The 480,023-nt window shown below is 38.2% G+C and overlaps 4 protein-coding genes, 2 long non-coding RNA genes and 3 pseudogenes across 53 annotated transcripts; 6 read left to right on the forward strand and 3 right to left on the reverse strand.

The window, feature by feature from the left end:
- The first annotated feature begins 11,957 nt into the window (after positions 1–11,957).
- On the forward strand, positions 11,958–15,581 carry LOC123601061 (annotated as a pseudogene).
- Positions 15,582–35,276: 19,695 nt separating this feature from the next.
- On the reverse strand, positions 35,277–79,569 carry HIKESHI (heat shock protein nuclear import factor hikeshi). The gene is made up of 5 exons (XM_045483701.1): positions 79,327–79,569; positions 74,804–75,041; positions 44,326–44,477; positions 36,288–36,406; positions 35,277–35,356 (listed from the first exon to the last, which is right to left on the reverse strand). The coding sequence occupies exons 1-5, from the start codon at positions 79,354–79,356 to the stop codon at positions 35,302–35,304; spliced, it is 594 nt and encodes a 197-aa protein (XP_045339657.1). The 5' UTR covers positions 79,357–79,569; the 3' UTR covers positions 35,277–35,301.
- Positions 79,570–92,180: 12,611 nt separating this feature from the next.
- On the reverse strand, positions 92,181–287,318 carry EED (embryonic ectoderm development). 11 transcript variants are annotated; one of them, XM_045483735.1, is made up of 17 exons: positions 287,183–287,318; positions 286,936–287,050; positions 254,517–254,617; positions 249,733–249,826; positions 153,475–153,623; positions 117,693–117,845; positions 115,368–115,460; positions 112,187–112,252; positions 111,102–111,227; positions 110,328–110,409; positions 107,812–107,903; positions 105,026–105,159; positions 102,933–103,038; positions 101,730–101,804; positions 93,935–94,093; positions 92,881–92,954; positions 92,181–92,515 (listed from the first exon to the last, which is right to left on the reverse strand). In XM_045483735.1, exons 5-17 carry the CDS (start codon positions 153,475–153,477, stop codon positions 92,389–92,391), a joined length of 1,290 nt encoding a protein of 429 aa, XP_045339691.1. In that variant the 5' UTR covers positions 153,478–153,623; positions 249,733–249,826; positions 254,517–254,617; positions 286,936–287,050; positions 287,183–287,318; the 3' UTR covers positions 92,181–92,388. The 11 variants fall into 11 exon arrangements, with proteins under 11 accessions (XP_045339691.1, XP_045339693.1, XP_045339690.1 ...); XM_045483737.1 differs by lacking the exons at positions 286,936–287,050; positions 287,183–287,318 and adding an exon at positions 286,191–286,290; XM_045483734.1 differs by lacking the exons at positions 286,936–287,050; positions 287,183–287,318 and adding an exon at positions 286,158–286,255.
- Positions 193,543–193,608, forward strand: LOC123602787 (annotated as a pseudogene).
- LOC123601066 lies at positions 221,775–225,895 on the forward strand. Its single transcript, XR_006713955.1, has 2 exons — positions 221,775–221,845; positions 225,575–225,895. It is a non-coding gene; the product is annotated as an uncharacterized LOC123601066 (long non-coding RNA).
- On the forward strand, positions 230,480–231,166 carry LOC123600395 (annotated as a pseudogene).
- Positions 286,375–386,586, forward strand: PICALM (phosphatidylinositol binding clathrin assembly protein). Of its 27 annotated transcripts, none has more exons than XM_045483702.1 (23): positions 286,420–286,877; positions 319,429–319,571; positions 322,907–322,982; positions 326,048–326,150; positions 332,728–332,821; positions 336,227–336,338; positions 337,603–337,709; positions 339,686–339,727; positions 341,886–341,971; positions 344,028–344,151; positions 344,412–344,548; positions 346,900–347,003; positions 352,527–352,676; positions 356,128–356,208; positions 360,537–360,644; positions 362,972–363,103; positions 363,198–363,228; positions 363,402–363,501; positions 367,069–367,092; positions 368,501–368,560; positions 370,077–370,181; positions 383,842–383,944; positions 385,215–385,261. In XM_045483702.1, exons 1-22 carry the CDS (start codon positions 286,748–286,750, stop codon positions 383,932–383,934), a joined length of 2,142 nt encoding a protein of 713 aa, XP_045339658.1. In that variant the 5' UTR covers positions 286,420–286,747; the 3' UTR covers positions 383,935–383,944; positions 385,215–385,261. The 27 variants fall into 27 exon arrangements, with proteins under 27 accessions (XP_045339686.1, XP_045339684.1, XP_045339685.1 ...); XM_045483704.1 differs by having other exon boundaries at positions 362,987–363,103; XM_045483705.1 differs by having other exon boundaries at positions 352,548–352,676.
- Positions 386,587–402,073: 15,487 nt separating this feature from the next.
- CCDC83 (coiled-coil domain containing 83) lies at positions 402,074–470,348 on the reverse strand. 12 transcript variants are annotated; one of them, XM_045483749.1, is made up of 13 exons: positions 470,311–470,348; positions 456,848–456,935; positions 448,879–448,945; positions 442,568–442,690; positions 436,355–436,439; positions 431,080–431,242; positions 426,974–427,141; positions 419,163–419,254; positions 415,786–415,854; positions 410,224–410,345; positions 406,109–406,185; positions 405,379–405,581; positions 402,074–402,296 (listed from the first exon to the last, which is right to left on the reverse strand). In XM_045483749.1, exons 4-13 carry the CDS (start codon positions 442,660–442,662, stop codon positions 402,135–402,137), a joined length of 1,236 nt encoding a protein of 411 aa, XP_045339705.1. In that variant the 5' UTR covers positions 442,663–442,690; positions 448,879–448,945; positions 456,848–456,935; positions 470,311–470,348; the 3' UTR covers positions 402,074–402,134. The 12 variants fall into 12 exon arrangements, with proteins under 12 accessions (XP_045339705.1, XP_045339703.1, XP_045339709.1 ...); XM_045483747.1 differs by having other exon boundaries at positions 448,870–448,945; XM_045483753.1 differs by lacking the exon at positions 448,879–448,945.
- Positions 449,435–475,496, forward strand: LOC123601071. The gene is made up of 7 exons (XR_006713956.1): positions 449,435–449,582; positions 451,877–451,937; positions 454,802–454,936; positions 463,096–463,192; positions 467,446–467,502; positions 468,718–468,915; positions 474,733–475,496. It is a non-coding gene; the product is annotated as an uncharacterized LOC123601071 (long non-coding RNA).
- The last annotated feature ends 4,527 nt before the right edge of the window (positions 475,497–480,023 follow it).

Here is a 480,023-nt window from a genome sequence, read left to right on the forward strand (position 1 = left end):
ATTATTGTGCTCTGAAAATCATTGTAGGGCCTGGCGCTGATCTGCTGGCTCACCATATAGGCACGGGCCAGCAGCCTGGCTGCAGCTCTCCAGCTCCCATCAGATCTTCTCTGTCTCTTGCTCTTCTACACTAAGTGCACGTTCATCAGTGTGGCCATAGGCACCACCTTATCCTACAGATGACATTTATCACTGAGGGTTAGATACAATGAGAGACAAATGCAAGTCCCAATTTGTCCTCACAGGTTCTAATTTGCCCTCATGGGTTCCAGCTTTTTCTCACCAATCCTAAGCTATTTTTATTCTCCCCCATTTCATGACCATCTTTCCTTCCTGACTGTTGTCTCTGCTGACTTCAGGCCGAACACCAGACATAGACTGCCTAACCAGACCTTACAATTATGTAAGGGTTAATGACCATAACAATCCCATATTCTTCATCATTCATGGGGCTTCTGCTTCTCTGACTAAACCCTAACTACAGGACTAGTCATTAAAACTGAAATGTTTACATTTAAATTACAGTAAAACCTTGGTTTGTGAGCATAATTCATTCTGGAAACATGCTTCTAATCCAAAGCACTTGTATATCAAAGTGAATTTCAAGAACCATTGGCTCAGTTCTGATCATGTGATGTTCAGTGTCATGTACTACTCGTATTGCAAGACATCACTCCTTTATCAAGGTAAAATTTTAATTTCTATTTGTTAATGTTTATTTTTGAGAGAGAGAGAGAGAGTATGAGCGGGCAAGGGGCAGAGAGAGAGGAAGACACAGAGTCCGAAGCAGGCTCCAGGCTCTGAGCTGTCAGCACAGAGCCCAACACAGGGCTCAAACCCACAAACCATGAGATCATGACCTGAGCCAAAGTCAGACACTTAACTGACTGAGCCACCGAAGTGCCCCTATTAAGTTAAAATTTATTAAGAATATTTGCTCGTCTTGAGGAACACTCGCAGAACCAGTTACTCACAATCCAAGGTTTTATTGTATTCTCTTCAGCTTTACTTAGACTTGACATCATATAAATTAAGAGCTTGCATACTGCATCTCTATTATAAAGACATGCCAACCCTCGTATTAGAGGTATGAAGACAATGTAATGGGAGTACAAGACAAGGAACATTACTTAAAACTAAGATGATTTGTCTGAATGCCAAGCAAAGAGATTTGGGATTTATTTGGAAGATGTAGATGTTTCCTGAAGGCCTGGGAATAAGATGATGGACTGATCACTCACAGAGTATTCTATTCTCCATATTTCATTACATGGCATAAGGAATCCATATGTCATATGGCAACTAAAGTCAGAAAAATTGCTGAGGGAGATGAAGGAAATCTACCAAATGACTAAACAGATAAGTGCTAGCCATGGGAAGGCTGGCCACAGGATGATTAATATCACTGACAGTGACCACTGTTTATAAACTTTGACAGATGACGTGGCAAAGATGCAACACAACTGAAAAAAAAAAGGTGAGTTAGTGTGACAAATGAGAATATTTTGAGCCTAAGCTATGAAATGATAACCCAAGGAAGAAATACAGCAAGTCTGATCAAATCAGACTATTTAAAAACAAATCAAGTAATAGACAGCACACTATCACCATTCTGCCTGACCTATCTACAGGATAAAAGTCACACAATAGGACTTTCTCATGTTTAATAGATGTGACAAACAAATAGATGTGTTTAATGATGACAAATACTAATAGAAGTAATTTCCATATTTTATTTTTTGAGTTTATTTATTTATTTTCAGAGAGAGAGAGCACAAGTAGAGGAAAGGCAAAGAGAGGGAGAGAGAATCCCAAGCAGGCTCTGCACTGTCAGCGTGGAGCCCAATGTGGGACTCAAACCCACGAACCATAAGATCATGACTTGAGCCGAAATCAAGAGCCAAATGCATAACTGACTGAGCCACCCAGGTGCCCCAATTCCCATATTTTTTTAACTTTATTTTGAAAGAGAGAGAGAGTAGGGGAGGGGCAGAGAGAGAGGGAGCGACAGAATCCCAAGCAGGCTCCATACAGTCAGTGTAGAGCCCAATGCAGGGCATGACATGAGCCAAAATCAAGTTAGATGTTAAATGACTGAGCCCCCCAGGTGCCCCCAATTCCCATATTTTAAAAGAAACAATGGGAAAAAACAAAATGAGAAAGGTTTTTTGGCTTCCAAAAATTCTAAACTTACAGTTACTTGTCCAATTTTACCATTATATTATGCCATTCTACATAGGCAAAACAAAACATATATTCTACAAAGGAATACTTCTTGATTATTTTTTTAAATGAAGACTACTGATCAATAAACAAGTTCTGAAAATAACTGAAATGTAGATGTCTTTAGGCAATGTGAGTTAAGTTGGTTAGCCAATTCACCTCACACAGTACACAAAGATTAATTTAAAATGGATCAGAGAGCTAAATCTAGAGGTAAAAACTATAAAGCTTCCAAAATAAAACATAAGAGAGAAATCGTGTGATCTTCAGGTTAAGCAAATATTTCTTAGGACATAAAAAGCATGAATTATAAAAGCTAAAAATGTAATAAATGGGACTTCATCAAAATTTAAAAGTTTTGCTCTTCAAAAAACACCATTAAGAAATGAAAAACAAAGACATAGGACAAGAAAAAATATTCACATTACAAACATCTGGCAACTGGCATACAGGGAAAAGGCATACCTTTTTCCCTCAAGTTTTTATTTAATTTCCAGTTAGTTAACATACAATGTAATATTAGTTTCCGATGTAGAATTCAGTGATTCAACACTTCCATACAACCCCTGGTGCACATCATTACAAGTGCCCTCTTGAATCCCCATCACCTATTTAACACATCCTCCCACCCACCTCCCCTCTAGTAACCATCAGTTCATTCTCTATAGTTGAGATTCTGTTTATTGATTTTTGTCTTTTTCCCCCCATGTTTGTTTGTTTTGTTTCTTAAATTCCACATATGAGTGAAATTGTATGGTATTTGTCTTTCTCAGACTTATTTCGTTTAGCATAATACACTCCAGCTCTATCCATGTCATTGCAAATGGCAAGATTTCATTCTTTTTTATGGCTGAGTAATATTCTAGTGTGTGTGTGTGTGTGTGTCACATCTTTATCCATTCATCAGTTGATGGACATTTGGGCTTTTTCCATAATGTGGCTATTGTTAATAATGCTATAAACAATTATAAACATAATAATGCTATAAACAAGTGCATATATCCCTTCGAATTAGTATTTTTGTATCCTTTGGGTAAATACCTACTAGTACAATTGCTGGATTGTAGGGTAATTCTATTTTTAACTTTTTTGAGGAAACACCATACTGTTTTCCAGAGTGGCTGCACCAGTTTGCATTCCTACTAACAATGTAAGAGGCTTCCCCTTTTTCCACATCCTTACCAACACCTATCAGAATATACATATTTTAAATCTTCCTAAACTCAATAAGACAGCTCAAATTTTTAAATGGACAAAATATTTGAATATAAATTTACAAAGCCGATATACAAATAGCTAATAAGCAGATAAAAAGATTCTCAACATCACTGGTTATTAGGGAAACACACATTAAAACCACAATGAGGTAGCACTACAATATCAGAATGACCATAATTTTAAAAAGACTGATAATACCAAGCATCTGCAAAGATGTGGAGCAACTGGAACTTACATTCTACAGAAGAGAATGTAAAGTGATTCAATGTACCTTGAAAAACTAGCAGTTTATTACAATTTCAACTAAGGAAAATAAAAACACATGTTCACACAGAGTGTTATATATAAATATTCATAGCAGGTTTATTCACAAGAGACAAAAACGTGATATGACCCATGTGTCCATCAAATGGTAACTGGATAAACAACAGGTAAGTCTATCCATACAATGTAACACTATTCAGTAATAGAAAGAATGAACTACAGATACAGGCAACAACATGGATGAACATCCAAATCACTATATTAACTGACAGAAATGAGACACGAAGAGTACACTATGTGACCCCATTTATATAAAATTTTAGAAAAAGCAAACTAATTTAGAGTTACTCAAACAAATCAGTGATTGGCTGGGGTCAGGATCAGATAGAGAGATAAAATGCAAAGGGGCATGAGAAATCTTTGGGGGTGATGGAGATATTCTGTATCTTGAGTATGGTGGCAGTTTCACAGGAATATACAACTGTCAAAACTCATCAAAATTTACTCTTTAATGGGTGTAGTTGGTTGTATATAAAATATATCTCAATGAGAATTTTTTTTAAGAAGTAACCCAGAGTTCTGGGGGAAGCAAGCTTAAATAAACAATTCATAAGTAAACTAAAAAATAAAGAACCCACTGGGGGATTTTAACAGGAGTCTGAAAATAACACCTGGCACAATTAATGAACTTGAAGAAAGTATCCAAATTGAAACTCAAATAGAAACATGGGTAAAAAAGAACCAAAGAGAGGCTCTGCGTGGTTAAGCTTCTGACTTCAGCTCAGGTCATGATCTCATGGTTTCTGAGTTCAAGCCCTGCATTGAGCTCTCTGCTCTCAGTGCAGAGCCTGCTTCAGATCCTCTGTCTCCCTCTCTGCCCCTCCCCTGCTTGTGCTCTCTCTCCTTCTGTCTCTATTTCTCTCTCAAAAAACATTAAAAAGGGGCGCCTGGGTGGCTCAGTCGGTTGGGTGGCCAACTTCGGCTCAGGTCACGATCTCGCAGTCCATGAGTTCGGGCCCCGCGTCGGGCTCTGTGCTGACAGTTCGGAGCCTGGAGCCTGCTTCGGATTCTGTGTCTCCCTGTCTCTCTGCCCCTCCCCTGTTCATGCTCTGTCTCTCTCTGTCTCAAAAATAAATAAACGTTAAAAAAAATTCTAAAAAAAGAAATTCTGAAGCTGAAACATACAGTAACTGAAATGAAAAATTCACTAGAGGAATTCAACAATAGCTTTAAATAGGCAGAAGAAAGAAAAGGGAACTTGAAGATAGAACAATAGAAATTATTGAGTGTGAGAGACAGAAAGAAAAAGATGAAAGGAAAGTAAAATGAGCCTGTGACCTTTTGGACACCTTCAGGCCAACTGACATATGCATTGTGGGAGTCTAAGAATGAAATGAAAGAGAAAAAAGGGAAGAGAGAAGATTTGAAAAATAATGGCTGAGAATGTCCCAAATTTGATGAAAGACATGAATATAAACATCTTGGAAGAGACTCACACTACTACACTATGACCCAGCAATCACACTACTAAGTATGTATCTAAGGGATACAGGTGTGCTGTTTCGAAGGGGCACATGCATCCCAGTGTTTATAGCAGTGCTATAAACAATAGCCAAAATATGGAAAGAGCCCAAATGTCCATCGACAGATGAATGGATAAAGAAGATGTGGTGTATATATATATATTACTTGGAATATTACTTGGCAATCAAAAAGAATGAAATCTTGCCATTTGCAACAACATGGATGGACTAGAGGGTATTATGCTAAGTGAAATAAGTCAGTCAGAGAAAGACAAATATCATATGACTTCACTCATATGTGGAATTTAAGATACAAAACAGATGAACATAAGGGAAGGGGAGTGAAAATAATATAAAAACAGGGAGGGGACAAAACATAAGAGACTCTTAAATACAGAGAACAAACCGAGGGTTGCTGGAAGGGCTGTGGGGGAGATGGTCCAAATGGGTAAGGGGCATTAAGGAAGACCCTTGTTGGGATGAGCACTGGGTGTTATACATGGGAGATGAATTACTGGAATCTACTCCTGAAATCATTATTGCACTAAATGCTAACTAACTTGGATGTAAATTAAAAATTAATTAATTAATTAAAAAAAGAAGAGATTCACATTGAGACACAATATAAGCAAACTTTTGAAAGACAAAGACAAAGAATCTTGAAGGTAGCAAGAGAGAAGTGACACATCATATCCAAGGGATTCCCAATGAGATTATTAGCAAATTTCTCATCAGAAACTTAGGAGGCCAAAATGTAATGGGCCAATATATTCAAAGTGCTAAAAGAAAAAAAAAATTCAGAGCACCTGGGTGACTCAGTCAGTTAAGTATCTAACTTCAGCTTCTGGTCGTGATCTCATGGTTCATGAGTTAGAGGCCCACATTGTACGGACAGCTCGGAGCCTGGAGCCTGCTTCAGATTCTGTGTCTCCCTCTCTCTGTGCCCCTCCCCAGCTTGCACTCTGTCTCTCTGTCTCTCTCAAAAATAAATGACCCTATGATCCAGCAATTGCACTACTGAGTATTTACCCAAGGAATACAAAAACACTAATCCAAAGGGATACATGCACCCCTACAATAGCAGCATTATCAACAATAGGCAAATTATGGAAGCAGCCCAGTGTCCATCTATAGATGAATGGGTGAAGAGGATGTGGTGTGTATATATATATATATATACACACACACACACATACATACACATACACACACACACACACACACACATATATATATATATATATATATATATATATACACTCAAACACATATATATACATATATGTACACACACACACACTGGGATATTACTCAGCTATAAAAAAGAATGAAATCTTGCCATTTGTAATGACATGGAAGGAGCTAGAGAGTATAATGTTAAGCAAAATAAGTTAATCAACAAAAGACAAATACCATATGATTTCACTCATATGTATAATTTAAGAAACAAAACAAATGAGCAAGGAGGGGGAAGAAGAGAGAGAGAAACCAAGAAATAGACTCTTAATTATAAAGAACAATCTGATGATTATCAGAGGGGAGATGGGTAGGGGGATGTGTGAAACTGGTGATGGAGATTAAGGAGTGCACTTGTTGTGATGAGTACCAGGTGTTATATGTAAGTGTAGAATCACTTATCTGAACACACACCTGAAACTAATATTTCACTGTGTATTAACTAACTGGAATTAAAATAAAAACTTAAAATGTCAAAAAAAAAATGCAGACTCTTAACTACAGAGAACAAACTGATGGTTTCCAGAGGGGAGGTTAGTGGAGAGATGGGTGAAATAAGTGATGGGGATTAAAGGTCCACTTATCATGATGAGCACTGTGTAATGTATTACTGAATCACAATATTGTATACCTGAAACTAATATAACACTGTATGCTAACTATACTGTAATTAAAAATTTTAAAGAAGAAAAGAAAATACCAGGCCCACCTGGCTTTAATGGTGAATTCTTCCAAATATTTACAGCAGAAATAATACCAAATTTACACAATCTCTTCCAGAGAACAGAAAAAAAAGAGGGAACACTTCTAAGCTCAGTTTTTAAAAGCAGCAAAACATTGATACCAAAACCTAAAAACAGAAAAAGAAAAATTACAAAAAGAACAATTATAAGCCAGCATCTCCCTTGGGAGTGGGGGGACAGTATCTCCTTTGACTATGGATGTAAAAATCCTTTATAAAAATCAATAAATAGGATTCCAGGGATATAAAAAAAAAAAAAAAAAACTCATGATACATCTTAAGCAAGAGTGGCTTATTCCAGAAATAAAAGGATAGTTTAACATTTAAAAATTCCATCAGTATGATTAACATTAACAGAATAAAAAAATGGTGAGAAAGTACAATCATTAGAATAGGTGAAGAAAGCACATTTGATAAAACCAAATATACTTTTCATGATTTTAGAAAAAAAATCAACAAAGTAGAAATGAAGAAAACACCCTTGATCTTAAAAAGATTACCTACTAATAAACCCTATAGCTACATCATTAGCAATGGTGAAATAGGCACAGCTTTCTCCCCAAGGTCAAAGACAGGATGAGGACATCCACAACCATGTATTCACCATTGTGCTAAAGGCCCTAGACAGTGCTATAAAATCAGAAAGGGAAACAAAAGGCATAACATTCAAAACAAAAGTAAGATGTTTTTCATTTATATATTGTAAGATATATGTTTATATCATATATATGATTGCAAAGAATATTTATATTATATGTATATGATTGTAAAGGCAGAAATCCAAAAATACATCAACTACTAGAATCAATAAGTGAAGCTTATTGATAAGCTCTCTAGATATAAGGTCAACACATCTTAAAAAATCATATTTCTATATACCAGCAAAAAACAATCAGAAAATTTAATTTTTAAAAATATCCCTTACAGCAGAATAAAAATATCTGGGAACAAATTTAAGAAAAATTACAAAAGGCTAATATTGAAAACTACAGAATATTGCAAGTTCATACTATAGAGAGTAATTAAAAATGACCTAAATAAATGCAGAGCTATCTATCATGTTTATGAATCAAAAGCATGAATATTGTGATGTCAGTTTCTCCCAATTTGATGTGTAGATTCAGTGCAAACCCAATCAAAAGTCCAGCAGGAATATTTGGTGGATACTGACAGGCTGAATCTCAGGTTTATATGGGAATACAAAGAACCTAAAACAGCCATGACAATCTTAAAGACGAAAAAGTTGGAAGACTTATACTATCAGAAGTCAAGACTTGCACAATTAAGACTGGTGTGTTGGTACAAGGATAGACAAACAGACCAATGTAACAAATCAGAGTCTATAAATGCACCTCTACATACAGACTCACTTGGTTTATAACAAAATTATCAGTACAATTCGGCAGGGAAATAATAGTCTTTTTCATTAGATAGTGCTTCAAAAATTACAAATTCATACAGAAAAAACAGTAAACCCTACCTTACACCAAATCCAAAAATTAATTCAAGGTGGATCACAGACCTTAATGTAAAAATAAATCTCTAGAAGAAAACAAAGGAAAGTAATTTCACAACTTTGGGGTAGGCAAAGATTCCTTAAACATGACCAAAAAAAGTGCTAACTTTAAAAGACAAAGTTGATAAATTTGACTTCATTAAACTCAGAACTTCTATTATCAAAACACATCAGGAAATTGAATAGGCAAATTACAAACTGAGAGAATATGTTTGTAGTCTGTATGTCTGATACATCTGATAAAGGATTGTATCCATGATATACAAAAGGTAAAAAAGGAAACTAAACATACATGTACCTTATAATGCAGCAATTCCACTTCTAAGTATATCCTCGCCAAAATAACATCTTGAGTGTGTGTGTCTATAAAAATTTGTTCAGGAATGTTTATAGCAGCTTTATTTCTAATAGTCAAAAACTAGCAATATTCTGAACATCATCCATCAAAAGGTAAATGGGGGGTGGGGGGCGTGTCTGGGTGGCTCAGTTGGTTGAGCGGCTTCGGCTCAGGTCATGATCTCATGGTTCATGGGTTTGAGCCCCGCATTGGATTCTGTGCTGACAGCTCAGAGCCTGGAGCCTGTTTCAGATTCTGTGTCTCCCTCTTTCTCTGCCCCTCCTCCACTCACGCTCTCTGTGTCTCCAAAATAAATAAATATTTTAAAAAAAAATTTTTTTTTTTTTTTTTTTTTTTTTTTTTTCAGTTTATTTTTTTTATTTTTTTTTTTTTATAATATATGAAATTTATTGTCCAAATTGGTTTCCATAAAACACCCAGTGCTCATCCCAAAAGGTGCCCTCCTCAATACCCATCACCCACCCTCTCCTCCCTCCCACCCCCCATCAACCCTCAGTTTGTTCTCAGTTTTTAATAGTCTCTTATGCTTTGGCTCTCTCCCACTCTAACCTCTTTTTTTTTTTTTTTTTTCCTTTTTTCCTCCCCCTCCCCCATGGGTTCCTGCCAAGTTTCTCAGGATCCACATAAGAGTGAAACCATATGGTATCTGTCTTTCTCTGTATGGCTTATTTCACTTAGCATCACACTCTCCAGTTCCATCCACGTTGCTACAAAAGGCCATATTTCATTTTTTCTCATTGCCACGTAGTATTCCATTGTGTATATAGACCACAATTTCTTTATCCATTCATCAGTTGATGGACATTTAGGCTCTTTCCATAATTTGGCTATTGTTGAGAGTGCTGCTATGAACATTGGGGTACAAGTGCTCCTATGCATCAGTACTCCTGTATCCCTTGGATAAATTCCCAGCAGTGCTATTGCTGGGTCATAGGGTAGGTCTATTTTTAATTTTCTGAGGAACCTCCACACTGTTTTCCAGAGCGGCTGCACCAATTTGCATTCCCACCAACAGTGCAAGAGGGTTCCCGTTTCTCCACATCCTCGCCAGCATCTATAGTCTCCTGATTTGTTCATTTTGGCCACTCTGACTGGCGTGAGGTGATACCTGAGTGTGGTTTTGATTTGTATTTCCCTGATAAGGAGCGACGCTGAACATCTTTTCATGTGCCTGTTGGCCATCCGGATGTCTTCTTTAGAGAAGTGTCTATTCATGTTTTCTGCCCATTTCTTCACTGGGTTATTTGTTTTTCGGGTGTGGAGTTTGGTGAGCTCTTTATAGATTCTGGATACTAGCCCTTTGTCCGATATGTCATTTGCAAATATCTTTTCCCATTCCGTTGGTTGCCTTTTAGTTTTGTTGGTTGTTTCCTTTGCTGTGCAGAAGCTTTTTATCTTCATAAGGTCCCAGTAATTCACTTTTGCTTTTAATTCCCTTGCCTTTGGGGATGTGTCGAGTAAGAGATTGCTACGGCTGAGGTCAGAGAGGTCTTTTCCTGCTTTCTCCTCTAAGGTTTTGATGGTTTCCTGTCTCACATTCAGGTCCTTTATCCATTTTGAGTTTATTTTTGTGAATGGTGTGAGAAAGTGGTCTAGTTTCAACCTTCTGCATGTTGCTGTCCAGTTCTCCCAGCACCATTTGTTAAAGAGGCTGTCTTTTTTCCATTGGATGTTTTTTCCTGCTTTGTCAAAGATGAGTTGACCATACGTTTGTGGGTCTAGTTCTGGGGTTTCTATTCTATTCCATTGGTCTATGTGTCTGTTTTTGTGCCAATACCATGCTGTCTTGATGATGACAGCTTTGTAGTAGAGGCTAAAGTCTGGGATTGTGATGCCTCCTGCTTTGGTCTTCTTCTTCAAAATTCCTTTGGCTATTCGGGGCCTTTTGTGGTTCCATATGAATTTTAGGATTGCTTGTTCTAGTTTCGAGAAGAATGCTCGTGCAATTTTGATTGGGATTGCATTGAATGTGTAGATAGCTTTGGGTAGTATTGACATTTTGACAATATTTATTTTTCCAATCCATGAGCAGGGAATGTCTTTCCATTTCTTTAAATCTTCTTCAATTTCCTTCGTAAGCTTTCTATAGTTTTCAGCATACAGATCCTTTACATCTTTGGTTAGATTTATTCCTAGGTATTTTATGCTTCTTGGTGCAATTGTGAATGGGATCAGTTTCTTTATTTGTCTTTCTGTTGCTTCATTGTTAGTGTATAAGAATGCAACTGATTTCTGTACATTGATTTTGTATCCTGCAACTTTGCTGAATTCATGTATCAATTCTAGCAGACTTTTGGTGGAGTCTATCGGATTTTCCATGTATAATATCATGTCATCTGCAAAGAGCGAAAGCTTGACTTCATCTTTGCCAATTTTAATGCCTTTGATTTCCTTTTGTTGTCTGATTGCTGATGCTAGAACTTCCAGCACTATGTTAAACAACAGCGGTGAGAGTGGGCATCCCTGTCGTGTTCCTGATCTCAGGGAAAAAGCTCTCAGTTTTTCCCCGTTGAGGATGATGTTAGCTGTGGGCTTTTCATAAACGGCTTTTATGATCTTTAAGTATGTTCCTTCTATCCCGTAAAAAAAAATTTTTAAGGTAAATGGCGGGCAACTGGGTGGCTTAGTCGGTTAAGTGTCCAACTCTTGATTTTGGCTTAGGTCATGATTTCACACTTCCTGAGATCAAGCCCCATGTTGGGCTCTGTGCTGACAGCATGGAATCTGCCTGGGATTCTTCCTCTCTCTCCTTCTTTTTCTGCCCTTCTCCCACTCACACTCACCCTCTCTCTAAAAAAATAAATAAATAAATGGATAAACAAATTGTGGTATATTCATACAATGGAACATGACACAATAATAAAAAAAGAATAAACTACTGAAATATACAACATAGATAAATCTCCAAAATATTATCCAAAAGATGATTTTCATTTATCCAAAAGATTATAAATGCAAAAGTACAACCTACAGATTACATTTATATAAAACTCAAGAACCAGCAAACTAATTTATGTGACAGTAGTCAAAAAAAGTTACCTCTGGGAGATGGGATATCAACTGGGAGGTAATAAAAGAGACTTCCCTCAGGGGCTAAAGATGTTCTGTATCTTGACCTGGGTAGTGGTTACACAAGCATATAACATCTGTAAAAATACACACATGCTGAAGAAGGGAGCAGGATGGTGGTGCTGGGCGGTGACAGCGAAGAGGACTTGGTCAGCTATGGGATGGACCTGGAGCCGCTGGAAGGTGAAAGACCAAAGAAACCAATTCCTCTTCAGGATCAGACTGTCAGAGATGAAAAAGGAAGGTATAAACAGTTTCATGGGGCCTTTAGCGGAGGTTTCTCTGCTGGGTACTTCAACATTGTTGGCTCAAAAGAAGGATGGACGCCCTCTTCCTTCATGTCTTCATGACAGAACAGAGCAGACAAATCTGTTCTTGATCCTGAAGACTTTATAGATGAAGAGGATCTTACTGAATTTGGGATAGCACCTAAAGCGATTGTCACCATGGATGATTTTGCTTCCGAAACCAAAGATAGAATATGAGAAAAGGCCAGGCAGTTAGCAACTGCTACTCCCCTATTCCTGGGGCTACTCTCCTTGATGACCTCATAACACCAACAAAATTATGTACTGGTTTTGAATTGCTAAGAAAAATGGGTTGGAAGGAAGGACAAGGAATTGGCCCTCGAGTAAAGAGAAGACCTCACTGACAAAAACCTGATCCAGGAGTAAAAATCTATGGCTGTGCGTTACCCCCTGGAGGCTCTGAAGGATCTGAGGATGAGACAATGACTATGTGCCTGAAAATGTGACCTCTGCACCCAAAGACATCACACCTGTGGATTTCACACCTAAAGATAACGTGCATGGATTGGCTTACAAGGGCCTGGATCCCCACCAAGCATTGTTTGGAACCTCAGGAAAACATTTTAATCTTTTCAGTGCGGGACCTGAGGGAGCCAGCGATCTCCTTGGAGAGACTGGAGTGAATAAAGGAAGAAAACTGGGAATTTCAGGCCAGGCTTTTGGTGTTGGTGCCCTGGGAAGAGGAAGATGATGACATCTATGCCACAGAAACTTTATCCAAATATGACACCATTTTGAAAGATGAGGAGCCTGGAGATGGACTCTATGGCTGGACAGCACCCAGGCAGTATAGAAGTCAGAAAAAATCAAAGAAAGATCTTCGATACATTAGCAAAATTTTGGATGGATTTTCCTTGGCTTCTAAACCTTTATCTTCTTTTTTAAATTTTTTTTTTTTCAACGTTTATTTATTTTTGGGACAGAGAGAGACAGAGCATGAACGGGGGAGAGGCAGAGAGAGAGGGAGACACAGAATCGGAAACAGGCTCCAGGCTCTGAGCCATCAGCCCAGAGCCCGACGCGGGGCTCGAACTCACGGACCGCGAGATCGTGACCTGGCTGAAGTCGGACGCTTAACCGACTGCGCCACCCAGGCGCCCCTAAACCTTTATCTTCTAAAAACACTTCCCCACCACCTGAATCGCCAAGAGACTATCAACCGGTACATTATTTCAGACCTGTGGTAGCTGAAACCTTAGAGAACACCCACTTAATTCAGGTATTGTCAGAGTCAGCTGGAAAGCCAATGCTTAACCCAGGGACACATAGTAGGCACCAACTGAATGCCTCCAAGTGGGTGGAGTTGCTGGGAGAAACACCCATTCAAGGCTCATCTACTTCAGTGTTAGAGTTTCTGTCCCAAAAAGATAAAGAGAGAATCAAAGAAATGAAGCATGTAACTGACCTTAAAGCAGCTCAACTCAAGGCCAGGAGTCTGACCCAGAAGGCCTCAAGCAACAGACCCCAGCCCTCCCCTCTGGACGTCGGGCCCTGCTCATGGCACATGGCATTTAGTGGTAGGACAGCCACCACAACAGCCAGCAACTTCAAACCTTTCGTGAAGATCCAGAAAAACAAAAACTATAAGAAGAGTTTTTAGTAAATAGGAAACGGGAATCTAATTTAATAAATAGGAATCTTCCAGAAAGATGCCCTGGAACGTTGTCTGAACCCCAGTATGACAGAATGGGAGCGAGGCCACGAGCGGGATAAGTTTGCTTGGGCAGCCCTGCTGTATGTGTCTTCCCATTTGACCTTGTCCTCCAGGTTCATGCATGCCAAGGAGGAGGACAATTCAGATCAAGTGGAAGTCCCTCAAGACCAAGAGAATGATGTCAATGACAAGCAGTCAGCTGTGAAGCTGAAGCCGTTCGGGAAGCTTACCCGAGACACATCTGAGTGGCATCCTGACAAGCTTCTGTGTAAGAGGTTTCATGTCCCTGACCCTTATCCAGATTCAACTTTGGTTGGCTTACCAAGAGTGAAATGTGACAAATTCTCAGTCTTCAACTTTCTGACACTCCCAGAGACCACTTCCTCACCTACAACTCAAGCAGCAAGTGAAAAAGGGCTGCAACACTGAGGTCCCAACAAATCACAAAAACCATCAAGATGGGATACATCTAAACAAGAAAAGAAAAAAGATCCCATTAGTGAATTTTTAAGTTTGGCTAGATCAAAAGTTGTTCCACCTAAACAAGAGTCCAGCTCTTTAGTAATCAAAGAGGAAGAGCATGTGATGGAATCACTCTCAAATAAGAATGTAAGCAAAGGTGTGGATTCACAGACTGAAGGAGAAGGGAGCCACCCATCCATGGACTTATTTAAGGCCATCTTTGCCAGCTCCTCCGATGAGAAGTCCTCATCCACTGAGGATGAGCAAGGCGACAATGAGGATGATCAGGCAGGTACCAGGGAGGCTGACTTCAAAAGCTCTCAAGAGACTGACTGAATGGAAACATAATCCATGGCACATGCTAGTGAGCTGGCAGCCCTCCAGGAGCACGCACCTTCCTTTCTGATACAAAAGATGCAGATAGATGAAAGAGAAGTGTTCGGGCCCACAAGTACGTCCCATCTTCTGGCCCAATGTTCATCAGAAACTTGAGGCACCTCAGAAAGAGAAACATAAAAAAAAAAAAAAGAAAAAGAAAAACAGAAGACCAAGAAAGAGCACAGATGGAGGAAAGAGAAGAAAAAGAAACACCGGAAGCACAAATACAAAGTCAAGCAAAAGAATAAAAATTCGGAGAAGAGCAGTAGTTCTGAGAGTACCAACAGCAGTGACAGCCTGAGTGGTGAAGAAGGGACTGTAGACCTGTCACCCCACGAACTGCTGAGAAGGCTGAAAAGTCTTCCACTAAGGCGGCAGCAATTGAATTCTGCCCTGGCCTGTCCCAGTACCAGATATTCTCCATGATGGAAGCTCGTTGATTGCTAAGTTAATACATTGTACAGTTTGTATTTATATGTAAATTCATGCTATAAAATAATTTTTAAAACCTTGACATTTCAAAGTCTGCTTTGGAAGGTTGCAGAAATTGATTTCTATTTTTAACCTCAGTGTCAGAGGAAATAATTCAGACTGTACAGTTTAATTAAAATGGAATTTTTCTAAAAAAAATACATACATGCTTAAGATTTATCTTACTACATGCAAATTAAACTCTAATTTTAAAAAAGTATGGACCAGCAGTTTACATATTATTTGGCACGTTGCATTCACAAGCTCTGTGCACCACACTCTTTGGTATCAGGGCATTTAAAAATGAAATCTTCTTAACCTATTAGAAATATCACATAGAATAGGCTGAGTTTGGGTTTGAGAGTCAATCCTTCAACAAAAATTTGCTCAGCTCCTTATTATGTGCCAGGCTGTATTATACATAGTGTTATAATAAACAGTAAGTAATATAGCCAAGAGCTCAAACTCACAGGAATCAGAGTCTAGTGGGAGATACAAATGACAAAATTTAAATAATGTAATAGTAAGTACTACAATGAAAAATAAGCCGGGACAATTGAACACAGAGTGAGGCAGCTATTTGGAAAGTATTCTCTGAGATTACATTCGAACAGAGACCTGCATGATATAAAGAAGACAGACATGGTAATATTTAATGGAAAATTAAGTCTTAGGTCTTTAATTTTCTATTCTGAAAACCTTGGGCAAAACTTAATTTCTCTGAGTCTTAGTTTCATCATCAGTAAAATGGGAATCATGCAACTCCATGTTAAATGAGAGAACAGATGTAAAGTGCTAACACAGTATTTGACATACCATATGGACACAATAATAATTGCTTGAACCACTGAATAAGATACAAGCAGAATGAATGCATCAGTACTATAGGGTATAGATTTTTTCTTATTCTTCTATATATACAGTGTAGGTGTTCCATAAGCATTTGAGGTTCTGTGTATTTGAATACAACACTTGTTTTGCAATGAGTTCCTTCTAATACAGCTCTAGCACATAAAAATAAAGCATGGAAAAATGAGGAAGCTGGAGAACAAGAATTGGCTAAGGAAAGCAGTGGAAATTCCAAGGGACAGATTCAGAGTAATTATTCAAAACAGTTCATTTGCTCAAGTTCTGGTCATGGGATGCAAAATTGAGATGAGTCAGATAACAAGCCAAACAATTAAATAGCCATAGTTGAATCTAAACTTATGCACACATTTTGGACACCTTTGTTTATCCTGTTTCCTTTATCTATAATACTCTCCCTCTCTACATTCCCATCCCGCCACTTGTGATTCCTAGAAAGCACTGTGCTTTCTCAAGCCTCTCCACCTCTTTGGTAGTTCCATCTTAGGTTGAATTTCCCTTCTAATTTCTACAAGGTCCTTGTGCCCAAGCCAGAGATGTTATTAGGAAACCTTGGCCTCCATATCTGTATGGGTTGGTTAGGTGTCTCTCATCTGGGATCACATTTCTTATCTCCAATAGCAACTCAATATTTCTTGAGTGATTGTTACATAAAAGCACTTTGTAAACAGTGGGTGTTTGGGAATATCCCCAAAATCCACAGCATACTATTTACACAGAAAGCACCCTCTGGTGGTGAAAGAGGGTGACCATACTTCTACGTCACCAAGATGTGCTTCCCATACTCTGCGCTTTCAGAGAGCTTTAAAGATCATGTTATGGACACAAAAAAAGCCATGGTGACTTGTATGCTGATGTACCTATTGCTAAAAAATAATTTTTCTTGAGTGAAATGTTTCCTGCTCTTCTAACTACTCCCATTGTTTTTACCCTCTTCCCTATTTCCTCTCATCCTCACTTCTTAAGCCCTTTCTCCTACATTTCAACTAGTCCATTTGAAAACACAGTTCTAGTTGGCATTTGTTTTGTTTTGACAGCCCTGAGAGCATCCAAATTTCCTTTTGAAATGCATACATCCAGACTGTGTGTAATCTTGGTGGGAAAGTAATTCCTAGTGACCACATTCCATTACTGAAGCTGAAGGAAACAGATCCTTGCCCTCTTTAACTCAACAGGGTCAGGGGCCAGGTATGTGACCCAAACTTAGTTATCAGATGCTCTTTCTTGGGCTCAGACTGTTAAGCCAGTGTCAGAAACAACAGAAAACTCTGGAAGATGTGCACTGCAGGTATGGCGTGCCCTCCTCACTATCCTGCTTTACAATAAGTGCCAGGGTTCCTAATGCCCTCCACAGCCCCTTGATTCTTGCCCATTTCCAAGTCTGAGTCTCCCAGCTCCCTTACTCCGTAAGCTTCCTAACAGTCTTCCAATAACTCCCTTCTCCTTATCTCAAGCCATTACTTGTGGTCTTGTCTGCTTATAAGTTTGTAAAACAACCAAAAGACCAGTGTGGTGGCATAAAATGAGGCTATACATCCTCCCATTCCATCATCAAAGAATAAACTTGAGCATTAAGGAAAAACACTTAAATCCTAGCTTCAGTCAGTCAGGTAGCTTAAGCACAGCTACGTGCAGTTAAGGTGAGGGTCCTTTTAAATGCAAATCAGAAAAAGAAAGGGGCAAATGCCAGTAGGAAAATTAGACATTTCTAATGTAGATTAGATTGGGAGTCCTAGAATAGAAATCAATCCTCATAGTAGCATACTAATTTGAGGTATTTTAGAGGAGACCAGCTGCAGCTGGGAGGCACTCAATGGACTCCCCTTGTTCTCCCCCACTTTACAGAACCTCTCTGCAGAGACAAATGGAGGAGAAAAGAAGGACCAAATGTATACTCCAATGAAGATATTATGCAAGAGAATTTATGAGACAAAAAAAGAAACTAAGGGTTAAAACTTTTCTTTTGTGGGTTGAAGAGTGGCTTGTCCAAAAGACAAAGAAACAAGGAGAATCTCTCCTGAGATACTCTATCACCTTGTGGCTTAGCAGTTAGGTCTAGCTCTGCTCTTGTACAGAGCAAGGGAAAGAGTTAAGTAGACCAAAAGCCAAATTCCTGCTCCCTGCCCACGGACTCTTTATCATCTTGGAACATAGGGAGAAGAATATATTTGATACAGGGAAACAGAATCAACATGACTGCGGACAACTTATCAAGTCTTTTATGGATCATGCCTTTGATGTATCAAAAACGTCATTGTAGGGGCGCCTGGGTGGCGCAGTCAGTTAAGCGTCCGACTTCAGCCAGGTCACGATCTCACGGTCCGTGAGTTCGAGCCCCGCGTCGGGCTCTGGGCTGATGGCTCAGAGCCTGGAGCCTGTTTCCGATTCTGTGTCTCCCTCTCTCTCTGCCCCTCCCCCGTTCATGCTCTGTCTCTCTCTGTCCCAAAAATAAATAAACGTTGAAAAAAAAACAAAAAAACAAAAAAAAAAAAAACGTCATTGCCACACCTAAGGTCATTGAGATTCTCTCCTCTGTTGCCCTCCAGGAATTTTATAGCTTCATACTTTCTATTTGGGTCTATTATCCATTTTAGGTTAATTTTTGTGATGGGTATAATCTCTGTGTCTAGATTCTTTTCTGCGTGTGAATGACCAGTTGTTCTGGCACCATTTGTTGAAGAAACTATCTTTGCCCCATTGTATTGTTTTTGTTCCTTTGCCAAAAATGAGTTACCTATATTTATATGGGTCTATTTCTGGGCCCTCTATTCTGTGTCACTGATCTATTTGTCTAGTTTTTTGCCAATACCACACTGTCTTACTGTAGCCTTATAGTAAGTCTTGGAGCTAGACACTGTCAGTTGTCCAACTTTGTTCTTTTTCTTTCTTTATTTTAGAAAGAGAGAAAGCGTGAGCAGGGGATGGGGGAGAGGAAGAAGGGGGAGGGAGGGAGAGATTGAGAGAGAGAGAGAGAGAGAGAGAGAGAGAGAGAGAGAGAGAGAGAGAATCTTAAGCAGTCTCCATGCTCAGTGTGGATATGATACAGGGCTTAATCCCACAAGCCTGGAATCATGACCTGAGCTGAAATCAAGAGTCAGATGCTCAACCAAGTGAGTCATCCAGGTGTTCCCAACTTTGCGCTTTTTCATTTTTTTTAACATTTGTATTTATTTTTGAGACAGAGACAGACAGAGCATGAGCAGGGGAGGGGCAGAGAGAGAGGAAGACACAGAATCTGAAGCAGGCTCCAGGCTCTGAGCTGTCAGCACAGAGCCTAACATGGGGCTCAAACTCACAGATTGTGAGATCATGACCTGAGCTGAAGTTGGACGCTTAACTGACTGAGCCACCCAGGCGCCCCACTTTGCTCTTTTTCAACACTGAATGGGCTCTTCTGAGTCTTTTGCCTCTTCATATGGACTTTAGAATCAGTTTGTTGATACCCACCAAATTAACTGCTTGTATTTTAATGGGATTGCATTAAATCTATATATAGACCAAGTTAAGGAGAACTGACATGATAACATTGCATCAGCCTATCCATGAACATGTAATCTCTCTGTTTATTTAGTTCTTGATTTCCTTCATCACAGTTTTGTGCTTTTCCTTATATAGATATTTTACTTATTTTGTTAGATTTATACCTAAGTACTTCATTTTGGGGGTGTTAATATAAATGGCACTGTGTTTTTTTATTTCAAATTCCATTTGCTCATTGCTAGTATATGGAAAAGTGACTGATTTTTGTATATTAATCTTGTATCTGGCAACCTTGATATAACCACTGAGTAGTTCCAAGGGTTTTGTTTTGTCAATTTGTTTGGATTTTCTACATACATGATCGTATCATCTGCAAACAAAAAGTTTTATTTCTTCCTTTCCAATCAGTATACCTTTTCTTGTATTATTGCATTAACTAGGACTGCCAGTACAACAGAAAAGAAGTGGTGAGAGGCAACATCCTTGCCTTGTTCCTAATCTTAGTAGGAAAGCGTCTAGTGTTTTACCATTAAGTATGATGTTAGCTGTAGGTGTTTTGTAGGTGTTCTTTGTCAAATTGAAGATGTTCCCCTCTATTGCCAGTTTGCTGAGAGTTATTATCATGAACGAGTATTGGATTTTGTCAATTTTTTTCCTGTGTCTATTTAAATGATTATGTGATTTTCCTTCTTTAGCCTACTGATATGATGGATTATATCAATTGATTTTTTTATTTTATTTATTTTTTAAATTCACATCCAAGTTAGTTAGCATATAGTGCAACAATGATTTCAGGAATAGATTCCTTAATGCCCCTTACCCATTTAGCCCATCCCTCCTCCCACAACCCCTCCAGCAACCCTCTGTTCTCTATATTTATGAGTCTCTTCTCTTTTGTCCCCCTCCCTATTTTTATATTATTTTTACTTCCCTTCCCTTATGTTCATCTACTTTTTATCTTAAAGTCCTCATATGAGGGGAGTCATATGATTTTTATCTTTCTCTAATTTCGCTTAGCATAATACCCTCTAGTTCCATCCACGTAGTTGCAAATGGCAAGATTTCATTCTTTTTGAATGATTGCCAAGTAATACTCCATTGTATATATATACACCACATCTTCTTTATCCATTCATCCATCAATGGGCATTTGGGCTCTTTCCATACTTTGGCTATTGTTGATAGTGCTGCTATAAACATGGGGGTGCATGTGGCCCTTCAAAACAGAATTCCTGTATCCCTTTGGTAAATATCTAGCAGTGCAATTGCTGGGTCATAGGGTAGTTCTATTTTTAATTTTTTGAGGAAACTCCACACTGTTTTCCAGAGTGGCTGAACCAGCTTGCATTGCCACCAACAATGCAAAAGAGATCCTCTTTCTCTGCATCCTCGCCAACATCTGTTGTTGCCTGAGTTGTTAGTGTTAGCCATTCTGACAGGTGTGAGGTGGTATCTCATTGTGGTTTTGATTTGTATTTCCCTGATGATGAGTGATGTGGAGCATTTTTTTATGTGTTGGTTGGCTATGTGGATGTCTTCTTTGGAGAAGTGTCTATTCATGTCTTTTGCCCATTTCTTCACTAGATTATTTGTTTTTTGGGTGTTGAGTTTGATAAGTTCTTCATAGATTTTGGATACTAACCCTTTATCTGATGTCATTTGCAAATATCTTCTCCCATTCTGTCGGTTGCCTTTTAGTTTTGCTGATTGTTTCCTTTGTTGTGCAGAAGCTTTTTATTTTGATTAGGTACCAATAGTTCATTTTTGCTTTTGTTTCCCTTGCCTCTGGAGACGTGTTGAGTAAGAAGTTGCTGTGGCCAAGGTCAAAGAGGTTTTTTTGGCTGCTTTCTCCTCAAGGATTCTGATGGCTTCCTGTCTTACATTTAGGTCTTTCATCCATTTTGAATTTATTTTTGTGTATGGTGTAAGAAAGTGGTCCAGGTTCATTTTTCTGCATGTCACTGTCCAGTTTTTCCAGCACCACTTGCTGAAGAGACTGTCTTTATCCCATTGGATATTCTTTGGTGTTTTGTCAAAGATTAGCTGTCCATACGTTTGTGGGTCCATTTATGGGTTCTCTATCCTGTTCCATTAACCTGAGTGTCTATTTTTGTGCCAGTACCATACAGTCTTGATGATCACAACTTTGTAATACAGCTTGAAGTCCGGGATTGTGATGCCTCCAGCCTTAGTTTTCTTTTTCAAGATGGCTTTGGCTATTAAGGGCCTTTTCTGGTTCCATACAAATTTTAGGATTGTTTGTTTTAGCTCTGTGAAGAATGCTGGTGTTATTTTGATAGGTATTGTATTGAATATGTAGACTGCTTTGGGTAGTATTGACATTTTAACAATATTTTTTCTTCTTGTCCAGGAGCATGGAATATTTTCCCATTTTTTTGTGTCTTCTTCAATGTCTTTCATAAGCTTTCTATAGTTTTCAGTGTATAGGTTTTTCTATGCATTGATTTTATATCCTGCCACTTTACTGAATTCATGGATCAGTTCTAGTGTTTTCCGTAATATTTTTTTTGGTGTAATCTTCTAGGTTTTCCATACAGAGTATCATGTCATCTGCAAAGAGTAAAAGTTTGACCTCCTCCTGGCTGATCTGGACGCCTTTTATTTCTTTGTGTTGTCTGGTGCTGTGGCTAAGACTTCCAATACTATGTTGAAGAACAGTGGTGAGACTGGACATCCCTGTCTTGACCCTGACCTTAGGGGGAAAGCTCTCAGTTTTTCCCCATTGAGGATGATATTAGTGTTGAGTCTTTCAAATATGGCTTTTATGATCTCGAGGTATGATCCTTCTATCCCTAATTGCTTAAGAGTTTTTATCAAGAAAGAATGCTGTATTTTGTCAAATGCTTTCTCAGCATCTATTGAGAGGATGTGGTTCTTGACCTTTCTTTTATTGATGTGATGAATCACATTGATTGTTTTGTGGTTACTGAACCAGCCCTGTATCCCAGGTGTAAATCCCACTTGGTTGTGGTGAACAATTTTTTTAATGTATTGTTGGATCCAGTTGGCTAATACCTTGTTCCTCAACAATGCATCCATGTTCATCAGGGAAGTCGGTCTATAGTTCTCCTTTTTAGTGGGATCTTTGTCTGGTTTTAGAATCAAGGTAGTGCTGGCTTCATAGAAAGAGTTTGGAAATTTTCCTTCCATTTCTATTTTTTTGGAACAGCTTCAAGAGAACAGGTGTTAACTTTTCCTTAAATGTTTGGTAGAATTCCCCTGGAAAGCCATCTCACCCTGGACTCTTGTTTTTTGGGAGATTTTTTTATTACTAATTCAATTTCTTTACTGGTTATGAGTTTGTTCGAATTTTCAATTTCTTGTTTCAGTTTTGGTATTTTATGTGTTTGTAGGAATTTTTCCATTTCTTCCAGATTGCCCATTTTATTGGTGTATAATTGCTCATAATATTCTCTTATTATTTCTTGCATTTCTGCTGTGTTGGTTGTGATCTCTCCTCTTTCATTCTTGATTTATTTGGGTCCTTTCCTTTTTCTTTTTGATCAAACTGGCTAGTGGTTTATCAATTTTGTTAATTCTTTCAAAGAACCAGCTTCTGGTTTCATTGATTTGTTCTACCGGGTTTTTTTTGGTTTCAATAGCATTGATTTCTGCTCTATCAATTGATTTTTAAATATTAAACCTACCTTGAATAACTGGGTTAAATCGAACTTGGGTCATGGCATATAATTATTTTTATGCATTGTTGAATTAATTTGCTAATACTTTATTGAGGATTTTTGCATCTCAGTTCATGAGAGATATTGATCTGTTCTTTTCTTGTAATGTCTTTAGTGTTAGGATGATGCTGGCCTCAGAATGAGTTCAGAAATATTCCCTCTGCTTCTATCTTCTGGGAGAGACTGTAGATACTCAGTATTAATTTCTTCATTAAATGTTTTCTTGTAAAACTCACAGTTAACCCATTTGGGCTTGGCATTTTCTGCTTTGGAAGGTTATTACTAATTCACTTTCTTTAATAGATATAGACCTATACAGAGTATCTATTCTTCCTTCTGTTTTTCTCCATATTGACGCCCAAGTTTTGAAGGATTTTTACCTACCACTATCTTTTCCATTTTTTTCAAATCCCAAGAACACACACCACATTAAGGAAATAAAATTCCAAACAAGAAATACATTTTGGGGCACCTGGGTGGCTCAGTTGGGTAAGTGTCCAACTTTGGCTCAGGTCATGATCTTGTGGTTCAAGAGTACGAGCCCCACATCAGACTCTCTGCTGTCAGAGCAGAGCCCACTTTGGATCCTCTTTCCCCCTCTTTCTGCCCCTCCCCCACTTGTGCACACACACTCTCTCTCTCTCTCTCAAAAACAAACATTAAAAAAAGAAACACATATGTTAGTTATACCATGCAGTCTCATTATTTATGTGGTTTTCCTTTAAAAATACAACACATACCCAGTATTCAAATACTTATCCGTCATTTCAGCAGTCAAAAGAAGCCTGAAAGAGGGGCACCTGGGTGGCTCAGTCGGTTAAGCATCCGACTTCAGCCCAGATCATGATCTCATGGATCATGTGGAGTTTGAGCCCCACATCAGGCTCTGTGCTGACAGCTCAGAGACTGAAGCCTGCTTCAGATTCTGTGTTTCCCTCTCCTCTGCCCCTCCCCCACTCACACTCTGTCTCTCTCTCAAAAATAAAAACATTAAAAAATTAAAAAAAAAAAAAAAAAAAAAGAAGCCTGAAAGATATGACAATTTGATTGCTCTTTGAAGCTGGTATGTGATGGTAGTTCAGTTCATCAATGAGTGATACTGGCTGATACCTCAGTTGATAGATCTTAATAATTTGATTTCTAGTACTTGGTGAAATCGAATTACCAGGCACTAGTCTAGACAAACAAATAGGCAATAATAATGTAGTGCGATTAAATGCCATAGGATGCTATAAGAATAAAAAAAAAAAAAAGAAAAGAAGACAATCTAGTCTTGGGAACTCAAAGAAAGCTTCTTAGAGGAAGTGAAATCAAAGCTGAGACCTATGGAGGGATTATAAGGACAGAGGGAATAGAAGAAGAGCAAACCATGCAGAAAATGTGCAAAGACCACTTCAAGCCGTACACATGGTGGAACATGAGCAAGTTGGGGTAGTGGGGAGATGAGTATTAGGAAATAAAGCTGAAGAGGTAAGGAGGATCTGTAATGATTCCTTACATCATTCTTAAATCAATGAGAAATTATTGAAGGATGATAAGCTAAGGATTGAGATGATCATATTTACATATTATAAAGATTACTCCAACTGCAGTGTAGCTAATAGACTAGAGGAAGGAACGATTAAAAGTAGCAAAGCAACTCTTTAGAAGACTCTTTCAAGGAAGGACTAAACCCTTCCTATTCAAAATGATGTCAATGGAACAGCAGCAGCAATGACAGCATCACCTGGAAGCTTGCAAGTGCAGCCCCAACCCAGATCTACTGAATCAGAATCTGCATTTATAACGTCCCAGATGATTTGTGGGTAGAGTAGTTTGAGAAGCCACTGGCCTAAACTGCACTGAAGATGCAAAAATAAAGAAGTAAACACATTTGAGGCACCTGGGTGGCTCAGTCAGTTAGGCTTCCGACTTTGGCTCAGGTCAAGGTCTCAGGGGTCATGAGTTCTGTGCTGTCAGCACAGACCCTGGAGCCTGCTTTGGATTCTGTGTCTCCCTCTCCTTCTGCCCCTCCCTGCTCATGCTCTGTCTCTGTCTCTCTCTCTTTCTCTCAACAATAAAAAAAAAAAAAAAATTTTTTTTAAAGTAAACAAATTTAAGAACTATTTGGAGGAAGACATGATAGTACTTAGCATAACCAATGATTGCATAGGGTGGGGAAGAAAGAGAAATCCTAGGCTTATCTAGATACAGCTGAACAAGGATAAGAGTTCAGCTAAGTTGACTGGTTAGAAAGGATGAAGTCTCTGGAGCTGCAAACATGGGGAGTCTGAACACTGTTATGAGCTTTTCTCTTTTTTTTTTTATTTTTTTTTTCTTAATGTTTTTATTTTTGAGACAGAGAGAGACAGAGCATGAGCAGGGAAGGGGCAGAGAGAGAGGGAGACACAGAATCGGAAGCAGGCTCCAGGCTCTGAGCCATCAGCACAGAGCCCGATGCGGGGCTCGAACTCACAGACTGTGAGATCATGACCTGAGCCAAAGTCAGACGCTCAACCAACTGAGCCACCCAGGCGCCCCATGTTACGAGCTTTTCCACCATGAACCACACTGGACGGTTGCATAAAAGATTTGGAGAATGCTGGGAAAGTCTCTTTATTGTGCAAAACTTGGGAGAGGGAACAGCAGCCCTTGCTATAGGGAGACAATAGCTTGCTAGGACTCTGCACTATCAGTGAGGGAACAAAAGCCTTAATTTGCAGCAGACAAAAACTGTCACTTTTAGGGTTCTTAGGAAAACCTACTGCAGCAAGAGAAGAGAACAGGAGAAAAAAAATCTATCCCAGGTACAGAGGCAGAAAACTGTCTTGGGCTCAGAACTGTGCTTGTGGAGGCAGGAGCACTAAGAAAACTACATCCCCAAGACCCAGGATCACGGTGACTGCCTAAGACTGAGCTTAATTAGAACAAAGAACATCTCCACCTCAACCACCAATCCTCACTGCCAGTTAACTAGCATCTAGCAATAAGTAAGACAAAGGGAAAATATAAATGAGAATGGAGAAAAATTAAAAGGAAACCTCTGGTAAACCACTCCTACCCAAAACACAAACTATGGCTAGGGAAATTTTAAGCTTGTGTCAGTAATCTCAAAACACAGCCCAACCACTAACCCTACGCTCAAGGCCTGGTAGGATAGACATGCCTATTTCCAGGCACACAGACTTTTATCTCAGTGTCTAATCCTACAGAAGATGTCTGTCTTTCAATTTAAAAAAATGACAAAGAATGTAAAATGTCCAGAAAAAAAAACACTACCTTCCTAAGAGACAAAGTAATCATCAGAACCAGAGTCAGATATGACACATATGTTGGAACTGATAGGGAATTAAAAATAAGTATGATTAATATGTTAAAGTCTCCAAGAGAAGAGATGGCCAACATGAAAGATCAGATAGATAATTTCAGCAGAGAGATGGAAACTATAAGAAAAAACTGAATGAAAATACTAGAAACTAAAAATTCAGTAATAGAAATGAAGAATGCCCTCACCAGCTTATCAATAGACTTGACACAGTCAAGGAAAAATTTAGTGAACTTGAATATAAGTCTGTTGAAAATAACCAAACTTAAACACAAAGAGAGAAAAATGTAAAAATAAACAAATAGGAGCACGTGGGTGGCTCAGTTGATTAAGCATCCCACTCTTGATTTTGGCTCAGCTCATGATCTCACAGTTGATGGGATCGAGTCCTGCATCCACTGTCAGCACAGAGCCTGCTTGGGATATTCTCTCTCTCTCTCTCTCTCTCTCTCTGCCCCTCGCCCTGCTCAAGTGTGCTCTCTCTCAGAATAAATAAATAAACATTAGAAACAAACAGAAAAGAGCTGTGGAACAACAGCAGTGGTCTAACACACACAGAATTATAGAAAGATTAAAAAAAAAAACTAGAAAAATTGGAAGACAATAAAGACCAAGAATTTTCCAAAATTAATTATGACATCAAATCGCAGATCCAAGAAGCTAAGAAAACACTAAGCAGGATTTTAAAAAAAAATCAAACCCACTTAGGCAAATCATTTCAAACTGTTGAAAACAAAAGACCAAGGGAAAATCTTAAAAGCAACTAGAGAATAAAATAATGGGTGTGGTGAATAAAATAAAAGAGTTTATTGAAAAATATAAGTTAGAGATTATGGTTACAGGGTTTTCTGATGCAACATTCACTGGCCTTTTACAAAAAAAAAAAAAAGGCACATATATTTGACTCATTCGGAATTCAGGTTGAGAGGTGCCAGAAGGTGATAGAAAAGCAATGGTACAAAGGGACTGAGATATGCACCACACTGTCAGCATGAAGCCCAATGCAGGGCTCGAACTCACTAACTGGGAGACCATGATCTGAGCCAAAACCAAGAATCGGAAGCTTAACTAACTGAACCACCACACACCCCAAATATGTTGTCTTTTTAAATGATGGGTATTTTCTTGGAGTACTAAGAACTGAAACAGAAACTTCAACTTGCAAAACAGATACATATGATTCTCAAAAGAGATAAACTGTACCAAACCTTAACATACAAAACAAACCATCTAAACTCATAGAGACCTATCTATTCTAGGACAAGACCTCAAACAAACTGGTGTAAAATTAACCATACCTGGATTCATGTGTTCTAAAGACCACTGTTTTTCCCCCCCAAAATTTTATTTAAATTCCAGTTAGTTAACTTACAGTATAGTAGTTTCAGGTGTAGAACTTAGCGATTCATCACTTACACATAATACCCTAAAGACCACTATTTCAACGTGTCCCTGCCATGATAATATAAGATTAACTCCAGCTACCATAAGCCCTTCCTAATTCTTCCCATTTGAGAAGCCTAATGTTCCCTTACGTGTGCATTCTCCTTTGCTTCAGCACCCTAATAAACCTCACTTTGTTTGAATAAGAGTTTATTCCTACTGGTCTTTATATTGTAGACCTTAATAGGTTTAGGTCCATTGAGATGCTTGCCATTGTGGTGTGGACCCTCTACTGGATAGTAGTGTGCACATCTGAAATTCCTTTAATTTCCACTTGCTCAGAGTCAACCTTGTGCTGAAATTGAATTCCAATTTTTTCACTGAGTTCTTCAGTGTTGGGCTTTTGATTTTGTCCTTGGAAGAAATTCCCCTGGGACTCTCTGGCTATCTGATTATTTAATCATTTCCCTTAGAGAAAGTCTGACAAATCTTTAATTTACCATTAGCCATCTTGCCGGTTGCCTGTATTATCTATACTACTGCTGCATGTCCAAAAATGGAGTTCACAAAAGACAGTTAAAGACACATTAAAGGCACCTGGGCGGCTCAGTCAGTTAAGGGTCCAACTTCAGCTCAGGTCATGTTCTCGCAGTTTCTGGGTTCTAGCCCCGCGTGCGGCTTTGTGCTGACAGCTCAGAGCCTACAGCCTGCTTTGGATTCTATGTCTCCCTCTCTCTCTGCCTCTCCACTGTTCATGTTCTCTCTCTCTCTCTCTCTCTCTCTCTCTCTCTCTCTCAAAAATAGATAAACATTAAAAAAAAAAATAGACCCATTAAATCTGTCCTCCAAACTTCCCTTTCAAGGACGATGACTTCATAAGGTCTTAATAACCTGGTAGCATTTAGGCAAACTTGTAAAAATTTGACCTTTTTAATTAAGGCCATATAAAATGTTCTTTAGTCTTGTCTGTGTGTGAAAAACTGGTTTGGGGAAAGGTATTCTCTTCATATTCCACTTGCCAGGAGGCTATTGATAAATGACCCAAGAGTCACACAGGAATACTTTCCCTTTTAGTCTAAGTCAGCCTTGTTGTCTTATCGTTTATCTGCAAAACACTTGGCCTACCTCTTGGCATAACTCTGACCTCTATTTTCTCATTTTTGCACATACCTTTCTCAATGACAAAATTACCAAAGGCCATTTGGAATTATGAGTGGCCAATCAGGGAAATTTTTGATATGAAAAAAATTGTTCATTTGAGAGGCACCCTAAGAAGACAAATGAATCAGATGGTAAGGCATTTTTTTTAATATACAGAAGCTCCTGCACTAATTGGTTTATATTAAAGGAAACCCAGAGTTCAGGCAAAAAGACATCTTAACAACTTTATTATGCCTGAATTTGGGAAAGGCAAAAGCACAAAGAGATGTCAGAGGAGACAAGGTATGAATAGGAGTCAAAAATATCCAAAGGTAAGAAATAATCTCACATCTGTTTTCATCATTTGCCTTTTTAAAAGCAACTCTTTGTTTCAGCTCAGGTCATGATCTCACAGTTCCTGGGTTCAAGCCCCCCTTCCATCCCCATATTGAGCCCCCGCATCGGCCCGCTGCTTGGGATTCTCCCTCTCTTTCTGTCCCTCCCCTGCTCCAGCTCTCTCTCAAAATAAATAAATAAACATTTCTTTTTTTTAAATCTCCTTTAAAAAAAAAGGAATGAAGTACCGATATACTTGAAAACATTATGCTAAGTGAAGTAAGCCAGTCACAAAAGACATATACATTAGGACTCCATTTATAAAAAAAAAACCCAGAAAATGCAAATCCATAGGAAAGAAAGTAGATTAGCAGCTGCTTAGGGCTGGTGAAGGGACTGGAGGCTGGAAGCTGGGATTAACTACTGATGGGTATGGAGCTTCTTCTAGGGGGAGATAAAAATGTTCTAAAATTAGATCAAGATGGTCACACAAACCTATGAACATACTATAAAACACTGAATTGTACACTTTGAGTGAAACTGATGGTATGTGAATTATATATCAATAAGCTCTTTTTTTAATTTTATTTTTTAGAATTTAGACAGTTTTTATCTTTTTACATTTTTATTTATTTATTTTTGAGAGACAAAGAGAGACAGTGTGAGCAGGGGAGGGGCAGACAGAGAGGGAGACACAGAATCAGAAGCAGGCTCCAGGCTCCGAGCTGTCAGCACAGAGCCCGAACCAGGGCTCCAACCCATGAACCGTGAGATCATGACCTGAGCCGAAGTTGGACGCTTAACTGACTGAGCCACCCAGGCGCCCCAATAAGCTCTTTATTTTTATTTTGTTTTTACTGTTTATTCATTTTTGACAGAGAGAGAGAGTGAGAGAGCATGAGCGGGGGAGGGGCAGAGAGAGAGGGAGACACAGAATCTGAAGCAGGCTCCAGGCTCTGAGCTGTCAGCACAGAGCCCGATGCGGGGCTTGAACCCACAGACCGCAAGATCATGATCTGAGCTGAAGTTGGACGCTCAACCGAGCCACCCAGGCGCCCCAATAAGCTCTTTTTTTAAATAGGCAAATGAGGAAAGCAGATGTGTACACAAAAGTTATGGAAAGAAATAGAAGACACGGAATAAAAAATTATTTCACAATTCTAACAGGTAGTTATAAGTCTAAAATGAAAATGTCTTACAACCATGGAGCTAAGAAGACAGCCATTCTCTTGTCAACAAAATCATTTGCTGTTAGTTTTCAATTAATTCTTCAAGTGTGACATTTTGAGGATACCAGAACCAGAAAGTAATAACACAGAACCTATTCAAGATGTATTTGAAATCTAGAATCAGCATTTACAAGATGAACATGTTCCAGGTTCATACATGACAACTGAGTTACATTCAGAAGACAATGTCCTTATCAGGTACATGTGTCATCAAAACCATGAAAATACGAAAACTAGTTTGTTACTTTCTCCTTATTTAAAATTCTAATAAAGTTCCTTACCATTCTTTTACTTCTTGTTCAAGAAGTAACTTACTTAGAAGCATTTTTAAAAATAGATCCCTGGGTCACAGATGGTAAGTGGTGTTAGTATTTTTCCTAGTATACTGAATATAGATATTGGTTAAGATTATTTCTTACCTTTGGATATTTTTGACTCCTATTCATACCTTGTCTCCTCTGACATCTCTTTATGGTTTTGCCTTTCCCAAATTCAGGCATAATACAATTGTTAAGATGTCTTTTTGCCTGCACTCTGGGTTTCCTTCACTTTATAGAAGAAATAATAGGAAAAATTAAGATTGACATTCTTCAAATTTTAATTAATTCAAAACTATTGTTAAGAATTATTTTTTAAAAATCAAACTTAGGGGTGCCTGGGTGGCTCAGTTAAGCATCCAACTTTGGCTCAGGTCATGATCTCATGGTTTGTGGATTCCAGCCCCACATCAGGCTCTGTGCCAACAGCTTGGAGCCTGGAGCCTGCCTCAGATCTTGTGTCTCCTTCTCTCTCTGCCCTTATCCCGCTGTCTGTCTCTCTCTCAAAACTAAACATTAAAAATTTTTTAAAAATCGAACTTAAAAAAGGCCTGAAAAATCAAGAGGTCAGCATTCCTAAAATATGCATAAGTAAAACGTGTTAATAAAAATGTTTCAGTGTGTCTTAGTTCATTCAAGCTGCTGTAACAAAATAGCAAAGACTAGGTAGCCTATAATCAACAAAAATTTATTTCTCACAGTTCTGGACGCTGGAAGCCCAATATCAAGTTGCCTAGTGTGGTCAGGTGAGGGCCCTCTTGCAGGTTCACACTTTTCCTTGTATCCTCATATAGTGGATGGGGCAAAGGAACTCTCTTAGGGTCCTTTTTATAAAGGCATTAATCTCAGGACCTAATCACTTCCCAAAGGCCCTAATGCCATCACATTGGGCATTAGAATTTCAACATATAAATTTCATGGGAACATACACATTCACACCAAAGCAAATGACTGTATGTATTTCAAGTAAAAAGAAACATACTCATGGTTATGGAAAGACTGATACAATAACTGTGTTGAAAAAATATATACTTTGTGGAATAAATTACAGGCCTAGAAAATTGTCACTGTCCATAATACCTTTGTTGTCTCATAGTAATAATTTATAATAATCTTATAATTGTGCTATACCTCAATAGTGAATTCAACTCTCCATTCTACTAAAACATCACTGTCTGTAACATCCTCAGTCTTCAGCAAATTTAATATTCTGGAAGAGACATCAGAGAAAAACTGCCTTCAATGAAAAATAAGCTTATCAGATATTGTAACCAGCATGGCAGTAGAAGTCCAAAACAATGATTCCTGGATTCATGTTTCCCAACTAAATGACATAGATCTTCTCCAGACAGCTGGACAACCACTCCACCAGACTTTAAGCCACTGATTCTCAGGGATTCTCCAGAAGCATGATCTTTGAAGGAAGACTACTAATCAAACCCTCAGGTCAAAGACATGACAACAGAAAATGAACTGCTTCTGCCCAAGGCAAAAAAAACATGATTAATTTTCTGATACCTTTGTTCTTTTTCCCTCTTTTGCTTATTATATTTTGGTACCTCCTAGAGATAATCCTAAAGTTTTCTCAATATGCCCTCAGATATCTTTATCATTTTATTCTTAATCCCCTATGGTCTTTTTGGGCCACCTTAAGAAATGCAAAACTTTTTTTTGCACTCCATGTTACAGTTTTCTCAGATCACAGCTACTCTTGTTATAAAATTCTACTATAAAAGAGGTAATACCTGTTCCTTTAAACTCCTGAGATCAATTTCCTCCCAAAGGTCTCTTTTGGTTCTTGAGTTTTCCTCTTATCAGTAGCCCCAGCCTTCATTCTGAATAAAAACTAAAAAGTTTACTCCAAGTCAACAAAATGCTTCTGCTATAATTACATAAGAGCATTGTTGGCAGAACTAGACTTCCCAGGGAGGGGAACAAATGCTGGAGCTATTCTCATGGCACTAATCATTTCTCCAAAGATTTTCCAGACTTCTAAGCAGGAACTGAACTCCACTGACATGTGCCCACCTCTAGGAAACAATTTTTGGCTCATTTCTGTTGTGATAAAATATTATTTATGTTCCTAATATTGTCTGTACCTAACCAGGGATTACTTAGGTCTACACCAGGCTTTTGCCTACCTCCTAAGCCCAAACCTATCTTGTGGTACAGAATAATATTTAAGCTTTCAGATATTTAAAGTCCTTTTTTATCCAGTGTAGCATTTTCCTTGGGAAGGATAACCAGAGCCTTTAAAAATGAAGCAGGAATTGGCTACTTAGTAGATCTCTCAAAGTGCAAACTCTCTTGAATACAACTAGGAAAGGTGGTTCAAATCTTGACTCAGGCTGTGAAAGTCCAACAAACCAGTTTAAATTCACTACGGGATTGTCATGGGAAATGACATGGTCTTCTATTTCCTCTTGGCAAGCCAAGGGGTAGTTTGCACTTATTATATTATATATAAAGATCTATAAAGATCACTAGACAGGTACAATGGTCTTTGACCAAGCTAAAGAAAGAAGCTACCTGATTCTATAGAATAGACCCAGCTGGACTTAGAGATATGTTTTCGTAGCTTGCATTTTGTAACCTAGGCTCCTTCCTGGCTTTGCATTCTAGTAGAATACTCATTTTGCTTCTGGTAATTTTGTTACAGCTGGCAGATGCTTTCTGTTCTGAGTCTTAAATGCTGTTGTGTAGCAATGTCAAGTCACATGATTCAACAACAATCAACCATTATTAACATGAAGACCTGAAACTAAGGACTACCATTAGATTCTTGATACACAATTATAACCCAGTAAAGAGAAATATTAATCTGGCTTGATCACAATTCCAGAAGATAATGGCCTATCCTTCAACATAGACCAAATAAAGATCAGAAGAGAATTACAAATTGAAAGAGAAACTACAAGGGGCATTAAGGAAGACATTTGTTGGGATGATCACTGGGTGTCATACATAGGGATGAATCACTGGAATCTACTCCTGAAATCATTATTGCACTATATGTTAACTAACTTGGATATAAATTAAAAACTAAATAAAAAATAGAAACTACAATTTGCAAAAATGTACAACTTGCAAGACGTGCAAGTCTACCAAACTTTGACAACACAAGAAATTGCCTAAGCTCAAACTTTGATTGCTAGCTCAATCAGATACACGTTTCAAGATAAGACCACAAACCGATCTAATGATAACTCTGCATAGTCAAGCGTTCTAACGACACTGACTATACAAGCAACTCTCTAGTTTCCAAATTTTCACTAATCCTTGCCAAAATGTTTAAAAACTAACTAGAGGCCCCAAACTCCTATATGTACGTACCCTTCCTTTGGAGATACCCCACAGTTCCTCTGGTGTCTGACTCCTTTGGTGCAGCTAGCTAATCAACATAGCTTTGATTACAGGTGAGATCTTGGTAGTTTTTGGTCAATGGATGTCACCGGTATAAATGAGCCAAGGGTTCCCTTCTGGAGACACAATAGCTTTACCTTAATAGGCAAAGGAATTAAACCTTATATTCTACACACAAATGCCTCACAACATTACCAGCATTAAATATAACCTCATCAGTATTAACCATGGTAATTTTATTAAAAAAACAAACATGTATGAATTTGCAGATATAAAACTGACAACCAACCTGTGTTAATGGAAAAACTTGTAATCTTAAGAAATACTAATTGAAAATAATTTCCCCATATGTAAGAATGTGAATTTGATATGTTTTCCCATACTTTGATATAGCTGATTTTAAGTTAACTACTCTAGCAAACCAATATAAAAATAAATGAAAGATTATAAATGCAATGGCATTTGGCACACTATTGTTGTAAATATGCCTTATTTTTAAGTAAAAAATAAATCCTAGCCAAAACAAAGTGTTTTGCATCTGAATATTTTAAGCTTAAGGGAAAAAAAACTCATTAATGAAGTCATATTTTCATTTTTCCATGTGTTTAATTTTTTATAAAGATTATAATTAAGCTGAAGTCAATAAGCAGTTTTTAAACTTAGGTTTCATGATCCTTTTGACTTCACACTTTTAAATGGAGGCATTTCTCTTCAAAACATGACAAAGTTCAGAATCCATTAAAAATTATTTTATTCAAATTATGTTTTCCAAAAGAGAGGGTTCTGTGCTAGTCGTCTTTGAAAGTTTTCATACCTACAAAAGAAAAACATATTTACAAGTTAATTAAGATCTTTCATAATCTACTAAAGGACTTGTTAAAAAGCAAATAACTTTAGATGTCACTTCTAAAAAGCTGAGATAAAAAAGCTAAAATATTAATCTGAAAGTTTAATTATTCTTATAAAAGGACACTAAGCATAGTGAGTTAAGTATGACTGGCTTGTATCAGAGAGTACAAATCATAATAAATTTTATTAATTTTTTATCTTCTGCAAATCTGACAGCTAGAAGGGACCTAAGAAAAAAACAAATCTAACTCCTCCTCCCTCATTTCATAGATGAGTAGAGAGGAAGAATTTACTCAAGGTCACATACCTACATTTTAACAAATCTCAAACCTAATACCTTTCAGGGCTATCCATGCTACACCATGCTACCACTGCTCAACAAATTCTCCTTATGCATCCCACCACTGGGATATTCAAAGTGAAAAGTATACCTATAAAACAGAAATATGGGAAAGCTGAGAAATAAATTTGATTAATCATTTAAGTATAGGATGCAGTATAAACCACCCTGATACCTTATACAATGTCTACGTTAGACCAAGACTTTCTAAACTTACGAAAAAATTCTGCTTTGTATTTCAAGATTCCTATATGGTTACTTACAAGTTAAAATATTTGAAAATTTACAATCCTTAATTGTGGTCCCTAAACACAGGCAATTGTATTTTCCTGACTGTATCAACTCAATTGGCTACTACATAACAGAATATTTAGGGTAAGAATATTCCTCAATACGAACTCCACAGTACACTTTTTCATGGCATGCCAATGTTAATGTGTGCTGATGTCCACAATAAAAGAATATGTTTAAATGTCAAAGAAGAAATACATTCACAGGCAAAAAATATATATGGTTACTAAAAGCCTTAATATTAGAGACACAAAACTTCCCATACCATTTCAGAACCACATTTGCTGGAATGAACATTTCAGATGGACTTGGTGTCATCTGGGCCTGAGACACAGCAAATGATGAAGCAAAATTGTAGAAGTTGTCCAACATCTTTTGTGTAAACTGAAAAATTAATAATGAACTGATTAATGAATCATGCTAAATATTCCACTTAGACCTTAGTATTTTTAATTAAAAATGTTTCTGCAGTAACTTGGTTTTAAGGACTGTGAGTTCTAAGACAGTCTAATGCTGCAAGTTAAGGAAAGTCATAAAATGACACTGTGGCACAAAATCTTAACAACCTGCCTTTAGTACTTTCTTTGCATCTCAAAGTATTTCTGTGATTTTTAACTAGTTTAATTTCCTAACATATTCATTTTAGGGGAAAAAAAATGTTTTTCCTTCAAAATATCTTTTATCTCTACCTCTACATATACCGTGCCCCCTCCTCAAATCCCACCCGCCTCAAATCAAACTACTTTCTCATATCTAAAATAACAACCATCTCTAAGAAGTCTTTTTCTTGCCAGAAAGATAAAGCCTTAAATATAATGAGGAAATACCTTATTAGTTTTTTATCTTTTTGCCTAGTAATATCAACGGTAATGTAATCCAAGAGGCTACCATTAAGTTACTTGAACTAATATCCAGAGTTCAGTAAAATCACTAACTAAAATATCAGTATCAGGGGGCACCTGATTGGCTCAGGTGGTTAAGCGGCCGACTTCGACTCAGGTCATGATCTCACATTTGTGAGTTCGAGCCCCACTTCAGGCTCTGGGCTGACAACAAACAGCTCAGAGCCTGGAGCCTGTCTCAGATTCTGTGTCTCCCTCTTGCTCTCTGCCCTTCCCTGACTCACATTCTGGCGCTCTCTCTCAAAAATAATAAAATAAACATTAAAAAAAGTTTAAAAATAAAATAAAATATCAGTATCAGGAGGAAAAAAACAACAGCAAACCTCCACACTAGAAACAAAATTTTAAAATGTAACTTTAAAAGCTGCAATTCAGAATAGACACAGTCTGTACATATCTAGGAAAACTGCTAAGAAGCTGATAAAACTGGGGTGGAAAATACTTCAAGACTGTCTTGAGAGACAGAAAAGAAACCAAATGAAAAGATCTATACACCATGTTCAGTGGGAAGATACAACACGTGCACAGATGGGAAGACATAATATAACAACAGCAATTTTCCCCAAATCAAACCTATAAATCCAATGTAATTTCCAACAAAATCCAATAAATTTTTCATGAAACTCAATAAGCTTATACTAAAATTATTATGGAGAATATCTAAACTTATTTTGATGAGCAGGAGGAGGGGTCTGACCTAACAGATATTAGGACTTTTACTGGCAAAGGGACAAATGAACTAACTGGAATAGAAGAGAGAGGCCAGAAACCTATCTAAGCCTATGTGACAATGTGATATATAACAAAGATGCTATTAACTCAGAGTTAAACAAACAAACAAACAAACAAACAAACAAACAAAAAGAAGGACTAGCTTTCAATTAATGGGGTTAGGACACCTACCTTTCTTAAGGGAAACATGAATTTAGATCCCTTCCCAAACCACACACAAACATAATTCAAAAAGTAAAAGGTTAAACCTTTAAATACCCATAAGAGAACCTAACATCTTCACACATTAGGACAGCAAAAACTTCTCAAACACACACACACACACACACACACACACACACACACACACACAAAATCACAAAAGATATGATCATCAACACAAAAATATAACATCTGCATGCAAAAAATACCAAAAACAATACTAAAAGACAAGCAATATGCTAGGACAAAAATTTACAACATATAGAACAAAGGATTATTACCCAGAATACATAAAGACCACTTCCCAAAAAGGTAAAATTAAAAACTGCCAAATAATAGAAAATTGGGCAAAATATATAAACCATCATTGCTATTAAAATATATACATAGGTGCCTGGGTGGCATAGTCGGTTGAGCATCTGATTCTTGATTTCATTTCAGCTCAGGTCATGATCCCAGGATTGTGGGATTGAGCCTTGTGACAAGCTCCGTGCTGAGCAGGCAGCCTGCAGGGTACCTGGGTAGCTCAGTCAGTTAAGCACTAGACTTTTGATTTCTGCTCAGGTCATGATCTCACGGTTATAAGACGGAGCCCCACATCAAGCTCCTCTCTGGGCATGAAACCTGCTTAAGATTCCCTCTCTGCCTCTCCCCCTTCCCGGTTTGCACGCATGCACTTTCTCAAAAATAAAAACAAAACAAATGCAGGTCAAAATGAGAAAAGATGTTCAACTTCACCAGTAATCAAGAAATACAAATCCAAACAATAGTGGTATTCAAATTTCACCCATCAGTTTGGCAAAAATTTAAGGTCTTAACAAAAATATTAGTGAAAATATCCATCAATATAGAAATGAAAAAAAAAACTGTCTCATTCATACAATTGCATACTATACAACAATTGAAATAAACTAGATTTATTCCATGTGTCAACACAGATAAATCTTTAAAATGTTGAATGAACAATAGCCAAGCTGCAAAAATTTGCACAGTATACCATTTACATTCATTTAAAAAATATACAAAAGGGACACACTCTGTCTCTGTCTCAAAAATAAACATTAAAAAAAATTTTTTTTAATAAATAAAGGGGCGTCTGGATGGCTCAGTCGGTTGAGCGACCGACTTCAGCTCAGGTCATGATCTCACGGTTTGTGGGTTCGAGCCCCACATCGGGTTCTGTGCTGACAGCTCGGAGCCTGCAGCCTGTTTCAGATTCTGTGTCTCCACCTCTCTCTGCCTCTCCCTCGCTCACGCTCTGTCTCTGTCTCAAAAATAAATAAACATTTAAAAAAAAATTTAAAAAGATACAAAGGGGTAATCAACAAGAAAAACAGAGAAAACAAAAAAAAAAAAAAAGGACTACAACACAGAAGAGAAATAAAAGTAATTTCTCCAATAATGGTTAAAGAAAATAAAACCTTGACTATAGTTATGCAACAGACCCAGAGAATAATCAGTCCACAGAAGAACAAAAAAGAGTTCCAAGAAGGATATTAGCAAAAAAAATTTAAAAACTGCTTTTTAAAAATATACTGAATGGGAATTTATACTTGGCAGAGTTTGGGCATAAATTAGACCTGGAAACAGAAATCCATACAAAGGAAAAATGCATTTATTAACCAAGAAAAATAAAACGTTATACAAGAAAGAAAATGCAAATCACAGTATGTTGGCTCAGTTCTGAAAAACATTTAGTGATCATGATACTGAAAACTGATTAATTAAATGAAAATCAGTAATAAAATGGTTGGGGCTGGGGGTGGTGCCTGGCTGGCTCAGTCAGTAGGGCATGTGACTCCTGATCTTGGGGTTGTAAGTTTAAGCCCCACATTGGGTGTAAATCTTGGGGTGCCTTGGTGATGCAGTTAAGCATCTCACTCCTGATTTTGACTTAGGAGATCAAGCCCCACATCAGGTTCCATGCTGGGCATGGAGCCTGCTTGAGATTCTTGTTCTCCCTCATCACCCCATCTGCACACAATCTCTCACCTAAAAATAAAATAAAATCTTAAAAAAAAAAAAAGGTGGGGATGGGCACCTGGGTGGCTCAGTTGGTTGAGCAACCGACTTTGGCTCAGGTCATAATCTCTAGGTTGGTGAATTTGAGCTCCACATTGGGCTTTGCACTGGCAGGGCAGAGCCTGCTTCAGATTCTCTGTCTCTGCTTCAGATTCTCTCCCTCACTCTCTCTCCCTTCCCTGATTTCACACTCTTTTTCAAAATAAGTAAAATGAACATTAAAAAAAAAAGTGGGAGAAAAGATATCTCCATATGCTGGGGAACAGAGGAATGAGAGAGCTAAATCACATTAGGCATTGGTAAGTCGATGGAAAACACCTACAACAGACAAATTGGTTAAGAACAGATTAAGCAAGTTTTTTCTGACACATGGAAGTTAAATACAGGAAGAAATCGGTGAAAAAAAAATGAGAAGGAGGTTGAAGGTTGAAAGTGAGTACTTTTAAGGAGCAGAAAAAGAAGAATATAAGAAGTATAACCAAGGACAACTGTCTTGCATGTAAAACTGTGTGATGTTTAAGCCACGTACACGTACTATTAATAAAAAGTAAAAGAAGTAAGAGTAATCAAGAATATAAACTAAAAACATGTTTAAATGAGTAGTGCTATACATTTTTTGTGGACATATATGTTTCTTTTAAAGTACTAACACAGGATGGCAAAAATATATGAAGTTAGAAGAGTAGCTACCAGAAAAATGGGAAGAAGAGAAGCAGAAGCCACCAAGCCTTATCTGAAATACTTTTTTTTTTTAAAATTAGTAGCGAATATGCTACTAATTAGTGGTCAATATGTTAAATCTAGGTGGAAGACACTCTGAAGTCTTCTTATATAATCCACTATAAAGAGAGCTCTATAAGAACAACTATTATTTTGTCTACCTATTTTTATCCATTTGTGCTTAGAAAGCACCTGGTACACAGTAGGCATACAATATTTGTAGGATGTATTTTCCTATATATTTAAAATATCTCATAATAAAATATTTAATAAAAAGTACATATGCTTTGGGGCACCTGAGTGGCTCAGTCAGTTGGTTGAGCATCCAGCTCTTGATTTCAGCTCAGGTCATGATCTCACGGTTCGTGGGACTGAGCCCCGCCTTAGACTCTGCACTGACAGTGTGGAGCCTGCTTGGGATTCTCTCCCTCCCGCTCCCTGCCCTTCCCCCACTCTCTTGCACTCTCAAAATAAATAAATAAGCATTAAAAAAATACATATGCTTTATTTAAAAAGCTCAAATAATTTATAAATATCTAGAGTAAAAAGTCTTCTTAAACTCTCTCCAGGGATAACACCACTTTGGTATGTATTTTTCAGACATTTTTCTAATATTGTCTATCTGGGATACTGTAACTATTGCTTTACAACTTGCTATTCTCAGCACAGCAGTATGTTTTTTTAATTACTGGAAAAAAAAAAAAAAAGACCCAGACTCTATCATTCTTTTAATTCAGCTCATTCTCAAGAGATCATGTGACAAGTCTGCCTTTAAATTCATGGCCAAAACCCTAAAGAATATGCCGCCCAGAAAAGGATTCCCTAGTTCATTCACCCTCCTCCTCTCCTAGTGGACTTCTTTAATAATCCTTTTCCTTTAAATATCCAATACTCCTTTCTCTTCAATCTTAGCTGATGACCTTGTTTCCTATTTCACTGAACAAAGAGAAGGAATCAAGAGAGAACATGCACAAGTTCTCATCACCACCTTCACCAACCTCTTGCATCCATCCATATTCATATATCCATTACTATGAGAACTGTCCATTATCCTATCTAATGCACTCTCATTTCCTACTCAAGGACACCACTTCAGCAACTCTCCCCACTCTCCTGCATCATTAGTTTTTCTTTAATGCTTCATTCACACCAGTCAAACATGATGTAATATCTCCCATTAAAAACAGTAAAAACAAAGTCCTTGTACCCATAGCCCCCCTTAAGTAACCAAACCATTTATCTGCCGTCCTCCACAACTATACTCATCAAGAGTCATCTATAGTCACTACTGTTTCCACTTCCTTCTCTCCAACTCACTCCAAACTCTTCCTCTACCACCCTGAACTCTTACCAAACTCTTCAATGACTTCTATCTTGCTGAATCCAGTGGTTACTTCTCAGCCTCATCTCAACCCATCAGCAATGATACTACTGATACTTCCTTCTTCAAAACCAGTCTCTGCTTGGCTTCCAAAACACTACTTTTGGGGTCTCCTCCTACTTTAGGCTACTCTTTTTCTCTCTTCATTTCTTAAGCTTCTCAAATTTGAAATGGCCCTGAGATCAAATTTTCTATTTATAATTACTTCTCTAGTAACCACAGTCCTACAAAACTCTAGATAAGATCTCTACACTGATGACTCCCATTTTGATCTGTGTCCTAGACCTCGCTCTTGAACTCTAGACTCATCATCTCCAGCTGGATGTCTAACAAGCATCCCAAACATAGTACAACCAAAATCCAACTCCTGATTCCACTCCCAGCCCATACTTGTGTTCAATATTCCATGTTCAAGTTCCTCAAGCCAACATCCTTGGGCCACAGTTGATGTCTCTCTTTAATCTCAGACCTTACATGTGATCCACACCATGAAACACTACTGGCTCCATCTTCAAATTATCTCTAGAAATCAACTATAGGCATGCCTCAGACATACTGCCATTTAGTTCCAGACACTACAGTAAAGTGAGTCAAGTCAATGCTTTGGTTTTCTAGTGCATATAAAAATTTTGTTTACACTACACTATACTCTGTTAAGTATGCACTAGCATTATGTCTGAAAAAATGTACATACCTTCATTAAAAAAATACTTTATTGCTAGAAAATGCTAAACATCATCTGAGCTTTCAGCGAGTCATAATCTTTTTGTTGGTGGAGGGTCTTGCCTCAATGTTGATGGCTGCTGACTGATCAAGGGTGGTGGTTTCTGAAGGTTGGGGTGGCTGTGGCAAATTCTTAACATAAAACAATAATGAAGTTTGCCTTATAGATTGACTCTTTTTTCACTTGAACCCTTAAAGGCCATTGTAGGGTTATTAACTGGCCTAATTTCAATATTGTTGTGTCTCAGGGAATAGGGAGGCCTGAGGAGAGAAAGATCAGGGAATAGTTGGTAAGTGGAGGAGTCAGAAAACACACAACACTTAGCAATTAAGTTCTCCATCTCATATGGGCACAGTTCATGGTGCCCCAAAACAATTATAATAGTAACATCAAAGGTTATTGATCACGGATTACCATAACAAATAACAAAAAAGTTTAAGATATTGCAAGAATTACCAACATGTTCAAAGAGACATGAAGTGAGCAAATGCTGTTGGAAAAATGCTGCTGACAGATTTGCTCCATTCAGGGTTGCCACAAACCTTCAATATATAAAAAAACAGTACCTGTGAGGTGCAATATAGTGAAGTGCAATAAAACAAGATATGCCAGTACTTTTAATTACCTTCATATCCACCTCCCAGGACTTCACCAGTTCAAGTCATTATAATCTCTCATCTAGATTTTCATAAGAGCCTCCTAATTAATCTTCCTCCTTCCCACTACAGTGTCTCTCCAAAAATGCAAAATGATCCTTTTAAAATGTAACTTAGATCCTCTTACTCTTCTCAAAACTCTCTTATGTCTTCTTTCCAAATAGAATATAAGCTAAAGTCCTTATAAAAGCCAGTGAGGTACCATGATTTTATCCTGCGTCCACCTCCCCAATTAGTCTCATCTCATCTCCCATCTCTCACCCTTGCTCACTCTACTCCAGCCACAAAGACCTTCATATTATTTTCCAAACAACAAAATTATTTTTCTACCTCAGGGCCTTTGTATTAGCTACACCTTTGCCTACATCATTCTCCCCTTCAGCCTTTTGTCATACAGAGGTTAAAAGTCAATCATCATTGGGGTGTCTGGCTGACTCGGTTGAGCATGCAACCTCAGCTCAGGTCACGATCTCCTGATTCATAAGTTTGAACTCTGCATCAAGCTTGCTGCTGTCAGGGAGGAGTCTGCTTCAGATCCTCTGTCCCTCTCTCTCTCTGTACCTCCCCGACATGTGCTCTCTCAAAAATAAACATTTTTTGCTTAAGCCAATCATCATGGAATTATGTCAGTTTAAGCTCCTTGAGGATGAGAATCTTGCTTATAAAATTCACAACTATACACCTACAACCTAGTATACTGTGGGAGGGGAAAAAATGTTAATATTTAATCCCATTTTTAAATTGCTTTGAGCTATTTCATCACTATAAAAACAAGTCTCATCAAAACATTTACCAATTTTAGAGTACCTATAGAAGTAGACAAGGTTAAATTATCCACAGAAGCCAATAACTTATGCCATACATATTTACCTTCATTTTTACAGGTTTTCTACCATGAAGCTGATTTTTAAAGTACAGAATTTGATTTTAAAATTTAGAAAATAATGAAATATGCATTGCATTACCTGAGTGAATGAGTCAACTGAGGATACAGCAGCACTGCCTACTGGAGTCTGCTGAGCCAAACTGTCCAATAATTCCACTGAAATTCCGATCTGAGCAACAGATGGAGTTCGGACAATATTCATGGCTCCAAAAGGGTGTTGGCTTCCTTCTCCTGAAAGAAATTAACATGTACCGCAAATTTCAAGTTTAACTTGTAGCCAAATTCCTTTGTAAATATGTGAAAAACCTCTGATCTACATGCACTAAAAAGTTTCGATTAAAGTTGGTCTCTTTTCACATAAATGTAAAAGGCTAGTTTTTACCAAACTAACAAAGAAAACTGGAATTTTCCCCACCAGAAAAAAGATGTTACTTCTTTAAAGCTTATTAAAACTACTGCAGTTAAAAATGAAAAGTAACAACACAATGAGAAAAATAAATGAATAAGCATGAATTACATTAAAAAATTCTCAATGCTAACTCAAAGGGAACAATATTTTTTAAGATTTTTTTTAAGTTAGTTTACTGAGGGTTGATGGGGGGGTAGGAGGGAGGGGAAAGTGGGTGATGGGCATTGAGGAGGGCACCTGTTGGGATGAGCACTGGGTGTTGTATGGAAACCAATTTGACAATAAATTTCATATTAAAAAAAAGATTTTTTAAGTTAGTTTTAACATTTTCTCATCACTCCACTAAATAAAGATCTTAAATTACCATTATTATTGAGTAATAATGAGAAATGACATGGTATATTTTATTAAATGTCATGTATCACTCCCACTTAACACCTGATGTTATCAAACAAGCAGTAAAGAAGCTTATTAATGGAAAATAACCAATAACTCTTTCCCTTTATAAATCAATGTATCATTAAGTATACTTCTGAGGCTGTGCCATCTAACTTATATGTGGAAAATATAGGCCAATTTTTTTAATCCACATATGACATAATCAGAAAAGTGAGTCTGAAGGAAAAAAAATCATACAATAGATTTTTGGATTATCTGCTGTTTTCATAGGACTATAAAATGTTTAATCAAATACTGAAGGACAAAAACCTGGGGCAACACACAGTCCTAATAACTAGAACATTCATTACAAATACCAAAACTCTCCTTAAATTTTCAAGTATATGAATAAAGTTATAATGTATTTTTCTGTGATTTAAAAATACACACACACACACACTTCTCACTAAATATGACTAGTTTAAGATAGTTTCAGTAGTTTTAAATTAACTGTTTTATCAAACTTCCATACATTTATGAATTTTCCAGATTTGTTTCTATATTTGTGGTCAGAGAACATACTTCGTATGATTTGCTTTCAAATATATCAAGATTTGTTTTGTGGCCTAATATATGGCCTATCCAAAAAACTGCTCCATGTGCACTTAAGAATGTGCATTCTGCTGTTGTTGGGAAGAATGTTCTTTGTAAGACGGTTAGGTGTAGGAGGTTTATAGTGTTCACACTTTCTATTTCCTTGATGATCCTCTGTCTAGTCATTCTACCCATTACTGAAAGTAGAGTTAAGTTTCCAACTATAATTGTTGAACCATATTCTCCCTTCAATCCTGCCACATTTTGCTTCATGTATTTTGAAATTCTGTTGTTAGGTACAAAAAGTTTATAATTGTTATTACCTTTCCGATAGATTGACCCCTTTATCACTATATAATGTCCTTCTTTATCTCTTATAACAATTTTTTTCATACATTTATTTAGTCTGATTTTAGTCCAGCCACTCAAGCTCTTTTAGTTACTGTTTGCATGTTTAGTTACTGATGCATTTTTCATCCTTTCCTTTCAACCAATGAGGTTTTTTTTATCCATTTTTATCCATTCTGAAAACCTCTGCCTTTTAACTGAAGAATTTAATTTTGCTAGTGTACCATATTAATTCTCTTATCATTTATTTTACTATATATTTTTGCTATTTCCTTAGTCCTTGCACATCTTCATTTATAACAACCCAGTCTGGATTAAGACCAATTTAATTTCAGTAGTACACAAAAACTTTGCTCCTATAAAATTTCTCTATGTGTTGTCATAAATTACATCTTTATAAATAGCATGCCCATAAACATGGGTTTATAGTTTCTTCTTTATGCAGTTGTCTTTTATATCAAATAGGGGGGAAAGGAGTTACAAACAAAATGTACACTACTTTTATAATTACCTACATAGTTACATTTACCTGTGTTTTTTCTTTCATGTGAATGCAAATTACTGTCTCATGCCCTCTCTTTTCAGCCTGAAGGACTCTCTTTAGTACTTCTTGTAGGCTAAGTCCTTAAGCAATGACTCTCTGTTTTACCTGAGAATGTCATCTCTCCTTCATTTCGGATAGATAGTTTTGATAGAGAATTATTTACAGTTTTTCTTTCAGTGCTTTGTCATCCCAATGCCTTTGGATTCCATTGTTTCTGATAAGAAACCAGCTGTTAATCTAAGAATCGTTGTTATTTGAGGAGCTGATTCTCTTGCCACTTTCAAAATTCTCTTTGCCTTTGACAGTCTGATTATGATAGGCTGTGGTATAGAGTTTACCCCACTTGGAGTTTATTGAACTTCTTAAGCGTGTTATGTTTTTCATCAAATTTGCAAAGTTTTATCAGGGCATTATTTCTTCAAATATTCTTTCCTCCCCTCCTCTCTCCTCCTTCTCCAACTCCTATTATGCATATGTTGGTATACTTGATGGCATCTCATAGGTCTCAAAGACTGTTCATTTTTCTTCTTTCAGCTCTTCAAACTAGGTATTTCAACTGACCTTTCTTTGAGTTCATTGACTCTTCCTTTGGCCTACTCAAACCTACTGAAACCATCTAGTGAACTCTTCATTTCCTACGATTACTTTTCAGCTCCATCATTTATGTTTAGCTCCTTTTGATAACTTCTCTATTGATATTTGATGGAGCATCATTCTCCTGGTTGTTTAACTTTCAGTAAGTTCAAGGTCATAATGCTTCCTAGGGACAGTTTCTGTTCATTTCTTCTCTGAAAGGGTCTTACTTTCTTTGCATGCTTCATAAAACTTTTTAATGAAAACTGGATGTTGAATATTACAATGTCGCAAATCTAGAAATCAGATGTTTTCCCTCCTTAGGATTTACTGTTAATATATACTTTTTCGTTAATGACTTTTCTGAACCAATACTATGAAGTATTTTTTGTCGTGTGTGATCACTGACATCTCTGTTCTATTAGCTTAGTGGTCAACCAGTGATTGAACAGACATTTCCTTAAAAGCCTAGAACCCAAAAATTCTCCCAGTCTTTGAAGATGGGCTCTGTGTGTTGGGACATCCCTTTAATACTAACCAGGCAGCTTACAACTCTGCCTTAGCCCTCACTTCCAGACTACACAGAGCCCCAAAGTCAGCCAGAACAAACTTACAACCTTCTTAAGGTCCTAAGCCTGAGCTTGTGCACAGCCTGAACATGTATGTGCACAGCCATGACTGTAAATAGTCTTTGAGATTTCCAAAAATTTCCAAGTCCAAGTCCAAGTCCTCAAAGCCCTTCTTCCTCAAAATATCTTATTCCCAGCCTTTCCTCTCAAGCTTTTTAGTCAGTCTATTTTTGCTCCAATTGTTGTCAGTGCCTCAGGCAGCAGTAACAAAGTATATATTTTTGACAAACACTCCCAAGGTTGTCACTTCAGTGAGATAAAGGAAAGTCTTTTCAATTAACCTTAAGGGAACCACCAGACAAATCAAAAAAATTACAGTCAACCCTTGAGCAACACAGGTTTGAACTGTGAGTCCACTTGTACATAGACTTTTTATAGTACAAATTGTAAATGTACTTTCCTTATGACTTTCTTAATATTTTCTTTTCTCTTATTTTTTCCCTAACTTATATATACAGTATATGTAACACATATAACATACAAAATACATGTTACTCAACTTTTATGAGTAAGGCTTCCAGTCAACAGTAGGCTATTAGCAGTTATATTTTTGGGGAGTCAAAAGTTATACGTGGATTTTCAACTGCACAGGAGGTACATGCCCCAACCCCCATGATGTTCAAGGGTCAACTGTAATTATAATGTGTTGTGAATGAGGTCTATTTGGCTCTCTCTGGTACCAGTACCAAGAACAAGGGCTATTATTTTCAAGGCTACCACTGAGCTGAGGAACATGGGATGGGTACAGGGTAAGTTAAAATGCCACAAAGCTTGCTGTTCTTACCTAGATGCAGTGATTTTCTTGATTAATGCTCCCCTGGTTACTACAAACTTTTGGTTACTTTCCAGAGTCCTGAAAAAGATTCTGACAGTTTTTGACAATTTTGGTTGCTGTTGCTGCTTTTATGGAGAGATGGACTTTTGAAGTTCTTTTGAAATTTTAACTGTTTTAAACCTAGAATTATGCTAAGTTGAGAAGATGTATTGCTATTTGTCTGCATAACAGGTTCCAAAGACCTCAGTCAAGGAAACCTTATACTGCCTTAGTTTTAACTACTCAGGGACGATCTGCCCAAGCAGAAAGCCCTGTCATCTCCAACCTCCTCTTTTATTGCATGCAAGCTACTGGCAAATTACTAAGTAAAACTGGCTTGAGACCCATTGTAAGAGATGGGGACTAAGGAAATATTCTGACTTCATTTTAAAGCTCTCTGGGACTAAAACAACTTAACAGAGAAAAAACAAAACCAAAAGTCTTTGGCAATCTTTATATTTTCAAAGAGATCCACTGTGCAACGAACTCATTCTTTTATTTACTCTTATTCTCAAAATGGGCTTGACACAGTGGTTGATAACCTTTAAGTACATAGATTCTTGTTTGTAAACCATAAAATACTGGGAAGAAACACTGAAACATAATATACAAACTTAGTGTTTAATTTTGGATCTGAATTCATGAGAGCAAGAGTGAAAAGAAAACCATGACCAATTATACTGAGTCTTAGTGTCAAACAGGTAAACAAAAACAGAGAAAGTAAAACATCCAACCTGGTCTTGAAGAAAAAATTAGATAAATTCCTCAACATTCTAATAGTAAAAGCAGCAGAAAATCTTTCAAAGGTGTTTCTCAAAGTGTCCCTCTTCACCGCAAGTCAAGAGCCTAACACAAAGCACAACTCAGAAGAAGAAATTCTATGAGAAACTAGACTTTTAGTATACAAGGAGAAGCAGTAATCATCACTTACTATCTGTGTCTAATGGAGTCTTTAAATATATATATTTTAAAAGTCATCTTACAAAAATTTCACAGGAAAGTAGTGAAAAACAACTTTATTCAAATTTTTAATAAGTATTGAAATATAACAAATCCAAATATTCATCACACTAACCAGTTTTTTAAGTTTATATATAACCAAAATGAGCCACATTCTCTGAATTGTTCACTATCATGAGTAAATGTGAGACATATCCATCTTATAAATCTAATAACTCCTGATTTTAAATTTTTTTTTTCAACGTTTATTTATTTTTGGGACAGAGAGAGACAGAGCATAAACGGGGGAGGGGCAGAGAGAGAGGGAGACACAGAATCGGAAACAGGCTCCAGGCTCTGAGCCATCAGCCCAGAGCCCGACGCGGGGCTCGAACTCATGGACCGCGAGATCGTGACCTGGCTGAAGTCGGACGCTTAACCGACTGCGCCACCCAGGCGCCCCGTAATAACTCCTGATTTTAAACACATCTTCTAATAGGTTCTAACTTATCATTATTTCTTCTAACAATTGCATTGTCAAAATGCAATGCTTTAAATCTTAAAATTCTGAAATATTTAATGGCTCATAATTTGTTGAAGAAAGGATGGGCATCTTCTTTGATCCACAATTTGCAAAACACTGTCATTTTTAGATTTATAAAATTATTTAGAATAATCAATCCAATTAACTTGTTTCATTTCTACACCTACTGCCTTCTAATTACCTGTATACACACCCACTTTCAGCAATGTCCACTTTTGAAGTGTCTCAATTTTAAAAGAATAACAGGAAAGAATACCAGCATTTTACTACATCTTCAAGATTTTGTCACCAAATACTGTATTTACTCCTCCTTGTTAAATAACTAAATGGGTAGGAGTACCATATTTTCTTTTGTCCTTAGAAATAAACTGTTCAATCATCAGTTTTTTAGTGTGAGAAAATTCACCTAAGACAATATCATCCAAAGAATCAGTCTGAGACTTTCCTTTTATGATCAACTTCACCATCATAATTAGAGTTTAGAATGTGGCTATTTGCCTCTTTATATTCATTTTCTGATTCATACAATAATTATGAAACTTGTTCCTGTCAATTTTCTTCTCTTTGCAATTATAAACAAAATATAACAAAATATGAATTCCTAATTCTGTTCAATATAAGCAAAGAGCAGACCATAAAGATCGTGTCTCCAGTCTCCTTTTACACTTCTTTTTTTTTTTTTTTTTTTTTCAACATTTATTTATTTTTGGGACAGAGAGAGACAGAGCATGAACGGGGGAGGGGCAGAGAGAGAGGGAGACACAGAATCGGAAACAGGCTCCAGGCTCTGAGCCATCAGCCCAGAGCCTGACGCGGGGCTCGAACTCACGGACCGCGAGATCGTGACCTGGCTGAAGTCGGACGCTTAACCGACTGCGCCACCCAGGCGCCCCTCCTTTTACACTTCTTGAAAGATAAAATAATCTTTTGGATGATGCAATATGAAAACTGTAGGATAACACAATGGCAACTAAGGTACACAGGCCAAATTTGGGCCACAACCTATTTTCATATGACCTGTGAGCTAAGAATAGTTTTTACCCTTTTAAAGGGTTGTTTAAAGAAGAATATGCTGCAAGGGTGCCTGGGTGGCTCAGTCGGTTAAGTATCGAACTCTTGATACCAGTTCAGAGTGTGATCTTGTAGTCATGAGACAGAGCCCCACACTGAGCATGGAGCCTGCTTGGGATTCTCTCTCCCCCTCTCTCTGCCCCACCCCTGCTCACCCACGCACACATTCTCTCAAAATAAATAAATAAACATTTTTAAAAACTAATATGCTACAAAGACCATATGTGGCCCACAAAGCTTAAAATATATACTATCTTATTCTTTACAAAAATGTTTGCTAAAATCTGCACTAATTCCATCATCCATTTTCTTCTTCTTCTTCTTTTTTTTTTTTTTTTTGCATAGTTGACAGTAATTGACAAGTAATGAATAATTCCTTGGATGAAAGAGCAAACTGTGTCATGATGGAGGAAAAATAAGGTTACTAATAACACCAAATTCATTTTAAATTTGTAAAATGGTCCGGTAGATCCATATGGTAATTGCAAGATACAATGACTTCTTTTTTTTTTTAAGTTTTTTTTTTAACTTTTATTTATTTTTGAGACAGAGAGAGACAGAGCATGAATGGGGAGGGTCAGAGAGAGGGAGACACAGAATCTGAAACAGGCTCCAGGCTCTGAGCTGTCAGCACAGAGCCCGACGCGGGGCTCGAACTCACGGACCGCAAGATCATGACCTGAGCCAAAGTCAGCCGCTTAACCGACTGAGCCACCCAGGCGCCCCATACAATGACTTTTAAAAATATATAAGCAAATGTACTATTCTTTAGAAGACCTCTACAAAAGAATAAAACTCATGAAATATCAGTCTAAGAGTTCTAAATACCCTAAAAAGGAAACTAAAAAAGTAAAAGTGAGTCCATTGGTGAAGATATGAAAGCTGTGCATGGCGACAAAGAGATGACTAAAGAAAGCACTTATGCTAAAAATAAGTAATTCACTGTAAAGTGGCATTTGAATATGACACATGCAAAAAAACTACATAAAATGGCATAATTATGCCTGCATAAAAGCCTTGTTGATATTGGATGTAAATATTTAGAAATCAGTAATCTATTTCTAAAACCTCTATGCTTCATTTCCATCGATAGCCTCACAAGCCTGAAATTACATTTTTCACTCATGCATAGTTCAAAAGCAATGTGACTATCAAAGGTTTATCAACGATAAATATTTTAACCAGATAAACATGATAATGTATCTGACATTATAATACATCTAGAATTTGCATGTCTGAAATGTAGTTAAACAAGCAATATTTACCAAGTTCATCACTTGGTAAATATTCCAGTATTTAATAAAGTCCATCATTGTGCTGTATACATTCTAAAGCACATACAGTAAAAGATACAAATGGAGCTTACAATCTAATGGGAGCAGTAACAGATACTTAATCTTTCTGAATAGGCTTCATTTTCTGGGCGATTTTTAAGATATTTCCTAGATCTTTCTATAAAAAGAAAGATTTTATAAAAAGGTAATAACCATTTCTTGAGTACCAACTATATGACAGGTACTATATGCATTTGCATTTGTTATCTCTAATGCTCACAAAAACACTTGCACTGTAGCTATTATGATATCCACTTTACCTGAAATCCCCTCTGAAGTTAAATAACTTGGTCAAGATTACACAGCTAATAATTGGGTTCAAAACAGGTCTATCAAACCCTAAAGTAGATACTCATTCTAGTTCATTATCCCACCTGCTTATACCAATCCATGACATGAACTCTTCACTGATTTTTACTCATTTCTTACTTCACAATAAGCCATTCAAGAAAGCAAGTCAAGAAATGTTAGGAAGTAAAAGGTTCCCTCCCATTTTGGCTCACAAGCTCTATTTCATATCAATAGACTAATAGTATCATCTTGAACTCATGTTGTCCTTTTTAATCCCCTTGACAAGCTCAACCCAATTTTAAAACAAAAACTAGAATAAGTTTAAAAGTTTCTTTCCGGCAACCGAGCTAAATGAAATTAGAGGAGACCATATAGGTCATGTGCAGAGAAAGCCAAAGTGAGGACATTAAAATATGGCAAGCCCAAAAAGAACAGAATTATAAAGAAGAAATTCAAATGATGATTTATAATAAACTTTAAAAACATTTCTTAAAAATTCCTCTTGGGTACTAAGCCTTTCTTCACAGTTATTTTTAATGTCATGGTCATGAAAAAGAAAGGCTGAGCAACTGTTCCAGTTTGAAGACTAAAGACAATTAAATGCAATGTATGATCCTAACTGGATCCTAGATGAAGGCAATAATGCCTGTTACTAAAGGCATTATTAAGAAAATTGGTAAAACTTTAATGTATACTGTATGTTACACAAGAGTATTGTATTAATCTTAAATTTTCTGAATTTAATAGTTATCTATGATTACATAAGAGAATACCTTTGTATTCTGATGTATTTAGGAGTAAAGGGGCATAATATCTACAACTTATTCTCAAAAGTTTCAAGAAAAAAGAAAATACACACACACATGTATACAGATCTCCAGATCTATATGATAAAATGTAGCAAAACTGATAAATGTTGGGGGAAGAATGTAAGAAATTCTTTGTACTATTCTTGTCATTTTTCTCTAATTTTAAAATTATTTCAAAATAAAGTTGTTTTAAATCCCTAATGCAAAAAAGAATTTTTAAGTATTTGTTTTAAATCCCTAATGCAAAAAAGAATTTTTAAGTATCGGAACAGATACTTTTGGAATTTCATTTCAAACTAATACAATAAGGGCAGGGTAGAAAGACAGAAAGGTAGGCAGGTAGGTAAAATCCCACTACAAGGTGCCCAATTTACCCTGAAGGTCTAAAATATTAAAATATCACCTTTTCTCATAATAAGAGCATTCTACAAAGCTCTACTCCATTATTTAATTCACATAAACAAATGATCCCTCTTCTTTACACCACAGGTGATTTAAACAACTATTTCTTATTCTTCTATTAATTACAATCACATGTTAAAGTGCTGCAAACAAAAAAAAAATATTTGTAAAGTTCCACGTATATTTTTATTACATCTGACCTAATGTCCTACTCCCCCACCTGCTCTTCCAATCTTGGCCTCTTCTGTTTCCCATCCTCCACATAATTCTCCACTGCAGATGTCACTGGAATTCTCCCTGACTGAGGCATTGAACCATTTCCTCATTGTCTCGTGAAACACTTTACAAATAGTTAACCTACAGAGAAAAGGAAGGTTTTAAGTTGAACTCTGTGTGTATGAAAGAGTATGTGGATGTGGTTTAAACAAACTCTTCAAATAGTATATGAACTCTACAAAGATTTACCTTTGACAGATATATGCATATTAAGTATGCATAAATGTACATAATATATATTCAGTTCTATATTTTCAGTAAGAGAAACTGCTTCCACCTTCCAAATTTAGAATCAAAATTTTAAACATTTATTTAAAAGATATTGTACTCATGCTCCTTACAGATGATGAACCAAACCTTCTTAAAGTGAACATTACATAGCACCTCATTATTCACAGTTGTTACAGGTTTTAACGGATGTTTAAGTTATTATAAATGGGACACTCGCACTTAGTTGACCTACTATATGAATGCTGAGTTTTCTTAATCATCTTACAGTTTAATGATACTAGACAATACTTACAGAATTCAGGTAAGATAATTGAAAAAAAAAAAAAACTCAAAAAGCACTGTGAGACCTGACAATATTAATACGAAACTAGAAAGAAATAAGTATATGTGGAAAATGGATTTCAAATTACAGATACTTTCTAAGTTAATGAAAGGATACACACATCAAAAAAAAAGAAAAAGAAAAACCACCTATCTCCCAAAAGAATTCAAAAAAATTAAAGATGCAGCCCACTGAAAAATTCCCAGTACAACCTGGACTTGATCATGAAATGCTTCTTTGACCAAAGCAAAGGTGAGTAAATAATCCTTTTGTCTCTGGTATTCAACTCTGAAAGCTATGAAAATTCTGAACTCTGAGGAATGAGGAAAATGTGCAGAGTATTTACAACAGACCTTTAGGCTTCAATTATCCAGATCTGACTCTCTCTCACATGCTATAATATTGGGGTGCCCGCATGGCTCAGTTGCGCATCTGACTCTTGATTTTGACACGGGTCATGATCCCAGGGTCATGGGATCAAGCCCCACATCAGGCTCCACGCTCAGCGTGAATTCTCTCTCCCTTTCTCTCTCTCTTCCTCTGACCCTCTCCCCCATTTGCATGCTCTCTCTCTCTCAAAAAAGTAAGACAAAATTAAATTAAGTTAAAATAAAACAGAGCTGCAATGTTGAATTGTGTTATGAAGAAGATAAAAATAGGAGATAAATATCTTTAATTCAAAATAAGTCACAAAATGTGATTTTTGCCACATGGTTTTTGTCATTATATTCAGAATTTCACTGAGTAGGCTGACATAGAAAGTAATACTAGAGATCAGGCCTTATAAAATGACAAGATCCAGTTTTGTAGTTGTCAAATACAGAATGTTTATTGTTAATATTAATTTATAGTACACTGTGAAAAGTTAACAGTGCATATTATAATCCCTAGAGGAAACACTAAAAATCTAATACACCTTTGCAAAAAAAAAAAAAATAAAAAAACAAAAAAAAAAACAATAAAAGAAATATGGATTTAAAATAATCCAAAAGGTAGCCATAAAAACCCCGAAGAACAAGGTAAAAATTTAAACCTAGCATATCTATAATGTTAAATATTAATGGACTAAACATTTCATTTAAAAGGCAGAGATTGAAAGAACAAGTTTTCAAAAAGCAGCACTTAACTAAATACTGTTCACAAGAAAGAGGCGCCTGGGTGGCTCAGTTGGTTGAATATCCAACTCTTGATTTCAGCTCAGTTCGTGATCCCAGGGTCAGGGGATCCAGACCCAAGTCAGGCTCCGCACTGAGAATGGAGCCTGCTTAAGATTCTCTCTCCCTCTGCCCCACGCCTCCCTTCAATAAAAGAAAAAAAAAAGTAAAAATGCAGAAAAAATATAGCACGTGAACACTAACCATAAGAAAGCCAAAAAAGCTATATAAATTTTAGACAAAGCTGACTTCAGACAGGAGCATTACCAGAGATAAAGGGCATTTCATATAAATGAAAGGGACAATTCATCAATCTTATACATTCATAAAACAGGAAGAGAGAACAACTGTTATGCATTTTATTTTTCTTGCCTCACTGCTCTCTTTACTACCTGTATCCAACATGGTACTCAAAGGCCGGGGCAATGCACTAAGGCAATAAAAAGAAATAAAAAGCATCCAATTTGGAAAGAAAGATGTAAAAAGACTTTTTCAAAGACATTACAATCATCTACATAAAACATCGTAGGTAGCTACTAGAATAAGGGTGTTTAACAAGATGGTCAATATATGCTACTCTTTCCTTCATTCTTTAGGGTACAAAGTCAATATACAAAAATCAGTTGTGTGATAACGAAATGCTATTCAGTGAGGAGCAACAGAAACTCTCATTCCTTGCTGGTGGGAATGCAAACACACACAGCCACTTTGGAAGACAGTTTGACGGATTCTTATAAAACTAGACATACTCTTACCCTAAGTCCCAGCAACACGCTTCTTGGTATTTACCCAAAGGAGACGGAAATTTCTATGCAGACAAAAACCTACACATGGATGTTTAGAGCAGCTTTATTCATAATTGATTAGGTAAATGGATAAACTGTGGTACATCCAGACAATAGAATATTTTTCAACACTAAAAAGAAATGAGCTATCGAGTGAAAAAAATCAATCTGAAAAGGCTACATACTGTATGATGTCAAATACATGACATTCTGGAAAAGGCAAAATCAGAGAGACAATAAAAAGTCAGTGGTGGGGCGCCTGGGTGGCGCAGTCGGTTAAGCGTCCGACTTCAGCCAGGTCACGATCTCGCGGTCCGTGAATTCGAGCCCCGCGTCGGGCTCTGGGCTGATGGCTCAGAGCCTGGAGCCTGTTTCCGATTCTGTGTCTCCCTCTCTCTCTGCCCCTCCCCCGTTCATGCTCTGTCTCTCTCTGTCCCAAAAAAAATAAATAAATGTTAAAAAAAAAAAAAAAAAAAAGTCAGTGGTTGCCCAGGAATCAGGGTAAGGGGAAATGTGAGATGGGCGAGATGAATAATAGGTAGATTTTTAGGACACTGAAAATACTGTGTAATATTTTAACTACAGATATACATCATTAAACATTTATCCATATACATAGAATGTACAAGAGTGAACTCTAAGATAAACTGGACTTTGAGTGGTTATGATGTATCAGTGGAGGTTTATCCTTGGTCAAAACAAAACAAAACAATCATTCTGGCGAATGATGTTGATAATGGGGAAGGCTATGTCTGTGTGGGGACAAGGATGTATGGGAAATCTGTGTACCTTCTCTCAATTTTGTTGTAAACCTAAAACTGCTCTAAAAAGAATAAAGTCTTAAAAAAAAAAAATCAGTTGTACTTCCATACATAGCAATAAAACAACTGAAATGTAAAGGATGTTCAGACTTAAGAAAAAAAAAAAAGCCAAAATGTCTAATAAGAAATAGGTAAATCAAACCATAATTTATCAACAAAATGTAATACTATACTATCATTTAAAACAGGTAGAAAATAAAGAACCATATCCTCTACATCAATGTTTCTGAAAGCCTTTTAACTCATGTCATCATCTTATCCCTTTATTTCTTCTTTTTTTTTTTAATTTTTTTAAGGAGGCTTCACACCAGGCCAGAACCCCAGTTGGGGTTTAACTTACAACCTTGAGATCAAGACCAGAGCTGAGATCAAGAGTTGACACTGAACCAGCTGAGCCACCCAGGCTCCCCTCATCCCTTTAAATAAATATTAAAAAACTGATCTTTGATGAGATCTGAGATTGATGAGAATTCAATCTTTCTAAATCTCAAGATTCTCATCAGGAAAATTAAGGAGTGGATTAAATTATTTTTAGGCCTGCCAGTCTAATATCCCATGGCTTACTCTGTTATTATACTTGGCAAGGATATGCTCTATTAGTTTTTTTTATGTAGTACCAAGTACACTGTACCTTTATTATGACTTTCTAAAAACTGCCATGAAAATCATGATCCATTATCCACATTCAGTACCCTTTCTCCAGGCTTCCTACACCATTTGTTTTAAAGGCCTTTTTAATCCAGGAATTCAGTTCCAACTTCTAGGAGTTTCTTCTACAGAAATACAGTGCTAGAAAATATGTACAAAGATATGTGTAAGAATATTTATTGTAGCATTGGTAGTAAAACAATTTAAAACAATGGAAACAACCCAAATTTCCATCAATGGGAATTGTTTAATTAAATGAGGGTATTTATTGCCATATAACATTCAACAGTTTCGAAGAGGTAGATCTATACATAATACCCCAAAATTAACAGACTCTCTTCTTTTTTTTTTTTTTTATAATATATGAAATTTATTGTCAAATTGGTTTCCATAAAACACCCAGTGCTCATCCCAAAAGGTGCCCTCCTTAATACCCATCACCCACCCTCTCCTCCCTCCCACCCCCCATCAACCCTCAGTTTGTTCTCAGTTTTTAACAGTCTCTTATGCTTTGGCTCTCTCCCACTCTAACCTCTTTTTTTTTTTTTTTTTTTTTTCTTTTTTCCTCCCCCTCCCCCATGGGTTCCTGTTACGTTTCTCAGAATCCACATAAGAGTGAAACCATATGGTATCTGTCTTTCTCTGTATGGCTTATTTCACTTAGCATCACACTCTCCAGTTCCATCCACGTTGCTACAAAAGGCCATATTTCATTTTTTCTCATTGCCACGTAGTATTCCATTGTGTATATAAACCACAATTTCTTTATCCATTCATCAGTTGATGGACACAGACTCTCTTCTTTGAGCAAAATATTGTAACTTCTCTGAAATCCAGCCTCTTAAAAACCAGACACTAATAATACCTCCTTCTAGGGACTGCTGTTAAAGATTAAATAATTAATACACGTGAAAGCCTAGCTCAATGCACTATACAAACAGATATTCAATATATGTTACCTTTCCTTCATCCTTCAATCATTATAAAATCTTCCTAACTGGTTTCTCTTGCTCTAATCACAACAGATTTTCCAAGCCATTTCAGACAATAACTTTCCTAAAACATCATTTAAAAAAGTATCAATCTCAGGGCACCTGGGTGCCTCAGTTAAGCATCCGACTCTTGATTTCGGCTCAGGTCATGATCTCAGGGTTGTGAGATAGAGGCCTATTGGACTCCACGCTGAGTGTGGAGCATGCTTAAAATTCTCCCTCTCTCTGCCCCTCTCCCCACTTGTGTGCATCCAGGGGGCCTGGATGGCTCAGTCGGTTGTCAAACTTCGGCTCAGGTCATGATCTCATGGTTCATGGGTTTAACCCCCACTAATAGCACAGAACCTGCTTCAGATCCTCCGTCTCCCTCCCTTTTTGCCTTTCCACTGCTCATGTTCTCGCTCGCTCTCTCTCTCAAAAATAAACATTTAAAAAAGTAAACAGTAAAAGTAAAACTAAATAAAATACAAAATATCACTTTCTTGCTAAAAACACTTGCCTAACCAGAAAAAAATTGAAACCCCATATAGCTACACCATCACACAACAGCTCCATTTTACCTTTAAAACCTTACCCCAATGACACTTTTCAGATAGGAGCCTATTATGACACGCTTCAAAGTCTGCCACCTAACTGACATTTGTTTTTTTTTTTTTTTTTTTTTTTTTTTTTTTTTTTTTAATTTTTTTTTTTTTCAACGTTTATTTATTTTTGGGACAGAGAGAGACAGAGCATGAACGGGGCAGGGGCAGAGAGAGAGGGAGACACAGAATCGGAAACAGGCTCCAGGCTCTGAGCCATCAGCCCAGAGCCCGACGCGGGGCTCGAACTCCCGGACCGCGAGATCGTGACCTGGCTGAAGTCGGACGCTCAACCGACTGCGCCACCCAGGCGCCCCTCCTAACTGACATTTGAATGTGCAGTGCATATTACTACCTTTATGACTTTGATCATTTCCAAATGCAATTCTCATCCTCCTACTGCCACCCTATCCAAACCTATTCATACTTCAAATGCATACTCAGTCTCATCTTCCACAAAGCCATTTTAAATTATCTCAGCTTACTAATTTGTTTCCTCTGAAAACTGTCTTGGAGTGATTTTAATATTCACACACAGACATACACACACACACACACACACTCAGATCCTAACTGAAAGCAGTCATCACTTGACGCATACATGCTAAGAATGAAGATTTTCAGTAATTAGTTGAGCAATACAACAAAGTCTAAATTACGTAAGCAGGAACCTTTTTATTTAAACAAGTATATAAACAACTATAATTATTATAATTAATAATATATTAATAATTTAGTATTAAATGCTTAAAGTAATTCCTGGTATATTTCCCAAGCTTTCACAATGTAAATAGACAACTTGAAAATAATGGTATAGAATTAATGACTAATAGATTCCTTATGCTGTACTTTTCATCTCCATGACCTATTTTATAACTGGAAGTTTGTACCTCTTAATCCCCTTTATCCATTTTGTCCATCCCTCCACCCACCCCCCGTCTTGTAACCACCAGTTTGTTCTCTATGTTTAAGAATCTGTTGGGGCACCTGGGTGGCTCAGTCGGTTAAGCATCTGACTTCAGCTCAAGTCATGATCTCACAGTTCATGAGTTCAAGCCCCATGCTGGGCTCTGTGCTGATAGCTCAGAGCCTGGAGCTGCATCAGATTCTGTGTCTCCCTCTCTCTCTGCCCCTCCCCCACTCATGCTCTATCTGTCTCTCTCTCTCAAAAATTAATAAACATTTAAAAATTTTCAGAAAAAAAGAATCTGTTGTGTGTGTTCAGTTGTGTGGTTTTTTAAGATTCCACATATAAGTGAAATCATATGGTATTTGTCTTTCTCAGCCTTATTTCTCTAAGCATAACATCCTCTAGGTCCATCCATATTATTGCAAATGGCAAGATCTCATTCTTTTTTATAGCTGAGTATTATTCCACTGTGTGTGTGTACACATACACATCTTTATACATTTATCTACTGATGGACACATGGGTTACTGGCATATGAAGCTTCCAGATGAAAAGTATAGCATAGGGAATATAGTCAGTAATGTAGCAACATTTTATGGTTAACAGATGGTAACTGTACTTATCTTGGTGAGCACTGAGTATTGTGTAGTACTCTCAAATCAATATTTATACACCTAAAGTTAGTATAATATTCAATAAAAAAAAAAAAAGAATACAAGACAGTCCCTGAAAAAGGAAGTTAGAGGCACAGTGTGAAATGGGAATCAAAAAAAGCAGCAGCTATCTCAAGCCTGGACATCTACATAGCTTGAAGGGGAAAGGAGTAAATATTGAATCAACCCCTAACATGAGCGAACAGCCTAGATAAGTCAGCGTCTACTTCATTTGATGTTCTGCTTTTGTTTGATTTATGGTGTTTGGTTTCTGCTAACCAGGGGCCTTCTGTTTACAACCTGAAATATTTTGTTCAGTCAGAGTTGCTAATGGGGATAAGGGGGCATAATTAAAGACACAGAAGGAGGTGCCAAAAAAGAGCAATAGAAGAAAAAACACTAAGAAATGCTTTTGAGTTTACATCACACATTATACAGCCAATAGTCACTGGAACCTCAAAGCAATATATTAAGATAGGAAAAGAAAATCATGGGATAGCCAAAGACCCATAGTACCTATAGATACTTTTAATATAAGTTCCATAAAACAAGTTTTAATTTTGTTAATATTCCTTTGTATGTGCCAATTTGAGTTGGTATACACTTCTACTAAAGAGAAGAGTCTCTTTATAGAGGGAAGAATCTCTTTATATAGAACTCTCAGTATTTCAAAATTTTTACTAATTTTTTGGTTAAATATCTCTTTCACATTATAAAGACCAAGGACAGCATCTAAAGACAAAATTACAAGAGACTCATGTAAAGAAACTTCCCATATTCTCCAATTCTCTAACCACCAAATCATATCTCCTAAGCTTGTGCTTTTTTTTTTTTTTTTTTTTTAGGATTTCTGTATCCCACGTAGGTGGGGATGAAGGGAGGAAGGGAAGATTATTTTTGTTTCTTTTTTTTTTTTTAATTTTTTTTTTTAACGTTTATTTATTTTTGAGACAGAGAGAGACAGAGCATGAACGGGGGAGGGTCAGAGAGAGGGAGACACAGAATCTGAAACAGGGTCCAGGCTCTGAGCTGTCAGCACAGAGCCCGACGCGGGGCTCAATCTCACAGACCGTGAGATCATGACCTGAGCTGAAGTCAGCTGCTTAACCGACTGAGCCACCCAGGCGCCGCTATTTCTGTTTCTTAATATCAAACCCTTCATTATGTATTTTCAAGTTTAGCCCTATCCTACTTGTCACCCCCAGATTGTTCCAGAAAAATGTATTCACCATATAACTCCTTTCAGACCCCAAGAGTCACAAAGAATCTTTTCTCAATCAACATAAAACTCACAGTAACTGGCTTCAAGACTCCCTATCAACTGCAATTCTCCCAACAGAGCTCTCTTAACCTGCCCCAACAAGGACTGTTCAGTGAAAAGTTAAGAAATCTTTCATTATCCAGCAGAAAACTGCACAGTGCCAAAGTTTCTTAAAATGAAATTTTTTGAGGGGCACCTGTGTGGATCAATCAGTTAAGCCTCCGACTCTTGATTTTGGCTCAGGTCATGATCTAACAGTTCATGAGTTTGAGCTCCACATCAGGCTCTGTGCTGACAGTGCAGAGCCTGCTTAGGATTCTCTTTCCCTCTCTCTCTGCATCCACCACCACCAACCCCCAGCTCGTGCTCTTCTCTCTCTCAAAATAAATAAACATTTTTTTTAATGAAATTTTTTTCATACAAATTCAGCTTCATAACTTTTCAGTTCAATCACAACTGCCTGGAGGTACTTCAACACGTCTCTTTCCCACCCTGCCATGCTACTTAGCTAAGAATGCCCAATGTAATAAAACCTATACCCTTGAATATAGGGCATCTCAAAGGTTCAACAATATAGATCTATTAAAAATCCACATATTCCTGGGGTACGTGGCTCAATCATTTAAGCGTCCAATTCTTGATTTCGGCTCCGGTCATGATCTCATGGTTTGTGGAATCAAGCCCCACATTGGGCTCTGTGCTGACAGCATGGAAGCCTGCTTGGGATTCATTCTCTCTCTCAAAATAAATAAACTTCAAAAAAAAAAAAGTCAACCTATTCTTTTATTTTAATAATACACCATTCCCTACTATGAATAACATCTTATTTTTATGTAAAAAGAACTCTAATACTTTAAACATCCAAAAATGCTTTTCCAAACAACTTACTAGTAAAAAAAACCAAAACATTCTAACAGCATTTTATCATTTGCTTAATGTTGATACGCACTAAGTTTCTAAACATTTTAAGCTGCTTTATTTTTAATAAAATATTGTGCTTTGTCCATCATAAATACTGCTTTGAAAATTTTTTTAATGGATAAAATTATCAATACATGTTAAAATGGAAATAATGACAAACCATTTATTTTTAAAAAGGGAGGAGAAAAAAAGAACTACTCCTATTATCATAATGGAAATAAATCCATTTTCCCTTACTGAATCAGGTTTTACTCTGGGATTAGGTTTTAGGACTATTTTACCTAACTCCACAACAGAAAACATATCTAACTTATTATTATTGTTCCAAGCAGAGCAATTGAATTAACACATTTCTAATTGCTGAATATTCTCCAAATTCGATTAAATAACACAATAAGAAAATGTCTAGGTTATTATTACCCCAAAATGCCACCAGCACACCAACCTTCAACCTGTCGGGGATCACAAGAGAAAAGGGAAAAGAGAGCCAAAAGCAATGAGAAAAGGATAGACAAAAAACATTTTTCACTATTCCCCAAGGCATGTCCTGCAAGGAATAAGTGATGATCAAAAACAAAAAAGAAACACAAAATGCTGGCAAAGCTGAGGCAAAAAGAAGAGAGATAAAGGTATGCATTAAATTGACAATATAATGTGTATGTCTCCAAAAACAAACAATGGGTCCTCGTCTACTGGCTGGTGGCTAAAATTCACCTTAATGCATACAATTCTGCATATAAGCCTGCACTTTCCAACTATGCAAAAGGTTAGCAGTTAGCTGGCTACTAGCCTATTCCTATACAAAACTAACCATTTTATATTTGAGGCACTGCTATTGTGTCCCACAGGCTCCTCAAACCCAAACCAAAAACATCATCACTCTTTCCCCCAATTAGCTGTTTCTCTTCTTATACTGCTTATTACTATAAATATTTACCAGTATCCATCTCATCTTCTAGCATGTTTAAAACTAGCAATTTTTTTTTTTTTTTTAACTCTAATATGAAGCACCTGGGTGGCTCAGTTGGCTAAGCAGCCAACTCTTGATTTTGCCTCAGGTCATGATCTCATGGTTCATGAGATTGAGCTCCGTGTCAGGCTCTGTGCTGACTGTGCAGAGCCTGCTTGGGATTCTCTCCCTCTCTCTCTGTCCCTCCTCTGCTCTACATGCATGCTTTCTCTCAAAATAAATAACCATTTAAAATAAAATAAATTGAAAAACTGTAATAGTATCTATTTAATTTCTTGTCTTTTTCTTTAGTTTTTTTAAAGTTTATTTATTTTGAGAGAGTGAGAGCATGCATGCACGAGCAGGGGAAGGGCAAAGAGAGAGGGAGAAAGAATCCCAAGCAGCCTCCACGCTGTCAGCATGTAGGCCAAAGGAGGGCTCAAACTAATGGGGCTCGAGCTCACAAACTGGGAGATCATGACCTGAGCTGAGATCAAGGGTTGGACATTTAACTGACTGAGCCACCCAGGCACCCCTCTTGTCTTTTAAAATCAATATACAAATATTTATTTATGGGGTGCCTGGGTAGCTCAGTTGTTAAGTATCTGACTTCAGCTCAGGTCATGATCTCACAGTTCCTGAGTTTGAGTCCCATATTGGGTAAGCTCGAGACCCACTTTGGGAGAACTCGTGTCCCACTTCACATGAGCTCATGTCCCACTTCACGTGAGCACAAGCCACGCTTCAAGTGAGCATGAGCCCCACTTCGGGTAAAACATGAGCCCTGGGTGAGCCCCACTTGTCTGTCTCTCTCTCTCTGCCACATGTGGCATTCTCTCTCTCTGCTGCTCGCTCACTTGTGCCCTCCCTCTAAATAAATAAATAAATAAATAAATAAATAAATAAATAATCATTTATGTATGTTTATATTTTACTTTAAAATGGAGCACTCTGGGAGTTCCCAAGTAAATATCAAAGTGAACATACTTGATAATGGATGCAGAAAAATGTGCCATTACTTTGTCTTTTTTACAAAGTGGTGCTGGAACACTTGGCTATCCATCTGAAAAAATATATAATGGACTTCAATCTATACCTTGCCCTAAACACAAAATTAATTCAAATTTGATCCCAGATATAAATATAAAATCTAAAACTAAAAAACAAGGAGAAAACCTTGGTAGCCTTGGGTTAGGAAAAAGGTTAGGAAAAGATTTCTTAGGTTCAATACTAAAAGCACAATCCATATAAGAACAAACTGAAAAACTGATTTTATCAAAATTAAAAACTTCTGCTCTATGAAAGGCACTGTTAAGAGAAAAGACAAGCCAAAGACTGGGAAAAAACATTTTCAAATCACATATATTATAAAGAACTTGCATCAAGAATACATATAGACCTCTCAAAACTCAGTAATAAAACAACCTAGTAAAATAGTCACTTCAACAAGGAACATACAAAGACATGCAAATAAGCATATGAAAAAATGTCAGCATCATTAGTCATTAGGGAAATGCAAATTTAAAACACAATGTGGACATGATCTCATGGTCCATGAGTTCGAGCCCCATGTCGGGGTCTGTGCTGACTGATAGCTTGGAGCACAGAGCCTGCTTCAGATTCCGTGTCTCCCTGTCTCTCTCTGCCTCTCTCCTCCTGCTTGCACTCTGTCTCTCTTTCTCTCAAAAATAAACATTAAAAAAAATTTTTTTAATAAAAACAAAAAATAAAACACAATATGGGCACCAGGGTGGCTCAGTCAGTTGAGTGGCCAACTCTTGATTTTGGCTCAGGTCACGATGTCAGGGTCATGGGATTGTGTCCCACATGCTTGAGATTCTCTATCTCCCTCTGCCCTGCTCACCTTCTCTCTAATCAATCAATCAATCAATCAATCACAATGTATACCACTCCACACGGATTAGAATAGGTGAACCGAACCAAACATTGACAAGGATGTAGAGAAACTATAACTTTCATACACTGCTGGTTGAATGTAAAATGGAAAAACCATGTTGGAAAATAGTTTGGCAGTTTAAAAAAAAATTTTTTTTTAATGTTTATTTATTTTTGAGAGAGAGTGAGAGTGCAAGTGGGGGAGAGGCAGAGAGAGAAGACAAAGAATCTAAAGCAGGCTCCTGGCTCTGAGCTGTCAGCGCAAAGCCTGAAGTGAGGCTCAAACCTACAAACCCTGAGATCATGACCTGAGCCAAAGTTGGATGCTTAACCAACTGAGACACCCAGGTGCCCCAAGTTTGGCATATTCTCAAAATGTTAAACATACAAATACCATACAATCCAGCCATTCCTCTCCTAGATATTTACCCAAAAGAAAGGAGAGCATGTGTGCATACAAAAACCTTGTATACAAATGTTTATATGAGTTTTATTTTTTGAGTCAAAACCCCTAAACAATCCAAATATCCATCGACGGGTAAAAGGATGAACAAATAGTCATACATCCATACAATGGAATACAACCCAGAAATAAGAAGAAATGAATTGATACATACTACAACATGGATGGTTCTAAAAATAACTCAGATAAGTCAAAGAAGCCAGGCAAAAAAGCATACATATTGTATGCTTTCATTCATATACAACTCTAGAAAATGCAAACTATTTTATAGTGAAACAAAGATCAGTAGTTGCCTAGGCTAGGAGACAAAATAAAAGGAGGGATTACAAAGGAGCACTAGGTAACTTCTGGGGGTGATATGCTTATTATCTTGAGTGTGGTGTTTCACAAGTATATATACATACTTCAAAATTTATCAAAATGCACCCTTTAAAAATGTGCAATTTATTGTATGTCAATTATATCTCAACAAATTATTAAAATTATTAATAAAAAGTAAGTTTTTTGTTCTTGGGAAGATTTTTTTTTTAATGTTTATTTTTGAGAGACAGAGAGAGACGAGTGAGCAGGGAAGGGGCAGAGAGAGAGAGAGAGAAAGACACAGAATCTGAAGAGGCTCCAGGCTCTGAGCTGTCAGCACAGAATCCGAGGCCAGGCTCAAAGTCACAAGCCATGAGATCATGACCTGAGCTGAAGTCGGGCGCTTAAACGACTGAGCCACCCAGGCGCCCCAGAGTTCGTATTTTTTATTTCAAATGTTTATTTATTTATTTAGAGAGAGAAAGGGAGAGCGCAAGCAGGGGATGGGCAGAAAGAGAAAGAGAGAATCCCAAGCAGACTCCGCTATCAGCACAGAACTTGACATGGGGCTCAATCTTATGAACCATGAGATGGTGACCTGAGCCAAAGAGTCAGACGCTTAACCAACTAAGCCACGCGGGTGCCCCTTTTCTTTGGAAGATTTCTTAAGAAAGGGTAAAAATCATGAAAGATCAGTAACTGCCTAAAAAAGAAAATGAAAAATTAAAATTAGTGGGTACCTAGGTGGCTCAGTCAATGGAGCATGCAATGCTTGATCTTAGGGTTTCAAATTTGAGCCCCATGTTGGGAGTAGAGATTATTTTTAAAAAATAAAATCTTTAAAGAAAAATTAAAATTAGGCTCAGTGGATCCTGAGGTATGCCAATGGTTAGAACACATACAGTATAAATAAATATATACCACATATCTCCATGATTTTACAATCTTTAAAAAAAAGCTTACTACTTTTGGAGGATGTTAGGAAATCAACTCATTTTTTGAACACTAATATATGAAAAGGAAAGGCAAGCATTTATTATGCCCTTCCTATAATGACTCTACCTCTGGGTAACCAAACAGTAGATATTCAAGAGTCTCTTTATAGCTAAAAAATGAAGTAACAGAATTAGAATATGATGATTTTGAACCCCCACTGAATTAACAAATGTAGGCACTGCATATTTATGGATGTTAATTTTACAAAAAGAGATAACCATGTACAATAAAACCTTGGTTTTTGAACATAATTCGTTGGAAACATGCTTGTAATCCAAAGCACTTGTATATCAAAGAGAATTTCAAGAACTATTGGCTCAGTTGTGATCACGTGATGTTCGGCATCACATACTACTCATATTCCAAAACATCGCTCCTTTATTCAGTTAAAATTTATTAGAAATGTTTGCTCATCTTGCAGAACACTCATAGAAAAAGTTACTCGCAATCCAAAGTTTTACTTGCTTCTTGATCAAAGAACATACTATCACCTGTAATAATCCTACCAACAATTTTTTTTAAATAATCTCAAATGAAGTCTGATCAAACCTCTAAATCCAACTAATTTACGGGAAATAGAGAACAGAAAATACACTGAACCTGTAATTTTTATAAAAGATACTTGAGAGATCAACCAGTTGCAATATACAAGGTTGATTGAAAGTATTTACAACTTTAAAATATATGAACAAAAAACTTCTGAAATCACTGAAAATCTGAACACTAGACATTGAATTCCATATTAAGGAATTATCCTTTGTTTTTAGACATGATAGCAACATTATGGTTCTGTTTTAAAAAGCAAGAGAAAGAAAGACCTTCTCTTTTAAAGACACATACAAATATATTTATGGACTACATGTTACGATTCTGGAATCTGCTTCCAAATAATACAAGGGAGAAGTGAGTGGGAATATAAAAGAAATAACAATGTCCATGAATTGGTCATTTTTGAAATTGAGTGATGAGTACAGAGAGGTTCAGTGTTCCATCTGGTCTACTTTTGTATATGCTTTAATATTCTACCATGAAAAGTAAGAAAAGATATCTTGTTGAATTCATTTTGTAACTATTTTATATACATTGATATAAAAATCCTAAATAAATAAAATTGACAGAGGCCAAATTTCCTCTTTCATACTGTCCTTGTCCTTTTTGGTATTAAGATTGTACCAGCTTAAAAATATAAGCTAGGTGGGTGCCTGGGTGGCTCAGTTAAGCATCCAACTCTTGATTTCAGCTCAGGTCATGACCTCACAGTTTGTGGGATCGAGCCCCGGGTGGGGCTATGTGCTGACAGCGTAGTCTGTTTAGGATTCTTTCTCCCTCTCTCTCTGCCCCTCCCTCACAATCGCTCTCTCCAGCTTGCTTTCTCTCAAAATAAATAAACATTAATAAAATATGTATACAACCTGGGTGACCATCTCTTTCTACTCTCTGAAAGCTTATATAAGATGGACAATTTGTTTCATAATGGTTTAACTGAACTTTGTAAAACCATCTGGGCCCTGACAGCTACATGCAAAAGGGAAGATTTCAAAACCTAACAATGTTTTATCCTTTGATTTGTAATTACGTTGCATTATAGGCTACATACCGATTATCTGCCATTTACTGCATCTTGCTTCATGACTTGGTACGTAGTCAAATGTCATAAATGTTCTCTGTACTTAAAAATGTACATGATCTGGGGTGCCTGGGTGGCTCAGTCAGTTAAGTGTCCAACTTTGGCTCAGGTCACGATCTCATGGTTCCTGAGGTCCTGAGGTCGAGCTATGGGCTGACAGTTCAGACCTGGAGCCTGCCTCAGATTCTGTGTCTCCCTTTCTCTCTGTACCCTACTTCACTTGCATTCTGTCTCTGTCTCTCTCCAAAATTAATAATCACTTAAAAAAATTTTTTTTAAGTGTATAATCTAATTATTAGGTACAGGGTTCTATAAATGTCATTTGCTCAAGCTTGTTAATCTTTTATTCAAATCCTCCATTTTACTAATATTTTATTTACTTGATGTATTAATTATCAAGAGAGATTAAATAAAATATGAATACCATTTATCATTCTAACATTTTATTTATTTTTTTTTCAACGTTTATTTATTTATTTTTTTTTTTTGGGGACAGAGAGAGACAGAGCATGAACGGGGGAGGGGCAGAGAGAGAGGGAGACACAGAATCAGAAACAGGCTCCAGGCTCTGAGCCATCAGCCCAGAGCCTGATGCGGGGCTCGAACCCACGGACCGCGAGATCGTGACCTGGCTGAAGTCGGACGCCCCACCGACTGCGCCACCCAGGCGCCCCACCATTTATCATTCTAAATGTCAATTTCTTAGGGGCACCTGGTTGGCTCAGTTAGAAGAGCATGCAACTTTTTTTTCTTTTTTTCATTTTTTTTTTTTTAACGTTTATTCATTTTTTGAGAGACAGAGATAGAGCACAAGTGGGGCAGGAGCAGAAAGAGAGGGAGACACAGAATCTGAAGCAGGCTCCAGGCTCCGAACTGACAGCACAGAGCCCAACGTGGGGCTCGACTCACAGACCACAAGATCATGACCTGAGCTGAAGTCAGTCAATCAACCGACTGAGCCACCCAGGTGCCCCAAGAGCATGCAACTCTTGATCTCTGGGTTGTAAGTTGGGCCCCACATTGGGTGTAGAGATTACTAAAAATAATCGTAAACTTAAAAAATAAGTAAATAAATAAATGTCAATTTTAAAATATATATTGAAGTTACATATACAAATACATGACTTATCTTTTCCTAAAAATATTTTAGTTTTCCTAATGAATTCTCTCATTCTTAATGAATCTTCTTCTAAACCCTGATAATGCTTTTGTCTTAGTCTAATTTTTCTTAAAATTAATATATCTGTGACTTTTTTTTTTTTGGTTCCTTGTGTTAAGGTGTTTTAGATCCATTCCTCATAAGCAGCAACATAATTACTTGTTTGCAGCTTTTTAAAAAAAAAAATCCCATCCTGGAAGCAAAAATAATATAAAAACAGGGAAGGGGACAAAACATAAGAGACTCTTAAATATGGAGAACAAACAGAGGGTTATTAGAGGTGTTGTAGGAGGGGGGATGGGCTAAATAGGTAAGGGGCATTAATGAATCTACTCCTGAATCATTGTTGAATTATATGCTAACTAACTTGGATGTAAATTTAAAAAATAAATTAAAAAAAAAAAATTCCATCCTGGAGCCTCCATGTTTTCTCTGGCAAGTGTATTCTGTTTACATTTCTTTTTTTTTTTTTAATTTTTTTAATGTTTTATTTACTTTTGAGAGGGAGAGAGAGACAGAGTGTGAGTGGGGAAGGGCAGAGAGAGAGGGAGACACAGAATCTGAAGCAGGCTCCAGGCTCTGAGCTGTCAGCACAGAGCCCAAAGCGGGGCCCGAACCCACGAACTGTGAGATCATGACCTCAGCAGAAGTCTGACACTTAACCGACAAGCCACCCAGGCGCCCCTGTTTACATTTGTTTTGATAATTGACATAATTGAAATTATTTTCATCCATCTTATTTTGTTTTTAATATAGTACCCTTTTACTTTTTAACTTTTCCTTAAATTTTAACAGGATTATCTGAAAGTAGAATCAATACTATTATCCCTTCTAAACAGTAAGAACTCAGAAAGCTTTAACTCAAATCACTACCCTTCCCGTCTTATGCATTATTTTCTAGTACGGTATTTAATTCTCGTGCATTTAAGTTATTTATTGTGTTGTTTTATACAATCACATTGCCAGATTAGTCTACGTGTTTACCAATCTTTAACTTTGCCTCTTGCATGCTCTTCTACATTGTGGGTTCAATTTTCTCCTATAAAGTACAAGTACTTCAATAGTTCTTTCAGTAATAGTCTATGAGTAGTAAACTCTCCACTTCCAACTCAATATATTTATTTCTCCATTACTTTAAAGTTTTGAGAGTTAGTTTGTTTCCTTGGCACTTCGAAGATATTAATCTATTAGTTTTGCCCTCTATTCACTCATGATAAGTCTGCTAAACTAACTGCCATCCAGTTACAAATAACTTATCTTTTCTCTCTGGTTCCTTTACTTTCTCTTTCCAGTAAAGGCCCAGAAATTTCATGAGGATGTACTGAATTGCCCATTCATATTCCTTCTACTTACAGATTGTTCATTTATTTTTAGGCACAGTCACATAAAAGAGAAAAAGTGATTTGAGAATGACTATTTTCTTAATTCTCCCTAAGACTATTCAGAACTAAATCCATGCTAAATGTATGAGACATTAATGTTCTCAAACTGTAGCATACAAAACACCTGGGGAACTTATTTAACTATAAACTACTGGACATCACCCACAGTTCCTGACACAGTAAGTCTGGGGTCCTGCCATGAATCTGCATTTCTAACAAGCTCCCAGGTGATGCTAATGCTAATGCTGATTCTGCTGGTCAGGTAATCATACTTTAAGAACCACTGTCTTAGGATTTAGCATAATTATCTCATGGAACCCCAGTTGAGAAGGACTGTAGGGATTTTGTCCTGCTTCTTAAATCTAGAGATAAGTATTTATCATTAATTCTAAACAGAATTTAGCTTTAAATATTGTTACCTTCTGTTTCTTTCTCTTTCTCCCACTGCTTCTTGTAGAATTCCAACTACATAAAGTAACAGCACTTAACTGTCCATTATCCGTCCAGACCTGCTCCAGTTCATTCTTTACACAGCCCCCAGGCTAAAAACAAAACCTGATCATATCACCTCCCCTACCCAAAATTGTTCACCGGCTCCTCTATACCTATAGGAGCAGGTCTTTTTTTTTTTTCCCCCCATTTTACTTTAGAGAGAGATAAGAGCAAGCAGGGTGGAGGGAAAGAAGAGGGGAGGGAGGAAGAAAGAGAGAGAAAGAGAGAGAATATCTTAAGCAGGCTCCACTCTCAGTATGGACCCCAACATGGGGCTCAATCCCACGACCCTGGGATCATGACCTAAGCCAAAATCAAGAGTCAGACGCTGACTGAAACACCCAGGCGTCCCTGGAGCAGTTCTTTATGGGGAGGGAAAAACGGATAGGCTTCAGAGTACATGTAAACTTTTGAGTATTTACATTATGTCACACATATTTTTTTAATACTACCAAATAGGCCTGTGTTCTAAGTCCATTTAAAATTGCTAATCTAGGGGCGCCTGGGTGGCGCAGTCGGTTAAGCGTCCGACTTCAGCCAGGTCACGATCTCGTGGTCCGTGAGTTCGAGCCCCGCGTCGGGCTCTGGGCTGATGGCTCAGAGCCTGGAGCCTGTTTCTGATTCTGTGTGTCTCCCTCTCTCTCTGCCCCTCCCCCGTTCATGCTCTGTCTCTCTCTGTCCCAAAAATAAATAAACATTGAAAAAAAAAATTTTTTTTTTAAATAAAATTGCTAATCTATTAAATTCAAATGAGTCAGTATGATACATAAAGCTTTTCTTGATCCATGCCTGCCTATCCTACCCTTGTACCATTTTGTGCACACCACGCTTTCAAAATTTCTCCATTATACACATATTATCTCCACCTAGAAGAGAATGTCCAATAGGCCTCCCACAGGCCTAACAAACTCCTTCTCCTCCCAAGAGTCCCAATATCACCTCCTCCTAGAAACCTTCCCCAATCCACTTCAGAGTTAATTGCTCCCCTGTATATTCTCTCTCAGCACCTTGTAAAAACATCCACTATTACACTGCACCCTTCTAATTACTGGTCTACAAAACTATCTTCCTTTATAAGAATATGAGTCATCTCCACCAAGAACTTAATCATTATCTTTAAATCTTAATAGTATATACCCAAATGTTTGTTAAATATATAAATATATTGCCTAAATATAATTTTTCCTTGGATTCAATAGACAGAAGAATGTACTAAGAATTTTCATGTCTGGTTTCATCTAGATTTTCAAGGGAACCGGAGATTCAGTGGCAGTAAATAGCACCTAATCTAGTTTTGTTCTCACATTTCTCCAAAATACTTCAAAGCATCAAAGCAAGGATTATGCCCCTGTAAGTTCTGAAACCTGCAATGTCAGTACAACCAAGAGAAAAACACTGGAGGGTAATCAAATCTAAAAGTTCAAAAATCTTCATTTAAAAAAAAGAGAACTCGGGGCGCCTGGGTGGCTCAGTTGGTTAAGCGTCCGACTTCAGCTCAGGTCATGATCTCACAGTCTGTGAGTTCGAGCCCCACGTCAGGCTCTGTGCTCACAGCTCAGAGCCTGGAGGCTGCTTCAGATTCTGTGTCTCCCTCTCTCTCTGCCCCTTCCCCACTCATGCTATGTCTCTCTCTGTCTCAAAAATAAATAAAAATATTTAAATAAATAAATAAATAAAAGAGAACTCTCATTTTATTTCATAAACACATCTACTTGCTTTGTCTGTTTATTTAAAACACAGATGCATATCACAAATTCTGAGATGCTTTGTCATTATTTATTAAAACACCCAATAAAATCCCTTTACAAAAGTATATACCATACAAAGGTAACAACAGCGAGTTGTTCTCTCCTGGGACAGAGGATGGAAATGTGAAGAGCCAAGAAAGAGGTCCTTTGCTTTTTACTTTTCAAATGTTCTGGGTATCATCTGAATTTTTAAAAATAATATACCACTTTAGCAACCAGAAAAACATAATGAAAAAAAAAAAGAGCCATATCCTATGTCATGCTATTAAGAAAACAGCTTAATTATGAAATTATTTTAATATTATTCTTACCAGATTTAAGACCTGAAATTTTGAAGATGGCACTTGGTTTCCCATTTGTGACAAATCCTAGGAGTTGCCATACAGGCATCCCATTTGAATCAGGGTAGGAAAAGTAGACAGATCCTCCCATTCCCTCAGGAAACGGGATTGTTCCCAGCATAAAAACCACAACATGGTTGATACTTTCATAATCAGGCAAGTCAAAAACAAATTTATCCTCTGCCACTTGCTGTGCAGCTGTTTGCACCTAGAAAATAAGAAACTCATCTTAGTTTAATAGTTTGAGGAGTTTCTAGAACACTTACAGTATTGCTTGTTACCAAGTATAAGCAATTATAGACATTATACCCAGTATAACCTCAGGTTAATCTGATAGTCTATATGGAATTTCCAAATATACCAAAGTGTTAAATTTAAAAAGAAAATCCAAATATATACATATTCAGCCTTAAAATGATCATGTAATGAGTGTAACCTTTAAAAAACATAACTAAATTCTTTCTGAAGTGCCCTGAAAGGAATTTACTTACACAAGTAAATTACCACAGCTTCAGTATGTTACAGAAATGAAAGGCTGTTCAAAATACCACACCACCAAAGCCTTATCCTCTAGTATAAAGGTAAAGAACTTCAGGAAATTAAAATGGGTAAGCAATCCAGAAGGAATTAGTTAATCCTCATTATTTGCAGATTCCATATTTGCGAATTTGTCTACTCACTAAAATTTATTTCCAAGCACAAAATCAATATTCATCACCCTATGGTGGTCATTCATGGACATGTTAATGGGCAGAGCAGCAAAAATTCTGAGTTGCCTAATGCACATGTTCCCAGCTGAAGTGGAAAAAAGTTAGCTGTGCTTTCTTGTTTCAGCTCTCATACTGTAAACGAGTGTCCTTTTCACAATCAATTTACTGCCATGTTTGTATTTTCTGCTTTTTGTTGGTGATTCTGATATTTAAAATGGCCACACTGAAATGCTGGCTGGTATTCCTAAGTCCAAAAAGGTTGTTATGTGCCTTATTTAGAAAATATGTTACATAAGTTTCATTCAGAAATGAGTTATGGTGTTACTGGCTGTTAAGTTCAATGTTAATGAATCAACAACACATATTAAATAACATGCCTTTAAACAGAAACATACAAAAAACAAAGTTATGTAATGATAAGTTGATAAAAACTGTCATCAGTGGCTCACAGAAACCTAACCCTGTATTTCCCCTAGGGGAAACAATTCATTATTTACCAAATCAATGTTCACAATGACTTCACAGAACCTAACTATTGTGAACAACGAAAATCAACTGTACATAAAATGCAAAAATTCTACCTCGAATGTGCTAAGTGGGAACCTGTAAAAGTTTCCTCTTGACTCATTTCATAATCTAACTTTCTGTTCTAGAATTGAATGTCAGTTTCTAGAATGAGATCTTATCTTATTTTGAAGTTTGAGAAATCTACTTCCACAGAGAAAATTCTTTTATCGACTTCAAAAAAATTATTGGTAATTGCCATATCACATCCATTAGCAAAAAGCAGTAATTCTGAGGGCACTCAGGTCGATAGGCGTCAAGAGTTAACATGATACAACGTTTTTTCGTTTTCTTTTTAATTGCTATGGCCATTGACTCTCTTGACCAAAACACCAAATCTGAATCACTACCAGTATTTTAAGACTCTTAATGGTCAATTCTTATTACCCAGAATGTAACTTCTTTTCCTTTGCTAGTATTTGCTGTTACAAAAAAGCTTATTTTTTCTTTGAATTTTTTAAGATGTTAACTTATTTGGGGGGGGGGGCGGGCTGGAGGGGCAGAGAGAGAGAGAGGAGACACAGAATCTGCAGCAGGCTCTAGGCTCTGAGCTGTCAGCACAAAGCCTGAGAGGGCTCGAACCCACAAACCACCAGATCATGACCTGAGCCAAAGTCTGACACTTAACCGACTGAGCCACTCAGGTGCCACTACTTTTTTTCTTTTATAATATCCTAGCTACTCCTACAAAGAAACTTTAAAAATTTTTAGTTACATATTATCAATAATCTAATATGAACTGCCCTAAATTTACTCCCAAGAGATGAAGGATGAATGTTCTTTTGTTGTTGTTGTTGTTTTGGTTTTATTTTGTTTTTGTTTTTTTAAGGATGAATGTTCTTAAAATCAAGTTCCGATTTCCTCTTCTGAAGTTTTCCAACCCTATTAAAAACTGTCCAGTTTAAACACAGAGAACAAAACAAAGGAAAAACATACATATAAAGACAAACTGCCTGTATTAGTATTAAATTCAATTTCACCAGTTTTCGGCATGCACATAATCTTAAAAAAACATATGAAATTATGGTATTTACAAAGCATGAAATAGCCATCAGGCAAAACAAGTATTTGTTAAATGTCAACTCTAACAAGCACCATTCTGTAAATCTGTATTATGACACACTAATCCTTGACCTTAGGGAAAAGAGAACTCTTTTAGTTAAGAAAAAATTTTCAAGGAATGAAACTGAGATCATAATTTTAGGTTAAGTGGGTGTTTCTGGTTAGAGAATAATGAAGTTAAATTTTGGATGTCTCTAGGTCTATATGCCCTTCATTGTGATTAACATGTTCTTTGATTAACTAAGAGTCAAACACCTCCCAAAAAACTTATCTTTAAGAAACCCCCTACTGGAGGGGCACCTGGGTGGCTCAGTCAGTTAAGCCTCCGACTTCAGCTCAGGTCATGATCAGGTTTATGAGTTCGAGCCCCATATCTGGCTCTGTGCTGACAGCTCAGAGGCTGGAGCCTGTTTCAGATTCTGTCTCCCTGTCTCTGCCCATCCCCCACTCTGTTTCTCTCTCTCTCAAAAAAAAAAAACAAAACAAAACAAAAAAAAACAATAATAAACGTTAAGAAAGAAAGAAAGAAACCTCTACTGTATTTCCATTACAGAGGTTAGGTGTTAGGTAAGTAGACACAGGTATTGCTATAATTAAATGCCCTTCCCAATCAGTTGACAACGTGAGAGATACATGGATCTATGTGCTTTTCTTTAAAACACACACACACACACACACACACACACACACACACACACGGGCACCTCTGTGGCTTAGCTGCTAAAGCATGTGACTCTTGATCTCCGGGTCATGAGGTGAAACCCACGTTGGACAGAGAGGTTACTTAAAAATAAATAAAAACAAAACACATACACACATTTTAAATACCATTCATTAAGGACACTCATTCATACAAGTCCACACTCACCCCAGGCTGGTCCTTTCATTTTCCCTGCCAACAGCAGGGAACAATCCAAAGTTATCTCACCAATATTACCAATTACCACCATCACCAAAAGTGGCCTCCCAGTCATTCAAGAGACTGACAATAAACTTTCTGAGGCTAGTCATCTCCAATTTATCTTTGTGGTTTCTTAATGTACAGAACACATTATCAAAAGTTGGTAAAAATTTTAATTCAACAAAGGGGCTGCAAAATTTAACTAAGCAGGGAGAAAAAAAGAAAGAAAAAGAACTCTGGGTGAAAGGAGTCGAGTCTGAAGTGGATTTCTGGGTGGTTTCTAAGGGAAGCAAAGTTCATTCTCTTGATTATTCTCAGATTATTCCTGAACAATTCTAGGTGCTGATCTCATTTAACGCTAATCATCTGGCAAAGCAGGTTATTATCTCTTTGGACCAGTAAGGATTTTCGCAGCTCATACCCTTCTGGGGTACCTCAGCTATGACTCACACTTAAGTTTTAGGTGTTTCTATCAGCCAACTTCCAATTACCGTAAGCATATTTTTACTGGGGTCCTTCCAAAAGGCCTGAAAAGGTATATACACTGCCCCAGTACCTTAATCTTTTAGAAACAGTATGTTACAGACTAGATTCAAATGCCAGGTTTATCTCTAACTTATTTTATGAGCTCAGGCGTGTATTTAAACTGCCTATTGAGGGGCGCTTGGGTGGCTCAGTCGGTTAGGCATCCGACTTCAGCTCAGGTCATGATCTCTCGGTCAGTGAGTTCGAGCCCCGCATCGGGCTCTGTGCTGACAGCTCAGAGCCTGGAGCCTGTTTCAGATTCTGTGTCTCCCTCTCTGTCTGACCATCCCCCATTCATGCTCTGTCTCTCTCTGTTAAACGTTTAAAAAAATTTTTTTTAAATAAACTGCCGATTGAGCTTAAGTTCCTCAACTGCAAAACAGAAATTATAATAACTATCTCACGAGTTACGAGGGTTAAATGTGAAGTGCCAAATTAGCGCTACCTAGAAGGCTGAAATTATGAGAAAGGGACAAAAGGCGTGCATTGCCAAGCATATAGATAATCCACACTCGATAAATGGTAGCTAACGTGGCTACTATTTAAATGACTGAACAGAGCTGAGGGCAAAGAACAAACACCCCAACACCCACTCTCCACCCTAATATGTAGCTGGAAAGAACACTTAGGGGGTTTCCCCGCATCTCTTGCACCGGAGCACCCTCCCCTTCCCGGGGCTTCGCCCTCGGGTGTCCTGCCCCCTTCCTGATACCACCCGGCCCCATTCTCACCAGCCTCCCTGCCACCAAGCAGCCAAACATGGCGGCGACTCCGCTCAGCCGGCAGGGACCCGAAGCCGGCAACTAGAAGTCCTGGGGCTCCTGCCCTAGTCGAGCCCAAGAACGTTCCAGAACATGCGGGACGACGCCTGCCCCTCCACTACATAGCGACTAGGCCAGTGGCAGGAACGCCTTCTGCCCCGCTCGGCCTCTGACCCCACTTCCTAGCCAGCACGCCCCTCGGGCGACGAGTACTTCCGGGGCTTACAACCAGCCTCCTCAACTAAGGGAGAAAATCATGCCAGAGCCTGCTCAAGACTACAAATCCCAGAGGGCCCTGCGTCGGTTTCCGGTTTCCGGGAGGAGCGTCACTAGGGCTTGTTTTTTAGGATCGTCCAGATCCCAAATTTCCGAACTGCGGGCTGGTAGTTGTTTCTCACTGTTGTGTGACATTTAGAGATTACACTGCGCTTTACAATAATCACTTGACTAGATCCTGGCAAAAATTATGAAGTAGGTATTACTGTCTCCCTTTTGGTATGCCAGGAAATTGCCCAGGGTGACCAGCTAGCCCCTAATCTTTACACAGCACTAAATGTTGGAGCTTGAATCCAAGTCCTCATCCAAATCAGCTCTTTCTGCTACACGGTATCTCAAAAATACTAATTTTTAATCAGCTGTTTAGTACTTACTGGCAGCTTTATTGTTCGTGTCAGCTTCACTTAGCTCCCCCATTTATTTTCTGTAAGACTGTAAGCAAGATACTATATAACTTTGTAACTTAGCGCTTTTATGTCCCCATTTGTAAAATAAGAATAATAATTGTACCTGTCTTATAGGATTGCTGAGAGGATTAAATGAGTTAGTATGTATAAAAACAATAGGTGGCAGCGCTTAATTTATGGGGGTTTTAAATGTCTGATTTTTTTCTATGTGCATTTGCAGAAAAGATTCATAGGAAGTGAAAAACAATACCCAAAAGAACTGTCATCAAGTACTGATTGACACCAATACTCATTCTCCTTTCACAGCTTAATTATCTTTCTTCTTATATAGGAAGGTAGGGTATTCCCTCGCAAGGGTCTCTACCCTACTTGAAATACCAGTCATCAGCAGGTCTGTCCTCCCAAACCCAGGTTACATATGGAGGATCAGAGAGTTTGTAACAATCCTCTGGCCTCCGCTTTGGTTCCAAAAACTGCAACCACTTATCTTACTTCAGATATTCCTTTTAGATAGCCAGACCAAAGGTGAAGAGAGAGAAGAGGATGTTTCTATCAATGTCTCCAACTTCCTACCTAAAAAGTCCTAGAACCTTCAAAATAGAAAGACCATTTGTGATAAGATCACTTCTTGAGGGGTAGGTACACTGCCTGGGTTCGAAGTCCTTCTTTATCATTTATTAACTATATAACCTTAGGTTAGTTAACCTAACACTCTCATTCCTCCTTTGCCGCATCTATAAAATGGGATAATAATAGTATCTGCATCTCTCGAAGCTAGAACAAGCAATCCTAAAATTCATATGGAACCACAAAAGGCCCCGAATAGCCAAAGTAATTTTGAAGAAGAAGACCAAAGCAGGAGGCATCACAATCCCAGACTTTAGCCTCTACTACAAAGCTGTCATCATCAAGACAGCATGGTATTGGCACAAAAACAGACACATAGACCAATGGAATAGAATAGAAACCCCAGAACTAGACCCACAAATGTATGGCCAACTCATCTTTGACAAAGCAGGAAAGAACATCCAATGGAAAAAAGACAGCCTCTTTAACAAATGGTGCTGGGAGAACTGGACAGCAACATGCAGAAGGTTGAAACTAGACCACTTTCTCACACCAATCACAAAAATAAACTCAAAATGGATAAAGGACCTGAATGTGAGACAGGAAACCATCAAAACCTTAGAGGAGAAAGCAGGAAAAGACCTCTCTGACCTCAGCCGTAGCAATCTCTTACTTGACACATCCCCAAAGGCAAGGGAATTAAAAGCAAACGTGAATTACTGGGACCTTATGAAGATAAAAAGCTTCTGCACAGCAAAGGAAACAACCAACAAAACTAAAAGGCAACCAACGGAATGGGAATATTTGCAAATGACATATTGGACAAAGGGCTAGTATCCAAAATCTATAAAGAGCTCACCAAACTCCACACCCGAAAAACAAATAACCTAGTGAAGAAATGGGCAGAAAACATGAAAAGACACTTCTCTAAAGAAGACATCCGAATGGCCAACAGGCACATGAAAAGATGTTCAACGTCGCTCCTTATCAGGGAAATACAAATCAAAACCACACTCAGATATCACCTCACGCCAGTCAGAGTGGCCAAAATGAACAAATCAGGAGACTATAGATGCTGGCGAGGATGTGGAGAAACGGGAACCCTTTTGCACTGTTGGTGGGAATGCAAATTGGTGCAGCCGCTCTGGAAAGCAGTGTGGAGGTTCCTCAGAAAATTAAAAATAGACCTACCCTATGACCCAGCAATAGCACTGCTAGGAATTTATCCAAGGGATACAGGAGTACTGATGCATAGGGGCACTTGTACCCCAATGTTTATAGCAGCACTCTCAACAATAGCCAAATTATGGAAAGAGCCTAAATGTCCATCAACTGATGAATGGATAAAGAAATTGTGGTTTATATACACAATGGAATACTACGTGGCAATGAGAAAGAATGAAATATGGCCTTTTGTAGCAACGTGGATGGAACTGGAGAGTGTGATGCTAAGTGAAATAAGCCATACAGAGAAAGACAGATACCATATGGTTTCACTCTTATGTGGATCCTAAGAAACTTAACAGAAACCCATGGGGGAGGGGAAGGAAAAACAAAAATAAAAAAGAGGTTAGAGTGGGAGAGAGCCAAAACATAAGAGACTGTTAAAAACTGAGAACAGGGGCGCCTGGGTGGCGCAGTCGGTTAAGCATCCGACTTCAGCCAGGTCACGATCTCGCGGTCCGGGAGTTCGAGCCCCGCGTCGGGCTCTGGGCTGTTTTTAAAAATCAGTACCATTTAAAATAGCATCAAAAAAATTATGCAAAAGTGCCTATGAGCAAATGGGCCATCCTGGATTGGGACAGAGGAATTATATGGAAGTTTTCCTGCTCCTAGCTCCACAATACTGCCTTCATGGCTCACATTCCCCAGGCAGGAGACTGGAAGGTCCTTCTCAGGAGAAAACAAACAGGCCAGAGATACAGTTAGTGGTCTTGAAATCTTTGGTGACAAAACTGATTATCTGCCTAATCCTAGTATAGTGAAACATTCCAATTAACAGGTCTCCCCCTATTTTTTGCTTATAAATAGAATATGCCACTAAGGATCACCAGACATTTGAGTAAAGCCACTATCATGAAAAAGAGTGACCAAAGTAAATGAATGAGGGTGGGGTGGGGAAATTCAGTAGAAACAAAAACAATAGAGAACAGGAAAAAAAAATTAATAAAACCCTATGGTATTATCCAGAGAGAGATTGTAGAATTAAAATAAAAATAGAATTCTATAAAAGTGGAAAATCAAAGAACAAGAAAGAACCCATGAAACTTAAAAGTATAAGAAATCAAAAGACACTTTCTGGTTTGGTTGTAAGATAAAATCAAAGAACTATCCCAGAAAGAGAGCAAAGAAAGAAGTGGAAATCAGGAGAGAATAAAATTAGAAGATCAGTCCAGGAGGGTCAGTATGGGAATTTCTAGGAAAATTAAGAAAACACTGGACAGTAAATTACCAAAAAAGTACTACTTAAAAAAAAAAAAATTCCTGGGGCGCCTGGCTGGCTCAGTCAGAAGAGCATGTGACACTTGATCTCGGGGTCCTGAGTTTGAACCCTAGGTTGGGTGTTTTGATCACTAAATAAATCAATAAACAAACAAACATATATATATATATATATATATATATATATATATATATATATATATATATCCTGAACTGAAGGACACGGATCTCCAGAAAAAAAAGAGGCTCATTGAATGCCCAGTAGTACAAATCAAGACCCACACCAAGGCTCATCCTCATGAATTTTCAGACTCCTGAAACTAAATAGGTTCCATAAAGCTAAAAGAGAGAGAAAGTTACATACAGTAATTGAAAGTTACATACAAAGTAAATTGACCTCTGTGTAGCAATAGTGAAAGCGAGAAGACAAAGGAAAAATGCCTTCAAAATTCTGAGCATAAGTTATTTCCTGTCTCAAACTCAATATCCAGTCAAAATTCCAATGAGGTAAAGGATACAACAGATATTTTCAGATGTGCCAAATCTCAAAAAAAAATTACCTCCTGTGTACCTTATTCTCAGGAAGTTAATGGATGTGCTCCTCCCAATAAAAACCAACAAAGAGAAAGAAAGACATGAGATTCAGCGTACAGGATATTCAACTAAGGGGAATGATAAAGAGAATTCCAAAGGTGATGGCAAAAAGAAGTCCCAGGACATATGCTGACAGCTATCAATCCAGGGAGCCTCTAGAGGGATTTGCTTTTTCAGGGGAGAGAAATGGAATAGATTACTATCTGATATTTTTGACATGAAAAATTATACTTAGTGGTGTTTTATGAAGCTAAGTGAATGCATGAAGACTTAGCCCTAAGTCAGATATTCAAACTAAAACTGAAAAAGAAGCCATTATTTAGGCCAACAGAAATAAAACTGTACAATAAAGTGACTTAGCACAAAACAATACGTACATGAATGTTTTGTTCCTTATGGCTGCTGTAAGAAGTTGCCACAAATTTGGTGGCTTCAATGAACAGACATCCTTTTACTGTTCTAGAGGTCAGAAGTCTGACATCAGTTTAACCTGGCCACAAAAATGTTCATAGGGTCACCATCCTTCCAGAGGCTCTAGGGTAGAATCCGTTTTCTTGACTTTTTCAGATTTTAGAGTTGCATTCCTTAGCTTATAGCTCCCTTCTTCTATCTTCAAAGTCACCAGTGTAGCATCCTCCGTCAGTCCTCACACTGCCTACTTCTCTATGTCAAGTATCACTCTGCCTTCCTCTTATAAAGATATTTGTGATCCCATTTAGGGTCCACTAGGGTAATCCAAAATAATCTCCCCATCTCAATAGCCTTAACTCAATAATATCTGTAAAGTCTCTATTTTTTAATATTTATTTTGAGAGAGAAAGCGTGTGTGTACAGGGGAGAGGGGCAAAGGGAGAGAGGAAATATCCCAAGCAGGCTCCACCCCTAGCACAGAGCCCAGCTGGGCTCATTCTCACAACCCTGAGACCATGATCTGAGCCGAAATCAAGAGTTGGATATTTAACCGACTGAGCCTCCCAGGTGCCCCTGAAGTCTCTTTTTCCATATAATGAAAGTAACATTCATCATAGGTCCCAGAGATTAGGATCTGACTATTTTGGGAGGGCATTATTCAGCCTACTATACTATCTTAATAAAGCTCCAAATGTGGATTAAATAAAAATTGTTATTAACTACATTAAGAAGATGAGAGAAGAGGAAGAGCAGGTATGACAGCTAAAACCCTCTTCAGGGGCGCCTGGGTGGCTCAGTCGGTTGAGCGTCCGACTTCAGTTCAGGTCACGATCTCGCAGTCCGTGAGTTCGAGCCCCTCGTCAGGCTCTGGGCTGATGGCTCAGAGCCTGGAGCCTGTTTCCGATTCTGTGTCTCCCTCTCTCTCTGCCCCTCCCCCGTTCATGCTCTGTCTCTCTCTGTCTCAATAAATAAATAAAAACGTCAAAAATAAATAAATAAATAAATAAATAAATAAATAAATAAATAAAACCCTGTTCAAACGTAGTCAATATACATATATCAAAACAAATGAATCAAAAGAGAACAACTGCATATTAGAATTATAAGGTAAATAAAGAAGAAATAGCTAAAAATGTAGTGCTTGCTTCTGTGGAACAGAACATGAGCATAAAACTACTGTTTTTTCTTAAAAGCCTTTGTACCCAGTTTGACTTTTTAAACGATGTGCCTATATTAATAATAAAATCTAATTTTATAAAAGTGAAAAAATAATGAATTGGATTACTCTCTAAAATTCCTTGCATTGAATAGTCCATGATTTTATGTCACTTTAACATTACTGTTTTGAGTCACCAGCATCACATCTTCTGAACTTTTTGATGCCTAAAACAAACACTATCAGGAAATCATCAATAACAATCATATTGGTATAAGAACTTCAGCTCAGAACAAGACATATTGGTGATTTGAAACTTTCCAAGTGATAGTTCTCTTTTGAAGGGAGAACTGAGTGACTCTCCCATTATTTATCACCTATAGCACATTGCAAAAATATCACAAATTCTTCCTCTCCCTGTGTCCACGATCTTGCATGACTTTGCAGCTTCTCACACCGAGATGGAGTCTATTTCTTCTCCCGCCTGGCCTTTTTACCTGATTTGATGGAAAGAATGCAGTAGTGATATGCCAGTTCCAAGCATTAGCCTCAAAAATACTTAAAAGGGTCTGTTCTAGTTCTTAGAACTTTGCCAATCTACCATAGGAACAAGCCAAGGCTAGCTTCTTACTGGATAAAGAAAGACACCTGGCCCTCCTAGCTCAAGCTAACAAGTCAAACCCTAGGAACAGAGCTACCAAGCTGATTTGCAACTGACCAGACACATGAGTGAACACAGTCAAAACCAGAGCCATCAGCCGAGCTCAGCCAAAATAGAATCCTGAGTTAAATAAATTTGAAATGTTCTGTTATGCAGCAAAAGCTAACTTCTATGTAGTTCCTTCAAAATTTGTGATTACTTTTTATTTATTAATTTTCCTTCCCTGTAACGATCACTAGTAGTTATCTATTTAACATCCATTTTCCTCCCTTCAGCCTTGCTAACAGAACCCTGTTTTTGTTAGGAAGCCATCCCTCCTCCATGAGGCTCAGAGCCCCAGACGAAGACCCTGCTTAATCTAACCAACAATTTTCCTATCCCTTTGCAATGATTGGTTTAGGGCCAGTCCTATACACCAATTCTGGTCAATGAAACCTGAAAAGAGTCACTGGGGGTACTGGGATAGGTTTCTCGGTTTTAAGAAAGTTACATGAAGAGATGATCACTTTTTCCCTCTGTACATTAACATAACTAAAAGTGACACCTGAAGTTGTGGCAACCATTTTGAAACTTCAAAGAGAACAACCGGACAAAAAAAAGTTCTATACAAAACTTTAGCAGTTCAAATGTTCCATCAAATAAAAAAATCAAATAATGGCCAATATTCACAATGAATGACTTTCTCAACCTGCAATGTAATGGTATTAAACACAAATACACACTCCCTCAACTCACTGCATGAAATGTAACAGAAATCACCCAACTTAGTAAATTTCACATCAGCCTGGGGTAACTGAAGCAAGGAAAGTGAAATGAGTCTGCTTTAATTCAACTAAAGTCTTGTTCTGCAGCAGAAAATAACCACAAAATAGCAAGAAATCTTTTTAGAAATCCACTAGTTCGATACCAAAATGACAGTCATTTTGGGAACAGGGGAAACCCAGAGGTGATAAATGAATGTAGGGGAGGTTAGAAATTTTATAGCGTTAGAGCTATATTTTATGGTTAAAGAGACCATCTAGCACTTTTCCTTTTAAAGTAAGCTCTACATTCAATGCGAGCTTGAACTCACCACCCTGAGATCAAGAGTTCATGCTCTGCCGACTGAGCCAGTCAGAAGCCCCTGATGTGGGTCTTGCTCCCAATTTCCTTGGTAAAAGCCATCTAGGCTCATTTCCCCTAGATCAGTGTGTGTCAGACTGTAGGTTGAGATGATTATTAAGTTGTGCAATCAACTTAGTGCGTCACAATCACATTACCAAAAGAAAAAAAAGGCATAGAAAACATCAGAATACATCATACATGGTAAGTGTATTGTTTTATGAAACTCTTAAAAATGTTTATTTTCGAGAGAGAGAGAGAGAGAGAGAGATTAAGTGGGGGAGGGGCAGAGAGAGGGGGACAGAAAATCCCAAGAGCAGCTCTGCGCTGACAGCTGCTAGCCCAACAATGCAGGGCTTGAACTCACAAACAGTGAGATCATTACCTGAGCCAAAGTCAGATGCTAAACTGACTGAGCCACCTTGACGCCCTGGAACTTTTTTTTTTTTCTTAAATTTATTTATTTTGAGAGACAGAGGTGGGGAGGGGCAGAGAGTGGGAGAGAATCCCAAGCAGGCTCCACACTGTCAGCACAGAGCCCAATGCGGTGCTCCATCCCAAGAACCATGAGATCGTGACCTGAGCTGAAATCGAGTCGGAGGCTCAATTGACTGAGCCACCCAGCCACCCCTTGAAAAGAAACTTTAAAATCATTTAATTTAAATTCAGCCCTTTTCCAGTATTCTGTGGGATGATAAAGCTAAGTTATATCCCAATCCTTTCTTAGCCAATTTTTTTGCCTCCTAAATGCCCCAAGACTTCATCATACTTGTCATGTCTGCAATAGCAACCATCTTTTGTTTAACATTCATTTATTTATTTTGAGAGAGAGCGTGTGTGTGAGCAGAGGAGGGGCAGAGAGAGAGAGAGAGAGAGAGAGAGAGAAAGAGAATATCCCAAGCAGGCTCTGTGCTATCAACGTGGAGCCCAACACGGGGTTCAATCTCACAAACTGTGAGATCATGACCTGAGCTGAAATTGAGAGTCACCATTGAGCCACCCAGGTGCCCCAGCAACCACCTACCCTTCTTCATAGATTTCCTCTGACTCAAGTCCCTCCCCACAGAGGACAACATGACTCCCAGCCTCTGCCTTATTTCCTATTGCTGAAAGGTATTTTTCTTTTGGGGGCAAATGTGGAGAGAAGGGGAGAAGGGGGAAAAATCATTCTGTTCATTATTCAAATGGACCAAAGAAAACCAAGATAGAGCCAGAGATTGATAACAAGACTAAATAGTTTAGAAAAGAAATGAGAACCTATCAACAGAGTTGTCAGTGCCAGGAGTTTCTGAGAAAAGGGAGGCACAGGACCTCAGGTCAGCTCCAGGAAGAATCAGCTTCACGGTATTCAGTAGTGACATATTCAGTAGTACTGGACACTAAGCTCAGAGAGAACCCATGCTTAGTTTAATGACTCTGCTGTTCCCATCTTGACATTCTTAGTAATTGTCTTTGAACTTAAATTTTGTAAGTAAAGTCCACTGGGACTGGGCAGCATGTATGTGAAGAGGGGATATGTGCAAAAGTAGGTCTACTGTCCCTTGCCTCTCTATTCATATGTAGCATTTGCGATTCCCGTGGGCAAAGAATTCCATTGGAGCCATGTGTAGAACTCAGCAAGACTCAGCATGAGTGCAGGGTAAGCATGTTACATCTACAACAGAGTAGGCAGGGGGTACTGACAACCCCAAGAGGCCCTGCTTTCAATGTGAACCAGAACTTGGTTTGAACAAAGACAAGGTATTTAAAGAAACTTGAACAACTAAGCAAAGCTATTCTTATGTTACTTCCTTGTATTAGTCAACCATTTACACTAAAGATGACACAGAAAAAAAAGGGAAAGATAGGATAATGGATGGTTGTTTTCCTTTGCCCTAAAATCAGTAAGTCAAATGCAGAGAATGTTGGTAGAATGTGTGGTATCAAGAAATGAAATAAAAGTTAATTTGTCCCGCATTTTCACTGTACTGGCAAGAACTGAACACACGTGAAAGTACAAGCTAAGAAATACCACTGCATAATTTTAATAGGAGTTAGATACTTTTATGCTTGCATTGAAAACTGCCATCATACAATATGAAAATTAATGGTAAAATTCATGCTAATGCAAAATCTTAACTCAGAATGGCATTTTTACTTAGAATGACATTAAAAGCAAATTTTAAAATACCGTAAGTTAAGAAGTTACAGAAGGAAAAAGCTTTTGCATTTTTAGTACTTTACTGGTGCCTTTTTTCCTGCTTTTTAAACAAGAGGCTTGCAATTTCATTTTGCAACAGGCCCTCAAGTGACCAAAAGTGTCCTGTTTCTCTGGAATTATTCTGTATTACCCACGTAAAGAGAATTATTCTACATTTCTTTCCCAAAATGCTGTGGGGTCCACTGAAGCACAAGAGTCCAGGAGACTTCTTTCTGAAATCCATACACAAAAATTGTTTTACCCACTCTGGAAAGTATCATGACTTTGGCTCCTTTGGAGGCAATGAACATGATCTTGGCCTAAATGGACAATGTTACAGTGCTTAATACCTCCATGTTAACACATCTGAACAGAATTTATTCCCCACTTTTCAGCTAGAGATCCAGGTGAGCTAAGTGTGCACTTTCAAGTGTCCTCGCTGTCCAAAACGCATTTTGTAATCCAGAAAGAAAATAGGTTCCATGATGTGAAGTTACATGAAGAAATTTGTGGCTCATTACAGCACTAGAATGAATACTCAGCGAATAACTGGAAAAGAATTTAGATCAAGCATCAGGCTCTGGGTAGACCCAGATGGATGCCAATTCCTGGTTCCCATTATTCAGGAAACAAAACTACACAAGGCCTTCACATTGTGGTACAGAGGCTTGAAAGAATCTGCTGTCCTGGTGAGCTCCTTGCCTCACCACAGAAGACTACAATAGGGATATGGTATCAGTCCCTCATCCAGCTTGAAATCAGGGGGGATTTTTCTCAGGACATACTAGTTTGGGGCAAAGTCCTGGCTTGGTGGCAACTGAAGCAGACTGGCACATTAGTGGCTAGGATTGCAACAGAAATGGGAGACATTCTGGAAATGCCAGAACCACCATCTCTCTCCCTGTCCACATGACACTCTTGGGTATTATGGTAGAAATGAATACTTTTTCATGGTCTTCGCAGTCTTTTACTGCTTGCTCATTTTTGTGTTTGCATCTTTTCATTCTTTCCCACAAATATTTATTGAGCACCTTTGTGCAAGGCACTGTTCTACGTGCTGGGATTGTACCAGCAAAATAAAACAAATCTACCCTCATTCATAAAGCCTACATCCCAGTGGGAGGAGAAATGTAACCAAAGTAAGTTACGTTGTATGCTAGATCATTGAAATGTTGAATAAGAAAGCAAGTCAAGGGTCAAGTACACGGAAAGAGATGCAATTTTAAATGTGGCTTTTACATTTTCTGATTCCAGTTATCTAAAGTCTTTAGTGGTCTAGGTTACAGGTTACTGTTCCAATTATCACTCATAGCACTTGTTTCATTGCCTATTTGGTGATCTTTGCGAGCTATCTGACCTAAATTTTCAGCAATCTCAGGAGCCTCAAGATTGTTTTAACAGTATCCACAGCAAGGGCAGGCAAACTATAGGTCTGGGAACTGAATATGGCCTACTGCCTGTTTTTATTAATTTCATTGGAACACAGCCAGGCCCATTTGTCTACAGACTGTGTATAGTTGCTTTCACACTATAGCAGCAGAGTTGAGTGAATGTGACAGAGACTGTATGGGCCACAAAGCCTAAAAAATTTACTCCCTAGCTGTTTACAAAAAAGTTTACTAACTGCTGATCCATAGAGATATACATAGGAACTAATAACAAAAGTGAAATGGGTACCAACATATATAGTTGGAGCAAGTTAATTTGGTACATTAATAGAAATACCTTTCATTAATTCTGACAGATGAGTATGGAAATAATTGTGTACTGAGCTATTAGCCAAAATGCTGTTTATAGCAATAGAAAAAAAAAAAACAAAAACAAAAAACAAAAAACAGAAGCAATGAGCACATCCAAAAAGGTATTAAATACAGGTATATTCGTGGAGATGCAGGGTTTTTATAAAAAAACAAGGCTCATCATCTCAAAATTTGACAAAATTCAGTTTTGTATTTTATGCTGGGTCCCCTCATTTTACTTCCTACCTTATGATTACTCAGGTTTTCTTCATTCCCTCTGCTTCAGGTTAATTCCTCCACATGTCATGTTGGTCCTAACTGGGGGATTTTCTCGTTCTTGTTATTTCTTCTTGTTCATAAGTGTATACAAAGCACCTTATGTTTGGAACAAAACAATCAACTACTCTCAAGTCTGATTCCCTCAATCTATTTCTCTTAAGCAATACCTTTCTAGAAAAGCAGATAGTAACACTGTACATACTCCATTTCTTTCATTTTTCAACCCCCTGCATTCAAACTTCTATGTCCTCTTCTCACTTGCTCTACTGGCAAAATATCCACTCAGATTACTTATGGTCTAGCTGCAAACCAAACAGCAGTATATTTTTTAATAGTGCAGATAGCTTAATTAAATCATATGTGCCAACTCTAAATTTTAAATTTAATCACTATGATATTATTACAGAAGAAATACGAAGACATAGGAAATACGATTTCCAGTAAAAATAATGTAATTTAGGGTTTAATGTATATCAAGTACTATTCTGGCTGCTTCCCATGTGTCTAATCATTTGATCCTTAATAACTCTATGAGTATCTTATCCTTGTTTCACACAAGAGGAAACTGAGGTAGATGTTAAGTTACTTAGCCCAGCTTATAGTTGCACAGTCAAAACTTAAAATTCAGTTTAGTTCTAGAACTTACACTTAATCACTACATTATATAGCTTTCTTTTTTTTCGTTTTAATTTTTTTAATGTTTTATTTATTTTTAAGACAGAGAGACAGAGCATGAGTGGGGAGGGGCAGAGAGAGAGGGAGACACAGAATCTGAAGCAGGCTCCAGGCTCTGAGCTGTCAGCACAGAGCCCGACACGGGGCTCGAACTCACAAACTGTGAGATCATGACCTGAGCCGAAGTTGGACGCTTAACCAACTGAGCCACCCAGGTGCCCCTATAATAGCTTTCTTCAGGTAAAAGAACTACAAAAATGATCACTACAAAAAAGGGCATACTTTTATTACTTTCAACATTTCTCTTTATCACAATGAAAATAAACTAACACACAGCTTTACAAAAATAAATTTTTATTAAAAGCAGTAGAGTCTGAGCAGGAGACAGTACAAAGAATGTAAACAATGTAAACATCACTACATTCAGCTCAGCCTGATTGAATGCTGAAAGACAACTCTAAATGCTCTATGTGCCCTTACTAGCAAGATACATTAATCTATTATACACAGAAAACACGCTCTAATTTTGATTAGGAAAAAGTATTTTATCGAAGTCGGTCCCAGCGCCAAATACTGGCATCATCACAAACAGCTATAAGAATACTGCTATCCCTGCTAAAACTGGTTTGTCGAATAGCAGCACCACATTTATGATGAGTCAGTGTTGTACATCTAGGGGAAAACAAGACAACAGGTTAAATGCCATTCACAGAATATGTTGTCAGTATCTAACTTAAGCCAGTAAATTAGAAAACAAATAGATGTTCCAAGTCCTATAGAACTCATTGAAAACATCACTAAGAGCTCAACCTCAATTTTCATAAAATTTGGGTACATTTTAAATTTAAAAAGTAACTTGTCACAAGGATACTTATAACCAGTCACTATGATAAAAGATAAATGCTTTAAAATAACTGAGCCATTTAAATGTTAAAAATGATTTGAGGATGGTACCTTAAGTATCAATTACTTCCTCTATACTGACATAACATTTAAGAAAAAGGCAGTAATTATCAATACAATTTCTGAATACTTACTTGGCTTTATGAGGATCTTCTACTTCTAAATCCCAAACATAAAGTTTGCCAACCTGATTGCCCAATGCAAGCATCTGTATAAACACATTTTTTTAAACATCCAATTATTAAAATAGGCTATAAAGTATTCAAGCATTCCTAAGACATACTCATATTCCAGAAAAACCTCAGCTCCAGCTTATGGCCATGCTTATAATTATTTCTTTGCCATCTTAAATTTCGGATTTGTAAATAGGGATAAGAGCAACTAATACCTCACAGAAGTACTTTGAGTAAATCAGAAGGCATTCTGCAAATTTATGAAGAACTTTTACAAGTTACATTGTTAGCATGTACTCTTTATTCTGCCTTAAAGAACTGTAGCAAAAACTACAGACAGCTCCTCCAAAGCTTTCTTACAGAAGTAAATACCCAAGTAATTTGTTACTACAAAATCCTAACACCAATCTCCTTAAAATTTTAGATAACTATGGGGCGCTGGGGTGGCTCAGTCAGTTAAGCGTCTGACTTCAGCTCAGGTCATGATCTCACCATTTGTGGGTCCGAGCCCCATGTCAGGCTCTGTGCTGACAACTTGGAGCCTGGAGCCTGCTTCGGGTTCTGTCTCCCCCTCTCTCTGCCCCTCCCCTACTCGTGCTCTGTCTCTCTGTCTCTCTCTCAAAAATAAATAAATGCACACACCAAAAAAAAAAAAAAAAAAAACACTTTTAGATAACTAGTACTTTGCCCATGTTTATTTTTCTTTAGGTTTTTCTACCAAAAATCTACTTACAAAGGTTAACTCTAATCACCAAAACATTAAATCTTAGTAACATGTTACAGAAAGTAAATACCTCACTGCCATGATTGACACCTGCAATTGCATTTATAATAAGCACTGCAGATGGTGTGCAGAGCCACAAAGGTAGAATAAATAACACCAAAAGCCAAAGTAATCAATATAAAATACTGAGGTAGAGATTCTTAGAGGGAACCGAACATGGATGCACAAAAGAAAAGTGAAATTATAATGATCTAAGTCAAGTAATTTGAAAATGTAAAAATATGATGCTACCTTTTGCCAGAAATCCATAGAAAACCTCATGTACCAAATGTCACACTGGCTGTAATCGAATCGCCCGAGAATAGTCACATTAGACTCACTGGGTTTAATTTTGTCTATATCATCTTCCATTTTGCCAGGTTTCCAGCACACAATGGCATTTTCACAAGACTTTGAAAGAGAAAAATGAGAAAAAAAAAGATATGTTATGTAAAGAACTGAATTTAATTTTTTTGTTTAAAAAGCCTTTTTTCCCCTCTATTATCTTTTTAGAATTGACAGTCTTAAAACCTGGTTATCCATCTACTAAATACAGTGATATACATTTATTTATATTTGGAGTCAATGCCCACACTTGACGACAAGAAGTTATATTATCAACAGAATTTAACAATACCCAAAAGCATTATATTATCTGGAATATTCATTTTGAAGTCACAATTTCTCTTCCAAACCAAATTCAGCTCTAGATACTCTGGCATCCAGAGACTTGAGTGTTTTATAGCAAAGGTAAAATTATATAAACTGTATACAAATAGATGGCTCTTCAATGTGTCCCCTGCTTAGAGATAAGATTATAATAGAAGGCAATTAAACGCGTGGTTTAACATCAAGACATTGATATGAGGATAGGACGGAAATAGACTAAGTTACACCTTCTCTATCCTGTAACATCGTATCTTTCTTTGCACACATGTAAGTTAAGCACCAAGTAGTAAAGAATACGATGGAAGAAAAATTACAACACAGTGGGCACTATTCACATTATAGGTCAGTGGTGTGCCAATTAAGGGACCTTTGGCAATGTCCCTGGCCTTTAGTAGGTAGAGGCCAGAGATGTTGCTGAACATCGTACGATGTACAGGATGGCCTCTCCCATAAAAAAAAATTATCTAGCCCAATGTCTCAACAGAACCTAGACTGAGAAATTCCTTTGTAGGTAGAGTGCCTCCTGGAGTTTTACAGGACACAGCCTACACAGTCACATACGGCAGCTCTGTCAGGTTCACTGACCTATAAAATAGTTTAACAGCAGAGGCATAGGAAGATTAGGGAGGAAACAATACCCCTTTTTTTTCTTCCTCTCTGCCTTTTTGAAATCACAGGGCTATATATCTGATATACAAATTCTTTACTGTAAAGTACCTTGGACATTACCTACTCTGATAACTCTTAACTAAGTGCATGATTGGACTGAAAGCCTGTCTACTTCTCTCAAAAGACTCATCTTGGTCCCAACCTTACTGAATGAGAACCTCTACAAGTGAAGGCCAAAACAGAAGAATTGTAACACAGCTCTTCAAGTGCTTGTCACTGACTGCACTGGTAAAGAACCCTTAATTAGTAAAATGCCCTCATGGAGAACTAAAACTTAAGGAGCTAAAAAGAATTTGACAAGCCTAACAGATGACTACACTTAAAAATCATCTAGAAAGCTTTTTAAAACTAAAATTCCCAGGTCCTTGTGCCAGATTTAGAATCTCCAGGAGTGAGGCCTAGGAATCTATTTTTACAATGTTCTCCCAGTGATTCTGATGCAGGAATAGATTTGAGACCACCAATATAGTTCATTCAGGTCAGCTTCCTGAAACCTAAAATGCAGAAATTCTTTCCTATCATCTGATTAAGTTCTAAGAAAAGAAATTTTAGAGCTGATGGCTTTTTACTTTTACTTCCAAAATGATGGAGTAGATATACTTTCTCCTATTATCCTCATTGTAGCTTGAAAGACTAAATATCAAATATAAAGCAAACATAAGACTCTGAAAGGTACAGAGAAGGCAGTCTGGTTAGGAACCTTGGGATGTGAAGCACATTGAGTTCTTTGGTTTTCTTTTGCCTCATTTACAGACTGGATACTAGAGAAGGCAGCAACTCCCCCATACTAACGGGTAAAGGCCAAAAAAATCCCAACAAAAGCCTGTTCTCTCCGGCCGAAGAACCAGGAAGATAGCAACATAGCAAGAGAGAACATTTTCAAAAACTCTACTCTAGCCAAACACCACAGAAAAAAAAAAAAAAAAAAAAAAAAAACCAACAAAAAAAACTGTGGGCCCACCCTCATGTGAACCAGCCAAGGCCCAGTGGGGAGCACTTCTCAGGTGGTTAACTATGCACCTCAAGTGCATCCTCAACTTACCCTATCCCTCATCATAATGAGGTAACTCTTCTCCTTTCCAGCTGGGGTGGTATCAGAGGCGGCCCAGCAGAAAGTTAGCATGTTTACCACCAGCCACAACCCCCAGGGTCAGTGGAGACCACTTGGGAAACAGTAATAAGACACTATCATCTGACTTGCCCCACCACCTGCCAATCATGAAGTAGCGCTCCCTTTCCCCAGCTGAAAATTTATCAGAGGAAGCCTGCTGCAAAAGATTTAAATAAAATAAGACCCAGAGTCTTGTATAATACTCAAAATATCCAGATCTCAATCAAAAATTCACTTGTCATACCAAGAATCCTAAAATTCTCAATTTTAATGCTAAAAGACAATAAATGCCAACATTGAGATGACATAGATGTTGGAACTACCTAACACAGATTTAGCCACCATAAAAATGCTTCAATGAGCAATTACAAACACACTTAAAACAATTAAAAGTCTCAGCCAAAAAAAAAAAAAAAAACCAATCAAATGGAAATTTTAGAACCGAAAAATTACTATAACCAAAATAAGAAAATCAATGGAAAGGTTCAACAGGAGATGAATAGAGTCAATAAATTTAAAGTTAGAACAGAAACTATCCAATCTAAACAAAAGAAAACAAATGTACACAAGAAAGGCCCAGGGGTCCAAATAAAAGATGTAACATTCATATCATTAGAGTTCCAAAAGAAGGGCAGGAAGAGAGCAGGCCTAAAAAAGAATTTGAATAATGGCTGAAAAGTTTCCAAATCTGGGACAAACTATGTCCCCAAAAGACATAAATCTACTACAAATTCAAGGTGAATAAACCCCAAAAGATAAATTCAAAGAAATCCGTATCAAGGCACATCACATTCAAACTTCTGAAAACTAAAAACACGTAAGAAAAAAATCATGAAAGCAGTTAAGACAGAACACCTATGTTTAGGAAAAAAACAATTCCAATGATGTCAGGTATCTCATCAGAAACCACAGACCCTGGAAGGAAGGAGTACAACATTTTTCAAATGTTTAAAGAAAAGAATTGATGGGGCGCCTGGGTGGCTCAGTCGGTTGAGCGTCCGACTTCGGCTCAGGTCACGATCTCGCGGTCCGTGAGTTCGAGCCCCGCGTCGGGCTCTGGGCTGATGGCTCAGAGCCTGGAGCTTGCTTCCAATTCTGTGTCTCCCTCTCTCTCTGACCCTCCCCCGTTCATGCTCTGTCTCTCTCTGTCTCAAAAATAAATAAAACTTAAAAAAAATTAAAAAAAAAGAAAAAAAAAGAAAAGAATTGTCAACAGAAAAATTCTATAAAGAGCGAATGTACCTTTCAGGAATGAAGGAAAAATGAGGCCATTCTCAAATGAAGAAAAATTAAGAATTTGTCACTGGCAGACCTGCCCTAAAGGAATGATTATAGGCACCTTTATAAACATAAAGGAAATAATATAAGGAATCTTGGAACATCAGGATGAAAGAAAAATGGAAAAAGCAAAATGAGCAAATACAATACCCTCCTTTCCCTCTAGAGTTTTTTTGTTTGTTTGTTTTTGTTTTTTTTTTCAACGTTTATTTATTTTTGGGACAGAGAGAGACAGAGCATGAACGGGGGAGGGGCAGAGAGAGAGGGAAACACAGAATCGGAAACAGGCTCCAGGCTCTGAGCCATCAGCTCAGAGCCCGACGTGGGGCTTGAACTCACGGACTGCGAGATCGTGACCTGGCTGAAGTCGGCCGCTTAACCAACTGCGCCACCCAGGCGCCCCCCTCTGGAGTTTTTAAGTTATGTTTGATGGTTGAAGCAAAAATGGTAATACTTTTTGATGTTCTCAAGTATAAAGGGAATATTTAAGACAATTATACTATAAATGGAGGACAAAGTAATAATATAGAGGAAATAAGATTTCTACACTTCGTATGAAGTGGTAAAATGTTGATACACAGTAGACAGACAAGTTATATTAATATATATTTATACTTATGTTTGCATGGTAGTATATTTTTAGATAATTTTTTACTTTTAATCTATACATATTTTATACCTAGTGAACTTATAGATAGCATAACAAAAATACATAATATATATAAAATATGGCAACAAAATAGGTAATAGGCATATATAATGTAACCGCTAGAAGAAACACCAAAAAAGCTACATAAAGAAATGTACTCAACACTACACATAAATCAAAATGGAATTCTAAAAAATGTTCGCATAGGGGTGCCTGGCTGGTTTAGTTAGTAGAACATGCGACTCTTGATCTAGGAATTGTGAGTTCAAGCCCCACATTAGGTGTTGAGCCTACTAAAAAAAAAAGAAAGAAAAAAAAAAAAGATGTTCATATAACCTATATGAAATTAGGGGAAAAGCCCAGATAAAAGAAAATAAGGAAAAAAAAAAAAATTAAAGGATCCAGTCATTAAGACATAGCAAAAACAAGCAACCCACAGAGCAGCTAAACATCATAAAACTGAAAGCAGTATGGGAAAAATCCACAATTACAGCTGGAAACTTCCCCATCTCTCACTAGTTGATAAAATAAATAGACAGAAAAAGCAGTGCAGATATGGAATTCAACCACGCCATCAATAAGAGCAGCTAACTCACATTTACAGAACTTACACACAAACAGAACTGCACATCCATTTCAAGCTCCTATGGAACATATACCTCAGATGGGGTCATACAATAAATCTCAAAAAGTTTAAAAGAGCCAAGATCATCAAGAGTATGCTGTGACCACAATGGAATCAAACTGAAATCAGTAAGAGAAAGATACAAGAAAATCTCCAGCACCTAGAAACTAAACAACACACTTCGTATCAAAATTAGTGAAAGGCAGCTAAAGCAGTGCTGACAGGAAAATTTACAGCATCTAATACTTACTTTAGAAAAGTCTCAACTCAATAATCTAAGCTCTCTTGGAGCACCTGGGTGGCTCAGTCAGTTAAGCGTCTTGACTTCAACCCCAGTCACAATCTCACCGTTCATAGGTTCAAGCCCCACATCAGGCTCTGTGCTGACAGCTCAGAGCGTGGAGCCTGCTTTGGATTCTGTGTCTCCCTCTCTCTCTCTCAAAAATAAATAAGCATTAAAAAAATTTTTTTAACATTTATTCAGTTTTGAAAGGCAGAGAGAGACAGTGCAAATGGGGGAGGGGTAGAGAGAGAAGGAGACAGAAACAGAAGCAGGCTCCAGGCTCCGAGCTATCAGCACAGAGCCTGATGAGGGGCTCAACCTCAGGGACCGTGAGATGATGACCTGAGCCGAAGTTGGCCACTTACCCGACTGAGCCACCCAGGCACCCCAAGAAAAATTTTTTTAATAATCTAAGCTCCCACACCTTAAGAAATTGGCAAAAGAGCAAAATACATCCATGGGAAATAAAAGAAGAGATAAAAAATTGATGAGTCCTTACCAAGACTGACAAAAAAAGAAGACAATAAATTACCAATTTCAGGAATGAAACAGGGCCATCAGTAGAGACCTTGCAGTTATCAAAAGGGCAGTAAGAATGCTACAAACAACTCTACACACAATTTTTACTTTAAATACAATGGACCAATTCCTCAAACGGCACAAATTACCACAACTCACACAATATAAAATAGTTAATTTCAACAGTCAGTTCTTTTAACTATCAGGGAAACTGAATCTGTTATCCTTAAAACTCTCCCTCAAAAATTTCTAGGCCCAGATGATTTAACTGGAGAATTCTAACAACCATTTATGAAGAATTAACATGAATTCTATAAATCTTCAATTCTATAAACACCAATTCTATCAATTCCAGAAAATAGGAGGGAAAACTTCCCAATTCATTTTATAAAGCCAGTATTATCAAAAGGAAAACCAGACAAAGACATTACAAAAAACTTCAGACTAATATCAGTCTCATGAACACAAATACAGAAATATTTAACAAAATACCAACTATTAGCAACATATATAAAAATTATACACTATGACCAAATAAACTTATTCCACGGACTGGAATCGATATTAAAAAAAACAATGACAGGGTGCCTGGGTGGCTCAGAGCAGAGCGTGCTTGGGATTCTCTGTCCTTTCCCCCAATCACACACACTTTCTCTTTCTCAAAGTAAATAAACTTAAAAAAAAGAAATACACTGCATTAACAGGCTAAGGAAGAAAAACCACATGACCATACCAACTGATAGAGAAAAAGCATTTAACAAAATTCAACAAGGATTTCATGATAAAACTCTCAAAAAACTAGTAAGGGAGACAGTTCTCAACTTGATAGAGAACATCTACAAAAAACAGCTAATTGTCAAACACTGAATTCTTTCCCCTTTAACATCAGAAACAAGTCAAGAACGTCTGATCTTAACATCACTATTCAACATAGAACTGTAAGTCTACCAGTGCAATAAGGCAAGATCAGAAAGGAAACTATACAACTGCCCCTATTTGCAGATGACATGATAGTCTATGTAAAAAAATCCCAAGTCCTCGAAAAAAAACCCTCCTAGAATTAGGTCACAGGATTAAAGGTCAATATGTAAAAATCAACTGCATTCCTATATACTAGCAATAAACACATAGAAATAAGGAATATCATTTGTAACCACAAAAAAGAGAAGTACTTAAGTATAAATCTAACAAAGTATGTACACGACTTCTACGCTAAAAGCTACATAATGCTGATAATAAAAATCAAAGATCTAAATAAATGGACAGACATGCTATGTTCATGAACTGGAGAGCAGAGCAAAGATATTAGTCCCCCACCAAACTGATATATAGGTTTAACATAATAGCAATCAAAATCTCCCTTGCCCATAAAACTCCTGGCAAGATTTTTTATAAAATGTAGACAAGATTATTCTAAAATTTAAATGGGAAGTCAAAGGAATCAAAATAACTAAAACAATTTTGAAAAAGAATAAAATGGAAGAAATCACTTAACCAATTCCAAGACTTACTATAGAGCCACAGTAACCAAGACTGCATATAGCAGTGGTAGAGGGAAATAGAACAGAAAAACCAGAAAAGGCCTCATACAAGTAGGCCAAACAACTTTGACCAAAATGCAAAAGCAGTTCAAAGGAGAAAGAATAGTTTTTCAACAAATGGTGCTGAATAATTGGCTATCCACAGGCAAAAAAATGAACTACTACCTAAACCTCATACAAAAATTGACTCAAAATAGATCATACGTTAATATAAAATGTAACACGACAAAATGCAGGAAAAATTCCTTAGGATCCAGAGTGTGAAGAGCTTTTAAATGTAACATCAAAAGCACAATCCATAAAATAATTTTCTTCAAACAAAATTCAATAAATTGAAATTCGTCAAAATTAAAACCATTTGCTCTACAAAAGACCCTGTTAAGAGGATGAAAAAAAGACAAGCTACAGATTGGAAGAAATTTTTGCAAACTACGTATCTGACACAGGATTCATATTCAGAATATATTCAGAACTCTCAAGACTCAACAATAAAAAAAAAAAAAAAAAACACACAAAACCAATCCAATTAGAAAATGAGCAAAAGATATGAAGAGACATCATCGAAAAGGATATATGGATGGTAAATAAGCACATGAAAAAGATGTTCAACATCACTAGCCATCAGGGAAATGCAAATTAAGACCACGATGAGGTATCACTACACACCTATCAGAACAGCTAAAATAAAAAATAGTGACAGTACCAAATGCCGGCGAAGATTCGGAGACACTGGATCTTTCATACATTGCTGGTGGGAATGTAAAATGGCACGGCCACTCTGGAAAATAGTTTGGCAGTTTCTTAAAAAACTAAACAAACTTAACCATGACCCAGCAATTGCCATTCTAGGCATTTATCCCAGAGAAATGAAAACTTAAGTCCACACAAAAACCTGAACACGATTGTTCATTAGAAGCTTTATTTGTAATAGCCCCAAACTGCAAAGGACCAAAATGTCCTACAATAGATGAATAGTTAAATAAACTGTGGTACAGCCATACCATGGAATACTACTCAGCAATAAAAAGGGGAAACTATTGATACACACAACAACTTGGATGGCATTATACTGAGTGAAAAAAACCAATCTTAAAAGGTCCCATACTGTTAACATTCCTGAACTGACAAAATTCACATGTGATAAAATGATGACATAGAACTATACGCACACATTGTACAATGTCAATTTCCTAAATTTGATATTGTATTATAGTTATGTGAGATATATGTGGGAGAAATCGGGTGAAGGGCAATATGGGACTTCTCTGCTTTGAAACTTACTGTCAATCTAATTATTTCAAGGTCAAAACTTTAAAAAAAGGAAAAACTATACCTGGAAGGCCAAGAAAAAAGTTAGGCTCTGCCCAAGAAAATATGCAATGCCCTGAAATCCACATCAAGAAAGGAGACTGGACAGCAATTTTTCCAAATATGACAATCCTAAATGTTCAGATAACATCACCAACAACTACTCTAAATTATCAGCAAAAAATATGTAAATATACATCAACACTTTAGAGATCAGGGGTTGGCGAACTACAGCCCATAGCCAACCCCAGCTGTTTTTGTAAATACAAATTTACCAAAATGGACACAAACATACCAAAAAACCCACCACTGGCTTTAGAAATTGGGTTATTTTATAGCATCAGATATCAGAGAAGAATATCATCTCACAAGTTAACATTTTTCCTATTATTACAGCACAAGTTATAACAATTCATCAGGATGTTTTATGCCTAAAACAAATTTCCAAATCTATGAGACTTCAAGGAAGAAAAAAAAAGGAATTTCTGCCATCTGCCATCCAATTTACCAAACTATATGAAAAAACTGTGCTCCCTGAAAAGTTCCAACTCACACAAACACAAATAACAGAAGTACAGCTTAACAACAGTTAGCATACCTTGGAAAGTATCAAATCACCTAACCATCGCACACAATCGACATAATTCCTATGTATGTCTCTGGTGGAAAAGTCAGGAAAGTGAATTTTCTGAGAAATAAATGGCCTGAAATGGAAATGTCAAAAGTTAAAAGAAAAAAGGATAGTAGAATCACACTAATTTTCACTTAAAAGATTTATAAAACTTTAATAAATACAATAAGCTATCTAAAGTTAAGCATTAACAGTCTATGAAAGTCAATATATCTAGATTGTTTCAAAAGATCATCATCTTTCTAGAACAATGACATATCATTCCAAAGACTGCTAAAGAGAAAGCTAGATGAGAGTCCTGCCTTGAGCAACAATCTCTGGAAATGGTATCTGACAAGAATCTGGCATTTAATAAGACTTTTCCTGTATTTGGGTAAATAAAACATACTGCTATACATACATACATACATACATACATACATACATATACATATACATATATTTTGCTTAAACATGTCTGTGAGAAGACCACCAACTACCAGTTCTTCCCGTTCTACAGATAATTAAAAGCATACTAACATTTCTAATCTAGTGATTCAGTTTTAAACTGAAATTAATTATAAAAGAATGATATGCCATGAATTAGTTGTGTCTCTTGGGCAATTCAACACATCCTTTTTACTTCTCCTTCATATGTAAAAAGGATGCTGGGTTGAATCCTCTCATACATTCCTCCCAATTCCAATTCTAGGAGCTTTTCTTTATTAAAACATTAAAATGTTATTCATGATCTGTTATAAATTCTCAATTCTGCTGTAATTATGTTAACTGCTTTTTAGCCAAAGAAATATTATAATCTATGGTTAAACCTCTCAAGACCAGCATAACTCAATGTTACTTTCTGTAAACTGTAAAATATAATTCTATTTATTCCAAAGCTCTAGAAAATATGAAAACAAATATTATACTAACCCCTTGGGTTCTAAAAGAGAAATCTGGAAGTTGTACTAATTCTCAGAGGCCACTGAGGTCTCATAAATGTTAATGCATTGAAATATTTGTTGATGGGTTATAAATTTAACTGATAATCTATTAATAATCTGGTTTGATAAAGAGAAACTAAATGCTAGCTCTTTGTTAAAAAAGAATTGTAAACAAAGTTAATAAATGGAGATTTATGACAGTTACAGTGAAAGTGCTAACAGCCTGATCAGATACTGAAAAGACAGTTACTGAATTAAAGAATCGAAACATTTCAGGGGTGCCTGGGTGGCTTAAGTCTGTTAAGCGTCTGACTTCAGTGATTCATGGGTTTGAGCCCTACATTGGGCTCTGTGCTGACAGCTCAGAGCCTGGAGTCTGCTCTGGATTCTGTGTCTCCCTCTCTCCCTGCCCCTCCCCTACTCGGCACTCTGTCTCTCTCTCAAAAATAAGTAAACAATAAAAAAAAATAAGCATTTCAAAAACAGATTTCAATTGGAACTTTTCAAAAATAAAAAAAAAAGATTGCCTGGCTGGCTCAAAGGGTGGAGTGTGTGTCTCTTGATCTTGGGGTTGTAGGTTCAAGCCCCACATTGGGTGGAAAGATTACTTAAAAAATGAAAATCTTTATATATATTAAGAAAACTTCCCACTCAAAATCTCTTGAAGGAGGTTCCAGCTTTTGAATTTTCTCCATCTAAAAAAGGGATCATCGTTTAAAGGAAAGAATTACATTATCATGAATCAAAGCCAAGAAACCCATTTAAAAAATCAGGATTTACTGACATGACTAAAAATTAAGAGTGCTGACAAATAATGCTAGCAACATTATTCAGAAGGACCCTTTACTCTATCCCACAGCAATTTTAAGCAGCTTAACATTGTTATAATGTAAAAAGCCAAGCATATACATACCTAAATAAGTAAAACATGCTACTAAATTAAGATGAAAATGCAATTTAAAGGGGATTTTGAAAAATGAGCCACAAACATTAGACTAAAAGCAAAGGGCTATATTTAAAATCAGTAAATTTTATGGTATGTAAACTGTAAGGGATTATGTAAAAATTTTGGATAAAGTAAAACACATCATCAATCCAACAGCAAGAAATAACTGTTTTAAATAGCACAATTTTTACCTGTTAGTTTTATTTGGGTTATAATCATAAGATTCTTTAATTGCATTCATCATTCTCTTTGAATTGATCCTCCAAAGTTTAAGAGAGTGATCCATACCACAGGACATTATTTTTTCACCCAAAAGATCATAATCCTGTACGTAAAACAAAAAAGCTTAGACATACAAAATTGCCCAAATTAGACTATCCAATTTTCATCTGAGGTACAGTGTAGTAAAAATTGTATTTTAAGTCACAAACACTTTGAGTTTCATCTATGTAGCCCATAAATCAGACCTGTTACTGATTTCAAGATTTAATTTTATCTGATTTGTCACCATAGCATATATGAGCTTATATAATATATAAGTCAAGAAAGTAAATTGTTTGAATTTAGTTTTATCTATTCAATTATTTTTAAATATTACCTTTGCTTGATTTTAAAGGTAAATAGAATGCTGAAGTAATTATTCTATGATGCAAAGACCCGAGTTAAGTTTGTTTTCTTTGTCTATTAAACAATGAAATTGACAGCTGTATGTGAAAATATACAATGAATCTTTAAACAACTGAAATTTTGCTTTATGTGTATATTTAAGTCAAAATACTTCAGTTACATTAGGTAAGTTCACTTTTAAAAAGAAAAAAGGTCTAAAAAAAGGAAATAATGTATTTTAACTTTTTCATTTGCTATATACCAATTGTTAAGACTGCTAACAGATCATCCGTTGTAATAACCTTAATGTACCTATTTCATAAAGCAATGAGGCACAGAGATGCTCTTTAACTTAGCATGTGATTCATGTGTTAATGAAAATCTCACACATCAGTCCTTCTAGTGGAACTCCTCCTGTATTATAGAGAAGAGGAAATAGACTGTGTACTGCTCTCATTTTAAGAAATAACAATAGGGGCACCTGGGTGGCTCAGTCGGTTAAGCGCCTGACTTCGGCTCAGGTCACAATCTCACAGTTTGTGTGTTTGAGCCCCAGGTTGGGCTCTGTGCTGACAGTTCAGAGCCTAGAGCCTGCCTTGGATTCTGTGTCTCCCTCTCTCTCTGCTCCTCCCTCATTCATGCTCTGCCTCTATCTCTCAAAAATAAATAAAAGTTAAAAAAAATTAAAAAAAACAAAGAAAGAAAGAAATAACAATAGAAGGGCACCTGGCTGGCTCAGTCAGTAGAGCATGCAACTCTTGATCTTGGGGTTATGAACTTGAGCCACACACTCGGTGCAGATATTACCTAAAAATAAAATCTTAAATAAAAAGAAAAAGAAAAAGAAAGAAAGAAAGAAAGAAAGAAAGAAAGAAAGAAAGAAAGAAAGAGAAAGAAAGAACAGTGAAGAGTTCTATCTATGGAGGAGAGTATCTTCCTTATTAATCTAGGTATTTGTGTTAAACCAACCTTCGAACTGATCACTAACACTGTTTTCCAAGAGCCTAAGGGCTTTAGATTCGTGTTTACTGAATTCAGAAGTCTGGTTGCTGCTACTTCTAATTACCTCAACGTCAACAGCAACATGACACCCTTAGAGCCAGTAGCTCTAATTTATAATTCTTAAAAAAAGGATGGTAGTCATGGCTCTTAAGACACAGAAGACGGGAGAGTGCTGCTGCAACGTTTAGAAAATCCAAGGTGACAAAGTAGGTGAAATTAGGTATGATTCTCACAAAAGCATACAAACTCCAACTTCCAATTATTTAGCAATTAAAATGCTACCTGCTTCAAAACATGGTGCCCCTTTACATAGTTTAAGAAAATACTGAAGAGTTGTAAAACCACTAAGTAAGTTATAAATGGAACATAAGTAAAGCTAAAATAATGTAAAAATGTTAAGGGGCGCCTGGGTGGCTCAGTCAGTTGAGCTTCCGACTCTGGCTCAGGTCATCATCTCCTGGTCTGTGAGTTCGAGCCCCACGTGGGGCTCTGTGCTGACAGCTCAGAGCCTGGAGCCTGCTTCAGATTCTGTGTCTCCCTCTCTCTCTGACCCTCCCCCATTCATGCTCTCTGTCTCAAAAATAAATAAACATTAAAAAATATTTTTTTAATGTAAAAATGTGAAAACACTAGCTAAAAATACTAGCATCACATCATTAAAATGGTTCAATAGATTATAATACATAAAGTTAACATGACATCAAAAACTTATCTAAAACTCAGTATAAACATAATGAAACATTTCCAAAAAATGGATCTTATATTTCAGCTTTATTTGAAGTTCATCTTTTATTTGAAAGATGAGAGTTGGGGTGCCTGGCTGGCTCAGTCGGTTAAGTGTCCAACTTCAGCTCAGGTCATGATCTCGCAGTTTGTGAGTTTGAGCCCCGCGTCTGGCTCTATGCTGACAGCTCAGAGCCTGGAGACTGCTTCAGATTCTGTGTCTCCTCTCCACCCTTCTCCCACTTGTGCTCTGTCTCTCAAAAATAAATGTAAAAAAAAAAAAAAAAAATTGAAAGATGAAAGTTGATCAACCGCTAACTGGCTTAACCTTTTTCTTTAATGACTGAGAAACAGCAAAACAAAAGTTAGTTTGGTGATTTTTGATTGAACAAGTTCAAGGTATTCTTTCATGAGAATCCAGGTACTGGTATAAAGTGCAAGAGTACAGATAAAACACAGAGCCTTACTCGCTTTATTCCTTCATCTGTAAGCTAATAACCTTATTATATCACAAGTAAACGAAATGAGTGCCTGACAGGCTATATGAAACAAACCACATGCTTTCTTGTAAGAGTTCCATGGGGATCGTTCAGAGCTCTGTAGCTCTGTACACCTGAAGATCACCGCCCTGCAGTTTTCAACTTACAGCACTTAGAACTTCATCTCTGTGCCCTTCTACGCCTCCAAATATTGCCACCAGAGTGTCTGTTTGGATATTCCATAATCGTAAAGCATGATCTAGTATAGACATAAAAAAATTAAAATGAACTTTAGTCATTCATTTACTCTGGACTTGCAAAACCTCTTTAAAGAAGTAAAAACTACTCAAGTTTGGAATTAAGTTATGCACAGTGGGGACTAAGCAGAATCCAATTATACAGCAATTTAAAATATTTACATCAACACGTAGACTTAAGTGTGAGCACAAACTTTCAAGATCAAAAAGAAGTATTTATGTGGTCTTAAAATATGTTTAGCTTATTTGCCTCAAACAATTTCTTTTAAATAACATCTGATTTAATGGAGTCATGCTCATGACGTAACACTTAGGGATTTGTCATAAATAAAGTTTGTTATGTCATAGAACAAGATACTACAGTTTTTCCCTCCATAGAATCCACATTTAGTAGTTGAAGGGGACTGAACAGATTTACGAGATCTTTACAGTAAACCCAAAATAGGATTAAAAACTATACATATCACAACATACTTTTATAGTATTAAAGACCTCTTAGATATATTAACTATAATTTGAGCAATCTCATCCACTAAACATTAGCAACAAAATATACAGCATTAATATAAAAATGAATGTACAGCTTGATATCTGGCAATGCCCAAACTGTACATGACTATTAATCTATTCCATAGGGAACACTAAAAGACAGTAACAAATTATGTTTAGTAGTGGAAATTAACATTGCTATAAAAATTATTTCTTAAAAAAAATTATTTCTTGATTAATTATGTACAAGTTTTTGTGTGGACATTTACTTTTATTTCTCTTGACTACATATACACACACACGGAAGTGGTATTTCTATGTTTAACTTTTTGAGGAAATTCTAGACTTTTTTTAAGGTGGGTACATTCTACATTCCCACCAGCAATGCATAGGGGGTTTAAACTTCTCTACATTTTAGTTAACAGGTTATTGTCTGTATGATTATAGTCATCCTACTAGGTATGAAATGGTCTCATTGTGGTTTTGATTTCTATTTCCCTAATGATAAATGATGCTGAGCACCTTTTCATGTGCTCACTGGACAACTGTGTGTATTTAGAGGAGGTCTATTCAAAACCTTTGACGCTTTTTTTAAAGGGTTGTCTTTATTGTTGAGTTGTAAGAGCTCTTTAGACAAATCCCTTATTAGATATACAACTTGGAAAATATTTTATCATATTCTGTAGATTATTTTGCACAATGGGGGAAGAGCTGAGTTAAAAAGTTGTGATAGTTAGAACAAGTGCAGCATTATGACCCAGGTCACCTGTAAAGAAATACCTGGGTCCAGCTACTATTATCAGAGGAAAGTTGTCAGCTCTTCCTAGGTGTCAGTTTCTAAACTTAAGCCTTGATAGTTAAAGAAAAATCACACTGAAGTATTTTCACGTAAGAATTTTGACTTGAGGACATCTTTTAATATAAACAGATTGAGGGGGAGATTATAGGTTTGATAAGCCTTTATTTTTTGACAAGCCTTTAAAAAGAATAAACTAGGGGCGCCTGGGTGGCGCAGTCGGTTAAGTGTCCGACTTCAGCCAGGTCACGATCTCGCGGCCCGTGAGTTCGAGCCCCGCGTCAGGCTCTGGGCTGATGGCTCAGAGCCTGGAGCCTGTTTCCGATTCTGTGTCTCCCTCTCTCTCTGCCCCTCCCCCGTTCATGCTCTGTCTCTCTCTGTCCCAAAAATAAATAAACGTTGAAAAAAAAAAAAAAAAAAGTTTAAAAAGAATAAACTTGACTAGAATAATGTAGAAGTAAAAGGGAAAAAGGCAATCAAGAACAGAATGTAGAAATAAGAACAAGCCAGCTCATTTCAGAGAGCTCAGAAATGATTAAGAGGCCTGAATGAGCCCTGAATAAACTTATAATGCCAATATAGGCATATGGAAGGCTTTCTCTTTATAAGTATGGGAAGCATTTCAAAGAGCTTATACTAGAGAACTTAGCATTTTAAGGAAGTCTATTAGGGGATCCTTTACAAAACAAAAACTTTATAATACATAGAGAAAAACAATTTTCAGATGCATTATTTCTTACTACATGACTGGTTAGTCGTAAGATGATTTGCAAAACTTTTGAAAATTCTTAAAAATGTCCTAACTTTGGTGTTCTGCCACTAAAATTAATAAAGTTTAATAAAAGAATTCAAATGAGGATGAATGATCATAACACACTACTGCACATAAGAAGGGTAACACATACTTAATCTTCAGTACCTATTATTTATATCTGATGTTAACAGTGTATTTTTCATGGTCTTTCAACTAATTCTTGGTCTGGGAATGCTAATAAGGTCTAAGATTTTTCTACTAAAACATACTTTATAAATTCTTTTTAAGTTTGGCTTTTTTGTTTTTAACCTAAGAACTCTCTGTCCCTTAAAAAAAAAAAAATCATTTCCAAATAAATAGAACTAAAGAAACATTTGCTTCTCTTACCTTTACTTACTGACAGGAGAAGATTTGGATCTCTTGGATGGAATTTCAGCTCATTGATAGCATTTCCATGGCCAACATAATGCTACAATAAATTTATAACATTCAACTTTCATATTAAATCAATAAATTCTCTCGTTAATCTTAAGAGAATGGAAAAATAGTTTCACTTAAAGTACCGGTTCTCAACCCTGACTGCACATTAAAATCACCCAACAAAGTAAGGTTAAAAAAAAAAAGAAAAAAAAGAAAAAAGACATTGAAGTCCCAACTGCAGGTATTTTGATTTGACTGGATTAGCAGAGGCCCAGCTAAGGATTTAAAAGACCCTCAGGTGATTCTAATGTGCTCTAGGGTTAAAAAACTTCTGATTTAAAGAGGTTTGTAAAACTTCTCTGGGTATCAAATTCCTAGGCTTCACCTTTTGGTTCTTTACAAGGTGCCCTTGACTCTAAATCCCTAATTAAAAGATTTGGAAAAGACTTACTCTTCCGCTATAGTTCACTCCAGACTCTCTGAATAAGGCAAGGCAGGAGGCAAATTATTCTATTTTTTAAAAATTTCGAATAAAAACTTCCTGCTTATTCCTTACTTTGCATTATCTAAATGTGACAAAGGTCTCAAAAGACTTGTCTAAAGGAAGCAAAAAGCGAAGTACAAATCAAGTTAGAAAGTATACAGATACTGATTCCACTAGTTTTAAATTAAAAAATAGTAAGTTTTCACAAGTGTGCATTCAAAACAGGGCAGATCTACAACGTAACCAAAAAAACCCACCTTTATGCACTGCATTGTTATGGGATTAATTATCCTAATTATGCCTCTAGATCCGGCCACAGCCAGCAAAGGATGGCTTGTATTGCTATCATATGTCCATGCACAAGTATAGAAGTTTTCATCAGCCTAAGAAATGCCAGTTAAGAAATATAATTTGTTTTTGAAAAGTAAACACGTCAACGATTATAGTACAGTACAAGGAAAGCTCCAAAGAAACGCTCAAGTTTTTACAAACCAGTCCTTCCGCTCAATTTGATTACTATTCAGAGATGCTTTCACTCAACTGTCATTTGAAAGCAGCCATGAACAATATGTAAATGAATGGGTATGGTTGTGTACCAGTAAAAGTTTATTTACACAAACAGGTAGTTAGCCCCACAAGCTGTAATTTGCTGACCCCTGTTTTAGCCCAATACTTCTGAATATGCATCTCTAGAAAAAGATCAGCAACTATTCAGTTTTCCACTTTTTCCTGTGAGACTTTCCCAGTAAGGCTACAGAGCACTTCTTTCCACATAAATGATGGAAGACTGAATATCCTCGCTTTTTCTTTTTTGCTAGCTTTTTCAAATGGATCTTAAAAGAAACAGCTTTGTCTAACCTTTTGGCTTTTTAAACCTTTCTTTTTCTTTATGTACTCATGTTTTGCAATATTTTATTTCCTAAACAAACTGCATGTTTATTTTTTCCCTATAGGCTTTGTTGTTCAAATACTTGGGATGAATGCCAGTCACAGCTTCTGATCAACCCAAATTCATCAAATTAACTACCCTGACATGATAAAACTCTATGCAAGGTCAAAGAAACAGGAGGTTTAGCTACTCTCTTGCTATCATTCTCTACTACTGGATTTCCAATGCTCATCTCCAGACATCCTTCCCCCCTCCCTCATATCCACCTTAAAATACATTTCTAGGGATCAGGAAAATTAAACTAAATACAAGTAGTCTCTTGTGACAGTAAAGGAATAGCACTGGGTAAAGAAAGGACAAAGTAACTTTAGGGAACTAATTAATTTAGAAAAGTTTTGGTGTACTTATTGAAATTTCTTTAGCCAAAGATATTAAAAACCCAGGAAAGGATACGTCAGCATCCACATAAGATTGCAACAACCGGATTTCTCCTTGTGAGTGACATTCATATAAGGTAACCTAATAAGAACAAAAATACGGTAAATTTCATTTCAAATACAAAAACATACTCTCTTCACCTGTGAAACATCTTAGTCACAAATGTGTCTTAGAGACACTATAGAAACTATTGCTTTAAAATAACTTCTTTAGGGGCGCCTGAGCGGCTGTTTGTTAAGCGTCTTACTTTGGGTCAGGTCACGATCTCACGGTTCACGAGTTCGAGCCCCACACCAGGCTCTGTGCTGACAGCTCAGAGCGTGGAGCCTGCTTGATTCTGTGTCTCCCTCTCTCTCTGCCCCTCCCCCACTCATGCTGTCTTTCTATCAAAAATAAGTAAACATTAAAAAAAAATTAAAAATATCTTTTACTTATTTTTGAGAGAGAGAGAAAGTGAGAGCACAAGTAGGGAGGGGTAGACAGAAGATCCAAGGTGGGCTCTGTGCTGACAGCTGGGAGTCTGATACAAGGCTCAGACCCCCCATTGTGAGATCATGACCTGAGCCCAAGTCAGACACTTAACCAACTGAGCCATCCAGGGGCCCCTAACTTTCTGATGTATGGGAGTCCTTTTTATTTGCCATATATTCTAAAATTAATACTATCTGCATAATATACAATTTAACTGTAATAAATTTCTTTCCATTTTTTATAGTTTATAGTTGTGTTAGCAGTAACTTAATAATTTCAATAGAAATAAGAACTAGCGTCGCCTGGGTGGGTCAGTCGGTTAAGTGTCCAGCTTCAGCTCAGGTCATGATCTTGTAGTCCCTGCGTTGGGCTCTGTGCTGGCAGCTCAGAGCCTGGAGCCTGCTTTCAATTCTGCGTCTCTCTCTCTCTCTGCCCCTCTCCACTGTGCACACATGTGCGCACTCTCCCAAAAATAAATAAACGTTAAAAAATTTTTTAAAAATATAGTAACTCTAACAATCACCTATCACTATTAAGTTAATAAAAGCTCTACATTAATAGTATAAAAAAAATTCCTTATATGACTGCTAAACTAGGTTATATCCCAGAAGGTAATTTTTTTTTAAAAGAAGTCCAAACAGAACTTTTTATAATTCAATATACTTTGTAATGGCCTTCAATGTCATTTTTTTAAGTGTTTATTTTGAGTGAGAGAGAGATTAATTGTGAGTGGGAGAGGGGCTGAAAGAGAGGGAGAGACAAAATCCCAAGCAGGCTCCCATGCTGTCAGTGCTGAGCTCAAGAAACTGAGCCACCCAGGTGCATTCCCTTCAATGTCATTTTAAATGATAACAGGGATACTTTTTGTTAGAATGTATGGAATATTTAAAATAGCATACTGGAGCACAAATTATACTAATTCTCGTATTATCATGGCCAAGTTAGTGAAGTATAATCTTAGGTTTACAGTGATGTCTTACTTAAAGTAGATTCAAATTAATCAATGCAGTATGCTCCCAACTAGGAAAAATAACCTTAATCTTTTCTTGAAACATCACTTTCCCCACAAATTTTTTTTTTCAAAGAACTTAGGAACCAGACAACTATAGGCAGGCTACATATCACAGACTACATTTGGCTAAACACCAAAAAAAACCCTGCTGTCCCATGTTATCAACTGTAGTAGCCGAGTTTCAAATTTTCAGAATTTCAACAACCTAGTAAAGCACCAGAGCCTTAAATGTAATTAGACCTTCCTTAAAGGAAGTTTTCCAGGAAATTACCTAAAGTCAAATTTTACTTTTTAGAAAATAGGTATCTAGAAGAAAATGATCTAGCCCAGAATAGATGCATATGTGTTCCTGTGATTTGGAAATATGCTGACATTTCAAAAATATGGAGATGACAGTCCCTGGTTATAAAGTTAACTTTGAGAACAGAATACCAACACTAACAAAAAACAAATACAGAAAACAGTGTGCATTAAATCATGTTCTTTTATTGCCTAAGAAGCTTAGCACAATTACTAAAGAACCGTAACATTTTTTTTTACTCAAAGTAACAAAGTATAAAACATCTCTCTGATTCACTCCTCTTCACCTCTTGGGCTAAAGGCAGAGGAAGTGACTTATATTTGTTATCAACCTATATCCAATTCGTCTATTTCCTCCATTTTTCTTTTTCCAAATACAACAATAAATTTCTACATTATTCCTCATTAACTCCTAGTACAGTATTAATGGATACCCAGAATGTTAGCTAATACAAAGTTAAGAGGACAATTTTTCCTTGAGGTGATTTCAATTTAATAACTCCAGAGACTCCCTGGAAAGCACTAAGGAATCTTCCTGTTCTCCATTTATTTAGAGTTAAATAGAATAATAAATTGCTATCCACCAGTTGAATCCCTGGTCTAACTGAAAAGTTAAATAATGGTTTCTGTTAAAATGTGCCAGCATGCTTCTTCCATACACTTCTTTCAGTTCAAGATACTTTTGGCTTCCTTAAATAAAAACAAATCTAACACAGATGTTTATTGAAAATCGTTAAAATACTTTCAATAACTATTATACAAATCTACTGGATATATGCTTTGTGTTTACAGAGAGCCACTAATTAAGTTTATTTTTAAGAAACTACAGACCTTGGGGGCATGTGGGTGGCTCAGTCAGTTAAGCCTCCCGCCTGCGACTTCAGCTCAGGTTATGATCTCATGGTTGTCAGTTCGAACCCCTGTTGAGCTCTGTGCTGACAGCTCAAAGCCTGGAGCCTGCTTCAGATTCTGTCTCCCTCTCTCTCTGCCCCTCTCCCGCTTGCACTGTCTCTCTCTCTCTCTCTCTCAAAAATAAGTAAACATTAAAAAAAATATTAAAAAAAGAAAACTACAGACTTTGTATCTTAAATGATAAACTAGTTAAATCACTTCCAAAAACAGAAGTCAATTCTTTCAGCCATGCAAAACAAAATATTTATGAAGACAAAATATAAACAGAAACCTGTTTCATGAACAATTGGGAATACATGAAATAAAGATGGATTTTCAGTCATGAATACTAGTTTTAACAATTTTAGCTAGTTTTGACAATCGCTAAAACGCTTCACTTTTACATAAATACCATCAAACCAGCTATGCCAAATTTACTTCAAAATCATCACACTTTAATATTATAATAATACCAGAGTCTAATAATCAAGTCAAATGCCAAGCAGACCCCTGAACACTCACTCTGTTGCTTCCTACAGTTGCAAACACTAACGGATCTCCTTCTTTACTGTGCCAGTTAAATTGTACTCCAAACAATGGTTGATTATGATCTTCCTGTAAAATAATCATAAGAAAAATTACTATAATTTAGAAACAAAAGAATGGTGAACTGACCGTTTTCCCTTATAACCCCTCCCCCCTCCAAAAATGTAGGCTACTATTTAAGTCAGAGGTCAGGTAACAAGCACTCAACTATGAATTAACACGATTTGCCTTCTATTTACTTAAACTCAATCATATTCTTCTGAATCAAAATTAAACTGGGTTAATTATTGTAGATGCATTTAATCTCTTAGGACGTAATTTATGTTTCTGAAATAGGAGATGAACAAATACACTAAGAGTTAATATAGCTTCTCTAACACTCACTAAACTTTCTATTATTCCTATAGAAACAACCTTAAATAATCTTGATTTTGGGTCCTAAAAGAAAAATATCCCATGGAGTTTTATCATGAACAAGAATACTGGAACACTGGGGACCAGGGGTGACAATAGACTGTAACTTCAGTTACTAGGAAGCTATAAGGAGGCGCACAAAAAACATACAGTTAACCCTTGAACAACACAGGTCCACTTAAACACGGATTTTTTGGATAATTACAGTACTGTAAACGTATTTTCTCTTCCTTGTGATTTTCTTTTTTTTTTTAAGATTTTATTTTTATTTTATGTATTTTTAATGTTTTAATTTATTTTTGAGAGAGAGAGAGACAAAGCACAAGACGGGAAGGGGCACAGAGGGAGACAGACAAAATCAGAAGTAGGCTCCAGGCTCTGTGCTGACAGCTCAGACTCGTGAACTGTCTGGGGCTCGACATGTGGGGCTTGAGCTCATGAACAGCGAGATCATGACCTGAGCTGAAGTCGGACGCTTAACCAACTGAGCCACCCAGATGCCCCCCTTGTGATTTTCTTAGTAACATTTTCTTTTCTCTAGCTTATTTTTACTGTAAGAATGCAGCATATAACATACAAAATACATGTTAATCGACTTTATGTTATTGGTAAGATCAACCAATAACCAATGTTATTGGTGAAGTATGTTATTGGCTTCTGGTCAGCAAGGGATTATTAGTGGTTAGGTTTTTGGGGAGTCAAAAGTTAAACTTGGATTCTCAACTGCACGGGGGCAGGGGTGACAGCATCCCAATCTCTAAGTTGTTCAAGGGTCAACAGTATTCACTTTTGTTCACAAAAATTATTTTTCAGCCTTAGAATTTTACTGGCAATCTCCTGGCACTGAACATTAACTTTCACACTCGCTTTTAAAGTGTTAACAACTTTCATTTCTCATCCTTTGAAAAGCCACAGCTTTAGGCTTCTGAAATATTTAATCAAATTATTTAAAAAGTCAAAACCAACACCTTCCAGATATATTATCTGGGTTAAGATAATTAAATGGGTTAAGATAATTAAATATTAACACAAAACTATTAATGGACACTTTGCTTTTTTAAAAAGTATATTAATTTCTCTCCTTCTAAGAGAATATAATTTGACACACTGAGCCATGTATATTGCTACACCGACAAGAAAATAATTTCCCTAGAGACATAACTTCTTATGCTTTCCCAATACTTTACCTAAAAATATATTCTTATATTTAGAAAGATTCTAACTTACATACGTAAAAGATAATACAATGTATATTTTTGTCAGTGTAGGAAAAATACTCCCAAATTTAAAAAAGAGAAAAAGAATAATATGTAAAGGAAAACATTTTAAATAAATATCAATCCTTTTTATAACTAAAAATGCTTTTGAGGAAGCAGCAATTTAAATAACTCCAAAACCTTGTTTTCCCCAAATACTGAATATTCAAAAAAGTTAATTTACACATTTTCCTTTGAAAACAATTTCAAATAAGACAAATGATAAGAATTAAATATTTAAAACCTGCAGAAAAACATGTTTCAATTTGTGCTGAAAGTTAATGGGTCACATTCAGTTCTTTTTAGTAACAGGTATCAGGAAATGGCTTTATGTTTTTAAAGTTTTAACAAAATGTGAAGAATAACATATCCCAAAATCTTTTATCTTAATACAAACAATAAAGAAAACCCTGTATGCAGTACTAGGTATTACCCATTTAAATTAAAACAAAACAAAAAAAGCTAAACAAATGGACTGTAATAACTATGCGGTCTACGCTACAAAAAAAAAACCCTTCACAGCACTCTAATTTTAAACTTGACAAAGTACCTTGAGCACAAAATGTTTATCACTGAGAAATAATTCTGAAGCCTAGCATTCAGTCCACAGGATCTGTCTTTCAGCACATACCTTGAGACTATTTACACACTTGAAAGAATATTTGCATTTCTTTGACTTCCATTTTCCCTTCCCCCAACTTTTCCTTCCAGGAGCATTTGGTGTATTTGTAGGTGTATCAGGGCGTTCAGTGTTTGTACCACTTTCTATACTGACAGCATCATCCTGTAAGCAGTAAATTGGGAAAAATTACGTGAAACAGCAATACTGTAGCAGCAAATGACAGGGTAGCTGCTCATTGACCTAAAAGCAGTGATTAATAAATTCTGTAAGAAATGCAAAAATTTATTCCTGTCTCCAAATAAGGATATAAAGGAAACTAGCTACGCTTTAGGATTTGTGGATTTCAGCAACAATCTAAACAAAAAAGCTAATCAGAATAATGAGAATAATACTGCCTTTAAATAACAAAGCATTGGTCTGTGCCAGCCACATTAATACACTGGCTCATTTCATCTTTACAGCTCTTCACAGAAGGTACTGTTAGATAAGAAAGTGTTGTTTTGAGATCCTAAGAGGTCTCTTGCTACTAGGGTTGCTGGGATTCAAAACAAGCTGTGACTCCTAAATCTGACTGAACTACATGTTACATGTCTTCATAATTTATTTGACCGCTGCTCTGTTTGGAGCACGGGGGTTGGTAGCCCTTTGAGGATGATGGAGTATTGATACCTCTTATTTTAGATGTAGTTTTTGAAAATCCTGTTATTCAAATTCCGCTTAATTATAACACAAACCATTTAGAATCTTTATAAAATCCTACATATTCTGTGCTATTTACAAGTGACATTTGCCTCACAGCGCTTATGTAATAATGATACTTATATAGAACTCCAGAAACTCTCTATAATTAAAGTAAAATCATTCCGAATGTAGAAATGACTGCAGGAAACCATGAAAATTCACTTAATTTATACCCTATCTCCAGTGCACAAAATACATTCATGGCCCTCTAATCTAAGATTTAACTACCTCCTTTGATTACATATTCCAGTATGTTCTTTGGAATAAAGAGATTTATTTAAACCTATTGCCTTAGGGCAACAGCTCCTAAATTCATTCCATAGAAAGGCTGTTTTTGCAGAGTGCCTGTTAACATCTATTAGAACAAGTCTAGGAAACACTGCCTTAGGGGCTATTTCTAAATGATTGCTTCCTAAACCTGGTGTTATATTTACAAAAGGGTAAAAATTAACTGGAGTGTCAAAAAGCATATAAAAAATTCATACCATACAAACTCACCTAAAAACAGTATGGTTTTATACAATTGTTCTTGGGGGTAGTCTTCAAAACTTCAAATGGTTCCTACCTTTTTAAAAAATACACTAATTATTCTGGAATATACTGAATTGGATGAAAAGACTAGATAGATGGTACATAACAGGTGCTCAATATTTGGAATTTTAATTTTAATGTAAATATCATCAGATAAAAAATGTAAACTTTTAAGTTCAGTTCCCAGGCTGAAATCATGGTTTATATCTCTATTTCTCCCCCTCTTCACAGTTTCAGAGTTAACATCTAGTGTAGAAAGTAACCGTTTTTCAGTGGAAAACTATGCATTATCTATAGCACCTTTCCAGGTTATCATATTCTAGCCCTCTTCATTGCCTTTAAACCTCACAACTCATTTTATATTGTGGGTAACTAACTTACACTCCTGTAAATTCTGTCTCCAAAGGTAAAGGCTCAAAATATCTTCCCTTCTACTCTGGAAAAAAACTTTTGTCTCCATTTGCAATTTCACCTCTACATTCCTTTAATGTATACTGTCTGACTCACATTTGCCCAGTTCTCTCATATGAGTAAAATGAAAATTATGTTTCACTTACCGTTTTTATGGAAACTGTCTTTTAACACTGGAGAAATGAAATTATAAAACTGACATTTATTCACCAGCTTCTTTACATTCTGGCCCGAATTTCAACCGCTAATCAAGAAACCACACAAAACCCTGTTTTGTTTTTTTAACTAACCACTTAACTTACCCACCTCCTCCCAAAGGAAAATCACAAAGGAATCAAATGGAAATGCAAGTCGCAACGCTTTAATTTTATCTTTAAATTACAATCAAACCTTTGCTGAGTATCTGTGTATAGGATGATTTCCCCTTTGGCCCCTCCTCAAAGTACAGAATGATGATATGGCACTACCATCTTCATTTGCCCAACAAGAAAACAGGGATAGGAATTTGTCCCTTAATCTTGCCACAGGTTGCTTAAGCAAAGGGTAAGTCTCCAGATTTAGCCCTCTGCTAGGCAACCATTAGTACTCTTCTAAAAGTTACATACTCTGCAGTCATAAGACCTTTAAAAATTCAATAAAATGGCATATACAATATATACTTAAAATATGTCCTTTCAATTCTCTGATTCACATTCACAGTAGTATTTGCTCAGGTTACCTTAACTCCAACTCAAAAACACCACATTCTTTCCTCACTTCCTTTTGGCCTTCTCTTCGCTATTTGGTTTCCAAAGAGTTAAGACCACAGCCCCTGTTAGCTTTTTCTGAACTAATTTTTCTACAGAGTTCTCTACTGCTTTTCCTTATTGCTTCCCCCTAACTTATGTCCTACATCTGAGGTCCTTGGGTGGAATTCAGAGGGTGTCTGAACCTAAATGGCAAAACAAACCCGCTTAATGTTCACCATCTTTAACTGAAATTTAGCACTTTCTTCTATTAAATGAAGGTAACATACTGCTGTAGCTGTGACTTTCTCATCAGTGGAAATCAAGTATTTTTATATCATATGCTAGTAGTTGCAGATCTCAAAAAGTTGCCTATGCCCATCATTACTACCAGACACCTTTCCAGATCTAGTTACTTAATGTGCTAATAAAGAAGCACTTTCTTTAAACACTTTATATTAAAGGACTATATTTATGAAAAAAATCTTAACTTTGTTTTGAAAATATTTTTAAGGTATTTCATAATTTTATTATTTTGTTCATAATCTTATATATTGTATTTTATACATTTAAAATGTTGTTCTAAGAAGACTACCCAGGATTCATTGAAGTGTTCCAACGCACAAAAAAGGTTTAAAGTCCCTACCCAAATCAGGGAACCAAAACAAAGGCTTACTCCATTGTTTGGTTCTAAGCAGCTTTAGAATGCAAAGAATATATCCTCCTTAAGGGTCTACCAAAAACAAAACAAAAACAAAAACCTGCAATTTATTTTGTTCCCTGAAGTTTTCCTCAGTCTAGATTATTGGCATTTTCATTACAGTTCTACTTGATTAGTATGCGCAAGGGCCAGAAGCATTAAGTCTTCACAGTAACTAACACTTGTATAGTACTTATGGGGCAGGCACTCTTTTCATCACTTTACCTGTATTACCTCTTTTAGTCCTCACAAATACTCCTTGAGGTAAAGGCCATTATTAATCCCATTTCTAAGAAACTGATGAAACCAGACCAAGTACCTTGCTCAAGGTCAAGCACCCAGTAAGGAGTAGATTTGGAAATTTTAACATGTGGATCCAATCTGTACTCCTAACCTAATCTGCCCAGAAAACACTTTTTAAAAAGCAGAAATAAAACAGGTTCCAAGGACTAGAATGAAGAAGGTCAACGATGTTAGAAAGTAATATATAAGACTGAGAAGCACAAACAGGAAAAAGATTTGAGGTAACATTCAACACCTAAACTTTCTAGAAACTTTAGGTTGGAACTAACAATTCCCCAAACATCTTTCTTCTATCTGCAAAAATAATTCTTTCCCATCTCGAGTGAAACTTTCGGTAATGACCCCATGCCATACATATCCTTCAGTCGGTGATGTAATGATGTAGAATTTAGGAACGGGGTGTGTATCATAGCGTTTATTCCTAAAACTAGCTAAAAGGACGAGAAAATGAAGAATTTACATCACGCTCCTATAACACTTTAAAGATTTAAAAAATATATTCAGATTCTATTGCCATGTATTATGAAAAGAAGGTTCACACTATGCAGTAATACCTTTGAATTGTCAAGGCATTTTGCTGATCGTATTGGATATAAACTTAAAATTAATGTCACTTTAGTTATTACTGGCGACTTACCTAAACACTAGACGATTATGGAGATCCCTTTCAGAGCTTAAAAAAAAGTCTAATTCCAAAATACCTTGCACTTGCGAAGCCACTGGCCCACACCTAAAAACATCTGCCTTTACCACTGTTACCTAAAATCTTCCAGGTCGTTCCCTTTATTTTAGTAAAAATTTTCAGAACAGTAATCGACTCTTAGAACTTCAACGGTGATTTCCCTCTCCGACTCAGAACACGACCCTCTCAATTCTGCTCCTCCGGAAGAAAAGCCGCCTGTCAGGCACACCCCATTCCCATTCACAAGACAGAAGTAGACATAAAATCCCACCTTTAGAAGAGTCACCCAAACCCCTTAAAACGAAGATCTATCTACTCTTCCCATCCTGAACAGCATGTAAGGGTCAAAAAAGTGACACAATCCCCAAACTCCTCTTAAAAAGTCACTAACACACTCTGGCTCCTCCTTCCAACTTTCTCAGAAAAAACTCTAACTTGCCTTTTAAACTACTGGAATCTCAGATCCGCACTCTCCCCAAATCTCCCGAAGGCCCAAACACTGCCCAACCACGCAAAAGGATCTCAGAGCAGACCCCTTCAGACCCTCCTCCCACCACGCTCTCTTAAACCACTCTCCTTCGCCAAGTTTCTGCTTGCTCTCGGCCCCTGCTCAAAATCCCCATAGAGACAAGTTCGATTTTCTCCTCCACGCCCGCGTTTTCCTGCGGGTGACACCTCTCCCTCCCCCCCCCCCCCAAAGCAGCCCGCCCGCCCCCGCACCGACAGTTTAAAAAGAATTTAAAACTTTCATTCCAGAGTTCCGTCCACACTGCTCTGGGCTGCACTCACATTCTCGTCTCCAGAGAGGTCGGGGTTGCTGTTCTCGTCGCTGCTCAGCTTCTGCTTCTTGGCCGCAGGCATGTCTGTTCCCGCCGGCGCTGTCGACACTTCCCTCTCGGACATATTCCTCCGCCTCCCTCCAGGTTCCTGCCGCCTAGGGCGGGGCCTCCGCCACACCGCCGTCAAGCAAGCCCGGCCGGAGCCTGCCGCAAAGTTGCCACTGCCGCCGCCACCTCCACCGCTCCCCCCACTGTCGCAAACCGCGCCCAGCCGCCGAGGCGGGCGTGCGTGCGACCCCGCCACACTGCTGAAAAAGGGGCGCGCGTGCGCGCCCTCCCGCGCAGCTTCCTGGCTCTTTCCCTTTCCCTGCTCCCGTCTTGCCCTTTTCCCGCCGCCCTCCCGGCAGTTTGCACGGAGAGGTGAAGATCCGTTAGCTTTCGAGAGCAGTATTTCGTACGTCCCCTTTCCCTACTGCCGCCTCGAAAAAGGAGGAGCGGAACTCAAAGGGATGCCCCCTCACCCCCTTCCTCCTTCCAAAGACGTTTCAGCCGCAATCGGCCCAATCCTTCGATCCCCGACCCGCTGCAAGGACTCGAAAGTCTGTGGAATGGACTAGACCACCAATGTTCCAGGGGATGGGGGAAGATACGAGAAGTCACCTCTTGCTTTAGTGGCATATGCCAAGCGTCCTTAATCTTGACTTCGGAGGACAATTCTCTCACGTTATTCATGGAACTGTTGAAGCTCTAGCTTTTGGTTGTCATTAGGAGTTGGAAAACTGTAGAGAGCCTCTCACTTGTCTCCCCCATCTAACAAATGGAAGTTACCCGCTAAGAGGTGCGCATGCGCTGGGGCGTATTCTCGCGCTGGGTTGTCCAGACCCGCCTACTCGGGCCCCTCCTTTTCGAAATCTTGTTTGCTGAACCAGGTAGTCTTCCACCGGGTTCCTATAGTCCGGGATGGATTTCGAAGAACGACAAAGTCATAGTGTCTGGATGCGTCCTAAAGTCTTGATGAATATTTAATATGATGAATATTTATTTCAATCAGTGATTCTTCTCACCCAATTGGTACCAACATTGGGTATCGTTTAATTTAGGAATATCCTGTAATTATGATTCTAGACTCCAATGAGTTATAGCCTAAAGGGCTCTTTTTAACTGTTAAAAAAAATTGTGAAGGTCTGAAAATAAGTAGTTATCTCCAACTATGTATAAGGCTGTGATACTTAACAGACAAAATTTGGAGACATACCAGATAAAATTTTAGGGAAAGGCAACATAACTGGTATACTTGACCAAAATGTTTGTTTCCAATAAGTGTTAGTATATCTGGGCTCTTGACATGTGTCATATACATTGGCGAACCTTGTGGATTTGTTAGATGGTTCATTAAGTCACGTAATCAAATCAGGAAAAGGAGGGCCAAGACAAGAAATAAAAGCCAGACCCTCAGCCCCCTTTTTGGTAGCTCTTAGTTGTGACTACTTCTCTTTCTGGGCCTCATTGCCCTCATCTATAAAACTGAGGAAATTGGAAGGGACCTGACACTTCTTGAGCACCTACTTAATAATACATATTTTTTTTCTCTCTTACAACTCATTACATCATCCAGTGGATAACCTGAATAGAGTGCCCCATCCATAAAATTCTTGTGTACTTGAATTATTTTTGCATGATTCCTTAAGAGAGAATATCAGTTTCATTATCTGCAGCTTGCAAAGTCATTTCTCCTTTTGGGAACGGAGTTAAGAATGATAAAAAGGAAGGTAAGGTAAGGCAAAGGGCAGAATAAGGTTTTTGCAGTGAAGAGTTAGGAAAAATAAGCTGAAAAAAATTAAAGTTCATGTCTTAATAATAATAGTAATTGCAGTCACTTGCTGAATTCTTCTAATGTCCCAGGCACTACTAATTACTTCTCAGTTGGTGAGAAAGAGATGACACTTGTATGGAGTCAGCCACTGAGAAAGTAAGATGTGCTTTGGTATGACATTTTCATGGGCAGAGACAAACTTCCCCTGTCTGTTGAAAAGATTGTGAAACTTTGCTCTACAGTTAAAGACTAATCAACTAAAACATTTCCAATCCAAATTACTCTATGTGTCTGGGATCAGTAGGAGCTGGGAAGTGGGAGTCAAATTCTGATCATAAAATGAGGAAAGTTGCTGAACATTTGAATAAAGGACATATATGGAAGGAAAATGCCTCTAAGCATGCATGTTCTCTGTAACAAAGCAAAAATACTTTTAAAGAGTTTTATTACAACTTGCAAGGATATTTTAATTATTTTAATTTTTTATGGGTCAGGGATAATAAATGGAAATTAGTTAAAGCTCATTATTGATGTTAAAAAATCATTTTGACACTCATTAAAATAGTAGTGAACTTTATTCAGGATTATTGTAATAGGTGTCAAGACTGTTGCAATAGGAAAGAGATAGGGCTCAACTCTGAAACACAGCAAGGACAAGTGAGGACTTATAATCAAGGAGCAGAGTTGGAGGTGAAGGAGTTTAGGACTTGCCATCCACAATATGCTGCTTTGGTATATTGGTGATTTTGAGCTAAATGCACTTGAAAAAAAAAAGGCTTCCTCTAAACTCTTCTTATCTGCCTGAAGACAGATCCTCCAAAAGGAGCTCAACTGTTATAAATCCCCTCCCCAGGAGTTTCATCAACCAGAGAAGACTGACTTATCACAGAAAAGACTAGAAGTCACACCACACCCAGACAGACATTGTCACAAACTATCATAGCTCCCATATATTCTAATGACCTATTCATCTTTCCAAAAAATCATTTACTTTTCCCTGTGTGACATACATCTCCCAACTCCTTCCCCTATGGAGATGGTATAAACTCAAATCTCACTGCTTTTGGGGGTATTCGCTTTTTTCCCCCTGTGATGCCCTGTGCATGTTGTATTAAAAGTTAATAAACATGTATACCTTTTCTCCTGTTAATCTGTCTGTTGTCAGTTTATTTCCTAGACTCAGCTATCCAACCCAGGAGGGTAGAGGGAACGTTTCCTCCCCTGTGGGTGGGTGGGGGATGGACAGAAACTTAGTAAGAGGAAACATCCAGGGTAGGAGGATTCTTTGTAAACTGACTTGCCAGGATGATCAGATATCCAGAGTGGGGAATAAGAATTTGATCAGCTATCAAGGGTGGGGATTCTCTCTAAACTGATTTAGGATTCTTGCTACAACTGGACTAGAGACACCAAAGACAGGACCCAAGGATAAGGCCTATTGAGAAGAGGGCCCAGAGGAGCCACACTACAATTTGGTCAAGAGGAGAGTCTGTCACTGATCTAACACATATAAAATATCATAGGTGTCTTATTTGGAGTGCTGTCTCTATGGCATTAATTTAATAAACACAAAAGACTAATTACCTATTAATAATAAATTTTCAACACCAAATTACTGTGAGGAATTTCAGAAACCATTACAGTTTAAGTCTTACCACCCACAGTTTTACAAATGTGGAAACTATGATTTAGTGTAATTAAACAATTTGCCCAAAGACACACAGCTCTTCAACATGGCAAAGCTGGGGTGCCCCATTTGCTCAACTGGTTAAGCATCCGACTAAGGCTCAGGTCATGATCTTGAGGTCTGTGATTTCAGGCCCAGTGTTGGGCTCTGTGCTGACAGCTCAGACCCTGGAGCCTGCTTCAAATTCTGTGTGTGTGTGTGTGTGTGTGTGTGTGTGTGTGTGTGTGTGTGTTTCTCTCTGCCCCTTCCCCACTTGCGCTCTTTCTCTCTCAAAAATAAATAAATATTTATAAAAAATTTTTTTAAACAAAATGGCAAAGCTAAGGATCATATTTAGGTCTGATTGGTTGGAAAGCCAAAGCGCTTTTGCCTCAAGGTGATAAACCCAGGCAGCTCTAGATTTATGTAATTCTACTCAGGTGCTTGGTCTTTAGACCACATAATCTTCTATACACTATCAAAGAAAGCTACCTAACTTGAGACAGAAAGAAAACATAACTGGAGAAACAAGGGAATCCAAATGAAGTCTGGAGTTCAGTTAATGGTTACAGACATATTTTAGTTTTTTAAATTTTGACAAATGTGCCATGGTAATATAAGTGTTAAAAATGAGGGAAACCGAGTGAAGGGTATACAGGAAGTCTCAATACTATCTTTGTAACTTTTCTTTAAAATTATCCCCTATACACCAAAAACCCTACTTAAAAAAAAAATCTATTTCATATTAGACTTTGGGGAACACTACACAGAAATACCCGTTAGACTTCAAATAAGTGGTTGATCCATCTTGAAAAACTTATAAAGATCATTTATTTATAAAGAAAAGAAACTTTACAGCCTCCCTTCCTATTGTTTTATAGTATCATGTAAGCTTCAACTCAGGAAATGAGTTTCAAAAGCTAAATTAAATCCTTCCCATTTCAATTGAAGTCTATTTCTCATTCATTCAACATTTTTTTGTCTCTTCTGCTTCATAAATAGCAGCTGTTCATCATCACTCATGCACTCTGTAATCATAGCCTTGCAGATCCAGTTTTCTATGAACAGAACATCATATGGCTTCTTTGAACATTTTAAAATCAATCAGGAGGAATTTACTGAATGCCATTTATGTGCAAAGCATTAAGGTAATTATATGGGCGGGGGGGGGGGGGGGGGGGGAGGCGGCTAAAAAGGGAAAATAAGACACAGTCCCTGCCTTCAAAAAGCCGAATATGCTTCCAGCATTAAAAAATATCTCATGCAGGGGCTCCTGGGGTGGTTCAGTCAGTAAAGCAACTGACTTTAGCTCAGGTCACGATCTTACAGTTCGTGGGTTTGAGCCCCGTGTCGGGCTCTGTGCTGACAGCTCAGATCCTGAAGCCTGCTTTGGATTCTGTCTCCCTCTCTCTCTGCCCCTCTCCCACTCATTCTCTCTCTCTCTCTCTCAAAAATAAATAAATATTTAAAAAATTTTTTTAAAAGTCTCATGCAGGGGCACCTGGGTGGCTCAGCTGGTTGAGCATCTGACTTTGGCTCAGGTCATGATCAAGCAGTTCGTGAGTTCAAGCCCCACATTGGGCTCGCTGCTGTCAGCCTGTCAGAGCACAGCCTACTTTGGTTCCTCTGTCCCTCACTCTCTGCCTCTCTCCCGCTTATGCACTCTCAAAAATAAATATTGAAAAAAATATATAGATGTCTCATGCAGACTTTCTGCCTGCATTTTGAGAGTGGTTCTTCCCAAGAAGGTGCTGGTGCTGGAGTATAGCCATCAGTCATGGATTCTTGTCAGCCCTGCCACTCTAATCCTTGGGATCTTGACTCAGTATAATTCTGTTCCCAGCCTGCCTCTTCTGAAGCTCTCCAGCTGAGGGAGGGGACCCCACTTCTCTCTTGGGGGGTGTTTGCTAACACCTCTGCATACCTTTGCCCAACAGCACACAGCAGGGCTCTCCTCCCATATCCAGAAGGTAGATGGCGTTTTGTTTCCTCATCATCCCAGCTTCGCAGGGGAACAAAGGAAGTCAGGAAGTTGGAATGAGGAGCACAGAGCATGTCCCCAGATGTGAGATATTCCTAGACTGCAATTCAACTTCTCATCAACAGCTTACCTGGCATTCTCCAAAATGTATGTGATCTTAATATCTTTGCTTCAATTAAAGTTTTCTGAAAGGAGATGCCCTATCCTTACCAATGAGAGCTGTCAACTTCTCTTGTTTCCTGGTTTGGATAAGCTGCCCATTGCGTCAGTTGGCTAACTGAAGCCAAATGTAGCTGCCTGGTTATATTAATATCATTTTTCTTCCTCATACACTTTTTGATTCTCCTAATGTTTTCTTTCCCTCAGTCTGATTGATCCTCTTTTCTGGTTGTTATGGATCTGTAAAATATTTCCCTTTCATCTGTTACTAATACTGAGCAACTACAATATAAGGCAAAACATCCTCTGATTTTTCTGCACTTGCCCAAGATTTTAGATTAATCGTTGAAGGGTTGTGTTCCTATGCCACTGAAGAAAAACAGGTCAACCCCTCAGAAATGAGCTTATGCTCTAAAACTTAAGTGATTTGCCTGTAAATTATAATCTGTCCAATATTTAAATCTAGGTGTTTTTAGGGCAGACTTAAACCCTAAAAGCAAAGGTTGGAAAAGTACAGCCTGTAGAGGCTGCTTTTAGACAACCGGCTTGAGCAATGGAAACCCGAGTATGGTAGAAGGGCCCATAGCAACCACCAGACTGAATACAAACAGGCCCATTAGGTGACCTACCTCAAAATATCCATAAGCCCTAGCTGACCAAAGAGTTAGTTACATCCAGGCACAGGTGTGAAAAAAGGAAAAATTCTGGGGCACCTTGGGTGGGTCAGTTGGCCGAGCACCTAACTCTTGATTTCTGCTCAGGTCATGATTGCAAGTGTCCTGGGATCAAGCCCTGTGTTGGGCTCCGTGCTGAGCGTGAAGCCTGCCTAAGATTCTCTCTCTCTCCTTCTCCTTCTGCCCTCTACCTGGCTTGTGCATGCTCTCTCTCTAAAATAAAAACTTTGTTAAAAAGGAAAATTCCATACATTCCCATATCTCCTCACCTCGCCCCCTTAACTAGAGCCCCCCACCACTGCCCCCTGCCAGACAGTCTCTCCTTTGCTGTCCTGCCCGCTGCTCCCTTGCAGTGTATTCAATAAACTTCCATCTCCTTTGTTCTGCCTTGGGTGAATTCTTTCACATTCTACACCACTGGCCTCCACCCAATTGGGTCGCCCCACATTTGGTGGACCCTGCATTTGTTGGGGAGATTTTGCTGGCCCGAGGCTCTCCCCGGATTCTCCAGGAATTTCTCCAGACTTTCCCTTGGTGGACCAATTGTGGTATTCCCTGGAGAACTGATGTCCTCCAGCCAAGGTTACTCCTTGATGATCTGAAGCCCCAGAGAGAACCAGCTGGACCACCCTTGCCCCAAAAGGTGAGGGATTTCCCCACTTGCCCTCCGAAGGGATCCTTCCCTCCCTCTCCTTTCTCTTTTTGGCCCTTCCACGTTCTTAAAAAAAAATTTTTTTTTGTTAATGTTTATTCATTTTTGAGAGGCAGAGAGACAGAGCATGAGCGGGAAGGGGCAGAGAGAGAGGGAGACACAGAATCTGAAACAGGCTCCAGCCTCTGAGCTGTCAGCACAGAGCCCGATGCAGGGCTTGAACTCAAGAACTGCGAGATCATGACCTGAGCCAAAGTCAGACGCTCAACCAACTGAGCCACCCAGGTGCCTCTGGCCCTTCTGCGTTCTTAACCCTACTTGCAGACCAAATGTTTGTAAATAAACATTTATTTTTTTTTGTAAATAAAATTTTATTGGAACACAGCCATGCTTGTTGCATATTATCTATGGCTTCTATTGTGTTACAACAGCAGAGCTGACAGAACCTATATGGCCCTCAAAGCTTGAAATACTTGACAACTGGTCTTTCACTAAAAAAGTCTGCTGACCTCTGACTTAGACATCTCAGGACATGGGGCTGGAACTCATGGACCTTGTGATCATGTCCTGAGCTGAAACCAATAGTTGGACGCTTAACCAACTGAGCCACCCAGGCACCCCCAGAGTTTTCCACTTCTGAATAACTACCCAAGGGTGAGGTGGCCATCTTTAAATCTCTGTGACATACCCAGAGGCTAGGTGAAATGAATTGCCTTAGCTGTGGCCTGGGCCCCAGCCCATGACAGAGGGATCCCAGTACCCAGAAGTTTGTTGAGGCAGTGGTAAATGCATCTCCTGCTGAGCTGCTGCAGGATTTGAGGCAAATTTTTTAGCTTCCATGGGTCTGTGTCTTATGCAGAGAACTGCATGAAATGCTGTGAGCTTCTTAGTAGAAAAGGTTTATTCGATACAGGCATGAAACCAGGATAATTCACCCTCAGACTAGTTTTCTCATCTCTGGTGTCTTGTGCAGTCCTCACTCATTGGCTCTTCCAGCAGAATGTGGCTCCTTTGTCTCTAGCACCTGCATTTCAGGGATGCTCCCTGAAGGGGGCAGTAAAGGCCTCTGGTAAACAAAGCAGAGCAAAGCAGAGCTAGGAGTGTTCGCTAAAGAAGGCTGTAGAAGAGAGTGGATGGGAGCAAGAGCCCAAGAGGCAGGTTGCCTTGTGGGGCCTGCAGGACCATGGGACCTGGGGTCAAAACTGAACATCTCTGGGGTGCCTGGTTGGCTCAGTCAGTTAAGTGACCGACTCTTGGTTTTGGCTCAGGTCATGATCTCACAGTTTCATGAGTTCAAGCTCCATGTCAGGCTCTGCACTGGCAGCTTGGAGCCTGGTTGGGATTCTCTCTCTCTCCCTCTATTTCTGCCCCTCCCCGACTTGCACTGTCTCTGTCTCTCTCAAAATAAATAAATAAACTTAAAAAACAAATACTGAACATCTCCAAGACTTGGTTATTTCATCTCTGCAATGAGGTAATAGTAATACCTACTTCATAACATATGTTATGCCCCTAGTACAATATGTGGAGTAATACATGGGATTGTTTAATATTATTTATGTCATCATTTAAAAAGCACACTGCAAACAAATAAAGAACAAACAGGAAAATGACTTCCTAGAAAAATGAAAGAAGCATATTACAACACTGTATAGACTGGGGCCCTAATCCTATTAACAGTATGTACACAACCACATAGACAACGGAAGAGATACATGAAGATACTCAGGAGCCATCTTACGATAATGGGGTTATGAGTCATTGACATTTTTTTGGTACCTTCTTGTCATTTTACAATTTTCCACATAACGTGTGGGTTTTATTTTCAGAAAAGAAAAGCCCAAAGGATAACCATGACTGAATGTTTCAAAGAAGTTCTTAGAGGGCAGGGAGCCTGTGGAAGCAGCCCCAGGCCCCAAGTCACCACCTCAGGGTATGCTGTTTGGTGCAGTTACTGGGACAGCTTTGAATATTGTGCAGTGATCTGCCAGAGTAAGGGATTCTACTTTCTCACTCAGTTTCCTTACAGTTCTCTCTGTAGGAAAAAAGTAGCTCTTCTAAGCCAGGCACAGCTCTGCTCTGGGTCCCCGGGGCATGGGTCTTCCCAGCCAGACCTGTTGTCTTGCCTTGCAGGACAGACACAGTGACAGATTTGTTATCTGGCTTCTTTCCAGGACTCAGGGGCAAGGATACTGGCCCACCCCTTCCTGCAGTGTTCTGATGAGGCTCCGGAAGCATTTCTGACCCCCCACAGAGGACCTTCTCCATGAATATGACAATCGAAAGAACCAGAGGAGGAAAAAAAAGGGGAACTTGGGTGCTTTTCATGAAGGATTGTAGCAAGCCAAGGAGAAGGGTGGTTGGTGGCATGCATCAGGCAGCCTCCCAAATAGCAGTGGGGTAACCTTTCTTGGCCTTGTCCTGTTTGACCCCATGGAAGCTGCCCTCTGGGACACTGTCCCAGCACAGGGAAGTCATCTCTCGGGGGACAGCCTGCAGCCCAGTGTCTGGGCCTTCTTAGCCCAGGCTGAGCTCTAGCAGTCCTTCTTTGGGTTTGAGGATTTAGGGAGTACAGGACACATCAATTTCCTGAGGTGACTGGGCATGTCTGGGTCCTCAACTGTATTGGCCATTATGGTGACCTGCACATAGGAAGTTGCTATCCTGTGTGTCTCTTCACTGGGCCATTCAGATCACACATGCATTTTGTTCTCTCCTGAATGATGCATTTTTATCCACCCAAACAAAAATAACTTTACTGTTTTTCCAGTTTAAAAAATGATGTTAAAAAAATCCAACTATTCCTGAAGATGTGAAAAAAGCAAGTCACAGAACAATGAGTAGAGTGTGGTTGCATTTTCACTTAAAACATAAGAAAAAAAAAGAATGAATTTGATTATATATGCTTAGAAGAAAATCTAAAGAAGGCATGTCAAACATTAACAGTGGTTGTATCTGAAAAATGGAACTGATGGGGAAAGAGTTTAATTTTTTCTTTTTTTAAAAAAAATTCTTTTTAGAGAGAGAGAGCTCAAGTGGGGGAGAAGGGCAGAGGGAGAGAGAGGATCTCAAGCAGGCTCCACACTCAGTGTGGAGCCCAAAATGGGGCTCAATCCAGGACCCTGAGATCATGACCTGAAATCAAGATTTGGATGCTCAACTGACCGAGCCACCCAGGTGCCCCATTTTTTTCTTTATACACTTCTCTGTTGTTTGAATTTCTTATAATAAGCCTGTATTACTTTGTAATTTAAATAAGTATATAATGAAAAATGAAAAATAAACATTATCTAAACCCCCTGCCCCCAAAATGTCTCATGCATTTAATAGACATTTACTAATTACCCACTACGTGTCAGTCACTATTCTAGGTATTGGGAATACTTGATAATAAGTAAAAACAGACACTTTCCTACTGTCATAGAGTTTACTGTATAGTGGGAGAAACAAAAATTAACCAAATAATCACACAAAAAATTGTAAAATGACAACTGTGGTAAGTACTATGAAGAGGAAGTACAGGGTCAGTGGTGCTGCTAACTCGCATAGTATCTGTGTGCTATTTTTTAAAAGGTGTCCCCCTAGATGGAAACAGCCCAGAGTAGGCATAGCTTAGCAAGCAACTATGCCTTTAATGAATTAGAAAAAGGCAGACCTTTTTCCAGGTTGAAATAGCCCTGCTCCATGTGCAAGTCTTTGTGAGCGGAGCACAAATTTCATCTACTACCATCTCAGCTGAGAACCCTTGTTCAGATGAACTACCTGCACGAATGTACACAGCAGCCCTACAAAAGGTTCCATGGACACATATAGTGACATTTGAGAAGGTTTCTCTGAGTAACAGACAGAAGAATGAGAACTGAAAGAAGAATGGGAGTTAAACAGGTGAAAGGGAAGAAAGAGACACGTTCTAGGGAGTGGTAGCAGCATGTGCAAAGGCCCTAGGGCAGGATAGGACTATATGACTTTGAGGAACTAAAAGGTCATTGCTGGTGAAATACTGAAAAAGTGACAGGAGCAGAGTTAACAGTTAAGTCTAGAAATGTAGGTAGGAGATCAGATCACACAGGACCTTGTAGACCATCTTAAGATTGCTATGCAAAAAAAGTCTCCTCCTGATAAGACTTATACAGAAGGAATTAAAATGGCAATACTTTATTTAATTTTTTGTTGGTATTTCATTTATATACAGTGCACTGTATGAGTTTGATGAGTTTTAGTAAATAGCTTGAGTATATAGTTTGATGAATTTTGACCTAGGCATACACTCCTATAATCCATATCCAATTAAGACATAGATAGAACTTCACAATACTTCAGAAAGTTCCCTTATGCCTCTTTCTATTCAAACCTCCCAGAACCCCAGGCAACCACTATTCTGGTTTTTTCACCTTAGAGTAGTTTTGCCTATTCTACAACTTCATATAAATGGAATGATTCAGTTTGTGCTCTCTTGTCTCTGGTTTCTTGTGCTCAGCATGTTTTTGAGATTTATAAAATGGTGTTAACTTTTAAAGAAAAATACTGTGTAGATCAGCAGTTCTCAAAGTGTAACAGACATAAGTATCATCTGGATAGTTTGTTAAATCACAGTGGAGTCCCATCCCCAGAGACTCTGATACTTGAGGTTGGGTTGGGGTCTCTCCCTGTGCATTTCTAACAAACTCAAGGTGATGCCCACGCTGCCAATTCAGGAACCACACTTTGAGAACCACTGGTCTAGATGATAAAAGCAGAAATGTCTTATAAATAGTTTCTAGCAATTTATCTATTCATTTCATTCAGTAAACATTTTCTTTATTTTAAAAAAAAAAATTTTTTTTTTTTTTTTTTAAGAAAGAGCAGGAGCAGCGGGAGGGACAGAGAGAGGGGACAGAGGATCCGAAGCAGGCCCCATGCTAACAGCAGTGACCCTGGTGGGGGGCTCAAACTCCCTCAGAGCTCAAACTCCCATGGGGCTTCAACTCACACGGGGCTCCAACTCGAAACTTGACATCATAACCTGAGCCGATGTTGGAGGCTCAACCGACTGAGCCACTCAGGCGCCCCTCAGTAAACATTTGCTTTAAGCACCTGCTGTGTGCCAGGCCTTTTCTAGGTGCTGGAGAGTCAGAAGTAATTAAAACATCATGCCTCTCCTCTGGTAACTTATAGTCTGGTAAGGGAAGACAGAGGTAAGCCAAATGAGTATTTCTAACTGCCTTAAAAGGTCTGCTCACTAAATGATGGACAAAACATTTTAAAAGAGAAAATATTCCTGTTTTCCAAAGTAGAGAAGCCACAAGAATAAAAGCAAGGCTGTGTAAGGAATGGATCCTGTCCTATACATAGGATTCCTCACTGCCACACTGAATGAATGCCAAGGTGATCAGTAACATCTACTTTATTGAGTGTTTTCCATATGTTCAGTACTGTGCAAAGTCCTTTCCATATAGCTTGACATATACTCCTCTCAATAATTCTATGAAGGTAGGACCATACTGTTTACATTTTATGGATAAGGCAACTATAGCTCAGAGAGGTTAAGGGACTAGAAAAAGGCCACTCAAGTAGTAAGTGAAAGAATCAGAATTCAAACCCAGATCTGGTTGACCCAAGGGCTGGTCCTTTTAATCACTAACTCTTGCAGATTTCTAGAAGAGAGCAACCTTCTTAAATCATTTTAGTGCTAACAATACTAACAAGTCCTATAGTAGAAATATTCAACACAGAATACAGTACTATGATAGGAAAGGTAGGGCAGTAACTAATTTTAACTGGATGGAAATATGAGAAGCCTTCATGAAGAGGTGGGAATTAGCCTGGAAAACAAATTTTTGTCAGTGTTTCCCTAATAAAGCCTGAGAGGCAGAAATAATCCAGTGGATGCAAATGCTGTGTTCCAAACACTAGAAAGGTACACTCTCCTGTGGATAAGGGGAAATTTATTGGAATCAATTATTGCCTGCATGAAATTTCCCTTGTGATTGTACAGTGCTTTTGCTTACTACATACTACCTTATGATTGCTACTTCAACTTTCTGGTTTTCTTGATAACAGGAAGAAAGTGCCCTGAAGAGTGGACATTTGTATTTTAGTCACTAGAGAGGAATATTCCACAGCATCACTTTCATACTTGGGTATACGGTTTATAAATAGGCATCCCGTTCATTTGGAAGTGGCCAGATAGTGAAAAGCCTTATGCCATTGGTCTGTAAATAATGAGTGGCCAAAGAGTTTTTCTCTTTGGCAGACATCATGGAGTAAGACTGGAGGCTGGGAGGTAAGCTCCAAGGCTATTGCAACACTGCAGACCGGAACTAAGGCAGTGCCGATGAAGATCGATGGAAAGTAAGCAGTTGTTTCTGGAGATATTTAAGAAATATAAGTGACAGGACTCAGTAATTCATGGAATGTGAGGGGTGGAGAGAGAGGCATAGCATGACTCAGGTTCATAGTCTGGCTGACTTCCTGGATGGTGGTATCTCTAAGATAGGGAGCTTAGGAGGAGAAGCAGGCAGAGTTTTTAGCTTTTAGCATTGAGCAGATAGACACGTAATTTTATTTTTCCACCAATCCAAATATAGTCTTCAAGGGCAAATGCAAATGACAGTGGTCTATTATTAATCTAAGGGAAGAGTTAGCTTAAAAAATGGAGATAATTCCAATGTCTTGTTCTTTCAGAAGAGTTGTGTGTGTTAAATAAGACAGTATGTGTGGAAGAGCTTGAAACATTGCATTACATTATTTATCATTGTTAAATGATAAATTAATTTTTGATTTTTGAAATAAAAGATTGCTCTTGCTTTAAAAATCGCCAACCTTGATTTTAAAAATAATATCATTTTACATGCAATTTTCCCCTTATACAATTAAAAAAAAAAACATTTTTAGGGAGAGAGTGTGTGTGTGCAAGCAGGGCAGAGGGGCAGAGGGAGAGAGACAGAATCTTAACCAAGCTCCATGCTCAGCGCGGAGCCCGATGTGGGACAGGATCCCATGGCCCTGGGATCAAGACCTGGGCTGAAATCAAGAATAGGATGCTCAACCGACTGAGCCACCCAGGTGCCCCTCCACTTACACAATTAAAAAAAAAAAGTACAAAGAGAAAGATAATTGTGATTCTGAGTGACTATCTTCTGAGACTTCCAGTGCCCTTTTCAAATGTAAATCAAAACCAGCAGCGTCCCTATGTGAACACACTAAGACAAAGAGAATCTAGAAAGTTGAACTAATGATTAACATTCATCAAAGGCTTGCTATATACAAGGCACATCGCAGGATTTATTTCACTTAATCTGCATAACACCCTCGATCCTCTATTTTACAGTTGAGGAAGATGAGGTGGAGAAATTAAGTTACTAGCTCAACACAGAGGTGGCAAGTGGTGGAGTTAAGTTTGAATGTACACAGCCCAGCTGTGGGAACGGAGTTCTTCAACTCTGTACCATATGGCCTCCCACTGTGTCGTCAACATATTTATCTCTAGGTGGATGGACCTGAGTATATCCTTTCTTTCTTTCTCTCTGCTTCTCTGTATTTATAGTAATAAGCATATATTACTTTGAGGTTAAGAAAAAAGGTTATTTTAATTTAAAAAGCAATCAGATAAATGAATTTATTTTAAATAGCCCAATTCTCATTCATTCCCTGAAAGAACACCTCTGTATCTAATTTTCATTTTAAGCATTAAGTGCACTGCTGTTTGAAGACCAAGTTTTGTCTGGTGCATGATATAGTGTGTGCTTAATTCCCTGAAAAATAGACTACAATTACTGCCAGGTTAATTAACTGTCATCTCAGTGTCTGGAATATTACAGATAAATGTGCAATTCTGAAATAAAACTTTAGCTGTCAAAGCCAGAGAAAGAGGAGCGTTTTTTTTTAAACATTTGTGACCTTTAAATTGTCTGAAAAATTGTTAATCAAGCTTAAGAAATTCACTACTATCTACAACAGTCCTGAGATCTGATGTTTAAAAGAAATGTGAGGTTAGCCTCTCAGAAGTGCAAAACTGTATGTCTAATTTTCTTTGTGAGTATTTGGCTTTCCTTTTCCCCTTGTTCATATTGGTTTGTTATTGTATGATGTCTCAGGAGCATTAGTTTGTTGGATCAGATAGTACTGTTTTTGTTGGCATAAGGCAACACCAGGGAGTTTTTCTGTTGAAAGGATAATTAGATAGATTAAATTACATAGACTTCGCAAAACAACATGAGGCATTTAAAGGGAAACAAAACAAACAAACAAACAAAAAAAAAACCAACCTCTAAAACAGGTTACACTTGGATTCACAGAACTTGACACGAATCCACCATTGGTCCATATAACCATGGCAAGAAAAGAAACGTACTTAATGCAAATACACTTTATACAAAATTACTTGCTGCTTTTTGGTTTGAAGATATGTATGTCTTTAAAAATGTGTCTGAGGGGCGCCTGGGTGGCGCAGTCGGTTAAGCGTCCGACTTCAGCCAGGTCACGATCTCACGGTCCGTGAGTTCGAGCCCCGCATCGGGCTCTGGGCTGATGGCTCAGAGCCTGGAGCCTGTTTCCGATTCTGTGTCTCCCTCTCTCTGACCCTCCCCCGTTCATGCTCTGTCTCTCTCTGTCCCAAAAATAAATAAACGTTGAAAAAAAAAATTAAAAAAAAAATGTGTCTGAGAAAAATGGGCCTAATCTTAAACCTTGATTGGGTTTAAGGTACACGGCAGTTTTTTCCAAATGAACATGAGTAAAAATAAATGTGCTTTAAAAAAGGAAATAGGAACTAAATTAGCAATTGTACACTCTGAATTTACTCCAACTTTATTTTATCTCTTTGATAGAACAAAAGGTGACTTCTGGTTCTTAGAACAAAGACTGACAGAGCTAAGTTCAAGCATTTGGAAGGCTTGGAGTGATACCTGTGAGAAGAGATTTTGATGAGTTAAGTGTAAATGAATCCAAAACATAGGGATTATGTGCACATGAATTTAAGTGTGCAGAGGAAAGTTGCTTGTTAAAATGCTTAGGGGCATTCTAAATCTCAAATACTTGAAATACTTAAGATTTGTGGTGTGCATTCATGAAACCATGGCTGTCCATCTTCAGGGTAAATGTGATAATCTGGTAAATGTGACAATGTGGATAACTTTGTTTTTCCATTTCACATTTTCTAAATTTTATGCCCAAGAATAAGGATGCTGTCTGTATTAGTCAAAGTGCTCTAGAGAAATGAAACCAATATGATGTGTGTATAGAGAGAGAGATAGAATGAGACAGAGAGGGAGAGATTTATTTTAAGGAATTGTTTCACTCATTTATAGAGACTGGAAAGTTCAAAGTCTGCAATTCAAGTTCAAAGTCTGCAATTCAAGTTCAAAGGCCATCTTTAGCAGAATTCCTTCTCACTTGGGGGGGATCTTTTGTTCTATTCAGGCTGTCAAGTGATTAGTTGAGGCCCACCCACATTACAGGAGGGCAATCTCCTCTACTCAAAGTCCACCGATTTAAATAGTAATGTCATCCAAAACACCCTTACACAAGCATCCAGAGTGTTGTTTGACCATATATCTAAGCACTGTGGCTCAGCCAGATTGATACATAAAATTAATCATTACAGATGCCTAGTTGGATGATACTTTTTTTTTAAGTTTATTTATTTTGAGAGAGAGAGAGAGAGAGCATGAACAGGGGAGGGGCAGAGAGGGAGATAGATAATCCTAAAAAGGCAGTGCTGTAGTGCAGAGCCTGATCCCAGGAACTGTGAGATCATGAGCTGAGCCAAAATCAAGAGTCTGACACTTACCCAACAGCCACCCAGGCGCTCTGTGATATTGTCTTCTTGTTAAAGCAGTGCCATTTCAGATGAATGAATAGAATCCACTAATAAACTTTTAGAACCAGAAAGGCCATTGGAGACCTTCTAATGGTATTTCTCAATGGGGATATTATTGGCATTGGGGGCAGAGTAATTTTCATATATGGGGGGTTATCCTGAGCATTGAAAAGCATTTAGCACCCTTGACCCTAATCTCTGATTGCAAATAGCTCTCTCAATCATTGTGCCAACCGCAAAACCATCCCAAAGGTTTCCAAACACTCTAAGGTGGGCGTAACACTCTTCATTAAGAATTACCCTCTACCCTCTTTTTTTTATTTATTTTATTTTATTTTATTATTATTTTTTTACCATTTATTTATTTTTGAGACAGAGAGAGACAGAGCATGAACAGGGGAGGGGCAGAGAGAGAGGGAGACACAGAATCGGAAGCAGGCTCCAGACTCTGAGCCATCAGCCCAGAGCCAGACGCGGGGTTCGAACTCATGGACCGTGAGATCATGACCTGAGCCAAAGTCGGATGCTCAACCGACCAAGCCACCCAGGCGCCCCTACCCTCTTTTAAAGTAGGTAATAGATTTGACAAGTTTGCTTTTTGCTATATCTTATATATAGACTATTACTTTCTCTTTTTTTCTGATTTGATGGAGTAATTTATCATGCCAGATTATTTTACAGTAAATAATGTGTGAATCTATAATTATACTACCTAAAATAAGGTTTAAAATGTAAACTCTGATTAGTATAACAAGTTAAACTGTACAAAATTGGGTAAGGATTTCAGTCATAAAACTACCAGGGGTTTGGTTAACACACTTCTATGTTTTTGATATTAAACTAAAAGCATGGGTACATTACTCCCTATTTTGAAAAACTTTTGGAAAGATTGCTTAGTTGGAGAAGCATTAATTCAAAACTTGTATGCATGAACATATTGAATGTCCCTGTCCATTCAGGAAGGGAGCATTTCTGGGGTGACAATTAGCTTGATTTTGGTTAACTAAACGTCACACTTTAGATAGGAACTTAGATGTTACTTGCTACAGGAAGTGGTCACCAAGCGAACGTACTTCATTGGCATCCCATATTCTCCTGCTCACAGAAGTCATTCTCATAACGTACAGTTGGTCCTATCATCTCCCTGACTATACTGTAGGCTCTGTGAGGTCAGTAACCTTGTGAAGATTGTTTACCTACCTTAGGACTCTTAATATTGAGTCAAATGGCTGGCACAGAGGAGAAGCTCAATAAATATGTGCTAGGTGAATTAGGAGAGGGCAGCATACGGAAAATAAACTTTTATCTCTATTGAAGATTATGCACATCATTTTCAATTGTGAAGCCTAGGGAACAGTAATATTTTATCATCTGTGTGTTGCATCACTTCTTAACATTGCACCTGGCCTGACTAGTGTCTCTCATGCTTTATTGAGGTATAATTCATATACAATAAACTGCACTCATTTAAGTATACAGTTTAGGGGCGCATGGATGGCTCAGCTGGTTGAGCATCCAACTTTTGATTTTGGCTCAGATCAGGATCTTGCAGTTCATAGGTTCGAGCCCTGTGTTGGGCTCGGTGCTGACAGTGAGGAGCCTGCTTGGGATTCTCTCTCTCACTTTCTCTCTCTGCCCCTCCCCCGCTCATGTTCTCTCTCTCTCTCTCTCTCTCTCAAAATAAATAAATACCGGGGCGCCTGGGTGGCGCAGTCGGTTAAGCGTCCGACTTCAGCCAGGTCACGATCTCGCAGTCCGTGAGTTCGAGCCCTGCGTCGGGCTCTGGGCTGACGGCTCAGAGCCTGGAGCCTGTTTCCGATTCTGTGTCTCCCTCTCTCTCTGCCCCTCCCCCGTTCATGCTCTGTCTCTCTCTGTCCCAAAAATAAATAAACGTTGAAAAAAAAATTAAATAAATAAATAAATAAATAAATACCATTAAAAATATAAAAAAAAAATATACAGTTCAATGAGTTTTGATGCCATGTAACCCCTGCCACCAAGATACAGAACATTTCCATCATCCTAAAAGTTCCCTAGTGCCCCTCTGCAAGCATCTTCTCCTCTCTCTTCCAACCCAGGAAAACACTGATTTGTTTCCTGCCAATATGGATTAGTTGGCATTTTCTAGAATGTTATATAAATGGAATCACACAGTATGCACTCTTGGACATATATATATCCTTCTTGAGATTCATCCATGTTTTTGCCTGCATATGTTCTTTACTCTTTTTTATTTCTGAGCATGTATTTTATTGAATGAATGCGTAATAATTTGTTTACCTATTTCCTGTTGATGGACAGGTAGGTTGTTTATTTGGGGACTACTATGAATAAAGCTGCTATGAACATTCATGGACAAGACTGTATGGACATATTTTGAAATTTCTTATGGGTAAATTGCATACGAGTGGAATTCTGGATTATATGGCAAGTATATGTCTAACTTTGTAAGAAACTATGAAACTATTTTCTTTTCTTTTTTTAAATTTCCTTTAATGTTTAGTTTTGAGAGACACAGAGACAAAGCATGCGCAGGGGAGGAGCAGAGAAAGAAGGAGACACAGAATCTGAAGCAGGCTCCAGGCTCTGAGCTGTCAGCACACAGCCGGATTCAGGGCTCGAACTCACGGATCATGAGATCACAACCTGAGCTGAAGTCAGATGCATAACCGACTGAGGCACCCAGGCACCCCTAAAACCATTTCCAAAGTGGTTGTATCCTATTTTTATCATCACCATCCATGTATGAGAGTTCTATTTGCTTTACATCCTTTCCAGAACTTGGTATTGTCAGTCTTTTTAATTTGAGCCATTTTGGTGGGTATGTAGTGGTATCTTACTATGGTGTTAATGTGCATTTTCCTGAAGACTAATGATGTTGAACACTTACTGATCCATAGATCTTCTCTGATGAAGAGTCTGTCCAAATCTTCAGTCCATTTTTTTAAAAACTTGTTTGCCTTTTTTTCAGTGAGTTGCAATGAAAGTTCTTCTATATATTCTAGATACAAGAGTTCCTTATATATTCTAGATACAAATTCTTTGGTTACTAAACATAAAATGTTTTCTCCGGTCTATGTCTTTTCACTTTCTTTAAAAAAAATTTTTTTTTTAATGTTTATTTGTTTTTGAGACAGAGAGAGACAGAACATGAACGGGGAAGGGTCAGAGAGAGAGGAGACACAGAATCTGAAGCAGGCTCCAGGCTCCGAGCTGTCAGTTAGCACAGCACCCGATGTGGGGCTCAAACTTACAAACTGTGAGATCATGACCTGAACCAAAGTCAGACGCTTAACTGACTGAGCCACCCAGGCGCCCCAACAAATAACAAATTTTAGTGTTAAGATTCTGACTAAGGTCTGACTACAGAGTCTGTGCTCCTAACCAATATGCTGTTTTATTCCAAACAGTGCCTACCCTCTGGGTACTACTGAACTCTGGGATACTACTGAAGGCCATCAATAGTCTTATTTGCACATGGCCAACTAGCATACAGGAAGAGATGATGAAGACTTTAGCATTGCTTGTGAGGCCCCAGGGATATCATAATTAAAAAAAAAAAACCCTCGGGGTGCCTGGGTGGCTCAGTGGGCTGAGCGTCTGACTTCAGCTCAGGTCATGATCTCGCAGTTTGTGAGTTCGAGCCCCGCGTCGGGCTCTGTGCTGACAGCTTGGAGCCTGGAGCCTGCTTCAGATTCTGTGTCTCCCTCTCTCTCTGCCTTTTCCTGCTCGCACTCTGTCTCAAAAATAAATAAACATTAAAAATAAAAAACCCTCAAACATAAAAAGATGTAGTAAGACTCCCTGCAGTTCCTGGTGAGTGTGCCCCAGATGGGGATGGGAAGTGAAGCTTTTCTTTGCCTCTTGATACAAGTTCTGTGAGTAAAGATTTGAGTGGGCACAGTTGGTGTCACTAAAATAGTCTTCTGTTTCAGACCTTGGGGAATTTGGTAAAACTTCTTTGTCAAAAAAACCTACAAAATAGGAAGAGCTAGACTACTTTTTGGTCTTTCTTTTCAAAAATATAATTTGTTTTGAATAATGAAAGTAACACATGTACATTTCGTATAATTTGGAAAATACAAGAAAACCACAAAGAAGAAAACTCTTCTATAATCCTACCGCCCAGAGGTAACCACTATTAACATTTGAGTCTTCCTATTCTTCTAGTCTCTTCCTGTGAACTCACATGAATAGACACATATTCGGAAAATGTAATGGTACCATGGTATGGTTTTGTAAGCAATTTTTGCAACAGCATATGGTGAATATTTTCCTTTGTTTTCCTAAGACATCATTTTAATGGCTCCATAGCACTACATCAGGAAGGATACCCAGAATTTAATTAACCACATCTCAGTTGTGTGGCATTTAAATTGTTTCTGATTTTTTTTGTACTTATGCACATATATGTTGATAGCCATCTGTGATTGTTTCCTGAAGCGGGAGGTAAGCTAAATCATTCATGCAAAGTTACATTTCACTCTGGTAAAGTTGTACAAGTTAACACACAGCGGAGTTGGTTTACTGTTTGATGACTAAAAGATTTGTAATCCCTTAGCGGCCAGATTCCTGAAACACTGCCAGAATTGCAGAGAAGAGCAGGCACTCCAAGCAACAATGAGAAATACCAACCAAGCTTTTCGACTTTCCTACCAGAACGCTAACGTTGCCATATGCCACCTGTTTATTGGCGTATACCTCAAAGTCCACGGATCAACAACATAAAATACATACACTTTAAGTTCTCAACAGAGATGTTAGCCTTAGCCCAGCTACTTAGCTGTGCCATACCCCCACCCCAGGAAGGATTATTTGTGGGCAGAATCCATTTCTCATTCATCTTGATATCCATGGTGACTTCACACTCAGTAAATGTTTTCTGAATGAATGAAATCACTATCTCTGTTTACTACCATAATTTAATTGACTTATTTAGAGGCATCAAAGAAGGTAAGCTCCTGGAGTTGTTATCATATAGCTTGAGACTTCACCTTTGGTGAGAAGAGAAATGGAGCAACTAAAACCATTTTGACAGGTTGGAGCTTCTGGGCAGAGATCTTTTGCACAGGCTCACCAATGCACCGAAGTAAAGAGATCTTGAAATAATCATGTTCAAACCTGCATCTGGAATCTATCCAAATGCAACACACTTGTATGACTTGGTTTTATATACACCTATCAAAAAATTTTTTTTAAATCCCTATTCATATCAGCAGGAGAAACATACTCTTTCAACAAGCTTTGTGTTGAAACCTGGTGACCAAGTTCTATTCTTACGGATCAAATATCAGTAAAAGTTTTCACTATCACAAGATGGATCACAGTAAAAAGTTTTCTAAGCTTTTGCAGACCCATAATAATAATATTTTGACAATATCTATTATAAGGAATGTTTTGCCGATTTCTACTTATCTCTAACATTCATTCATGTCACACTCCTGAAAACCACATGGAATATCTCTCACAGCTAGTACATTTGCATACAATAAAGAACATTATGTGGGCTTGAGCAAGGACTTAAGAAACTTTGCAGTTCTCTCTAATGATTACAGTACAGAAAAGATACTATTTAGCTTCTGATGCCTTTAGTATGAAAGTCCTAAATACACATACCCTTATGCAAACAAAGAGTTAATGTCTCTTTGCCTGTGAATGCTAAAGGACAGGTCTGTGGTTTTAGGGAAGTTTTAATAAGGACTGGAGTTTTAAGGTAATGTGTTTTTTTAAAACCTCTCTGAACCTTAGTTTCCTACTGTGTAAAAAGCATGGGAAGAGGGAGAGTTGTGGGAGGCCTGATTGTGCTAGTATAACTTCTTTCCTTCTTCCGCGTTCCTGGCTTTGCTAGTCTTCGAATCATAAGAAATTTGGAGCCAGCATGGTGGAACCAAGCTCTGTGGAACTGGGGGAAGACTTGCGTTAAAGTCCTAGCTCTGCTATTTAAAAACTGTGAAATCTTGGGTTAGTCACCTAAATGAGCTTAAGTTACCTATAATGTGGAACTCTGATTAGATCTGCCTAAAATAGCTTGAGTTTCAAATAAGGTAAAAGTACTTGATTCCTTGTTGTGCCAGCTTAATTTTTGACTGTTCATGAAAGGCCTTTACTTCTTTGCTTAGTTCCTTTTCCTCCACCTATAGCCTCCTTTGCCTCCCCTTATTGGCTCCTTTTCTCAGGGTTCTGCCATGTCTTTTGTTGCATTAATGAATATGTAACTCTCAGGTGACCCATTCTATTCTGACAGCTTCAAGTGTTAAATATATGTTGTTCAACTGTTCAACTGTTAACTATATGTCTGCTATTGGTGTGTTGTTGAGCTTTAGACCTACATATTGTACTACCTGGACATAATCACCTGTATGCCCCAGAAGGTCAAGGTCAAATGTTCAAAACTCAACTATTATCTTTCTCCTTATGCTTGCTCTTTCCTGAGTCTTGGTGATTAATACCGCTATCCACCAAGTGGACCTACCCAGAAGCCTGGTGTTCATCTTAGATTTTGCCCATTCAATCATACCCCTGTCCAATCAGTTCAAGGTACTGTAGATTTTACTCCTGTAATAGCTCTCAGAAATTACTTCCTGGATTACTTGAATTGTCTCCCTTCTTCTCTTTCGACTTCTTTTCTGGTTCCCTCCTATCTATTCTCATTGTTGTTGCAGTAAGTTTTCTAAAACATAAGTAGAGTATGTCATCATTCTGCATGAAACCAGTCAGTTGTTCTGGCTATCTTTGCAGGGAAGATCAAATTCCTTAGGTTATCCCATGGGGCCTTAATGATCTCACTAATTTTGAATTCAATCTCATCGCTAGTCATTCTGCCACATTTACCTTCTTTCCAGACACAGATTCTTCTATACGTATGCACAAGTTCATTTCCAAGTGGCTGTTCTTAGGTTCACTTGTTCCCAAGCCCAACAGGACTAAGAGGTGTTTAGGCTTGCAGGCCTAGGATGTAGTTGACCAAATAGATTCTTTAAAATTTTCAAACCAGACAGATTTATTGTTTTAAGTGAATTTTTTGTTTCTTTGTTTGTTTTGTTTTGTTTTTCATTCTCAAGTTAGGTAACATACAATGTAGTCTCGGCTTCAGGAGTAGAACCCCCATGATTCATGTCTTACACATCTTACACTCATCCCAAAAAGTGCTCTTCTTAATGTCAGTCACCCATTTTAACCCACCCCCCTCATGTGTCCCCCCATCAACCTTCAGTTTGGTCCCTATATTTAAGCGTCTCTTATGGTTTGCCTCTCTCTGTGTTTTTATCTCAGTCTTCTTGTTTATAATAGCAGAAGACTACAATATAAATCCATCAATGGAGTATTGATTATATAAGTTACACTGTATCTTTATATGTAGCTTTTAAAATGAATAAAGTGTATCTACATGAATTAATATAGAACAATCTCCAAAATACATTAAATAATTACATAGGAAAAAAGTTGCAGAAATAAGTGTATAATATGCATTTATTTGTATGAAAAGAAATATAGGAAATTCTTTTCTTTAACTTCAAAAAAAAATTTTAAGTAAACTTTATCCCCAATGTGGGGCTCAAGCTTACAACTCCAAGGTCAAGAGTTGCATGCTCTACTGTCTGACACAGCCAGGTGCCCCCATAAGAAATTCTTTTTTTTTTTAAATTAACTTGTTTTATTTTTTATTTTATTTTTTTAATTTACATCCAAGTTAGTTAGCATATAGTGCAACAATGATTTCAGGAGTAGATTCCTTAGTACCTCTTACCCATTTGGCCCATACCCCCTCCCACAACCCCTCCAGTAACCCTCAGTTTGTTCTCCATATTTATCAGTCTCTTCTGTTTTGTCCCCCTCCCTGTTTTTATATTATTTTTGCTTCCTTTCCCTTATGTTCATCTGTTTTGTCTCTTGAAGTCCTCATATGAGGGAAGTCATAATTTTTGTGTTTCTCTGACTAATTTCACTTAGCGTAATACCTTCCAGTTCCATCCATGTAGGTGCAAATGGCAAGATTTCATTCTTTTTGATTGCCAAGTAATACTCCATTGTATATATGTACCACATCTTCTTTATCCATTCATCCGTCGATGGACATTTGGGCTCTTTCCATACTTTGGCTATTGTTGATAGTGCTGCTATAAACATGGGGGTGCACGTGTCCCTTTGAAACAGCACACCTGTATCCCGTGGATAAATGCCTAGTAGTGCAATTGCTGGGTCATAGGGTAGTTCTATTTCTAGTTTTTTGAGGAACCTCCATACTGTTTTCCAGAGTGGCTGCACCAGCTTGCATTCCCACCCCATAAGAAATTCTTAAGGGGCACCTGGCTGGCTCATTTGCTTAAGCATCTGACTCTTGATTTCAGCTCCGGTCATGATGTCACAGTTCGTGGGCTCAAGCCCTGCAACGGGCTCTGCACTGACAATGCAGAGCTTGCTTGGAATTCTCTCCCTTCCTTTCTGTCTGCCCCTCATCTGCTCATGCTCTGTCTCTCTCTCTCTCAAAATAAATAAATAAACATGAAAAAAAATTTAAAAACATGTTTGAAGTGGTTAAGAATGAAATTAGATGGACTAGACAAACATTAAAAAAAAAAGAAATCATTAATAGCAGTTACTTCTAGGCAGAAGAACTAGGGATCTAGGAAGGAAGACTTGTTTGCTACTGTATATCTTTTTACACTACTTGAATTTTTAAACATTTACAACTATTGCTTAAAAAAACAATTAGTTTGTTTTTAAAATCACAAATCAGACATGCTCTTTTCTCCTATCGTATGTGCAGTCTATCAACTCTCTCTTCTACCATTTTGAACATATGTTGAGGCAGGTGGTCCCCCTCCTTGGGGATGGCTGCAAGTGTAGAAAACTCCTTGGCAGCTCTAACATCCTTAATGGAATTTCACTGTGACTGTGTCCGAAGTTTCAGGAGCAGCAATTTTACCATGTCCAGCAGAGTTCCTGAACAAATGCTTGCGTTTGTCCAGAATTAACTTTTTTTTTTAATTTTTTTTTCAATGTTTATTTATTTTTGGGACAGAGAGAGACAGAGCATGAACGGGGGAGGGGCAGAGAGAGAGGGAGACACAGAATCGGAAACAGGCTCCAGGCTCTGAGCCATTAGCCCAGAGCCTGACGCGGGGCTCGAACTCCCAGACCGCGAGATCGTGACCTGGCTGAAGTCGGACGCTCAACCGACTGCGCCACCCAGGCGCCCCTAACTTTTTTTTTTTAATGTTTATTGATTTTTGAGAGAGAGAGAGTGAGAGAGAGAGAGAGCAAGTGGGGGGAGGGGCAGAGAGAGAGGGAGACACAGAATCCAAAGCAGGCTCCAGCCTCCAATCTGTCAGCACAGAGCTCGACGTGGGGCTCCATCTCAGGAACTGTGAGATCATGACCTGAGCCAAAATGAAAAGTCAGGAGCTTAACCTTTGAGCCACCCAGGTGCCCCTAGAAATTACTTTATTTAGACATCTGACATTGATTTCCCTCCCCTACCTGCACTTTTTTTTTAATTTTAATTTTTTATTTTTTAACGTTTATTTATTTTTGAGAGACAGAGTGAGAGCAGGGTTGGGGCAGAGAAGAGATGGGGACCCAGAATCCAAAGCAGACTCCAGGGTCTGAGCTGTCAGCACAGAGCCTGACATGGTGCTCGAACTCACCAACTGTGAGATTATGACCTGAGCTGAAGCCAGATGCTTAACTGACCAGGCCACCCAGGCACCTCTCCAGCTGCACCTTTTTAAAGTCTTTCATTTTGACAATTACTCTTCATCTTGTTCATTATTTTTGATGGCATAGGTACATGGACATGATTGAATGATTGGATCTTTGTTCTTCAGAATTGTTACTATCACTGAAACAATTTATCCCTTAAGTATACACATTTATTATTTTTAATTGTTTACTACATCTATTGTTGTTTCTATACTAACTCCATGTCTCTTCCTACCACTTCCTACCAACACTATTAATATTCTAGTTGCATCTATTCCTTCTTCTGAAAAACGTTTGTAATTTTTGTAAAACATTGAAAATTAAAGCAAACACACCAAACATACAAATATCAAAGGTCACAAAGTGATGGTCAGCAGACTGAAGTTAGCCTGCATACATTTTTTGCTTGGCCTGCACACAATTTTAAAAACTTGAATTAGTTGTCAACAATTCAAAATTGAACAACAATTCAAAATTGAAGGAGGTCTTGGGGCGCCTGGGTGGCTCAGTCGGTTAGGCGGCCGACTTCGGCTCAGGTCACGATCTCATGGTCCGTGAGTTCGAGCCCTGCGTCGGGCTCTGTGCTGGCAGGTCAGAGCCTGGAGCCTGTTTCAGATTCTGTGTCTCCCTCTCTCTGACCCTCCCCCGTTCATGTTCTGTCTCTCTCTGTCTCAAAAATAAACGTTTAAAAAAAAAAAATTTAAAAAAAATGTCACAAAATCTTAAAAAAAAAAAAAAATTGAAGAAGGTCTCTAGTTTGCCTTGAGAGAGCAATGGCATCACTGAGGCTACATTCTGGCAGGGCAAAATCCGCTAGTGCCTGGGGCCACTCTTCCCCATAGTTGGACACAGTTCACCTCACACCTCACGCTCCAGTTCACCTCAGGCCCCACCCTGCCAGCTGTACTCATGGTAGGTATTTGAGTTTGCAAGTTAAGGAATTAATTAAATGGATTAAAGAATAGCCCAGTGGAATAATTAAATGGATTAAGGAATAACCCAATGATCACATGACTAGGACTGACATGACCTCACCTGACCAATAACTCCTTCTGGCATGTCTGAAAGAGTTGATGCACCTTTGCTTGGAAGCTGAGCTTTGTTTTTTTAATTTTTTTAATTTTTTTAAGGTTTACTTATTTTTGAGAGATAGACAAAGTACAAGCAGGGCAGGGGCAGAGAGAGAGGGAGACACAGAATCTGAAGCAGGTTCCAGGCTCTGAGCTGTCAGCATAGAGCCTGATGTGGGGCTTGAACTCACAAACTGTGAGATCATGACTTGAGCCAAAGCCAGACACTTAACCAACTGAGCCACCCAGGTGCCCCAAGCTTTGTATTTTTGAATGTTTGTAAGTTGAAAGTATTTGAGTAAAGACCTGTAGTGAATTACTGGTAGTTTACTGATTAGGCTGTGATCTTTTTCATATATGTTTCCTTTTGCTTAAAATACTTTCTTCTTCCAAATTCATCCTTTTCAAAATTTAGCTTCCCAGGAAACCTTCCCTGATTCCCTAATCTGATTTGGTTGCCCTTTTCCCCACACGTCTATAGAATGCTGTTTCATCTTAGTATCTAATTATAGATTTTGTTCTAAAATTTGTTCTATCATCTTTTGTTCTAACAAGATTGGGAACTTCTTGAGGGCAGGTTACGTGTTGAGTTTTGTATATATCCAATAGACCTCTTTTCACTTGATCATAGAGGTCTCCTATAAACCTAGTATCAGGAATATAGAAGGCTTTCAACAAATACTCAAGGGAATGAATGAATGTCTCAATCAACAAGTTATACATGATTTGCTTTCTGTTACCCTATCGGCAACAATTTTGAGCAGCCATATATAGATTGACAGGGTCTATATGTTGAGCAGCCATATATAGATTGACAGGGTCACATTTATTACCTTAAATTATCAACTTATAGTTTGTGCTGGAAAGTGTTTTTTTTTTTTTTTTAATATGTTAAGTGTTGGAGAATAGGAGAAACAAAGAAAGTTCAGATCTAAATTCATAGGTCTTATGTGAGGCTCAAGGTTGTTAAAAGGCACTCACTTCTCTCTTCCCAGAAAACAGTGTCAGAATATTTAATTTAGCCACCCATTCTCATGAGTGTCTGTAACATCTGATTATCAAATAAATTACTCTGAGTAAGATGCTATTTTATTACATAAAATGGGGAGTGCTATAATTACTGAGTGGAGACATATGATGTCACTAATTTCTACAGAAGAAGTTAGTGGAAAATAAATTGTGATGAAATGCAAGTGTAACCTAATGACTTATTATCCTTTGAAACCTCAGTACATTGTTGGCATCTTCATTACAATTAACTTATTGATTGTATATACCCTTACATTTACATCCTTAAATTCATTCCCACCCTGCGGTATCACAGAAACATATTTGGTTTTGTTCCTGGTTCTGGCACAGAACTCCTAAAATCCTTAGAATTTCCTGGGATAAGGGTGATAAGAGCCTCTTTCAAGGAGGCCAATCTTGGCGAGCCTTTAGATAGCTTTAGCAAGGGGGCTGGAGGCCAGAAAGATCAAGCCTAGATTAGAAGCTTGGAAATTTCAGCCCCACCTCCTGATAGGGGGAAAGGGACTGAAGATTAAGGTTGATCACCAACAACCAATGATTTAATCAATCGTGCCTATGGAAGGAAACCTCCATAAAAGCCTGTAAATAATGAGGCCCAGAGAGTTCCCAGGCTGGTGAACACTTCGAAGTGCTGGGAGCATGACATACCCCAACTCCACAGGGACAGAAGCTCCTGTGCTTGGGACCCTTCCAGACTTTATTCTATGTACCTCTACATCTGGCTGTTCATTTGTATCCTTCATAATAAAGCAGTAAATGTAAGTAATATGCTGTCTTAGGTTCTGTGAGCCATTTTAGCAAAACATCAAACCTGAGGAAAGGGTCATAGGAATCCTCAATTTGTATCTGGTGGATCCAAGGCACAGGTGGCCAGGGACTTGCAACGGGCATCTGAAAGTGCAGGCAGTTTCATGGGGCTGAGTCCTTTAACTTATGGGGTCTGATGCCAACTCCAAGTAAATTACACCAGAACTGAATTGAATTGCTGGTCACCCAGCTGGTGTTGGAGAATTGGGGAGGTAGTGTTGAAAAAGACATCAGATATATGATGTCAGTAGGAAAAAACCTCTCACACCCTTGATCGTTATATTGATCACACCATGCTGATCATCAGCAATACTGCTGAGTTAATTTAAATGGTCCCTTTAAATCTGTATTTCAATTGCCTTTCCCTTATTGCCTTTCATGCAACATTATTCATTGACTCTACAAATATTGAAATCCCATTATGTGCCAGGCCTATGCTAGGACTTAGGGAATAGTGGTGATCAAAAACCTGATGTGAGTCCCTATTCTCATGAGCCTAGTGATAAAAACAGACATCCGTCAAAGAATCACATCTACATATAGATTTACAACTGTGGTAAATGCTGGAAGTGAGAGGTATAAGATGTGATGATTGTTCTCATCAGAAAAAGCATGACACACTTTCCTGAGGAAGCTAAAATGTAAAGACCTGTAGGAGGATAACTAAGTGAAGGTGTGGGAGTGGGTAAACTTAGACCTCACTTCTTTCAAAGTCTTCTGAGACTGAGGATTCTTTTTTCTTCCCCCTCCTATTTCAGCACCCTCCTCCTCTTAGATACCCCTGCACTCCCCAACCCCCCACACGATTTGGCTTCTATTAAGAGCCTCTCAGAATATACTCAGGACAGCATTAAAAGAAAACATTTCATAAGGTTTCTTTCTTTCTTTTTTTTCCTTTTAACACAGATCATAGCATTAGATGCTCAGTAAAGAAAGGCCCCTAACTTCTCATAATTGAGCACAGCACTGCTCTCCTAATCAGTATCCTCCTCACTTCCCAGGCTGATACTCAACTGGGTGCACCTGGCATTCACCCAGCCAGGGCCAAGGTGATTGTGAAAATAATAGAGCTACGAGTCAAGACTATTGGACGGCAGTGAGAGCAACTTACTTTGCTGAGTGGAGTCAGGCTTGTCTTCACAGAGATTTAAAATAGGTTTTGAAGGATGAGGGGGAGAGGGGAAAGGCAGGAGGAGGAAACAGCACCCACAAAGGCACAGAGGAGTGAAAGAACACAGCGTATCTGCAGGGACTGAGGGGAGTTTGGAATTCTCTTAAGTCAGGAAAACATCAAAATAAAATAGTGAAATTAAATCAGCTTTCTAAAAATGCAAATAATTAAACTTCAGTGAACTCTAAAAGTCCCACAGGTAGAAGTCCTCATTTCTCTAGAATCCTTGGTACGTGGGTTGTTGTTATACATATTAATCTCAACATCTGCAACTGTCCTAGGCTCCAGAATCCTTCGTTTAATTCCTTGGAGTTTGTTTATTTTCCTGGTATACTTTATTTAAACTCTTTGACATTTTTTATTGCCTTCCAAATATTACCCTTCTTTGTTGCTTACCATGTAGAACAATCTTCGTCAAATAATTTCTACATCTTCCCAGACAGTGTGATGTAGTTGACTAAGAATTTGTATTGGCATAGCTTTTTTTCAGTTTGCTTTCAGTTGCTGGAATGGAAGCTTGTACCTAAAATGGCACATGGTGAGAGCTAGAAGAAAAAATGATAAGAAAACATATTCAGCCTAATGGAGAGAACCAGGCACCAAAAAATTCTTCCATAAAGTACACATCTAGAGAAGAAAACAAATGTTTCTACAGTATTTTTGTTTAAACAAGTTGTATAGTTCTCTATTGCCATATTATCAGGCAAATATTCCTGTGTGGGTCTGTCTTCAGTGGATAAAGAAGGCAAACTTTTGTTAAAGTTGAGAATGTTGCATAATGTTCCCATTGTGTGTGAAGAAAAGAGAAACTAACATTTATTAGCACATATATTACATTAGGCTCTGAGGAGGTGCAGTCTGAACACTATCTTGTTTGGTCAGCTATCAGGAGCCTAAATGGGGTGATGGTCATACAATTTCATCGTGATGATAAACTTGGAAATTCATATAACCCACTGCCTTGATTTTCTAGAGAGAAGCTCTGTGGTCGTTTAGGTCACTAACAGCCACGTGGGACTTGAGCCCAGGTTCCTGATCCTTATATCCTGATCCCAGTGTTCTCTCTACAGCACCCCGAGATCCTCAGATCCTCAGGCCCTTTGTCTTCCAGTTACTTTTCTCTTCTTCCTGTCTCCTGCTTTCCTTCATTTTTCAACAGTGCAGTTATCTGTTCTTTGAAAATGGGTTGTTTGAAATCATCCTTCAACAATTTAATTCAACATTTATCTAATGATTATCTATGGCACACTAGACCTTGACACTATGCTAGACATTTGGTTGGATAGAGTAAGATAAACTATGTAGAGAAAACTAAAATACAAAGCAGCATACATAAATGCTTTGTAAACAAGTTCTACAGGATTTCAGAGGGGGGTGTGGGGAAGCTGGGACTTGGGCTTTTGATGAATGGAAAAGATTTTCACAAGGAGACAAGGGCTGAGGATAGGAAAAAAATTCTAGGTAAGATGAAGAGCAATAACAAGGATAAAGAGGAAAGGAACATTTTGGAGAGATGACAAGAGGAATCAAATGACTAACAAAGCACTTGCATTAAAGGAGAAAAATCTGAGACAAGATGGAAACATAGACAATACTGCTTATGCAGCTAGGCAAGGAGTACTTTCTACTTTAAGATTAGAGTAGCTAAGGGGCACCTGGGTGGCTCAGTTGGTTAAGCGTTGGACTCTTGGTTTTGGCTAAGGTCATGATCTCACAGTTCTTGGGATCAAGCCCCTTTTTGGCTCTGTGCTGACAGCAAAGAGTCTGCTTGAGATTCTCTCTCTCTCTCTCTCTCTCTCTCTCTCTCTCTCACTCTCTCTCTCTTTGCCCCTCCCCCGCTTATGAAAGCACACAAACACATATGTGTTTGTGCATACCCTCTCTCTTTCAAAATAAATAAATAAACTTAAAAAAAAAAAAGGATTAGAATAGCTAAAATACAAAGAAGATAGAAGCCCCAGTCAGATGTTATGGAGATTGCAGACAGGTCACCAGAAGCTGACTGGAAATGGGTGAAAGTAAGCAAGTTAACTAGGTTTGTGTTAAGATGAACTGGGTAGAGGGGCATCTGGGTGGCACAGTCGGTTAAGCATCTGACTTCGGCTCAGGTCATGATCTCAGTTTGTGAGTTTGAGCCCCGCATCGGGCTTTGTGCTGACAGTGCAGAGCCTGGAGCCTGCTTCAGATTCGTCTCCCTCTCTCTCTGCCCCTCCCCTACTCACGCTCTGTCTGTCTGTCTCTCTCTAAAATAAATAAACATAAAAAAAAATGAACTGGGTAGGAAGAGTCAAGAGCAAGTCCAAGGAGACTCTTACTAGCACACTCCTACCTCCAGGGGGAGCTCAGTGTTTCTGTCCCTCATTCCAAAGAAAAAGGAACTCTGAAGTGAATCTAAAACAAAATGGAGATTTTATAGCAACATTGATTCTGCAGATTCTGTTGGAGGAAGAAAGTCATTATAAACGGAAGTGGGCTGAGAAGATATTTTCCCGTCAATCATCTCTGGGGACTCTTAGCTTTGTTTAGATCTTGTAATGCTCATATCTTTTCACCTCTTCTTTGCCTTGGGATTGGTATCTGGGACATTTTGAGTTAGAAGGGCAAAAATATTGAGGAGTCCACATTGTCCAGCCTGATAGGATTTGGAGCCAGCATGAGCTGGCAATAAAGATAATGGTACATGTGTCTGGTGAGAAGCTTGTCATAGCTACATGTGTGATTCAGGATCCTGGTCAGATTGTTCTACCTAACTACAAGATTTGTATCTGGTGTGGTCACACAGGGCACTAGGATTTAGGGGGCAGTATTATCATGGGCAGAATTCTTGCTGAGAGAGATCTTGCTCGAAGCTTCAGCTACTGATTGCCAACAGGCAGAGTCAGAAGACTATTTCTGACACCAGAGAAGGTATCCTTGAAAGGCTGCGAATACAAAAGCACTCAGCTTCACAGTGGTGCAGCTCCATCCCTCACGGTGGAGGAGAGGACCTAGTCTTGGCCAGGATTCACTTCTGGGACCAAAACAGTCTCATCAGCAGAAGCCTGGAATTTGAAGAAATGCAAGGCCAACTGTGAGGCATGTACCTTCTCTAAAATGAAGGCTATCTTCTTGGAAAGACCTGGCCCTCAATTTAGGAGTGAGGAGCTGGAAATACCAAGATCAATGGCATGAATCTAGGACCCTGGAAAGGTGTTTAACCACAGAAATAAAGGAGACCTGTGAATGACTTACGGAAGAGAGATGACAATACTGTAAACTCACTGTGTACCTAGTCACAGTGGTGTTTAGGTGCAAATCTCTGGGAAAGCAGGCAGCCTATGCAGGTGTTGGACTTACCCTAGTCTGTGGGTGACAGAAAGGCACAATTTTAACCTTATTTTTGCATCATACATTCAGAAAGCATTTTTAAAAACTGTCTTCCATGATCCAGTTATAAGAATTGCGGGTTTTTTTTTTTTAATTTTTTAAAGATTTATTCATTTTTCAGAGATAGAGTGTGAGTGGGGGAGGGACAGAGAGAGAGGGAGACACAGAATCTGAAGCAGTGTCAGGCTCTGAGCTGTCAGCACAGAGCCCGACACGGGGCTCGATCTCACACTGCAAGATCATGACCTGAGCTGAAGTTGGAAATCCAACTGACTGAGCCACCCAGGCACCCCTATAGGAGCTACATTATTATACTAACATGCCATCTGATATTCTTACATGAAGGTCTATGTGTTCTAACCCAAATCAACCTTTATTCTATCATTTATGTGCTTTTAACTTGTCTTATTTAATAAGAATTTTATCTCATTACGAAATTCATAATTAACACAGAATATTTGAAGATGCCAAAAACATAATGTAAAACAAAAATTAGACATGATTGTACCAAAGATAAGCATTATTAACATTTTGATGTATGCACTTTTACTGTCTGACTGTATATGTGCATATTTTAAAGTAAAAATCACTATGATATTTACATTGTTTTGTAGCTTCCCCCCTCCCCCACTTACTAATGTATTTGTGGGACTTTTTCAGTGTTAGTAAATGATCTATGTCAAAATTTTTTCTTTACAATTTTTAATTATGTAAGTATTAGCATTACATTGCTGTGAGCTTAGAAAATAGAGAAAAATTGTACAGAAGGATAAGTCATTTAGAACCCTACCATCCAGGGATTAGTTACTTTTGATATTTTAGTCTATATACTGGCAGTCTGTTTTTAAAAGTTCCATAAGTAATAACTAAATGTATTCTCACCATAAACTTTCAAGTAATACAGAAGTATTTTACTCTTTTTTCTTTGCATGTAATAAAAATCATTTCATTGTTTCTTTGAGTACAATTTTAATATGTTTATAAATATCTTTATTTAATATTTTATTTTTTAAAATTTTATTTATTTATTTTTGAGAGAGAGAGAATGTGCTCCTATAAGTGGGGGAGGGGCAGAGGGAGACAGAATCTTAAGTAGACTCCACACTCAGCAAGGAGCCTGATGCTCAGGCTTGGTCTCAGAAACCATGAGATCATGACCTGAGCTGAAACCAAGAGTTGGACACTTAGCCAACTGAGTTACCCAGGGGACCCTGTATGTATCTTTTAATTAATTAATTAATTTATTTATTTAGTAAAGATGTTGGGTTTTTTTTTTAATTTTATTTTTTATTTTTTAAAATTTACATCCAAATTAGTTAGCATATAGTGCAACAATGATTTCAGGAGTAGATTCCTTAGTGCCCCTTACCCATTTAGCCCATGCCCCCTCCCACTACCCCTCCAGCAACCCTCAGTTTGTTCTCCATATTTATGAGTCTCTTCTGTTTTGTCCCCCTCCCTGTTTTTATATTATTTTTGCTTCCTTTCCTTATGTTCATCTGTTTTGTCTCTTAAAGTCTTCATATGAGGGAAGTCATATGATTTTTGTCTTTCTCTGACTAATTTCACTTAGCATAATACCTTCCAGTTCCATCCACATAGTTGCAAATGGCAAGATTTCATTCTTTTTGATTGCCAAGTAATACTCCATTGTACAATGTGCCACATCTTCTTTATCCATTCATCCGTCGACAGACATTTGGGCTCTTTCCATACTTTGGCTATTGTTGATAGTGCTGCTATAAACACGGGGGTGCACGTGTCCCTTCGAAACAGCACACCTGTATCCCGTGGATAAATGCCTAGTAGTGCAATTGCTGGGTTGTTGGGTAGTTCTATTTTCAGTTTTTTGAGGTACCTCCACACTGTTTTCCAGAGTGGCTGCACCAGCTTGCATTGCCACCAACAATGCAAAAGAGATCCTTTTTCTCCCAATCCTCGCCAACATCTGTTGTTGCCTGAGTTGTTAATGTTAGCCATTCTGACAGGTGTGAGGTGGTATCTCATTGTGGTTTTGATTTGTATTTCCCTGATGATGAGTGATGTTGAGCATTTTTTCATGTGTTGGTTGGTCATCTGGATGTCTTCCTTGGAGAAGTGTCTATTCATGTCTTTTGCCCATTTCTTCACTGGATTATTTGTTTTTTGGGTGTTGAGTTTGATAAGTTCTTTATAGATTTTGGATACTAACTCTTTATCTGATATGTCATTTGCAAATATCTTCTCACATTCTGTCGGTTGCCTTTTAGTTTTGCTGATTGTTTCCTTCACTGTGCAGAAGCTTTTTATTTTGATGAGTTCTCAGTAGTTCATTTTTGCTTTTGTTTTCCTTGCCTCTGGAGACGTGTTGAGTAAGAAGTTGCTGAGGCCAAGATCAAAGAGGTTTTTGCCTGCTTTCTCCTCAAGGATTTTGATGGTTATCTGTCTTACATTGAGGTCTTTCATCCATTTTGAGTTTATTTTTGTGTATGGTGTAAGAAAGTGGTCCAGGTTCATTCTTCTGAATGTTGCTGTCCAGTTTTCCCAGCACCACTTGCTCAAAAGACTGTCTTTTTTTTTTTTTTAATGTTTTACTTATTTTTGAGACAGAGTATGAGCGGGGGAAGGGCAGAGAGAGAGGGAGACACAGAATCCGAAACAGGCTCCAGGCTCCCAGCTGTCAGCACAGAGCCCGACGCAGGGCTCGAACTCATGAGTTGTGAGATCATGACCTGAGCCGAAGTCGGTCGCTCAACCAACTGAGCCACCCAGGCGCCCCTGAAGAGACTGTCTTTATTCCATTGGATATTCTTTCCTGCTTTGTCAAAGATTAGTTGGCCATACGTTTGTGGGTCCATTTTTGAGTTCTCTATTCTGTTCCATTGATCTGAGTGTCTGTTCTTGTGCCAGGTTTTTTTTTTTTTTAAATGTTTATTTTTGAGAGAGAGAGAGACAGAGAGAGAGACAGAGTGTGAGCCAGGAAGGGGCAGAGAGAGAGGGAGACACAGAATCTGAAGCAGGCTCCAGGTTCTGAGCTGTCAGCACAGAGCCCAACGTGGGGCTCGAACTCACGGACCGCGAGATCGTGACCTGGCTGGTCGGACGCTTAACCGACTGCGCCACCCAGGCGCCCCACAAAGACTCCTTTCAAATAAGCCAACATTTTCAGGGATATCTTGGGGTGTCACTATTCAGCCTATTAGAGCTGTCATCATTGGGTAGGGATGGAGCTCTGTGAGTCAATAGGAAGAAGGGATTGGGGAGAATCTTCTAAGGGTACCAATCCCAAAGTCAAGTCCACTCTTGGGGGAAAAAAAAAAAAAACAACCCCAAACCATGTGATAGCCAGAGTCACTGGATCAAAGAAAAGACAACTGCACCAAGGGAACTTAAGTACAGATTTTGCACTTCCTGTCAGTTAAGAGTTTGAGTATTCTGAATGTAAGATGTGGGTTTCAAATATTTTAAGTTGCTGAGTGCTCAACTGAAAATGTGACTGAGATGGCAGAACTAGAAGTGGAGCCCACAGCTGAGGTCCAAGGCCAGAGCCAGAGGCACAAGTGGATCAGAGAACACTGGAGGAGGGTATAGACAGAAGCCGGTGCAGAAAGATTCCTAATCTCAAAAACAGCCATGACTGAGGTGGAGAGCATTCAAAAGATGGGACTTTGGCGCCACAGGGAATTTTCAGCTTTCACAATCCATCTGTTGATTTAATACTAGCTATTTATTTTAAGGTTTATTTATTTTTGAGAGAGGGAGAGACAGAGCACAAGTGGGGTATGGGCAGCAAGAGTGGGATACACAGAATCCAAAGCAGGCTCCCGGCTCTGAGCTGTCAGCACATGAGATCATGACCTGACCCAAAGTCAGACACTTAACTGATTGAGCCACCCAGGAACTCCTTAATACTAGTTATTGATTATATTCTTCAAATTAAGCTTTTTGATAAATGTTTTAAATGACCTGGTAAGAGGATGGGCCAGATCTGCCTGTCTCCTCATGAATACTCAGGAGTGTGGGAGGAGAAGTGGGTGTTAGTCTTTTTTTTTCTTCTGAGAGAGAGAGAGAGCATGAGCAGGGGAAAGGGGGAGAGGGAAGGAGGGAGGGAAGGAGGGAGGGAGAGAGAGAGAGAGAAAGGGGGGGGAGGGAATCTTAATCAGGCTCCATTCTCAGTATGGAGTCCGACGTAGGGCTCAATCCCACGACCTGGGATCGTGACCTGAGCTGAAATCAAGAGTTGGATGCTCAACCGACTGAGCCACCCAGATGCCCTGGGGTGATAATCTTTAATAGGTGACTGGTGACTAGCCAGGGGACCTTATGGAAAGAGTATGCCAGACATAAGTGTTGCATGTAAACATGCTTCTGAAGTCTGAGTTTGTCATTTTGACTAATTTAGAGGTTTACAGGGATGGTATATTTTTTTTCTGAGAAGACAGATCATTTTGCAGGGTTTAAGTAGATAAGTGCATGAGTATTAGTTGTGGGTGGGGACAGTTGCTTCAGCCAACTGTCCTCACCAAAAGCAACTTTAGTGGAAGATCATGCTTTTAATTCAAAAGTTTTCAGAGATGACTGGTCTGGATTTCCCCAGCCACATACAGGAGAAGCCTCAAGGAAGAGGAAAGGGAGAAACACTGTGGGTGACACTGAGGCTTTCACCCAGTTCTCGCCCCTGCACTGGGCATTTCCTCCATTATGCGCTGTGCTCTTGCTGCCCTCAAAGGGGCTCAGCTATTTTCTGAGTAAGATGGAGAAAGTGTTTGATGATTAAGTGGAGAAGGGGGTTGAGCTAGAACAGTGACAGGCCCCATGTTGTTGGGACATTCCAACCATGAGTTAAGAGGAAGGGAGATGAAAGCAGGTGGGAGGGGAGAGAAGGAGAGCACACAAGACCCAGAGTAAGGGTATTTTCCCCAGAAATTGATAGTTCATGCACAGATGGTATTCATAAATGAGTCTTCTAACCCTCTTCCATGAGGGTATTAGTGAAAATGATACTGATAAATTCATATGGCTTAGGCTCAGGCATTATGCTTTTCCTTTTCCTGGAGTTCTCTTTGCCTAGAAAACTACTCATCCATCCCTCAGCATACAATTTAAACCTCCAATATGAAGTCCACCCAACACTTGCAGATTCCTATCATCTTTCCATTCTCAACACATCCTGTGGTTCTACTTTACTGTGGCTATTCAGTAAAATCCTTGAGCAGGGTTTACAAATTTTATGTATCTGAGTCCCACCCAGATTTACTAAATTAGGTGGGACATAAGCATTTGCTGTTTTTAAAACTTCAAACAGTTGGTTCTAATTCTTAGGTTGAGAATCATTGAATGTATCAAAGAAGAAGCAGAATATTAATTACTGGAGTATAAAGACTGTACTGCTTTCATTTTGTTTCCTCAGCTAGTGGCATGTTGTAAGCACTCAGTAAAAGTTTGTTGAGTTTATTGAAAGAATTAGTAAGCAGACAGAGCTGGAGAGGATACGATGTGGCAGAGCAAGTTTTAATGAACGACTTGTTTTAGGAGGGCAGGTAAGGAGTGGTGAGTCGGTGGCATTGAATGAGGTATGAGCCTGGAAGGGGCCGTCTAGAGTGAAAGGGGTCTCAGGGGGACTAAAAGAAGTGGGTATCAGAGACCATCCCGTCCTAGTCTACATTCCTTTGACATTAGTTTGCTGCACAGTGGGAATGCGGTGACATTTGAATAACCTTCTAGTCAGGATTGGGGGACAGACATTGTATCCAGTGCCCTTAGTGGGAAATAAGAGAGATGCTGACAAGAAAGGGTTTAAAAATCTAGCTAAGACCCAAATGAAAAACATTCATATGACTCACATGACAACATGACAATTAAACTTAATCATTGCCATTTGTGAGGGCATAATATGTGCCAATCTTTACATTAAGCACTTCATAAACATGACTTAGTTGAAAACCTTTACGATAGCCCTTGATGAAGAAATGCAGGCTGGGACAGCATAAGTAACTTGTTTAAGGTTGTACAGCCAATAAGTATTAGAAGCTAGATTTGGACTCAGGTTTGGCTGACTCCAAAACTGTGCTTTTGTGCACAATACCTCTAGCCTCCTTCCTCAAATCTCTCTTGTGTGTAGCCTCTGGTCTAAGTGATTACCTAAAATCACATGGTAAATCCTACCATGTCTTCAAGGATTAAAACAATTCCTGATCTTCACTGCCTTACAGAATGTGTTAGAAAATGGAGTATCTGTAGAACCAAGTAGAGAGGTAACTGAATAGGGTGAGGTTGGTAGCGGCTTCCAAAAGCAGTGAATTAACTTGAAGTTTACTTGAAAGAAGTAAGGAATACGGAGGAGAAAGAACAGAGCAATACTAAATCTAGACCTGAAATGTTTGAGGGACAAAAAACCCAGATTCACTTCTACACCTACCCAAATCACTATTCCAAACCTCACATGATAGCACGCTTGCATATGTGTGTGTGCATATACACACTCAGAGAACCTATGAGATTTTGCTAAATACTAATTTTTCTACAAGTAGATAAAATAGTAAGACTAGAAAGATATATTTAATCAGGGGTAAGCTGTTTTGACTCACAAGATGTCTGCCACCAAATGTATGGGTTTTGGGTTGTTTCTTTTTTTTTTTTTTCTCACACCAATTCTCTGATTCTTTGGACACCAACTGGGTGTCCCACAATTGAGTTCTATTCTAACACTATACCTGAAGTTAGTTACACTTCACAGGGTTAAGGGCTCAGTCTTACAAGACTGCTCTCACTTTCAGGGGTGCCTGGGTGGCTCAGTTGGTTAAGTGTCTGACTTCAGCTCAGGTCATGATTTCGTTGTTCATGAGTTCAAGCCCCACATTGGGCTCTGTGCTGACAGCTCAGAGCCTGGAACCTGCTTCAGATTCTGTGTTTCCTTCTCTCTGCCCCTCCTCCACTCACGCTCTGTCTCTCTCTCAAAAATAAATAAACATTAAAACAATATTTTTAATTAAAAAAAAAGACTGCTTTCATTTTTGGATGCCAATTGCAAGTCTTAAACCACCCATGTTTGTGCTTCTGAACAACCAGGTATAAATTGGGGATACCCACTATTCTCTTCTCAGGTTCAGTAATTTGCTAGAATGGCTTACAGAACTCAGGCAGTCACTTCATTTGTGTTTACTAGATTATTATAAAGGATACAAATGAATAGCCAGTTGAACAGATACATAGAGCAAAGTCTGAAAGCATCCTGAGTGCAGGAGCTTCTGTCCTTGTGGAGTTGGAAGTGTACCACCCTCCCAGCACTTCGATGTGTTCACCAACTTGAAAGCTATCCAAACTTCATATTTTATGGGTTTTTATGGAGGCTTCATTCCATAGGCATGACTGATGAAATCATTGGCCATTCATAATTGAACTCAATCTTCAGCTCCTCTCCCCAGCCTGGAGGATGGGGGTTGGGACTGAAAGTTCCAAGTTTCTAATCAAGGCTTGGTCATTCTAGCCACCACCCACCCCCATTCCCCTCTTGAAGCTTCTACATCTCCAGCCACCTCATTAGCATATAAAAGACACTCCTATCACTCCTAGGGCTTAGAAGCTGTGTATTAGGAACTAGGGACAAGACCAAATATTTATTATACCCCAAGGGATATCTTTGCAGGGAAAGAATTCTGCTTTCTGTTCTCTGTTGATGTTAAGTATGAGGGAATCATCCTGAAATTGGAGACAGAAGTTCATATAAATAATTGAAATCATAGTACAGGTTTAAATGCCTGTTGATTTAACTTATGATACACACCCTTTCAGATGTTAAATATGCACATTCACAAGGTATATTTGATGATTGTGCTGTGGGAAAAGGGTAATCCTCTGCAGCTCTTGCCAGTTTTATCTTCACTTGGAGTATTTCCTCCCTTGATTTTTATGTTACATGGACTTGTCTCATGATGGCACCATTGTGACATGTGTATAGGCTGGTCACACCCTGTTCAACTGTTATTTAGTTAAAGTCTTCTCTCCTGATGGACTGGGCCCAAAACTTATCTGTTTCCCCCCAACTTTAGAATGGCAGGCAAATAGTGAGGCTTCTCCCCCTGGAGAGTCTAGCTTTTGCTATTGGCACCCATAGCAATAGCCATTAATATTACGTTACTTCTGGCCACCCATCCTGAGTTATGATTGGCAACTCACACATATATACATACAAGATTTATGAGTAGCATTGTATTGTTTAAACTTATGCTTAAAAATAAGTTTATCTCAGCCACTGTTTCTGGAAGACTGTTATTATGGAGATTTATACCACACTACTGCTAAACTACTTGTGTCATATTGTTCTTAGTTGGTTCTCCTTTTGGGGGTTTCTTTTCCATTGTTTTATTTCTTTTTTTTTTTTTTTTAATTTTTTTTTTCAACGTTTATTTATTTTTGGGACAGAGAGAGACAGAGCATGAACGGGGGAGGGGCAGAGAGAGAGGGAGACACAGAATCGGAAACAGGCTCCAGGCTCTGAGCCATCAGCCCAGAGCCCGACGCGGGGCTCGAACTCACGGACCACGAGATCGTGACCTGGCTGAAGTCGGACGCTTAACCGACTGCGCCACCCAGGCGCCCCAATTGTTTTATTTCTTAATGCATAGGCTTTAAATTTGCATACCTGAGACACTGTGGAAGAAAAGGCTAGTTTTACATTTGAATGGCTTGTAAATAATATGATTTTAGTTGGCATTTATTAAAATAAATCAAAGAACTTTTGTGGATTTGTGTAAAATCAGTTTTCTTGTGGCATGATACTCATACAACATGCAAATAGACTAAACAAAAGCATTCCCATGCTTAACAATCAGCAGCAAGTCCATGTTACTCACTAAATGTTTACTGAGGACTTACTCTGGGCCAGATACATACAGGGGAGAGATCACAGGACATGACAAGATGCTGTGTACTCCATTAAGAAAACAGTGGCAGTCCCTATCATTCTTTTTCTTAAAATCCTTGGAGAGCTTTGGGTCCAAATAGGTTTAGAATATTCCTTTCCTGCCCAGAGAACTGAAAGTCTGAAAGAGCCCAGAAAGGGGAGAGGAAGCTTTAAGAATCCACAGTAGGCTGTGCCTCTGGCCCTCTTCTTTGACGTCTTTGCTCTGTCCTATTACCTTTAGTTCATGTTTCACCTGAATTATTGCTAGTTTTTCTTTTCAACTTTGAGTAAATCCTGGATTTGTCCCTGTACCTCTACTTTAGATCTTCTCATTCCATGCTCTGCACCTTATGAAGAAGTCTCACCCTACTCACAACCAGACGCAGCTTCTGGAACTACAATCCCAGAGTGGCATCCTAGATGCTGCTTGCCTGGGAGAGGACCTCAGGCATGATCCATAGCTTTCAAGTTATAATTCCTTAGGTAGAGGTGCCTAGGTGGCTCAGTTGTTTGAGTGTCCAACTCTGGATTTTGGCTCAGGTCATGATCCCAGGGTCATGGGATCAAGCCCTGTGTGGAGCCCCACGTGGAACCCCAAGTAGGGCCACATGCTGAGCATGGAGCCTGCTTAAGGTTCTCTCTCTTGCTTGGCCCTCTTCCCCACCCACGTGCTCTCACTCTCTCTCTCTCTCTCTCTCAAAAAAAAAATCCTCCCATATGGCAGGAGATGAAGCTAGAAAGATGAGCAGGTGTCAGATCTAAAGGGGGTTTGTGTGTTAAGCTAAGGAACTTTTTTTTCCTGTTAGGTTTCAGCTCTATTGAACTTCTTGAGCACTTTCTGGAACAAGTAATTTTATTTCCCATCTCAGTGGGTTTTTTTTATTTGTTTGTTTATTTTTTTGATATGAGCAAGAGTCTAATAAGCACCAAATGCTGAATCAAGATATACCCAAATGTTACCAAAACCAATGGTCAATTTAGTCATATATAGGATTCATCAATAAGTCTTCAATTGTCAAGTATTACTACATGCAAATTATAGCTTAATCCATAAGGATGTCATGATTTAGGGACAGAGCGTATACAACCCTGAGACAAGACAGACTGTGATAATCATATTAGAGGTTCAAACAACATTCTATGGGACTCTGATGGAAAAAATATTAATTCTTATTAGAATAATCAAGTCAACAATTTATGGGATATACATAGGGTGTGCACATCAGGGCAACCAGCTAATTAATGTTGGGCAGAATAGATAGTGGATTGAGTAATAAGTATTACTTGTCAGCTTGTTATTTTGCCCTTCAATGGCCTTAAACTCTGAGTGATAAGGAAGTGAGAAAGTAGAAGAAGGAAGTGTGGCAGGACCCAGAGGGAAGGAATTTATTCTTGTGAGGGAAGGAATTTATTCTTGTAAAAGAAGGAGGAGAAGTGGAACCAAAGGCAGGAGAGACACGGGTAAAGATTGTTTTAATCATGGGTGTAGCCTTTTCTTGAGTCTGTTTAGTTCCAAGAATTGGGAGAAAAGAAGAGAGCCAACCATAGAACCAAAGGAAGGCTTAACATCAAAACAAGCAGAAAACAAAAGACACAGAAATAACTTGTTCGTATAGGAATTTTACTATGGTACTACTACTTATAAAATTTGATACCAGGAACATTTTATGGATGATACAGATAAAAGTGTGGACAGGCATGGTTATAGAAAGATGTGTAAGGGAAAATGTTATTATGGTTATTGTTAGAACTATTCACAAATATTCCCACTCTCCATTAACGCACAGGAAAGTACTGAACTATCCACCTCTTTCAAAGATTGATGTGGCTATGTGGCTTTCTTTGGCCAATAAAATGTGAGTAGGAGTGACTAACATGTAGAATGGGTGAGAATTACTTTTTAGCCACTGAGATTTGGCATTTAGGTATAAGCTAAAGTATCTTTCCTAATACAATTATCCATAAATGAAAAAATTGCTAATATTTATGCAAAGAAAGAGATTTGTGGGATAGGTTGAAGGAGTACTATCAGAGATGGAAATAATATAATACAAGGCTTATGATTCCCTTTTTATCTTGCAGTAATTTACCTATATGTTTTTCTCTTTGTAATATTCTCCATTTTTATGGTTTCAACTACTGCCTTGGAATGAATAATTAACAACTTTATGTATCTGGTCCTGAGAATCACACTCTCATTTCTAGCTGTCTACAAAGACATGCTCATCTTAGAGGATACACAGTTAGACTATTCAGACATGAATAGTCTAAAAATGAAGCCATGAAACTCCCCAGCAGACCAACTGCCCCCCAGAGAAAATCCCTTGTACCCTCAGTGACAAAATTAGCTTGCTTCCCCTTCTTTTTCCTCTTTATTCAATCTCTTCTTCATTTAAAAAAAAAATTTTTTTAACGTTTATTAATTTTTGAGACAGAGAGAGACAGAGCATGAACGGGGGAGGGTCAGAGAGAGGGAGACACAGAATCTGAAACAGGCTCCAGGCTCTGAGCTGTCAGCACAGTGCCCGACGCAGGGCTCGAACCCACGGACCGCGAGATCATGACCTGAGCCAAAGTTGGCGGCTTAACCCACTGAGCCACCCAGGCGCCCCTCAATCTCTTCTTCAAAATGCGCCTCACATTTACCACTTCCTCTTCACTCACACCTCAGCCACCTTGGTCCAAACTTATTTAACTCACACCTGGACCACGGTCACAGCCTCACTTCCATTCCATCATATCCTCCCACCTATGTAGCCCAGACACTTTCCGAGGATCTTCTTCAACCCTTTGGTCTTATGTCCAACATTCTCTGCAGTGTACCCATCCAGTCCTCTCCATTGTTTCCCAGCTGTTGTGCTCAGGCCGGGTTGTTTGCTGTGCTGTGTAAACCATTCTGCTCGGTCTTACCTCACTGCTTGACTAACTATTTTATTTCCAACTGGGCAAGTGTTCTCACTAGCATCTTCCCAATCAAAAATCCCACCCATTCTTAAGCCTCATATGAAATTCCTTTTTTTTTTTTTTTCTGGAAGGCTCACTCAACAAATGTCATCCAAACAGATCTCTCCCTTTCTCCACCCACATAGCACTTAGTCACAAAGTTCTAAGTTCTCTTAGAAATCATATAGAACAATCCCCCAATTTTACGGTTGAGGTTCAGAGACTTGGCTAGTCCTGCAGCCAGTGAGTGGCAGCTAGAACTAGAAGCTAGATGTCCTGGCTTTAGTTTCCTTCCTGCTATACTTTTCTGCCCTTTCTTTACCAACAAATGTGTTTTAGAATTTAATTCTATCCAATCTTCATTTTGCTTAATGTTTATTAATCATGCACCCCTGATTAGATTATAAACAGCTTAGGAACAATGAGCTCAATTCGTATTAGGTACAAGCCCTTATTTTTGGCTTCTGAGGCTGAGGTTCAGAGTAAGGTTGAAATGCAGAGCCAAGCCATTAAACCAATACGTTTTGGAACAACTGGATATCAGCCAGGAATATAAATAGAACATTGGAGACAAAAGGAAGATAGTAATTTAAGGTCAGGACTTTAGATGACCAGAGTCAGGAGAATTTATGGAGATTTGAAAGTACAAACTCATTGATTGAATTATGGATGATCAGAAAGAGTTAAATCAAGTGACAGATCCTTCATGCAACACCTAGAATAGAGAAGTAAGGAGAAGGAAAGAAAGGAGACTCGCCAAGATCCCCACAAATCTCTCATGTCTGGCTAGAGAAGTTGACTCTATTTTCTCTCTCTCTCTCTTTTTTTAATGTTTATTTATTTTTGAGAGAGAGAGAGGGAGAGAGAGAAAGAGAGACACCATGAGTGGGTGAGGGACAGAAAGAGAGAGGGAGACGCAGAATCTGAAACAGGCTCCAGGCTCTGAGCTGTCAGCACAGAGCCCGATGTGGGGCTCAAACTCTGAACGGCAAGACTGTGATCTAAGCCAAAGTCGGACGCTTAATTAACTGAGCCACCCAGGCGCCCCTAGAGAATTTGACTCTAAAAAAGAACACCAAGCATGAGAAAGCTTGTATATGAAGGAGAATATTACAAAGAAAAAAAAACATACAGGTAAATTACTGGAAGATAAAAAAGGAATCATAAGTCTTGTATTATATTATTTCTGTCTCTGATAGTACTCCTTCAAACTATCCCACAAATCTCTTTCTTTGCATAAATATTATACCTTTATTTTGTTAAGGTATAATTGACTACAACATTATATTAGTTTCAGGTATACAACATAATGATTTGATATTCGTATATATAGTGAAATGATCACCCAATAAGTCTAGTTAACATAGATCACCATACATAGTTACAGAATTTTTTTTCTCATGATGAGAACTTTTAAGATCCATTCTCTTAGCAACTTCCAAATATGCAATACAATAATAACTATAGTTGCTGTGTGTGTGTACTTATTTACCCATGACTTATTTATTTTATAACTGGAGGTTTGTAACTTTTGACCCTCTCCACCTATTTCACCTGCTCCCCATCCCCAAGCCTGATTTTTAATTATGTATGGTCTGGCCAGCCAGAGATGGTCTCAGCAGGGAGGGCAGAGCTGCTCTGAGCCAAAAGGCAGTAGATGTTCTGACCTGGCTGTTGGCACAACCCCAGCCATGTTCTCTCTTGGGAAGCCTTGCCAGATCCCATCCCTTCTGAATACTGGCCCAGACCCTTGGACTGAGGCCTATGCCTCTTTACTTCTGTCCTGGCTATTTGGACAATGGATCCCATCTACCAGTGATTGAGTTTGCCAACCCGTGCAGACTCACTGTGTCTTATTAACATAAAACACTTAGCATGGAGTATACAAGATACTGTACACTTTTTTGTGTGAGAGAGTGTGGGCGCACACATACAAGTGGGGGAGGGGCAGAGAGAGTGGGAGAGAGAGAGAATCCCAAGCAGACTCTGCTCAGCACAGAGCCTGACACAGGGCTCAGTCTCACAACTGTGAGATTATGACTTGGGTCTGAATCAAGAGTCAGACACTTAACCAGTGAAGCCACCCAGGTGCCCCAAGATACTGTACTTTTTATCTCACCATTCCTTCCCAATTTTGTTGCCCACTGTATCTCTCTACATAATTGTACTAGGCAGCCACACTGGCAGCCACCATTCCTCACAAACAATATCCATTGTTTCATGCCTCCATGTCTTTGCTTGTGTTATTCCCTCTGCTTAGAGTGCTTTTCCTATTCCCTTTGCAATACTAGATCTGACTGACAAGACCTTATTTGTGTTTTGAAGACCCAACTCATACGTTCTCACTTTAGTCAAATATTCTAAGATTCTCCCCAAATGGAAAGAGCAAGTCATTCTTTTCCTTGGACTCTCATCATCGTTCTTTGTGTCTTTATTGTAGAACTTTACAAATTCTGCTTTATAGTATAGTATAGTTCTACGGCTTTACCCTATTATATTTAGGCTTCTTGAGAATGGGAACTGTGTTTTAACTATTGCTTACTCTCACAATACCTAGACCATTGTGTTGTGCATAATAAACATTGAATAAACACATTGGGCTAAGTCTCGATTTGGTGTTCTTTTATCCTGTATATTTTATTTTATTTATTTTTTTTTCAACGTTTATTTATTTTTGGGACAGAGAGAGACAGAGCATGAACGGGGGAGGGGCAGAGAGAGGGAGACACAGAATCGGAAACAGGCTCCAGGCTCTGAGCCATCAGCCCAGAGCCCGACGCGGGGCTCGAACTCACGGACCGCGAGATCGTGACCTGGCTGAAGTCGGACGCTTAACCGACTGCGCCACCCAGGCGCCCCTATCCTGTATATTTTAAATAGAATTTTTTTAGGGCAGTTTTAGGTTCACAGCAAAATTAGGTGGAAAGTACAGAGAATTCCCATCTCACCCAACCCTGAGATGAGCACAGCCCCCCTCACTATGAACATCCCCTATCACAATGTTACATTTGCTATAATTGATGAATCTACATCGACACATCATTTTCACCCCAAGTCCATAGTTTACACTAGAGTTCATTCCTGGTGTTATACATTATGTGAATTTTGACAAATGTACAAAGGCATGTATCCACCATCATAGTTTCACTCTCCTAAAAATCCTCTGTGCTCCAACCATTCATCCTTCCCTTCTTGCTAACTTCTGGCAACTACTGATCTTTTCATCATCTCTGTAGTTTTGCCTTTTCCAGAATGTTATGTGGTTGGAATCATACAGTATGTAGCCTTTTCAGATTGGCTTCTTTCATTTAGTAATATGTATTTAAGTTTCTTTTCACAGTTTGATAGCTTATTTCATTTTAGTGCTGAATAATGTTCCATTGTTTGGACGTACCACAGTTTAGTTATCTGATCATCTACTGAAGGACATCTTGCCAAATTTGTGCAATTATGAATACAGTTGCTAGAAACATCTGCGTGCAGGTTTTGTGTGGACAGGAGTTTCAATTCACTTGGGTAAATACCAGGGGGCACTCACTATTGCTGGATTATATGTTAAGAGGATGTTTAGTTTTGTAAGGAACCGTCAAACTATCTTCCAAGCTGAGCCACTTTGCATTCCACCAAGAATGAATGAATGAATGAATGTTTATTTATTTTTGGGAGAGCGCAAGTGGGGGGAGGGGCAGAGAGAGAGGGACTGGATCTGAAGCAGGCTCTGCGCTGATAGGCTGACAGCAGCGAGCCTAATGTGGGGCTTGAACTCACGAACCACGAGATCATGACCTGAGCCGAAGTCAGATGCTCCACCGACTGAGTCACCCGGGTACCCTGAGTAAGAGAGTTCTTAATCCTCCACGTCCTTGCTGACATTTGGTGGTGTCAGTATTTTGGTTTTTTCAATTCTAATATATAGTGGTATCTCGTTGTTTTATTTGCAATTCCCGAATGACAGACAATGTTGAGCATCTTTTCATAAGCTTACTTGCCATCTGTATCTTCTTTGGTCAGGTGTTATTCTCTATTTTAACAGAGTAAGAATAAATATCTCCCGATTATTCAAACAATATACAAGTTTACAAAGGAAAAAGTCAAACTTCTCTTTCCCTCAGTCTCATTACTGAAAAGTAAGCACTGTTAATATTTTCTTGGTCTTCCTTCAAGGCATTTCTGTATGCATTTGCATATCTACATATGTATATTTTTACACAACTCTGTAGTTTTTCTTTCAATAATATTTTGTGAGTTTCTTTAAAAATGTATGTTAAAGACATATTACTTTAATATATCTTGAAAACCTTTCAAATCAGTAATGGCTGCAGAATATAGCAGAGTATGAATGTGCTATAAAGTAATTAATTAATCCTTTAGTGGACATTTAAGTTCTTACTGTTTTTTTGTTTTTTTGTTTTTTTTTTTACCTTCAAGCAATTCTATAACAAACCACCCTATACGTATATATGTCTTTGACAGAAATGCCAGTATTTCTGTAGAATAGAGTCTTAGAAATGGAGTTGCTGAGTCAAGAATTGCATAATTTAAGAACATGATAGAAAGTGCCATCAAACTGCCATATCATGCACAAAAAAAGAGGCTGTTCCAATCCACACTGTGGTAGAGAGTGTAGTGAGTATTCAGAGAAGGCTTCAGGGTTCCAAATAGGTGTCTTAGGGGTCATCTGGGGAAAAGAAGGAGCAAGAAAAGGGCTGGGAGTCCATGCTGCAGTCTTGTACTCCCTTTAATCAGACTATATCTGCTTTGATCAATATCGATTGGGTTTGGTATAAAAGTCCTCTTGAGGAGAGGTTTCTGGTGCTGAACCAATCGTTTAAAAATCATTGAAATAAGGAATCACTTCTTTTGGTTAACAAACATTAGTAATTCATCAGTTAGGAATGTTTTCAGCTGCAAGTAACAGATAATCTATCAATAGTGATTGAATTAGTTGGGGTTTATTTTTCTCACATAACAAAAATCTACACAGATGCACTGATCCTTTGGGGCTTTCCCTTATGGTTGCAAGATGGTCATCCCAGCCCCAGCATTATGTTTGCATTCAAGGCAGGATGCAGAGGAGATAGTTTGCACCAGTCACTCTGGCCCTTTTACAAGAATGCAAAAGTTCTCCCAGAAGCTCTTCACTCCTTCCCAAGACCTTTGCTTATATCTCACTGGCTTATATCTCATTATCTTCTCTGGTTTTCTACACAGTCCCTACTAGCTGTAAGGGAGGCTGGAAAAAGAGAACTTAGTTTTTCCAGCCTTTATAGAGGAGGCAGGCAAAAGATAAACAGGTTGGGAGTAGATGTTGGGTGGTCTGCAGAGTAGATCAGGCTCTGCCCCTAGAAGCTCACCATACTAAATACTAAAGACACAATTACAAATGAGATAGTCCTTACACTTAAGGTGTTAACAGTTGATGACAGACAGGTAAATAAACAGTCTTACTGCATAAATGGCATCAATAAAAATGTTCTATGTCCCAATGCAAAAATATGTAGAGGAGATATTAGAGACCCAAAGGAGAGAAGGTTGATATCTAAAGTGGGGAAGGGCGGGGGACACCAGGTAAGACTTCATCCAGGCACTGACCTTTAAGCAGTCTTAGAAAATTAGTACCCCTGGGTACTCAGGGGGTGAAGTAGTGTATTCCAAGCAAAGGGCATGGGGGCATAGAGGCACAAATCCATAGGGTGCATTTTGGGAACTGCAAGTCGTTACTATGACTGAAGAGAAAATTTGGGGGGTAGGTGGTGGCAGGGGAGGCCTGATAAGAGATGACACTGGAGATTTGTGACAGGGCCGAGTCACAGCCTCCTGTGTTCCACAACAGGGGATCTGGAAACTCTTCTGACCTGACAGTGTCACCGAGATTGTGTCATCTAAGCTGTCTAGTGCAACCACAAAGTGGAAAACATGTGAAAATAGTCCTAAATACCTGTTACCTTTGCTGGATTTCCCTCTTTCGGCTGGATGCAGCCACACCTTAATTCCTGAGTGGCCTGCACGCCTACTTGCCCCACTGAGTACTTGCTGGATGAAAACTTGCCACCAACTCCCAAGGGAAGTTATTGCACTTCTCTGGGCCTCAGTTTCTTCATCTGTAAACTAATAATTTCTCTCTGTAGTGAAGGACTTTGCTTTTCCTGCTAAAGTGTTTTCAGATTGCATGTTTCATGAGTGTCAGTCTGGTATAATTAAAGAAGAAAAACAACAAGAACAACATAGTCAGAAATACTTGGGTTTAAGGGGCATCTGGGTGGCTCAGTTGGTTGAGCATTTGATTCCTGAGTTTGGCTCAGGTGATGATCCCAGGGTTGTGGGATGGAGCTCCTCATTGGGCTCCAGGCTGGATATGGAGTCTGCTTGAGATTCTCTCTCACTCTCCCTCTACCCCTGCCCTCTGCATGCTCTCTCTTTCTCTCAAACTAAAACACAAACAAACAAAACAAAGCAAAACAAAACAAAAACACCTGGGTTTGAATCCTGATTCTCCATGTGTTAGCAGAGTGACTCTGTGACAGGTTCCTGAACCTGTATAAACCATGTATAAAATAGGAGAAACGTACCTACCTGTTCTTGGTGCATAGTTAATGCCCAATAAGAAGCAGTATTTTTACATGCTTTAAAAAAACTTACATCTACCCTATAAGGTAAGTGGAAGAGGGCTAATGTTATTCTAAAGTTGAAGATCCAGAGGCTTACAGATATTAGTGGTTTGTCAAAAGAGCAGCCAGCCAGGTAAGTGGGCTCAAAGCCAAGTCCTGACTCTAAAGTTAGCAGTTTCCACTAAGCCATGCAGCTTCTCTAAGTGAAAGGATAGGATTCAGATCTCTGCGATGCCTGTCAGGTAAATGATTTCCTGAGTATATTAGAGATCCCCACACCTTCCTCAAGCCTGAGCTCAAGGGGCACACCAGCCCGAGTAACTTCATACTCCATAATCATTCCCGAGGGTGTAACTGGGATACTCTAGCCCTGTGTGTAGCTTCAGCGTGACCGTGACTGCAAACCTGCAGGGACATTGCACATGGCCACTAAGGTTCCAGACAGCCTGGTGACTGAAAGGGCTCAGTACAATTGGCAAAAGGAAGGGCAGGACTTCCCTTGTTACGGGTAACAGTACACAGCTTTCTGGGAAGCTTGCAATAACACAAGTTTTAGGAAGAAGACTGTCACTATTTAAAAAAAAAATTAAAGATGGGATCATGACACAGAAAGAGATGACTTTTATGAGGAGGAAGTAGAAAGAAAAAAGAGGCAGTGGCTAGAACAGAGGAAGACAAAAGGAAATTTGGCACAAGAGTCCGTTTTTTTTAATGGTTCAGTGTCGCTGGAGTGTTCGATGCATGTGGGGGAGTAGAAAGAGTTGAAACTAGAAAGATCACAATGGGCTGGCCATGTCCGGCAACTGTTTGGTTATTATTTTTCGAATGCTTGTTTATTTATTTGGGGGCGGGGGAGAGAGAGTATAGCACAGTAATAAATTAATAAATGCCTTGAGTCACATGGTAGATTCTGCTACTTATCCTAGGACAAGTTTATTAAATTTTTCAGAATCTCAGTGTCCTCTTTTGCACAGTAATTATAATATTCACCTTACAGAGCTGTCACAAGGGGTAGAAATAATATATATTAAGTGCCTACACCGTGTTGGCAAAGAATAGGGACTCAAATAGATAGATGATGGTTATTAGTGCCCAAAGTCCCAGACTTAGCAAGAGCCGAATGCGGATTTCATGCCCTTACTTTCCCCACTACCTCTCTTTTCTCTTGGGCTTGTATTTTGGAAGATTACTCTAGCAGAAGGAGATTGGTGGAGGGTAAGACTAGAGGCATGGTGATAAGTTCAGATTGTGGCAATATAGTAAATAACTTCTGGAAAGACTGACTATCTCATGCCCTTTCTTTTTCTCTGATAATTGCCTCTAATACATGAAAGCCATTTTCCAGAAGTTGTGTTTCCATCACATGACTCAGCCTCTCCATCTTTTTGATCTTTGTTGGTCTCCAGACTCCCCAGAAATGTACTAGTTTGAACTGAGAGATTCAGAGGCTGAGGATTGTTGCAACCAAGTCACATCTATAGCAGACCCTCCAGAGAAGCTCTGTGGGCTACCTGCTTGCTCCCGGGTCCCTAGAACCACCCTAGAGCCTGCCTTTCCACAGTGATTGCCCAGTCCCTTCTTTCATTACATACATGTAGCCATTCAATAAATCTTTTAATTTTCCTTCCTAAAGTGACACACTTACAACCAACAGAACCCTAACTAATACATGTAACAATGCTACAATTATTTGGAGAAATAAAAACATGAATCAAGTTAGTGTAATAGGTTTGGACAAAAGAAGAGGTACTTGAGTGATATTTAGAAATATGTAGGCTAGAGAAGGAGTTTGGAGTGGCTTCCAGGTTTCTGACTTGGGCGACTGGGTTGCTGTCATGATAGACAGAGATATGGGGAAAAAACAAGTGGCTGGAGGCAGAAATACTATGCTTGAGATGCCTAGGGCCATTCAAATAGAGATGTACAGTTGGAAGTTAGATAAGCACATGGAAAATTCAATTTGAAATGGGAGATAAAGATTTGGGAGTTTCCAGCATTTACATAGTCATTATTGCCCTGGGAGTAGATGAGATTGCCCAGAGTGTTAAATAAAAAAAAGAAGAATCCTGAGAATGAAATCCTGGGGAATACCAATCTCTGAGAGGCAGACAAAAGAAAATAAACTCTCAACTGAGATTGAGAAGGAATGGTCAGAGAGGGAAGGGCAGAACCATGAGAGGGGCTGAATGAGGGGAAAATTCAGTTGTCTAAATCAGCTGACCATTTAGGCAGCATTCTCTTCTATGGCTGAGGTTACAACCACCCTATCAAATATAACTGAACCCATGTCCCCAAACCCAGAGAATCCTTTTACTCTCCATCTGCTACCCCTTGCTTCCACCCCTAAATTTTCCTATACTACCTGGCCTCTTTGGATCAATGACTCAGTTACAGTGACTATGTGATGGCCCTTCACATACTGTAAGTTTACTAACAGCAAAAGAAATGCCACTCAAAACAACCTCAAAGCTCTATCATATACCTATATTATTAATGCACAGTGATAAAGCAATAAAGCCCTGTGTTGGCAGAGGCTATGGGGAAGTAGGCAGGAATGAGCTTGGCAAGCGGCATTTTATACACAGTCAACCTCTGCAGGGTAACCCGGGAAGCAGCAATAGTGCTGTGTGAGCCCTTTGTTCCACTCCGGAATGTACCTCGAGGAAATAAAGTAAGGGAAAAAAGAAGTAAGTGGCACAGATCCTAGTTCTACTACTTACAATAGCATAAGACAGAAAACAATATAAATCCTCAACTTTAAAGTAATCCTTTAACAACATCAAAGTAACTGCTTTGGAACACTGCGGATACCCATTAAAAATGACAACCATGTGGATATGGAAATGTAACTAAGAAATAATGTTATGTGAAAAAAGCAAAGCATGCCAACTTTGGTGAGGGTGTGGAGAAGAACCGGAATCTCATAGTGTTGGTCAGAATGTAAAATTATTCCTAGATAGACAGGAGTGAAATTTGACCCAGCAATTTTACTCCTAGAGAAATGAAAACATATGCCCACACAAAAACTTGTACACAAATATTCATAGCAGCATTATTCACACTAGCCCAAAGGGAGAAACAGCCAAATGTCCATCGACGGATGAATGGATAAACAAAACGTCGTGTATCTAATGGAATATTATTTGGCCACAAAAAGGAATGAATTACTGTTGCATGCTTCAGCATGGATGAACCTTGAAAACATTACGCTAAGTGAAAGAAGCTAGTCACAAAAGACCACATATTATAGGATGCCTTTTATGTGTAATGTCCAAAAATGCAAATCCATACAGACAGAAGCTAGATTAATGGTTGTTTAGGGCAGGGTGGTGGAGAGAATCTGAGGATTGGTGGGTTACCGATAGAGGATTTGAGATAAAAATGAGGGTTTGAGATAAAAATGTCCCGAAATTGGTTGTGGTATATGAATATACTAAAAACCATTGACTTTTATACTGTAAATGGATAGAACATGTGATATGTGAGTTATATCTTAATAAAACTGTTGCAAAAAAAATTTTTTTTAATCATTGAACTGGGGCACCTGGGTGGCTCAGTCGGTTAAGTATCCAACTTTGATCTCGGCTCAGATCATGATCTCACTCTGTGCTGACAGTGCAGAGCCTGCTTGGGATTCTCTCTCTCCCTTTCTCTCTCTGCCCCTCCCCTGCTCACACACATGTTCTCTCTTTCTCTCAAAATAAATAAACATTGGGGCGCCTGGGTGGCGCAGTCGGTTGAGCGTCCGACTTCAGCCAGGTCACGATCTCGCGGTCTGTGAGTTCGAGCCCCGCGTCGGGCTCTGGGCTGATGGCTCAGAGCCTGGAGCCTGTTTCCGATTCTGTGTCTCCCTCTCTCTCTGCCCCTCCCCCGTTCATGCTCTGTCTCTCTCTGTCCCAAAAATAAATAAACGTTGAAAAAAAAATTAAAAAAAAAATAAATAAATAAACATTAAAAAAAAAACCCACTGGCATATTTAGGGGAAAAATCATTGAGCTGTATGTTCACAACGATCGAATGCTATGAAATATACAGAATACTTCAATAAAGTTTTTTTTAAAGCAAAGCATAAACTGGTTGCTATTTTATATACATCTGTATTTTTATAAAGTAACAAAGGCTGAAAAAGATTGGGAGTCAGTTGAGGTATAACAGAAAGACATTGGATTTGGGATCTAAAGTCCTGGTTGCATTCCTCATCCTGCCATTTCTAATAATGTGACCTTGGGCACATTATGGAAAGTCTGAGTTTTAGTTCTTCTGTTTGTACAATGGGGATACCAGTCCCTACCTCACATGGTTATTTTGAAGCATAAATGTTTAGCGGGTTCATTTTCTTGTCCTTTTGGACTGTGTAAGGTTAAAAAAATGTGGCAATAAAAATCGAGATAACATGCGTGAAAGGGATTTGAAAGTGAAATCTTCCAAAAAAAAAAAAAAAACAAGAGAGTCTGCATCTTGGATCTATACTGTGGCTTCGGAAACAGCATGAGCAGAGCCTCAGCCTTAAAAAGAAAGCACCCTCCCTTTGCCTAGTGCCTTGGAAAATGCTTTCATCACTGGCTGTGTGGAAATTAAGAAAAGCTTTCCATGCTCTGAAACACTAGTTATAAAGGTAATTTGGGGGCGACACAAAGGAGCTAAAGGTGTGCTGATGCCAAGTTACCATAGCAACATGCTCTGCTGCTCGATCCCTCCCATTCCTGAGCCTACCCCCAGATGAGATGCACACAGGAACTAAGCCATTCTACATGAAATTATTTCCTCCATAGGCAGATAGGGGAGACATTTACACTTCTCCACAAATAATGTTTGAAGGGAGAAGCACTCTGAATTTTTATAAAACAATCCTCTCTCCTTTCTTCAGAATCAAATTCAAGATCTTATACACACCTCACAATGCCTGGCATGTGGCAAGTACTCAATATACAGCTGTGTAATGAATGAATGATCAGAATTTACCTAGAAGTCCAAGGCTGGAACAGAACACTATTGTTTATTAGTAAGACGAGACTAATGAAATATACACCAGGAATTTCAGAAAGGAGATCTAAATTCATACTTCACATAATTGGGTGTCTGTTCCAAGCCACATAGCATTTCCACATCTGGATCTGCCCCATTTATTAAACTGCTTCAGCCAGTAGCAAATTCCCCTCAAGTATCATGCTTATTATTCTGAAAGGACACAGTGTGACTCCATCAGTGTTATTCAACCTGTTATATTGTCCCCATTTCCAAATGCTGTGCAAGAACAGTATGTAAACATGGTCAGTTAATAGATGTGCTGTTCTCCACACTTCTGAGTTCTGTGGCCTGATCTTGAGAGAGAAGGGAGCCTGATCAAACCCACATCTGGGTAAATCGTTTACTTCTCCTATTGGGCACAGGCAAATATCCCTAGTGCCAGAAGGGCTGTTTTCAAAATCATTCTTCAGGGGTTGGAAAACCTTCCTCAAGTCCAATAACCACGAGCCTCTCAGACCCACCATGGAGTCAGGCATTGGAAAGGGCTGAGAGCTCAAGAGGAACTTCGTATCTGTTCCTTCCTCACACCAATATTCTCACATTTTTGACCCAACTCGTGGGCCATCTCCCTCCCAGAAGACATTTCCTTCTTGTGATCTACTTGGCTGCATTGTGAAACTACTTAGGTCAAAGAGTAAGAACAGAGAGGAATGCTTGTCATCACCAGACTTGCAGAGAACTTCCTTGAACCAGCAATCTACTAACTGCTGAGTGATGGCACTTTACAAACATCATCACAGTTAATCCCCCAAACAGTCCTGGAAGGCAAGTAATTTTGATTCATTTTACCTGTGAGGAAACTGAGGCTCAGAGAGGTATTATAATTAGAAAATGGCTGTGCCATTATTTAAACCCAGGTCTGACGAGTATATGGTTGGTTGCATCTAAAATAGCTAACAACAGCAGAAGCAGCAATAAGCTTGTGCCAATACTACTATGCACCAGAGATTTAGGGGAGAGCAAAGGAAGAAAAACTTGGCTCTGACAATACCCTAATAACACTTAGACCTTACTAAGTTTAGACCTTAACTGTAGTAGCATATGTGTTGTGGTTGATGGCAGTAGGAAAGGACTAAGCAGGAAATACCAGAACCAGATTCTGGCTAATCAAGAAGATTAACCCACACCAAAGATGGCTCTGCCTCTAATGCTCTTTCTTCCACTCCCTTTCTACCCTTCTAGACTCATCTTTTCTGTAAAAGCTTTCCTGACCACCCACACGAACCCCAGCATTAATCCTTTGTTCTATGTTCTCTTTCTACTTTGTTGTACTCAGTTATAGCCTTTCCTTATATTTTATCTTTCCTCCCTACCTGCATAGAGCACCTTGAGGCCAGCACCTGTGTCTTAGTCATCTTTTTATTTTTAATTTTATTTTTTTAAAGTAAGCTCTATGTCCAGCTCAGGGCTTGACCTCACAATCCCAAGATCAAGAGTCGCATGCTCTACCAACTGAGCCAGTCAGGGGCCCCTGTCTTAGTCATCTTTGTACCCTGTACCTCAACTGATTTTAGTAAATAAAAAGTCTCATGATGTAATCTTAGCTTTCCAGTTTTAAACCAGTATCCTTACTTTCTCCGTATCCCAACTTGAATGGGACTTTTGAGTACCTTAGACAGGATATTTGTCAAGGATCACATTTTTTATGGCTGCCCAGCACCAGAGCCTCCTTCCTACATTTAAGGGAATGGCCATCACATGAAACATGGGTCTCATGGGAGGCAGAGTGTGTCTTCCCCTTATGGAATTTGGGAATGAGGTCAGACAGTTGCCCTTCTAGATTCCTGGCAGCTGGAATGCAAGCATATGACCTAAGCTCGATCCCGCTGATGCTCCTGCCCAAGAAACAGGGACAGTTTAGAATTTGTGCTGGTGGCTGCATTGGTGCCCACTGCTCAGTGGGAGTGGCAGCAGCATCTTAATAGAGATGTTTCTGTGATATAGTCTTTCTGTCTCCTGAGATGGTCTCCTTTGGTTCATGTCCATTTTCCAAGCTTGATGTTCTAGCCCTCCTACCAATTCTGTGATTTTCCTGATACCTCTCAAATTCTTATTCTGATTAAAATAGCCAGAGTTGGGTCCTGTTATTTGCTTCCAAGAGCTCTGACTGATAGAGCTGATGGACCCATCGTAGGTGGTCCTGGATCCCGGGAAGCCAAAAGGCCAACAAGTAACTTCGCCCTGATCCAATCCAAAGACTGAGATACGGGATTACTTCTCAGTCTGCTGTAGTCTGTTTTTCATAGCCATGATCAGCTCACAACCGTTCTATGTACAGACAGGTGGGCAAGTAGTAAAACAAGATTTCAAAATGAGAAAAGTAAAGCTTAATGAGACCAACTGGCTTCCTTGAGGTTCCCAAACTAGTGGCAGAACCCAGACTACAATCTACACTTCTTGATTTCTAGCCAGAGGCTTTCACCTGGATAACACTGAATGACAAACTTGCATTGAATTTTAAAGAATTCATTCACAAATATCCATCGAAGATCTGTTATATGCCAGTCATTGACTAGGACAATGGGCTCCCTCTCGTCTAGCCACAATATTATGTTTTCTGAAAAGTACTGTATTACTATGAATACAGACATAGATATAGATATAGATATAGATATAGATATAGATATAGATACAGATACAGATATAGATATAGATATAGATATAGATATAGATATAACTTGCATTTGGGCAGCAGTATAATATTGTTGCTAAAACCTGAGCCAGACTTCATGGGGCAAGACCCTGGCTTCCCCACTTAGATCTTGTGATAGGACACTTTCAGCATCCTACCCATAATCTCTTGATCTCACTTCTACACTCCAAAGTCTGTTTACTGAGAGTACCTACAACTCATTGCATAAAGAATGCACTTGGCCCTTGTGCAGAAGAGCTAGGAAAGCCAGAGTTAACATCCTGAGCAACAGTCCTCAAACAATGATGGAGACTGGTGAGATACCCTAGCTTCCTCACCTCTCGGTGGGAATAACTTTTTTTTTTTTTAATTTTTTAATGTTTATTTACTTTTGAGAGAGAGAGACAGTGTGTGTTAGAGCACGAGCAAGCAGGAGAGGGGCAGAGAGAGGGAGACACAGAATCTGAAGCAGGCTCCAGGCTTTGAGCTATCAGCACAGAGCCGGATGTGGGGCTCAAACTCGACAAACCACAGGATCATGACCTGAGCCGAAGTTGGACGCATAACCAACTGAGCCAACTGGTGCCCCTTGGTGGGAGTAACTCTTTTTGTTTTTTAATAGATTGTTCGAGTATTTATTTTAATTATTACTTAATATCTTTCAAGATACACTTTTGTCACATTTCAACATTTCTGAAGTTAGAATACATCTTATAATTAATAGTCTGTGAGAGCATTAGAATGGAAAAGTTTTTCTTTCTTAGTGGTATATTAAATTTGGTGTATTACAATCAATAACATCTCATTTTAATGAGATACATTAATAGGTTTTCCTTTTTTTGTTTTTTAATTTTTAACATTTATTTATTTATTTTTATAATTTTATTTTTTATTTTTGAAAATTTACATCCAAATTAGTTAGCATATAGTGAAACAATGATTTCAGGACTAGATTCCTTAATGCCCCTTATCCATTTAGCCCATCCCCCCTCCCACAATCCCTCCCATAACCCTTAGTTTGTTCTCCATATTTATGAGTCTCTTCTGTTTTGTCCCCTCCCTGTTTTTATATTATTTTTGGTTCCCTTCCCTTATGTTCATCTTTTTTTCTCTTAAAGTCCTCATATGAGTGAAGTCATATGATTTTTGTCTCTCTCTGACTGACTAATTTCACTTAGCATAATACCCTCCAGTTCTATCCACGTAGTTGTAAATGGCAAGATTTCATTCTTTTTGATTGCCGAGTAATACTCCATTGTGTGTGTGTGTGTATATATATATATATATGTATATATATATATACCACATCATCTTTATCCATTCATCCATCGATGGACATTTGGGCTCTTTCCATACTTTGGCTATTGTTGATAGTGCTGCTATAAACATGGGGGTGCATGTGTCCCTTCGAAACAGCACACCTGTATCCCATGGATAAATGCCTAGTAGTGCAATTGCTGGGTCGTAGGATAGTTCTATTTTTAGTTTTTTGAGGAACCTCCATACTGTTTTCCAGAGTGGCTGCACCAGCTTGCATTCCCAGGTGAGAATAACTCTTTTTTTTTTTTTTTCAACGTTTATTTATTTTTTTTGGGACAGAGAGACAGAGCATGAACGGGGGAGGGGCAGAGAGAGAGGGAGACACAGAATCGGGAAACAGGCTCCAGGCTCTGAGCCATCAGCCCAGAGCCCGACGCGGGGCTCGAACTCACGGACCGCGAGATCGTGACCTGGCTGAAGTCGGACGCTTAACGGACTGTGCCACCCAGGCGCCCCGAGAATAACTCTTAAGAGTATTCCTCACTGTCTTCCAAAATTCCCCAATGAGACTGAACTCCAGTTGTCCTTGGTGGTAACCTGCTTGATAGCACACATCTTCCCGGATTCTTGTCACTCATTTCCCTTCTCCCCATCTTGTGTTTCGTGGGGTCAGCCCCACTTTCCCAAAAGCTGCTTGTACTTGAATCCTTTTCTCAAGGTTGGCTTCTGGTGGAACCTAAACTAAGACATCGTGTGAGCCTGGGAAAATTACTCAAATAATAACCTGCAAAATGAAGATAACATTACTTGACTCATAGGGGTAAATTCATGAAAGAATTTAGCCTGCATTATGGCACTATGAGTGTTTGCCACTGTTACTGCATGAGGCACTCTTGGCTCTCAGAGAGCTTAACCACACAATCTTTCATTTCTTTCTCCACAATCAGAGCCTCGCTTTCCTCTCCAGCTTCACTCCTAGCCACCACACCGGAGTTCCTGCCTCGCTCATTGACTGATGCTGTTTTTTACTTCAGCCCTGCTCTTCCATGAGCAAAATGACCAGTCTCTTTCATATATTTGTGATTCAACATGTGCTGTCTTCCTTACCTGGACATACTTCCCCTCCCCACCTTTATTTCCCAGTAATGCCTACCTGTCTATCAAGCTGCCACCCAGCTTTCCCTCTGGAAGTGTTCCCAACTGTCCTTCGTCTTCTGTTTGGTCCATACCACATGCACACCAAACACACCACACACACACACACACACACACACACACACACACACACACACACAGATATACCTCCCATGATGGGGGCATGCAAAGAGAACACCTAACCCAGGTGTGCCTCTCTCCCTCAGGGCAGAGTGCCTAGAACTGTAATTATTTGCTTTCTTACCTGCCTCCTTCACTACCTTGTGAGCTTCCCTGCAGCAAGGCCTGTATCTTTTATTTCCATATTTCTGGTGTCTAGGCCATTGCCTATCTCAAAGAATGTAACATTATTTAAAAAAAATTTTTTTTTTAATGTTTGTTTACTTTGGGGAGCAAGAGAGACAGGGCACCAGTGGGGGAGGGGCACAGAATGAGGGAGACACAGAGTCCAAAGCAGGTTCCAGGCTCTGAGCTGTCAGCACAGAGTCTGATGCAGGGCTTGAACTCACAGACCGCAAGATCATGACCTGAGCTGAAGTCAACACTTAACTGACTGAGCCACCCAGGTGTCCCTAAAATTATTTTTTTAAGTAAGTGAATGAAAACAACCCTTTGAAGTAGGGGTATTATTTGTATTTTTCAGTTGAGGAAACAACTCAAAACTTGAACTGACTACATTCAAGGTCAGACAATTAATGCATAGCAGAAGAGGAACTCAAAACTGACCATTTGCTTCAAAGTTGAAGATTTCAGGGGCGCCCAGGTGGCTCAGTCAGTTAACTGTCCAACTTCAGCTCAGGTCATGATCTCACGGTTTGTGGGTTTAAGCCCCGCATCAGGCTCTGTGCTGACGGCTCAGAGCCTGGAGCCTGCTTCGGATTCTGTGTCTCCCCCTCTCTCTGTCCCTCCCATGCTCATGCTCTGTCTCTCTCTGTCTCTCAATAATAAATAAACATTAAAATAAAATTAAAAAAAAAAGTTGAAGATTTCTTCTGAAATGTTACAGCTGAGGGATTTTGTGCTAGAGATGCCCTTCATATCCCTCCTACTTTCACATCCTCTTCTTAGAAAATAAAGCATCCACAGCCTTGGCAGGAGAGCAGTTTTCCATTCAAAATGACCCAGTCTTCAGCCATGGTTGATGGGCTTAGGAGTAGACATCTGACCCAGGAGGAAGCCTGGTCAGACCATCTTTCGTGGGAATCTAGAGAGACCGCAGCAGTTGGCTGCATGCACTGGGCCTACAAGGTGGCAGAGAATAAGGGCAACTGAGACTGATATTTGGAGACTTCTGTTTTGTGTCATGTGATTATGGTCTAAACCCAGGTGGCCACTAGTGTGGTCAACTGAGGTCCGGTAAGAGAGTCCACACTTTGCCACTTAATGATCTGCTTTTGAAAATAAAGGGGTGCCTGGGTGGCTCAGTAGGTTAAGCATCTGACTTAGGCTCAGGTCATGATCTTGCAGTTCATGAGTTCGAGCCCCTCCCTCCCCCGCCCCGGCCTCCATGGGGCTCTGTGCTGACAGCTCAGAGCCTGGAGTTCGCTTCAAATTCTGTGTCTCCCTCTCTGTCTGCCCCTCCCCTGCTCCTACTCTGTCTCTGTCTCTCTCTCAAAAATAAATAAACGTTAAAAAAAAAAGAAAAGAAAAATTTCATCCTTTTAAAATTAGCTATGCACCAACACTATTGATTAAAATAGACCTAAAGAGCAAATGAAAAATTGAATTATAAATATTAGTATTTACACAGTTGGGTACCTTTCTCACTACTTCTTATGATTATTTCATTAACTTAATATCATCTGGGTTCTTCCATACATTTCTATTCAGCCATAAATAAATACAGCACACAGTTATAACTATATATACACCTGTTAAAGGGTAAGTCGGATTATGTCACTTCTCTGACCTATAAGGCACTACATGATACACCGTCTGTTATTCCCATTATTCTCATCTTTGCTACATGGCCTCCATATTTTTCAACATGCCAGGCACATTCCTGCTCCATGGCTGTAAGAGTTTCCTAGGACTGCCATAATAAAGTTCCACAAACCAGGTGGCTGAAAACAATAGAAATTTATTGTCTCACAGTTCTGGAGGCTAGAAGTTAAAATATCAAAGTGTTGGGGTGCCTGGGTGGCTCAGTCACTTAAGTGTTTGACTCGGTTTTGGCTCAGGTCATGATCTCATGGTTCATGGGTTCGAGCCCATGTCGGGGTCTGTACTGGCAGTGCCGAGCCTGCTTGCGATTCTCTCTCTCCCTCTCTTTCTGCCCCTCCCCCACTTGTGCTCGCTCTCTTTCTCTGTCTCTCAAAATAAATATGTAAACTTAAAAAAAAATCCAAGTGTTATCAGGGCCATGTTCCCCCTAAATCCTGTAGTGGGGACTCCTTGCTCTTCCTGGTTTCTAAGGGTAGTTGTCAGTCCTTGGCATTCCTTGGCTTGCAGCTGCATCACACCTCTGACTCTGTCATTACATGGCACTCTTCCTAAATATCTGTGTCTCTGTGTCCTCTTATAAGGGCACCAGTCATTCATATTGGACTGGGCCCACTCTGATGACCTCATCTTAACTTGACTCTGTCTGCAAAGTCTCTATTTCCAAACAAGGTCAAATTTCACAGGTACCAAGGATTAGGAGTCCAATATATCATTTGGGAGACACAATTCAACCCATAACAATGGCCTTTGTCATTGTTCCTTCTGCCTGTAATGCTCTTTCCTCAGATGTCTGCATTGCCACCTTTTCACTTCCTTCTGGTCTTTAACGTCACTTTCTCAGTGAGGTCTTCCTTAGCCACCTTAGCTGAAATGACAACATCCATCCCCCCGCATTTCCTAGTTCCTTCCACTGCTTTATTTTTCTCTTTAGCATTTGTCATTAGCATCGTATATGTTGTATTTCACTTATTTTTATTGTTCATTTTCTGTCTCCCTTGATATAATGTAAACATCCACATATGGAAAGCAATCTGTGAAACAGAAATTCATGGTGTTTTTTTTGAGAGAGAGTTAGCATATTCTGCTTCCTGTTGAAAAGTAAAACTCTGGCAACATGTTTTTTCTGGTCCTGGGGCTCCAGGTATAAGACTGACAGCCTCTGTGGAGAAGGGGGTTTACAAAGGACAGAGAAGATAGACTTCCAGAGAATGAGGAAACTCTGGTTTATTACTAACAGACCATGCTTGGTTCCAGAACAGACAGGGCAGGAAAATATTAACTTTCTCCAACAATCAAGAAGCCAAGAAGGAGATTTACTGAGTTGGGACTGAAGGGAAGTAAGATAATGTGTCTTTTTTTTGGCCTCCCTGGATAACTTCAGATCAGGATCTTAATTGAAAAGCAGAACTATTTTCTTTATCTGGCTTTGCCATGGACTGACTGTGTGACCTTCAGCGACATTTATCCTTCTCTGGGTCTTCGTTTTCTCACCTCAAATGAGGCAGTTGAATTAGTCTCTTCAGTCTCTTCCAACCACACCAGACTGCGTCACCTTAAACTCTAACGTCCATGAAGGTGGGTGACCTCTTGTTTCCCTCCAGGTACCTAGCACCTAGCATAGGGCCTAACATGTAGTAGCACCTAGCACAATAGTGGACCCTCAATACATGCTGGCATAGAATGAATAGATGAGGATTAAACAAATGATCTAGGTAACTTTTGAAGGAGAGGGAAGACAAATCAAGGAATCTCATTCCATGGAGTCATACAGAAGATGTTTCTAATAAACTTGAAATCTTTATTGTAACCAAAAGGCCATTTCCTGAGATTTGTTTGAAATATTCAGAGCACCAGACAGTGGAGTACAAAGTTATTTAAACCAACTCTGTGCCCCTGAGGGCCTTACGGTTTTGTTGGGGAGACAGGAAACACATACCACAGAAGCTAAACAACTACAGAAGGGATCATCTGCAGAGCTTTGGTCAGTGGTACTTAGATTCTAAGAGTTCACGGTTTTCAGGGTTCCTGGAGAAGTCTGAGAGGGAGAGACCAGCTGAGCGACCTCTTGTGGTCTCAGCTCATCCATTCCAGCTTCTGGACACTTTCTGCATGCCAAGCTGACCAAAAAGTGCAGCAGCAGTGGCCCTCATCCACTGTCCTGTATACCCCCTGGAGCCACAGGCAGGTAAAAAAAAAAAACCACCCTCTGCTCTCCTGTCCTGTCCCAGATTCCTTAGTCAAGTCAGAGTTTTGCCCAATTCAGGCCAAGAATTGCTCTGTATCAGCCAACTCCCTGCAAGTCAGCTGACTAATGGTTTTCTATCTTCATCTGAAAACAGCCTAGAAAAGTCTTGAGTTTATGGAGAGTCCCTCTGAGTCACAGCTCAGAAAATCCTCTATATGTCATCCTATTTGATTTTATAAAAGCCGTCAGCTTTTAGAGCAGAGGAGCCGCCTCCCCGTTCTTAAACAAAGTGAATGCGGCTCTGGACCTGGGACAGGCAAGCTTGTCTTCTAGTTCCAGTTGCCTCACTTAGGGACAGTGGGTGTTTGACACGTCACTTCTTTTTGAGCCTTAATTGTCTCCTCTGTAAAGGAAGGGCTGTAACAACACTACAAACACCTTCACTCCACCCCCCCCCACGACCACAGGGTTATTCTGAGAATTAAATGAGATCACTTATGTGACATCATTCTGCACTATACAAGTGTACCTTCTCTTTATTATCAGATTTCAGCTTTGATGACTCATTTCAGACACAGTTCTCGACATATGTGGCCTTCACTTAGCCCTACCATCAATGATTTCTCCTTCATTTCTTTATCTTTTTTTCTAGAGAAATTATAAAGCTGGTGATATGCATACTCCTGATGGAGTCTCCTCTGGTACTTTACTTGACATCATTTGGGCTCCACTCTGCCTTCATAGTGGGACCTACCAGCTGGTACTCCCTCACTCAGACAGTAATTATTCCAGAAGTTTTCTCCCAGCCCACACTATTACCATGCAAACCTGCATATCTAAAATTGGCATGTTTAACAGTTGATCTAGTGTCATGTGGAAACCCAAATAACAATACACAATAAGAGTCAAGAGTCCTGTGTTCCAGAATCAGCATTGTTTTTGATCACCCAGGGAGCTCTGGGCTGTTCAGTTTGATAAACATCTATTCAGGTCAGGGGAGTATGGGGGATGTGGCCTGCTGTGCAGAAAGTCTAAGTTTTGTAGGTCACACAGAGATGTAAACCTCCACTAGGAACGATGTCCTCTACAGTGGCTCACATATACACAAAATAAGGGTACACAGAGGAGGGGATAATTTAATCAGTCTTTAAGGGTCATAGAGGCACCACTTCAGAGAGGAAGTGACATCTGAGCTGGCCTTTGGAGGAAGGTGAAGGTTTTGTAAGGCCAAGAAGGAGACGTGGAAGGAAGAACATTAAGATGTGAACAAAATCAAATGATGGAGAAATGAGAAGAGTTTGGTATGGTCAGAGCATGGAGATGTATGGTAGGGAGGGCAAGAAATGAGGCTCAGAGAAGTTGGACTGAGGCTGTGTGGGACCTTGAGTGCCAGGCTTCAACATCTGGGCTGTATTCTCACCAGCCCTTCTTCAGCCAGGGTTCCACAAGAAAACTAAACCCTCTTGGGGTGCCTGGGTGGCTCAGTCGGTTGAGCAGCCGACTTTGGCTCAGGTTATGATCTCACGGTTCATGAGTTTGAGCCCCACATCGGGCTCTGTGCTGACAGTTCGGAGCCTGGAGCATGCTTTGGATTGTGTATCTCCCCTCTCTCTCTGCCCCTCCCCTGCTCACACTCTCTATCTCTCAAAACTGAATAAACATTAAAAAAATTAAAAAGAAAACTAAGCCCTCTTGACCTCAGGCATCCCTTGTACAAATGAATTTCTTCCCTTTGTACCTAGAACAATACCAGTTATGCACCATCCTGGGGAGATAACTGAGAAAACAGTGACTTAAATAATTTTCTGTAGGGGTTGATGGTCACGTGGAAGCCCAGTTGAGAAAGGCTGCTAGGCAATGGCAGGTCATCCAACATGTATAGAAAGCAAGTAACAACCTCACATGTCATAGAAACATGCCTCTGGTGACAATGAGAAGAATATTTAGAAAGAGTGCAGGTAGAATAAAATTCTACTGCAGTAATTCGGGGGTGGGGGTGGGGAGTGATGACCAGGGCTCAGGATGATGACAGTAGAAATGGAGGAAAGGGATATCCAAGAGACATCTGGATGCAGAATGGATGGAGTAATTCAGGGCTGCCTTCCCTGGTTTCCTAGCTATGGCATGGAGTTGCTTGCAGTCTGGAGCCTTCCTGAAGAGTGAGAAGTTCATCAGCTACCACCCACCATGGGGGTGGTGTGTGCTGACACTAATCTGGACTTTATTGTGCTCTGGTGAACTCTGCACTGCCTGGTAGGCTCTGAGTTAGGACTTTTCTCTTCATACCCATCCCCCTCCTTGCCATGTCAGCCCAGTCCTCACAACTGACCTGCAGCCTAATTCCCTTACTCAGCCCTACATTTCCCTGCTGGGACAGAAGCCTTGCCCTGAACTCCAGACTGCTTGGCTGGGATCCTGACGCTCTGTTTTCCTCTTCCAACCCATTCTTCCAGGGGGCTCGGTCTGCTCCCCGTGCCCTGGTCCCCCATATCCTGCAGCAGTGTTAGTATGGCCAGCTCCAGTGCTGCTCGATCCCAGCTTCCTCCTCCTGTCAGACAGGCCCATGTTGCTGAGGCCCACCATGCCTCCCACTTAAACCCACCCGAGTTCAGATATCACCAAACCTCGTCTGGGACCTATGAGCTCATTTGTAAGATAGGGGGTTATACTAGGTGACTTTTAAGGTAGCTCCCTTCCAACATAACATCCTGTGTTTCTAAGTAGGCCAACTGTAAAAGAAGTCTGCACTGGCACAGAACAATTGAGGCTGGGAGCAAGTGAGTCAGACTCAGCAAAACTGTCAAGCTAACTGTGAACCCAGGAGATTAGAGTGTAGCACGCCACTGGGCAGACAGCAACTGAGACTCAAACCACAGATTAGCATACCCAGACAGCTGTGTGGACAAGATGACTGATACCACACCTAGTTTATTAGTCACATTCATGTTCAAGGAATTAAAAACGTCATTCTACGTCCCCCCAAAAGACAACATTCATTTATGACCTAAAGCTATTTCCTTTGGTGATTATAACATTACCTTTTCTCATGGTTAGTACTGGTCATTTGGGATGAAATATTAGCCCATTATTATGTTGCCCATTTCCTAGAAAGAACCATCTGGTAAGTATTCCCTGAGGGTCAAGCTTTACTCTCAAGACTTCCTAAGTTCCTCCAAGATGCTTCTCAGGGTGTGTGAAAGAAAAAACACAGATCTTTGAAGACCTAGGTTTGAATCCCACAGCTACTCCCTAGTCATGTGGTTCTGGAAAAGTGAATCTCTTTGAGCTTTGGAAATAGGATAATACCTGCCTTGCAAAATGGTAGCCCTGATTAGAAGTGCCTGGTATGCAGAAGCTTCTCAATAAAGGAGTTCTCCCTTACACCAACCCTGCTGCCTTCCATCTCTTCAGGTCTCTTTGCTCTCAGAATTGTTTCTCCTGGGCTTGCCTAGATTTTTCCTCTCTTTCCCACAGGAGCCTACAAGATTCCTGCCAGTCCACACAAGTTCCTGCTCCAATTTCAGACCTAAGGTATGCTGAGTGAGCACCAGTACTTCCTGGAGTAGGGGCTCCCTGCTTCCCCACCCCCGTTAGGGCTGAGCAATCACAGGCCAAGAAAAAAATCTTGGTCAGAAGATGAGATCATAGCTGAAGTCTGTAAGAGCTCCATTGTCTCAGCTCCAGGTCTAATACACTGAAGATGTGAATGTCAGTGCTATAATTTAGTATAGGGCCAGTCAGGAGATTCTGAGAGACTATGCTGAAGTGAGGACATGGGTAAAGTAGGATGTCTTGAAGCTGCTGAGCACAGGATTCAGCTGTGGGACACACATTTTAGGCTGCCTAGGGTCTAACATTCTTGGTTCCTCCTTCAAGGGATTCTAATATCAGGGACCAGTACAGACATGGGCTGTAAGAGCCTTTGAGATCATGTAGATCTACTTTCTTTTACACAAATGGAGAAACTGAGGCTAGAGGAAGAAAATTACTTTCCACATACAGAGAAAGGGCCAGAGTGGCACTTGAACCCAGGTCTCCAGATTCTGTGTCCATAACTATGTCTGTTATCCCATTATCCTATGGGGGAAAAAACCCAGTAAATTCTTAGAATTCAACACATTGTGGATACTTAATTGGATTGTTGAATAACATGTGGAGAGAATGTTTGCTAACAGGATTTTAAAGAAGAGAGCATTCACTGATTGACCAAATATTTGTTGAGTGCCAGAAGGTAAGGACTGTGAAGGATATTGAATGTCATGCTTAGGAGTGTGATTTCTACTTTGTAAGCAACTTGAAGCATCACAGAGTTCAGAACAGAGGACTGACATGATCAGGTTTGGAGGATCATTCTGGTAGCAGAGGGGAGGATGGACTGGAAGGCGTCAAGAAGGTGCATGAGGAAGTAGGAAGCTTAGAGCAGTCCTGGATGCTTGATGGATGTCCAAAGAAGGGTAGTGGCAAGAGAAGATTAGCATGGCCCCTGCACAAGGGTGACACAGGAATTTGTGAAGCGTTCCATAATTAAATAAAAAAAAGAAGGGTAATGGCCGTAGAACAGACAGGAAGCAGGAGAGCCAAAGGCCATTTCCTAAATACAGTGAATGGGGCCTGCAGTCAGTGGGATGACAGGTGAGGCCAGGTGGGGCAGAACGCGGGGCCTGAGGCAAGCCAAAGTACTGCTTCTCAAGACCCTAGACCTCTGCCCAGGCTTCCAGGCTACTCAAGCAGGCTCCACTCATGGTGGGGCAATGTTTGATGGGCACAGCACTGGGCAGGCTGCAGGCTGCAGGCTGCTAACAGTCATTAATGGCCACTGGGATTCTGATGGTGATAAACTGCAGGCATCTGTTTCTCCAGCAAAGTGCAGCAAAAATGGTTGGCTGTGGCATACAGATAAGAAGTTCTGTTAGAAGTGTTATTTCCCCAGAGGCTCCCAGTTAAGGGTAACACTTTTTACAGAAAATCTTCTAGTTTCTACACCTTGGCTGGACAATTTCAATTTACTGGTACAGGTAAGTGTCATCCACTACAGCTACAGAGGTTATTTTAACAGTTAATAGCAGTGTCAGGCAGCCCGACTCCAGACTAGTCCTCACTAGCTATATAAGCTGGAGCAAGTTACTAAATCTCTCAGTTTCCTCGAGCATATAGTGAGGATCACAGTAGTACCTTTGTGAGGGTTGTTGTCCTCATGACATGAGATAATGCACTTGAAATGCTCAGTACGATGCTTGCCACAGAACAAGCGCTCAGAGTCAGCTATAGTTAATTTTAATAGCTCTACTGAATTATTTTGTAGCATGGTATATATATTTACAAAGACCACTTTTGTAAGTATAAATAAAATTTGTGTTCAACATTTTAAAAAACTTCTTGTTGGGATTTTGTGTTTTAACTAAATTTCAAAGATTCATGGATGAGGAGTGGGACAGAACACTGGATACATTCTATATGTAGATTTTACGAATGTGCAATAAAAGCATTTTTTTTTGCTTCCCCCAAATTTTGTGTTCAAAAAATGATTCTGCTATTGATTTTCTGGGTGGCTTTGAGTAAGTCCATTTAACCTTTAAACTTTTTTTACTTCTTTGGCAAAATAAGTGGGCATAGTTTACATGGTTTGAAAAGGCCCTACCAATTCTAAAATAGGTAACTGGAATTATTTTTTCTTTTGCATAGCAACAACAGCAAGTCAAACCCCCGTTTCTAACAAAGGCCTAGAACCCTTCAGAATTATCAGGAATTATTGCCAAGAATCTAACTACCATCTTTACTATGAAATGTACGCTTATTTATCCAGTAGTTTGACAAAGTATAGCTGATCTGGAACATTGGGAAGGTTATTCACAATGTCATAGCTGACAAGCAGAAAACTGGACACAGAACTTGAGTTTTCTTGTGCTTACTCATCTTTGGGGGAAAGTGACCTTTTTTTTTTTTTTAATTCTCTCATTTGTTCATTTTTAGTGTCAAAGTTTCTCTGTGAGTGATTTTTGGTGATAAGCTCATCAGTTTGGCAAAGTGCAGGGAATAGGTGGGTAAAGATCATCTTTGGGAGCACACCTTTCAGGTCTAGCCCCAACTGTCCCTGCAGCCCTCTCCCACTCCTTTGTTTTCACACTTTTTTTTTTTTAATTTTATTTTTTTTTATTTTTTTAAAATTTACATCCAAATTAGTTAGCATATAGTGCAACAATGATTTCAGGAGTAGTTTCCTTAGTTCCCCTTACCCACTTAGCCCATCACCCCTCTCACAACACCTCCTGTAACCCTGTTTGTTCTCCATATTTATGAGTGTCTTCTGTTTTGTCCCCCTCCCTGTTTTTATATTTTTTTTGTTTCCCTTCCCTTATGTTCATCTGTTTTGCCTCTTAAAGTCCTCATATGATGGGGCGCCTGGGTGGCTCAGTCGGTTAAGCGTCTGACTTCAGCTCAGGTCATGATCTCGCAGTCTGTGAGTTCAAGCCCCACATCGGGCTCTGGGCTGATGGCTCAGAGCCTGGAGCCTGCTTCAGATTCTGTGTCTCCCTCTCTCTCCGCCCCTGCCCCGTTCATGCTCTGTCTCTCTCTGTCTCAAAAATAAATAAATGTTAAAAAAATTTTTTTAATAAAAAAAAAAGTCCTCATATGAGGGAAGTCATATGATTTTTGTCTTTCTCTGACTGACTAATTTCGCTTAGCATAATACCGTCCAGTTCCATCTACGTAGTTGCAAATGGCAAGATTTCATTCTTTTCAATTGTCGAGTAATACTCCATTGTGTGTGTGTGTGTGTGTATATATATATATATATATATATATATATATATATATATATACCACATCTTCTTTATCCATTCATCCATCGATGGACATTTGGGCTCTTTCCATACTTTGGCTATTGTTGATAGTGCTGCTATAAACATGGGGGTGCATGTGTCCCTTCAAAACAGCACACCTCTATCCCATGGATAAATGCTTAGTAGTATAGTTCTGTTTTTAGTTTTTTGAGGAACCTCCATACTGTTTTCCAGAGTGGCTGCATCAGCTTGCATTCCCATGTTTTCACACATTCTGATACAACCAGGTTGACCTTGGCTGTTTCCTCAGATACTGTGTGATCACTGCTTCATATTTTACTAATGCTGCTCTCAACCTGGAAACCTTTCTTTCCTTTTCTCTGAATTCTTCCTCCACTCTCACTGTCAACATTTATATGTTCAAATCCTCCCCATCCTTCAAGGCTTAGTAATGTTATGTCTCTACAAAGTCTGGGTAATCTTTCTCCAAGGATGCATTGAATATCTCCATCAACTGAGCTCCCAGAACTGAGATATGAGCTTCTGATGTGCACCTCTCAGATGCTCCTGGCACCCACAATAGCACAGTGGTTGCACACAGGATCTGCAGTCATACCACTTGAGTTCAAATCCCTACTGGAGCCTTAGCTGTGTGTGATCTTGGGCAATTTATAAGCCTCTCCATGTCTCAGTTTCCTCATCTGTAAAATGGAGCTAATGGGAGCACCTAATTCATAAGGGTTTTGTTAGGTTTAAATGAGCCAGTACATTCTTAGCAGCACTATTGCTGGGTCATAGGGTAGATGCATAGGGGTACTTGTACCCCAATGTTTATAGCAGCATTTCAACAATAGCCAAATTATAGAAAGAACCTAAATGTCCATCAACTGATGAATGGATAAAGAAGATGTGGTTTATATATACAATGGAATACTACTTGGCAATGAGAAAGAATGAAATCTGGCCATTTGTAGTAACATGGATGGAACTGGAGGGTATTATGCTAAGTAAAATAAGTCAGTCAGAGAAAGACACATACCATATATTTTGACTCATATGTGGATCCTGAGAAACTTAACAGAAGACCATGGGGGAGAGGAAGGTGGGGGAAAAACATTACAGAGAGGGAGGAGGCAAACTGTAAGAGACTCTTAAACACTGAGAACAAACTGAGGATTGATGGGGGTGGGGGTAGGGGACAGGGGAAAGTGGGTGATGGGCATTGAGGAGGGCACCTCTTGGGATGAGCACTGGGTATTGTATGGAAACCAATTTGACAACAAATTATATTTAATATAAAAATAATAAATGAGCCAGTACATGTAAAGCATTTAGAATAGTGCCTTGCCCACAGTCAGTGTTTAATAAATGCTAGCTATTGTTACTTTCTCCTTCTACCTTATTTTATAGGTATAACATCACTAATGTTGCTTCCTTGACTCTCAACTCCTTGAGAGCAGGAGGATTTGTGTCTGTTAATTTTTTGTAGCTCTTTTTATGCCTAGAACTTAGCACACAAAGCTAGTTATCTGACAGATTTTAGAAAACTTAGGCCTAAGTCTTTCCTACCGTTTTATCCCTAATATTCACAAGGCGACTTTAACCATGAATTATTCCATGAATTAAAGAAGTTTGTTGTAATTAAATGTCAAATTGGACATTAGACTAAATAAACAGTCTGTAGTCAGTTGCATGCTAATGCATGTGGAAGGCCAAGGCCTTTTAAAGAATATTACATGTGGTCTGCAACTATTTGACCCAGGGCCCCAGCTCCTGGCCCTGGTCCCATCCACTGCACTAAGCAGCCAGATTCGATTACCTTTGCTTCCCATGGCCGTGGGTCAGCCTGGCCCCAGCTGGCCATGCACAGCAATGACCAAGGCCACCACAGAGTGCAGTTCACTTTGCAGGAAGCAGCCTCACCCATGATCCATAGACAGATTGGTGAACAAATATGTACTAAACGAAAACATCATGTATTACTCATGTGGGACAAAGTTCAGTTGTAGTCAAGACTGCAGGTCCAATTCAGATCTGTTTTTGAGATATTTTCCACATCTTTTCCAGATATTTTTCACATTTTTGCAGAGACACTTCTTGGTCTGTGATCATGGATTGGTGCCAAACAGCAGTTTACCCAACACTGTGATTCATTTATTTGTTTACTATACACTGTTTGACTTTTCTCATATTTGCCTTTGGCTGAGGACACTCAGCATGTGCTTTACATGTCTAAGCAGTCAGGCTTTTTAGTATTTTTGGATCTTAATAAAAAATTGGTTCTCCAACCTGCCTCTATAATCTGGGAATACAGCCAAAGGTAACAAAAACACTAATGTGAAAAGATACCTACACCCCCATGTTCATGGAGGCATTATTTACAATAGCCAAGACATGGAAACGACCTAAGTGTCCATCAGTGGATGGGTGGATAAAGAAGTTGTGGTATCTATATACAATGCAATATTATTCAGCTGTAAAAAAACCCAGGAGATTCTACCATTTGCGACAACATGGATAGACCTTGAAGGCACTATGCTAAGTGAAATAAGTCAGACAGAGAAAGACAACTATTACACGATCTCACTTATATGTGGAATTGAGAAAAAAATGCAAAAAAACCCCATAAAATAATAAAAGAAGATCAGACTTGTTAGCAGACGCGGGGGTTGGTAGGGAGAATTAGAGGAAAGTGGTCAAAGGGTACAGACTTCCAGCTATAAGATAAAGAAGTACTAGGGATGTAATGCATCACATGGTGACTGTAGCTAACACTGTCAGATCACACACAGGAAAGCTGTTCAGGGTATAAATCCTAAGAGTTCTCGTCATGAGGAGATAACTTGTTCCCCTTTATTCTTTTCTTCATACTGTATCTATATGAGAAGACAGATGATAGCTTAGCTTACTGTGGTCATCATTTCACAATATATGTAAATCAAACCATCATGCTGTGCACCCTAAACTTATACAATGATGTATGGCAATTATTTCTCAGTAAAACTAGAAAAAAATTCAGACCAAAGGCTAGGATTTTTCTAATAATAAGCCAGGGACCACTCATTTTCTTTTTAGCGAGTATTAACTTCAGTTGAGTCCTTCTCTTCTGTGAAATTGCACATTAGTGCTAAAACATAATTCGGGTCAAGTATAATATCAGCTGCTGCTGTGTCATTAATAGTTCCAAGTTCATGAATAAGAGCCATGCAAAGTAGCACAGGCTCAAAGAAATGGGCCTGGAGAAATGAGGCCAGACAGGGCCCAAAGAAATCAAGATATAAAATGCTGTCTTCTCTCTGTTGTCAGGAGCAGCATTGCCTTCCTCACAACTAACCTTAGCTCAGAGGGGGTACTGAAAGTCTCAAAAGTTGGTTCTCCACCCTGACTCTTACGTTTGCTGTTCTTAACTCTAGAATGGCATTCCATTGGCAGAAGTTTGTTCTAGAGACTTCAGTCCATTCCTTTACTAATTCATTCATCCATGCAATGTTTATTAGTGCCACTATGTGCAGGATCTGGGGAAAGAAAAGTGAGTAGGACAGAGCTTTTTGTCCAGTATGAAGGCAAAAATAGGGATATGGTTAAAACTCTGTATGTTTGAGAAGTGTTATGATAGAGCTTTATGAATGGGGCTGCGGGAGAAGTAGGAAGTAACCCCAGAGACAGGGAGTTCATAGAAAACCATGAGTGAAGGAATGATGAGGTCACATACCTCACAGAGGACAGGTAAAGTGAGGAAAGACAATGTTGAGTACAGATACCTCTGACAGGTGAATGCTTTAAGCTGGCTGGTGCTTATGAACAAGTAAAATGTGCAGCAGCCTTTCAGGTTCACAAGGTCACACCATCCAAAAGCTGGGCAGAATTTATCCCACAAGCTAAGAGTTGATAGAGAAGTGAGTGAGAATAGACAGACTGGGACCTGGGCCCCCGAAGGGGGTGCGTGAAGAGGGCTCTTGGTTTGGAGGAACAACTTAGGGCACTGGGTCCAGAGCTGGAGGTGTTCTGAGACTGGCACTGAAAAAGGCAGTCAGAAAATGCCAAACAAACTTTGCCTATTTGGTAATTTGGGGGAAAGTGGACACTGGCTTAGTTGTGTGCAGTGAGGTCCCAGATGGAAGCCATAAGTTAAATCTGGATTAATGTGGTTTATTTGATTAAAATAGGCAAAGCATGTGTTTGTCTTCAGGGCTAGAAGACTTGTTGAAGTCTCCAGTTCTAATAATTCCTGTCCCTGCACTGTAACCCCAAGCAGCACATGCTCTTCCTTCTACTCAGAGTATCTCTGCACCCTCTTCGTTTTTGCTCTCCAAGGCTTAAACAAGTGTCCCCTACTTCCCTGATGGCTGTTGAGTATGCCTGCTTCAAGCTCCCATAGAAATCAGTACATCTCTCTCACTGGGTTAGCACCCATCACACTGGATTGTCCCTGTCTGTTGACTTTCCTGTCTCTGCCTCTGCCAGGCTATGAGCTTTCTGAGGGCAGAGACTACCTTCCATCTCTATCCCAGGACATAGCCAGACTAGAACAGTAGCTGCTGATGTATTTCTGTGGTTCTGTGGATGGACACATGGATGGATGAGCTGAGCAAGTGGATGGATGACTTGCCCAAATCAATATGAACTTGCATTCTCTTTAGGAATACAGACCTCAGGGAGTAAATGCTCAGAAAAATGTTGAACATGTTTTAATGCTGTGGTGAACCATAGATAAAAAGCAGATGCCTTGGTCCAAATCAAACATAGTTGCAATGTGGTGTGCTTTATTTTCCTGTTCACATGAGCACTGTAATTTTAGGTCAAGGTTTGCCTTAGTAGGCAGGTTTCAAAGATGTGGAAGGAGGAGCCATCTAATCGAAAAAGCTCAAACCAGGAGCCAAGAGGTCTAGCCTCTCTTCCTGAGACCCTACCAACTTCCTGATTATGTAACCCAGATGAGCTTCTTATCTTCATATGCTTCCAGTCTCCCAGCCTCCAGTCTTTCCCCTTTGCACACCATCCTTCACCCAGTTATCTTTCCTGAAAACAAATTAATCATCTCATTTCTGCTTTAAAACCCCCTTTGTCCCCAGAGCAAAGTCCTAACCCTTTAGCAGGCAAACAAGATCTTTTTAGTATCTCTCAGGACTGATGGTCCTTTATCATGTCCCTTTTATTGTTACTCCCTGGTTCTCATTCTTCTAACCAAGCTCTTTTGTGCCTATGTTTTTCCCACACACTGTTCCCAAGGTCAGCAATGACTTTCTCCAACTCATTTCACCTGGTGAACTCTTTCTTGTTCATATTTTAAGACTCAGCCAATGGAGCCCAATGGTTGGTTCCTCAGCAAGGCCTCTTCTAACTCCTTCTGACAATGTGAGCACCTCCTCCACTCTGCTCTGACAACATTTTCTATTGTTTACCTTGGATGGCTTATAAGTCTAATAGAAAGTGTTTGCTTACTTGTCCATCTCAGGGGCAAAATTCTGAGTTCTTATAGGTCGAGGCCATTGTTCTTATAAACCCCCCCTCCCCCCATTTAGTCACTAGCACTTAGGAAGTTTCCCAATATATACTGGTTGAAAAAAATCAAACTAGTTACATTGAATTTTACATGTACTGTCTTTCTAACTGTGGCTGTTTTCACCTCTCATCCATTTCCCCATGAAACTTGATAATAAAGATTGGTTTGTTGAGCACTGATCAGGCAGCAGGCACTTTTCTATACCCTTTATACATGATAACTTCATTTAATCCTTATCTCAGCACGGCAGAGCAGGCATTACTATTCATCTTACTCTACAGATAAAGAAACTGAGGCTCAAAGAGGTTAAATATCTTTCCCAAGTCTTCAAGAGAAGACTCTCCAGCTTCAAAGCCTATGGACTTTCCATAGCATCATCTGCTTTCTCAAAGGTCTGCACCTGGTAGGTTCTGACTTAGTGGTTTAATTGCTCTGAATGACATTGAACAGAACTGAAAGAGGCTCACTCTGACTTCCAGCTGGGGATTGGCCATCTCCACAGCCCATCCATGAAACCCTGGACAGCCACATCTAAATGCTGGCGTGCGTGAAGACAAAGCCCAGATCCTTTTCCTGGCAGGAAGCTATGTCTTCTAGCACATGGAACTCCACTGCATTTCCTGGGATCAGATGGAGTCCTCAGCACAGAGGCCCACTCATAGTTCATGGGTTTGTCCCCAGCGTCCAGCCCAGAAACTGTCTTCTCCCTGGCTCCCTGGAGAATGAGAAATTATTGGCTTCTGGAATGTTTTTCTGGTCACTGAGCCCTCAAGGTGAAAGGTCTCTTGGATGGAAAACAAGAGGCCAAGTTTACCCAACCCAGCAAGGCGTCAGGCAGCCCTGAGGCACATTCCATCAGGTCCCACAGAACAGCTGGGGCTTCTTCTCTTCAGCTTGATACCTGCCCTCAAAGAATGGAGGTCTTCCTGCCCCACTGCACAGCTGACATAAAGCAGAAATCTCACTGCAGAGCTCCCTTCAGGCTGGAGACTATGCAGACCCTCAGAAATATTCTCCTTTCCTTCTGCTTTCTACTGTTGCTCTAAGACTTCAGCTTATGAGGGGAAGAGAGTCTCACAAAATGAAATGTGCTCCTGTCCTAAAAATGTCCCATAGCAATAACATCAGAAGGGGGAAGAATATTTATATATTTACATGCTCACAGTATATAAAATGGATATTACATGCCAGCCATTTTACATACATCATCTCATTTAACCATCACTATAATTATTTTTCCCATTTTAAAGATGTGCAAACTGAAAATGACTCAAAGCTAACTGCAGCCTATTTCCTTTCACTGATAGAAGGGATATTGTGAAACCCTGGACCCTGCACCTGAGAATCAGTGACTAGAGCTCAGTATGAGCGTGATGTGTTACGTAGCTACACAGGTAGTGTCCTTGCATTAGTCACATCTGCTCATTGTCTGAGACTCTGTGATATCTTGCCCTGTGTGTCCCTGCTGGAATCAGGAATTCTATCTGACCCCCAAACTCAGCTGTCTAGTACTAAGAAAAGGAAGCAGTTTGAGTTTTACAAGAAGAGCCTTAAACTAGGAGTTTGAGTACATTTGCTTGTGTCCCAGCTCTATTATTTAATGTATGTGAGATCTTGCCTTGGTTTTGTCATCTGTGAAGTGGGAATAATAATGATTGATTTTCTGTTTCGGGTTTGTGATGATTAAATGAGACATTGCATATGGGGTATGGGAAAACCCACAGAGACCTGGCCTATCCTAAATGAATCATGTTCTTGTCCACTGTCCCTTCTATGGAGCTCCATCATGATTGAATAGCATTCTATTCTTTTTTTTTTTTCTTTAATTTTTTTTAACATTTATTTATTTTTGAGACAGAGAGAGAGAGAGCATGAACAGGGGAGGGTCAGAGGAAGAGGGAGACACAGAATCCGAAACAGGCTCCAGGCTCTGAGCTGTCAGCACAGAGCCTGATGTGGGGCGCAAACCCACAGACCGTGAGATCATGACCTGAGCCAAAGCCGGACACTTAACCGACTGAGCCACCCAGGCGCCCTGCATTCTATTCTTTAGAATAATTTTCCTTCTATCCCCCTCCCCCATAGGCTAAATGAAGACCAGTGTGGTATAGAGGAAGAAGCACAGACTACGAATTGGATTACTTGGGTCTGAGTACTGATTTTATCAATTATTGGCTGTGAGATAATTGAGTCACTGAGCATCAATTGCCTCATCTGTTGAGTGGGGAAAATATTAGTAGTTATATTCTAGGGTTACCATGAAGAATACATGAGTGCACCAACACTTTATAAATTCTAATGTGCTATACAAATGCAAGTTATTCATCCCACAAAGTTTTCTGACCATCTGCTATGGGCCAGGCATGTGCCAGGTTATGAAGATCCAAGGACAATAAGACACAGTATCCATTAAACTTCATCTGAGGAGGAGACAGAAGCATACACAGGTAATTGCAGGTAATTACAACGCAGTGTGGTAAGTACCACTATAGGGAAGGAGTAAAATGCTTGAGGCACAGAATAGGGGCACTGTATTAGTTACCTATTGCTGTAAAACAAATTACCCCAATACTTAGTAGCTTAAAACAACAAGTTATTATTAGTTTACATATATTCTAGGAGTCAGGAACCTGGGAATGGCTTAGCTGAGGTCAAGCTGTTGACCAAGGCTATAGACTCTGAAGACTCTCCAGAGCTGCAGAATCCACTTCCAAGCTCACTCCTGACGCTGTTGGTAAGAGGCTTCAGTTCTTTGCCATGTGAACCTCCCCACAGGTCTGCTCAAGACTTGACTTTCTCCAAGGGAAGTCATCCAAGAGAAAGTATGTGTGAGAGAGCACCAAAGATTACAACCTAATCTTAGAAGTGCTGGGTTATCATTTCTGCCATTTCTGTTCATCATAAAGACCAAACATGGTACAATTCAGAAGGGGAATACACAAGGGTGTAACTAGCAGGGGGTGGGGATCTTTGGGAGCCATTTTGGATTCTTGCTCCCACAGGTACTAAACACATTGGGAGAGAGGAGCCAGGAAAATTGTCTGGAGCTTAAGCTCAGGTGTATTTTTACTGCTTCTTGTCATTTCTGCTGGATGCTGGACTGGTAAGAGAAAACATTCTTTTCTATCCAGATTATTCTGCCATTAAGTGGAAATGATATTGTAGAAAATGTCGAGTAAACACAGAGCTATCAAGAAGTGGTAATGACTCAACAAAATAAAAACCTTCTGCATAGCAAAGGAAACAATCAACAAAACTAAAAGGTAACCTGCTAAATGGAAGAAGATATTTGCAAATGATGTATCCAATAAAGGGTCAGTATCCAAAATATATAAAGAATAGATTCAAGTCAACACTTAAAAGAAAAATAAATAATCCAATTAAAAAATGAGTAGAAGACATGAACAGACATTTTTCCAAAGAAGACATCCAGATGGTCAACAGAATCAGGAAAAGATGCTTAACATCACTTGTCATCAGGGAAATACAAATCAAAACTGCAATGAGCGATCACTTCACACATGTCACAATGGCTAAAATTAACAACACAAGAAACAACAGGTTGGTGAGGATATGGAGAAAAAGGAACCCTATGTACTGTAGGTGGGAATGCAAACTGGTATAGCCACTTTGGAAGACAGTACAGAGCTCCTCAAAAAGTTAAAAATAGAACTATTTTACAATTCAGCAATTGTGCTACTGGGTATTTACCCAAAAAATGCAAACACATTAATTCAAAGGGATATGTGTGCCATTATGTTTATTGCAGCATTGTTTGTAATAGCCCAATTGTGGGAGCAGCCTAACTGTCCACTAATAGATGAATGGATAAAGAAGAAGTGGTATATGTATATGTGTGTGTATATATGTAATATTATTCAGCCACAAAAAGATGGAAATCTTGCCATTTGAAACAACATGGATGGAGCTAGAGAGCATAATGCTAAGCAAAATAAGTCAGAGAAAGACAAATACCATACGATTTCACTCATGTAGAATTTAAGAAACAGCAAATGAGCAAAGGGGAAAAAAAAAAGAGAGAGAGGAAGAGAGAGAAAGACAAACCAAGAAACAAACTCCTAACTATAGAACACAAACTGATGGTTACCAGAGGGGAGTTAGGTGTGGGGATGGATGAAATAGGTGATGGGGATTAAAGAGTACAATTATCACGATGAGCAGTAAGTAAAGAATTGTTGAATCACTGTATTATACACCTGAAACTTATATAACATTGTACATTAATTATACTGGAATTAAAATAAAAAGCTTAATAATAAAAAAAGGAAGTGATAATGACTTTGCTGGTGTCTAGCTCGTTCTTCAGGGCAACTGTACCCTGGTGAGATCAGTTCTCCAAAGGCCCTACTATGGCCCTTAAAGTTCATAGCCTTCCTAGAGCTGACCAATAATAACTAGCACCCTTCCCTATTACAGTGCATCTCACATGGTACCACAATTGTGATTTTACGTGTCCCATATCCCTTTAAACTGCCTTGAGCAGGCAGGAAAAATGTCTGTCTGGTACATAGCTTGTCCATACATAGCTTGTCCCACATCTGGTATGGTGCCTGGCACTGTGCCTGTTTGATAAAAGAATTAATGGAAACTGAATGAATACAAGATACACTGTAAATATCATAAGGTCCATGCACGTAAGTAATTATCACAACACTTAAGAAGTTATGCTATGTGTTTCCTGAGTATCGGGTTCTATGTTACATGCTTTACATATATTATTTCATTTAATACTCATCACAATCCTATGCTAGGTATTATCATCCCCATTACACATATGAGGAAACTAAGGTGACACGATTAGAAAATGACAGAGTGTGGATTTGACCCCAGGTCTGTCAGACTCTGAAGCCTGTGCAACTAATCATACTTGGTAGCAGATCTTCTCAAACATACAAACAAAAAATTGCAGATCTCAAGGGTTTTGGTAATTAACAAACCAGATAAAAGAAAATTAAATAGTCTTTAAGGAACAATGTGATGAATATCTGAAAACCAAGTCCCTCTCTCTCTCTCTCTCTCTCATACACACACACACACACACACACACACACACCCTTTATTTTTCCAGGAAAGCCCAGCTTAAGTCTCACCTCTTCCAGGAAACCTTCCTTGACTCATAGTGATGCCTGTCTCCCTTAACTCCCACAGCACTTGTGACAGAGCCATTCAGTTGATACTAGCCATATGTAGTCTTGATTTGCAGTATCTTTTTTGAAAGTTATTTATTTATTTATTTATTTATTTATTTATTTATTTAGAGAAGGAGAGAGAGAACAGGTAGGGTGGGGGCAGAGAGAAGGAGACAGAATCCCATGCAGGCTCCGCACTATCAGAGCAGAGTCCCAATGTGCGGCTTAAACTCATGAGATCATGACTTGAGATGACATGACATGACATGATCTGTGGGATCATGACTTGAGCTGAGATCAAGAGTTGGATGCTTAACTGACTGAGCCACCCAGGTACCCCTGCAGTATATCCTTTTTACAACTCAGATCCATGGCTTCCTTCCTTATACAGTGAGGGAGCTGGACTACTTTTGAATGTTCTCTGGCTTGCACACTGTAAGAGGTATTTCCTGACTCCCATTGGCACAATCACCTCCTTGCAGGGAGCACAACATGGTTGCATGTGGCAGGCCCTCACTGACGGCAGAGCTTTTACCTGATTGTGTTGGAAGAGCCTATTTTCAACCATCTCCTGACTACCCTGTAAGTTCCTGGGGACTCCTTATAATGTCCCAGCACCCAGCACAGGGCCTGGAACAGAGTGGGCTCTTTATAAATGTTTCCTGGATAAATACACGAGTGAGTGAATAAATGAAGTGGCGGTAATGACTGCAGCATTAACGAAACCCTCTAATATCATTGGCATTATTAAATCAACAGTAGTAATTTCTTTTACTTGTTTGGTGATTTGACCTTCCCCAGGCAGCATCTTCTTAAGACCCTTGTCATCCCAGGGCTTTCTGCCTACAGGACCAGTATGGAACATTTACATTCAGAGTGGACAGAGCTGTAGACACATAGACAAACTTTAACTTGGCTTGTTCCAGACTGCTTGCCAACTCATCACTCTTCTGTTTGGACTCATTACCACATTCTTCATTACAAGATACTTTTGGAACATGAGGCAAAGCCCTTCCCTAAAGCTTTATTTGTTCTGGTTGCATATGTGATCTGCTTGCTTTCAGATGCCATCACCCATCTCTGACAGTTGGGCAGGGGGTTATGACTTCATTTCAGCACTAGGATTTCTCCTGGGCCCCATGGTCCAATGGGAACCATTTGGGAAATTTCCTACAGCAGCTGCTTCCACACAGGGAAACAGGATAACAGGAAACCTCCTACTGATCTTCATCAATGTCTTTGATAGGATCCTTACTTGTTTAAGCTTTTCTCTATTTTCTGCCTTACATCGGTAAGAAATATAGCTCAGCGGTAAAGAGCACGAGTCTTACACTTAGAGATGGATTTTCATCCTGGCTCTGCTTCTTATTAGCTATGTATGTTGGGTGAATTATTTCTTTGAGCCTTAACTTTCTCATTTGTGAACCAGGAATAATAATGTTATCTACCTCATAGGGCTGTGGAGATTGGAGTAATGCTGCAAAGAGTTTAGAATAAAGCTTGCAAATAATACACCCTCAGTCAATGCAGCTATCATAATTCACTATTACTTAGTGTGTCCACTGCTCACACTGAGGATAGAGTGGCTAGTGAGAGGCTGCGGTAAGTTTTCATCATTACCATCAACATTTGGATGGAAAGAGAAAGAGATTCAGATTTATTAAATGCTGGCCTGAGAGCTTTACTTACTAGAATCCATTTAATGTTCAGAAAGACCCCAACTTACAGATAAAGCTCAGGGGATTAAGGAACTTTCTTGATGTCACACAGCCAGGGTGGGAGCACATCTTCCTGATGCACGTTTTTTCCCTGTTTCCCCCAGAATACCCAGGGGCCCAATGGGGCTTTTCATTTGGTCCTTGTCAGTGGTGAATATCCACGTACTGACCTTGACATCCTTCTCGATACTTAGAACTAGAATTGCTGTGTATATTTAGTTCTTATTCCTCTCCCACTTCCTTAACTGGCCCCAAGATGTTCTGTGAGTCCTGCTGTAACTTCTCTTTTCTACTCAGTCCGCGTCAGTCTGGTTTCCTGACAAACTTTCCTGTTTCTCTGGGTCTATCACTCTCCTCCTTTCTGTACCCAGCCATTTCATTTCCACTGCCTCAGCTTACCCTGTGCCTGGGACTGTCTGTGGTAGTATCAGTAGGACTGGGATCAGTAGCCCAGGCCAGGCTGGCTCAGCTACATACAAGGGGTGGGATGAGGAGGGTGGGAGAGATAGTGGAGAGTGTAAGGGACACAGAAGATAACTGGGCTGGGGGTAGGGAGGCCAGTAGGGAACCTGGGGAGACTGACAGAGTCAGGAAAACACCTGCCTGCTCAGGTGAGGGCAAACAGCGTGCCTGGGGATGCTGTTGCGGCAACAGAGAAGTTAGGAGTGCTCTGTCTGTGCTATGGCAGATCTCAGGGGGAGCAGAGTCTTCAAGGCCTTGAACTTGGGGGAGTCAGGGTAAAGCAGGCTGAATGCTAGACTCTAAGCTGATATCATATCAGGAGGAGTTCAGTTCCAATAGTATCTAAAAATGGAGCAGGATTAGGGATTTATGGACAGGCCTGGTTTCAGACAGTTTATTTGTAATAATAAACCATCAGATGGTCCCAGAAATTCCATTGCATTGGCATACAGATTGGATGTCCCAGGCTGCCTCTCCTACTCAGAAGTTGTACCAAAAATTCTTTGGCAGACACTGGCTTCTAACTTTTAGTTCTGAAAATGCAGTCACCATACCTAACCCATATTCTATAATCTAAAATATTTGGAGGAATGGTTATAGGCTATCATTGGACTCCATTTTCCTGACTTCCTATAATAAATCTTTTGCCTACCATGTTATTTTTTTCATATTAAAAAAGTGTTAACTATACAAGTGGAAACTATAAATAAATACATTCTTTGCAAAAAAAATTTAAATGAGTAGTGAGTGAAGAGTAAAAATCCTGCTCATACAACCTCACTTAACCCCACTTCCTTCTGTAAATTATCCCCCTATCTAGTCAGTACGCTAACTTTCTGCTATAAGTTTTTCTATGCACTTAGGAAGATGCAGGAGTGTCCAGAATTACGGGGTGGGAGCCAGAAGGAGCAGACTGCTCTGGCAGAAGTAGTATTTTATCACTGACGTTTGTTTTCACTGTTCATGGTAATAATAAGACACAGATCAAATAGGGGCGCCTGGGTGGCTCAGGTGGTTAAGTGGCCGACTTTGGCTCAGGTCATGATCTCACAGTTGGTGAATTTGAGCCCCGCATCAGGCTCTGTGCTGACAGCTCAGTTGCCTGAAGCCTGCTTCAGATTCTGTGTCTCCCTCTCTCTGCCCACTTTGTCTCTCTCTCTCTCTCAAAAATAAATAAACATTAAAAAAAATTTTAAAAAGCAGACCATTAGATTTTATCATTTACTATTGTTTTCATGTTATTGCCTAAAATTATTGTTTTAAGTTATTCTCAGTTGATATATCCCCTTATTGCCTACACTCAGGACAGACAGCTCTCCCTTCTTTGCCCTACTGTGGTAGGCCACTGTTCATATGTCCAATATGTACATTAATGTGTCTTATTTATTTATTTATTTATTTATTTATTTGAGAGAGAGAGAGAGAGAGAATGAGAGAGCATGAGCAGGGAAGAGAGGCAGAGGAAGACAGAGAGAAAATCCCAAGCAGGCTCCATGCTCAGTTTAGAGCCCGACGTGGGGTTCAATCTCATGACTCTGGGATTATGACCTGAGCCGAAACCAAGAGTTGGACACTCAACTGACTGAACCACCCAGGTGGTCCATGTACATTCATGTATTTTTAAATGGGATAATCTATATATATTGTTCTACAATTTGCATTTTCTCCCTCACCTTCGTTTAGCAATATGTCCTTGGGATCTTTCCATGAGAGCACATAGAATTAGTATAATTCTGCCACTTTTTTATTAGCAGCTGCATAGTATCCCATAGTATGGTTGTACCATCCTCCTCTTGATAGATATTAGGTCTTTCAATATTATGCCACATCAAACACCACAGCATCACTTGTTTCCAGTGGCATGAAATTGGACGCAATCTACTGTCTAATGTCCTTAGATGACAGTAATATCTATATATGATACTTAATAGTAATACTCATTTTTTATCAAATGCTTAGTCTATACAAAGATCTGTTCTAGGCACTTTGCATGTAAGTAACTCACTCAATTCTCAGAACAAACCCTATGAAGTAGGGACTACATATTATCATCCTCATTTCACTGCAGAGGCACTAAGGTAATCTCACCCAAAGTCCTATAACTAATAAGTGGCTGAGCTGGGATTTGAACCATAGCACTCTGACTCCAGGATCTATACTACTGACCTCATTGTGCATACAAGCCTCTTGTGCATTTGCACAAGCTTTTCTCCAGGTTACGTAGCTGGAAAAGAAAACATTTTATATGTATTTCCAAGTTACTCTGTCAAAAGTAGCTGTATCAGTTGACACTCCCATGGAGTTTGAGAGGGCCATCTTCCCTAAAACCTTGCTAGTGCTGGATTTCATCAAGTTTACTCATTTTTGACAACCTGGAAGGTAAAAAAAAAAAAGTCTTTTTTTTTTTCTCCCTCATTTGAAAGCTAGTTTGGCTAGCTAGCATAATACATAATTCTAGGTCAAAATTATTTTCTTTCAAAGTTTGAAGTTACTACTTTACTGCCCAGCATTCAGAGTGACCTTTCAGAAGTCTGAAAGCCAATTTATTTTTGTTCCTTGTAGGTAACCTGTTTTACTTCTTTGAAAACTTTTAGAGTTTTCTCTTTGTCCTTTTGGCTCTGAAACATCCCTAGTATCTGTCTAAGCAAGCATCTTTTAAAATGTCCCTTGTCTGACACTTAGCAGGCCCTATGAAGTCTTGAGCCTTTCTTTGGGTTGGGGAAATTTTCTTTTATTATTTCTTTGTGGATATCTTCCCCACCAATTCTCGGTTCTTTCCTGGCATTTCTCCTGAATGAAAGGAGGCACTTCTGAATCAATACTTTGTGTCTCTGGATTATTCTGCTTGGGCTGTCATAACCAAATACCATATACTGAGTGGCTTACACAACAGAAATTTATTTTCTCACAGCTTTGGAGGCTAAGATCAAGGTGCTGGCCAATTTGGTTTCCAGTGAGGGCTTTCTTCCTGGCTTGGAGACAGCTGCCTTCTGGCTGTGCCCTTGCTATGTCCTCACATGGCAGAGAGATAGCTCTGTTGTTTCTTCCTCTTCGTATAAGGTCACCAGCTCTACTGAATTATTGAATTGACCTCATTTAACCTTTATCACCTCTTCACAGGGCCTATCTCCAGATACAGTCACATTGAGTTCAGGGCTTCAACATATAAATTTGAGGGGAACACAATTCAGTCCATAGTAGTCTCTTAATTTTTCTGTCAGATTTTCCACTCTTGATAGTTTCTGCAGGTTTCCTGACACTCAGCTTCTGGTTAACAACCCCAGTTTTTGCCATATCCATTTTATTATTCATCTCATCTATTGCTTTTTAAATTTTACTATCATAATTTTTCATTTCCTGTTTGTTTGTTGTTTGTTTCTTTTTCATAGACCCTGCTGCAATATCCTCAGGGCTCTTTTGAAGGATGACGATATTTAGAATTTTTCAAATGCTCTTTTCTGTTCCTTTATCTGTCTTTTGTCCGGGATCGGCTTTCCATTTGTTGATCTTAAACCTTTCCTTTAGAGCTGTTGAATTTCCTCAAATATCTGGTGATCCTTGGTTTTTCATCATATTTATGTTTGAAGGATGAGTTAATTAGCAGGTATTTTGGTAAGTTTTCCCTCCAGTTTTGATCTGTTCGTTTCCCCTCCACTTCCCTTTGGTAAATGGAGGGTTACTTGTGACCCTGTGAGTAGGACATTTTGACCGCAGACTTCCCAGTGAGGTGCTGGGAGCAGGCAGAGAGGCAGGCTTGGGGACCACCCTCCTCCCCACTTCGTCCTTTACCCATCCCCAGTTGCCAAAATAAGGAAACCTTTACTTAGACAAAGCCCCAGTTGACAGGCTGGGCAGGAACAGCTTTCCCTTTTTCCTTTCTCTGTGTCTGTGGAAGTTGGAAAGGGTTACTTCAAGCCCTGCTTTTCTCACAGGCCCTTTATACACCAGCAGATGCCCTCCCCAGAGAGGGGACTTTCTTTCTTTGAGTAAAGCTTTGTGTTTTATCTCACCATCCTGACCCCTACCCCTCACCTACAGCTCCCTGGAGTAGAGGGAAGAGGAGAGAGGTCCGTTATTTATGGGTCATTTTAAAGATGAATAACCCTGATGAGCACTTCATAACTCCCAATTCTTTCTATTTGCTTCCTCTGAGCTGAGAGATTCTCTGCCCCTACCTTTAAAGAAATTTACCTTAAAAGTGTTTTGGAGTATGTTAATACTCTGTCCTGAATTCTCTATCAGTCTGATCCTAACTGCTTTCTAGCCAGATTTTTATCATAATTTCTGCCTTCTCTCTTGTTTGCTGGTGTTGGTAGAGACTCACTGATTTTAAAAGCTATCTTTTGATTCATGGTGGGAGGGTGGGTATATGCTCATGCTTAGTTCTCCATTTTGATTTGCTTCCTCCTTTTCCATATGATCTCTCCTCCTTATAATGAAATTGCTGATAACAAAGTTGTTGGAAAACAGCTCTTTGTTCATTAAAATAATTTCATTTCACTTACGTATACTATCGCTTTGAAACCTCACAACAATCCTGTGATGTAGGCATTTGGTCCAAATACACATTTGGTCGAGGAGGAAGCTGAAATTCAGGAAGGTTAGCTAAATTAATTGAAGTCAGATAGCTGATAAGAAATAGACCTAAATCTGACTCCAAGCCCACTTTATACTATTACATAGTATTTAAATGTTTGTTATATTTGTTTTCTCTAGTTTTCAGTGTGTTTATCTTTATTCCCCCCATTAATATATATGTGCCTTGAGAGGAAGGGCCCTGGCTATTGTGAAGGTAACTGACTTCATGTTTTACAAGCATCAGTCAGTTAAAATTTGTAAACCAACTGAGTCACCTGGGTGGCTAAGTCGGTTGGGCATCTGACTTCGGCCCAGGTCATGATCCCACAGTTCGTGGGTTTGGGCCCTGCATTGGGATCTGTGCTGACAGCTCAGAGCCTGGAGCCTGCTTTGAATTCTGTGTCTCCCTCTCTGCCCCTTCCCTACTCACACTCTATCTCTCTCTGTCTCTCAAAAATAAATAAACATTGAAAAAAAATTTTTTTTAATTTGTAAACCAGCTAAATAAAGCAACTAATTACAATATATCATGATAGCAACATATTGCAACTGCACATTATAGTGGTAGAAATGTTTTATTTGAGGTCTTTAAATGTTTTATTATGTCCACTGAATGAAAAACTTGGTTGCAAGTCAAAAGTAAAACTGGAGTAAAAGGAAAGGTCAAAGTTCAGCTCTGGCTGGAGTTGTTATGGCAACTCTCTAAGCAATAGGTCTGCATAAACAGAAGACAACATAATAGGAAATACCTATCAATCTCTAATATCAACCTTAGCTTATTAGTTTTCTATTTCTTCAATAGAATGATATGCTGAGATGACTAGAATTATGTACTTTTATGTATTCCATTACATTCACTGTCATATTATTCTCTGGAAGCCTGCCTCAGGAATAACAAACTTTCTGAAGGAGACAGAATCATGCCTTGACATTCCTAAGGACAGAGTCACCTGGGCTGGTTTGTTCTGATCCCATTTGGTTCATCTATTCGACAAACATTAATTGAGCTCCTATGACTTTGGCTGCATAATAAAACTACCTGAGAACTTTTCCCAAATACCATGACGAGTTTTCACTCCTAGACCAATGGAATCTGCATTCATATATTTTTAAAGTTCCTCAAGCAATTATGATGCATGTGAAGGTTGAAAAAACCATTGCTCCATGATATATTACAAATTGTGTTAACCACTGGGGCCACAAATAAAAATAATTGCTAATATTTATTGAGTGCATAGTATATGTCAGGCACTGTTCTATGTGCCTTATATGTTTTAACATGTTTAATCCTCCTAACAACCCTAGAAGTTAGGTATTACTCCCATTTATAGATGAGGAAACTGAGACAAGAAAGATTAAGTATTTGGCCAAAGTTATACATTTAGGAAGTGGTGGAGTCCAATCTCGGAGTCCATGTTCACTGCTCTACAAACTATTAATAGTATCATAGTCTCATAAATAATGATAGGACAGTAGATACCTATTCAAAGCACCAAAAGTGGGAGGTGAAAGTAGGAGGTAGGGGCAGAAAGCCTTCCTGTAGGAGGTGGTACCTTAATTAGGTAGAGGAAGAATGGGAACCAGCAAGGAAAAGTGGAGGAAGAGCTTTTTAGGCTCCTGTTTCCCCTACCTTGCTAGACAACCTGCCTCCTCACCTCCCAGGAGGTCCTTCCTCCCTCTTCCCCACACTGAAAACACTGGAATGTCCACAATCATCCTTAACATGCCTAACATTTCAACTAGGAAGACTGAAGTCATGCACAATTACTCATGCAATTTTTCCTTGTGACAATAGGTCCCTCTGTGTGCTTGTCATTCAAATATATAAAGCTCCACTCTGTTGTTTTTTTTTTTAAACAGCCTTTGTTATAGGAACAATTCACAAACGTGTCAAACACACATTGGTTCCCCACCCCCTTCTCCTGTCCCCTCACCTGATTGAGAGGCTAGAAAACAATATCCTGGCTTGCCAGGGACCTGTGTCCACTTGCTGACCCTGTCCCAATGGAAGCTAACCCTGCATTTCACTTTGCTTCTAATCAAGTATGGCTCTAAGTTTAAGTTTGAGGTTAACCTCAGGGAGTACTTAGCCACACCTGCTGTCCCTTCTGCCTGGCCCCAGGGGTGGGAACAGACTTTCTGTTGAGGAAAGGGAAATGCTCCTATGCTACTAATTACCTGTGGGAGGAAAGGAAGCTCTCTCCAGACACCAAAAATACCAAGGACCAACATTATAAAAAGCAGTCTTTGTACTAGCCAGCCCCATCATTCAGCCTAGGCTGGGGCTACAGGGAAAAATAACTCCTTCTGCAGCCCACAGGGTCCCTGCATCCCAAATGGATGCCTCAGGAGGCCATGCCCTGAGTGGGTGTCTGCTGGGGGATGGGGTCTCAGAAACATGGATGGAGGCTGACTGCCCAGAAGCCATAGGAAACTGCCTAAAGCTAGCGTGTTTACTGATGACTTTGCTAGAATAGTCATAGGCCTGTGAGTAAGTAACAAGGTGAGAAGTGCAGGTCTGCTGAGGTGTGAGGCGGAGCCGTGGGAGATTTCTCCAGAGTCTGGGTAATCTCACCACAGCAGGCCCCTTTCCCTCCCTGTGCTTATCAAGCTCGGGGCGATCCCCACTTTGAGGGTAGGACTATCTTAAATATAGAGAAAGAAGTGTTACCATCTGGCCTGTTCCATTCCCTTAGACTTGGCTGCGACAGGCCCAGATAGAGTCCACAGCATCTGGGAGACTCGGGTCTGGAGGGTGATCTTGGGGGAAGGGTTGAGTTGCTATGAAAATTGGATTTGGCCACAGGCTGGGAATTGGAGGCTTTCACAAACAGGAAGGCAGTAGGGCCATTTGGCTGGGCCTTTGGGCTCAAGTGGCTTCAGAATTTGGCTGCTGATCAGTGTTGGGGAATGAGCTGAAACCTGAGGGTGCCCCAAGGATTGAGGACCTTTGAATCTGAAAGCTGCCAGAGCCACATTGAAGTTCTTAGAGGGCCTGTTTTCATGGTCTGTCTTACTTTACAGAGCCTGGGACAGATTCCCAAGACTCTAAATTGCCAAAACCAGGAAGTCAGGGTACTAGAATTTCATACTAGGCAAGTTTCCCAGTCTCTCACTCCAACATTTCTGCATCTGGGCAGACTAGGGGAACATTCTTCCATTATAATACCACATGTACAGGATCCTTGGCAGCGATGTGCATGGAGGCACATCTTTCTTTTCTTCCCTCCTGTTGATATGGGCTCTCCTTTATAGACTCCTCAAGTGTCAGAGCTCAAAAGATTTTAGAAGCCATGTAGACCAATTCTTTTGACAGAAAAGGAAATGCAGAACTGGAGAGAAATGACTGGCACAAAGAAACACAGCTGGTTAATGAAACCACTTCTTCTGACAACCAGTGCAGGGCTTTTTCCATAATACCACACCCTTTGTAACAAATAACATTTGTGTATCAGGGGCTCCTGCCCATTCCCCCTTCTGTTTCCCATTTTACTCACTTCCATGCACAAGGCCATAAAGTGCACCTTGTAGACGGTAAGATGACTTTCTGAAAGGTTTCTGCTATTTGGCGTACTAACAAAAACAGTGTTAGGTTAGAAAGAAAGAAGCCGTCATAGCCAGAGGTTTACAATGTGAAGTGCAGGTCACCCAGGGTGGAAGGGCAAATTCTATGACTCTCAGGCCTCAAAGCTGTCCATGAACCAGTAGCATGGGCCTCACCTGGGAGTCTCACCCCAGAACTGCACTTTCCCCGGATCCCTAGATGATCCAAATACACATTAAAGTCTGGGTAGAACTACTTTTAGGTAAGGCTCTGCAAAAGTCTTCCTCCTCCTCTTCCTGCCCAAATGCTTAACCTCCCACCTCCCTCCTGCTCCTCCACCCGTCTTTGTCCTCAGTTCTAAATGCTATCTTGCTCTGCCTTTTCTTGAAATTTAAAGCCCCAATGGGGTGGGGGTGTGTTATATTTTAAAAGGGGACTTGTTTTTTTAGAAAAATAAAATATAGGAATTCGAAAGAACTTTTGCAGCTCCAATGCCATGTTGTTAATGTAGAAATACAAACATCTACTATGTTTATATTGGCTTGCTTGTAAAATCATCATCTTTGGTTATATTTAGGAACTTGATGGCTTGGAAAGTATACTGAAAAACTCTGAGAACAAAAATATTTTTCCCCTTAACTCTCTGGAAAACAAAAATCTCTTTTAAAAAATCTTCAAACATCTTTTCCCTACTTTCTTATCCCCATCCACCATTACGCATTTCCTCCTCTTACCTTTCATCCAGTTCAGTTTTCCTCATTTCATTTACATTTTTTAAATGGAATTTTTCTTATTACATGTATATTCCTTATAGAAAAAATAGGATATAAAGAAGCAAAAGAAAACACAACCAGACCCACAACTACTATAAACGTTTTATAAAAAATTATCTCAAATCTTTTTGTGTATGCATTTGTTAACAAAAATGGGATAATTCAGAACATAATTAGTATCTAGTTCCATTTCTTCCTTCCTCTCCTTTTTTTCTTTTCTTTTCTTTCTGTCTAGGCTTCACGCCCAACACGTGTGGAACCCAGCACGGGGCTTGAACTCATGACCCTGAGATCGAGACCTGAGCTGGGATCAGAAGTCAGATCCTTAACTGACTGAGACACCCAGGTGCCCCAGTATCTAGTTTCTTTTACATAGAACTATAAATCACTAACTTCTTTACATCTGTGAACATAAAAATGAACATTTTTATTAAATTCTGCCATATGGATTGTACCATGACTGATTTAATAATATTTCCATTGCTGGATATTTAGGTAGTCCAAACTTCTCACTATTAAAAATAGTACTGCATATCCTTACTGATTTTCTTACCTTAAAAAATTCTTTCATTAAATCATAAATGTGCTATTACACTTGTGACAAATATTTAAATACAGAAAACATTTTTGGGCCATCATTCCCAGTCCTGATTCCCATCCCACCTTCCCAGAGGTAATCACTGTTACCAGTTTTGTATATATTCTCCCAGACCATTTTTTATGCATTTAGTACATATATATGTAGCTATAAAAAATAAATTACTATTCCAAGTTGTTGGTTCATTCGTGGTTATTTTTCACACCAATGGTATAATATAAGACCTATCATTCTTCAAATTGCCTTTCTCACTTAAACAATCAATTTTGGAGTGCTTTCTGTATTAATGCTTATAGATCTACTTCGCTCATTTAAGCTGTTGTATGGTATTTTGTGTCATGAATAGAACGTAGTTTATTTAGCATGTGTTGTATCAATTGACTTTTAGGGTACTTCCACTTTTTGTCTCTTATAGAGAATACATTTATATGAGCTTCTTTGTGTAGATGTGTGAGTGTGTCTTTAGGGGAGATTTAGAGAAGGGGCATTGTTGAATCTTAGGATCACTGACTTCTTTCTACGTATGAATGAGAGGATCTTTTGAAGATCCTGGAGGAAAAAGTATAGTTCATTTAAAAAATTTTTTATTTTTTATTTTTGAGAGAGTGCACAAGTGGGGAAGAGGGGCAGAGAAAGAAAGAATCCCAAGCAGGCTTCATGCTCAGTGCAGAACCAGACACGCGGCTGGATTCCACAACCCAGGGATCATAACCAGAGCTGAAATCAAGAGTTGGACGCTCAACCAACCAACTGAGCCATCCAGATGCCTAAAAGTATAGTTCTTAAAAGCCTGAAAAGTGATTTTTTTGCCCCAGCTTTATTCTTGGTTTCCAATATTATCTTGAGGTTTCTAGCTAGAGTGGATGGAGGCAACTGAACAAGAGAAAGGACATACCAGGCTTTGGGGGAAAAACAATAAGTAGGTTTGGCTGAGTTTAAGATGCTGCCTTACAGGAGGGAAGAATGCCTATGGTGCGGGGCAGATGGGGTGTCCTCCCCTACTTCTCTTGTTCCAGCTGCTCCACTCCCACCACAGCTCAGTGAATCCAACTGTCAACCCAACTTTTTTTGTTGTTTATTTATTTATTTATTTTGAGGGCAGAGGAGAAAGGGGCAGGGATAGAGGGAGAGAGAGAGAATCCCAAGCAGGCTTCATGCTGTCAGTGCAGGACCTGATGCGTGGCTTGATCTTACGAACCATGAGATCATGAACTGAGCCAAAATCAAGAGTCCAACGTTTAACTGACTGAGCCACCCAGGTGCCCCATCAATTCAACTTTCGATGGGTGCACATGGGGTAGAAAGCATAGCATTAGGTGCTATAAGGATTTCAATAGGTGACATGGTCTCTACCCTTGTGAAGGGGAACAGACATCCATTCATCAGGAGATGTATCAACACTTACAAGCCATGCTGTACTACCAAGTAAAACTTAGGGCTAAGAAAACAGCCACCATTACTGCTGAGTGAACATCAAGTCCTCTGCACCTTTCACCTGGATTAATTGCCCCCAGGTTTTCACTTGGTCTTCTCACCTACAATCTCTCCTTTTCAACCTATCCAGTTGACTGCTGATAAATCTGAAAAAGCCACTTTTTGGTATCTTTGATCTTGTTCATTTCCCACTCCTCTTATTGTGCCAGTAAGCTTCCCCTCATCCTTTAAGATTCAGCTTAATAATGTTAAGGTGGTAATTATTTGTACTATATAAGTGTGTCAAATCAACACATGGTACATTTTAAGCTCACACAATGTTATATGTCAATCATATATCAATAAAGCTGGAGAAAAAAGACTCAGCTCAAGCTTTTCGTTCAACATGTATTACTACTCCACATGTATTAAGCACATACTATGTGCTTATCACCTCTACTAAAAATTTCCCCTGACTCTAGGCTCTTGAGAATAACTCCTTCCTTGCTTATTCTCTTGTAGTAGATCCTACTTTATTGTCACTACTTTTTACATATGCATGTATATATTTTCTTCCACTTCTCTTTATTTCATTAAAATTTTTAAAATTTGGGAGACTGGGTGGCTCAGTTGGTTAAGCGTCCAACTCTTGACTTCAACTTAGGTCATGATCTCATGGTTCATGACTTTGAGCTGCTTATCGGGCTCTACACTGTCAGTGTGGAGCCTGCTTGGGATTCTGTCTCCCTCTCTCTCTGGCCCTCCCCTGCTGGTTCTCTATCTCCCTCACTCTCTCAAAATAAATAAAAAAATAAACTTAAAAAAATAAGAAATAAAAATTTTAAAAAATTGGAGCGTAGTTGACATACAACGTTACACTAGTTTCAGGTGTACAACATAATGATTATTTATTTATTTGTCTCGCCTACCTCTATTCCAAACTGTGAGTTCTTAAAGTGCAGGGTCTCTATCTTATCCATCTCTGTACCCCCAGTATCCAATATGATGCTGGGCACATGCTTGATGCTTAATAAATGTTTAACAAAAACAATAAATAAATGAGCTTCCCAGAAATGTGTACACTGTTTCTCAATGCACTTTTAAGATTTGGAGGTTAACTTTTCTTAGAAAGAGAAGAAACCATGTTAGGTGGCAAGAGCAGAGATGGTCTTTGAGGTGACTTGTCCTAGATCCTGAAAGTAGTAAAGGGAAGAGCTGGTACTTGCCCAGGTCTAAGTCTTTTCATTTTGTACTTCAAACACGCAGTCTACATCACTGTTGCAATATAAGGGGTACTAAAGAAGTGTTTATTTAAAAGAAGAAAGGAGGTGTGCCTGAGTGGCTCAGTCATTTAAGCTTCCAACTTCGGCTCAGGTCATGATCTCACCGTTTATGGGTTCGGGTCCCACATTGGGCTCTGTGCTGACAGCTCAGAGCCTGGAGCCTACTTCGGATTCTGTGTCTCCCTCTCTCTCGGCCACTCTCCTGCTCACACTCTGTCTGTCTCTGTCTCTCAAAGACAAACAAACATTAAAAAAAATTTTTTTTTAATGAAGAAAAATAAAAAAAGAAAGGAAAGATTTTAAAAAGATCCCGACTTCCCCTAGTTTGGAACTGAACTTAAAATTTTTTTTTTTTTAATTTTAGAGAAATAGTGCAAGTGGAGTAGAGGGGCAGAAGGTGAGAGAGAGAGAAAGAGAGAGAAAGAGAGAGAGAGAGAGAGAGAGAGAGAATCTTAAGCAGGCCCCACACTCAGTGCAGAACTGGATGTGAGGCTAGATCCCACGACCCTGGGATCATGACCTTAGCTGAAATTAAGAATCCAACACTCAACCGACTGAGTCACCCAGGCACCCCAGAAATGGACTTTTTAAAGCTCAAATTTAATGTTGCCTCTTGTCTAAAGCCCTTTGATCATTTCTCATTGCTCTTAGGTTAAAGTTCAAAATTTTAATTTGTCATGCGAGGCTCCACATGGCCTGGAGTTTGCCTATTTCTCCAGCACCCTTTTGCATCATTCTTCCTGGGGCTCCTTACACTCCAGCTACAGAAGTCATTTCTTTGATTCTCAAGGTCACCAAGCTTCTTCATCGGTAATCAGCTCCTTATGCCTGGAACACCCTCTGTACCCACCCCCCACCCCCACCGCCTCACTAACTGCCACTCATCCTTCAGGTCTCAGCTTAACTGTCACTGCCCAGGGAGACCTTCCCTCAGCCGCACAGCAGGCTGGCTCACTCTATGGTATACTTGCATGGTGTTCTATCTCTCCCCTTTATAACACTAATGATCATTGTAACTTGACCGTTAAGTGTGTAATCATTGAATGTTTGTTTTTCACTCCCTGCCTAACTCCAGATTAGAAGGCCCATGAGAACAGGATCTGCATCTGTTCTGTTCACTACTTTACTGAAATGGCTTTATCTACATTACTTCATCTAGTTTCACAATCTTGTGAGGCAGACATTCTCATCTCCTAGTTGACAGAGGAGAAAACTGAAAACTCAGAGGGATGTGTGGTAGAGTCAATATTTGAGCACAGTTCCATCTATATTACTGAAGGGTTAAAAGAGCTAATTCATTTATTGGGGATTTGGAGTCTCAAGACCAGAACTTAGTAAGGTAATCATTCTGGGCATGTCTTCTCACCTTCTGTATAATAGAGATAATATTACTTACCTTACCTTCCTCATAATTTTCCATAGGATCAAATAAAATAATACATATGACTTGCCTGGTAGCCATAATACAGTCTACAGATGTAAGTGAAATAAGTAGTATTTTTCATCAGACTCAAGTCTGTAACGGCTGGTGCTTATCTGGTCTGCCCACTCTGGGCATCAGTTTCTTCAGTAAAATTGTCAGTTTGAAGACACTGAGTCCAGATGTCCCTGTATTTTATTTAGAGAAGGTTGGTAGCCTGGGATTATGTTGACAGCTAAAAGATTGAGGATGACAGCATTCATCTTACAGAATGAGAACTATACATTTAGCTTTAAATAAAGCAATAAATAAAATGCAGTGTGTCTAGTATTTAGCCTCTATTATTGGTCACCAAGAACAGATTCAATGGTTAGGCAAGTGTAGTTAATGATTAGCACGAATGGTTGAGAGTTTAGACTTTGGAGTCATAGACTTGAGTTCAATTCTTTCAGCTCTATACTTACCTACAAAGAGGACTTAGCAAGTTACTTAACTCCTCCAAGCTTCATTTCTACATCTTTAAAGTGAACCTACCCTTAGACCGTTGTAAGCATTAACACAAATAATGTAAGTAAGCACCCGGGACACAGGAAGCACTCTATATATGTGGAGAGTTGTTATTGCCATGTCAGTCTTTCTTTCCTGGCTTGCTGATCCCTGTACACCTATTTGTTCCATGTTGCTCCCATTCCAACTGGAATGATGACTTTCAGGTGTCAGAGTCTTAAATATCAATGCCAAGAACTCTGTTTCTCAATCTGCAACTGTTCCAAGTGAGGCCAACCCTGGATAAAGGGGAGAGCTTTCCTCCCATGTGTTCTGCACAATGAGTCCCACCAGTTTCTTATAAGTGTGGGGAAACTTCTTTATTTGTGCAGAGCAGCAAATTCTTCCATCCATGTCTCTGCTCAACTACTTTTGAGGGTCACACTAAGGATGAGAGGATTTTATCCTCTCAAGTGGCTTCAGACAGCTGAAGGATGTGCAGTTTGGAGCTGCAATAAAAAACGCAGTTTTATTGTTTAGTCACTATGGCTACTATCACACAGGCTCAATAAGATGCTTTGATTCATTATTAATTTCAAAATGAAAGCCTTTCTGTAATTTTTTTTTTTTACCCTGAGCAATTTGATTTGATTTGATTTGATTTGATGCTACTTACTGGGTATTTTATTATTATTAGTCCCACTACAATACCCTTTGCATTGATGAAAATATTTTCCCTCTCTTATAAATACATTGTGACATAAATCTAGGTCAGTTTCATCCTAGAGCCATAAATCAACAGTGTAGTTTAAAATATTAAGTAAAATGCATGAAAAATTGAGACATAATAGAATTACTCCCATCTAAACACAAATTGATTATCAACAAACTTACAAAAGGTGAAGTAAATCCAATAATAAGCAACTTGTTGACTATCAAATGATTTTTGGAATTATAAAACATTTAAGATTTCTCAAAAAATTGTTTCATAATAATATTTTAATCTAATGATCAATCTGTTTTTAATTTTAAAATAATAAAGCTTCCCCATATCAAAAATAATTTTAATATATAAACTCCATATCATTTGACATGTAATTACTTTGAATAATACATTAAAACTAAAATAAATGTAGCACCTACACTAATTAAACTTATTTTATTTTTTTAATTTATTTTTTAATTTTATTTTTTAATTTTAATTTTACACCCAAATTAATTAGAGTATAGTGCAACAATGATTTCAGGATTAGATTCCTTAATGCCCCTTACCCATTTAGCCCATCCCCCCTCCCACAACCCCTCCAATAACCCTCTGTTTGTTCTCCATATTTATGAGTCTCTTATGCTTTGTCCCCCTCCCTGTTTTTATATTATTTTTGTTTCCCTTCCCTTATGTTCATCTCTTTTGTCTTTTAAAGTCCTCATATGAGTGAAGTCATATGATTTTTGCCTTTCTCTGACTAATTTCACTTAGCATAATACCCTCCAGTTCCATCCATGTAGTTGCAAATGGCAAGATTTTATTCTTTTTGATTGCCGAGTAATACTCCATTGCGTATATATATATATATATATGTGTATATATATATATGTACATATATATATACCACATATACCATGTATATGTACATATATATATATATATATATATATATATATATATATATATACACACACCACATCTTCTTTATCCATTCACCCATCAATGGACATTTGGGCTCTTTCCATACTTTGGCTATTGTGGATAGTGCTGCTATAAACATGGGGGTGCATGTGTCTCTTCGAAACAGCACACCTATATCCCATGGATAAATGCCTAGTAGTGCAATTGCTGGGTCTTAGGGTAGTTCTATTTTTAGTTTTTTGAGGAACCTCCATACTGTTTTCCAGAGTGGCTGCACCAGCTTGCATTCCCAAGCCTTTCTGTAATTTTGAAGTAGGAGTCAGGAGTTCTAGTGATAGCATTGTGTGTGTTTTCACTTAAAATGTACTTTTTGAGAGCTACTATGCTGTGGTCTCTGGAGAGGAACACAAAGATTAATGACTTCTCTTTCCCTTGCAGGAAATAAATGCTATGCAGGGGATAGAAAAGGACACAAACAATGGGAGGGAGTGAACAAGTAGGCAAGGAAGGACGCTCTGAGCGTGGCCACCCTCTACTCTGGATTGGGATTCGTGTGTTTGGGGTGGTGGGTTAAGGGAGTAAAAGGAAATGAGCACTCTACTGGGCCTAGCACTTGTACTTATTAATTAAATTAGCCTGAGCAAGCCACCTACCCTCTCTGAACCAGTTTTTCACATGAAAAAAGAGGAGATTCTTACCTCAAAAGATTGCTGTAAGGATTAACCGAGATAAAGTACATGCCAAGCAGGATGCTAGGCTAATTGTAGATAACAAGTATTAGTCACTATAAATATTAGTATGATTAATACACCAAAACATAAATAGTACTAAAAAAAATCTTGTCAGCATATAGGGTCAGTGGAGGAGGCTTAATGAAAAAGATTTTAACTCTTATTTCAGCAGTATGGTGTGGACGTGGAGCACTTCTTAGATATGCAAATGTGAGATATTTACTAAATATTTGCCACTCTTCTGACACAGATGATGACATCCTGTGGTCACTCCCCTCCCCTGGTGAGATATTATGTGGTGGTTTCATGTTCACCCCACCCAAGATGGTGGGTTATCTGATGGTAACAGAGAAACAGGAAGATCAGTGGTTTTAAATATGCAGCGACTATATGTTTTACAATAAATAACTCTTCCATTTCTATCAGTTGCTTGACCAAAGGCTGAAAAAATTATGATATAAAATGATAAGGAACTGAAGACACAGCTTTTGGAAAAGCTGAAAGCCTCTTTGATGTTGGAAGCACACCCTGTCACGCATAGCGTGCTGGGTAAGAAGATGGCTGAAGACGACTTTACAGACAGGATAATCGCTCCAGTAGACAGATGGAAGGGGGAAGGGGGTCTGGCTTTGTACCTGTAAGTGCAGCTGCACCTTCCTTGATGAAGCTGTTCTGCACTCTAGAATCTCTCATTCGGTTTGCTCAAGTAATCCAGATTTGAATAAACAGTCACTGTGTGGAAGCTAACTCAGATCATTTATTATAAAACTCCTTGATTTATAGGAAATATGTGGTTTCTAGGAGGAGAAAATGAGACAATCTGAGATATAATGGTTATTATTCATAAGAAATGAATGGTCTTTGCTCTCTTTCTAAAAGCATTATTATCATAAGGAAATTATAACACCCAAAGGTTTTATTGGCATTAATGTGGTTATATCTATGTTCATTATGATGATAATCATAACAGTGTTACCATTTTTGAGCTTCTAGCTTAGGTCAGTGGAAGGGAGAACTCAAACAGCCTTCTAGGAGAGTTTGAGCTTGGCTTCAGGTTAAACCATATGGCCTTTGGAGAGCTGCTCATATTCAGTCTCTAGGCTGTAAGCTCCATAAAGGTAAAGGTCTTCCCTATCATCTTCAGGACTGTATTATACTCAGAGTCTAGCAGAGCGTCCAGTACATGATGGGTGTTACATCAATATTTGTTGAAATATTTAACATTCATTATCACTTTTAATACAACAATCCTGACAGCTCAATAGTATTGCTCTGGTTTGTGAATAATAAAGTTGGCCTGCTTGTTTCAAATCTATCTGCAGAATTATGGATGAGATGCGGTATTGCAGGGTTGGAAGAAATTTGCTTTATGGTCACATGATCTCTGAGCTTAACATGGGAGAATCAAGGCGAATAATATTGTTTATGTAAGATGCTTTTCATGCTTTCACAGAATGCGAAGAAGTAGCTCTGTTGGCCATCTGACCAGAGAAGAAGTTTGAAACCGTATTTATGGGGAAGTGGAGATGTTTGGTCTGGAGAAGAGAATGCCTCGGGGACATAGTAACCATACTTTCATACCCAAGGCCGACTCAGAGCAGAAGAGACTGTCTTGAGTGTGTAGGCCCAAAGGCCAGAATGCACTGCAAACTTTAGGGAAACCAATTTTGGTTTGATATAGGGAAGAACATTGTAACTCCTTGTGCTGTTTAGAAATAGATCACCTTGGAGGTAGTGAATCTCATTGTTGGCAAATGACCACATGATCATTTGACAATGATATTGTAAAAGGGATTTAAGCATTGGCTAAGGGGAGAAAGACACTAGGCTAAATGAATATCTCCTTCTTATCTCCTAGAATATTATGATTCTATAATCATGTATTTGAAATTTGTAAAGATGATATCCAGGTAAGTATATATTTATAAGAAAATTAGGTAATAGCTTAGGTCAGATTCCATTAGCCTATAAGGTCCCCTAAAGCAGGATATTTGTCTATGTGATACAGCACTATGTTCCGTGCACCCAGCACCATGTCTGGCACATAGTATACCTTTAGTAACCTGTGTTAAATGAATCAGTTGGAATCCTGGGCACACTGGGGAACCTATCATGCTCTGAGCATTGACTTCACAAGAAGTTATTGAGTGTGCTAGGAATGAAAGCTGAACCAGATCACCTTTCCTGTTCCCCTTTCCTATATGGAAATGCTAGAGGGAAGCATTTCCATTTATTGGTGTGGGTTTTTTTTTAATGTTTATTTTTTTGAGAGAGAGAGAGAGAGCGAGCATAAGCAGGGGAGGGACAGATAGAGACGGAGACATAGAATCTGAAGCAGGCTCCAGGTTCCGAGCTGTCAGCACAGAGCCCTACACAGGGCTCGAACCCACGAACCATGAGATCATGACCTGAGCCAAAGTTGGAGGCTTAACCGACTGAGCCACCCAGGCGTCCTTCCACTTTGTGTTTTAAATGTTGCACTCACATAGAATCTTTTCCTTGGGAGAAGTGCTTCAATGTGTGTATTTTCTGTTGGCCTCACTAGCTCACAAGCTATTTGTGAGTAGACCATGCAGAAGCCAACTTGTAGAATGCTGGAATGAGAGGGCTGGCAGGGCTCTAAGAAATGCCCTACTCTATCTGCAGTTGAGAATGTACAGGAGTGATGTGGACATAAATTAGGCTGAAAACCATAATCCAACATGGGAAGTCCCCCCTGGAGGTGACACTGGAGAAACCCCAGAGGGAGACAATGATTTAATCTGTCTAGCACCGATCAAGATCTCTATACAATACAGTTGACCCTTGGGGGTCTGGGTGGCTTAGTCACTAAAGCGTCTGGCTCTTTTCAGCTCAGGTCATGATCTCACAATTTGTGGGTTCAAGGTCCACATCCAGCTGTGCCCTGACAAGCACAGAGCCTGCTTGGAATCTCTCTCTCTCTCTCTCTCTCTCTCTGCTTTTCTCTTTGTCTCTTCCCTGCTCACAGCATGCACAAGTGCACGCGCTCTCTCTCTCATAATAAATAAATAAACCTAATAACAAAACAAAACAATACAGTTGGCCCTTGAACAACAACAGGTTTGAGCTGTGTGGGTTCACTTACAAGCAGTTTTTTTTTCAATTAATAGAGTACTATAGTACTATAAATGTATTTTCTCTTCTTTGTGATTTTAATAACATTTTTGTTTCTCTAGTTCACTTTATTGTGAGAGTACAGTTATAATACCATAGTATAAAAAATGATTGTTATCCTATCAACAAGGCTTCTAGGCTACTAGTAATTTTTAAGTCAAAAGTTATATGCAGATTTTCAATTGTGTGGGAGGTTGGCTCTAACCCTTTCATTGTTGAAAGGTCAACTATATAGTGAACAAATAGTTTCCAGCAGCAGTGCTTAACTTGGGACCAGAAAGCCTGGATTCTCCTCTGAATTTGCTGTCACTGCCTGCGTGATCCTTACATGTTCCTTATCCTCTCTAGATGTCATCTGGGGCTATCAAGCATTCAAACAACTATCCTATCTATGGGATACCAGTTATAGAGGCAGGAGGGCATGGTTGTCTTAACTAGAAGCAGAAATGGAGAAAAGCAAATGACTTCAAGGGCCACTTAAAGCAGTAATTGGACATGGGGTGTGAAATGGGGGTGGGGGTGGTGAAGGACAACTTCTAGATTTCTAACCTAGGCAGCTGGGTGGATGCCAGTGATGTTTGCTGAAATAGGAACCAGCAAGCAGGAGTGGCTTTTGAGAGGAAGCTGATGAACCATACCTTGTACTCCCGGAAAAGGCCACACACTCAGAAAGATCCTGGCCCTTAGGCTCTTCCCCTACCTCCTTGTGTGAGAATAAGCCCACTGCATGAGAGCGTGGGCAGACCAGGTAGCTTCAAATGTGACAGAGTCCCCTGGTTATGCTTCCTGATGCAAGAATGTTTCAGGAGCTGGTGTAATTCAGCTTTAAAAAGATGAATATCTTTTCTTATTGCTAAGGCAGCTCCAGAAGGCAAATATGGAGATCTGGGACCCACAAACCTAAAATTACAAAGAAAAGAAGAGAACCAGGGGATACTTCAAGATTAGAAGCTGGTTTTCTGCCAGAACTTTGCTTTATTTAATACCCTCACCCACACTCTCCTTGGTTTCCAAAGACCAAATGCGAGGCTTGACTCCTACATCTTGTCATTGTCTCTAGGCCTTGGTACTGAATGAATGAAACCAGTAGAATAAAAAAAAAAAAAAACATGGAGCTCCCTAAGACCTGGCAGGGGCTAGGAGCATCCAGCAGACTGAGAGACTGAGGGAATGGCAGGATGGAGATCGATGTGTAATGAAGAGAACAGAGCAACCATGGCACTGAACTACCACTGATCTCAGCCTTGCTGCAGGTCTGGATTCACTGAGCTGACCCCCTTAAAGCCATGATGGAGTATAGAGAATAACTGACATCTCATAGCATCTTCTGAATATTGCTGTGTGGAGAGGACCCGTTTTTATATATAGCAGAAAGGGACATGAAGGAGACAAAGGTGGGGAGAGCAAATGTGAAAATGTGAGAAATTGCATCTGTCATTTTTAAAAAAGAGTAAGTTTAGGGGCATCTGGGTGGTTCAGCCGGTTGAGCATCTGACTTCGGCCTCTGTGAGTTCAAGCCCTGTGTCGGGATCTTTGCTGACAGCTCAGAGCCTGGAGCCTGCCTTGGTTTCTGTGTGTGTGTGTGTCTCTCTCTCTCTGCCCCTCAACTGCTCTCTCTCTCTCTCTCTCTGAAAAAGAAATAAATGTTGAAAAAAAGTTTTTTAAAGAATAAGTTTTGGGGCACTAGTGTGGCTCTGTCGGTTGAATGGCTGACTCTTGGTTTTGACTCAGGTCATGATACCAGGGTCGTGAGTTCAAGCCCCGCATCAGGCTCTGTGTGGAGCATGAGCCTGCTTGGGAATTCTCTCTCTCTCTTTCTTAAACAAACAAACAAACAAACAAACAAACAAATAAATAAAATAATATGTTTTTGTTTCTAATTACAAAAGCAAAATTTTATGGTAGAAAATTTAAGAAATAGAGAAAAGCAAAATAAAATAGTCAGCTGTAATGCTACTAACCACTCTTGCCATTTGATAAATATTTACTGAATGCTGACTAGCTGAGGCACAATTCAAGGACCACAACAACTTCAAGACTTAAGTAATGTTATCACTCCCTTTTAATCAATGAAAGCAAGAAATGAGGTTCAGAGAGGCTGAGATTTGCCTGAAGACATACAGTTGGCAAATGGTAGAGCCCAGAATTGAACCCGGCTCTGTACCCTAGTTATCTCACAATACTTTGTCTTGATCCATGGATAATACCAGAAGTGATGCCACTTTCTCAAGTAATCCCAATTTTCAGATGGGAAATCCTCCACAGCAAAAAGATACTGTATAAAGATGTTTAACAAATATGTCTTGCCTTTCCTCAGCTGCCACTAATGTCCTGGGTCTCTCTGGGGAAGTTAAGTGTGTGTTGGGGTGAGGCCTTCACTTCATCCGGTGACTAGCACTGTGCCCAGCAGCACCCGCTCAGTGCTCACCGGCCCATAGCCTCCTTCTCACAGCTCACCGGCATCTCCTCAGCCCTCAACCTGTACCATGATTCGGTGACAGTCACAGAGGATAACAACGCCCTCACTGAAGCAGCAGGTGTAAATGCTGAACCTTTCTGGCCAGGCTTGTTTGCAAAGGCAGGCCCTGGCCAGTGTCAACATCGGGAGCCCCATGTGCAGTGTAGGGGCTGGTGGACCTGCCCCAGCAGCTGGCGCTGCACCAGCGGGAGGTCCCACCCCCTCCACCACCGCTGCCCCAGCTGGCGAGAAGGAGGTGGAAGCAAAGGAAGAAGAATCGGAAGAGTCTGATGATGACATGGGCTTTGGTTTTTTGACTAACCTCTTCTGTAACCTGTTCAGTGAAAAGCTGAACTCTTAAAAAAAAATGTGTCTTGTCTTTTAAGTCTTGTCACACTTCCTGCAATTTTGTAAACTCATCCATTGCAAAAGTGATGTTTTGATTCTTTGCCCTTTGTGACAACCAGAACAGAAAGAGACTCTCCTTCCATTACTTGGCTGGAGGCTTCCTTCTGCTTCTGCCCAAAGCAGGCTGTGGTTAGCACTCACTGTTTAACCTCTTCCTCCTGCAAGTCCTTTTTTGAAGTAGAGCCTTTTTCTTTTCTTTTCTTTTTTTTTTGAGAACACTTTGACACCATGGACATTCTGTAATCCTAAATTATCAAGCCAATTACTTAAAAAGAAAATGAACAAATGTGTGTGACAACCCTACCCCATTTTTAGGCTTCATCATCTCCCACCACATCTCTGACTCCAGCTCTAGCCTTGAATCGCTGATGAGACTCAGTTCATCCTGTCATTAGGATCAGTTTCTACTGCACAGAGTACTTGATGATTTTTTAAAAGTTGAAAGTTTAATGCTTTATTCTTCATAGAAATGAATTAAGTGTGAATGTCAAAATAGCACTAGCATCAAAATGACCTTAACAAAATGTCATATACCCAGTACCCAATTCTGACTACCCAGCTTTGCCCCTAGCCAGTCACTTGCTGTCAGCTTTAGACACTTCCTGTGCAACCCCCACTATTAACTGGCCCTGCCTCTTCCAGAGGACTCTGGACTCTGGAAGTGGTTCTTAATCTAGGGTTGTCATTCAGATTGAGAGCTTTGGAACCAAACTGCCTCAGTTCAGATTCCTCCATTACCACTCTCTGTGTGACCTTGGAAAGTTATTTAACTTCCCTGTGACTCACTTTCCTTGTTTGTTAAGTGGGGAAAATGATACCTATTTTATAAGGTTGTTGTGACATCAAATACTTGAAATGCTAATGCTTGCAAAGGTCTTCTAACATGGGTTGGTATATTGTAAGCATGTAGTTAATGTTACTTATTAAGACAAGTGGAGTTGTCTGTCCATTGTGTCACCCCAAGGGCCAGTAGTCAAGATCTATTTCTTAAAAATAATTTAAAATTTTAGTGATTTTCCTGTAGTATTTATTGGCATTGCTGAGTAATTTTTAAAAAATTGCACACGCATAGTAGTTTGCCTACAATTATATATTCAATAGACTTTTATGGGCTTGCCTAGAAACCTTAATAATCACTTACAACACTGTGCAAACACATATACATACACATATATATATATGTACATATATATATATATATATATATATATATATATATACACACACACATCTACCTATCTATTTACATGTATTCACATTTTTTTTTTTTTTGCAGTGGATTTTTGGGCAACACTTTTTATGCAATATATCTGGTTTATTTTATAAATTTATTTTTCCTGTTATTGATTTTTCATTTCCAAAGGTTGGCTGGTAAAGCACTGTCAAGACTCAGTGTGGTCCTGAATAGCATGCCCAAGATTTTGTATTTTATTCCCTATATGATGAGGAGTCGCCCATGACTTCAGAGGAAGACAGTGTCACAGTCTAACATGATTTAGGGAGTAGAGCAAAGGCTGGTCTGATTAGATCTTGGAGTCAAGGAGGTCAGTTAAGAAGCTGTTGGAACAACCCAGATTGAGAGTGTCAAGGTGCCAGATGAGAGGAGATACATGTGAGAATACTTTGGGGTAGTATTAAGAGGACTCAAGAATGACGTGGTGAGAGGGGGCCCCTGGGTGGCTCAGTCAGTTGAGTGTCTCACATCAGCTCAGGTCATGATCGCACGGCTTGTGAGTTCAAGCCTCGCGTCGGGCTCTGTGCTGACAGCTGGAGCCTGGAGTCTGCTTCTGATACTGTCTCCCTCTCTCTCTGCCCCTAACTCACTCACACTCTGTCTCTGTCTCAAAAATAAACATTAAAAAATACAAAATAAAAAGAATGAAGTGGTGAGAGAAATGGAGGACATAGTTCTAAGGAGTTATATTTTGGGTGAATGGGAGAATGGTGAAACCATTAGGACAGACTTCCCTATTGCTTTCTAAATACAGAAGGGATGCAAAAATTTCCAGGAGATGGAGATAAACTGTGAAAAGTCAGGATACAGGATACAACACAAGCCTCTTCCTCAACTCAACAAACAAACAAACAAACAAACAAATAAGTCTATGCACACCCAGTAATTTTGACATTTGAATATAAAACTAAACAAAAATGGAAGGATAGAAGAAGAAGGAGAGGAGAAGAAGGAGGAGGAGGAGAAGGAAAGGGAGAAGAATAAGGTGAAGAAGAAGAAAAAGGGGAGGGGGAAAGGAAGGAGAGAAGGAGGAGAAAAGGAAGAACATTATAGGGTTGGTAATGGTTTTCACTGATGATCCATTTGATAGTGATAATCAAGCATATTAAATGTTATATTTCAAGGAGTGTTGGGAAGATGCTAAGTTTGTAACAACACACTCCTTCATCTCTGCAGATGTGGAAGATTTCCTCTCCCAATTAGAAGAGCCAGAAACTTGTTTGGAAAGACCCAAACGAGGCCACAAGCACCCAGCTACATCCTTTCCAAGATGCTAATGCTTTCTACTTTCATCCAAGACTCCCAAGCCTGTGTGTTCAGCGAGCAAAGAACGAGATGGAGGGGCTGCCCTGGTCTGAGACTACATGGGCAGCCAACCATGCAGAAGGGAGCAGCTGAGGCCTCCAGCCCAGAAATGGTGTGTTCTACACAAGACTACATTCTCTTCCCACCTCCTTCCCAAATACTCCCCTGGCATAGGGAGTTTCTGACAACGAGAATGAAGCTTTCTTATGTTGTGTCTATGAGTTTTGTCACCATATTTTCTAAGTCAGAACTCTAGATGTATGACAAATACAGTCATACTAATGGCAACTAAAGGACAGGATTATTTTTTTAAGATTTTATTTTTTAAGTAATCTCTACACCCAACATGGGGCTCGAATTCACAATCCTGAGATCAAGAGTTGGATGCTTTTCACAGTGAGCCAGTCAGCTGCCCCAAAGACAGGGTATTTTAAAGACACTGAAAAATCTAGTGTATGTGGTTGAAACACATCAACTGAAAGACTGGTTCTACAAATATTTATTTGATACCTATTAGGTTCCAGGCATGGTTCTAGGTGCTGGCGATAGAATGGTGAACAAAATACACAACATGTTATATAATGGGAAGGGGGAAGCCACTGGGCAGTGTGTTGGGATTTAGGTTCTGGTTCATTAAGTTAAAGATATGATCCAAAAAGAACATGACTGGGTATGTAATTATACTGCAGATCTTTAACTTCTATTTGAATCCCAAAAAATTCAAATGGATTTTAACTTTTAACCCTGCCTGACTAATCAGTGATATAGTCTCTGTAACCCCTAGTGGGAAATCATGTCTCCCTTCTCTGACTCCCCTGCACTTCCTTTGGTGGTCTGAAGTACTGGATCATTCTCTCCTATGTTTTAATTGTTTACATATATGTCTTGTCACCCTTTGTAGACGCCTTCAAAGCAGATTGCTTTTGCTTATCTCTCCAGGTCCCTTGCCTGACACTGCCCTTAATTTCCTCCCCTTTCCTCCCCCATTTACCACACATTGATGTTCCTTCCATGAAGAACTTTTTGCTAGTCTCTCTGTGTGCCAAGTTCTTTCTAGACCATTCCTTCTGATGGAACACCCTTTCCTTTCTTTGCTTTGCAGAACTATAACTCTTTTTGGAAGAATCAGCTCAGAAGTTACTTCCTCAGTTAAGCCAATCTTGACTTCTCTGGGTCATGCCCTCTGGCCCTTGGAGGGCTCTAAGCATATCTCTGTTAGCTCACTTATCATCCTGCTTTATTTTTCACCGTTTGTTTACAGGTCTATAAGTCCTGGGGCAAAGGCCTCATTTCATTCATCTAGATCACTGAGGCCTTGCACCTTTGCCTGAAAGAGGCCTTCAGTGAAAGTTGCTGAATAACTTACCTTCTGAATTGACAGGGAGACAGCTACCTGACTCTAAGGCCCTCCTTTATACCTACCTCTCCCACACTCATTTGTCCTTGCTAGACATTTCCTCCAGAGCTAGCTGGAAGGCACTGAGACTTGTATCAGAACACAAATGTTATGTAGTAGATAGAGCACTGGATAAAGAACCTAGAGACCTATATTCTAGTTCCAACTCACTCTGCAATTAGTCCTGTGACCTTTGCAAATCATATCAACTCCCTAGGTCTAGGTTTCTTCATTCGTAAAGTAGAAGTTGAACTCAATCCAGAATTGTACCTAAAATTTTTTTCCCTCCAGTGATAATTTCAGTCAAATGGTAGTGGCCTTCCAGAGAACTTTGTTGAAAATTGTGAAGTTCAGGTGGGGAAAAAAAAAAAAAAAAAAAAAAAAAGACACTCAGCTGGAAAGAAAATGGTGACTGTTTGGACCATTTAGCACAGAAGTGAGAAGTTCCTATTTGCTACAAGTGAACTGAAGAGGTCTTTGAATTCCTTTTAGCTCAAACACTCCACATGTCATGATCCATGTAAAATTATGTATAAAGTCAGTTCAATTTTGCTCAGACACTTGTCAAGGGTCTACTGCATGCTATGTACTGTGTACTGCAAGATAAAAAGAAGAGAAATAATGCATGGTCCTTGCCTGTAAGGGATTCTGGGTGATAAGTAGAGGTAGGTAATAAGTATTATTTTCATTAAGTAAATAAGAACTGAGAGTCCACCAGTGAGTGGAGGAATTGGGTCTCAGACTAATATGATTCTAAGTGCTTTACACTTTTTCACTATACCTCTCTATCCTTCATTTAAAAGAGAAAAGGAAAGGAGATACTGAACTAAAAGCTTGAGTATATCCCATGCCTGGTACATCATAGCAGAGGTCCGAGATAGAATGGACAGTGTTAGCAACCTGGGGGAAGAAGTAGAAAAGGCAACAGAAAAATCCAGAAAACAAATTTCATCTGGTGCATGAGGGTTGGTCTTGGCTGCTGCACAGGAAGACTTCATCGGGTCATATTTGCTATAAGCATGTTTCCTCATGTCATATGTGCCTGGATTCTAAGATTTTCTGTCCCCTTAACAGTGATGGGGTTGGGGAGACACAATTACCTTTCTGGGAGGAAACAGTGCAGGATAACTACTCAAATCAAATCCCACTGATAACATATCAGGCCACAGCCTTGTGCCATGACGGTGTCCACTAAACACCACCTGAGAACATGGCCCTGTGCACTTAAGAGGTTTTGAGGAGAACTTTTATATCCATTTGGTTTGAAAATGCCACTATTTTCCAAGTACTAAATTTTTCTAAGTAGTGAGATTTTTCTAAGTGATGGCAGATGGCTGTTTTCTAGGCCATGTGGATGCATCTTGATGGAGGGGGAAAGGGGGGGCCATAAATCCAGAGTGTGTTCTCTCTGAGACTTATCCACATGTTCAGATTCTTAATAGTGACCAGGCCCTGAGAAATTTGTTCATGTTGCTACACTCACATAAGACAGGCAGCCATGAAGAAAAGGAAGTTGCTGATTTATAATGAATTTTCACATGGTAGGCAATGCACACAGCACTAACATCAAATGCTCCAGTAAAGTTAGCTAGTAAGGGTACCCCCTTAACAGTACTGAAAGATCTGAGAAACCAGCCAATATTCCGAAAGTCACTAACGGAGAACCCGAAGTTATAAAACAGAAGATTCAATGAACTGAGCATAATATTTATTTTTGGCTGCAGTAACCTTAAAGCTAGACGGGAGCTAGACGGGACCAATGTCATGTTAGCCAACTCTTTCATTTCACAAAAGGGGAAACTAAGGCCCAGAAATGGGAACTGACTTGCCCAAGCCCACATCATTTATTCACTTTTCTTTTCATCCTACAAACATGTACAGAGTGCCAACCAAAAGTAGAGTTTCATTCTAAGCACAGTGGAGCCTTTCATAAGCTTAAAAGTCTAGTTTAGGAGGTGGATATGAATAGAACCAGTCTCATACAGTGTGATTAGTGCTCTTAGACAGGGGCTGGCAAAGATTTTCTGTTAAAGGCTAAACAGTAAATATTTTTAAGCTGTGCAGGCCATATAATCTCTGTTGCAACTACCAAACCCCATTGTTGCAGCACAAAAGCAACTATAAACAAGATGTAAATGATAAAAGTGTCTGCGTTCCAGTAAAATTTTATTGCCACTGAAATTTAAATTTAATATTAGATTCACATGGCATGAAATATTACTCTTCTCTTGATTTTTTTTTCAACCATTTAAAGATGTAAAAATTATTCTTAACTCATGAGCCTACAAAAATGGCAGCAGGCTGGAGTTAGCCTGTGAGCCGTGGTTTGCTGACCCTTATCTTAGATGAACAGAAGTTCCAAATGATTTTTTCACCATCCCTGAAAGTATGATCTAGTTGGTGATCAGATTCTTTCTACATGACTAAAACGGGGGAAAAAAGAGTAGATACTTGTCAGTGTCGCTTGAAAAGGCAGGGTCATAGAGGTGGGTGCTAGTCACAAAGAACAGTAAAAGGATGAGAAGAGTTCATCCCCATCCTGCCTCTGTTCCCAATTAAAGTCTGAATGCCTTCATAATCTTTTTTTTTTTTCCTTGCCATTTGCAACTACATGGATGGAACTGGAGGGTATTATGCTAAGTGAAATTAGTCAAAGAAAGACAAAAATCATATGAATGCCTTCATAATCTTGAGACAACTTTAATTCATTTACCTTTCACATTACAGAGACTCTTAGTTTTGGGTGGTTTAAAGATGTAGATACCTCTGCAGAAGAGCTGGCCCTTTCTAGGGTTTCCACATAACCATGTTTAGAGGGCATCAAATGGCTATATGAAACTCAGTCCTTGCAGGGGTCAGGTGATGTTTCAACAGCATTAGGGTGCCCTGCGTGTAGCCTTGTGGGAAGATTGACAACCTGCCCCTAACAGATGTAAGCACACGGGCAGCATCTTCTCAATCTTTGAATGCCTTGCCCTTCAGAGCAGAGTTTGGCATTTCAGAATTACTAGGTTTTGTCATGGCAGTTTCCCTGATGAAAAGGGAAAGTGCGCTTTCCCTTTTTGGGAGAATTTTCTGGGTCTCAGTTTCCTCGCCTGTAAAAAAAAATCATAATAATATCACCTACATCAAAGGTTTTTATGAGATCACGTATGTGATAACACCCTGTAAACGGACTAACACTACATGAACCACCACTTGCTTCCATCCCTACCATCTCCATACTCAGTAAGTCCACTTTATTTTTGGGGGCCTCACTTTCTTTATCTCAAAAACCAGAAGGGTGAATTCAATGCTTCTGAGTTTCCTTCCAATTCTACCACTCTGGCCCAGTGCCTTATCAGGAAAGGAGTTTTTCATTATTAGGTGAGCGGTCTTACATATATGATTGAGGGTAAAGGGCAGGAACAAAGAAGTCAGATATGGAAAAACAACAAAAAAGAGAAAATTAGAAGGGAGCCTTGGCCCCATACAGGGAGTAATACTAAGTGTCCTCCTCATTTGGTGGCCAGGATAGAATGTCTGTTTCCTTAAAAAGCAAAAGGTCATGTTCACTGGCATAGTCTTGCTTTGCTCTACATGTGGAATGCTGAGTTTGGGAATCTCATCAATCTTTCTTTTCCTTACTTATCAGAGTCAATCAATACTTGGAAATGTTAATGAGATTGTCTATCCAGCAATTTTTTAACAAGGGGCTCACTGCCCAATTAATTTAATGTGGAATATACACATTGCTATGTCATGCTTTTTTTTTTTTTTTTTTTTCCTGCTGGGAGTGATGGCTTCCACAAAGCAGACTATGTCCCATAACACCAGGGTCCTGCACAGATTTTTCCCTTCTTTGTCTCATTTTCCACTTTCACAAAGGAGTATGTAAGTCCATTGACCAGTAGATGAAAGAGTGTCTTTCCCTCTGAGGAAAGTGACCTTGTTTTTAATAAGCCAGTGTGGGATGCGAGTGGGCATAGGGCTGGGCTGGCAAATGAGGGGCAGGTGAGGCAAGTGGGGAGATTAGAGAAACCTGTTCCTCTCTTTCCTCCACACTCCCGGCTTGAGGTGTTTAAGGAGGGGCAACGAAGATCCAAACCCATGACCTATCCTGTGGCTCTAAAGGTTGTCTTCTACATAGGCAGATGGATTTTGGTAGGGCTTTCTGCTCTACTAGACATCTGTGGTGTCCATGAAATGATTCTAGGCCTCTAACAACAGGCAAATTGGAAGCCCTATGAATTCTTTTGTGACCTATATATCATAGGCCCACAGAGATAAAATAACTTACAAAAGAATATATGGTAGATCAGAGTTTCCCACAACTATATAAGAACCTAAGAAACACTTTTCAAGATATTTGGATATTCAACACATGTTATCAAAAACCAGAAATATCCCAACTAAGTATCTTTTGCTAACCTTAATTATCTCTGAATTAACAATTTATTGTCCTATGCATATACCCCAAGATTCCCCATCCCTGTGCTTTTATTCAAACTATTTTCTCTACTTTAAAGATCATTCCCTTAGCAATGAGCAAAACTGGTCCAAATCCTATGTGGTTCAAGTCCCATTTCAAGTACTGATTTCTTTTTTTTTTTTTTTTTAATTTTTTTTCAACGTTTATTTATTTTTGGGACAGAGAGAGACAGAGCATGAACGGGGGAGGGGCAGAGAGAGAGGGAGACACAGAATCGGAAACAGGCTCCAGGCTCCGAGCCATCAGCCCAGAGCCCGACGCGGGGCTCGAACTCACGGACCGCGAGATCGTGACCTGGCTGAAGTCGGACGCTTAACCGACTGCGCCACCCAGGCGCCCCCAAGTACTGATTTCTTTATAAAGACTTCTCTTTTTCATTTGGTTCTTGTTATAGTTATTTTTTTATGACTTTATGTTTTGCCCCTCCCCCCATTAGGGTATCCATTCCTTAAGGCCTCAAAGGCCTTCATATTTCCTCATGTTAAAGATGATTCCTGGTTCAGGTCTGTTAACAAAGAAGTCATTAAAAGAAAAAAAAATCTGTTGATCATTTGTTTAACCAGAACACAATATCCAATATCTACACATCTACAAATGGAATGCTTACACTATTTAGAAGTCTGACCACAATAAAATTGTTAACAAAGAATTCAATTCAAAATAAACAACAAACTTCTAGAAGATTTCCTGAGTTCAACACATTCCAACTAAGTTTTGCACCTTCTGCATATTTATCCAAACAGCTGAATAATAAGCCTGAGGCATGGCAAGGTCTTCAGTCATCAAGAAAGATTCAATTATATTCAGAGTGTTCCAAAGGAGGAGCACAGACTAATATTTTGAAAAGGCTTTCAACAAGACTGATTGAACGAAAATGTTTTCCTGAATAAATATTACTTTTTGAAAAAATGCATGCCCCATCTCCATCCTGGTTTATGAACTCTTTGCCGTAATTCCTTATCTCCCCAAATCATTAAGAAGGAGGGAGATGTGAAATGTGCTACAGACTGAATGTTTGTATCTTCCTCAAATTGATATACTGAAATCCTAATCCCCAATGTGATAGTATTAGGAAGCAGGGCATAATTTGGGAAATGATTAGGTAATGAGGGCAGAGCCCTCATGAATGGGATTAGTGCCCTTATAAGAAAAGGCCAAGAACCAGTTAGCCCTTTCTTTTACTGCCATCTGAAAACCAGGAAGTTGGTTCTCACCACACACCAGATCTGCCAGAGCCCTGGTTTTGGACTTCTCAACCTCCAAAACTATGAGAAATGAATTTCTGTTAGCAGCCTGATTGGACTAAGAATGTTTTGTACCTGCTATGACCGTGATGCTTTATAGACACAATCTCAATCTAATCAGCAACCCTATAAGGCAGGTATTATACACAGTTTTCTTACAATGACAAAACGAGGCTGAGAAGGGGTTAAGTATCTCCTCCAAGGTCACAAGAGCTAAAAGTAGACCTACATCCAAACCTAGGTCCAAATGGTTTCAAAGTTTATGCTTATGCACTGTACAATGCTGCCTTCTGGTAGTATTTTCATAGCAATACAAATAGATAAGAAAAATTAGTTCACATAAAAAAATTTTTTTAATGGAAACTCAGTGTGGTGTCATAAAACAAAACATTGGGCCAGGTGATAGAACACTGTATGACTTCAGCCAAGACACTCCATCTCAAAATCATAAAAGCAGACTGTAAATGCCTCAAAACGCATCTTGAAAATCACTTACCGCTTCTCAGTCTTCTCCCTTTGCAGAAGAGGAATTTGAGGCCTAGTCACAAACTTGCCTACAGGCACACAAGAGTACAATTTAGGTTTATCAAAGCAATCTAGAAGTCCTTCCACACTGTGTTTTGTCTCTCCTCCCTAGGCCTTGGTTTCCTCATTTTTAAAGCAAACCTCCAAGACTGTATTCTCTTAGTTTAGGGTGTTATAGACTGACTGGGTGGCTTAAACAACAAACATTTATTTCTCACTGTCCTGGAGACTAGAAGTCCAAGATCAAGGCCCGATCTAGTGTCCGGTGAGGGAACTCTTCCTGTTTGCAAATGACTGTTTTCTTCTTGTATCCTCACACAGCTGAAAGAGAGAGAGATCATCTCTCTTTACTTTGCTTCTTGTTTTTTTTTCTTTTTTTAATTTGAATATAGTTGACACATAATGTTACATTAGTTTCAGGTATACAACATAGTGATTTAACAAGTTTATACATTATGCTATGCTCACTGCAAGTGTAGCTACCATCTGTCACCATACAAAGGAATTATAATACCATTGACTACATTCCCTATGCTGTACCTTTTATTGCCATGAGTTGCTCATTCCATAACTGGAAGCCTGTATCTCCCACTCCTTTTCATCCATTTTGTTCATTCCCCCACCCTGCTCCCCTCTGATGACCATCAGTTTGTTTTTGTGTTTCTTCTTGTAAGGGTACTAATCTCATTCACAAGGGCTCCATGCTCAAGACTTAACTGACTCCCAGTTACTGCCCCACCTCACAAAGATCAAGGATTTCACATATGAATTTTACAGGGACACAAACATTCAGTCCATAACACGTGGGTCTACTTAGACTGTGCTATACAAATGTAGAGGACTTTATTATGATTTCATAGTGCATACCTATAAAGCAAGAAGTCTCAAAGGTACTATGAAAGACCAGACAGCCTCTGGCCTATGGGTGGGTGGGGCAGAGAAAGAAGAGAGAGAAGAGGAGGGAAAAAGGGGTCCTAGAGAGAAACCTGTCCTTAGGGCTGCCTTAGATCCCAATAATATGCATGCGTGAGTTTCTGTTGTTTATAACAAAAACAAAAAAACCCAACTAACTAGAAAATAGAGAAAAATCTTTATCTAAATTAACTCTTTCCAGAGATCAAAAGATACTCTAGTATAGTGTATACAGGTAGAAACACCCAAATGCTAGCATTCTGAAAAAAGTTACATAATTCACCAAAAAAAGAGCATTTAATCCTGGACCTCTCCTCAGACCTTCAATCTCACTCTTCCACCAAAATAACTATTAGTAATGTAACAAGACAAAAATGGCCAGCATGTGAGGTTTGGCTCAGTAAAGCAATGATGCAATAGCCTTCCTTCCTCCTTACTGCATTTGGCTCATGTGTGTTTCCCGCAGGTACATTTTTTGGCCTAGATCATCAGGGGAGTGTTTTGCTTAGCAACTGATAGGCTTTCATCGAAATACCTCTCCACTTAGAGGGAAAAGACTTGCCTATGTCACCTTAGAAGTTAATATATTAGCAGCTAGAAGGGTATGAACAATGTTTCCCAAAATATTTTCCTTGGGACCCTATCCCTGTGAGATGCCATGTGACAAAAGTTTCCAAGATCAAGTAAGTTTGAGAAATGCTGACTTCTGTTATCATTTCTTAAAGAGTCATTAATGTACATGAATGTGTTAAAAGTCTTCTTTGCGGCTCTTCCTCTATACCAGATTTCTCAATTCAAAGTGCCTCAGGGCTTGGCTTTGGGCCTTAGAATCCCTACATTCTCCCTAGGTGATCTCTCCAGTTCCATGACTTTAAATACCATCTCTATGCCAGTGATTTCCCAATTTATATCACAAACCTTTCTCCTAAGCTCCAGACTCATAGATATGTAAGATATGTCTACTTGATAGCGCTTCTTATATGTGTAATTGGTATCTTGAACTTAATGTGGATAAAACAATCTCTTGATTTCCTTCACCCCTGTAAGCCTTTGCTTCCCTAGTCTCTCCCTGCTCTGTCAATAATACCACCATGTAGTTAACTGCCCAAGCCCCAAAACTAGAAGTCATCACTGTCTTCTCTCTGGTCTCCAATTTCCCACATTAACCCATCAGGAAGTGCTGTTGTCTCCACTCCTGAAAAACATGCTGAAGCCATCCACATCTATCTGCTCTGCCAACCCCATCATCGTCTCCCAGGTGAACTACTGTGAGAGGCTCCTAATTGGTCTCCACTTGTAATCTTGGCCTTTAAATACCATTCGCTATGCAACAGCCAAGGAGATTTCTTTTTCAAATTGTATTACGACAGTGTGCTAAGGCTTAAGACCCTTCATCTTGCTTTCCATAGCACCAATGATCAAATCTTCCTTCTTACCATGGCCTGTAAGATCATACCTTCTCACATGCATACAGTTTCCCATACAGTTTCTCAGTTCCAGCCACAGAGGCTCTTTTTCTTCCTCCAATATGCCGAACTTTCTCTTGCCTTGAGTCTTGTGGACTCATTGTTCCCTTTGCCTGCTGGGTTTCCTCACTTCCAGCTCTTCCCCATAATATCACCCCTTAATGTCTTCAGAGTCTTTACCATTATTTGAAAATCTTATTTGCTTGCCTGTTCATTCACTTTTCTTGGTGAACCCTACCTAGAAGGTGAATTCTATGAAGGCAGGGCCAGGATTTTATACGTTCTGCTCATTCTTCATTAGGATTTTCTCAGTGCCTGTATCAGTGCCTGGCACATAATAGGTGCTCAAGAAGAATTGGCTGACTGTGACATGTAGAAAAATGAACCTGGACCACTTTCTTACACCAAACACAAAAATAACCTCAAAATGGATGAAAGACCTCAATGTAAGACAGGAAGCCATCAAAATTCTTGAGGAGAAAGCAGGAAAAAACCTCTTTGACCTTGGCCGCAGCAACTTCTTACTCAACATGTCTCCAGAGGCAAGAGAAACAAAAGCAAAAATGAATACTGGGACCTCATCAAAATAAAAAGCTTCTGCACAGAAAAAAAAAAAAAAAAAACCCAAAAAACAAAAACAAAAACAAAACAAAAAACAATCCACAAAACTAAAAGGCAACCGACAGAATGGGAGAAGATATTTGCAAATGACATATCAGATAAAGGGTTAGTATCCAAAATCTATAAAGAAGTTATCAAACTCAACACCCAAAAAACAAATAAACCAGTGAAGAAATGGGCACAAGACATGAATAGACACTTCTCCAAAGAAGATATCCACTCTGGATATCTGGATATCCAGCCACTCTGGAAAACAGTATGGAGGTTCCTCAAAAAATTAAAAATAGAACTACCCTATGACCCAGCAATTGCACTAGGTATTTATCCAACGGATACAGGTACTCTATTTCAAAGGGGCACATGCACCCCCATGTTCATAGCAGCATTATCAACAATAGCCAAAATGGAAAGAGCCCAAATGTCCATTGATCGATGAATGGATAAAAAAGATGTGGTATATCTATACAATGGAGTATTACTCAGTAATCAAAAAGAATGAAATCTTGCCATTTGCAACTACGTGGATGGAACTAGAGGGTATTATGCTAAGTGAAATTAGTCAGTCAGAGAAAGACAAATATCATGTGACTTCACTCATATGAGGACTTTAAGATATAAAACAGATGAACATAAGGGAAGGGAAGCAAAAATAATATAAAAACAGGGAGGGGGACAAAAACATAAAAGACTTAAATATGGAGAACAAACAGAGGATACTAGAGGAATTGTGGGAGGCAGGGTGGGCTAAATGGGTAAGGGGCATTAAGGAATCTACTCCTGAAATCATTGTTGCACTATATGCTAACTAACTTGAATGTAAATTTAAAAAATAAAAAAAGACACACACACACAAAAAGAATTGGCTGACTGCATGAAATGATTTAGAAATTATGTATTGGAGAAAACTGAAACTTAGTTTAACCCAACATTCTTCAAATTTATTTAAGCTCAGAATGCTATCTGCTATTGCCAAGAATATTCATTATTCCAGGAACTATTTCCTAGAATGTACTTTTTTTAAAATGCTGATTTAATATCAATATTGAGAAGAGTTAATGTTTGAGACCCTGTGAATCTTCAACATTAAAACTTGAAAATCTCGGGGCGCCTGGGTGGCGCAGTCGGTTAAGCGTCCGACTTCAGCCAGGTCACGATCTCGCGGTCCGTGAGTTCGAGCCCCGCGTCAGGCTCTGGGCTGATGGCTCAGAGCCTGGAGCCTGTTTCCGATTCTGTGTCTCCCTCTCTCTCTGCCCCTCCCCTGTTCATGCTCTGTCTCTCTCTGTCCCAAAAATAAATAAATGTTGAAAAAAAAAAAAACAAAAAAACAAAAAAAAAAACAACAAAAAAAAACTTGAAAATCTCTTGTAAGTAGGCATTTTGGCAGGTCTTTGGGAGTCCAGGATATTTTATTAGGAGAATGATATTTTAAAATTTTTTTTATACATTTATTTATTTTTGAGAGACAGAGAGAGATAGAGCACAAGTGGGGGAGGGGCAGAGAGAGAAGGAGACACAGAATCCGAAGCAGGCTCCAGGCTCTGAGCTGTCAGCACTGAGCCCGATGCGGGGCTCGAACCCACAAACTGTGAGATCATGACCTGAGCTGAAGTCGGACGCTCAACCGACTGAGCCACCCAGGCGCCCCAGGAGAATGATAGTTTTAAAAGTAAGTTACTGGGTATTTTTTTCTTTGAGATACGGGTTAAGAAAACCAAGCAAGCAGCTCAAGATTATAGGGTTCAGGGATAGATGAAGTGTTGAAGGTAGGAGAGAAGGAGTCCAGACAGGATACAGCAAAATAAGGGATGTGGTTGACTAAGGGGTAAATGAGATTGAGGCCCAGTAAAACTTTCCTACTTCTAATAGAATTTTTAGAAACAGAAACCTGCAGTTGGAAACTTGGCTATTTTTATATGGTGTATGTTTTATGTAATTATTTGTTTTCTGCTTCCCTCATGTTTAGTAAAGCTGTTCTTGAAAATACCAGCCTGTCTTAGTTATGCCAAGGGAAAACATTTTTGTCCATGTTGAAAATTTTAAAGGGGAACCACACAGCTTTGGGTGAGGCATGACCAGGTGATGTGGTGACATAGAGAATCTGGAAAACAGAAACCCAAAGTAAGGTGAAAGTCAAGCACAGAGTCAGGGGAAGTAGTGTGGCCCTTTCTAACCTAGAAACACTCTTTGAAGAGTCTGATTTGGTTGAGCTCTCATTTGTTTAAACTTTGGAGGATATGTGCTGAGTCCTAATTAAACAAGGCTAATTTTTTTACAAAGCCACACACATGCAATATTAAGCTATAGAAGAAATTGTATAGTTGCATAAAAAGCCTTAGATGGAATTAGATGAGGAGAACTTGAGAAGTCCTCAGTGATTTGAGATGTATGCAAAGAATATATGAGAAGTTCTGTGCATATAGCAGAGTGCTCTGAGTTTGGACTTCAGTATTTCTCAGTCTCACTAAGATTGAGAGCTGGATTTTGTCTTTGGGGCAGGCTCTTGGAGAGTTCAATGGGGGAACATTTTTTAGTCATAAAGATGAATGAAACCCAGGGGAATAACCTATATATAAAGGCTTAAGATTGGAGGAGTTGGGTACTGTGCTGACTAAGATAAATGGCTGGCTCTATAGCAGAGAGATTGCAATCCTGAAGGGATACTTACAGTATTTGTGGTTGTTCTTTATTAGGTAGGACCTGGTCTTAGGGACTGTATTAGTTAGGGTTCTCCAGAGAAACAGAACAAATAATGTTCATGTTGGGGGGGGGGGGTAGGGGGAGGAGGGATGTACATTCTGTAGAGCCAGTGTCCCAGTTTGAGTCTCACACTGGAAGCTGCTGTAGAACTAGGAAGAGCTGATGTCCCAGTTTGCAGGTTGTCAGGTAGGAGAATTCTTTCTTATTTGGGGAAGGGTTAGCCTTGTGTTCAGCTCTCAATGATTGGGTGAGGCCCACTCACATTACAGGGAGCAATACGCTTTATCTACTGATTTAAATGTTTATATCATCCAAAAATACCCCCACAGAAACACTCAGAATGTTTAATCAAATATATGAGTACCCTGTGGCCCAGTCAAGTTGACACATAAAATTAACCATCACAGGGAGTAAGAGTGCACAATCAGATTTCCATCCAGTATGGTGAACTGGCCACAGAAATATGGTAGCAGTTTGGACAGAAGGATAGAGAGAATCAGACTCTGTACCAGGCATAGTCAATAGCTTCTATGACAATGACACTTAAGATGTAGCTTAAGTTTTTATTTTCTATGCTGTATTTCCCATGTGTTATCTTTAAACCTTAGTGTTATGGGATGAATTGTGTCCTAAAACAGATATGTAGGAGTCCTAACATCTAGTACCTCAGTGTGTCACCTTATTTGGAGATAGGATCTTTATAGAGGCAACCAAGTTACAATGGTAACATCGTTACATCGTTAGGGTGAGCCCAAATCCAACATGATTGGTGTCCTTATAAGAGGGGCAGTTTGGACACAGAGACATGCATAAAAAGAAGACAATGCTAAGAGACACAGGAAGAACACAGCCATCTATAAGTCAAGGATCTGCAACAGATCCTTCTCTCACTGCTCTCAGAAGGAATAATCCTGTCAACACCTTGATTTCAGATTTTTAGTTTCCAGAACTTTGAGACAATAAAGTCTTGGTGGTTAAGCCACTCAGGTTGTGGTCCTTTGTTATGCCAGCCCTAGGAAACCAACACACTTAAAAAAGTCTACTGCAGATAATATCTTGTGTTAACAATACTTGGAAGAATGGAGACAGGAGTTGATGTACATGTAAAGAGTAAAGTTCCAGGGATGGGGCAGCAGCATGGAGAAGTTATGAGATGGCACAGGCAATTAGGGAAGAAGCCTGGAGTGGTGAGCAGTGAGCAGAGTCTCAAATGAGGTGTTTAGGATGATATACTTTGCATATGAAATAACATGGTAAGTAAGGGTAGCTATCGTTATAACTGTTCACAATAGCATCACCAAAAAAATCTACTGACTATCTACTGGAAAAACTACTAATATGACTAGTTCATACTGATCATTCCTGTGTTTGATCAGCTGAGAAGCTTTAATGGAGTTTATATTAACTTTAAAATGTTAAAAGTTAAAAGGTTTGAATTAGCATTGACAGTGTTGAAAAGTAAAGGGTATATATTAACTTTGATGTTAAAAATTAAAGGGATAATCTTTGATGACATCTGCAACGACTGAGGCACAGACATCTTGAGAGAGGACATATGGGAGCTGCAGTGACGACAGCATCATGCACTGCAAATGTGTCTCCTTGTCTGAACTACCAGACAACCATTCGGCACATTGTTTCCTGCAGTATACCTTCCACTGAAATGTTGCCTTGATATAGATCAGGAGCACCATAAGTCCATATTAGTGGAAAAAGGAAGGATGAATAAAGGAAGTTAGGGAAGGCAGGAAGGCAGGAAGGCAGGAAGGCAGGAAGGCAGGAAGGCAGGAAGGGAGGAAGGGAGGAAGGAAGAGAGGAGGTGAGAAATATAGGACTTTTTCCTACCCCACGGCCTACTTCCTACCCATTTGAAACAATCAGATTTGGTTTCAGATAATGCTAGGTATTTGTCTAAAGCATATCTTTGAGATATTTGACAAACGTTGTGATTAAGTTTTAATATGGGATAAAAAATGTAATTTAATAGTAATCTGCAAAAACTAATGCTTCTTCAGTGTACTCATTTCATGGTTTACTTCTAAAATCTTTGAAGCAGCATCTAATTTCAGAAAATAATGAAGATTCTTTGTTGATCTAGAACTAGGTAGAAGGGAAAGAAATCCAATGACAGTATCTTGACATTTTTAATACAGAGTAATACTAATATTCTAACAGCTATTCCTTTATTCTAAGGATTTCCATTTTAAAGGTTTGCTGTTATTAATTTTCCTTGGCTAGATCCTTATTAATTACAATTTTTTAGGACCACATGCATTACTTGAATTCTATTAAATACCTTATGATTTCCCACATATCTTAGTTTGGAATCTGTCTCTTTTAATAGACAGAAATTACCTTCTCCCAGAAGAGTGATACAGTAACAATGTCCAAACAGTCTAAATGAATGTCATTGTCCTTCTTCCTTATTGATGAATAACTGCTAATGCTTTTAGTCCCAAGTATAGCTAAGAAAGAAATTGATAATGCATAACTGAGTATAGTTTTCCTGGGGCATGGAAGGAAGGGGCAGTGGTGTGGATTGAGTGTCCTTTTACTTTAAAGATTTGTTAATATATGTGCAGGAAAAACAGTTGATATATTTTCTTAAGGAAATGTTTGAAAGATTTTTCCTGGCCTCGGATGGCCCATACATAGGATATACTGTCTTTTTGTCTCTAAATATTCTGCAAAAGCATCCGATATCCACTTTACCTGTGAAGTCATGGGGCAGAAGGTCTAAACCAGTTCTGATATAATGTTTCTTCCAGGAAAATCCCAGGACTTTTGGAGGTGCTTGTTTCTGGTTCTATTTCAAAATATGAAGTATTGGGTAGACTTTATACAAGTGGACATGATTACACAGCCCTGTTCCACATCATTAGTGAGAGTAAATGCCTCCGCCAAAATTCTGCCAACACTGTTTCTAGCCAGACATCCATTAGTAAACATTGTAGTCTTAAAATATTGGTCCACTTCTGTGGCTTGTCTGCATAATGGAAACTAGGTCCAGATTTTTGAAAGTATCAACATGAATAAGCATAGAAATGCTACTCTCCAAGAGTTGTAGTTAGAAATCTGAGGCATCCAGAGTAGAATTTTGGTAAAGACCTGTTTAATTTCTTATTTTTTAATTTAAAATATTCTTTTCTTTTTTTATAAAATGTTTTAATGTTTATTTATTTTTGAGAGGGAGAGAGACAGGGGAGGGGCAGAAAAAGGGAGAACACAGAATCCAAAGCAGGCTCCAGGCTCTGAGCTGTCAGCACCGAGACCGGCATGGGGCTTGAACCCATGAGCCACGACATCATGACCTGAGTCGAAGTCGGATGCTTAACTGACTGAGCCACCCTGGTGCCCCTATATTTAAAATATTCTTAATTGAAAATAGAAAATTATTTCTTGTTTTGTGATAATGCCAGTTAAGGAGGGAATTCCTTAGCTCTAACTTCGTCTTGCTCAATATTGCCACTTTACTCTCTTTATATAGAGATCAGCATAATTTGAAATACCTTTCTTCATCCTAAGTAGTGGATCATTCCAAAGTAGGTATTCCTAACAAATTTAGAAGACTTAGTTGAAACGTACATTATAAATATAGTATTTAACACATTCTTTACAAAAATTTTTTAAAAGTTTTTTTTTTTTTGAGAGAATGCAAGTGGGGGAGGGGCAGAGAGAGGGAGACAGAGGATCTGAAGCAGGTTCTGCACTGACAGCAGCAAGCCTGATGTGGGGCTTGAACTCATGAACCACGAGATCATGACCTGAGCAAAGTTGGACACTCAACCAACTGAGCCACCCAGGTGCCCCTAACACATTCTTAAAAATGACCATCCTTTCAGTTAGCATACACATCACGGTTTTAAAAACATGTCACCCTATGTTCTCTCTTTTGATCCTTGGTGACCCTGTGAGGTGGAAAGGGAATGCAATGTCTGCCTTGTACAAGTGAGAAAACAAGCTCAGAGAAATAAAGAACTCAGCCAAGATGACACACAGTCCTCAGGCTGCTTTCAAGGTTAGCCTGAAGGTCTGTGATAGCATTTTCCTAGTATTCCTTGTTGAAGAAGGAAAAACTGCCAGTTAGGTAGAAGGGTTACAAATTACAAACTCTGTAACCTGCATGCAAGTCCTTTGGTTTCATCTGGTTCTAGGTTCCCCATGATTGCTAGAACCCAGTAGTGATCACTTCCTTTATAACATGTGTATAATGAAAGGTGTTTAACCTTAAAAGATTTACTTACCACCTGCAAGTAGTAAGAAATCACAGTCTTATCAGAAAGCCAATGTGATAAGTTTTGAGGCTATTTCATAAATCTTGACATGGTTACAAAAATAAACTACATTGACTTCTCAAATGAGGAACAATAAATACACAGGGATGGTAAATTGCAAAGGTCACCTTAGAAGCAATGACATACTTGGTAGGCATTTGTAAATAATTAAGATCTTGAACTTTCTGAGTCTCCTTCCCTGGAAGAAACCTGTGAACCTCCACATGTTCTTTTTTACAATCATTACAACACCCCCACTGAGAGCTGCCTAGACAGGAATTATCATTCCCTATTACCTATGGAAAAGCCAAGGGTACAGAGATCAGTGGACTGATTAGGTCACATAGTGAATCATCAGGAGAGAATAACCCCAGGGCTTATTTCTTGATGATTTAAATGACTGCTTGAGATAATCAAAGGGAAATATTTGGAGAATGAGGACATTTACGACATGCTTATCAAATATGCAGGTGACAAGGACTCAGTGTTATTCCTCACTCTGCTTCTAACTAGTTATGAAATTTGGACAAGTTACTTAACCAGACCAGGCCTCAGTATCATACTAGAGAAAGGAAAACAGTTGCACTAGATTAGGAGTTTTCAACTTCATTCTTCTTAAAGGAAAGTCTTAATGATTTAAACATTCATTCAAAGTACATTGTAATGTTATAAAATTAACTGATAAAAACTGAGGTGCATACAATCCTACTTCCTGCTTGGTTTTTCCCACTTCCTACAGGATTCCTTGGATACAGTCTAAAAACCACAGTATTAGGCAATCTGAAAGCTACTTTCTGTTCTAAAATTCAATGTGGGGCGCCTGGGTGGCTCAGTCGGTTAAGTATCTGACTTCAACTCAGGTCATGATCTCGCATTCGTGGGTTTGAGACCCACGTCTGGCTCTGTGTTGACAGCTCTGAGCCTGGAGCCTGCTTTGGATTCTATGTCTCCCTTTCTCTCTGCCTGTCCCCTCACCTCAAAAATAAATAAACATTAAAAAAATTTAAAAAGTAAATAAAATTCAATGTTTTTATGATTGGAAGCAAATGGCTTTCTAATTTGCTACCTGCTCCCATCCTTTACATCATCTTGTGATATAGAAAAACCCCAGACTTAAAGTCAGAGGAGCTGGGTGTGGATCCCTGCTCCACCCACCAATTATCTATGTCACTTTAATCAAGTTGCTTCACCTCTCTAAGCCTCTGTTTCCTCATCTATGAAGTAAAAATAGTAACCTTTTATAAGTAACAGTGTTTTGTAAATAGTAAAAGATTGAATAAATGTATAGTGCTGTTACTATTTTTTTTAGCTATTTTATTCTTTTTAATGTTTATTTATTTGCTTTTGAGTGACAGAGAGAGAGAGAGAGAGCACGCGAGCGCGCACACACACACACACACACACACACACACACACACGCACGCGCGGGCACAAATGGGGGAGGGGCAGAGAAAGAAGAAGACACAGAATCTGAAGCAGGCTCCAGGCTCTGAGCTGTCAGCACAGAGCCCAAGGCAGGGCTCAAAGCCACAAACTGCGGGATCATGACCTGAGCCTAGATTGGAACCTTACCAACTGAGCCACCCAGGCGCCCCTAGTGTTGTTACTGTTATCATCTGTGCACAATATCCTTCCATGGGGACATGGTTTTTATCTTTAGAATGATGCAGAGTACCAACATGGGTTGAGCTGCTCTTTAGCAAGCTTGCCTGAGAGCAGGGGTGGTGTCTATCATATTTGGGCTTCATCTTCTCTGTGAGCCGAAAGCCAAGTCAATAAAGAGGGTGTGAGACATCAACATAGCAAATGATTCAACCAAGGAGGCACTATCCTTAAGTCTAAAGGGAAGAATTGTCCCCATAATCTGACCTTGATTAACAGTGATCTTGGCTATATTCTCCCTCTGCACAAAGCCATAACCCGTTAATAATTGCTGTCATTCAATGAGTGCTTACTACGTGCTAAACACTGTTTTTGACACAAATTATCTCCCTTAATCTTCACAAGAACCCTCTGTAAAGATGTTATCCCTATTTTATAGTGAGAGATAACCTACAAAATAGGAGATTCCTATAGGATTCCTATAGGAATAATATCCTATTTTGTAGCTTAGAAAGGCTAATTTACTCAGGTTCATATAAATGGCAAGTGGCAGAGCCTGAACTGTGAATTCAAAACTCTGAACTGCTCACCTCTGCATCTCCCAGTTGGAAGAAAAGTTTTTTCTCACTCTGCTCAAGGGCCAAAAGCCTCTATTCCTCTTTATCTTTGCAGTGCCTTAGTCAGTACCATCTCTTCATTTTTATTATTGTTTTCATTCCTCCATTCAAAAGTGCCCCATTCATCTTCATAAAACTCAAAGGTGAAAAGCACCGATTAGTCATTGATGTCTCCCCTTGTCTCCTGCTTGTCCTTTCTAGTATGTTTTCTGCCTGGGAGTTAGGGAATGGAGCCACATCCCTTTCCTTGGGGAGTTGATCCCATAACTAATTCATTTCTGTCAGGAAGATTTTCCTCTTAAGCTCATCCTCTTCAATTCTGCATTCTACCCAATTCTTTCTCTCTGTGGGTTGCACACTTCAGCTCTTCAGATCACATTGTCTAAGCCTGCCCAGGTTCTCAGCAGTGATTTTGCTGAGCTGCCTCTTTCCATCACACTATGGCCAGAGTATCTTTCTTATTAGCACCTGGAAGATGCTTTCCCCAGTGGACGGTGGGAGAGGTGAGCTTCAAGGGATGTTGGGAAAGAAAGGGAGGAGGAAAGGAGTGAGCATGAAACTTGAAACCTGCTTAGTCAGCAAACCTTGGATTCAGTTCAGCTTGGACATTTAGGTGCCCCCTCCGCTGGCAGCAGAGGCATTTACTGTCCAGCGAGGCATGATTCTGTTAGGATGCTGTGCCAGGCTCTAAACTTGGGCTAGGAATCACAGAAATAAATGGAGTGCATCATCAGAAGAAGACTGAGAGGTACAGTGGACAGCATGTTAACTTTGGGATTTGAAAAATCTAGTTTAAGTTATTGCTCTACTTTTTACATAGCTATGGGGAAATAATACCCACCTAAATTGTTTCTATAAAGACTATAGACAATGACCTGGCACACAGTAGGCATTCAATCAATGAGAACTCTTATTTTTCAAAGCCCTAATTCTAAACAACTTGTCATAGCCACATCCTCATAACTTTGTGTCTTGTTTGGAGTGTGTAGGCAATTATCCTTACCTCTTATTCTTCCATTTTTACTGTGCTGCAAATCAGTTTAGAGCATCCTCATATTCAGGTTTCAACTCCAGCATCAGCAATTCCACACAGTTCACCACTGCCTAGAAAGCAGAACTCAGGTATTAGCTATCAGATTCAAAACAACATAAAGTTTGCTTTTCAATTTTCACATTGATGTGAACCTTACCATTGACATGTGAAATAGATTTGGATACTAATATATTTGCCATCTTTGTTAGGAGCTTTGCATGTATTTTGACAATTTCTCACTTGTATTAAGGAACCATTCTACGTGCGTGGGTATTGGCAGTAGTATCTTTTTTTAAATGTTTATTTATTTTTCTTTTTTTTTTTTTTTTTTAAATTTTTTTTTTTTTTCAACGTTTATTTATTTTTGGGACAGAGAGAGACAGAGCATGAACGGGGGAGGAGCAGAGAGAGGGAGACACAGAATCGGAAACAGGCTCCAGGCTCTGAGCCATCAGCCCAGAGCCCGACGCGGGGCTCGAACTCCCGGACCGCGAGATCGTGACCTGGCTGAAGTCGGACGCTTAACCGACTGCGCCACCCAGGTGCCCCTGTTTATTTATTTTTGAGGGGGAGGAGGGGCAGAGAGAGAGAGAGGGGGTACAGAGGATCTGAAGCAGGTTCTGTGCTGACAGCAGAGATCCTGATGTGAGGCTCAAACTCACGAACCATGAGATCATGACCTGGACCCAAGTTGAACCCTTAACTGATTGAACTACCCAGGTGTCCCTTGGCAATAGTATCTTAATATGCAAACAGAATATTTCACTAAACACTCTTTTCAAATGAATGCACATGACCGTTCTCAGCCAAAGGAAACAACTTCTTAGGCAACTGAAATCTACTCATTTAACAAATATTTGTTGAGAATCTGCAATGTATAAATGACCTTGTAGGTGCTGGGATACACTGGTTGACATGGCAGATGTGGGTCATTGAAATAATTCCTCTCTCATAGATCTTACATTCCAGTGAGAAACACACAATAAATAAGAAAACATAAATAAAGAAAATTAATGTGAGAAAATGATGACTGCAATGAAGAAAGCAAAACAAAGTGATATAATAGTGATTAAAGAGGCTATTTTGTTTATTTATACATTTTTACCTTAATTTACAAAGCAAAGTAATAGATGCACGTAGTGGAAAAAAAAAAAACAAAACGAATTATCTCCCCCCAAATCTAATGAATAGGGAGAAGAAAGGTGGGAAGGCTTTTCTGAGGAGCTAATAACTGAGCTGAGACATGAATTAGGAGGAGACAGCTAATAAGAAGGGCTGTGAAGAGCATATCAGGAAAAGGAATCCAAGTGCAAAGGAGCTTTGTCCATGGAACAGAGGAAATGACAATGTAGTTGGGGTAAATTGAACAAAGGGGTGAGAGATAGGAGATGAGATTGTAGATGTAGGCAGAGGCCAGACCATATAGGATTTTATGGGGTGTGGCAAGACCATTGATTATGTTCAAGTTACAGTGGGAGGCTATGGACAAAGTTGGATTAAGCCAGGAAGAGATATGGACTGATTTGTTAAAAAAAAGTTTTTTTTTAACATTTATTTATTTTTGAGAGAGGGAGAGAGAGACAGAGTGTGAGCGGATGAGGGGCAGAGAGGGAGACAGAATCTGAAGCAGACTCTAGGCTCCAGGCTCTGAGCTGTCAGTACCGAGTCCAACGCGGGGCTCAAACTCACAAACCGGGAGATCATGATGTGAGACAAAGTTGGAAGCTTAACCGACTGAGCCACCCAGGCACCCCTGGACTGATTTGTTTTTCTAAAAGATGATTCCATCTTCTGGCTAGAGGACGGAGTATAGAGGGAACAGCAGTGAAAATGGGAGGCTTTTATACTAGTTCAGATGAGTGATGACTGTGGCTTAGAGCAGGATAATAGTAGTAATGATGGGGAAATTCAAGATTTCCTTCAGAATAATTTGTTCAGAATTTCCAGAATTTGTTGATAAATTGGATTTGGGGAGTGAGGTAAAGCAGAAACTAGAATAAGTCCTAGGTTTGGACTTGAATTTTTGGGCATATGATGGTGCCATTTACTGAGATAGGAAAGATTGGAGGTTGAACATGTTTTGGGGAATTGGTTTTGATTTGGGAAAGTTAAGTACGGTAGACTTATGAGATAGTCAAATGGAAATGTCTAAAAGGACAACTTCTTTGGCTATTACCAGATGCTTCCATTGTCCTCTCTCACAACACACAGCCATCTTGTTGGCTAGGTTAGAGATCTTTAAGAAAGAGGCCAGACACCCATGCCAGTCCCAGATACCTCTGTCAACAACTTGCAATTTTCCCTAGGAGTTAATGCAGCGGCTTAGGGGACCATGGGGGGTATTCCTGGGACACCTATACTACATTCTAATATGTGTCTGAATAGCTGTGGTTGGTAAAGGAAGTAGTTTCCCAGAACAGAGTTATATTTGGCCAAAAAAACATTTCCAACTACATTTTCCACTTGGCATACAGATAGAATAGGGCATGGCATGAAAAAATAATACAGTCTGGTTTGAAAATGTTTCTTATGCATTGACACACTAAAGAGAAAAGGGTTTATTTTTCTTCTCCCTCAGATTCTGGTTCATAAATTTATAGTTCTTAAAATTGGAAAGATCTCAAAGAACAATGGAGTTAGCTCCTGATCTCAGGCATGCAAGGTATCAAGGCAGTCAATTCCTAGAAGAATCACTACTACTTACTTTATTATTATCACTACTAAATTCAGTGGTGATTTACTAATCATTACTTTAAAAAAGTTTTTTTTAATGTTTGTTTATTTTTGAGACAGAGACAGACAGATCATGCACACAGGAGGGGCAGGAAGAGAGGGAGACACAGAATTTGAAGCAGGCTCCAAGCTCCTAGCTGTCAGCACAGAGCCCAACTCAGGGCTCAAACCCACAAACTGCAAGATCGTGACCTGAGCCAAAGTCAGACGCCCAACAGCCTGAGCCACCCAGGTGCCCCTACTTTTTTTTTTTTAATTTAGGTCCCAGTTGGTTAAAATAGTGTAGTAATAATTTCAGGAATAGAATTTAGTGATTCGTCACTTACATAGAACACCCAGTGCTCATCCCAACAAGTGCCCTCCTTAGTGCCCATTTGCCCATTTAGCCCATCCCCCCACCCAACACCGCACAAGCAACCATCAATTTGTTCTCTGTATTTAAGAGTCTCGTATGGTTTGTCTCCCTCTCTGTTTTTATCTTATTTATACTTCCCTTCCCCTATGTTCATCTGTTTTGTTTCTTAAATTCCACATATGAATGAAATCATATGATATTTGTCTTTCTCTAACATATTTCGCTTAACAGAATACACTCTAGTTCCATCCACATTGTTGCAAATGGTAAGATTTCATTCTTTTTGATAGTCGATCATTACTCTATTTTTGTAAGAGAGCTTACTGCCTTTGAGAAATAGGCCTTTCCTTCAACAACTTTATACATTTAGGTCTTCAAAACCTATTTTCAGCTAAGAAATTAAGTGTAAATAAAATAAATTCAATATGGACAAAACATAAAAATAATTCATAATCACTAGGATGCTTCCTTATACGCAAAATGTTCTTTGAAACTAAAAAACCATCCTTCCAGGCACCTCCCCACACTCCCACCCACCCTTCCTGGCTTTTGCCCTAGTGGCTAAACATCTCCACTGGGATATCATTTTGCTCTTCTAACACAAAGTTCTTAATTTCTGGCTTGTCCCATCTATATAAGAAGGATAGGGCTTAATATGGTTTGATGTTGCTTTATAGCAGGCCCTCTCAGCTTATCAGATTCTTTTACAATGGCCATCTCATTATACAGACTCATTCCCATAAATGTCTTCTTACTGGTTGATGGGTCTGTTACTTTTTTGAAAGCTCCTTTGAGCTAAGTTCATCACTACACTGAGTTCTCCCTTAAACTATAGCTGCCCCCCTCCCAAGTCTATTTTCAAGGTCATCTCCCTTAACTGAAAGCAGAAATACTGTGACACATTGAGACAAAGAAACCAAGGAAGTAGAATTTTTGAAAGCCAAGGAAGTAGCCACATCTTATAACAAAACTGAAAGGTAATCACCATTGTCTACATTCAGACCACTACCACAAACCAAAAATGGGAGGGGCATTAATTTCAATAACAATTTGCTGACAGAGTCTACCATTTCTTGTCATGCTATTTGTCCCATTTCTACATCAAAGGCCAAAAGGTTTTGTTTGCTGGGCCTTTCAAGGTAACATTAGAGCTGTATTCTGCACAAAAACTAGCTCACCTCAGCTTGTGTTCTCTGAAAAAGTTAGCTCAACTCAGGTCAATTATTTCTTGCACTTGTACAAGACAACCTGATTCTTAAGTAGGCTTGCTTATGGAGAGAGACTTTGGAGAATCTTCCTTCTCAGCAGCACTAATGTAAAATAAAGGTTGGAGGTATAGACTGTACATAACTTTTGCCTTAGGTCCTTCAGTCAGGATTAAGAGTTGCACCCACAAGAAAGGAATGGTCTCCTTATAGTTTAACTTGCCAACTTCAGAGAAATAATATACCAGATTCCCTTACATACCATGACCTATTTACTTCTTCCTCTACTTCCTCAACCAAAAGGAACTCTACACTTCCTAACAAAATAACATCTATCTTAACACTAATATAGAAATCAACTATATTTTTTTATTTATTTTATGGCCATTTACTCCCTTTGGTCTTCCCCTGGGACATGATTCTTTTTAACAATTTTACATTTCAACTGGAGAATGTAATTTATTTTTTTAAATTATTTTTATTTTTATGTTTATTTATTTATTTATTTATTTACTTTAGTTTGAGAGAGCGAGAGAGAGAGGAAGGGGGGAGAGGGGCAGAGGGAGAGGAGAGAATCTTAAGCAGGCTCCATTGCTTAGTGTGGAGCCCGCTGCATGGCTCAATCCCATGACCCTGGGATCATGACCTGAGCCAAAACCAAGTTGGAAGCTCAACAGACTGAGCCACCCAGGCACCGAGAATATAATTTTTAATAATTTGAAACAATTTATAACAATATTAAACAATTCCTAACAATTTTACATTTCAACTAGAGAACTTAAGGTGGATTTAACTTTTTAACTTAGTGTGCGTATTCAATAATCTCTTGAAAAGATTAAGGACACTTACAGGAATTCTGTTTTCTTTTTCCCTCTCCTCCCTTTTTGTCTTTTCTAAGATGCAAGATTTGGCAATGTGCAGACAAAAATACATACTGATTTGGCATAGGTTTGGGAGCCAGATAGACCTGGCTTTGTGAATTTGGTCTAATTATTCAATTTTTCTTTTGATCTAGTTATTCAGCATTTCAAAATTTGATCAGAGAAATGGATATCTTATGGAATGCCATGAAGATCAAAAGAGATGTGGATCAGCCCAGTGCCTGATGGATTGATTATACAAGTAAGGTTTGATTGATTATAAAGTTTGTATGTTCCAAGTTCCTATGGGGTCTTGGAGTTGGATACTAGTTCACAGAAATGACTGTTTCTCAATTTTCCCTGATAATAAGAATTTCTTATGGTATTGGTTAAAAATAAAATTTCCCCGGTCTCATTCCAGACTCAATGAATCAGAAACTCCAAGTCTTGGGAGTCAAGGAATTGTATTTTTTACAAACATTCCTTGTGATTCATATTATCAGAAAAGTTATAGGAACACTGATACAGACTTTCAGTGTCATGTTCTATAATTACAAGCAAAATTTGACATAAAATAACATTATTTTAATAATTTGATTTTTTAATGTGTGGAGCTTCATTATGTTCTTAGTTAAATTACACAGTTTAATATTTTAACTGAAATTTACATCAAATATTTAAATTTCTAGTCCATGTGTCTTTTTCTCTGTAGTTTCCACAAAACAGTCAAACTTCATTCTCATTAGTGAACAAAGATGATACTGCTTTTGGCTTTAACTAATTTTAAGCACTTTGGTAATGTACAGCAGTACATAAATATTTATAATACTATTAAATGTTAATAATAATAATAATAATAATAATAATAATAATAATGGTCTACACCCACAAGACTTGACTTGTGAATTAGCCAACTAGCTGCATTTTAATATGCTTTTAGCAAATCTAAGCTTCATAGAGGCAAAGCTTGAAATATTATGCATAAAAACAGCACATTCTTTCTTGCTTGAACTCAGATTATTTTTATTCTTTCTTTCTTTTTTTAGATGGGCCTCTAGCTAAATGCACATTTTAGGCTATGTTTTGCAATGTATTTTTAAGTATTTGGCATCCAGATACACATTTAATATTTCATTCAAAGATGATATTGTGGATGGTGATTATTATCTCACTGTGTTGTATGTGGCAGGGACCCAGAGGAGTGAGAAAATGAGGAGGAAAGGGTGGGAGAAAGGTTGGATAAATCAATGTAACAGCAGCAGTTCTTTCCAAATGAATGACTATTCAACAAGGAATATTTACTGAGCTCCTACTAGGAGCCAGCTACCATCCTAATTCCTGAACACAGCTACTAACTGCTCTGTTGGCTCCTTGTTCTCAGTTTTGCCTCTGAGCCCTGTGATCAGCTAGAGACATGGCAATTGTTGGTGACCAGTTGACACTTTCTTAACAAGAAAAGACTCAGGCTGTTCTTGGTTACCCTAGGCCACAGCTACCACACAGTGGTTGACACTCTATTTCAGAATTGCCTGTAAGTCTTCTATTTTAGGTCTATGCCTACCTAATATGAATACAAAACAAAAAAGTGCTCATGGTTTGTCTTGCTCTCATCCACTGCTTAGTTTGAGATGACACTAACTAGAATCTAGATTATGCCATCATGTATTTGTTTATAAGTTGCTTTCACATGATTCTTTAGTTGTTTCCTATTAAATTTATCTTTTTTCTTTAGCTAGTGCCTTCCTACAATTGTTTTCCTATAACATAGTTCTTAGGATAAAGCTATATATGTGGAAGATCCTCAGATATTGTTCGCAATGAGTAAATACAGACAAACATATTATTTCATTAGCTGTACTAGAGGGGCTTGCTGGTGACCATTTATCTTCATTTAATGTACAGTAAGTGATAGTGATGAAAATTAATTTTTTTAATGTTTATTTATTTTTGAGAGAGAGAGAGACAGAGTACAGGTGGGCAAGGGGCAGAGAAAGAGGGAGACACAGAATCTGAAGCAGGCTCCAGGCTCTGTGCTGTTAGCACTCTGTTAGCACGGAGCCTGACACAGGGCTCGAACCCAGAAACCGTGAGATCAGGACCTGAGTTGAAGTCAGACACTTAACCGACTGAGCCACTCAGGTACCCCAAAAATTTCTATAATTTAAGAAAATCTGACATGCAGTGTTTTTGGAAAGTCTGAAACGACTAGCCATATGAAAGTCTAAACATGGTCACTAACAATGATCAATTATACTCTCAATAATTTGGATTAGGACATTATTTTCCTCATTCCAGGAAAATTAGAAAATACAGAAAGTATACATAAGAGTTTGAAGTAAATAATTTCAGTTACATTTATTTTTATTTTATATCTTTTATATCAAGTACATCTATGCTATATAACTGTCATGAACTTGTTTATATTGTCTTTGGAATTATTCTTTCTTTTCCATTGTTCACATTTTGATATGTAGTCTTCCAAACTTGCTTTTTAATGCATCTATTTTTTCCATAAAAATATGTGTATACTTACTTTTTATTGTAATAAGCATTATATACCTTTTTATAAAGATGCTCATTTTTGATTGGATGGCTGATGAGGGCAAGGGGTGGAAATGGGGGCAACATCCACAGATAGACAACACTTAATTAGAAACTTGGAATTATTCTCCAGTTTCATAAATAAGATGTCTTTGCTTTCTGCTCTGATTTAAATCTATTTCAGGGGATAGATCATATCATTTACATCAGTGTTGGTCAGACTTTAGAATACTTCATAATTATCTGAAAGCTTTTTTAAAAAATGTATACCCTCTCCTCCCCCCCCCCAGCCTCACCCTCAGAGATTCTGATTTAACATGTAACCAGGCATTTGTCAGTTTTAACCAGCATTTAATGCCACTTCTCATTTTCATCTTAATTTCCCTTTAGAGGAATCTCCCTTTGGAAGATTAGTCTGAAGAAGTGTCACCTGGGCTTGGTGACACTCCATCATTTGGTGACTCTACTTCAGAAATTTCAGTCTATAGCAGTAAAACAACACCAAAGTTAGAACTGGAAATCATTACAGTGTCAGCATGATGACTACATTGTTCCTGTGTTGTTATTTTTGTTGTGGTTCCTCTAAAGCTTCCTCGGTTCCAATCTCTGGTCAATTATGTGAATCCCTGATATCCTTTCAGTCAGTTCCTTCTTTGTCTAAGGTAGCAAGAATTTGTTTTTGTTGCTTGCAATGGGGAACTAAACCAATAAAGAAAATCTATACCACTGGGGTCTAGGAACTTACATTTTTAGCAAATTCTCCAGGTAATTCTGATGGAGGTAGGTCTTTAAACTACACTTTGAGAAACATTGTTCTATTTTTTTTAGTATTCCACATAGCTCTTTGTATCATGGTATTCATGTAGAACGTAGTCAATAAATGCATCCTAGATGAACAAATGGATAAATGGATGGATAGATGATGGATTCTTTGTAAAGATGCCTGTCCTCAGATCTACTAGTGCTAAACTTTGGACAAATAAATGTAGGTTGATTGGTGTTGTTCCCTGAAGTTTTCTTGTTAGGTATATGTGCTGATTTTACTTTGATGTAGTTGAAAACCACAAAGCAGTTTAGAGAAGACAGTGAGCAGGAATGCAGAAAAAATTCATCCTAAAATCTTACTAGTAATGAAGAAATGAGATTGTATAAAGTATGCCCATAGTTTTTTTTGTTTGTTTTTTTTCTTTCTGGATGGTGGCATAGATCTTTGAAATCTTGCGTATTTTTTCATTATTTTAAATACTAAATAAAAATAATAAGCACATGAAGACAGGAAGACAGCTAATTGAAATCTCTTTTTCTTGCTTAAATAGGTTGAAAAGTATGTCAGTAGGTAATGGAATTTTTCATGAATTTGACCTTGATGGCAACTTCCTCAAAGTTGGAGCAAAGGCCATGCTATGTATGCTTAGTTTGTAGGACTTTTCCATTCATGATTTCCTCAGTCTTCTAGGAAGTCCTTACTAGTATTAGTGAAAGATTTTTGTAAGCATTTTCTTTCATACAAGGATAGAACCCTCTTATTACTCTTAGGTCCTCAAGAAATGTGAATAAGTACTTGTGCACCCCAAAGACCTAGGCTTAGTTTACATTAATATATCTTTGGATCAATTTGGCTATAGTTCCTCACTACTAATTTCTCATGGGTTTTGTTTTGTTTTGTTTTGTTTTGTTTTGTTTTGAGAGACAGTGTAAGTTGGTGGTAAAAACACTGGCCTAAGAACTTGGACACAGAGTTTCGAGTTCTGGTGCTGCAATAATCTGACTGCAATTATGGATTTATTTGTCTGACTTCTCCCACTACTTGGACAGAGATCATGTTTTATTTGTCTTCCTATCAATACCACCTGGCACATGGTTAGTGCTTAGCTAATGTTTACTTAATGAAGCTTGAATGAATTCCTAAACTTGGGCAGCTCACAGCCTTTTTGGATTTCAGACCCATCATTTATAAAATAGGTTGGTTGTTCTCTAACATGATTTCCAGATCAGACTTTCTGTGATTCTATGATCTGTGTACACTGAAGCCAACCTCCATACACAGTCTCACTTGTCTGGGGGCATTGAGAAATGGCATTGCATTACTTACTTTGTTATAAGTGGCTTCTTAATCTCTGAGTCACTCTTACTGAAAATGGTTTCAAAGAGACTGCAGTGTTGCTGTATATTTAGTGGAGAACAAACTGGAGAAATGCCCATTCAATATTTACTTTTATAGTTTCGGCAGAGTGCCCTGATCCATGAAGACTGTTGAGATATTTCACACAGCGTCCATCTCAAGTAGTTTGGTACTTACATAATTAGACTGACATGGCTACATTTCAACAAATTTGTTGGTCAGCTAACAAGAGTTCATATGTCACATCTATCCATCCATAACATACTACAGCTTTTCTCTACTCCTTTACAGTAGAGTGAATTTTGCTTGAAGAATCATAGAAACATCAGGGCTGGAATCATAACATCAACATTATAGAAAGTCAGAGTAGGAAGATCTAAGGTTTGTTGTAAGGGACCTTAGGAGCTGGCTGAGTGGAGTATAGTGTGTATCTTTGTGGGGGAGGTCTAATTAGGCAGGACTCTGAGTTCTCTTCATCCCAGCTTCAACCATCTCAACTAAGAGCAACCCTACTTTTGTTCATTATGCTGATCTTCCGAATAAAAATGTTCTGCTGCTAAATAAAATTCTGACCTGTCAGTCTAGTCCAACTCATCATTTTTAGATAAAGGGGCTCAGGTGGATAAAGGATTTGCTCTTGAGAGAGGCCACTAGAAGATGTAGACCAGCTCTTAATTTTCAAAACAGATTTCAGGAAAAGAAATATCATAAGTAGAAGGTATAGGTGGCAAAATCTGAAGGAAGAGAATGCTTAATTTTTGTAGTTTACAAAGCACTAATACATACATGTCATTTGATTTTCACAACACACTTGTGAGGCAAGTATTACAGGTATTATTAACCCTAATTTACAGATGAGGAAACCGACACTGGGGAAGGTCAAGTGGCATGCAGAGGGCCGTAAGTGTGAGAGCCTGGCCTAGAGCTCAAGTCTTCTGATCTTGAACTCAATACTTTTTGTATTACACCACACTGCAGACTGAAGAAAGACACATGACAAATAAATGTGTCAACATATCTTAGAGACAAGAATCAGTAGTGGGTAGAGGACTCACACATTCTGGTGCCTGAGGATATGATTTGGCAATTGTGTGCATTTCCCTAAAGTCATCCTATGCTGTCTTTGCTCATAGTCTGAATCATGCACATTGTTCCCATTGGCGGAACATTTGAGCATACTTTTCCATGTGCTATTTTAGCAACATCAATTTGCTAATTATGAAGACAAAATTATCTTATTAGATCATAAGGAAACCTGCCTTTTGGTTTTGTGAAGCTTTTGTTACTGCTGGTTAAAAATCTTTTGGTATTCCTTGTAAGAATTTACTTAGCCAAATGTTTAATGTGCACCCAGGTAAGTTTTCTTCTGTGTTAAAGCCCAATTTTATCTTTAATTTCTTTTTCCTTCCCATCTTCTATTCTTTATCTCACAATAATTATTCACTATTGAGAATGCATACCTTTTCAAGGGTAAAAAGAAAACTTTAAAAGAAATGAATTTAAGCCTTATAATATAGGACTCAATATATAACCATACGTTGAAACATTTTAGAGATTAGGTTATAAAAATGAAGGAAGATTTGAAAGAAAAACTAGTCTTTCTGGGAAAACAGCTGTGCAGTACTTTTCAATGTGACATATAAAGCAGGTTGAAGTTTGAGGTTAAAAGTCACATTTGGCTAGTTTACATTTCTTGGTACTCTAGGAAAAGGTTCTAGAGCCCTAAAGGTATATAATTAATGAACTGTGTAAAGGGCAGGAGAATCATTTAAATCAATTTCATAGAACAAAATCCAGTGTATTTAATTAGGCCAGCTTGGAAAATATAAGCATGTTATTTGAGAAATTGCTACTACATTCATATGCTAGGATAAATTAATAAGTTCCGTCTTCTTATAGAATTGTTTAGGTGTCTGGCTTCTATGGGCCAGATGGAAATGGGATAATATTTGGTATCGGGAGTAGAAAAAGATGATCATGGAGATAAAGTCACATCCTTCTTTTTACTTTGCCCATGATAAAACAACATATGAGGACTTTAATACAGCCTCTTTGTTGGGATTAGGTAGAGAGGTGAAAAAGACAAAAAGCTGCAAATAACAGGGGCTTAAATGAGATATAAATTCATTTCTCTCTTACATAAGTGAAGTCTGGAAGTAAACAGTCCAGGGTTGGTAGGGCAGATTTATAATCATCAAGGACACAGACTCTCTTTCACCCGGTTGCTCTGCTACCCTCAGTATGTAGCTTGTACCTAGTGGTCCAAAATTATTGCTGGAGCTTCAGTCATCACATTTTTTTTTCAGCCCCACTGAAGAAAATAGACATGAAGAAGGCTACATGATCTCCCTTTGAACTCCTCTTATCTCCCAATCTGGACTAAAGCATAAATAAATAGCTGATGCTTCTGGTCTAGTAGAAGAGAGACAAACTTGAAGGAATTCATTTTTTTCCCTTACAATTTGCTAGGCAATGTATTTTAAGATGTTGCTCAGTACTAGATGTGGTTGCTCCTTGTGGAACACCAAAAGAACTGAAACTCAGGATAAAAATCCATAGCATCATCATTGTATCCCTAAATATACAAACCTAAGTTTAAATGTTATTGAAAATGGTGGATGGGCCAAACAACCATATTCCAGACTGGTATGAACCCTGTGTGGCCCATGAGAATTTTCTGGAAAACAATAAAAAGCCCCATGCAGTTCAAATCTAAATAAGGAAAACATCTTCAAATATTCTGTAACTTATTTTCTAGCAAGGATCAGGGAATAGTGCCATCCAGATAAATCTGAATAAACTGAGTCCTCATTTCAAAAAGATTCATGGAAGAATCAAAGTCAAGCTCCATATGCCATGGTTAAAAATGTCAAAACAAGATCTAAGGGTACAGAGATGACTAAACTTTAAAAAAATATTAATCATGTAAGATTTTGTTATATGAAGTAGAGGGAGCACTGTAGTTGTCTCAATGAATCTATTTTACGCTGTCAATTAACAAAATATGATGTTAACTTCCTTAGCCTGTTTTTGGCCCCAGATTAGTCATTACTGGTTTGACAAGCATTTATTGAGTGTCTACAGTGTTCCAGGCATTGTGCTAAGAGCTAAATAAAACAACCTGTGTCCTCAAAGAGCTCAAAGTTTGGTGGTGGTAAGTTATTTATAATTTCCATTCCTACTGATAACATTACCATTGTATGATCTTAGAATTTAGAATTTGCAATTAAGAGACATGGTTTGGTCCACTAAGAACAAACTGAAAAGAGCTTAGGTTTAGTACTCAGAAAATATCCATTTGAAGTTTAGCACCGTTGCTTATTACTTGTGTCCTTGAACAGATTACTGAACCTTTCTTAATTTCTTCCTTGAAAACTGAAAATAATGTTTATCTCTGAGGACTGTTCTGAGGATTAAATGATACAATGTAAATGTTGTGCTTGGCCACAAAAGACATCCAAAAGCTGGTTGTTGTTGTTGTTGTTGTTTTTAAATTAATTATTGTACTTTTTCCAAGAGTGAATTGGTTCTACACAATGATTCGGAGGGTGCACATAGTTGATATATGTCTTTGTCTAGCTTACATATGCTAGCCTACATATGCTAGCCTATGTAGCACACATTTAAGAGTAATATGAGTAATTTTATATTGCAAAATATCTTTTATATTTACTTTACATTTAAAAAAATTTATTTGTTTTGTGAGAGCAAAAGAGAAAGAGCATGAGTTGGGGAGGGGGAGAGAGGGAGAGAGAGAATCCAAAGCAGGCTCCATGCTGTCAAGCCCGATGCAGGGCTCTATCTCATGAACTGTGAGATCATGACCTGAGCTTTAAATCAAGCTTAAATCAAGAGTTGGATGCTCAATCAACTGAGCTACCCAGGCGCCCCATTTTACATTTTTTGATGGAAAATATATTCACTACATTTTCTCTCACATATATTTACTCACTTTACTCAGTGAGATGAGTATTTTTTAAACATTGCAACTCTCCTTCAAAGTAGTATCATTATTATCATCCCTATTTTACAGATGAGGAAATTGAAGTATAGAAAGGTTAACTAACTTGTCCAAGGTTAGACAACTAAGTAGCAAAGTTGGGATGTGAACCCAATCACTATGTCTCCAGAGTCTGTGTTCTCACTATTATACCGTATCACTACAAATAGCTTAATTCTTTAACCCATGAACCCTATTGGGACTAGAAAGAACTTTCTGACCTTCAGTGATTGACTTTTGGCACAGTGATACAATCAACCCTGCCACCCAAGCAAGGTGGCCCCGCTTTAGGCTCTGTGTTTTAGAAGGCCCCACATATCACAAACACAAAAAATAAATCTGTTTAATAGCACATGGGTACCTCTGGCACTTGTGATTTGGTGCTCAGCACTGGCACATGTGTCCTTAAACATCCACTTTCATGCTTAACAGCATTCAGCCCCCAGAGAAACGCTTCTTTACCTCTCTTGTCCTATTTCTTGAGTGAAAAGGCAACTGTGTCTAAATGCTGTGAGGTCTTGTGGATTGTACTGCCACCAAATTTGGAGATGAACACCAGTGATGTGGGTGGGTTTGAATAAGAGGAGTACCTAGAGAGGAGAAAGGACTAACTTTTCATTTCCTTCCTCTCAGCATGAGTGCAAAAGATTTTTGCACAGTGCAGTATCATTTTCCATTTCACCCAGTATCTATTTTTAAAAAAAAGTTTTTAAGTTTATTTATTTATTTTGAGAGAGAGAGCAGCAGCAGGGGAGTGAGAGAGAGAGAGAATCCCAAGCAGGCTCTGCAGTGCCAGTGCTGAGCCCAATGTGGGGCTCAAACCCACAAACCGTGAGATGACGACCTGAGCCAAAATCAAGAGTTGGATGCTTAACCACTACACCACCCAGGCGCCCCTCTTGCTTTTCTTTACATTTTGTGTTTCCAGAAGTACCCATGAATTAGTATATTATTTGTAATAATTAAACATGACTGCTGAGGAACATTTGCAATATAAAACAATTCATATTACTCTTGAATGTGTGAATATGTAAGCTAGACATAACATGCATGAAGCATGATATCAATTCTTCCCACTGACTACCAGATGGTCAATGCAAGAATAAAGAATAGTTTTCTTTTTAATAATATATTTAAATAGATGTAGGTAAATTTTAAGTTTTCTCTATGATTTTGATTTAAAATTTTGATATTAAATAATTATAATTTATTTTTTCCTTTTCAATTTTGAGATATAACTTTGAATTCTTTAGAGAAGTCATTTTTTAAACATGTAAAATAATTATAATTTTATTCCAGTTTGAGAAATAACTGACATAATATTGTATAAGTTTAAGATATACAATGTAATGATTTGATGTATGTATATACAGTGAAATGATTATCACAATAAGTTTAGTTAACATCCATACCTCACATTGTTACAAATTTATTTTTCTTGTGGTGAGAACTTTTAAGATCTACTCTCTTAGCAACTTTCAAATATACAATACAGTACTATTAACTATAGTCACCATGCTATACATTATATCCCCAGAACTTATATATCTTATAACTGGAAGTTTGTACTTCAGACCATCTTCACCCAAAAATAATTGTAATTTTTCAGTCTTTTATATTTACTTTTTTTCATGGAAAATATACTCACAATTTGAATACTTTGAATGTAATTACATTTGGTTTTTAATCTTTTAGAGCATTAAGAATGAGATCACGTTGAGGCCAAAATAGAAATGGAAAATATAAAAGTGAAATTCTGGAAAGAAAAAAAAAATCTATCAAAGTAGAAGGATAGGACATACTTCTCCAAAAGTTTAAGACCTTGATATATAACTTTTAAATATGTAGGCACATGATACCGGGCTCTGTGTATGGTCTGGTTCTACCTCCACAATGTTAGCAGCGGGACTTTCAGGCAGAGTTTATACACAGTTACCCAAGCAAGCTCTTTTTGGCCTAACTGGTATTTTACCCTGTCTAAAATAACACAATTAGATCAGTAGCCTCACAAATAGACTCAAAATTAAGAAACTGGGAAAACAAATTAATACCAAAAATTGAACACATTTTAAAAATATAACTAACTTGCAGAAGACTGCATGATGGATTCAGATGTTTTAAATTTTTTTTTAATGTTTATTTATTTGTTTTTGAGAGACAGACAGAGAGAGAGAGAAAGAGCATGAGCAGGGGAGGAGCAGAGAGAGAAGGAGACACAGAATCCAAAGCAGGGTCCAGGCTCTGAGCTGTCAGCACAGAGCCACAGAACCTGACGCGGGGCTCGAACCCACGAGCGGTGAGATCATGACCTGACCAAAGTTGGACGCTCAACCGACTGAGCCATCCAGGTGCCCCAATGGATTCAGATGTTTTAAGAACTACATGATTTCTGTGAAGAAAATAGTCCAAATGGAAAATGTACTATGTTCTAAAATAATGAATGATTTTTGAGAAAAAATGATTTTCAAGGAGGAAAAACATGTTAAGTAGGTTTTTCTTGAAGAAGTGTGTCTATTAATTTGGTCAACCAATAAATGTGTAGAGATCTGCACATAATGTGCTCCAATGTGGTTAGACAACATTGAAGGGAGGGTGTTTACAATCTAAATGATGTATACTGGAACAATTAGAGAACAGATTATAAAAACTGTGAACTGTGAGATACAGGCAACTATTGTGGAGCATCAAAGTAGAGAAGGATTGATGTGATCTTGAATCATTTGGCAGGGAGAGCTTCTTAGAGAGGCACTGGAGTGAGGCCCATAATGTAATACCTGGAATGTGTCTGCCTCATGACCCTGAGAATGAGGATCTTCTTTTTTTGTTTGTTTATTTATTTATTATTTTAGGGAAGGGGCAGGGGCAGAGAGAGAGGGAGACAGAGGATTCGAAGTAGGCTCCACACTGACAGCAGACAGCTCCACGTGGGGCTTGAACTCACAAATCTTGAGATCATGACCTGAGCCAAAGTTGGATGCTTAACTGATGGACACACCCAGGCACCACGAGAGTGAGGGTCTTCTTAAATTTTGTGCCCCTGGTGCCTCCCTAGTCCTGGTGACCTTATACTAGTCCTGGTCCTGGCAAAGAACATTCATTTCTTTTTCCTGAAGTCACTAGGGAGAATGAGTAAGGAAGCAAAGACAGGCCAGAGGTGCTACTCTAGTAGATGTCTCTGCACACAGAGGCTAAGGGAAGAGATCTTCCCCCCAGGAAAGATCATAGAAGTAAAGTCTCCTGCAAGACCATACAGCCAGTGGAGGCTGGATCCCAGGACTCCTGATTCCTGTTCATAAAAAAGATGATATGATGCAGCTTTGAGTAATCAAACCCGTCCACTAGAGCACTCAATTAACCAGGTCTTTTATTACCACTATTATCATCTTTTATTTTTTATTTTTCATATTTATTTTTGAGAGAGAAAGAGAGAGAAAGAGGGAGAGAGAGAAGGGGGGGGGGACAGTGCCAGCAGGAGAGAGGCAGAGAGAAGGAGACACAGAATCTGAAGCAAACTCCAGGTTCTGAGCTGTCAGTGTAGAGCCCGAGGTGGGGCTCCAACCCACGAACCGAGAGATCTGATCTGAGCTGAACTTGGATGCTTAACCAACTGAGCCACCTAGGTGCCCCATTATTATTACCGTCTTATCATTAGTTTGCCTTCATGACTCTTTTAGGTACGACTTAAGTAAATTATATATTCAAACTATATATAAACTCTTATAGTGTGTAGTAGGATGAATGGTGACCCCCGCCCCCCCCAAGGAGATATGTCCATATCCTGGAACCTGTGAATATGACCTTATTTGGAAAAAAGCTCTTTGCAGATGTAATTGTATTAAAGATCTGGACATGAGATCATCCTCAACTATCCTTGTTAGAGACACATAAAGGAGAGACACATGGAAAAGAGAAGGTCACCTGAAAATGGAGGCAGAGAATGGAGTTATGCGGTCACAAGCCAAGGAACACCTGGAGCCACCGGAAGCTGAAAGACATAGGGAGGATTCTCCCTTCAGAGCCTTTGGAGGGAGTACAGCCCTGCCAACACTTTGAATTCAGACTTCTGGCCTCCAGAACTGTGAGAGAATAAAATCTTGTTTTAAGCCACCAGATTTGTGGTAATCTGTTAGAGCAGCCCTAGGAAAACTAACACATAGGGCATATATATTTTTTAAAAGTCCAATATAGTTATGTATTATCCCAAATTTTAGAGGCTTTAAAACAACATCTCATGCAGTTTCTGTGGGTCAGGAATTTGGGAACAGATTAGCTGAGTAGTTCTGGCTCAGGGTCTCTCCTGAGGTTGCAATCAAGATGTTGGTCAGGGCTTCTAAAGGCCTGGCTGTGGTGCCAGAGGATCTGTGTCCAAGATGGCCCACTCACAAGGCTGGCAAGTTAATGCAGGCTGCTGGCAAAAGGCCTAAGTTCTTTGCCATGTGGACCTCTCCGTTGGACTGTTTGAGTGTTCTCATAACATGGTGTCTGACTTCTGCCAGTGTGAGAGAGCCAAGAGAGAGAAGCCTGAGAAGTCACACACCATCATTTCCCCAATATTGTACTGGTTACACAGGTCATTCCTATTCATTGTGAGAGGGGACTACACAATGGCAAAAAACCAGAAGATGAGGATCAGTGAAGTTCATCTGGGAGGCTAGCTAGCACAGGCCACAAATTTTTCAGGGTATACAGGGAGTCAAAATATTTTCTATACAGTCACCTGAACTACTGTATTGGAGCCATAACCCTAAGTATATAAAATGCTCTTTGCAGTTATGAACTTGATTACAAGTTATTCAAATATTCAGTTCATCTTCATATTTTAGTTTGAAATACATGAATTTTGCTGTTTTTGTGGGTAAATATCCAACAGCAGCGATTTTATGTTTCCAATCTACTACTTATAAAGGTCGAACTATGAAGTAAAATACTTTAGATCAATTTTATTTTTAATTTTTTTAAATGTTTATTAGTCTTTGAGAGACAGAGCGTGAGCAGGGGAGGGGCAAAGAGGGAGGGAAACACAGAATCTGAAGCAGGTTTCAGGCCCTGAGCTGTCAGCACAGAACCCAATGCAGGGCCTGAACCCACGAACGACGAGATCATGACATGAGCTGAAGTTGGATGCCCTACCGACTGAGTCACACAGGTGCCCCTACCTTAGATCAATTTTTAAGAAATTATAAATATAAAGGCACTTTTCTTTTACATCATTAGTTAATCATAAGTTCAATAAACAAGAATAAACTATTCTTCAGGCACTCTGATAAATTTGAAATGCTTCAATAGCTTTGATGTTCCCATAAAGTTTTTGAGAACCAAAGGATCTATGAGGGCAATGCATCAGTGTGATTTTATGGAAGTAATTTAACATCCTTGGGAACAATTTTCCTCATCCATACATGAAAGAATTTCATTAGATGATATCTAAGCAGACTTAATGTGCAAAAAATAATTTTTTAAGTGTTTGTTTATTTTTGAGAGAGAGAGAAACAGAGGGTGAATGGGGGAGGGGCAGAGAGAGAGGGAGACAAAGAATCCGAAGCAGGCTCCAGGCTCTGAGCTGTCAGCACAGAGCCCCACGCAGGGCTCAAACCCATGGACTGCAAGATCATGACGCGAGCTGAAGTCAGACGCTTAACACACTGAGCCACCCAGGCGCCCCTGTGCAAATATTTTTAACACGTCTTTATATGTTATCTGTGAGCTGTGAGCAGTTTCTTTCTGAAACTCACGGTAATAATTGCATATTTAATTGAGTTGTGGAAAAATATCTTTAACTAGATATATTTATTCACTGGCATATCATATTTATAGTTAAACTCAAGGTCCATAATGTTGTTGAATAGTCCAGAGAGTCTTTCTTCTCCTTTGTTCTCTAGAAAGCATAGACTGCCCTTCAGTAAATCAATTTTCTTAATTTGACTTCTATATTTGACAACATTTTTTGGGTTCACATATTTTTTCTTGTGCCAAGTACTGCATTTTTCATTTCCCACAGAATCAGGACAAACTGTACATCCCCTGCTGTGTCCAGGGCAGATCTGGCTAAATGTCAACTATGTTAATTGGTATAGAGAAAACAGCAGCCCTATTTTTATCTGATTAAAAATCCCCACAAACATTCTCCTCTAAAGTAAAGCTATGTCAGTACAAAGTGATTTAATTATAATATAAAGTTTGGCAGATGTGTCCCTCCTGCCTTCATTTTACTGTAGCATGCAGAAATGCAACCGTTTCCTGGAATCTTTCAGTATCTAAAATTTTAATCCTACTTTTGGAGATTTAAAATTTGGTACTCAGAAACTTTCTCTGGACTGCCTACTGGAATAAAATATCTTTCCTTTAAAATGATATTTTTTAAACAGAAGAAGATTTATAGACCAATCTATAGAACCTTATTTAAAAGGTAGTTTGAAATATTTTAATTTTGAAAAGTCTCCATGTTAACAATTGTCCCAGGATGAGCAGATTATGTAATATAATTGCTTTAGTTAATTGGGGTGTGGGAGGTGTGGGTGGAAAAGAATAAAAGGTAATGAACTTTGATAAATTTATATGAGTAATAACAAGGTACCTGTGAAAATTTAGTTTTATCAGAGAGTGACTATATCTTCAGTGCTCCTTTAAAATTATATGCTGCCTCTTTGGGGCACGTGGGTGGCTCAGTCAGTTAAGCATCTGACTTCGGCTCAGGTCATGATCTCACAGTTCGTGAGTTCAAGCCCCACATTGGGCTCTGTGCTGACAGCTCAGAACCTGGAGCCTGCTTCAGATTCTGTGTCTCCCTCTCTCTCTCTACCCGCCCCCCCCCCCCAAGCTCTGTCTCTCTCTGTCTCTCTCTCTCTCTCTCTCAAAAATAAAGCAGAAACATTTAAAAAATAAAAAAATAAATAAAATTCTATGCTGCCTCTTTAATGTTGGAATTCCCCAGGATTCTGTTTCACTCCTGGGAGCTAACTCCCAATTTAACTTCATATACTCCAAGATTTGCCAACTACTTGTACACTCCTATCATTTGGATCTGTATCTCTAGCTTACCGAAGCCATATTATATTCTTTGGTACACTAGACAGCTCCATTTTGGTGTCTCATGGGCACCCAAAATCAGTATGTTCAGTCTTCTGATTTCTTGTCCCTTATCACCACTCCAACATAAGAACAAGTAGAAAGCTATGCAAACTGAAAGTCAACTCTTCTTAGTTGTCAAAGAAGTGAGGTCACAGGGCAAATCACTGTTCTTCCCTATACTGGAGAAATAGGTGAACACTGAGAATCACAGCTTAAAATGGCAGAATGTACAAGCAGAAACCACCACCAGAACTGTCCCAGGGTGGGGAAACCTAAACTGTGATTGACAAATTGCTGGAGGCTCAGTGCAGACAAGGTATGGGGGAGGTTCCCACACTTTTTTTTTTTTTTTTCAAGGTTTATTTATTTTTGGGACAGAGAGAGACAGAGCATGAACGGGGGAGGGGCAGAGAGAGAGGGAGACACAGAATCGGAAACAGGCTCCAGGCTCTGAGCCATCAGCCCAGAGCCTGACGCGGGGCTCAAACTCCCGGACCGCGAGATCGTGACCTGGCTGAAGTCGGACGCTTAACCGACTGCGCCACCCAGGCGCCCCAGGTTCCCACACTTTTGTTAGCTCTACCTATGGGAACTCTACCAAGCCCTCTCAGTAAATACCAGAGAAAATTCCCCCAGTGTTTCCAGCAGGAGGAGGGGAAAGGAACCATTTCAATATATGCCAGAGTATTCTGTTCTTAACATGGCCTACCCTCAATAGAAACTATTTTGCCTGAGTCTATTCTGCTGAAGTTTTATCAGAGGCTAAAGTATCTGGTGGGAGAAAAATAGACAACTCCAGACCCCTCTGTCTACCCTGTCCTGCCTAAGCAAGAAAAAAACTAAGAAGCAACCTACTGAATGGGAAATATTTGTGAATGATAAATCTGATAAGGGATTAAAATCTAATAGATAAAAAACTTATACAACTCAATGCGAAAAACAAAAAACCAAAAAGACAAATAAGCTGGTTAAAAGATGGGCAGAGGACCTGAGTACTGAGTAGACACTTTTCCAAAGAAGACCAACAGACACATGAAAAGATGCTTGGCATCACTAATCATCATGAAAATGCAAATCAAAACCACAAGATATCACCTTGCACCAGTTAGAATGGCTAGTATCAAAAAGACAAGAATAACACGTGTTAGTGAGGATGTAGAGAAAAAGGAATACTCATACACTGTTGGTGGGAATGTAAACTGGTGCAGCCACTGGAAAAAACAGTATGGAGGTTCCTCAAAAAATTAAAAATATAAATACCACATGATCCAGTAATTTCACTACTAGGTATTTACCCAAAGAAAATGAAAACATTAACTTGAAAACATAAATGCACTCCTATGTTTATTGCAGCATCATTTACAATAGCCAAAATGTGGAAGCAACTCAAGTGTACATCAATAGATGAATAAAGAAGATGTGGTACACATATATATATGTGTATATATACGTATACATATATATACATATATACGTACGTATATATAATACATACATATGTATATATATACACATACATACGTATATATATACATATATACATATTTATATACATATGTATGTAAATATATATACATACATATGTGGTATATATACACACCACATATGTATGTATATATTTACACATTTATACATCTATATCTATATACATATATATATGTACACAATAGAATATTACTCAGGCATAAAAAAGAATGAGATTGTGCCATTTGTGATGACATAGATAGACCTAGAAGGTATAATGCCAAGTGAAATAAGTCAGAGAAAGACAAATGCCGTATGATTTGACTTATATGTGGAATCTAAAAAATAAAACAAATGAACAAATAAACAAAAGAAGAAAGAGACCCATATATACAGAGAATAAACTGGTGGTTGCCTGAGGGCAGGAGTGTGGGGGGATGTGCAAAATGGATGAAGGGGAATCAGAAGTACTGGATTTCCAATAATGGAATGTGTAAGTCATGGGGATAAAAGGTACTGCATAGGGAATACAGTGAATGGTGATGTAATAATACTATATGGTGACAAATAGTAGCTATATTTGTGGTGAGCATAGCATGATATATAGAGTTGTAGCATCACTATGTTGTACACATAGTACATAGTAACTAATGTAAAATTATGTATCAACTACACTTCAATAAAAAAACAAAAACAAAAACTGAGAAGCACTGGTAAAGTTCACAGTCCATGGCCACAGGCTCACCCAAAGACTGAGACCTAAACATAGCACTATTGAAACCCTATAGATGATAAAAATCTGGATTTGTTAAAGTTGCTGGTAAGGGGAAGAATCACAGTAACCAAGTCTCAGTAATGTCTCAAAAGGTAGTAGTTAGGGAAAGATACAGGAATTTGAGAGGGGACTGCTATTAATCGTAGGGTGCCTTTATAGTAGATATTATTAGCTTCAGCAGGGACTGATTAGAATTTATAAACTGAGTGAATTACTAGAACATTTGAGTCTGCTCAGAGTTACAGTTACATCAGTTTGTGGTCTTGTAACATAGGAGTCTACACAAATTGGTGTTAAAACAGGAGCTAGAATTGTTTGTGTGGCATATCAATAGCATAGTTGATTTAGTTTTTGCTTCATTTCTCAGTCCCCATTCTCTTAGTCATTCTTTAGCCTAAGTTAGAAGAAAGGCCATTATTTTTCAGAGAATGTGATCAGATCTGCACTGCTATTTAATAATTTGTAGTTATGTATTGAGTTTTTCATGGTAGTCATATTAACCTCTGTAAATATCACGCCTTCTTGTTCTTTTTGTTGGATGATCATTTGTAAATCATCAAATGTAGCAGTAGCTGTGCAGCAGCATTTAAGACTCTGAAGATCATACATCTGGTAACTGCAATGCAGACAGACACTAAGACAAAAATGATTAGAGTTTGCAAGGCATTTCAAAGCTATATTCCTAGATTTTAAAAATTGGACAAGTACAGAACTGTTATATCCCTATATTGTTACACCTGAAACTAATATAACACTGCACATTAACTATACTCAAAATAAATTTAAAAAAATTGGACATGTGACATAATCTTCCTTATACAATCAAGTTTCTTTTTTCCTTTAATTTGGGTAGGGTTTGTTCAACCTTACCAGTGAATGAAGAATTAATCCTGTATCTGGTAGTTTTCAAGGATACAGGCCTTGGGAATAATATGTATTTACTAAAAAAAAAAAAAAAAAAAAAAAAAAAAAAGGGTATCCATAATAATTTAGGACCTTAATCCAGAAGAGGGGGAATAGCCAAGAGGATAAAGATGAAAAGCCAAGGGGATATGCATATGAAGAACATGGCAATCAGTGGGGTCTAGTTCCAGAGGTCTCGGTGGGAAACACCCTACTTCAGGCAGTCATCAGCTTGTTCCAAGGATCTAAGGCTAGCTGTACATTTTCATGGGTTATCTACCTCTAGATATTATTTAAGAGTCCTCAATATGCCCCTCATGATCTGGTCATATCTCTGAGATAACCTCCTAATTCTCTTTTCCCTTCTTCACTCTTTCTTTGGCTACACTGACTGCGTTGTTCTGCAACAAGTTAATCTTGTTCTTGTCTGAGAGCCATTGTACTTATTGTTCCTTTTCTGCAAAATGATTCTCCCCAATATTTGCATTGCTGACTCCCACAATCCACTTAAGTCACATGCCACCTCCTTAGAAAGGCTTTCCCTTCATCTAATCTAAAGTTCTCTGTCATTCTTGATTCTTTTACCCTGCTTAATTTTTCTTCGTATTTATCTGTTAGTTACATGCCCCTCTTGAATGTACGCACCATTCAAAAAGCCAAAGACTTTTCTCTTTGGTTCACTGATGTGTTTTCAGGACTTAGCATGCTATCTGGCATATACAGGTGTTCAACAACTACCTGCTGATCTTATGAGTAAATAAAAAGCTCACACATAATATGTTTCAGTCATATAAAACTATTTGCTGCTTCTTTTGCATATGCGGTTTTCCTCTGTCTACAATAACTTCTCCCTGATTCCCTCACAATTCATTTTTTAAAAGTTATTTAAAGTAACCTCTACACCCAACGTGGGGCTCGAACTCATGACCCTGAGAGCAAGAGTTGAATGCTCCTCCGACTAAGCCACTCAGGTGTCCCATGGTTCCCTCAAAATTCCTAATTATCCTTCAAGACTCAGCATATGTGTCACTGCCCCTGAGAAACCTTGCTGATCCCTCCAGGAAGAACTAGGTGTCCTTTTTCTCTATTCTTATAGCACTCTATGCCTATCTCTATCACATTACTTAATACATTCGTTAATATTTTGTCTGATTGATCTCTGTATCCTGGAAATCTAGCAGAATGCTTTGCCCATAGTGAATTCTGAATAAAGGTTTGTTGTATGATTTTATCTATTGAGTGACAACTGTGTGTCAAACATTGTATTAGTTTTTTATGTACATTATTTTAATCCTGGTAAGAAATCCACAACACGTGTACTATTATCCTTGTTTTATACATGAGGAAACTGAATAACTTGTTGAGTTTTGAACCTAAGTGTGTCTGACTGCATTACTCCGGTACTTCCCCCATTGCGTCAAATGAATTAATTAAATTTCCTTCATGTTATTGATACATATCAGCCAAAATTCGATAGCCTAATTTTAACATTAACATTAGGGGCGCCTGGGTGGCTCAGTCAGCTAAGTGATCTTGATTTCGGCTCAAGTCATGATCTTGCAGTTTGTGAGTTTGAGCAACACGATGCGCTCCAGGCTGACAGTGCAGAGCCTGCTTGGGATTCTCTCTCTCCTTCTCTCTGCCCTTCCCCCACTCTCTTTCTCTTTCTCTCTAAATAAGTATATAACATTAACATTAAAACTCTATTCTTATTTTAACTCAGTGTTGCATGTTCTAGTATATTTGTACTTGATTTAGCCTCTTTAGATTACAGAAAATGGGCCTCAGATATCTTAACAGCTCAGGTATCATATTTTTATTCTGTTTCATAATTAGTTATTGGTGATGATTCATGGTCAAGGGGTGGTAAATCTTCCTTTCAAAGGGAAGAATGGTACTTAAAAACTAATCTACATGTCATTTTTCAACAGGCATATAGGATCCAAATACACTGTAAGATATACTGAAATTATAAAATTAATATACTCAAAAGAAAGAAAAGTGTGGTAGGAATGAGTTAAAGAAAGTAAGAGGGGGACCTGGGTGGCTCAATTGGTTAAGTGTCTGACTCTGGCCTAGGTTATGATCTCGCCCTTCCTGAGTTCGAGCCCCGCATCAGGCTGTGCTGAGAGCTTAGAGCCTGGAGCTTGTTTCGGATTCTGTGTCTCCCTCTCTCTCTCTGCCCTTCCCCCATTATCTTTCTCTCTCTCGAAAATAAATAAACATTAAAAAAAAAAAGTAAGAGAGCCTTATATATATGAGAGAACCTGGAGGTCACCCTGATATTACTGTCATTTCAGCATGCTAGGTGAAGCAGTGTGTACTAAAGGCCATATGAAACTTATGAAATTTTTAGAAATACATGAAATAGTATAATGAGAAACTTAAGCAGTGACAGCTCAAACTCCAAAGTCAGACAGACCTGAGATCTACTCCTAGTTTCCCCATCTAATAGCTAAGCAAATTTAAGCAAGTTACTTAATTTTTCCATTGTCTCAATCTCTTCATCAGTGAAATGGAGAGAAAAGTATACTAGGCAGGGTAGCTAATTACTGTAAAACACAGCATCATAATTTCAGAGGCATAATTTAATAAAACAAGTAAAATCCAACACAGGTGTTCCTCACCATGCTGTTCTCCTGGAGGACATTTCTGCAAGGATTAATTTGGGGGCCCCAGGCTTTTCACGTTTTGTGGTTTTGGCCTCCTCTGAAAAATTTTTTTAAGCTTATTTATTTATTTTGAGAGAGAGAGTACAAGCAAGGGATGGGCAGAGAGAGAGGAGAAAGAGAGAATCCCAAACAGGCTCCATGCTGTCAGTGCAGAGCCCAACATGGGGCTTGATCCCACAAACTGTGAGATCATGACTTGAGGTGAAATCAAGAGCTGGACACTTAACCAACTGAAACATGCAGGTGCCCCTCCTGTAAATTCTTTGAAGTTTTCATTTCCTGATAAACACAGAGAGAAAGAGAACATGGAGCATGTGTAGGATGTGCTAGAGATTTTGTGGACCAAACCTTAAATGGCTTTCATCTTTTCTGTTCACATTCTACTGGACAGAAATCAGTCACATGACCCCAAATAATTACAAAGGAGTCTGGGAAATACAATGTGTGTGCTCAGGAGAAAAGGAAACAGACTTTGGTGAAGACACCTGCCACTTAAGGTCATGAAGTCGTTTTAGGGTTCAACTGGATAATGTGCTTAGCACACGGTAAGTAACCAACAAAGTTACATTACCATTATTATCACAAGTATGTATGCTGAGAGCCTGAATAAGGGTCACACAGTTGGAAGTGGAGTACTTGCATGGAAGTTTTAGCAAGAGAACTCACATACACTCAAAGACAATTCCTTACCTTTTAAAGATTATGATCTTTAATTCTTTGGCAGCATCAGGAAGTATAAACATAGAAAGGTGAGGAAGAAAGGGGTTGCCAAGCTGTTCATATTGGCTTAATTTACAGAATATCAAAAGATTATAGTTTATATTATAAATCTAAATTTTAGACTCTAATGTCCAAGAAGAGTGGGAATAGAGTAAAGTGGTAGACTCTTTGCCTTTGAGAATGAGCTTAAGTGAAGTAATAAGAGGTAAAAATTCTGGTTAATTAATCCTCTCTCTCTCGGGGCGCCTGGGTGGCTCAGTTGGTTAAGCGTCTGACTTCGGCTCAGGTCATGATCTCGCGGTCCGTGAGCTCGATCCCTGCATCAGGCTCTGTGCTGACTGCTCAGAGCCTGGAGCCTGTTTCAGATTCTATGTCTCCCTCTCTCCCTGACCCTCCCCCGTTTATGCTCTGTCTCTCTCTGTCTCAAAAATAAATAAACGTTAAAAAAAAAATTAATCCTCTCTTCCAAATTCTTTTTCTTTCTTACTGTCTTAATTTGAAGTTTAGACATCCTCAAGATTCAAGTTTTCTTCACTTGATTTATTTTCTCCTCTATTGCCACTGAAAATATGTAAGACTCTAGGAACAGAGACCATGTTGGTCTCATACATTATTATGTTTTAATACCTAGCAATACCTAAATAGGGTATGCAGGCAAGAAGAATTTGTTGAATAAATTTAATCTTTATGGGTAGTTGCTTCAAGTCTTGGTGAACAGGTCTAGATAAAGAAACTGAAAGATGAGTTTTTAAATCTTGCTTCTGCTACTTCATTATCTGAGGGATTCTGGAACCTCTAAGTCTTAATTTTTTTTTTTTTTAAGCAATAGAGAAAAATTATATAAGCACTTAACTTCTAAAACTTATTCCCCCCCCATTATTAAACAGTACAATCCTTTTTAGTGTTATAGTAATGAGAAATGAAAAATTTATAAGTGTTACAAACACATAAAAGGCATACTTCTTAACTTGAGAACCTAGGAAATATCATGTGCTATTCAAATTTTTCCTTACTTCTGTTTTTGTTTTTGTTCATTTGTAATTAAAGCACATAGGCCTTCAAGTTGATGATCAAAGTTAAGAGCTTATTAGTTCCCAAAAGACTGATGAGCTCACTGTTACAACAGTATTCAGCACCTAGAACAGTGCCTGACCCATAGTGGGTGTTCAATACATTTATTTTCGTAAAGGAATTAATAAGTTACTGAGATAAGGATGGTCCTCCAGGTGGATACTTACGGAATGGACATGTTGTAAGTGTGAAAAAGTAGGCAGGTTTTATCAAATGAGAAGTTTGGAGCGGTGTTTCCAAATGGGTGACTTCAAAGTGTTTTCATTCGTTCGTTCATTCAACCAGCTTTCTACTGTGTGTCTATTTTGCATCAGCCATAACATAAGCAAGAAGATATCTCTGTGCCTCATGCTAGCACAATAAAACAATTACAAAAATAATTAGTAGGAGACTGTATAAGATAACTACACGAGTAACGGCGGGAAACCACTGACTACTTAAAAGGGTGCGAAGCAGCATGGCATACCCAGGTACAGCCAGTCATGTGATACTGGCTGGAGTGCATGTGGGAAATGGGGAAGGATGAGGTTCAACAAACTATAGTTAGGTAGGGGCTAGATCATGATGGGCTTTATATGCCAAGTTGAGAATTCTAGATTTTATCCTCTAGAGTAGTGCTTGGGGGTGCTATTAAAGGGTTTTAATGCAAAGAAAAGATGAATACATTTTAGGTTCGGAAAGATCTGGATTGGAGAGTTGAGGTATGAGAGACAGAAATCAGCTAAGAAGTTATTAGAACAGTCTACATGGGGAAGTGGTAATAAATCATAAAGGCTAGAACTAAGGCAATAGAAGTGATGTTGGAGAACAAATGGGTTTGAAGGGTACAACTAGATTAGGCTAGATAAGAGAAATAAGAGAAGCAGAGCTAAGAATGAGTCATAATTTTCTGACCTGGATTTCTAGGCAGGTGGTAAGGCCATTCCTGAAAATAAACAAAGAAGAAGATCCATATGGATTACGGATGTGGAATGGGCAAGGGCAAGAGAAGTCATTTTTGGCCATAGTAAGTTTGAAGCATCTGTGGTACTTCAAATAAAGATATTTCTTGACCAGACCAAGGAAAGCAGAACACACAGAAAACTTATAAATTATAAGAAAACTTATATAAGACAGGGCAGGCAGGTCGGTAATTCCTAACCTCAGAATACTTTCCCATCATCTTCTAAATTTCTTTATATCTTTCAGTTCACCATTGTACATAAACTTCTATAATGATGACTATTTACTTACAAATTTGTAAAAATGTGTCCTTGAAAAAAAAAATAACAGTGTTATTTCTAACAGAAGCTAGTTTATTAGTAAGGTGAACATGATCACAATTTGAATAAAGGTGGTTTGTAACAACCTCTTTGGTAAAAGTAACAGTGAAATATTATCCTATAATGTCATTCATAGTAGTGCAAAACATACAAATTTCCTGTTGTGTACTTAGGAATAATTTCTGAACTTTTCTTAAGGTTGAAATATTTAGCTATTGACACTTAAATGCCATGCCTCATGTTTACTTACTTCAGCAGGGGGTTCACTAGTACAGAGGCTCAGGTCAACTGGTAATTCACTCGGTGGAACCATAGAAGAGTAGCAAGGATGGCAGACATGTCTTGAGAATGGGGTAACTGTACTGCACAATGGGCATGGGGCAGCAAACTGGGCACCAAACCGCAGAAGGACTGCAGATGCACTGAAGGAAATTTGGGGCTGGCTTGACAAAGATGAAGCCTGCTGGTTTAAGACTATATGTTCTTGGCAAAGCATGGTGCTGCAGACTTTCACCAGCCATAGTGGAAAAAAGGGGGGAAAGGGAATGGGACGAGACCACAAAACCCGTGATATGATACATAAAATGTTAACTATTTGCTTTGCATCTTCTGAGAGTCACCAGATTGAAGCACAAATTTTGGATTTGGCTGGCAGATGGTGTACACAGACTTTTGGAGTATGGTAGCATTTCATTTTAACTAGCAAGATTATGTAGGACTATCACAGCAACTTAACATTCATAGATTTAAAAATTTATCCCTAAACCTGAGTTAAATGTGGGGCTCTTTGTTTTGTTTTGTTGAGAGAGAGCGAGCACACGAGCACAGGGAAGGGGCAGAGAAAGATGTGAGCGAATCTTAAGCAGACTCTACTACCAGCACAGAGTGCCCACCAGGGTTCCATCTCACAACCCTGAGATCAAGACCCGTGCCAAAATCAAGAGTCAGAGACTTAACTAACTGAGCCACCCAGGTGCCCACCCCCCGCCAATTACATTTTTAAGGCTTTCTTAAAGATACAGATCTCAAAGAACAGATTCACAGGATACAGTAATTCCTCTAAAATGTTCACAGGTCAGTGTCCAGGTCTCCTTTCCCTGAAAATCTGATTTACCAAAGAGAAAAAAGGCCAAAGGGAAGAAAGACTAAACCAGGGGAAATGGCAGGTAGTGATGTCTCAATTCCTTCAATGGGACTTCTCCATTTACCAGCCCTCTCACTTCCTTCTATGGTCTGGACCTTTAATCACCACAGGAGTCAGCCTTGTAGGGTCAAGCTAATCTCTGTTGACATCATCCTACTACTTCCCTTTTCAAATTCCAGTGAAGCTATGTGTTTCCTGTCCTATTTGACACCCTACGAAAAGAACACGGACTGGTTAGTATCTAAATTTAGTCCGGCAGCAACGCGTCTGACTTTTAATAGGAGATAAACAAAAACAGGTGACATCTGCAAGCCTTTCAAGAAAATGAGAAAAAAATCCCAACCCTTCTAGGGTAAGCAAGAAGGGAGAGCTTCAACAGTTCCACAGTAGGGAGAGGCCTGCCGAGGCAGGCTCCGAAAATGGGCCAACTGAAGCGTTTTCCTTTTCCTTAAAACCAGGAGGACGGCTTTGGGGTAGTTCCTCAACTCAGTTCTGACTCAGCTAGTAAAGTCCGGGCAGCGGGAGTCTTGACAGCCCCTTCCCCAAGCAGAGCGGTGAAGGCAGCCGCACCTCCTCTTTGTCAAGATGTTGGTTTCAACCACAGGCACCAAGAGACCCTTGGGGTGGGAGCGGGGAGAGGCGGACGCCACTCCCTGGCGCGCCCCCGGAGCGCCAGACTTGCGATCCCTTTCCCGCCCTTCCCCCGCCCCACCTACCCTCTGTGACCCCCGCGTCCCGCCTCGGGCGACCTGTTGGCAAGAAGCGTCACGTGACGCGGCCGGCAACGCACTGCCCCCAGGCGGGCCTCCTGTTGCGCCCGCCGGGCGGGTTCCATCACGTAACGCGCGGGCGCCGCCCCGCTCTTCCCTCGCGGAGCGAGGGAGGGCGGGCGTCGAAAAGGAAAGGGAAGGGAAAAGGGGCGGGAGAAGAAGAAGGAGGGGCGGCGCCCAAGTCACGTGACCCGGGACAGCCCGGAAAGCTCCGAGGAGGAGCCTGGCGCCGCCATTTTCCTGCAGCTGCCTGTCCCTCTTGCCCAGCCCGGCTCCAGCTGACCAGGGAAGGGGTGGGCTGAGCTGAGGCGGGGGCAGGGGAGTGCCCGACACTGTGCCTGACCCCGCGGGTGACACGAGCCGGTTCTTTCCGGGCTAGGTGGCAGCGCGCGGCCCTCAGCCCCGCCCCAGGCCGGCAGGCGGAGAAGGAGCCGGTGGGGGTAGGGGGTGCGGTGGGGGGTGGGGGTCCTCCGGCGCTTGGGGGTCCCAGTCCCCGCCGGCTGCCGAGCGGGAGGGGTGGCGGAGGAGCCGCAGAGATGTCCGGCCAGAGCTTGACGGACCGAATCACCGCCGCCCAGCACAGTGTCACCGGCTCCGCCGTATCCAAGACAGTATGCAAGGCCACGACCCACGAGATCATGGGGCCCAAGAAAAAGCACCTGGACTGTGAGTGAAGCCGACCGCGGCCCATGTCCCCGCGACCGGCGTTCTTCTCTTTTCTTACCCCCTTCAGCCGTCTTTTCCTTCCTTTGCGTTTTGTCTGGCACGTCGGGTCCTGTGCTGGTCCGAGGTGTGTTTTCGCTTCCATCACACCTGCCTTCACGGCTTCCGTTCCCTGTCTAAAAATCCCTGATAAGCCACTCCCCCCCCCCACCCCCATCCCGGGTTCCTAGGGGACCCTCGCTTCCAACCCGGTGCGCCGCGATAGCCCATCACACCGGACCAACTTGCCTCTCCACCTAGCTTCTTACCTCCCTGCCGCCTGTGTCTGCTGCAGCCTTCTGCTCTTTCATCCCCCCCGTCCCGTGCTGCCTAGTCGCCCTCTCCTGAGCGTCTCTCCGCTTGCTCCCGGTCTCACCGCCCCATTGTTTCCCCATTAGCCTTTGAGTTCCGTAAACGCCCGGTTCCGTAGACCTACATCCCTATTTCTCTGCAATCCTGAAGGCTACCTCCGTTGAAGTGATATCCACTTCCTTTGCTCCACTAGGTTCTTCTGTCCCTTTCCTTCTCGGGTTTCTCTTCCAGCTTTCCTCTCCTGTTTTGGTTACGTTTCTTTGCTTCTGTAGCTTCAGTTAGGTTCCTTCGTCTCATTTTATATTAGATATATCATACTCAATACCCGACTTTTATCCCAAATTACTTTCTTCGTGAGAGTGAAAATAAAGGGATTCCGTTTGGTGTAGGGAATGCTCTGTGGGAAGTTGGGGTTTTTAATTGCCTTTGGTGGAATTTAATCATTCTATTTTCATGCTTCTTGGATAAGTTGTGAATGTCAGGCCCCCATCCTCCGTGTTTCTCTAATGGGGATTTGGAAAAGGATTGGGTGATACTGGTATCATTTCCTGGAGCTGTTAACCCTGGCGATTTGAATTTAGAAGGTTGAGTGTAAAGTGCACATAATTGGAGTAAAACATAGATTAATAACTAAAACTACAATTTACATACATGTCTTTAAAAATGCCAAAAAGGTGATTGATAATACTTGAGTTTCAATTTACTTTTAATTTATTCTGGTTATTTGGGGAGACTAGCTTCTCTTATACGGCATAATATTACTCCATTCACTAACTTACACACAATTACCAGAGCTAACTCCTCCCAACTTTTTACAAACCTGGAAGTCACGTATAATACCTCATTTTTCTTTCCTTTACCTCGAGGTACAGATAGCTCAGTGGATTACTCAAGCTTTGACTCAGTGGAGTGACCGAAAACTTTTCAGGAAAATACACGGAAATAGGCACAGTAATAAGTTCCTTTTTAAAATGGTAACTGGACACATTAGCTTGACTGGCTTTTATTCTACATGAAAGTTACTTTGCTTTACTGTTTGAAGCAAGAGTGAGCATGTCCTGAAAGGGAATTCACTGACAGGAGTCCTGTTTGGATTTCTCATTTGGACTTTGGCCGTAAGGTCTGCAATTTTTAAAAAGAAATGTACAAAATGTGAATTCTTCCAAGATACTTTGCTCATGAAGTGCTATTAGAACAAGTTATTTCTACAAACCCATTATTCATTGTGATTTGTTCCTTCACTGTGGAAAAGTAAAAGAAAAAAAAATACTGCTTGGTTTTTTAATGTGCTGATTGAGCAGGCTGCTTTTTAACAATCAGTCCTTGCCTGTTTAGAAAATGCAGAATATATTTAAATGGTGACACTTATAAATGGAAAGTTGTTTAAAATGTATAGTGGACCCTTACGCGATTTTTTTGATTATCTGACATTTGGAGTGGACAGTTTTGCTGTTTACTTCCTTCAAGTGACTAATTGGCTTGCTGTCCCAGTCTTAATGGTTTGTCCTAACATTGTGTTAATTCTTGTTAATTGTTTTTTTATTTTTCTTTTTGGTGATGGGTAGGTGAAGAAACTACTTGTTACTGTGTGAACTATTTTTCTCTTTCCTCGCTTCAAAATGATAAATTATAACAAAAAGATGTATAGCTTTTAAAAGTCTTTATGAAGGTTTGTGCCTATTTCAAATGTAGGAGTAGTTATTTTAACATGTTACCAAGAAGGGCAGAAAATAGGCTAAATGGGTTTAGGAGGGTGATACTTGTTTGTGGTTTTATTAGTGCTGTTCTTTTTCTCTTGTGATAGCTACTGCAGATGCTAACTGGGATTAGGTTTGGAGGATAAACTCTCATTTGTAGTTCTCTACTACTGCTGTGTTTATAATAAGCTCCCACTTTAGAACTTGAATATATGTGGTATTGTGTGATTTTTTTTTTTTTTTTAATCCACATAAATAAGGAGCCACTACTCTAGTTCTGTTCTGCGGGCTTTTGAAATACTATTTTCCCTATATTGTTTTAAATGCGCTTGTAACCAGTTTTCAGCAATGACATAGATTTATATTAAGTAAAGTTTGGCCAATAAATGGTTTTTCTAAACACCTTCCTTCTCCACACACTTTAACATGTTTCCAGAATATTAAAAAGGCTTTCACAGACATTTCTGTGGCTTGACACCATGAACTTCAGGCTTTAATGTAGAGATAATTTTTCCTCTTCCAGGAATTTTTCTTTCTAGTGAGTGCTTAGTTCTGTTGCACCTTTTAATATCTTGAAGGACTATTGCCTACTTAGTCCAACTCAGTGAAAGCAATTTCATCTTTTAAATAATAGTATTTAACAAAAATATGCTTAGGACTGTTTTTTTCCTATAGGCCTTTAGACTGTGGAGGTGGTTTCTGTGTACTTCTCCAAGGTCTTTCCATATTAGGAAGTAATTATTATAATCTACGAATTACGGCTTAATTCATACTACATTATATACTTAAGAAAGATCTTTTGCTTTGCTTATAGGTGGCTGTAGATAATGGTATTAACTAGGGTCCTTAGTGTGAAGAGTTTCCAGCTTGAAATAATATGTAAAAATAAACATGATTTGCATTTAGTTTCCAGTCTCTAATGGTCATAATCGAGGCACAAGAATAGCAAACCTTAAATTGGAAGGTGTTCCAATTTGCCGGGCACTTATTAACCATTATCTAATTTAATCCTCTTTCATGGCTATGGGAGAGGCAAGCCACATGCTTAGAAAGTAGTTTCTACCTCCATCAAAACATCCATAATGATTGAAGTGTATATAAAACACAACATTTAAATTTATAAATTCTTAATTTAAAAAACATTCTTATGTAACTTCACAACCATTGGCCTTTGTTTTTTGATGTGAATACTTAATTTTCTTTTTTCTATACTTGTTTAATTTATTGTCTTTGGGCATTTACATTGCAACATGTTGCATTGAAACATAATATTTATGTTAATGGCTATAATGGCTTCACTTTTTCATCCATATTTTTTCCCAGTTAAAATTTCCACGGACACTTCATTCCAACCATCATCTGCCTTAGATTCTTTTTGTTTGTTTGTTTTATTTATTTTGAGAGAGAAGGGGAGGGGCAGAGAGAGAGAGAGAAGGAAAGAGAGAATCCCAAGCAGGCTCCATGCTGTCAGCACAGAGCCCGACATGGTGCTTGATCCCACAAACTGAACTGTGAGATCATGACCTGAGCTGAAACCAAGAGTCAGACGCTTAACCCACCAAGCCACCCAGGCATCTCTGCCTTAGATTCTTGACAACAAATTGAGGTCTTGTTCTTATTAAGCATCCATTATAAGCATATCTCTATAGGAGATATAGTGTGGGTATTTGTGTGTTGTGTGCTGGATCCATATCCTGCCTAAATTTAATTGTGGAAACAATTTTAAGAGGAAGAATTTGTGAATGTATTGAATATGTAGAAGGTGGAATTTGTATTTGGATTAGTGGTTTGTATAACTATTGAAAATGTATGTAAAATATCAAAAAGTACCTGAAATAATTACCTTTTTAAGCAAATGTATTGATTTTCAGTGTCTTGATTAATGGCATGGATTGGGTGCTTAGTTTGCATATTGTTAAGAAGGTATCTGGTAACTGGGATCTGATTTACAAGAAGATGCATGTGAGGAAGATACTAAGTGGGTAATCTGCCCCACGATGTGTCTTGTTTAGAAATAAAGTAACTGAGGATGGATCTTGTTTTAAAGAGGTACTTATTTTGTAGTTGACCTATGGGCTTACTATTCTTTCCCTTAAGAATTAATCATATGATTTATATTTTCACTTTTCATTATTTGACCTATTCTTTTCCGTACTATTTAGTCTTTAATACTTCTGAAAAAAGAAAATGGTAATGGAGTCAAATATGTCACATGGCCTGAGACTATGTAGTAGAACTACACAGATGTAATTTTCCCTCCTTGTTACACGTAGTTATGTTTCTAAATTGTATATGTTTTAAAAGGGAAACTCAGAAGAGAATTTGGTATATAACCATTTTGCTAGCTGCCTTATGCATAATTAGCAAATTTATTCTCAAATACCTTTGAAAAGTAATTAGGCTGCACTAGTGGACTTGTTATTTTTAAAAATACCTAATATTAGACTCTAGGCATGTATTTTTTATCCTTATAACAAGGTTTTTTATGTTTACTGTGTTTTTTTTATCAATTTGAAAAGTTTTTAAAGGTGTTTTTGAGTTTAATTTAGAGCGGCAGGTGAGAAGTAAAACTTGGTAAGAGGTGACTAGGCTTTCTTTTTCCTCATTTGATTTGTGAAGCATTTATATGAAATATTTAATTAGCTATTTTAAAAGTACACTAATAGTTAAAATGATCTATTTTAATTAATTACTAGAATTGCTTTAATTTAAATAAAATTATTTTGACCCTGTCATTTAGAATATTTAATGTAAAAGTTTACCATGATGCATACACAAGTATTTTCTTTATATCCAAAATGCTTGTGTTCGTGATTTCCCTTTTAAAAATCAAAGAAGTAAGAAAAATAAACTTAAAGGCTTCTTGGCAAGAGGCTAGAGTCTTACCAAGAAGAAATAGGGTTAGATTTTCAAAGTACATACAGCCTTAGTATTTGCTCTTCCTGTTCTTTTAGTGGCTGAAGTGGCATTTCCGTTACTTTGTGTTCTGTCTCAGTATGTTCCCCGTTAAACTGCTTTATACATTTCTCTAGAGAATTGCAATTTTTGGGTTTGACCTTTTAGAATTTTGTATGTTCATTGTGTGTATGGTTTTTTTAATGGAGAAACGTTTCCGGGTAGTCAGATTTTACTAACGATACTCCTTTATAAGGGAATGCTGATGAACCTAAATCTTTGTATTAAAATTTATGTTCAGACTTGTAATTTGCCAGGTTGTCAGAAGTATAGTATTAAGAATTTTTCAAGTTATACTAGAATGTAGTGGCAGTACAGCAAATCATATTCTTTATGCATTGATTCAATTTATATTTAATACTTATTTGTCTTTTTTATGTGCTGGGCACTCACTGCACTAAACATTTTACGTTTATTAACTTTATTCCTTTTAACAACTTTGTGAGAGAGGTTTTATTATTATCCCCATTTTACTGAAGAAGAAACGAAGGCACTGAGAAGTTCAGTAATTTGCTCAAGGTCACAGCCAGGAAGAGGAAAACTGGGATTTGCACCCAGGTAGTCTAGCATCAGGTTTGTGTTTTCATGTCAGTGTGACTTTTTACATAATGCTTTACTGTTCCAGGGAATGAATAAACAATATTCATTTATTCATGGCAGTGGCTCTTAAAGTGTATTCCTGGCACTTCTGGGAGTTTCCAAGACCCTTTCAGCTTATTTGTGAGGTCAAAACTATGTTCATATATTAGGACATTATTTGTCTTTTTAATTTTTGTACTTTCATGAGTGTACAATAGAGTTTTCCAGGGTATATGTGATGCATGATAGTGCAGCAGATTGAATGTAGTAGCAGATACGACAGTCCAACAACTTTCTATTAAACCAGATAGTAAAAAGTTTTGCAAAAAGGTAAAACAATACCAATGTTGTAAATTTTGGTTTTGGGAAATATAGCTATTTTTCATGAAAACTGTTAGCATTGGATGAGATTTATTATTTTAAAAAAAATATTTTAAAAATTCTTAATTTTAATTCTTAATACAGTAAATATCAATTGAGAAAACCCACATAGACAAAATCTCATTGAGGTCCATCCTCAGTTTTTAAGATTGTAAAGGTTCTGAGATTAGAAAATGTAACCCTAAAGAAGAAGGTATATTAGAGGGGGAAAAAAGACTACTTAGAAAGTAGATATATGAAGTCCTTTAAACTCTGAATGATTTGGTAGGTAACAGTGACCCATCGTTTGGAGGACTTTGAGAAGAGACGTGGCATAATCCTTTAGGTCATACTGTTAAGTAGATTGGAAGGAAAGTGAAATGTGACTTGGAAAGGAGACTGCTGGGGGCAAAAAAAGAATCTAACAGTAATAATACCTAATTCTTTTCCTGAAAGGCCTTAATAAAGTTCATCATTAATTGGGACTCCTGGTCCATTTTTTCCTCATTGTTTTTTTACATCTAAGCTATCCCTTTCAGCCAAGCACTTTATTACTATTTTTTTAAATTTTTTTGATGTTTGTTTATTTTTGAGAGAGTGTGTGCAAGCAGGAGAGGGACAGAGAGAGAGCAGGAGCCACAGAATCCGAAGCAGGCTCCAGGCTCTGAGCTGTCAGCACAGAGCCCGACGACGGGCTTGAACCCACAGACCCTGAGATCATGACCTGAGCTGACGTTGGACACTTATCCGACTGAGCCACCTAGGCGCCCCTCAGCCAAGCACGTTAGTCACCAATTATGCCAAAAGTTCTAACTCCCAAACTATTAGCAGTTATTCTTTGGACATACTATTCTTTGGACGTAAAACATCTTCTTTGTCAAAACAGATACCTTCTTCCTTTTAAATCTTCTCAAAACTAACTTGCTTTCCTTAACACTCACAGTTAAAGTAGCCTCTTTACTAAAGACGTTATTGAATAATACCTTGTTAAACTGTGGTTAGTATCATGCTTTTATATATATTTTGGGTTCACATGTGTTTGTAGAACAAGAACTATACTTTTCTGTATTGTTTTATATCTCTTCTCAAAGTACCTAATCAGTGACCCTGTGGGTGCTCAGTAAATTTCAGATGATTACACATAATCTGCCTTCCCAGCTCAAGACTATTCCATGAACAACTTAGGGACACAGTCACTATAGAGATCTATTCCAGTAAACATTTAATAATTTTATGGTGATTTTCTTAGTTGCAATGAATGGTAATTACCCGGTTTCAAAATTAAATATAGAAGTCATTTGGTAGCATCGATAAAAAAACATAACAAAATTACAATCTGTTTCTTGGAACCTATGAGGCATTAAGAGGGTTAGTTTTGTTAAAATAGTAGGTGATGTTTTTAAAATATTTTCATTGCCAAAAAAATTGGGGTTTGCAGTTGCTCAGTTTGAAAACTATACTGAGGCATATTTTTGAGGATATGTTCTTGAAAGTAGAAATTAACTTTAAGAATTAAACAGGGGACCAGAAATAAATTTGAAATGTTTGTCAATAGAGTTGTTTCCTTACACAATTCCAGGAGGTGCTGATCACATTGTAGTCTCTGTGCAGGGGGTCTCCAGAGTACTAACTGTATGGCAAACTTATTTTAGATGTAAGGAAGGATAAAGTACACTTAATGTCAAAATGCAAAGGAAAAGAAGTGACTGTTTTAGAATGAAGCTTTATGAGATATAAGGCAAGCATTGGAGAGTAGTAGTGATGGTCATGATAGTAGGACCACTGAATCTAGGCCATAAGTTGATTCTAGGGACTAATGGGGATTACTGAAAGTTTTCTCTGAACATTTGGAATTCCAGCAGTAATTTTCAAAATGGCACTGATATATGTAGTCATAAACTTACTACCTGAAAGCATTCTAGGGGCTCTAATTTTACTCAAGGGACACTTCTTCCAAGTAGTGGTTGAAGCAGCATTGCTTTAGAAATGTTTTCTCTCACTAAAGATTGCAGGTATACTTTAGAAGTGATTTCATATTTTTACTTAGTGTACATGTGTCTACTGATTATATACCTCTTCATGTGACTATAAGCTCTTTATAAGAGGGGTGTGTGTGTGTGATATTAGAAATTTTACATGCTGTGATATAGCCAGTTGTCTTGTGGATGCTTAATACGAATGTACCATATTTTAAATACATCTAATGTTTGAAAATCTTACTGTAATTCAAGTATATACCAAAAACTAAGTAGAAGGATGGTTTTCCCCCCATCACACCGTTAACACAGGATTGGCAGGATTTTTGATGTACTTGAAACACTTTGCAGAAATTTGATTCATGCAGGGTATGGAATAATTAGGAATATTATTTAATCCAAATCTAATGTGAAAAAGGAGATTATGAGGCAAGGTGAGTTCTCCTTCAATTTTGAAATTGAGAGGTAATTCACACAACATAAAATTCACCATTTTAAAGTATACAATTCAGTGTGTTTTTTGTATATTTACAATGTTGTGTGTAACCATCACCACTGTCTAATTCCAGAATGTTTTCTGTCACCCCCAAAAGAAGTCATATATCTGTTAGCATATCACTTCCAGTTTCCCCTCCTTCATTCTCTGGCAATCATTAAGCTACTTTCTGTCTATGGATTTTCCTATTTTGGACATTTCATGTAAATGGAATCACACATAACGTGGCCTTTTATGTCTGACATCTTTTACTTAGCTTAATGTTTTCGTGGTTTATTTATGTTGTAGCATATAAGAGTGCTACATTCTATCCATAACTTAATAATATTCCCTTGTGCCACAAAATGCGGCATATCCATTGATGGACATTTGGGTCAGTTCCCTCTTGAAACCCACTAAGAAGAATACTGCTATGAACATACCTTGTACAGGAATGTTCATAGTAGTTCTCTTGGGTATATCCCTAGGAGAAGAATTGCTGGTCATGTGGTAGTTTTTTTAACTTTTTGAGACACGACCAGTCTTTTCCACGGCTGCTGCACCATTTTACATTCCCAGCAGCAATGTATGAATGATACCTTGTGATTTTGGTTTACATTTCTCTAATGACTAATGATGTCGAGCATCTTTCATGTGCTTATTGACCTTTGTGTGTCTTTGAAAAAAATGTCCATTCAGATCCTTTGCCCATTTTTAAATTTGATCCTTAATATATTTCAGTACTAGACGAGTTCTTTACATTTTCCTGATGCTTGATCCTCATATGATTTGAGAATATTTTTTTCCCCATCCTATGGCTTGTCTTTCCGCTGTTCTTGATAGTGTCCTTTGATGTGATGCAGAAATATTTTTAATTTTGAAGTCGCAATTTTTTTCTTTGATTGTGCTTTTGATATAATAGCTAAGAAACCATTGGCTAATCCAGAGTTATTCAGATTTATGCCTAATCTACTAAAGAGCTTTATAGTTTTTAGCTCACTCTTTTAGGTTTGATCAGATTTTAATTTTTGTATGTAGTGTGAGGTGGCAAGGTGGTAGTAAGGAAAATTAAGGGTATTTTTTTCCCTTCTTCTGAAGTTGTCATGGGATATAACTCTACTGTGCTCCTGTATAATATAAATATAGAGATTTGTGAGGGAGAAAAAAGATCTCCTTGATGGCAGTTTCTAGTACTGAGTTACATAGTTTGTTGACTGATAAATAGAAATATTTGAACCAAACATCCTTTCAACTGGATGGACTGTTTACTCTAATCCAATGCACATTTTTTTTTTTTTTTTTTTAGGGTCCCAGTGTAGTCTTTTATTTTTTTTTAAGTTTATTTATTTTGAGGGGGTGGGCAGAGAGAAAAGGAGAGAGAGAATCCCAAGCAGGCTCTGCACTGTCAGTGCAAAGCCCCATGTGAGGCTGGAACTCATGAATTGTGAGATCATGAGCTGAGCAGAGATCAAGAGTCTGACACTTAACTGACTGAGCTATCCAGGCACCCCCAATGTAGTCTTTTAAATGTGTGAAGAGATAATACTTAGTTGTCTGAGTATCGATAGGTGGTTACTTTTGTCCACACAGAGTAGTGTGTATATTGCCATAGTATCTTGTACTTCTCCATTAACACTATGTAGTGGAGTATTTTAAAAGGAACACGAGATCTAATGGTGCAAATGTGTAAACAAATAATTGTAATACATTGAGATAATTGCACTATGTAGTAATTCTTTATAGCTTCTATAATTATAATTTCTTAAATGAAGAGCCCTTGTGTAGTCTTTATTGTGCTACAAACAGCATGTAACAAATATGCAGTAAAAAGATGCCGAGTGAATAAAGAAGGAATGAAATTGTCATTGAGGGTTTCTGATGTGTATTCAAACAGCATTTTTTTTTTTTTTTAATAAAGAGGATAGTTGCTGTAGAAGTTGTCTTTGAGTAGTGGTTGTTGCAACTTCTTCCATTTCTGTGATGAAGTAAATTATTGGTTGAAAATGTGAGAAATTATGGAAGTTGGGAAATAAGTTTCCAGAATTAGATGTAAAATTAGAGCAGTTTAATAAAGTAAAGTATTATTCACTTCAGGACCTACCTATTATTGGTATATTTAACTTCAAACAGATGGGTTTAAACTTGTCATATCTTGGGTTTACTACTTCTGCTTTCCTTTTCTTCCTGTTATCATCATCATCATCATCATCATCATCATCGTCATTATTATTATTTCCTTTTCTTTGGTTGTTAAAAGTAAATTCCAAGGCAGTCCTTTATTTTACATTCTGTGTTATCCATGATAATCCGCATCTTATGGCAGAATGCTGTAAGGCCTTGTTTGCGAAATAAGCATTGTGTGCTTTGTTATAAAACATTGGCAAAACATTTAAAGTGCAAATAAAGATACCCAGAAATGAAGCATATGACTTTAGTAGGCTGTATTGAATGAGTCAAGCATTGACCTTGATTGGTTTCTTCCTACTACCCACTTCCGTTATGCCCTTTCTCTTCTGGTTTTAGGACTCTGGTGAATTGCCTGTGAAAATCCAAATTAATTTTCTTTTGAAAGTGACATGTAGGTAAATCTTCATTTATTTGTGAACTTAATGATTCAGAGTTAATCATTTTGTGTGACTTTTTTTCTGGGAGAAGATCTGAGAACAAAAAATTGTAAGAGCAAATATATATAATTTTTTTAAAATTTTGTGTTGGATTAAAATTCCTTAGGGAACTATTAAAATCTTTTGCTTGCTGTAAGAGCAAGAATATGGGGCAAAAGTCCTGAGATGGAGTTCTGTTTAACATGTAGCAAGCAGTACCAACAGAAACACTAGTCTGAAGCAGTAAGTGGGGTACTGAGGGAAAGTGATCAAGATCTAGAAAAGAATGTAAAGATGACACTTGATCATCCTTACTTTAAAAGGAACACGAGATCTAATGGTGAAATGTGTAAACAAATAATTGTAATACATTGAGATAATTGTATAATACTTTTTACATAAAGCTTCAAAGTAGGGGCTGGAGTAATTAATTTTGAAGGTTAGTGACAGCTTCATAGAGGAGCCTAATGGGTTTTAAGGACGAATAGTGATTTGCCAGATGGACAAAGTTTTGTCTAAATAATTTAGCATGTGCAGTGACAATAGAGGTGAGAAAGAGCATTATGATGTGTTTGGGGAAATTTTTGAGTAGTTCTTTGTGGTGGAATGCGAAGTGTTCATAAGAGTAAGAGGGAGATGAGGCTGGAGAGGGAACCATTAAAGGTCTTATTGGGGCAGGAGTTACTTTGATAGATCTGGTCTTCTGTAGCCCTTTTCTCCAAATCCTCCTTTTAGAGTTCCCTTTCTTCCTGCTTATTAGCTGCTCTCCTAGCTTTAGATGCCAGTGCTATGGGACTGGGGAAGTGTTCTTTCCTTTTCCTAGGTAATTTGTGGTAGGGTTATTGAAAGTGATAGGGAAGGAAGGAATGTACAATCCTGTTGCCATTTGTGCAGGGGGTTAGATGACTTTGGCATATGAAATTGGACTTCTGAATATTGCTATACGTGGTGGTTTGGGTTGCTAAATAAAATCAGGTACACCAATCTTCATGGCTTTTGAATTTTTTTGAGTTCCAAATTATGAATGAACTTAAACACAAACAATCATCATATGATGATGACCACTATGAATAGAAAAGGTTTGATAAACCAGTTAGTCACAAGATTCTTGGAGGCATGTTTGATTTATGTGGTTTAATTCCTGACATCTGTTTATCTGCAAATGATATATTAATTATCAGTCATTCATAGGTTTTCTAAAGCTGGATCTGTACCAAACAAGACTTTATTAGCTAGTTTTGTAGAAATTAATATGCTCATTAGCAATTGCATCGTGAGTGTCTACTGTGTATCTGAGTTACTGTGTTTGAGATTATTGAGAAATCCAAAAGTGAAATTGCTGATCACATCCTCAGTCTAGTAGGGAAGGTGATATATACAGATAGCTGTATTAACAGGTAATGTGAGATAAAATTCATGTCAATGTTGTTGAAAATCATAGGAGAGAAAGATACTGCTTTTGATAAGGGAGAGAACTGGACCCTAAATGAGAAGTAGTCAGGAACAGTAGGTATTTGAGATGGGGAAAACAACATGAGCAAACATTTGAAGTTAGGAAGGCTGGAAGTGTGTTTGGGGAACAAAGGAGTCTGTTTAACTAATTGTAGAGGGTGAATGGGGTGCTGTGGAGCCAGAAAAGAGATTGGTTTGGGAGTAAGGAGAAATACAGTTGGAGCATTTGAGGAGTATGGTTTTTATCATAAAAAAAAAAAAAAATTGTGAGTATGTGGAGTATGGTTTTTAATCATAAAACCTTTAGATATATCTCACCTCCAGGTAGCTTCTGGTTACTGTAGAGCTGATTTTCAAAATTGTATTATATCTTTATTTTCTGTCACTAGTGCTAAAATACAGAAGACAAGGAGTTTGGCTGATCTTGAAGTTGGAAATGGGATTTTGCTGCTTTATGCTTTTTATGTTACCTTAATTATTACAGACTGCATTAATAGTGGCAGTATCTAAGGTTTCTGGATTTCTGAGTCCATAGATTGCTCAAGAATTAATGAAAAAGTCTTCCAAACAGAAATGATATATACCTAATTTTGATCTGGACATAGAGATTTTATAAAAGTTTAAGGTGACTTTTCAGTCTTTGGTGTTTCACAAAATCTGATCAAATCAATTTAATTAGGACATAACTTGCATTATAGGCATAATAGCTAATAAGATTTAAAGAATCCTTTCTGTCTTGCACCATAACACAATCCTTACATAAATTGAGACTCTACTAGGAAAAGGAAATAGAGAATAAATTTCACCATTAAAATTCAGTGAACAACCTTGAATGGAAGTCAGGTGATTTGAAGAACTTAGCTCACAGAGGACTTTTAGGGAATGGGATATTGTTAGGAGAAAATCTTTCTTTGAGAAATATAATTTCATAAATACGTAAGATTACATTTGGAAACAGCACTTCCTTTGCTTCTTAAATTATTAATGTGCTTCAAGAGGAATAATCCCTGAACTGAAATATGGGAGGAGGTAGGGGGTCTGCCCCAGCTCCATTTGACCTTAGGAAAATCCCTTACTTACTTTTCTTATTTTCTAAATTGTCTCCCTGCTCAGCTGTTCTGTGATGTTATATATTTGTGTCCCTCTAGCTTTTGGGTTCTTGGCTTAGTGCTTTGAAAACTAAGACTATGGACAGTTTCTATATGAGCTTTTGCTTCAATCTCCATTGGAGTGCCCCGCCTACCGTCATATCATCATTATTTGAAAAACAGTTTGAACTTGTATATCTTACTGTCATTGGGATGAAGGGGCAGCAGTGTTTTTTGTGACTTCGTTTTAGGAGGAAATTGCCAACAAAAATGAGAATTTTCTTCTAGCGTTCTTTAAAATGGGAATAACATAAAGGATACTTGATAATAAGAGACTGCCTACTAGCCTTTCAATGTCTCGTGCTTGCTTTTCCACATTTTTTCACTTCAGTCAGTTAGGTTGACTATAGAATGTTTATCTTTTTTTTCAGATTTGCCCCTTTGGGCAAGCATGCTTGGGTTGGATGTCCTGGTTTGGTGAAGGATGACTGGACACTTCTATTTCCCACTACACCCTGCCAAATGAGGCATACTTGGGTAGCATTTGTAATCAAATTGTTCCCCTGTCCTTCTGTAGAGGCCCGTTTTTTTTGTTTTTTTTCTTAACTCTCTGTGCATGTTTATCTCCTGAAAACAGGGACTCAGCTTTATTTATCCTGGTATCCCTAGTACCCAGAATGTAATGCCTGGTGTAATTGTGTAATAGTACCTTAGTAAATATTAAATAAATCTTTCATGGAGATAATGGACTTAGTGTCCTGAGCTAATGTACTATTTAGTTAACAGTTTTTTGTTTTTTAAATGTGAAATACTTCTTGGATAGAATTCATCTTTATATTGAAAATACCCAGATATGTATGGTCTTGGTCTTGAGCTAGTTGGATCATTTGATCAGGTCATAGTGTTTGTTCCAGGATTATGAATTGATACCTAAAAAGGTTAGGGTGGTGATGCCTTAACTATTGCCGTAGACTGAATGATCTACACTGGGTAATTATCTTGCATTTGGTGGCTGTTGATCATAATTGGAGATCAGTTATGGGTATATAATGGAGCATCACTAATCCATCACCATGTGCTCTTACATATAGTAACACCATCTTAAAATTATTTGGCTACATGATGAGTTTGTGGATTATTTCTCAAACTGTATTTTTATTCCTTAACTTTAGAACCATTGGATTGTTCTAAGCATTATTGTTTCAAAGATTCTTAATTTATTTGCTTGTTGAAAGGACTTTGTTTCTGACGTATATGTATACTGTGTACGTATTGTGGATGAGGGTTGGCTATGTCTACTTATTAATACAAAAATTCTAGAATAGGCCAACGTTGCATTGGTTTTTCTGACTAGCTGCTTCCTCATTTTTGGTCTCAACCTTTTCACTTCCATTACTTGTATATGTAGTTAGTTTTGAGTTGACTTTCAAATACAGTGTGGTGCTTTCTCTTTGGCCATTTTTTTTTTTTTTTAACCTTTTGTGACTTGAAATTAAATAAGCAATTTACTGGTGTAGTTTAGAATAATCTTTAGTTGTATTCAATTCATAATTATATCTAGGAAACTTGTTTTAATAGTTGCTGATACCTTTTCTAACTGCCAAGTTTGTCTGCAGATAGCATCTTTGGAAAGAGGGGCAGGATTTTGGAAAGTTGTAGCATTTATATTAGGTGAGTAGCAAACAAAACCGATTTCACTAATTTCAGTTATTAGCTTTATTTCAGGGGAGCTGTCATGGGGGAATTGGTCTGGTTTCAATTTTATAAGGCCAGTGTGAAGATTTATTGGTAAATACAAAATTGAGTATATTGCTCTGCAATTTTTTTTTTAACTGCATATTCATGAGGGTTATAAGATAGCTGCATTTAATCTTTTGGTATGAAACTGGAGGAAAGATCTGGTGTGTTCTTTATATGATCACTTTGTCTTGTATTTTCAGATGTGGAAGATGTAACCACATCATCCTTAGGCCAATTTATGCTTTGAGAAGTAAAACCAGCTGTTAAATGATGGGAAATTATGGTTTAGTGTGCAGTATACCCCCCTTTTTCTTTTCTCAACATTAGCTTTTGTAACTTTATTTCGCAACTACATACTTGTGTATTAGTTACCAGGTTTGGAATTTGTGTTAGGTGTCCAGTACAAACTTTTAGACTTGGTACAGTATGAACACTTACCTATTTTTGTTCATATTCTTGGAAAATATTGTTTTGAATTGGTGACCTAGAGTGGACCAAGGCATTATTTTTAGGTAATTTCTCTAGCACATCCCAGAATCATCCCACAACACACCAATAAAGTGGCAATAAAGATCAATCATAGACACTGAATTAAAAATTAGTTACAGAGTTGTAACTGACAGCTAAGTTAGAAAGCTATTTAGAGAGCAGCTCAGGAGGCTGAGACATTCCTTGATAAACTGCTGGAAGGTGCTGTGCAGGGTGAAAAGCATTTCTTCTTAACAGGAGATGGAAACCTTTTAAGCTGCTTCCTATTTTGGGGCTTGTAGACTTAACCTAGAATTGCTTTTTTCTTTGAGCTTCTTCATCAGAGTTATGTTTTCTTAACTTAGTGACTAACCTGTAGCTTTTTTTTTTTTTTTTTCTTAAACATAGTTTTTCTCTTTTGCTATTTCTTAGAATTGGTAATGATTACATCTCTGGGCCAGAGGACTGGAAAACTGCTTTATGTGTTCTTCATGTTAAATCATGTTAGTCCTCCTCACCTGAAATCTGGTGAATTGACTTTGTTTTATAACATTCTCGGCTTTTTAACGGTTGTTTGTAAATTAAAGCTTACAGTTTCTGAGGCATTTGGAGATGGAGATGTCCCAAACTCTTGAAACCTGTTCCTTGTGAACTTGGTTTGAATGATGTGATGCCTTCCTTATATCTTGTCATCTTCAGTTGACAAGAATGAAGCCAGAAAGAAGATGATGACAATTAGCAGAAAATACTGTACCAAACAAGAAGTGGTTACTGTCTGTACTGGGAATTAGATTTATGAGAGATAAAAAGAGAGATGTATGAATTTTAGAAGAGAAGGTGATGACAAGACTACTTGGATTGAAGAGAGAGAAATGAGAGAAAATATGTGTGTATTTTTATCCCTCTAGTGGAAAGATTACTGTTTTAAAGAATCTAGTTCCAACACAGCCACTGTATTGTGTTACTTAGATAGGCAAGTATTTAAATCTTTACCATGGAGATAACAGAGCATCCCTTGCATCATCACAAGGCTATTGTAATAGAAAACTAAGGATATGAAGAAACTTTGTAAAGCATAGAAAGATCTGCATGTGTAAAGATTTTGCCATGTATGCATGTAACTATGGTTACATTTTCCAGTTGAGGAAGTTTAGTTTTATAAACCTTCTAAAGAAGGTTGTGCAGAAGTCATTGATTTGGAAGTGGTTTCACAATACTGTATTGGAAAAATGATGAGGGAAAACTCATCAGTAAATTATGATACTAAGTAAAACTAACAATATTTGTAATATTTAAAGCTTATTAAATACTCTAAATATGTTCCTATACTTTTGTGAAGGGCAATTTTATTCCTGTTAATACAGAGAAATTGAAAGTGAGTGGCTAATTAACTTGCCTGAAGTCATAATGATAATGATCTGGAATTTGATTCTACATCCTTTGCTCATTCTGATGTCACTTCATCCTGTTACAGTATAGTCCTAGCACATGGAAATGGATGGCACCATGTAAAGAAATGGGAGAGCCTAGAACAGAGCTTTAGAGATAGTGAGATGAGCACCTTCATCATCACTGTTTGAAGCAGAGATTGGAAATGAATAGTACTTAGGATAGATTATCAAATGAATGTAAGTCAGAAAAGAGCTCTAATAGGAAGAAACGAACTTTAAAAGAATAGAAAGAACTAAAAATAGACACCCCTTTTTTCCATCTGTCAATCTGATTCATTCTGGAAGGTATCCAATATAGCAGTGAAACAAAAAGGTAGTTAATGTTCTCCAATATTTGTCAAGTTTAGAAAGAGATCATACTTGAAAAGCAGTAGTATTCAAAGTGGTAGCCTTTTAGTTGGGTAGAAGGCTTATTTGAGGGGTTTTTGTCATCATAGCAAATGGAAATTGGTGAAAGGTTGATATTAAAGGGAGAAAGGTGGTTAAATTTTTCTTTGCTACTTTAGACCATTTAAGATTTATATTGCCTTTTCATAACCAAGAGAAAGATAAATTATCTCAGAAATTTAAGGGACTATTTAGATGTCTGTCTACAGATGGAATATAGATTTTGAAAATATATATGATATTGTCTATCCACCTAAATATAGACAGCTACTTGTATGAAAGAATCAACTGAGACTATTCTTAGCCTTTTATTATTAGTATTGTTATCATTGGTACATAGGAGCAGAAGAACTAAATAAAAAACCACTGTGTTATGTACAATATATGTTGTGTTAAACTTTTTGTTTCTAAATTTTCTAGCAGCAGAAGTCTGTTTATGGGAATGTGTTGTATTGAGAAATACTTAAAGCCTATATTTAGGGGAAATAAATCCATAGTTAACTGTGCAGTGTGCAGAATAAGTTGTGATCTTGTCAACTTATTTTTTAATGTTTATTTTTGAGAGAGAGCATGCGCACGCACACACACACTTGCGAGCGTGTGGGGGAGGGGCAGAGAGAGAGAGAGAGAGAGAGAGAGGGAGAGAGGGAGAGGGAGGGAGGGAGAGAATCCCAAGCAGGCTCCATGCTGTCAGTGGAGGCATTCTCTCTCTCTGTCTCTCTCTCTGCCCCTCCCCCACTCTCACTGGTGCGCTTTCTCTGTCTCTCTAAATGAACAAAGTTTAAAAAAAAAAATTCTTTTTAGATCACCACTTTATGGCTGAACTTGGACTTTTACATTTATTTTTTTTTGAGAGAGACAGAGACAGAGTGTGAGCGGGGAGGGGCAGAGAGCGAGAGAGAGGGAGACACATGAATTTGAAGCAGGCTCCAGGCTCTGAGCTGTCAGCACAGAGCCCAACACAGGGCTCAGAACCACAAACCGTGAGATCATGACCTGAGCCAAAGTCAGATGCTCAACTGACTGAGCCACCCAGGTGCCCCCAAACTTGAACTTTTAGATTCAAACTGGTGGGAGTTTTTTTCCTTTAATCAGCATTATTGAGGCATAATTTATATGGAATTTTTATGTTAAAAAAAGTAACATCTTCAATTTTGATTTTGCTAGCTTATAAAACAAATTTTTATCTCAAAAGGTATGACTTTTAAGAAGGGGATTTGTCATAGGATGAATTGTCTTTTATACTGAGAAATAGGCAAACATGGGCCATAATGGAATTTTAGAAGAACAGTTGTATAGTTACGAAACGTGTGAGGGTGGAGATATTTTTTGTTGAAACACTCCTAGTGATTATTCCTTCTTGTAGAAACTTAAAGGCTTAAGTTTAAGGCTTATTAGGAAAAATACTTCTACTTCATTTTATGGAGATTTATAATATTAGTAACTCATATTTTTCACTTACAGAGCGTTATTTTGAAACTTAAAGCTGTGTAGATAGCTTATTATTTGGTGCTTAACTATTTTCTGGCTGTATATGTCATTACTGTTTACAGCGGTTTGAAAAAAGATTTTTTAGAAAAGGCTTTCATTTGTTAATGGTTTAGAAGGGTCTTTTGATACCTGCTTGCCACAAATGCGGAATTTAATGAACTGTAGTAAAAGGCTGGTGTAATTTTGACACAAGGTCACTTTGATTTAATGGTGAAGTGCGTGAATAAATAAGATTCCCAGTCCCTACTTAATCTACATGAAACTGGAGGCTTTGGAGAATCAACAAGAGAAGGCTTCTGTTCAATGAGGCTTTGGTTTGGCAAGGATGGTTTGGCAAGGGTGGAGCAGACATGTGTGATACAGAATGAATAGGATACCTTCATACTTCCCCACTCTCTGGGAGATGTAATTGATCATGGTAGTCAGTTCCATAGAGGTAACTGGTGACACATGAGCATTGTTACTGTGATTTTCAAATCTGTTTATCCAAAGACTCCTAATTATCATGTATAATTAGCAACCTACCCAAACACGTGTCCTATACTCCTTAAGTGCTAAGAAATCCTTAGCCATGTATCACCATCTGACATATATTTGTTCATTTGTTTATTGATTGTGTCTCCCCACTAGTGTATAAGCTTCCTAAGGGCAGCAACTTTGTCGACTATTGCAAATTTCTAACTCCTAAGACTATTTGGCATATGATGAATATTGTAGAATATATGGAATTTCTACTTGCTCATACTAAGGTTTGCAAGGCTATGGGAAGATGGAATATGTTGTTCCATCTATTGTTCTAATTGCATCCAGGACATGAACATGTTGTGTTTTCTGGATGAGGTGCACAGTCCCAGAGAGTCTAACTGCAATTTATTATTCACTATGACTAGACATAATTTAAATTGTTTAGAAAAGCCATGAAAATCTTTGGGCTTCCTACCTAACTTACTTACTTTTAAGACATAGGCTGGGCTGTTATAGTATAACCTAGGTATGACTTTTTGCCTGTTATTCTCCACCCCTCTCCCCCGCAACCAGTATTATGAATGGAGAAATAGACTTTTGTTTCACCTATAAATCTATAAATATTTATACCATCATGTCACACATTGTGGAAGACACAGGAAAACAAAATAGCCCTGAATTTATTTTAACAGAGTAAAGGATGAATATTGGTTGCTTAAAACAAAAAAGGGACACTCAGGTTATAGTTGAGATGATACTCTTTTTTCATGCATCAAATATTTTTGGATATAGAGGTGAAATTTTCTAGTATCTCCAATTCCCCAGACAACCTTAGACTGGTTTTCAGAGAAGAAATTTGAGAATGCTTTGCATAGAGGTTTTTGCTCAAGTTAGGAGATAATTTTCTCAGGGTGAAACAAATAGAACCAGAGATTGATGTTAGGAAAATGCCCATGGGTTGAGGGTGAGAGGACAAAACAAATAGAATCGAAGCTTGTTTGTGTTTTAAGAAGGCTGGAGAAGGACAATATAGCACTTCAGAAAGAAAATACAAATACCCTAGGAGTACATGGTGGTAGTGTATTAATTCCTTAGCTACATGTAGACTTTTATTAGGTCACTTATAACTAGGGTGACATATAATTTATATTCCAAACTGGGTCACTTTTGAGAGTGAAAGGATGTGCTATTTGAATGGGACACTGAGACAATAGGTGTAAAACAGAACTGTTTCGGGAAAACCAGGACACTTGATCACCTCCTACTAATAACATACTTTTCTCCATACTTAGTCCCAGTTCCTTGGACCACAGATAATTTTTTTTCCTACATAGTACTCTGATCTGCATTTGAGGAACTTGTCAAGCTTTGATTCCTTTTTCTTGGTCTTGTTGGAATGAAGGAATTCTTTTCATTTTTTCCTGCTCCCCTGGACTGTTCTTCTGGTTTACAGCCTTGATGGAGGTAAGTGCAGTACTCGCAATGAGTTGTTACTTGACCTTTTATTTTGCTTAGGAAATCATTTTTTGTGTTTCTGATCCAGTATTAGATTATTTTTAAGATTCCTGGTTATGTCTTCTTAAGTGGGCTGATGAAGTATTAAGTTCTTAAAATGTAATGCAAAAAGACAGAATTTGTAATTTTTGTATTTACTCTTAAATTACTTGATACTTACATGTTTCCTTTCCTGCAGGTAGGATGATGATTCTGAAACTTCAGATCTTCAAAGAAGGGAAGGAAAACACCTTTGTTTATATTGTGGAAGTGGTGTTTTTATATGTTGGATCACTGTAATGCTTTCATTTTGTTTTCCTATAAATAAATATTTTTTATTCTTATATCAAGCCACGTGTTTTATTCTGTTAGGTAACTTTATCATCTTACATTTTTCTGGTAAATTAAAAATTAACAGAAGTAATAGTTGCCTTTGGGGGTAGTACTTACTCACATATGATTTTCCTCACCCCTAAGATCCTTATTTGGAATCTGAGATGGGACTAGGTTGTCAAGGTTTGGAAATCACCACTTTGGAGTACTAGAATGGAATCCTAAACAGTCTCAAAATTGAGATAAACCTGAACCCACCTGTGTTCTTCCTAGAGTCTTACTGTTTCTCTGTACAGTCTGCCATCTAGTGGTAGGAATGCAGAATATACCAGAACACCCAGGAGAAGCTGTAGGTTTTCAGATTTTTTTTTAATATTAAGAATGCTTATATAGGAGCTAAAACATTTCGATAATGGGGGAAAAAAGAATGACCTTTTTTGCTGGAAAATATAAATCATTGGTAGTGAATTCTGAGAGTATTCAAAGAGTATGTGTTTTTCTATAGAGCATTTTTATGACTTTAACTTTCTTCAGCTCTCATAAGATTTATGTATTTATAAAAGATTTGTGGGTGAAGAGGCAAATGCATAAATAAAGATAGATGATTTTAAGAGACATAGGTTGGACTGATTTGAAAAAGACACTTGTATATTGATTACAATTTTAGAGCTGTTACGTAATGATTCCATTAACTAAAACACTTTATTTTGCACTTTTAAAATTAAAGTATAGACAGTTCAACAAACTTGGCTTGTTTTCACTATCACTTAAGAGGCTAAGTTTCAGCCAGATACTAATGTAGAGTATCTTAGGGTTGACTTTGTTTACGTAGCTTCATCTGAATTCTTAGGTATTCCCTCCTTAGTTGTATTTCTTTCCTCTCCTACAGATATAGAGGAGGTCAGTCTTTTGTTTTTTGTTGTTTTTTAAAGTGTTCTGAAAACATAACACTTGACATTTATGTGATATATCCCACATATGCTGCAGACTTAGAAATACTTTCTAAATATGTCAAATTTTTTATTCCTCTATTTACAAAAATTGGATTTTTTGGGGTGGCTTCCATAAGCACCTGAAATTAGCACTGATAGAGGTCTTTTAGAGTTAATGCTTCTTTAAAAAAACTTTGTTTAAAATAAATAGGGATAGCCAGATAATGAATTTGTAATGGCATGGTTATAGTAATTTTTCTGTTGAATAGTTTTAAGGGAAGAAAACCTCGTTTTACATGGTGATTAAAAAAATCAGTTAAAAGGAAAGAAACACTTACCATGGAATAAACAGGTTAAATATAACATGTACTATCACCAAATTGTAGAGTTATCTTTATTTTTCTTAGTTTTCATATTTGTGAATCTTTTGTTAATTTTGCAGAGAACACAGTGACAGAAATAGCATATCTAGTTGTGCTCACAGATTGGTTTTTCCTGCAGCTGCTGTATGTTTTTGTTTTGTTTTGGTTTTTAGTAAAGTGGACCTTTGCCTTCCTTACTTGGTGGGTTTTGGAGATAACTTAAGGACCTTCTACCATGGTGAGAGCTTGAACTTTTGTTCCATATTGGCCTACTTAATGGAACAGTGGCTACCAGATTTCAGCTGTCTTGCCATGCAACTCTTGTGCGTGTATCACCTCTTCCTCACATGCTTGAGGAAATAAATGAACACGTGTGGCTGTCCTTTCTGCCATTGATCATGGTATGCCCCAGAGGGTCTGGAATGTTCTCGTGCATTGATTTAGCTCCTTTAGCTTCATAGTACTTGTTATCAAAGCTATTTGGATATCTTTATTTACTTTTAATACTCTGAAACGCACCCTTCCCTCCTCTTTTCAAATTAACTCAGTCCTTGTTACTTGTACTAAACATTCTGTAGTACGTGAGTCTTTCTCCAGTTTTCACCTTCACATCCAATTAATAAGTTGGTACAGGATTGGTATTTGATGTGTGACATGAGAGGTGCTTATTGAGATTTGTAAAATTAAATAACAGTGATATAGTTCTTTACATATTGATTTTGATTACTGTTCATATATAACTTAGTTGCTGAATAAGTTTGAAAGTGTTCAGTTGTTTTTGCATCGACCTATTTAGGCATATCAGTATATATCAGAAACTATTATATACTTAAAATTTTTAAAATGAAATCTTACTGTGTATTGTTCTTTAACATGGCTTTGATTTAATGAACTATCAGCATTTTTCCCTTGTCAGCTTTTTTTGCCCTGTGTTTGTTGGCCTCATAGTATTTCATTGTCAGACCACTGTCATGTAATGAACTATTTCCTCCATTATTGAACATGTCCTCTTACATTGTAACTTAGTTCCTTTAACTTCGTAGCACTTTTATCAAAGCCATTCGGATATCTTTATTCCTTATTAATACTTTGAAATGCACCCTCCTCTCCTCTTTTCAAATTAACTCAGTCTTTGCTACTTGTACCGAATTCTATAGTATGTAAGTCTTTCCCAGTTTTTTATCTTCACATCAAATTAATAAGTTGGTTAGATTTTTTTTTTTCTTAAGGCATAAGTTAATCTATGAAGACCCTATTTCTGAATTAGTTCTAATGGGAATTATGCAAAAGTGTAGCATTGTGTTTCACAGAGAGTACCCGCAAACTATAAAGATAAAATGGTAAGTTACATCTTAATTTGTTACCCCTTACACAAAAAATTGAGTGGAATAAGGTATAAAACCATGCATTCCAATTCTCAGACATTTGACACTTATGACAAGGGCAGATGTGCCTCTGTGTATAATTCTTTGGGCTTAAGTCTGATTTCAGCTAGCATGTTTTAGAAATACTTTCAACTTTTTGCTAAATGAGAATAATGTTGCTGGTATTTTTAAAAAGCACAAGTTCAGAAATTTGTCTGCTACTGTTTCTTGGCTATTTTTGTTACTGTTTCTTGGTGAATATTTGTTCCTACCTATTTGTACTCCTACCCAGGAAAGATGTCGAAGATCTGATCAATGAAGCAACATTTGATGATTTACTGAATTTGCCTTCCAGATTCAGTGTATCTCCAATTTTCCAGATGACTGAAGAAATTGGTCATGTTATTGAAATTGATTCTGAAGGCAGTTGCAAAAAGTACCATAAGCCCACAGCGAACATCCTATTCAACAGTAAAAAGCTCAAAGTCTTCCCTCTAAAATCAAGAGAGAACAAGACAAGAATGTCCACTCTTTGCCACTTCTATTCAACATAGTACTGGAAATCCTACCCAGAGCAACTAGGCAGGAAAAAGAAATTAAAGGCAATCCACGTTGGAAAGGAAAAAGTTAAACTGTCACTGTTTGCAGATGACATGATATTATATAGAAAACCCTCAAGACTTCATCAAAAAAACTGTTAGAACTAATAAACAAATTCAGTAAAGTGTTAGGATAAAAAATACACAAAATTTTGTTGCATTTCTGTGTACTAATAATGAACTAGGGAAATAAAACAATCCCATTTACAATTGAATCAAAAAAGAAGAAAAATACCTAGGAATAAACTTAAAGGAAGTGAAAGGCCTGTATTGAAAACTACAGGGCTTAATGAAAGGAATTGAGGAAAACACATATGTGAAGATACTCTGCGTTCATGGATTGGAAGAATTAATATTGTTAAAATATCCCTAGTACCCAAAGCAATCTACAGATTCAGTGCCATTCCTATCAAAATTCCAATGCCATTTTTTCAAAGAAATAGAATAATTCTTAAATTTGTATGAAACTACACAAAAACAACCACCACACACAAATAGCCAAAGCAGTCTTGAGAAAGAAGAACAAAGCTGCAGGCATCACACACCCTCCCTGATTTTAAACTATATTACAAAGCTATAGTAATTAAAGCAGTATGGTATTGGGGTGCATGGGTGGCTCTATCAGTTAAGGGTCTAACTCTTGATTTCCTGGCTCAGGTCATGATCTCAGTTTGTGGGATCGAGCCCTGCGTTGGGCTGTATGCTGACAGTGCAGAGCCTGCTTGGGATTCTCTCTCTCCCTCTCTCTGCCCCTTCCCCACTCTGTTTCTCTCAAAATAGATAAACATTTAAAATATAAAAATGTTTGAAACAGTTAAAACAGTATGGTATTGTCATAAAAGTAGGCATATAGATCAATGGAACAGAATAGAGAGCCTACAAATAAATGCATGCATATATGATCAGTTAACTTATGACAAAGGAGCCAAGAATATACATTAGGGAAAGAATAGTTTCTTCATCAAATGGTGCTGGGAAGCCTGGACTGCTACATGCAAAAGAAAGAAACTTGACCACTGTCTTAACCATACACAAATTAAATAAAAAGTGGATTAAAGACCTGAATGTAAGACCTGGAATCACAAAACTCCTAGAAGAAAAGAGGTGGTAAACTCCTTGACATAGGTTTTGGTGATGACTTTGAATCTGACACACAAAGCAGAAGCAACAAAAGCAAAAATAGGTGGGACTGCATAATACTAAAAAGCTTTTGCATTTGGTCAACAAAACCAAAAGGCAATGCACTGAATGGGAGAAAATATTTGCAAGTCATATCTGATAAGGGGCTAATAGGTAAATAACACATACAAGTCAAAACCAAAAACCAAACAATTAAATTAAAAAGTGGCTGAAGATCTGAATAGACATTTTTTTCAAAGAAAACATACAGATAGCCAACAGGAATGTAAAGAGATGCTAAACATCATTAATCATCAGGGAAATACATATCAAAACCACAGTGAGTTATTACCTCACTCCTGGGAAAGTGACCTTTATCAAAAAGACAAATACCAAGTGTTGGCAAGGATGTAGAGAAGAGGGAGTTCTTGTGCACAGTTGGTGGGACTGTAAATTGGTGTACCTACTGTGGAAAACATGGAGGTTCATCAAATTGAAAATAGAACTGTATGATCCAGCATTTCCACTTTGGTGTATTTATCTGAAGAAAATGGAAACACTAACTTGAAAAGATACATGTACCCTCATGTTCATTGCAGTATTATGTATGATAGCCAAGATATGGAAACATCCTAAGTGTCCATTGATGGATGAATGTATAAGGAAATTGTGGTATATGCACAGTGGAATATTATTCAGCCATGAAAAGAATGATATCTTGCCATTTGCAGCATCATGGATGGACCTCCAAGGCATTATGCTAAGTGAAATAAGTCAGACAGAAAGACACATACTATGTTCTCTCTCTTATTTGAGAAATCTAATAAAAGTTCATAGATACAGGAAACAGATTGGTGGTTGCAAGAGGTGGGGAATGAGGGTGGGAGAAACGGGTGAAGGGGGGTTAACAGCAGGAAAATGTAATTGATATAAAACACATAGAAATTTTGAATTGTTTAAACTACAGATGTTTATTAATGTATGTGACATAGGTATATTATATGTTATATAGTAGTACTTAATTACCAGTATTTGTTGAGCATTTCCTTTGTAGTTCCAGTAGCATTAACTAATCCTCAAAATTTACGAGGTAGATACACATACACACCAAAAAACCCAGTAGGTTTCAGAGTGATCATCTTGAAAGAGATAGTAGCATTTGGCTGAGTGATTATGATACATTGTAGGTTTTTTTGTTTGTTTTTTACTATTATTTTTGACCAAGTTTATTTATTAAAAAATCTACTTGGGTATCAGCATAGTTTTGATATAGCTTAGTGAATGCCTGTACAGTTGGGAACTTGAGACCCTATACATTCTGCTGATGGTGTTTGCCTGAGTTGTGAAAGTGAACCCTAAGTGGCTTAAGTTTCTGAAGTTAGTGAACTTTGCCTTGGGAGATGTGTATAGGCTAGTGGCCTGCACTAGGAATATGGCTGTAACATTAATGAAGCCATTTAGTAATTGGTTACTACTAAGTTTTTGATATTTTGCTGAACATTTTCCCCTGAATACAAAAATACTGTTCTGCATTTCACTACTTTTTTTTTTTTTTTTTCTTACTATTTTTGTTTTAAATTGATTAGAAGTTTAGTACTTGCACTAGATTGGCTATTTGGATATTCACTTGGTATATATGTTTCTAAACACCTTATCTTTTACAAAATTTAATTCTGATCCTAAATTTGTTACTACTTTGTAGTGAGCTCGTGTGACCTAACCTTTGGGCAAGTCTTGCCTGTGTTGATACAATTAATGTCTACCTGCCACAGACATTGGAAGGGCATATTAAATAGTAAAAGGGAGAGTATTTTGTTTGTATAGTAGGAATTGGTTTTTTCCACTGTCTCTGGAAAAATGCTCTTCATTTCCTTAGTAGGCCTATTGTCTTCTTGACCTTAAATACTAGAAATCCTCTTGAAAATTCTCTTTTGTACCTAAAGCATAGATCCTGTATCCCATGTAGTAATTTTTTTGAGTGTGAGGTTTACGAATTATTTATAATGTAAAATTCAAGAAGGTATTTAGTTTTTATATTCTTAAGGGAAAAAACTAAAAGAAAATATAAGATGTGTTTCTATTTTGGAACCCTTTCGATTGGTAAGGGAAATTTAATACCAAGTTTGTGGTTTTTAAGAACTGAAGTCTTCTGAATTGAGAATAGGGAAAGCAGTAGCTGTCAAGATTCCCATAATATGCATGATTCTTATTTGGAATTATTTGCTTTTGGTTAGTCAGAAGTGGGAAAACATTTTTTTCCTGAGTTGTTAGAGTTCAGACTTGGAAGCATTTTCAGGTTATTGTTGTAGTAGAAACATTGTGCGGAGGAAAAATTACTGCCTGGAGAACTGCTTAAAATACTATGGGGGAAGTATAGTCTGTAGAGTTGGTGTAATGATTCAGTATTTTTTCTCAGCAGTATTTATATAACTTTGGTTTTGCATTTGCTCTACTCTGGGTTCCTAATCTCTACATGAATGCTTATTTCTTTTTCCCATTTAATGTGAAGTGCTATATCTTAGTTTCTGGAGTTATCCTTCAGTTTTTATGTGGTCATTTCTAAAGTGTAGAAATTTCTAAAGTACTGTTTTCATAAGCAAATAATAACCTTTATTTGTTAGATACTCTTAAATTTGAAATTTGAAAATTTCCACATGTAATGGGCTCAGGTTCTTTATTCTTTTGGGAATAGCAGATTGTGCAGATAGTCTGAAATTGTTGGTTTTAGTCTATGTAAAAAAATACCATTTTGGATGCCTTTAAAAAAAAGTCATGCTAAGGCTGTGTATGCTTATAATAATACGCTTATTAAAATGAATCAAAAAGTATGAGTGACCAGTATACATGAGGCACTACTCTGGACCTTAGGGGATACAGCAGAGAACAAAACAGATCCCTGCCCACATGGAACTTAGATTTTTTTTTTAAGAGCTCTAAGATTTTATTTATTTATTTTAATGTTTATATTTTTTTGAGAAAGAGAGAGAGAGAATGGAGGAGAGGCAGAGAGAGGAAGAGAGAGAATCCCAAGCAGGCTCTGCGCTGTCAGCACAGAGCCCAATGCGGGGCTTGTGAACTCACGAACTGTGAGATCATGACCTGGGCTGAGATCAAGAGTCAGACGCTTAGCTGAGTGAGCCACCCAGGCGCCCCTGGAACTTAGATTTTGATTGAGAGAGAAAAACATTAAATACAGTAAGATGAATTAGGTGGTAAGTGCTCTGGAGACAAAACAAGAGTTAAGGGGGTGGATAGTGATGGTTTGGAGGTAGAAGAGTGCCCTGAGGCTTTGTAATTTTGTATAATTATTCAGAAGAGTTATCTGATAAGGTGACATTTGAGCAAAGATCTATAGGAATAAAATGTGGGAGCAAGAAGTGTAGATATCTGGGAGAAGCACATTCTAGGTAGAAAGAACAGCAGGTCCTGAGCACCTGTGGTAAGAGTATTTGGCCTTTGGGAGGCACTACAAAGGAGACGTCAGTGTAACTGAAGCAAAGTGATACAGAGGAGAGAGCTGGTCACAGAGGGATTACATAGCACTGGTAAAATGTATAAATTCTAATATATGTAAAATTCTCTAGTTGTTGAAACTAAAATCTACTTTTTGCTTCATTTAAGATCAGACTCTTAAAAAAAAAAAAGTTTATTTTGAGGGAGGGAGAGGGGCAGAGAGAGAGAATCCCAAGCAGGCTTTGCAGTGTCATTGTGGTACCCAATATGGGGCTCAAATTCATGAATTGTGAGATCATGACCTGAGCTAAAGTCAGACACTCAACTGAATAAATCACCCAGGCGCCCCAGATCAGGCTCTTTCTGACTAATGTAGCATTTTACTTACCTCTGTGATGAAGAGTATGGAAATTGCTAACAAAAATGTTTGGAACCTCCTTTTAAGGTCTTTCAAACTAGTTAGAAGAAAATCATTTGTAAGTAGATAATTATAGTATGGAATAATTCTGTAGTGTAGGATTATGTGTCAGCTTTAGTGACTGGCAAGTACTTTAGAATGTGAAAGGGAACACTTGACTCATTTCGAAGAATGAGTAAGAATGAAAAGATTCAGGTGTGAAACAGCAAGGTACATCAGAGAAAACTGGAGAGTGGTTCTGTTTTGGAAGCCAAAAGTCAAGAGGGGAGGATATTGACAAGGACAGAATGTGTGCAGTCCTGTAAGTAGGGACCTCACTGAGGTTAGGCAGTGACAGTGTTGTGTTGTAGATCATTCTTTGCTCAGTTTAGAGACTGTTTAGGGGTGTGAGGTGAGTGAGACCCCAAATCAGAAGTGAAGCAGCCAGTCAGTCCAACATTTCTCAGTGGGGACAATTTTGGGTGGAGCAGTTTTATTTATTTAAAAAAAATTTTTTTTTAAGTAGGCTCTGTGCCCAACTTGGGGCCTGGGCTCATGACACTGAGATCAAGAGTCACGTGCTCCATCTATTGAGCCAGCCAGGTACCCCGATGGGTAGAGTAGTTTTAAATTATGAAGTGCTGATTGTGCATTGCAGGATGGTTAGTTTCCCACATCATTGATATTAAATGCCAGTAAAAACTCTGTGTGTTAATCCCCCTCCCCAATTTCTGAATACTTTCAGGAGAGGTGGTACCTCCTGGTTAGGAAATAAATAGGACTTGAATTCTGGCTTTGGCAATGACATGCAATGGAGAGGAACAAGTACAATGGCTGGAGATTTAGGAGACTTAGTTATTGATGGGCTGTAGGGAGTGTATATAAACACACAGGTAGGAGCACTTTTGGGGTAGTATTGTGACAAATTTTGTGACAAGTTCAGTTTTGAAAGCTAAAAAAGATTCTGAGGTGTATAAAATGATACCATCATGGAGAAGTAAACATGTTTAAGAATTGAATAGCTTATCAAGATAGTTTCTGGAAGGATATAGAAAAATATAGATATATCTGGGGTGCCTGGGTGGTTCAGTTGGTTAAGTGGCCAACTTTAGTTCAGATCATGATCTTACTGTTCGTGGGTTTGAGCCCCACATCGGGCTCTGTGCTGACAGCTCAGAGCCTGGAGCCTGCTTCAGATTCTGTGTCTCCCTCTCTCTGCCCCTCCCACTCATGTTCTGTCTCTCTCTCTCTCAAAAATAAAACATTAAAAAAGAAAAAATACAGATATATCAAGATAAATGGAGGAAAAAAATTAAGATAACTCCTTATAATTGGGTTCAGACCTTGATCAATGAGCTTCAAGTTCTAAAGGATTCAAAAGGACCAAGACAGATATATATGCCTTGCCCTCATTATTTTTTGAGAGGCAGAGAAAGCTTAACTTTGGGAATAAGGTGTACGTGATGTATTTAGTGCTGTAGGACAGGTATGAAGTACTGTTCAAGAAGATTCAGAGAAGGCAGAGATCAGATTGTGTTTTTTTACTATCAGAAACTGAACCATACACACCAAATTGTGAAAGTACTATTTAATTTTTGTTGCAAGTATGAATTGTGAAAGCCTTGTGTCATTCTTCTGTTCCATGGGTGCTCTGTTTGACTGTTTTGTGCTTTGTTCTTTAAGCTTTGTTGGCTAGGGTGACTGCTTATCTAAAATTCATTTGTTATCAATTGTTACTTTGTATAATAATTGGACCTATAAGAAGAAATGTTTTTAAAAAATTGTAAGCAGATAGAATGGTCATAGTTACTGTTTCTTGCTAGTGATCAAGGCCAAGTTAGGTCACTTAAATTTTTATTTAATCATTATGTGCTGAAGATTAAAAATGGACAAACTACTTATGAGTCATGAATAACTTTAGTTTCTTTCCCTTTACCACAGTTATAGCTATTTATACATTTTTTATATGTTACTTTACAAGTGAAACAACTCATTTTTTCCTTTCTATTCTCTAAATTGGATCGTATTTTATATTTTCTTCACTGAATTTGCCAATAATATCCCTTAAGTAGATTGGAGGTAAAACTCTGAGGTTATTAAGAGCTGCCTTCCCCCGCCCCCCCCCCCCCCCCCCCCCCCCCCCCAGTTTCAGGGCTGAAACAATTGTATATTAAACCATTTTATAGTTATGCTCTCCCACTTGAAATATAAAATTGGAACTTAGATTGTTTTAGCTGTTTTCAGAGTAATAGCAAATAGAGTTCTTGGATCATTTCTTCTTGGACATGTATGCAACAAGAAAGTTCACTTCATTTCCAGTTTTCTTAGAGTTAGCTAGTTGATATCAGCTGATAACTGAGCTAATGGTAAAACTGAAGGGTGAGAAGAATGAAAATTTTATATAAACCGAGATCCTACCCACTCACAGACCACATATCTGCTCTATCTTCCTTATAGTACAAACACAGCATTCTAGGGAGAATATTAATAAAGGTCATTTGACCTTCAGTTTGTTCATGCTTCTATATGTGTGTTTGTTTGTGTTTTTTGAATGGTAGGGATGAATAATACTAACATTGTAGTTCTGAGGGTTTATGAGTAATAAGAGAACTGAAAGTTCTACAGGGCCTTAAAATAGTTCTTTTTGAGATCAATAAAATAGTTGAGGGTGAATTACTCTGAGGAAATTTGATTTACTTAATGGTATTGATCCTTTGTATGATCCTAATCAATATCCTTCTAATCAATATTATTCTTCCTAATCCTTTGTAATTAATATTATCCTTCCTAATTCTTCTCAGGTGGATTATAGTGGTCTCAATTATTCTAAGAGATTTTTAATATCTTCTCCAAACTATCTATTGTTGCTCCACTGTTAGATTTTTCCCCTGTTAGTGTGCACATCCGACGTTAATAATAAATTAAAGCTGCAGAGTAAGTCTTTTTTTTTTTTTTAATTGCAGACTTAATTCAGTGCACAAATGAGATGAATGTGAACATCCCACAGTTGGCAGACAGTTTATTTGAAAGAACTACTAATAGTAGTTGGGTCGTGGTCTTCAAATCTCTCATTACAACTCATCATTTGATGGTGTATGGAAATGAGGTAAGCCAAATTTTTGATTAACAAGCATACTGGTGTGATGACTGATTATTCAGCTTGCTTCTCTCATGAAAACTTCAGGAATGGCTTTAGCAACCAAATAATATAGGTAAAAAGGGCAAGGGGACTAGGCAGAAATAAAATTGTAGCTTCTACAATTTGAGGAAGGATAATGGGTCAAAGCCCAGAGCATTTTGAATAATGGGATCAAGAAATAGGGATTAATGTCTAGAGGTAGATTCCGTAAGCAGCACTAGGTTTTGCAGGCCTTGTGCATAGACTGTATGTTTGTTTATATCTATTTGCTTTATTATGGCCAATCAGATTTCTCCCTGATTTTATATAGTTGTCTTTGGAACCACTTTGTCTAGTTCAAAGCTGTTACATTGAGCACTAAGATGGCATTTGCTGAGAGGGACTGATTAAAGAGTGCCCTTTTTTATTTATAAATATAATTTATTGTCAGATTGACTTCCATTCAACCCCCAGTACTCATCCCAGGTGCCCTCCTTAGGTGCCCATCACCCATTTTCCCCTCTCCCCCATCCACCCTCAGTTTGTTCCTCTGTGTTTAAGAGTCTAAAGAGTGCCTTAAGCAGAGAGGTGTCTGAAGCCTTCACTGAAGTCTTCATTGCCCTAAAGGGTAACAAAAAGATGCATAAGCTTTTGTATTTTAATGTTTGGAGAGAATCATCTTGTTTTCCATGATAGGCTAGTGGCTGATTATTTTATTGTGTTACAAGAATACTTGAATGCACCTAGATAAATCTATGCTTAGTGTGCACCTTAGAAAAATGCAGCCCACCAATTGTTGAGAGATGGGGAGAGACTTCAGGTGTTGGTATTAGACTTTTGAGCATAATGACTTTCTGACATCCATCACGTTACTCATTTGGGGCTTTCAGTGCTAAGGCTTTTCTGTCATCTTGGGAAGATACCAATAGAGAATCATTAAATTAGTTTAGAATTAAAGCCAGAGTTTACCTTCAACTTCATCATTGCAACAGATCTTACTATATGCACATTTTGGTGTTCTCTTCTGGTCCTTGTTTTTAATAGCTATAACCATAATTTAGATAAACTTTTATATTTATCATGTCACACCATAAGCATTTCCATGTTCTGTGGTTTTTTTTTTTTTGTATTTATTATCTTTAGTGACAATTTAATGGATCATATATTCCATAATTTTCTTAACTTTCCCTTTCCTAGAAATTTAGCTTTCTGATTATTCACTGTTACAGCAGCATCACATTGGATGACTTTATTTGTAGTGTTTAAGTTTTAAAAGTTATTCCCAGAAGTTACCTGAAATATGATGTCTCAGTCAACAGACATGACTCAGTTTTCTGATTTATTGTAACCAGTGTATGGAGTCAATAGGAATGTTTATATATACTAACTTTAGCGTAACTTGAAGCATTTTTTATCTTAACTATGATAACAGTTTTCTGCTTTTATTGGGATTGTGTTTACTTAAGATCATGATTATTTACTGTGAAGAATTTCAGGCTTATATAGCATTTTTCACCTTTTTTAAAGAAAATGTAGTTTATCCTTTAAAAAGAAAAAGCCAGAGTATAACCAATTAGAATGCCAGATAAAGAGGAAGACTATTAGTCATGGCTTTCCGGGACTATGAATAAGGTGATAATACTAGACACAAAACTTTGATAAAAGTAAGGAAACAGAAAGTTGACAGCCATTCCTTACAGTTGACTGATAAGAGGAGAAAAATAGTATTTCATTGTGGTTTTTAGATAAACTCATGTTTATTTCCCTTAAGCAGCTAAGACAAATTCGATACTCTTCTTATTGGCAGGTTTAGTAGTCTGTGAGAGAGTATGCATAGGATTTTACTCTGTTGTGGTGATGAGAATACCATAGGGCAAGGAGGAGAGTGATCTGTCCTGCCCCTGCTAGGGAACATTTGTTGCAAATGATGGGGTTGCTATTGGCATCTGTAGGTAGAGAGGCCAGGAATGCTTTTAAACATTACAATGCACAGGATGGGTTTCCCACAACAATGAATTGTCACAGTTTATGGAAATCATGGGGTCTAATACTGTCTTAGGATATTTTAACACCTTTTTGAAACCAGTTGTTTTAGGATAAGTGATGAAACATCAGTATTTGATTTATAAATTGTTTTTCAAAATCCTGGCTTGGTAGTTTGGGGTGAACGCAGATGAAACAAGATTGAGTTAGAGGAGTGCTGGTGTATATCCTAATTGATAGTAACCCTCTGTATGTATTAAAAAAAAAAAATGAAATCTTAAGGGGAAGTGAAATTGAAAGGAATTAGCTCTATTTTAGAGGTTGTATGTAAAGGGAAGTTAAGGTTGTGTTCTGTGGTAAGAACTTTGGAGAGAATTTTGACAGTATTTTAAGAAGATGAACTTTTGCATACATGCTGACCCAAAAATTCAAGCCTAAGTTTATATTATGAGAAACTTTTGTATGTTTGCACATGGAGACCAAGTACAAAGATGTCCATGAAACATGGTTAATAATAGTGAAATTGGAAAGAACTGGATAAGAAATGGATACGTAATGATATACTGGCCTTTGAAATGCTAGAACGTCATTTAAAATGAATTAACTGGTTCTACGTATATTAATTAAATACTTTTTCTTGGGAAAAAGTTGTTAAAAAGCACTTTGGAAAAGAATACAGTATGATTTTTCTGTAAATTTAAAATAGAAAAAATTATGTACGGTTTATAGGATATATATATAGAAAAATTATAAAAATGTGTGTGGGAATGATATAAACCTACTTTAGAATATCATTGCCTTTGAAGAGGGAAGGAAATGAGATTGAAGGTATGTGTCTTCAATAGAGTTTTTAATGTTTTGTTTCTCTAAGAAAATCTGAAGTAAATATGGCAGTGTGTTTAATCTGGACAGTGGGTAAGGGAGGATATCTGTAATACTGTTTTCTTGTATGATTATAATTTTGTTTTTAAAAAGGTCATAAAAATTTGGGTCACTAGGTAGCTGTATAAAGTAAAGATTCCACTTGAGTGTGACTAGCTGTAGCCCTAATATGCTGCAATAAAACCAAAATTACTAGTTCTAGGTTAAAAGTTCCTCCTTCCTTTTAGACGCTGATACTGAAGCCATGGGTATTAGGCTTTAATCAATTCCTGTATGCTAGTGAAAAATATGGATTATGTTTCTAGGTTTAGTAACTAGTTAACCGGACTGAGGATGAGAAATTTAAGCTAGATAAGCTTAATGGAATGTATTAAACACAACCACCCCCCACATTCTCAAATTAGACTTTGTTAGATGGCATTATCTTAATTTGACATAATTGTTTGTTTGTTTTCCAGCGTTTTATTCAGTATTTGGCTTCAAGAAACACATTGTTTAACTTAAGCAATTTTTTGGATAAAAGTGGATTGCAAGGTAAAGACAACTTACTCATTATAGAAAATCAACCCTGTATGATGATTACTGTAGAGTTGAACTCTGTCTTTTAGAACATGTGTTGTGGAAGGACTTCATATTTTAGTAAAAGGTGTAGGGAAGAAAAAACTGTGTTTTAATGTGAAGATTAAGATTGATTTCAGTGTTTGACACTTAGAACTCTAGGAAATAAAATAGGGTAGAGCTTTCAGAGCATGGACTCTGGAATTAAACTGCCTTGTTTCAGTACCATCTCTACCACTTACCAGCTGCATGAACTTGAGCAAGTTACTTCACCTCTCTGCATCTGTAAAGTCAGGAATAATGATAGCACCTACCCTGTAGGGTTGTCATGAGGCTTAACCTAGTTAATAATTATAAAGTGCTTACAGTAGTGTCTGGCACACAGGAATCACCATCCATGTAAGTATGAGCTTTCATTGTTATTGTTACCATTTTATGCTTTATTCCAAGAAATTTAGTTGCGAATATCATACATTTTAGTAGCAAAAGTAAGTATGGTGTATTGTTCAGATGAATTGCTCATTGATACTCAGACCTGTTATTTATTTTGCTTTTAATTCAGTAACTTGAGATTGCTACATTGGTACTCTATGCACATTCTGTCTTACTGGGATCTGTCATACTTAGTTCCTGAACTAGGCCTTTAACATTGTACAATGCCAGCTCTAGGAATAACATCACAAAGAACATACTAACTGATTTGGGAATATTCAATAGTAGGGCTCAATCTGGGAAATGTTTTTGGAGAAGGGAGATTTTTCTGCTGGGCTTTGAAAGCTAGATGAGAACATGGGTTGGCTTAAGCAAAAGTACACATGAAAGAGCATGGGATATTTAAGATTTATAGAGCAAATCAATATGAATAGAATGTATGGATGATATATTGGAGAAAAGATAGTGGCAGATAGCCCTCTAGAGCTGTTTGGGGCCAAAATCAGACACAGAAAATTTTGATAGAGTTGGGATTTTATAATGCAGTGAGAAACCATCATGTTTTTGAGTAGAGGGAGAAGGGGAGAAGGACTGTGTGAAAGTGCCATACCTAAGTACAAGTTTGATTACAGTGATAAAGTCTTGAAGACATTGAGACTGTTCTGGTCATTTTTTTGGTCATCTAGTAGAACGTTTTCGTCATCTAGTAGAAAGTTAATGACCTGAATTGTGGCTTTTGTGGAGGTAACATCAGTGGAATTTAGTGGCTAACATTGTTTGGGTTGGGAGCTGTCCAGTTCAATACTTCTTCACTTTTAGAAGATGAAAGTATTAATTAGAATGAATCAAATACCCTATCTTCCAGAGATTTGGGAAGGCCAGTAATCTGTATATAGAACTGTTATAAGATTGATTTTATTTTGACAAAGATGTAGTGCTCCAAGTAGTTAAAAAAAAAAATTAAGCAGTGAAATCACTTTTTCAAATAAAACCTTAAATAGCAACCAGAAATATATAACAGATAAAACTGGAGCTGATCTGTTTTCCGGGATGTGGAAGAAACGCTACTTGCTTACCTTTTATTTCTGTTTATTTCAACTTTAAGAGTCTGTGGAAAATAATTTGCAAACCACTACTCTAAAGCAGAGTATATGCATATATGCAAATGGAGTTTTTGGTGTCTTATTAGCTACTGATTTTCCACTTAAGATGGAAATTAAGCATTTCTGGTAATATTTTAGGATTTTTATTCCTTTTATGTAGAGAACATTTTTTAGGCCTTTTGCTTGAAGCTCATTCTGAAGAGATTATAAAGATAAAACTGAAACAGTAATTAAAAGTATGTAATTCAGTGGTTTTGACAGTTTTGGTTCCTCATATAATTTGCTGGGTGGAGTCTGGTATATTTCATTATATTTTATAATATATATACTGGGTATATATATAAATACAAATAAGCTTCTAGTCTAGTGCATTAGACATTATGTACATCAAATAGCTAGGAACTGTACATGAAGTAAGAATAATGTGGAAACACAGAGTTCAGGGAAAGTGTCAGAGACTGAAGGATGGTAGGTATTTCTCCCAGCAGGAGGATGGAATAAAGTTGATTAGAGGGAACAATATAAACTAAAGAGCTGAGGAATGTGAGTATGTAACACCTTATAAAATACAGTAGTACTTATGAGCATACATGAGGGTGATAATGTTTTTTTCTATTTTGTTCATTTTTCTCCAGTGGCACTTAGTAGGGCTCAAGATGTATGTGCTGAATAAATGAATTGGTAATGATGTTAAATTCAGTTATTTGACATTTTTGTTGTTACTGTTTTGGTATTGTCTTTTTAAAGTAGTAGAGATCATCAAATAAAGTGAAATTTGTTGGTGAAGATGAGCTAAAATAAGATGGACCTGGTTCGTAATTAGCAGCAAAAATTTGTAGACTTACCTAAGCCAGGCAGTAACTAAAATAAAAGTTGTTATTTTAATAGTATTGATTAGGTTTTATGTTGCTGAAGTTTTCAAATCTCATGATTATGATGAAAGAAAATCTTCAAGTTTTACTGAAAACATCATATAGTTCTTTCTTATTATGCCTTAAACTTAGGTATTGCCATTTCTCTCATCATACTATAGAGTAATTTTTGTACTTTTTATAAGGTTGGCACACATAAGTTTGGGTTTTCCAAATAATATATAACTGAAGATTTCTTAAGTATGAAAATTATAAAATTGCTTACTGATTTGAAGAAAGGGGCTTATGGTTCCATAGGATGTTCAGTTTGAGTTATGAAGTTATCAAGAAGTATTTAAGAGAACATGGTTTTCCAATTCCTATAGGAATGTTGATCAGAAGTATAATAAAAATATTGTTTTAGTGAAATTTTAAAGGGGAAGGTTTTTCAAAGCCACCTATGACATACCTGACTTAAAACATGTGAAGTGTTAGTTTTTAATGTGATGCTATTCATTATTAGTCACTTAATTTACATCACTAGATTGAGTTGGGATAGCAAGATATTATGGCCTTTGGATGAAATGAGTTGGTTTTCTAAGCAAAGTGGGATTTTAATAATTTATGAAAACATTTTCTATTTTTTTTCCTACAGGATATGACATGTCTACATTTATTAGGCGGTATAGTAGATATCTTAATGAAAAAGCAGTTTCATACAGACAAGTTGCATTTGATTTCACAAAAGTGAAAAGAGGGTGAGTTAAGCTTTCCCTTTTTTTTTGATATCTAATGGATTCAAATATTTTAAAATGTGAACCATAGAAATTAATAGATTATGAATTATGATTTCAGGCCAGTTTAAAATAAGAATTTTATTTTTTATTTGAAGTATATCATATGCTTTGTGCTAGGATTTTTAAAAGCTTTTTCAAATTTTGTAGTAGCTTTATTGAGATACAATTCACAAAACATAAAATTCACCCTTTTAAAGTGTATAATTAAGTGGGTTTTCATATATTTACAAAGTTGTGTGCTGCATAAGTATCCCAGAATATTTTATCATTCCTATGAGAAACCTCATACCCATTAGCAATCACTTCCCATTTCCCCCTTTCTCCAGACCCTGACGACTACAAATCTACTTTCTGATTCTATGGATTTGCTTATTCTGGATATTTTAGATAAATGAAATCATATGTTATATGGCCTTTTGAGTTTGGGTTTTCTCACCTAGCAAAATATATTCAAGTTGTACCATCCTTGTTCTAATGTGGATCACTACCTGATATAGCCTGGTATACAGCTTTTTCTTAGGATATATGAGAAGACCTTGGATAAAGCCACTAAAGACATTCTTAAGGGGCACTGGTAACCCTTGTAGGTCTAAAAGACTGCCCTAGGGGAATCTGGCTTCTGCAGAAATATTTTTGTGAATGCCTTTCTGAATTTCCCTGCTTCCATCTAAACAATTAATGTTTTCTTTAAATTGTTCTTTTAAGGGGCCACCTGGGTGGCTCAGTTGGTTGAGTATGCAACTCCTGATTTCACTGGAGGTCATGATCCCAGGGGGGGGTCATTGGATTGAGCCCCATATCAGGCTCCATGCCAAGCACCTGTCCCCCACTTGCATATGCTCTCTCTCTAAAAGAATGAATGAATGAATGAATGAATGAATGAGTAGGTCTCTTGAAATTTTAAATTACTAGACTGCAATGGAAAATTTAATACAAAGATAGAAGTAACCCCTTAGTTAATTTAAGCATTTTAAAAATTGAACCTAAATGTTCTGTGTCACTATTCCAAATTAATCAGGAGGTGATTAGTTTGGAACTTAGCAAAACTAAATTCCACAGATTTTGTTTCATATATTTAAATACTCTGTCATTTGTGAGATGATAATAGAGGAGTTCATCTTAGAAGTCTGGTTCTTAATTCCAGTATTCTGTCCAGTGAACCATTTTCCAGTTGGGCTTATATTAACACTTCAGTGTAAAGTGTGTTCAGTAAAGCTAATCTTTGAAGGACTAGTTTTGTGATTGAGGGGAGTTGTTGCATTTCCTTCTTTCTTTTTTTTTTTTAAGTTTATTTTGAAAGAGAGAGCAGGGGAGGAGCAGAGAGAGAGGGAGAGAGAAAATCCCAAGCAGGCTCTGTGCTGTCAGCATGGTGCCCAGCATGGGACTTGAACCCTTGAACTTTGAGATCACAACCTGAGCCAAATCAAGAGTGGGACACTTAGCCAACTGAGCCACTAGGTGCCCCTGCATTTCTGTATTTAACAGAGCTGAGAACACCCCTTGATAATGCACAATATATTTAATATTGACTTAGAGGAAATTACTCTTAGAGGATAGGGAAAGTGAATCAAGGAGCCATAATTGAGTGAACCAAGAAGCACAAAATTGATATACACACACAGATACGTGTATGTGTGTATATATGTGTGTGTGTGTGTGTGTGTGTGTGTGTGTGTGTGTATGTGTATATACACACATGTATCATTGTATTAAAGAAAAAATATAGGACATAGGATGTAAGTTGAGAATGTGGCAGCAGTTAAAATTTATTGTATCATGGCTAGAACCTCAGTGAGCTGTTTCAGTTTTGGAGAGGAGTTTTGTAGTAAATAGTAAAGTTGTATTTATTAGGGTAATAATTTTTTATGTTTACAAAACTAATACACTTTAAAAACTGAGGCAGCATAGCAACCTATGTTGTAACTTGTAGGAAATTTGTAAGAAATGTTAACATTTTAGTATATGTAACCTGCTTTCTGTGTGTAAATAGAAATAAATATATGTAGGAAGACCCATAGAAAATCACACGACAATTGAATTACATTATTTGAAGACTGCTTTCCTTCTCTCTTGTGTGTTTTAGATATTTTCAGTCTGTACTCAGATCTCATTCTTTTGGATGGCTCTGGGATTCTCTTCTAGATGTACATTTGATTTACTCTCAGTTTTTATCTTATAAAAGCAGTACATCTTTCTGACCATTCTTTTATATATTTGTATATATATATTTTTAATTTATTTTGAGAGAAAGAATGCATGCATATGGTGGAGAGGCAGAGAGAGAGTGGGAGAGAGAGAATCCCAAGCAGGCTTCACACTGTCAGCATGGACCCCAGTGCGGGGCTTAAATGCACGAACTTTGAGATCATGACCTGAGCCAAAATCAAGAGTTGGATGCTGAACTGACTGAGCCACCCAGGCTCCCCAGAGGAAACCTTATTTCTGCTGTTAGATTTTACATAGCACTGTCACTTCCACAAGGTCAACATAGCATTACTCACATTTGTATCTTCAGGACTTTGCACAGTCTAAACTACTATATTAGGTGATTAACAGTTTTTGAAAAAAGAACTAATTCAGTTTGTAAATAGTTTATTAAATGGCTTTATGAAAAATGAATCCAATAAGTTGCCTGTGGATTTATCTTTCCAGTTGATTGTTAAACATCAGTCCCTATATTTTCTTTTTGCTTAACATTCCATTTTTTCATAGTATTAAGTTGAATTATCTTGAAATCTAAATTGGTTTGGTTCAAAGTATCAAGATATTGTTATGTAACAAGCAAAACACGGAATAATCCAGTTATTTTCTGTAAATAAGGACATGGATAGTCAGCCTTTAATCTATTGCTTTTATATTTGAGAAGCAAGTGTCTGAATTGAATTAAAATGTATTTAAGAAGTCATAAAACTTGCGTTCTTCATGGACTATGAATTGTCATGTATTTGGTGCAAATCATGTTGAAGCATTTGGGTTTGTGAATTGAGTTTTGAAGTCTGATAAAAGTATTTGGTAACTGTTAAGATTTATCTTAATTGAGAAATTTGAAGTTCTTTGGAAAGAAATGTTGTGGAGGCTAGTGACAGAGGGGAATCAAAATTGTCCCCATGGCTTCTGGTGTAAGTCACTGGGGAGATGGGCACCTTTCACTGGGAAGATTTTGGATTGGGGTAGGGTTGGGCATAATGGCAAAAAATTAAAGATTTAGTTTTGGAAATACCAGTTTTGTCATGCCTGTGATTTATACAAGGTGAGGTATCAAGTAGACAATTGGACATACTAACTTGGGACTTAAAAGTTTTGGTTTAGGAGTATAAGTACATTATTGGCATCTTGGTGGTTTCTGTCTTGAAAATAACAAATCACCTTGGGGGTAAGTACAGAATGAGAAGACAGAGCCCAGGAACACTTGAGATATACAATATTTATTTTAGAGGATGAACAGAGGATGAACAGAGGATGAGGAGCCAAGAAAAGAAACTGAAAAAGTGATAGTGAAGAAAATACTGTGAGAAGTCTAGTCAGATAAGGTTAGACAAGTACCCATTGGAGAAGCAACATAGAATTTCTACATGACCTAAACTAGAGCTGTTTAACTGGAGTGGTAGGAGAGGGGCCGATATTGAGATGAACTGAATAATGAATGAAAAGTGAGCATGGAACTCTTTTTGAGAAGTGTATTTGACTTTGTGAGATAAACGGTAGGTGAATGGGCATATGGATTTAGTGGAGTGTGTATGTTTAAAGAATGGTGATAATAGAGACTTTGCCGGCATGTTCATGGGAATGGTCTACTTTAAAAGAAGAGGTTAATGAGCTGCACTGTCCAGTATGGTAGCTGTTTGCCAATGTGGCTAGTTAAATTTAAATTGATTAAAGTGAAATAAAATACAAAATTCGTTTCTTCAATTGGATCAGCCATATTTTGGATACTCAATAGCTGCATGTGGCTAGTGGCTACCGTATTGAATGGTGCACATATTGAATATTTACACCATTGCAGATAGTTGGACAGTGCTGTGTTAGAGAAAAAGAAGACAACCAAAGGACTGTGACAGAGTGGGATCCAGAGGACCTCTGTGAATGGTATTTATATTTCATAGAAAGAGAGATTTCCTCCATTGAATTGGACCAGACCAGATAGATGTAGTTTTGTTGGCAAGTTGACTAGACAACCTCTTTTTGTCATCTTCTGTTTTTGAATGAAATATTTGGGAGTTATGAGCTGAGAGTTTGTGTGTGGGTGTGGGGAGGCAGGGAAGAAAGGGTGGGAGAATCAGATTTCAAAGTACTTGGAGGAATTTACTGAAGAAGGCTAAGAGGATTGCTGGCAGTGCCGAGTGCCCATTTGAGGTTGATGATAATGAAATTTAGAGTTTTACCAGTTTGCTCTGTTGTGTGGTTTTCTTTACCAGCACTTAGCTGCTTAGCCAGGATTGTGAATTTACCAAGTGACTGCAAGGGAAGAAGAGAGGTATAAGAGAGTTGAGTGTATTTGGAAGGTAATTATCACAATAATGATCTGTGGAATTCTAAGCTAGATGAAGGAAGTAAAAATGTGAAGGATAGTGGTAGAAGTTGAAACATTCAAGTTTATGATGAAGTCAAATAGTTTTGCCTTGGTGGTACTTGACCAAGGCAGCTGGGAGGTTATTGTCATAGGATAAGATGTATAAATTTTATCTTTTTTCATATTGGTGGTGGGGTAGGGGTAATGTGGTTTCTGGGGACAGTGAGGTCATGATCTGACCATAGGAATAGGATCTTTAGTCAAGAAACTTTGAGATTAAAATTTTGCATTCGTTGTCCATGTAGATGTTGAAATCAACCAAGAAAAATTGAGCCAGTATTCAGGTCTTCTGTGGTAAAGAGGAAATGACCAGCAGGTCAAAAATAACTTCAGCAAGGAGAGGAGGGAGACTAAAAGGAGACTGATCAAATTAGAGTGAGGTGTATGAGAACGAAAAAATGGTTGTGAAGAGGAAGTGGTGTCCTTATGCCAAACTGCGCTAGCTGGTACCAACCAGTGGAGTATAGTACTTGGAGGGGAAACAGGCATCCATGGGTTAACACTTCTTATTGGAGAGAATTGTTGGACTAAGGCTGATAATGGTTGCCTACCTAAGGCAGTCCAGTGTTTGTTCTTTAAACGTGATTTTGTCTTGCAAAGGACTATGGTTGATTTTCATAGCTTAATTGTTTTTCTGGTATCTGGGGTTATGATTGAAGGGGTAGTGGCTCAGAGTAGAGTGGCTATTTATAAGTTGGTATTTGTACGTTAGGGAAAGCCTACACACTTTTAAAAAGTGATGGTTACTCTCACAAAGGGTTATTAACAGCACTCTTTTAGAGTCTATTACATCTGGATTTACATAATGACCCTGCCACCCAGTAGTTCTCTGACTTTAGACAGTCATATAATCTCACTGATCATAGAACTTGATCATCTACAAAATGGGAGAAGTCTATCTATATGATTTTTGTAAGGATTTGAAAAACATACATCAAGCCCTTAGTATGGAGCCTGATGGTCACTGTGTACTTTAGCCCCAGGTACCTCTTATCTAGTGTTTTTGGTACCACTGTTGTAAAATTCTTTATATTGGTACTGTTAATATTTCTTGTATCTATTTTTAGAAATACCTAAAGCAAAATTTATTTATTATTTTTTAAATTTTAAAAAATGTTTTATTTTATTTTTGAGAGAGAGAGAGAGAGAGAGAAAGAGAGTGGGCAGGGGAGGGGCAGAAAGAGAGGGAGACACAGAATCTGAAGCAGGTTCCATGCTCTGAGCTGTTAGCACAGAGCCCGAGACAGGGGCTAGAACCCACGAGCCATGAGATCATGACCTGAGTCGAAGTCAGGTGATCAACCGACTGAGCTACACAGGCGCCCCAAAGCAATAATATTTAAAGAAATCTATTTTGGGACTTTTAACAGAATACTTGATTAAAAAACATTCCTCTTAAGTATCACATATTTTAATGGCTGGATTAAAAATGATTTGGTAAAATTGGACTTTATTTTGTAATAAAACAATTTTAGTTATAATATTGTGGCTTACAAGTCTTGCTGTTTGAGTCATGAATAAAATACCTTAAATAAAGCAGTGCTTACCAAGACTTGAGTTTAGTTGCTGGCTCATCATGTCCTGTTTAGTGATTTGAGGCAAATGATTTCTTTTTTTCCAATTAAAAAAATTGTAGAACTGCCCTTTACATATGAGTAGTGTGAGGATCAGATGGTTTCCTCATGTGAAAAATACGCAATAAACCTGACTCTAATGTATGCTTTTATGTCTCATATTTTTACACCTTTTTTATTTTTTTTTTTTTAAGCTCCTCGATGTTGGACATAACAGTGTTTCCTGTTTTTGTTTTTCCTGTATGTCTTTTGCTGGAGGTTTCAGGTTCAATAATGACTTAAAAACATGTGATGTTTCATAGCAACTTGTTCTTTCTTTAAATAGGGAACCAGATGAGAGCTTAAAATATAGATTTAATAACAAACTCAGTTTGTTCTTTTTTTTCTAAAATAGGGCTGATGGTGTGATGAGAACAATGAACACAGAAAAACTGCTTAAAACTGTACCAATTATTCAAAATCAGATGGATGCCCTTCTTGATTTTAATGTAAGTTGAATACACAAATGATTTTATAAAAATTTAAGATTTAAAAAATATGTATTATTAGAATTGGTCAGAGTGTTTATTCTCAAGTTTCCATCGACTCTAGTTTTTTCATACTAATACCCTGTTTGGCTAAGGATTTTCTGTAAATGTGGTCCCAAATCAGATTACTTGGTATTTATATGATTTTTAAAGATTTACTCTAATTTCTTTGGTAGTGTTTCTCTAGCTCTAGAATTATAGGGTATACCAAGCTAAAGAAAGTGAGGGACAGATGAAGCGATTGATCTGAAAATGTATTTTGATAAAGGTTTTTAGATTTTAAAAATGTGTAAAGATTTTCTTTATGAATAAACCACTTAATATTTCACTTTTGTCTACATCGTAGAACTCAGAGTATGACAGTTAACAAATACAGTGAAGTTCAAATACACTTACAACAGCTTGTTATATATATAGTTGTTGTCAGAGCAATGTGTTCCTTGGAATTTTTGTTTTAATGATCATTTTTTAAACTAGGTTGCCAGCTTTGTCATTTGTTAATATGTTATTGTTAATATGTTAACATGTAACTTGTTAACATATTAATATGTTAAGTGTTAGCATTTTCAAGTTTGTTCTTTTTGGAGGCATCTATCTTTAGATATTTTATTTTAGAGCTTATAAGTGCAAGTTAGTGAATGAAACTGACAATTTCATGATGAAATAGATTTTTTTCTTTTATTTCTGCTATTAATTGGTAGTCTTTAACTTCCTGAGGGCAGGGACCAGGTCTGCTTTTTCTCTACTGTGTCTCCATTGTCAAGGCATATGTGGCACATAGAGTGTATGTTCAGGAAACATTCAATGAATGAATTCTGTAGATGCTTCCATTTAGGACAGATGGTATCAACTATGGCCTGCTGCCTGTTTTTGTATGGCTTGTGAGCTAAGAATGATTTTTATATTTTTTTTTATGGTTGGAACAATAAAAAGATATTTTTGACTGGTGAAAATTACTTGGAATTTCAATTCAGTTTCTACAATAGTATTGTTAGACTACAGCGGGGCTCACTGGTATTGTCTATGGATGCTTTTTTGATGTAATAACCAGATTTGAGTTGTTGTGATAGAGACTATCAGGCCTGCAGAGTCTAAAGTACTCAGATTCAGGCCCTTTACAAAAAACAGTTGTGGATCCCTAGTGTGGAGGACGTAGGGGATTAATGTAACTATTATGCTTCATTTTGGTTTTTATTAGAGGATTCAACCATGAAACTTTTTTCATTTAGTATTTTGTGAATGCTTTATACAATTATGTGTTTTCATGGTCTGTGTTGTCCTTCACTGTATGTAACAATCTTCCTATTGACAGAGATATAGAGTTTTTCTGATTTTTTTCAATACAGAAAATGAATGGGAAAAAAACATGAGGGATACACTAAATACTGTGTGTGTTAATGTGTGTATCTACATACTTATAAACCTGATTCCATAAGTTTAATGCCTAGAAAAAGAATTTGGTGGATCAAAGGACATAAACGTAAAAAACTTTTTTTAATTTTTTATTTTTTAAAATTTACATCCAAATTAGTTAGCAGATAGTGCAACAATGATTTCAGGAGTAGATTCCTTAATGCCCCTTACCCATTTAGACCATCCCCCCTCCCACAACCCCTTCAGTAACCCTCAGTTTGTTCTCCATATTTATGAGTCTCTTCTGTTTTGTCCCCCTCCCTGTTTTTACATTATTTTTGTTTCCCTTCCCTTATGTTCATCTTTTTTTGTCTTCAAGTCCTCATATGAGTGAAGTCAGATGATTTTTATCTTTCTCTGACTAATTTCACTTAGAATAATACCTTCCAGTTCCATCCAGGTAGTTGCAAATGGCAAGATTTCATTCTTTTTGATTGCCGAGTAATACTCCATTGTATATATATACCACATCTTCTTTATCCATTCATCCATTGATGGACATTTGGGCTCTTTCCATACTTTGGCTATTGTCGTTAGTGCTGCTATAAACATGGGGGTGCATGTGTCCCTTCGAAACAGCACACCTGTATCCTGTGGATAAATGCCTAGTAGTGCAATTGCTGGGTCATAGGGGAGTTCTACTTTCAGTTTTTTGAGGAACCTCCATACTGTTTTCCAGAGTGGCTGCACCAGCTTGTATTCCCATAAACATTAAAATTTTTAATAAATATTGCTAACTTACATTACAGAAGGCTTAAACCTAGTCACTTGTCAACAGGTACCTCTTTTTCTTCATCCTTGTTGGCATTGAATAATAGCTTGGTTTTGATTATTTTGGTATCTACCAATCTGGTGCTCAAGAAAGGATAGTGATTTAATTGATTATTATATTTTAATTTACATGATAATTGAAGGTCTTCTCACATGTTACTAACTGTATATTGTGAATTGTCTGTCATTTGCTTTATTATTGGGAATCTCTACAGTGGAAGTCAACCTTGTTAGATATTTTGCATGTATTGACCAATGTGTTGTTTACCATTTAACTTTGTGCTTATGTTTTTCTATACCTAAAAATGAATTTTCATGTAGTAGTTATTTGTGTAATCTAAAAAAGAACTTAAAAGTTCATAGGTTTATCTTCTTGATTTCATTTCTTGAGATCAAACTAAAGGTTTTCCTGTATTCTTGATAGATAAATAGGTGCTGGCTTTTTGTTACAGCATATTTAGTAATAATACTATTGATTCTTTATGTGTAAGGTACTGTGCTAAGCTCCTTATGATCAGTGTATCATTTAATTCTCCCAGTTAACCATATGAAATAGAAATATCATAACCATTTTGAAGGTAAGTTTGTTTATAATAGTGGAAAAAGGTATATTTAAAAAAAAAAATACATTTCTTCTACCTAGCTTAGCTTTGTGCCTTGGTGATTGCCTAGGAATTTCAAAAGAGGGGATTTTTTTTCTTTATGACTTACTTCTGAATTACATTGAATGTTACAGAATTCTTGTTTGTGGCTTTTACATAAATCTGAGCTCTTAGACACATTTTTGCACTATTTGGATGTAACTCTGAAAGAAATAAATGTATTTTTCTCTAATACACCTAAATATTTGAATTTACTGTATTTTAATTTGAAGGAAGTCACTGTCATTTAAAAGATTAAGATTAGGGGCGCCTGGGTGGCGCAGTCGGTTAAGCGTCCGACTTCAGCCAGGTCACGATCTCGCGGTCCGTGAGTTCGAGCCCCGCGTCGGGCTCTGGGCTGATGGCTCAGAGCCTGGAGCCTGTTTCCGATTCTGTGTCTCCCTCTCTCTCTGCCCCTCCCCCGTTCATGCTCTGTCTCTTTCTGTCCCAAAAATAAATAAATGTTGAAAAAAAAATAAATAAATAAAAAAATAAATAAAAGATTAAGATTAGTTCATCTTTTTTTCTAATTTTTCCCTAGGTTAATAGCAATGAACTTACAAATGGGGTAATAAATGCTGCCTTCATGCTCCTGTTCAAAGATGCCATTAGACTGTTTGCAGCATACAATGAAGGAATTATTAACCTGTTGGGTAAATATTATTGTCGCTTAATACATTTTATTTTTTTTATCTTGTGTCATATGGATAAATATTGTTGTCTGAGTTGTTACTTAGAGCTGCCTAACCACTCCTTGGGCTATTCATTGATTGTAACAATTTATTTGGAGAAAAGATTTTTATTTCTAGTTACGCGTGCTAAGAGATTAAATACTTATTTTTACAACTAGATGTTCAGCTGGATGAACTTGTTTTGTAGATATATCTTTATGTTTTTTTATGTCAGTTTTATTATTTTTAGAGATATAAAGATCCCTTTAAAATTACGTTAGAGTTATTTTCTCTCCCAGAAGAATCTTACTTCCTCACAATTTACTTCTTCACAACTTTGTAATTATAAAATTGATAGATTTTTTCTAGGCCTAATTTTAAAATTGATAATTATTTTAAATGGATTAAAAATTTATTTTTTAGGATGCCTTTTACTTTTGAGGCATTTTAGGAATGTGTGTATTCCTAGTTATTTAATTTTGCCTAGAAATGATCTTTTTTTCCTGTGGGATTTGGATGGAGTAGATGAATAACAGTCTGTAAAGAGTGCCTGAGTATTGGTCTCAGATGTCCAGTGTGTTCACTCCAATGTGCTTGTTTTCCCTCCCCTCCTCACTTAAAAAAAATTATTTAAATTTGCTGTTTATAGGCTTATTCACAAACTTATTTAGGGATGCTTTACTCTGTGAAGATAGGGAAATTGGGATTATTTTTTTCACAAAAAAATGGAAGGTTTCTACATAATTTTGGGAGTCCGTCACCCTACAATTACTTATAAATTAAGCTCTTTATTGCTGTTCATATAATAAGTTTAAATAAGCTTTCCAGGTGACATTTGGACATGGTAAAGTTGCCATCTTTATTAATATGTTAATATATTATTAGTAAGAATATTTGGAAGAAGAATATTTGGAAGTAGTATATGTTAATACATTATTAGTAAGAATATTTGAAAGTAAGAATATTTGGAATGGAAAAAAGTATAATGTGTTAATAAAAATTATAGAAATATTATAGAACAAACTAGTAATATGAATGAAGTCAAATGATTTTTCTGTTTTTAATATAGCATCTCTGTATTAATTCAATTTAAATATCTCAGCTAATTTAACACTGACATTTTTCCTGTAGGGTGAGTTTGTTCTCTGAGACACCTATATGATCTCTTTGGAGCCATTACTTGTTTTCACTTTTGAATTTTCTCTTTTGATGTGAATAAAAGTATTTTTACATTTACCTTTGGCAGAAAAATATTTTGATATGAAAAAGAACCAATGCAAAGAAGGTCTGGACATCTATAAGAAGTTCCTGACTAGGATGACAAGAATCTCAGAGTTTCTTAAAGTTGCAGAGGTAAACTGTCCTTAAGTTAACTAGGTCTCTTAACTTGCTTTTTTTGTCTTTAAGTATAGATTTTAGAGAAATAAGTCATTATCCAAGTGAAAGTCACATCTTAAATATAATAAAGTATATATTCAGTCATATCCATATACTATATTGAATTCTTTGTTATGTTATGAATGTGATATGGTATTGACTAAGATATATCTTACATACTTAATTCAGTATTGAATATTGAAACGTAATCCATTTTTAAATTGTTTATTTCTCGCTAAAATAAGGAAGGTGGCACACAGTGGTGCAATGAATTTTGTGTTTGGCATTAGCCATATATTTTAGCATATTTATCTTATTATATGGTAGAGAATTTTCAGTGTGAGTACAAGTCTTTTTCTTCCACTGAGATTTGCAGCTAGAATCACATGGTCCACAATGTTTCATTACCCCGCAGAAGTGAATTTATTGTATTTATTGTTTGTCATTAATTATGAACACCATGAATGTAGGTTGTAGAACAGTCTAATTTTATAAATCTGTTTAAATAATTTTCTGAAATGGTCATAGAAGGCACTATCTTGCTTGCACAGAGGCAACTCTCAAAGTGTTTTTGTTTTCCCTTCCTGTACCTTAGGATAATTCTGGAAGATGACTATCATTTATCAATTATATCAAAGTAGTTAATCTGGAACTTCAAGTTGGTGATTCTAGCTCTATTACCATAGTGACATTTCATTCTCTAGCAGATGAAATAAAACAGCATCATAAGACCTTTTGAAAAAAAGAGCTTTATGTTAGCTATCTTATGAAATCTACTGAAGTTTATATTGGATTTAAAGTATCCCTCAAGAGATCAATGTATTTTTTCCATTTCTTTAGGGTTAGTCATATACTAAAACAAGAAAAAGGTAGTGTTTACACTGTGTTTTCAGTAAATTCTTTAAATGTTTTAGTTTGCTGACTTTTCCCTTTGGCCTCTTATGTTCTTTGTGTTTGATAGTTATAGTTACTGACTTAAGTTTTAAGCCTTTATTTACCTTCAGTTATTCTGGTCTGAGATGAAATAGACCATTTACTCTGTGTGATCTGAGGAATAAAATATTCTTTCATGAGGCTGTCTTTGTCTTTGGGTTGCAATTTCATTATGAGACCTTAGTCCTTTGAGTAAAGGTACAAGTAACCTTTTCAAATGTGTTTGGAGGGGACTCATGTATCAGTTAGTGATAAGCTATTAAGATCTTAGTATGGATTATTCTGTCAAATTTTCTGATACCATTCTGGGAGTTGCCCTCGAACTGTGGAAAGGAAGAGAGGATGATTAGAAAATGAAACATAACCACAGGAAGGGAAAAAAGTTTTTTAATTTGGTCACAAGAAAAGTATGAATGGTTTTTATCATTTTCGCTGGAAATTGCCTAATGCCCGAACATTAATGTATTAGAATTGGTTTGTGTAGATAGTTATATCCTGGTTGGAAGATCACTTGGCATTTGTATAAAACCTGGCCTACTTGCATGAACATGGGTTTTAAAAACTGTTATCTGTGGTGATTGCCAGGAAAAGCATACTTTATATAGAAAGACAAAGTCCTTATCCTCAAATTTGTTCCTTAACTTCTTTTTTATGCCCCAGGAAACTTGTTCATGGTCAGCTTTTCTCTTTCTTGCTGTAGTCTTTTTGTCATATGACACATAAAAGTGATGGATTTTTTTAGATTGTGACAAGGTAGCTTAAGTATTAGGTGCTCAGAAGATGTGGATACTCTTATTGGATTTCCAACTCTGGTTCTTCTCCTTTTACAACTTTTAGAACCATGTAAATAACATCTAAGCCCATGGAAATAGTGAATGATCCCTCTGGAGATTAAATAGTCTTCTGATTTTAAAGAAGTCAATCTAGAATATTGTTCGTGGTACTAGCCATAATGTCATTTTCTAAATTTTTATTTTTTATTATAATTTTGTTAAGTACAATGCTGCTTCTTTTTACAGCAAGTTGGAATTGACAGAGGTGATATACCAGACCTTTCACAGGTAAGTGTATGGTTATAATATCATTTCACTGTCTGCTATATGTATTGGTAGGTGTGAATGGTACAAAGATGAATAATATGCAGTTACTACTGTCAAGGGATTGGTGTGATTTTTCTTGACAGATTCGAACATATATTGCTGACTTCTAACATTATGATCTCCTCATTTCTTATGTTGGTGGAGCTAGCCATTACTATACCATTCCTTTAGTTTATTTCCTTTAATGTGTACAGTTCAAATGCCTTTTTTTTTTTTTAACTTTTAAAAAATGTTTATTTTTGAGAGAGAGAGCGGGAGAGGGGCAAAGAGAGGGGGAGACACAGAATCTGAAGCAGGCTCCAGGCTACAAGCTGTCAGCACAGAGCCAGACGCGGGGCTTGAACCACAAGCCATAACATCATGACCTGAGCCAAAGTCGGATGCTTAACTGACTGAGCCACCTAGGCACCCCATCAAATGCCCGGTTTTAATTAAGGATTCTGTAGCATAGTACTTAATATCTAGACTTTCAAGTCATATATACCAAAGACCCTTTGTTGGCTCCTGCTGTGTATCATACAAGTGATCTTGGGCCAGTTGTTTAATTTTCACTGTCTCAGGTTGTTTATTTGTAAAATGAAGATAATACTAGTGTCTTTGGGAGTCTTAGCAGACATTTTGTTGGGATTGGGAAGTGGTATACATGTGTTCTCAGTTCAACATAGAAGTTAATATTATAATCTAATATTTTTGGCTTTAATTGGTTTTCTACTGTATCTTTCTTATACTAAGGTTTTGCATGTAGAGGGAAAACACTGAATGAAGGAAATTGTTGAAGTCATAATTGGTAGAGAAATTTAGATGCCTACAATCCAGTAACTCTTTATCTCAAATCCTAAAGAATATTTGGGGCAAGTAAATGCTCCTGATGCATTTGTTTCACTTAAAGGTAGGGAACAATTCCTTTTCAACTGACTGAAAAGGTTTCCTTTTGAAAGTAACTAGCTTTTCATATTAAGTTGAGATTTGATATATAGTCTTTAAAGGCCAGTCTTTCTTTTTAAAACAAAATTGAGTGAAGTATCCATTTCAGTGAAGCTTGATAACTAAACATTTGTGTTACCAGCATACCATTCAGTATTGAAATCATTTCTATCACTGCAATTCTTGTGGCCCCTTCTGGTCCTTCCCTAGTCCCCAACACAAATTACTGATGTGATTTCTAATAGCATAATTTTATTAGACCTTAAATGTGATATAAATGGAATCACGCAAGTATTTATTCTTATATCTGGCTTCTTTTGCTCATCATAGTGTTTTGAGCTTTGTCCTTATTATTGAATGTATTGCTCATATTCATTCTTCTTTATTGCTGAATCGTATTCCATTGTGTGACTTTTACCACATTTTGTTTGTCCATTTTCCAAATGATGGACTTTTGGATTATTTGTAATTTTTTACTGTTGTAAATTAAGCTACTTAAAACATTCTTCAACAAATCTTTTCTTGTAGAGATAGGTTTTTATGTCCTTTGGATAAATAATTAGGAATGGAATTGGGTAGTTAAGCTAGATGTATATTTAACTTCATAAAAAATAATCAGATCATTTTTTAAGATGGATGAACTTTGACCAGCATCATATGAGAGTTTCAGTTGTTTCATATCTTCACCAACATATGATGTTGCTAATCTATTTAATGTTAGCCATTCTAGTGGTTAAGAAATTTTATCTCCTCGTGATTTTAATTTGAATTTTATTGATGCTGGTCTGTAGTTTCATTTATCAATAACTATTCAAAAATAATCTTTGCACACTTTGATTTACTCAAGTACTTACTAAAATACCAGAAACATTCCTAACGATATGTCTAGCTTTTAAGAGTATGTTTTTATTTAAAATTCAAATAAGTTAATATATTTAATGAAAGTATTTACAAGAACTCTTTAATATTTCGTGTTTACATAGTCTCAATTTTTTTTTGATTATGTGTATTAATACCCCTTACTAGGTCATGCTTATGTAATAAAAATAAGAGCATAATAAAAACAAAACTCCACTGTTAATTCATGAGGAATATACCTATTTATTTTTTTTCCTCTCATATGTTAGGTGATACTTAATTTATTTTGACCAATGGTCTCTTTATCCTGAAAATCTTAATATTTGTACAATTTTAGGCCCCCAGCAGTCTACTTGATGCTTTGGAACAACATTTAGCTTCCTTGGAAGGAAAGAAAATCAAAGATTCTACAGCTGCAAGCAGGTATATTACTGTTCCTAGGGCAAAGAGCAGGTTTTTATGTTTCTGAGAGAGTTGATGAATCTACCTTTTAAATGTCAAGGCATTTAACTTTGCCTTATCTTGATTTAATCATATATTAGAATGAACTTAATGATATCTACCTGGTAGGGCTGCTACCAAGGATTAGATGGGTTAATACATGTAAATTCTTGGAATAGTTCCTGATCTTCAATAGAAGTCAGCATCTCTCTGTCTCTCTCTCTTTAAATGTTTGTTTATTTATTTTGAGAGAGAGAGAGCAAGAGAGCATGCAAGGGAGGTGCAGAGAGAGGGAGACAGAATCCCAAGCAGACTCACGTTGTCAGTGCAGACACAGGGCTCAATCTCAAAAGTCATGAGATCATGACCTGAGCTGAAACCAAGAGTCAGATTCTTAACTAATTGAGCCACCCAGTTGCCCCTTGATGTCAGCATCTCTTAAGATGATAACACAGAGTACTTGGTTTACAGATGTATTCACAGTGTCAGTATTTCTCTTAAAAGTGATAATTCATGTATTCATGTGGTGTCTTGTACTTACAAGATGCCTGTCTACAAATTTGATTAACCCTCACTGTGGCCCAGTGAAGTGTGCGGTAGTAATTCTGGGACTCAAACCTAGGATATCTGATAGCAAATATTATTATCTTTCTCTGATGCCAATTCATGGGGTTGATATTTGACATATTTTAATCAGTCTGTTGGGCTTTGAGTGGATTTCCAAGACTAAAACCAGTTAACCTAGCAAACTGAAAATAGCACGGTTCATCTCGTATTGACTTTGTAATATGAGTTTTATGTTGGGTAGTGTGACTTGAGTAATTCTCATGTTTCTTTATGAAGATTTCCTTTTAATGGCATGAAAAAAAATTCTGTAAAATGTAATGAGAACCTTCATTTTCTTTAGATTTTTTTGTTTCAGAACTTTATTTGTGGTGGCAGAATTTAAGTAATTTTTAAAGGAAAATGTTACTGGATTTTAGTACTTTTTCATTCCAAATTTGTTCTTTGAATTTTCTAGTAGGTTTTTAGAAGCATAAGCCAAATTACGTGGCACTTATATAAGAAATGAATAAAAAATATGGCCAAGTAGTTGAGGTACATTGATTTAACTTCATACTTTTGTTATCATAAAATTTGCTGGGTTTCTTGCATTTCTATCACAACTATATTACTCTTCCCTTGTCTTCTGAGTTGTATTTTATAAAAATTGATTTTACATAAATTATTAGTAGTTCTGCCACTTGTATGCTTAGAGTATAAATTGATGATTGGTGTGTGATAAAAGGAAAATGAGTGAAGGTCATGAGTAGTAGTTCTTCAGGTTAGAACTCTTCCTAGATGTGTTCATATTGCCTAGAATTGACATTCGGGAATATACGTTGTTGGGGTTTATGGTATGCTATAAGAGAAAGGAGGTGGCTTGCTATGGTGATGCATTGTGCATGTGTACTATGTTTGGAAAGGAACTTCTAGCTTGGCAAGAGGGTAGCAGATAGAAAGGAGGTGCCAGATGGACTGACGAAATTGATCTGTCTTTGAAGGAACCTGTGGTCCTCCGGGAATGATATCTTTGGGTGGTATTATAATGGAAACCTCTCTAGACACACATTATTTATTACTGGTACTAATGTTTTAGTGTTCCTGTAGTGGTACTGCCAAAACCTACGCTGTAAATTAGTGGAGTAATTTCCTGCGAGAAATTCAATATATTTTACCCATCAGGGTTTTCCTGGGAGTATGTGAACTCTTTTCTAATTGCATTAGTTCCCTTCCTTGGGGCTTGGAAGAAGCAGTGTCCCATACCTTTATTGTGAACTCTTTCCAAAGTCTAACAATTTAAAAAGCAGGGAATATTTGTATAAATTAGCTAATTGCTAATAATCCTGTGGGTCACTAGGTAGAATATATTATCTGAAGTACTGATTTTTACTCCAAAAGGTAAATTCATAATTGTAATACCAATCCATGGCAGTGTTGCCAGACCATTTTATAACCAGGTTGCAGAAAGCCAAATTACCTTTGTCCAATTTCCTAGGGCAACAACACTTTCCAACGCAGTCTCTTCCCTGGCAAGCACTGGCCTGTCTCTAACCAAAGTGGATGAAAGGGAAAAGCAGGCAGCATTAGAGGAAGAACAGGCTCGTTTAAAAGCTTTAAAGGTAGGTGTTTGCATTCTCTTTATTTGGAAAAACAGGTACAGGTGCTCATAAAGGAATTGGAACCTCTAAATAGACTAACTTAATGATAGTTATCCAAATGAGGTGAAACTCAATAATCTGATTTTTCATCCTGACATTGACTGATGAAACCAAGAACACCTTTCTGCTATCAGAACACAATTAGATAATACTTTTTTTTCCAGTGGCCATAAAACAAATCCGGGTTTTGGATTCCTTATGCTAGTTCCCTTTCTCAACAGGAACAGCGCCTAAAAGAACTTGCAAAGAAACCTCATACCTCTTTAACAACTGCAGCCTCTCCTGTGTCCACCTCTGCAGGGGGTATAATGACTGCACCAGCCATTGACATATTTTCTACCCCTAGTTCTTCTAACAGGTAGGTGGAGAAGGTAAAGATTACCTTTGAATACTTGGATCTAAAGGCTTCTAATAGAGCTTTTCAAATTTAGTTTAATTTATGATTTTATATTCAGAAGTTCACACAGTGGTGTTAATAAATGGTGATAATGGTATAATTAAATATAAAATGTTAAGAGTATATACCTTGCATATTTAGGAAATGGAAAATGGCTAAGTTACAAATTTATACTGATTGGAATGTAGTGGGTAATCTATGGGGCAGATGTTTCATTTATATATATGGATATGTACATACAGGGGTATGGTAATATATTTCACAGTATCCTTTCATTGGATATTAAATGTCTTTCATGTCTATTTATTGCCTTATGTTAAACTCTGCACTCTGGAACACCGTAAGAGTTTAGTTGTCAGATTTCTGTGGTATTGAGGCCTACCAGGCCAACATCAATAATCTTGTTGCAGTGTCAATAATTGAAGCTATTTAATAATGGAAATAATAATATTTCCAGGAAAATTCAAATAATTGGTTTATTTTAAATTTGTCTTATCTTTTACCTCAGAGTGGTTTAAAGTAGAAGTTTGGAAGTCAGATTCTGGTTTGAATCCTAGCTGTTATTTCTTAATCTTTTTTTTTTTTTTTTTTTTTTTTTTTTAAACCTGTTTCCACATAAGGTATTGTATGGTATAGGTCAGTGGTTCTCATTCTTTAGTAAGTAGCAGAATCACCTGGAGAGATTCTAAAGCCACAGCTTTCTGAACCTCACCCCCAGAGTTTCTGATACAGTAGATATAAAGTGAGGCCCAAGATTTTCTGTTTCCAACAGACTGCCATGTGGCTAGCATAAGATTTAGCACAGTCTTATACTAAAACACACAATCTTAAACAATATCTTTGATTTTGTTGTTGTTGCTGTTTATTTTATTATTAACTCATCCTTAGAAGGTCTTCCCTCCCACCTGAGACCTGTCATCATTCAATGTAACTTACTTAGTTGCTGCCTGTTCCCTAAAGTCTTAATAGATGTTTGTTGAATTTAGTGTTTTTCTTTCAACTTTATAATTATTGTTTTCTCATTTGTTTTGTTTGTTGTTTGGCATGCTGCCTTTTTAAATCCCCATTAAAATAACTTTGAACCCATGAAGCGTCCCAACTTGAGGACCTTAGAAAGAACTCTGTCTTAGGGGAAATAAATGGAAAAGATGCTGAATGTTTAAGAATGAAAAAAATTATTAAAGAACTAATTTGGCTATTTTTTATTTCACTTAATACACTCTTAGTTTTTATCTTTTTAATTCTAATTGAAGGCAGATCTTAACAGCCTATAACAGAATGCATATTGCCTTATTCTGTTTTTCTCCCCCAAAGCACTAAATTCATTTATATTTTTATTTATCTGTAAAACTGTTTTTTACATCAAAGAGACATTTTGTTTTTGAGTAAGTATAAGTTAAAAATGATGTATGTTGTTTTGTCCACAATGCTTCAATTCATGGAAACTCTGTGATCTTTTTTTTAATGTTTATTTTTGAGAGAGCACAAGTTGGGGAGGGGCAGAGAGCGAGGGAGACAGAGAATCCCAAGCAGGCTCTGTGCTATCAGTGCAGAGCCTGACCTGGGCTCGAACCCATAAACCATGAGATCGTGACCTGAGCCGAATTCAGGAGTTGGCTTCTTAACTGACTGAGCCACCCAGGCACTCCTCTGGTATCTTTTTTTAGTTGTTATTCCTTAATCACATAAAAGTCATACATATCATGTAAATAATGCCCCCTGTAGTTGTGTAATGGGGTGGCTCTGTTATAAGTTTATATCATATATGCATGTATAATTTTTTCCTGTAATATTGATATGTTTGGATATTGAAGCAGGGCAAGTGAGATTAACAGGTAATTTGCTTTGTTAGAGGGATTAGTATTAAAATGTAATGGAAGTTCTTTGAAGATTAAAAGTAAGAAAACAAATTTCCTTAAAAAAATTAAAATTGCCATAATGTTTCATATTTCAGAATCATGTTGTTTAGGTACATTTCCGTAAGGAAATCAGTATTTTCCCAGGAGAGTCACTGATACATTCCAAAAGGGGTATAGTATAATTATTTGAATCCTATATAAATTTAAGATATGGTACTTGAATATTTTTTCCAGACTTCTGTAGAAATATGCTACTATAAATATAGATATGCTGTTGTATATATTAAAGGTATGCAACTGTTACCTTGCTGAAACTGTTCCTCTTCTTGAGGTTTACATTACTGGGGCCTTTTCTTACTTTTAATGTTTTTATTTACTGGGACAGGAGAAGGGAGTGGCTGATACAGCAAGGTTTACCTAATAAATAAATAATCTTTTGAAAATATTTTCTAGCACATCAAAGCTACCAAATGATCTGCTTGATTTACAACAGCCAACTTTTCACCCATCTGTACTTCCTATGCCATCTACTTCTCAGGTAGCAAGTACATGGGGAGGTAAGCATTAATGAATTCTACTTTATTTGTTATGTAAGCCTTTCCCATCTGCATTCTGTAGTGTTTCACTCATTTGTGTACTTTTTGGTTACATTTGATACGTGTGAACTTTAAAAATATTTAAAATGGCAGTGAGGTAATTTTGTTCCTTGAAGACATTCATGTATTTGTAAATGTAGTTTTAGAATTTCTGTTCAATTAAATTATGAAATGAGGTTTTAATGAAGGTGAAAAGGACAGACCCAATGTATATTGAAGTATGAAATCATTCTTTCAATGTTGAATATCTATTCCATAATCAGAAAATGCATAAGGGTTATTGTGCTTTTGGTATAGAAAATAAAATGACTAATGAGGGAAGAAAACTCATGCTTTGTAAATATATGATAGATTCTAATAAAACGCATACAGTGTTACTACTCAATAAACTGTGTTCTGACTGGGAATGTTATGACAAACTTTATGCTACTTGTATTTACAGCTTTTAATTTAGATCATTAAGATTTTGGTATTCAAAGAATTTTCCCCTAATAGCAATAGGAATGTTTGCTGCCCTGGAGTAGTTCTTTGATCTTAAGGTGACTGTATCATGATCATTGACCTGGCATCTTTGAAGGATTGAGCCTAGTCCCTGTCCGTTTTTAAGCAGGTTTGCTTAGACATATAATATGTTTTAAAGTGATTCCATTTGCTTGGTTTTGGTGCTTTTGTTTGCATATATGTATTATTTTACAGACACTCAAAAATTATTTGGGACAGAAAGGGGAGATATTCTGAGAGGATGCTGTCTGCAGAACTATAGAGAATGGCAAGCTACCTTAAAATTTTCATTGCTCACGTAAAATCTGAATTGATCAGTTTACCTCTTATAGCAAGATAAATTAATTGTTGTGAGTTTTTATGTTAACATGAACTAGACTTTTCATCTATATTTTGATGATTGGAGTCTTAAAAACTTTTTTGTTTCATTATTTTTTATAGTTAATTCTTAAGGCTCTAGTTTAATAGAACATAATCTCTGTGAAGGCAGGGCTTTTTAAATATTTTGTTCAGTGCTGTATTATCAATGCCTAGATGCTTTGATTTTTAATGTTTTTTGAATGAGTGGATGTTTTCTTTCTTTTCTGGACAGCTTATTTCTGGTTCAAGATACGGCAGGGAACAGGAATAGTGAAACACTAGAACACTAGATTTCTACACTAATTTTGTGAGCCATGACTTGATTAAAAAACTAACTTAGAAGATTAGTTTAATTTAGCTAAATCTTACGATTAAGAAGTAATTTCTAAAAATGGTAAGCTAGTTTAAAGTCAATAAATACTTTAGAACTATTTATCTGAAAGTAATTCCTTAATATCCTAATGATAAGTCCTAATTTTAGGATTTTTAATCGGCAAAATTACACATGTATTTTCTGCTTACTGTGAATTGTTTTAGAAAAGTTTAATAGAATTGACATGGCCATTTAAACAATTTTAACTTGCTTCACCCTCCCCTGCTTTTATAAAAAACAATGTAGTTGTTTTTTCCGAAGTTAAGGCTGAACGTTGTTTTTCAAAATAGGTGAGAAATTTTATAGTAGGCTTATTGAGAACTGATAGGACATTTCAAAGAAACTGAACTGTGAAGTTGTTTTGTTTGGATAGTTAATTCTAATAATGAAAAGTTAAAGTTTCTGCTTGGGATTATTGAACTCTTATATGAAGGTGGGTAGACGATTATTGTGGGAGAATAATTTCAAGTAATTTCAGCCTCTAAGAATTGTTTTATGTCCTGCCAGAAGAAATTATTTAATAGCAGTTTTTGAAAACAGTATGTTGGAATACATGTAGTCAAGTTTTAGTTTTCTGTCTTAGGTTATTTTACTCTTTGTATTATTTCCATCAGAATTTCCTTCATATTTTAACATTAGGCTTTCTGTGTACAAGTGAGACTGTTAAAAGTATTAAAAATACAAATCAAGTACAGTGGGAACAGAGGCCGTAGCAATTGTCTGTTATTTTTCCAAAAGCTTATTACATATGAGGAAAGGACAATGATTTTTACTATGAGCCTCTCAATTTAAGAATTATATCTTGTCTTGACTTTCATATAAAGATACTTGGTTTCTGAGCTGGTGATAATTTTAGAGTTTTGATCTCTGCATAATTGGATAGGTGAAGAGTGTTTTAAGTGAAGACTTTCATTACTTTTTAATTCAGTGTATTTTTTATATTGAGGACATTCGGATTAAGATTTTTTACTGTATTTTTAAAATTAAAGTTAGACTAAGATAAATAAATCTTAAACTGTATATAAAATGTTTTGATCATAACAGTAGAGTGTTAAAGATTTTTTTTTTTAAATTAACCATTTACCTAAACATTTGAAATAATGTGACATTTTACATCATGCTGCTTTTATACCATGTGGCAAAACAAAGATAGGATCTTATTCTATGTTTCTCTTGCTTTCATTTGCTAAAAATGGTTTTAAACAACAAATTTGGTATTTTTAAAACAGAATTGGTATTAACTTAGTTCTTATCCCAAGCACCACAGATAAGTTAGGAATGTAGAGTTAAAGGGAAGTACGGTTTGCATGTTTATATAAAAGGCATTTAAGATTCCACCTAAAAATGAACATGAGAGAACACAAGCTCTTCTGTTCCCCTCATTGCATTTATTAATGAGCCTTTGATTTTTCAAGAAATGGTTTGGAGTCTCAACAAGCACTTGGTGTTGAATACTAATAGGTGAGAATATTTAAGTTTATATCACCTTTAAAATTTAGTGTCACAGCATATCTAAAAATATACAGTATTGTCAGTTCAATGCACTGATGTATATTTTAAGCAAGATTTCAAAGTTTAATTCAGGCAAAAAAGAATTATCCTTTCTGAAGTTTAATTTGCTTTACTCACAGCTGGCACAAAACACACAACACTATATGAAAACTCATTTGTTTTTGTGTAAATGTAGGTATCCAGTATTTAGGACCTCAACACTATTTTGATCCTCTACTTTTTGGATTAGTTTTGAATGTTGTAACAAAATTAAACCATCAAATGAATAATGATAAAAACTATTCTTAAAAGTTTAGGGGATTTATAGTAGTTGCCAGTCTGGTAAATAAAGTTTAAGTTGGGATAGCTGAAACATTATTTTTTTTTTTTTATCTTAATGAACTTGTTTTTATTATTAAAAAAAATTTTTTTTGATGTTTATTTATTCTTGAGACAGAGACAGAGCATGAACAGGGGAGGGGCAGAGAGAGAGGGAGACACAGAATCTGACACAGGCTCCAGGCTCTCAGCTGTCAGCATAGAGCCCGACGTGAGGCTTGAACCCAAGAACTGTGAGATCATAACCTGAGCTGAAGTCGGACGCTTAACTGACTGAGCCACCCAGGCGCCCTGTTTTTATCATTGATAGTATAGTGTTCACTAACAGATTAACATCATCTAGATTACCTCGTGTTTTGTCAAGTAGATTAAGAACTGTTTTTTTCTTATTGTCTGATTGACCTAAATACGGCATTCTTACATGGTTCTGTATATTCTTCTCTAGGATGTTTCATATAATAGAAGATGATTGATAATAAGTACTTAGGTACAACTTAAGCATTCATTAGAGTAGCAGATAAGTAACAACTTTTCCCAAACATGTCTTTTCTCATAAACCAATAGATTGGTAATAGAAAAATGTGTTTTTTTGAAAGACTTCTCTCATAGCCAAAGGCATGGAAAACTAGAGAGATGTTTTGAGTCTAACAATGTATGATATACTTCAAAAACTCCATACCACTATTCAGTATTTTAAAATAGTACTTTCAGCAAATTGATCAACTGTAAACATAATGCATCTCCTTTCTTACTCAGGAAGGAGTTAGATTGGTTATCATTACATTTGTATTTTGGTATAGAAAACCCATTTCTTGTATCTGTTTTCTACTTCTTAATTCTCAGTTACTTTTTTGGATTCTTCTATCCATTGTTCCATTTATTCAGGAGTGAAGGGGTGGGAAAGATATTAAACATGATCATATGAGTTTGAACACTACATCAATGAATTTTGGTACATTTGTAGGACTTTATTTTGGGGTGTGAATTGATGTTCTGTAAAAATGATTAATTCCTAGAAAATAATTATACAAAAAATACAAAAAATACAAAAATTAAAGTTTCATAAAAAGATTCTGTATAAGCCACTGATCTCAATATTTTCTTGGTATTCTTCTTTTTTAACCAGTTGTAGGATTTGAATTTATTGACTTTAGGGAAAGTATGCTTATAGTGAATGAGCTGGTCCTTAAGCCCTTTGCTGTCTTACTCTGTCAGTCTTAGGGTAAAATACAGTGCTTACTACATTGTTAAGTGAGGATCACAAACTAGACGAGGATAGGCAAGAACAGGCTGCTGGTTAAAAGTACAGGAAGTACAGGTTAAAAGTATTTCTGCTGCTTTTTATTTTTTCTCTCCTCGTTTACTTAAGGTAGGATGAGTAGCTTTCAATCATTAGAATGATCATCTTGAATGAGGTATAGGTAAAGTAATTATCTGATTCTAAAAATAACTTTACGGTAGGATTTGGTAATAATATATATTTTGTACTATTCTAATGGAACAATACTTTTGTTATTTTTCAGCAAATCATTTATTTATTTATTTTTTAAGTTTATTTATTTTGAGAGAGAGTGCAGATGGAGGAGGTGTGGAGAGAGGGAGACAGTGAATCCCAAGGAGACTGTGCACTGTCAGTGCAGAGCTCCACGCAGGCCTCCATCCTAGAAACCGTGAGATCATGACCTGAGCCAAAATCAAGAGTCAGACGTTTAACAACCGACTGAGCCACCCAGGCGTCCCTTCAGCAAATTGTTTAAAGGCTTAATGATTTGGCTTTAGAATCCTTAACTGGACCTTCAGAGCAGTTCCCAGTTTACTAAATGGCCACCACTCATGCCTCTGTTCTTCATTTTTCTAAAATTCCTTTCCTTTTTCTAAATCATTAGACCTTTTCATCTGTATTTTTTAATTTCTTACCTCTGAACCTATACACGAGTTACCTCCACCTGTTAGAAATACCCCTTGACCCCTGATTCTCTTTGTTTTTGAAATTTTACTCAATACCACACACTATTGATTGTTTATGTCTGTTATTTGAGTAAACATAGCTATGCCATGAAAACCAATGCATTCCCACCTAGGGCAGGGAACATGGTCCAGGGTGGGTGGCTCTTTTATAGATACATTTTGTTTCTTTCTCTTTTTTTAAGTATCTATTTGCTTCCTGATTTTGGAAAGCAGATCTATCCTTAGTATGCTACCAATGTTAATTGGATACATAAATGTTTTCTTCTGAGGCTTCATTTTAAAATAATTAAATGTAGTTCTTCCATCTTGATGTTGATGATTAGGTATTTTGCACTGAGATTAATAAACAATAATATAGCTACTACTTTTCACTTTGCATCTTTTGACTAATTGCAATACTAATTAATTTACTTCCTTTCTTCATTTTGCTGTAATGCACTTGGACTGCACAGATCCTTTCTCTGCTACTGTAGATGCTGTTGATGATGCCATTCCAAGCTTAAATCCTTTCCTCACAAAAAGTAGTGGTGATGTTCACCTTCCCATTTCTTCAGATGTATCCACTTTTACTACTAGGACACCTACTCATGAAATGTTTGTTGGTAAAGTACAATTTAACCTTTCTTTCCAATTAATGTTTATACTGCCTAAGTATTTTTTACGTATTCATCAGTTATTTTTAAGGCACTGCAATAATTTTGGATTTTAATATCAAATTTTAAAATAAAATAAATAGCATTAATGTAGTGAGATTTTTAAATTAACACTAGTATCCCTAATTTTATTTAATCCAAGTTTTTAGGAAAGAAAATTTCCTTTGAAGTTGTGCTTTTTTTAGTCTTTTGTTATCTATCATATTAGTGTGATGCTCAAGCTGTCTAACATCATTTGCCACATTTTATTAATTCGAAGAGTTGGTTATAGGGTAACATCTCATAAAAGTTACCAACATGTTTATGCATGCTTCTGTTTTTCCCCCTCTGTGTTTGGGAGAGAGGGTAGTTAATCACTCTTAGTAGCTATCTCTTTTTTTTTTTTTTTTTTTAATACTGTGAATAGTACTATTTTAGATTGTCTCAAATACATACTGTATGTCTCATTCTTTTGTGTTTTTTTAAGTTTATTTATTTAGAGAGGGAGCACATGGGCGCACATGAGCAGGAGAGGGGGAGAGAGAGAGAGAGAGAGAGAGAGAATCATAAGACAGCTCCACACTGTCATCGCCCCAGCTCACAAACCCTGATATATGACCTGAGCTGAAATCTAGAGTCAGTTTAACTGAGTTAGCCACCCAGGTGCCCTGTCCCATTCTTAAGGGTTTCACTTCATTGTTAGCTTGGACATAAATGACAAGTAGAAAATAAAAAACAAGTTGACTAAATTGCATTTAATTGTGGTATAAAAATCCATAAAATGGTAGAATTTCATTCTAGAGTTAATACAGGAAAATGTAAGTTTTTGAATGTACACTAACCTGAAATTAATGTTTTTGAACCTCCAGAAAGATGATAAACGCTCCTTAAAAGTTGGCGAAATTGCTTTTATTCAATTCAGAGAAACAACTTAAAGTGATGTAAATTAAAATCTTTGTTTAAAGCAGCATGCAGAAAGTTATCTGTGTACCCTAAAGAGATCATGTGGCCATATTCTGAACATTCTGTTCTATGTAGCTAATGGGGCAGAAGGGAGGTGACGAGAAAGCAATAGGTGGAGATTTGAGAGAGTTCCAAGGCAGGTGCCCTAGTTATATATAACAAGTCTTATAGCTCCAAATTGTAATAATTAATTACAGTAATTCCTGTATGTCATTGTAATTCATTACAAATTAAATAAAAAGTGGTTGAAACGCAATTTCACATTCTGTTACTCTTCACAAAATTTGTGAAATATAGTACCTTATTTGCCTGGTAATAAAGGGTTACTAGAGTTATCCTTTGAATCAGGTTTTCTAATAAGTTTGTATTTTCTTTATGCTTACTGAATGTGAACTAGTATATATTTAGTAAATATGGTTCCTTGTGTCTTTTTAAGTCAGTTGCTTTAATTTGGGGTATGAAAGGTATCTTTGCTTTGGGGCTATCATTTCCATCGTTTAAGTCAGAGCAGTGCATATGTTTCAGGCTGTCAATCTTCTATTCACCGAAGAGGGGTAGAATGGAGGTCAGTAAGCTTAAGTGCTAAAGGCCATTGCTATTTCACATTGAAATAGAAGAGCAAAAATATATAAAAGCTATCCAAGGAAAGTCTGTAACAAAAGGAATATACTAGAAATGTCATTTTCCAAATGTTTCTTAAGTTGGAGCCCATGGGTTTGGGCAAGAGGAAGACCAGAAAGCACAGAAAGTAAAGTTTGATGGCCATGTGCGCCAAGGTGAGTTGGTGCATTTGAAGATAAAATGATAGAATTGGTGGTTTAGGGCTTACAAAGACCTCCAGAGAGTGTTTGGTCAAGTTTCAACTCTCATATTGGTAAGATAATTACTGTCATTTTCTGGATGGATCGCCTGAGTCCCCAGAAAAGTGAATACACTAAGACAACCCAGCTAGTAGGAGCAAAAGCTCGAAGCAGGAGACCTTTAGCTTTGCTCTACATTGCCCTTTCCCTTATGGATGTGCAGACTAAAGTATCAAGTATACTTTAAAAAACAAACAAACAAATCTGCCAAGATTTTTTCATAAGCAAAAAATAAGTACTTACCTTTTTGTAAAAATGACTACAGAATGGCAAAATAAAAACCACACATGTGGTTTAGACTGTTAGGCATTAGTATAGAACAAGGATCAGCACACTTTGTCTTAAAGGGTCAGATTGTAAATATATTCGGCTCACGAACCACATAGTCTCTGTTGTAGCTACCAGCTTTGGCTTTATAGCATGAAAGTAGCCATAGACAGTACGTAAACATGTTGTTTGGTTGTGTTCCAATAAATTTTTATTTACAAAGACCTGCACCTATAGTTTGCTGATTAATGCCTATCGTAAGAAGAGGCTTTTTAATAAGAAGGCTTTTAATCCATATTAAAAGTTCCTGAGAAGTACGTTTGTATAATAAAAATTCTAAGTTTTCTTAGAGTATTAAGAGCATGAAAGGACCACCCAAAATATGTCATTCCCAGAGATATATTGTCTAATTAGCCACTAGCTACATGTCTTAACTGAAATTAAATGTTAAAGTTAAAATTTTACTTCCTTAGCTGTATTAGCCACATTTCTGTTGTTCAGTGGCGCATGTGACTGGTGGCTCCCATATTGGACAGAGCAGATTTATAAAACATTTCTGTTATTAGAAAGTTCTGTAGGATAGTACTGCTCTAGAACAGTGGTCAGTAAACTTTTTGTGTAAAGGGGCAGATAGTAAATAATTTCAGGCTTTACAAGATACATAAAATCTCTGTTGTATATTCTTCTTTTGTTTTCTTTCATTTTTAAAAACAACCCTTTAAAAATGTAAAAACCATTTTTAGCTCACACAGCCATATAAAAATAGGCCACTGGCTGTAATTTGCCAGCTTCTGCTTTATAGGATTAAGAATGACCCAGAAAAATCACAGAATAGCTACCTAGACACCCTCTAACCCTTCCAGAGGAGGATATTAATCTGGTGATGTGATGCTCACTGTACTATCTAGTCCTTATTAAAGCAATTATAAGTCCAGAAGAGTGGATTGTCCATGTCTGTGACCTTGTTCAGGCCTACTTACTCATCATTAAAAGAAGACAGCAGAAGACATGTTAATATTGACAAAAGCCAACTGCTTCTTATTTCTCTAAGGAAATGCAGTGTTGGTTATTTCAAAATTTTGTTGTGGATATATTTTAAATATAACACTCATAATGGAGACAGGCGCTTTTTTTTTTTTTTTTTTTTTTTAAGTAGGTTGTAATTTAAAGAATACTAAGAGCTTGGACTCTCCTGTTTTTGTTTTGTTTGTTTTTAATTACTCCATTCTACTCTTAACTGTTCCTCCTCATTTCTCTCTCTCTCTCTCTCTCTCTCTCTCTCTTTTTTTTTTTTTTTCCTGTTCTTTTTTCCCCCATGTATGCCTTGTCAGATTCTTTTTGTGGCACTCAGGCTTATCCTGATTCTACCCTTATGTGCCACGAGTCTTCTGCTGTAGCTGGTTTATTTGGAGGTAGGTAATGGTATCTCTTAAGATCATCTGTTTATGCAGGAGGGAGTTTCTGTTGTTATTTGCCTCAAAATGAGGTTTGTTTTTTTAATTTTGTAAGAAAAAAATACTTTTGAATAACAGCTTTTTTGCCTAATTTTGTTTTCCTTGATTAAACACAGGATTGTTTTGTGAATGGATACTTTGTCATCTTCCTACTTTAGCCAATACTCAAAAGGTTCACATTTTCAGAGGAATTTATAACATTTTAATATTACAAGCTTATGGAATTTAAAGCCCTTTGTATAGATGTTAGTGCTAGAACAAACACTAAGTAATTTCGACTCGATCAGTTGTGGCACAGGTGTAGGGAGGTTCTGTTGGAAACAAGTGTGCTTTTCTAGCACTATGCAAGACAGTAGAAATGGGAAACAGTTTCCAGAGAGGCATGGCCAACTTTTGATACTCATTTCTGTCTTTGCAGACATATTCTAGGCCAGTGCAGTAGTGATGAAACCTCAAAATCCAGCTGATTTTTTTTTTTTTTTTGCATTGATTAACTTAGGTCAGTTGGTATTAAAAAGTATGTTTAACACAACTAAACAACTGGCAGAGTTGGACATGATTAAAGGATTTAAAAATGGAATTTATGAGGCGCCTGGGTGGCTCAGTCGGTTTAGCATCTAACTCTTGATCTCGGCTCAGGTCTTGATCTAAGGGTCCTGAGTTTGAACCCTGCGTTCGGCTCCATGCTGGGTGTAGAGCCTACTTAAAAAAATTAAATAAATAAAAATGAAATTTATGAGGACATTTGATGGAAAGTATGTGTTTAGAATCCAGTGAATTTACGTTTGATTTCCTTTTTGAATTCCAGTTTACTTCCTTACCTGTATGATTTGAAACAAGTATTTAACATTTCTAAGCCAATGAAAAATAGGATAATAATGGGTGATAGGATTGTCATGAAGTTTACGTATATGACAATATAACATCTGGCACTATGCCTGGTACATGGAGTTATCATTGAAACTATTAAAACCATCTTGTGTATGCAGCTCCCTTAATATTTGCAATGGACTTTTTACCCAAATTATTATTTAATTATCAGATACAGTCTTAACACTTCTTTCATTGCTTTCAGGTTTTAAAATTACCATGGGTTCTTCACTTTTTAAGCCCAGCATTTGCTATGAAAAGCTCAAGAAGATCATACAATTTTAATAGTCCTGATGGATAAATATTATAGCTGTAATAATAAAATTTTCTACTAACTAGTTTATATAATATGAAATATTTGGGATAAACTGAAAACACCTAAAAGATTTTGGAATCAGGCAATTTGGGGTTTAAGTTTTGGTTTTGCCACTTATTAAATCATTGATCTTGAGTAAATTGTTTAATCTCCTTGTTTCCTCATCTGTAAAAAGGAGAATAATAATAACTATTTATGGGGTTGTTGTGAGATTTAAATAATAATACTGTTTATAAAGCTTTGGGATAGTGTTTAATAGGGTTTAATAAATAGAAGTTACTTTCACAAAAAGTATGAGGTCTAATTTATTTTGGAACTACCACCAAAATCTGTTAACAAAACAGTAAATTTTTCTGGAAGGTGTTTGGAATGCCTTTTTGTCCCCAAAGCTTGTTCATCCTGTACTTTCAGTTAATTTATTATTGTTCTTCTGAGATTTGCTGTGTAGGGCAATGGTTTCTAAATGTTAAACTATGAATTAGTGCCGGTCAGTGGCAGAGTTTTTCACTGGGCCTTGGTGAAATCAAAGAGTAGGCAGTTCAATATCATGATTGTTTCATACAGTTAACCTTAACTCAGAGAGCCTGTTTATCTTTTTTTTTGTCCCCAAATTTTCCTTTTGAAATGGTGATCCTAGTTTTTTTTTCTTTAAGTAACTTTTAAAAATTAAATCCTAACAGTCTCCCCAAAAGTGACTTGGGATAAAAGGCCATTAAGTTGATAATGTTCATTGAAATGATAATGCAGAACTCTTACCTTCAACATGTTTTATACACATTCCTTACTTAAAAGATTATTACTGTGAAATACGTTGCTTTCTTCCCTGGTAGCCTATCAGCTATTACAATTTATTAAAAATAGTCATTTTACTTTTCGCTTATGTATACCTAGAGACTTTAAATTTGAAGTACTAGCTCTGGATTACTTAATATCCTTTCAAACCTTTTCTACTTTTAGGTAATAATAGTATTGTAATTACACAGATTGATGCCCTTAGGGACCTCGGGAAATGGTTCCTCTCTTTACACATAGTAATGAATGGATTAATATAAAGGATAGGCTTATCTCTGATAATCACCAAAATCTACAAAGCTAAGACAAAATAACAGGAAAAAATAGGAATTTGATATGATATCCTAGTTATAAATTAGTATTCCATGTATTTTCTAAAGTTTGGAAATAAAGCCAAGATACTGTTTCCACAGTGATTTAAAGAACAATATGTATACTTCTCACAGATGGGCACATAAGTAAATATGGTAAATTTTTGTCTTTCTTGAGTAGATAAAATCAGTTCTTAGTTGTAAGGAGTTATGAGAAGAAGCAGTGAGCCCATGGTAAAATTCTTAAACAGCTTGTACGCTTTAAAATGCTGTTAAATTGGTAAGTTTAGAAATCTGGGAACCTTTTGATTAATGGCCAGATTTATATACTAAATTATTTTGTATTTTGATTGTATTTGTGTTCTCATTATATGACCAGTGTCTTTAAGAGTAGTTTAAATGTTAAGTAATTATGGAATAAGTACATTTTTAAAAATTTGTGCTCTATGGAATACTTATGCTAGCAATAAAATGCTACTTTTAAAGTAGTAGTATTGATGTGTATCAGCTCTGTGAGTCATTGATAAGTCATTGATCTAGCTTCTTTGTCTTTGAGGACTTTCGTGGACTTTTCACCAAGTCTTATCCTACTTTTTACAGTTTTCTTAAAAATCAGTCTTTTTAGTACAATATCATTGTACTTTATATCCTGATGTTATACATTTTAAGAATTCAAAGTGAGATTCTGACAGACGGAAAGTCCTTTAGCAGAAAGTTGAGGGAGGGAAGAGAGGCCGTGTTGACGACTAAATAGGTTAACCTTTCCCTAATGATATATTTGATAATCTTCTAATACTAATTTATATATATATATACACACACATATATATATGTGTGTGTATATATATGTACATATATGTGTGTGGGCGTGTATATATATGTGATATATATATACACCCCCACACACACACATTTTGACTTTATAGAATTTAGAATTGAAGAGAACTTAGGAGCCATTTATGATAGCCTTCCACAAAGTAAAAGAATTCCTTCTTTGTAATCCTTGCTAGATGCTAGACTGTTTTCTGCTTGGAATATACTCCCCAAATCATGTGGCAGCCCAACTATTTTTAGATGATTTTAATTCTTCTTTTCAAACCCTAGAAATTCAGAACCTCGCCTCACAAAAATACAACCTTTCACAATTTTTTGAAAATCTTCATTTGTTACCTGAGGATAGCTGGTTTCAGAGATATGAGCTGGGTGTTATCTTAGTACCACCAGCATCAGTGTAACAGACAGGAAAGAAGGTTTCCTATTTATGTTCTGGTATTTCAGATTTGCATTAGGTAAATTAGCATGTTTAATTGTATAGTTGGCCACTTCACTCTTGAAGTAGCAACTTGAAGTTAGAAGGTGGTCAGGAGTTGAACATGGTCTCTTTTATTGTTTTTGATACTCAGCACCTGGACACGAGGGATGTAAGGATTAGTGAGTTGTAACTTTCAGAATCTTTTTACCTCTCAAATGAACTTAAACTGTATTACATTTGATTAACCATTGAAGGAAGGAAGGTGAGTAGGTAGAGGGAGGGGAAGACTCCTGGGTATACTAAGTAGATTCATATATTTTTTAAGCACCATAGAAGGCTTAGCTCATTACCAAATGATCACTTAACGTTGTGTTTTTTTTTTTTTTTTGTTTTTTTTTGCTTCATGCAAAATCCTGGAATTTTAGATGTGTTTAGTTTTTTAAAGATCATCAGCATACAAAATTAAGGTAAAAAGATAAGCAAAGGTTTTTTTGTAATGAAACAAAATAGTGGTTCAACTTCAGTTGTTCTTTTGTTAGTTTTCTTTGTCAGTAGGATGATTTTGTTACGGAAAATGTCATCACCACAAAAAAATGTAATGTTAAGAAACATTTTGCTTGAAGGGTTGGCCTTGTTTTTTGTTGATGGAATTTATTGCTTTTTCCATTCAATTGTCATCATTATTAAGAACTATAAATGTAGATTTAGTGAAGAATTGAACTTTTTCCATTTTGGTTTTTCTTAGGATTCACTCCATCTCCAGTTGCACAGCCACATCCTTCAGCTGGCCTTAATGTTGACTTTGAATCTGTGTTTGGAAATAAATCTACCAACGTTATTGTAGATTCTGGGGGTAAGAAACATTTGTTTTTTAAGTAATTTATTTGCTTAGAGAGTGCGCGTGTCAGTGGGAGAGGGGCAAAGAGAGAGGGAGAGAATCCCAAGCAGGCTCCTCATTGTCAGCATGGATCCTGATGCAAGGCTTGAACTCATGAACCATGAGATCATGACGGGAACTGAAATCAGGAGTCTGATGCTTATCTGACTGAGCCACGCAGGCACCCCAGAAAAAATCGTTTTACTAACATAACTATAATGTTCTCATATAGACTCTGTGTAAGGACAGATAATAATACTCCTCTGAACAGGTGTAAATAGATTAAATTGGGGTAGCCAATGAAGTTGTTTCTCTTTTTCAACCACTAGTTGAGAACTTCAAGAGATTTTTAACTGTTACCCTTTTCTTAGTGGCAGTTTGACACTGGGAAGATTTTCTCTCCCAGACCTAAATGAATCTTGCTCAGATTAGACTGTTAAGTTGCTAGTGACTATATGTAGAGTGTTGTGCTTTGTAATCATTACAATTTTTACCTTTACTGAAATGAAATTGACTTTTTTGATAACAAGGAAAAGAAAACCTGTGGTACCTTGACTGGTTGAGATAGTCCATGTATAAACAGCTAGAATGGATCAGATCTGTGGGGGCTTTTTGTTATTTTAAGGATGATTCTTTTTATAGTATACTTTTTCATTTGTCTTAAAAGAACTTCTGTAAATTTGTAGAGCCATGTTTCCATTTGTTTTCATATAATATCTTGTTAATTTGAAGTTTGTAAAGATTAATAAGAGTTTCCATAAAATTGACTATTACTACGCGATGACCTTTGATTTTGGTTAGTAATTAATTTCATACCATTTAAAGAAACATTGAGGTGTTTTTAATTTTATATATAATTAGTTGTATGTATAAATAGGAAGCAGGCTTATAAAGAATATGAACTAAGATTTTTTTTCTACGTACTAGTAGTTTTATAATTATATTTTTTGATGCATTTGACTTTTTCCTTTTGAGTTTGTCTTTCTGAGATGAAGGATAAAGGAAGTAGAGATCAACTGTTCATAGTTTGTAAACCACCATTTTTGGTGACTTTTCTTTTTCAAATTCTCTCTTATTTCTAGGTCATGCTGTGTGTGTGTGTGTGTGTGTGTGTGTGTGTGTGTGTGTGTTTGCTTTATTTTGAGAGAGAGAGAGAGAACGAGAACCAGCAAGCATGGGAGGGGCAGAGAGAGAGGGAGAGAGAATCCGAAGCAGGCTCTGTGCTGATAGAGCAGAGAATCTCACTACAGGGCTTGAACTCCTGAATTATGAAATCATAACCTGAGCTGAAATCAAGTCTGATGCTTAATGGACTGAGCCACCCGGGCGCCCCCTAGATCCCGCTATTATTGTGTTCTTCAGTGGGTTTGTTTGGATTTGCTTTACCTTCCCTTCTCGCTTTGGTAGAGAACCTTAAGGAATTTTATTTTATTTACATTTCTAAGCAATGTTCTTGTTTACTAGATGTTTTCATCCAATTGGGGCATTAGCGGTTTCTTCAGTATAATTTAGGTTAGCTGGTTTTAGATAGAAGAAAAGTGATGATCAAGCAGTTCATTTTCACTTGCTTGTAACATACTGGTTTACAGATACCTTACATTCTCCACGCTGAAGAATGTAAAGAGGTCTAGGAGATATTTCTTAGAAGAAAAACTTTTCAAAGTTACAGGGATGTATTTTTATCTATATTTCTTCAGGTGTATGTGAGTCTTCAGAAAATTTTCCCAGCGAGGGGGAGAATTACATTCTATTCCCTCCTCTTTCACAACTTTGGAATAAAAATTGTTTACCTGAATCCTTCTTTCTTCATCTCTCTTTTTTTATTATTATTTATTATGTTTATTATTTGTATTTGAGAGAGAGAGAGAGAGAGAGAACAAGCAGAGGAGGAGCAGAGAGAGAGAGACACAGAACCCGAAGCAGACTTCAGGCTCTGAGCTGTCAGCACAGAGCCTGATGTGGAGCTTGAACCCACGAACTGTGAGATCATGACCTGAGCTGAATTCGGATACTTAACTGACTGAGCCACCCAGGCGCCTCTTTCTTCATCCTTATAACCTTAATACAATTTTGTCATGAAGTAAGACATGATTTGTATCAAAGCAAATTTGCCTTTTCAATCAGTTCATGAATCAGAAATGATGCATTTCTCCCTTTTTCATTTAAGGACATTTATTAATGTCCAATGTTCTGGTGGACTTTTCCAACAAACAAACGAGTAGAAAAGGCAAAGATCTCCTTTAGAAAGCTGTAGCACCATAAAGTCCCTTACATATCCTATTTCGTCTGTTTGTAACTTTAAGGCTTTGATGAACTAGGTGGACTTCTCAAACCAACAGTGGCTTCTCAGAACCAGAGTCTTCCTGTTGCCAAACTTCCACCTAACAAGTTAGTATCTGATGACTTGGATTCATCCTTAGCAAACCTTGTGGGCAGTAAGTATTCTTTAGATTCTTTTAATCTACTTTAAAATAAGCTGTATTAAAAATGAGTCTGGTTTTTAAATGCTTCCTTTTTCTCCTGTCATAGATCTTGGCATTGGAAATGGAACCACTAAGAAGTGAGTGTTTATTTGTGTTATTTTCTCATGTACCATTTAAAAGTTGATTTGGCTTTCATCTCCAAAGTATGTGTAGAGATGCCAAACCTACATCTTTTTGTTCAATCTCAATGTATAGGAAAGAACATTTATAATTACAGACATTTAATGTTCTCACTTATGTTTATTTAAAGTGATGTAAATTGGAGTCAGCCAGGTGAAAAGAAGCTAACTGGAGGATCTAACTGGCAACCAAAGGTTGCACCAACAACTGCTTGGAATGCTGCAACAATGGTGAGTTGAAAAAGTTCACAGTAACGAGAATAATTTAGGTGAATGTGTGACATGAAAATGTTTTTAAAGTGATAACTATAAGTGGAAAAATTGTTTATTCAGTTTTAGAAATATAAGAAACTTGTTTTTGTTTTGTTTTTAAAGGAATCTGTTTGACTATCTTTTCCGAGTACATTTTAGTAGCTAACATATATTTAAAGGTTCCTCTGTTGCAGGCATCATTCAATAAATAATATGTGGCTTTGTTTTGTATAATCCTCAAATTAACCTTACGTGGTAGTAACTATTACTGTCCCCAGTGTTCAGATGAGGAAATGGAGACACGGTGTTGTTACATAATATGCCTAGGCTCCCAGAGTTCTTAAGTGATTGGGTGAATTTTTAGAACCCAGGCAGTCTAACCTCAGAGCAGTTAATGATTAATGCTTTTAAACATTACCCTCTACTGCTGGTCTCAAATCTATTATTTATTTATCTAGAATATAAAATCTTTAGTATTTTTTTGATCTCACCATTGGTAAAGAAACTATACATTGCTTGGTTTTTGTTAATATTGTCAAATAGTTCATACAGTTGGTTTTCCTTATTTGCTGTAATTATATTCTTAAAATCCCCTGAACACTGACCATTGCTAGGTTCACACTCACATACATACCTATTTCCTCTAGTAATGGTTTATCAATCATTGATTTTGTGTTGTGTTACTTTAACAACATAAGTGCAGCAAATAAGGAGAATCAACACATACACAACCCTTACAAATATTATAATTTTAAATCCTAATCAAACTCATTCTAGTAGATGCTATTTTTTTTAATTTATTTTACAAAAAAGAAAATGCAGTTCATATGTGTTAAGTGACTTACTTACTTGAGGCTGCTGCGCTGACAAGTGCCAGACTTGAGACTTGAGCCGTAGCCAGAGCCAGAGCTGCTTGCAGTACCCTGCCCTGTTCCCCACCCTCGGAGGCAGAACCTCACCTTGGTCACCTTTAGGTGGGAACAAAGGCGTTGGGCAACAGATTTTTCACTACTCTATGCATGTCTGTCAGTGACCTCAAAAACACCACAAATGTTGCTTTGGGGATCACAAATAAATGTTAGCAAGTAGGCAGGTTTGTAAATACAGAATCCGTGAAAAATGAGGGTTAATTGTATATGCTTAGTAGTTACCATCTAGTACTGAAGAAGTCCTACTAATTTTTTTGAGAGAGAAAGGAGGGCGCAAGTGAGCAAGAGGCGGGAGAGAGAGGTGGGGGAAGGAGCAGGGCTCACCCAAGGCAGGGGCTCATGTGTTTTTTGGTTTTTGGTTTTTGGTTTTTGGTTGTTTTTTACCCCGAAGCAGTGGCTCAAATTCACCCAAGGCGGGGCTTGAGGTCATGAACCGTGAGATCATGACCTGGGCCGAATACAGATGATTAACGACTGAACCACCCAGGCACCCCACATATTTTTAATCACTATAAACTATGGTTGTACCAGAGTTAGCTTTGTGGCTGTCCCCCCCATCCTTGGTCAGCTGCTGTTTTTATCAGTGCGATAAGTTTTCCTGCATCAGAGAAAACCAGTTTTTTCTCATAGAAAATTTTTCTCATAGAAAAATTTAAAACATGCTTTCTTATAACTGTGAATAGAAGCATTTTGATTACACATTGTAGCCTTCCTGATGTTGTTAGTGACCACCATTACCCCTGTTACAGCCACTTGTTATTAAATCCCTTCTAGAGCACTGCCCTGTTTCTCCTGGGGTTGATCATATGTTAAAATTCCTAGGGCTGAGCTAAAAATAGTGTGCTGATAAAATTTGTGACATTATCCAAAAAGTTTTGTTAGCTCTAGTCTTTTTTTTTTTTTTTTTTAATTTTTTTTAACATTTATTCATTTTTGAAAGGCAGACAGAGCACAAATTGGCGAGGGGCAGAGAGAGAGGGAGACACAGAAACAGAAGCAGGCTCCAGGCTCTGAACTATCAGCACAGAGCCTGATGCGGGGCTCGAACTCATGGACTGCGAGATCATGACCTGAGCCGAAGTCAGCCACTTAACCGACTGAGCCACCCAGGCGCCCCAGCTCTAGTCTTCTTAATTGGAAAATTAATTGGAAAATAACAATGAAAGTTAGCTACCTTTTTTAAGGCAACAATTTTTCAGTTTTTTATTGAGAGGGTTCACTGCCATTACTACTAATAAATCTTTGCATTTAAGTAGCTTGTTAAGTTTTTACACATACATATACACTCACTATCTTGAATCTGTTAATAGTACATTCTGGGGGAAGTTTGAATTGATACCATTCCAATTATAAGAATAAAGTTGTTCAATTTTTTTTTAAGTACAAAGTACTTTAAGTACAAAGCTTCTGTAAAGCAGATTTTAGCTGAAATCCATTCCATCCAATCCATCTTCTTAACTGGAAAATAACAAAGAAATTTAGCTACCTTTTTAAGGCAACAGTTTTTCATTGATAAGGTTCACTGCCATTACTACTAATATATCCTTGCAGTTAAGTAGCTTGTTAGTTTTTTACACATATGTATACACTCACTCTCTTGAATCTGTTAACAGTACATTCTTGGGAAGTTTGAATAGGTATCATCCCAATTATAGGAATAAAGTTATGCAGTTTTTTTTTTGTTTTTTTTTTTTATGTACAAAGCCTCTAGAAAGCAGATTTTAGTTTAAATCCATTCCTTCTGACTCTGAATCCAGTGTTTATCCACACTATAACATACCTCACTGACCAGGGATGACAAGAGGTTAGTTTAGTGGATTTTGTAGCCTCAGGTGTGAATTGTACATTGATAATACATGAGACCTGATATAAATCCAAATGCTGATATGAAAATACAATGAATATTTTGTTATAAAATTAGTATTAGACTATATGAAATATTAGAAGTTTGTAGACAGCACTTGACTTAAGATTGACTACCAGAATGGAATAGGCATTTAGCCATTTGGAATTTGTATGTAAGTTGATGATATTTATGGTATTGTGTCAATGTGTGTCATCTCTTAAGAATTTTGTTAAAATGTTAAAATTTGTATGTATGTATTTCATAGAGTTTCCTTTTAATGACTAACATATAGGGCTGGTGATGTGATTCACAACTTAGATAAACTGCTGCTTATGACATGTCTTTACATTTCTAACCTTTTTATTAATCCATAAACACTGTCAAGGTTTTTGAACATTTTTTAATTAAAAAATTCATTAGTATTTTATTAATAGATATGGTTTTAATTACTTTTAATTACTGCTTGCTTTTTTTCTATGGTATGCAACCCTGTTCATGGGATGCAATGAATTTTGCATTTATGTTTTATGATACTTGTAATAGTAAACTATTAGGTATGTAAGGGGATTATGCTGGAGACTAAATTTTCCTAGTAACCTTGATAGTGTTTTAGTTTAGGTGTTCTTCCATTAGATTTGGAAATACAAGAGATTTTAGGTAGTTAGTGAATGTACATGTGAACTAAAATGCTCTGTGTATTTTCTGTTGTGTAAGTACTTGTTCTAATCCAGTGTTATTGCATTATGTAATTGTTCTTCCTGGGAAAAACAGAATGGCATGCATTTTCCACAATACGTAAGTGACCAAAAACTAGCCTTTTTGCAATAAATTGGCATGCTATTAACCACTGCTGTAGCCGAATCTCATAACCTTCTAGCTATTACTTGTTTTCACATTCAGATTTTCAATGTGCCAAAAATTCTTTCTAGCATCTACTGATTTCATGGATGTGTTGCAGAATTGATTCTGATGGTGGCATGGGAAATACAGATTTTTTTTTCTTGCTTAATATTCTGCCATTTGCTGCCAGATGGCTGGGTGTCTGTGTGTGTATCTGTGCTGCCACTATGCACTTGATGATTTCTGAATGAAGGGAAATGTTGATTGTGGTAATGTTGACAATAACAATTGCATGAAATCTTACAGGCTTCTGCTGTACTTGGCAGTTTGTCTACTGCTCTTGCAGCTCTCGGTTTTTAAGTAGGGAGAGACCAATAAGTCCTACATGCTTACTCAAATACTCAACTTTTAACTGTTCACTTCAGTTGTGCTTCATTTAACTTCTCCATGCATATGTTCAAATTGCCATAAAATTTCAGTTATTTTTTATGTTTCAGCAGTGTTATTGGTCTTTCTCCTGTATTCAGTTTCAGTTTTCATTATAAGATACACACAGGGAATGTTGTTAAGACAGCAAATATATCTAAAATGATTTCTGTGCTCAGATTGTATATTTACAGAGCATGAGTTAAAGTAGGAGAAAGGGAACTTAAACATCCTAGGGCTAGGTGGCTTTTTTAAGCATTAAAGCATAAACAGATTTAAAAATGTATTGCTCCTCCAAATTGGTGCTTTGCAGAAGATAGTTAAAGTAATTTATAGAGTAGATTAGAAGGAATGCTAATGTACGTACTCCATGTTAAGAACTGTGTGCGTCATAGAAATAGTCCTATTCAGTAGTGTTTTGAAATCTTTGGGGCTCTTTGAAAAGAGTAAATGAGGTCTTTAGAAACTAATTTTTTGGAAGATCAGGTTATTATTTGATTGGGGATCTTTAAAAATTATTTTTTCTTGCTCAAAAAATGAAGTACCTAAGAAAACATTCAGTAATACAGCTTTTTCTAGGTAAACATTTTTTATGCTACTGATAGTGATGGACTTTAACTTTTAGAATTTTGAATATTTTTTAAAATCTGAAGATTTTTAAAGCTGTAAAAAGCTCATAGAAATTTTAGATCACTGTTGTATCTAAGTTTACATGGTATTTTTTTCTTTCTAATAATTCTGCTTTTCTGCTAATTTCAAGACACTCTTTTTCATTGAGCATTAATTGACACAAGTTATTAATGATCACAAGTGTCACATTTAATCACAGCTGTCTTAGCAATTCTTTTTAGTGGAACCACAAGCTATTAATTCCATGTACTCAGTTGACACACATAAGTTATATACATCCTTGTTTATTTTTTCTCCACCATGTCAGGCACCCCCTGTAATGGCCTATCCTGCTACTACACCAACAGGCATGATAGGATATGGAATCGTAAGTATTTTTCTAGACACATTTTGAAAATAGATTAATTCATGTTTAACATGCCTTTATACAAACTTAACTAAAAAAAGCACTTAGTGCCACACATACTCTTAGTGCCTAACACAGAATCTTACGGCATTGGTTTCATAAATATTTCTAGAATAGTCATTATACAGCTGATATTGTTTATGAATTTTCCCAGTATTACTTAGCTTATTTTTTCCCTCATAACTTTGCTAAGCATTTTCTACTTCATTACAAACTCATTTAAACATTAATTTTAACTCCAACCATTTGTGTGACCTTACACTGATACCATTGAAGTCTTATAAAAACCTTAATACTGTAGGGGAAGGGCAGGAATTACATTTGTTGAATTGTATCAGGGCAATTTCAGTCCAGTAAAGGCCAGAGAAACTTTCCTTTGACAGTGATTGCTACCATACAGAAATAGTCCTTTAAACCTTTAAGCTGCCTACAATCCACATTCTACAGTGCCTTTACTCTCCTAGCTTTCTTAATATATACACTCACTTAGATAAGAAATGGAGGTAGTGGCTTCAACCCCACCCCCACCCCACCCCCGTACATGTTTGAGGTACTGTTACCAGTAGGAGACAGCACCACCTTCCTTGGTATTGTTACTGCGGCCTCTGTGCTACTTCTTTATTTACATCTTCTGGAAGTAGCTTGTTTCCCACATATGAAGAAGTTTCACAGCTTTTGGACGGGTGGTTACTATAGAAGAAAGGAGTGTGCACAAAATCTCACAGGTTAAAGTTAAGCTCTTGCTATAAATAGGAATTTAGTTGAAAGGTTAAATAGAACTTACAGAAAGATAAGACTTCAGACTATGGCATTTTAACCAAAATAACGTAGTGGTCTGTGTATGTTCTGTTTGGTCACTTACTTATGCTGATTTTATACCATGGAGTGGTAATTTTTAAAGAAACAGATGGTTGGTTGTGATTCTGTTTTCAGTTATAGAATGAACTAAGCTCTTCATGTGTTATTTAAACCTCTTCTTGGTTTAAACCTCTTCTTGGTTCTCCCTAACAGTAGCAGAAATAAAGTTAAAGAGCCATAGAGAGTAAACCTCTTCAAAGAAACAACTATATTCACTTGTGATTACTTGCATAATGATGTAAGAACTTGATCTAATACACAAAGGCAGTTTACTTTGAAATAGCTTCACTATTTTACAGTTTTTTAAGTTTTCCTGTGTCTAAAACTGACAAATTTGGAAATTTTGGATTGGTTTGAATTGCTTTGTCTGTCATACTGTAGTAAGATTTATGTTTTTCTTAAATTTAAGCTTTTTTTTTTTAAAAAACAAACTTTAGAAGTGAGTACATTAAAGACTTTAAAAAAAGCTCTTAAGAATTTGTAGCTGTATTTACAAGAATTTTTCCTTTGAGTTAAAGCAAAAGTACTAGTTTTTTTCATTATTGACATCCTTCTTGTGTACTACTTAAGGAAGATGTCCATCAACATCATTTAACTTAATATTTTTCTATTTTTTTAGCCTCCTCAAATGGGAAGTGTACCTGTAATGACACAACCAACCTTAATATATAGCCAGCCTGTCATGAGACCACCAAACCCCTTTGGTCCTGTATCAGGAGCACAGGTATTAATGTGCCATATGTAACTTTTAATGTGCTTGATGTAGAAAGAATATAATACTAATAATTCCTCTTATACAACTTGAGAAACAAGCTATTAGTGTTTTTTCCCCATTGATGGTGGATGTTGTCTTGTTTGCCTCTTTATCATCTAAGAGCTTTTAAGAATATTATTTGGAAGGAAAGCACAAGCAGATTACAAACATTAAGGATGAAAAATTCTTGATAACTTGTAGTTGGTCAATCCAGAGGGTGGTTTTTCTGAGATTAAGGAGCCTACTTTCTGTTCATGATTCTGGCTTGCTCTCCTTTGTGAACCCTAGAAACTGAGCTCCAGTGCCTTGGTTTGAATGGTGCTACACGAAAGATGTTGCCCTTGAGATGTTTGTACCACAAGACAAGTCTACAAAAAGATGTGAATGTTATTTTTTTTTTTTTTTTAGATAACTTCCTGCCACTGAGGATTGTATTTAAACACAAACTGGTGGGGGTGGGGGGGGTGTGGGGAGGAAGGCAAACAAAGAAACAAACAAACAAAAACTTGAAATGCCATGCTGACCTAATTTCTTTGAAGGAGAGACTTTTCAGATGTTTCGTAGACCCTCTCCCAGGTCCTGAAATTTCACCCCAAGTACTCAGTTTGTTTTTTATCCCATTTTTGTTAGCATTAGAGGAATCTGGATTTTTTGTTTTGTTTTGTTTTTTGAAAGTTTCTCCTCATTATGGGTAGGAGAGATATGAAATTTGTTAGTCCCTTCTTTCTGGCATACCAGTGGATGAGACACTCAGGAAGTGATAGAATTTTTTTTCTATCACAAGGGGATCGATCCTTTTGTTTTTCAGCCCTTTTGAAGAATTTAACTCATTTCATAAATTAGCATCTTAGGGAGCACCAGTAACTTGGAATGGGTAGTGAATTTCGTTCTGATTAAAAGGTAAAATCCATGTTCTTTGCAATTCATATATTTACCCTCTTGCCTCTTTTTTCCATGTTAAAGTGATCTTCCTGTTTGTTTATCAGAGTATTTACCATGAAGGTTGCTGGGAGTAAGAGTACTTGATGCAGCCATAACTTTTTTATAAGTCACTTATTTCGTATGTATTTGTTTTTATAAGATGGATTATGGATATGTATACCTTTCTTTCCCTTCTTTTACCAGTAGTAGGCCTAAGTACTGACTTAACTTGCTAAAGAAAGAAATATATTAGATTTTGATAATCTTTTATTTTTTTTTATTTTTTTTTTTTTAATTTTTTTTTTCAACGTTTATTTATTTTTGGGACAGAGAGAGACAGAGCATGAACGGGGGAGGGGCAGAGAGAGAGGGAGACACAGAATCAGAAGCAGGCTCCAGGCTCTGAGCCATCAGCCCAGAGCCCGACGCGGGGCTTGAACTCGCGGACCGCGAGATCGTGACCTGGCTGAAGTCGGACGCTTAACCGACTGCGCCACCCAGGCGCCCCTTGATAATCTTTTAAAATGTTGATGATTTCCCTAACTATTGGTGTAGATGCTTTCTTGAGATTATATGTCTTCCTTATGTCATTTTGTTTTTCTGTTTTTTTCTTTTTCAGTTTTTTTCTTTGTTATCTATACTTTTAACTTCAGATATGTATCATTTACTTAATTAAAAAAATTTTTTTAATGTTTATTTACTTTTGAGAGAGCGAGCACACAGGGAGGAAGGACAGAGAGAGAGGGGCAGACATAGAATCTGAAGCAGGTTCCGAGCTGTCAGCACAGAGCCCGACGCAGGGCTTGAACTCATGAACTGTGAGATCATGACCCGAGCCGAAGTTGTTGGATGCTTAACCAACTGAGCTGCCCAGGGGCCCTAGTATCATTTATTTTTAAAAATTACTTTTATTTTTTTGCTGATTGGACTAAGTGATTAGCACCTGAAATGTATTTAAGAGAAAAAGCTATAGTCCAGAGCTATACATTTACCAGGAACTACTGACTACAGTAATTTTTTCCCTGATGTGTGACTAAACCCTGTATCCCCAGTCTGGGTCTTATCTTGCAGGCTCCTTTCTCGGAAACATAATACATCATAACCTTAAGCTTGGATAATGCCAGACTGTTTGTAGGCACTTACTGTTTCACCCTCTTCTCAACATAATACTTAAGGTGGATGGGCCGACCATCCTATTTTTCCGATAGAGAAAGCTGAGACTTGGAAACGTTCTTCAGCCAACTAAATGGTGAAATGCAACTATCCCCAGGAATCTCTCATTTCTGGTGCAGTGCTCATTTGTATCACTCTGCCTCTGTACTAATGGGACTGAGTCCATATGGCTACTCTACTAGCATGTAGCACTGAACCACTCTGCCAATCTTTTGAGTTTCCTGCTGGATTATAAACTACATTTACACATTTCAGGATATAACTACTATAAATGTCAAGAACATCTATAGTTGTAGGGAATGCTTTCAACCTTACTGAAACATTTTGCATGAATTTTGCTTTTTTAAAAAAATATATGGTTAAAAAAATCATAGTAAAAATCTACCTTTATAAAAAGTGCTGACTCCCTAGCATCTGCTCTTAATCCAGGTTTTATATACTGTTGCCTTCTAAAATCCACATAACACCAAAATATGCAAACATGAAATATCAAAAAACATGCTAGAATTTTCATGTCATGAAGAGAGACAGTGGCAGAACTACCTTTTCCTAATCAAATTATGTCAAAAGAGAAAAGAAATGAGAACATTAGAGCAATAATGCTCTATTATTGCTGATAATAATTAACTGATTTCTTCCAGTTAAGAAATCAAATTTGATGTGAGTACTTAACTTTGAATATTATAGATTAAAGAAAGCACATAAAGGAAGCAAATGGATAACCAGGAAAAAAAGTCAGGTGGCAATGAAGTGACTCAAAAAAGCTTCAGTCAGTTTGAATCATTTGAACGGCAGAATCCTAAATCTTTTAATGTTACTTTTAATTCCTTTTCTCCCTTTGTTCTCCAGGTGTCTCATCACAAAGCCCTACTAATTGTTCCTCTGCTGTCATTAGATCCACCCTTCTTGTCTTCTGCAGGGACCCTTAATCTCAGGTTTCTTTTGCAGTAGTTTCCCTGTGTATCTTGCCTTGTAATTTAATCTGTTTTATAAATACGCCAGTAATCTGATATGGCAGTATTTTTAGCGTCTTATCTCCATATTTAAAAATAAGGAAGTGAATCTAAATATAACAACATGTGAACATCCCTTAGCTTTCCTTCTGGCTTAACAGCTGCCTCACAAAGTCTCCATATTTGTAACAGTAATAGTGAGTAAACAGAATATTCAGGTTCTTCAATTCCCATGCCTTTATAGTTCTCCTAAGTATCCAGTTTTCTGCTGCTACTTATTATCTTTGCCACAAGGCCTTTATCTGTCATGAAGTAGATTTATTCTTTATTTATTCTTTAAGTTTTTATTTTAATTCTAGTTAGTTAACACATAGTGTTATATTAGTTTCAGGTATATAGTGTAGTGACTCAACAATTCCATACATGTCCCAGTGTTCATTCTTCACTAATTCTTTAGTCATCTCTCATGCCCTTTCAGTACTTCTGAGATCTAAAGTTCTTTTCCTTATCCTGTTTTATTTTTCTTTATAGAACTTACCACTATCTAACATCTGTTCATCTGTCCCATCTGTCCCATCTGTCTGTCCATCATCCATCCGTCCATCCATCCATCCATCCATCCAGTGTAACAAGAGACTCCTGTAGTAGATTGTAAGCCTCCTAGAGGCAGGCTTCTATGTGGCTTGTTTACTTCTGTGTCCCTGGTTCTTAGAATAGTACCTGACTCGTAATAGTTTTGAACATTGTCAAACAAGTGAGTCTGGTTGAAAAACTTTCCTTTTCTATTGTGTAACTTACTTGTTCCTCATTGACCTCTCTTTTTACTTACTTATGACCACTGTAATAATTTAGAGCAATGTTTAAGATTGGTTTAATTTGTTAGCTAATGGTTATTGTAACCTAAAATATTTGACAACTGTCACCTAAGGAATGAAGATACTTTTAATTTCGTGATTGATTTTTTTTTAAGTTTATTTATTTATTATTTCTGAGAGAGCGAGCGAGAGCACGCTCAAGCAAGCGCACAAGTAGGGAAGGGGCAGAGAGAGAGGGAGACAGAATCTGAAACAGGCTCCAGACTCTGCACTGTCAGCATAGAGCCCAACACAGTGCTCAAACTCATGAGCCACGAGCTGCTGTGGCTCCCCTGTGATTGACTTTTTTTTTTTTTTTTTTTAATTTTTTTTTTTTTTTTCAACGTTTATTTACTTTTGGGACAGAGAGAGACAGAGCATGAACGGGGGAGGGGCAGAGAGAGAGGGAGACACAGAATCGGAAACAGGCTCCAGGCTCTGAGCCATCAGCCCAGAGCCCGACGCGGGGCTCGAACTCACGGACCGCGAGATCGTGACCTGGCTGAAGTCGGACGCTTAACCGACTGCGCCACCCAGGCGCCCCATGTGATTGACTATTTTTAATAATTAAAACAATTAAACTATTTATGTTTGAAGTAGGTGAGTTTTTTTCATGTTTTAGTTTTTAATTGTTCTTAGGTAGTCCCTTGAATTAATTTTGTCCATTCAAATGCTAGCTGTAACCAGATAGTTACATTTTTAAATTTTTTTAACGTTTATTCATTTTTGAGAGATGGAGCACGAGTGGGGGAGGGGCAGAGAGAAAGAGAGAGAGAGAGAGAGAGAGAGAGAGAGAGAATCTGAAGCAGGCTCCAGAGAGAGAGAGAGAGAGAGAGAGAGAGAATCTGAAGCAGGCTCCAGACTCTGAGCTGTCAGCACAAAGCCTGACGTGGGGCTCGAACTCAAACAGATTGTGACGTGAGCCGAAGTTGGACCCTTAAACGACTGTGCCATCCAGGTGCCCCCCCAGAATAATTTTTCTTATTGAATTACCTTTCAGTTCTCTCATTATTTCCTCCGCCCCTTTTTTCAGTTGGATTCCTACTTACTTGAAGACCAACACCATCTTTGTACGTGGTAAATGAAATGGTAATTTAAATGTAAAATGAAATCCCATTAAAATAGAACCTTTTAATCAAATCCCACTACTAAACCTAGTGCCAGAAATCTTTCCCTGCTCCTTGAAGTGCCTTTTTGAGTCCTGTTACTCACCCAGAACGTTACTTATATCTTCTGGTCTTGTGATTATTCTAAATAAAGTTAATATTTTTGAGAGTATCTCAGCCCTCCTAGATATGTTCATCTTATTACATTTAATGAGCCATTCCAAACAATATGTTCTGTGTCCTACATTATATCTAGGTTATAAGTGCTGCATTAGTGCCTGTTAGCTAATACCTTCCAGATGGCTGTTAGCTCAGACTACTATTCTGTTCTTTAGTATATTGTCTTTAATAGACTACACTGTAGTATTCACTATAGTAGTGAAATTATGACTTTCTATACACTTACCCTGTTCTCATCTCATTTTTTTGTGCAGGCTTATTCTGTATTTTTTAGATAGTTTTGTGTAACTGTTAGTTGCTTAAAAAGATGGGGATTATGTTCGGTTTCATGCCCAACACTGTAGCTTAAAAAATATATATGTGTTCTACATTAGTGCATCTTCCTAGATGTTTGACTACATGGAAAATACCAGCTCCCTGTGGTTAGTGATTTTTTTTTTTTTTCTCGTCTGTGCTTCCTCTCAGTTTCATTCACTATTTAATGGCTTGTTACAAGTGTGCCTTTTTGTTAACTAGAGTAGAATGGGACTCTTACACCTCTCTTAATGGTGTTTTATGTAAATCTTACTGATACTTACTGGTGTATACATGGAAATGTCCATTGCTGACCAGTAGTTTGTTAAACTTACCCTGCATTACAATATGCAGCTATTGTATTAGAAGCATGGAGATAGTTAATCTAGTTAGTTTCAGTTTTCTTTTGAAAGTCATTATGATGTGAAATAACACTCTTTTATTGAATATCAGGCAGTTTAGATGTTGTTGAAGATCCTAAGGGCGGAGGGTGGGGGGTGGGTGGGAGTGAATGTTGTGTTAGTTATGTTCTTATCACTTCCTTGTATGAGAAACTCACTCTGATTCCATACCAATCTATTTTCCCAAAAGCAATATGAAAAACAGAATGTTACACTTGGGTATTTAATTTTTAAAATAGCTTTTAAGAGTTTTATTGGTTTTGATTGGTATTGTTATATTTTTGTTTGTTTTTTAAATGGAGGCTTGCCAGTTTTGTTTATGGAGGATATGGCTAAAGATGCAAAATGGATGCTGTGTTTTGTTTGTAATGGCCAGTTTGGCCAATTTTAAATAAGTCTGACATCAGTTAAGTGTCTGAAAGGAAACAAAGGCTTGTTGTGAGTGCCTTTTACCCTTCTAAATAGGAACACTGTTAGATATAGGAATAATTCAAGTTTTACAAAAAATTGCCTTTTTAATGACTTTCTTGTGTGTCAGAATTAGTAACTCTTTTTGTTATTGGGGCTTAGTTTCTTTCTCTTTTTTTCTTTCTTTTTTTTTTTTTAAACTTTCCTGGTGCATTAATTGTGGGTGTTGGCAGTGCCTCTTCTGTCAGCTGATCTGTCCAGCTGGATTTCTGTGAAAAAGGCCTTTTGCCTTGTCAGCAGTGTGTTATGCTCATTTATTCTTGCCTGGTAGACTGTAAGGAAATTTATTTTGGGAATTGGGATTTAGCACCATAGGTGAGAGCGGTTCTATAGTCCCCAGGGCACACGTGAATCAGTTCAAAAATTTGAGGAGTCCCATCTGCTGACAATTGAAGATATTAAGACAACCTGTAGAGTAAGACCTTCTTACTGGGTTTTTGCTGAGGACTTTCTTTGTAAAAAGTAGAGATCTAATTTCTTGTCTTGAAACCAGAACATATTCTTAAAATCTTGAATGACTGTAAAGTTCTACAAAATCTTCATGATGAACATCAGTGACCATATACAGCACTGTATAGATGAAAACACAACAGTTTATTGACTGTTTAACATTTACTAGAGAAGTCCCTTTTAAAAAATTATTTCTCTACTCTCACTATAATTTTTTCCTGTATGTTAAATATAGCCATAAATTTTAGCTAAGTTGAAATTAATTGGGATAGCAGATTTTAGAGAGGAAACGAAGCACCTCCCTTGGTGTCAGCAGATCTGCATTTGAGTCTACTGTTAAGTGTCCTTAGACTGCCTGTAACAAGGTGGACCACAAACTTGATGGCTTAAAACAGAAGTGTATTCTCACAGTTCAGGAGGCTAGAAATCTGAAAACAGGGTGTCAGCAGGGCCATGCTCCTTCCAAATCCTCCAGAGTAAGATCCTTCCTTTCTTCTTTTCAGAGGGAAAGATGTAGCCCCAGTCACTTTTTGGTTGGCACTTCAGTCTCTGCCTCTGTCACGTGGCATCCTCCTGTGTCTGTCTGCATGTGGCATTTCCCTCTTATAAAGACACCAGTCATTGTATTAGGGCCCATTTTAACGACTTCATCTTAACTTGATGACATCTGCAGAGACGCTGTTTCCCTGAGGTCACATTCAGAGATAGGTCCTGGGGTGTAGGTCTTCATGTTTTTGTGGGAGGACACAATTCAGTAGTGTCACCTTCTCACTAACAGTGTTTCAGGGCAAGTTGCCTAAGTAACTTGCATGGACCTCAGTTTCCTTATCTGTAAAATGGTAATTTTACCTTGTGTACTTTATGTTTGCCATAAGAATCAAATAAAAATATTTGAAATTGACTTAGGGATGTGGAGGTTTGTTGTTTTTCTTTGTTGGTTATTATAAGGAACGTTTTTGTTTTTAGAAGGAAATTTTATAAGGTTGCTTCATGTTCAGTGCTTGTCTCTATTTCCATATTCCAATTCTAATACAGTTTATATTTCTTTCCATGCATTACAAGTAATCTTGATTGTAAATAATTCATACTTCATTACTTTGAAACCTTAATTACGACTCACTATTGTCTGACAACATCAGATGTAAATACGCAGGCATAGGCCACAGTGGTGAGATGGGGAAGTCGGGCTGAGCACAGCGTGCTTTAGGGCATTGATTGTCCACATGTGCAGTGTACTGTGGACATCGTTCTTAAGAACCAAGATACATCATTCTTCAGGACTGTATCAGAAGCACCTTAATTGGCTCACCATTTATGGAAGATAGTGTTACCCAGAAGTATAAAACTTTAGTTTATAATAATTGAAATATTTGTTTGGACCAAATAAAAAAACTACTCTGTTTTGGGGGAGGGGTAAACTTTTTTGTGGAAATTCAGTATATATTGAATTCAATATATATTCAATATATAAATTTTTAGTGGAAACTCAGTATATAAATCAGGCAAAAGCAAGCTCATATATGGAAGACAGTTTGGAAAAACTTTTTTAGCCAAGCTGAAGTGCTGCATTTCCAATAAATGGCAAATAAGTAGTACATTATAGGCACATTTCATTATTTTGTCTTCTGGCACCAGTTGACATAAACCTTAGCTTTTCATTTTCTTTGTTTTTTGAGGAGTAAGAAGTTGAAATCTAGTAGGAATCAGCAGTGAGCACTTATTTCAACTAAGTTGAGCCAGTGTTTTGTGATGCCCACCCATTAAGTAGGATTTTAAAAGGACTTCTCTTACTCTAGGAAGCACTTATGATATACAGAAGATGTTTATTTTTAGCTAGATCAGTTAATATTTTCTCCCAGAGTTTAGGAAATCTTGTAATCTGTTTCCCTTTCTCCAGTTTGGTTTTCTTTAACTATTGGTCAATGTAGGTTGCCCTAATTCTAATGAGATGACGTTAGATGCCATTTTGGAATAACTTATTGCTTCCGTATTAACAGTTGTAAATTATTATAGACTCTAGCAGTAGTCTGATGCCCTCAAGATGAGTAGTGCTTTGAGGGTGACAGGAGTAATGGTGGCATAACTTTGTGATATTACTGATGGGCAGAAACCCAAGATGGGGTTATGTTGAGCACAAACCCAAGAAGCAGTTATCAGAGGTACTAGAGTAAACCTACAGGGCAGGCCCTCTACCTTCCACAGTAAAGAAATCCTTTTAGCCACACTTCACAGGGACAAAGGAGTAATAGCTTTATCTTTAATATAAAATACCGGAATGCAACACTGTATACTTATGTTCCTATGCAACTGGATCCAATTGCACCACTAGTGTCCTGGCCATGTCCTGTTCATATTCATATGTTCATATTATCCAAAAACAACTTCCTGTCCTGATGTTCTGTAACTCTGTGTTCAGTTTTATAACTGGTATTTCTGCCTCTGAGTGTTTTGATTGTACAGCATTATCGGGAAAATATTTTTTTTAAGCATGTAACCCTTAGTGTATGTATATTTATAAATTATATATTCCTACAGCAATATACAAAAATAGAAGTGTTAAATAGGTAAAAATTAAGAGAGAAGTTCTAGGTTTTATTTCTAATGTCCTACTTTGTAGATCATTTTTATTTTTATACACAGCATGTTTTATCACCAAAAAGCATTTTAATTTAACATGTTATAGAATGCTTACTATGTGTAAATGGTTGCTAGTTTCTGAACAAGAATCAGGTAAAGTATATTTTCTCCGTTTAAGGTGAGTATAATATGGACAAACAAGTGACTGGTTGATGGCACAATAAGAACGATTAGAAGAGAAACAGTGTTGAGAACACAGTGGAAGAATATGAGCAACATAGATTCAGAGTTGGGCTCTTATTTAAGAATAGAAGAGCATTTGATTGTAGGTGTAATTAGCATTTGAGCTACTAATATATGCCAGGCAACATACTGGTTGCTTTATGTATATTTTAATTCTCAAGATAGTCTTAAAGGGAGACACACATATCAGGTCTAGATAGTCTAAACATTTCATAAAAAAGCCAGGATTAGATTCAATGCCATCCTTCTTCGAAACTCTGTCATCCCGGACAAAGGAAGTAATACCCATTTTTCTCTTAAGATGTTGACTTCACTTCTCCACCAAAGACAAAGTGAATCTCTACAGCATTGCTATTTGCTACCCAGGCTTTGGGGTGACTGCAGAATTCATATGGAAAGAAAAGACGTGGCAAAGTTGCTTCTTCTCTAAGAATTTTAAGCAGAGCCAATGATATGTCAGAAGTTTATCCTTAAATATCAATTCTTCACTCTCTCCAAAGCTTTCACTTGGACTAGTCTCTCTGAGACTGCTGTTATTTTCTTGTTCTAACCTGAAATTTTTTTTCTGTGCTGTTGGACAGGACTCTAATAAAGGAGTAACCATTTTTGTTTTATGACATTTGGTGTAGCAGTAGAATTCTTTGTTTAAAAAAAAACCTTTTAAGTGTGTTTGCCATTTATTAAAGATAACTTATGTTTTCTGTACTCTGTCTTTATTATACGAAAGATATCTATAACCAAAAAAATCTTTGCTCTATAGATAAAAGCAAAAGTTTTTGGTAACATTAGAATTTTTGTTTTCATGTCAACATTATTTTTTAAAGGTTGATTAGCGTGGAGGGAAGGGGTAGAAGAATTTCAGCTAAGAGTTACCATCATCAGTTACACAAGTAACTGTAATCTTAGTGCTTCTGTTTATGTGCTGCCCTTTGCTTCTCAATATTTTATTTTCCTATAAAATGAGAAAGGAAGAGTAAGTAATATGTCTGTATTAGACTCACGGTAAATGACTACTTTCTTTAAAGGGCATATTCCTTTGTGGTATAGGTCAGTTGAATTTGAACAAACTGTGATAGGTATGCTAATTTTTTATAGGTCTGTGGGAATTGGTATAGAGAATATTACTTGAAATAAATGGGTAATTGGCTATGTTTTGTCTTTTTGTGATGGCATATTTGTAATAGGACTTAATTGGAATGGTCACCTACAGTTTGATTTTTGCTGACTTTTAAAAGTTGGTGATTTCACAGTTAATGAAGATAGTTGGATTTTTTTTCTTTTTCTTAAATTAGTTGTATTTTAGTACTGGAGCCCTACATAGGCTCTGATTTACTCACTTAAGTAAAGGAGGGTCAGCTCTTTTACTTGCAGGTGCTCCCACCAGATCCTGTTGCCCTGTCTTGCTCTTTTGTTCTTCCTCCTTTCCTTGAGCAGTAATTGGGCTATTACAGTATATTTCCTTTACTTTTTTATCCTTATTTACTACTCAGAACTGGCTACTTCTCACCAGTGCATCATGTGTCTGTGCTTTGGTACAGGTGCCAGGAAGAGGTGGGTACAGGTGGTCCAGGGCTGCTTCGTGGCCCCTCCCTTAGCACTCTCCAGTCAGCCAAACCAATTTGGGCCATCATTTCATATGCTTGGGATGAGCATTGATGATTTGAAACTTACTACAGGGGTATTAGATCTTGTTTTCTCACGTTTTAATTTAGCTACATATTTATAAATGTAAGATAAACGTGTGTAGATTTTACCAATTTAAGAGACTAGTAGTAACTAGAAACTGGCACTTTCCCCCTCCAAAGATACTGATCTTCTTTAACATTATTTGTAAGCCTGTGGGACTTCTCCCTATCAGTATGCTCCACATTGAGAAGAATAGAATGGGCATTTTCCTCTGGGACTGGCAGGTTTTCAGACTGCCTGCTGTCCTCATAAAACATGTGATTTAAGAAGACATTTTACTGTGAGCTCTCATAGGAGACTTCAGATTTTGGATGCAATCTATCCACAATAAGCAGGGATTTTTGTTGTTTTTGTTTCTAACTTCAAGTGAAAGAATCTGTTTTGGAGAGAAACCCAGTTAATCTTAGACTCTATCCAGCTCAGTGACTGATGATCACTTTGCATACAATCATTCTTGTTTCTGAATGGTCATCCATGCTTGCTCTGAAGTGGGGAGTAGGAGGGGCGCCTGGGTGGCGCAGTCGCTCATCTCAGGCTCGTGAGTTTGAGCCCCACGTTAGGTTCTGTTAACAGCTCAGAGCTTGGAGCCTGCTTCAGATTCTGTCTCCCTCTCTCTCTCTCTCTGCCCCTCCCCAGCTCATGCTCTGTCTCTGTCTCTCTCAAAAATAAACATTAAAAATAATAACAAAATTGAAGTGGGGAGACGTCTTTTCAATTAAGCTGCACCTTAATCTGTCTCTACCTGGATGTTATTTGAATCCCCAAACCCAGAGAGCTGCTCCATCCTCCCGTCTGTAGCTGCTTGTGTAATTCCATCATCTTTCCATTGTCTCTTTCCATTGTCTTAGAACATTTATTTCTGAGAACAAAGTATGGATCAGGAAAATGACTCAACCACTAAAATAACTGAGGATGATTTCTCAACTTTTAAATTGACTTTGGCATCTACAATAACAAATTGCATGTACTTGTGATGTAATATTTGCTGAAAGTCATTGACTATCCATTTTCTATAATGCTTTTCTTAAAAACAAAATTAAAGGTAGAAATGAGATCACCTTCAACTAGCAAAGACAGATTATGAGGCTTGAAATCTGTTATAGAATTTGAATGTTGGAAGTATGAATTGAAACCATTCCCACTTGATCATCTTTGATTTAGTACTCAATTGAACATCCCTAAAAGGACGACTCATTTCATAATAGCCCCGTGCTTGCATGCCTTTGCATTCTTTTGCAGGGGGAGAGAAAAAAAAAAATTAAAGTTTACTCCAAACTAGGGGCACCTAGGTGGCTTAGTCGGTTTAATGTCGACTTTGGCTCAGATCATGATCTCACGGTTCTTGGGTTCCAGCCCCATGACAGCTCAGAGCCTGGAGTCTGCTTTAGATTCTGGGTCTCCCTCTCTCTCTGCCCCTCAACCGCTCATGCTCTCTCTCTGTCTCAAAAATAAATAAACATTAAAAAAAAAAAAAAAAACATAAAAAAGTTTACTCCAAACTAAAATGGGTCGGGTTTGGTTTGAAATACTCAAAGTAGGTTTGGTGACATAGGAAAATGAACATCTTTGTTCTTCAGGAACTGTCTTTCTTTGAAGGAATACTAAAGATATGTTATTGAGTTTAATAAACGATTTGCCTCAAATTAAATGATAGCAGCTAATTCCAAGAATCAAACAAATGTAATAAAGTAGAAAACAGAATCAAAGATCTGAAGTATTCCCTATATTCAAGGTATTATGTGGGCAGTTAGACTAGGTGACCTCAAAGATCACTTTCACCTCTTAGTATATGCATCAGCTACAGCATATCCAGAGAAACAGGCAGGTGACAACTCCATGTGAAAAAAGTGTGACCTTCCACCTCTTAGGAGGAAGGAAGGAAAGACTATTGCAGCTAGATGCGTTTGGTTTGGACTGAGGTTGGACTTTGCACAGCTTTTGACAGATAGCCTGGATACACGAAGCCATCTTCCCTCAATTAAAAAGGAAAAAATCACAAGCACTTCTTCTCTCCCCTGCACCCCCAATAGAAGTCTTAACTGTGGGTCAGCTTTTATCGACCTTTTTGAATAAGATACTTTATTCCTCTGGAATTTCAGAAACAATTTGTTTTCTGAAAAACACATGCCATTTGGATACCCTTTAAATTGACATGTGATTGAAACTTTTGTTTTAATAATTCCATTTTCTCTAAAGGCTGTCTTTATATTTATTAAAGATGACAAAACAAAAACCACTTCTTCTTTCATTACATTTTCTGCTTTCATGTTCTGTCATTCAGAGATCTTTTTTTCTTTCCCTCTCTCTGTCTTCTTTTCCCCCAGCTGTCGGCAGCATCCAGCCCCTCCAGTCACAGTCCTCACAGAGCTTCAGGAAAGGACCCTTTTGCAGAGCTCTCTTTGGAGGATTTCTTATAAATCACTTTAGGTATTATTGCTGCTTGTTGGGGGAGATGGGGACTTATATACTTTAAAAATTTATCAAGTGTTAAACACAATTCACTCTTCTCCTTTGTTTCTTTAAAGGACTCTAGGTTCTCTCTTTTCCTCCTCCTTCTCTGTTCTTTAGGTGAAGAATAAAAATAGATCAAAATAGGACATAAGGACAAACAACTTTTGGAAAATACCTTTAACATAATTAGAAGGTGTGAAATCAAAGAACCATCTTTCATGTTTACATGTGAGCATCCACTGCCCACAGCAGATGGATGAGATCAAATACCACCCTTAAAAACTGGGTATTTTCATCAGTCTTAAAAGATTTGCATAGAAAACATAATTTTACACACTGGATTAGAGCTTGATTAGGAGCATCTCTAGTTTTAATATAATGTCTTTGAATGTTAGTTGTGAAGAATTCATTTTAACAGTTTCTTAAAGTGTTATGTTTATGTGTGCCTTTTCATTTAAAAATAGTAACATTTTCCCCAAAACAGACTTTTGTTTTATTTTTAAATTAAGGGCAAGGGAACACTTCTGTCCTATTTGATAGAAGGATTCTGTGTTTGATTCACACTGCCTCTTTTTGTTGGAAGACAGTGTAATTTGTTCTTCTTGGTGCTCTAACCCCCAGTGTGTAGATATATAGCTTCTAGATCTTTGAGAGTTTGTATTCTTCTGATTTGACAAGTTTATTAGCACATCTACTTCAGTAATGTCTTTGGAGGAACAGTTTAAGGGAATTCATGAGTGAAGTATCTGAGCAAATAGTGATGCCCTATTGAAATCTTTTCCTGTGTAGATCTTTTAGATTTTGATTTATGTTAGTAAAGAAATGATTTAGTAAGCGTATTACAGTTCCCTCAATTATCTCTAATTTTATGACATCATTTGTAAATAATAATTCACAACTTTGCTTTTCTAAATGAGATTTTTCACATAGAATATTTGTGTTTATGGAGAGATGTTCTGAACTTGTTATTGAAAAGTTGCTCATTCATATTCTTTCTTCCCCATCTCTTGGTTTTTAATAATTAGAAAGATCTATTTGAAGTCCCTATAGTTAGTCTTTACATATTGAGTTTTGACACATGATAAGCTGATAATACTGACTCAGTTTGGTGATCAGCGTTGTGATAAACATGCTATAAACATTTCTGGGCCAGTTGAATGGTAAAAGCCACAAAGCATTTTTATTTGTGAGAAGACTTCCTAGAATGCAGTGAATCAACTTACACTCTTTTTTTTTTTTTTTCCAGATACAGTTTATGTAACTAGATGGAAGAGAATGGAATTATTCCAAAAAGACAAGTGCTCAAGCAGCAAATACTTACTTCGAGCAAAATCCAAACTGCTGTCTCTTAAACTCTCTTCTTCCATTAGGATGCTACAGTAACCCAGTGAAGGCCCATGAAGGAAATTGGGACTAGTATATAGGAGAACGTATCAATACAGTTTATAAAGCCAAGAATTGCCATGATTTCAGACTAAGATCTTTTTGGTGACTAACCCTTCAGTTCTTTCAACTCTTATTAATACCCATAATCAGTAACCTACCAAGAAAAAAGCCCTTATTTGGAAAGTGTGAAATTTGTATTTGGAAAAGCTGCCTGGAGAGAAGAGCTGTGTCCTTTCCTGTAATGCAACAGGACTCTTTTGGGGGGATCAAAATCATAATTCTTAATTATGCAGTATCTTTCTTTTCTCCAGTCCTCACAGACACAGAAACAGTAACTAAAATTAACTTTTCTTTTAAAAAATTATATATTCAGTTTGCAGTAGACATTCCTTAAGTATTTGTATTTATTTATGATTATCAATTTACGTAACATTAATATTGTATCAGACCTCCTTATGAAAATGAGTATGGATGTAAACAGTATGTTTGATTTTTATCCATAAGAATGAATCTGATTCCGAATGCTTTTCAGCTGACATACAGAGCACTAAATATTTTAAGGCAAGTCCATAGGTCTGAATCGCTTCAGAATTCTCAGTCTCTATGGGATTTAGGGAAGCATTATAAATGCATTAATCCTTATAGTCAATTCTGTGCCTAGGATTTTGCAAGGGAACAGTTCACTGACTAGGAAAAGCACTACATTTTAAATTCAGCATTAGTGCATTGGGAAGGAACTTTACTGCTTTGTGCTTGGCATGTCATTATTTTCCATTTGACATTAGGGCCTTTCCAAAATGAATGTGAGGAATTGCTTTCACTTCAAGACTTTCCTTCTTTTCAGTAAAACTCTAGGAGGTGTTATGGGGGGAGGGAAGGGGACAAAATCCTTGAAACCTTTTATTTGGCTCATGCCATGTTATGATCATGTACCTTTTAAATAAGGGGAAATAGTATCTTTAAAGTTAATGTCTAGCCAAGAGTTTAGTTAACGAAGAATTAAACTGCACTGTTGATCGGTGCTTTGTGTAAATACATCTTAACGTTTCGGTTGAGAGGGGCCTTAAGAAGGACAGTTCGTTGTAGGAAAGCAATTCTGTACATGAGTTTAAGCATACTTGTTGCATTGTCTCTGCAGATTCTATTTTTGTTTACAATATTAAAATGTATGTTAGCAAAAATGGGTGGATTTTCAAATAAAATGCAGCTTCCACAAAATTTTTGTTATGGTATTCTGGTCTGAGGTGCATTTTTTTCCTTTTTCCTTTTTCCTTAACATCAGTATCATTTTTTGCTAATAAAAATATACCCAGGTGATTATATTTGCTGATTTAATAAAATGTAAATTTTATTTGTTTTAACTTAATTTCTTTATGGATTTTTCTTTGTACTTTTTTGTCACTTTTTAGACTCATTGATAATCTAAACTACTTACTAAAATTGTTTATGTCTTTTGATCAGATGCCTTCAGTCAGGTAAGTTTAAGGGAGAAAATGCTTGATGTTTGGCATATTAATGCATGTGTTTATTGTGCCAAGGAAACCTCTGACTGTATCGTGTTTCATATTGAAGAGTAAGTAGGATTCAGAGTACATGAGAAAGGGATTAAAGGCTTTGTGTTGATAATTATCTGCATAGTATTTGCCATGGTTGGAAAAAATTCATCTGTAGCCAATATACTTTGTTAACTTTACTAGTTTTTAAGTTTCACTGCCATTAAACCATTTTCATATAAACTGGGAAATTGTACTTTTGTAGTTAACTTCCTTAACATTCTCACAGATTTTGATTTGTCTTATGTTGAGTGGATGTTCATATTTCAGGTCTATGGCTTGTCCTTTTATAATTACAGCAGCAGTAGTGTTTTGTATGTTTATGAAGGTGCTTTGTAAATATTTTCATCCTTTGCTGAAAAAACTTCTGGGCTTGTTGGATAGGTATTATCCATATTTTACCCATTTTACAAATTGAAATCAGGAATTAGAAAAGGAACTTGATCAGGTTGATAAGCTAATAGAGGAGTCTGGTCTTTAGTTTCATGGTCCATTGTCCTTTTTATGACCTGCTGTTGTTAATTCAGGTATATAAACTAAACGAAGATTTGTATCCCTGTGCAGTGTAGACCGATGACTACTCTTCATTTCCACATGGACTTCCTCTCTGAAGCACATTTCCTGCTTCCTGCTCTGATGCCCAGACATTATTGACTAGGAAATATACAAAATATATGATCATATTAACTTTAATCACAATGTAACAAGTGAGGTAACTTAGCTGTTGAATGCATAACTATATTATTAGGTTATAAGCCTGTACATGCCCAAACCATCTTAGTTCCCAAATACCAAGTTGGTGGAGGCTGCAGAGAGAAGTTAGATTATTAGCTACAGAGGGCAGCTATACTTGTCCCAAATCATTTTCAAAATTAGTCTTTTGCTTTTGGCTTAACATCTCGTTATTATCATTCAGCATTTCTTAATTTAATTTTTTTTTTTTTTACTTTTTAATTTATTTAGGGGTGCCTGCTGCATGGCTTAGTTGGTTAAGCATCCAACTCTTGGTTTCGACTCAGGTCATGATCTCATGGTTTTGTGAGTTCGAGCTCCACATTGGGCTCCATGCTGACAGTGCAGAACCTGCTTGGGATGCTCTGTTTCCCTCTGTCTGCCCTTCCCCAACTCCTGCTGTTTCTGTCTCTCTCAAAATGGATAAATAAACTTTAAAAAAATCTTTAAAAAAAAATAAAGTTTATTATTTTGAGAGAGAGCAAGAGTATGAACAGGGGAGGGGCAGAGAGAGAAGGGAGAGAGAATCCCAAGCAGGCTCCACACTGTCAGTGCAGAGCCCAGTGAAGGGCTAGATCTCACGACCCACAAGATCATGACCTGAACCGAGATCAGGTGGCTTAACGGAGCCACTCATTTTTTTAAAGCTGTCTTTTTCTTAACCAGTGACTGTGAGAGTCCATATTTAGGAAAAGACCTATGTTACACTAGGAATTTTTTACTTCTCCACAAACCAACAAAACATGACCCCTGAAAAATAGGCTTTTATGGGATAAGTTTCTCCTTCAACTGAATAATTTATTCATCATCATCACCAAACATGTTTCCAAAGTCTGAGGTTCAGAGTACTGATGTACTTAGTACTCAGGATGAGTGTGTGGCTCCATGTGTTCAGCAGTGGCTGGGTCACAGACTGTATGGAGAGGTCACAGCACACAGCCAGATGAGCTTACTCTTGGAAAATAGATGGCTTCACAGCTTCCATCAGTGGCCTCCCCAAGTAGCTTAGTTCTTTGTTCAGCCATACTTGTTACCTTCCATGGGTCTGACTAGCTTGGAATTCTGCTGTCTGGGCTCTGAATGGAGAGCTGCAGTATCATCATCTATTTTGGTGTGCCACCAATTAGAAATGTTTTCTAAGTCTTTAGCTAGTATTTCTAGTCTAATTTTCATGTAAGCATTTAGTGAATGCCCCATTTGTTATTGAAGCATACAAGTTGAGTTCTTAAGCCATATATGAAATTACATTGTTAAAAGTTGTGTAAAGTTCTTTCTGTGGTATGGGGGAGGGAGCAGGTACAACTCTCTTGAGGCAGGATAGTAGGTTACACTGATGGTAGTCAGACAGGAGAAAAAAGGGAAGGGAAAGTTTTATAGAAGCTTTGTTTTCCAATAGGTTCTTATTTAGCTCTTCCAGGGGCGCCTGGGTGGCTTCTCGTTTTAAGTGTCCGACTTCAGCTCAGGTCATGATACCACTGTTCACAAGTTCAAGCTCTGCGTCAGGCTCTGTGCTGACAGCTCCGAGCCTGGAGTCTGCTTCACATTCTGTGTCTCCCTCTCTCTCTGTCCCTCCCCTGCTCACACTTTGTCTCTCAAAAATAATAAAACATTAAAAATTTTTTTTGAATAGCTCTTCCATGGGGCACCTGGCTGGCCCAGTGGTAAACCAAGTGACTCTTAATCTCAGGGTCATGAGTTCAAGCCCCACATTGGACTTGGAGCCTACTTAAAAACACACAAAAACCATAGAATAGTTATCTGCTACGAAACGTAATTTTTTTGAGTGTGCACGTGCATGCACGAGTGGGGCAGGGGCAGAAGGGGAGATGGAGGGTTTTTTTTTTTTTTTTAGCTACAAATATATATATTTTACAATCCTTTTATTTTTATGGAAGTATAGTCAGCATACAGTGTTATAGTAGTTTCAGGTGCACAACATAATGATTCAACAAACGAATACATTACTCAGTGCTCATCACATTTAGTGTATTTTTTCCAAAAATTTTTAATTTACATCCAAGTTAGCATATAGTGCAACAATGATTTCAGGAGTAGATTCCTTAATGCCCCTTACCCATTTAGCCCATCACCCTTCCAGCAACCCTCTGTCTGTTTTCTATATTTAAGAGTCTCTTAGGTTTTGTCCCCCTTCCTGTTTTTATATTCTTTTTGCTTCCCTTCCCTTATGTTCATCTGTTTTCTGTCTTAAATTCCTCATGAGTGAAGTCATGATATTTGTCTTTCTCTAATTTCACTTAGCATAATACTTTCTAGTTCAATCCATGTAGCTGCCAATGGCAAGATTTCATTCTTTCACTGCCGAGTAATACTCCATTGTGTGTGTGTGTGTGTATATATATATATATATATATACATATATATATATATATATATATATATATATATATATATATACCACATCTTCTTTATCCATTCATCTGTCGATGGACATTTGGGTTCTTTCCATACTCTGGCTATTGTTGATAGTGCTGTTGTAAACATTGGGGTGCATGTGCCCCTTCGAAACAGCACACCTGTATCCCTTGGATAAATACCTAGTAGTGCCATTGCTAGGTTGTACGGTAGTTCTATTTTTAATTTTTTTGAGGAACCTCCATAATGTTTTCCAGAGTGGCTGCACTGTCATAGACTCTGGGTCTAAAGTTCTCTCTTGTCTGGCAAGAGAGTAGGACTCAGGATGAAAGCGGGAGATGGCTAAATGTCCAGGAAAAGACAAGAGCCCCGAATAAGGATCCTTGCCTGTTTTTATTAGGATCAGAAGGCTTACAAATCGCCTGGGGAGCTAACCTGCTCAGTCTGAGCCTTCCACACTCAGGCACCCGGCCTGTCTCCCTTGAGACTGGGTGCTTGTCAGCTGTCTTATACCCCCATTTAAACAAGCACAGGGTTATCATGTCCTTGCCCCTCGACTGGGACTGTAGGGAAGAAAGTATCAACAAAGTAGATCATCCCCACTCCCCATCTGCACCTGGACTCCATGCTGTCTGCACTAATGCAGAACTTCCAGTTGATTTCCTTGGCCTTTCTGGAACACTTTACATGGAAGCATCAGGCACACCCCACGGCACTGCCAGCTAACTTAGGGGTCATGTTAAAAGGCACAAAATGAAATCTGTATTTCTCTGGTCACTTTTGTCCTGAAGTAGGGTAGGAACTGAAAAGCTTTTCGCTTCCATGTAATTGCTCGAAGGAGGCTCCAAGGGCCTGGAAAAGGCAGGCAAAGGCACTGTGGTAGAAGGGGGGGGGGGGGGGGACAGAGATGACACGAAGCCCAATAAAGATGGCTGTGCCCATTGTTTGGTGTTCATAACACCTGTTGCTCGGAGCTGATCTTTTACAACCATTACACTCATATGTGGACCTTAATAATTTGTGATAGAATTTACGTCACATAGTGGCTCCGAAGTAGAAATGAAAGAATGACGGTTCACTTAATCTTACAAAGGTTAAGCTGGTGTCATTCTGGCCTAAAAGCAACAATACAATAGGATAATAGGAAATTATAGAAAATATAAGTCTCTGTTCCCTACTCCTGGCACAGAGTTCCTAAAACTCTTACAATTTAAGTGTTAGTCCTAGGAGCATCTCTTGTTTTAATTGGCCTTCCTGGTTCCTGACACAAAATTACTAAATCTCTTGGAATTTCCTGGGTGCCAGGGGTGTCTTGCTCTAATGAGGCAACTCTTGGCTCCTGGATGCCTTCAGAGAATGAAGGCTGGTCACTAGAAAAACCAAGCCAGTCATTAGAAGCCTCCATAAAAATCCCAGTATTAAGGGATCTGGAATAAAGAGAAGGTGGACTTGTAACAAGCTGTTTTTATCAGCACCATATATCTGGGGAAGGGGGATTGAGATTATCAAAGAAACAACTGTGTAAGTGTGGAATAAGGGCAAGTTCAGGGATAAATCCCAGAATTATCTCCATTATTAAGGGATATATAGTAAAGGATTAATGGAGACCAGGAAAAGAACAGAGCTGAAGATTAACTATTTTCAAAAAGACAGGAAATCATAACATGCTGGTGAAGATGTGGAGGAGGGAACTCTGTGTGCTGTTGGTGGGAATGTAAACTAGTACAGCCACAAGGGAAAACAGGATGGGGTTTCTTCAAGAAATTAAAAATAGAACTAGGATCCAGCAATCCCACTTCTGGGTATATATCTGCAGGGAACAAAATCATGATCTTGAAGTGATACCTTACTCTCATGTTCACTGAAGTATTATTCACTATAGTGAAGGTATGGAGATAACCTAAGGTATGGAGATAACCTAAGTGTCCATCAGCAGATGAATTGATTTAAAAAATTGTAAGATATATATACATATACATACACACACACACTGGAATATTGATTACTTATTCTTAAAAATGAGGGAAATTATTGTCATTTATGACAACCTGGATGAACCTGGAGGGATTATGCCAAGTGAAATAAGCCAGACAAAAACTAACACTGCCTGGTCTCACTTATATGTGGATTCTGAAAAAAAGAAAAAAAAAAAGTCAAAATAATAGAAACAGAAAATTGGAGGGTGGGGGAAATAGGGAGAGAGGTTGGTAAAAAGGTGCAAAGTTTAAGTTATAAAGAGAATAAGGTGTGAGGATCTAATGTATAACATGGTGATATAGTTGATAACACTGTGTCATATAATAGAGATTTGCTGAGAGAATGAACTTAAATGCTCACCCCCCACCACCCCCCAAAAAGGTAAGTATGTGAGGTGTTGGATGTGTATATAACTCTATGGGAGGAATCCCTTCACAAAGAATATATATATTAAATCATCACATCATGTACTTTAAATATTTTAAAATGTTGTCAATTATATCTCAAAGGTGAAAACAATGTAGCATTATGAGATAGGTTGCAAAATCAATGGGAGGAAGGGAAATGCTGAGTGGTTGTCAGACTGAAGATGAGATGGGGTAAGTGATGAAAGAAAAGCAAATGGATAGCCTGGAATATGAACATATACAGAAGACAATTTGCATAATATTTGTCTTTGAAGAGCATTCTTCCCTTCAGAGAGTATTTCTGTCATTGAGTGAGGCACCTGCTGCTTGATGAGACAGTTGCTCCATAGATGGTAAGTGTGGACTCTGCAGCCATGCTGGGGGTTTAACTCCTAGTTTGAGCAATTTATATAACTGCCCATGCCTCGATTTCTCCATCTGTAAAATGGCATAATAATGCCTACCCCATATGACTGCTGTTTGTAATTAATGAATTAAAAATGGAGGCATTTAGGACATCTTTGCATGTAATAAAGTTTCAGTACACTTCTTGAAATACAGAATAGCTTGTGGTCAAGAGCCTAGATCCTGGAGGCAAAACATCTGTGTTCAGATCCTGACTCTGTCCCTTACTAGCTGGGGGACTTTGGGAAATTTATTAAATTTCCCTCTGCCTATTTCTTCATCTGTAAAGTGAGAATAATTCTGGACCCACTACATAGGATTATAAGAAGGATCAATTAGGTTAATATATAATATACATAATATATGTAAAGTGCATATAATATATGTATATGTGCATATATATGTAAATATATGTAATATATGTAAAGTGCAATAATAAGAGCATTTAGGTGTTTGCCATTGTTAGTTATAACTAAAGAGCCTTTTTAAATGTCACTCTTTGGACTTGTTCACCCTGCCCTGTTTGCATTGTGCTGATGTTAGCCCAGTGCTCTGCTGGAGGTCTCATGACGTGATTCCAAAGCAGAACCCTGAACCTCTAACTCCACACGTCCTCACATAAGCAGGAGTCCTTGATTCTGAAGCAGCGGCAGTAATTCCTGAGTCTGGTGTGACAGAACACATTTTTGAAAATAGCCCCCACACATCTAAGTATACTTAGGTCAGCAGCTTTAGATGCCTCAGATAAAGCAGAATACTTTCTAAAGTCATTTGAGCTCCCCTCCTTTTTTTCCTTTTTAACAGAGAATAAATACTTACCCAAGTCTTATTTAGTGGAAGAGACTATGTTTTACTATTGGAAACATTGACTTCTTGTTTGGTAAATATTCATGCTAGTCTCTGTATTAGTATTAGATTTGGCTTGTGTGTAACAAAATTCATACGATGATTCAAAGAAGACAAGTTTATTTTCTCCCATAAAAGTCTGAGCTGGCATGGCAGCTTTGCTCATCAGATTGATAGGTGCCTACTTGCTGTTCCATAGTCCTTAAGGAGCTCCTTCCATCTCATAATTCTCTGTGGCTGAGCAGCATAACACCACCCCAAGCAGCAGGATAGAGAAAGTAGGGAGAAAGGGAGAAGAATTGTGCACAACTTCTCACATTCCATTGGCCAGAACTTTGTCATGTGGCTGCAAGGGAGGCTGGGAAATAATGTTTAATTTAGGTGACCATGTATTCAGCCAACATAGCTAAATCAATGCATTATTATAGCGTAAGGGGGACAAAGGAGTACTAGAAGCTACTATCACGATCGTTTCATTTTCATTAAAAGAATTGCTAATTTCTTGAGCCTTTTTCTGATCAGTGACTTTAAATCCCTCCCATGTCACATATTGTAAGTTTAGATCTGAGATATACTAATATATATATATATATATATATATATATATATATATATATATATATATATTAGTTTTACAATTGAGTTATTTCAAAGAAATTAAATAGAAAAAGTGTCAAATGCTTAAAAATTAAAAAGAAGTGAATCCAAACTGCTCATGCTCAGTGTGTGTTACAAGACATGTTGAAAATGTGTACCTTCACACCAAATTTCAGGCACAGCAGGATTCCATATTGACAGTTTTACATAAATAGCACCAAAGTCACAGAAGTCACTTTTTGAAGTGGCTAGAAGAAACTGATGCAAAAGTGAAACATACCAAAGAACAAAGAACATCAAAGATCCAAAGTGCCAGAACCTCAAATGAGGCCAGAGCGCTTGGATTTGGAGTGAGGGCTTTAAGGTAAAAATGCTTCGCTGGCCTCAGTTAGTCATACAGAGGGGAATCCAGCATAGTTAATTTTCATTCCTCTTAGGAGGGAAATGTTGCAAGGCCTAGCATATTTTTATAGCTGAGACTATACAAAAAGATGGCCCTAACCCAAGAAGGCAGGAGGTCAGTGAGTTGAGCACCCAGCTTAAGGAAGGAAATGCTGACAAAACATTTTACTAAGAATCTGTGAGGATATCTGAATCTGCGGTCCCTTTCAAACTCATTCACTCTGCTGGAAATCTGAAAACATTTCTTTATGCTTCTTTAAAAGCATCTTGAAGGTTTTTAACACTCAGATCCTAAGAACAGAATGACTTAAAACATAACCAACCAAGTCATAGTCCAAAAAAGCAGCCTTTCAGGGAACTTGAGCCTCATAAAGTGTCAGGAATAGGAAATGGAAATACTTAACCGAGTTAAAGTCACTAATATTTAGAAAGCCTCTGTTGCTTTGAGAGCACATTTCCTTGCAGCTAGTGCAAAAGCCAGTTTTACTCCAAGAAAAATACAGAGAAACTGTTGTGTTGAGCTCTAGTAAAACAAGGAAGGATCAAGCGGGCCTTTAACAAACAGCCCTTTATTGCCACAAAAATCCCCTGGCCTCCTTGTTCCCTGAATGGCTCTAGTGTCTGGCTAGAAGATTCAAAAAGAAACAAAAATGTTAACCGCTGGCCCACAGTGCCATGCCCTGCCTCCCCCACACTCATGAAAATTTTGGAAATGGGTTTACTACTGGTCCCTACTGCCAGGTGTTGATTGGCAGAGGCTGGGTATGGCCTCTTGGAGCCCTCACACCAGGTGGCAGCTGAGTCCCTGTCCCCAGCCACCCAGGACAGAATGAACCCCTTCATACAGCTACCATCAGAGACAGGTCAGCGCTTCACAGCATCCGGTGGATGGGACCCAGGCACTCTCTATGCCTTTGTAGTGAATGCTCTGCAAAGACTTCTTGGGCCTGACTGCCAGTGATTACCGTTAAGTGCCAGTCATTATTTCAACTGCCATATCCTGCATGTCTAGTATGTGCAGGTTACATGTACTCTTTCTAATCCTTAAAATAATCCTGCCATAGGAGAATTAGGTCCATGTAATGAAATTGCAGAAACCAGGCTTAAAATAAGTTAAGTGACTGCCCAAGATTCAAGGTAGCTGGCCTGACTCCACAAAATGTTTTCTCCCACACTCTACCTCATCTCTACACCTCCTTAATTTCTCCAGATTTATCTAATCCCTAGCTCCAAAAAAGCAATTTCCCTGCCTGAAGCTAAAGCTGCTGACCACCAGTCTCTATCCTTCTGCCCCTCAAATCTTGACTAGCAACATATAAAACTCACATGCTTGGTTATTCCGAAAACTGAAACCAATAAAAAGCATAAGATCCTCCTAAACTCATCTTAAATTTCTTTTCCAAAGTTATTATTAATGGTGCTAAAAATAGAATATTGTAAGTTAAATACAACCACCCACCATATCTAGAGTTTCTTGTCCTGTCTTCTCTCACCTCTCTTGCTTCCTCCTTTGCTGCTGGTATGAAGACCGAAAGCAGTTCTCAGCACCCATTAGCATCTTGAAGAAAGAGGCAATTTCATTTTGCCTCCCGAATGCCTTACACACAGTGCGTGGCTGGAGGGACTTGTTTAATGAACACTTCATTGAATGAGGGACACTTGTAGGAAGTTCGCTGTGGTAGGCAACGTTTTTGAGATTTGCTCTGGAATGTCATCATCTAAGAAAGTTATCACACCTATACTGTTTTACAGTTTGAGTTGTTAAAAAAAAAACCTGCAGATTTTTTTTTTTTTTTTTTTTTTAGAGATAGTGCTATTCTGCAAATTCTAAACGCAAGAAATGATACTAACAGAAGGAAAGAACATTCTTCCCTTTCCTTTTCCAAAGGATGCCTTTTCTACTCTGACATCTTCCTCTTGGCAGCAAACAAGACTTTTAGCCATTTGATATTTTCTTCCGATTCAAATTCACATTGTAAAGTAAAAATTGCCACAACTAATAAATTAATGCTGGAGTCCTACCATGTTATGCCTGGCTTGTTTTCATAATCTCATGGTCTGAACTTTCCAAGAGTGATAGAAAAACAATGTCAATTTCTGCTGACCTACTGAAACCAACGAGCTGTCACATAGCCTTTCTTTGTCAGTTTACTGGAAGCTCTTTGATTTGTCCCAGGAGAAAGGCAGTAAGTTTTCCCCCTCTATCAGAGAAAAGTAAAGATAAGTCTTATCTATAAAAAGTTTACCCTTCTTTCTTAAAAAGAAAATTGGCAAATCCACTCCATATTGTTACTAACTTTTCCAAGGGCATTTCTGTTTCTGTTGACCTTTGAAAGACCATCCTAACAAAGTATTCTGCCTTCCAGTCAGGAAACACTGTTGCTTCCGTTCACACTGCAAGACATAAGCATGGCCTTTCCATTCTGTTACTTTATGGAACTGATTGGAAGATGGGTATTTTAGGGATATTTGGGGAGGGAGGGGTAACTTTTTAAAAAAATATTGTCAAGTTAGCTAACATAGAGTGTATACAGTGTGCTCTTGGTTTTAGGGGTAGATTCCCATGATTCATCACTTACATATAACACCCAGTGCTCATCCCAAGTGCCCTCCTCAATTCCCATCAGAGAGATAACTTTAAAGTATTATATCAGTCAAGTACACAAATCTTAAGTGTCCTGCTTAATGTTTGTAAAGTGAACCATCCATGTTAACTGCCACTCGCTCAGATCAGGATTACCAGAAAACTCCTTCCTATACCATCCTAGGCATTCCCTATCACAAAAGTAGCCACAATCCTGACTTCTGTCATTAAGGTTAGTGTGCTTGTCCTGTTTTGCATAAATGGAATCATAACATATGTTCTGTTTTGTGTATGCCTTCTTTTACTCAATTTTATGTGTATAGGATTGATCTATGTGGCTACATTTGGTAGTTGTTTATTCCTTTTCATTGCTGTATACTATTCCACCATGTGCCTGTATATAGGTTGATATATATTGATACACATGTATCAGTCACTATTTATACATTCTGCTGATAGTCATTAGGGTTGTTTCTAATTTTTCGTTACTATCAGTAAAGCTGCTGGTAATGTTCTTATCCATGTCTTCTGGTAAACAGAAGTACTCATTTCTTTTTTTTTTTTAATTTCTTAAAAATGTTTTTGTTTCAGAGAGAGAGAGAGAGAGAGGGAGCACTTGAGCAGAGGAGAGGGGCAGAGGGAGAGAGAGAGAAAGAATCTTAAGCAAGCCTCCATGCTCAGCGTGGAAACTGACACTGGCTTCTTCCCATGACCTTGGTCATAACCTGAGCTGAAGTCAGATTATCAACAGACTAAGTCACCCAGGTGCCCCATAAGCACTCATTTCTATTCCATATTAAGCCAAGAGTGGAAGTGGTGGATCATGACACATATATATGTTCGGCTTTAATAAAATACTGCCAAACATATTCCAAAGTGTTTGTGCCAATTTATGATCCCATCAACAATTATATGATAGTTCAAGTGCTCTGTATCCTTGTCAATGTTTGCTATTTTTAACTTTTAATTTTTGCCATTCTAGTGGGTGTATAGTTGTATCTAATCGTTTTAATTTGCTTTTTCCTGATGACTAATAATACAATCTTCTTTTTATGTTCATTAATCATTAGGATATACTCTTTTGTTAAATACCAATTTAAATCTTTTGCCCATTTTTTCCTAAAATGGTTGTCTTTTTTCCAACTGATTTGTAAAAGTTCTTTATATATTTTAGACATTTCTTTGTTAGATATATGTATAGAAAATATATTTTCCCAGTATGTGGCTTGCCTTTTGACTCTTCATGGTATCTTTTCATGAAAAGAGATCTTAATTTTCATGAAATTCAATTTGTCAATATATGATTGGTGATTTTTATGTCCCTTTTTCCTCCCAAAGAGGTAGGTAACATAGGAAGCAGTAGGCTTGGGGAAGGGGACTTTTGGAACACTGCCAAATCCACATTTACCCACCTACCAGGTATAGATTTTAATTCAAGCATAGGCTTAATTATTGGATCTGTTGGGTGTATAAAGGGGAACATGAAGATACTCTATTTCCTACTTGAATTGTTTTACCTTCCATATTTAGGTCTCTTATTCACTTTGAATTGATTTTTGGGTATGGTATGATGTAGGTGTCAAGGTTCATTTTTTTCCCCATATAGATATACAGTTGCCTGAGCATCATTTTTTTATTGAAAAGAACTCCTTTCTGCCCAAATTATAATGGCATGTTTGTCAGAATTTAAGTGATTTTGTGGGTTGGTTTCTGGACTCTTTATTCTGTTCCATTGTACTTTTTCTTTATCCTTGGCCCAATCCCACACTGTCTTAATTACTGAAATGTTAAAAGTCTTACAATTTGGGGCACCTGGGTGGCTCTCAGTCCATTGAGCATCTGACTCTTGATTTCAGCTCAGGTCATGCCTGATCTCATGGTTCGTGAGTTTGAGCCCTGTGTCAGCCTTGGTGCTGCCAGCAGGGAGCCTGCTTGGGATTTTCTCCCTCTCTCCCTGCCCCTCCCCTGCCTGCACTTTCTCTTTCTCACTCTGTCTCTCAAAATAAATAAATACACTAAAAAAAAAAAAAAAAAAAAAAAAAACTCTTGCAATTTGATAATAAGTTCTCCAATTTTGTTGTTTTTCTTAAAGATTGTTTTGGCTATCTTAGGTCTATTGCCTATGCTACAGATTTCCATAATAATGTTAGAAACTAGTAATTTCTAAGAAAAAAAAAATCAGCTGAGTCTACAGGTATAGGAAGAACTCACATCTTAACTCTGTTAAGAATCTTCCAAGTGAATCTTTTGAATCTCCCAATGCATTATGATTGTATATGTCTCTATACCCCATTTATGTAAGTCTTGAATTTCTCTCAACAGTGTTGCACAGTCTTCAGCATAGAATTTTGCTCATATTTCATTAGACATATTTATTTTGATATTTTTGATGTCATTATAAATGATTTGACTTTTTCCCAATTGTTTGCTGCTGGTTTAAAGAAATATAATGGATCTTTATTGACCTTGTACCCTGTGACTTTGCTAAATTCACTTATAAATTCTACTAATTTGTAGATTACTTTGGATTATCTACTTACAGAAACCTGATATCTATAAGTAAGATAGTTTTCTTCTTCCTTTCTAATCTCTATGCTTTTAATTTCTTTTTCTTGCCTTTATTGAACTGGTTCCAACCAGTTAAACACTGGTTGTGTTAACTTGTGTTAAACACTGCTGAATAGAAGTGTGAGAGTGAACATGTGTGTCTTGTTCCTGACCTCAGTGGGAAAATATTTAATATTTCACTATTAAAATTAGCTATAGTGTTTTTTAGATATTCCTGGTTTGCTGAGAATTTTATCATACTATTATGATTTTTTTCACAGTATTGAATTTTATCAAATGCTGCACCTATTGAGATGATCATATGAATTACCTCCTATGCTCCATTCATTATATCCTTTATTTTTTATTTTTTTGTTCTTTATACCCTTGATTTAAAAATTTTAAGACATAAATTCACAAATTCACAATTGTACAAAATGATATGGGGTGCTGAGTGGCTCAGTCAGTTGAACGTCTGACACTTGATTTTGGCTCAGGTCATGATCTCATGGTTTGTGGGGTTGAGCCCCACATCAGGCTCTGCACTAACAGCACAGAGCCTTCTTGGGATTCTCTTCCTCTCTCTCTGCCTCTTCCCTGCTCACTCTCTCTCTAAATAAATTAATAAATAATAAAACTTTAAAAAGTAAATAAAACTTTAAAAAAATAATATGAATAGATCGTGTGTACTCTTTACCCAGTTTTCCTCTATAGTATCATTTTTCAAAAGTATAGTACAAATAAAAAAAAAAAATTAAAAAAAAAAAAAGTATAGTACAATATCAAAAGCAGGATATTGACATTGATATAATCCACTGGTTCTATTTGTGTTTACACTCTAATTTCTGAATGTTAAACCAACCTTGCATTCTTTAATCATGAAATATGTATTACTAGATGCAATAAGCTGATATTTTGTCAGGGATTTCGCATCTATATTCATGAGAGAGATTGGTCTGTAATTCTCTTTTCTTGTAATGTCTTGCCAGGTTTTGGTGTTAGAATTATATTGGCCTCATAGAATGATTTGGATGTGTTTCTTTTTTCTCTGTTCTCTGAAAGAGTTTGTGTATGTTTGCTATTAAATCTTTTTGAAATATTTGGAAAAATTCACCAGTAAAGCAAGCCATCTAGGTTTGCAATTTTCCTCTTGGGAAAATTTTAAGTACAGATTAGATATTTTTTATAGATCGAGGGCTATTCAGAATTTTTATTTCTTTCTGTTTTTCAGAAATGTTTTTTAAGAAACAATTTCCATTTCATCGAAGTTGTCAATTTTATTGGGAAAAGTTTTTTTCCCTTAATTTCCTCTCATGATATTTTTCACAATGTCAGTAACATTGTAGTGATGTTTCCTTTTTCATTTGTTTCTTGTTTTCTGATTAGTCTTACTAGGGGTTATCAATTTCAATGAGCCCTTCAAAAAACCAGCGTTTGGCTTTGCTGATTTTCTCTTTCTCTATCTTTGGCCTTATATTTAAAACATGTTCCTTGTAAAAGCCTTATAAGTAAAGGTAGCTTTAAAATGGAGTGTTGATGTCAACTTCAGGCGTGGTCACAGTCCTTGGCTTGCAGCACCCATAAGAGGGAAGTGGTAATGGTCTTGAACAGGGACTCAACAGTTTAGACTTAATAGAGCTGAGAGGAGAGGGATCTCACTGTTGGTGGAATTTTTTTTTAAGTTTATTTATTTTGAATAAATAAGTGTGCACGAGTGGGGGAGAGGCAGAGAGAGAGAGAGAGAGAGGGAAAGAGAGAATCCCAAGCAGGCTCCTTGAGATCATGACCTCAGCTGAGATCAAGAGTCAGACACTTAACCAGCTGAGCCACCCAGGTGCTCCGTGGTGGAATATTTTTATACAATAATTATCACCCTCAAGTTTATTTGTTTCCGAAGTGTTTTGTATTTATTATAAATAGTGTTAGATGAAAGAAGAATAGTCTTGAATTGTGGACTGGCACCCTCAGAGAGAAAGATTTGTAGTCAGTGCTATGCAAACCTCTAAATTTGTCTTAGAAAATTTCTAATTGAAATATTTCATATTGGAATGATAGATTAATCAGCAGATTTTTAAGTGGTAAGGAAACTTGCAAACCATCTAGGGCCCATTATCATGCTTCTGAATACTTGGATATGGAAATATAAAGTGTACTTTCATTTTTGTCACTCATGCCATGCAGATAAATGAACAACTGAATACTTAGAACTTTGATTTTAAATATCATTATGACCTTTAAAAATAACAACTGGTTTAATAATGGACCAAAGTGTAGATAAAATGGGCAAGTGATATACTTCAGTTCCCAATGAAAATTTATAAGGAAAAGTTGTTCTTTTTACTTTGTAGCTTTTAGTCTTAGAGAAAAGACTCCATAATTTTGTATGTGATATAGCTTTCTGGGCTCTTGACATCTTCATAGAATTTGACTGGAATTTCCGTCTCTTGAAAATGAATGGGCATCTTCTTGCTCTCCACACTCATGAGCTTCACTTGGAGGGGACCCAAGTTGACATAATCCTATGATAAACAGATATAGAAGAGAACATGAGAGGTTATTCAACAAGTTACCAGTCTTTTGTTTGTTTGTTTGTTTGTTTGTTTGTTTTGAGAGAGAGAGAGAGAGAGAGAAAGCAAGGTGGGGAGGGGTAGAGGGAGAGGGAGAGCGAAATCCCAAGCATGCTCCATGCTTGCAGGGCAGATTGATACGGGGCACAAAGTCAGGAACTGTGAGGTCATGACTTGAGCCAAAACCAAGAGGGAGGCACTTTACCGACTGAATCACCCAAGTGCCCCAACAAATTACCAGTCTTAATAGTTTGGTTTCCTTGGGGCATCTGGGTGGCTCAGTAGTTGGGTGTCTGACTTCAGTTTAGGTCATGATCTCGTGGTTCGTGAGTTTGAGCCCTGCATTGGGCTTTGCGCTGATAGCTCAGAGTCTGCTTGGGATTCTCTGTCTCCCTCTCTCTCTGTCCCTCCCCCACTTGCTTTCTCTCTCAAAAATAAATAAAGATTAAAAAACATAGTTAGGTTTCCTTTATTATAGTTGGCCTTTATCTGACATTTCATTGTCTTTTTAACTGACTGAATAACAAGTGAAATATGAGAACCACTGTAAACAAAAAACCACTAAATACACTTATATACCCAGTGGGGAATGTAAGGCAAGACCTCCCAAAGGGCAGGCAGCAAGGCTGACAGGCTTGTCTTTCAGGGAGTTGGATGAGGGACACCAATTAGAATGGGGACATATATTCTCTCAAGGTCTTTAATTGGTAAAAGAAAATGTTAGCTGTATATATGTAGCCCTCTGCTGGCCAGGATATAAACACAGCAGAGTTTTCTATATTATTCAAGAACAATGGGAAGGATTGGCAAAGGTTACTTCGACTATAAATATTCTAATATTGAGAAAATTCTCCATGAATTTTCACTTTTCACAGGACCAATGGCCACTGTATAAGAAAGCTTACCATATTCTGCCAAACTAACTGTAATTTAAGATACCAACAAACAGAAATCTAATTTACTGATGGCTCAGTCCATTGAGCATCTGACTCTTGATTTCTATTCAGGTCATGATCTCACAGTTTGCGGGTTTGAGCCCCACATTTGGTTCCGTGCTGCCAGCGTGGAGCCTGCTTAGGATTCTCTGTCTCTTTCTGTCTCTGTCCCTCCCCTGCTTGCACATGCTCTCCCTCTCTCAAAATAAATAAATAAACATTAAAAAAATGTCACTTGTTGTTAGCAGGACTGAGTTGTAGTTAGCTAAAATGGTTTTTGTTTGATTTTTTTTTTCAGTATCTTCTACTTTCATACATCATTTTATCCTACCAGATTGTAAGTTCTAGGAGAACTCTTATTTTGATCTTTTTAAGTTAATTTATTTATTTGGAGGAAGAAAGAGACAGAGAGAGAGACAGAGATCAGGGATCATGACCTGAGCTGAAATCAAGAATTACATGCTTAACCAATTGAGCCACCCAAGTGCCCCCTAAGTTCTAGGATGACTTTTAAAGTTATTAGTAGTACCAAGAAGGAAGATAGCAAGGGATAGATGTGGGAGTAATTGGAATATACCAAAAAGGTTTTAAAATTAAAAAGCTTTGATACTCCAGGTTTCACCTAATATGGTATATATGGTGGTTTGTACTTTCCAGTGATGGCCACAGTAATAGGTATCCTGTCCCACATTTCTTTCTTTCTTTCTTTCTTTCTTTCTTTCTTTCTTTCTTTCTTTCTTTTTTATGGTCTATTTTCTCTATCCATTTGCTTTCAGTTTATACAGGTCTTTATATTTAAATGTATTTTTGTGGACAACATAGAGTTGGGTTGTGTTTTTTGATCCACTATGACAATCTCTGTCTTTTATTTATTTATTTATTTTTTCACTATGTGAAGTTTATTGTCAAATTGGTTTCCATACAACACCCAGTGCTCATCCCAAAAGGTGCCCTCCTCAATACCCATCTGTAGAAACATGGATGGAACTGGAGAGTGTGATGCTAAGTGAAATAAGCCATACAGAGAAAGACAGATACCATGTTTTCACTCTTAGGTGGATCCTGAGAAACTTAACAGAAACCCATGGGGGAGGGGAAGGAAAAAAAAAAGAGGTTTCAGTGGAAGAGAGCCACATGATTTCTTTATATATATATATATATATATATATATATATATATATATATAAAGGAGAGAAAGGGAGAGAAGGAGGGTCAGAGAGAGGAAGACAGAATCCAAAACAGGCTCTGCATGGTCAGCGCAAAACCTGATGTGGGGCTTGGTCCCATGAATTGTGACATCATGACCTGAGCCAAAGTTAGACGCTCAACCAACTGAGCCACCCAGGCACCCCCCACATGCTTTTCTTAGAATATGATGTTCCTTCCTCTTTTCAGATGCAGGAGCTACATTCCCTCCCCTTGGGTGGAGCTTTGTAACTACATCAACCAATAGAATATGATGGAAGTGATGGTGTGATTTCCAAGGCTAAGTCATACAAAATATTGTGGCTCTTACCTTGGTCTCTGGTATTGCTTGTTCTGGGAGAAGCCTGACACCATAACCAAGAGACAATAAAGGCACCCCACGAGAGGCCCGTGTGATGAAGAACTGAGGGTCCCAGCTTGGCCAGCATCAACTTGCCAGCCATGTGAGTGAGCCACCTTGGAAGTGGATCTCCTCCTACTCTAGCCAAGCCTTCAGGTGACTGTAGCCCCAGCTGACATATGACTGCAACTCCTCAGGGCCCAAGTGAGAAGTGTCCAGTGGAGCCCTTCTCAAATTCCTAACCAACAGAAGTTATGAAAGAAGTTAAAAGCCACAGAAGTTACAAGCCACTAAGTTTGGAGATGATTTGTTATATGGCATTAGATAACTTACATTGTATACCAGGAATGGAACTCTATTAGTGAATATACGCAGCAAATTGCACATGGGTAGGAGTGAAAATTGTGTCTAATGAGAGATGTGAATGGTGGGCCAATTTTACTAATAATTGCAAACAGAAATTTTCAATATCTGTATTATAGGTTAATTTCCTCCATTAATTAATAAAACAGCATTCTCTTAGTAGTCAGAATTTTTTTTGCATGAATCTTACCTTGAAATCCTGATCATCCTCATACAGTAAGTATTTCATATCAGAGGCCCCAAACCCTGTGCATGAGTCGCTTTCCTCATCTGTCTTCAGGTCCTTGCTGTACCTGGTCCCATCCTCACGAGTGACACATAAAGCACAGCTCTCAGCTGAGGAGCTCATCGTGTTTCCACTTTTTACTTCTACAGATTGCAATTTTGACTCTTCTGGGATAAATACAAAGAGATTGGTTATTTTGGGACAGATAAAAATGAAAATGCAATATACACTTTGTCACATTTTTAATTTGAAAGATCTTTGAGGAATGTAGAGTCTATATATTAATGTGAGAGTGAGCCCCATTTTTAGAACCTCCAAGTTTATTCCATTCTCTTAGCTGACAGGTTTTGGTAATCATATGGTAACTCGTGTGTGTTGTTATTTTGGTTGGTTGGCTAAATTAGAACCCAGAAATACACCAGTATAGACAGCACTCCATCCCTCTCCACCAGTATTTATGTAATACTGAATTACATACACCACGTGAAATGTGGTGACTTGAATTTGAAAACAGGACTAGAGAAAGGAGGTGGGTTAGGACAAGTGCTGCAAGGAGAAGAGAAATATGGAGAAACTGGCACATACCTATTCCCTGAATAGCTCTTGGGTACGAGGTACCTGTCATAGATGCTCAATAAGTAGTTGTTATTTAAAAAAAAAAAAAAAACCTGTCACCATTACGATAAAATAATACCTTTAAATGTTTCTGGCAACTCCAAAGGCACTTCAGGTGTCACTGTCTGTCCAGCAGCTTGAGTAAGATACAGTCGCCTAAAAAGAACAAATGAGAAAAGCAGTCTGTCAACAAACATTGTACCATCTGGTCACTGGTGTCTGTGTCTCTGCTAGGTTCTGGAGACACACAGGTGAAAATTGAGACAGTTTCTCCCCTGGAGAAGCATGAGGCCCAAGGGGGTGGCAGATGGGCTTACAGTACTTTAGGGTGACATTCTGTACCCTGATGGGTGATGGGGGTAGTGTGAGAAGTGCTATGGCACAGAGAGAAGGCGCACCTGGTTGAGCTTTTAGGAGGTAAGGGAAGGTTTCCAGGAGGAGATGGGACCTGAGTGGAGTCTTGAAGAACCAGGGGCTATTTGCCAGGGAAGAGTTTGGGGTGAGGAAGGGCATTGTGTGATAAGGGAATGACACACTTAATGTTCTGGAAATGAAAGTGAGCTTGGCACCAGTTAGGGTGCTGTTGTAGTAGTCCAGGTGAGCAACAGCCATGGCCTGAATGAGTGGTTTTAAGATGGAGAGGGAAAGAGAAGGACAACAAGCAGCAAGAATCCCAGATGACATCGAGGTGCTGGCTGTCGCCGAGTACCATGTTGCAGCTCCAAGCCTGGGGAGCTGTACGTCTGCTATTGAAGCTCTCTGGGCATGTGTTTAATCCTGTTCTCTGCTTTTCAGCGCCCACTGAACTTGCAACCAGAAAATACGATGTCTGGAAAGCTCCATATAACTTTTCCATGAAGTTTTCCCGAAGACAGCATGAATTGCACTCTTGTCGATAGTCAAACCACCCCTCATGCTTAGCAGCTCAGCAGTCAGGGTGAAGCCCCCAGATTACAGGTTGTCAATTATTTAAAGAACATGAGTAAAGCGTTCTTCAAAATGCTTAAGTTTCAAGCAAATAATGTAACTACATACAATACTTATGTTTATAAAACTTCTTTTTTTAAAAAAATTTTTACTTATTTTTAATGTTTATTTATTTTTGAGAGATAGAGACAGAGCATAAGTTGGGGAGGGGCAGAGAGAGAAAGAGGGAGAAAGAATCTGAAACATACTCCAGCCTGTCAGCACAGAGTACTATGCAGGGCTCAAACTCGGGAATGGCGAGATCATGACCTAGGCTGAAGTCTGACGTTCAACCAACTGAGCCACCCAGGTGCCCCTAAAAAAAAATGTTTACTTATTTTTTAGAGAGAGCACACACATGAGAGTGTGTGAATGGGGGACGGGAAGGGGGGGATGCAGATAGCCTGATGCAGGGCCCGAACTCACCAACCATGAGATCATGACCTGAGCAGAAGTCAGTCGCTTAACCGACAGAGCCACTCAGGTGCCCAAGTGGTTTTACCCTTTTGAATAATTATGATCTTACTAAATGTCATAAACTTCATAAATCTGGATTCTGTCTCAATCATTAATTTATTGTCATTTTTATACCATCATAGGGCAACACTTGATGATATAGAAAGTATTTAAAGAATGCTATTATATAGGTATTGGTCCACTTAGTCTAGTTCTGTGGCACTGGAGTCCCTGGGAAGTCACCTCTGGTGGACATTTACCTCCTCTCATGTGTTAAACAAATACTGTGATGTTCTTTGTGAGTTGTGAAAGGAAAATGTCTGGGGAGCATTGGATGGGAAAGGTAGTAACTCTATTAGCTAGAATACCCCATTTTTCAGCCAAATAGGAAAACAACTTTTTCTATTTCCTCTGGGCACAGTTTGTGTCTATTTCTCACCCCCTTCTAGTATTATATAGGACTGAGTTCTCAACAAATAGGTGAACATGGAAGTTGCCATAAAATATGCAATATGTGTTATATTTCTTTGACTTGAAAATGGGTTACAGTAAAAGCTGCTGAATATGCTTGGAGTTACCCTTCTGGAAAAGTAGTGTAACAGAAATGAAGGGTTTACACATTTCTGTTCCTTTATGCAGATCTTTCTAAAATGTCCTAAACACTTGCCTCAGACAATTTACAATCTAGCAAAGAAGCAGACATTAAATAAGTAATCGTGAGTGTGATAAATGCTGGTTATGAAGGAAAACCATCCTTGGAAGCATATACCAGGGTACATAACCCAGTTCTTATAAATGTCGCCCATGCTGTTTCTTTTTTGCTTCGTCAGATTTTGAATTCATCTCTCCCAACTCTAAGGCAAGACAAAACACTCATATCTCTCACTAAAGAAAATCAACCCACAAGGCACTGATGAACGTTGCCAGTTCTACTGAAGATTTTTGTGGGGTTAGGGGTTAAACTGGATAGGGTTAAATTGCATAGAACACAGCAAACAACTTAATGAGAATCTCCATTAAAAGTTTCTCCTCACCCTGCCTGTCACTGCCAAGTTCTCTCTGGCCAGTGAAGGAATTCCTCTTTGTTGTAACTAGTAATTCACATCCATGGCAGCACCAAATCAGATATGCCAGACTGAGCTGATCAAAGCAGCAAGTGGAGTCATCTGTTTGGAGGGTAGCTCCTTCCTAAGGGAAAGAGGACGGTGGATGGCAGGTACAGCAGTGCTTGTTAAACCACAGAGCCAGCACTGGCTGCGGAGATTAGACCTGACTGCTAAGAAGGCAGCAGAAGCAGGCAGGACAGGAGAGTGGAGCTGGAGACCTGATCAGACAGAAGACAGCTGGCAAGTGGGTGTGCCTATTATGGGGCACAGTGAGGCCCCTCCCCAGAGGACCCCTCAAGAGCATCAGCTCAAGAGACTGGGAATTCAAGCGTCCAGGAAACAGCCAATTCATTCGGCCTGACTGCCTGCCTCATCTGCATTGGTGTCTACCTCTGCAGGGCATCACACGGACATTGTGGAAGGGAGCAGAGGGTCCCTTTTTCTACCCTGCCCCGCCCAGCTTTCAGCCTGCAGCGCAACTGCCCTATCTCCCAGTTTCTCCAATCTTGTATCCTGATGCCCATCACTTAGCCCAGCAAACAAAACCCCCACAACTTACCTGTATCCACACATCAGGAAGTTTGCAAACAAAAAATACCTGATTATGTCACAAATGGAATTTTTCCATGCCACACAAGCCACAGGAACCATTTGGGTAGAAATTTTTTCATGGTCCTTCCACCACGTTGAATTTCTCTTCTTTAATTCCTAGACCTAGACATTTGTTTCCCATCGAACACATATACACCCTACATTTGTGTGATTCTTTACCTTCTCATGCTACTATTTAGATTATTTCTTGTTTCTGACTACCTGCCCAAATTATAATCACCACTTTGAGTTTTAATCCATATTCCAGGGCCCTAGTTTTCCTCAAGGCTGGTGTATTAAGAATTCTTTTGTCAGGCAAGAAAAAGAACCTAAAATACACATTTGGTTTCTCTTGTGCAGGAATATTTTCTCTGCCTACAAGATAGTTTGACTCTTCCACTAACTACTAAAGGAAACAATTATACAGTCCACAAGGTAACTAGAAGCCCAGAAGACCTCCAGGAAGTTACCACAAAGTTGATCACTTCCTCGTTGTGCTAACTCCACACCTCATACTTCTGCTTCACAGGTATGCTTTGATTTTTATGCCTCTCTTCCCTGCTGACGTGGAGGCTTTTGAAGGTCAGCAGTTGTGATATTCATGTTAAGTGTTTGCTATTATGACTACAGTGCATTGCTAGAAAAAGCAAGCCACAGTTTGCACTGTACCAATGGTCGATTATAATATTACACCTTCATCATGGCTGTTTTGTGAGTTCTTTTCTTTTCAACAATTGTCATCTTGCTGGAGCATCAAATATTAAATCATCTTTTAAAAATAATAACTTTTGGGGGTGCCTGGGTGGTTCAGTTGGTTAAATGTATGGCTTTGGCTCAGCTCATGATCTCATGGTTCATGGGTTCGAGACCCACAGCAGGCTCTATGCTGACAGCTCAGAGCCTGGAGCCTGCTTCAGGTTCTGTGTCTCCCTCTCTCTCTCTCTGCCCCTCCCCTGCTTGCACTCTGTCTCTCTCTCAAAAATAAAATAAACATTAAAAAATAAATAAAAATAACAACTTTTTTACAGATACAAACATTGACAAACTACTTTCTAGATATGCTAATGACTTTCACCTGGGTATTTTGAGATCCACAAGTCTACAGTTGAATAGTTGATCAATAAGCACCAAATTTTCTTCTTCCAGTTTATGAATAGTATTTTCTAATTCTTCAATTTCCCTCCTGTGATTTGCAATCTGTTTTCAGAAGAAGAGAATGAATGTTGGTACTTGTTGACTTACTTCTATCTAGGCTTCTATAAGAAATTCAACTCTTAAAAATCTATTTGCCTAAGGGGAAGATCTATCCTGTATTATTGATTACTGGGTTTGTTTTGTCCTTCCTCTCTAAGAAGGAATAGGTGGGTCTCTTTTCTAGATTATGTGCAGTACTTTTTTGGCAAGGCAGTTATTAGTGAATGGTAGGAGTTGTCCTTTCCTACCCTTCAAAAACATCACTGGACTTATCTATGAGCTGGAGGTATAGATAAACAAAAATAAGACTAATTAACTTATCCATGTAAGTGGGGGAAGATGGTGATAAAAACAGAAAGCAGTGTGATCAAACCATAACGGAAGCTGTCCAGGTATGGTGGGAGGTTCACCCTATGTCTAGTGTAGGGGATAAAGGGGAATTAATAGAGGAGATGACATCTAATCTGGATCTTGAAGGCCAAGTAGGGATTCTCTAGGCAACAAAAGAGGGTACATTCTAGGCAGAAGGAACCACATGTTAGGCACAATCATTTTGGTGTAGATAGCTACAAAGTGGAAGCGGGGAGAAGTAGGAGAGAAATTGGACAATTAGGGAAGAGCCAAATAATGCTAACGGATCTAGTTTTTCTTTTTTTTTTTTAATATAATTTATTGTCAAGTTGGCTAACATACAGTGTATACAGTGTACTCTTGATTTGGGGGGTAGATTCCTGTGATTCATTGCTTACATACAATACCCAGTGCTCATCCCAACAAGTGCCCTCCTCAATCCCTATCACCCATTTCCCCTCTCCCCTCCACCCCCTGCATCAACCCTCAGTTTGTTCTCTGTATTTAAGAGTCTCTTATGGTTTGCCTTCCTCCCTCTCTGTTTGTAACTATTTTTTCCCCTTCCCTTCCCCCATGGTCTTCTGTTAAGTTTCTCAAGTTCCACATATGAGTGAAAACATATGATATCTGTATTTCTCTGACTGATTTATTTCACTTAGCATAATAAAGCACTAGTTTTTGTTTTGCAGGTGATGGAAGGTCATTGACAGACATAGCAGGTTTGACGTTTAGTAAAGAAATGTGGCTAACTTAAATCTGAACATGCTGCTTCTATTGACAGAATCCCCATCAGTCTTTAAGAAGTGTATTTTGATAACTTTTGTCTAAAGAAGGCTTGATAGTGGGAAAAATACACAGAATGTTACTAGACAGAACTCCCAACTCACCTTTCTCCCTGCCTCATATAGTATGAACTATACAGGTGCTGCCCTGAGAGGTGCTCACAGAAAGAGGTCAGGACAATAGCAAAATTAGAAGCAACAGTACAAAAGAGAAAGCAATAGACTGGTAAGAATAATAGAAAATAAACTGGAAAAAGTGTTTCAGAAGAATATGATGAAACAAAAAAGGTTCAGGGGTTTAGATTCAGTATTTCTTGTTAGGAGTTGCCAAGAGTACTTAGATAGCTAACATTTTTGATTTGTAATTAAATATATTTATTGTATTTTTGATTTGGGAAGCATTCCGTATATTACCACATTCCTATCTCTATCACATAAGTCATGTATTACATGCTTGAATTCCTACTATGGGCAAGATTCTGTGCAAGACAGAGGGACACAAAAGTGAATAAGGCATAGCTCCTTTCTTCAAAGAAGTTTACAATGCAGTGAACAAATACACAAATGTTTGTAACATAAAACAACACTGGTACCATAGAAAAGGCTCAAATAGGGGTGCCTGGCTGGCTCAGTTGGTAAGGCGTGCAACTCTTGATCTCGTGAGTTCGAGCCCCACGTTGGGTGTGGAGATTACTTAAAGATAAAATCTTAAAAAAAAAAAAAAAAGCTCAAATATTGCTGGTGGCTTGGAGTTCAAAAGAAAAGCATATATTTTTTACCTGCCTTAAACAATTTAGCAAAACCGTTTGAGTCCATAATACTAAATTAGAAAGCAAGGGGCTGGTGCTTTAGGATCTCATGTGTTGGGAGATAAACAGTTCAATTACAGGCTTGAATGCCTTAAAGTAAAGTTAATAATTTTCAAATGTCAAAGGATGAGAAAGAAATTATATTTAGAGGTTGTAAACAGAAGGAATTGATAGAACATTTGGAAATGTTTGACCCAAGGACTTGGCATGCTTGGGAGGCAGCACACACAGTGTTTGGTCTTCTTCCAAAGCTTGGAATGAGGGCCCCTTGGGGTCCGACCTCTCAAGCGAAGGATGTCTTGTGGCATCACGTACCCCTTTGGACTACTAACTAAGGTTCTCAGCAATTAATGTCTCCTTTCCAGCCTTTCGAAATGTTAGGGAGATGAAAAGTACCTTTAGATTTCTAGGGTAAGAAACTGAAAAGGAAGAAGTAGAAGACTGCTTTTCCTTCCTCATCTTCCCCATCCTCAAATATCCAAGAAATTGAGAAAGAATTTAGTTAAAACTATTATAAGTCAGAGACCTAGGATCCTGAATTAAATGCATGTTCTTGAAATTTTCCCCTGCAAGGTCCCAGTTAGCTTTATGCCTCCTCACCCTTGAAACTCTGATTACTAACCTCTTTGAATCCCTTTCTTTGTCTAGTTTTATTTGCTTTCTATTTGTTGAGTTAGTCTAAGTCATTTGTAAATTTCAGTTTTTCTTCATTTCCTTAATATGCATACTAAATAAAACCAGATAATGGAAGTCATGCAGGGGACATTTCATATCCTTCCCACAGATCTAACTGTTTGGTTATTGTTGAAAGATGGTTAAATGGAGAAATATTTTCAGGAGTTCCATTATTAAATATCCCTTGTTACTCATTCTAAACCTTCCTCAAAGAAATTAATTGACATACATTATTCCATTTCCAGGCAATTTTCAATTCTTATGATAATACTTATAATCAGAGATGGTTTTAATTAATTTTGGGAGTAAATTTAATAATGCTAAAATAAATATTTATTGAAATAAGGAGAAATTAAATCTACTAAATTTCCTTAAAATGATTTGTCCTTTATTACTAAGCTCTTTTGTTCATGATTTAATTAGATTTGACATTTTTTATGTCTTTTATTTCTACTGAATTTTGAGAAGAAAACAAAACAAAATGTAATTTGTGGCTTTAGTAGGAAGGCTCCAAACACCAAAAAAGCCTTTCTTATCAGTCAAATATAAATGTTTGCCATCATTTTCTCTGAACCTAATATCTATGACATCTTATAGGATTTAAGGTTTGAATTGTGAAATTATTATAATTAGGATTATACTATTGTATTCAATAAAAGTATCAAAACTAAACTCTTCCCTAATACTCTTTAACTGTTAAGCTCACCTTGAGTTTTTAAATTTTTTAATTTAACTTATTTTGTTATTATATTATTATTATTGTTATTATTATTGTTTTTTTTAAGTAGGCTTCACACCCAGCATGGACCCCAAAGCAGGGCTTGATCTCATGACCCTGAGATCAAGACCTGAGCTGAGGTCAAGAGTCTGACTCTGAGCTGATTAAGCCCTTCACTGTGAGTTTTTTAAAATCAATATTCATTTTTCAAAACTGGGGATTCCTCTTGATTCATTTTGGAAGTAGTATGGACTCCTATTGACCATGACTTTATGAAGGCAACTTAAAGATAATTGTCAATATTATAGAAAGCACATTAATTTTTAAATTCCTTGTTTCCTAGACTCACCAATACTGTTTGCCAAATAGGAGGCAGGGAAAAAAGAAAAGAAGGTGACAGTGACAGTTTTACTTCAAGTGTCTGAGCAGATGGTGAAAAAGGAAATGCAAGAAGTGAAAATTTAAGGAGAAATTTAATGAGTTCTGCTTTAGGTATGTTGAGTACCTTTGGGACATCCATGTGGAAATATTTGGTAGGCAAATAAAAATATAGGTATAGAGCTAAGGTATAATGCTGAATAAATTACATGTTAGTGATTTGAGAATGACATACATATAACTTGCCAACAAGAGCTGTGTGTAGTTGAAGTGAATTCTTTCAAAAGATACTGAGTTTTCTTTCATAGATGGTATCTAAGCACAGTTTGGGTGACTCCTTGTTTGAATGTAAAGGCAATTTCAGAGTAGTGAGTTTTGCACATTTTCTGTAGCACCCTTGTAACATCTAGACCAAAGATTATCTACCTGTTATATCCAATAACATGCTCTCACATCTTCACCCAAGATCTAAGCCATGTACTTGATTCATTGCCCCAATGAGTATATCTATACTTATAGACATTCTTTCATTCAATAACTATTTAGTGAACATAGATTATGTATTAGTTTTCATGTACACGTAGTTGAAAAGGCATAGCCTGCTCTGTGCAATGAGGAGATAGATGCATAAACAGACAATTTCAACATATTTTAGCAAGAGTTACAATGAAACAAGAGAGCACTGAGGAAAAAGTACTCAAGACTTTCTGGGGGAAATACAAAATGATTCAGAAAGAAATTAGTCATCAAGGTCTGTGTCTAAAGAAAGAGTCGGAGTTTTCCAGGCAGAGGAGGGTGAGAAGGTAAGGAGATAAGGCAGAGGGACTAGTATGTACAATGTAAGGAAAACAGGACAGTGCCTCATAACAAAGAAGGTCTATAAGTCCTCACATGATCACATTCAGCGAGAGCAATATTGTAGCACTGGTATAGGGAGACAAGTAGATAGTTGAGTCTAAGGCAGCATGCTGGGTCCACTGGTTTCTGCATGCTTTCCAGAAGACAGTCTAAGGACCAAGCTAGGATAGGATATAGAGACTGCAGTGGGCAGGGGCATCTTGATCATTGGCAAATGGCTGTAATTGTGGGTTCGGTGTTGGCTGCAACACAATGTCCTAAAGGCTAGAGCAGTCCATTCAGAAGTCACTAGTGCAGGGAGGAGACAGATGCATGTCCTCTACAGATGAAAGGCAGAGGGAGCAAAGGTCCAAAGGAAATCCCATAGACCTGAACCCTCTTTAATAATACGCCCCACAAGAGGGCATGTAACCCCACCTTCTTATACAACAGGGTCCATCTTCGAGAAGTGCAGGGGGAAGTAAGGAAATTCAAACAACTGAACCTTTATGCAAAGGAGACCACGTCATCCCAAAGGGGCAATTAAAAACAGCAGAGAATGAGGTTAGAATGATCCTTTAGCCTTCCTCCCACCACCCAGAAGGAAGTAGCGTCTTGAGAAAGACCAGATCAATTTAGGGCATGAGAAACTTCAAACATTTGAGTATACTGCATTAATTATGATGTCAAAAAATGACTTCTGATTATTAATGAAATTGTTGATGGTACTCATTGAGTAACAGCTTATAATAAGATTAGGATTCCACTTGAATTTTATTTTACCTCAGCTAGCCACAAATCTGTGTTTTTCCCATGCCTTTAGCTCATAAATGAAAGTCATTTTCAGTTCAAAAAAACGAGAAAGAAGAAATTGCTTTTAAAATTCCACTCACCTCTCTTTTTAGCCAGTCATTCTCCCGGATCTCTCGGTAGCTGCCTTTGTCAATGAACCTTATGGCATTCTGAAAGAAAGTGTCTGTATTAAGGAAGAATTGTAACATGGTGGTTCAACATCAACTTAGCTGATCATTCATTTTAACTTATGTTTTGCAATTACTTTGGAAACATACCTAAGAACTTTTGCTTCAGTTGTTCTTTATTCTCCTATTGGATTATTTTTGCTGATTTGCACTGCCTAATACAGATGATTTAGAGAACTCGATAGCAGTTATCCATTCAATTTGGCTTCTATTGTGAATGAACCTGATTGCCATGGTGAAATCAATCATTAAGTAATCTGCTCCTATGGGACGCCTAGGTGGCTCGGTCAGCTGGGCATCCGGCTTTGGCTCAGGTCATGATCTTGAGGTTTGTGGGTTCAAACCCTGCATCCGGCTCTGTGCTGACAGCTCAGAGCCTGGAACCTGCTTCGGATTCTGTGTCTCCCTCTCTCTCTGCCCCTCCTCCATTCGCACTGTCTCTCTCTCTCTCTCTCTCTCTCAAAAATAAATGTTAAAAAAAAGAAGTGATCTGCTCCATAATTAAGGTGGCTGAACTGCAGTGATCAACTATTCTTCAAGTTTATGGTCACAGTCGTAATCCAACATATAGCAAAAAGCATGAATAGATTCTATTACTCCCTTTTTAATTTGAGATATTTCTGTATGTCAGTAATAACAATATACATATTTACAAACTTAATAGCAAATAGTTTCAGGGTAGCAGGCTGTAGCTAGACAGTCTCCTGGAGAAAGTTATTTTAGATGAAGAAAACAGGAAAAGTATTACTTTGTCAGTAGGTTCACAAAATGTAAATTCATTTTCAATTACTTGTATATTTATAGTTTTGCTTGAACTTTATAGTGGATGAAAGATTGTATTTATCTGTGAGGTACTTTTATATGGATACCATGTTATAAATTCCATATTCAGTGACTGAAGGGCACAACCTAAAGAAGAGAAATTAGGAAAACTCTTATAGATCATAAGCATTCACAGGAATAATTTAAAACTATGTTAAGAATAAACTTATCTAAGTCTTTAGTGTTGGAAGATTTGCAATAATTTTTTTATTTAAATCACACTAATTAAACTAAGAGTGGACCTGTATTTCCCAGGAACTAGGAACTTTTATACTCCAGCTACAACTGATAATTCTAAGGTTTCCTGGAACACAGAATTTCATTTGAACAAAAGCAGGACATAGCTCATAACTGAAGTTAAATGGCTAATGGCTTCATTTACCAAAAATGGAGCAGAGGTTTTCAACTTTGGCCATACGCTAGAATCTCCTGGACCGTTTGAAAAATCCAGAAGCCAATGCAACATTGTAGGTCAATTACATGAGCATCTCTGTGCACAGGACCCAGGCACTGACTGAGTTAACCAATTTCTCAGGTGACTCCAACATTGCAGCCGAGGTTGTACAACAGTGGATTATCAGAAGTTAAATGTATGCTAAAACAGCCAGATAAAAATGGGGAAATTTCATTCATGTGTGTGAATTATGTAGAGAAAAGAAAATGTATAGTGTAACGATTAAGAGCAGTGATCTGAAGAAGACACCTCAAATTGAATCTCTCGATTCTGCCACTTGCTCTGGGAAAGTCACAAAATTTCTCTGTGCTTCAGCCTTCTCATTAGCAAGTCCCTGCCTTATAGGATTATTGAGAGACATAAATATAAAAGGCTCAGAACAGTATCTGGAACAGTCTTCATTATATATTGAATATGTATATTTGAAAGATATTTGATTTACAGATGCATTTTTTTTAAATTTTTTTTTTCAACGTTTATTTATTTTTGGGACAGAGAGAGACAGAGCATGAACGGGGGAGGGGCAGAGAGAGAGGGAGACACAGAATCGGAAACAGGCTCCAGGCTCTGAGCCATCAGCCCAGAGCCTGACGCGGGGCTCGAACTCACGGACCGCGAGATCGTGACCTGGCTGAAGTCGGACGCTTAACCGACTGCGCCACCCAGGCGCCCCTACAGATGCATTTTTAATCATCTTAACTATGTTCAGATCATTTTAATGTTGATTTCACCATTTAGTCATATTCTGTCACAAAGGGGCTGAATTTTATGGGCAGTAAACTATTGGCAAGTTCTCCATAGTCCTCTATATTTGCATAAATCTGTAAAAATCATGCAATGGGATGGTAACTGAAAGAACAACTAAACTAACACGTAAGCAACAAACCAAAGCAACTGAAATTCAATGAGGAACTTTAGAGAAGACCAGTGCTTATGATTCTGAAGAAGAGATATTCTTGATGAAGAGACAATCCCAGTGGGGACCTCACTAACTAAGAAGGTAGTCTGGGGACAGGGGAAGAACAGTGAAAAGAAAAGATTCAGATATTTTGTGAAAAACAAAAGGATTAGAAAACATATAATATTGGAAACCATATCTCAAACATTTTTTTATGTCCCAAATCTTTAAACCTCTAGCAATGTGGAGTACTTTCTTAGGTTTGGATATATATGAAAGTACTTTTTAGACAAATCATATTTCATTCTATAACACATCCAAAACTTTTATTTGATAATTTGTTGTAGTCATTATTATTACTTAAAAATAACTGAGTAACAATTTACTGAGCTTTTTTAAATTTTTTTATTTTTTATGAGTCACTATGCTACTTAAATCATCTCATTTAGGGGCACCCGGGTGGCTCAATCTGGGTGGCTCAGTTAGTTGAGCATCTGACTTGATTTTGGCTCAGGTCAATGATCCCAGGATAGTAGAATCGAGTGCTGTGCCAGGCTCCATGCCTGGCTCTACACTAAGCATGGAGCCTGCTTTAGATTCTCTCTCTTTCTCTCTCCCTCTCTCTCTCTCAGTGCCTGGGTGGCTCAGTCAGTTAAGCATCCAACTTTGGCTCAGATCATGATCCACATGGGGCTCCCGGCCATCAGTGCAGAGTCCACTTCAGATTCTCTGTCCCCTCCCCAACCCCAACCCCTCCCTCCCTCACTCACTCACGTGCATGGGCATGCTTTCTCTCAAAAAATGAACAAATATATATAAAAAAAAGATTCCTCCCCCCTCTGCCTTCCCCCCCACTCTAAAATTTAAAAAAAATCTCATTTAATCCTCATAGTAGTCTTTAAAGGTAAATATCATTGCCAATCTTTTTATATATATATAAATTAGGAAACTGAAGCCCAGAAAAGTCAAGTGATAAATTTAGTTTACATTCCCAGTAAGTGGTACAGCTGTGATTTAAACTAAACTAACTTTAGAACTCAAGATCTTAATCATTGTTATATACCATGGGAAAAAAATAGGGGAAGAACTTTTGTTTTTAAGAAAATTGAAATATACCTGCGTGGCCCATTCCTTCTTTTGATCCAGTTGCAACAAAGTTTCTCTGATTATTCTCTTTCTAGCATCTTCCAGAGTGACTTTATAGTGTTCTTTAAAAAGAAAATTAGAAGTCTCAACAAGATTAATCCTAGGAAAGGGGTGCTTGGGTGGCTCTGTTGGTTAAGTGTCCAACTTTGGCTCAGGTCATGACCTTGCTGTCCGTGAATTAGAGCCCCATGTCAGGCTCTGTGCTGACAGCTCAGAGCCTGTGGCCTGCTTCAGATTCTGCGTCTCCCTTTCTGTCTGACCCTCCCCCACTGCGCTCTGTCTCTCTCACTCTCTCTCTCTCAAAAAATGAATAAATATTAAAAAAATTTAAAAAAGACTAATCCTAGGTAAAACTATGGTGTTCATAAATGTTATCTTCCATGATCTTCCCCCCTCCTTTCTACATATTTTTCCCCCCTGAATTTTCAGGGTACATTTTTACTGAAGCATCTAGTACCTTCAATTAGAAGAAATGCTCCAATAATTTACTAACACCTTAATGTGAATTGGTTTAAGATGATATCTCTTCCAAGAATATTTGTATTTTCAAAGAATTGTCTCTCCAAAGGGAGAATTTCCAATACTTTAGTATGTGTGCAGCCATCTACCTTTCATATCACACACTTCTGACTGCACAATGGAAACATAAAGAAGATCTGATTATCTGCACAAGAAACATCCTGTACTTCTGACTTCATCTAACTAAATTTCCAGTATTCTAGGCATGTGTCTCCGTGGGCAGGAAAGACAGAGCCAGAAGAGGGGAGAGGTGTGGAGGGGCTGTGGAAGTCAGCCCCTGGTTCTGAGTTGGGCTCAGAGCAAGAAAGGAGGAGAGATATGAAGAAATGCAGGATTCTTTATTCTTTCCAAAGGTTCTTGTGTCATAGTCAGAAAGGAGAGAGCAAAGGATCATAAAATCTTAGGCCTTGAAAGATGCTTAGTGATCATATCAACACTTCTGTTTAAGGAAAGTGAAGTAGTGACATTAAGGTCTCTGTAGAGAGTGGAGAGGAAGAAAGGTGCATAATGAGTCCAGTTTGTTAATCTTCTATTCAACGAACCAGGAGCAATGTGTTCTGATGTGCAGGTCACTACTTAAGGTGCTGGGAACACTGCTGAATAAGAAACAAATCACCTGCCCTTATGACAGGTACATTCCAGTACGGAAGCCTGACCGTAAGTAACCAACCAAATAAATAATATTTTGGGTGGTGATATGTGTGATAAAGCAGAACTAAAATTCTCCATTTCAGAGAAAGTTTTGAGGAGGTAAAGACTGAATGAGGTGAGGTAGTCAGCAATGTGCAACAGGAGGGAACCACACTACACAAATCTGAGAATAAAGTTAGTTGTACCTGATGATAGCATCTATGTTATAAGTTGCTATTAGTTGTATTTTATTTATAACATCTGAAGGATAAGTATTTGCTAGATTTCTGTACTGGTCCACAGAAACCCATTTAACTTATTCTGTAACTAAACAATACTTTTGTAGGAGTGGTGCTGTGGAACCTAACTGCCATTTAGGACACTGTGTCAAAGGGAACATTTTCTCCCCAGAGCAAGTCCGTCAAAGCAGAACTCTCAGGGGTCTTAGGCTACAGGGAAGGAGATCTGCAGATCTGGTCTTTTAGTAGGTTGGAGCTGAGGTTCTGGAAAGGGGACCAGAGTAAAAATTCCTCTTCCATACCTTTCTTCTCCTGCAGTCTCTGGGACACAACAGATAATGAAGAATATGTTGAAGAAAATTAAATGTGCAAGTCTTTGGCGGGCAGTGATCTGAGGCTTCACCACCAGGTAGGGCAGCAGCAAATGATGGCCTTCAGTTGTGACTGTGGTGGGAAGGGGAGGGCGAGAAGGGGGAGCTCTCCCAGGTTGCCCAGTGGCCAGAAAGGGGGCAGGTCAGTTTCTGCCTCTAACAGAATTGGAACAGGAGTGTCTGACTGAGGCAGCAGTTAACAAACACAAGAGTTGTGTTTTGGGGACTAATCTAACTTGACATCTGGAGAATAAGAAAATGAAACTCTTTGTTATTCCAACGCACATGTACTCATCTATATAGCCTGTATTTTTCTTACTCATCCGGGGTAATCACTTGAATATTTTAATCATTCCAATCTCATCTCTGATAGAAATTGTTTTCAATTCAGTACCTAGTCCACTAGACTAAGGCTGGATATTTATTTGAAATTTCTACCCAACAATACACAACAAGCAATCTAAAAGTTGCTATGGATCAGGAGTTTAGTTATAGTGGATTTTTCATTCTTAGCATCTGAAAGAAACCGTAAAACTGGGAGCTTGATAACATTAAATATTAATTCTTTGCTATAAATCATAAAAAACAGATGATCAGATATGCTCTGACTAAAATTATACCTCTTTCTATTGCCATATTAACACTAAAACAGCAACAAAAATATCCAGCTCTGTTCCAAGTTCCATATAGAATTCAGTGGACTTTTTATCTTCTTAAAAGCAGAGTAACAAGCACAAGGGAGGATGTAAAAGTCTCGTTGCTCTCTTTTGTGATTCACAAGATGTTTTGAGAAATAGTTATTAACCACACATTTGCGAATACAGCCAAAGAAGCTATGAGTATATAAATGTCTCCTCATAGAAGTTTGAGCATGGGCGACTATGGCTTTGTGCCTTTAAACTCTGGACTGCTCAGGTTCCTGTCTCTGTGGCCGCTTCTCAGAAGCTGAGCTCAAAGCCCCCCCTGGCTGAAGCTGGCTTTGCATTGTTCTACCTTCCCTGTTGTATCTGCTCTGAGTTGGTTTGTTCCTCCACAGCTCTCTGGGGGTCTGTTGTCCACTTTTCACACGTGTCGGTGTCACACAACTTCACCCTACTGACCATCCCCCCTCCTGTGGTGGTGGCCTGTCTTGTACGCTCTCTTGAATATCACCAGGGGATTCCCATTTTACAGATGAAGAAATTAATGTTCAAAGAAGTAATGCTACTTTTTTGTAACTGTATTTGAACCCAAATCTTTTAACTCACTATTAGCGTACAAAGAAATTTTAGAGATTCCTGTCCTGTATGTCTGGTGAAGGGCAAAAGTAAAAATGCTCTGTGGCTCTGATATCTAATGACTCTTAATAACCCCATGCTTTCTGTATTGCTGGGCTTCATCCTTTTATTGAGAGTCAGAGCCTTGTCCTGGATACATTAGTGACCATGTTTCCTATACCCACTATCCCAACATTTCCCAGCTAAAGTTCAGGGAAGAAGCTCTAGGTGCTTCCTCCCGCTTCCTTCTAGAGCTCAGGGACATACTGAATAAGGCAGTGTTGGATAGCTGACCACAGAATGGTTTGTGCTGGCGCTGACTCATTACCCACAAGGAGGCATGGACAAAGGTCTTTGCTCATCTCTGATTAGGTAGGTGATCACTCCAGCTCTTCAGAATCTCAGGGGTCTTAGGCTATAGGGAAGGAGATGGAGAAAACTGCAAGAACTGGTCTTTGGGAAGCAAGAAGAGAATGGGGACAGGACAGAGCAAAGCAAAGCAGAGGAACATCTGAAGGAGACAGTCCGTGAGAGATAAATGTAGAGAGGAGCCATCCCTATAGCCACCACTTATCTGATAGGCTTCTGTTTCCATCTTCAAACTTTGTATTCCTCATTATAAGTGTTATATTCAACAAACATGACCATGGGACATCAAGCAACCTCAGTTTTTTCTCTCCCCTTTAAAATTCATACTGTGAAGCTAGTAATTCTCTCAACAAGATATGTGGCAAATTTCTGATTTTTCTGCTTCCTTTGTGATGATAAGAGGTTCTCAATTGGTAATTAATATATCCAGTCTTTTGTAATAAACAAAACTTTAAATTTTATTCAAAACTCTGGCTATTTCCTTCCAGCTTAGATGCACAACTATATCCTCTGATTTGAGCTTCCTCTTCCCTTAGGGATGAAGGGAAGCATGGAAAGGGACAAGACAGCTCTCACTTGACAGATACTGTCTCAAGTTAATGTTGCACTTTCTGGTCCTAGCTGATGCTTAAGGTTGATGTCTTTTTCATGGAGGTGTTCTTATAGGTTCTTCAGAGGACCACCTTCCCCATTGCTAGTTATTTCACCTGAGTTCCCTTGATGCGGGGGATGTCCTGTCCTTAATGGCTGGCTAACAACTTTTCCTTTGGCCTCTGGCTCTCAATATATTCCTCCCTCCCTTACATGCTGGCCTCTAATTCCTCTGTTGGAACATCATCACCGAGATCTAACTGGACAGTGTACTAGCCCTCCCTCATAGCATATTCACAAGAAAAACTCTTTCATGCTTTGCCATAACAAATTCTTGAAAGTGTAGCCTCTTGCAGACTGAATATTTGTGTCCCCCAAAATTCATATGTTGAAACCTAACCCTCAGTGTGATGGCATTTGGAGATGGGGTCTTTGGGAAGTCATTAGGTCAAGAGGGTGGAACCCTCGTGAGTGGGATTAGTGCCCTTACAAAAGAGACTCCAGAGAGCTCTCTTGCCCCTTCCACCAAAGATGGCTGCCTATGGACCAGGCAGTGGATTTTCTCCAGACACCAAATTTGCTGGCACCTTGGTCTTGAACTTTCCAGCCTCAGGACTGTGAGAAATACATTTCTGTTGTTTATAAGACACACATTTAATGCACTTTGTTACAGCAGCCTGAATGGACTAAGACACAGCCCTAGCTCAGGACAGCAGCCTCCTCATATTTGCTCTGCTGTCAGAATGATTAGTTAGTCCCTTATTCCTTAGATTTCTCAGGGGTGGGTCATAAACTAGACCTCCATGTCTCCCAAACTTCAGGAGACACATACTGAATAATCAGAGGAATTCCCTTGAAGACCCTTCGTCTTGATTTGAGATGAAGGAGGAAGTACCCTTCACCTGCCCCTTTGGGGGACAATGTAGGACGTAAAGCACACCAAGATCTCTTTCTAAACACTGTCCCCTAATTTCCAACAATCTTTGTTTGACCTATCCAACTCCTTTTACAGACTGGAATTCAGTGGTTGAAGGTATGAAACCAGTTTTCTGCCTCATTTGCATGGTGGTATCTCAGTTTACTCTGATGTGGTGTCTGTTATATTGCCACTCCAGTTTAACTGAGACTAAAGAATTTTATTTTAATATCCTCCTTCAGTAACTCCCCCCGCCCCGTCCCTAAAATACGTGTTCCTTGCTAGTAAACCCAGTCTAACTAACACAAAGTCCATGATCATGGTTGTGGGAGAAAAATTCCAGAAAAATCGTGGAAGAAGAGAGGCAGTGGGGGAGAAAAAGGGCACTATAATAGTAAGGCTCCGGAAAAATAGATGCAAGTGTTCTGCTCATATTCATTGTCCAGTTAATGGCCCCAATATTTTAATAGCCCCCAGGCAGAGTTGCTGCTGCTAACTGCGTGGTTGGGAGAAATGCCTAAATTCAATGACAAGTAAAACAATCCCACAACAACTACTTCCCATGACACCTAAAGCTGGCTACAGACCAAGGTTCAACCAGGAAGTTATTCAATGTATAAATGTCATTACCATCATCCCAAAGTTGGATTCAACAGCAGGACAATTTTCAACCGAAAGAAATCATCCAAATTTCTGATCAACATAATAAGTTTATCTGAGAAGATGACTCTTCCTAATTTAAAAATATAAAATAAAGAAATGTTGGGGAAAAAAACTTAAAAAAATTTTAAACATGTCAGAACAATAACTATTTTAAAAGTATGATACTGGTACACAAATACATAGATCAATGGAACAGAATAGAAAGATAAAGAGAGACCCAAATACACATGGGAAATTAAAGTATGATAAAATCAGCATTTCAAATCAGTAAGGTTAAAATGAGTTAGCTGAGAAGTGATGTTAGGACAACTGGAAAAACAACTGGCAAAACATAAAGTTGGTTTCCCACCTCATAGACACACACAAAAAACCCAAAGATTTAAATATTAAAATGAAGCCATAAATATGGCTAATAGAAGAAATATTAGACTATTTATAATCTCAGATATCTTAAAATAAAAACCGAACTTGGGCACTCCAAAACTACAAAATGTCTTCATAATATACCCCACAAACAGAAAACTAGTGACAAATAAGGAAGATATTTGTACTTTATATCACAGTTAAAGAGCTAATTTCCTTAAAAGGTAAAGAGCTCCATCACACAGTAGAAAAATGGGCAAGGGATACAAACAGATGATTCACAGAAAAGGAAATTCAATACATATCCTGACCTTATGAAAGATACTCACTATCAAGTATAATAAGAGAAGTGGAAATTAAAACCACAAGAAGATACCATTTTCTACTTTTAAGACTGACAAAGAACAAAAAAAGTTAGCTAACATCCCTGCTGTTGAAGATGTGGGAACATAGGCATCTTCATCCATATGGGGGAAATAAACTTGGTACAAGATCTACAGAGAGCCATCCCTATCAAAATAAAAAATAAATCAATAAATGGGCTCTTTGGGCCAGCCATTCCTCCCTAGAGATACCCAAAAATGAAATTATATAAATATAAGAATATTCTTTGCAGCATTATTTGTAATAGTAAAATACAGGAAATAGCCTAAATGCTTGTGAGTAGGGGACTGGTAAAAAAAAAAAAAAAAAATTGTAACAGAACAAAACAAAGTAGCCACTGGAAGAATGAAGACATCCTAATATGTACTGATCTATAAGAATGTTCATATATTGTATTTGTAGCATGCTTTGTATATTTTGATATAAAATATTTCTGATGGAGGCTATATGAGAAATTGGTAATTGTGGTTTTATCTACAGAGTATCTGAGTGACTGGGGGATGTACAGGGGTAGGAAGGTGTCCCTTTTATGTTCTACTTTTCTTCTGAGGAGGAGAACCTTTTGAAAGATTAGAACTCCAAGTCCAGTCTGATTTGGGCCAAATTTACACTACCATTGTGGTGCAGAAGCCCTGAGCTGAGAACTTTACAGAAAAATTGGTCTAGATGTGGAATATCCCAAGAGGGCCCCAGAGGTGGGGATGGAAATTATGCCACAGGAACACCTCCCCAACATAGGGCACCATCACCAGCTGGGTTCAGAATTGTCATCCAGCCACAGTGGTCTTTTGGGTCATCAGATTACTCCATTTATTCTATCCCATGACTTTTCTGTCTCTGGGCCTCTGATTTTTTGTTTTTGTTTTTTTAAGCCACTATGCTAACCACAGGGACAGACATGTAGCCTCATGGTTCCCAGATTTAGTCCTGGTAAGTTTCATCTCGCCTGATGCCATCCTTCTCCATACCTTCTCATTTTTGTTCTTCCCATTTCCCATCTCATGTTTGTTCTTCAGTTCTTTCTGACCATAACCTAGCATTTACTTGGGCATTTCTCTACAATGATTCTGGTTTTATAGCTTGGTTAAGCTGTTTTAAGCTTGTCTCAGGTAAAATTTCTTTTCTAATGTAACCCTGTCCCAGGACCCCCCTGCCTCCACCCCGATAGAATTGCCCCAGACCTACGTGTGGGAGCATACAGACACCATCCACTGAACGAAGCTTCTTTCTCTAAGACATCTGGTCTCAGGGATTCTCCACTGCCCCGGCACCCACCCCTCCATCCTTCTCAGTTTCACTGGCAGTCCTGGGAGAGTTTCTCAACCTTCTCTTTCCACCTTCACCCTTAGGTTCATAGCTACTTGTGCTGATAGCAGAGAGTAAAGAATGATTCAGGGAGTGTGCGTTTTTTTTCCTTCTACCACAGGGCTGCTCTCCGAAGATTTTCTACTGAATTTAAACTAGCTTTGTCTCAACTGACCTGACATTTTCTCTGTATTCTCTTTAACTGTATTGATGTCATTTTGTAAGGAGATAATGAGTTTAGCATGTTGTTCACTCCCTGCGTTCTTGTACTCTTCCCAGTATTCCTTCTCACTGAGTTTCTGAAGAAATAGTTTCTCAGCATTATTTATTTGCATGTGCATATCTGTTGAAAGAAAATAAAGATACCATGTCATTTCTTTTGTTCTTGCAACCATTATATGTTGCAATCAGATTTTATGAAGTTAAGGTCTGATACTACAATGCTGTTAATTCATAAATACAAGCTTTTAACTCCAATTAAAGGAAATCTAAACTATTCGAACTGTTGTTTATCCCTCATAATTCATAATCTAAGTAAAATTAAACTTCCAATTATAAAGTAGATGTGTGGTTTTAGGCTGTGACTGACAGCTATAATAGACAACCTATATGCCTAGGAACCCATAAGCTTAAATTTTTCCCATGATAGCTTGATAAGAGTCCTTTTTTGTACAAGATTATGTTGCATATACTTTTTATTAATAAATTGTGATTTTTCTGACCATTATGCCTCTGGGCAAAGTGACCTCAACTTGTATCCTTGTGCTGTCCTTGGCAACCATTTTTGTAAGTAAGTTGGCTGATTCCATTATCTAAAGTTCATTGTTTGGGCTTCCCTTGTGTGAAATGATACCATATCATACCAAATGATACCGTATCATACCAAATGATACCATGTCTTCTCCTGCCCCCACTAAGGCCTTCAGAGTGAAAGATAAATTCACTAGGACAGTATGTGCAATTGAGCTATCTCAACTGTATAAACTTTTAGTTCACCCTGATGCACTTGCTAAACGTGATATGTTACTCAATCTTTAGGCGGGGTCTCATGCTTCTAAATATTTTGGAAATGGAAGCATGCAAAGAACAAGGTACAGTGAAGTGAATGGCTATTTGTCTCAATGCCACACACCATCTGGTTTGAGATCTCCCTGAAGGCAAGACCACATCTTGTTCATGTGTGTAAATCCAGCACTCGGCACAGAGTCTGGCAATTAGTTGGTGCTCAATAAATGTTTATGGAATGACTGAGACACTCCATTCAGGCCAGAGGGATGTTCTTCAGTACAGAGGGCCAGAAGGACTCCAGACATGTCTTTTTCCAAATATGTAAATAAGATATTTTTAAATCCCTTAATAAATGGCACTTGTTGCCATTAAACAATTAATACTGCTATAACCTATCTGATGATCTGTCCTCTTATTTGGTTAGATTGCTGCTATCTCCAACACTCTCAACAATAGCCAAATTATGGAAAGAGCCTAAATGTCCATCAACTGATGAATGGATAAAGAAATTGTGGTTATATACAGAATGGAGTACTACGTGGCAATGAGAAAGAATGAAATATGGCCTTTTGTAGCAACATGGATGGAACTGGAGAGTGTGATGCTAAGTGAAATAAGCCATACAGAGAAAGACAGATACCATATGTTTTCACTCTTATGTGGATCCTGAGAAACTTAACAGGAACCCATGGGGGAGGGGAAGGAAAAAAAAAAGAGGTTAGAGTGGAAGAGAGCCAAAGCATAAGAGACTCTTAAAAACTGAGAACAAACTGAGGGTTGATGGGGGTGGGAGGGAGGGGAGAGTGGGTGATGGGTATTGAGGAGGGCACCTTTTGGGATGAGCACTGGGTGTTGTATGGAAACCAATTTGACAATAAACTTCATATATTGAAAAACAAAAAACAAAAAAGATTGCTTCTATCTCAGCCCTGGGCCACATTCAGCCTTTGAGGGGAAGGCTGGTTAATGTCACTGAAGATTCTGGAAAAGAGGTGGATGTAGCGGCTATTGTTATACTTTCCCAGAACCTATCTCCCTTCCCTTCTCCTACCCCTTGTCAAATCAGTAGGCCAATTACAGTGGTCCCTTCTCTTGGACATAAGGATTTGTCCAGGGGTGAGCATGTGTCTCAAGGAAGGCACATGCTCAGAGTCCTTCTACTGAAACTGGTGGAAAACATGTCTCTTTTGTCTCCATTTTGAGGTTAAAAGGATGTAAGGTGAGGAGTGTCTATTGTCAGAGTTCCAGCCTCCTGGGGACAATAGCTTCAGTTAAAGGAGCCATCTTTCAGGGGGAAGACAGAGAGAGGAGAAGGATAAGAGGTAGAGGAGGAGGACAATGGGGGAAGAAAGAGGGAGAAGCAGAGGAGATAGATTAAAAAAACAAACAAACTGAACTCTAACAGTATGTGAGGCTCTGGTGGGTCCAGGTCAGTAGCAATCTGCCTTTTCTGTTTGATTTTATGAAAAAATTAACATCCTCCTTAAGCTTAGGCTATAGTTTGGGTTAAATTTTTATCCTTGAGACTAAAGAGTCCTAAGTTGGAAAAAAAAAAAAAAAGGGTTACCTCAGTCTTTCTCAAACCTTCCTACGCATAGGGATCCTCTAGGGTCTGTCACAATGCAGATTCTAACTCTGTAGGTCTGGCTGGGTCTGAGATTCTGCCACCCCAAACTGGCTTGCCTGTAAGCGACTACCTGATACCTGACAGAACTGCATCAGAAAGCCTTTTCAGAGCCACCTGCCCTCTCACTTTCCTCTCTCTCCTTTGGCACCTGTGGGCTCTTTTCTTTCTTGGATCACCTCCCATGCCCAGCACTCCTCCTCTGTGCCTGGTCACCCAGCTCGGCGCCAGTCTCGTATGACACACACGTTCCATCACTCAGCCCAAACCATAAACAGGCACACCTCTGCTAGCTGGGCTCATTTCCCTGCGAAGGCAGTTTCATGAGCGCATTTGAGTATCCTTTGTGGTCTCACTCCCACCTCAAGGGACTTATTAAAGTACTCCTTCCAAGCATAAGCAGAACTCTCCTGGAAAGGAGCCCTGAGAAATACAGTATCTACCACCTCATGACATCATCATTGCCCATAAGAAGATGGGTCAGAACAGGCTTATGGGAACAGTTGTGGAGACCCCTAAAAATGAAGTTTTCTGATTGCCGTTTTTTTTGTGTTGTTAACTATTTCATTCAAAACCAAAAATAATTACAGATGGTGTGCTCGCTCTTTGTCAAGTGCTTGGGTAAGTGGGCTCTCTGAAATACTTGGGACACATTCAGGGAAGCAAGTCCTTGTTTTGCCTCCCAGCTTCTAGTACTGCTTCCTGAGAACACTCAATGTCTTTTCCCAAGTTTTCCAGCTTCCTAGCTAAGATGATACTTATAGAGGTCCTGGCAAAAGTGGTTCTGGAAATCTTAGCAGCAAGTTGAGGATAAAGGAATGAAAAACATTTTTTTTTTTTTTTGAGAGAGTGTGAGTGCACAAGTTGGGGAGGAGCAGAGGAGAGAATTCTAAGCAGGTGCCATGCTTGGTGTGGAGCCTGACTCAGGGTTCAGTCTCATGACTGTGAGATCACAACCTGAGCTGAAATCAAGAGTCAATTGCTCCACCCACTGAGCCACGCAGACGCCCTGAAAATCTCTTTTTAATGCATGTGTCAAAGCTATGTCTAATTCCCCACAGGACCACGGTATTTCCTAAGCCCATGACAAGAGGGTCCTGGGCCTCCTGGGAAATCCTGGGTCTTTCATCTTCTACACCTAGCATCATTTCTATCCATGTCCGCCAACCTTCCCCCTGGTCAACTCTAATCCCTCTCTTCACCTAAATGGGAGTGTTTGCTCCTTTAGCAATACTGGTGTGGGGGGAAGCTTTATGGTAATATTCACCTTGTTCCCAAGTCTGAACTGAAGTTGAAGTCAAAGAAACTGCCAAACAAGAGAATTTCCCCAAGAAAGAACAAATCCCCACTGTGAGAACTTCAGGGTGGTAGCTAACAGGATGTTATCTAGTGTCAAGACCCAGGTGGTTTTCTTCTGTCTTTGTTTTTGATCAGTGCCCTTCCTCCTCCTCCTCACTTGGCTTCAGTAGCTCTGCCCACTTGTTATTTCCCTCACCTGTCCATTTATCCACACGTGTGTGTGCTTGTGGTGTTAATGATCTCATCTGAAACATGTTCATGGCATTTTGAACATATTAGGAGACAAAAGCATTAACACATTCAAGAAATAATTTGATGCAGCTTTATAATTTTCCAAGTTCCTAAGTCACCTTTTAAGTTTTTTTCCTGGTCTCTTTCAAACTTCCATTTTTCCTTCATTGCTTCTTCAACATCTTCTCTTGTTACAACTGGTAATTTTTCCAACTTCTCTTCGCTCAGCTCTTTCAGTAGGTTCCGTATGTGCCAAGTCTGTTCATCCTTCAAGCGTCTGTTCTGTCATGACAATCAACAGTAGGTAACAGCACCTGCTCAAGTATTTACATTGATTTGCCTCAAAACAGAGTCACACTGAGGCTTGCAAAATGAGAAAAAAAACATTTAATGATGTAAGTTTATACAATATCTCTAAAAGCTTATGGAATATGGAAGACTCAAAATAAAATTAAACCCATCAACATAGTAACTATTGGATAGAAAGTTACATTTAAAAAAATTGTGTTATTAATTTCCTAGTCTATCACTCTATTATAGGATCAGTGAACATTAAAGTTAGACCTTGGAGGCCAATTTCTTCAATCTCCCACTAATACCATTCTTCTCCAGCGATTGTCATTCATTTAGTCAGTATTTATGGAGCATCTACCATGTGCCAGGAGGTCTTCTAGACACTAGGAGTACATCAGTGAACACTATACACAAAATACAGTGGCACCTTCTCCTGGCCACTGGATTTGTCCAGGTTGAGCATGTTGTCTCAAGCAAGCATATGCTCAGAGTCCTTCCCTGGAAATACTTTCACTGAAACTGATGGAAACATGTTTTTTGGTCTCCATTTTGAGGTTAAAAGATGTAAGGCGAGGTGTCCATGGTCAGAGTTCCGGCTTCATGGGGACAACAGACTCAGAAAAAGGACGCTTTGGTTGCAAAGGTAATAATTTAACTGCAACTAGCCTAAGCAGAAAGAGGATTTTAATTTTTTCTTATGACCAAACAGCCAAGGCAGGATGCCACATCTGGACCAGAGCCTTACATGCTGTCAGATCTCAGCTTTAAAAACTTTTTATAAATCTGCTCTCCCCCTCCTCTCTCAAACTCTCTCCTTCTCTGCTCTCTTATTCCCCCCCTTATCCCTCTTTTCTCTCTTCCTCTTGAAAGTTGACTCCTTTGTAAAATGGTACAGCTACTCTGCTAAAAAGGATGCCAATTTCTTATAAAACTAAACATTTGCCTATCATACAACTCAGCAACTAGGCTCTTAGGCATTTATCTCAGAGAAATGAAAGCTTATATTCACATTAATACAATGCTAACAAAACTGTATTTATCATAGCCAAATACTGGAAACAACTCACATGTCTTTCAAAAGGTAAATGGTTGAATAAATTGTGATATATTCATATCATGAAATAAAAATGAATAAAAGGAACCAACTAATTATACATGCAGCAAACTGAATCTCCAGAGAATTCTGCTGAATGAAAAGAGCCAATCTCCAAAGATTACTTACTATATGATTCCATTTATATAACATTCTTAAAATAACAAAATTCTAAATATGGAGAACAGGTTAATGGTTGCCAGGAGCTAATGAAGGGGCAGAATTGGGAATGAGTGAGTAGCTATATTAGGATAATATGAGAGACACCTGTGTTAATGGAAATGTCCTATGCCTTGACTGTATCAATGTCAATATTGTTAATGTTAATATCCTACTTGTGATATTGTACTATAGTTCTGTAATATGTTATAGGAAACCAGGTATGGGTATACAGGATCTCTCTGTATTATTTGTTTATAACTGCATGCTAATCTGTAATTATTTCAAAAAAGTTTAATTTAAAAAATGAAGATCAATCAATATTAGCAACTGATAAACAATTTATTGCTCTTTAATCAGTTCTCAAATAACTCCATTTTCTTAAATGAAATTGATTCATGTTTTGCTTTTCTTATAAATAAATTGAATTACTGTGGCTCGACATGAGTTATCTGAAAATGAAATATTTTTAGAAACTTGAATAATAGCAATGGAAATATCCCTTGCCAAACTATTGCACTCCTAATACTTTTTCTAAATATGGACTTTTCCACTTATTTTTGTAGAAATGGAAAATTCCTTTATCAAGTATAGTCCGAATACTAAATAAATCTTTATCTGATTTTATTTATGTTAGGTAATCATAGTAAGGCAATAATTGCCTCAAAATCAATTCCAGCTGAAAAATAGGCAAAGAATACCCAAGACAGTGATCATTTAAAAACCACTACATATAATTCATAAAAGAATAGTGTGTAATGAATCAACAAATTTTCCTTTTACTTTCCATACTTAGCACAATACTTGTCAAAGTGAATCCAGTCCTCTTAGATCAAATTTTTAACACAATGACTATCCTTTTAAAACATATGATATTTTCATTTATAAATTAAAATAGTATCATATGTCCTAAAGCTGTATTCAAAAATTACATAAACATGACTAAATCATATTTGGCATTATATATAAATTTAATAGCATCTGTATTAAACTTCCCAAATCCCATAGTGAATTATAAGTGGATGGGACATGTGTCTGATAACATGTTACAAAATTCACTATATATGAAAAATTATTTTGAGTGATATATGAAATACAATTTAGTTAGCTATATTCACCAACGTGTTTAAAAAAAAACATTTATCCTACAAAGCAAACCATTATCACACCATAAAAATAGAATAAAGGAGATTAAATAAATAAACTACAAAGAAAGAACTGATTTTGTTTTGTTATAAGGCCATCTCATGGGCTCTGCCTTTTTAACTTTTTAAGATTTGCAAGAACAAGAAGTTGCCAGAATAGTACACAGAGCTTCGCCTTACTACACCCTGCTTTCCCCAATGATGACATCTTATATAACCACAGCACCTGAAAATGGAGAAGTTGACATTTGTACTATGGTATTAAGTAAACTAGAGAATTTAATTTGGATTTCACCAGTTTTTACATACGCTCATTTTAGTTGTTTTTAGTGGGTAAGTATTAAGAAAATTTGCCACATATACATATGAGAATTATCACCAGACAGATGGCATTTGAAGCCATAGTGTTAAGTAAGGCCTTTAGATTTAAAGAGAAGAGTGGAGATCAGAACCCTGGAAAATACCTAATTAAGGGGTGGTTCCAGGAAAAGAGCAATGAATGAAAAACAAGAAATGGTTGGAGAATATGGGGGAATATTAAAGGATGTGCTGGCAGCCAAAGGAAGAGAGAGTTTCAAGATGACAGGGCTGATGATGAAGGCACGAGAAATAAATTAAAGACTAAAAAGAGGCCATTGGACCCGGCTAATTGGTCATTAATAACTTCTGTCCTAGCAGGTGTGGTGGAATAGCACGAGTGAAAGGTTGAAATGGAGGTAAGGAAGTGGACACAGTGAACTATGAAATGTCTATGACATGAGTGGAGCATACAAACAGAGAGAAAGAAAGATAATCAATGAAGTGACAGTCCATACAAAATTCACACAAAGGAGGACATGATGGGGAGGAAGGATTTCTGAGTTTGACCTAATGGAAGAGAAAAAGTAGGTCTTGTTAATGAGTCATATTTAATTTAGCAAGTAAATATCTGTGACCTCAAAAATGTTTCCTTCACTGGTGTTAGTGTGAATCAACTCAACAAATATTTATCGAACACCGACTCATGCTGGGCCCTTCCAGAGAAACAAAGGTAAGTAAGATTTGATTGTTGCTCCCTAAAGAGCTTTCAATTTAATAATGGAGATACATTTGTATGGAGCATTCCAGCTGAGTTTGGGAGAACAAAAAGGAGCTGGCCAAGAGAACAGCATTCTGGAGGATGAAACAGCCTGAAGAAAGGTACAATAACGAGCAAGACTGGGTTTTCCAAGATTTAAAAGAAGCAGTGGTGAGCAAAGCGTGGAACAACTGGAGACAAGGTTGGAGAGGTGAGCAGAGGTCAGATCTTGTAGGGCCTCAAAGACTTTAGTAAGGAGCATGGATTTAATTTTCTGTACCATAGAAAGCCACTGTAGGGTTTTAAGCATTGAAAGGTTTACGGTATTCAAAGGGTTGCACTGTGGAAAATGTACTGAATAGAAGAAGGATGGGTAAGAGTTGGTGGCAGCCTCAACTGTGGCAGTAGCGGCATAAATGGAAAGAAATAGATACATAGCTGGAACTAGTCTGCCTCTCCATGTTCGTCACTGCTGGGTCCACATGACCCCAGAAGAAGACATAGGCCTATCCCATAGTCATGAAAATAAGAATTTTGTTTCTGGCTTCAAATGAGGGGCTATGGGAAAGTGATCCCTCAGTCCTGATCTGTTGTCATTTGCACAACCAAATGGAAGTCCCAGTGCTGACGACTGGGTGGTGTGCATTGGTCCTTGACGGCAGTTCACTCATCTAATGTGCTGTGGAGCTCATCATGTGGAACCTGCATCCAAGCACCTAGACCAAATGTCCCCTTTCCATTTTCACCCACAGACCTGAGTTTCTGATCAACAGACTTTAGTAACTGATCGTTGAGAATCACGACAATGTCAGGGTCACAGTTATATCACCACCATGTCTAGTCCCCAAAATATTGCTGAATGAATGACCAAATTAGCCCTATTTGGAAGACAGGAATCCCATGTTATAGGAGGGAAACTGGGGTTCACATCAGTTTTGGCCAAAATGCTACCAGCCTTAAGTTGTACAGTCAGGATGCAATCTCAGGTCTCTGAGCCCAGACTCCATTAAAACTTGTAGATATAGTCATTTTAGACAAAAGCCAAATAAAACAGTTAACTGTGGAAGCTTTAGAGTCCATATAAATGTTTTAGTAGAGAATAGTCTCAGCGTTTCCTTATCCCCTTAAGGGAAAAATTGTGTTAATTATCACTTAGTCATATACAGCATGACTTTGATATTCATTTCAATCTGATTTTATAAATACAACATATCATCTTAAACATCAGTCATTTTAACAACTGAGATTATACTTTTCAAATAATATTTACATATGCACACTCTGAAAATCTAAGAGCAAAAAGATATAGAAATTAAAAACAGAGACCCAATGTTTTATCATTTGGCTAAATAAGAAATTAAATGATAAATGTGGTTTCAGAGCCTTAAAATTTTTAACACAAGACTCAATGTCATCATGTCTAAATAACACAGCTCAAGCTGACTTCCTTTGACACTGTAATTAATATAATAGGAACAGCAGTACCCTTTTGCCTTACATGTACAAAAAACTTAGATTTTAAATTAATCAATTCCAAGCACTAAAGAAGATACTTTCCTAGAGTACATGTCATCATAATTCACAATTTTTAAAGCATTTGTGTAAATGTTTAATAACTAGATATAAGCTTTAAATGTTATACTCACTCTTTCATGATACTTTTGGTTCTTTTCTCTAAGTCTCTTTATTTGAGCCATAAACCGTTCTACTGCATTTTCCTTTATTTGACAGCTGATAATAAACAAAGATAAGATGTTTTACAATTATTTATCTTGGAAAATTAATGGGGCAAATTTAAAATTTTAAACTAAATTATTTGAATTGAAATAAAGTATTAGATACATTATAAAAACACATTTAGGGATCAGAAAACTTTTTAAGTGATTTGTGTGTGTGTGTGTGTGTGTGTGTGTGTGTGTGTTTCTGAGTATATTTTCCTCACTAAAATATATATTGGAGAGATAACTTCAAGTTTTTTTTTCTTAAATCAATCCCCATTTGTACTTCATAATTTTTATACTTTCTAACTATCTATAAATAATTCAGCTTAAAGGGAACCTAAAGAAGGGCATACAGAAAACTTGCTTTCTAGAAATCTAAATATTTCAAACAAAAATGACAAAACAAAGGCTTTATAAGTGCAGGCACATCTTCTTGAAAGAGAAAGATATACTAGGCATATCTTTCGTTCAAGTTCCTTAGCACACCATCTCTTCTATAAATAATAAAAACTTTCCTGACACAAACACATTTCTTTAATACCCAACAAGTATTTGTTGAGCATCTGTCAGATACAAAGGAGAGACAGAAAGGTGCAGGAAGACTTTGATGTGGGCTATGTGATAAATATTTGAAGTGCTAAGTATATCTCTACTACCCAGTACATCTTGTAACTTTAAATCTGAGACCAAAGTAACACAATGGAAACAACTTCATGTAAATACCTTGCCTCAATTAAAACAAAACAAAACAAAACAAAACAAAACAAAACAAAACAAAACAAATATATAGCACCTCTGTGGTGTAGTGAACAGACACGCTGTTAAAGATTGAGCAACTCTTGTTTTCAATCTTGTCCCTGTCCCTTCTTACCTACATGATCTCAGGCAAGTCACTTCTCTGAGCATCAATTTCCAAGCTATCAGTGGTGACAACAATACCTAGCCCTAATCCTATAAGGATTAAAATAAGAAATTGTATGTGAATGTTTCTAGCATAGAGTAAGTGCTTAGTAAATTTCGTTGAAGTGAGTCTTATATCCTCAGCCCTTCCTCCAAAATACCATTTATATTTGTGATATTGCATATTTGGTAAAGAGAAAAATAAGGCTCCTTCTTTCCCAATAATGAGAAAATGCAACATAAAAACAAAACAAGCAATCCATTTTAGTGGCAAAAGTACTCTGTTTGGATACTATGAAACTTGGATTTCAGGCCTGCTTCTCCACTAACTGCCCAAGGACTCTTCACCTAGTTAGGCCTTGCCTTACTCTTCTGTAGGTAAAAGAATTGAAGGGGATGAGCTCTTTAGTTTTTCAGTTCAAAAATTATACAATTTAAATTGACCATTGTTCCCTTTCATGCATTCAAAAATAACAAGATTTAATGAGCTGCTGCTTTGTGCCCAGTATTGTTTATGGCATTATGGAAATAGTGTTGAACAAGACCTCTGTGATTCTTGCCCTCAAGGAGCTTACATTTTATTAGACAATAAAGAAGTAAACACACAATCATATTATTTACCCATTGTTATGGGGGAAATAACAGGCTAAATGGAAGGGTGGTTTCCACACAATAATAATAAATAAGTCTATAGGTAGGTATAAACCATCTTTTTACTTCTCACCTAAAGCTTAGGTATGCAAAAGTTTTGAAGGAGTGCCTTCTCTACCTCCCATTTTAAGGAGAAAAATAAAAAATATTATGAGAATTATTTGAAAAAAGGCTATGCAAATGTTCACACATTAGGCAATTTCTGCAATTACAAATATGGCAACCTAACTCTCAGTATGGGTGAAGCAGGCAAATGAATCTCAAATATGTAGTCTCCATTGGTTGAGAGAGTCTTTGGATGGTCTAGTTAATAGACTTACTAATGGCTTCACTGAGAGCCTTCCCTGCTGCTGACTGAGTATACAAAGATGGGTCCAGAGACTACATCCTGCCCCAACCCCAGCTGCTGCATGGCACAAACTTACATTAAAAAAAAATTATTTCATATTCATTTTAAATTCAAATTTAATTGCGCATCCGGTAATTTTATTTGCTGTATCTGGCAACCTTACACTTCAGCCAGCCACCCCTCTGCTCAGAGCAGTTAGGGGCAAATGACCTAGGGCTCTGTCTTTTGTTCCTTCTGCAGTGAGCTGTTCAGAAAGATCTAAATGGCACCGGCAGGCCTGGGGGAGATTCTGAAATGCCCAAAAGATTTTGGTGGCTTCATTGGCTCAATTGTGGCTCACATGGTAGTCATAGGTCTACGTTAGCTGAGTCTTTCCTTGGAATTTACTTCAACCTCCTTAGGTCTCATGAAGATGAAACTGAACTTCAGAACTCAACACTCTTAGCCACTGTGGGAGTTCAAGCTTCACTCTTCTCTATATACTTTTTCCTTTTTATAACTTTCTCAGATGCCATAGTAGCCCACATGTCACACTAAATGCTGAAGCAAGTTGGACTATAAACTAATGAGATAATAGATATTAAAGCCGTTTGGAAAGGATACACATTATTCTGAAGCACAGTGATATGAAATGGTTAGTAATACAAGGTGTCACCTTCCCCCTTACCTCGCTGTATTATTAAAGTGTTATTAATGTGTCAACTTTCTCCCTCCATGCAATTTCATTGAAAATTCTCAGAAGGAAAATAGATAAATCTGGATTTAAAAATTTTATACTTTTATCTATTTTTTAACCTATAATAATATCTATACCTATTTCTAGATCTATTCACACATTGTAGAAAACTGGGGGGAAAACAAGTACAAAGGAAAAAATAAAAACCACCATTACCTAGAAATGGTGTCACTTTATAGATTTGGCATTGACAGTTTCAGCTCTTCACAATCATAGAGGTTCATGACCTTATTTTCTTGGGATAGATTTAAAAAAATGTTCAGTTGTTCAGAAGTCATTGATTACCTATTATGTGCTCCCAGCTCTTTGTTCTAAAATAAGATTGTGTAAGAGAGAAGGAAGATACTTCCAGGGGACCCTTGGACAATCCTTTCTCAGATGGTGAGGTGGGTGTTTTGGCCAATTTGTCATGTGACAAAAGTTCTGTCACCTGGGAACACCTGGAATGAGTCAAGTGTCACTAACAGAGTATGGTACAGTCAGGCCTCGACTGTTTCAGCCCATGAGATTGTTTGTTTAGTCTTAACAAAGCAGAGAACAAAAGCATGAGATGTTCAGTTTATATCTTGTGCTAGATCATGAGAATTTTTAAATGTTTGTCTTTTTGTAAACCTCTGTTAAAGACTGGCCTCTGATTGACCTACAAGAGAAACGGTTGTATTTGGATGTCATCATTGTAAACCATGGCAGCAAATTAGAGAGCAGGTTGTATTCCTAGAGCCTTTTTGTCCACCTCTCCGAAGATGAGGGAAGTTTTCAGTTATGTTGACAAATGAGTGTGGGTAGTTTCTGGTTATAACTTGATGTTATCTCAAGTAAAAAATAAAAGGGAACTTTGTTACAAGTCCCTTCTTGGGTTTCTCAGTGTTCTGACCCTTTCAGTCAACTGCTCTCTAAAAAGAACAGACAGATAGATTTGGAGTTTCTCAAGAAGGAGGTAGATTTTATCTGAATGTTGTTAAAAACAAATCTCTTGAAGCCCAGTGTCACAGGCTAGTCACCAGCATTCCAGGCTCCCCACTTTCAGTCTTGTTCCTCTCCAATAAATATTTTCTCATACTGACTCCCAAATATTCCACTGGACTCGGTTTATCTGACCCTTGCATACATCATCAGTTCAGTCTTACCCTTTCTCCCTCACTCTGCCTTCTCTCAGTTCCTGGGCTGTGAAACCTCTTCCTCACTCCAGCATTTTTTTCCATAAGCTTTTCTCTCTTTTACTTTATCTCTCCATAATACCTATTCCTCTTCCAGAGATCAGCTCCAACGTCACTTCCTCAACAAGCTTTTCCTGACACCTCTGACCATAGTTTAAACCTTTAGTTAAACTGTTACACAGGACCCTACACTTTTCTTTCATAGTGTCTTAATTGCAGCTATGCAATTTTGTAAAAAAAAGCTTGAATTAGTTGTCTAATGTCTGTCTCCCATGTCTCATCAGGGCAGGAACCAGGTTGTCTCTTTGTTGTTGTCCTTTAGCACTTGCCTTGGACATGGTAAATATTCAAGTACTTGTTCAGTAAATGCATGAATGAAGTACATGCTTTTTAAAAAATTTTAATTCCAGTATAGTTAACATACAATGTTATATTAGTTTCACATGTACAATATATCAATTCAACAATACTGTACATTACTCAGTGCTCATCATGTTAAGTGTACTCTTAATCCCCATCACCTATTTCACCCATACCCCTACCAACCCCCTCTGGTAACCATCAGTTTGTTCTCTATAGTTAAGAGTGTGTTTTTGGCTTGTCTCTCTCTTTTTTTTTCTTTTTGTTCATTTGTTTTGTTTCTTAAATTCCACATATAAGTGAAATCATATGGTATTTGTCTTTCTTTAACATTTCACTTAGCATTGTACTCTGTAGATCCATCCATGTTGTTGCAAATGGCAAGATTTTATTCTTTTTTATGGCTGAATAATATTCCATTGTATATGTTGAATAATAATGCTGAATAATATTCCATTGTATATATATTGTGTGTGTATATATATTATATATACACACACACATACACACACACACACGTATACTCTGTTGATCTATGTATCTATTTTTGTGCCAGTACCATACTATTTTGATTACTACAGCTTTGTAGTAGATCTTGAAATCTGGGATTGTGATACCTCCAGTTTTGTTCTTCCTTTTCAAGATTTCTTTGGCTATTCAGGGTTGTTTGTGGTTCCATGCAAATTTAAGGATTATCTGTTCCAGTTCTGTGAAAAATGCTGTTGGTATTTTGATAGGGATTGCATTAAATGTGTGGATTGCTTTAGGTAGTATGGACATTTTAACAATATCTGTTCTTCTGATCCATGAGCACGGAATATCTTTCCATTTGTTAGTGTCATCTTTAATTTCTTTCATCAGTGTTTTATAGTTTTCAGAGTATAGGTCTTTTACCTCCTTCAGTTTATTCCTAGCTATTTTATTCTTTTTGGTGCAGTTGTAATGGGATTTTTTTGCTAAGTTTTTCTTCTGCAACTTCATTATTAGTGTATAGAAAATGCAATCCACTTCTGTATACTTATTTTGTAACTTGTGACCTTACTGAATAAATCAATCAGTTCTAGTAGTTTTTTGGTGGGGTCTTTAGGGTTTTCTATGTATAGTATCAAGTCATCTGCAAATAGAGTTTTACTTCTTCCTTCATTACCATTGTGGATACCTTTTATTTGTTTTTCTTAGCTGACTGCTGTGGCTAGGACTATGTTGAATAAAAGTGGGAAGAGCGTACATCCTTGTCTTGTTCCTGACCGTGTTCCTGACCTTCCTGAAAAAGCTCTCAGTTTTTTGCCACTGACTATGATGTTAGCTGTATGGCTTTCATATATGGCTTTTATTATGTTGAGGTATGTTCCTTCTAAACCTACCTTGTTGAGGGTTATGAAGTACATTCTTGTGTGTAAAAGAATGAAATGAATTCATTCACTCCTTAAGAATTACACATTAAAACACCTACCCTGTGTCAAAAGCTGAGGTTCAAAATCTCTCCAGGAGTTTACTATCTATGAAAACATAAATATAGAATAGGTATTACCTTTAGTTTTATCTTCAGCTCCTGGGAGTGAGACATTAAGAAATATTGTTATTAAAAATAATTCTATCTTTTGGATTTGATCTGTAGCCACTGGAGATGACACTAACTATTCTCTGTTGTATTTTAAGAGGTAAGCCAGCCAGCTGTTATCAACAAAGTGTACACAGTATGTGGGAGAGTGACCAATAATACAATGGAGGGAGAGAGAGATCCAAAACCACATTAATGAATGCGGTTTCACAGCTACTACTTGGAATATATTATAGTCAAAGTTTAAAAACTTAAAAAAAAAGTCTGCACATAGCACAAGAGTTCAATTATGCTTCCAATCTGCCTCTAGCCTGGCTCTCTTGACAACTTTTGAGTGCATTACTGTCCATTTGGAGTTATATGAATTTTAACAATGGTTTCCATTTACATGTGGGGATGTTTGGATTTCATAATCTAAGCTTACTGATAGTCTAGAAGTGCTTCACTGGTAGGCAATTGGACTTCTTTGGGTGGCTCATTTTGAATATCCTTTTTATTTGCTTTCGTTGTGTTGTCCATTGTGTTGCTTCATTAGTAAGAGGTATGCCTGTTTAGAAAAGAAGTAGGAAAAGCAAATAAATTCTGTCTTTGCCCCTCTACTTGTGTTTACTCAAGATAAGGAACTGCCAGCACTTAATTTAAAACTGTTTTTCCATTCAGGCTAGGAAACCTATCAGACCTATCATCCACCACAGTGCTGGGACATCAGTGAATCAATGGATTCTTGAGTCTAGTAAGTTCTGTGTTTGGACCAGGTACAGTATTTCCCCATTCCAAAACATTTTCTTTTCTTTTTTTAAAGTTTATTTTGCCAGAGATTTGAGCGCACACGCTCACATGTGCAGTGGGGGAGGGGGAGGGGGAGAGGGAAGGGGAAGGGGAGGGGTAAAAAGAATCCCAAGCAGGCTCCCTGGTGTCAGTGTGGAGCCTGCAGTGGGGCTTCATCCCAGGAACTGAACTGTGAGATCGTGATGTGAATCTAAATCAAGAGTCAGCTGCTCAACCAACGGAGCCACCCAGGTGCCCTTTCCTACCCACAATTTCTAAGACACTCACCCCCTTATGTTATCCATCTACATCTCTTGTCCCTACCAAGCTTTTCTAAGAACAAGGACTATACTTTTCCAGTCATTTTATTTCTCCACAGTGTTACTGCATATAATAACAGCTCAGGAAATGTCTGTTAATTTTTTTTTTAATTAAGACAAAACAAAAAAGCACAATTTTCTGTGAGCTAGAATCCAAAGAAACTAGAATCCAAAAGAATTAGGTATGGCTAGGGTTGTTAGAGCAAATAAAAGCACATATTCAAATGTTTTTTTAAATGGCTAAAAGGTTTACAGGGGCGCCTGGGTGGCGCAGTCGGTTAAGCGTCCGACTTCAGCCAGGTCACGATCTCGCGGTCCGTGAGTTCGAGCCCCGCGTCGGGCTCTGGGCTGATGGCTCAGAGCCTGGAGCCTGTTTCTGATTCTGTGTGTCTCCCTCTCTCTCTGCCCCTCCCCCGTTCATGCTCTGTCTCTCTCTGTCCCAAAAATAAATAAACGTTGAAAAAAAAATTAAAAAAAAAATGGCTAAAAGGTTTACAAATGCAAACTAATAATAATAATGTAATATTTAGCAGTCACTGCTCATCAGCTATCGATTGCTTTTTATCTAATAATAAAAAATTATCAAAAATAATAGATTTTAAGAGTGAAAAATCAGGTCCACTGTTCACAGATTTTTATAGTGAACAGGAATACTTGATGGATTTTGTATAGGTACTAAAGTACTTCTTTTCAGATTATAATCTTAACAGATTTTTATCTTCTAATTTCCATTAATTAAAAAAAATAAGTGCCTAAGCTTCAATCAAAGTAGTAGTAGTTGGGTATGGTAGAAAGAATTTAACCTTTGTAATTATTTATTTAGATGGCTGGGAAGTCCATGAGAGTGGGGATGATGTAATTCTTGTGCATTACTGTATTCCCCACCTAGCACAAGTAGATGCACAGTAAGTCCTTGTCAAAGGAAAAACTGGATGGATAAATCAGGCAGACATGTTTTAATCCTATATCCACCACCTATTATCTATGTGACCTTGGGTAGGTGACTTAATCTTTCTGAGCTTCAGTTTCATCATCTATAAGTTAAGAGCAAAAATCATACTCTAAAAGCTGTTGTAAGGATTAAATAAGCCATTATTTAAAGCACCTAGCATAGTGGGTGACATACAGAAAGAGCTTAGTTAAGTATTATGCCCTTTTAGTTAAAGCTCCAGATCAGGCTTTTTCAAACTCTGGGTAACTAAAGCAGAGGATGTCTACCCAATGCCAAGTATAATGATGTGTGGAAAAACTAATCCATGCGGTTTGCTATTGTCAATCTTCATCATTGATTTGGGTCACTGACTCGGCAATCTACATAGATCACTGAGATCCACAGTGGAAAATGTCTCTGAAATGAAACACTTTTTCCTAGACATGCTGTTTTCACACCTAGACCTCCAGTGAGGCTCAGTCTTTAAAAAAAATTTTTTTTCAACGTTTATTTATTTTTGGGACAGAGAGAGACAGAGCATGAACGGGGGAAGGGCAGAGAGAGAGGGAGACACAGAATCAGAAACAGGCTCCAGGCTCTGAGCCATCAGCCCAGAGCCTGACGCGGGGCTCGAACTCACGGACCGCGAGATCGTGACCTGGCTGAAGTCGGACGCTTAACTGACTGCGCCACCCAGGCGCCCCGAGGCTCAGTCTTTGTGTCTGAGACTTTTCTTTTCCAGCCAGTGTGCTCATCTCTACATTCTAACAGATTCGAGTATATGTGAATGCAAACATACTATATAATACTTTCCAACTGAAAAGCACACAGCTGTCAACAAAAAGATTTAACACATTAACACAGAGTAATATATTAAGCGGTATCTTCTCAGATATGAAAGTATTGAGAATAATTTCATAAACTACACAATAAAATGTGTCATTCTCCCATCACAGTTCACAGAAACTTGTAAGTTGAGTAAAAATTGCTTTTTTTTTTGTTTTAGATGCAGAGTTGAATTTTTATATTATTTTCTATTTTAGAATTAGAAATTTTAACTTGACTATTGCACAAAGAGATAACATGCTGACAAGTGTATCATTTTGCAACAATAACTTACTACTTAACAGTGATTGTTTTACTATAAATATTTTATTTAAAAGTTAAAACAAATGTTAACATTGATCTCTAATTTTCCTTCTGAGTCATATGGAGGAGACCAAGTGTTAGAGTTTCCATCTATAATACCCATCTGGTGCTGGAGGAAAAATGACCTCATCTTGCTCATTACTTCAGTTACCTGGCTCTTAAGTTTTCAGCTCTCTGACTAAAGTATTATTAGTTACCTAACTGCAACTCATGGCAAAGCAGTTTAACAAACTATGAGTGAAAATGTGGGTCCATTAGCACAAATTATTTATCCATAAACTATTTTAAGATTAATTGTCTTACATACTTTCCAGAAAATCAGTAAGCAGAGGATTGGCCTCTTAATAGATGCATTTTTGCAATGAGCTAATGACATTACTTCAGAATGTCCTTCTACATTTGATGATGTCCTACAAACAATGGGGATTTTCATAAACATTTACAAGGATTTACAGTTCCTGTCCACCTAGAGGACTTCTATCTCAGCAAAGGGTGAGGACCCTAGAAAAATATTCACACAGTAATGTAGGTTATCTTCCAGGAGGTTTTATGAAGAATAATTCTTGACAGATGGACACCTAATCTGTGTGTCAGTAACTGCAAACATCTATCTGGTGCCTGCTCTGTGCATGGCACGTTACCTGGTCCTTAATTATAACATATGGAAGAGGCAAGATCTCTACTCAGACAGATAGGAAGAAAGAAGCATACTCTAGTAGGACTTTAAGAAAAATAATGAACAACTTTAAAAGGCTAGCAAGATTGTGCAGGCAATGAATGCTCTGGAGATCTTTGCTCACAGTATGACCTTTTGTACTGTTTGTCCTTTCCCAATGCTCTTTGGGCATTCCATAACATATGCCATGGAGCGATGGCAGGCGAGGAGGCTAGGTTTGAAAGACTCAGGTCTCCAGCCTTTTTAGAGCCTACTCCATAATCACTTTGTCAGAAAATTTTTCAAAACATATTCTCCAAATGCTTCTCAGTGGAAAGGAAGAAGTCTGTTTAGAAAAAATGGACATAGAATAGCCATCTTATTCAAATGTACTGTCATCCCATAATGCTTTACTTGACTCTGCAAAATTACCCCCCCCCCCAAAAAAACCAAAGAGTGCATTCTCAGGATCCTGGCTCAATACTGAGAAAGCTCCTAATGACTTTTTTCATGACTTTGTGGAGCCATGAATATCCAGAAGCCTCCTAATGACTCTTTCCAAATTCTGTGGAGGCTGAGAGGGATGGCAGCTCTGCCCTAATAGCTTTTTTGACATTTGAAATGGATTCTGATGTTTGTTATGTAGATTAAAATGGAAGATATTTACTTAACAGCATTAGTAACGGTAAAAGTTCTGAATAAGATTTCATCAGAGATTGAGGGCATGATTTAGTGAAAAGATCGCTATATGGGTGTGGGAAGTCTCGAAGTCTATCTAGTACTGGCTCTGCCATTAACTAGCTCTAAATGTGTATGTCTAATAAATAATAATAATGTAGTAGTATCCCATTATAGTGTTAATTGCAATATATATTTGAAAGCATTCATGGTGTTATACGCTCATTTTCAACAAAATATAATTCCTTTAATACTGGGAATTAAATTAAAGTATTAATTAATTAATACTTTAATTCCTTTAATACTATAATTCCTTTAATAACAACTAACCGCTTCAACAAACCATCTTTGGGTTTTCAAAAATATATGTTGGAACATATATATGGAATATATATTTTCAAAATATATGTTGGAACATACCTTGTTGGACACAAAGTAGATGCTTAATAAATGTCTAATTTGAATGACCTGCAAATAATGTAGACTCACTTTCTTTATCCATGGCCCTATTTATTTTCTTGTAATGTTGTATATACCCTGAATTTAGAAAGTAAATCACTTTAAAATTCAAATTCTCACTTATGCTAGAACATATTGTTAATACAATATTTAAATGTTTTAGAAATGCTTTTCAGTGTAGGGGTGCCTGGCTGGCTAAGCCAGTTGAGCATTTGACTCTGGATTTCAGTTTGGGTCATGACCTCATGGTTTGTGGGATTGAGCCCCACATCGCTTGGGATTCTCTCTCCCTCTCTCTCTGCCTCTCTCCCACTTGTGCTCTCTGTCTCTCTCAAAATAAATCAATAAATAAACATTTAAAAAAAAAGAAATGCTCTTCAGTGTATGTTAAAAAGCGCTGAATTCATTTAAAGCCTTTTAGTAGTGAGAATATCACCTAAAAGTTAGCTTAAAACAAATTCAGTCCTTTTTTTGTATAGATTATGTATATACAGCCCAAAACAGCTTTAAAATGTAAAACACAGCCAGTTTGGAGATATGTTAAACAACCAAATATTCAAATCAAGATATTTAAAAATATCTGGATAAATAACACATTCAACTTTCACATGCCTAATTGGTGATGTACATTACATTACCATGTATTTTTTTCACCAATACAAATCCTTTGGTCAGTGGGACATTTCTGAACTGCAGTTTCCAAATTACACTTAGCTTCTGAATTGGTCTATCTTCTGATCCAGATTTGCTAATAACAAATAGTTTGAGAAGCATTATATTATACTAATTTCTCTAGCAACCAGAACTACTACATTTTTTCCCCAACTCCTGCTGTCCTTCAAGCTTAGAAATGTCAAAATAAAAGAGACATAATTATGAAAAGAATGTTGTGAGGATAATGGAAATACATGTAGTATTTTCAAACTCTGATGGTGGAGGAGAACCAAAGGGCTTCCATTTTCAGAGAGCAGTGGTGAATACAAAGAGATCTACTGGGGCCAGGTCTTGGGGTGGCAGTAAGGAAATCCATAAGCAATTATCACACACACAGTGATAAATACCCAGGTTTATTGTTTTCCTTCTCTGCCTTAACAGAAATATGTATGTATATATATATATATATATATATATATATATATATATATATATTTTTTTTTTTTTCCTTCAATGGGACATCTCCCACTACCCAACCACCTCCTCAACTCTCTCTTGCCCAGCAGAGAATTAATCATGGAGTAAGAAGGGGAGTGAAGAACAAAGTACTGTACAAATCTAACATTAATAAAAGAAAGAAACCTAACGTCCTGTTCAGAAGGATGTTGCAGCGTCCACAGCAAGGAGCTAAAGCCAATCTATGGACTGTGGAGGAGAGTGGGGGCGGGGGGAAGGCCATCAGCAACACTTAGAGCACTCAGGTAGTACCCTCGTGGGAGGGCTCCATGCTGGCTCTGAGAAGGTTGCAGGGAGGTGTGAGTCCTCACTCAAAACGCATTCACAAGACCAGGAATTCGGTGAGAAGAGCACTAAGCAAAGCAAGACTTGAGTCTAGTTCTGGCTCCTCCACTAGTGAGTTTTATAACCTTGAGTCTCTAATCCCTTCTGACCCTGAGTTCTCTTCCATCTTTCCTACCTCCTGTCCGGGTTATCAGTGAGGCTCAAATGCTTTGGGAATACTGTCAAGTGATAAAGCTCCACACAAAGGGAAGGATTAGTTTACTGAACACCTATGTGCTAGAGGCTGTGAGGGCACCATTAAGGTCACAAACCTGAATCACATTCAGATCCTGCCCTCAGGAACAGATCTCGAAGGGCGGGCAAATCAGCAAGTCACCGGGGGTTCTACTGCAAGGCGAAGAGAGGTTAATATTTTGATCAGTTCAAAAAATCTCCCTCACTGTCTCCTTCCTGAAGAGGGACGGGCCTATGAGAACCCCTCCCGGCGGTTTCCCACGGTCCAGGAGCAGGGTTTGGTGGAGGACGCCAGGAGGGAGCGACCCCAGGCCCGCTTGGGCGCAGAGCAAGCCCCAGGCCTGGTGGGGGTGGGACGGAGATGTAAAGTCTTAAGTGCCAAACTGGAAGGAGTCAGGGGTCGAGCGAGGAGTCCAGCCAGTCTCCCTACCTTCCCTCGACCGCTTCCAGGCGCGGATGCACTGCAGTGGGCCCGCAGGTAGCACTCGCGTCCTAACCGCGGACCAGGCCCACCCACTCCCCTGCTGTAGCCTAGCCCTCCGTTTCCTAGGCGTTGGGCTCGCGAGGGCTTCCCCCGCCCCCCGACCACTCGCCGCCGCGACCCGCGGGCCGGGCGCGCCACCTGGTGGCCGCACGGGGAAGAGTCCAGGCGAAGGGCACGCACGGACGCCTTCGCAGCCGAGATCGCGTCCTCCCGCCTTCTCCCCGCGTGATTTTGACCGCCACGACTCCCCCTGTTGATTCCATGAAACACACAACTCCCTCCTTGCCTCCCTGGAGTGGCAAACCGGTAAGTGGTGAGTTGTGTGGAGACGTGACAGCCGGCTCTGCTCTGTGACCGTGAGCGGGTCACTTGGGTCTGTGTGTCTGTTTCTTCCGCTGTAAACTGAGGCACAGACCGCTCTCGGTTTCCTAGCAGCTCACGGGATGGGGAAAGGGGTGTATGCGCGTGGAGGGCTTCTGCCGCACTCTGCCCTTCAGCGACCAAGGCTTGGCTTCTCTCTGCTCTTGTTTTGTGTAAAAGTTCCTTCGGGTTTGGCTCCAGACAGAATTGCAATCCCCTGGATTAAGTGCTTGTATGATAATGTCCAGCTCTGAAAGATCCTGAAAGATTTGAAAGATTCTGCCTCTTTTGCTTGTCTCTTTACTTTTTTTGCTCCTAAACCTCGAGAAACCAACGCAGGTTCGTCTTTGCCCCTCCTGATACTTTTTGCAGCTCTGTCCTCATTTGAGAAAAGAATATCACCACACACCTACATCCTTTAAGGTTCCCCTTTCCTCTTCTGCATTTTTCCTCATCCTCTGCCTCAAGACAACAAGTTCTTACGCCCTGGCACCACCTACTTAGGCCACTAACCTCTGACTCAGTTATTTATCCCTCTGTCCTGGGGAGACGGAAGTGAGGCGCTTCCTGGAACCTCCACTCTTAATTAGTCACCCTGTTTGGCATTCTTGAATTCGATTTTTAAAAACTAGTTTATCATATGTTTTCTAACTAGTGCTGTGTTATATTAATAACAAATTCAGAACTTCTTAAAAGAAGGGAATTGAAGCAGTTAATACGCATATTAGCTTTTGGCTGAGAGAGTTTTTCTCATCAGTAAAAAGTCATCCAAAAAATAACCAGTTTGAGACAATTTATGTGTTTTACCTCATTTGGACCTTCCTTTATTTCCATCAGTGTTGTGTATTTGTTAAATGCCAGCAGGTTGCTGGGATCTACAAATCTGATAAAGGTTTTTAAGTACTTGATCTTAACTAGAATACCAACAGGTGGGATTATGGGGTAAAAATATTAAATAGAGTGCTGTTGCAGGAGAAAAAAAAAAGCTACCACCAAAATTTTTGAAGCGTGGGGATTATTTTTGTTAAATGGAAAAACAATTTTGTGATTATTCAGTACGTTGAACTCATTCCCAAATCATTTCCTATAAATCTTAGACCTGCTTCTTCCATGAGAGCCTAGATCCAGGGTCAAAAATGTACTCTTATCCCCTCATTTATCTCCTGGGCAGTTTTTGTTATGGTATTTGCCAGTTAGTGGTCAAACAGTGAAGCCAGATAATCATTTGCCAAGTTTCCTCATTTGACTTTGGTTTTCTGTTAGCTCTGCCATGTTGAGTGATGTAGAAATACAGGTAGGAGAGTTTCTGTGGTAGAAAGAGCCAGATATGTTGTCTGATTTGGCAAAATGGCAGAGAACCTGTTTGGTATGCACAGTTGCTAAACATTTTATACTTTTTCAAAATTTTCGCCCACTTTTACTGAGGATCGCTACCTCTGCAAACAGACCCTACAGCAATCAACTAAATGCATTCATATTAAATCTCACAATAATTTTTAGACGCCTGAGCTAGTGATTAACATATTGACTTTGTAAACCAGTTAAAACTTTTAGTAAATCAGAAAGTTTATTGAAAATAAGGTTACTTTTCAGAAACAGAAAAACCCTGATAACTTCTTATTAAAAAACTTTGTTCCTGACAAATATGAGATAATTAAATAGGTGTTTTGCCAAAAAAAAAAAAAAAAGTCGGGGTGCCTGGGTGGCTCAGTCGGTTAAGCCTCTGACTCTTGGTTTCTGTTCAGGTCATGATGTCACGGTTTTGTGAGTTCGAGCCTCACGTTAGGTTCGGTGCTGAGAGTGTGCAGCCTGTTTGGGATTCTCTCTTTCTCTCAGTCTCTCTCTGCCCCTCCCCCACTCACGCTGTCTCTGTCTCAATAATAAATAAATAAACTTAAAAAAAAGTCATGAAGTAAAATATTCTCTTGAGAGGAAAGGCTTACATTACCTTTATGCAGACACTGTAACAAACCCATAGAGGGGATTGTGTTGTGATGCAACATCCATTGGCATGTTTCAATATTGTAAAATGGGATTGTTTCCCATCTAATTTAATGGGTCCTAACTTTTTCTTTTAGGCCAGAGACATAGCTCTGCAATCTCTCCTCATCTCTTCATTTCTTCACACCGAGTTTAACTTGAATGACCAGAACTCTGGCAAAAAGAGGTCACATCTCTTTTTTTCCCCACATACCTCCTCCTCCTTACTAATTTTTTATGATCTCTTCATTCTCTCTGAGGGAGAGGAGCCCAGAATGGTAAGCAGGAGCCAGCATGCCATCTCCCAGGAGCCTGAGCCAGGTAATATGGACCATGCCTAAGGGCTTTGGTGTCTGATGTCATGAGACCAGTTCAGCTACAGTCAGTTGCTATGCTTTTGGCAGTTTTAAAATATGAGTACATAGGTAAATGTACAGATCAATAGAACGTGACAAAAATATCCAGAAATAGATACACAAAAATATATATACATATATTTACATATATTTGACTACATATTTTATTTTATATATATACATACACACACATATAGGTAGTTGCTTCAGACAGAAGTGGCAAGCTAAATAAATGAGGCAAGGATAGTATTTTCAACAAAGGCTACTGTAACTATTGCATATGTTTGGGAAAAAAATGAGTCTTGACCTGACTATGCACCTTGAAAAAATTAACGCAAAGTGAATCATAGATCTGAACATAAAAGCTAAAACTATAAAACTTCTTGAGTAAAACATAGGAGAAAATTCTTTGTGATCTTGAGTAGGCAAAGATTTCTTTTATAGGACACCAAGAGCATGAATTAAAAAAAAAGAAAATAATAATTTGGACTTCATCAAAATTAAAAACTTCTGCTCTTTAGTCAGTTTGAAGAAGATGAAAAGGCAAGCCACAGTCTGGAGGAAAATATTTCTTTACAAAAATGTTTTAATGTTTACTTTTGAGAGAGAGAGAGAGAGAGAGAGACAGAGTGCGAGGGGGGGAGGGGCAGAGAGAGAGGGAGACACAGAATCTGAAGCAGGCTCCAGGCCCTGAGCTGTTAGCACAGAACCCAACGCAGAACTTGAACTCAAGAACCATGAGATCATGACCTGAGCCGAAGTCGGACGCCCAGCTGACTGAGCCACCCCGGTGCCCTGAGGAGGAGAGTATTTTAATACATAGACCTGACAAAAGGCTGGTATCCGTAATTTATAAACAACTTCTAAAGCTCAATAGTGAGAAAATAACCAGTTACAAATGCCAAAAGATTTGAATAGACACTCCACAAAAGAAGATATATCAGTGATCAATTAGTACATGAAAATATGCTCAACATCATTAGTCATCAGGGAAATGCAAATTAAAACCCCACTGAGATACTGCTACACACCCATTAGAATCGCTAAACTTAAAAAGACTGACAATCCCATGTGTTAGCAAGGGTGGGGAGCAACTAGAACTTACATATATTCTTGCTGGGAAAATAAGATGGCACAACCATTTTGGAAAGCAATTGAGTGGTCTTTTATAAAGTTAAAACATCTATCTCCAGTATGACCCAGAAACCCCACTCCTAGATATTTATTCAAGAGAAATGAAAATGAATGTTCATAACAGCTTTATCATAATAATCTAAATCTGGAAACAACCCAGATGTCCATCCACAGGTAACTGCTAAAACAAAACATTTATAGACATACAACAGAAACTACTTAGCAATAAAAAATAAATGAACTATTGATTCATGCAACAAACAACATGATGGGTCTCAAAAGAATTTAGCTAAGTGAAAAAGCCAACTGTAAAAAACCATATATGGTGTCACACAAAATTCTAGAAGAGCCTGAAAGCAGATTAGTGGTTGCCTGGCACTAGGAGGGAAGGGTGAAGGGATTGACTGCAAGGAGGCAGAAGGGAACTTTGGGATGAAGGAAATGTTCTGTAGCTTGATGGTGATGGTAGTTACAGGGTAATACATAGTCATGTGTTAAAACTTGCCAAATTGCATATTTAAATTGGTGCATTTTATTGCATATAAATTATACCTTAATAATTAATTTATTTTTAAAAGAATAGCTATAAATTCTTTGATATTCCTCCCATCAAGAGGTGGAGTCACTTCTTGAATCTAGGTGGTCTTATGACTGCTTCAACCAAGAGAATATAGTAGAAATGACTGTATGTTATTTCCAGGGCTAGGTCATAAAAAGTACAGCTTCTTCTGGGTTCTTTCGGGATACTTGTTCTGAGGGAAGCCAACTGCCATGTAAAGTTCATCTACTTGGAGACAGCCATTCTGGAGAGGCCAAGTGTAGGCTCTGTGGTAATCTATTCCAATGGAGACTACTTTCTAGCCCAAAAAGTGCCCAAGATGTGAGTGAAGCTGTCTTGGATCCTCCCAATCGGCCCATCCACCAGCTGAGTAATGCTGAGTTGTGCCATAGTTGATGCCACAAGGAGCAAGAGGTCGCCAGTTGCTATCCTGCAGAATCTGGGATACGATTGTTTAAAGCTTCTAAGTTTTGATAGTGTATTAGTTATCCATTACCATATAACAAATTACTCCAAAATTTAATGGTTCAGGACAACAGCAATCACTTATTATCTCACAGTGCCTATGGATCAGGAGTTTAGGAGCAAGTTGTTTGGGAAGTTCTAAATTAGGGTATCTCATGAGGTCAGATGTTGGGCAGATTCTGTCCCTGCCTGAAGAAGCTTTCAGTCTAGGGGGAGTGAGGAGTAGACAAGTTAATAGGCAATCACAACACATTCGGCTGGTCTGTGGAATAGGGGTAAAAGCCCCTGAAAAGGGAAAACCTAACCCAGTCTTGAGGGTCAGGAAAAAATTCCTAATGAGGTCTAAACAGAGACTTGGCAATGAGCAGGCATTAGTCAGTTTGGAGGGTTGGATGTGAAGGGGGCTGGAACAGAGGGATGGGCATGGGCAAAGGCCTAGAGGTAAAGATGAAAATGATGTGTTTTTTGGAGCTGAAAGAAATTTACAAATGCTTAGAGAATAGGTTCCCAGAGAAAGGAGAGGAGCTAGCCAGTAGTCACAGGTCCTCTGAACCATCTTTCATGGTGACAAAAGTTCACTCTGGCTACAGTGTGGAGGGGTTGGGAGAGGTCAAGAAGGGGACATGGTCCAGGATGAACTCCACTGATCATACTTCTTTCTTCTGCCTAAGGGCCTCTCACTTAGGTCTAGTTTCTTGTCCAAGACACCGCCTCTGCCTTTTGCAACATTGCAATGATTGGCGAAAAGAATGACCTCATCTCTCTGGCTCAATCTTGCCCAATCTCTGGAACCTTCTATGACTCAGGTGAGATGCTCACCCCCACACCAGGAAGTAGTCTATGAAACTTTGCCTCCAACAAACATATTAAAAGAATTAGAACATAGGGAGCGACACTACCTCACATCTGGAGAATGAGGCAGTATGGATTCTGACTTCCATCTTTTAAGAACTGTGTTTGTATAATTGTTTTTAGTTGATTTTTTTTTTTTTTTACTGTGGTAAGAAACACAACATAAGATCTACTCTCTCACAAAATTTTAAGTGTATATTGTTGTTAACCATAGGTGCTGTATTTAGTAGCAGATCTCTCCAATTTATGCATCTGACATAACTGAAACTTTATACCTTTTGAACCGCAGTTACCCATTTTCCCTCTCCAAAGCCCTTGGCAACCACCAATCTACTCTCTGCTTCTATGAATTTGACTATTTTAGATCCCTCATATAAGTGTATTCATGCAGTATTTATCCTTCTGTGTCTGACCTATTTCACTCAGCATAATGTCCTGCAGGCTATTGTTGCAAGTGGCAGGATTTTTTTCTTTTTCTAAAGCTAAATAATATTCCATTGTATGAATATACCATGTTTTCTTTTTAATTTAATTTAATTTTTTTAATATTTATTTATTATTATTTAAAAAATTTTTTTTAACGTTTATTTATTTTTGAGACAGAGAGAGACAGAGCATGAATGGGGGAGGGTCAGGGAGAGGGAGACACAGAATCTGAAACAGGCTCCAGGCTCTGAGCTGTCAGCACAGAGCCCGACGCGGGGCTCGAACTCACGGACCATGAGATCATGACCTGAGCCGAAGTCGGACGCTTAACTGACTGAGCCACCCAGGCACCCCTATACCATGTTTTCTTTCTCTATTAATCCATCAAGGGACATTTAGGTTGTTTCAATATTTTGGTTATTATGGATGATGCTGCAGTGAACATGGGAGTGTAGATAACCTCTTTGACATCCTGATTTCAATTCTTTTGGGTAAATATTCCAAAATGGGATTGCTAGATCATGTGGTAGTTCTATTTTTAATCTTTTGAAGAACCTCCATACTGTTTTCCAAAATTTGAATATGCAATTCAATAGCTTCCCTGTCTGTTAGAAACAATGATTTAGAATAGACTGTGGGGGCACCTGGGTGGCTCAGTCAGTTAAGTGTCTGACTTTTTATTTTGGCTCATATCATGATCACATCAGGCTCTGCACTGACGTCATGGAGCCTGCTTGGGATCCTCTCTCTCTCTCGCTCTTGCTCTCACTCTCTTTCTCTCTTTCTCTCTCTGCCCCTATCTCTGTGCCTCTCTCACACTCTCTCAAAATACATAAATAAACATTAAAAAAAAAGAGAGAGAGAATAGACTGTGGGAAAATGTGCCATATAAAAATATCACCAGAAAAAGAGTTTGATACAGATAGTATGTGTTAAAACCCTAAATAATAGTTTTCTTAAAGTTCTCAAAACTTTTGACTTAACAGACTGGATCATACCAGGAATAGAAAATATATAACATTGAATAATATCAGTATTAATCTTTCCAAATAAATGTATAAGTTTAATGCAGATCTATAAAAAAAAAATGTTTGCACTACTGTGTATCAGTATTACCAAATCCAAGATAGAGTGCTATATTTTTAAATAAAAAGGGGCACCTAGGTGGCTCAGTTGGTTGAGCATCTGACTTTGGCTCAGATCATGATCTTGCAGTTCATGAGTTCGAGCCCCACATTGGGCTCTGTGCTGACAGCTCAGAGCCTGGAGCCTGCTTCAGATTCTGTGTCCCCTTCTCTCTCTGCCCCACCCCTGCTTGTGGTCTGTCTCTTTCTGTCTTTCAAAAATGAATGAACATTAAAAAATATTTTAAAAAATAATGAGGTTTTGGGTTACTCTCTATGTTACATATGGTGTTGAGGAAATACTAAATATTTTACCTTTTATTCAGCACACTGGCTGAGAACATCATTGCAAAAGACCACATTATATGCTTCCATTTAAATGATATGTCCAGAGAAAGCAAATCTGCAGAGACAGAAATTGAGAGACTTCAGTTGGGGCTTTACCACAGTAGGGTCACCAGCAGGGGGACCACTTGGAAAGAGTTGTTCAAATGAGGGATGAGGAGCTGAACAGAGGGCTGCAGAGAGAATAACCTTTGGTCCCTGGAATCGAAAGACTTTACTACTGAATGCACCTGACTTTGGGAATTGCACATGGTGAAGTCTGGTGAGACTAAGAGTCATAGGATACAGAACCATGTTTTGTTGATTCTTATTTTAAACATGAAATTTGGACTAGGACAGTCTAGAGTTTTTCTGAAGCTGCTGACCAGCTGTGAACTTGGATAAATGACCTCCTTTCTGTACCTTAATGTCCTCATCTGTAAATGGAGATATTTCATACCTCTCAGGGCTGTTCTGAAGATTAAACACCTAGTGCAATTCTTGGCCTATAGTAGGTTCTCAATGGATATTAGTTCTCCCTCATACTCCTTCTGAAATGTTATTTTAGAGAGAATTCCAGAAAATAGGAAAACGTGGAGCTCTTCTGGGTCACATTTCCCATGTGGTTGGAGAGGGCTTGCTCCACGCAATTTGCAGCTATATCTGGTGGTACCCAAATATGCATCTCTAACCCAGCTCCAAACCTGTGTACCCAGCTGCCTACTCAGCATCAATTAGATGTCTCACAGGCACATCATGCCCCAAACACATTATCTCTTACCCCTCCAACTTGCTGATCCTCAAAGCTGTGATCCATATTGAGTAAATAGCGTCAGCATTCACCTGGCTGTTCAAGCCTGAAGACTTGACTCTTTCCTTTTCCTCAAATCCCAAATGAAACGAGTCTTCAAGTTCTGACAGTCTATCTAGTGATTTGGTACATTGAACCTATTTATTAATTTTCATCCAAAAATATTTGTTGAGCAGTTACTATGGACTAGGCATCATGTCAGGCTCTGTCTTCACTGCTTCCTCCCTAGTACTGATCACAATCTTCTTCTGACTTGACTGAAGAAATAGCTTCCCTGTTAGTTGCCCTGAATCAGCTTCTTACCTCTTTGAATCTTTTCTCCACATGCTACCAGAGATTCGTTCCTTTGGCTTAAGACTTTAAATGGCTTCCCACCTGGCACAGCTGTTAAGACTTTCTAAGATCCAGGCCCACTAGGCATAAGTCTGGTTCCCTGATATATGCTCCAGTCATTGGTGGGGTTCCCCCCAAAACAAATCCTGAGACTAGGATTTGAGTGCAAGTGGTTTATGTGGGGGTTAATCTCAGGAAGCTGTGGTAGGAAGATAGAGGAATGAGGAAGGAAGAAAAAGAAGGCTATTCAGAGTGCCTTAATGAATGGATTCATGGGAGGTGGGTGACTGGGGCTCAGTCTCACTGGGAAACTCTGGGAGACAGTATACACCATAGCCTGAATTGTGTTCCCCCAAATCCATATGTTGAAGCCTTCATCCTCAATATGCCTATATTTGGAGATAGGGACAATAAGGAGATAATTAAAAATTAAGGAGGGCCTATAATGAGATCATAAGGGTGGGGCCTTGATGCAGTAGCATTAGCGTATTTCTAAGAAGTAACACTAGGGAGCTCCTCTGAGGTCTTTCTTTCTCTTCGTGAGAGAGCACACAAAGAAGAGGTCACGTGAACACACAGTGATAAAGTGGTCATCCACAAGCCAGGAAGAGAGGTTTCACCAGAAACCACCCATGCTGGCACCCTGATCTCAGCCATCCAGCCTCCAGAACTGTGAGAAAATACATTTCCGTTGTCTAAGCCACGCAGTCTATGGCATTTTGTTATGCAGCCCAGGCTTAGATAGTATAGAACACCCAGAGGGTGAGGGAGCTGCGTAGTTAACTCTCAAGTCTTATTCACCATGGGTTGAGGACTGCTCCTGAGGGCACTGATTCCTTGGCACTGACGGCCTGCACCATACTAGGGCCGAGCATGCTCCTGCCTGCTGTGGGCCAGAGAAGCCTTACTCAGCCTGAGAGTCTCTTGCAGGAAGAAGCCTTTGGCTTGCCTGGTGAGTGCTGAGGGGATGTGAGCAGGGCAGTAGTGGCCTCCACAGCCCCCAGTTTACTTTCCATCCGTAGCTCTGCTTATCCTTATAATGACTCATTCAGCCAATGTGTTAGCTCTGTAAGGCTGTAGACAATATCTCTCTGCTTCACAAATGTATTGCCAATGCCTAGCACAGAGCCTGACAAGTAATAGTTGCTCAAGAGATATTTAATGAATGTTTGGATAAATAAATAAATGATGATCCTTTTCAGAAAGTAACCCAGGGGGCACCTGGGTGGCTCAGTCAGTTAAGTGTCCGGCTCTTGGTCGGGTCATGATCTCATGGTTTGTGAGTTCAAGCCCCACGTCGGGCTCTGCACTGGCAGTGTGGAGCCTGCTTGGGATTCTTTCTCCTTCTCTTTCTTCCCCTCCCCTGCTCTCTCTCTCTCTCAAAAAAAAATAAACTTAAAAAAAAATCTTAAAAAAAAAACCCAGAAAGTAAGTAAGGCATGTCATGCTCTGTATCTGACAAATAAATTACACATGGAGCATAAAACCTCTAAGTTATTGTGACACCTAAATCTCTATATTCACATAAATTACTGAACTCTCTTTACAGTAGCTGATTAAAAGCTTTACTATGCTTTTTTTTTTTTTAAATTTTTTTTTTCAATGTTTATTTATTTTTGGGACAGAGAGAGACAGAGCATGAACGGGGGAGGGGCAGAGAGAGAGGGAGACACAGAATCGGAAACAGGCTCCAGGCTCTGAGCCATCAGCCCAGAGCCTGACGCGGGGCTCGAACTCACGGACCGCGAGATCGTGACCTGGCTGAAGTCGGACGCTTAACCGACTGCGCCACCCAGGCGCCCCCTTTACTATGCTTTTTAAATAAAGCTTAAGGTGTAAATTTTTATCCTTTTGCAACAAATCCTAACACCTTTTTTCTAGACCCAGGCCATTCCACATGTTGTGCTGGGTTTGGAAAGGATAAAACACACACAGCCCACCCTGCACAACAACAACCGGGCTCAGCCACATGACTCTCTGGAAATGGCTCCCAGCTGCCCACAGTTTGAACATAAATAAGGTGGAGCACACGAAGTTGAAGGCAGCATTACGGAACTCAGACCTACTCCTGTGAGCACTGGGAAGTGTGGAAGGTGCCCTGCCATAAAAGCAAGACTTCAGAAAGATAAATGAACAGTGATGCCTAGGTGGGAGTGGAATGGGGAGAGACTGGAGGCTGGGACACAAGATAGGAACAAAGAGCACTGAGACAACATGGCTGAACAGAAACTTGTGAGCTGTGTGACACTTTCTTACGGGGCCAGTAGCCTGGTTGGAGACAGAGGAATCACAACAGTGAATGAATCAAAGTATATACAGTATGCAAATACAGTTTAGGTTTTAATCGAACTCCCTTACAAGGCCTCTTCTGTTAATCTTTGAAGTTATTTCCTAAGACACCAAAGGGGTATTTGTTAAAAAAAAAGTTATAAGTCATCACAAAGGTTCCCTGTAAATAATCAAGAATGCAAGTTCTCACAACTGTGTAACTTGAAAAGGGAGGTGAAATGGCACTGATTTTTGTGTGTCCATGGAATGATGCCTGAATGTTGCGTGCATACAGCACATGACTTTCTCTGAAACTAAGAAATTGTTTCCCTTAAAACTTTGCTTAAGTTTAAGCAAATATTTAAATATTCCTTTTCACATGTTCTGCATCTTGACTGTAGTGGTGATTACATGATGATATTCATGTATCAAACTTCTCAAGCTCTATATTTAAAATTGATGACTTTGGGGACACCTGGGTGGGTCAGTCAGTTAAGTGTCTGACTTCAGCTCAGGTGATGATCTCGCAGTTTGTGGGTTCAAGCCTCATGTAGGGCTCTGTGCTGACAGCTCAGAGCCTGGAGCTTGCTTCAGATTCTGAGTCCCCTCTCTCTCTGCCCCTCCCCTGCGTGCGCTCTCTCTCTCTCTCTCTCAAAAATAAGCATTAAATAAATTAAAAGTAAATAAAATTAGTGACTTTGTATGTAAATTATGCCTCAATAAAGCTGGTTTTCAAGAATTGAATAAAGGTCAAATCTATCCAGAGATGAATCCAGACAAATAAGAATACATATGTATGATTGTACTTACATAAAACTCTCGAAAATGCAAATGAATCTATTGTGATGGAAAGCAGATCAGTGATTGTTTCATTGAGGATGGGGTTTTATATACCTCATAGTGCTATCTATACATACATATATGGCACTATGAGGTTGAGAGACTTCCAGTTAAACATAGTTGAGTTTGTCTCCTCCTACTGAAACATGACTAAATAGGAAGAGGTGGGGTGGGGTAGAGTTGGAGGGAGTGTAAATCCACAAAGACTGATAAAATTAGAAAGGAGATGTGAGCAAATTTTGAAAGGTGGAAAATGAGTGGAGGAGCAAAATGTAACTGAGAGCAGAGGAGGCTACTATTGAGAGCCCATAGAGGATGTAGAACTTGAGGTGGTACCAGGTACACCAAAGGTGAGTGAGGTGCAGGGATTGGTTGAAGTTTTTATGCAGATATTAAAGCCAAAGCGTCTTCCCTATCCCTTGAAGTCAGGGAAACTACCCTCCACAGGTGATAGGAAGTATGTTCTCTGGAGACAATGAGCCAGAGAGACCCAGACAGACTCAGGGACACAAGACATATAGGGGTGTGGTGGGGTTGGGTTAATGGCAGGAAACTGAAACAGGCTGATTCTGGGAAAATTCAAGTAATAAACAGAGGTACCCTCAGCCTTCTTTCTCAGATCTACTCCCACAAAGACCTTTCTTCCAAAGAGCCATCAGGCATATGTCCCCCCAGGCAGGAAACTGGAGGCTGTTTCTCTAAAGAGAAAACACCTCCACATACTGACATTTGAAGGATCCAGCATAGGAAAGCACTAAAGGAAATTCTAGCTGACAGCTGTGCTGTAGGCCTAGAAAGTAATTAGCCCAGATGGAGTAGGAAAACTTGAGAGTTTGAGGGGGATATTTCCAGGGGGGAAAAAAAGTGGAACAAAAAGATTATTTGATATATTTTAATGTCTGGAAATTAATAACAATAGGTGTTTGACAGGTCCAATCAAGCATTTGAATAGATTCATAGGAAACTGTGCAACTCAAAATAACAAGGTGATTGTTAACTCCTGGGAAAAAAAAAGTTGTTCAAGAAAGGAAACATAATTGTAGTAATTACCTTCTTCATCAGTGTATAATATTTGCATGCTTTTTTGTTATATAAGTAGTCAGCTGATGATTTATCCCAAAATTTGGACAATGGGGGAGGGAGTAAGTGAGGTCAGAAGTTTTAAGAGAACTAAATTCTTATTGACTAGAACAAGAAATTAGTTTATGTTAAAAGTGTTATTTCAAATTAGTTAGAAAGAAAGTTCTATTTAATAAACAGTGCTGGAATTTCCAAATGCAGTCTATTAAAAACAACATTTGACTCGTGTTAATATAAAATACAGATTAAAGTGAATTAATAAACATTAAAAAATAAAGATTCTTCAAATAACCTTGAAGTACAAAAAGCCCTTCTAAGCAAGAGACAAACTGCAAAAGCCTTAAAGGCAAATGATACACAGATTTGACCTCCAAAGAATAAAAAATTCAGGAATGAGTGACAAGTATCACCACAAATTCAGTTAAAACAGAAACAACAAATCTGGAGGAAAATACGTGCAACATATTTAAGAGATAAAGGGTTAATGCTATCTATCTACACATAAAATTTTAAGTTGTTCTGTGTTGTTCTTTTTCAAATTTATTTGATCAGTTTTAAAATATCTTGCTTCTTAATTGTACTTTTGATATTCTTATTTCTTTAAATGTATCAAACAAACTTATTTTATATTCTCAATCTGATAATTCTAATAATATCTGCAGTCTTTGCAGTTCTAATTCTGGTATACTTTATTGTTTATGCTAACACTTGCTCATGGCAGCTTGTTTCATGGTGTTTTGATTGTGAGTTCATGTCCATGGAAACCTTATTATGTGTGAACTTTCTGAAAGTTGGTTTTTGTCCCTGGAAGTTTGCTTTTACTAACCTAAATGCCTGAGAGCTTTAACTAATCAAGAACCACTCTGAACAATATTTAGGTGTGATGAGGTTTTCTTGTGTTGCATAGGCATGCAGATTCTGGTTCCAACCCCGCCCGAGGGTTGAGCTTGCAGTTTGCAATTCTCAAGGAAGACATTTTTTCCTCCTGTACTGCCTGCTACCAGGTAAGTGGCTTTCCCTTAAATAGTCTTGCAAATCTGATTATGTCACCTCTCCCACTTAAAAAATTATAGATCCACTCATTTGTTGGGTCTTAGCTTAAGGATTACTTCCTTATGAATGCCTCCTCTGACTGCCTGCCCCCAAACTAGATCAGGTCTCCTTTCATGCTCTTACAGCACCTTGTACTTCTCCCGTAGGCATTAATAGCAATTGTAATCAATTATTTGTGCAACTGTATTTCATTGAAATAGTAAATTTCTTCATCACTGAAGAAATTTCGTATCAATCACTTTCACTGCTATATCTTCAACATTAACTTAGGGTCCAGGGCATATTTGTTCAATAAATAAGAAATAAGGGACACCCGAGTGGCTCAGTCGGTTAAACATCTGAGTCTAAATTTAAGCGTAGGTCATTATCTCACAGTCATGGAATTGAGTCCTGCATCAGGTTCCATGCTGTCAGGGTGGAGTCTGCTTGGGATTCTCTCTCTCCCTCTCTCTGCTACTCCCCTGCTCATGCTTGTGCTCTCACTCTCAAAATAAATAAACTTTATAAAAAGGAAATTAACATTTTTGGGAATATTATATAATGGAGGGAATCTAGGTTCAAGCTCTGTCATGTCGTACCCCTTAAATGTCTCTAAGTCTCAGTTGCTCACTTGTAAAATAGCATTAGTAACATTTACCTCATGGAATTGTTGTGAGGGTTACAAATGATATATTTAAAGAGCTACAAAATAGCCCCTGGCGATGACAGATCCTTAATGAGTGGTAGCTTTTATTATTTTTTGCCAGCTATGTCTAAGTTCTTGGGAATTGGGCCAACCAGTTTTTTGAGCATACTCATATATAGCCATTTGAAATAGGGAGTAATTTAAAGAGCTTTTAGCCCACAAGGAATCACTGCATCAATATGATAATTAATGCATTATTCCAGAAATTGGATTTTAAAATAATATAGACTTAAACTTGAGAATATTGCTTTAAAAAATAAGTGCACATGGTGGTTTCCTGGGTGCATATATATGTCAAAATTTATTAAGTTGTACACTTTAAATATGTACAGTTCATTATATGTCAGTTATCCCACAATAAGACTATTTTTTCAATAAAGAAAAAAATTAAGCCATCAATAACAAGTGGAATGAAATACATGTAATAGCTCTATTATTTAGGATGAGGTTTGATTCATTTAATTGTTTTTTTAACCAAAGGATCTGTATCTATTCTTTGGCTTCAATTTGAGGACAATTTAATTGCTTCTCACATAGTTCTTTTTTTTCTTTTTTCATTGAGATTTGCACTACAGTTTGACAAACATCAATGCCTTCACTGCTGAAACTCCACTCCTCAGATGTAAATATTAGCTGAAAGTTAATCTTGCTTTAACAGTACAAAAGGAAACTTCTCTCCATTTCCGAATTGAGAGTTTTAAAAATATTTATATTTATAGTGAAGCCCTGAAAAATATGCATAATGTTTATTTATTTTTGAGAGACAGAGTATGAGTCGGGGAGGGGCAGAGAGACAGAGGGAGACACAGAATCTGAAGCAGGCTTCAGGCTCTGAGCTGTCAGTACAGAGCCTGATGTGGGGCTCGAACTTGGGAATAGCGAAATCACGACCTAGGTCGAAGTCGGACACTTAACCAACTGAACCACTCAGGTGCCCCAATGCCAATTTTTTTTTAAAGCTGGCATCCTTCACAAATATGACTGATGAACTTGGGCCTCTTTTTGAAGAGTGACTACTTAAGTGTACAGTCAGTGAATCATATTCACACATTCAACAATCTCTATTTCTGCTGCTGTTAGGGCAGCAACAATTGTTGTTTCACTTATTTAACACCCATCTTGTGCACCCTAAGTTGGTGTTAATGGTGTTATTGGAAGACCTGTGGATAAAACCCCAAGGCAGAGATATGAAAGGTGAGCAAGAACAGGTGTGAGTCAGCTGGGAGGTGATGCTTCTGTGAATTTGGTGAACAACTTATGAGATAGAGTGTCTTGGTTTGTTTTTTCCCAAAAGCAGACGCTGAAACAAGAACGTGGAATGCAGGTAGTTTATTTAGGAAGTGATCTCAGGAAGCACAAGTGAGGGAGTGGGGAAGGTGGATAGAAAGGGAGAAATGCCAACAAAGAGTGATGAATAAGTGAGTTACTGCTGTGTGAAACTGGGGCACAATCTCACTGGGGACCCTCTGAGGAGTCATTTGAACAAGCTTCAAAATTATTCCATCGAGGGGCACCTGGGTGGCTCAGACAGTTAAGCATCAGATTCTTGATTTCAGCTCAGGTCATGATCTCATGGTTCATGAGAGTGAGCCCCATGTCAGGCTCTGCACTGATGGTGGGAGCTTGCTTGGGTTTCTCTCTCTCCCTCTTTCTGCCTACACCCCTCCCCCGCCTCTCAAAATAAATAAACTTAAAAAAATGATCCCACCAAGGGATAGGGAACCTGGAGTGTTTATCTGCAGATTCATGTCTTCATTGTTTGAAAGGTGCCCTGGAAAATGGGGACATTAATTACACACACACACACACACACACACACACACACACACGGAGTAAGCAAGCTCTTGTTGGCTAAAGAAAGTCCTCAGAGACACCAACGATATGCCATCCATTGAGAAAGAAAGCTGGCTGTGTGCATGGAAACTGCCCACTGTAGATGCCAGTGAATGCAGAGGTTGGATGAGGGAGTATGAGCTGGGACTTCAATGTTATCTGCTACATGGAGGGTTTGGGATCTTGATGTGATAGCATATCAACACTAGGTGTTGAGGATGTATACCGACATGGTTAAAGCCATGGGTTTATAAATTCTGAAGGAGAAATTTTCCTTTACTGCTTTTCCAGAGTGAAATAAAATTGAGGAAATGCACAATTTGCTGGTCAATTCAATAGACTTTTCAGTTGTTTTGTACTCTGTAGACTGGTGGTCCAGCAGCATTAGTGTCATCTGGAATCTGTTGAGAATGCAAATTCCCAGGCTCCACCCCAACCCTATTAAATCAGAACCTCTGGACACGGGACCCAGAAATCTGTGACAAGCCCTGTAGGTGATCCTGATACACACTCAGGTTGGGGAACTTCAGATGGAGACAAAACACTGTACTGAGAGACTTAACTCTTATCCCAATCACAGGGTCATTGACTGGGTGTGGTTTCCAATCTAAGTTGGGTGTGAAAATGGACAAATTATGTGATCTTTATGGGTCTTTTCCAATATGTAAAATGACAAGTTTGGACTAGTATACTGGAGTTTCAAATTTTTTTTTTTTTTTTAGCAGTGGAATACTTTCTTCCAAAGAAATTTTACTTGAAACATCAGTATATGAGACATGAAAACAGAGATCCTTGATTGGGATATTAGCCCAGTATCCGGTCTTCTCATGTTCCCTATGGTGGCTTCCTAAGCATCACTAGGGACCTTTGGGGTTCTAAGAGGTATAGTTTGAAAACCACAGCAACTTGAAGACCCTTCCCGGGCCCTCTATAATATGATCTAAGACATCAGGCCGACTTAACCACAGTTTACCTGATGATGATAGCTCTGAGATAGAGCTGTGATCACAGACCTTGTATTCAAAGCCTGGCTGATTGCCTACCATCAGGGTGACCATGAGCAAGTCACGTAGCACCCATGGCATCCTCATTTATGATATGAAGTTAACTCTAATTCTTGTTATATGTGCCATTCAGGGCCGTTGACAGGATCAAATGAAATCACATATATGAATATACTTTATAAGTTGCTAAGTCCTGTCTAATTGGAAGGGATTTTTGTGGGAGAAATTATCCTTCCAGGTAGTTTTCCTTTGTAACTGGTGCCAAAGATAAGTAGAAACAGAGAGTGTAGATAGTGAAATAGTCTGTAGTTTCTCCTTTATCTTCCAGGGATGCAAATGTAATTTTCCTTTTTAATTACAACCTGTTTACCAGGAAGTGTCACTTTAGATAAAATGAAGCTTAAGCAGAGACTTGACTTAACCTGTTGACTTACTCTACAAAGCTTGTAAAAATAATGTTTGGGGTAATACTATCTAAAAAGATAATTAGTTTTTTTTTTAACAATTTACTGCCCACATACTAATGGGGTGAGCCAATTTTGGAATATGTTGACTTAGCATTTGTAGCTCCTTGCATGTTTAGAACAATTTTAGTGCAACATTACTTCAGATTTATTTGTTTGTTTGTTTGTTTGTTTATTTATTTATTTATTTATTTATTTATTTATTTATTTATTGTCAGATGGGTGTTTCAGGAGAGATTCATGCATCCACCACAGAAATGCCTGAGATATACCAGGTAGCATGTTTTGTGTCTGTATTTTGTCATCGGTGAAGTCTTCAATAATTTCTTGTGGAACTTTTGCAAGATTATCTACTAGTAATGTCAAATATAGTTACTGGGGTTAGAAGGTAGTCATATTTAAGACCTCTTGTGTTCTAAACTCTCAGGGTAGCAGGTCAGGATCATCTCTGAAAACTGTCATTATAAGAAACAGATATCTGCCAATAACTCTGTATGACCACTTTGAAGGCCGCTGTCACATGGACCTACCAACATCTTCTAAGTGTGTCTCACTTTGCATTTCCTTCACATTTTCCCCATTACTTGGATCTTCACCTCACATTGTTGTACACCAGTCAGAACTCCCTGAGAAGGAATCAACGTGGACTGGACAAGGATTTTTTCACAATCACCCCATATTTGGGTGGGGGGCAGTCAGCAATCTCACACCTTTGAGCTGGCAACTGTGCCTCAGTTGCAAATAGGCCTTTGAACAGAGCAAATAGGCCTTTGTTGAGTTCCAGAGGTTACTGAGGAGTCCAGCAGGCAGGAGTGGGGTGGGAAGACATGGAGACATGGAGAGGAGCAGAGTGTTTCAAGCACAGAGAATAGCATGTAGAAAGGCCCAGAAGAGGAGAGCATGGCATGTTCTGAGGACTGAAGAAAGTCCACAATGGCCAAACTGTAGGGAGTCACTTGGGTAGTGAGATGAGCCTGTGCCAGGTCAAGGAAGATCTTGTCTGAATGGGCCTCATCTTCCTCATTCATCAGTAGGACTGGTATAGAGAAATGCTTCTCAAACTGCCTTTGGGAAACAAGGGGGTTCTACCTAGGAGCCTCAGAGGGCCTTGGAGTGTAGGGGGTGGAGGGGAATGACTCTGGTCCTCAGTTTCTCTTCAGTAAGAGTAGATTCACTAATATCCAGTTCAAGTGTTGAGCATCCAACAGTGTTAGGAAATAGAGTTCCATGATTTAAAAATGATTGAAAACTACCAAGTCCCCTCCAGCTCTGGCACCTGTGCTGTGCCCCCTGAGAGAATGCTATCTGGGTTCCTAGGGGTGTGGAAATATTGCCTCTAGAGGAGTGGCCCATTCTTTACTGAAAATATAGGATTATGGTGTGGGCAAAAGTTCTGGGACTTCCTGTTCATTTTTTTTTACAGAACTTTCAAAAACAGTCCCTGAAATTTCCACTTTCCCAGCTTGACTGATGTCTCTTTATGTCAGCAGGACAGAGGAACCTTCCAGCAAGCCTTTTATCTGGCTTCACAAGGAACAAGTGCGTTGTAATGCTGAGTCCCCCTCAGACTACACCCACACAGCTATAAAGACACATCTACCTACACGGGAAAGAATGTGAGCCTGAGAATGAGGACCAACCTCTCCTAAAATGAGAACTCACTCCCTGTCTTACTCATAAGTGGCACCGTAAGTACTGGTTGAATCGTCTGCTTTCTTTTTCTTCCAAACTCTTATTCTCTAGACTTTGGTGCTCCAGAGCAGCATAACTCATTTTAGCTTGTCATTCACCCTCACCTGAGTCCCCTGGACTTGGCTTCTTGCCTCCTTGACCTGTAGATATTGCCTTTGAGTCCAGGCTGAGGCTCTGAAACTCATCCTTTGCTCACACATCTATGGAATCAGTATGCTATCCCTGCCTGGCCAGATTGGGGTCCCAGCTCCTCTGATGCAGAGCAGCCTGGCCATCTGCTCATACCTTGAGAGACCATGGTCACAATTTAAGGAATCAGTTTGGATATTCCCTGAGAGCTCCTGCCATTCCCGTCCCATCCCAGATAGAGCCACCAGAAGCCGTCCACCAGGAGACTCAGGCCTCCTCATTCAGTCAATCGTGACTGAGCAGTGCTTCTCGAAGTTTAACATGCAGACAGATCACCTGGGGATCAGGTCATATTCTGATATTTGGGTCTGGGGTGGGGTGGGATCCTGCATCTCTTAAGAAGTTCCCAAATCATGTTAATGGTTCATGAACTTCACTTTGAGTAGTAACATGAGACTGTGTAGACTATCAACTTCAACTTCACCTGGAGATAGGGTCTGTAATGCAATTTTTTCCCCATTTATTAGCAAACATGTATTAAATGCTTTCTCTGTCTTCATGGTCATTGCTGCACTGATAAGATCCCTTCTTTGCTTTCAAGGAGCTGACAAACTAATAGTTTAGAAGCCTATATGTTTGAGGGGCACTTGGGTGACTCAGTCAGTTGAGCGTCTGACTTTGGCTCAGGTCTCACAGTTTGTGGGTTCGAGCCCCGTGTTGGGCTCTGTGCTGACAGCTCAGAGCCTGGAGCCTTCTTTGGATTTTGTGTCTCGCTCTCTCTCTGCTCTTCCCCCGCTCATGCTCTGGCTCTCTCTTCTTCAAAAATAAATAAAACATTAAAAAAAATTTTTTTAAGCCAATATATTTGGGACCTATATACTTTATAAAGCTTAATTCTCACAACATCCCTATTGAATTAGTATTATTTCTGTATTCTACATGAGGAAACTGAGCCTTAAAGAAGTTAAGAAGCTTGTCAAAGTTGTGCTGATGGGAAATGACAGCCCAGATTCCAGCTCACATCTCTGGCTCTGAGCCTTCATACTTTCTGGGATATCTCAAGCATCTCTTCCTTAATGCTCTTATGTTGCCAGAATCCATACAGTTGGGCCTCTGCTTCAGTTTCCTTGCCTAACACTTTAGTTTCTGGCATTCTGGCTTACTTAAGCTGAGCCCTGCTCCAACCCCTTCCCGCCCCTCCCTCCTTCCCCCTCCAGCTTGGCTAGTGATCCTGTATCCAGCTCTTTCCAGTCCCTCCTTACCTGTCCATCTCCTAGTTGGGATTCTGCTACAGATAGTCCAGTTGCCTGGAAACAAAACATCATTCCATGTTGCAAAATAGCTTCTAGGAACTAGAATGTTTCCTTTCCTCTATAACTCACCCCTCATGATTCTTTGAAGTTTCACGCCAGGCATCAGGCACTTCCTAAAGTAAATAAGCTACATAATAGGCACAGTGTGAGAAAGAAGGAAGTGGCACTAATTTATACAAATTTCATTCTCCAACCTCTTAAGCCCAGGGTGATGTTCCTAATGGGCCAGGCATCCTTTCCCTAGGGATGGATGTGGCAGCTAGTAGAGCTCATGATTTGACTCATCCCAAACACAGTCTCTGCTCTGCCAGGCTCTGCTGAGGCTCTGGGGACAGCATAAAGAGTGGGGTAGAGTCTGGGGAGTTGTCTGCATAGGATGGATGTTACATAGATCACAGAAGTCCTGGCCTGTCGTCATAGCTTTGATTTCTCCTAGGGTTCCCGACTCCCTCCCCACCTGCCCTTCTTAGGGCCAACTTTAAGCAAGGAGCTTACTTCTTATTGGCTCATTTACTCCCATGTAATTACCCAGTGCAGGGGGAAGGGAAGTATTTGCTATTGCTTCAACTGTTTCATCTTACTTAGAGTGGCAGAATTTAGCAAGAATTAGGAATTGAAATGTGTCATTGACAGTTTTCACTGACCAAAGCAACATTTTCACTGTTACTCAATGTAATCCATTCTACCCCAAGACACTATGACTTTAGGTGAAAAATCTCTACCAGAATTTTGTAAACCATTCCATGCTCAGACTGACACTTTTGATGATCATAAACCAGACTTTAGGCAATCTTCTGTAGGCCCTATATCATTTTAAGTGACATCTGTTACTTGTTTAAGTATTCCTTCCCTCCACCCGCATACCCAGCAGATGGCAATTCCTGCCCGGCCCAAGCTCAAGTTTGTCATGGACCTTCTGACCCTCTGACTGCGTGTAGCTGGGTCCTTTTCCCGACACTGTGAGACAACTTTAACCACACCTCAGGCAGCATCTCTGTAAGTCATCCAAACTCCATCTGCCCTTGCCCCCAGTCATACAAAATGTAAACATGTTCACGGTCAACAGTGTGGTGGCTTGCGGTTTCCTTTAATTCAAAGTTCAAATCCCCCTCAGGGTTTACCATGGTTTCTGTGCAAGTCCCAGAGTCCTTTTTTGTTTACTCTGAGTATTCAGATGGCAGACAGAGAGCTTCAGCCTAACTAACCACAGTATCCTGTAGTCAGCATGAAGAGTTTACATGCGTCTTGAAAACTTTTGAGTGTTATTTGATCTAGTGCCCTAAGAAGTAATCCAAAGTAAAATCTCAAACCTTTGCATCAATATTTTCCTTTGGGGACTCCAAAAGAAATTTTGTGATCAAATGCCATCATTTTTTACCTATGATGTTGACTGTGTAATTATTGGCAATGTTCAGGCATTCTTTGTTGCAAATTCTTTTGAAACCACTGGCAAATGCTTAGTAGCATTGATAATATTGACCAAAGATTAGTTTGGAAATTTAATAAAAAGAAAAAATAAAATTTTAATGTTCTAAAACCTGACTTAAGTGTATTTTTACCTTCTCTAAAATCTGCATGCCATTTCTTGTCAGAAAATTTTAAATGATCTTAGTATAGGATATGTCTGATTAAAAACTATACATGCTGACAGCTTATAGCCTATTTTCTTATTGGTGAATACCAGCAGACAACATGTGCTTGGAATTCTACTTAAGGTTACTGCCACAATTTGGAGTATACTCTAGGACACTAAATATTTTCTGATCATTCAGCATTATTCAGTCATTCGACTAACATATATCTAGTGCTTACTATGTGCCAAAAATTGTTCTGGATTTTAGGCCTTCAAATGTTGAAGAGGAGGGGTGCCTGGGTGGCTCAGTCAGTTAGGTATCTGCCTCTTGATTTTGGCTCAAGTCGTGATCTCACAGTCGTGAGACTGAGCTCTGAATAGGCTCCTCACTGGGCTTTGAGCCTGCTAGGGATTCTTTCTCTCTTTCTCTGCCCCTCCCCTACTTGTGCTCAGGCATGTGTGTGTGCACAAGCACATGCACACTCTCTCTCTTTCTCTCTCTCTCAAACTAAATAAACTTTAAAAAGTGATGAAGAAGATAGACAACATTTCCACCTGCATGGAGCTTAAATGTTTGTTAATTGAATAAGTAAAGGGATGAATGTGGGTGGAGCGAGGGAGGATGCTGGGGTTAGACTGGATGGCGATCAGAGCACCCAGCCAGCAATCCCTGATAGTTCCGAGGGCTTAGAGCCAGAAGGAAGTCAGTTCCAGGTCTGGACCAGCTTAGTGACCCTGCCCAATCTCGCTGTACTTACAGATCCTGTAAGAAGACCTGCCCTACATTCAAGTGCTTGGGAAGTTAGCGCCTCTTTCACCTCTGTCCTCCCTTCTCCACCCACTTGCTCCTTAATGTTGGCTCTGGTTATAGCCTTCTTCCCTTTTGGCTGGTTGCCCCTCTCTGCCTGGTTCCTTTGGATTGATGCTTTGGGGCCTGGGTGTTGGTTCTGCTCCTTGCCATCCTTCCTATTTTCTCTCCCTAGATTCCTTCTTGCCTCTACATCCCAAGCTATGGGCCAGCTCTACCTCAATCTGAGCCTAGCTCTAGTTTCTAGGTTGGAGCCTTAGACACCCACTGACCAACGGACAGGTTGGATCTCAGGGATTGGGGCATAGCAGCAGCAATTTTCACATAGGGGTATTGCTCAGAACCAGGCAGGCCAACGAGGTTGGGGGTGCAGAATTTATCTAGTTTGGATCAGGACCACAATTGGGAAGAAGAGACTGGCAGGAGAAGGTGAAGAAGTCAGGGATTCAGGGTGGGCTCTCTGTGTGGCAGAGTAACTAAAGTGCAAAGCAAAGAGTTTAGGTAAGTTCCAGTCTTACAGAAAGGCAAGCATGTCCCTAATAAAGGGTTAAGGACAAGCCTAATTTTGTGGACACATGGGTGCACACCAAACCCGGGCTATCTTAGTGCTAATTCCAGACTCTGTAACTGGGGGAGAGGGATGTGGGAGGGGGGGCTCAAAAGGAAAGCATTGATCTGGCAGTCTGATTAGGGCTGAGACTCATAGAGAATACAAGTTCAAAGAGCAGACTTTGAGAGGAGACAGAAGAGGGTGTGAATCTCAACTCTGCTATTTACTAACTGTGACATTGGACAAATCGCTTCACCTCCAGTCCCTGGTTTCCTTACTTGTAAAATGAGAATGGTAACACCTACCTCACATGGATGTGGTGAGGATTAAATGATGAATTTGGGGTGACAGTGAGACTTGTTCAAAAAGAAGACGAGTCTTTGAACAGTGGGCTCTCTCCATGAGGCCCAAGTGGGGAGGGGGCAATGGTCAGCAGCCCAGTGCCGGCATGCCTGGCTCTGGTGCCTATTGTGATCTAGCACAGTCATTCGGGTCTGGCAACTGGAAAGCAATAACACTCAGTGGGCATGCTCTCCCACGAGGTCTGGGGGAGTGGGTGGGTGTTGGTTCATTCGTCTCTGCCATGTGCTCATGTGTATATAGTACTATTGTATTTGCCATGGCTGTTCCAGGAGCTCATAGCCTCTGAGTACTACGTCAGTATGTCTCCTTCCTTCTCAAACAGTGGTGACCAAAAATTGGAAATAAAATGCATGATATATATATATATATATATATATATATATATATATATATATATAATTATATATATATAATTTTATATATATATATATATAAAATCCCCTGATGCTGAGTCCATTCCAAATATCAGTTTGGACTTAACCTTTCATTCTTCTGCTCAGAGATCTTTCATTGCTCCTTATTTTTTAACTGCATCATTTGCTAAATTTTCTAAGGCTTTTATAATCTGATTTCAAGTTATTAGTCACTCAGCTCCCTTGGTTCCTAACACCTCCTGCTCTGTCCCACCCAGGCCTGTGCCTCTCAGTCAGTTTCTCCTTCCCTTTGGGTGTTTCACCTCTAGATGCTCCTGTTCTTCTTCCCCTCTTAAAAATCCTACTTTTTCTTCAACCTGGCTCAGGTATCACCTTACCCTTGAAGGCCTTTTGACTCTTGGAATGCTTATAGATCTCCATATCCTTGAACTCCTGTGATACTCAATAGTTTAGAATTTATCAAATTTCACAAAATCTATGAAGCCATCAACTGAAGATGCACCATTATTTTATGTACCGTTAGAAAAACCTTCTAATAAAACTGGCACCCACAGAATGTAAGACACATCCTTATTTCAGGAAGAGTAAGCTGTAAAAAAGTTTGTCTTAGGATCAATGAAATACGGTAATTATTTGGTGCTACATATTATTCATAATTATGATGGACATTACCACTGTTTTATTTTTCTGATTCTTCCACTAGAATGTATACTTCATGAGGACAGATTTCATGCCTGGCTCATTTCACTGTTATATACATAACCATCTAGCACACTATCTGGTCCTCAAGAAATGATTGAATAAATAGACTCCTAAAATGAATGGAAAGTTCCTCAAAGGCGGGGATTATGTATTACACACTTCTGTGTAGCTATTTTTAAACTTGACATGTAATATACCTAAAGTGTACTAATCTTAAATGTAGAGACTAAAGTTTTTAAAATATATCTGTATATCTACACTATAATCCCTGAAATGAATATATAAAGCATTTTCCTATAGTCCTTTCCCCAGTGCTGAGGAAGTAGGAGATATATGTCAATATTTATCTATACTCATTGATTCATTAAATGGTCTCCAGCTACCGTTGTATATGGTTCAGTGTCAGTTCATTCCTGTTTTCCCTGGTTCAATGGTTCTCAAATTCTAGCCTTCATCAGAATTACTTACAAGGCTTGTAGAAACAGATTACTGGGCTCCACCCCCAGATTTTCTGATTTAGAAGGTCTATGGTAGAGTTTGAGAATATGCTTTTTGAACAAGGTAATGTTGATATGGCTCTAGAGGTGAGGAAGAGGGGGTCTTCCTAAGGGTATAAAATATCTCCCATTGTCTGACTATTAAATGTCTGGTTAGGGGTTCTTCACCTTTTCTTTGTAACAGGTGGCCTGGGCAGCATGGTGAAGACCCTGTACTCCTCAGAAAATATTTCTAAATTGAATGAAATAAAATACCTAGGACTCCAAAGAAAACTAATTATATTAAAATGGATTGTTCAAATTATTTTAAAAAATATTGTAAAAATTGTAATGTTTACAGTATTTACAACAAGTCATCTGTATTGTGATATGAAACATTTGGGGTTTCCATTGGTGGTAAACTCACTCACCTACCGATAACACTACTGTGGTTGTTGCTTACATTTATAATTGAAAGAGATGATAAATTGCAGATAGAAGTTAGTGAAAATAAGGAGCCTAGGTTAAGAATCCTTGCCCTGGTGTAGTCTGAAATGAGATGCTCTACCTTTGGCACTGGGTGAAGTTTCAAAGATTTTAGGTCTGTGTCATTCAAGTCTGTTACTGATTAAATGCCTCCTATGTGGAGCTGTGATAGATGCTCAACATTCAGAAAGGGCTAAGATGCTTTCTCTTCCCTTATTCACAAGTATTCGATTTCGGTGACGGAAAATTGAAATATAAACTGGTAATTAAAGTGGAGTATGATAGGGGCATCTGGGTGGCTCACTCAGTTAAGTGTCTGGCTCTTGATTTTGGTCATGATGTCATGGTTCATGAGTTCCAGCCCAGCATGGCACTCCATGCTGACAGTGCAGAGCCTGCTTTGGATTCGTTCTCTTTCCTTCTTTCTCTGCCCCTCCCCTGTTCGCGCACTGTCTCTCTCAAAGTAAATAAATAAACTTAAAAAAAAAAGTGGAGCGTGACATATTCAGAAAGGGAAGTATGCACAAAGCACATAAGTAAAGAATGGAATGATATATGCATGCATACGAGAAACAGGAGTAAGATCTCTGTTAGTTAGAACTCAGTTGGATGGAAGTGGTGGTGGTAGACTATCACACTGGTGGTCCTCAATGAAACATGCTTCCAGGATCCTCAGGCTCCCCCATGTTGACTCTGGACTTAGCCACAAAACTTGCTTTGGGCAAAGGATGGTTAGCCAGCTTGATGCAAATATTTACACATTGGGGCTTGCCTCTTGTAATGCTTGGGCTTCAGCTGCCATGTAAGAAGTTTGGGCTTAGATTACTGAATGAGGAGAGGCCATGTGGAGGGCAGCCCTGGAGAATGAGCTGCCACCTTCGATGTTCCAGCCTCAGCTGAGCACTCAGCTGAATGCAGCAGCATGAGAAACCGTCATCAGTGAGTGAATAGCGGCAGAACCACCCAACCCAGAGAATCATGAAAAATAAGAAATTGTTGTTTTAACCACTGTTTTAGAGTGGTTTGCTACATACCAATAGATAACAGAAATTGTTGTTTTTATTTCTTTACAATTTTTTCTCTTCTGTTTGGTTTTTAAAGATGCGGAGGGCAGGGGCGCCTGGGTGGCTCAGTTGGTTAAGCATCCAACTTTGGCTTAGGTCATGATCTCACTGTCCGTGAGTTGGAGCCCTATGTCGGGCTCTGTGCTGACAGCTCAGAGCCTGGAGCCTGATTCAGATTCTCTGTCTCCCTCTCTCTCTGCTCCTCCCCCACTCATGTTCTTTCTCTGTCTCTCAAAACAAAATAAATATTAAAAAAAAATAATAAAAAAGATGCAGATGGTAAAATGCCCTGTAAAATAAGCTAATGCAGAGATTCTTCTGCAAGTAAATAAGCACAATTTCCAGAGAAGCTTCTGTTTCATACATTCAGGTCTTTTAAGATCTATGGCTAGAAAACTGATATAATTATGACTCTAGTAAATTGAAATGCTGATCTGCAGGGAATGATTACTTTAAAAATCATAAACTCCTAAAACCCGAAATTTTGGGCTGGAAGAGATCTTGCAATATATGCAGTCTAATCTCATAACTTTATTTTTTAAGATTATTTACCATTTTTTAGTAATCTCTACACCCAATGTGGGACTTGAACTCATGACCCTGAGATCAAGAGTCACATGCTTTTCTGACTGAGCCAGCCAGGTGCCCCTTACCTCTTAATTTTAGAGGTAAGGACACCAAGTCCTGAGAGGTTAAAGCCACAGAGCATTTTGTTAGTTGGGTCCAGAAGGGAAGCCAAATATTCTGACTTCTACTACAATGTCTTTTAATAAATAAGAAATAGCAATTTGTAGATTATCATTTCTATAATTTTATTTTTGCAATTGGCAAAGTGGATAGTTTTATCCTTTTTAATTTTGTAGATGAGTTAGATCTAAAAAGACCTGCTCATTTCACATAACTCATAAAAGCAGGACTAGATCTTAGGGTCTTATGTCCCCTGGGCCAGGGCTTTTTCATTATATCATGCTGCCTGAGATGTTCACTATTAAAAACCAGGAAATAAACTAATATCTTTTTGAAAGAGCATCAACAGCAGACATTATCTGGTTCATCTCTGAATTTCTCATAGCCGTATATCATGTACATAATGTGTCATTCAATAAATATTTGTAATATGAAATGAATACATGAATGAATAACTGAATAAACAAGGGATAGAACAAGATTGTGTTTTATTTTTACCAGACATTCCATTCTTGAAGTGTGTGATTAATCAAGATTCTTCTGTACTTGAAAAGGAATAGGGGATAAAAATGCCAGGCAGTAGTAATGACAACATTTTGTAATTATTGTGCTTTGAAAGCAAAGTAATGAACAGAAAGGCAAGTTCTACCAATATGTGTCTCCTATTCTGTATGTAATAACTCAAAAGTAATATGCCCCTTCTTTCAAGGGGAAAGTGAGGTAGAGAAAGTGACCCAGGCAACCTTGAACAGACTTATCCAGTAGAATAATGAGAGCTACATATTTAATTTAAAATTTTCTAGTAGCTGCACTGAAAAAAGTAAAAAGAAACAGATGAAACTAATTAAAACATTTTTAAAATTAAAAAAAATTTTTTTAATGTTTATTTTTGAGAAAGAGAGAGAGACAGAGCATGAGCAGAGGAGGGGCAGAGAGAGAGAGAGAGAGAGAATCAGAATCCAAAACAGGCTCCAGGCTCTGAGCTGTCAGTACAGAGCCCGACGCAGGGCTCAAACTCACAGACTGTGAGATCATGACCTGAGCTGAAGTCGGTCACTCAACTGACTGAACCACCCAGGCTCCCCTAATTAAAACATTTTTTAAAAATGTTTATTTATTTTTGAGACAAAGAGAGTGTGAGCTGTGGAGGGGCCAAGAGGGAGGGAGACAGAGAATCTGAAGCAGGCTCTGAGCTGTCAGCACAAAGCCCAACGTAAGGCTTGAACCCTAGAAGGAGATCATGACCTGAGCCAAAGTTGGATAATCAACCACCCAGGTACCCCTAGATAAAACTAATTTTGATAATATACTGTACTTAATTCAGTATGTCCAAAATATTATCTTTCAACATGTAATCAATACAAAAATTGTTGATGAGATATTTTACTTTTTTTTTTAAGTGGGTGTTTTACACTCAGAGTACATCTCAATCCAGACTAGCCACATTTCTCTTAAGCATTTTTTTCAATACTTTTTTTTTTTTATTTTTTGAGAAAACGAGACAGCGTGCATGCATGTGCCGGGGAAGGGCATAGGGAGAGGGAGAGAGAGAGAATCTTAAGCAGGCTCCATGCCTAGTGCAGAGCCCGATGTGGGGCTCAATCTCATGATGGTGAGATTGTGACCTGGGCCCAAACCAAGAGTCAGATGCTTAACTGACTGAGCTACCTGGGCAGGCACCCCTAGACTAGCCACATTTCTAGTGTTCAATAGCCACATATGGCTAGTGGCTACCATTTTGGACAGCACAGGTCTAGTCACATAGGACACAATAATTCTGTAGAGAGAAGGCAACAGTAATTACAGCACAGAGGAAGTAGAATTTGAAGGAATACTTGAGGAAATTTTCCTGCTTTAGTCCAACTGCATAACCCAGATCACTGCAACTTGAAGGGAGATTCTACTACCTCCTGGGAAGTCAGCTCCAGAGTTTTGTCAGCCCTTTGGGAAGATGTTTGGTTGTGTGGCCCTGGGCAAGTAACCTAACCTTCATATAACTCAGTTTCTCATCTGTTACCCATAGCTGCTCTCACAATTACATGAAATAATAGGAAAAAGCATGTAGTCAATACTGGCAGGTAGGAGGCACTTGGTTAATAGGAGCTCTAGTACTCTACTAGGATTTACCTTATCACCCCCTATCTCAACCCCATTTTGGATTTTTTAAAAAACTTTTTAAATGTTTGTTTATTTTTGAGAAAGAGACAGAGTGTGAGCGGGGAATGGGCAGAGGTAGAGCAAGACACAGAATCTGAAGCAGGCTCCAGGCTCTGAGCTGTCAGCACAGAGCCCGACGTGGGGCCCGAACCCACAAACCATGAGATCGTGACCTGAGCAGAAGTCAGACACTTAACCGACTGAGCCACCCAGGCGCCCCAACCCATTTTGGATTTTTTTACAAAAGGTTGGTATGACTCCCTACAGATCAGTATCTTTTCTGCCACAGCAAAGGTGTGAAGGTGAAGTAAATTTCAAAAAGACAAAACAAAAAAGGTCATGAATTACATTATAAGTAGCCTTCTACTACAGGGAATCTCATATTAATAAAACTAGGTGGTCTTCTACTCTTTTAAAAATTT

Source organism: Leopardus geoffroyi, chromosome D1 (genome assembly GCF_018350155.1).
Source record: "Leopardus geoffroyi isolate Oge1 chromosome D1, O.geoffroyi_Oge1_pat1.0, whole genome shotgun sequence".
In the NCBI taxonomy this organism is placed as follows: domain Eukaryota; kingdom Metazoa; phylum Chordata; class Mammalia; order Carnivora; family Felidae; genus Leopardus; species Leopardus geoffroyi.

Bases quoted from the DNA above. Each gene is read 5' to 3' on its own strand.
- HIKESHI (XM_045483701.1), bottom strand. From the start codon at position 79,356: ATGTTTGGCTGCTTGGTGGCAGGGAGGCTG. The intron at 36,407-44,325 runs GTAATGCAATGC...TTAATTTTTCAG, and splicing joins CAGTTGACTCATTCACTCAG to TTTACACAAAAGATGTTGGA. The intron at 35,357-36,287 runs GTATGGGAAGTT...TTTCTTTTGTAG, and splicing joins GCAAATGTGGTTCTGAAATG to GTATGAAAACTTTCAAAGAC.
- EED (XM_045483732.1), bottom strand. From the start codon at position 122,679: ATGTCCGAGAGGGAAGTGTCGACAGCGCCGGCGGGAACAGACATGCCT. The intron at 101,805-102,932 runs GTATGCTAACTG...ACTATTTTCCAG, and splicing joins GTGATTTGATACTTTCCAAG to AGTGGCCGTGCCATTTTACA. The intron at 92,516-92,880 runs GTAAGTATTCAG...GTTTTCCCCTAG, and splicing joins GAAGATCCTCATAAAGCCAA to ATGTACAACACTGACTCATC.
- PICALM (XM_045483702.1), top strand. From the start codon at position 286,748: ATGTCCGGCCAGAGCTTGACGGACCGAATCACCGCCGCCCAGCACAGT. The intron at 347,004-352,526 runs GTAAGCATTAAT...TGGACTGCACAG, and splicing joins GGTAGCAAGTACATGGGGAG to ATCCTTTCTCTGCTACTGTA. The intron at 370,182-383,841 runs GTATTAATGTGC...CTTTTCCCCCAG, and splicing joins GTCCTGTATCAGGAGCACAG to CTGTCGGCAGCATCCAGCCC.
- CCDC83 (XM_045483753.1), bottom strand. From the start codon at position 442,662: ATGGACAACACAACGAAAGCAAATAAAAAGGATATTCAAAATGAGCCA. The intron at 431,243-436,354 runs GTGAGTATAACA...TTGTCATGACAG, and splicing joins ACCAAAAGTATCATGAAAGA to AACAGACGCTTGAAGGATGA. The intron at 427,142-431,079 runs GTGACTTAGGAA...TTCTTTCAACAG, and splicing joins CCAGGAAAAAAACTTAAAAG to ATATGCACATGCAAATAAAT.